The sequence below is a fragment of the Rissa tridactyla genome, chromosome W, assembly GCF_028500815.1.
Source record: "Rissa tridactyla isolate bRisTri1 chromosome W, bRisTri1.patW.cur.20221130, whole genome shotgun sequence".
NCBI lineage: Eukaryota > Metazoa > Chordata > Aves > Charadriiformes > Laridae > Rissa > Rissa tridactyla.
In genome coordinates this window covers 29,912,158-30,482,868 of record NC_071496.1, presented here as the reverse complement: position 1 = coordinate 30,482,868, position 570,711 = coordinate 29,912,158, and the positions used below count along the sequence as shown (strand labels likewise).

Genomic DNA, 570,711 nt, shown 5'->3' with positions numbered 1-570,711 from the left:
ACTATTGTACATGGATAAGTCCTTGCTGGAATAGGGGCAAGGGGAGGAGTTCATTGCAATATTAAACCCTATGGCCTGGTCCAAAGGGACCAGGGATGGGGATTGTGATGGATATACCTTTAAATTGCTGTAACCCATGATTTGAGTTGCATGTTATAGGAAGTACTATAGCAGGAACCACCCAAACGAACCTCACAAGAAGCAGTGCAAGTACAGCGGTGACCCAACCTGAGCTGGCTTTGGTGCCCAGTAACTCCATGGGTCTACGCAATACACCACCTCTCTTGTCCTGACTGACCACCATAACAAATGGAGCCCAAAGTCATAGATTAAATGAACTCAGTGGACATTTCATGGACATTTTATAGACATTTTACGGACATTTTACAAGGATAACCCATAGACTAAGGGAATGATATCTGTGTATATATTAAAGTATGAGTAGGTGATTAATGACGATATATTGGATAGTGTGCGACCTGAGCATGATGTAAACGGTTGTCCTAGTTTGGGGTGAAGCGGAGCCAACTTTCTGTTCAGTGAGAGAGGCTCTTGCCTCTTGTTGCTGTGGCAACCAGGGTCATCTGACTTGGTTGTTTACCCTGTGGAAGAATGTGGCTGTGCGCTCTCCCCTTTTCCCCCCCCGGCTCCTGCTCAAGCCATGGCCATCAGTGGCAGCTGTTGTGGGGATGGCTGGCAACACAGTCAAAACACTGTCTGGAGTGGGGGCCTAGACATCTTGTTCCCATGGGAATATGACTATAGGTCAATTATCTTACTCCATAAATAGCGGACAGCCCAAGAGCCCTTTGAGCTCTCCTGCACGGCAGCGGGCTGCACGCCAGGATCTCCCCTTGAGTGGGGACGCTCGCTTAAGGTTCTGCTCCTCGAGGCTGAGAGATTCCTTGCCGCAGCAGATTCTCAGTAAGTGACTGATAGCATGCTAAACTTTGAAATCTTAGCTGAGTGAGATAAGGATTGATTGCGCATATAGAATCCTTTAGACACAAACCATTGACCAAGTCTGGGACTAGGAGTGGATCCAGCCGCCCCTAGGCTCCTCTCTGAGAAGGAGTTTAGAAAGCCAGGGGGTCCTTTCTGAACCTCGTGACTCAACGGGAGGGTCTCCCTGACAGCTTGTCTGACCCTGGCCTCTGTGCAGTAAATAACCAAGTGTGCCCTGGCATCGAATCTCGTAAAACACTGTCGCATTCACTACTGACTTTGTTAAATCGCTGTTTTATATTAATAAATATTTCACTGCTTCTCTCTTACAAGTGAAGTTAATCACTCCGCCCGTGACAAAGGGTTACAGCTGTGGACAGGTCAGGTGACCCAAACTGACCAATAGGGTATTCCATTCCATCTGCCATGCTCAGTATAAAAGCTGAGGGATCAAAGGGATTGTGTTGGCTCCTTTCTAAGGGCTTGTCTTCAATGACTGTTTTTCTTCAATGACTGTTTTTCTTCAATGACTGTTTTTCTTCAATGACTGTTTTTCTTCAATGACTGATGTCTGAGGAGGAACCCATCAGCTCATCTGCCTTTTGATCCTGATCAGTGTGTTCCAGTTCCCATTTGTCACTGAGTCCAGTCTGGAACTTTCCCAGTGCCCGACAATGATATCTCCCTGGGAACTTGATCTGGATTTTTATATATTTATTTATATTGTATCTATTTCATTCTATCCTTTTTTATTTTATTATTAACTTTTCATTAGTTTATTTCTTTTCCTAAGCTCATAGCTTTCTTTATCTTTCTTTTTATCTCTCCTTGGAGTAAGAGGTGGGGGAGAGCATGTGTCATCTTGTTATTGGCCAACCTGGCCCAAACCATGACAATGGTATAGTATAAGGGGTGGGTAATGTATTGGTTTTGGCTGGGATAATGTTAAATTTCTTCATAGTAGCTCATATGTTGATATGTTTTGGATTTATGATGAGAGCAGTGTTGATAACACAGGGATGTTTTAGTTATTGCTGTGCAGTGCTTACACAGACTCAAGGCCTCTTCTGCTTCTCACACAGCCCTGCCAGCAAGTAGGCTGGGTGTACATGGGAAGTTGGGAGGGGACACAGCTGGGACAGCTGGCCCCAACTGACCAAAGGGATATTCCATACCATATGACATCATGCTCAGCAATAAAAGCTGGGGGAAGGAGGAGGAAGGAGGTGTGTTGGGAGTTATGGCATTTGTTGTATTTCTGTGTGTCGTGGTTTTGGCCGGATTGGCCAATTGGAACAACAGATGGCCCTCCCCCCTCTCTCTCCTCAGAGAGGAGAGGAAGATATAAGGAGATTTACAAGTTTAGAAAAAGAACTAACCTACTTTAATGAAAATAATAATAAATAAGGAAATAAAAAATAATAATAATTAAAAAGTATACAATGTATACAAAACCGTATCCAGCTCCCAGGATGACAATCGCGTCACCAGCAGACACAGGGAAAATCCCAGACTGGAGTCAGCGATTGACAGGAGCTGGATTCCAGATCTGGAGTCAGGAATGCTCGGATCGGGATCAAAGGCAGACAAACAGACACAGTCCTCCTCGGACATCAGCCATTGAAGAAGGAGAGCGAGCCCCTTGCCCCTTTGATACCTTAGCTTTTATACTGAGCGTGATGCAGATGGGATGGAATACCCTGTTGGTCAGTTTTGGGTCGCCTGTCCTGTCCACTCCTCCCTGCAGGTGGGACCCCTCTAGGCTTCTCCGCTTCTGACCCTCTAATGGGGCAAATAGTGAAGTGAGCTGACCTTGGTTGTTATAGCAATAAGTCTAAGCAAGAGCTTCTCTGTGTACCATTCCTTGGTACAATCAGGTCTTATCACTCTGAGAGTGAACAGTTTCTGAACAATATGCTGTTAATTTCAGACTTTAGTCAGTTAGAAGAGGCCCAGCTAAAAAGTAAAATTACAAAACAGAAAACTGGTTCTGTTTTACCTCAAACCAGGACACTGTGTCTTTTTTCCTCCCCACCCACAATATAAACAGGTTTCCTGCCACAATAATTCCCCTCAGTTTTCACTCATATCTTCTAAATAACTCCTCTACGGTATCCTCAGCTCCCTCTCACATTCTTTATGAAGTTTTGTTTTGCATGCTGGTCATTAGTGAACAGGAGGACTGCAAACAGGGTGTGCCACAGCAGTTTGCGTGGCAGTTTGCATGGAAGGGTGTGCAGGAAGGGACCTGCAACCTGCTTGTTGGCCCACAGCCCAGGGAAGTGGTCAAGTTCTCTGCCAAAATGGTGGGCACTTGCCTCAGAGCTAAAACCAGTGCTCCTACACAGAAAGCCCCTCAGATGTCTGATGTATCCACACAGACAGAACTGGTAAGGAGGGAGACTTCAGTACAGGTGGTAGGTTGCAGTGAGTGCCCAGACCCTTTTCCTTCTCCTGGCAGAAAGGTAAGTTCTTGCACACACAGTGTGCACAGGTCAATGATCTGTTATGTCAGGTGGCCAAGTTGCAAGAAACGGTTAAAAGGTTGTGTAGTATCAGAGGAAATGAGACAGAGATAGATAGGTGGTTTCATAACCATGTTCCTGTAGTGGATACAACTGAGAATAAGGCACCTTGGACCCTGGTGACCCACAAAAGCAGGACTCCACTTTAGCCCCCACCCTCTGGCATCGCAACAAAAAACAGGTATGAAGTTTTAACAGCTATAGACAGCCAGGAGGACCTGCACCAGCAGCACACAGTAGATATGGTAAAAAATGACAAGTGCTAGTAGTGAGTGACTCTCTGTTAAAGGGAACTGAGGCACCCATCTGCTGTCCTGACAGGGAGTCATGTGAAGTATGCTGTCTTTCCCAGGAGCTGAGGTTTGAGATGTTGCCAAGAGGGTGCCATGACTTGTCAGGAGTATAGACTACTACGCACTGTTACTCTTTCATGTGGGCATGAATGACACTGCAATCTGGAACCTGGGCAAAATTAAGGAAGACTATAAAGCCCTTGGGGTGCAAGTGAAAAACATTGGTGTCCAAGTTATCTTTTCCTCCATTTTACCTGTTAGAGGAAAGGCAGCAGCCAGAAATGGACAGATAAAGCATATCAACTCCTGGCTATGTGGCTGGTGCCGTTGTGAGGGTTTTGGCTTTTATGACAATGGGACATTCTTTGATGATTATGGCCTGTTAAGGAGGGATGGGATCCACCTGTCTAGAAGAGGCAAGGGAATCTTTGGCAGCAGGCTGGCCAACTGGGGAATAAGCCAGGCCAACCAGAGTATTGACAAATATTCCTTAGCTGACTCCCAAGATGAGATCCAGAAGGCCAACCTCCTCAAGGGTGCGAATGGCTGTGGTGGATCCTCTTGCTCCCCTCCAGAGAAACCTGCATGCTCGACTGCCTCTCTGAAACGCCTGTACACCAATGCATGCAGCATGGGGAACAAACAGGAAGAACTAGAGATCTGTGGGCAGTCACAGGGCCATGATCTCATTGCAGTTACAGAGACATGGTGGGATAGCTCACATGACTGGAATGCTGTCATGGATGGCTATGTCCTTTCCAGGAAAGACAGGCCAGTGGGGCAAGGTGGTGGAGTTGCTTTCTACATGAGAGAACAGCTGGAATGTATTGAGCTCTGCCTAGGGATGGATGAAGGACATGTTGAGAGCTTATGGGTAAGAATTAAGGGGCAGGCTAATATGGGAGACACTGGTGTGGGTGTTTACTACAGGCCACTAGATCAGGAAGAAGTCAATGAGGCCTTCTACAGACAGCTTGAAATAGCCTCATGGTCACAGGTCCTGGTTCTCATGGGGGACTTCAACTACCCTGACATCCGCTGGAAAGGCAACACAGCCAGGCATGCACAGTCCAGGAGGTTTCTGCAGAGCATTGACGATAACTTCTTGACACAGGTGGTGGAGGAACCAACAAGGAGAGGTGCATGGCTGGACCTTGTGCTGACAAACAAAGAAGGTCTGGTTGGGGATGTGAAGGTTGGGGGTAGCCTTGGCTGCAGTGACCGTGAGATGGTGGAGTTCAGGATTCTGTGTGGAAGAAGGGCAAAAAGTAGAATTACAACCCTGGACTTCAGGAGAGCTGGCTTTGGCCTCTTCAAAGATCTACTTGGAGGAATCCCATGGACTAAGTCTCTAGAAGGTAGGGGGGTCCAAGAGAGCTGGTTAATATTCAAGCATCACTTCCTCCAATCTCAAGATTGGTGCATCCCTATGAGTAAGAAATCAGGCAAGGGAGGCAGGAAACCTGGATGGATGAGCAAGCAGCTTCTGGAAAAACTCAGATGGAAGAAGGAAATTTACAGAATGTGGAAAAAGAGACTGGCCACTTGGGAGGAATATAGGAACGTTGTCAGAGCATGCAGGGATGCAACAAGGAAGGCTGGTGCCCACTTGAAATTAAATCTGTGTGTGGGAGAGTAATGGAAGATCGGCGAGGAGAATTGTAAATACGCTCAAGTGACTCACACCTGGGGTGCTGGAAAACACATATATCACGCTAATTGTTCAGTCTTATGTGCTTGCAAGTAGAACATCTGCACTTAGATAACATAAGTCTGTGATGGACTCAGGGACACCTTATCTAGCTGCTTGAGAATCCTGGCCTGTTGTTGAAGAAGATCAAAGCACAGTGGGAAAACTATGCCTGCTTGAACCCTTGAAATACTGGCAAGAACAGGGAGTGAGTGTTCTCATTCTCTTGCTAACAAGGACTCTCTCTCACTCTGCAGTGCCTGCGTCCCCTGCTTGCATGCCTCTGCCTGGGTACTGCTTCGAAGATTCCCCAATCCATGAGGTATCAAGATTAAAATTGTCCTTTGTCTTTCATCCGTGGTTTTGTGGCTGTTCCTGTATCCTGCCTGCATCGGCTCACACACCTGGCAAGGGATGTCAAGGACAGTAAGAAGGGCTTCTTCAAGTATATCAGTAGAAAAAGGAAGACTAGGGCAAATGTGAACCCACTGCTGAATGAGGTAGGTGTCCTGGTGATGGAGGATGCAGAGAAGGTGGAGTTGTTACCGAATGCCTTCTTTGCTTCAGTCTTCACTCCTAAGGCCGGCCCTCGGGAACCCCAGACCCTGGAGGTAAGAGAGAGAGCCTGTAGAAAGGAAGACTCTCCCTTGAACGAGGAGAACTGAGTTAGAGATCACTTAAGCAATCTTGACACCCACAAATCCATGGGCCCTGATGGGATGCACCCACGAGTGCTGAGGGAGCTGGCAGATGTTATTGCAAAGCTGCTCTCCATCATCTTTGAAAGGTCCTGGAGAACAGGCGAGGTGCCTGAGGACTGGAGGAAAGCCACTCCAGTCTTCAAAAAGGGCAAGAAGGAGGACCCAGGGAACTACAGGCTGGTCAGCCTCACCTCCATCCCTGGAAAGGTGATGGAACAGCTCATCCTGGATGTCATCTCTAAGCATGTGGAGGAAGAGAAGGTCATCGGGAGTGGTCAGCATGGATTCACCAAGGGGAAATCATGCTTGACCAATCTGATAGCTTCTACAACGGAATGACTGGCCGGGTGGATGAAGGGAGAGCAGTGGATGCTGTCTACCTTGACTTCAGCAAGGCTTTTGACACTGTCTCCCATAATATCCTCATAGGTAAGCGTAGGAAGTGTGGGCTAGATGGATTGAGAACTGGCTGAATGACAGAGCTCAGAGGGTCGTGATTAGGGGCACAGAGTTTAGTTGGAGGTCAGTGACAAGTGGTGTTCCCCAGGGGTCAGTACTGGGTCCAGTCCTCTTCAATATATTCATCAATGACCTGGATGAGGGGATAGAGGGCACCCTCAGCAAGTTTGCTGATGACACAAAGCTGGGAGGGGTGGCTGACACAGCAGAAGGCTGTGCCGCCATCCAGAGAGACCTGGCCAGGCTGGAGAGTTGGGCAGAGAGGAACCTTCTGAAATTCAACAAGGGCAAGTGTAGGGTGCTGCACCTGGGGAGGGATAACCCCCTGCACCAGGACAGGTTGGGGGCTGACCTGCTGGAGAGCAGCTCGGTGGAAAGAGACCTGGGAGTCCTGGTGGACAACAGGATGACCATGAGCCAGCAATGTGCCCTTGTGGCCAAGGCAGCCAATGGCATCCTGGGGTGCATCAAGAAGAGTGTGGCCAGCAGGTGGAGGGAGGTCATCCTCCCCCTCTACTCTGCTCTGGTGAGGCCGCACCTGGAGTACTATGTCCAGTTCTGGGCCCCCCAGTTCAAGAGGGACAGGGAACTGCTGGAGAGGGGACAGCAGAGGGCTACAAAGATGGTCAAGGGACTGGAGCACCTCTCTTATGAGGAAAGGCTGAGAGCCCTGGGTCTGTTTAGCCTGGAGAAGACTGAGAGGGGACCTCATCAATGCTTATAAATATCTAAAGGGTGGGTGGTCAAGAGGATGGGTCAGACTCTTCTCAGTGGTGTGCAGCAACAGGACAAGGGGTGATGGGCACAAACTGGAACACAGGAAGTTCCATTTCAACATGAGGAAAATTTCTTTACTTTGAGGGTGACAGAGCACTGGAACAGGCTGCCCAGAGAGGTGGTGGAGCCTCCGTCTCTGGAGATCTTCAAAACCGGCCTGGATGCATTCCTGTGCAACCTGCTCTAGGTGAAGATGCTCTGGCAGGGGGGTTGGACTAGATGATCTCCAAAGGTTTCTTCCAACCCCTACCATTCTGTGATTATGTTTGGGAAAGAGGCAACATATGCTGACTCTGGCAAATGATGAAAAATTGGCTTCCATATTTCCTAAAGGATACAAAGTGCTCCTTTTCTTTACAGGTGACTGTTTGCTTTAAGAGTTTGAAGGAATAAGATGCATCATACTTAGGAGGAAATTCCATTCTGAGACAGTCCTTGTCCTGGTTTGGGGTGGAGCAGAGCCAACTTTCTGTTCAGGGAGAGAGGCTCTTGCTTATCCTTGTCACTGCGGAAACCAGGATCAGCTGACCTGGTTGTTTACCCTGTGGAGGGGTTGCACCTGTGGGGAGGAGTGGACAGGTCAGGTGACCCAAGCTGACCAATCGGGTATTCCATCCCATCTGCAATGCTCAGGATAAAAGCTGAGGGAGCAAAACCTCTGGGTTCTTCAATGACTCATGTCTGAGGAGCTATGTGTCATTTTGCCTATCTTTGGTCCCTATCAGTGTGTTCTGGAATCCGGTTATCATTTGTCACTGAGTCCAGTCTGGAACTTTCCCAGTGTCTGCTGGTGATGTTTCCCTGGGAGCTTGATGTGGGTTTGTATATATTGTATCTATTTCTTTTTTTTTTATTTTATTACTAATATTTCATTGGAGTAATTTATTTTTTTTCTAAACTCATAACTCTCTATCTCTCTTCTTCCTCTCCTTGGAGTGAGAAGTGGGGGAGAGCATCTGTTGTCTTTTCATTGGCCAACCTGGCCCAAACCATGACAGCTCTTTATTGGATGAGCATACAATGTCTGGTGATGTGTGAGTGTAAGAGAGTCAGAAAGTAAAAGGTTGAAGATTGCAACAGATGCTGGAGCAGTGTGAGGAGTGCTAGAAAGCAACAGTGAGGGATGCAGGAGGACAAGGAGAGGCTACCAGGGGTGTTCCCTGAGCAAGCAAGTGAGCATTGACCTGCTGATTGGATGAGCCAGCAAAGGGTGGAGCCTGCACCAGACAGTTCAGGTGACTTAAATAGGCTAAAACAATCAGCCCACCTGGTTGCAATGGATGGTGTATAGCCTCATCAGACAGGTGTGTGGCAGTATGGTGACCACCTGGGTTGGGGGAAGCAAGCAAGCTTTGTCCTCTGCTTCTACTGAGCTTCTAGCACCTGGTAGAACCAACATAGCTACACAGACAGAGCTCCTGTCAGAGCATGTGACCATACAGGCTTCAGACTGTGTGGTGTATATGAGGATATTTCTGGAGATGGAGGGTGATAGCAAGAATGCCTGTAGGAGGTGTGACCAGGTAGATGAACTGCTCTGCCTAGTGTCTGAGCTTCAGGAGGAGGTGGGCAGACTGAGGTGCATCTGACAGTCTGAGAAGGAGATAGACCAATGGAGCTCTGCTCTGCCATCTCTGGTATACACAAGCCAACTCAGCATGGCTGCTATTGAGGTAGGTCCAGGTTCTGTTTTGTGCCAGGAGGAAAGCAGCATTATGAGGGAGAGAGTGGAGTGGAAGCAGGTTACTGCACGAAGGTGTAAGAGGAACCCCTCTTTACTTTCTCAGCTGCCTTTACGGAATAGGCTCTGGGTATGGTAGACAAAGCACATAATGAGACAGATGAGGAAGAACCTATGCAAGCACTCTCGACAAGGTCAGATCAACCAACCCCTTGCAATAAGACCCGCATTAAGACCAGCGCTGAGGAGAAACAATGGTGAGTTATGGTCATAGGTGACTCCCTCCTGAGAAGAACAGAGGCACCCATTTGCAGATGGGGCTCTCCTTTCAGGGAAGTTTGCTACCTCCCTGGGGCCCAAATTACAGATGTCACCAGATGACTGATGAGCCTAATACAGCCTTTGGACTATTACCTATTCCTGCTCTTTCATGTAGATATTAATGATGTTGCAGCAAGAAGTCCAAGGTCAATCAAAAGAGATTTCAGGGCCCTGGGAAGAATGCTAAAAAACTTGGGAGCACAGGTAGTGTTTTCCTCAGTAATGGGGAGAGGCTTTGGAAGAAACAGACAAGCCCAAGACATCAATACCTGGCTCCAGGACTAGTGCCTCCACCAGAACTTTGGTTTTTATAACCATGGAAGAGTCTCTGAGAGACAAGGTATGCTGAGGCCTGACGGGATCCACCTGTCCCCACAGGGGAAACACTTCTTTGCTCATAAGCTGGCTGGACTGATTGAGAGGGCTTTAAACTAAAATCAGTGGGGGAAGAGCAAACCAACAGGAGAGCTGAGGGTAAGCCAAGGGTTGGCATGGCATCATCTGAGGGTGGCAATGCCAGTGGGAGAATTTATGCTGCTCCAGGGAACACTGAGGGCTTAGGAGCACATCTGAAATGCTTGTACACCAATGCATGCAGTATGAGAAACAAACAGGATGAACTGGAACCGTTGGTCATTTCCTAGATCTATGATGTCTTTGGTATTAGTGAGACTTGGTGGAGTGAGTCCCACTATTGGAGTGCTGGTATGGAGGGCTACAGGTGGTTCAGGAAGCATACGCAGGGCAGGTGAGGTGGAGGTGTTACACTGTATGTAAGGGAGGGATGTGACTGTACAGCCCTTACAGTTAGGGATGACGTAGTTGAGAGCCTCTGGGTGAGGATTAGGGGGATGGAAAACAAAGGAGATGGAGGTGAGGCTGACCAGCCTGTAGTTCCCCGGGTCCTCCTTCTTGCCTTTTTTGAAGACTGGAGTGACACTGGCTTTCCTCCAGTCCTCAGGCACCTCGCCTGTTCTCCACGACCTTTCAAAGATGATGGAGAGCAGCCCAGCAATGACTTCCGCCAGCTCCCTCAGCGCTCTCGGGTGCATCCCATCGGGGCCCATGGACTTGTGAATATCTAATTGATCCCTTGTTCAATCCTCCCCAACCCAGGGGAAGTTGTCGTCTTCCCCGTTACTTTCCGCAAAGCCTGGGACTCTTGAGGGCTGGGCCGAGCAGTAAAGACCGAAGCAAAGAAGGCATTCAGTAACTCCGCCTTCTCCGCATCCTGCGTCGCCATGGCTCCTGTCTCATTCAGCAGCAGGCCCACAACTTCTCTAGTTTTCCTTTTGCCTCCAATATACTTGTAGAAGCCCTTCCTGTTGAGCTTGACATCCCTTGCCAGGTTTAATTCCAAGGAGGCCTTGGCTTTCCTCATTTCATCCCTGCATGCTCTGGTGGCACTCTTGTAATCCTTCCAAGGGGTCAGTCCCTTCTTCCACTTGCTGTAAACTTCCTTCTTCCACTTGAGCTTTTTCAGAAGCTCCCTGCTCAACCATGCAGGTCTCCTGTGTCCCTTGCCCGATTTCTTGCTCTTCGGGATGCACCGATCCTGAGCTTGGAGGAAGTGGTCTTTGAATACCAACCAGCTCTCTTGAGCCCCTTTGCCTTCCAGAGCCCTAGCCCACAGGATCTCTCCAAGCAGTTTCTTGAAGAGGTCAAAGTTAGCCCCCCTGAAATCCAAGGTTGTAATTTTACTCCTTGTTGTTTTGTGCGTAGTACCCATGATCCTGAACTCTATCATTTCATGATCACTACAACCTAGGGTGCCCCCAACCTTCATGTCCTCCACCAGTCCCCCTGTGTTTGTCAGTACCAGGTCCAGGAGTGCTCCTCTCCTTGTTGGCTCCTGCACCACCTGTGTCAAAAAGTTATCATCAATGCACTGGAGGAGCCTCCTGGACTGTGCATGCCTGGCTGTGTGGTCTTCCCAGCAGATATTGGGGTGATTGAAGTCCCCCATGAGAACCAAGGCCTGTGATTGTGAGGCTACCTTCAGCTGTCTGTAGAAAGCCTCATCAGCTTCCCCATCCTGATCAGGTGGCCTGTAAGAAACACCCACAACAGTGTCCCTCATATTTGCCTGCCCCTTAATCCTTACCCACAAGCTCCCAGCCCTCCCTTCATCTGCCCCTAGTGAGAGCTCGATGCATTCCAAATGCTCTCTCACATAAAGAGCAACTCTACCGCCTCGCTGGCCTGTCTTTCCTGAAAAGGACATAGCCATCCATGACAGCATTCCAGTCATGTGAGCTGTCCCACTATGTCTCAGTAATTGCAATGAGATTGTGGCCCTGTGACCGCACACAGATCTCCAGCTCTTCCTGCTTATTCCCTGTGCTGCGTGCATTGGTGTATAAGCATTTCAGAGAGGGAGTTGTGTGTGTAGTTTTGACCCTTGAGATGTGGTGTGCCTTCTGGCTCTCAGAAATGCTGGCACATTCCCCCACAAGTGCCGAGCAACTACACCCAGGCACCTCACTGTCAAGCCCAGTACTGTCCCCACCCCCCTTCAAATCTAGTTTAAAGCTCTCTCAGTGAGCCCCGATAACTCTTGTCCTAGAACCCTTTTCCCCCTGGAAGTCAAGGTATTCCCGCCTGTTACCAGCAGGCCAGGCGTTTTGTAGATCAGGCCATGGTCAAAGAACCCAAAGTCCTGCTGGCAGCACCAGGCTCAGAGCCAGGCATTGATCTGCTGGCTCCTCCTATTTACCCCCTCATTGTTCCCCACAACTGGGGGGATAGATGAGAACACAACTTGCGTTCCCGATCCCTTGACCAGCCGTCCCAGGGTCTTGAAATCTTTCTTCATTGCCCTTGGACTTCTTTTTCGCTACCTCGTTGCTGCCTACCTGAAAGATCAAAAGGGGGTAATAATCTGAGGGCCGTACCAGGGAAGGAAGCATCCTCTTCACATCTTTGACCCGGGCCCTAGGGAGGCAGCAGACCTCCCTATGTACCGAGTCTGGCCTGTATATTGGGCCTTCTGCTCCTTTCAGTAGCCAGTCACCTATGATAATGACCCGTCTTTTCTTCTTTACTGCAGAGGTTTTGATGCGGGGGGAGGTCTGACTAGACCTCGCTGATACTTCCAAGGTAGGAGAACTATCATGCTTGTCATCATCCAGATTCCCTTGCAGAGCACTGTACCTGTTATGTAATGGCACCTGGGAAGATGGGGTAGTCGCCAGGCAGTCCCAAATACAGCGCCTGTTGTGCTGGGCAGGAACTTCTTGCCATTGCCCCCTGTCCTCCAAGTCACCACCTTCATTCGAGGGGAGAGAGGACAGGGAGCTCTCTGCTGCAGGGGTTCTGTCTGCCTGCTTGGTTTCTGTCATGGGATGTAGGATTCTACTCCAAGCATCTCTCTCTCTCTCATTCCCTGATGCTCCTCAACCTTCTTACCTCCTCCCTGAGCTCCGTTACTAAGCAGAGGAGATCGTCTACCTGGGCACATCTCCCACAGGCGTGCCCACCACTGCCATCTGACAGTGGCATAAGAGCAGGGCACACCCTGCAGCCTGATGTCTGTGTGGTAGCATGTTCCCACAGGAGCTCTGTCTGAGAGGCTGCATCAGACCTGGTGGTTGTGGAGCTCATGTATGCCATGGTCTTCTTACGAGTAGATACCATCACTTCTTGCCCAGGTTAGCGGTCTTTCAGCACTCTCCCGTGTGAACTGCTGTGCAAACTGCTGTGATCAGACTGTTGTGTGGCACCCTGTTTGGCCACCCTCTTTGCCAGCCCAGGAAGTACACCCTTGTTGTGGTGCACCCAGGTGATTCCCTGGGAAATTTATTGCTCTTTCTCATGACTCAAGCATTATGCAGGAATCCAGGGCAGAAATAAAAATCGGAAAATGACAGGTAGGGTAACCTTCATCATGACATTATTATCTGTCATAACTCTTAGCCACAGTTTAGAACTAAAAACCTGTTCTCTGCATACTTGTTATACTTTGAACTGAAATGGGTTTTCTTCATAGCATTTGGCTTCTCTGTTCAACAGAGGCTGTTGCATCTGAAATGAAGCACAAAATGTAATGCCAACACTTTCACAGTGGTCTTTCCTAAAACAATTAAATGTATTTGTTCACCAGCTTTGGCACAATTTTAATCCACATGTTTAATCTAGGTTCATCACAAGGTTGACAGCCCACAGATGAAACAAGCAGTGATCTGAAACTGGATAATAAAACAGAATACCTTGGAAATGTGTGAATGTGTAGATCTAGAATGGGAAAATGTAGCTCAAGATAAAAAGAACTAAAGGACTATAGAGATACACTTCTCCCTCATAAAAGTGAGTCCTTACAGGCAGGATTACACCACTTCAAGGAGGCACATCAAGTTTGGGAAGTTTTCATTTGACTCCTTCCTCCTCACACTCTCCTCCTGTTCCAGTGTGGTGTCCTTCCCACCCATGGAAGACAGTCTTTCATGAACTTCTCCAACATGAGTCCTTCCTGTGGGTTGCATTTCTTCATGAACTGCTCCTGCATGGGTCCTTTCCACAGGTTATAGTCCTTCAGGATTGGGTTACTCCAGCATGGGTCCCTCACAGGCCACGGGTCCCTCACAGGCCACAGGTCCTACCAGCAAACTTGCTCCAGTGTGGACTCCTCTCCACAGGGCTGCAGCTCCTGCCAGGAGTCTGCTCCAGCACAGGCTCTCCGTCAGAGCTTCCTTCAGGGCATGTCCACTTGCTCAGGTGTGGGGTCCTCCACAAGATGCAGTGTGAATATCTGCTCCACTGTAGTCCTCCAGGGTCTTCACCACAGGCTGCAGGGGAATCTCTGCTCCCACGCCTGGAGCACCTCCTCCCCCTCCTTCTTCACTGACCTTGGTGTCTGCAGAGTTGTTTCTCTCACACATTCTCGCTCCTCTCTCACAACTGCTGTTGCGCAGCAGTTTTTACCCTTTCTTAAATATGTTATCACAGAGGTGCTACCACCATCGCTGATTGGCTCAGCTTTGGCCAGTGGTGGGTCTGTCTTGGAGCCGGCTGAATCTGGCTCTGTCGGGCATTGGGGCAGCTTCTGGCATCTTGGATGGCTATGTCCTTTTCAGGAAAGACAGGCCAGCGAGGCGGTAGAGTTGCTCTTTATGTGAGAGAGCATTTGGAATGCATCGAGCTCTCACTAGGGGCAGATGAAGGGAGGGCTGGGAGCTTGTGGGTAAGGATTAAGGGGCAGGCAAATATGAGGGACACTGTTGTGGGTGTTTCTTACAGGCCACCTGATCAGGATGGGGAAGCTGATGAGGCTTTCTACAGACAGCTGAAGGTAGCCTCACAATCACAGGCCTTGGTTCTCATGGGGGACTTCAATCACCCCAATATCTGCTGGGAAGACCACACAGCCAGGCATGCACAGTCCAGGAGGCTCCTCCAGTGCATTGATGATAACTTTTTGACACAGGTGGTGCAGGAGCCAACAAGGAGAGGAGCACTCCTGGACCTGGTACTGACAAACACAGGGGGACTGGTGGAGGACATGAAGGTTGGGGGCACCCTAGGTTGTAGTGATCATGAAATGATAGAGTTCAGGATCATGGGTACTACGCACAAAACAACAAGGAGTAAAATTACAACCTTGGATTTCAGGGGGGCTAACTTTGACCTCTTCAAGAAACTGCTTGGAGAGATCCTGTGGGCTAGGGCTCTGGAAGGCAAAGGGGCTCAAGAGAGCTGGTTGGTATTCAAAGACCACTTCCTCCAAGCTCAGGATCGGTGCATCCCGAAGAGCAAGAAATCGGGCAAGGGACACAGGAGACCTGCATGGTTGAGCAGGGAGCTTCTGAAAAAGCTCAAGTGGAAGAAGGAAGTTTACAGCAAGTGGAAGAAGGGACTGACCCCTTGGAAGGATTACAAGAGTGCCACCAGAGCATGCAGGGATGAAATGAGGAAAGCCAAGGCCTCCTTGGAATTAAACCTGGCAAGGGATGTCAAGCTCAACAGGAAGGGCTTCTACAAGTATATTGGAGGCAAAAGGAAAACTAGAGAAGTTGTGGGCCTGCTGCTGAATGAGACAGGAGCCATGGCGACGCAGGATGCGGAGAAGGCGGAGTTACTGAATGCCTTCTTTGCTTCGGTCTTTACTGCTCGGCCCAGCCCTCAAGAGTCCCAGGCTTTGCGGAAAGTAACGGGGAAGACGACAACTTCCCCTGGGTTGGGGAGGATTGAACAAGGGATCAATTAGATATTCACAAGTCCATGGGCCCCGATGGGATGCACCCGAGAGCGCTGAGGGAGCTGGCGGAAGTCATTGCTGGGCTGCTCTCCATCATCTTTGAAAGGTCGTGGAGAACAGGCGAGGTGCCTGAGGACTGGAGGAAAGCCAGTGTCACTCCAGTCTTCAAAAAAGGCAAGAAGGAGGACCCGGGGAACTACAGGCTGGTCAGCCTCACCTCCATCTCCTTTGTTTTCCATCCCCCTAATCCTCACCCAGAGGCTCTCAACTACGTCATCCCTAACTGTAAGGGCTGTACAGTCACATCCCTCCCTTACATACAGTGTAACACCTCCACCTCACCTGCCCTGCGTATGCTTCCTGAACCACCTGTAGCCCTCCATACCAGCACTCCAATAGTGGGACTCACTCCACCAAGTCTCACTAATACCAAAGACATCATAGATCTAGGAAATGACCAACGGTTCCAGTTCATCCTGTTTGTTTCTCATACTGCATGCATTGGTGTACAAGCATTTCAGATGTGCTCCTAAGCCCTCAGTGTTCCCTGGAGCAGCATAAATTCTCCCACTGGCATTGCCACCCTCAGATGATGCCATGCCAACCCTTGGCTTACCCTCAGCTCTCCTGTTGGTTTGCTCTTCCCCCACTGATTTTAGTTTAAAGCCCTCTCAATCAGTCCAGCCAGCTTATGAGCAAAGAAGTGTTTCCCCTGTGGGGACAGGTGGATCCCGTCAGGCCTCAGCATACCTTGTCTCTCAGAGACTCTTCCATGGTTATAAAAACCAAAGTTCTGGTGGAGGCACTAGTCCTGGAGCCAGGTATTGATGTCTTGGGCTTGTCTGTTTCTTCCAAAGCCTCTCCCCATTACTGAGGAAAACACTACCTGTGCTCCCAAGTTTTTTAGCATTCTTCCCAGGGCCCTGAAATCTCTTTTGATTGACCTTGGACTTCTTGCTGCAACATCATTAATATCTACATGAAAGAGCAGGAATAGGTAATAGTCCAAAGGCTGTATTAGGCTCATCAGTCATCTGGTGACATCTGTAATTTGGGCCCCAGGGAGGTAGCAAACTTCCCTGAAAGGAGAGCCCCATCTGCAAATGGGTGCCTCTGTTCTTCTCAGGAGGGAGTCACCTATGACCATAACTCACCATTGTTTCTCCTCAGCGCTGGTCTTAATGCGGGTCTTATTGCAAGGGGTTGGTTGATCTGACCTTGTCGAGAGTGCTTGCATAGGTTCTTCCTCATCTGTCTCATTATGTGCTTTGTCTACCATACCCAGAGCCTATTCCGTAAAGGCAGCTGAGAAAGTAAAGAGGGGTTCCTCTTACACCTTCGTGCAGTAACCTGCTTCCACTCCACTCTCTCCCTCATAATGCTGCTTTCCTCCTGGCACAAAACAGAACCTGGACCTACCTCAATAGCAGCCATGCTGAGTTGGCTTGTGTATACCAGAGATGGCAGAGCAGAGCTCCATTGGTCTATCTCCTTCTCAGACTGTCAGATGCACCTCAGTCTGCCCACCTCCTCCTGAAGCTCAGACACTAGGCAGAGCAGTTCATCTACCTGGTCACACCTCCTACAGGCATTCTTGCTATCACCCTCCATCTCCAGAAATATCCTCATATACACCACACAGTCTGAAGCCTGTATGGTCACATGCTCTGACAGGAGCTCTGTCTGTGTAGCTATGTTGGTTCTACCAGGTGCTAGAAGCTCAGTAGAAGCAGAGGACAAAGCTTGCTTGCTTCCCCCAACCCAGGTGGTCACCATACTGCCACACACCTGTCTGATGAGGCTATACACCATCCATTGCAACCAGGTGGGCTGATTGTTTTAGCCTATTTAAGTCACCTGAACTGTCTGGTGCAGGCTCCACCCTTTGCTGGCTCATCCAATCAGCAGGTCAATGCTCACTTGCTTGCTCAGGGAACACCCCTGGTAGCCTCTCCTTGTCCTCCTGCATCCCTCACTGTTGCTTTCTAGCACTCCTCACACTGCTCCAGCATCTGTTGCAATCTTCAACCTTTTACTTTCTGACTCTCTTACACTCACACATCACCAGACATTGTATGCTCATCCAATAAAGAGCTGTCATGGTTTGGGCCAGGTTGGCCAATGAAAAGACAACAGATGCTCTCCCCCACTTCTCACTCCAAGGAGAGGAAGAAGAGAGATAGAGAGTTATGAGTTTAGAAAAAAAATAAATTACTCCAATGAAATATTAGTAATAAAATAAAAAAAAAAGAAATAGATACAATATATACAAACCCACATCAAGCTCCCAGGGAAACATCACCAGCAGACACTGGGAAAGTTCCAGACTGGACTCAGTGACAAATGATAACCGGATTCCAGAACACACTGATAGGGACCAAAGATAGGCAAAATGACACATAGCTCCTCAGACATGAGTCATTGAAGAACCCAGAGGTTTTGCTCCCTCAGCTTTTATCCTGAGCATTGCAGATGGGATGGAATACCCGATTGGTCAGCTTGGGTCACCTGACCTGTCCACTCCTCCCCACAGGTGCAACCCCTCCACAGGGTAAACAACCAGGTCAGCTGATCCTGGTTTCCGCAGTGACAAGGATAAGCAAGAGCCTCTCTCCCTGAACAGAAAGTTGGCTCTGCTCCACCCCAAACCAGGACAAGGACTGTCTCAGAATGGAATTTCCTCCTAAGTATGATGCATCTTATTCCTTCAAACTCTTAAAGCAAACAGTCACCTGTAAAGAAAAGGAGCACTTTGTATCCTTTAGGAAATATGGAAGCCAATTTTTCATCATTTGCCAGAGTCAGCATATGTTGCCTCTTTCCCAAACATAATCACAGAATGGTAGGGGTTGGAAGAAACCTTTGGAGATCATCTAGTCCAACCCCCCTGCCAGAGCATCTTCACCTAGAGCAGGTTGCACAGGAATGCATCCAGGCCGGTTTTGAAGATCTCCAGAGACGGAGGCTCCACCACCTCTCTGGGCAGCCTGTTCCAGTGCTCTGTCACCCTCAAAGTAAAGAAATTTTCCTCATGTTGAAATGGAACTTCCTGTGTTCCAGTTTGTGCCCATCACCCCTTGTCCTGTTGCTGCACACCACTGAGAAGAGTCTGACCCATCCTCTTGACCACCCACCCTTTAGATATTTATAAGCATTGATGAGGTCCCCTCTCAGTCTTCTCCAGGCTAAACAGACCCAGGGCTCTCAGCCTTTCCTCATAAGAGAGGTGCTCCAGTCCCTTGACCATCTTTGTAGCCCTCTGCTGTCCCCTCTCCAGCAGTTCCCTGTCCCTCTTGAACTGGGGGGCCCAGAACTGGACATAGTACTCCAGGTGCGGCCTCACCAGAGCAGAGTAGAGGGGGAGGATGACCTCCCTCCACCTGCTGGCCACACTCTTCTTGATGCACCCCAGGATGCCATTGGCTGCCTTGGCCACAAGGGCACATTGCTGGCTCATGGTCATCCTGTTGTCCACCAGGACTCCCAGGTCTCTTTCCACCGAGCTGCTCTCCAGCAGGTCAGCCCCCAACCTGTCCTGGTGCAGGGGGTTATCCCTCCCCAGGTGCAGCACCCTACACTTGCCCTTGTTGAATTTCAGAAGGTTCCTCTCTGCCCAACTCTCCAGCCTGGCCAGGTCTCTCTGGATGGCGGCACAGCCTTCTGCTGTGTCAGCCACCCCTCCCAGCTTTGTGTCATCAGCAAACTTGCTGAGGGTGCCCTCTATCCCCTCATCCAGGTCATTGATGAATATATTGAAGAGGACTGGACCCAGTACTGACCCCTGGGGAACACCACTTGTCACTGACCTCCAACTAAACTCTGTGCCCCTAATCACGACCCTCTGAGCTCTGTCATTCAGCCAGTTCTCAATCCATCTAGCCCACACTTCCTACGCTTACCTATGAGGATATTATGGGAGACAGTGTCAAAAGCCTTGCTGAAGTCAAGGTAGACAGCATCCACTGCTCTCCCTTCATCCACCCGGCCAGTCATTCCGTTGTAGAAGCTATCAGATTGGTCAAGCATGATTTCCCCTTGGTGAATCCATGCTGACCACTCCCGATGACCTTCTCTTCCTCCACATGCTTAGAGATGACATCCAGGATGAGCTGTTCCATCACCTTTCCAGGGATGGAGGTGAGGCTGACCAGCCTGTAGTTCCCTGGGTCCTCCTTCTTGCCCTTTTTGAAGACTGGAGTGGCTTTCCTCCAGTCCTCAGGCACCTCGCCTGTTCTCCAGGACCTTTCAAAGATGATGGAGAGCAGCTTTGCAATAACATCTGCCAGCTCCCTCAGCACTCGTGGGTGCATCCCATCAGGGCCCATGGATTTGTGGGTGTCAAGATTGCTTAAGTGATCTCTAACTCAGTTCTCCTCGTTCAAGGGAGAGTCTTCCTTTCTACAGGCTCTCTCTCTTACCTCCAGGGTCTGGGGTTCCCGAGGGCCGGCCTTAGGAGTGAAGACTGAAGCAAAGAAGGCATTCGGTAACAACTCCACCTTCTCTGCATCCTCCATCACCAGGACACCTACCTCATTCAGCAGTGGGTTCACATTTGCCCTAGTCTTCCTTTTTCTACTGATATACTTGAAGAAGCCCTTCTTACTGTCCTTGACATCCCTTGCCAGGTGTGTGAGCCGATGCAGGCAGGATACAGGAACAGCCACAAAACCACGGATGAAAGACAAAGGACAATTTTAATCTTGATACCTCATGGATTGGGGAATCTTCGAAGCAGTACCCAGGCAGAGGCATGCAAGCAGGGGACGCAGGCACTGCAGAGTGAGAGAGAGTCCTTGTTAGCAAGAGAATGAGAACACTCACTCCCTGTTCTTGCCAGTATTTCAAGGGTTCAAGCAGGCATAGTTTTCCCACTGTGCTTTGATCTTCTTCAACAACAGGCCAGGATTCTCAAGCAGCTAGATAAGGTGTCCCTGAGTCCATCACAGACTTATGTTATCTAAGTGCAGATGTTCTACTTGCAAGCACATAAGACTGAACAATTAGCGTGATATATGTGTTTTCCAGCACCCCAGGTGTGAGTCACTTGAGCGTATTTACAATTCTCCTCGCCGATCTTCCATTACTCTCCCACACACAGATTTAATTTCAAGTGGGCACCAGCCTTCCTTGTTGCATCCCTGCATGCTCTGACAACGTTCCTATATTCCTCCCAAGTGGCCAGTCTCTTTTTCCACATTCTGTAAATTTCCTTCTTCCATCTGAGTTTTTCCAGAAGCTGCTTGCTCATCCATCCAGGTTTCCTGCCTCCCTTGCCTGATTTCTTACTCATAGGGATGCACCAATCTTGAGATTGGAGGAAGTGATGCTTGAATATTAACCAGCTCTCTTGGACCCCCCTACCTTCTAGAGACTTAGTCCATGGGATTCCTCCAAGTAGATCTTTGAAGAGGCCAAAGCCAGCTCTCCTGAAGTCCAGGGTTGTAATTCTACTTTTTGCCCTTCTTCCACACAGAATCCTGAACTCCACCATCTCACGGTCACTGCAGCCAAGGCTACCCCCAACCTTCACATCCCCAACCAGACCTTCTTTGTTTGTCAGCACAAGGTCCAGCCATGCACCTCTCCTTGTTGGTTCCTCCACCACCTGTGTCAAGAAGTTATCGTCAATGCTCTGCAGAAACCTCCTGGACTGTGCATGCCTGGCTGTGTTGCCTTTCCAGCGGATGTCAGGGTAGTTGAAGTCCCCCATGAGAACCAGGACCTGTGACCATGAGGCTATTTCAAGCTGTCTGTAGAAGGCCTCATTGACTTCTTCCTGATCTAGTGGCCTGTAGTAAACACCCACACCAGTGTCTCCCATATTAGCCTGCCCCTTAATTCTTACCCATAAGCTCTCAACATGTCCTTCATCCATCCCTAGGCAGAGCTCAATACATTCCAGCTGTTCTCTCATGTAGAAAGCAACTCCACCACCTTGCCCCACTGGCCTGTCTTTCCTGGAAAGGACATAGCCATCCATGACAGCATTCCAGTCATGTGAGCTATCCCACCATGTCTCTGTAACTGCAATGAGATCATGGCCCTGTGACCGCCCACAGATCTCCAGTTCTTCCTGTTTGTTCCCCATGCTGCGTGCATTGGTGTATAAGCATTTCAGAGAGGGAGTTGTGTGTGTAGTTTTGACCCTTGAGATGTGGTGTGCCTTCTGGCTCTCAGAAATGCTGGCACATTCCCCCACAAGTGCCGAGCAACTACACCCAGGCACCTCACTGTCAAGCCCAGTACTGTCCCCACCCCCCTTCAAATCTAGTTTAAAGCTCTCTCAGTGAGCCCCGATAACTCTTGTCCTAGAACCCTTTTCCCCCTGGAAGTCAAGGTATTCCCGCCTGTTACCAGCAGGCCAGGCGTTTTGTAGATCAGGCCATGGTCAAAGAACCCAAAGTCCTGCTGGCAGCACCAGGCTCAGAGCCAGGCATTGATCTGCTGGCTCCTCCTATTTACCCCCTCATTGTTCCCCACAACTGGGGGGATAGATGAGAACACAACTTGCGTTCCCGATCCCTTGACCAGCCGTCCCAGGGTCTTGAAATCTTTCTTCATTGCCCTTGGACTTCTTTTTCGCTACCTCGTTGCTGCCTACCTGAAAGATCAAAAGGGGGTAATAATCTGAGGGCCGTACCAGGGAAGGAAGCATCCTCTTCACATCTTTGACCCGGGCCCTAGGGAGGCAGCAGACCTCCCTATGTACCGAGTCTGGCCTGTATATTGGGCCTTCTGCTCCTTTCAGTAGCCAGTCACCTATGATAATGACCCGTCTTTTCTTCTTTACTGCAGAGGTTTTGATGCGGGGGGAGGTCTGACTAGACCTCGCTGATACTTCCAAGGTAGGAGAACTATCATGCTTGTCATCATCCAGATTCCCTTGCAGAGCACTGTACCTGTTATGTAATGGCACCTGGGAAGATGGGGTAGTCGCCAGGCAGTCCCAAATACAGCGCCTGTTGTGCTGGGCAGGAACTTCTTGCCATTGCCCCCTGTCCTCCAAGTCACCACCTTCATTCGAGGGGAGAGAGGACAGGGAGCTCTCTGCTGCAGGGGTTCTGTCTGCCTGCTTGGTTTCTGTCATGGGATGTAGGATTCTACTCCAAGCATCTCTCTCTCTCTCATTCCCTGATGCTCCTCAACCTTCTTACCTCCTCCCTGAGCTCCGTTACTAAGCAGAGGAGATCGTCTACCTGGGCACATCTCCCACAGGCGTGCCCACCACTGCCATCTGACAGTGGCATAAGAGCAGGGCACACCCTGCAGCCTGATGTCTGTGTGGTAGCATGTTCCCACAGGAGCTCTGTCTGAGAGGCTGCATCAGACCTGGTGGTTGTGGAGCTCATGTATGCCATGGTCTTCTTACGAGTAGATACCATCACTTCTTGCCCAGGTTAGCGGTCTTTCAGCACTCTCCCGTGTGAACTGCTGTGCAAACTGCTGTGATCAGACTGTTGTGTGGCACCCTGTTTGGCCACCCTCTTTGCCAGCCCAGGAAGTACACCCTTGTTGTGGTGCACCCAGGTGATTCCCTGGGAAATTTATTGCTCTTTCTCATGACTCAAGCATTATGCAGGAATCCAGGGCAGAAATAAAAATCGGAAAATGACAGGTAGGGTAACCTTCATCATGACATTATTATCTGTCATAACTCTTAGCCACAGTTTAGAACTAAAAACCTGTTCTCTGCATACTTGTTATACTTTGAACTGAAATGGGTTTTCTTCATAGCATTTGGCTTCTCTGTTCAACAGAGGCTGTTGCATCTGAAATGAAGCACAAAATGTAATGCCAACACTTTCACAGTGGTCTTTCCTAAAACAATTAAATGTATTTGTTCACCAGCTTTGGCACAATTTTAATCCACATGTTTAATCTAGGTTCATCACAAGGTTGACAGCCCACAGATGAAACAAGCAGTGATCTGAAACTGGATAATAAAACAGAATACCTTGGAAATGTGTGAATGTGTAGATCTAGAATGGGAAAATGTAGCTCAAGATAAAAAGAACTAAAGGACTATAGAGATACACTTCTCCCTCATAAAAGTGAGTCCTTACAGGCAGGATTACACCACTTCAAGGAGGCACATCAAGTTTGGGAAGTTTTCATTTGACTCCTTCCTCCTCACACTCTCCTCCTGTTCCAGTGTGGTGTCCTTCCCACCCATGGAAGACAGTCTTTCATGAACTTCTCCAACATGAGTCCTTCCTGTGGGTTGCATTTCTTCATGAACTGCTCCTGCATGGGTCCTTTCCACAGGTTATAGTCCTTCAGGATTGGGTTACTCCAGCATGGGTCCCTCACAGGCCACGGGTCCCTCACAGGCCACAGGTCCTACCAGCAAACTTGCTCCAGTGTGGACTCCTCTCCACAGGGCTGCAGCTCCTGCCAGGAGTCTGCTCCAGCACAGGCTCTCCGTCAGAGCTTCCTTCAGGGCATGTCCACTTGCTCAGGTGTGGGGTCCTCCACAAGATGCAGTGTGAATATCTGCTCCACTGTAGTCCTCCAGGGTCTTCACCACAGGCTGCAGGGGAATCTCTGCTCCCACGCCTGGAGCACCTCCTCCCCCTCCTTCTTCACTGACCTTGGTGTCTGCAGAGTTGTTTCTCTCACACATTCTCGCTCCTCTCTCACAACTGCTGTTGCGCAGCAGTTTTTACCCTTTCTTAAATATGTTATCACAGAGGTGCTACCACCATCGCTGATTGGCTCAGCTTTGGCCAGTGGTGGGTCTGTCTTGGAGCCGGCTGAATCTGGCTCTGTCGGGCATTGGGGCAGCTTCTGGCATCTTCTTACAGAAGCCACCCCTGCACCCCCTGCTACCAAAACCTTGCCACATAAACCACGTACGCCAATACAAATATTATTTAATACAATTTACTGGTTGTTGCATAGTAACAAAGAGGCGTAGAGGCAAAATAGTTTTGGCAAAAAATAAACCCCTTTGTGTTCTAACACTCCTCACCAAGGTGGGAGGCCAGGTGCGGCTAGGTTTAAATTCTGAGTGATGCCCAATTCACCACTATCAGCCCAGTCGCGTTTAATATGTATTAAACTGTTACGATTTGGATACGCTAATAGTGGACTGCACCTTCAGTCTAGTCGTGCTCATGAACTAGCACGGCCACTCTCCAGCCTTTGGTCGCGTTCAGTGAGAAACCGAAACGACTAGCTACTGAAACAGTGCAGTTTATTTGAACAACAGATATACAGGTTCTTATGGGTTGACGGTGATAAATACACTGTCTGCAAAGCACGTGCAAATGAAAGTATTGTTACATATACAAAACACACGACAAAGTTATAAACGATACAGCCTGGCTCTAAATGTAGGAAAGAGACTCCCTAGAGAGATTTCTATGTTTCCCGAGGAAGCACTTGGTATAGTCTGAGTCTTACCCAAAGGCGTCCCTATGAGGGGGGAGAAAGGCTCAGCCTGTCGACTGGTCCCGGAAGTCAAAGGCAGTCTGTGATGGAGTCCTCCTTGACTTGTTCACGATGGTGTCTTCCCCGATATCCCCCCTCTCTCAGGCTATTTTTATACTATTTTTAACTTCAAGGTGAAGTTTGAGTGACTTTAGTCATAAATACCTTTATTATGATTGGTGTAAAATTCTCTTGCTTCACATTTAAAGGTATAGTTTACAAAAAATTCAAGACGCAGACTCAAGGAGGAGTGGTTGCACCTTGGAGGCAGGTAGCCTTTGGGATGGAGGTGTGTTTTGGTATTATAATGACATTACAATGAGCAAAGTTCGCACAAAGGACAGCATTTCGTCAAAATTTGACAGACTGTTGGCTCAGGGTAGTAAGTATGCAGCTTATCAGTTCCATAGTACCATCTCGTTCCCATATCTGCTGTATTATCACAGGAGATGGCTGTGGAATTTCCATCCCACCCCGTCCCCCGCATTGCTTTGCAAGCAATATTGTACAGGGAATCACAGATGTAGTGGATTCTTCACATACCAGCTGCGGCTGTATTCTACCCTAGAAGCTTTTTGATTTTATACCTTTCCTTAATGTGTGAACAATGCTGTATTTTTGATCATTTTAGTAATCATTCCACACTGGTACATATTTAAATTTGCATTATTTTAACCTATTTCAATTAAATGTCAAAACACAGTGAAGTTAAGTTGGCTGTAGAAAACAATGTGAAGTTTTATTGAATGTAGTATATCTGTTCAGTAATTTTACTTCTTAGCTAGGCCTCTTCTAACTCTGAAATTAACAGCATGTTATGTCAAAAATGGTTTCTTCTCAGACTGATAAATGCCAAGGAATGGTATGCAGAGAGGCTCTTGCTTATACTTATTGCTATGACAACCAAGGTCAGCTAATTTCATTATTTGCCCTGTTGGAGGGTCAGAAGCAGAAAAGCGTAGAGGGGTCCCACCTGCAGGGAGGAGCAGACAGGACAGGTGACCCAAAACTGACCAACAGGGTATTCCATCCCATCTGCCCCATGCTCAGTATAAAAGCTGAGGGAGCAAAGGGTCAGGTTCTCTTTCTTCAATGGCCGACATCTGAGGAGGACCCTGTCTGTTCATCTGCCTTTGATCCTGATCTGTGTGTTCCTGGCTTCAGCTTTGGAATCCAGTTCCCACCTGTTGCTGAGTCCAGTCTGGGACTTCCCCAGTGCCTGCTGGTGACGTCATCCTGGGAGCTTAATACAGTTTTGTATATACTGTATCTATTTCATTATTTCCTTTATATTTTATTATTAATATTTCATTAAAGTAGTTTAGTTTCTTCTAAACTCGTAAATCTCTTTATCTCTCCTCCTCTTCTTCGTGTGCGAGAGGTGGGGGGGGAGCATCCGTCACCAGCCATTGGCCAATTTGACCAAAACCACAATAATATCTTTCAGTTAAATGAAGGAATGTAAAACACTGATACAGCAAAGAATCCCAGCTTTTCAATCCAACTTTTGCTTCACTGAACATTAATATAATAATGCTTAACAAAAATTCTAATAGCCTAATTGGGTAATTTGTGTTAATTTATATATAATTCTGCTAAATCACATGAAGGTAAAAAAAATCTCTGAGACATAAATCTTAAGAAATCTGTGAAGCTATTTGTTTAACTAAAAGTTTCTGAAACAAAATGAACTGAATTAAAATTTTCCACAAATGAAAAAGAAGTGAAAATGTTCAAAGATATTTCTGTTTTCTCAAGAGAATATTTTGGGAGCAAAATGAAGGTGAAAATTTTAGCATTTTCTAGAAAATAAACTTGATGAATTTATGGGCAACTTGACTAGTGTTTCCTTAAAGAATATGAAAAAGAAGATTGATCATAGAATCACAGAATCATAGGGTTGGAAGGGACCTCTGGAGATCATCTAGTCCAACCCCCCCTGCCAGAGCAGGGTCACCCAGAGCAGGTGGCACAGGAACGCGTCCAGGTGGGTTTTGAATGTCTCCAGAGATGGAGACTCCACCACCTCTCTGGGCAGCCTGTGCCAGGGCTCTGCCACCCTCAAAGTAAAGAAGTGCCTCCTCATGTTTAGGTGGAACTTCCTATGCTCAAGTTTGTGCCCGTTACCTCTTGTCCTGTCCCCGGGCACCACTGAAAAGAGCCTGGCCCCATCCTCCTGACACCCACCCTTTCAGTATTTAGAAGTGTTGATAAGGTCCCCCCTCAGCCTTCTTTTTTCCAGACTGAAGAGACCCAAGTCCCTCAGCCTTTCTTCATAAGAGAGGTGTTCCAGTCCCCTCAGCATCTTGGTAGCTCTCTGCTGCACCCTGATAATGCTGATGATAAATATATTTTTATTTATTCATCTCACAAACTGTATGAAGTGATTTCATCAAATGGTATTGATTTCTAAATATTATGCTGATTTCAGAAACAATTCTTGTTTACATTATATCCAATATGCAAATGGCTAGGAAATACTTTCCTGGATTGGATAGATCAAATGTAGTATACAGCAATTCATGAGTGGAACACCAATCATGTGCAAAGTGTATCAATTAAATATTAAATGTTTATGTAATTGTCATGGTTTAACCCCATATGTAGAGCTATAGAATCATAATCATAGAATGGATTGGGTTGCAAGGGACCTTTAAAGATCATCTAGTCCAATCCCCCTGCCATGGGCAGAGACATCTTTCACTAGATCAGGTTGCTCAAAGCCCCATCCAACCTGACCTTGAACACTTCCAGGGATGGGGCATCCGCAACTTCTCTGGGCAACCTGTTCCAGTGTCTCACCACCCTTATTGTAAAAAATGTCTTCCTTAAGTCCAATCTAAATTTACCCTCTTTCATCTTAAAACTGTTGCCCCTTGTACTATCACTGCAGGACCCAGGAAAAAGTCTCTCCATCTTTCTTATAAGCCCCCTTTAAGTATTGAAAGGCTGCAATCGGGTCTCCCCGGAGCCTTCTCTTCTCCAGGCTGAACAACCCCAATGCTCTCAGCCTGTCCTCGTAGGAGAGGTGTTCCACCCTCTGATCATTTTTGTGGCCCTCCTCTGGACCTGCTCCAACAGGTCGATGTTTTTCTTGAACTGGGGACCCCAGAACTGGATGCAGTACTCCAGGTGGGGTCTCACCAAAGCAGAGTAGAGGGGGAGAATCACCTCCCTCAACCTGCTGGCCACGCTTCTTTTGATGCAGCCCAGGATACGATTGGCTTTCTGGTCTGCAAGCGCACATTGTTGGCTCATGTCCAATTTTTCATCCACCAGTATACCCAGGTTCTTCTCTGTAGGGCTGTTCTCAATCAGTTCATCCCCCCGTCTGCACTGATATTGGGGATTGCCCCAACACAGGTGTAGGCTCTTGCACTTGGCCTGGTTGAACTTCATGAGGTTTGCACGGGCCCATCTCTCAAGCCTGTCCAGGTCCCTCTGGATGGCATCCCTTCCCTCAAGTGAATCAACTGCATCACTCATCTTGCTGTCATCAGCAAACTTGCTGAGAGTGCACTCAACCTCCTTTATGGGAGTAGCAAGAGAGACTGATATTCATTGTAAATTTTAGTTATCTAATATTTCTTTGAAATTTTCTTTTGTCTATAAAAGTGTTTTTCCAAATGAAATAATTAATCCTGTTGACCTGTCTTATGCTCGTTCTGGTGTAAATCAAACATAATTTCCACAAAGTGTAGTTATACCATAGTGAAACTGATGAAAGGAAGACTGAATCAGTGCTAGAAGTAATTTGTTTCTTTCTATATGTGGAAAGGACATTTGTGGCAAACCAATAACTTCACATCAGTGAATGAACGTTAAAAGAAAAATAAAATATTTCCAAATGGGCTGTCTTTACAGTAATTCTGCACAGAAAAAATAATCCATTCCAGTTTCAGTTTTAAGTTTCTCATGGGAATGAGAATTGATACAATAAATAAAAGCAGCTTATTGTTGATGCTCTTTGACTTACATTACTAGAGTTGCTTCACTGAGCTCATCCCTCAATGCTATTGGTTAATAATCTTACAAGAAAAAGAATGTTAAAGCTTCTTTTCCAGTTTTATTTCTTTTTTTTTAATGTGCATAGTTTAACTAATTGAGAAATATCTTGAAAAATATTTTGGAGGCAAAACTAAACTAAACCAAATTATTGCTGAAATTATTTCCTCCGTCTGCCCTCCAAAAAAAACCCTCAGGCTCAGTGAAAGACTAAAAATATGCACACGGATCAATTATAAAAAAAAAAACCCACGTTTCTTTGAATGAGGAAAAGCTGATTGGAATTAAGATAGGCTTTGTTCATATCTGCAAGATACAAGGAGAGAACTTTTAAGTGGAACAGAAAAGGGGGATTTGGGAATGTTTGACTGCTTAATGCTATAGCGCTTCTGAGCCCATGTGAAAATTTGCTGCTAGCTATTAATCATCATTGTGTCCCTGCAAAGAAGCTGTTACAATGATGACTATATGTCATTATATTCCCACTGTAAGTAACAAATCAGAGAGCTGGGAAAGTTGGATAAGAGCGGCTGGCAAACTTTTAAGTGATGGAATCTATTTAAATAAATTTACATCACATTTGCTACTTTATCTCATATGGAAATCATACTTTAAAATGAAACAATACGCTGTGTTCATGGGCCCTGGTCTTTTATTCTCTTGTCTCTAAGCTTGCTTTCCAGGTCAGCCTTTGCCAACACTGACAGCACGCTTTTCTCATAGCCTCCTCTTCTCATAGCCTTTGGTTGCTTTCAAGTTCAATTTAGCACAATGAAGTTGTTATGCATGACAGTTTGGAGAGCAGAATAGGTGGTGTCTGAGCCCGCTGTGCTGCTACAAAGTGGATCCATTCTCTGCAGGCTGGCTCAGTTACTGAAGTCTTGCTGGTGGGACACTGCATTGGACTTCCAGATGTTCCCATCCCAACGAAAACAATTAGTTTCAAACTGCAAGAAGCCATGGGGTCACCCTCTCTTTCAGTGAGACTGCATCATTTAATATGCTGCAATGGATTTCAAATTCATGTTGATTTATCCTGTTGTACTCTTCTTTTATGATCTTTATTTACAGATGTGTAAAAGAACAGGGAAAGTTTTAGTATCACATGGTTCAAGAGTTTTATTAGATATCTAAATAATTGGTTTATGTTTATTTTATTAAAAAAATAGAGTTGAAACGTCAGGCTTAATTCCATTAGACTAAACAGCCTAAAGGAGAGCCCTGAGGTTCCTAGAACAGAACCTGAAAGTGTCTCTTCTGCTAAACACCAGCAACAATCCAAACAATAAACAGCCCTAAAACATTAAAGTTGTCAGCAGTTATCTGCTACAAGATTACCAAAAAAAGCTCAAATAATTTCCAACCTGCAAATTATTCAAGTTAAATATGAAAGATTATTTAATTCTGAGCCTATTTTGAGATATTACAAGACACTTGTCTATACCAGGCATAGATCAAAATATCTGGTGGTGTTTATTGCTAACTATACTGTAGGACACCCAATTAAATAATACACTGCACTTGTTATTCCTATTGGAAAAAAAAATATTTTTACATAAACGTAGCTATTAATACAGTGATAGCTTGCTTTTTTCTTATCAGGTACTACTGGCATTAGTATGACAAAGCGGGTCAGTTGTAAACTACTTGAATGTGTGCTCTAACAGATGTGTTCAGTTTCTTAGATTGCCCAATAAGAAAAGAATCAATTATCTTGATTATGGATCTTGCGAATTACTGGGTAAACCCATCAAATAATTCTCCTTCTAGACTAAAAATTAACTCAAAGAGTATTTCATCAATCCTTCCATAAAAGACTGCAGTATTAGAATAGTACGATGTTCCCACCCCTTTGCTTCTTCCCTCCCTATCTGCCCCTCCTCCCCTTTTTTCATCTGTAAGAACAAAATTATCTAAAGCCCTTCTTTGTAAACTGCTTGATTTGGCTGTGTGCTGTTGAAAGGTAAAATAAAATTATACCAGTGAGTCTTTGATCTCTTAAAAATTATTTCTGTTTTTCTAAAGAATCAGATAATGCAATTAAAATGTCTAGTTTTGAACAACACAAAATGTGTCTATTACAAATGAAAAATGCTACAATCTTGTCTAATTACAGTTTGAGTTTCAGAAGGTTGTTTTTATTACTGTTAATTAACTTTCCTCCAACAATATACGAGTAAGACTTGGTGTAATTAGCAGGCTATAGCAAAAAGAAAAACAATCAGCATTACATTTAAAGTCAGATATAGATGACTCAGTCAAAAAAGGGGGAGGGAATTAGAGTGCTTGGTTTATGATATAATTTACATCAGTGTGTCAAGACCACCAGAGCTATTCTTAATTGTTAAATACAGAACTCTCTGTCCTTCATCCACAAAAGGACAAACATTATTTTTGCAGTATTGCTGCAGCTAAACACTTCCTTTATTAACGATTATCCTTACCAGTACAGAAGAATGTCTGGTACATTATGCTGTTTATTACTTCCTTAAAAAGTGTGCAAATGAATTGTGTCAATGAGGAGCCAAATTTAAATATAAAAGAAAACGATGCAAGAACCAGCCTTTAAAATTGCAAGAAGCCCCTTTGCTTGGCATATTTTATCCAAACGAGGGCTTTGTCATACTTCTTCAGACATCAGCGACGCAGGTCTCACTGATTTTATCAGTAGCAGATGTAGGTCTACAAAATGGAAAAAAGCTATTGGAATATAAGGTTTTTCATGAAAAAAATGGAATATAAGAAAAGAAAATAGTAATGAAGAAAACAGGAAAAAGCAGAATAATGTGGCCTTGAGAAACAGTTACCAGCTTTATCCCAATACACAATCACTAGAAATCAGGAATGCCCTAAGCAAGAACGTACCATGGTGTCCTGGTTTGAGGTAGAATCATAGAATCTTCATATCTTCATGGCTGGAAAGGACCTTTGAGATCATCGAGTCCAACCATACACACACCAAAACCAAAACAAACCCCAAAAACACCACAAACAACCAACCTACAATCTCTGCCACTAGAGCACGCCCTGAAGTGCCACATCTAGACGTTTCTTAAACACCTCTAGGGATGGGGACTCAACCCCCTCCCTGGGCAGGCTGTTCCAGTGCGGGACCACTCTTTCAGTAAAGCAATTCTTCCTGATATCTAACCTAAACCTCCCCTGCCGCAGCTTCAGACCATTTCCTCTGGTCCCGTCATTATTCGCCTGGGAGAAGAGGCCACCACCCACCTCTCTCCACCCTCCTTTCAGGTAGTTGTGGAGGGCAATGAGGTCTCCCCTCAGCCTCCTCTTCTCCAAGCTAAACATGCCCAGCTCCCTCGGCCTCTCCTCATATGCCCTGGTCTCCAGACCCCTCACCAGCCTGGTAGCTCTCCTCTGGACATGCTCCAGCACTTCAATGTCCCTCTTGTACAGCGGGGCCCAGAACTGAACACAGCACTCGAGGTGAGGACTCACCAGTGCCCAGTACAGAGGCACCATCACTCCCCTGCTCCTGCTGACCACGCTGTTCCTGATACAAGCCAGAATGCTGTTGGCCTTCTTGGCCCCCTGGGCACACCGCTGGCTCATGTTAAGCTGGCCGTCCACCAGCACCCCCAGGTCCTTTTCTGCCGGGCAGCTTTCCAGCCACTCTGCCCCAAGCCTGTAGCGTTGCTTGGGGTTGTTGTGACCGAAATACAGGACCCGGCACTTGGCCTTATTAAACCTCACACAGTTGGCCTTGGCCCATCGATCCAGCCTGTCCAGGTCCCTCTGTAGGGCCTCCCTAACCTCAAGCAGATCAACACTCCCACCTAGTTTGGTGTCGTCTGCAGACTTACTGAGGGTGCACTCAGTCCCCTCATCCAGATCATTGATAAAGATATTAAACAGAACTGGCCCCAAAATTGTAAAACAGACCCAACTTTCTGTTCAGTAATTTTACTTCTTAGCTAGGCCTCTTCTAACTCTCTGAAATTAACAGCATGTTACGTCGAAAATGGTTCGTTCTCAGAGTGATGAGACCAATGTTTACAGTTTGTGCCAAGGAATGGTATGCAGAGAGGCTCTTGCTTATATTATTGTTATAACAACCAAGGTCAGCTAATTTAATTATTTTCCCCGTTGGAGGGTTGGAAGCAGAAAAGCGTAGAGGGGTCCCACCTGCAGAGAGGAGCTGTTGCGTGAAAGGAACAAAGCAGTTTTGGCAGAAGATAAACCCCCTTGCATTCTAACACTCCTCACCGAGGTGGGAGGCCAGGTGCGGTAGGTTTAAATTCTGAGTGATGCCCAATTCACCACTATCAGCCCAGTCGCTTTTAATATGTATGAAACTTACAATTTGGATACACTAATAGTGGACTGCACCTTCAGTCTAGTCATGCTCCTGAACTAGCACGGCCACTCTCCAGTCTTTGGTCGCGTTCAGTGAGAAACCGAAACGACTAGCTACTGAAACAGTGCAGTTTATTTGAACAACAGATATACAGGTTCTTAGGATTGCCGGTGATAAATACACTGTCTGCAAAGCACGTGCAAATGAAAGGATTGTTACATATACAAAACGCGCGACAAAGTTATAAACAGTACAGCCTGGCTATAAATGTAGGAAAGAGAGTCTCTAGAGAAATTTCTAAGTTTCCCAGGGAAGCACTCAGTATAATCTAAGTCTTACCCAAAGGCATCCCTATGAGGGGGAAGAAAGGCTCAGCCCGTCGACTGATCCCGGAAGTCAGTGATGGAATTCTTCGCGATGGTGTCTTCCCTGGGTATCCCCCCTCTCTCGGGCTATTTTTATACTGTTTGTTATCTTCAAGGTGGAGTTTGAGTGACTTTAGTCATACATACTTTTATTATGATCGGTGTAAATTTTTCTCGCTTCACAATTAAAGGTATAGTTTACGAGAAATTCAGGGCGCAGAGTCAAGAAGGAGTGGTCGCACCTTGGAGGCGGGTAGCCTTTGGGATGGAGGTGTGTTTCGGTGTTATAATGACATTATAATGAGCGAAGTTCGCACAAAGGACAGCATTTCATCAAAATTTGACAAAATGTTGGCTCCGAGTATCGAGCGGGCAGCTAATTGGCAGCTTATCTGTTTCATGGTACCATCCCATTCCCGTATCTGCTATACATCATAAGGTAAAGCCGCAGAATAATTGCATCCCGTCCCATACCTCATGTAGCTTATCAGGGAACCACAGGTGGTGTATTCTTCATGCCAGCTGCGGCTGTTTTCTACCTCAGAAGCCTCTTGATTTTATACTTTTCCTTAATGTGTGAACAATGCTGTACTTTTGTATTTTTAGCCAATTTAGTAATTATTCCACAGGAGTGTACAGGACAGGTGACCCAAAACTGACCAACAGGGGTTTTCCATCCCATCTGCCCCATACTCAGTATAAAAGATGAGGGATCAAAGGGTCAGGTTCTCTTTCTTTGATGGCCAACGTCTGAGGAGGATCCTGTCTGTTCATCTGCCTTTGATCCCAATCTGTGTGTTCCTGACTCCATCTGTGGAACCCAGTTCCCACCCGTCTCTGAGTCCAGCCTGGGACTTCCCCAGTGCCTGCTGGTGACTGGGAGCATAATACGGTTATTATGCTGGGAGCATAATACGGTTTTGTATATATTGTGTCTATTTCATTATTTTCCTTTTTATTTTATTATTAATATTTCATTAAAGGAGTTTAGTTTCTTCTAAACTCGTAAATCTCTTTATCTCTCCTCCTCCTCTCTGTGTACAAGAGGTTGGGGGGGAGCATCTGTCTCTGGCCATTGGCCAATTTGTCCAAAAGCACGACACATGGTCATGTCAATCAAAAACTGGAGCCTAAATTTAGACTGCTAAAACCAAAATGTTTAAATTATCTAAGTTGATTTTGTAGTAATTTGTTATGGTCACGATGGCCTGGGTGGATGAGGCAAAGTTTACAGGAAGAGATAATATCTTTTAGTAGGCTGAGAACCTTTGGAAGAGTTCATGAAACTGAAAGTTTACCCATTTTTTCAATATGTCTGTTGGTTTAATAAAAGATATTAAAACTCTTATAAACCTGCTTAGGGGGCTTTTGAAAATTATACTACTAAATAACCTGATTTTTCAAAATGATGGTTATTGCAACTCCTATTAAAACCAATAAGAACTGCTGTTTTTACTGCACCTTCAGAACAGGCTAATTTTAGGCTTTTCTTTTTGACTAACATGGCCTGGTGATTCATCTAGAAATACAGATGCCAATGCTAGAAAACCACCTACACATATACTATATAAGTAATGCTGTGGTTTTGGTAGTATATTTGTGTCTGCACAATACATACAAAGTGGAGGTAAATTTGTTATGCAGTGTACTGGTTTGGGCTGGGATAGAGTTAATTTTCTTCATAGTAGCTTGTATGGTTCTATGTTTTGCATTTGTGCTGAAAATAGTGTTGATAACACAGGGATGTTTTAGTTCTTGCTGCGCAGTGCTTACACAGTCAAGGCCTTTTCTGCTCCTCACACTGCCCTGACAGCGAGTAGGCTGGATGTACATGGGAAGTTGGGAGGGGGCACAGCTGGGACAGCTGACCCCAGCTGACCAAAGGGATATTCCATACCATATGATGTCATGCTCAGCAATAAAAGCCATGGGGAAGAAGGAAGGGGGGACGTTCAGAGTGATGACGTTCGTCTTCCCAAGTAACTGTTATGTGTGATGAAGCCCTGCTTTCCTGGAGATGGCTGAACATCTACCTGCCTATAGGAAGGATGGGGAGGGACTCTTTATCAAGGAACACAGGGCAACATTTTCAAACTCAAAGAGGGTAAAATTTGATGCCCCATCCCTGGAAGTGTTCAAGGCCAGGCTGGATGAGGCTTTGAGCAGCCTGGTCTAGTGGGAGGTGTCCCTGCCCATGGCAGGTGGGTTGGAACTAGATGATCTTTAAGGTCCCTTTTATCCCGAACCATTCTGTGATTCTCCGAAGTAATGAATTAATTCCTTATGTTGGTTTGATTGCATGCACATCTTTTGCTTTACTTATGAAACTGTTTTTATCTCAACCCACGAGTTTTCTCACTTTCACCCTTCTGTCGTGATTTAGGGCCGGTGCATGTGGCAAAGTAGCTTTTGCCGGTACGGGCAGTGGAGTAGCTTGTGCCTGTATGGGCGGGGGAGTGGCTTTTGCCCGTGCAGGCGGCAGCGTGGCTTTTGCCGGTAGGGGCGGGGAAGTGGCCTGTGCCTGTATGGGCTGCGGAGAGGCTTGTGCCAGTACGCATGGGGGAGTGGCTTGTGGGGTTTGAGTAGCAGCATCACATGTCATATAATACTTACTCCCGAAACAATTCTTAATAAGAAACCACCACTGCAACACATTCAGGAAAACTGACAACAAAATTATGATTTTGAATTATGTAGGAAGAGGGTGTTTGTTCATGAGTTAGCGGGGCTCATTGACCGAGCTTTAAGCTAGGCTTGTTGGGGGAGGGGGATATTACCCAGCTTGCTCGTGACAAGCCAAGGGATGACGCTCCAAGGTCTGAGGGATGGGTCACTAGCGAAGGCTGGGTACACTGCAGCACACTCGAAGTCTTATGGGCATGAGCCATGGGCTCCTGAGGCAATAGGAATGGGGGAGTCACAGATAAAACACCCCCAAGGAAGACCAGCTGAAGAGCAGCATGAAGGAAATGCAGCCGCTCCAGCCAGTGAGTCATCTTCATCAGGCACCCAGCTGAGGTGCCTTTATGCAAATGCACGTAGCATGGGAAACAAGCAAGAGGAGTTAGAGATGTGCACACGCCTCTTATTGGCATCACAGAGACGTGGTGGAATGGCTCTTATGATTGGAGTGTTGGAATGGAGGGATACAGACTCTTCAGGAAGGACAGGCAGGGGAGACGAGGAGGGGGTGTTCCCCTCTATGTCAATGACCAGCTGGAGTGCATGGAGCTCCACCTGGGGATGGATGAAGACCCAATGGAGAGCTTATGGGTCAAGATTAAAGGGAACACAGGGGCAGGTGACATTACAGCAGGGGTCTGCTACAGGCCACCTGACCAGGACAACAGAGCGGACGAGGCCCTCCATAGACAGATAGGAGCAGCATCGCGTTCACAGACCCTGGTCCTCATGGGGGACTTCAACCACCCCGATATCTGTTGGAAGGACAACACACAAGAAATCCAGGAAGTTCTTGGAATGCGTCGATGACAACTTTCTTCTTCAAATGGTAGAGGAGCCAACGAGGAGAGGAACTATGCTGGACCTTGCCCTTACCAACAAGGAGGGGCTGGTGGGGAATGTCAAGCTCAAGGGCAGCCTTGGCTGCAGTGATCATGAAATGGTAGAATTCAAGATCCTGCAGGCAGCGAGGAGGGTACGCAGCAAGCTCACTACCCTGGACTTCAGGAGAGCAGACTTTGGCCTCTTGAGGGACCTGCTTGGCAGAGTACCATGGGAAAAAGCACTGGAGGGGAGAGGGGCCCAAGAAAGCTGGTTAGTATTCAAGGATCACCTCCTCCAAGCTCAGGAGCAATGCATCCCAAAAAAGAGGAAGTCAGGCAAAAGCGCCAGGAGGCCTGCATGGATGATCAAGGAGCTCCTGGACAAGCTCAAAAGCAAAAAGGAGGCCTGCAGAGGGTGGAAGCAAGGACAGGTAGCCTGGGAGGAATACAGAGAAACTGTCCGAGTGGCCAGGAACCAGATTAGGCAAGCTAAAGCCCACACAGAATTAAATCTGGCCAGGGACATCAAGGATAACAAGAAAAACTTATATAAGTACATGAGGGATAAAGGCAAGACTAGGGAAGATGTGGGCCCTCTCCGGAAGGAAACGGGAGACCTGGTCACCCAGGATATGGAGAAGGCTGAGGTATTAAATGACTTTTTTGCCTTGGTCTTCACCAGCAAGGGCTCCAACCACACTGCCCAAATCGCAGAATGCAAAGGCAGGGGCTATGAGAAAGAAGAACCGCCCACTGTAGGGGAAGATCAGGTTCGAGACCACCTGAGGAACCTGAAGGTGCATAAGTCCATGGGACCGGATGAAGTCCATCCACGGGTCTTGAGGGAACTGGTGGATGAAGTTGCCAAGCCACTTTCCATTATCTTTGAAAAGTCGTGGCAGTCTGGTGAAGGGGACTGACTAGAAAAGGGGAAACATAACCCCCATTTTCAAAAAGGGAAAAAAAGGAAGACCCAGGGAACTACAGACCGGTCAGTCTTACCTCTGTGCCTGGCAAGATCATGGAGCAGATCCTCCTGGAATCTCTGCTAAGGCACATGGAAAATAAGGAGGTGATTGGTGACAGCCAACATGGCTTCACCAAGGGCAAATCGTGCCTGACAAATTTGGTGGCCTTCTATGATGTTGCCACAGCATTGGTGGATAAGGGGAGAGCAACCGACGTCATCTACCTGGACTTATGCAAAGCATTTGACACTGTCCCGCACGACATCCTGGTCTCTAAATTGGAAAGGCATGGATTTGATGGATGGACCACTTGGTGGATAAGGAACTGGCTAGATGGCCGCACTCAAAGGGTTGCAGTCAATGGCTCAATGTCCAAGTGGGAACCAGTGACGACTGGTGTTCCTCAGGGGTCGGTACTGGGACCGGTGCTGTTTAACATGTTTGTCAGGGACACGGACAGTGGGATTGAGTGCACCCTCAACAGGTTTTCTGATGACACCAAGCTGTGTGGCACAGTCGACATGCTGGAGGGAAGGGATGCCACCCAGAGGGACCTGGACAGGCTTGAGAGGTGGGCCCATGTCAACCTCATGAAGTTCAACCAGGCCAAGTGCAAGGTCCTGCACCTGGGTCATGGCAATCCCAGGCACCAATACAGGCTGGGCGGAGAATGGCTTGAGAGCAGCCCTGAGGAGAAGGACTTGGGGTGCTGGTGGACGAGAAGCTCAACATGAGCAGGCAACGTGCGCTCGCAGCCCAGAAAGCCAACAGCATCCTGGGCTGCATCAAAAGAAGCGTGGCCAGCAGGGCGAGGGAGGTGATTCTCCCCCTCTGCTCCGCTCTGGTGAGACCCCACCTGGAGTACTGCGCCCAGCTCTGGAGTCCTCAGCACAGGAGGGACATGGACCTGTTGGAATGGATCCAGTGGAGGGCCACGAAGATGATGAGAGGGCTGGAGCCCCTCTGCTGTGGGGACAGGCTGAGAGAGTTGGGGTTGTTCAGCCTGGAGAAGAGAAGGCTCCAGGGAGACCTTATAGCGGCCTTCCCGTACCTAAAGGGGGCCTACAGGAGAGATGGGGAGGGACTCTTTATCAGGGAGTGTAATGATAGGACGAGGGGTAACAGTTTTAAACTGAAAGAGGGGAGATTTAGATGAGATATTAGGAAGAAATTCTTTCCTGTGAGGGTGGTAAGGCACTGGCCCAGGTTGCCCAGGGAAGTTGTGGATGCCCCATCCCTGGAAGTGTTCAAGACCAGGCTGGATGAGGCTTTGAGCGGCCTGGTCTAGTGGGAGGTGTCCCTGCCCATGGCAGGTGGGTTGGAACTAGATGATCTTTAAGGTCCCTTTTATCCCGATCCATTCTGTGATTCTATGATTTTATGAAAATAACACTCCTTTTTGAAACAGCCGAAAGGTTTCCATCCCCTAGCTCTGATCGTGTCACTTTGGCATAAGCATTAAAGGGCAAAGTAAACCTTCCTGTCCTGGTTCCGGCGGGGATAGGGTTAATTCTTCCTGGTATTCCATGCCATGTGAGCCATGCCCACCCTGAGCTGCCGGGGGAGGGGGCAGGAAGTCGCCGCTTGGAGCGGGCTGGGGCGTCCCGGGTCCGGTCGGGGAGCGGCGGGGAGCGGCAGTTCCGTAATCGTGTTTGTATATTCCTCTGTCCGTGTTATTGTTGTTGTTTGCTTGTTCCCTCTGCTGTTCTGTTAAACTGCCTTTGTCTCAACCCAAGAGTTTTGCCTTTTTCTTCCGATTCTTCCCGTATTGGAAAGGCCCGAGCGAGCGGCACGTGGTTCTTTGTTGCCGCCTGAGGCTAAACCACGACACTTCCCCAGGTAAAACTGAAAGCGTAATTAGTAATAGAATCCATCACATGATACCTGAGAGATGCAGGTAGAACCGTTATCCGGGTAATCATATTATACATCTGAATGCCAATCCACACCAAAATAGCACATTTAAAACATCACATACAAACACAAAGAGCAAACAAACCATGCAACATATTCGGCAGGTTAAGCAGCTTTGCATCAATTAACTTCAAACAAAGCTCTCTAAAGGCACGATATAACATTTTGCTTAAGAACGACATGATGTGAGCATGAGCATGTGATCCCTGAGCAAGCTGGAATTCAAACTATTCAGGCAATCTATCAGAGCTCTGATGAGCCCCGCTCGAGCCCCATGTTGGGCACAAATAAATCTGTTGTGTTTAGGACCGGATTGGCCACTGAGATGAACGACAGATGCTCTCCCCCACCTCTCTCTTCAAGGAGAGGAGAGAGAGAGACTTATGGGTTTAGAAGAAACTAAAATACTTTAATGAAATATTAATAATAAAATAAAAAGAAAATAGTGAAATATATATACAAAACCAGTATTGAGCTCCCGGGATGACAATCATGTCACCAGGAGGCACAGGGAAAATCCCAGACTGGACTCAGTGACGGATGGGAACTGGATTCCGGATCTGGATTCAGGAATGCATGGATCAGGATCAAAGGCAGACAAACAGACAGAGTCTTGGGTCACCTGTCCTGTCCACTTCTCCCTATAGGTGTGACCCCTCTACGCTTCTCCACTTCCGACCCTCTAACGGGGAAAATAACAAAGTGAGCTGACCTTGGTTGCTATAACAATAAGTCTAAGCAAGAGCCTCTCTGTACCATTCCTTGGGATAATCAGGTCTTATCACTCTGAGAGTGAACGGTTTCTGAACAATATGCTGTTAATTTCAGACTTTAGTCAGTTAGAAGAGGCCCAGCTAAAAAGTAAAATTGCAAAACAGAAAATTGGTTCTGTTTTACCTCAAACCAGGACATTCCACCCCTTATTCCATACCATTTGTGTCATTCACAGATTACTGTCACTTCTTATCCATCAAATATATGCATATATAGATACATAGATCTCTCACTTATGATTTATCTTTATACACCAAAGTTCATTAAGTTCATTTAGTTCATAATTGCAAGTTTTCCTCTATCATAGCAGACTCTCAGGGCAGAAAAGATGATATGAAATTCATTGTGGTCCATGTCCACAGGTAGCATGTCCATCCTGAAGAGTTGGCTGGACACCACTTGATGAAGCTATCTCAGGTTTCATCACCACTATGTTATCCTGAAAAACACTTATAGAACACTGTTAGTATCATATAACAATTGACATCATATAGCTCAGAACTGAATATTCTCACCAAGGGTTAGATTTCCTTGAGGCACACATTGAGCTTCTCCATTCTCCAGCATCACCCACCAAGTACATCCAGGTCCTTGAGCAAAAACAGTCCCACGAATGGGTTTGCCTTTGCCTGAGGCAGGAAAAACCCAGTTTTCCCTAACATATTCCTTCCCCCTCCTTTATCCCCTTCTACATTATGTAAAAGGTCTGACTGAGCAGGACCAGCTCGATTGATGGATCCCCTGGTGTTAACTAACCAGGACATCTTCATAGCATACTTTCCTTGAAGATTTCCACAGAATTCTGCAAAAAATTGCCAATTTATCAGCATTCACTTACATCCTCAGTTTCCATTTTGTTTTCCAAATGGGCTTGTGCACTGTTTATCACAACATTAGGAAAGGTTTTGCCAGCATGACGTCTAAGTCAGTTGTATTATTATACTTGTATAAAACTCTCCAGCCAGTGAATTTATTTCAGCACCTTTTGTCTTTCACCGGTTTGAAGGATCTGCTGAATTCATAGGCCTCATCCCATTCACTCTGCACAGGGCTACAGTTCCTTCCCTTAGTTGAAAATTTCAGAGAAAATACTGTGGAGAACCTTCACGGAATCAGAATCATGGAATTTTTCAGAGTTGGAAGGGACCTCTAGAGATCATCTAGTCCAACTGCCCTGCTAAAGCAGGATTGCCCAGAGCACGTTACTCAGGACTGCATCCAGATGGGTCTTGAAAGTCTCCAGAGAAGGGGACTCCACAACCTCCCTGGGCAGCCTGTTCCAGTGCTCTGTCACCCTCACCGTAAAGAAGTTTTTCCGTGTATTTGATCGGAACTTCCTATGTTCCAGCTTGTGCCCGTTACCCCTTGTCCTGTTACTGGGAACCACTGAAAAGAGTCTGGCTCCATCCTCCTTAAACCCACCCTTTAGATACTTGTAAACATTAATAAGGTCTCCCCTCGGCCTTCTCTTCTCCAGGCTACAGAGTCCCAGCTCTCTCAGCCTTTCCTCATAAGGGAGATGCTCCAAGCCCTCAATCATCTTTGTTGCCCTTACGGCATTTTCTTTTTTATATGCCATCTTAAGTATATTTCTTTGTGAATGGAATGCCTTAGTTTTATATTTTTACACAATAATCATAGAATCATTTTGGTTGGAAGAGACCTTTACGATCATCTAGTCCAACCGTTAACATAGCATTGCCAAGTTACCACTAAACCATGTTCCTCAGCACTACATCTACACATCTTGTAAATACCTCCAGGGATGGCGACTCAACCACTTCCCTGGGCAGCCTGTTCCAATGCTTGGGAAACCTTTCTGTGAAGAAATTTTTCCTAATATCCAATCTAAATCTCCCCTGGTGCCACTTAAGGCCATTTCCTCTCATCCTATCACTTGTTACTTGGGAGAAGAGACCGAGCCTCACTTCTCTACACCCTCCTTTCAGGTAGTTCTGGAGAGCAATAAGGTCTCCCCTCAGCCTCCTTTTCTCCAGGCTAAACAACCCCAGCTCCCTCAGCCGCTCCTCGTAACACTTGTGCTCCAGAGCCCTCACCAGTTTTGTTGCCCTTCTCTGGACAAGCTCCAGTACCTCAGTCTCTCTCCTGTAGTGAGGGGCCCAAAACTGAACACAGTACTGGTGAGGTGCAGCCTCACCAGTGCTGAGTAAAGAGGGACGATCACTCCCCTAGTCCTGCTGGCCACACTATTTCTGGTACAAGCTATTGGCCTTCTTGGTCACCTGGGCGCACTGCTGGCTCATATTCAGATGGCTATTGATCAACACCCCCATGTCTTTTTCCACCGGGCAGCTCTCCAGCCACTCTTCCCCAAGCCTGTAGCGCTGCATGGGGTTGTTGTGACCCGAGTGCAGGACCCGGCACTTGGCCTTGTTGAACCTCAAGCCATTGGCCTCAGCCCATCGATCCAGCCTGTCCAGATCCCTCTGCAAAGCCTTCCTACCCTCAAGCAGATCAACACTCCAACCCAACTTGGTGTCTGCAAACTTACTGAGGGTGCACTCAATCCCCTCGTCTAGGTCATTGATAAAGATATTAAAGAGAATCGGCCCCAATACCGAGCCCTGGGGAACACCACTTGTGACTGGCTGCCAAATGGATTTAACTCCATTCACCACAACTCTTTGCGCCTGGCCACCTATCCAGTTTTTTACACAGCGAAGTAAATGCCCATCCAAGCCATGAGCAGCCAGTTTCTCCAGGAGAATGCTGTGGGAAACAATGTCAAAAGCTTTACTAAAGCCTAGGAAGACAATATCCACAGCCTTTCCTTCATCGACTAAGCGGGTCATCTTGTCATAGAAGGAGATCAGGTTAGTCAAGCAGGACCTGCCTATCATAAACCCATGCTGATCACCTGGTTGTCCTTCATGTGCCACATAATGGCACTCCAGATGATCTGTTCCATAACATTCCCACGCACCAAGGTCAGACTGACAGGCCTGTAGTTCCCTGGATCCTCCTTCTGGCCCTTCTTGTAGATGGGCATCACATTTGCTAGCCTCCAGTCCTATAAGTCTCTCTGAAATTAATCAGTACATTACTGCTTAGACAGAGCTGGTTGTATAAGTAGTCTAATTCTAAAAGTAGAGCACTCAAAAGAAAATCACAAGTGCTTTCCTTTCTAACATAAATAATTCAGTGAGCTATTTAGTGGCTTTACCCGCACTTCACTTTTCTTTTCTTTTCTTTTCTTTTCTTTTCTTTTCTTTTCTTTTCTTTTCTTTTCTTTTCTTTTCTTTTCTTTTCTTTTCTTTTCTTTTTCTTTTCTATTAATGTATAATACCTATTATTTGGAGAAAATAAATCTTCATTGCTTTTCTTTCTCAGAGTCCTCCATGCATTAGGCTGGGGCACCGCTTTGCGTGTAGCTAATATGAGATAATAAATTCCCTTAGTTATTCTATACTAAGCATCCTCGTCTCCCTCCTTGGCTGGCGAAGAACTGACTTTAACACTTCCTTACATAAGAGAGCTTTCTTAGTAATAATTTCCAATTGAGGGACTTTCACATGATATTTAAAGCTATGGATAAACTCCATTAAAATGTGTCAGCTAATCTTTGATTTGGGAGTTACTTGCAGGAATAAATAGATAAATAAAAAAGGAATTAATTGGCAGAGCATGCAGGTAGCTAAATTAAATTTTAAATACAGAAAGATTTAGGAATGAAATTTGGGCTCATAGGTCACTGCAACAGCTGGAGCATTCATTTTTGTTAGCCTACATACAGCTACAGTCAGCAGATTTGATTTTATGCAAATGTATACAGTCATGTCTGAAAATACACCAGCCTTTGTAGAACAGTAAAGAAGCATTTTTCATGTACCTAGTATGACAGGTTTACTTAGAAAAACCTTAGAAGACTGCAAAATATTCCGCTTCGATTAAGAACACATAGTGGGGCGAATTCTCCTCTGAAGTATGTGATTGTGCACATGTAACTGAGGATGAGATTCATTCCTTCCCACGTAGAATCATAGAATAGTTTGGGTTGGAAGGGACCTTTAAAGGTCATCTAGTCCAACCCCCCTGCAATGAGCAGAGACATCTTTCACTAGATCAGGTTGATCAGAGCCCTGTCCAAGTTGACCTTGAATGTTTCCACATGCAGAGTCAATAAGCTTTGCATTGACAGTTTTAGGTTAAGAGCAACTACTCCAGTGAACTCCATATGCGGAGCATTTTGGCTACAGTATCCATATCAATATAAACAAAATAACCCCTTCTAACTAATTCTTAGTGCTCTGCATGTTGATGTGAAAAGCAGTGTGAAGAACACTGCTTGGCATCTGGAATGTGCAGAGGCTATATATTCATGGCTATTTTGTGCATTCAAGAGTACAAGCAGTTTTCTATATGTCCTGGTTCGGGGTGGAGCAGAGCCCACTTTCTGTTCAGGGAGAGAGGCTCTTGCTCACACTTGTTGCTGTGGCAACCAGGGTCAGCTGACCTGGTTGTTTACCCCATGGAGGGGTCGCACCTGTGGGGAGGAGTGGACAGGTCAGGTGACCCAAGCTGACCAATCGGGTATTCCATTCCCTCCCATCTGCAATGCTCAGGATAAAAGCTGAGGGAGCAAAGGGATCAGGCTGGCTTTTCTTTGATTGTTTTCTTTCTTCAGTGGCTGATGTCTGAGGAGGATCCTGTCAGTTTGTCCACCTTTGATCCTGATGTGTGGATTCCTGAATCAAGATCCAGAATCCAGTTCCCATTTGTCCCTGAGTCCAGCCTGGAACTTTCCCAGTGCCTGCTAGTGACATCTCCCTGGGAGATTGATATGGTTTTTTATATATTTCTATATTTTGTATCTGTTTTATTATTTCCTTTTTCTTATTAATATTTCATTAAAGTAGTCTATTTTTTTCTAAACTCATACATCTCTCTATCTCTCTTCTTCCTCTCCTTGGAGTGAGAGGTGGGGGAGAGCATTTGTCATCTTGTCATTGGCAATCCTGACCCAAACTGCAACAGATTAATTGGTGCCCAATGTGAGGCATGAGCTTCCAGCTTGCTCAGGGAATGTCATTCCGAAGTGAAATGTTATATTGTGCCTTTAGAGAGCTTTGTTTGAAGTTAATAGATACAATGCTGCTGAACTTGCTGAATATATTGCATGGTTTGCTTGCTCTTTGTATTTGTCTGTGGTGGTTTAAACAGGGTATTTTCATGTGGATTGACATTCAGATGTATAATATGATTACTAGGATAACAGTGTACCTGCATATCTTGGGCATCACATGATGCATTCTGTTACCAATTACACTTTTGGTTTCACCTGGGAAAGGTTTATTTTGTCCTTTAATGATTATGCCAAAGAGCTAGGGGATGGAAACCTTTTGGGCTGTTGAGAAAATGAATGTTACTTTCAAAAGATCATGTTTTTATTGCTTGTTCTCTCTCCTGAATGTGTTGCAGGGGTGGTTTTGTGTTAAAAATTGGTGCAGGAGTGGGTATTGTGTGATGTGCTGCTGCTACTCAACTCCCATGGGCCAATTCACAGCCAGCATAGACACAAACCACTCCCTAAGCTACCCCCCACTGGCACTGGCCATGTCTCTGCCCCTGTCTGCACTGGGGGAAGCTGTGGCATCAGCCCCACTGGCACTAGCCCCAGTGACATTGGCCATGCCAGTCACCCACCACCAGTGCAGGCCGTGCTCCAGCCCATCCTGGCACCAGTCGCTCAGCAGTGTGTGGTAAAAGTTACTCTACTGCCTGCACTGACATGAGTCGCTCCAGCCTCAACAAGAACTGCTGCTACACAACTGTTCCAAGAGAACTGGTACAAGTTGCCCCGGTGACCAGGAAGCAGAAAACAAGATCAACTTGTTCCCCTGCCCCTTAAGACAAAGACCAGCAGAAGCCAGGTAGCATGGGAGAGATCTTCTGATGAAGATCCAGGAGATAGTCCTTCTTGGTCAGTGTCAAAGCTGAAAAGGAGATCAGCTTATTCCCCTACCCCTTATGACAAAGACCAGCTCAAGCCAGACAGCATGGGAGAGAGTTCTTCTGACAAAGATGAAGGAAAGGGTCCTTCTAAGACAGATCCAGGAGAGGGTCCTTCTTGGGCAGCATTAACACAGGATGAGGACTCAGATGCAGAGATAACTGTTAAATCCTTCTCTATGAAGGGTTTGCGAAATATGAGGAAGGATTTAGTAATCAAGAAGGGGAGACACTTATCTCCTGGTTGCTCAGATGCTGGGACAATGGGGCTGATTCCATAGACTTAGATGGTAGAGAAGCTAGGCAGGTGGGAAGCCTGTCCAAAGATGGAGGGATTGATAAAGCAATTGGGAGAAAGACAAACACTCTCAGCCTCCGGAGGTGACTGCTATCAGCTGTAAATGGCAGGTATCCCTTTAAGGATGGTATTGAATGCTGTCCAAGCAAACGGACCAGCATGGAAAAAGGTATCAAGTACTTGAGGGAACTGTCTGTGCAAGAGGTGACTTATGGTGAACTGGCAAGTGAATGTAGACCATGATGAAATGCCGTGCAAATGATCTTTGCTCAGGAAGTTTGTGCAGAGTGCACCATGGATGTACTCCCATACATTGTCAACAATGGTTTGGGGAGGATCTGATGCTGATGCACCAACTGTAAATGAAGTGGCTAACAGGGTACGACAGTATGAAGGCAGTCTCTCTCATCCCCTCACTGTGGCAGCTGTGGAAAAAGTGACTGAGAAAACAGAGGAAATGACCAAGACAATAGCTGAGCAAAATGAGGCAATAGCTAAGAAAAATGATAAACTGTTTGAAAAACTGTCTGGGATGGAGAAAGAATCCCCCCTTCCCCTCAACAGACCCACATCTCAGTCATTAAGAAAAAATGCCTTCCTACGAAACCGATTCAAGAGGAACAGGACCCCCTCTGAGATTTCCCGTGGCTTTGCTTCTGCAACTATGGAGAGGATGTGAGTAAGCAGGATTAAAAACCTACCCTGGTCCTACAAGCACGAGAGCTTGAGTTGCAAGGTAAAGTGGGTGGAAGAAAGAATTTTTGCAGGAGGGTGGCTGCTCCAGTCCAGGGTAAGCGGTTCTCTGGTCTGGATAGGAGCTCATCTGCTAATGGTAGATGTCCTCAAGGTTAGAGGTGCCCTGCGTCCAGCCAGGAGGAGGAGAGGGATAACCGAGTTTATTGGACTGTGTGGATTCGATGGCCTGGCACATTAGAGCCACAAAAGTATAAAGCCCTGGTGGACACTGGTGCATGGTGTACCCTATTGCCATCGAATCATAAAGGGACAGAATCTGTCACTATTTCTGGAGTGACAGCTGGGTCTCAAGAACTGACTGTACTGGAGGCTGAAGTGAGCCTGAATGGGAATAAATGGGAGAAGCACCCCATTGTGACTGGCCCAGATGCTCTGTGCATCCTTGGCATAGACTACCTCAAGAAAGGGTATGGGTGGGCTTTTGGTATAGCAGCTGTAGAGACTGAGGACATTACACAGCTGTCTGCCTTACCTGGCCTTTCAGATGACCCTTCTGTGGTGGGACTGCTGAGGGTTAAAGAACAGCAGGTGCCAATAGCTACTGCCACAGTGCATCAATGACAGTATCGCACTAAGTGAGACCCCCTGGTTCCCATCCAGAGCCTGATTTGTGCACTAGAGACCCAAGGAGTGCTCAGCAAGACTCGCTCACCCTTTAACAGCCCGATATGGCCAGTGCGAAAGCCTGATGGAGACTGGCGGCTAACAGTAGACTATCGTGGCCTGAATGAAGTCACACCACCACTGAGTGCTGCTGTGCCAGACATGCTAGAACTGCAGCATGAACTGGAGTCCAAGGCAGCCAAGTGGCATGCTACAATTGACACTGCTCATGCCTTTTTCTCTGTTCCTTTAGCAGCAGAGTGCAGGCCACAGTTTGCTTTCACCTGGAGAGGCCTCCAGTACACCTGGAATTGACTGCCCCAGGGGTGGAAACACAGCCCCACCATTTGCCATGGGCTGATCCAGACTGCACTGGAACAGGGAGAAGCTCCAGAACACCTGCAATACGTTGATGACCTCATTGTGTTGGGGTAGTACAGCAGAAGAAGTTTTCAAGAAAGGTAAAAGATAATCAAGACCCTTCTGAGAGCAGGTTTTTCTGTAAAAAGAGGTAAGGTCAAGGGACCTGCATGAGACATCCAGTTCTTGGGAATTAAGTGCCAAGATGGTTGTCACCAGATCCCAATGGATGTGATGAACAAAATAACAGCTATGTCCCCACCTACCGACAAAAAGGAAACACAAGCCTTCTTAGGGGTTGTGGGTTTCTGGAGAATGCATGTTCCAGGTTATAGTCAGATTGTGGGACCTCTCTATGAAGTGACTCGAAAGAAAAATGAGTTTATGTGGGGTCCTGAGCAGTGACAGGCCTTTGAGCAAATCAAACAAGAGATTGTGCACACAGTAGCCCTTGGACCAGTCTGAACAGGATGGGACATTAAATATGTGCTCTACATGGCAGCCGGGGACAATGACCCTACCTGGAGCCTCTGGCAGAGAGCACCAGGGGAGACTCGAGGTCGAGCCCTAGGATTCTGGAGTCGAGGATACAAAGGCTCCGAGGCCAACTATGCCCCAACTGAGAAAGAAATCTTGGCAGCATATGAAGGAGTCAGAGCTGCTTCAGAGGTAATTGGTACTGAAGTGCAGCTCCTCCTGGTGCCCCGATTACCAGTGCTGGGCTGGATGTTCAAGGGTAAAGTTCCTTCTACTCATCATGGCACCGATGCTACCTGGAGTAAGTGGGTTGCCTTAATCACTCCGTGAGCTTGAATAGGAAACCCAAATCATCCAGGAATCGTACAAGTGATCACAAATTGGCCTGAAGGCACAGACTTTGGAATGCCACCAGAAGGGAAGATGACCCATGCTGAGGAAGCCCCACCATATAACGACCTCTCAGATAATGAGAAACACTATGCCCTGTTCACTGATGGGTCTTGTTGTATTGTAGGAAAACATCAAAAGTGGAAAGCTGCTGTGTGGAGTCCTACATGACAGGTTGCAGAAGCTGCTGAAGGACAAGATGAATCGAGTCAATTTGCAGAGATAAAAGCCATCCAGCTGGCCCTAGGCATTGCTGAAGGAGAGAAGTGGCCAATACTCTGTCTCTGTATTGACTCATGGAGGGTGGCAAATGCTCTGTGGGGGTGGTTACAGCAGTGGAAGCAGAGCAACTGGCAGCACAGAGGTAAACCCATCTGGGCTGCTGAATTGTGGCAAGATATTGCTGACCAGCTAGGGAAACTAAGTCATAAAGGTACGCCATGTAGATGCCCATGTACCCATGAGTCGGACCACTAAGGAACATTGAAACAATCAGCAAGTGGATCAGGCTGCTAAGATTTTTCCAGACAGATTTGGACTGGGAACATCAAGGTGAACTATTTTTAGCTTGGTGGGCCTATGACACTTCAGGTCATCAAGGAAGGGATGCAAAATATAAATGGGCCTATGACCGAGGAGTGGACTTAACCATGGATGCTATTGAGCAGGTTATCCAATTAGATATTCACAAGTCCATGGGCCCCGATGGGATGCACCCGAGAGTGCTGAGGGAGCTGGCGGAAGTCATTGCTGGGCCGCTCTCCACCATCCTTGAAAGGTCCTGGAGAACAGGCGAGGTGCCTGAGGACTGGAGGAAAGCTGGTGTCACTCCAGTCTTCAAAAAAGGCAAGGAGGACCCGGGGAACTACAGGCCGGTCAGCCTCACCTCCATCCCTGGAAAGATGATGGAACAGCTTGTTCTGGGCGTCATCTCAAGGCATGTGGAGGAAAAGAAAGCTATCAGAAGTAGTCAACACGTATTCACCAAGGGGAAATCATGTCTAACTAATCTGATAGCCTTCTATGATGGCATGACTGGATGGAGAGATGAGGGGAGGGCGGTAGATGTGGTCTACCTTGACTTCAGCGAGGCATTCGACACGGTCTCCCACAGCATCCTCATAGGGATGCTTAGGAAGAGTGGATTAGATGAATGGACAGTAAGGTGGATAGAAAACTGGTTGAAAGACAGAGCTCAGAGGGTCGTGATTAGGGGCACAGAGTCTAGTTGGAGGTCAGTGAGGAGTGGTGTTCCCCAGGGGTCAGTACTGGGTCCAGTCCTCTTCAATATATTCATCAATGACCTGGATGAGGGGATAGAGGGCACCTTCAGCAAGTTTGCTAATGACACAAAGCTGGGAGGGGTGGCTGACACAGCAGAAGGCTGTGCCGCCATCCAGAGAGACCTGGACAGGCTGGAGAGTTGGGCAGAGAGGAACCTTCTGAAATTCAATAAGGGCAAGTGTAGGGTGCTGCACCTGGGGAGGAATAACCCCCTGCACCAGTACAGGTTGGGGGCTGACCTGCTGGAGAGCAGCTCTGTGGGAAGAGACCTGGGAGTCCTGGTGGACCACAGGATGACCATGAGCCAGCAATGTGCCCTTGTGGCCAAGAAGGCCAATGGCATCCTGGGGTGCCTCAAGAAGAGTGTGGCCAGCAGGTGGAGGGAGGTCATCCTCCCCCTCTACTCTGCCTTGGTGAGGCCACATCTGGAGTACCGTGTCCAGTTCTGGGCTCCCCGGTTCAAGAGGGACAGGGAACTGCTGGAGAGGGGACAGCAAAGGGCTACCAAGATGATGAGGGGACTGGAACACCTCTCTTATGAGGAAAGGCTGAGGGACTTGGGTCTCTTCAGTCTGGAAAAAAGACGGCTGAGGGGGGACCTTATCAACACTTGTAAATACTGAAAGGGTGGGTGTCAGGAGGATGGGGCCAGGCTCTTCTCAGTGGTGCCCGGGGACAGGACAAGAGGTAACGGGCACAAACTCGAGCATAGGAAGTTCCATCCAGACATGAGGAGGCACTTCTTTACTTTGAGGGTGGCAGAGCCCTGGCACAGGCTGCCCAGAGAGGTGGTGGAGTCTCCATCTCTGGAGACATTCAAAACCCGCCTGGACGCATTCCTGTGCAACCTGCTCTGGGTGACCCTGCTCTGGCAGGGGGGGTTGGACTAGATGATCTCCAGAGGTCCCTTCCAACCCTATGATTCTATGATACAGAGTAGCATTTTACCCCACAAGAAGCACTGATGAAATCAATAGAACTACTCATGTAGGAAAGTATTATTCAAGAGCTCATAGTTTGATCTTAGAGTAATTTAGAACCATCAAATGTCAACATTCTTCCTGAAGAACAGATTAACTTCAATAACAATGCATAAAGTTACACGTTATTTTCCAAAAACATGCAGTAAAATATGTAAGTAAACACTTCAGATGGAAGAGGTACAAAATTATTAATAACAACATTTTTGAAGTATATGTTTATGGACATATTGCTGTCATTAACAGAATTATTAGAAATTGAATTTTTGAGAAAACAATTTGCTGGGTTATAGTTATGTGGTCATAGCAAGATGTATAAAACACATTTATAAAAACAATACCTCATCAATACAATTCTCTCCTTATAAAAAAGTTGTGTAAAGCAGTAACTTCATTGCAGGTTTTTTATAGGGACAAATGAATGCAAGTGTTAACAAGGCATAATCTTCTCCTCTGTATTTGCTTCTTCATTAAGCTCTAACTATGTTTTTGCCTTTGCATTGAAGATTTGATGAGAAGATGGTATGACAGGCTTGGCTTCTCCCAATGCAGCTGGCACTGCTCAGGCCAAAAGCCTGAGTCTGTTGTAGTGAGATCATGAGAGATTCGTTCAGAGCACAGTTTGCCAGTCAGTTTCCCATCAACCTCAGAGCACTCAGCTCCATCCCTGAATCCCCTTAATGAGAAGTGGAGGACAATACCAGTATTGTTGTTTCTATTTGGGATCTTGTGGAAAGAATAATTGCTGTTTACCGAAGCATTTGTACCATCCAAACTGTTGATAATTATTTCTAAAGCCTCTGATTAACTCTGCTCTCTTCCTCAGCATAAATAGCTATTGAGCTAGACACAGGACAACTTTTCTCTCTCTCATAGTCTTTTAGTTTACTGAAGTCTCATATTTTACTGTATATTGCTTAGGTGTGATATTTGGCGCAGAAACAACAATACACCTTAATTCACACTCATCTATGTCATGAACAAATGAGAAATTTGTGCTTTGGTCTGATGCTGGAAATGCAACAAAAGGTGGCAGTTCTGAAAAGTACTTCTCTGATTTCTCATTCCTGGTTTTCTTTACAACTGTCAGTAATAAAAAGAATCTTCTAATTAGCACTGGCATTTCTCAGCAATTTATCCTTATTAAATTTTTATGGCTAAATATATAGCACAAAAATACTAATGAATTGTAAGCATCATAAGGATGCTACGGACTTTGTTTTGTTTTTGTAAACCAAGCAAACTGAAACTGTTGCTGAGTCTATTTCTAGGCTGCTGGCAATTTTAGTCTGTCAAATCATTTGGTCTTTCCTCACCCTCCTGCCTTCATATCCCCCCATGAAGCCCGCTGCTAGCATTATGCAAAACACTGTCATGAATATGCATAATTATGGAGATTCATGGTAATTTTTCAGGGTTATCTGATGTGACATTTATAGGACAGCAGCATACATCAATTTAAATGAGAGTGACAAATATCCTTTTTATTTCTATTTTATTTTTAATATTTCTTTGGTCTCTCCTGGGAGTAGTGTAAACTGGTAGGAATTTGAATAAAATATTTTAAAAATCAATTACTTTACTAGAATATTACTTTTCAAAGCTTCAGGGTTTTTATATACATGCGATATGTGTGCATGCATGTAAGATAGTCTGTCTTCATCTTAAGAGTAATTATTTACATGAAATGAATAAAAGTCTTTTTGTAGATATTTTACATATTATTATGTTACCTACAGATAACAGTGGAGGGTAAAATGTCTCTTATATTGGACTGATTCCTGAAAATGAGTTTGATATAATTACTTCAGTAATCTGATCACCCACCTGATAGAATGATTTAGCAAGCTTCTTTTCTCATTTTTATTTTAAGTGCAGACTTTTGAAACAATGACCCTAAATTGTCTCTTGGTAACTATGACATACTGGAATTATGTTCTAGATCTATTGAACATCCTAGAGATTTGGATAGGATTTTTATGAAAGAAATTAATTGGGACCTATCCTAAGAATTTCCTTTTTGTAATTATTACTGATAATGACTATTAAATATTCTATGATTCTATGAAATATGATAATTTTTGTTCTGTATATTATAAGCGGCTAGCACATCAGCTAAATCTTCAAATTCATGACATGATTTCATCTGAAATCAGTAAAGTTACTTGCAGATGAAGGTATAATGCATTGTAAGACCAAAATATCAGTAGATATTCACCATATATTAGTATGCAACAGTAAGATTGGGAAGTCTGGCTTTTTATAAAAAACAAATAAAGTTGCCTGTTACACTGCAAATACAGTATTACTGGATACTGTTATAGAGTTAATTAATTTGCAAAAACATATGTGTTATTTAGGCTGCCACATGCCTCAAAATATTCACAAAACAATGCATGCAATATCAGTCCTATATGAATACTTCAGTCTTAACAGAAATTATTCTATGGTTATATACCTAAACTTAAAAAAATATTGCAGGCCAAATTAAAGAGAAAGCACAATTTTAATTGTATATGTTCTTAGTCAAACTTACTGTCTGTTCATAAAATTTAAGAGTACACTTCATTGTGTCAAATACATAAATACATCACTGCATTTGCACTTACGAAAGAAGCCATAATTTTTGTTTTATTCATTAATATTGTACTGTTGTAATCTATAGAATTTTTTTCATGGCCATAAACCCAATATCATCCTTCATGTGTAACAATGTAGTGGAAGAGAAGCTCACTGAAAGTCGTGTCTTTCATTATTATATGATATCTCAAATTTAACTGGGGAAATTAGCCAGAAAATAATGAAACAATGGAATAAGTGGGAAACCTTTGCTTTATATAACATAGGAGTGTTAAATCTAGCATTTTACATTTATTTGTTTCAAGTGACTATGTACATAAAGTATAAACTTGACTGCGACACACAACAAAAATAACTTACAACTGTGTTATTGCATATGAAGGAATAAAAAATACATAAAAAATACACAAAACCAAATGAATGGGTATGCACATGTGTGAATGTGTGTGTGGATGCATGTGTATCACACCTGAACAAAACAATATGGCTCCCAAGTATTATTTTTTAAATGATAAAATTTATAATCTGTCAGAACATCCATGAAGACCAAATAAATGTCTTTACACGTTTGGGTTTTTTTCAGAAAACATGGATATCCAAATACATAAATGTAGGAATTTTATCTGTTTACTTTGAATATGTATTTTGTATTCAGAAGTCATAGAATGAGTGTCTAACATTTATCCTGTTCTGCTCTGTGTTCATAAAGGGTACAAACCTGAACACCACTGAACACAAACTCTCATTGTAGTTTTGCACTAGTGAACTGAGAGCTGTCACCTTGAAGATGCTCAGTGCCTTACAGACATAAGACCAAAACAAACATTAGGACACGGTTCTTGGGCACATGTAAATTGTCACAACCCATCTGAATGAAATATACTAGGAAAGTTTACATCAGCTAGGGATTTGTCACTATATATTTTCAGTACATTTTTTAATGATAGTATATCCTAATTCTTGAAGAATCAGCCATTAATCTGAGCCTGCATTTGTTCTCTGTTTTCAGTTTTCAGGCTAAGCTAAGTTTTAAAAACTGTTCAGCAAAGACTAGAGACTTTGAAGTAACGTTTAAGCAGATATGCTTACTAAGGCCCTGATCCTGCAAGACACTAAGCAGCTCACAGAAGGTACCAACATCCTGTCAAAATTATTGGAAGAACTATCTTGAGAGCAGCACCTTGAAAATTTGTAATATATTCCTTTAAATTAGTGACAAGTCAAAGTATTGTACTAGCTCTCATTAAAAGAGAAGGCTTGGTTTATTTACAATTTTATTATATTACATTATGAGTTTTTATCAATACCAACTATCAAGACTTGAATGCTAAGCATCACCAAAATATTTTATGATCCTATTGGAAGATTAAAATGAACTAATGCTGTTATAAATTCACTACATGCAAACTCACATGTAATAGTTGCTCATATTTTTCATACTGCTTGAAAAATACTACTTGATGCATACAGTAGGTAGAAAAATACATCTGTCTACACAAAGATAGAAAGGTATAAAAATCTTTCTTATGTAATTATTTATAGCTTTTTTCAAAACATTATTTTAATTTGTTTTAAAAACCATGATCTATAATTTTGTTTATGGAAAGCAAACTTCTGGAATTAAATAGACACATTTTACAAATGCCACATAGTAAGCATGACAGATATTTTTCTTTTGAATTGTAGAGGAGCAAAATACAGTAATTTGGTGGCAAACATCTGTTTAGTAATCATATAAGATAAATTCATAAGAAATAAAGGAAATATATTTATTTACTGTTAATGCTAAGCCAGCCTTTGTTTATCTTATAAGATTTTTCATCTATGAATGGAAAATAAACTTTCCTTCAAGAAGTCTGTGAAATGAATAAGAAATGTCAGGTCTAAATCCTCTATGAAAATCAGTTTGGTTCAATCCTGGATATTCTTCAGCATGCAAATGGATACTTGAGGTTTCTCCTGTCCTGCTGTCATATGCCAATTTACAGACCCTAGCACACTATATGTGTATACATTCTCCTCCTGCCCCTCCCCCTCCATCTGAAGAATTGGTCTCAGCTGCCTGCCTTTCACAGAAAACCACAAACCAAGGAAACATATCAGTAATAATGCCCTGTAAATTAACTTGACATATTTGATGCAGAAAAACCCCTAAAAGCTTACAAAACACATTGAAAACAAAAGCCACTCAGGACCTGCACTACATATATTGTGTATTTAAGAGATCTGGAAGGTAGTTATTCTATTGTAAGCAACACACAGCCTTCATCTTCTTTGTTAAGACAGTTCAGTCATTCTTTGTTAAAGCTGCAGTATTTGTCAAATAAAAAAATAAAATGATGTATTTCCATAAAATAGCAACCATAAAGCCAAGTAACATCAAAAAAGGACACTGTGAGTTATGGGCTTGGCTTTATTTTGCATCTTAAAAATTGTAATGTTTTTCAATATGCAATTATTAAAAGATAAGTTGGAACTATTAATATTAATTTACCAATAATAAGGTGCACTACATAACTAAAATATAAATAATTTAATGTTACCATTTTATGATTGGCACGTACCAAGTTAAGCATGAGTTATGCAAACACTGTTGTATCTTGAAAATATTGCTAAGGTAAACATTTAATTTTTCCATTGAAATCTACAACTCTTTTCTTCTCTTTTTTTTGGAAAAAGTACTTGAATCAAATATGAAATATTAACGAAATATTAACCAATTCTTTGACTCTACTTGCAATACAGACAGCAATAGGATACAGAGAGACACAGCATACTTAAGCTATTACACATGCAGAAATGTTATTATGCTTTATTGTGTCTGCTTGTCCCCACCTCTCTTCCTCTCCCCCTTGCACCTCTTCCTTCCTCCTCCCTCCTTCCTTCACTGTCTTTCACACACACAAGCATACACATGCACATGGGCACACACAAACACTCTCTCTCCCTCTCACACTTTCTCCTTCTCTGCAGAGCTGGCAATACTGCATCTCACCAATATCTCGCCTTATGGTTTACAAGCATAGAAGTGTACTGGTAAAATGCATAATCTTAGCATTTCTGCTTCTTGATATCCATGGATTTATTTACAAGTCCTTGCATTGGACTTTTTTCCCATTTCTATAGTTTATATTGTTGGCATGCCTATCTTCTTGCGGGCTTTTCAAATAAGAATCAAGATATAACTGGCAAATATTCAAATAATGCAGTCTGAATTTCCATAATTCAGATGAGTTTTATAAAAGATACAATTTTAAAAGGTTTATGTATTTATGGATATATGAAAAATATTTCGATTGGGTTTTTTATTACTTAAGGTTCTGTTTGTGTAAAATGGCTGTAATAAAAAGAATTTACATACACATACATGCTTGCGTGTATATAAATGCAGTTGGAATGAAAAAGTTCATAAATCCTTGTCAATCATGCTGATTAAGCCCCATACTCTGACATTGGCAGTGTTAAGATTTTACAGAAAGAGCTAAAATGCTAAAGAAATTTATTCATTTTAGTTTTTCTTTTGGTAGAAACTAAAGAATGGATTTAACTAATTCAAAGGAAGTCATTCATACTTAGCTAATTTTCACTTTTTTAAGAAAGCATTTCCGTAGCACATTTTGCAATTTTCAAATGGATGCTTTCAGCTTGTAAATGGAAAGCTATAGCATATTTCAGCAATTATTTCTTTTCTAAACATTTACTGACAAGGGCTTGATTCTGCAAGTTCTGGCACACAAGTAACTATCCTTACTTGAGTAAACCTCTTAATATCACAGGGGTTACTCATATGAGTATTTTCTTGTAAGTGAATTTATTGAATCAGGCTCTAAAATCAAAAAATAATTTCAATATGCATTCCATTTATTATTTCAGTATATTTTTCCTTTTTTTCCTCAAGAGGTTCACTTGTGAACAAATATTTGACATTAATTCTTTTCCAAGAGCTGATATTATTTAGTTTTCTCAGGCTACAACAACAAAAAATAACACTATATATATTGACCATGTATAGTTCCTACATTTTTAACCTTTTTTATTTGAAGTAACAAGATATTCCTCATAAATTCACTATAAGTAAAATACCATTTTTCTTAACATAAGCATGCACTTTATATTATTAAATAAGACTAATATCATTCAAAAAGTGAATTTGCAAACAGAAGCAAAATAAGTCACATCAAGATCATTCTGTCTGGATTTTTATTTTGTAAGTGTGGTGTTTTTACAAGACTGCCTCAGTAGTAAAGCAATTTAGAGTGGAGGATATTTTTAGACTACATTGATTTCAGGGGGAGAGGCCATGCAGTAAGATATACATGTATTTGTAATTCATATTGTTGCTGTGCTTCTATTGTACTCTAAGCTTCCGTCATGGCTGAGACATGGGGAGCTGGCATCCAGACAGTGCAGCAGGGCAAAAAGCCCACTCATTGAAAACACAGAAAATGGGGGTTGTCCCTCTCCTTCATTATCCACAATAATTATTAACATGTTGCTTTATTTTAAAAATAAAGGTAAACTGCTGTAGGCTAGAAAGGTATATCTGGACAGTCTGTTAAAGAATGTTATTAAACCTTTTAGTCCAAAACAGAGATCTCATTCTGGTCTTTCAAGAATCTCAGTCTACCCATTCAAAAAGATGACAGAAAAATGAACTTGAATGTGCAAGCATTAAACATTTAAATTCTCTACTCCTTGGTCATTATACCGATGGCCATATTTTACCCCCTCCTCCACTATACTTTTGTTGATTTTACTTCATTTGTATGGCCTCATTATGCATATAGCCTTTGTTATAGCCATCTGATATTAGGATTTAATTTATCAATATAACTCAACCTTAAATCAAATTTATGTTCTTGCTTATGAAATAATGGACTTACAATTATTTAAGAAAATGAAAAGCCAGTGTCTAAACTGCCTCTAAAAATCTTTTGATTTAGCAATACATTGAGGTTTTTTGTTGATATCTGTTTAAGCAAAAATAGTAGCCATAGGTAACAGGTAAGAAGTACTATTATATTTATGAGTGAGATATCGGCTATATATCTATGCATGCTTTGCTGGGTAAAAATCTGTCTGGATGGCTGGGCCCAAAGAGTTGTGGTGAATGGAGTTAAATCCAAGCTCTACAGAGGAATCTGGACAGGCTGGATCAATAGGACAAGGCCAATGGCATGAGGTTCAACAAGGCCAAGTGCCGGGTCCTGCACTTGGGTCACAACAACCCCATGCAGCGCTACAGGCTTGGGGCAGAGTGGCTGGAGAGCTGCCTGGCAGAAAAGGACCTGGGGGTGTTGGTCGACTGCCAGCTGACTATGAGCCAGCAGTGTGCCCAGGGAGCCAAGAAGGCCAACAGCATCCTGGCCTGTATCAGGAACAGTGTGGCCAGCAGGATTGGGGAAGTGATTGTCTCCCTGTACTGGGCACTGGTGAGGCCCCACCTCAAATACTGTGTCCAGTTTTGGGCCCCTCACAGAATGGTAGGAGTTGGAAGGGACCTCTGGAGATCATCTAGTCCAACCCCCCTGCCAGAGCAGGGTCACCTAGAGCAGGTTGCACAGGAATGCGTCCAGGCGGATTTTGAATGTCTCCAGAGATGGAGACTCCACCACCTCCCTGGGCAGCCTGTGCCAGTGCTCTGCCACCCTCACAGGAAAGAGGTGCCTCCTCATGTTTAGATGGAACTTCCTATGCTCAAGTTTGTGCCCATTACCTCTTGTCCTATCACTGGGCATCACTGAAAAAAGACAGTGAATCACTTAAAAATACAAACAAATATTTATTGAAAATTATACAAGGTATTCCACCAGCCTATAATGCAAAAAGTAGATAACAGCTGTAGGTACTGGAAGTCATCTTTGAAGCTTTTGAAATTTCCACATCAGGTAGATGGATTTCAGACTGATTGAGACCAAATTTATGTTCTTCCTTAGTTGTTTATAAATCTTTAGGTGTTTGTGACTAGTGCTGGAACACACATTACTCCCAGCACTAGAGTATCCTGATACCCAGTATTTCACTGCTGTCTCTACTGTGTAACTCAGAGGCAAAGTATGTATTTTATATATATCTCTCAGAGCTGTCCACATACAGAAAAGTATCTGACCTCAGTTACTGGTTACTCCGTTCACTCAAGTGAAAGAAACCTGTGCTATGGCTTTGAAGAGGTTACCTTTAAACTTTGCTGATGGAATATGTGAGAAAAATAGTATATGATCAAAGAAAGTATCATAAAGGTTACAAGAACGGCTTGCCTTTCTCTCTCTGCCATATATACTCATATGCATACCACATTATTTCTGTAAAAAGATAACAGAAGCCATCCCTGTTCAAGTAACATGTAGACCTTGCAAGGATTATAACAACAATTATAACTGATTGTACTGATTATAACTAAGTAATTAATTAAAATTGAAGCATTTATGATGTGAAACAGTACATAAAGAAGTGATTTTGGGTTACTGCTGATATTTATTTCATTATTTGTTTTCATCTTGGTTTTCATCCCCTTCAGAACAGGGGAAGCCATTTCATTATAGGGCTATTTCATTTCATAAATTTAAAAGCAGTAAGTGGTAGGTTGTATCTGTCAGAGCAGACTTCTACTCTACCCACACAGTAAATGATTCTATTTATGTAAGCTCCAGAGAGGTCAGAATGTTGCTCAAGACCCTTACTTTCCAAGAAAGTAGCCTTATTTGGGATGAGTTCAGTTGTTCTCTGTGTGCCTATATCACAAATTCACCACCAGTCTCTGACTTATTTGGCAGACTCGGAAGAGATGTCAGAATGAATGAGTTAGATTAAAACTGGCCTGGATTCAGCCAGCCTAAATTTCACCAAAGTCCCTGTGCCTGTCATTGGCTGCCCGTAGGTCTTTTCTCTGTAGGGAAAGTCAGAACCTGCCCTGCATACCAGGAATGGGCTAGTCTTGGGTGAGGGCGCTCTTCAACTCCTGTTCAAGATGTGCCACTTTGCTAAGAAACATTCAAGATTCAGTAGACCAGAGAGAAAAAAAAAAGTTAGAAGGAACATCAGCAGATAAAATACCTATAGGTATTTTAACAAAAAATCTCTATACTAGTGCTATCACACTTCTTCAGAAGATGAACAAACACCACAACAAATGCAGCTACATTATTGATCCAAGCCAGCCCAACTGAACTGAGCAAAAAATTTGTCCTATCCAAACTATTTTGCAGGGCTAAGACAAATGATGTTGTTGATTAGCTTGTTGATTCTTATTATATCCCCAAGAGTTAAGAGTGGACCAAATTGGTATTTATATGGAAGTTCATCAAAACTCTCCTGAGGAGCAGTGGTATAGCACTACAAGGTAATTTGCACTCCTATATGTATTCTGTACTTAAATGAAGGTATTCATTACTCTCCAAGAAACTAAAGTATTATAGGAGACTTATGTTCTAGATGTGCTTCAGTTTCCATTGTTTTCAGCTTGTACCATAAAAGATCAGTAATTGAGTTATGCATATTTAACATAAAACTAAGATGAGTAATAGAATCAAAAATCAGTCTGAGATCTCATTAATACTTTCATGGAGTAAGAGTGGTGCTACAATTAAAAGTACTGAAGAGATTAAATATTTTGTTACATTTTAAATTAATAAAATATTGTTTAAATTCAATACTCTCTTTGTAAGAGTTTGACAGGGCATTTGCACCTGAAAACAATGTAAGCAGTCAACTTACTTCTAGAATTAGAAGCCACTAGAAATTAGAGGGATGTGCATGCATATGTATATAAATATATATAATTATGTGAGTAATTCCTCTTAAAGAATGAGAAATGTATATGTGACCCAGTAGGGTTGATTCTGCCCTCATTTTATATCAGGCATACCCTGATACAAAATGATTGCAACTGAAACCTCTTCTGATGTACACCAGGTTAAGGGAAAGCAGGATCTGAGCATTTTCTCTAACAAGAAGAGTAGCCCTTGTAGTATCAGACTGAATGATTAACTGTTCACATTCTCATTTAAAATTGTCTGATTTTCCTTTAACGGGATCTCTGGGGGTTGTAAAGGCTTTGCAAATTATCTGAAAACAACAGTGCTCTTCTTTTGCCATTATGCTGTGTATTCTTAGGTAAATAACTAGTTAGTTAAACTTCACAGTAATTTAAGAAAGTGCTTCATTGTGGCAGAAGTGTGGACTATAATTGTTAGTAAAACCTGTCCATCACCTAGAGAAGTTTTTAGTTCTATTTACTAAATATCCCTCAGAAAGGAATTTATGTTTACCGTGCCTCATAGAGTGATGATGCCCCCAGGGTTTTGCCCATTTTCCTGGGTTTTTTTGGCTTCAGGCATATAGAACTTTTGCCAGGCATGACACTGTCAATGCACAGTCAGCTGGACATGCATCACTTTGGACTTCTTGCCTTTCAGCAGTATTACCTTAGATTTGCAGAGGAGACTTCATGCTGGTCTAATTCCAAGAATTCCAAACAGACATCCTAGTTATTTTCCTCAAAGTAGATAAGTCACTAGCCATATACTGCTCTGAAACATAGAATTAAGTGCATTAAAGATGCTTGTAAAGCATGCTCATTTTTATAGTTTAAATATAACTTCAAAGAACAAAATCTTCCCTCTTTCATTCTATGTGCAATACACTAATGCAGATGTGTGCTTATCTACTAAGAGAAAATTAATCATTTGTTTTATAGATAACAGGACACAAAAAAAATTACACATTAATGTTTTGGATATTTTCCTCTTTAACATTCTTGTCATAACAAATTCATTTATATTAGAGCAAAAGGACAAAGGAAGTAGGAATATCAAGTAGTCTAAGTATATGAACAGCTCTGGAAAACCCCTAGTTTTAACCCTAGTTCTGATAATATCTTGTACTTGACCTCAGTAAAATCTTTTACCTCTGGTATATCTCTATTCTTATGAAATGGGAATAAAAAGATAATTTAAAAAGAATATTTAGGCACACAAATATCTAGTTCCAATTTGGATAGGATAAGCATCCAAAGATTCTCAAAAGGATTGTCGTCTTCTAGCAAAAACCTAAAGTACTAGTAGTCTTGCTGGCAGCCCATGCAGAAATGTAAAAAACATACAGAGACTTTGGGCCAGGTATGTAGGCAAATTTCCAATAGTATGTCTACCTGTTGTCACCAAAACTCCTTTAAAAATCTGATTGCTTCCCTTCCCCATACATGCAGTACAATCACATCAAAGTCATATGTCAAAGCACACCGAATAAATAAGGAAGCAGACTACTGCAATACGCCTGCAAACTAACTTTATCATAGAACGATAGATTGTGTTGGGTTGGAAGGGACCTTTAAAGGTCATCTAGTCCAACCCCCCTGCAGTCAGCAGGGACATCTTCAACTAGATCAGGTTGCTCAGAGCCTCATCCAGCCTGGCCTTGAATGTCTCCAGGGATGGGGCCTCCACCACCTCTCTGGGCAACCTGTTCCAGTGTCTCACCACCCTCAGTGTAAAGAACTCCCTAATGGCTAATCTAAACCTGCCCTGCTCTAGTTTAAACCCATTGCCCCTCGTCCTATCGCTACATGCCCTTGCAAACAGCCCCTCCCCAGCTTTCCTGTAGGCCCCCTTCAAGGACTGGAAGGCTGCTATAAGGTCTCCCCGGAGCCTTCTCTTCCCCAGGCTGAACAACCCCAACTCTCTCAGCCTGTCCTCATAGGAGAGGGGCTCCAGCCCTCTGATCATCTTCATGGCCCTCCACTGGACCCCCTCCAACAGGTCCATGTCCTTCTTGTGCTGAGGGCTCCAGAGCTGGACACAGTACTCCAGGTGGGGGTCTCACCAGAGCAGAGTAGAGGGGCAGAATCACCTCCCTCGATCTGCTGGCCACGCTGCTTCTGATGCAGCCCAGGATGCAATTGGCCTTCTGGGCTGCAAGCGCACACTGTTGGCTCATGTCCAGCTTCTCATCGACCAGTACCCCCAAGTCCTTCTCCTCAGGGCTACTCTCTATCACATCATCCCCCGGCCTGTATTGATAACGAGGATTGCCCCGACCCAAGTGTAGGACCTTGCACTTGGCCTTGTTGAACTTCATAAGGTTTACTCGGGCCCACCGCTCTGGCTCGTCCAGGTCCCTCTGGATGACATCCCGTGCCTCTGGCCTGTCAACCGCACCACTCAGCTTGGAGTCATCTGCAAACTTGCTGAGGGTGCACTTGATCCCACTGTCTAAATCATTGATGAAGATGTTGAGCAAGCATGGGTTCCAGTACGGATCCCTGAGGGACACCACTTGTCACCCCTCTCCATCTGGACATCGAGCCATTGACCACTACCCTCTGGAATGCGACCATCCAGCCAGTTCCTTATCCACTGAACAGTCCACCCATCAAATCTGTATCTCTCCAACTTAGAGAGAAGGATGTTGGGGGGGACTGTGTCAAAGGCCTTGCAGAAGTCCAGGTAGATGATGTCCGTAGCTCTCCCCTTGTCCACTGATGCAGTCACTCTGTTGTAGAAAGCCACCAGGTTGGTTAGGCAGGACTTGCCCCTGGTGAAGCCATGCTGGCTGTCTCAAATCACCTCCCTGTCCTCCATGTGCCTTAGCATAGCTTCTAGGAGGATCTGTTCCATGATCTTCCCAGGCACAGAGGTGAGGCTGACAGGGCGGTAGTTCTCAGGGTCCTCCTTTCTACCCCTTTTAAAAATGGGTGCGATGTTTCCCTTTTTCCTGTCACCAGGGACTTCACCTGACTGCCATGACTTTTCAAATTTCATGGAGAGTGGCTTGGCAACTACATCAGCCAATTCCCTCAGGACTCTGGGGTGCATCTCATCAGGTCCCATAGACTTGTGTATATTCAGGTTCCTCAGGTGGTCATGAAACTTGTCTTCGCTTACAGTGTGTCGTGGTTTAGCCTCAGATGGCAACAAAGAGCCACTTGCCGCTCGCTCGGGCCTTCCTAATACAGGAAGAATCAGAAGAAAAGGCAAGACTCTTGGGTTGAGACAAAGGCAGTTTAACAGAACAGCAGAGGGAACAAGCAAACAACAACAATAACACGGACAGAGGCATATACAAACACGATTACGGAACCGCCACTCCCCGACCGGACCCGGGACGCCCCAGCCCGCTCCAAGCGGCGACTTCCTGCCCCCTCCCCCGGCAGCTCAGGGTGGGCATGGCTCACATGGCATGGAATACCAGGAAAAATTAACCCTATCCCCGCCGGAACCAGGACATTATCCACCCCTTATTCCATACCATCTATGCCATGCCCAGCAGGTTCCAGTGAATTGCCACCACTTTCCCCTGTCATATATATATATACACATATATATTCATGCAGATATAATGCCCTTAGTTTATGGGCCATCCCTCCAAAGTGTCCAGTGAGTTCTTGTAATCCATGGCTTTGGGCTCCATCTGTCAGAACAGTCTCTCAGGGCAGGTGAGATGCTGGGTGGTGCTGGGCTGTTGCATGCTGTATTTTTCAGAGCTTGTGGCTGGTGCACCCGGTGTGGCTCATGCCCACAGTCCATGGGCTGAAGATGTAGATCTTGAGGAAGTTGCTGGGCGCCAGCTGCTGAGGTCAGTTCTTATCCCATCATCCCTGTGCCTTACTTGTAGTACAACTGATAGCAATTATAGCAATGAGGACATACAGTGACAGGGTTACTTAGCAATTAACAACACACAAATTGATTCATTGGCTATTCTCACCCAAAATGAGATCCCCATGAGGTACACATTGGACTTCCCCATCCTTCCGCATCACCCACCAAGTGCACCCAGGTCCTTGGGCAAAAGCAATCCCACGGATGGGTTTGCCTTTGCCTGAGGCAGGACTGACCCAGACTGTCTTCCCTGACATATTCTTCATGTGCACTACGGGGACTTTATCCCCTTCTACGGTACGTGGAAGTTTTGATTGGGCAGGGCCAGCCCGATTGGTAGATCCCCTGGTGTTAACTAGCCAGGTAGCCTTTGCTAAGTGTGCATCCCAGTGTTTTAAAGTCCCACCACCCATTGCTCTCAGTGTAGTTTTTAACAATCCATTGTATCGTTCTATCTTCCCAGAGGCTGATGCGTGACAGGGGATGTGATACACCCACTCAATGCCATGCTCTTTGGCCCAGGTGTCTATGAGGCTGTTTCGGAAATGACTCCCGTTGTCCGACTCAATTCTCTCTGGGGTACCATGTCGCCACAGGACTTGCTTTTCAAGGCCCAGGATAGTGTTCCGGGCAGTGGCATGGGGCACGGGGTATGTTTCCAGCCATCCGGCGGTTGCTTCCACCATTGTGAGCACAGGGCGCTTGCCTTGACGGGTTTGTGGCAGTGTGATATAGTCAATCTGCCAGGCCTCCCCAGATTTATATTTCAGCCATCGTCCTCCATACCAAAGAGGCTTTAACCGCTTGGCTTGCTTGATTGCAGCGCATGTCTCACATTCATGGATGACCTGTGCAATAGTGTCCATGGTCAGGTCCACCCCTCGGTCACGAGCCCATCTATATGTCGCATCTCTCCCTTGATGGCCTGAGGAGTCATGGGCCCCCCGAGCTATGAATAGTTCGCCCCTATGTTGCCAGTCCAGATCCACCTGAGCCACTTCAATCCTAGCAGCCCGATCCACCTGCTGGTTGATCTGATGTTCCTCCGTGGCCCGATTCTTTGGTACATGGGCATCTACGTGGCGTATGTTCACAACCAGATTCTCTATCCGGGCAGCAATATCTTGCCACAGTTCAGCAGCCCAGATGAGTTTGCCTCTGCGCTGCCAGTTGCCCTGCTTCCACTGCTGTAGCCACCCCCACAGAGCATTTGCCACCCTCCACGAGTCAGTGTAGAGATCAAGTACTGGCCATTTTTCTCGCTCAGCAATGTCCAAAGCCAGCTGGATGGCTGTCACCTCTGCAAACTGGCTCGATTCACCCTGTCCCTCACTGGCTTCTGCAACTTGTTGTGTAGGACTCCACACAGCAGCCTTCCACTTTCGATGCTTTCCCACAATACGGCAGGACCCATCAGTGAACAGGGCATATTTCTTCTCATTTTCTGGCAGTTTATTATATGGTGGGGCCTCTTCTGCACGCGTCACCTCCTCCTCTGGTGACATTCCGAAATCCTTGCCTTCTGGCCAGTCCATGATCACTTCCAGAATTCCTGGGCGACTGGGGTTTCCCATTCGAGTTCGCTGTGTGATCAGTGCAATCCACTTACTCCATGTAGCATCAGTTGCATGATGTGTGGTGGGGACCCTTTCTTTGACCATCCAGCCCAGCACCGGCAGTCGAGGTGCTAAGAGGAGCTGTGCTTCTGTGCCAACCACTTCCGAAGCAGCTCAAACCCCTTCACATGCTGCCAATATCTCTTTTTCTGTTGGAGTGTAGCGGGCTTCGGATCCTCTCTATCCCCGACTCCCAAACCCTAGGGGTCCACCTCGGGTCTCCCCTGGTGCTTTCTGCCAGAGGCTCCAGGAAGGGCCGTTCACCCCGGCTGCGGTGTAGAGCACATTTTTAACATCTTGTCCTGCCCGGACTGGCCCCAGGGCCACTGCATGGACTGTTTCCTGTTTGATTTGTTCAAAAGCTTGTCGTTGCTCAGGACCCCATTTAAAGTCGTTCTCCTTCCGGGTCACTTGATACAGAGGGCTTACAATCAGAGTGTAATCTGGGATATGCACCCTCCAAAAACCCACAATGCCTAAGAAGGCTTGTGTTTCCTTTTCACTAGTTGGTGGAGACATAGCTGCTATTTTGTTGATCACATCCATTGGGATCTGACGGTGTCCATCTTGCCATTTTATTCCTGAGAACTGGATCTCCTGCGCAGGTCCCTTGACCTTACTTCGCTTTATAGCAAAACCAGCTTTCAGAAGGATTCGGACTATTTTACTCCCTTTCTCAAAAACAACTTCTGCTGTGTTTCCCCATACGATGATGTCATCAATGTACTGCAGATGTTCTGGAGCTTCCCCCTGTTCCAGTGCAGTCTGGACCAGTCCATGGCAAATGGTGGGGCTGTGTTTCCACCCCTGGGGCAGTCGATTCCAGGTGTACTGGATGCCTCTCCAGGTGAAAGCAAACTGTGGCCTGCACTCTGCTGCCAAAGGGATTGAGAAGAATGCATTCGCTACATCAATCGTGGCATACCACTTGGCTGCCTTGGACTCCAGTTCATACTGCAGTTCTAGCATGTCTGGCACGGCAGCGCTCAGCAGTGGCGTGACTTCATTCAGGCCACAATAGCCTACAGTTAGCCTCCACTCTCCATTAGATTTTTGCACCGGCCATATGGGACTGTTAAAGGGTGAGCGAGTCTTGCTGATCACTCCTTGAACCTCTAGGTGACGAATCAGCTTATGGATGGGAATCAGAGAGTCTCGGTTAGTGCGATATTGCCACCGATGCACCGCTGTGGTAGCGATCGGCACCTGTTGTTCTTCGACCCTCAACAACCCCACAACAGCAGAGTCCTCCGAGAGACCAGGCAAGGTAGACAACTGTTTAACTTCCTCCATCTCCAAGGCAGCTATGCCAAAGGCCCACCAGTACCCTTTTGGGTCCTTAAAATACCCTCTCCTGAGGTAATCTATGCCAAGGATGCATGGAGCCTCTGGGCCAGTCACAATGGGGTGCTTTTGCCACTCATTCCCAGTTAGGCTCACTTCCGCCTCCAGTACAGTCAACTCTTGGGATCCCCCTGTCACCCCAGAAATACAGATGGGTTCTGCCCCTCTATAGCTTGATGGTATTAGGGTGCACTGTGCACCCGTGTCCACTAGAGCCTCATACTCCTGTGGGTCTGATGTGCCAGGCCATCGAATCCACACTGTCCAATAAACCCGGTTGTCCCTTTCCTCCACCTGGCCGGAGGCAGGGCCCCCCTAATACTGGTCAGAGTATCCATTACTCACTTCTTGCAGGAATGACTTGGAAGTTCCCTCAAGAGGATCAGAAGAAAGATCAGGCCTTCTGCTCTGTCTGGGGAACTGCCCACTGGAAACCGGGGCAGCACTTTTCCTGGAGGGATCCCCTTTTGTGGTTGTCCTTCCTTGCGACTCCTGTACCCGTGTCCGCAGGGTCGAAGTAGGTTGTCCATCCCACTTCCTCATGTCCTCCCCGTGGTCACGCAGGTAGAACCACAGGGTGCCTCGTGGTGTGTACCCTCTGTACTCTCTCTCTCGAGTGGGGAAATGCCTGCTCCTAATAGCTGAGATGCTGGCCCGTACAGGTGGGGAGTAGGAGATATTCTCTTCAAGTTGCTGGACCTTCCGGGACAGTTTCTCCACAGCTGAGACAAGGGGGGAAGAGAGACTTCCTTCATATCGCCGGAGCCGGCCAGCCACCTCATCCACCGTTGGTCCCTCTTTGCCTTTCCATTCCATTACTGTCAGTGAGCTGGCATGTGACGATGGTGCGCTCCGTACAAACTTCCGCCACATGGGCCTTGTGCACTGCACCTCATCGGGGTCTGTGGGTAAGTCTGCATTGTCCAGGTCATAATAAATCATCTCCCGCACGGCTAATTCTCTCAGGTCCTGGATACCTCTCTCCATGGTAGTCCACTTGCTTGGGTGACATACAACATCCTCACTGAAGGGGTACCTCTCCCTCACGCCTGACAGGAGTCGTTTCCAGAGGCTGAGGGCTTGGGTCTTCTTCCCAATTGCCTTGTCAATGCTGCCTTCCCTAGACAGGGATCCCAGCTGCCTGGCCTCCCTGCCCTCTAATTCCAGGCTACTGGCCCCGTTATCCCAGCACCGGAGCAGCCAGGTGACAATGTGCTCGCCTGGAAGTCGGCTGAAATCTTTTCGCATATCCCGCAACTCACTCAAGGATAGGGATCGAGTAATTATCTCTGGTTCTGCCTCTTCCTCCTGCTCTCGTGATGACCCTGGTTCATCATCATCTCTTACTAAGAGAACTGATTTCTTCGTGTACTTCTCCTTCTGTATGGGGGCAACTGATACCGGCACGGGTTGGTTCCCTGATTCAGTGGCAGTGGCTGCCACAGGGGTCGGAGTAGCCGCAGTGTCCGTCGCAGGGGTTGCAGCAGCCGCAGTGTCTGCTGGTCTGGTCTCCATCTCTTCCCCCTGAGGGTGCTGCATAATTCTGAGCAGTGCCTGGTAGATACTGGCCAGGGCCCAGCACAGCGCGGTGAGTTGTGCCTCTCTAGAATAGCCACAGCATTTTCCCTTCAAATATTCTACCACTTTATCAGGGTCCTGTAATTGTTCAGGGGTGAAGTCCCAGACCATTGGAGGTGAGAAGTTCTCTAGGTACCTGCCCATGTTCTCCCACATGCCATGCCACCCCTGACTATCCAGCCTCGGGGCAGATCTCCGGGTGGTAGTCTTAAATAGTCGCTTAACCCTAAACAAGACCTGGAACGTATTCAGGAGACATAACACTAGGAACATGCTGGTTTGAGTATTCCAAGGATATTCAAAATTCTCAAAAGCTGTCATACCTGACCCGAAGGAGAAAAGGGAGGCAAAAGAGCTGGGGAAAGTGCCCCCCCCCCCCCCCCCCATTTCCCCCACAGACTGGGTGTAATTATTAATAAATTCTGAGAGACGGTGCCCAATGTATGGGCAGGACAGCAATACCACATAAACACCCCAAAATAGCTGTCTGAACAGTGATGTTATCATATCATAAACAGATATCGCACAGAACAGCAGAATGATAATCCTCATCCCTCTCCCAGACACAGTAAACAGCACTGCAGGGAGTACATAAGCCATATAGGAATTTACATAACCCAGCCATGAGAACAAACCAAGCAACATGATGACCAGCGACTATTCACCTAATACAATAAATGCATACAAAAAATCTGTTTTTCCACGTTCTAGTTGGATTCTGTCGTTATCTCAACCCTTCGAGCCCCACGTTGGGTGCCAAAAAGGACTGTCGTGGTTTAGCCTCAGACGGCAACAAAGAACCACGTGCCGCTCGCTCGGGCCTTTCCAATACAGGAAGAATCAGAAGAAAAAGGCAAAACTCTTGGGTTGAGACAAAGGCAGTTTAACAGAACAGCAGAGGGAACAAGCAAACAACAACATGGACAGAGGCATATACAAACACGATTACGGAACCGCTGCTCCCCGCCGCTCCCCGCCCGGACCCAGGACGCCCCAGCGGGGACTTCCTGCCCCCTCCCCCGGCAGCTCAGGATGGGCATGGCTCACATGGCATGGAATACCAGGAAAAATTAACCCTATCCCCGCCGGAACCAGGACACAATGGGAGGCACTTTGTCCCCCAGGTCCCCGCCTTGTGGTCCTTGAACTCGGGAGGCGTGAGGAGAGAGGCTGGCAGTAAAGACCGAGGCAAAAGAGTTGTTGAGAACCTCAGCCTTCTCCTTGTGTGTTGTTACCAGTTTGCCATTCTCAGTCATCAGGGAGGGCGCGCTTTCTTTGACCTTCCTTTTCTGGTTGACGTACCTGTAGAAGCCCTTCTTGTTATTCTTAGCATCCCTTGCCAAGTTCAGCTCCAGACGCGCCTTGGCCTTCCTGACCTCATCCCTACATAACCAGGCAGCATCCCTATACTCTTCCCGGGACACCCGATGCTGCTTGAACTGCCTGTGCAGTTCCTTCTTGCCTTTTAGTTTGACCAGCAGGTCCCAACTCAGCCATGCTGGTCTCTTCCCTTTCTTGCTTGATTCCTTACACCTGGGCATCGAGAGCTCTTGTGCTCTATGGAAAGCATCCTTGAAGATCTGCCAGCTCTGTTCTGCCCCCTTGTCCCTGAGGACCATTTCCCAGGGGGTCCTATTGACTAACTCCTTGAAGAGCCGGAGGTTTACTTTCCTAAAATTCAGGGTCCTGACTACGCTCCTTGTCTGACACGTATCCCTCAGGACCGTGAACTCCACCAGTGCGTGGTCACTGCAGCCCAGGCTGCCTCTAATCTTGACATCCCCGATGAGCTCACTCGCATTGGTGACTATGAGGTCCAGCATGGCATCCCCTCGGGCAGGGCTGTCTATTTCCTATCTTAGGAAGTTATCCTCGAGGCACTGCAGGAACCTCCTGGATCGTCTACAGCTCACCGTGTTACTTTTCCAGCAGATGTCGGGGTGGTTGAAATCCCCCAGCAGGACGAGAGCCTTTGAGTGCGATGCCTCCTGTAGCTGGAGGAAGAAGGCTTCATCAGTAGGTTCCCCTTGATCAGGCGGCCTGTAGTAGACACCAACCACAAGGTTCCCCATGTTGCCTCGGCCTCTAATTCCTACCCATAAGCTTTTGACTTCCTCTTGGCTGTTCTTTAGGGACATCTCTTCACACTCTATCCCCTCCTTAACATAGAAGGCAACACCTCCCCCCCTCCTTCCTTGCCTGTCCCTTCTGAACAGCCTGTAGCCATCGATAGCCACGTTCCAGTCATAGGATTCGTCCCACCAGGTTTCAGTAATGGCCACTATGTCGTAGCTTTCCAACAGCACAGTAGCTTCCAACTCCTCCTGTTTGTTGCCCATGCTGCGTGCATTTGTGTAGAGGCACCTCAGCCAGGCTGTTGGCTGTGACGCCTTCTTAGAGGAGCACCCCTTGGGGTGTTTCACAGGTGTTTCCCTGTTGACTCGGACTACCTCAGGAGCCCCTGGCTCACCTCTGTAAGACTTTGGCTGTGATGTAGCATCCCCATCATGCCTCAGGGCAACAGGTCAAGGGCCCTTACTAGCGCCCCCTCCCTCTATCCCTGATGTGATGTCCCACAGCTTGTCACAGACAAGCCTAATAGTATCATCCCCCTCCCCTTTCACATCTAGTTTAAAGCCCTGTCAATCAGCCCCGCAATCTCTTGGGGCAAAGACCCTCTTCCCTCTTTGAGAAAGGTGTTTCCCATTTGATGCCAATAAGCCCGGTGCCATGTAGGCTATCCCATTATCAAAAAACCCAAAATTGTGGCGGCGACACCAGCCACAGAGCCATGTATTAATGGACTGGAAGGAACAGACAGATCCAATGTCACTGCCTGCAACTGGAAGGAGTGAGGAGAAAATAACCTGTGCCCCAGACTCCCTTACCAACCTTCCCAAGGCCCTGAAGTCCCCTTTGATTGCTCTTGGTCCACGAGTCACAGCTTCCTCTCCACCTACATGGAAAATCATTACCGGGTAATAGTCCGAGGACTGTATCAAACTAGAGAGTTTCCTAGTTACGTCCTTAACCCAGGCTCCAGGAAGACAGCAGGCTTCCCTGTGAGGGGGGCCCACCCAGCATATTGGGCCCTCTGTTCCCCTCAGGAGGGAGTCACCAACAACTATAACCCTCCTTTTCTTCCTTGGGGATGTGGTGATGATACAAGCAGTACGCCTTTCTAATGGTGGAGATGACTCTGGTGGAGGTTGGCCATCATCCACATCCTCATTTGACTGGCCTTCCTCATCCAGTACCTCATATCTGTTATTCAGAGATACTGGGGGGGGGGGGGGGGGGCAAGGAGAGAGTTTGCCCGCTGCCCCGACCAACCATGAACTCACCTCCATTCACTCCCTTCATTTAGGCTTCTGCCTGACAGGAGCAGGGTACAGGGGCCCCTTGATCCTGACTACTTTCTGACAGGTGCTCCTGTTTCTGTATCAAGGAGGGCAGAGCCTGGCTCCACCAGTCTATTTCTTCTTCAGCCTCCCTAATGCTCCTTAACCTTTCAACTTGCTCTCTCAGCTCTGCCACCAGGCTGAGCAGGTCATTTACCTGTTCACAACATACACAGTTGTTCCCATAGCTGCCTCCCGTTGCCAATGAAAGGCTCTGGCACTCCCTGCAGCCCGTGACCTGGATGGCTGCATGTTCCTGTGGGAGCTCTGTCTGGGTTCCCGCATCCATTCTGGCTGAGGCTGAGCGCACAACTTTCTTCTGGGTGGAAGCCATAGCTAAGCTCCTTAGAGAGTGGGATGACAGCCCTTGTCGTGGCGCTCTCAGGCGACGCCTACTCACTGCTTGCTTACTCGGTGCCCAGCGACCTGGTCCCTACGCTCCCGAAAGGCTTCTTTTATGGGGGGGCGGGGAGGGGAATTTACACCTCGTTCAGACCTGCCGCCGGGGGCGCTGGCTCCGCCCCACGCCTCCTCAGTTGTCACCGCCCCCCGGAAGTGCCGGGTACCGGCCCGGGCTGGCCGCTTTTCCCGGCTTCGAAAAGCCTCAAAAACGAAACTTTGGTGTTTCAATGCAAAATACATATGTATGATGCAAGTCTTTTATATTGGAAGCTATGAAATCTAGTAGCTATACTCTACTCCTAGACTCAAGTTTTGGTTCTCTGTAGACAAGAGGTTTGAAGTAAGATTTTCAATGTAATTTTGCAGGAAAAAAAAGGCAGTGTTATCTTTGGCTTCCTACAGAATGTCATCAAATCACAGACTTGAGAAGTACTATATCTTTTCTGTGTGGGATGGAAGATGCTAAAACTGTGTGTTCTCTGCCGAAAAACTTTAGTAGCAAAATATTACCAAGTTTCATATAACATTAAAATAAAGCACTGGATGACAGAAGTTTAAAATATAGTTAGTAGCTTCTGTAAAAGCATGGATTGTACAAAAAAACCCAGTCTAAAAATTTTTATACTGTAATCACTAGGCTAGTAAAGGAATTGTTCAGTGATACTGAACAATTCAGTGATACTTCTTTTCCTCAGTCTTAACTGGCAAGGGCTCCAGCCACACTCCCGGAGTCACAGAAGACAATGGCAGGGGTTGGACAGAACTGCCCATTGTAAGTGAAGATCAGGTTTGTGACCATCTGATGAACCTGAAAGTGAACAAGTCCATGGGACCTGATGGGATACACCCACGGGTACTGAAGGAACTGGTGGATGAGGTTGCTAAACCACTCTCTATTATATTCCAAAAGTCATGGCAGTCTGGTGAGGTCCCCACTGACTGGAAAAGGGGAAACATAATCCCCATTTTCAAAAAGGGAAAGAAGGAGGAACCAGGGAACTATAGGCCAGTCAGTCTCACCTCCGTGCCTGGTAAGATTATGGAGCAGATCCTCCTGGAGGCACTGCTGAGGCAGAAGAATAACAAAGAGGTGATTGGGTACAATCAACACGGCTTCACCAAGGGCAAATCGTGCCTGACAAGCCTGGTGGCCTTCTATGAGAAGGTCACAACATCAATAGACAAGGGGAGAGCAACTGACGTCATTTACCTGGACCTGAGCAAAGCCTTTGACGCTGTCCCGCGTGACATCCTGGTCTCCAAGCTGATAAAATATGGGTTTGATGGATGGACAATTCAGTGGATAAAGAACTGGCTTGACGGCCGCACCCAAAGAGTGGCTGTCAATGGGTCCATGTCCAAGTGGAGGCCAGTGACAAGTGGAGTCCCTCAAGGATCAGTACCAGGACCGGTCTTGTTTAACATCTTTGTCGGCGACATGGACAGTGGCATAGAGTGCACCCTCAGCAAGTTTGCCGATGACACCAAGCTGTGTGGGGCGGCTGACACGCTGGAGGGAAGGGATGCCATCCAGAGGGACCTCGACAGGCTGGAGAGGTGGGCCCATGCCAACCTCATGAAGTTCAACAAGGCCAAGTGCAAGGTCCTCCATCTGGGTCGGGGCAATCCCAAGCACCGATAGAGGCTGGGCAGTGACTGGCTTGAGAGCAGCCCTGAAGAAAAGGACTTGGGGGTGCCAATGGACAAGAGGCTCAACATGAGCCGTCAGCGTACACTAGCAGCCCAGAAAGCCAACAGCATCCTGGACTGCATCAGGAGAAACGTGGCCAGCAGGTCGAGGGAGGTGATTCTCCTCCACTCTCGTGAGACCCCACCTGGAGTACTGCGTCCAATTCTGGAGCCCCTACTACAAGAGAGATATGGACATGCTGGAACCTGTCCAGAGAAGGGCCACAAGGATGATCAGAGGGCTGGAGCACCTCTCCTATGAGGACAGCCTGAGAGAGTTGGGGTTGTTCAGTCTGGAGAAAAGAAGGCTCCGAGAAGACCTTATAGTGGCCTACCAGTATCTTAACGGGGCCTACAAGAAAGCCCGTGAGGGACTTTTCAGGATGTTGGGTAACAGTAGGACTAGAGGGAATGGATTAAAACTAGAGATGGGACGATTCAGACTGGACGTTAGGAAGAAGTTCTTCACCATGAGGGTGGTGAGACACTGGCCCAGGTTGCCCAGAGAGGTGGTGGAAGCCCCATCCCTGGAAGTTTTTAAGGCCAGGCTGGACGGGGCTCTGAGCAACCTGATCTAGTGGAAGATGTCCCTGCCCAGGGCAGGGGGGTTGGAACTAGATGATCTTTAAGGTCCCTTTCAACCCTAAGAACTCTATGATTCTATGATACGAGAATGTACTTATCTATAGTCAAACAGAGCATTCATATTTCATAGAGTAAGTAAAGTTTGGCCGTGTCAGTGACTGAGATAAGAGGTAGGAGATACCAGAAATTGGTTCTATGTATCAGTAGCTGGCATACTTCTGCATAAGTGAGTATAAAATTAAATATTCCAGTGAGCAGTCAGTTGCATTATTTTGCCAAAAATATGCCTTGGCTGAGAAGAAAATCTAGGCCCTATCACTATACTGGTTAAAAACCCTTGATAATGAACTGCGTAAGAGCAAAAATTCATCTCTATGACTGAGAAGCTATGCTGGACCTTCTCCTTACCAACAAGGAGGGGCTGGTGGGGAATGTCAAGCTCAAGGGCAGCCTCGGCTGCAGTGAATAGTAGAGTTCAAGATCCTTAGGGCAGCGAGGAGGGTACGCAGCAAGCTCACTACCCTGGACTTCAGGAGAGCAGACTTTGGCCTCTTGAGGGACCTGCTTGGCAGGGTACCATGGGAAAAAGCACTGGAGGGGAGAGGGGCCCAAGAAAGCTGGTTAGTATTCAAGGATCACCTCCTCCAAGCTCAGGAGCAATGCATCCCAAAAAAGAGGAAGTCAGGCAAAAGCGCCAGGAGGCCTGCATGGATGATCAAGGAGCTCCTGGACAAGCTCAGAAGCAAAAAGGAGGCCTGCAGAGGGTGGAAGCAAGGATGGGTAGCCTGGGTGGAATACAGAGAAACTCTCCGAGTGGCCAGAGACCAGATTAGGCAAGCTAAAGCCCAGACAGAATTAAATCTGGCCAGGGACATCAAGGACAAGAAAAGCTTCTACAGGTACATCAGTGATAAAAGGAAGACTAGGGAAGATGTGGGCCCTCTCCGGAAGGAAACGGGAGACCTGGTCACCCAGGATATGGAGAAGGCTGAGGTATTAAATGACTTTTTCGCCTCGGTCTTCACCAGCAAGGGCTCCAACCACACCGCCCAAGTCACAGAAGGCAAAGGCAGGGGCTATGAGAAAGAAGAACCGCCCACTGTAGGGGAAGATCAGGTTCGAGACCACCTGAGGAACCTGAAGGTGCATAAGTCCATGGGACCGGATGAAGTCCATCCACGGGTCTTGAGGGAACTGGTGGATGAAGTTGTCAAGCCACTTTCCATTATCTTTGAAAAGTCGTGGCAGTCTGGTGAAGTTCCTGCTGACTGGAAAAGGGGAAACATAACCCCCATTTTCAAAAAGGGAAAAAAGGAAGACCCAGGGAACTACAGGCCGGTCAGTCTCACCTCTGTGCCTGGCAAGATCATGGAGCAGATCCTCCTGTAAAAGGAGGTAACAGGAGGATCCTCCTGTAATAAGGAGGTGATTGGTGACAGCCAACATGGCTTCACCAAGGGCAAATCGTGCCTGACAAAATTGATGGCCTTCTATGACGGGGTTACAGCGCTGGTGGATAAGGGAAGAGCAACTGATGTCATCTACCTGGACTTATGCAAAGCATTTAACACTGTCCCACACTACATCCTGGTCTCTAAATTGCAGACACACGTATTTGATGGATGGACCACTCGATGGATAAGGAATTGGCTGGATGGTCGCACTCAAAGAGCTCTGGTCAACAGCTCGATGCCCAAGTGGTGACGAGTGGCGTTCCTCAGGGGTCAGTACTGGGACCAGTGCTGTTTAACATCTTTGTCAGAAACATGGACAGTGGGATTGAGTGCACCCTCAGCAAGTTTGCTGATGACTCCAAGCTGTGTGTTGCAGTCAACACGCTGGAGGGAAGGGATGCCATCCAGAGGGACCTGGACAGGCTTGAGGTGGGCCCATGTCAACCTCATGAAGTTCAACCAGGCCAAGTGCAAGGTCCTGCACCTGGGTCATGGCAATCCCAGGCACAAATACAGGCTGGGTGGAGAATGGCTTGAGAGCAGCCCTGAGGAGAAGGACTTGGGGGTGCTGTTGGACGAGAAGCTCAACATGAGCAGGCAATGTGCGCTTGCAGCCCAGAAAGCCAACAGCATCCTGGACTGCATCAAAAGAAGCGTGGCCAGCAGGGCGAGGGAGGTGATTCTGCCCCTCTGCTCCGCTCTGGTGAGACCCCTCCTGGAGTACTGTGTCCAGCTCTGGAGTCCTCAGCACAAGAAGGACGTGGACCTGTTGGAACGGGTCCAGAGGAGGGCCACAAGGATGATCAGAGGGCTGGAGCACCTCTGCTATGAGGACAGGCTGAGAGAGTTGGGGTTGTTCAGCCTGGAGAAGAGAAGGCTCCGGGGAGACCTTATAGCGGCCTTGCAGTACCTGAAGGGGGCTTACGGGAAGGATGGGAAGGGACTCTTTATCAGGGAGTGTAATGATAGGACAAGGGGTAATGGTTTCAAACTGAAGGAGAGTAGATTTAGATTGGATACTAGGAAGAAATTCTTTCCTGTGAGGGTGGTGAGGCACTGGAACAGGTTGCCCAGGGAAGCTGTGGATGTCCATGTGAATGGTCCCATTCTTGGACCATTTAATTTGGGCCAAGAAGCACACAGCTATAAATATATATATATTTATATATACAATATCTACATCGAAACGTGTAACATCCTCAAAGAAGGGGATGGCACTCAGCATGGGGTGGCACAGGCCACCACAGTTTGTCATGTAACTAATTTGCTCTGCTTAACAGTTCCGCATGTCAGATCCCTCACTGCTATAAGTGCTGTGAAACTCCCAGCAAAACAGAGATTATTGTCACTGTTATTTAGATCAATTAAATAGCTCTGGTTTTTGTCTATAATTTTGGTATGGGGGAGACTGTAAGGTTCTGTGAACCCCACACCAACAGCTTTTACAATAATGATAGCCAGGTGGAAAGTCTGATCAAAACACAGCACTCTTACTTTGCAGGAGAGAGTAATGATTCAGTTTAAAATTATCTCTTCATTCATATTGCTTAAATTAATACTGGGAGAATATAAAGAATTGTGCCTGCTGACAGCTTCAAGACAGAGCTGAGCATAATCACCATGTTCAAACGGCTGGCGTAAATGGTCAAAAATTTGCTCTACACCCCAAACAAATGTTTCATAAGCTTCATGTAGTGAAGGGGGAGATTTTCTACCCTAGTGGGAGACGTGAGAAATGGAAGCTGAGGGGAGACCTTGTTGCGCTCTACAACTACCTGAAAGGAGGTTGCAGAGAGGTGAGGGTTGGTCTCTTCTCCCAAGTAACAGGCAATAGGACAAGAGGAAATGGCCTCAAGTTGCACCAGGGGAGGTTTAGACTGGATATTAGGAAAAATTTTGACACCGAAAGGGTTATCAAGCATTGGAACAGGCTGCCCAGGGAAGTGGTGGAATCATCATCCCCGGAGGTATTTAAAAGATGGGTAGACATAGTGCTTAGAGATATGGTTTAGTGATGGTTATTGTCAGTGTTAGGTTGATGGTTAGACTCGATGATCTGAAAGGTCCCTTCCAACCTAGACAATTCTATGATTTTATGGTTCTATGTTCACTGGCCCATCAGGTTCAGAAAAGCAGTTTGCATTGAAGGGGCCTTACGATCCCCGTAACCCCTTGCCAACACAACAATGCAGCAACACCAAATTTGTTTAATTTTCCTAATTAGCAGTTTATTGGAACATTTTTTTCTGTTTTGCTAGCCTGTAAGCCAAGGCCCCAGAACTAATCGCCCCACCAGCCCTTTTATCACCACCATCCTGCCTGACCTCATCCTCTGTGCTCAAAAGATAATCGTGGTCTTTCAGCTCTGCAATACCTCCATTAATCTTACTGATCTGCTTGTTCTTTCTGCAGAAGCTGTGGTCTCTAAGAGCATGGGGCTGCAGCCTGTGTCCCAAAACCTGTGTCGTGCTGCTTTTGCAATAATCATTGTCTAACAGGACAGACTTGACAGCATGCTTGGTTCTCTGCCTCTTTGCAGCATTTCCCTAAGGATAAGGAAACACATACAGCACCAGCCTGCACCACACAATGGTCTTACAGGTAGTTGTAAGATCCCGCGCAACCATGGGTAAATATATATTTGCCCATATTCATATATTAATATATATATAATAGTGTATCTATAAATAATATATATGTATACATATTTTTACACCCCTTTATATATATCTTTCTATATATGTATATATTGTATAATATACAATATATAATTGTATATGTTTTTTCATAGCTGTGCACTTCCTTTCTGTGAAATCAGCATGCTGGGGTGCCTCTCTTGAGTGCCTGTACACTAACACAAACATCATGGTGAATAAACATGAAGAATTAGAAATCTGTATGCTGTTGCAGGGCTATGATCTTGTTGGGATCACAGAGATGTGCTGGAGTGGCTCCCATGACTGGAGTGTTGCAAAGAAGGGATACAGGCACTTTAGGGAGGACAGGTTAAGAAGACAAGGAGGTAGAGTTGCCCTTTAAATGAGAGAGCATCCGGAATGCATGGAGCTCTGGCCTGGGGATGGATGAGGAGCCTGTTGAGAGCTTATGGGTAAGGATTAAAGAGCAGACTTGTACAGGCAACATTGTAGTGGGTGTCTGCTATAGGCTCCCTGATCAGAAAGAACAAGTGAATGAGGCCTTCCAAAGACAGCTAGAAGCAGTCTCACATTTGCAGGCCCTGGTCCTCATTGGGGACTTCAACCACCCTGATATCTGCTGGAGGGACACCACAGCAGGGCATAAGCAATCCAGGAAGCATCGATGACAACTTCCTTATCCAAATGACAGAGGAACCAACAAGGAGAGGTGCTGTGCTGGACCTCATACAAACAAGGAAGGGTTCATTAGGGATGTGAAGGTCAAAGGCAGCCTTGGTTGCAGTGACCATGAGATGGTGGAGTTCTGAATCCTGAGAGAAGGGAACAAGGCAAGCTCAGAGTCCTGGATTTGAGAGAAGAACAGACATTAGCCTCTTCAAAGATCTGCTTGGAAGAGTCCCATAAGATAAGGTGCTAGAGGGAAGAGGAGCCCAAGAAAGTTGGTTAATATTCAAGGATCACTTCCTCCACACTCAAGAGCAGTCCATCCCAATGAACAAGTCAGGCAAAAATGGCAGGAGGCCTGCATGGATGAACAAGGAGCTCCTAGCAAAGCTCAAACACAAAAAGGAAGTATACAGAAGGTGGAAGCAGGGACAGGTAACCTAGAAGGAACACAGAGGCACTGATCAAGCGTGCAGAGATACAGTTAGGAAAGCCAAAGCCCAAGTAGAATTGATTCTGGCAAGGGATGTCAAAGACAAGAAGGGCTTCTTTAAATACATAGTCGGCAAAAGGAAGACTAAGGGAAATGTGGGCCCACTGCTGAATGCGGCAGGGGCCCTGGTGATATAGGACATGGAAAAGGCTGAGATACTGAATGTCTTCTCACCTCAGTCTTTACTAGCAAGACCAGCCTTCAGGAATCCCAGGTCACAGAGACCAGGGGGAAAGGCTGGAGCAAGGAAGATGTACCCTTGGTGGAAGAGGATCAGGTCAGGGAGTGTTTAAGCAAATCAGACACACATAAATCCATGGTCCCTGATGGGATGGTCCCAGAATTGCTGAGAGTCATTGTGAGGCCACTCTCGATAATCTTTAAACAATCATTGCAAGTGGGAGAGGTGCCTGAGGAGTAGAGGAAAGCAAATGTCACTCCTATCTTCAAGAAAGGCAAGGAAGAGGACACAGGGAACTACAGGCCGGTCAGCCTCACATTGATCCCTGTGAAGGTAAATGGGAGTAGTCAGCATGGATCTACAAAGGCGAACCCATGTTCAACCAACCTGAGAATCTTCTACGATGAAATGACTGGCCTGGTAGATGAGGGAAGAGCGGTGGATATTGTCTACCTTGACTTCAGTATAATTCCATCTCCTCAACTAAGAGTTTGTAGGAAGGCATTATGCTCTGCTGTGTAGCTAGCAATTGTGTCAAGAGAGATTTCTCTGTTCCATATATAAGGATATCATCATCCCTGAAACAAAGTCTGTAAAGGAGAGCTTCAATACATATTGCCTGTAGGCTCAAAGAAAAGGAAAAGAAAAGTAACGAAGGTGCTTAGGTGTACTCTTGTCTCAGACTTATTTTTAAGTGATCTGTTGAAGGCTGATTTCTGAGTGGATGGATTTGGCAGAAATGCTAAAAAAAAAAAAAGACCTTAAAAACAGAGTGGGAAAATAAATGAATATTAAAAATATATTTTCATAAATCAAATTATCATAGAATCATAGAAAGCATTTGGGTTAGAAAAGACCCTTGGGATCATCGAGTCCAACCATCAACCCCACTCTACAAAGTTCTCCCCTACACCATATCAGCAGCTCTCCAGCCACACTTCCCCAAGCCTGTAGCGATGCATGGGGTTGTTGTGGCCCAAGTGCAGGACCCGGCACTTGGCCTTGTTGAAGCTCATTCCATTAGCATTGGCCCATCGATCCAATCTATCCAAGTCTCTCTGTAGTGCCTCCCTATCCCTCATGCATTTGACTGCTTGACAAAATCCCTTGGGAGGCTGCCCTGAAGGATATAGGAGCCCAGGAAGGCTGGACATACTTCAAGAGAGAAGTCTTAAAGGCACGGGAGCAGGCTGTCCCTGTGTGCCGAAAAACAAGTAGGCAGGGAAGGAGACTGTCGGGGCTAAATAGGGACCTTTGGCTGGACCTCAAGAACAAATTATGAAATTGTATATTTTGTTAAGATTTATGTCACAGTATAAGGACACAGGAAATCTCTGATATACAAATAACAGTGAAACTCTCTTGTTAAACTATTAAGTGATGATAATTTAAAGATGATGCTCACAGGCTGGGGGAGCCATAAGAGTGCACACTATGTTCAGAAATACTACAACACAGGCCTGAGGCAGAGAGCAGAAGAAACTTTACGTATCAGTGAAACAAATAAATGTCTTGTAAAATGGAGAGATAATTATGTCAGGTTGTCCTGGTTTGAGGTAAAACAGAACCAATTCTCTGTTTTGTAATTTTACTTTTTAGCTGGGCCTCTTCGAACTGACTAAAGTCTGAAATTAACAGCATATTGTTCAGAAACTGTTCACTCTCAGAGTGATAAGACCTGATTGTACCAAGGAATGGTATGCACAGAGGCTCTTGCTTAGACTTATTGCTATAACAACCAAGGTCAGCTCACTTTGTTATTTTCCCCGTTAGAGGGTCGGAAGTGGAGAAGCCTAGAGGGGTCCCACCTGCAGGGAGGAGCAGACAGGACAGGTGACCCAAAACTGACCAACAGGGTATTCCATCCCATCTGCATCACGCTCAGTATAAAAGCTGAGGGAGCAAAGGGTCAACTCTCTTTCTGCAATGGCCAACGTCCGAGGAGGACCCTGTTTGTTTGTCTGCTTTTGATCCCGATCCGAGCATTCCTCACTCCAGATTCAGAATCCAGCTCCTGTCCATCACTGACTCCAGTCTGGGACTTTCCCTGTGCCTGCTGGTGCCGCGATTGTCATCCTGGGAGCTGGATACGGTTTTGTATATATTGTATACTTTTATTTTATTATTATTTATTTCATTAATTATTAATATTTTCATTAGTTTAATTCTTTTTCTAAACTTGTAAATCCCCTTATCTCTTCCTCTCCTCTCTTTGGGGAGGGGGGTGGGGGGCCATCTGTCATTCTGATTGGCCAATCCAGCCAAAACCACGACACAGATCAAATAAAAAATAAAAACAAGACCATTCCCAAAGGAGTTACAGAAGGTAATAGAAGATAGTAACAGGACTAGGGCTAAAACTAGAAGTTTTTTTTCCAGATTTACACTTATAAATACTTAAAGGGTGGGTGTCAGGAGGATGGGGCCAGGCTCTTTTCAGTGGTGCCTGGGGACAGGACAAGGGGTAACAGGCACAAACTTGAGCATAGGAAGTTCCATCCAAACATGAGGAGGCACTTCTTTACTTTGAGGGTGGCAGAGCCCTGGCACAGGCTGCCCAGAGAGGTGGTGGAGTCTCCGTCTCTGGAGACATTCAAAACCCGCCTGGACGCGTTCCTGTGCAACCTGCTCTGGGTGATCCTGCTCTGGCAGGGGGGTTGGTCTAGATGATCTCCAGAGGTCCCTTCCAACCCCTACCATTTTGTGATTCTGTGATTTTTTTTCTGGCACGATCAGAAAGAACATGGATAATAGCGGGGGGAGGTTGCGGGTTTTTGTGAATGACCACCTCTGGTCATTCATTCAACCCAGGATCATTGGATATACCACCAGTACTTCCACTGCCTTACCTCTGTCAAATAACCTTTCACAACAAATCAGACTCATCTTCAAATTCACCGTGCACATCAACATGAAAAATCCAGTGTTGTGGTTTAGGTCTGGCTAGCTCAGTTGGTAGAGTATGAGACTCAATCTCAGAGGGTTTGACTCAATCTTGTGGGTTTGAGCCTGTCCTGTCCACTCCTCCCCACAGGTGTGACCCCTCTACACTTTTCTGCTTCCGACCCTCCAACGGAGCAAATAACAAAGTTAGCTGACCTTGGTTGTTATAGCAATAAGTATAAGCAAGAGCCTCTCTGCGTACCATTCCTTGGTATTCACTATAAACATAGGTCTTATCACTCTGAGAACAAAGGGTTTCTGCACAACATGCTGTTAATTTCAGAGAGTTAGAAGGGACCCAGCTAAAAAGTAAAATTACTGAACAGAAAGTTGGTTCTGTTTCACCTCAAACCAGACATCTGAGGAAACTTCGAACAGAGAGCAATAGATATATATACTTATCTATGAAAAAGCTTTGAAAGAGCTTATAAAAAGGCACCTATAACATCTGTGCAAATAACCGTTATTTGCAGATACAGTTCAAAATCTAACTCAGACTGATCTCAAATGCTTCTGCAGTTCATATCAAATAGATAAGCCATCGCTAGACTTCAGCATCCAAAATCATTCTTTGTGCCTTTTACAACTGATCAGTGTTTGTATGTACAGATAATGTTTACTCAACAGCTGCACTCAGAAATTAAATTTGCTCTAATTACTATCTATTTATTAATATACATGAGGCCTAAGCTAAATTTGATGTTGAAGTACAAAGCCCACTGAAAATTACAGACTTTTTTTTAGAATTTCAGGGTGAAACTAATATTACTACTGATTTTTACTAAGAATACCTCATTTCTTTTTTAACTTAGGCATTGTACTCACAAAGCAAACATTTTCTTTTCCCAGAGAAGTTTACTTTTACTAAAATCAGAAGACAACGCAAGTCTGAGAACAGAGAGGAGAGACACAAACTTCACGATAAAAAATAAATAACTATGGTTATTTAGCAAAAGTAAGTTTCCCTCATGGTTGTTTATCTCAATGTGTATAACTCATAAAATAAATAAACTCCCAAACATTCAAAAAGATCACCTGGGTTGCTTTAATTTTAATACATAAAACTGGACTTCAACCAGAGATCTGACTAAGGGGAAGGTGGATAGTTTGTAACACAGTTCACAAAGGATGTTCTATGCAAATAGCAGGAAGGAGACAAAAAGACAGACAAGGAGAGAAGCAGCCAGCCAGGGCAACAAGAGTAACATCATTAGTAGAAAAGAGAGGGCAGAGGCAGGTCAAATAAGGTAGGACAATATTATGAAGAGTTTTGAATACAAAGGCAAGAATCCTGAATTTAGCAGGGATGTGCTGAATTTGAGAGACATACAAGACTGTAGGATGTGCTCAACACCTTGTAGAATTGCATTTGAAGAGCGAATTTTCATCATCAGTGGGACATTGTGCATTAGTAATGACTGCAGAATTAGGTTCCAAGTGTTTTGGAATGTATCTGGAAAGATGATACAGCATGAACGTCAGATTATTATCATTAAATAGAAGTATCTGAACAATATTAAGAAAAGAAAGAAAATGTAAGCTGAACAAAAGGAAAATGTTCCTAATGGTGAATCCTATTAGACTGTTGAAAAGTTTCCATGGGGAAATGGTGGAGTCTTGTTCTTTACAACACAAGACAAACACCAAAGAACATACTATAAGGAACAATCCTAAATTGGCAAAGAAAAGCATTAGATAGCTTACTCGCCATCTTTGATTACTGGTGAAGATGATCTTCATCATCTTTGATTACTATAGAACTGAATAGAGCCAGAGAACAGCACTAAGAAACCACAAATATTCATTTACTAAAAATCTTTTGCTTCATTAATGTTGGTGTGACCTGTGAATATTTAGGCAGTTAAATCTTTGTTACTTTGGCAGAAGCAGAAGTACCATAAATGCTACCAATGGTACCTCTGCAAATATATACTCATGCAAGTGTTCTATTCCAGAACAGACTACGTATCTGTTTAGATAATTTATTCTAGTCTCATGAAATAAGAAACAATAGGTCATAATATAGGTAACATACCAACATAAAAAGATAATACCACGTGCCATGTAACAGGAACATTGAATCAGAATATGATAAATTTGCATGGAAGTGCAATCAAATGTCTGAGAGCAATCCACTGCATTACATTTCTTTATGCCAAATATTAGTTTACACTGATAATCACACTAAAAAAAATTGATAAAATTCCTATTTAATCATTATTGAACAGATTTTTTGGTCAATAATACTTTGTGGCCAATTTTGAAATTTAGCTTCTCAAAGAATAGTATGAAAAATATTTTTTAAAATATTTCTGTGCTAATTAATATCAATTAAAATAGTCAGATGATACAATTTGAAGCAAAAGATGAGTAAGCGTTGGCACAAAGCCCAGTAACTGGAATGTTGTTGTACCTGTGTCCTGGTTCAGGGTGGAGCAGAGCCCACTTTCTGTTCAGGGAGAGAGGCTCTTGCTCACACTTGTTGCTGTGGCAACCAGGGTCAGCTGACCTGTCCACTCCTCCCCACAGGTGCGACCCCCTCCATGGGGTAAACAACCAGGTCAGCTGACCCAAGCTGACCAATCGGGTATTCCATTCCCTCCCATCTGCCCTGCTCAGGATAAAAGCTGAAGGAGCAAAGGAGTCTGGTTGGCTCTTTGTCTTTTCTGTAGTGGCTCTTCTTCAATAGACTGCTTCTTTGATGGCTCTCTTTCCTCAATGACTGACAACTGAGGAGGGCCCTGTCAGCTCATCTGCCTTTTGATTCTGGTCAGGGTGTTCCAGTTCCCATTCGTTGCTAAGTGCAGTCTGGAACTTTCCCAGTGCCTGCCAGTGACATCTCCCTGGGAGCTTGATCTGTTTTTGTATATGTTTATTTATATCTATTTCATTATATTTTTTTTATTAATAGTATTTTATTAGTCTAGTTTTTTTTCTAAATTCTTAACTCTCTTTATCTCTCTTCTTCCTCTCCTTGGAGTGAGAGGTAGGGAGAGCATCTGTCATCTTGTCATTGGCAAACCTGGCCCAAACCATGACAATCTGTATTTGCAGGTTCAGACTCATAAGCCTCAAACAGAAGTATAAAGTGTAAGATGTACTCTTGCTAAGTTGCATTTCATCACTGTCACTCTCCTGATCTATGAAAAGAAAGTTGCAGTCTGCCTTCCATCCTTCAGAAAGAAAAATCTACAGCATCACAAGGAGGTAAGAAGTAGGTACATAGAACTTTTGTTACCCTGTTCTTTAGTTTCAGATCTTTATTTTGATAGCACTCTTCACTAAAATAGCATAAGGAAGGTGAAGTAAAACTCATTTGGTCCTATGCCTGCTCTCAACAAGACAAAGGTACAACAAGGGAAAGAATATGATCAATAGTCAGGACTAAGAATGTTACACAACTGGTGCAAGGGCCTGTTTGCTATTATAGTGGAAAAACTTCACAATGGCACTATATGTGCCATTCATTCCACTTTGGCCTTTTGTAATAATACTTACACATGTACTTCTGAAAATATATTAAGAAAATTCCATGGATCTTCCCTACAAGGGAGGGCAGCTGCCTTAACCATATGGCACTGTTCCTTGTAGCGCACCTGATAATTGTAGCTAATAATCAGTATCTAATGGGACAAGTTCAGCTCTCTTTTATAGTCACTGAATTTCATTTTCCACACCTTCTTTTGAATAGAAGTCTACAGATAGCTTTACTGTCCCCCCCAGAGTTTTTGTATTTGATTTGACAAGCATTATTTTTCCCCCTCAGTTTTTGGTTTTGGTATTTCTCACTGATGTTATGTTTATATTCTGAGCAATGACATAGAAACAGAAAAAAAATCAGATAAATCATTTAAAACATAGGCCCAGACTAAATGTTTTTGACAGTAATTTTCTTATTGCTGTTATCTTCGTTAAGGGTTTTATCAATGATCTCAGCATAGTCCCACAACAATAGCCTCTTCAGGGCAAAATTATTTCAGAAACAAGCAGTCATTTTTAGTTTCTGAATTTCTTTGATTATTGGAATCCTATATTTTTATTTTGAAATATATATTTGTGTTTAAAACCTATTTTTATTACTAAAGAGAAATGTGTAACCCCTATGCATATAGCTGATGACACAAAACTGGGAGGAGTGGCTGACACACCAGAAGGCTGCGCTGCCATACAGCGAGACCTGGACAGGCTGGAGAGTTGGGCAGAGAGGAACCTTCTGAAATTCAACAAGGGCAAGTGTAGGATGCTGCACCTGGGGAGGGATAACCCCATGCACCAGGACAGGTTGGGGGCTGACCTGCTGGAAAGGAGCTCTGCAGAGAGAGACCTAGGAGTCCTGGTGGACAAGTTGACCATGAGCCAACAATGTGCCCTTGTGACCAAGAAGGCAGACAATGGTCTCCTGAGATGCACTAAAAAGAGAGTGTCCAGCAGGTTGAGGGAGGTCATCCTCCCCCTCTACTCTGCCTTGGTGAGGCCACATCTGGAGTACTGTGTCCAGTTCTGGGCCCCTCAGTTCAAGAAAGACAAGGAACTACTAGAGAGAGTCCAGCAGAGGGCTACAAAGATGATCAAGGGACTGGAGCATCTCTCTTATGAGGAAAGGCTGAGCCCTGGGTCTGTTTAGCCTGGAGAAGAGAAAACTGAGAGGGGACCTCATCAATGCTTATAAATATCTAAAGAGGATATATATGTCAAGAGGATGGGGTCAGGCTCTTCTCAGTGGTGCCTGGTGACAGGACAAGGGGCAATGGACCCAAGCTGGAACACAGGAAGTTCCATCTCAACATGAGGGAAAACTTCTTTACTTTGAGGGTGACAGAACACTGGCACAGGCTGCCCAGAGAGGTTGTAGAGTCTCCTTCTCTGGAGACATTCAAAACCCACCTGGGTGCATTCCTGCCCAACCTGCTCTAGGTGAACCTGCTTTGGCAGGGGGGTTGGACTAGATGATCTCTGAAACTCCCTTCCAACCCCTGTCATTCTGTGATAGTGTAACTAAAGGCCAGACACTGAGACGGAGCACTTGAAAGAAGGTAAATAGCATATTCTAATAGATATATTCTTGGTCTCCCTCCATCTCCCACCATGTAAGAAGTGATAATGTTTCAGAAGAACATCTTATGTCCAAGAAAAACTATATAGCAAACTCAAAAGGTCCTCAGTTTATACTGAGGCTAATTTGGTGTTCCTGAAACTATTATTCTACCTGTCTGATGCTGAGCAAACACTAGTTCTCAACATTTAGATTAAAATGTAATTGATTATTTTGGTTAAGAAAAGAGTAGTGAATGTAGCTAATGTAGAGCTAACTGTCCTGTTTCTACTACTTGACTGGAGAGGGGGGAAAAAAAAAAACCCACATCCCATCAAAACATTGGTGGTGTATCAGCCAGTTCTAAGGAAGAAATATTTTAAGTTAAACTGTCATAGTGATAGCCCACCCTGACTTCAGATCAGGACTTCGGAACTCAAAAAGGGATTTGATTCAGGTAATGATTTTGATTTCTGCTTTGTGCATACTGTATGTAATTGACTGTCTGCTGGGTCAGAGTTATGAAGAGATCCACAATAAACGTGCTTTTAGAGAGACATACTTCCTGAGTCGTCATGGAAAATTTCTATTTCTTTATTCCTTCTTTTTCTGAGGCTATAATGCAAATGGAGAAATGCAGATAGAGAAAACATGTTTACTTCTTAATAAAGGGGAAGCATATAGAAATAAAAATAATGTTTCTTGGGTTTTAAAATGAGCCCAGTATATTCTGAGATGTGACTTTGGAATTTGAGTCTAATTCAGAAAGAGCAAGAAATGACATCCTAAAACTAGAGATCAGTGTCCTATTAGTGTGCATAGGCAGATATGATTAATAAAGCTTATGTTTATATATCTTTTTATTACGGAATCACGGAATCTTCAGAGTTGGAAGGGACCTCTAGAGATCATCTAGTCCAACTCCCCTGCTAGAGCAGGGTTGCCTAAAGCACATCCCTCGGGGCTGCATCCAGGCGGGTCTTGAAAATCTCCAGAGAAGGGGACTCCACAACCTCCCTGGGCAGCCTGTTCCAGTGCTCTGTCACCCTCACCGTAAAGAAGTTTTTCCATGTATTTGAACGGAACTTCCTATGTTCTAGCTTGTGCCCATTGCCCCTTGTCCTGTCGCTGGGAACCATTGAAAAGAGCCTGGCTCCGTCCTCCTTAAACCCACCCTTTAGATACTTGTAAACATTAATCAAGTCCCCCCTCAACCTTCTCTTCTCCAGGCTAAAGAGTCCCAGCTCTTTCAGCCTTTCCTCATAAGGGAGGTGCTCCAGTCCCACAATCATCTTGGTTGCCCTACGCTGGACTCGCTCCAGTAGTTCCCTGTCCCTCTTGAACTGGGGAGCCCAAAACTGGACACAGTACTCCAGTTGTAGCCTCACCAGTGCAGAGTAGAGGGGGAGAATGACCTCCCTCGACCTACTGGCCACAGTCTTCCCTATGCAGCCCAGGATGCCATTGGCCTTCTTGGCGACAAGGGCACACTGCTGGCTCATGGATAATTTGCTGTCTACCAGGACCCCCAGGTCCTTCTCCTCAGAGCTGCTTCCCAGCATGTCCGCCCCTAACCTATACTGGTGTTTGGCATTCTTCCTTCCCAGGTGCAGGACCCTACACTTGCTTTTGTTGAACCTCAGTAGGTTCTTCTCTGCCCAGCTCTCCAGCCTGTCCAGGTCACGCTGGATGGCAGCACGGCCCTCTGGAGTGTCGGCCACCCCTCCCAGCTTGGTATCATCAGCGAACTTGCTGAGGATACACTCTGTCCCCTCATCCAGGTCGTTGATGAATATACTGAACAAAATTGGTCCAAGTATTGACCCCTGAGGGACACCACTCGTTACAGGCCTCCAACTGGACTCTGTGCCGCTGATCACAACCCTCTGAGTTCTGTCACACAGCCAGCTCTCGATCCACCTCACTGTCACCTCATCTAGCCCATACTTCCTCAGTTTCCTAATGAGGATGTTATGGGAGACAGTGTCAAAAGCCTTGCTAAAGTCAAGGTAGATGACATCTACGGCTCTCCCCTCATCCAGTCATCCAGTTATAACATCATAGAAAGCTATCAGATTGGTCAGGCATGATTTGCCCTTGGTAAATCCATGTTGACCACTTCCAATGACTTCCTGTTCCTCAACATGTTTGGAGACGACATCCAGAATGAGTCGCTCCATTACCTTCCCAGGGACAGAGGTGAGACTAACTGGCCTGTAGTTCCCTGGGTCCTCCTTCTTGCCTTTTTTAAAGATTGGAGTGATGTCAGCCTTCCTCCAGTCCTCCGGCACCTCTCCTGTTCCCCATGACCTTGCAAAGACAATGGAGAGCGGTCTAGCGATAACATCTGCCAGCTCTCTCAGCACTCGCGGGTGCATCCCGTCAGGGCCCATGGATTTATGAATGTCCAGCTTGGCCAAGTGGTCTCTGACCCGGTCCTCCTCAACTAAGGGAAAGTCTTCCTCTCTCCAGACCTTCCCCCTTGCCTCCAGGGTATGGGATGTGTGAGGGACGGCTTTATCAGTGAAGACCGAAGAAAAGAAGGCATTCAGTAACTCTGCCTTCTCTGTGTCTTCCACCACTAGGGCACCCGTCTCATTCATCAGTGGACCTATATTTTCCCTAGTTTTCCTTTTTCTGTTGATATACTGGAAAAATCTCTTCTTGTTGTCTTTAACTGCAGTGGCCAAGCTGAGTTCTGATTGAGCTTTGGCCCTTCTAACTTTCCCCCTGCATAGCTTTGTTATATCTTGATAATCCTCATAAGTTGCTAAGCCCCTTTTCCAGAGAATGTAAGCCTTCCTTTTTTTCCTGAGGTCCAGCCAAAGCTCTCTATTTAGCCAGGCTGGTCTTCTTCCCCGTCAGCTCGTCTTTCGGGACATGGGGATGGCCTTCTCCTGTGCTTCTAAGAGCACCTGCTTGAAGTATGACCAGCCTTCCTGGGCACCTTTGCTCTTCAAAGCTGCCTCCCAAGGGACACTCTCAACCATGCTCCTAAACAGGTTAAGGTCTGCCCTTCGGAAATCCAAGGTGGCAGTTCTGCTGGCTCCCCGCCTTGCCTCTCCAAGAATTGAAAATTCTACCATTTCATGGTCACTGTGCCCAAGACGACCTCCAACCTTTACGTCCCCCACAAGACCTTCTCTGTTAACAAACAGTAGGTCCAGTAGGGCACTTCCCCTAGTTGGTTCCTTCACCAGCTGTGTTAGGAAGTTGTCTTCCACACACTCCAGGAACCTCCGGGACTGTTCCCTCTCTGCTGTGTAGTATTCCCAGCGGACATCCGGGAAGTTGAAATCCCCCACAAGAACAAGGGCAGATGATCGCGAGACCTCTGCCAGCCGCTTATAGAATACTTCATCGGTTTCTACATCCTGATTAGGGGGTCTATAACAAACTCCCATCATGATATCTGCCTTGTTGGCCTTCCCCTTGATTTTTATCCATACACACTCAACACTGTCATTCACACTGTTGAGTTCTAGACATTCAAAACCGCCCCTAACATAGAGGGCCACCCCACCACCTCTCTTCCCTTGCCTATCTCTTCTGAAAAGCTGGTAGCCATCAATTACAGCACTCCACTTGTGTGTGTCTTCCCACCACGTTTCTGTGATGGCAACCACATCATAGTTTCCCTGCTGCACGATGGCCTCCAGCTCGTCCTGCTTATTCCCCATGCTGCGTGCATTAGTGTAGATGCACTTCAGTTGGGTTAATTGTCCTGCCACTTTCTTGGGGGGACAGGCCCTGATTTGCACCTGATCATTCTCGGACACTACTGTAGTTACCAAATTATCACTACTCCTTGTGTCTATGCTGCCACACAATTCACTATCCCCCACCATCGCTGAGACAGGCTGCAAGACCTTGCTATCACTTATACCCATGAGCACTGCTATGTTGCTCCCAGGCACCACTTTTTTGATCCTGGTTTCATCCCCATCCCCCTTCAAACCTAGTTTAAAGCCTTGTGAATAAGCCCTGCTAATTCTTGTCCCAGTCTCTTTCTTCCCCTTCGGGTTAGGCTTCCCCCGCCTGTTGCCAGCATGCCTGGTTTCCTGTAGATCAGCCCATGTTCAAAAAAGCCAAAGTCCTGCCGGACGCACCAGTCGCGGAGCCAGGAGTTAATTTGCTGGCTCCTCCTATTTATCCCCTCGTCTACCCCTGCAAATGGTGGGATAGAGGAGAACACTATTTGTGCTCCCGATCCCTTAACCAGCCGTCCCAGGGCCCTAAAGTCATTCTTCATTGCCCTCAGACTTCTGGTACCTACTTCGTCACTGCCTACCTGAAATATCAGTAGCGGATAGTAATCTGATGACTGGACCAGGGAAGGGAGTTTTCTCCGTATGTCCTTAATTCTGGCCCCAGGGAGGCAGCTGACTTCCCTGTGGGATGGGTCCGGTCTACAGATAGGGCCCTCTGTTCCCCTCAGAAGGGAGTCACCTACTACAATAACCCTTCTTTCTTTCTTTGTTGAGGATGTCCTGAGGTGTGGGGGTGAGTGACTAGCACTGGGCATTTCACTGGATGGATCAGCTTCTCCATCCTCAGTCGCCTGGTCCTCAATTTCCAGAGCCTCATACCTATTACGTAAGGGCAGTTGGGATGGTGAGGGGGGCCGTGAGAGGTTTCGCTTACCTCTCCGGGGAGGGATCTGACTCCACTCCCCCTTATCCCTTGAGTCCTCTCCTTCTGCCTGGTGACAGGAGGGAAGTGGGTCATCCACTTCTGATAGAGCCTCTTCCTGCTACCTTTGCCTCAGGGTATGGCTCCACCAATCTATTTCGTTTTCACAGTTCCTAATACTACTTAACCTTTCTACCTCTTCCTTCAGTTCAACCACCTTCCTGAGCAGATCATTTACTTGATCGCACCGTATGCACACAGTGTCTCTGGAACCCTGTGGGAGCAGTGCCAGACTCAGGCATTCATTGCAGCCCGAGACCTGCACAGCCACATGCTTGCAGGGGAGCTCAGTCTGAGTTCCCACGTTCTTCCTCGCAGAAGCTTTTGACTGTTTTGCAGCCATGTTCTTTTCTCGTGCCGGGAGATGGAGGATCTCTGCTGTCCGCTTCCCTTGCGCCCTGAGCCGGTGCCCTTGCACGCCGATGTTCCTCTGCTTGTGGTTGCCCAGCTTCTGCTTAGCTTAGACTCAAGGCTTCCAGTGACCCACCGTACGAAATGCTGCTCCTTGTTTGTTCGCTCGCACTGCGGTGCCGCCCTGGGTGACCCACGCAGGTTACCCGCGTGCTGGGTGCGTAGCGGCCGGCCGCTGCGCTCCGGGACCACCCGTTTAGAGCTGCCGCGTGTGACGCTGACTCCGCCCCTGCCGCGCCAGCAGCCCGCCCCCGAGCTGCCGGTTTCGGCACGAGCTAGCCGCCTTTCCTGGCTACAAGAGCCCTCGAAAGAGCCCTCAAAAGAGCCCTTTGCCGGCCTTATCCGCCGCGATCCCCTTCCCCAGTGAGGCCTTACCTGCACTGAAGCTGGTCTCCACGGCGAGATTGGATCTGGATTTTTAAAAACTCCAGTGACTGTAACAAAACATTAAGAAAAGCATTTTATGACATTGCTACCATTTCAATATATTGTTCTGATAACAAAAAAGCTGATGTGATTTTAGCCCACTGTCCTGGTTTGAGGTAAAACAGAACCAATTTTCTGTTTTGTAATTTTACTTTTTAGCTGGGCCTCTTCGAACCGACTAAAGTATGAAATTAACAGCATATTGTTCAGAAACTGATCACTCTGAGTGATAAGACCTGATTATACCAAGGAATGGTACACAGAGAGGCTCTTGCTTAGACTTATTGCTATAGCAACCAAGGTCAGCTAATTTCGCTGTTTGCTTCATTAGAGGGTCAGAAGTGGAGAAGCGCAGAGGGGTCCCACCTGCAGGGAGGAGCGGACAGGACAGGTGACCCAAAACTGACCAACAGGGTATTCCATCCTATATGCATCACGCTCGGTATAAAAGCTGAGGGGATCAAAGGGGCAAGGCTGCTCTGGCTCGCTTTTTCTTCAATGACTGGTGTCTGAGGACCCTGTCTGTTCGTCTGCCTTTGATCCCGATCCGAGCATTCCTGACTCCAGATGCGGAATCCAGCTCCTGTCTGTCGCTGAGTCCAGTCTGGGACTTTTCCTGTGTCTGCTGGTGACGCGATTGTCATCCTGGGAGCTGGATACGGGTTTGTATATATTGTATACTTTTTTCTTTAATTTTTATTATTCTGTTATTTACTGTTTTCTTATTATTATTTACTATTTTTTATTTATTATTATTTTCATTAAAGTAGTTTAGTTCTTTTTCTAAACTTGTAAATCTCCTTATCTCTTCCTCTCCTCTCTGAGGAGAGAGAGGGGGGAGGGCCATCTGTCATTCTGATTGGCCAATCTGGTCAAAACCATGACATGCACCTTTAAATTCTCCATATTCTGTACTATGCACATGTGGAGGTTATCTTGAGGGTTGTAAATTTATCTCACCTTTTACTGCTTCTATGATGGTTAAGCATGCATAAAATGCACTACAATTTTGGTCTTGTGATTCTTGTCACACTTGGAAAAGTCTTTAAATAATAATTCCAACAATATATGGGTCTTCCTAGTCACATAAAGAAGGGCATAATTTTCACATATTTATGAGAGCCTGTTTATTAAATGCACTAAACCAATTTGGAGTTGTTGGCTGGTGTGACAGATAGCCATATAACCTTATGGCATGAGCAATCTACATTCAGAGATACTTCACTAATGTAAGAAAAAGATCATCCTCCAGTATTTGAATAAGAGGAGCAGAAATGTCAAAAGGTGTGTGGAAGAGAGAGGTATGAGCTTCACTGAGACTCAGTGAGAGAGCAAAATATACAATAAGCTGTGTGAAAATCAGATCAAAAAAAATCAGTAAAAAAAAGATACATGCAAAAGGTTCACGGGAGTGTCTCAGACTATAAAATATTACAGAAAAAACCCTACATACGCAGTTTACACTGAATTCTACAGGACAAGGGACTCTATGCACTTACAGCTTAAAAGAAAGCTTCATTTTAAATTTCAGGGAAATATTTGATCCATCAAATATTAATGAAACATACATTGAAAGTAGCCAAAAGAAACCCTGTTTTAATTACATTCACTGAGGCAATTACATTCACATTTTGGCCCCAAAAATAATAAAATTATCGATGTCCTATAAAATTCATAAGTTTAAGATATCTTCAGTTTTTAGAATTGAAGGATCACATTGATTTATGTGCTTTATATTAATATAATTTCTCTACTGTTTTTTCATACAAAACTTTTACTCATGATCTTAATGAGTTTTTAACCATTGCTATCCTGTATGCAGTTTCCATTACTTCAGTGAGAATTATTTATCCAATGGCAAAAAGCATGAGAATTGACATCCTGGATCAAGTCATCCTGACTCTATTGCTGGCCAGCGTTATTTACATCCAAGGAAAATCTGTTTAGCACTAGAATTGATCATCATGAAGTTACTAGTCCAGAAGGAAAGTTTCTTGATTTTACTTGCTGACGAGTTATATGTACAACATATCACTTTTCATATAACATAACTGTGACTACTCAAGTTGTCCATTAGCATACCTAATACTTTGCTGGAGTGTTGTCCTGATTATTTCTTACAAAAGTGAGTTTCACATATTATGTAGCTTTTTTTTTAAGAAATACTAATAATACTGTTCTAAAAAACTATAGTTTTGGCTATGATTTCATCTATTAAGTGTAAATTGCCTTCTTTTTATGGCAGGAGTTACTAAATAACCCATGTAGCTCTGTGTCTTCTTTTGTTTATACTGTAAATAATGCTCATACTTTTAAAAAATGCTAATTTTTACTAGTTGCATCTGTGATGTCGAACAGGAAATTAAATGCTCTTCATGAAACTTGTTAATTGTAGCTTCATGGGACACATTGTTTCAGCCTTGCAACTGTACATAGGTATTTTGAATAAGATTATTTAAAGGAGCAGTTAAAAACTTAACATTAGAGAAATGGAATACAGGCATATAAAATGACGTGAATGTTGAAATTTGTATATTTAAAAGAAAAGCTAGGTGCCCAAGCATGCAACCTTTACAAGCATAAATACATCTTATATGAATACACCCTATAAGTTTGTACTTACACTGCTACAGATCTGAAGTAACTCCTCTGACCTTAATAGGTTTACTTCAAGATGTACCCCTTGTACAGATGAGAGAAGAATTTAGCCTTTTAACCTCAATCAAACTCCATATGCAAGTAATATATCATGAAAGTCAGGATAGCAGAATCAGGTCTTCCATATAAAACGTTATTGTTAGAGAAATGTTTAGACAGTGATTTTTCAGAGTAGTCTTTAAATCTGTAACTGGGCTTAATTAAGTCAGTAGCAGTCTTATTATTTCCTAGTGCTGTCCCTGGACAGAATGCTGACTTTAGAATAACTCTGGGGGTATAGTTCTCAGAGTTTGTTTAGTTAAGTAAATCTCAGTACCCCCAGCTTTTGCCCCAACAACGTTCTTCTAGTCTTTAAAATACATGCTGGAATACAGAACGAGGTTTTGTCTGTGTGTGTTTGCAATGGTCTGTCTTTGAGGCCTTCCTCAGGTTGAAGAAGGAATAGAAAAATGTTAGTTTTCAGTTCATGACTTGAAGTCCCAACAGCCAAAACATCACCTTTAACTCAGATTCTGGTTTTGAGCGTCATTTGCTATCAATTCTTCTTTCATTTTACAGCTTTCATACTGCTGCCACACTATCAGTACTTCCACTTATCCTATTTTTGCGAAGCATCAGATTCTTTCTGAGGAACCTCACAGTGATCCAGATCGTGCAACTGACTTTTGAGCAGAACCTCCTGTTGAAGTCAGTGGTGAATTCTTGTTAAAAATCAGTGGCATAATTTGACCCAACATGAGTGAATAGGACTTTGAGAAAAGCAATAAATGAATGACAGCTTAATGCAAAAATTGATGTTTTGCATGGGGCCCTAAAAGATGAGCACTAACGTGTATGCATGGTCTTCATTTTTTTGAATAAATACTTTTCAGTTACATAGAAAAAGAAAATCTGGTTTTATGTGGATTGAGAAACAGAAAGAAAAAACAAACTAATGTCAATTATCTGTTAAGAGATTTTGCCACATTTCATTCCTTAAATGTTTTGCTTAGTACAAAAATGTAATTATCAATTTTTTTTATTTATAAGTATAATTTACATTTTATATGTTCATAAACCATTTCTAATTTCAAACAATTTCACAACTGACACACTGATAATATTACATTTACTGGCATTTTTATTTGCATTATGTTGCAATATCTTTCTATTAACTACCATAAAAATACCACCTTATATGAAAGACTGTTTTGACTTTGGTTTAAAAATTATAAACAAGACTGACAAATGTTGCTTTTGGTATATTGCAGTTTCATTTCTTAAGATTACTTTTAAATTTTAACAACTGATGGTATTTGTGAAAGTTACAAAACTCACAATAATGTAACAACAAAATTATTGACTTATTCTAGAAGTTATTAGATTCAATCCAACACAAGAACCATCAGAATACCTAAACCAGTGATTTTAAAAGATTAATTTGGAAATTCAGCTTTGATACAAGATGTATCCAGATGCAATACATTTTAAAAACATATTTTTGTCCTGGTTTGAGGTAAAACAACCCATTTTCTGTTCAGTAATTTTACTTTTTAGCTAAACCTCTTCTAACTAAGCTCTCTGAAAATTAACAGCATATTGTGCAGAAACTGTTCATTTTCAGAGTAATAAGACCAAGGAATGGTACGCAGAGAGGCTCCTGCTTATATTTATTGCTATAACAACCAAGGTCAGCTAACTTTGCTATGTGCTCCATTGGAGTGTTGGAAGTGGAAGAGTATAGAGAGATCGCACCCGCAGAGAGGAGCGGACAGGACAGGTGACCCAAAACTGACCAACAGGGCATTCCATCCCATCTGCCCCATGCTCAGTATAAAAGCTGAGGGAGCAAAGGGTCAGCTCTCTTTCTTCAATGGCTGGTGTCTGAGGAGGACTCTGTCTGTCTACTCTGTCTAAAATAGCTTAGTTTCTTCTAAACTCATAAGTCCATCTCTCTATCTCCCCCCTCTCCTTGGAGAGGGAGGTGGGGGAGAGCATCTGTCGTTTGGCTCAGTGGCCAGTCTGGCCCAAACCACAACAATTCTTAACTTGTGAGTTTTCTCACTTTTACTCTTCCGATTTTCTCTCCCATCCAAACTTGGGGGAGTGAGCAAGCAGCTATGTGGTCCTTGTTGCTGGCTGGGGTTAAAACACAACACTAAACTAAAAGATTAATCAAATTGAATTAAGGGCATTATCCTCTTAAATGCTGACAGGCATGTATGGGGCATTGAGCACCTCTCTAGGAAGCCTGTTCCAGTGTTTGACCACCCTCTTGGTAAAGAAATGCTTCCTAATGTCCAGTCTGATCCTCCCCTGACACAGGTTTGAGCCATTCCCCTGTGTCCTGTCCCTGGATCCCAGGGAGAAGAGCTCAGCACCTCCCTCTCCACGTCCCCTCCTCAGGAAGCTGTAGAGAGCAATGAGGTCGCCCCTCAGCCTCCTTCTCTCCAAACTAGACAAACCCAGAGTCCTCAGCCACTCCTCATAGGACATGCCTTCCAGTCCTCTCACCAGTTTTGTTGCCCTCCTCTGGATGCAATCTTACCTTCACATCCTACTTAAATTGTGGGGCCCAGAACTGCACACAGTACTCAAGGTGAGGCCGCACCAACGCTAAATACAGCAGGATCATCACCTCTCTTATCCGGCTGGTTATGCTGTGTTTGATGCACCCCAGGATGCGGTGTGCCCTCCTGGCTGCCAGGGCACACTGCTGACTCCTATTGAGCCTGCTGTCAACCAGCACCCCCAGATCCCTTTCTGTGGGGCTGCTCTCCAGCCGCTCCTCTCCCAGTTTATACTTGTGCCTGTTGTTACTCCGTCCCAGGTGCAGAATCCAGCATGTGTGCTTGTTAAATTTCATGCCATTGATGATTGCCCAGTGCTCCAATCTATCTAGATCCCTCTGCAAGGACTCTTGTCCCTCAGGAGAGTCAACAGCACCTCCCAGTTTAGGATCCTCAGCAAACTTGCTAATGATGCATTCAGCTCTTGCATCGAGATTGTTGATATATATATATATTTTGAATAGGACTAGCCCTAGAATTGAGCCCTAAGGAATGCCGCTGGTGACTGGTTGCCAGCCAGATGTAGCCCCATTCACTACAACCCTTTGAGCCCTGCCCTTCAGCCAGTTCTTCACCCAGCGCACTGCATACCTGCTCATCTCACAGTTGGACAACTTGTCCAGAAGGATGCTGAGAGGGACAGTACCAAAAGCCTTACTAAAATCCAGAAAAATTACATCCACCACCTGCCCTCCATCCACTAGATGTGATTAAGAAGGGAAATTCCTTTTTTTTTATTATTTTGGAATTTATGTTTGGAAGAATCTTTTTTATGAGTAAAAATGGCCACATTTAATAGCCACAGCAATTTCAAACTTGCTTTTATAAAGTCTAGGGACTCTTCTCTTTGTGCCAAAGTCCAATGGAGGGAAAATCAAATGTCCTCAACAAAAGGATGCAACCTTAAAATTAAGGCTTATCTGCATGGAATAATAGATGTGTTTTTAAAAGTGCAGGCTTGAGTTCAAGTTCTGCTCATATACATTACCAAAGTATTTTTAAAATTAGCAGCAATTATTGTGACTGAAATCACTTTTTAAAATAAACAAATACATTATCTTTCTTCTTCATTGGTCTAGGCTGAGAATCTGCCAACTTTCTTCATGGGGGAATCAATAGCATTGCTTAAATTATTCATCATCACAGTAGAAAGAATCTTGCCCTTGACTACTCGGCCACATTTTATCTACACTAGCCACTGATTTTGATTTTATTTCTATTGCCCAAACTGACAGAATGGATGTCTGAAGTGGATACATAATTTGGGGAAACGAAAAACAGTGGCTCTTAGCTTTTTACTTAACCTAAACAAGAATACATCTGCACAAAGAAACTAAGGCTGAAGTTACATTTCATATATTTTCTCTGTATTAAGATGATTTTTTTCTTGTTTTTAGTGGTTATGATATTATAACTTAGGTTGTTAGCTATGCTAGTTAGCATGCTCAATTATCTTTTGTGTGTGTGTCATTTTTAACACGTCAATTTCTTTTTTCCCTCCCATTTAAAACTGTCCCTGATTCTTGTCTCTATGGGAAATAAGGACATCTGTTCTCTAGAACACAAATGTAAAATAATCTATCCAAGTTTAAAAACTAAATATAAAAAGACATTTTCCCATTATTGTTATTATTTTTTTTCATTTTAAAATCTATTAAAATCTGATATTCCCATGTTTAAATCCTGCACCATATTTTCTTAAAAGTCTTATAATCCAGTTATTTTTTCCTTTATACACTGGGTTTGTTGCTCAGTGTGCATGCACTTGCAGCCATGCAACTTGATTAGACAGGAGACTACATTGCATCAGAGCCCCATTCATATATGAGAAAAGGAATCCAGCCTTCAACTTCCATGAAACAATATTAGAACATGGAGAGATATAATTTAATAACAATAAACCCAAAACTTTTTATTTCGTTTTTCCAGAAGAAAATCAAAAGATTTCAGCAAACCCAGAAATTTTCAATGGTAATTTTCTTCCTTGAGCTTTATTCCCAATCACTTTGATTCCCGTGTTCTTCTCTTTTGGCCTGATTCTGAAAGGGCATAATAAATGCCTTCAGTGAAAGTAAGAATCCCTCAATAATAGGCAGGTTAGAACATTTAATATATAAAAAAACCCCAGAAACTGTTAGCTCTACATTAGCTACATTCATTTCTGATTTTTAAATTTATATTTCAAGCCAATGTTTGTATTCCTACTACTCCCACGATGGTACCTAAGCAGTAAATACTATCACAATAGGTCTCTATCATGTATGTTTCTCAAAATCAGTGTGCAATTGCACTATCAAGATTTATCTTTAGAAAACATTTTATTTGAAGATTTAACTCTAGGCATAAGAAACACCTGGAATCAAATGACTATATAATCATAAAAATTTAGAGATTGAAAAAAAGATCTAAAAGTTGATTTAGTCAGTCCTCTGAAGTAACCTACAATGGGTTCTCTAGAGCACTGGTCTCCAAAGTAGGATGCACGCACCCCAGGAGGTGTGTAAGATGATCCGCTGGAGTGCAGGAAAAAAATATTAAAACTTCTACTTATATTTATTTTTATCTAAAAAAATAAGAAAGAAATTAAGCTTTACTAATATTTAATATATGGATTGACACTGGCACCCTCACTCGGTCTATATGTCAGACATGACATGTACGGTACACGAGGTATCCTGAGGGAAGAGTGGGTGTTCCACAACGCAAAGGAGTTCGCCCTCACTCGTTCATTTGCTTTCAGCGTATTGCAATGTATTGCTGTTCACGTGTGCCCACTTAAGTGGATTTATGGATTATAGAATCTAGTTTTAACTAAGCTAACCCTCTCAAAACAGACAAGTGGCTTAAAAAGATTCCTGCAAAGAAACTGCGGATTGAAGATAATACTGATAATGCAAGCACAAGGGAACAACAAGAAAATGGCAGAGCTGACACTTCTCCTACTTCTAGTATGAGTCCTTTATCGAAGTAAAAAGAATGACAACCTAATATAATCTGACGAGAACTTGGTCCCAAAAAATTGAAATTATCAGTATCAAAATAAACTGAACTTAGAAACAGACCTTTGAAGCACTGCATCACAAAGTGTTAAACCAAAATTTTCAAAAATAATGAAGCATAGTCTTGAAACATAGCTCTCAAAAAAAAAAACATTATTAATAATAATATTTTTGAGGGGAAAGCCAAAAGATTTTTTGAACCGTTAATAAACAAAATATTTTTTTAATTGAAAATATTGTTTATACCATCTTTATCTCATCCTTGTAAAATTTTTTTTATGATTTATAATGTACAGTACATATATATAATTTATAAATAAATAAATATACATATATTGGGGTGCACACAAAAAATTTGTACTGATATATGATAATTTTGATACATGATTCTATGATTTACATGATAAAAAAAGTTTGGAGACCACTGCTCTAGAGTATTCTACACTCTAGATTTAAATGACTCAGACAATGGAGTCACCGTCATTTCCTTTTAATCTGTTCCAGTCTACCTCTACAGCCTACAAACTCCTGTGCTCAGTTTCTTCTCATTTACTTTTCCTAGGTACACAGACCATCATTTCAGTACTGCTTTAATATTACATTCTATTTTCAGTTATATTGACCAAGACGTTGAGGTGCTGGAGTGGGTCCAGAGAAGGGCAATGAAGCTGGTGAGGGGTCTGGAGAACAAGCCTTATGAGGAGCGGCTGAGGAAGCTGGGGTTGTGTAGCCTGGAGAAAAGGAGGCTGAGGGGAGACCTTCTCGCTCTCTACAACTACCTGAAAGGAGGTTGCAGAGAGGGGGATCAGTCTCTTCTCCCAAGTAACAAGTGATAGGACAAGAGGAAATGGCCTCAAGTTGTGCCAGGGGAAGTTTAGACTGGATATTAGGAAAAATTTTTACACCGAAAGAGTTATTAAGCATTGGAACAGGCTGCCCAGGGAAGTGGTTGAGGCACCATCCCTGGAGGTATTTAAAAGACAGGTAGACATAGTGCTCAGAGATATGGTTTAGTGCTGGTTTTTGTCAGAGTTAGATTGATGGTTGGAGTAGATGACCTGAAAGGTCCCTTCCAACCTAGGCAATTCTATGATTCTATTCTACAGAAAACTCTGGACACGTACAACGAAGGAGCAGTTGACACTATGCAAGCTTTTGTCAGCTTGGATTACTCCCTACCTCAACATGAACATGCTTTTGATTACCAATTAGCTCAGTTAGTTCTCTCAAGCTTTCCTCCTGAATCAATCCCTCCATTCTGTGTTACCAGTTTTCCTTTTTTCCATTTTGGCAAACAGCCAAACTCTCACCCAGCTGCTCACTCACTCCCCCTCCTCAGTGGGATGGGGGAGAAAATAGGATGAAGCTTATGGGCTGAGACAAAGACGGGGAGATTGCTTACCAGTTACTATTGCAGGCAGAACAGACTCAACCTGGGGAAAATGAATTTAATTTATTGCCAATTAAATTAGATTCTGGTAGTGAGAAACAAAGAGAAACATTCAAATAACACTTTTTCCTCCTCCCCTTCTCATGATCAACTTCACTCTGGACTCCTCTACCCCCCTCCCCCAGTGGCGCAGGGGGGATTGGGGGTGGGGTACACAGAGGTTTCTCTCTCTGCTGCTCCTTCCTCATGCTTTTCCCTGCTTGAGCATGGGCTCTCTGTTGGTTGCATTCCTTCAGGAAATATCCAACTGCTCCAACATTAGTCCTCCATGGGCTGCAGGGAATATCTTCTCCAGCACCATGGAGCATGTCTTCTTCCTCCTCTGACCTTGGTGTTCCCTCTGCTGTTTCTCCCTCATTTTGTTCCCTCCTCCTCTCTCTCCATAAACTTTGCTGATTGGCTCAGCTTTGTCCTGTGGTGAATCTGTTACCAAATCAGCTCAAACCAGCTGTGTCTGATACAGGGCAGCCCCTGATCTCTTCTTACAGAGGCCACCACTGCAGCCCCCGTACTGCCAAAATCTTGACACATACACCCAGTACACCTTTGAATCTCATCAATTTGACTCACTACATCTTTTTGAACTACATGCTGTATTCTCGGTACTGTCTAATATTGCCATGTGGAGATTATCAGTTCCCAATATGATGCTTTTCTATATCCTGCATAAAAAACATTGCTGCTACTTTTTTAACAAATCATATTTTAACCTTGTATCCAATTTTCTGCCCACTTTCACCCTCAGGTCTCTTACTATTACTTAGCATCTATTTCCATTGAATAACTGTGTTTATATTTTTTTTCTCCCACATATCCATTACCTTGTATATTTTTCCATGTTTAATCTTATATTTTGATTTCTAGACAATATTGCTAATCTGTCTTGGTTAGTTTTATTCTTTCTCTTCTTCCCACAAGCACTTACAGCATCACCAAATACAGTAACTTGAGTTGTTTTATTTGTACTCTCCAAATTGTTATTCAGTATTCATAGAAATAGGTAATAAATTTCCCTAAAATTATTAAACAACATTCTTTTATCTAAATCGGAGAGATATGGATTTGATGGGTGGACTGTTCGGTGGATAAGGAATTGGTTGCATGGTCGCATCCAGAGGTAGTGGTCAACGGCTCAGTGTCCAGATGGAGATCAGTGATGAGTGATGTCCCTCATTGCAGGGGGGTTGGAGTAGATGATCTTTAAAGGTCCCTTCCAACCCAAATCATTCTACGATTCTAATTATATAAGCATTTTTGGAAAAATGACATTGTTAATTTGTAAATTTATTAGAGCATTAAAAGTATATATTCCTTTGTTCATTTTTCATAGAATCATAGATTGTGTTGGTTTGGAAGGGACCTTTAAAGGTCATCTAGTCCAAGCCCCCTGCAGTCAGCAGGGACATCTTCAACTAGAGCAGGTTGCTCAGAGCCTCATCCAGCCTGGCCTTGAATGTCTCCAGGGATGGGGCCTCCACCACCTCTCTGGGCAACCTGTTCCAGTGCCTCACCACCCTCAGTGTAAAGAACTTCTCCCTAATGGCTAATCTAAACCTGCCCTGCTCTAGTTTAAACCCATTGCCCCTCGTCCTATCGCTACATGCCCTTGCAAACAGCCCCTCCCCAGCTTTATTGTAGGCCCCCTTCAGGGACTGGAAGGCTGCTATAAGGTCTCCCCGGAGCCTTCTCTTCTCCAGGCTGAACAACCCCAACTCTCTCAGCCTGTCCTCATAGGAGAGGGGCTCCAGCCCTCTGATCGTCTTCGTGGCCCTCCTCTGGACCCCCTCCAACAGGTCCATGTCCTTCTTGTGCTGAGGGCTCCAGAGCTGGATACAGTACTCCAGGAGGGGTCTGACCAGAGCAGAGTAGAGGGGCAGAATCACCTCCCTCGATCTGCTGGCCACGCTTCTTTTGATGCAGCCCAGGATGCAATTGGCCTTCTGGGCTGCAAGCACACACTGTTGGCTCATGTCCAGCTTTTCATCCACCAATACCCCCAAGTCCTTTTCCGCAGGGCTGCTCTCTATCACATCATCCCCCGGCCTGTATTGATAACGAGGATTGTCCCAACCCAAGTGTAGGACCTTGAACTTGGCCTTCTTGAACTTCATAAGGTTTGCTCTGGATGGCATCCTGTCCTCTGGCCTTTTAGGTGAACTGGTCATATTACACCTGAGACTTCAAATATCCTCTGGTCTTTAACATTCTGTTTACTTAATGGCTAGTTAAATACAGACTTGGGCTTGATTTCAGGTAACAAAACCACAGGGATGAAGACATAGAAAGAACAGGTCAAAATCAGTTTGAAAACTCAGCATACACAAACTTGGATCCATTAATGAGCAATTTTAATTTGCTGCATGATAGGCCCAACCTAGTTCTTATTTATACGAGCTGCCTCATTTAAACCAGGGAAACACCTTATGTAAGTGATGACTGGGAGCTTACAGGATTGAACTCTATACTTTAGTACTAGTATGTACAATGTCTTTTGATTTGGCAGATATTTTGGCCTACGTTCCTACAGATACTTTGGTGTATATTGTTTGCAAAAACACGGGTTAAATACAACAAAAATTAATTTTTCTTAGGTCAGCATGGAATAATATTATAAGCTAAATGTAACAAATTAAACATTTGTATTAAATATATTATCTTATGTTTATCATGTATACAGCAAGTGTGTGCATTTGTATACTGTACATTATTAGCAAAATTTGCTCAAGTGGCTGACTTTCATTTACGTTAACTGGCATACCTTTTTTCCTTCAATGATATTCTATTTGTTGTGCAGATACTGAGGCGCATAGACAAAACTAATATTTCTAAGCAAAATGTATCCCGTTTATGTTCAAAATAGGCTATTTCACTGGGGGAAATTTTGTTTCAGTATCATCTATCAACAGTGTTTAGAATAAGAGCAGTATCTTTCAAATCCAGCATTTGCAAGTCACCATTTGTCATTAAACATAACCATATGTTTAAGAGATTTGTAATAATAGTCTTTAATTAAACTGGGGACTGTTAGAGGGTTTCTGTTGCCCTTTGAAGTTCTTAATTATTAGTTGCATCCAGCCTTTCATAGCAGACTTAAGGTTAAACTACATAATTAAAATAAACTTCCAAGAGAAATATAAAGACTTTACATGTTTTAATTAAATTTTTGAGTGTCAAGGTTTTAAAAACAACAACATATGTTTTGATTTTCTTATGATAGCATACTAGAATGCTACATACTTTAGACAAAATATTGGTAGCTTTTTATAGGAATAATAGCTAAGCATGATGCATGTAAATGACCGATTTTCTATGTATGAATGGTTGAAGTGCTAATTAAATAGTTGGTATTCAAGTCTGTGCTCATCCATTGTTTAGTGACATACAAATTGAATGTGTGCCAGCAGACATTTTAAGTTGAACGCTTTCTCCTCTATGCTCTTTGTCATGAAATGGTGGCACCATGATGAGAAAACTAGTGTAAGGAAAACACTGAAAAATGCTTTAATAATTTTTTAACCATGTAGCAACACTATTCTAGTTTTCTAATGAATTTTTAATTTCTTTCCTCTTATAAGGATGTTATGAGTTACTGCTGATGCATATTAAATCATATACGTGAGTCATTTTCCCACTAAATTTGCATAAAACGGCTAAATCATAGAATCATAGAATCTTCATGGTTGGAAAGGACCTTTGAGATCATCGAGTCCAACCATACACACACCAAAAAAAAAAAAAAAAACCACAAACAACCAACCTACAATGCTTATGCATCAGATGGAGCTTACTATATATGGTACAGTAAATATGCCCTGCCTTGCAGGTTTTCTGCAATCAGCATCCTGTATTTCATTAGCAACTAGATAAATGTCTGTTGTGAAAAGGAAAAATTATTGTGTATATGCTACAAACTTATGATGTCTATATGATGATTAGAACCCAGTCTAGAATCATGATTTGCACAAGGTTAAAACTAAAGTTCCTTGACAAGTTGAGAGAGCTGGGGTTGTTCAGCCTGGAGAAGAGAAGGCTCCTGGGAGACCTTATTGCAGCCTTTCAAAACTTAAATGGGGCTTATAAGAAAGACAGGGACAGACTTTTTACCAGTGCCTGTAGTGATAGGACAAGGGGTAATGGTTTTAAACTGAAAGAGGATAGATTTAGATTGGATTTAAGGAAGACATTTTTTACAATGAGAGGGTGGTAAGACGCTGGAACAGGTTGCCCAGAGAGGTTGTAGATGCCCCATCCCTGGAATCATTCAAGGTCAGGCTGGGCGGGGCTTTGAGCAACCTGCTCTAGTTGAAGATGTCCTTGCTTACTGCAGGGGGGTTGGACTAGATGACCTTTAAAGATCCCTTCCAACCCAACACATTCTATGATTCTATCAAGTACAGTTAAATGTCCTCCCTGAAAGGAGTCTAGTACTGCTAATAACCACCAGGCAGTTCACTGGAACTTTTCACATTTAGTATTGAATGCTAGGTTTAAAATACACATAGCCCATTATTTTAGTTTTACAATGTTTTATATATCTCTGGCTCTCACTGCTAAATCTATAGCCACCAAAATCTTGCCAGCTCCTCACTATTTCTCAGTGCAAGTTAAAAATGCTATTCTTATTGTTATATACACTCACCTCCCACCCACATTAATTGTTCCATTCTTGTATTCCTGTTAATTGAAATTATATATATATAAAAATCAACATATATTTGAATTGATAGCATGGCCACAATAAGAATGGCATCACTGTAACAATATTATTAATCCAAACAAAAATATTGCATTTAATGAAGGAAACTTAGGGGTTTAGGTTGGTTTTTTTGTTAGGAGGGTGGGTTTTGGGGGAATTATTTCGGGTTTTTTTACACATCTGGAACATTTTTGTACCTGGTTCAAAAACAGGACTATTTGAAAATAAAATTATGCTTTGCCCTATGGTTATTTTAATTAGTTTTGATAAATAATTAAGTAATGCATAATATATTATTTAGATGCAATGGTCTCAAGAATTTGAGTGGTATTTCAACTACAATTATAGTAATTTATTTATCAGTGAAAAATTTACATAACCACACTTCAAAATCCAGTGGACTGGAGAGATATCAGAAAGACACCCAGGAATGTGCACAATGACTCTGGGCATTGGATTTACTTAATAACGTAGCGGTGTGCAAGATGTTATAACATCTAACATGACTATATTTGATTAATAATTTTTAAATTATGAAAGAATAAATACTGTTTTATCTTTTTAGCTTAATTTTGTGAAAAAGACAATTTTTAAATACAGAATAGGATTAGAATACTCTATACCAAATAAAATATTATTCCTAGTAGAATGTAAGTGAATTTAAGTATAATTTACAATAAAATTCTTGAGTCTGTCTTTTTCTACTATCAGAAGAATCATTGATTTTATCACCATAATATCACTAAATGGTTATTTGATTTTGTTTAGTTATTTTAGTTTATCACATTGGCAAATCAATGGTAAACAATGCAGGAAAGAAATGGAAGTTTTCTGACTTGTCAGTGTAAACAGACTGGTGATAGAGGTAACTCACTCTTGTTAACTCAGTCGTGCTATGAATCTTCCCTTAGCACATTAAGTCTTTTTGAGGCACTGTGGTAGAGCTTATGGTTACTGGGATTGTAGTGAACTTATTTAATGAAAGTGCACATGCAGATACAGATCATAGTTTTTTTAAGGATTTAAATTTACATATGCATAGACATACACACAAACAAGTTTGAGTACATATGTCAATTCTGTTCATGTATGTTTCTAAAATAAAAATTTAATCTACATAGCTGTCATATGTAACTAATTTATGCCATTTGAGAATTATGTGGATTTAGAGGACGATATATATCGTTTTCAAAACGCTACTTCTTATAAGACACTGGAAATCTACTACTGATGCAGTGAAGAAACAGCAGCATTTCCATTGTATCAAATATTGTCTCAGAGTTAAAGCAAAACAGTCTAGCATGGAAAATTTAGCCCTCATTATCAGTCTATGGCAGAGCTCTAGGAAAGAGCAATTCTGAGATCTGTTGGAATTGCTGCTGTTTACCTATGAAAGAAAAAACTTAGCAAGGCCTTGATGCTGGGGAGGCAACATTAGTTGTTGAGGTGCATTTTAGAAATGCAGCTTTACTCTGACTGTTGATACAGCACTAAACTAGAAAAGGCAATAGCAGGCAGCTGGAACTGAGGAGTGTTTCTGTCTGACCAGGTGTCCTTGTATCGTAGTTGCCCTTACTCCTCGTCTTCCTTGGCCTCCATGCAGGCAAAAAGAAAAGCGGCCGTGCACCATACCTAGGTCAATTTAGCTCCACCTTAAAGAATTGAAGGGTTAAGGTGGTATCATTAACTGCGCACAGCGTGATTTCTCTGTAATCCTTTCTAGAATTTACAAGTTTAAGCGTCCATACACGATGTTATTAACTGGCTTTAGAAAGTACTTAAGACCCATCATTTTTTTATAAACAACCTCTGGTCAACTTCTTTCTACCGAGAGGGGAGAGCTCAGCTTTCTGACGACGCGCCGGTCAGGAAGTAACTCTCCACGGCCCGGGAGGCTTTCCTGAAACACGAGGAGGGAAGGGGGGCAAGGAGCGGCTCCCGGCTCCCCCCGCCCCTTTCACGTTGCGATGATGCAAACTTGCACAAAGGTACGCCGGAACCGCTAACGGCCGCCAGTGTCTTCCTCGGCGCGCTGTTCGCGCGGTCTTCGCGGCCGGGTAGCGAGGTGTGCCAAGCGAGGAGCCGCGAGGCAACCTTCAAGGCGAGGGACGGTCGCCCGCCTGGAGAGTTTTCACTTTATTCACAGAAGGAGCTTTCCACATGCAAATGAAAGCGCTTGACATAATGACAAATCAGTATAATAACTCAGTTACTTTGCAATATGATACCTGGTGGGAGGGGACTCACTGCTTTTATATCTTGTTCATGTGAGCCTGAGGACACAAATGACTGCTTCTTAGTAAAGGAAGTGCTAATTAATAATAATCACTAACAACAATTAATAGTTGTCATTAATAATGCACACTTTGTAGCCCAACAGATAGAAGAACCTAAATTATTAATTGCAAGCGTATATAACTGTATATAAGTATATAAGCTACATACACATGCATGTAACTATATATAAGACTATGATGGGGAAACAAGGTCGGCAGCCAAGGGAGCGTGAGGGAGGTTATCCGTACCCCCGGCACGGATAACCTGACCCAGCAGCGCCTGGGAGAGCCTTGCCGCGGCTGCTGGTCTCCCAGGAAACGCTAATCAGAGCCCCAGTTGCAGGAGGCGCGTTACGCTCCACCGGTAGCGGACTGCCATCTCGGCATAGCAGCGGCCCTCGGCGGTGGGAAGTCATGGGGGTTGTCTTCAGTCCTGCGGGGGTGCCTCCCGCATGTCCCTCACTGCAGGCTAAGGAGACCAGGGCAGCAAACGGGTTCCAACGCCAAGGTTTCAGCTCATCTGTGGTTGAATTCAGTTGGAAAAGCTCTTAAGGGTGAAGCGCCCCCTCCCTGGAAGACCAGTGGCCAGGGTAACCCTCAAGCTTGCCAAGGGTGGCTGGGCCCCACTCTGGGTGAGCTGGGGTGGGAGGGTGGCAGGCCCAGGTCCCCTGCCAGCACTGTCCGCAGCTTTCTCATTTTCTAGAAGGGAACCCTCATGCGTGGACTCTACAGAGCCAAAGTACAGGGCTTTTCCTTCATTGGGGTCCCAATGAATCTTTCTTCTCCCCTGTCTACTGTAGACAACAGATTGGGGAAATGGGACCAGAGCCCCTTCCTTGGCAAGCTACACTTTAATAATAGATTTCCACAATTAATATTGACAGATATGACACAAGATCAAGCCCCAAATCTATGAAGACTAATGGTAGCTATTTTATTGACCTATTTTCCAAAAGCAAATCACACTGTCTTCAACACATACAGGAGTGGGCAACCATAAATCCAATCTTTCTTTCAGTGGCAGTTCTAAGAACAAGAACTGCAAGATTTGGTTCATTAATAGCTTATTCTTAATCATATTGAATTAGGGGGGAAATTGCATTACCTTTAATGACACAGACTGAACACCCCACTCCCCTTCCTTTCTCCTACATACTATATGTATGTATATAAATCTGCTAGACAACACTCTGGTATGAGTCTCAGTCCTGCTCACAGCAAAGCTAATAGCACAATTTCATCCAGATTAGACTCTGGCCCTTGCAGGTAATCTTCACACCTGCTTTACACCACAGACTATAAATGTATAGGTCTATATATACATGTACATATGTATATAGCTAAATACATGTGACAGGTTTAAGAAGAACAAAATAGGTTATTTTTAGTAGACAACTGCAAAGCCAAAGGGCTCCTTTCTCCTTCTCTTTTCCCATTCCTACCCAGAAAGGTCCATAAAAATGTATTCATTTTTACCTCATGCATTTACCATTTAGTGGGGAAATTTAATTGTCAGAAGTCTGGCATTTCCTTTCCTCTAAATTAAAAGAATGAAGGAGGTAAGGGCTAATTAATGTGCTCATCCCAGGGTGTGCAATCTATGAAAGTGTTGTGAATTTTAAAAATCTAAATGGACTTTTTCATTGTGTTTCTGTGGGACTGCTACTTCACCCTCCCTTCTGGAGCTAGTCAACAGAAATGAGAAAACAACTTCTAATTCACACAGGAAAGGCCAGATCTGCCCTAAAAGACAGCACACTCAAGTTATTTATAAAATTAAATATTTCACATATTGAAATTGAAATATTTCAATTTTAATTGAAACAAATAATGAATTTCTTCTACGTTAATGCATATTTAAGGCAACTTTAGGAAGAGGTAGATGCATTCATGAATATGTCCATTCATACAACCAATTTCTGGACTGGTAAATATAGTTTCTCTAACTGCCATATTTTGTACAATACTCAGCTTTTGTTACTTTTGTTTTGTTAACAGACCCACTAGCACTATGGCTTACAGAAGGTTTACAGAGTTTTGACTTTTCTTTCTACCTGCCATGAATGGAATTTAAACGTGTGCTAGCATCATTCTGCTCTTTGTACTTCAAGTCTGGATTATTCTAATTGCTATTATTGTTTTTAACTTACAATTTGTCACATAAGAAATTAAGAAAATACAACTTTTCTAACATTAACTTTTCACTAGCCATTCTGCGTGGTCTCTGTCAGTATTACACAATAGAATTACAAATGTCGAATGCTGCAGATATTGTTCCTGCTTAGAAATTTACTAGGTAATGTGGTTGACACATGTATTATTCATCAAAAGTGTAGTTAGTCATTGCTTTGCAGTTTTATGCTAAGAACTGTATGACATTTTATGAAACTAACAAAATCACAGTCAATTAGATTAAAACCACAGTTGTTCTAATAAAATATATAACTCCTTGTAATGTGTTTGGACTGTTTCTTTTTCTTAGTCTGCATTGTGAACAATGCCAATTGATATATGAATACTAAATAGAGGACTAAACTGCACTTGTACTAGAAACTATTATCAAGCAAAAAAAAAGGGTAATAAAAACTGAGAGAACCGGAAACATTTCTTATGGATCTACACTGAATCTACACTGAGATGTATTAATAGATTTCACCAACACCTACAGAAATATATTACCCATTTACTTTTTTTATCAACTTCAGACTTATTTCTTCTATTCAAGGAGAAATATTTCCTTAGGCTCAACTCAGAAGCAACTTGTGTAATATGGAGTATGCTTATTTATGTTTTATCAGTCCCAAGCTAGAGAGTTGGAATAGTTGCAAGATACAAGCTTGCTGACACAGTTTATTTTCTTAATTACATAAGAAGCAGGTTTGTAACTTGAACTTCTCAGGAAACGATAAGCCAGCTCTATGTGCTGAATTCAAGTTCCCATAAGAAAATTTAAAAGTTTATCTGACTAGAATAACTTGTAAATGAACTAATTTTTCTTTGATTCTTTTTGTATTTTGGACATTGTAGACCTTAGCAATTATATTAGTTCTAGTGTGGGAAAATATTATAATTGAGATCTGGTAAGTTATTTGCAGATTTCAAGTTTTTCTTTACACTGTGCTGACATTTAGTACAGCCCCGGTGAGGAAAACAATACTGCCATTCATAGCTCTAGACCTAGATTTCAATTGACTTAAGCAGGCACAATGAAACTTGGTCATTCACTGGTTACCCATATTGTGTTCTCAAATTTTCTCTCAGCAAAAGTATAATGACTCAGTATTGTATGGTCGCATAGACAAGGCTCAGAACAAGAGACACTAGTTTTGTCTGACGGTGTGAGAAAGTTGTGAAGGGATCTTTTCTTCCAGATGGTGTTAAATTCAGCTGCCTTTTTAACATTGGCCTTGCACAGCAATCTGCTGCTCCCTTTTCACAAAGAATAAGCCTGGGTTCCTACTAGTTAACATGCATACTCACGCAACCCGCAACTTCACTCCAACTGTTTTACAATGGAGTGGTATGCTAAATAAACTTGACCTGTTTTTTCCCAGTGCTAAAACTAGCCTTCGAAGGACTGCTCAACTGATATTTACACTTCTTTTTATTTAAAGCTGTATGTTGTTTGATTTTTTTACAAGTTTTAAGGAAACGGCATTTTACAGGTTTTTGCTACGTGAGGCAAGAATAAACTTGGAGGGCATGCTACTACATTTTAACATGCTCTCTTTTCCCAAGTCAGATTTGCAGGACAAAAAGGGGAAGAAATGGGGCATTTTGCTTCTAAGCAATGAAGTAATAATAATATCAAATGTATTTTATTAATTTTTAGTCGTGTAACGTCAATAAGGTACAAATTAATTTAATATTACAATGGCTAATACGATTATAATATTGTTATTTTTCCTGAGTGCTTTTCTTAACAATTTTACATAAAAGACCAAGACGCAAGCAAAAGCTTAAGTAAATTGACTCCATTGAATGCCTAAGTAAACAATAGGTTTCCCCAGAAAACAGCTTATTGCCTTAATTGAAGCTCTTTGAGAAAGAAAACCACACACTTTGTAATGTAAATGTTAATTGTAGTAGACAATGGCTGTAGGTAAATAGCACCCCTGGACACGCAGTAAATAAAAGGCATACAGGCACTCAACAATGAAAGATTGGTCACACAAACACTGCTTCAAATGTAAACAAACAAGGGGCTTCTCATCGGTCACTACAGTAGTAAAACTTTGGCACGCGTACAGCAGCTAAAGTGGGAATTTATGTAAATACAGTTTGGCTGGGGTACTAGCTGAATCTCAGTAAAAAAGCCACCGAGTAACTCCTTTAGACTGATAAATCCTATAGAATATATTTGGAACTACAGGGAAGATGAGATGACTTTGGAGGCTAATTCTTTATTTTAAAACAACAACGCATGTGGTATTTCTAGGACCTATTTGATGGTTCTCTGTTTCCTTCCTCTCAGAGTATGTGATGTAAAAGTAAATATTTCCATTATAAACCCCCAAGTAATATCTTATGTGAGCCATCCTATTTCGAAGTAAAAATTGAAAAAAAAAAAAAAACAAAAAAACCCCACCAAAATCTGAAACAAACAGCCTGTACAAGGTTAGTCCTTTAATTTATGAAGAACGTTGAGAATTGTTCCCTTATCTCTGATCTTATTTTAATCTACCTTAGAGATGTTAAATTTCTAAGATAGTATTATACACTAGTGTGCCTCCGGAAAGCCAAGTCCAAAGGAAAATGTTACCCTTAAAAATTAATCCTGCTCAATTTCACTGTAAAAGATGCCTAAACTGCAATAATTATAAAGATGAATAGCATCCAAACAAGTGTTTATTAAAAACCATGAAATGTTTGCAAGGTCAACACATGATGTCTGCTATTTTTTCCATCAGGGAAGAGAGGCACAGTCTCCATAGATGCACTTCCCGGGTTTCCTTGCCTCTCCTCAATCATCTGCGAGACTCGTGCCATAGAAGAAAAGTGAAACTTGCTCCCGAGGAGCTTGTACCGAGGTTGCAGAATTAACAGAAGGAATCGCAGAATCATAGAATCGTCTAGAGACAGTGTGCAGCCACAGAGCAGTTGGTGTTCTCACTTGGGAGCCTGCAGATGGTTGTGGGTGGGAAATGCCTCCACTTACGGAGGCGATGGAGATGAGTATGGTATGGTGCACTTGATGGGTTTTTTTCATCCTCCAGTCCCCAGCAGGGCTGTCTGTCACGGCCTGCTGGGGCATGGAATTGCCACTTGCCCCGAGCGTGGGAATGGGAGCGCCCAGCCGTTCACATCTCCTGCACGCCGTTTAACGGAATCAATTAGGCAAGACAGACCGTCAGTTTCCCCACCCCCTTTCCATTTCTGTCAGGTCCATATATGTCCTAATTATTTCAGTTTTGGATGCCAGAGCTGTTTCCTGGGTAGACCTGATCATCCTTAAACAAAAAGAGAGGAGGTGCACACGTGGATTTTTGGAGTAAATGTCACTTTCATTTCCAATGCTAGGCGCAGAGTAAGACACAGAACATTTTTAATACTTTGACGAGGGGGGGCGATCTCGTCTCCATCACGTCTTTCTGCTTCAATAGCCTCCTCAAGGAAACCTTCTCCGAACAGAGAAGCATCTGTGCTCGCATTTTGAATAGAAGAATAAAAATCAGCCATCACTTTTTTCATCGTTGTACAGCTCCACCAAGTTTTCAGTAGATATAAGTTGTTAAGCTTGCCTACACTTCAGGGTAAACTTTTTTTAAAGCCTGGTTTTATATTATTTGAAATAACCCCCTGAATGCTTTGTCTAAGATGAATGCAGACTGATTTTTTTTTCCAGTTCAGTCCACACTGTATCATCACCGCCAACAACAACCATCATCTTCATCTTAACCAACTACCAGCTTTATTTTTAAAGCCATTTCATTGCAATGAATCATTTTGCAAAATGAAAACGCATTTCCAAATAGCTTTCTAAAAAAAATCGTCTCAGCCCAGTTAAACATTAACTGGTCTGTGTTTCTCTTTTTTTTTATTTAACAGCAATAGTTGCACATGCACTGTTTACCATCAGTACCATTTCCTCGTTGCAGCATTTAGCATCTGACAACTTCATATTTTGGACTAAGCATACCATTTAATTCCCTCCACTCCCACCTTTAGCTGTAAAAATGTTAGATTCAATAAGCATTCCTGACCTTTCTCGGGGTTTTGTTACTGTCTCTTGCAGTAGTCTTTCATTTTCACACGCTGTACGATGATATTGAAGGAGTTTTTACTTTCGGTTATCTAGCTTTATGAAGACCAAAACACTCATACAGCTAGATAACCAAAGATAACAACTCGCTTCCCTCAAAGCTGGTTTTTTTTTCTTGCTAGAATCCAGATTGTTTTTTCTGATAGATGTGTAGTTTCCTCCAAGAGTACTAGTGCTGCTTTAAAATAGTCATCCTTTTATGCAATTGTGACCTGATATGTGCGTGTGCGTGCGCGCAGCTAATAACATCCAAAAGAGATCTGTTGCTTTCAAAGTTTATTCCGAACTTTATCTTTCAGCCAGCAATTTCCAGCAGCGATAGCCAACAATTCATCTGTTAATATCAGAAAATAAACCCAGCTACTAAGGTGCATCAAGCTGTGATAAGACTGAAAAGCATCCATCCCTTCATAAGCCTCTATTTGCATTGTCAATTGCTTCAGTCTCGCGAAAGATTCTTTAGACTCTATAAAGATGTAAAGCCATCGGCAATTTCCAGCGCAGTGTAAGGAGGAAAAAAAAATCCCATTTCAGTAGAAAGTGACAAGATGATTCGAGGATTCAGATCCTGATCCTTTTAGATTATGCATGGTATAGAGCTTTTTACCAAATGGTGGCAGCTTGATTGCAAATATCTTGCATGTATGGGGGTGTGTGGGGGGGTGTGTGTGTGTAAGAAGATCCTCGATTTCTCAGGGCTCAGAGCTGGGAAGAAGATGTGGTCTTGATGGCTTGCTGCTGTCCCCGGTCTGAAAGAAGGAGAAAAGGGGCATCATTGGAGGGCTTTCAGTGCCAAAATGTGGACCAGCCCGGCAAGATCAGAGGTCCTGGACCATGGGACACCGAGGTAATGATGATGTCATGAGAAATTTCAAGTACACGCGGTTATTGATATGCATGAGTGATCAGCGATCTGCCCCTGCCAGCAGCAGCGGCGGCAACGGCAACCTGGGACTAAGCCAAACATTGCCTCTACCGCTCCCGACTGCAGGAAAATCCACCCGCCGCCTTTACCTTCCTTCTTGCTAGCGTAGATCGCTCTAATATCCAAAGACCGGAAGAATTCTCTCTCTAAGGATAGATAAAAGCATTTCGGATCTGCCTGCATTTCTCTTTTGGCAGCCTCTGCTTGTGCAGAGAGATGTGAGGCACTTTGCTATAGCTTAAAGCAGGGCCTTGGTTTCTGAGACTGGGGATCAGATCTGTGTTACGCAGTGAGTCTATGTGTAATTACACTGACAATTTGCCCTGCTGTGATGTGTTTTTAATGGCTTCACAGCTCGGTCATGTTTTGTGTCTATAGTGATTTGCAGGTATTTACACCGGGATGACTGTGCAACGCATTTTCCTCTATATGTTTTTTGGGAATGCTGCTAGCAGCAGGCTCCGGCTTGTCTCCAGTGTATTCTATAGCATCTATTCGCTCCTTGTCCCCAGTTCCCAGTGTGTGTGGGGTGGGGTGTGTGGGTGTGGTGTGTTAGAATGCAATACAGGTGAACATTGCAGAATATGGTGAAATGCCTTAATAAAAATGCTGAATTATTGTTTATTTTTATTAACCTCGTACTTAGAGTGAAGAAATGCATACTTACATTACTCAATAAATCATGGAGTTAAACTGAAATTCTTGTTGTTCTATACTGACTGTATAGCCTGCTCACATAATAAAACATATGTGTGCTTGTATGTACACAGGAGAACCATATATACACATGTAGGACTAAGTACATATGTGTATACATATTTGCATTTAAATATATATATAATATGTGGTTACACTGTAAAATTGCAACTATATAAACCAGTCCATTTTTTATCATAGATTAATATTGCAAAAGCATGAAAATGGGAAAGCAATAAAATTTATCAGACAAGGCCCAAAATTAATACTGCCACCAAGAAGTAACACATAAACATTACTAATGTGCCAAATCCTTAATTCAGTAGTGATGTTATTAATGAGGCCATTCATTTGTGCTTTCAGATTATCAGCCTCTGAAATCGAGCATTATTTTTTTAAATGCATGTTACTCTGGTATAAGGAAACACTACAATTTCCCACCAGTGCTTGGTATATATGAGATGCATGAGCTAATTGTGACAGTGTTCTTTTCAGATTATAGAGTCTAACATAAAATGGTTACTATTTGTTACTGTGCTTCTTCATTACTTCTCAGGCTGTTCAAGCACAAGGATGACAATTAGACATCTGATATTTCTAAAGGCACATGATCATTTTGATATTATGTAAAATTCTAATGAACTTCTCTGAACTGGCAGTTAGAGAGAAAGATGTTTTTTCTTGCAATAGCTAGATGCAGCAGTATTAGTGGTTAGGCATGTGTTATATCCAATAGGATTGCGAATTTATGCATTACATTGTCAGAGGCATGAAAATTCAGGTATTCCTTGTGTATGTGTGTATATGTCTATGCTTATATAGATATTTCTGTATATAATACATATTAACACAGACACATGTAAACATTAATGTGTGCATTAAAGCATGTTGCCATGTTACAGGATTTGCAGTTACATGCAAGGCCTTTTATTATAAATTAGTATGTTTCAAAGATGCAAAATATGCCTTTAAAACATCAAGCTCTGTTCTCAAGACCACCTTACTCACACACTGACTTAAGAAGTAACTGCAATACACCTGTCACACTTTAATGATTAATCATTGGAGCCTCAGAAAGTCAAAAGAGACAACACGACAATTATAACCTAGCTGTTCATTAGCCATATTGCCAATTAAATTTTCTAACTTTCAGTCATCAAGTAGGGCCTTGAAATCCAGGAGTGCCCAGTAAGACTGCACAAAAATATGTGCTTATTGTGAATATCACAAAAAACAAATCTATACAGCAGTTGTTATTTTTTTCCAAAATCACTTTAGAATGATTTGCATATTGGAAGATATAGGATCCAAACATTTATTCTTTCCTCCTGCCTCCCTAATAAATTCCCATTAATGGCCTTTAAATTGGTATGCGATTGCCATGCTTGTTTTCTAATCTTTTTATAGGTCTTCAGATGGCTGGGATGTAAAGAATAAACATCCTCCATGTATTTTTTAAGAATAAACAGTCTCTATTTACTTTAAAGAGGAATACTTATGATTCTCTAATTATTAGAGACTTGTTCCAATGCCAGTATCCCTATCTTCTGTATGGAATACACATAGGAATCCTATTTAAACTGCTATGAAGTACATAACTGTACAACATTATATGAATCCTCTTTTCATACTAAATTAGAATAGAATTCACATAAATGTAAAACATGTCACACCAATACAATCCAGGCAAGTATTTCCTGTATAATATGCCTTTCCTTTCAGCCTGGTAAGTCGCTTGACTGGCTTGTCTTCTAATAAAAGTGTCTTATCATTTCTTTTGTGATCAAAATTTAATTTTACAGGCAACTGTGGATTATATTTCTGTTGAACATATGGTATGCAAAAGGATATCTAATACAAATCCAAATTACGAAATAAAAAAGGCAGGCTCTTGAGAATTCAAAAACTTGGGGAAAAAAAAGAAAACCACACTCAGTAATTTCACATGGGTATACTGCGTGCTGTTAAAGAATATGTTCTATTGTCTGAGTTTTATTATTAAACAAAAAAATAAAAATACCATTTCTTGTCGTGATTGTCATTTCCTGTGGTCTTCCTGCATTGATTAAATCTGAAAAATAGTGACAAAAAAGGCAAAGGATCATAATTTAAACAATTTCACTGTTCTTGTTTATGAAATATATGTACATAGATAAATGCATGTGTGTTCAGGAGGTGCTGTGTATATCAACATCTGGAGATTATTGAATAAATTACTAAAACGCTTGACTATTAAACAGGGAAATAACTAGCCACATTTCCTGCAGATGATCTAATATGACATAAAACAGATACAAGTAATGTACTCAGGTATCTGCAGGGTTAAATGTGGTAATTAATATTTACAGGATATAATTATGAACAATAAAAACAAATTCCATAATTATTTGTGGAGACCTATGATTAAAAAAAAAAGTTTAAGAATATTTGGAGCTGCTGAATAGAGATGCTGAAAGCTAGAGAGGCATATATAATATATAAAGGATGGAGGCTCCATCTACCCTTCAGTTCAAAACATGCAAAATACATTAAACCAGTATTTTCCCGATAGAATCTCCACGTCTTTCAGATTACCGATGTCCTGAAATCAGGATCATTGGAAAGGCACGGTCTATATTTACAAAACTGTCACTATATCAAGAGTTGTATGTGTAAATTAATATAACACTCTAATCACTGTCATTGCATTATATCGATTACATCAGTCTTAGTTTAAAAGCATATTATTACTTACAAAGTAACTGTGCTCTTCTATTTTATGGTAAGTTATTTCCCCCATTTCATGAATCCTGGGCTAGAGCTGTTCTTGGAGAGGTATGCTACTTGGTGGGTGTATGAGAGGGGGGACTAAAATAGAAGCACCATTGTTGAAGTCCCTTGCTTCAGTTATGCTCTCTGCCTACCGGCGCCCCGGAGGGCCCGCGCCAGGGCTGGAGGCAGACTGCGCCCCGGCATCGGGCGGCCCGGCCTGGCCCGCCGCCGGGGCAGTCCCGCGCCCCAGGCCCGACCCCGCGAAAGCGGGGACTGTGCCGTGCCGCAGCAGCCATTCCTGGACTCCCGGAGCAGCGGCACCTAGAGCCGCGGCATGGCGCAGGCCGCCGCCGCCTCCACCTCCTCTTCCCCCACCTCAAAAAGGTGTGCGTTTTAGTCGGGCTGAGCCAGACACATCGCAGCTGCCCCTGCCGCCCCGACCAAGATGGGAATAATTGCATTACAATTTTGGACAACCCAGTAAGGGATGGCTGCTTGCTTGAAGTGACCCACTAAGCACAGAGGCAGGTGGATTTATTAACTATGGTGAATAATCTCCTCCACGTTGGCAATCTCAAAAGTATGAGTTCGACCTTTTAATTATTTTTTACAAAGCAGTTCAAAAATGTAGAGTCGACAGGAGTTAGTTCCCATATACTAATTTAAAACGCGGTGAATTATTGTTCCTATGTCTATACACCTTCGAAAGGTACCCAGGTACTGCTAAAAAGCTTCCTCTGCATACTTAAACGTTATAGCTCTGCTTTTACTGGCAATCTGCTTGATAATTAAGAGTTCCCACGCCTAACCACGCACAAGACCAACAAGTTTAGCATCAGACATACAAAATCAGCTAACCAATATAAGCCGTCATGTTAACTCATAAAACTCTGCCTTGTTAATCAAGTTCCCCTCGCGGTTGCCAGTGGAAGTTCCTGGAGCCCTACCAAGACGACCTGTTCTGCCTGACGCTGGGCAAGGCAGCCCCTACCCTTGAACCTGACACAAAGCTACTAACTGAGCTCAGGTTATATATATACCCACTCCCTCAATCGGAAAACGCGGACGTGCAATGAAGTTCAGCTCTCTCCCTTTTGTAACGAATTCAGATTCTGAATATCCCCCTCGCGATACTTACATTTGTTCTTTTTTAAATAAAGATTTGACCACAGATCTAAATGGTTAGGTGAATCTCCAGTAGAAAACAAAGATTCCCACCACGGTCAAGACCCCTTTAAAGCACAGAAAGCAGGTTCTTTCCTATCTCAAGAAATTCAGATCTTTTCGCTCGTCATTTCTATTTAGAAGTGCCGCTTAGTTCCATGGTGTAATTCTTGCACGTTTGGTTCTAAAATAGTTAGAAAGCTTCCACTAAAAAAAGGGGGGGAGGGGGAGAGAAAGGCATATTGCTGAAGTGTTGTGAGGCTCTGCAAGTTCTTTTTGGGGGGTTGGCCAAGGTCTAGTCCAGCCCTCTCTGCTGAGGAGGACGTGCTCTGAAATTCAACCAATTTTCCCAATGCTTTTGTTGCTGATGAACCGAAGCCCTTTTGTTCATCCATTGCCACGGTCTTTTCCCGTTCCTACTATATGTTATGCGTTGCCAGAGATAATGAATTTACACCAAAACCTCTCATAGTCCCATTTTGACAGACAGAACAAATTAGAAATGTGTAGTCTAAAGAAGAGCAATGGCTACATTTTCCTAGAGAAGGAAAGCCCACATTTCTTTGGAAACAAACAAAAAAAAATGGCACCAAATGTTTGAGTTTTTCTAAGGTGTTTTCCTCCAGCTAACTTCTGAGGAAGAGTTTCTTCTGGGTCCTGTTTCTGCGAGGTATTACCATTTTGTGTAACTTTTGTCAAAATTGATCAACCGGTCAACAACAACAACAACAAGAATCCTTTCCAATTTGTTATCATGAAAGTTATAGCGTGACCTCTCATCAACACAGTGATTGCTGGAAGGAGGCTTTCTTAAAGTTTTGTGGTTTCCTTCTTTTCCTTCTCATTCAACGCTTCAGGTTCAAAACCAGTGGCACAGGAACCAACATTTCACCCATGAAAACGCCAGCTCGTTTTAGGGCGCGGGAGCCGGGCAAAGAGCTGTATGGTGCGTTGGAAGAAGTTCGGGGGTGTGTGACCACGGGAGGTGTGTGGGGAAGGAGGAAGGGAGGTGGTGTACGGCAAGGTAGGGAGGCAGGACGGCTCTCTGGTACGTGCCCAGGAGGACGCAGCGATGGGGTTGTGCTTGCCGTTTGGGGTGGGCAGGAGGTGGACTGGCGGGGGTGGTTGCAGGGCAGCGGTCCAGCCACCCCGTCCTGGCCGCGGTCCTTCACAGCCCCTGTCTCAGCCCAGCCGCGTACAGCACCCATGTATACTCCTGCCAACACAGCCCCTGGAGACAAGGCAGACCAACAGAACTCTATGAGAATAAAAATGCAATCTCAGACTAAACTAACGAAATTCAGGATAAAGCCTGGTTACACAAAATTGCTGAAGGGATTTATAAAAGTCTGGATCAGTCTCTCAATCAGAAACACACTCGTGTTTCCATTCCCTGGCTTGGCCATTTAAGTTTAGTCAAGATGTTTGAACAGAGAAGCAGCGTGTGAGTGTGTGTGGGTGTGAGCGTGCATGTGTGTAGCCACTACCTTGCAGCTGGTTTGCTCTAAGAGTGACTGTGCCAAGTTCTAGGGAGATGCTCTGTAACATAACAAAACAGACAAACAAACATGAGAAAAACTTAGATCCTAATAAAAAATACCATTAATTTTCAAAACATCGATTGCATTTAATTCTACAGCCTCAACAGTAGAAATTCCCCTAGCGCTAAAAGTTCTCCAAACATCATTAAAACCCGAGGTGTTTCTAAAGGGAAAAAGGGTACAGGGAAAGATATAGAGGAGACAGCTTTAGAAAATTGTTCACATCTACCTTTTTCTACCTTGGTATCAACAACAAAGACAACTTTCTGCAGTCAGATATCCGAGAGCCCTTTAATACCGCTTCTCTTTCCAAATGGAAGAAATCAGTGCAAAGACACAAGAGTGGTTTTGAATTGCAGATCAGATCGGCTGGAGGAGCGAACGGCTTGTCTGTAGCCTAGCAATTTTTCAATTTTCTGCCTCTTCTCACCTTAAACCGGCACTGATATCAGCGAATCCCTTACACCAAACTGCTGACACTGTATCGATACAGTCATTCGAAATTATGATTTACCTGAACTGCGTGTGTCGTGCAATATTGGGGGGGATTTTTTGTGACTTGATCTATGTTTTCTATTTCACGCTCATTATCTGATGAAGAGGAGCGGCGGCGTTCCCGGGGACGGTGATAGCGCACCGCGAGGGTGGGCTTTGTTTTGCCGCCGTGCGAAGAGAGAGGGCGGGCGAGCCGGGTTAATATTTTTGTTAACGTTTATTTTATTGGGCAAGGGCTCTGATCAGCGTGGCAAAGCGGCGAGCGGACCCAAGCAGCCAACGCAGCTGCAGACGGTGCCTACCGGCGGTCCGGCCACCTCCCCGCTGCGGCCACCGCCCTGGCTTGGCCCGGCGCAGGCCGATGAGGCGAGGCTCGGCGCGGAGCGGCTCCGGCTCTGCGCCCCCGCCGCGTCTTCCCTCCTCGCTTCACGTTCAAGGTTTAACAGCGAGGTCATATTCATTGACGTCAGATTGAGGTTTACTGTACGTCCGGCTACATCTACATACATCGAGGAAATTAGGGCTTTAAAAAAAATATGGAAATCCTACTGCTTGGAGAAGAGAGTGAAGATTCCTTGTGCGATTGCCCCTATTAATGAAGATCGCAATTAATGGAACAAACAATCTGTTCTCCCCGCCCCCGCCCAACATCATAAACAACAACAAAAAACCCGAAATAACAAATGTCAGTTAGGCACGGGAAGGCTAGGATGCGCCGGCTTTGCGTCGGCCGGGGCCGGCTGCGACGCGGCACGGAAAAGAGATCGGCTCAGAGCAGGCTGCTCCAGACGGCTCCATACGCATAATCAGGGCTTCACCGCCATTCTCCTTTCCTCCTCCTCCTGCTGTTGATTCCACCGTGTATTATTTTTAATACTGATGCATATGTAAAACTATATTTGCATTTTTTTAATTAACCAAAAGTTAGAAGCTATCACTTTTTTCTCTGATCTTTCCTTCCTTCCTTTCTTTACCCACACTCTTCCCCCCCCTTTTGGCATGACTGCTGTGTATGTGCCTTTATATGCAGTTTCCTCCCTGCTTCTGTTTGTATGAAGTTACAAAATACGCACAAAGCTAATAAAACAAATAAAGGTGCACAACATGCTTATTGGGTCTTAAGAGGAGAGGCACATATCACTGCTATGTTCAGCTATAATACTAACAGGTTGAACCTGGAAATTTGATCACCTAATTAACTTCATATTAGGAAAAGATACTGGTTTAAGGTATAAGGCAATATAGATAACGCGTGTAATGGGGACTGATTCAAAGGATTTATAATACTTCATTGCAGAATTACGACCTATAAACGCACTTATATCTCTGTTGATTTCAGGAATGTTTTATTTCAGAATATTATCTTAAAATGTGTAGACCCAGGTATGGAGTACTTTCTCTAAGGAAGACATTTTGTACGTTCTGTCTTAACTGCTACATTATTTAATGTATTAAAATTCATGTTAAGACGTATAGCTTTAAAGCAACTACCTAAGTCTTTACCGAAAAGGCATTTTTAAAAGTTATTTTAAAATATTACCGTTATCATTACATTTTCTTTATCTGAGAATCCACAGGCCTTGAATTACATTTAAAAACAATATTAGCTACTTTCGATTTACCTTAATGGGGAAATTCTTATTTTAAAGAGTAGTTTAAATCTGATTAAAACCAGGAAATTACTCTTTTTTTTGTATTCCAGAAAAATTATATTTTAAACGATTAATGTTTTCCATAAGAACAATACCCACACATATATACATTTTTTCTTTAAAAAAAAGTCTAAGTACATGCATAGATAATTAGTTACACCATGAATGACTTACCTGCATAAACGTATAAGGCAAAAATTACCTCCCCTCCAAGACTGCCATGCATATTTTTTTTAAATAAAGATCAGAATGTCATACTCGATTTGTATTACTCAGTACCTATTTCACAACACGTATACTTTCTTTGGATTTCTTATGGTATTTACAGCGCTACCTCTAGCTCCAGTTGTACAAGTCCTACACTAAAGTGCTCGTATATGTCACCCAAGAAAAAGTAGTCAGATGGCTACCCGTAAAACATTAAAAAAATCCGGAAACAAATATTATCATCCATTAGGTTAGTTCTTACCTTACCACATAGAGTAATAATTCATATAGGAAAGTACTTTTTTTACACATATGAATAGCGGTAGGATTACACATCTGTGTGCAGGTGCCCATTTACGAGTGATGTTGGGGACTCTCAGCCCACGAAAGGAAACCTATTATTTCCACTGCTTTTAATTAGCACACATGAATCGCACTCTTCTATAGATCTGTAGTGACATATGCAGACAGACCCACAGAGCTGAGTGCCTAGTCCAAGTTCGGGTGTGTGTGCAGATAGCAGACAGCACAGAGGGAGAGCGGTGTGTGTGTGTAGGTGTTGGTGAGCGGGGGTATATGGATATGCTACATAATGTCCCTCTGCCTGCAGCACCAGTATGCAGCGGTGCGGCTGTCTCCCGCAGCAGCGCGGCCCTGGCCGCCTCCCTGCCCCCGGCTCCCTCGGTGGCGCAGGGCAATGATCCCAAGCCCCGCCACTCCCCGTGCTGCCGCTGCTGCTTACCCTCGCTGCGCGCCGCCGTTGCCCCCGACGGCACCGCACCCGGCGGGACGGGACGGAAGGCGCCGCCGCCGGTGCTCTGCCCCAGCTGGGCTGCCGCGGGAGCAGTGCCTGAGCCCCCCCCAAGCTCCCCTCTGCCTCTACCTCCATCGCCGCAGCCACACACCTGCCCCCCCGCCCCGTATTACCATACGGAGGCTGGATCCCCACGAATCACAGAGGCAGCGGGCGACATTTGAATAAGCCCCACAGCCAGCAGCAGCGCCAGCTCCTGCAGCGCCAGCTGCTGCAGCGGCAGCGCTCTGCGCGGGCCGCTTCCCCAGGCCGTCTGCCCCTCCCCCGCCCCTGCATGTGCCACAGGCATCGTGGAGACAGCTGTCTTGCCTCAGTCACTTGCCACTTTAACGCTAAATTGACCGGTAGAATATGAACAATAAATACCCCCCCCAACTCGTTACCTAATAAAGCTAAAAATCTCACATATGATTTCAATATGCCACTGAAGTGACGATTTCACGGATTTCAGACAGAAAAAAAAAGTAGCATTAATAATACTCAAATTTGGGGTAATCGTTACAGCTGATCGTTACAGCTGAGAGAGAGCCTCGGGTTGAAAATGTACATGAAATAAATTCCATGAAAACATACATGAAATAAATTCCCTCCCTCGTCTTTTTTGCAACGCTTTTAATGGCTAGAATCATCTAATATTCAACATTTTACATGTAGATTTTCCCCTCTCTACAGCTCTCACTATCTGTCTTTTAATCAAACCGTACATAATCAGATCTGAACCGATATGCTCTATGCGTGAACATACATGTTTTGGCATTATTTACAAATTGGTTTAGAAGAAGGGAGATACAGGTACAGAAAAGTGTCTTTTTTTTTTACGCACGATTTAAACCCTTGAACGAAAACTTGTAAAATGAATAACCGAAACTTGAAATGAGAAATAAATTGATTTTTTTTTAGTAAGGAAAAGGCTGAATTCAGTAGGTTTTGTCTTCACAAAAAAATCATAATTTGGATGTCCTTACATGTCCAGTGTGAATACACCTCATAATACACATCCCTTGGAAAAAAAACATACAAAGCCATACCAATCTCTCTCTGATTAATAATGTCTCCCCTGATTAGAGGTAGAAAGCTAGAAACCAAGAGGAGCAGCAGGGGAAGAGTGGGCGAGAATTTTAATATTCAGGAGTTCATGCATATTTAAAATAATTTCTAAATTGTTAGATTTCTGGGGAGGAGAGAGAAGGGATGACATATAGAAAACTCTATTAGATACATTTTAGTGAGCATTCAAAACGTTAACTTCAGCATCATTCTAGGATAAGTAGCCAATGCAGTTGAATTTCCGTACACAAAGTGTTTATGGCTTTGAGCACTATCAGAATTAGACAAATTTTCCTGACGGCTTTTCTGTTCTTCTGTTTACTTAATCAGTTTATAACTTGACATAAAATAAGCAATCAATAAATTAAGGTTTGAAATGAGTGGCTGTCAATGGGTCCATGTCCAAGTGGAGGCCAGTGACAAGTGGAGTCCCTCAAGGATCAGTACCGGGACTGGTCTTGTTTAACATCTTTGTCGGCGACATGGACAGTGGCATAGAGTGCACCCTCAGCAAGTTTGCCGATGACACCAAGCTGTGTGGGGCGGCTGACACGCTGGAGGGAAGGGATGCCATCCAGAGGGACCTCGACAGGCTGGAGAGGTGGGCCCATGCCAACCTCATGAAGTGCAACAAGACCAAATGCAAGGTCCTCCATCTGGGTCGGGGCAATCCCAAGCACCGATAGAGGCTGGGCAGTGACTGGCTTGAGAGCAGCCCTGAAGAAAAGGACTTGGGGGTGCCAATGGACAAGAGGCTCAACATGACCTGTCAGCGTACACTAGCAGCCCAGAAAGCCAATTGTATCCTGGGCTGCATCAGGAGAAACGTGGCCAGCAGGTCGAGGGAGGTGATTCTCTACTCCACTGTCGTGAGACCCCACCTGGAGTACTGCGTCCAATTCTGGAGCCCCTACTACAAGAGAGATATGGACATGCTGGAACCTGTCCAGAGAAGGGCCACAAGGATGATCAGAGGGCTGGAGCACCTCTCCTATGAGGACAGCCTGAGAGAGTTGGGGTTGTTCAGTCTGGAGAAAAGAAGGCTCCGGGAAGACCTTATTGTGGCCTACCAGTATCTTAACGGGGCCTACAAGAAAGCCCGTGAGGGACTTTTCAGGATGTTGGGTAACAGTAGGACTAGAGGGAATGGATTAAAACTAGAGATGGGACGATTCAGACTGGACGTTAGGAAGAAGTTCTTCACCATGAGGGTGGTGAGACACTGGCCCAGGTCGCCCAGAGAGGTGGTGGAAGCCCCATCCCTGGAAGTGTTTAAGGCCAGGCTGGACGGGGCTCTGAGCAACCTGATCTAGTGGAAGATGTCCCTGCCCAGGGCAGGGGGGTTGGAACTAGATGATCTTTAAGGTCCCTTTCAACCCTAAGAACTCTATGATTCTATGAACCGTTATTTCGATGGTTTCATAATAATTGGCTCTCAGAGAGGACTAAACCTGGTTTTGCTTTGGGTTATTTTTCCCTTTACATCAGCTTGGATTGCCGGAAACCACTTCTGATCTCCTGGCACAGACCAAGTGGAAAAGATTGGCAGGGCGTGGGTGTCCCTCAGCTCCATGACTCTTCGAAAGGATGTTTCCTACCCAAAGTTCCCCCCTTGGCTCCGCTGTGTGGCCGGCTCCGTGGAAGCCTCGCACGGCGGTGAGATCAGGAGGGGGATGCCGCCGCCTGAGACCGGTTGCCTGCCGTCCAGGCGACCCGAGACAGGCGGAGGTGTCCCAGACGGCGCAACTTTCCAGCGCCCGCGGAGGCCGCGTCCAGCAGAGAGACAGCGACACCTACCGGTGTTCCGCACGGCCCCGGCGAGCGCGGGCGATCGGCGGGGCTAGTGCGCGAGAAGGGCCACACCGCACCGCGCTCCGTTGCCCAACCTAGCGCAGCCTGGGGAGAAGACATCACGGCAGCGCTCTCCTCTGCGTGACCCGCTCTAGAGCAAGAATTCAGCCCTACTAGAGCGATCGTTTCAGTGGGCAGAAATGGGCAGAAATCAGCAAAATTCCACGAAAAAACAAGTGTGTTTTTGCGACGCGCGTTCTGAAACAAGTGGGGATGCTGTCCTTGTCGCCTCCTTGGGACCGCAGCCCCCAGCTACAGCGGCTGAAATCCCGATCCCCCCCCCGCATACACACGCTCCCACCTCCAGATCTGGGCTGTATCCCACAAAATTGGAGACCTGATCGGGATAATGACAAACGCCTCACTGCAAGCAAAGCCTTTCCAGAGAAGCTCGTGAAGGACGCGCTGAATGCAGAGAGCGAAGGGCAGCACCTGTGTGTTCTCCCTGTCGCTACTGTCTCGCCCCAGCCTCTTTCACCTTATTTATATTGTGCTATATACACCGGGAAAGGCAATATTCCACAAATACATTTCAGCAGGAATAATCGCCGCCTCCTCCACGCTTTGCATTTTAATTGCCAGGATAAAAAAAAAAAAAAAAGGCTCACGTTGTGGATTCCTGTTTGAAGAAAAGCATGGCTTTTCCGTGGGAAGGGGAACGACAGTAATATCCTAAGCAAGAGTATAATTTTAGTATTCGCCCCTGCGGAACGGCCCTATTCTTTATGTAATTTTTGTATTAAGGCCGTATGGAAAGAACTTTTTCTTGGAAACACTTTATAGTTGATCGCATTACTCTTTACCTTTACCCTATTCTCCTTTCCTCTTTTTATAATTAAAAAACAAGTCATTAAAATGAAAAGGCCGAATTTATGTTACCAAAAGGCAGTTTTTACAAGTACAAATGGCAGTGAAGGAGCACTAATCGTTTTAGGAGGAAGACACACATCCGAGAAGTCTGAGGCTACATTTGATTGGATTAACTGCCACTTTCTGTTGTTGTTATTTTAGTAGTTCATTAGCCGGGTGTGCTTTGATAATTGATTTCCGAGATCTCATTCTAGGAATTTTAGTTGCTTCGTATCTCAATAGGCTTTTCTCAACGGGCTATAGTTGGAGAAGAGAATAACTTGTCTGTTTCGAAGGACGGTTTTTGTGCATCTGCAGGAGTTTTTTTATTCTTGCCCGAAAAAAATAACGACGTGCAGTTCTTTTACACTGAGGAAAGGATGTGGCACAACTTGCGCCAACTACCTTTCAGAGGTTTTAACTTTCGTACCGTGAAAACAAATGCAGGGACTCAAAGTAGCTCTTCGAGTGCGTTTTCTAAATGTTCATTAAGGTTAACGAGCAAGACTTCGCTAAGTCTCCCTGGTCATAAAACTTGAGAATAAATGAGTTCGTCGCTAGTAGCATCACAAGACCGAGGATTCATTCTTAGAAAATGCACGTCTACTAAAATGAACCATTATATCATCTGAATAACGATCTCGCTTAGAGTGATGGAAAAATATGAATTAAAATCAACGAAAAATCAGCTTGCATCCTCAAGTAGTGAAGAGATCTCTAAATATTGGTTGATCACATCTAGTCCAAAATCAAGAATAAGACACGGCGCTAACATTTTCCTGGCTCTTTTTCTCCGAAGGGTACTGTTTTCTTTAGTAACTCCAGGAACTGCTGACGATCATTTTTACATTAAAATAATAGTAATGGGTGTCTCTCATTTTGCCCTAGACAGGCCGACGTCCTCCCATCCCATCCCATCCCGCCTCATCCCTCAAACCCAGAGAACAGCGGGCCGGACTGGCGGTCACACAACCTCCGTGCCGGCAGGACGCACGAGCGGATCGACGGGCGCCGGCCCTGCGGCTGACCGACGCCGCTGCTCGGACACGTTTCCACGCTCTAGGAGAGCCTCCTGAGAGAGAGTTGTAGCACCTTGCCATTTTGCTGAGAGCTGTGCGCGTGCCTATTTGGCAAAAAGTATCATACATCTTATAATGTATTTATCTTTCGTGTCTGATAATACAAGGACTACTTATTTAACAAAACACCACAGGGTATTAGACAGTCCAAACGCACAAAATCATTATAGCCCCTTGCCCCACAAGTGTGTGCGTGCCCCCTCCCTTCTTTCTCAGCTTTTCAGTAGCAATGAATGAATCGAGAACTAGAGCAGCATAATGAATCAGGACACGTAAACCTATAATCTTCAGTCGTCAAGGCTGAGACGGCAGCCTATAGCAGTAGGCATATTGCAGAAAACCTGGGAATGGGGAATGGCTGGCGAAGGAGTGCAGTTTGCAGCCGACTAACAGACTCATAGAGTGGCATAAAAGGAAGGTCACCTACCTTTCCAGGGCGCCTCCCCTCACATCCTCAAAATTAAACTCAGTGAGAGTAGAAAGAAGTGTATCTATGGGCTTTAAAACCTGCATATTCATTATAAAAGACTTTCTGAAGGTAACCTACTCTGCCAACCTAACTAAGCAGAACTTTTATTTCCTTCCACTTGTCTCTCTCACGTAGGCAGTACTATTTTCCCGATAGCATTTCCCTTTTATCCAACTAATGGGAAAAACAATTGTCAGACTTATACATCCAGAGCAATCATTAAACCAAACCCTCCCACCTCACCTTAACCATCATCAAGCCCTTATTTATTTTGATTATTTGTTAAAAGGGAACTTGACAATGTGCTCGCACCCGATCTCTCTCTCTCTCACACTCACACACACAAATGTGATGATACGAGCGTGTGTGTGTACGTATTGCCGTATGCGTACCAGCTCTGCCCGAACGAATTTCCCTACAGGTGTTACCGCTTCCAGCTCAATGCAACCTCCAACAGATGTGTGTGTGTTTAACAAAAACAAAGTAAGTCGCTATCAGGTGATCAGACTTGTAATCTCCGATAGTCTTTGTTCGGTTAAACAAGATTCATCATTAAGAGTAAAAAATTACGGAAAGGGGAGTAAGGACAAGGGGGGGGGGAGTAAGGGGGGGGGAGTAAGGGGGGAGTAAGGGGGGGGGGGGGAGTAAGGGGGGAGTAAGGGGGGGGGGGGGGGGGGCGGGCACAAAGAAATATCTCCCTGCCCAGGAGGAATGTCCTCGCTAGCTCGCTCTGCTAACGTCTGGGGTTACTGCGTCCGTCGCAACCCACTCAGCCCAGCATAAACTTTCAGAAGACTGAAGTGCCGTAGAAAGTCAACGAGGGATCCGAGGAATCGCAGGGTGACAAGGTGTAAGGAGGCCGGCGGGTGTGGGGGAGAGGTGTCCCTGCTGATGCCCTGCTTCTTCCCCCCGAGCCCTCGGGAGGCTGCAGGCAGGGTCGCCCTCCCCGGACACCCTCTTCCTGCCCCATGGGTGACACAGCGTGGCCTCCTCTGGAGCCCAGCGGGGCATCGCCTAGCCTTACCAAGCCACCGGCAAAGCCCAAGTCCCCGAGAGAGAGAGGCGCAGGGTGGCAGGGCTGCTCCGCGTCCCGGTACTTACCCCCGCGATGCCTGACACCGATCCGCTCCCGTCCGCAACCCCTCAGCAAAACATGTCACACACATCCTCGCAGAGATTAGTTGTGACTTTTCGAGTCCAACCCTGCTCATTCAACGGTAGGCAGGAGAGGAAAACCTAAGGTGCGACGGAAGCGAGGGGTGGCCACGGGTGCTGCCTCATACTGATCTGTAACGTGGCTCCCCCCTCCCCTTCGCCCTGGCATTTCCCACTCACCTCCTTCCTCCCGCCCTAAATCAGAAAGCCGCGTGAAGGAGGGATGACACACAGATCCGCACTAGCCGCTGGGGCTCCGTCAGAGGCGCACCCGCGCACCAGCCTCCACGCCTAGGTCCCGCCGCGGCGCTCCGGGGACCTGCCTGTGGGGCGCAGCGTTTGGTGAGAAAAGGGGGAGGAAGGGGCTGAAGGATTGCCCGAGGCGTGTCCGCCAGCCTGCCCGCCCGGATGGGGATCACATGCTACACGTGGGGCGCGCAGAGCTCCGTGGTACGAGGCTACTGCCCGGCATCCAAATGGGCTGCCGACTCCGGCGGGCATCGCCTCCCCTCCTTCCTGTTGTTATTTTTAATATTATTGTTCCTAATTATACTAATAATTAATTTTAAAGATCTTTGCACATGCAAACTGACAGCTGGGGATGAGGAGCAAGAGTAGCTGTTTTAAACAATAGATTAGGAACACTAGGAAGTATCTCCGCAGGGAATGGAGACTTTTTGCTTCGTCAAAGATGAGGTCTGCTGTCTGCTTAATAGTACAGTAACATCTTCAGTTCCCGACTAAACACAATAACGCAGGCTCTCGCGATTAATTTATACAGGAGGCTTTATGAATTGTGGTCCCTCCCTCGCTCTTTCGCAGACATACTCGCAGCACACCTATATCTGTGAGAGGCTGGAGTTGGCAGGACGCTGACGGTGGACCTAGTCGAAATTTTCAATATTGCAGACACAGTAATTATCCTTCTGATTTTCTTTGTTAAAATTTTATTTGGCGAATTGAAATTTTTTCCAAAATATTCATCGACACACGAAAATATGTTTGCATTTATATCCGCCAGAGACGAAGCAAAATAAAGATGCCCGAGTAGACCTCGTCTGAAATCAGATCCCCGCATTTGTAATTGTTACATACACAACAAATTGTTAACAATTTGCACACCAGAGATGGCATATTTCTAAGCCTCCTTTCCTTTGTAAGGCAAATGACGTCAAAATATGATCTACTATATAACTAATTGGAGCAAAGAACAGTACATCAGCAAGACTGTGGTTCCTATAGGGTTATGTAAGTTTCGTGTTTATACAGAGTGAAAAATAACAAACACTAATTAATTACGGCGAATTTGACAACGTGTTTTAAGATGCTTTTACCTGATACATACTATATCCTATTTAATAAGAGATCATATTAATGGTGTTTAAGTAAAATTAATAAATAAGAATTAAATTATATTTAAAAAATAGGTTGCACTACAATAAAAGTGTCTGATGCTTTAGGATAAACAGCCCTCCCAATATATATTGTAAAAATCCTATATTTTGTTCAGAAGAATAAAATTATCTTTGATTTTGTATCGATTTTGGTGTTATATAAAATGATTAATATAATAAATAGAAACAGATGAGTCAGACTAAGTAGAAAGTTACTATTATTTAAATTATCAAAATAAAATCCATCAAATAATGTTTTCCATTCTAATGAGCGTGGAAATGTTTCTCTTCTAATTTACTTATTTTCAAAACAGACATTAAAACATGTTAGAACTGATTTCCTTTCAAATCAGAAAAGCTAATATAAGAACAATTGTCTGCATATTTTTTTCTATAACGTGCCATTACCTGAAGCACATAAATACAAACACGCAAGCCCTGGAATTTGCATTTTTTTTTCTTACATTGTCTGTAAACATTGCTATGTGATTACATGTACTCACTTTCTCGTATGGACCATCTGTTATCTGGTGTCTACATCTTTCAGAATGTATTCACATTAAGGTTTAATCTTCTTTAAAGCAGTTACTAGATATACAATAATGTCAACATACATATAGGTATACACGAAAATTGCTTTAGACCTTCAGAAATCAGCTAAGCCCTCTGGGCAAGTCAGTTACAGTGACATTAGGCATGAGTTGCTTTCAAGCTCTAATAATTCAAGCGTAGAAAAAAAGCGGATTATGAAGTAGGGAATAATCACCAAATTCTAAAGCCATTAAAATTAGTGGAATTTATTTCAAAGGGGCAGAATTTGGCCCAGTTGATCAGGTTATAAAGGTGTGTAGCTATTGGTATAAAAATGTAGTTTTTAAGCCCATCTTTTGTTAACCTTACAAACTTTATATATAAAGGCGAAAGCAAGCTGTTCAGCAGTGTTTTCACAGGATTTTAAGGAGGGGGGAACTATTGAATTTAAAATTATTTATTCCCAAAATTCATTAGATTGTATAGCACCAACCTCTTCTAAAAAATATCTTTTATACTACTGCAACTACTGCAAAAACAAATGGAGATAAAACATTTAAAATACTCCTTAATTATTCTGGCGAGGTGTAATGCAGTAATTCTACTTCCATCTTTTCTCTAATGACTTTCTCTCCTCAGAACTCTCCTTGCAAATAGTACACCTGAGCAGGAAGTAAGCCACTCTGAAAATGATCTGGCCAAGCAATGAAAGTACCAAAGTCGGAATCACAGTCCTCAGTCAGTACATGCCTTGCCATAGGAGCGATGTGTCTATAAGACTCCCTATTGAAGCCACTGGAGAATTCAGCTTAGAAATAAAAAGACACACTTTGTCTTTCTCTTCACAAGACTAAATCGCTTGAAGTACATGATAAGTGTAAGATATATTATTTTTGTGCTACTTATTTGAATAACTTAAGAAAGACTTCAGCAGCTCAATTCATACTCGCACAAAACTTCCATTAGGTCAGAGGATGCTTTTCCAAGGGAAGAACTGAATAGTCTCAAAAAACAAGATAGAAATTTTGATGTGTTCTTTGGAAGTTAAGTTTTAAAAAGTTTGAACGTGATGCCATTATAAAAACGTATTTAAGTAATAAAATGAGAACTTCTGAACATGCCTTGACTGTATGTGTTTGACTTTCTTAAACTCCGCAAAAATAGGTAAGATTCTGTTCCCACTAAAGTAAAATACAAAATCCTATTGTTTTCCGTGATAGTAAGAAGAGCCCTTAAATTGCTTTTGTTTACACACAAACACATTTTGTATCTCATTTGTGTATCTCTTCGAGGCACACCTGAAAGCCAGGGCTCTGATATGTGTACTGATTCATGCGGGACCTCCACATCAGAAAAGACATTATGTTATCTTTATATTTTCTGTATGAACGAAGAAGGAAAGTAGTGAGCTTAACTATCTTCAAAAATGAACGTGGGTTTTCCCAACTAAAATGCTATCAACCGATTCCTTCTAAGCAAAAATGCGAAAAGAATCAAAAGATTCTTTCATGAGCTTCATCACTGTCTTATTTTAGCCGAGATCATTATACTTATAGGAGGAAAATGAAGTTATATGAATTGAAAAAAAGGAGGTGGGTATTTTTGGGGTGATGGCACTTTCCGGACACGTTTAAAGGGGATCATTTCCCCCAAGTGGTGCAGAAATGACAGGAGTAATTTTCAAAAGATAGTCCACTATTTTCCTGCAAGTTTTTTTTTCTTCCACAAATGAACAACTAGACTTATTGAACATCGAAGGAAACAATTTTTATTTTAAAGAGTATTTAAAGCCTTCAGGTGTATTGAACTTGGACCCGAGGGCAGTGATCCACCAGGGATGCAATCAACAATTCGTAGGATCAAGCCCGCAAACCCACATTTAGATGTTATATGACACTGCAGGAATTCTGTGTGTGTCTACAGAACTATAGATACCCATATAATGTGTAATATGCAATATAGTATGCATATAATCCTTATGATTACATATTATTAAACATAGATGCTATCATACAAACATGAAAATATATAATAAAAACCGAGCACCTTTCACGCTTGGCTTTCACTTGTATGTGTTGGGTCTGTGAGGCAGATCTTCTGAAACGGAGAAAACATCATTTAACCTAGCTGCCCGTGCATGTGCGGTACATCCATTTCCGTACACACATGCTGCAAAGAGCTCGTTAGGTGCTATTGTCAAACCGTTTGTATCTACATATTTATACCTCCATCTCACTGCCTCCAAGACTGAGAGGCAGAGGTATCAGAGTTAGACTTAGCTTTGGAAGCTTCATCAGAGTGAAATGAATAACGTTAAGGAAACAAAAAAATAAGCACTTTTAAAAGTTGGGTTAATATTCCTTTTTAAACGCGCAGGGCAGCCTCCTCCCAGACCAACTTTAAAACGCTTTTTGGCCAGCTGTCTGAAGGAGCTCCCCCGAGAACAAACGGATTAAACCTCTCACCGAGCCCCCCAAAAGCTCAGGAATACTGCACACACCGCACCGCACCGTACGCACGCACGCACGCACATACGCAGAGAACCTCTCTCTGTCGCCCCGCTGGCCCGCCTTGCCCCACCGGCGTCCCTGGGCGGGACCTGGGCACCACGCCGGGCCGCGGGGACTCTGCCAGCCGCGAATAGCTCTACGGCCTGGAGGGACGATATCACCTTGCCAGGGCCGGGTCCCGGGACGGTCTCCTCCGCCGCGGCCTTGAGGAGACGTAAGCAAGCCACGACACTGTATCTTGCCCCGATTGCTCAGGTGCGCGCCTCCCACTTTGCAGGGTGTGACGGGCTGTAGCAAGTGGTATGTGCGGAGACGCACAAACGAGCCCAAAAACGGTCGTGGCGTTAATTACAGCCATGCTAATTTGAGCGAGGAGCGGTGAGCGCGCGAGCAGGAGACATGGTGCAGTGCAGTGCAGTGCAGTGCAGCGCTGCTGCCCCCTGGCGGAGCCGCGCAGTGTCGTACCGGGCGGGATCTGCTCCGCACCCGCGGAGCCTCGCAGTGCTGGCTGCGTCCTGCCGGCGCGCCGTGAAAGGGAATAAGCAACCTGCGGAACCCCGCGCGGGGCAGCTCGAGCAGCGCAACCCCCGCAGAGAAGTGTGGGCGGCCTCCAGCCCGCAACACCAGGCAAAGTCATTTCTGCCCTAAAACGCCGGCCTGAACCCCGCGGTGCGAGTGTGGTGCTGAGGTCAGGGACAGCCTTTGGACCCCGTCCTCAGCTTCCACCTTCAGGCTGGCCCGGGTAAGTGCAGCAGCGCGGCGGGGCAGGATGTACGCTAGGTCCATAAGGGGATACGGCCACTCCACCCTTTGCAGAAGGGACTTCCTCCCCGCGGGGCCGAGAGGCGCCCAGTGGCCTCCGGGGCGTCCTGGGACCTAGACGCGATCAGAGAAATGGCTCCAAAGAAGAAACCATGAGAGGCTGGTATTAATGGTTCTTCGGATACGTAAACATAGCGGCATCCCCCTCCCTCCCTTTTTTATTCATATTGGTTCACAAATATAAGTATCAGGCAGATGCAGGACAAAGTAAAAAATTACTAGTTCGTTTAAAGCTAAGCCTAGTTACCAGCTCTTTCTAAATATCAAACTTTGTACAAATAGCCCAGATTTACATCTTTTTACGCACTGTTTTAAGTGTTGGAGCTTCATAAGAAAGAAATAAATACATGGAATAGATAAATATCAGAAAAGGCAGAGGAAAAAAAAGCACACTAAAGCAATATAGATAAGGCAGGGGGAAAAAAGAAAAAGCACTCAGCAATATTCATATACTGTGTGAAAAAAAAATCTAAATAAGTCCAAAATGTTAACTAAAGGAGGCATTTTGGTCCTTAAGAATTGCCAGAAACTTCAGAAAAACATCGAGAAATGTAACAATAAGAACAAGACAGGGGCACGAAGAGGGTGCAGGTACTTCCCACAGATGAGGTTCATGCAGATCCCGCAAAGTCTTGCTGGTGCAGCAAGAATTAAAATACCGCAAAGATATACCATGCACTCATGTTCCCCCCGGGACTTTCGCGGAGGTCCTGGGTGACGGCGCGGACTTTCCATGATACACAGCGAGGCAGGGGAGACCGCCAGCCACTGCGCCCGCAGCTGCTGTGCCTGTTGTGTGCTGTGGCACACGGCTCCTGGGCTCCCATACCTACAGGAGCTAAGCAATACCTGCTGCATTTACTCTGCAGCTGTCGGTCTTCAGCAGGGAAACCAAACTTCCACTGAACTACAGGCAGCAAAGGAGGTCTCCCCGCGCGGGGCAGGGTGCGGAAGGCCGCGGAGCTGGGCAGTGTGTGCGAAGGGTGTCTGGGTGTGCCTGCCTGCCTGCCTTCCTGTGCACGCACAATTGCACTGTAACTTGTTTTTATTTTGCCTCCCAGGACAAGTGATATTAGGATATTGGGAACTGCTGGCACAGAAGTATTTGTGCGTGCTGATTCAGAGTGGTGAGATCCGGCAGCCTTTAACGTGGGCACGGAGTTAGAGGTGGGCAGTGCCCTGCAGAACAGTGGGGCCCTGAGGATGGGGCTCCCCGGGTCGTTTTGACGGTCTGGGCAGCTAGCACTGCTGGAGCCTTACCTTCCAGAAAGGCTGTGCAGTATCAAATCACCCCACACTTCGAGGGCAGCTGTGCTAGGAATGAATTTTGACGTGGACAAGGACCTTTGCCTGGGTCAGTCGCCCTTGGGAGAGCTGGGGGGATGTTTGCTACCGGCCAGCCTCACACCTTCTCGCCTCGAGCTCTGGGGTCTTCTCCCTCTTGGCGTGGTTTGCCCTGATGCAGTGGTGAGCTGAGATTTCATGTGGGCGGCTGGGGACATCCAAAGGGAGCAAGCTCTTGGCTGAAGCTGGGGAGAGTCATCTGCCGTCAGACCCTTCCCCATCCCTGCCCTATGTCAGAAAGTTATTCTCGGGAGGCAAACCCAGCCGAAAGGGGAACCCACGTGGGTCCTGTTCACTCCAGAATTTCTCAAGCCTTGCTCTATGTACCCCGTTTAACTAGCAATATGTTTCCAGAGAATCAGCTCATCCCAGAGAGTGCCTTTCACCAGCTAGTGCCTGCTTATGGCCAGGGCAGGATTTGTTGCAATGGTAGTACACAATTTGTTGAAATTTTTGTGAAAAAGTGAGGTTAAGTAACGAATTGAATGTAGCTCTTAAAATCTTGTGCAGCAATTTAAAAAGGTGGGACTCAAAAGAGAAGTTGAAACCCTTGACTGTGCAGCTCTTTAAAGGTAATTACTAAAACCTCAAAGGGTCAATTTAATCTAGTCTGGTCTATAATCCTGTAAATTCTGTAACACCCCAGACAATTTCTGAGCACAAGGCTTTATTGTAACCTTAATTTATAAAGTAATACCACCCCCACTCCCCCACCCCCAATTTTTCACTCATTACAGGTAGGACAGAACCATGTTTGAAAAAGCAATGCCAGGAGATATCTCACAATGAAAATTTGCTACTCAAATTCCCAGGCCCAATCCTCCCCGCACAAAGAGGTGAGACTCAGATCTCCATACATTAGAGATGTCTAGATTATAACCTGTGGGCATTGTTCTTTCAGAATGGATCTCTTTAACAAAACTTCCTGGATAAATTCCCCTCACACATTGCTTTTGTCACTGATCACCTACTCCTACTTTGATCAGCAAGCATAAGGAAAACTAATCCTTAAAGGGAAAGGAAATTCATATGTATTAATAGACTGAGATTAACTATACAAAATGTAACAGGCCCCTCTCAGTGACAGAGTTTTACTGCTACTGAGAGTAAACCACTGTTAATGATATTAGCAGAAAACAGCAGCAGCTATTTCAGATGTCAGCTGTCTATTTCAAAGCTGTTATTCATTAAGATTATGATTAAGAATCAGGGATCTTGTTTCTGCTGCCAGGTCCCTGCCTCCCACACCACCATTCTCCTTCTTTCCTTGTGATTACTCATTCCAAAATATGGGAATAAATAATTTTTTCTTCATAAAATATTGGTGTTTTTTTTGTTTTGTTTTGTCTAAATTTTCAGTAGAAATGACTTTTCCTCAAAACTTCTAAGCATGAAAAACATTTTCTCTGGTATTCAAAAACTGAAATCCAGAAGTCAAGTAAAATAAAAAGGAAGCTCTAAATTCTTGAAAAACAAAAACATCTTTCATTTGCCTAAGTATTGCTGCAATCAAGATTATTTTCTAAACTAAACTCTTCTTCCTCCATGGATATGGGTACAGTAATCTTCTTTTGTGATTTCATGTTTAACAGTTGTTAAATACAACAATTAGATATTCAGTTTCTTCTATTGAACTGTATCAAAGGGTCTATTGTATCATGGGGAACAGGAGAGGTGCCTGAGGACTGGAGGAAGGCTAACGTCACTCCAATCTTCAAAAAAGGCAAGAAGGAGGACCCAGGGAACTACAGGCCGGTTAGTCTCACCTCTGTCCCTGGGAAGGTAATGGAGCGACTCATTCTGGATGTCGTCTCCAAACACATAGAGGAACAGGAAGTTATTGGAAGTGGTCAGCATGGATTTACCAAGGGCAAATCATGCCTGACCAATCTGATAGCTTTCTATGATGTTATAACGGGTTGGCTGGATGAGGGGAGAGCCGTAGATGTCATCTACCTTGACCTTAGCAAGGCTTTTGACACTGTCCCCCATAACATCCTCATTAGGAAGCTGAGGAAGTATGGGCTAGACGAGGTGACAGTGAGGTGGATCGAGAGCTGGCTGAGTGACAGAACCCAGAGGGTTGTGATCAGCGGCACAGAGTCCAGTTGGAGGCCTGTAACGAGTGGTGTCCCTCAGGGGTCAATACTTGGACCAATTTTGTTCAATATATTTATTAATGACCTAGATGAGGGGACAGAGTGTATCCTCAGCAAGTTTGCTGATGATACCAAGCTGGGAGGAGTGGCCGACACTCCAGAGGGCCGTGCTGCCATCCAGCGTGACCTGGACAGGCTGGAGAGCTGGGCAGAGAAGAACCTACTGAGGTTCAACAAAAGCAAGTGTAGGGTCCTGCACCTGGGAAGGAAGAATGCCAAACACCAGTATAGGTTAGGGGCGGACATGCTGGGAAGCAGCTCTGAGGAGAAGGACCTGGGGGTCCTGGTAGACAGCAAATTATCCATGAGCCAGCAGTGTGCCCTTGTCGCCAAGAAGGCCAATGGCATCCTGGGCTGCATAGGGAAGACTGTGGCCAGTAGGTCGAGGGAGGTCATTCTCCCCCTCTACTCTGCACTGGTGAGGCCACAACTGGAGTACTGTGTCCAGTTTTGGGCTCCCCAGTTCAAGAGGGACAGGGAACTACTGGAGCGAGTCCAGCGTAGGGCAACCAAGATGATTATGGGACTGGAGCACCTCCCTTATGAGGAAAGGCTGAAAGAGCTGGGACTCTTTAGCCTGGAGAAGAGAAGGTTGAGGGGGGACCTGATTAATGTTTACAAGTATCTAAAGGGTGGGTTTAAGGAGGACGGAGCCAGGCTCTTTTCAATGGTTCCCAGCGACAGGACAAGGGGCAATGGGCACAAGCTAGAACATAGGAAGTTCCGTTCAAATACAGGGAAAAACTTCTTTACGGTGAGGGTGACAGAGCACTGGAACAGGTTGCCCAGGGAGGTTGTGGAGTCCCCTTCTCTGGAGATTTTCAAGACCCGCCTGGATGCAGCCCTGAGGGATGTGCTTTAGGCAACCCTGCTCTGGCAGGGGAGTTGGACTAGATGATCTCTAGAGGTCCCTTCCAACTCTGAAGATTCCGTGATTCCGTGATTCCGTATAATGTTGTCAGTTAGAAAATAGACAGTAAAACAGAATAAGAAGTCCATTCTCTGAGTTATAGGCTTTTGAGAGAGTAAGATCAAAATGGCTGGAAGTAACTTGTAGTTGTTTTTTTCCCCCTGCTGTGTTTAGAACACTAGAGGTAAATGTTAGTTACTAAACGTTATAATGCTGTTATAGGGCTTGGACCAACCTCGCTCCCCCATTCTCAGATCTAGTTTTGACCATCCCAAAGTTTTCCAGATATTTATAAACTCCTCATAAAATGAGCTATAGCCTGCAATTTAGACATTCACTTTCTCAGCCCAAGTTACTGCAAAACAACATTACTGTTGTTGTTATAATTTATTTAATAATTAACCAAATAAATGAATATATTACAGGGGTGCAAAAATGAAATACAATGAAATACCAAAGACACATTTATGATTACTTTTCTTTGCATTAATTTCATTAAACCTTTATGTTTTGAACTATATAACTTTTACAAATCTTGAACAATACTGTGATGATGTATTTTTTATTTTAGGGTTCAAATGTAAATCATAGAATGTGTTGGGTTGGAAGGGACCTTTAAAGGTCATCTAGTCCAACCCCCCTGCAGTCAGCAGGGACATCTTCAACTAGAGCAGGTTGCTCAGAGCCTCATCCAGCCTGGCCTTGAATGTCTCCAGGGATGGGGCCTCCACCACCTTTCTGGGCAACCTGTTCCAGTGCCTCACCACCCTCAGTGTAAAGAACTTCTCCCTAATGGCTAATCTAAACCTACCCTGCTCTAGTTTAAACCATTGCCCCTCGTCCTATCCCGACATGCCCTTGCAAACAGCCCCTCCCCATCTCTCCTGTAGGCCCCCTTCAGGGACTGGAAGGCCTCTATAAGGTCTCCCCGGAGCCTTCTCTTCCCCAGGCTGAACAACCCCAACTCTCTCAGCCTGTCCTCGTAGGAGAGGGGCTCCAGCCCTCTGATCATCTTCATGGCCCTCCTCTGGACCCCCTCCAACAGGTCCATGTCCTTCTTGTGCTGAGGGCTCCAGAGCTGGATACAGTACTCCAGGAGGGGTCTCACCAGAGCAGAGTAGAGGGGCAGAATCACCTCTCTGGATCTGCTGGCCACGCTTCTTTTGATGCAGCCCAGGATGCAACTGACCTTCTGGGCTGCAAGCACACACTGTTGGCTCATGTCCAGCTTCTCGTCCACCAGTACCCCCAAGTCCTTTTCCGCAGGGCTGCTCTCTATCACATCATCCCCCGGCCTGTATTGATAACGAGGATTGTCCCGACCCAAGTGTAGGACCTTGTACTTGGCCTTGTTGAACTTCATAAGGTTTGCTCGGGCCCACCTCTCTAGCTCGTCCAGGTCCCTCTGGATGACATCCCGTCCCTCTGGCCTGTCAACCGCACCACTCAGCTTGGAGTCATCTGCAAACTTGCTGAGGGTGCACTTGATCCCACTGTCTACAACATTGATGAAGATATTGAATAGCACCGGTCCCAGTACGGATCCCTGAGGGACACCACTTGTCACCCCTCTCCATCTGGACATCGAGCCATTGACCACTACCCTCTGGAATGCGACCATCCAGCCAGTTCCTTATCCACTGAACAGTCCACCCATCAAATCCGTATCTCTCCAACTTAGAGAGAAGGATGTTGGGGGGGACTGTGTCAAAGGCCTTGCAGAAGTCCAGGTAGATGATGTCCGTAGCTCTCCCCTTGTCCACTGATGCAGTCACTCTGTTGTAGAAAGCCACCAGGTTGGTCAGGCAGGACTTGCCCCTGGTGAAGCCATGCTGGCTGTCTCTAATCACCTCCCTGTCCTCCATGTGCCTTAGCATAGCTTCTAGGAGGATCTGTTCCAGGCACAGAGGTGAGGCTGACAGGGCAGTAGTTCCCAGGGTCCTCCTTTCTACCCCTTTTAAAAATGGGTGCGATGTTTCCCTTTTTCCTGTCACCAGGGACTTCACCTGACTGCCATGACTTTTCAAATTTCATGGAGAGTGGCTTGGCAACTACATCAGCCAATTCCCTCAGGACTCTGGGGTGCATCTCATCAGGTCCCATAGACTTGTGTATATTCAGGTTCCTCAGGTGGTCACGAACCTTGTCTTCGCTTACAGTGGGAGGCACTTTGTCCCCCAGGTCCCCGCCTTGTGGTCCTTGAACTTGGGAGGCGTGAGGAGAGAGGCTGGCAGTAAAGACCGAGGCAAAAGAGTTGTTGAGAACCTCAGCCTTCTCCTTGTGTGTTGTTACTAGTTTGCCATTCTCAGTCATCAGGGAGGGCACGCTTTCTTTGACCTTCCTTTTCTGGTTGACGTACCTGTAGAAGCCCTTCTTGTTATTCTTAGCATCCCTTGCCAAGTTCAGCTCCAGATGCGCCTTGGCCTTCCTGACCTCATCCCTACATAACTGGGCAGCATCCCTATACTCTTCCCAGGATGCCTGATGCTGCTTGAACTGCCTGTGCAGTTCCTTCTTGCCTTTTAGTTTGACCAGCAGGTCCCAACTCAGCCATGCTGGTCTCTTCCCTTTCTTGCTTGATTCCTTACACCTGGGCATCGAGAGCTCTTGTGCTCTATGGAAAGCATCCTTGAAGATCTGCCAGCTCTGTTCTGCCCCCTTGTCCCTGAGGACCATTTCCCAGGGGGTCCTATTGACTAACTCCTTGAAGAGCCGGAGGTTTACTTTCCTAAAATTCAGGGTCCTGACTACGCTCCTTGTCTGACACGTATCCCTCAGGACCGTGAACTCCACCAGTGCGTGGTCACTGCAGCCCAGGCTGCCTCTAATCTTGACATCCCCGATGAGCTCACTCGCATTGGTGACTATGAGGTCCAGCATGGCATCCCCTCGGGCAGGGCTGTCTATTTCCTATCTTAGGAAGTTATCCTCGAGGCACTGCAGGAACCTCCTGGATCGTCTACAGCTCACCGTGTTACTTTTCCAGCAGATGTCGGGGTGGTTGAAATCCCCCAGCAGGACGAGAGCCTTTGAGTGCGATGCCTCCTGTAGCTGGAGGAAGAAGGCTTCATCAGTAGGTTCCCCTTGATCAGGAGACCTGTAAAGCGATAGGGTGTTAAACTTTGCTGCTGTACAATCCATAACACTCACTAGAGATGAGAAGTATGGACCAGTTTGTAATGATCTCAAAGTTAATGTGTACTTTGAAACCATTTATGAGGTTTAAAAATGTATTAGGCATACATTTAGAAATTCAGATTTTGTATTTATGATTTTGCAAAGTGGATGAAAACAGCAGTTTAACTCTGAGGACGACATCCAACAGGAAAGTGAGAGTCTATCCAACAGATTGACTCATAACACCTTTTTTCAGCTATGAATGGGTGAATATTTTTGCAGATGGAATTAACTTCAGTGGTGGAAGGAAGTATTTTTAACAAAACTATAAGTAAGAAAATTGTATTGCCTCTTCTACTCCCTCATATCCAATAGAGTTCTGCTAGGCCAGAAATCAGCATTTGGTCACTCTATGGAGTATTAGTTGAATATTACTTTAAATATTAATTTTATTGCTGCACCAGAGAAAATAATATCAATCAATTTTCCAGAAGAGATTAACTGAAACATCTACTTGTCTTTAGAAAAGATTTTTTTTCTTTTAAAAGCTTTTTTTTCACAACAAAACTAACAATCCTTTCAATCTCATAAAAGCAACCATTTGCTTCCTTCACTGCCCCCCAAATCAGCTCAGCCTTTAAAACTGGAGGAATATAATGCGATTAAATAAACAATAGCAACTAAACCATATAATTCTACTTGAAGTTTTTTATCAGAAATGGAAAAGAGCCAGATATTAAAATAAATTAAAAAATTGCCATTTTTAACAATTTTTCCTTAAGAAGAAATTAACGTACTATGGTAATAGGCAGCAGTACTGGAAGATAATACTGAGTTAAATAAGTTATTTTGATTTTTTTTTTAGTAAAAGAAAAAAACCTCATATTTTCAGATAGGCACTTTTTCACAATCATAGAAATTTCTTGCTACGCATATTGTCCTTATAGACTGACTTCGATATTTTAAAATGAATCTAGTGTGAAGAACAGAGATATTGAGGCATCCCTGAAGATTTCTGCATTTCTGCACTGAATGGTTTTATTCTTGGTAACAGGGCAAGGGTCTTCCTTCACTAATGATATGGTACAGTTGTGATTTGGAGGGACTGAATAGTAGGGGCTGATTTCTCGACTCAGTCTGTCCTTGGCATTTGCAGAGGCTTCCAGCAGTGATGGCAACTAAGAGGAGGTCAGATGGAGAAGCAGACTGAGCAAGCTGAGCAAGCAAGTTTTGTATATATTTGTATATATTGTATCTATTCCATTATTTTTTTCTTAAAATGTTTTATTATTAATATTTCATTAGTTTATTTTTTTCTAAACTCATAACTCTCTTTATCTCTCTTCTTCCTCTCCTTGGAGTGAGAGGTGAGGAGGGCATCTGTTGTCTTGTCATTGGCCAACCCAGCCCAAACCGCAACAGATTAATTGGCACCCAACGTGGGACACAAGCTTCCAGTTTCCTCAGGGAATGCCATTCCTAAGTGAAATGTTATATTGTTCCTTTAGAGAGCTTCATTTGAAGTTAATAGGTACAATGTTGCTTAACCTCATGAATATATTGCATGGTTTACTTGCTCTCTGTATTTGCATGCGGTGGTTTAAATGTGCTATTTTTGTATGGCATGTCATTCAGATGTATAATATGATTACTTGGATAATGGCTATACCTGCATATCTTGGGCATCATGTGATGGATTCTATTACTAATTACACTTTTGGTTTCACCTGGGAAAGGTTTATCTTGCCCTTTAATGCTGATGTCAAAGAGCTAGGGGATGGAAAACTTTTGGGCTGCTTAGAAAATGAATGTTACTTTCATAAAATTGTGATTTTGTTGCTGGTTCTCCTGAATGTGTTGCAGGGGTGGTTTTATGTTAAAAATTGGTGCAGGAGTGGGTATTGTGTGACACGTGCTGCTGCTACTCGTATCCCACAGGCCAATTCACAGCTGGCACAGGCTCAGACCACTCCCCAAGCTACCCCCCCCATCAGCACCAGTTGCTACTGTCACTACTCCAGTGGCTTCAACAATGAGTACTGCTGGTACTCAAACTCCAACAGAACTGGTACAAGTTGCCCCAGTGACCAGGAAACAGAAAAGGAAATCAGCTCCTTCCCTTGCCTCTTCTGATGAGGATCCAGGAGAGGGCTGTCATGGTTTTGGCCAAATTGGCCAATGGCCAGCAAGAGATGCTCTCGTGCACGGAGAGGTGGAGGAGAGATAAAGAGATTTACGACTTTAGAAAAATACTAAACTAATTTAATTAAAATATCAATAAATTAATGAAATAATAATAATAAAAAAATGAAATATATACAATATATAAAAAAATGTATCAAGCTCCCAGGGAGATTGTGTTACCAGCAGGTACAGGGAAAGTCCCAGACTGGACTCAGGGATGGACAGGACTACTTTAATGAAATATTAATAATAAGATAAAAAGGAAATAATGAAATAGATACAGTATATACAAAACTGTATTAAGCTCCCAGGATGATGTCACCAGCAGGCACTGGGGAAGTCCCAGACTGGACTCAGCAACGGGTGGGAACTGGATTCCACAGATGGAGTCAGGAACACACGGATTGGGATCAAAGGCAGATGAACAGACAAGGTCCTCCTTGGACGTCAGCCATTGAAGAAAGAGAGTTGACCCTTTGCTCCCTCAGCTTTTATACTGAGCATGGGGCAGATGGGATGGAATACCTCTGTTGGTCAGTTTTGGGTCACCTGTCCTGTCTGCTCCTCCCTGCAGGTGGGACCCCTCTGCGCTTCTCCGCTTCCGACCCTCTAACGGGGCAAATAGCGAAGTGAGCTGACCTTGGTTGTTATAGCAATAAGTATAATCAAGAGCCTCTGTGCGTACCATTCCTTGGCACAAACTGTCTTATCACTCTGAACGAACAGTTTCAGTCACAACATGCTGTTAATTTCAGAGAGTTAGAAGAGGCCTAGCTAAGAAGTAAAATTACCGAACAGAAAATTGGTTCTGTTTTACCTCAAACCAGGACAAGGGCACTTCTCGGTAAGCATCAAAGCCAAAAAGGAGATCAGCTCATTTCCCCTATCTGGTATGACAAAAACCAGCTCAAGCCAGACAGCATGGGAGACAGTTCTTCTGATGAAGCTAAAGGAAAGGGTCCTGCGAAAGCAGATCCAGGAGAGGGTCCTTCTTGGGCAGCGTCAATAACTGTTCAATCCTTCTCTATGAAGGATTTGAGAAACATGAGGAAGGACTTTAGTTGTCAAGAAGGGGAGACACTTATCTCCTGGTTGCTCAGATGCTGGGACAATGGGGCTGATTCCATAGACTTAGATGGTAGAGAAGCTAGGCAGGTGGGAAACCTTGCCAGAGATGGAGGTACTGATAAAGCAATTGGGAAGACAAATACTCAGTCTCTGGAGATGACTGCTATCAGCTGTAAATGGCAGGTATCCCTTTAAGGATGGTATTGAATGCTGTCCAAGTAAGTGGACGAGCATAGAAAAAGGTATCAAGTACTTGAGGGAACTGGCTGTGCGAGAGGTGATTTATGGTGACTGGCAAGTGAATGTAGACCATGATGAAATGCCATGGAAACGATCTTTGCTGAGGAAGTTTGTGCAGAGTGCACCATGGATGTACTCCCATACATTTTCAACAATGGTTTTGGGAGGATCTGATGCTGATGCACCAACTGTAAATGAAGTGGCTAACAGGGTACGACAGTATGAAGACAGTCTCTCTCATCCCCTCACTGTGGCAGCTGTAGGAAAAATGACTGAGAAAACAGAAAAAAATAGCTAAGAAAAATGACAAACTGTTTGAAAAACTGTCTGGGATGGAGAAAGAATCCCACTCTTCCCCTCAACAGACCCATGTCTCGGTCATTAAGAAAAAACACCCTCCTACAAAACGGATTCAAGAGGAACAGGACCCCCTCTTGAGATTTCCTGTGGCTTTGCCTCTGCAACTATGGAGAGGACATGAGTAAGCAGGATAAAAAACCTATCCTGGTCCTACAGGCATGTCTGCTTGAGTTACAAGATAAAGCAGGTGGAAGAAAGAATTTTTGCAGGAGGGTGGCTGCTCCAGTCCAGGGTAAGCGGTTCTCTGGTCTGGATAGGAGCTCATCTGCTAATGGTAGATGTCCTCAAGGTTAGGGGTGCCCTGCGTCCAGCCAGGAGGAGGAGAGGGACAACTGAGTTTATTGGACTGTGTGGATTTGATGGCCTGGCACATTAGAGCCACAAAAGTATAAAGCCCTGGTGGACACTGGTGCATGGTGTACCCTATTGCCATCGAATCATAAAGGGACAGAATCTGTCACTATTTCTGGAGTGACAGCTGGGTCTCAAGAACTGACTGTACTGGAGGCTGAAGTGAGCCTGAATGGGAATAAATGGGAGAAGCACCCCATTGTGACTGGCCCAGGTGCTCCGTGCATCCTTGGCATAGACTACCTCAAGAAAGGGTATTTCAAAGACCCAAAAGGGTATGGGTGGGCTTTTGGTATAGCAGCTGTAGAGACTGAGGACATTACACAGCTGTCTGCCTTACCTGGCCTTTCAGATGACCCTTCTGTGGTGGGACTGCTGAGGGTTAAAGAACAGCAGGTGCCAATAGCTACTGCCACAGTGCATCAATGACAGTATCGCACTAAGTGAGACCCCCTGGTTCCCATCCAGAGCCTGATTTGTGCACTAGAGACCCAAGGAGTGCTCAGCAAGACTCGCTCACCCTTTAACAGCCCGATATGGCCAGTGCGAAAGCCTGATGGAGACTGGCGGCTAACAGTAGACTATCGTGGCCTGAATGAAGTCACACCACCACTGAGTGCTGCTGTGCCAGACATGCTAGAACTGCAGCATGAACTGGAGTCCAAGGCAGCCAAGTGGCATGCTACAATTGACACTGCTCATGCCTTTTTCTCTGTTCCTTTAGCAGCAGAGTGCAGGCCACAGTTTGCTTTCACCTGGAGAGGCCTCCAGTACACCTGGAATTGACTGCCCCAGGGGTGGAAACACAGCCCCACCATTTGCCATGGGCTGATCCAGACTGCACTGGAACAGGGAGAAGCTCCAGAACACCTGCAATACGTTGATGACCTCATTGTGTTGGGGTAGTACAGCAGAAGAAGTTTTCAAGAAAGGTAAAAGATAATCAAGACCCTTCTGAGAGCAGGTTTTTCTGTAAAAAGAGGTAAGGTCAAGGGACCTGCATGAGACATCCAGTTCTTGGGAATTAAGTGCCAAGATGGTTGTCACCAGATCCCAATGGATGTGATGAACAAAATAACAGCTATGTCCCCACCTACCGACAAAAAGGAAACACAAGCCTTCTTAGGGGTTGTGGGTTTCTGGAGAATGCATGTTCCAGGTTATAGTCAGATTGTGGGACCTCTCTATGAAGTGACTCGAAAGAAAAATGAGTTTATGTGGGGTCCTGAGCAGTGACAGGCCTTTGAGCAAATCAAACAAGAGATTGTGCACACAGTAGCCCTTGGACCAGTCTGAACAGGATGGGACATTAAATATGTGCTCTACATGGCAGCCGGGGACAATGACCCTACCTGGAGCCTCTGGCAGAGAGCACCAGGGGAGACTCGAGGTCGAGCCCTAGGATTCTGGAGTCGAGGATACAAAGGCTCCGAGGCCAACTATGCCCCAACTGAGAAAGAAATCTTGGCAGCATATGCAGGAGTCAGAGCTGCCTCAGGGGTAATTGGTACTGAAACACAGCTCCTCCTGGTGCCCCGATTACCAGTCCTTACCTACTCATCATGCCACCGATGCTACCTGGAGTAAGTGGGTTGCCTTAATCACTCCGTGAGCTTGAATAGGAAACCCAAATCATCCAGGAATCATACAAGTGATCACAAATTGGCCTGAAGGCACAGACTTCACAATGCCACCAGAGGAGGTTGTGACTCATGCTGAGGAAGCCCCACCATATAACGACCTCTCAGATAATGAGAAACACTATGCCCTGTTCACTGATGGGTCTTGTTGTATTGTAGGAAAACATCAAAAGTGGAAAGCTGCTGTGTGGAGTCCTACACAACAAGTTGCAGAAGCGACTGGAGGAGAAGGTGAATTGAGTCAATTTGCAGAGATAAAAGCCATCCAGCTGGCCCTAGGCATTGCTGAAGGAGAGAAGTGGCCAATACTCTGTCTCTGTATTGACTCATGGAGGGTGGCAAATGCTCTGTGGGGGTGGTTACAGCAGTGGAAGCAGAGCAACTGGCAGCGCAGAGGTAAACCCATCTGGGCTGCTGAATTGTGGCAAGATATTGCTGACCAGCTAGGGAAACTAGTCATAAAGGTACGCCATGCAGATGCCCTCGTACCCATGAGTTGGGCCACTGAGGACCACTGGAACAATCAGGAAGTGGACCAGGCTGCAAAGATTTTCCCAAACTGACCAATAGGGTATTCCATCCCATCTGCCATGTTCAGTATAAAAGCTGAGGGATCAGAGGGGTCAGGTTGGCTCTTCTCTGTTGGTTCTTCTTCAATGGCTGCTTCTTCAGTGTCTCTCTTGCTTCAGTGATTGACATCTGAGGAGGACCCCATCAGCTCATCTGCCTTTTGATCCCTGTCAGTGTGTTCCAGTTCCCATTTGTCACTGAGTCCAGTCTGGAACTTTCCCAGTGCCTGCCAGTGACATCTTTCTGGGAACTTGATCTGGTTTTCTATATATTTGTATATATTGTATCTATTCCATTATTATTTTAAAAAAATATTTTATTATTAATATTTCATTAAAGTAGTTTATTTTTTTCTAAACTCATAACTCTCTTTATCTCTCTTCTTCCTCTCCTTGGAGTGAGAGGTGGGGGAGAGCATCTGTTGTCTTGTCATTGGCTGACCCGGCCCAAACTACGACACCATGGTGAGGCAGGTTGTCCCCCTGAAGCCCATGGAGGTCAACGGTGGAGCAGGTAGATGTGCCTGCAGGAGGCTGTGACCCCGTAGAGAACCTGTGTTGTGGCCCCATGGTGAGAGGAGCCCATGCTTGAGCAGGCCTGCTGGAAGGACTTGTGACCCCATGGGGGACTGTTACGTGAAAAGGGGCCAAGCCGTTTTGGCAGAAGATAAACCCCCTTGCGTTCTAACACTCCTCACCAAGGTGGGAGGCCAGGTGCGGTAGGTTTAAATTCTGAGCGATGCCCAATCCAGCACTATCAGTCCAATTGCGTTTAATATGTATGAAACTGTTACGATTTGGATACACTAATAGTGGACTGCACCTTCAGTCTAGTCGTGCTCCTGAACTAGCACGGCCACTCTCGAGTCTTTGGTCGCGTTCAGTGAGAAACCAAAACGACTAGCTACTTAAACAGTGCAGTTTATTTGAACAACAGATATACAGGTTCTTAGGATTGCCGGTGATAAATACACTGTCTGCAAAGCACGTGCAAATAAAGATATTGTTAAGTACACAAAACGCGCGACAAAGTTATAAACGATACAGCCTGGCTATAAATGTAGGATAGAGAGTCTCTAGAGACATTTCTAAGTCCCCGAGAAAGCACTCAGTTGTAGGAATGTGTCTGAGAGAAAATGGTCGCGTGAGCCAGCCTCCCTACTATGAGAGATTAGATTAAGAGCAAAACAGGTGATAGAAGATGGAATTAGTACATGGGAAAAACGGGAACTGAGAAGGTAGAAAACATGTTGTGCTAATGACTAAGCAATTGACTATGCGAATTCTTGTAACCAACCTGATGTGTGAACGAACTGCATGGACAGCGTGTGGACAGTGTAACTAGCTAATCAGAAATAAGCGAGTGGCGTGTACGGCTACAACGCAGGGTATAAAAGATGATGATCTGTGCTTAATAAACGGCTTCTGTTGATTCACGTTGGATCGTCTGGAGTCCAGTTATTTCTCCTCACTCAGTATAGTCTAAGTCTTACCCAAAGGCGTCCCTATGAGGGGGGAGAAATGCTCAGCCCGTCGACTGGTCCCAGAAGTCAGTGATGGAGTTCTTCGCGATGGTGTCTTCCCTGGCATCCGCTCTCTCTCGGGCTATTTTTATACTATTTTCTTATCTTCAAAGTGGAGTTTGAGTGACTTTAGTCATACGCACTTTTATTATGATTAATGTACTCAAGGAGGAGTGGTCGCACCTCGGGGGCGGGTAGCCTCCGGGACGGAGGTGTGTTTTGGTACATTGTAGTGAGCAAAGTTCGCACAAAGGACAGCATTTCATCAACATTTGACGAAATGTTGGCTCGGGTAGCGTGTAGGCCGCTTATGTGTTCCGTAGTACCATCTCGTCCCCATATCTGCTATTCGTCACAAGGGAAGGCCACGGAACAAGCGCGTTCCGTTCCATCCCTCGTGTAGTTTCGCAAACAACCTTGTACAGGGAATCACAGATGTTGCATTCTTCGTGTGCCAGCTGCGGCTGTATTCTACCTCAGAAGCCTCTTGATTTTATGACTTTCCTTAATGTGTGAACAATGCTGTACTTTTGTATTCTTGGCCAATTTAGTAATTATTCCACAGGGACCCACGCTGGAGCAGTCTGTTCCTGAAGGACTGTCTCCCATGGACCTGGCTGGAGCAGTTAGTGAAGGACCCCACACTGGAGCAGGGGAAGAGTGTGAGGAGGAAGGAGCGACAGAGACAACGTATGATGAACTGACTGCAACCCCTATTGTCCCAGAGGGACCTGGACAGGCTTGAGAGGTGGGTCTGTGCAAACCTCATGAAGTTCAACCAGGCCAAGTGCAAGGTCCTCCACCTGGGTCATGGCAATCCCAGGCACAAATACAGGCTGGGTGGAGAACAGATTGAGAGTAGCCCTGAGGAGAAGGACTTGGGGGTGTTGGTGGACGAGAAGCTCAACATGAGCAGGCAATGTGCACTTGCAGTCCAGAAAGCCAACCTCATCCTGGGCTGCATCAAAAGAAGTATGGCCAGCAGGGCGAGGGAGGCGATTCTGTCCTTCTACTCCGCTCTGGTGAGACCCCACCTGGAGTACTGCGTCCAGCTCTGGAGTCTTCAGTACGAGAAGGACATGGACCTGTTGGAATGGATCCAGAGGAGGTCCACGAAGATGATCAGAGGGCTGGAGCAGCCCATGGCAGGGGGTTAGAACTAGGTGATCTTTAAGGTCCCTTCTAACCCGAACCATTCTATGATTCTATGATTATGTAAATCATTGGTTATATAGTCTTTACTTTCAAATGCAGATATAATTATTAGTAATTCTCAGTCTTTTCAAAAGATACCATAGGCTTCTTTGAAGAGAGAAGATAATGTCAGCATGGAAAAAAAATGTGTTTCCATCTGTACTTTCAGTGTTTTTAAGGTCAGAAACAGCCATTCAGATCTCATAGAATCATAGAATTGTTAGGGTTGGAAGGGACCTTAAAGATCATCTAGTTCCAACCCCCCTGCCCTGGGCAGGGACATCTTCCACTAGATCAGGTTGCTCAGAGCCCCGTCCAGCCTGGCCTTAAACACTTCCAGGGATGGGGCTTCCACCACCTCTCTGGGCGACCTGGGCCAGTGTCTCACCACCCTCATGGTGAAGAACTTCTTCCTAACGTCCAGTCTGAATCGTCCCATCTCTAGTTTTAATCCATTCCCTCTAGTCCTACTGTTACCCAACATCCTGAAAAGTCCCTCACGGGCTTTCTTGTAGGCCCCGTTAAGATACTGGTAGGCCACAATAAGGTCTTCCCGGAGCCTTCTTTTCTCCAGACTGAACAACCCCAACTCTCTCAGGCTGTCCTCATAGGAGAGGTGCTCCAGCCCTCTGATCATCCTTGTGGCCCTTCTCTGGACAGGTTCCAGCATGTCCATATCTCTCTTGTAGTAGGGGCTCCAGAATTGGACGCAGTACTCCAGGTGGGGTCTCACGACAGTGGAGTAGAGAATCACCTCCCTCGACCTGCTGGCCACGTTTCTCCTGATGCAGCCCAGGATACAATTGGCTTTCTGGGCTGCTAGTGTACGCTGACGGCTCATGTTGAGCCTCTTGTCCATTGGCACCCCCAAGTCCTTTTCTTCAGGGCTGCTCTCAAGCCAGTCACTGCCCAGCCTCTATCGGTGCTTGGGATTGCCCCGACCCAGATGGAGGACCTTGCATTTGGTCTTGTTGCACTTCATGAGGTTGGCATGGGCCCACCTCTCCAGCCTGTCGAGGTCCCTCTGGATGGCATCCCTTCCCTCCAGCGTGTCAGCCGCCCCACACAGCTTGGTGTCATCGGCAAACTTGCTGAGGGTGCACTCTATGCCACTGTCCATGTCGCCGACAAAGATGTTAAACAAGACCAGTCCCGGTACTGATCCTTGAGGGACTCCACTTGTCACTGGCCTCCACTTGGACATGGACCCATTGACAGCCACTCTTTGGGTGCGGCCGTCAAGCCAGTTCTTTATCCACTGAATTGTCCATCCATCAAACCCATATTTTATCAGCTTGGAGACCAGGATGTCACGCGGGACAGCGTCAAAGGCTTTGCTCAGGTCCAGGTAAATGACGTCAGTTGCTCTCCCCTTGTCTATTGATGTTGTGACCTTCTCATAGAAGGCCACCAGGCTTGTCAGGCACGATTTGCCCTTGGTGAAGCCGTGTTGATTGTACCCAATCACCTCTTTGTTATTCTTCTGCCTCAGCAGTGCCTCCAGGAGGATCTGCTCCATAATCTTACCAGGCACAGAGGTAAGGCACATAGTCATATGTATCTATTTTCAAGCCATAGAATTTCACCCGGGAAAATAATGTGAGTGACATCTTTACTAAAAACTTGTCAGCTGAAAGTATCAAAGCAGCAATACTACAGTACCAGCAGTTTCTATAGCTGTTCTGTCCAATGGGAGCTGCAGTTGTATATCTGAAGGCAGAATTGGGCCCACATGATCTATTAGTAAACTAGAGTTTTACTTGCAGATCTGTCAAAACATATGGTTATTAGTGTAACCACACAGAGAGAAAAGCACATGATTGCATTCAAAACTGGCATAGTGCTTCCAGCAATGCTACACTTAGGAACTATAGATCATACAAACAGTAGGATAGTATCACCCTGATTGACAGGTCTTTAAAATAAATGTGAAAGGGGAGGGGGATAATAATATTAGGCTTGTCTGTGACAAGCTGTGGGACAACACGTCAGGGTTAGAGGGACGGGGCACTAGTAAGGGCCTTCGACCTGTTGCCCTGAGGCATGCTGGGGATGCTACATCACAGCCAAAGTCTTACGGAGAGGATCCAGGGGCTCCTGAGTTAGTCCGAGTCAACAGGGAAACACCCGTGAAACACCCCAAGGGGTGCTCCTCTAAGGCTGAGGTTCTCAACAACTTTGCTGCCTTTGTTCACTGCCAGCTTCTCTCCTCATGGCTCCCGAGTTCAAGGACCACAAGGCGGGGACCTGGGGGACAAAGTGCCTCCCACTGTAAGTGCAGACAAGGTTCGTGACCACCTGAGGAACTTGAATATGCACAAGTCTATGGGACCTGATGAGATGCACCCCAGAGTCCTGAGGGAATTGGCTGATGTAGTTGCCAAGCCACTCTCCATGAAATTTGAAAAGTCATGGCAGTCAGGTGAAGTCCCTGGTGACAGGAAAAAGGGAAACATCGCACCCATTTTTAAAAGGGGTAGAAAGGAGTACCCTGGGAACTACCGCCCTGTCAGCCTCACCTCTGTGCCTGGGAAGATCATGGAACACATCCTCCTAGAAGCTATGCTAAGGCACATGGAGGACAGGGAGGTGATTAGAGACAGCCAGCATGGCTTCACCAGGGGCAAGTCCTGCCTGACCAACCTGGTGGCTTTCTACAACAGAGTGACTGCATCAGTGGACAAGGGGAGAGCTACGGACATCATCTACCTGGACTTCTGCAAGGCCTTTGACACAGTCCCCCCCAACATCCTTCTCTCTAAGTTGGAGAGATACGGATTTGATGGGTGGACTGTTCAGTGGATAAGGAACTGGCTGGATGGTCGCATTCCAGAGGGTAGTGGTCAATGGCTCGATGTCCAGATGGAGATGGGTAACAAGTGGCGTCCCTCAGGGATCCGTACTGGGACCGGTGCTATTCAATATCTTCATCAATGTTGTAGACAGTGGGATCAAGTGCACCCTCAGCAAGTTTGCAGATGACTCCAAGCTGAGTGGTGCGGTTGACAGGCCAGAGGGACGGGATGTCATCCAGAGGGACCTGGACGAGCTAGAGAGGTGGGCCTGAGCAAACCTTATGAAGTTCAACAAAGCCAAGTACAAGGTCCTACACTTGGGTCGGGACAATCCTCGTTATCAATACAGGCCGGGGGATGATGTGATAGAGAGCAGCCCTGCGGAAAAGGACTTGGGGGTACTGGTGGATGAAAAGCTGGACATGAGCCAACAGTGTGTGCTTGCAGCCCAGAAGGCCAATTGCATCCTGGGCTGCATCAAAAGAAGCGTGGCCAGCAGATCCAGAGAGGTGATTCTGCCCCTCTACTCTGCTCTGGTGAGACCCCTCCTGGAGTACTGTGTCCAGCTCTGGAGCCCTCAGCACAGGAAAGACATGGACCTGTTGGAGGGGGTCCAGAGGAGGGCCATGAAGATGATCAGAGGGCTGGAGCCCCTCTCCTATGAGGACAGGCTGAGAGCATTGGGGTTGTTCAGCCTGGGGAAGAGAAGGCTCCGGGGAGACCTTATAGAGGCCTTCCAGTCCCTGAAGGGGGCCTACAGGAAAGCTGGGGGGTGCTGTTTGCAAGGGCATGTAGCGATAGGACGAGGGGCAATGGTTTAAACTAGAGCAGGGCAGGTTTAGATTAGCCATTAGAGAGAAGTTCTTTACACTGAGGGTGGTGAGGCACTGGAACAGGTTGCCCAGAGAGGTGGTGGAGGCCCCATCCCTGGAGACATTCAAGGCCAGGCTGGATGAGGCTCTGAGCAACCTGCTCTAGTTGAAGATGTCCCTGCTGACTGCAGGGAGGTTGGACTATATGACCTTTAAAGGTCCCTTCCAACCCAACACATTCTATCATTCTATGATTCTGTGATCACAGCACATATCCCCTCATTTCCCCCACTTTGACAGATACCTTCTTCTGGAGAAGAAAAGGAGTTCCTGCTGCTCATGCAAGAGTTTGAAATGAAAATGCTAAAGAGGGAAGCAATGTTAAGGAGCAAGAAGCTTTAAAATCACTCTTAAGTTGCTTTGTCATTTTTCTTTATGAAACCTATGCGTCAGGAGTAGAAATTCATAAAATAAGGGGCAGATCACACTTTTATGGCACGGCTTATAGTGAAGGGGTCTGTGCAGCTGCATTGCTACATAGCATAATCTGCTGATGCCCAAGGGAAATGTGTGGGTGCTGCTTTGTGGAGCACTTTTTTCTGCAGTCAGACAGTTCCCGAGGTGCCAGTGATTGCTGAATGCAGCCCAGGACAGGCCTGCACAACTGCAGAAAATTAAAGGAGGAAGTTTCTTTGAACAACCAGGTCCTGCTCCAAAGCCCACTGAAGTCAGTCTGAGTCCTTCCAACAACTTCAGTGAGCTTCAGCTTGAAACACACACTGCAGTTCTGCCCAACTAATACATATATAGCTCAAGCAAAATGGTTATATATCTGTGCAGGGTGGGAGCAGGGTAAGGAGCGCATTCCTTGTGCTCTCCTGGTTTCAATAGAGCACATCACGGTGGTTGACAGAAATTACACCAATGGAGGGCTGCATTGCTGCTACTGATACACCAATGGAGGGCTGCATCTTCTCATGGAAGAGAAAATGAGGAATGGGTCACCCCAGAAGAGGCATGATAAGACCTTTATGGCTCAGGCAACTCCTAGGAGCTCTAGATATGTGTGACTTCCACACAATGGGACTGCCAAGGCATGCCATCAAGTATTCCACATGTGCTTCACCCCATTGCAGACAGAGCGTCTTGAAAAAAAACCCTTTAATCAGACTTATATTTCATATTCCTTTGTCTATGAAACAGTATTCAACAACTAGTATTCATAAAAAAGAACTATCTTGAAATTAAAGAGAAACAGGGTATTAGAAATGAGTGACAAAAATGAATTTATTTCTTTAAAAGCATTGCAAAGCTCTTTTGATCTTAAGATTGGAGACAGAAAGTTTTTTGGGGGTACAAAAGACAAAAGTCAAGAGTTTGGGAGACAGGTTTTCTCCTCAGTACCATACAGAAAGGTAGATGGTGAAAAACTGAGATCCAAAGCATATACTTAACTAGTTTTTTTAAAAAATTCCATCATACTAGATACTAACACTTCGAAGAAGACTCATCCACTGATAGACTGGCCTGACACTGTATGGAGACCTGAACACTAAGCCCTTGTGTAATGCCTAAATAGCATAGGCTTCACACAGTGATTCTACATAGGATTTGGATAATTTGAAAAATCTTCTCATCTACTTGACCTGTTCCACATCTCCTCTGAAATCCTTGGCTTTCAATAACAGTGTCTGTTACCATTTCCCCTGTCATTGGTTGCTAGATGGCTCAGTGTGAGTGTGTAGCTCATATTCTTAGCTACAGAGATTGAACCATATGCTTTAATACTGTCACCACTTTATATGTGTGCTGCGCTCAAAGAATGGTACATGATGAAAGCTCTACATCTACATTACCTGAGTCCCATATAAAGCAGAACAAGTTGTTTTCTTCTGTTTTGGGCTAAGTGAGGACAGGATGAGTGAAGTTGTTCCACATATTGTAGCCAAAGAGAGCAGTTTTACACTGTAAATCCACTGCAAAATCCAGTCCCGCTTAGCCTATAGTTTGGGATAAAAGGTAATTAATCTCAGGAAAATTAAATCTCTTAGAACTGAGGCTGAATCAAGGTGCAGCTGTCCAAAGGCAATGTGACCTCTGTATTGCTTTTTGGCTGACCATTTGCATTTACCAGCTAAAGACTTGTTAAACATGGTGTAATGAACAAACTATAGGAGTGGGACCACCTACTGACGGAGAGTGTGACTGCAGTCAGGCAAAGGAAAATTCTAACATCTGTTCTCCAAAAAGCAGAGGAAATCACAGAATCACAGAATGGTAGGGGTTGGAAGGGACCTCTGGAGATCATCTAGTCAAACCCCCCTGCCAGAGCAGGATCACCCAGAGCAGGTTGCACAGGAACGTGTCCAGGCGGGTTTTGAGTATCTCCAGAGAAGGAGACTCCACCACCTCTCTGGGCAGCCTGTGCCAGGGCTCTGCCACCCTCAAAGTAAAGAAGTTTTTCCTTGTGTTGAGATGGAATTTCCTGTATTCCAGTTTGTGCCCGTTGCCCCTTGTCCTGTCACTGGGCACCACTGAGAAGAGCCTGGCCCCATCCTCCTGACACCCGCCCTTTAGATATTTGTAAGCATTGATGAGGTCCCCTCTCAGTCTTCTCTTCTCCAGGCTAAACAGCCCCAGGTCTCTCAGCCTTTCCTCATAAGAGAGGTGCTCTGGTCCCTTGATCATCTTTGTAGCCCTCTGCTGGTCTCTCTCCAGTAGTTCCCTGTCCTTGAACAAATTCAGGGATTCAGTGATGAAGTATGAGGTTCCTTTAAAGAAACTGGAACTAGTCTAGGAAACAGAATCAGCTTTTTTTGGTAAGGAACTAGGGTATCTGCCTGGGGTCACTGGCTGCCAAAGAGCAAGATCAGAGGAAATCACTAAATGCCTTGGTGAGGGAAAGGGGGGGTCTTCCTGAAGCCTCTGTAAGTCTAATACTCTAGATCTTAAAAAGCAGGACAGAAAATCTGTCTAGGAGAGTCTGGTACTTTTCTCTACTGACAAAGTTAGCTTCCTTATAATCTAGTGTATTAAAGAAATCTGCCACCCATTCAGAAGATGGGAAAAGGTCTGGCTAACACTTTCTTCACCAGCTATTCATAGATTGAAGATTGATGTTAGTAAATCAGTGTGAGTGGGCAGCTCATACTCTCACAACTGTAAAAACTTTTATAAGATAATAGATTGGAGAATAATGGTTGAGAAGGTTATATGGTCTACTGTTGCGTTAAAAGGAATGTAGTTTCCATATTTGTCTGTCAGAGTCCCAGGACTTTCACTGATTTGTCTATCAGAGTCCCAGCAAAGGACTTTCACTGAGTTGGATTCACAAAAACCGAAATTAGCTATTTTATTGAGAGTGACAGAACAGATTCGAGATTGCCATTGATAAATTCACTAACTACAATAGCGCTACTAATTAAGGTAAATATTGCTAGCAAAATTAATAATAATACAACAACCTGGGGGTAACATTCCCCAGAGGGTGAAAGGCGCAGCGCTTACCCAGAAAGGTGTCCCTGCCTGGGGTGGAGGAAGAGAACGCAGCCCGTCGACTGGTCCGTCAGGTATCAAGTTTCTTCTCTCCCAATTTAACTGTCATTTTCTCCATCCTTTTGTCCCCAACATTACGAGGTTTCCCTCCCCCAGGTGACGTGTAGTATGATTGGGGTGGAGAGACAGTGCTATAGTCATATATGTTTAGCATGATCTCTAAAATCTTCATTAGCATATACAGGGGTGTCAACTTTAGTATGCATTTCACAGGTAATGAGGCAAAGGTCAATTACCAGACATGGGAGCCTTTTGAAGAAACAAAGAGCTACACAAAGTCTCTGTTATCTTGATTTTACTGTCTCTGATGACGAAAAGCAGGACTGTCCTGTCTACAGAGAGCTTCCTCCTTATCTGCATTCTGTGATAGCCAGAAGAGTCTCCACTCCCCTGGGTTGCACAAGAGATAGCAAGGCCAGTCTTAATTGCTCTTTGAGCACAGAGACTTCACCTCATTATCCAAGTTCCACGTGTACTGAAAAAACAGCCCTAGTTTAAGGAAGGTTTAACGTCTTTTACATAGTGTTACCTTTTCATGCTTGGCAAATTAGCCAAACAATTATGAGGTGAATTGGTTCTAGAAAAGGGAAGGGAAGGGAAGGGAAGGGAAGGGAAGGGAAGGGAAAAGGAGAGGGAAGGGAAGGGAAGGGAAAAGGAGAGGGAAGGGAAAAGGAGAGGGAAGGGAAGGGAAGGGAAGGGAAGGGAAGGGAAGGGAAGAAGAGATCTCATTTTTTCTTCCAGATTCTGGCTTGAGAAAAGTAATTTTTCAGTTAGTGAGGAACTGGAGAGTGTTTTTACAACTTATAGAATCATAGAATCATTTTGGTTGGAAGAGACTTTTAAGATCATCAAGTCCAACTGTTAACCTAGCACTGCCAAGTTACCACTAAACCATGTCCCTCAGCACTACATCTACATGTCTTTTAAATACCTCCAGGGATGGCGATTCAACCACTTCCCTGGGCAGCCTGTTCTAGCACTACCAAAAATCATTCTTGTTTAGATAGTAGTTTAATGATGTTGTATTTGATTAATTCCATATTTCCACAGTGTAGGAATGTGTCTGAGAGAAAATGGTCACGTGAGCCAGCCTCCCTACTATGAGAGATTAGATTAAGAGCAAAACAGGTGGTAGAAGATGGAATTAGTACATGGGAAAAACGGGAACTGAGAAGGTAGAAAACATGTTGTGCTAATGACTAAGTAATTTACTATGTGAATTCTTGTAACCAACCTGATCTGTGAATGAACTGCATGGACAGCGCGTGGACAGAGACTGTAAGCCAATCATATAGCTGCCGCTAGCGCGTGCTCTTATTGCCTGACTATATATACTCTGTGAAAACTTGAATAAAGGGAGAACGATCATACTCATATTGAGACTCCATCGTTACTCCGGGTCCGTCTCCCACTCCGACATCTTCCGACATCTGGTAGCAGAGGATGGTTAGCGCGACTGAGTTCTCCGAGACTGCGGTAAGCAGCTAGAGGAGGGGAGTGGGAAACTTCGGCTGGGAGACGTGCTGCTTGGGCGCATCAGCGGGAGCAGACAACGGTGTGAGGTCGCTCCTCACCTCCCAGGCGCAGCTATGGAAACAGAAGCTGCGGCCACGCTACTCGCTGGGATCCTCTCTAAGAGAGGGATTGAAACACCAGCGAAACTGTTGCTCAAACTGATTAAGCCGGGGCAGGAGATGGGGCAACAAGTAACAAAAGAAGAAGGGGCTATATTAAGACTTCTCCTGCATATCCTCTCTAAGAGAGGGGTGAAATACGATGAGCGTATGCTCCGAAGGTTGTTAACCTGGTGCAGAGAGAACGGATTCGCACCAGAGCCCCAGAGAGCTTTCAAACCAGAAATACGGGAGGCTGTTGGGAATAAACTGTGGGAAGTGATAAGTAAAGGAGACAAAGAGGCATCACCGTTAGCGACGACATGGTGGTTGGTGTTATCGACCTTACAAGATATGAACGCAGAGCGAGCCACAGCAGCCGGGGCTTTTGCAGCATTACAACCCACGGGAGGGGGATCGAACAGGCCAGGTCCGAAGGTCTGGGACGATCCCCTGCTGATCCCCTCTGCTCCACCTGAGGCCGAGGGAGGAGGCAGAATGTCAGCAGAGAAGGACAGAGCCGGAGCTGTTTGCTCCTGCCATTGCCCGCCTCACCCCCTCCCCTCCCCAGTCGTCTCCCTGAGATAAAAGTGCTGTTTTTGTATGTCTGCTGTGTAAGTGTGTGTGGGCGCCAGCTTATACCTGCTGATCAGCATGTGTGCTACTGTTTGCTTTTTGTTGTGTGCAGTGTCGTTAGGTGACTCCCCTTGAGCAGGTGTTCTGCCCGGTGTGGTACTGTTCTCGTACGCGACTAGGGCTGACACTCCGTCAAGTGAAGAAGTTTGTATATACACAGTGTTTAGACGTAAGGCGAGCGCGCCCCAGGCAGATACACCAGGATGGGCTGTAGAACCGATGGAAGTTCTGAAATATTGGGGAAGTTTTCACGAGCCGACACGTTTACACTCTCGGGAACGGCTCGTCCGTGCAGGGCGTATCGCTGGTTGTTTGTTGTTTGTCTATAAGATCATGGTTGATTGGGAAAAGGAGTTGAGCCAAAATCTATAGGATGCTCTGTAGGAAAATGAGAAACTTAAGGAAAAATGAGAAACTGAGCTCTTGTTGCAAAGGCAGACTTTTATGTCAGTTGTAAGTGATGGGGAAAAAAAAAAAAAAAAAAGAAGAAAAAGAAAAAAAGAAAAAGAAAAAAAAGAAAAGAAAAAAAGAAAAAAAAAGAAAAAAAAAGAAAAAAAAATGAAAAAAAAGAAAAAAAAGAAAAAAAAAAAGAAACCAAACAGGAACAATTAGATGGGAAATGTGCCACGTTAGCACAAAAGTATGCCATAAGCATTACAAGAAAGCATCAGAAAAAGAGAAATAGGACACCTGATTCAAAGCAGTACCATAGAGATATGTTTTTGGTTTTTTTCCTCTATGTGTCTATGTTATTGCATGCCTTAGTAGATTGCTCTGTGTTATACCCTGCGAGACTAAAATGAACCCAGCAGAAGCGGTCTCTTGAGCAAGGGGGTGGAATATGGGAAAGCAACGGAAAATCGGCGAGGAGGACTGTAAATACACGCAAGGGACTCGCACCTGGGTGCTGGAAAACACAGATATCACACCAATTGTTATTCAGTCTCGGGTGCTGGCAAGAAAAACATTTGGATGACATAAGCCTGTAATGGACTCACAGACACCTTATCCAGCTGCTTGAGAATCTTGGCCTGTTGTGGAAGAAGATCAAAGCACAGTACCAGCAAGAACAGGGAGTCCGCATGCGCTCTTGCTAACAAGGACTCTTTTGCTGCCAAGGATTCTTGATAACAAGGACTCTCTTGCTGCCAAGGATAAGTTTAACAATGCTACTAGTACAGCTATTTCTGAGGTATTGCTAGATGTAGATAGTATTCGATATGCGATGTTGCAAAACAGAGCTGCTACTGATTTTTTGCTTTCAGCTCACAGACATGGTTGTCAAGATTTTAAAGGACTGTATAGTATGAATCTAAGTGACCACTCCAAATCCATCCATGCCCAGTTGCAGGAACTGCACCGACCGAACCAGCAACTTGTGGAGACCACTGGGTGAAATCTCTTTGCTGGATGGACTTGGGGGTGGGGTTGGTTGAAGCAAATTATACTCATCGCCTGTGTGGAAGGAATTTGTCTGTTATGTTTAGTATGCTGTTTGCCGTGTTTAATAAGCATTATACGATCAGTTGTAGATGTCCCTTTGCATCGTACCCTTGTACGAGTTGTAGAATATGTTGCTCTAAAAACTATGTGTGTATCCATGAGAACCTGACCTTCAGAGAAAAAGATAACAAGAAGGGATTACAACAATGTAGTCACGTATCAGACAGCTGCTGTTAGCAAAGCTGGATCATGAGTTTGGTGAGACTCGCTGCATACACTGGCCACGGGTGCAGCAACTCTAGCCTGTACTTTTCTACTCGATCCAGTGCAGGAGAGTCTGGTGGGACTCGCTGCGTGCACTGGCCATGCATGCAGCGACTCTAGCCTGTACTTCTCCACTCAATCCAGTGCAGGATATAAGGGGGCTGTCTCGGGTCAGAGAGGGGGAGAGAGACATGAGCGCACTTTGAAGGTACAGGGGATGCCCTGAAGCACTGTGTCTGCCCCCGCCCCCCCCATAAGTTCTATGTTCATTAACCCCAACAGCTCCGAAGGCATTACAGCATGTTGAAAGATAAGATACAGTCTACTACTGCTGCAAGACGCATTGAACACCTTCCTACAAGAATTTCAACTTTATGCCCTGACAGGACAGTGGGATGATGCACTCGCAAAGAGCCTGACTGCATTAGAGTGGGTATTTTTGCCACATACCTTTTCAAAACCAGTAACTATGATGATTGAAATGTTACCAAGATTGTTTTTCCAGGGTCGTTTGTGCTGTCACCGGCTTTCTGGAATGGATTCAAGCCACATCCATGTCCCCATCAAAAAGGATGACCTTGACCCTTGGTTATCACAATTTGACATGTCGTTGCAAAAAAAAAAAAAAAAAAAAAAAAAAAAAATATTCGAAATATTCGTCCTTTACATGATCAGCTAAAAGCTCAAATACTAAAGATTCAAGACTTAATGAACCACAATGTATTTGAAATATTACAAAAGGATTTCTTGTGGGTAAATCCAAAGAAATTGGCTTTCTGGGCTAAATTTAGGAATCTGGGTATTTATTGCCTTAGCAGGGTTCTTTTTGATTCTGTTTTTAATTGTGTTTAGTATATAACCTGCTAAGAGCGTCACAACAAGGATAACATGTCCAAATTAAAAGCGGTCAAAAATGGTTTCGATGATTGGTCAAACTCATGGGGTATAACGGGATGGTTATCAGACTTACTAAAGCAAGGGCTCATGCTATTGTTGGTTATATTATTATTGATTATGGTACCCTCGTGTGTTCTCCGCAAAGTGACTGACATGATAGAAAATGCCATGCATAAGGTCTGGCTGGCTCAAGAAGAAAAAGGGGGTATTGTAGGAATGTGTCTGAGAGAAAATGGTCACGTGAGCCAGTCTCCCTACTATGAGAGATTAGATTAAGGGCAAAACAGGTGGTAGAAGATGGAATTAGTACATGGGAAAAACGGGAACTGAGAAGGTAGAAAACATGTTGTGCTAATGACTAAGCAATTTACTATGTGAATTCTTGTAACCAATCTGATCTGTGAATGAACTGCATGGACAGCGCGTGAACAGAGACTGTAAGCCAATCATATAGCTGCCGCTAGCGTGTGCTCTTATTGCCTGTCTATATATACTCTGTGAAAACTTGAATAAAGGGAGAACGATCATACTCATATTAAGACTCCATCGTTACTCCGGGTCCGTCTCCCACTCCGACATCTTCCGACACCACAGGATGTTAGAAATTAAACAAATGGTTAATGTCCCATGTAGGAATTCCATAGAACTGAAGGTACTTAGTATCATGAAAGGTAAAGCTCAAGCAGCCAAATTCTTCCTTCTTTTTGCATCCTAAAAATGCTGAAAGCAAATAGAATTTTTTTATTGTGTGAAATTATACATCTGTCAACAACGACTCAGATGTGTTACCATTGCAGTCAGTGGGAGTTTACCATTCCCTTTTGAGTGGGCTACATTAAACCCTCTATCACTGACTTTTGAATAGAAACAAAGGACCTGATTCTGAAACGCTCCCTCTGGTTAGCAGATCCACTGAAATCAGTGTTATAAAACTGGATGAATCAACCTCAAATTTCCATAACATCAAAATACGCTTGATGCAGTAGAAGAAAATCCTGAAATTAATAACAGGATACAGTCTCTTTTCTCTTTGTTTTAAGATCCAAGGAAAGCAGAAGCCCTTGAAATTGAAGGTTAGCTATCCATATTGAAGTTTATATGTGCAATTAAAAATATATTTTATAATATCACTTTATCAGGATCCATATAGAATCATAGAATTGTCTAGGTTTAAGATCATCAAGTCCAGCCATTAACCTAACACTGCCAAAACCACCACTGAGCACATGTCCCTAAGCAGCATGTCTACATGTCTCTCAAATACTTCCAGGCACGGTGATTCAACCACTTCCCTGGGCAGCCTGTTCCAATGTTTCATAACCCTTTCTGTGAAGAAATTTTTCCTAATATCCATCATAAACCTCCCCTGGCGCAACTTGAGGCTGTTTCCTCTTGTCCTATCACTTGTTACTTGGGAGAAGAGACAGACACCTACCTCTCTACAACCTCCTTTCAGGTAGCTGTAGAGGGTGATAAGGTCTCCCCTCAGCCTCCTTTTCTCCAGGCTAAACAATCCCAGCTCCCTCAGCTGCTCTTCATAAGACTTGTTCTCTAGACCCCTCACCAGCTTTGTTGCCTTTCTCTGAACACACTTCAGAACCTCCTGTATTGAGGGGCCCAAAACTGAACAAAGTATTCAAGGTGGGGCCTCACCAGTGCTGAGTACAGAGGTACAATCACTTCCCTAGTGCAACTTACTGCAGAACAAACCTTTAGGTACAGCCTAATTAGTGCCAATATCCTCAAAGAAGTGTGTGTTGAAAGCTTTTCCTTACAGTGAACGTTCCTAACAATACTCACTGCTTCTGTCTCTCAAGCAAGGTTAGTAAACACAAGACTCATCAGTCTTGCTTTCCAGTCCATCAAACTTTGCTGTCTTCTTGCACTGTACAATCATCAGAAAATTTCCCCTAGGTTCCTAGGAAATATTCCTTCTCTCTCACTTCTTAGTCTCCTCTGAGGGTTCACTTCTTGCTGTTATCAGTACCCCACGCCTGCTAGAAGTCTCAGACAGTGCTTATATGGCACTCCAGAAACTCCCTGCTCAGTTTCCCCCAGGGAAGTCTCTATCTTCACATTTTTCCAGAGGGCTTTGCCTGCCTAAATTTATAAGAGCCATGGCAAGGCAAACTGGTTGCCTTCCTCCCCAGATGCATCCTTTCAAACAAAACATACTGCATGTACACAGATATCTGCATACAGATAAAACACCCCTTTCACAAGGTATACCACTTCTAGAATATTTGATACAGCAGCAGAATAGAAAGCTCAGTCAAATAAATAAACTTATTGAAGAAAATGACTCCATTAAATAAAAACTTGTAGTCTTCAGAATTATAAATAGTTGATTAGAGTTTCCGTGTTTCTTCCTTCAAGACCCTCATTCAGCTTTTGTTTGGCCTGTGATTTTCAATTAGAGCCTTCTTACATAGAAAGTATGTAAAATCAAATAAATTGTTAGCCCTGAGGAGATGGAACACCTCCCTCATTATCCTTGCTCAAAGAAGGACCCTTGATCTGCTCTGAGGAGAGAAAAATATGCTTGCCTTGTTGATACTCTCCAGCATGAAGAATTAGACAGGAGAGGGACAGAGAGGATTAGTTGGTGATAAAAGTTACTCTGGAGTAGCTGGGTGCATAGGGACTGTAACTTCTCCACAAAACGAAGGAATATAACTATAAAACACACATCTCTGCTTAGCTCTTGTATCATTGCAGCTGCATTTCATATCCACATGCTATTTTTGTTCAGACTCTAAAATTACAGACTGCTTTTGAGAGAGGACTTGAGGACCTGGTCCCATGTGGATAATCACTATGTCACTGGAGAGGTGTTTTGGTGACTATGAGCTATGAAAGGCAATATTAAGTGCTCTCCAGGTAGTCCCTTTTGGTTATATATGCTACTGCAGGCTCTTTTTTAGTGTTAACATGTTAATTTTTATTTATTTGAAGAAGTCCTGAGGTATAATTTCAGTCTGCCAGTTCTCTGTGCTGTGAAAAAGTGCCCAAGTATTAATCACTCTGCAATGTACAAGCCAAAAATGTTGAACACAGAAAGTACGATCCACGTGCTGCTGAGCAGTTACATAGAGGAACAATCAAATTCTCATTTATGCAAAGATCTCCTTGAACTGGTGTATATTTCCACAAACCATTTCTTCATGGTGAACTTTTTTTGCATATGTAGATACACATTTAAACGTCATCATGTAGACTGACTGCTAATTCTCAGCTTAAATTTTCTGATTTAAATGATTTTGCACTGGAAATGTATGATTAGTTCTCTATCTCTATAATATGTTAGGATTCTGCCCTACATTCTGCTAAGTTGTATAAAAATATCACCAGAAAAATTAAAAAGGGAAAAGTTGGCGCCTTGTATATATGAGATATTAAAAAAGAAGAATCATGACAAGTCAGGCAAAGTTTTAGGATATCACATTGCATAAGGAAATCGCCTGAAAAATAAAACCATACAGATATGTAGCTGCATTAAATCATCTCTGTTTTCTGTCCCCCATCTTAAAATGTGTTAGGAGGAGATAATCAGACCCTGAAGTTCAGCATAAAAGAAACGTGAGTTTGACAGCTTCAGAGTCTTCCTTATAGCCAGAACATATCAAAGGCCATACGGCAGGAGTTGAAGGAGATTTTTCTCCTTTTCCTGTTATCCATCAGTCAGGAGAAAGAGAGACAGCTGACTATGCAAGTCATTGGAGCACCCGTTTTTCTGTGGTTGTTGCTCTGACTAGCTTTCCCTAAAACAGTCGTTCACTTGGCACTGTATTTCAAAGCTTCTGTTAGCCTGACAGTTAGTTTTCTGAACCAGAAAGAGTTTTGTTTTCTCTGAGCCATACTGACACAATGGCGAGGTTTTGTGTGTATTCTTACAATATCCTGAAAGTATCTTAGCATAATAAGAACTAAAGACAGGAATGTTATATATTTAATGCATTAACTCAGAAGTTTAATTGTAATATTTAGCTGCTATTTAACAGGCAAGAGGATCAGAAAGACCAGCAGTGGAGAGAAATTTAAATGAAAAAAAAAAAAAGATGATTTGTGGGTATCTGTTGAAGAAAAGACCCCCAAATATTTCCAAACCAGGATATACCTCATGCATATCTTCATCTCATCCTGCAGAAAATAAGGGAATCAGCCACAGATACTGGATCAGAAAAATCTCTTCTATGTTTTTAGGAGCAGGGTGTTCACTTTCTCTGTGAAAATGAAAAGTTAAGAAAACAGTAGCCTAATGCTTCATAAATCCTTGACTAAATCATACTCCTGTGTGTGTTGATCAGCCATCTTTGGTCTTTTGAAAAACTGGATTACAATCATGCTGTTCGTACTCTTTTCAAGGTTCTTTATCTTTAAAAAGGGATTAGAATTCATTCCACTGGTGACTTCCATTGCTTGATCTATAAGTTGGTTCCAGTTCTGGAAACTTGGAAACAATTGCTATTAAATTTCTGAGCTACATTGACACAGGAGAGATAAAGGTCATTAAAGGTAATATAAGTTAAATATTTTTTATTAATTGTTATACTTATTCTGTGTTTGTCATGAGCATTTTTCATGAGTTTTACCAAATGATTTCATGGTTAGACTATTATTAAACCTGACTAGTTCACAGTCTCACAGATACTAAAAACATAGAAACTCCTGAAATACTTCAGTCTACACTCAAAGATATTAGAGGCAGTGTAAACCATCATCTGGAAAACCTTGAGTTTGATCTGCATAATATATACCATGGAATTTCATTCAGGTTTTTTTGCATTTAGCCCAGTAATTTTGATTAAACTACAGGATCTCTTTTATGCAGGTGGTCAATCTAGATATAGAAAAAAACCCAGCCTGTATATGATGACTAATCCAGACTATACATTTCTAAACTAGTCCAATGAACTGTTTGTAAAAGTAATCTTAAACCCCTGACATGAACACATGGAATACATTTTCTTTATAACACTGTTTCTTGGAATTTCCTATTTAGTTGCGTACTCTGTCAGTGAACAAAGATTTCATTATGTATCCTGTGCACGCGTATGTTTTATTAATTAAAGTTTTAGACCTAGTACTGGCATATTTACATATGGGAGTAATTTTTTTCATGGTGGGAGTAGTCCCAGTGCATTAGCTGGTACTTTGCAGATACCTACAAATTTGTCTCTTGAGCAAAATTCTGGTGCTTAGTTGAACAGCAGGTACATGAAATTGCAGATCTAGGTCTGTATTTGTGTCACCTATCTATTTTCATTTTTCAACCCCATACTTACACACTGATATGGTCTCATTCCTGTACATGCACATTATTTCTATCAGTCATTCATCCTTAACTGTACTCTTTCATCTGTAATTTAAGCAGTTATTAATTTTTCCTATCTGTTGTGGAATAAATAAACAGGTGCATGTTTACACTTAAGTCAATTGGGTGTGCCTCACAATATTGAAAAATTAAAGCCATACTAAATGGAAAGACCTGACAGTCTTAGTTCTTAGACTGCTTCATTTGTACTGTATTAATTTCTATTGCTGCAAAATAAATACACAGTTGGAAAAAAAATGGTTTACAAGAAAAAAAAAGATGGTTATATTATTATGTGATATGTAGACATAAGAACTGCCATATGGGATCAGATCAAAAGTTCACTTATCTCATTATCTTATCCCTAACAGTGACCTGTAGGGGATTTTTACAGGGAAAAAAAAAGAAACATATCATGTATGGAATTCTCCCCTAGACTATCATTTTTTCCAGAAGTAAATAGTGGAAAAACTTCCTTTCCTCCTTCAGTTGGGAGTTGTACCTGCACCATCATGCTTAATAGGACAAATAAAGCTATCTCCTGTGAACTACAACTTTATGAATTTTGTGGAAGCTTTTGGCTTCCACAACACTGCATGTCAGTGAGACCCACTACTTACTTATGCGCAATGTGGGAATAACACTTCCTTGTGAACCTGATGGATTCTTTGGGCATCCTTTGCTTCCGATATTTTTGAGAAAGAGTGAATAATCGCAGATCTGTCTCCATACCATTCACATTCATTTATTTTCCAAATTGAAGACTCTCATTTTATGTAATGTTTCCTTCAAAGGAGATCCATCCCCAGGTCATCTTATTCTATATTATTTTTGAGATAGAGTAACCTGTATTAGATCCAGGTTTTCTCACTGTAAGAACACATCTGCAAAGGATGTCATAATGACATTTTCTAGTTTCGTTGTCAGTTCCTTTCCAAAAAAATTCCTAACATGGCATAAAAAGTTTCCAAAAAGTGACTTGGGCCTCCTCCAAGCATACACAAATTTACTTCCAATCAGTAAATGGCATCAGTGTATTACACTTTCATAAGCTTATCTTTCAAGATGTAGAGCGCTGCTGTGAGGCAACACCCACAGTGCAATTTCCTTCAAGTTTAGATCTTAAGCTTTACTGAGTAAAGGTTCAGTATCATTAGCCTGAGAGCACCACTGAAAACCAGGCTATTTTTCCTTGGCTACTGAATATGAATTAAACATACCTTGGCCTAAGAATGTAGACCAGGAAACTCTTTTCAGCTTTTGCAAGCTAAGTAATATGTAATACAGTAAATAACTAAAGAAAGTTATGTTTTTCCTGATGAATAAGAATCTCAGTATTTATTTATAGAAAAATATCAAAGGGAAACAAAAGGGCTGCATTTCAAACACCGCTCCTGTGACACGTATTCAGATATTTAGCCACAGAAAGGTAGAAATTTAGGTTTTTCTTAAAAATCTGAAATGCTTTCCTTTCTGCTGAAGCAGTGGTCTGATTCCTAAGGTTTATCCTTACAAAATTTTTTCTCAGAATGCAACCTGGTAAAAGCCTGATAGCTTTGTACAATGAGGTGACTAGCTTGGTGGATGAGGGGAGAGCAGTGGAAGTTTAGTAAAACCTTTAGTAAAGCCTTTGACACTGTCACCCAAAACATCATCACAGACAAGATGACAAAGTAATGGTTAGATTAGTGGACAGTGAAGTGGATGGAAAACTGAATGACTGTGCCCAGAAGGTAGTGATCAGTGGCACAAAGTCCAGTTGGAGGCCAGTCACTAGCAGTGTTCCCCAGGGGTCAGTACTGGGTCCAGTCCTGTTCAACATCTTCATTAATGGCCTGGACACTTGGATAGAGTGCACCCCCAGCCAGTTTGCTGATGACACAAAACTGGGAAGAGTGGCTGATAAGCCAGAGGGTCGTGCTGCCATCCAGAGGGACCTCAAGAAGCTGGAGAAATGGGCTGACAGGAACTTCATGCAGTTCAACAAGGGGAAGTGCAAAGTCCTTCCCCTGGGGAGGAATGACCCCATGCACCAATATATGCTGGGGGGTCGCCCAACTGGAAAGCAGTTTGGCAGAAAAGGACCTGGGGGTCCAGGTGGGCACCAAGTTGAACATGAGCCAGCAATGCACTCCCATGGCAAAGGAGACCAACAGCATCCTGGGCTTCATTACAAAGTGTGCTGACAGCAGGATCAAAGAAGGTGATCCTTCCCCTCTCTCAGCGCTGGTGAGGCCACACCTGGTGTACTATGTCCAGTTCTGGGCTCCCCAGCACAAGAGATGGACTTAATGGAGAGAGTCCAGCACAGGGCCAGGAAGATGATTAAGGGCTTGGAGCATCTCTCATATGAACTGGTACATGGCCATGCAAGTAGAGGCCAGCATAGTATGCTGAAAAGGATCTATACAGTGATACAGCTTCACCTTTTCATCGCCATCTTTCTCATAGAATGTAGATTACGGTCATCACCATAATCTCATTCCTGTATGATCTGCAGGCCTCCCTCAAATTTTTTGCATCTTGCTAGAAATAGTAACTCAGTATTTTGTGCAAGTCAAACATCTTCTCCTGATTAGCTGTATGCCATACTAAGAACTGATTTTTCTCTTCAAGTGTCATGCTGTCCACTCCATAATCTTCTGGTGGTGGAAGAGGGCCCACATAACTTTGATTTCCAGCAGTGTTGAAAAAATGGGGGAAATAACCTTTGTAGCCCTCGATACCCAAAGCTTGGGGAAGGTTGCTTAGTTTCATGGGTAAAGAATATAAAGAATCTATGAAATGTATACTCAGGCTGGGTACTTCTATGTACATGAACTTAACACCTTGGGTGGTTAATTGCACACACATTTTTTCCTTCAGAAGCTGACTAACAACAAAGTAGCTACCCTAACCTTTGGCATTAAGTGCTAGGAAAGCGTAGCCCCAAAACTTTGCGTCCATAAACAACATAAAACATGTGTCCCCTTTGAATTCCCATTCTCCTTCAGTTTTCCTTTCTGCCCCTTCTTCATCCCAAGGGGCATTCAGAGCTAAGTAAATGGAAAAAATATAGTTCATCATACATGTCACGGTTTCCTGTATATATTCCATACCATAGATAATATAGCCTTGCCCTTCTTCTGGATTTTCAGTCACGGGCATGAAACACTGGTGCTGGTTTATGTTACAGATCTGTTTATAGTACATTCATAGAATCATAGAATCATAGAATGTGTTGGGTTGGAAGAGACCTTTAAAGGTCATCTAGTCCAACCCCCCCATTCTGCACTTCCAACCTTTACATTCATAATGCTTTTCTACATAGGCCTTACACTTTTCACAGAAAATCAAAGCCAATTGGGCTTGGGGAAAAGGATAAGACACTCCAGCTGCAGGCTGTTGTGCAGGTCTAGGGAATGCTTACAGATGCACAGTGCTCTGGCTATTTAAAACCAAATCGATTGTTTGGCTTTGATTTTCTGTGAAAATCTGATTTTCCTTAAACCTAATATGGTTGCACTTCTCCATCCAGATGGCTATCACCAGAGGAAAGAAACATTTGACCCCATCTATTGAATGACTTCTGTATGTGGATGAAAAGGAAAGGAAAATATTCAAATCCATCATGCATTACAAAATAGTGAATGTCAAGTAGGATCCTAATTCTTGGATGGCTACGCAGTCGTTGACAGGGTGCTGACAGCTTTTGAATTTAATGGATGCTTCTTCCATGGCTGTATCGAATGCTACCATGAAAATAACTGGAATCCTCTGGTGGGGGCCACCTTTGGTTATTTGTATTATGCAACACAAGAAAAGATGGACCACCTAAAGAGAATGAGTTTTAACATCGGATCCATATGGGAGCAGAAGTGGGTTGCTATGATAAAATCAGATGGGGAGCTTGCAGAGTTCTTAGCTAGGACCAAACTGCCCACACCGCTGGTCACCAGAGGTGCGCCTTCCAGTGGCAGGACAAATGCCATTTGTCTGTATAACAAAGAAGCCCCTAATGAAAAGATACATTACTATGATTTTACTAGCCTCTCTCCCTTCATCAACAAAGCAAAAAAATACCCTCTTGGGCACTCCAAAGTTATTTTTGAAAATTTTGACACCCTGACAACCTACTTTGGGATGGTCAAAGTAAAGAAGTACACACCTCATGGGCTCTTTTCCCCTGTGCTTCCCATGAGGGTAAATGGCGAGCTATTGTTGCCCTCGTGCTGCTCTTGCGCTGAAACCTGCCTGGCCCCCTGTAGCCACAGTGAAGAAGAAATAGCCCTTTGTGGCTACCTGGTGTTCCCCAGAACTGAACAAGGCTCTGGAGAAGGGCTAGAGGGTTTGTGAAATCTATTAGGTTTGGCATTTTGAACAGAGGGGTAGCAGTCTTATCTCAGATTATATAAAACTCCACCTCTGACAGAACCAGGAAGCTTCAGGCTACCCAGCCTGGTGCACAGATGATAACAGAAAAGCTAAATACATTGAAGATTACAGGCAGAAAGAAAATTTCATTTTTATCCTGAATGTATTAAGAAAAACCCTGCCAAATGCCAAATTGTGAAACTGTTGTGGTTTCGGCCATATTGGCCAATGATGAGACAGATGCTCTCCCCCCAACTCTCACTCCGAGGAGAGGAGGAGGAGGAGAGATAAAGAGATTTATGAGTTTAGAAGAAACTAAACTACTTTAATGAAATATTAATAATAAGATAAAAAGGAAATAATGAAATAGATACAGTATATACAAAACTGTATTAAGCTCCCAGGATGACGTCACCAGCAGGCACTGGGGAAGTCCCAGACTGGACTCAGCAACGGGTGGGAACTGGATTCCACAGATGGAGTCAGGAACACACGGATTGGGATCAAAGGCAGCTGAACAGACAGAGTCCTCCTTGGACGTCAGCCATTGAAGGAAGAGAGCTGACCCTTTGCTCCCTCAGCTTTTATACTGAGCATGGGGCAGATGGGATGGAATGCCCTGTTGGTCAATTTTGGGTCACCTGTCCTGTCCGTTCCTCCCTGCAGGTGGGACCCCTCTATACTCTGACACTTCCGACCCTCCAACGGGGCAAATAACGAAAATTAGCTGACCTTGGTTGTTATAGCAATAAGTCTAAGCAAGAGCCTCTGTGCGTACCATTCCTTGGCACAAACTGGCTTCTCACTCTGAACAAACCATTTTAGATGCAATATGCTGTTGGTTTCAGAGAGTTAGAAGAGGCCTAGCTAAGAAGTAAAATTACTGAACAGAAAGTTGGTTCTGTTTTACCTCAAACCAGGACACACTTTCATGTGCACCCAGTCCATCTGGTAGTTACTGTTGGCCATAATTAATCCCCCAAATGCACTCCAGGCACCACTCACACCTTCTTCACAAAGAGCGAGGCATAGGTAATAACCAGCCTGCAGGCTCCTGCTGCTGGGGAGCTCACCAAACAAAAGATGTCTTTGCAGTGCATCAGCTTAAGTTTTATATTCATACTGTTCAACAAACGCTTGTCTTGAAGGAACAGATTGCTGTGGATGGATCCCAGTAGTTCGATGCCATCTAGTGTGACTGCTTCCTGCTGCCTGGCTGTGTCATTGTAGAACAGCCCTGTGGAGAAGTGCATGGACAGCATGTCACGGCTGTAATTGAGCAGCAACTCAAGGAAGGCACAATAAGCTTTGGCTTATCAGTTGATCCCCCAATGTTAACATCCAGCTGGCTGAAAACAGAGGCTAGCGGGTAATTCATGAAGCCCACAGCCTCACCGGCTCTGAGGTCAGACCTGTCAGCATTTACAATCTTGCAGCAAAGGTACAGCAGTCCTAGTCAGACTGTTGTCTGGTGCCTGTCACATCCCACTCAGGAAAGAGGGGGGGGTAAGTGACTCAGATTCGCAAATCCCCAGCAGTGCGGACTAAGGTGAGACAAATCTCAAGGTCTGTATACAAACATTTATTAGATTAGTAACCAGGTCTTAACTAGGTCCACGATAAATGGTTAGGTATATAACAAATTAGGACAAGTGGTAAGGTATGCATTGTGTTACTTAGCAACAGGTATACAACAAATTATGTCAAGCGGTACTTAATAACAGATATACAATGAATTATGGCAAGCGGTACTTCTTTGAAAGGAAAGAGAAAAGAGAAAAGGAAAAGAAAAGAAAGAGAGAGAGAAGGAGAGGCAGAATAAGATGGGGGAGAGAGAGAGAGAGATCACCGGTCCTGGTTCCAACATTAAGCACTCCTCTGTGTAAAATCTCTTCAGGGAAAAATCTTCCCAGGCAAAAATCTTCTTTTCTTCAGGGAAAGTCTTCCCCCTTTTATGTTCGCTCGCTCATAGGGGCAGTTTCATCTCAGGTTTCTCCCCCCCAGGTGACGTGTAGCATGATTCGGGTAGGGAGACAAGAGCTATAGTCATATATGTTTAGCATGATTTCGATAATCTTCATTAGCAGGTACCTGCTCGGGGCAGCAGGAGAGCCCCCTCCAGACCCCCCCATGCCCCCCCAGGTGCCCGTACAGAACAGATATGGGCCTCTGGAGATAGATGAGGAGGGAACTAAGGATGCTGATAAAGCCCCATCCAGGGAGTCGCCAAAGCAGCCAGCTCCACACGTTAAGACTGCTTCTGTGAAGAGCAGGAGGAGGGCAATAGTCATAGGGGGGCCCATTCTGAGGGGAACTGAGGGTCCCATATGCAGGCCGGACCCTTCCCACAGGGAGGTCTGCTGCCTCCCTGGGGCCCGTGTTAGGGATATAGCCAGGAAGCTTCCTGGCCTGATATGGCCCTCAGATTACTACCCTCTTTTGATCTTACAGGCAGACAGTGAGGAGCTGGAGAGCAGAAGTCTGAGGGCAATGAAGAAAAACTTCAGGGCCTTGGGACGGCTTGTCAAGGGTTCAGGAGCACAAATTGTGTTCTCCTCTGCCCTTCCAGCTTTGGGGACTGACGAATGGGTGAACAAGAAAATTGGACAGATCAACACCTGGCTCCGAAACTGGTGCTACGAGCAGGGCTTTGGGTTCTGTGATCATAGTTTGATGCGCAGGACAGTGGGCCTGCTCGCTAAGAATGGGAAAACCCTGTCCCAAAAGGGGAAAAGGTACTAGGCCAAGAGTTAGCAAGGCTCATGGACAGGGCTTTAAACTAGTATCGAAGGGGGAAGGGGATAAAACCAGGCCCACTAGTAACGAGCCTAGGGATAAAGGGCCAAGGATGGGGGTGAAACCGGTGGCCCAGCTCAAGTGCATCTACACGAATGCACGTAGCATGGGCAGCAAACGGGATGAGCTGGAAGCCATTGTGCAGCAGGACAGCTATGATGTAGTGGCCATCAGGGAAACGTGGTGGGATGACTGTCACGACTGGAATGCTGCGATGAATGGCTATAAGCTCTTCAGAAGGGATAGGCAAGGGAGGAGAGGCGGGGGTGTGGCTCTGTACATTAGGGAATGTTTTGATTGTATGGAGTGATTCCAGTGATGATAAAGTCGAGTGTTTATGGGTAAGGATGAAGGGGAAGGCAAATAAGGGAGATGTTGTGCTGGGAGTATGCTAGAGACCACCCGGCCAGGATGAGGACACAGATGAAGTATTCTATAAGCGGCTGGCTGAAGTCTCGCAGTCGCCAGCCCTTGTTCTGCTTGGGGACTTCAACCTGCCGGGTCTCTGCTGGAAATACAACACAGCAGAGAGCAGGCAGGCTGCGAGGTTCCTCGAGTGCATGGAAGAGAACTTCCTGACACAACTGGTAGGGGAGCCTACCAGGGGAGGTGCCTCGCTAGACCTACTGGTCACAAACAGAGAAGGACTAGTGGGAGATGTGGTGGTCGGAGGTCGTCTTGGGCTTAGTGATCATGAAATGGTCAAGTTTTCAATTGGCAGTGATGTAAGGAAGGAGGTTAGCAAAACCTCCACCTTGGTCTTCCGGAGGGTGGACTTTGGCTTGTTCAGGACACCGGTTGAGAGAGTCCCTTGGGAGACAGTCCTGAAGGGCAAAGGGGTCCAGGAAGGCTGGACGCCCTTCAAGAAGGAAACCTTAAAGGCCCAGGAGCAGGCTGTCCCCAAGTGTCGCAAGTCTAAAGGGCGGGGAAAATGGCCAGCCTGGATGAATAAGGAACTTCTGATGGGACTTAGGAATAAAAGGAGGGCTTACCACCTTTGGAAGAAGGGACAGGCAACTCAGGGGGAGTACAGAGATCTCGTTAGGTTATTCAGAGAGAAAATTAGGAAGGCAAAAGCCCAGCTGGAGCTCAACTTGGCCACTAACATTAAGGACAACAAAAAAAGCTTTTATAAATACATCAACAGAAAGAGAGCCAGGGGGAATCTCCATCCCTTACTGGATGCCGGGGGGGAAAGTTGCAACCAAGGACGAGGTGAAGGCTGAGATACTGAATGCCTTCTTTGCCTCCGTCTTCAATAGTCAGACCAGCTGTCCCCAGGGGGTTCAGCCTCCGGAGCTGGAAGATAAGGATGGAGAGTAGAACAACCCACCCATAATCCAGGAGGAAGTAGTCAATGATCTGCTTCTGCACCTAGACGCACATAAGTCGATGGGGCCGGATGGGATTCACCCAAGAGTACTCAGGGAGCTGGCGGGAGAGCTCACCAAGCCCCTCTCCATCATTTATCAACAGTCTTGGTCAACAGGGGAGGTACCAGATGACTGGAGGGTGGCTAATGTGACGCCCATCTACAAGAAGGGTCGGAAGGAGGATCCGGGGAACTACAGGCCTGTCAGCCTGACCTCGGTACCAGGGAAGATCATGGAGAGGATCATCTCGAGTGAGCTCTCACGGCAAGTGCAGGGCAGCCAAGGGATCAGGGCCAGCCAGCACGGGTTTAGGAAAGGGAGGTCCTGCTTAACCAACCTGATCTCCTTCTATGACCATGTGACCCACCTTCTGGACGCGGGGAAGGCTGTGGACGTTGTCTATCTGGACTTTGGTAAGGCCTTTGACACTGTCCCCCACAGCATTCTCCTGGAGAAGCTGGCGAATCATGGCACAGACAAGCGTACTCTTAGCTGGGTTAAAAACTGGCTGGATGGCCGTGCCCAGAGAGTTGGGATTAATGGGGTGAAATCCTCTTGGCGGCCGGTCACCAGTGGTGTCCCTCAGGGCTCAGTTTTGGGGCCAGTTTTGTTTAATATCTTTATCAATGATCTGGATGAGGGGACTGAGTGCACCCTCAGTAAGTCTGCAGACGACACCAAGCTAGGCGGGAGTGTCGATCTGCTTGAGGGTAGGGAGGCTCTACAGAGGGACCTGGACAGGCTGGATCGATGGGCCAAGGCCAGCTGTGTGAGGTTTAATAAGGCCAAGTGCCGGGTCCTGCATTTCGGTCACAACAACCCCAAGCAACGCTACAGGCTTGGGGCAGAGTGGCTGGAAAGCTGCCCGGCAGAAAAGGACCTGGGGGTGCTGGTGGACGGCCAGCTTGACATGAGCCAGCAGTGTGCCCAGGGGGCCAAGAAGGCCAACAGCATTCTGGCTTGTATCAGGAACAGCGTGGCCAGCAGGAGCAGGGGAGTGATGGTGCCTCTGTACTCAGCACCGGTGAGGCCTCACCTCGAGTGCTGTGTTCAGTTCTGGGCCCCGCTGTACAAGAGGGACATTGAAGTGCTGGAGCGTGTCCAGAGGAGAGCTACCAGGCTGGAGAGGGGTCTGGAGACCAGGGCATATGAGGAGAGGCCGAGGGAGCTGGGCATGTTTAGCTTGGAGAAGAGGAGGCTGAGGGGAGACCTCATTGCCCTCCACAACTACCTGAAAGGAGGGTGGAGAGAGGTGGGTGGTGGCCTCTTCTCCCAGGTGAATAATGACAGGACCAGAGGAAATGGTCTGAAGCTGCGGCAGGGGAGGTTTAGATTAGATATTAGGAGGAATTACTTTACTGAAAGAGTGGTCAGGCGCTGGAACAGCCTGCCCAGGGAGGGGGTTGAGTCACCAGCCCTAGAGGTGTTTAAGAAACGTCTAGATGTGGCACTTCAGGGCATGCTCTAGTGGCAGAGATTGTAGGTTGTTTGGTTGGACTTGATGATCTCAAAGGTCCTTTCCAACCATGAAGATTCTATGATTCTATGATTCTAAGTTGGCTCACAAATGAAATGATCTTCGTAATAGCCTACTTGCATGAAATGCTTAGAATGCATCCCACATCATGACAGCAGCCATGTTATTCTGAAGTTGTGTGTCCAAAAATGGCTTGGCAAGAGGCAGCAATTCTACTGAGAGAGGAAGGTAAGTTAGGGCTACACTGTCTGTAGATCATATATAATATGGGTGGGGTGGGGGGGGGCTGGGTGTTACACCAGAAAACCAAAATGTTTTATCTATCTCCAACAAGCCTGGAATGGGTGTATCCTGGTTCCGGCGGGGACAGGGCTAATTCTCCCCAGGCTCCAGCGGGGACACAGATATTCCATGCCATGTGAGCCATGCACACCCTGAGCTGCCGGGGGAGGGGGCAGGAAGTTGGGGGAGGGGGTAGGAAGTCGGGCTTGGACCGGGCTGGGGCGTCCCGGGTCCGGTCGGGGAGCGGCAGTTCCGTAATCGTGTTTGTATATTCCTCTGTCCGTGTTATTGTTGTTGTTTTCTTGTTCCCTCTGCTGTTCTGTTAAACTGCCTTTGTCTCAACCCAAGAGTCTTGCCTTTTTCTTCCGATTCTTCCCGTATTGGAAAGGCCCGAGCGAGCGGCACGTGGTTCTTTGTTGCCGTCTGAGGCTAAACCATGACAGGGTGAACCCAGCAAGTATAAAAAATACGTCATCTGTATAAAAAAATTAAATGAGAAAACACCATAATGCCATATCCAAATTATGTAAGAAGGTCCCCTTCCTTATCAACACGTATACAAAAAAATCCATATGAATATCCACTTGGTTAGCAAGATTTGGGTCTTTAAACTTTGCAGATCGTCAAGGACCTGCACAAGGTAACTGCTGAGCACTTTAAATTCTGTGCAGATCCCCACTGACAGTGTCCCGGTTTGAGCGACACAGGACTAATTTCTCTTCTAATGCTGGGGAAAACTGCACTTTTAGAAGGCTCTAGTGTCTGAATTTGTGAAAATATTTACTTTATAGCCAGCTATGGTATGTGGGTTTCAAGGTCTCAGTGTTTTCGAGCCTAGCCAGGTGCAGGGATGTCATCCCTCTGATGTCATCCAGAGGGACCTGGACGAGCTAGAGAGGTGGGCCCGAGCAAACCTTATGAAGTTCAACAAGGCCAAGTACAAGGTCCTACACTTGGGTTGGGACAATCCTCGTTATCAATACAGGCCGGGGGATGATGTGATAGAGATTAGCCTTGCGGAAAAGGACTTGGGGGTACTGGTGGATGAGAAGCTGGACATGAGCCAACAGTGTGTGCTTGCAGCCCAGAAGGCCAATTGCATCCTGGGCTGCATCAAAAGCAGCGTGGCCAGCAGATCGAGGGAGGTGATTCTGCCCCTCTACTCTGCTCTCGTGAGACCCCTCCTGGAGTGCTGCATCCAACTCTGGAGCCCTCAGCACAAGAAGGACATGGACCTGTTGGAGCGGGTCCAGCAGAGGGCCACGAAGATGATCAGAGGGCTGGAGCCCCTCTCCTATGAGGACAGGCTGAGAGAGTTGGGGTTGTTCAGCCTGGGGAAGAGAAGGCTCCGGGGAGACCTTATAGCAGCCTTCCAGTCCCTGAAGGGGGCCTACAGGAAAGCTGGGGAGGGGCTGTTTGCAAGGGCATGTCGGGATAGGACGAGGGGCAATGGTTTAAACTAGAGCAGGGCAGGTTTAGATCAGACATTAGGAAGAAGTTCTTTACACTGAGGGTGGTGAGGCACTGGAACAGGTTGCCCAGAGAGGTGGTGGAGGCCCCATCCCTGGAGACATTCAAGGCCAGGCTGGATGAGGCTCTGAGCAACCTGATCTAGTTGAAGATGTCCCTGCTTACTGCAGGGGGGTTGGACTAGATGACCTTTAAAGGTCCCTTCCAACCCAACACATTCTATGAGGGGGAGCAAGACCTGGGCACTTGACCCAAGCTGCCAACAGGATTATTTCATAGCATGAATGTCACATTCAATATAAATTAGTAAGTTTGCTGCGAAGTGCTCTCTCTCCCTTGATGGCGGTGGTCCAGGGAACTTCTTGCCCCGGTGCTGGAGCATTGAGGCCTTCCCTTCCTCCCGAAGCCATAGCGCTCACAGTGTCCCACATTTGCTGTCCACTGCTGGGAGCGCACAGCTTCCTACTGATATAATTGGCTCAGTATAATCCTTGTATATTTTATATTGGTATTGGGATCGATATTGGTTCTTTAGTATTGTTAATGTTAATTATTTAGTCTTATTCTATTAAATCTGTTTCTATTTCAACCCTTGGGTTTCTTTATTTTTTTTCTGATTCCCTTTCCTGGGTCGGGAGGAGTCATCGGGAGATAGAATAATTGTCTAAATGACAATAAATCGTTGTGGGTTTCTCAAGCCATAACACAGAGGTACATGGTGACAATGAACCCAGAACTGGAAGGACAGGGAACTCCATGAATGGAAGAAATGGGGAAAAAAACCAACAGCAATAGTGAACAAACCAGACCCTAAAACTAAGATACTGTAGAACAATTATATTTAAAAGGACTATCATAGAAAACTTCGCTTTGATAGAGGTTTAAATGTTTACTTTTGCATAACGCCTCGCTTTTGTACCCTCACCCCTCAGTGAATAAGGCGGGTGCTGCTGGGAGAGGGGGAAGGGCTAGGCCAGCAAAGGCGGCCGTGCCCCGCTCACCTGCCGGCCTCGGCCTGGCTCCCTGCCTACAACCTGCTCAGGACTATCCGCTTCACGAACAAAAGCTTTGGGCGAGATCTGTAACTGAGCGACATGCCGAGCATTTCCCCGACAGAATCGTTGCTATTTTTGCTGTTAGCCAGGCAACCCGTGGCTGAGGGGGAGAACCCGTACCAGCTGCGGCTAGACTCCAGGGCCCGGCGCTCACTGCCCGCTGCCCGATTTCAGCTGCCAGCTCCTTCCGAGACACCTCCCGGCCAGCTAGCCAGGGTCCCCAGGCCATGCCAGGCAGTGAGGCGAGGCCCTCCGGACAAAGAGCCCCCACGCCCCCCGCCACATACGCTTTTCTCCCAGTTCTTCAGTACCTATCTCAACACCGCACTGCGGACTCGCAATGGAGCCCTGGCTCCACCAGGGAGTGCTCCGACTCTCTACGCGAGACGGAAGCAATAACACAAGAAAAACGCACGCGGCAGGGAAGATACGTGCAAGCGGCGGAGGAAACTGCCGCCACGACTCGACTCGCGCATGCGCGGCGGGGTTGTTTTTCACAAAGCTGTTCTTAAAGCGAGCTGGTAGCATGCGGGCAGCTGTCTTTGTAAGGTGATCGCAGTGCTGGGCGGCTGTTGCCGCCGCCGTTTTCCTCAATAATTCCGATGAAGCGTTTGTAGGGGACGCGCTGATCTTGTTGGCAGGCTCTTTGTGTGGCAGAAGTGTTGTTCAGTGTAAAGCGAAGATTGCGTTTTGTATGAGACCTTGACTTTTTTTTTTCCCCCTTACAGTATATTTTTATACGCTTTGTTATAAAATATGGTGCTGGGGAAGGTGAAGAGTTTGACGATAAGCTTTGACTGTCTCAATGACAGCAATATCCCCGTCTATTCTAGCGGGGATACAGTCTCAGGAAGGGTCAGTTTAGACGTTACTGGGGAAATTAGAGTAAAATCTCTTAAAATTCATGCAAGAGGACGTGCGAAAGTACGTTGGACTGAATCTAGAAATGCTGGATCCAACACTGCCTATGCACAAAATTACACTGAAGAAGTAGAGTATTTTAACCATAAGGACGTTCTACTCGGGCATGAAAGAGGTAAGCTTTTCACTTATTCATTCACTGTGTGCAGACATTTTTCCAGAAAAAGACACATCTCTGCATCGTCTTGGTTTATCCCTTTTTCATATGCAGTCTCATAGGGTTCGCTGTTTCTAAAGATGTGGAAATACTGGTTATGTTCTTAGGTTTTTATTTTTGATTATTTGAACGCTTACTTAATATTAAAACCGTGTTGAGGTGCATTTTCAAAGTGCCTGCAAACGGGGCTTTCTTAAAATACCTGCTTTTTAACAGAGTCTTTTCATAAGGCTTTGGTTTTTTAATACAGTTTTTTTTTTATATGCAATGTTGGTTTTTTCTTAGTGATATTAGCAGGATTTGTTTCTCTATGCAGAAAACAACTGTTAAATCAAAACCAGTTATGCATTAAATTACTTTCTTGGCAGCATCCTATCGAATCATAAGTGCAATTAAAACAATGCTAGAATTCCTGACGCATAATATATACAGGTCTGACGTTCGGACTGATATGCAATGATTTTTATGGTTGGCTCATCGTCGGCAGATAAAAGGTTCTCTGTGGGTTACTTTGACACGGTATCACCGCTTCACCTGTAATTTTCTATTTCTTTCTTTGTTCTAAACTGGTATACTTGTAAATCACTTTCACTTCTTTTATTCAACTTCTTTATGAGGGACCTAAATGTAAAAATCTGTCTGAAGGGCCAAATAAGAGCTCATAGTTGTACGATTGAAGTATCGCTTCTGAGTTGGGGAGTTCTGGAACCTGCATTCAATGTAAACCCGGTCTTCTAAGCCCCTATAGAAATGGAAAGTGCTCTGCAAATTCCCTTATTTTGGGTATGGAAATGGGGTATTATATTGTGATTGGGATTGTGGGTCTTAAATTTGCTAATTCATTGTTCGTATAGTTACGTTGTGAAAGTGTAAGGGACTCTAAGCTTGTTTTTTCTGAAGTTTCCACCCTTTGTTAGAAGCGGTTCAATCCTGTTTGGGACCGGTCCTGGGAAGAAGGGAGGGAGTACTCTTTCTCTCTGCAGATTGGTTGCACACGTCAGGTGGTGGCGATGACTTAATTCCTAGCACAAGAAAATGTTAAAACTGATTACATAATTTGAGTCGGGTGTTCTAGTGTGTTGTTTTGTTTTTTTTAAATATGCAGCATATTTACTGTAGAGATCCTCTGCAGTAAAATGCAAAACTTTAATAAGTTCGGCTATAGATTGCATTAAGCCTTTTATTAAGCACTTCTGAAATAAATACTGTAGCAGTGTGGAGTTGCTATTGACTTTAATTATGCTATCGTGATGCAAGCAAGCACGGGTTGCTCATGGGGTGGCTTTGTAGCTCAAACGTTCTTTATGTTGCTGCCTTAGAAATAACTTTCTCATGTGAAAGTTCATTCACCTCTGGTTTGCAGATGACAGAAACGTGCAAACATGTGTGAGTCGTTCATAGCGGGATGGATGCTTACAAGTAGGAGCGCGACCCTATGCTTCTAACTGTCCGCTTAAGCAGCAGCGATGACTTTGCACGTGGACTGTAGATCCAAATGCTGACCTCGGTTTGGATGCTTGGTTTTGTCTGGAAAGGGAACAAAAGGTGGGACAGGGTGCGCACCGCTGCGCGTGCGGCACGTAAAAGTTTAAGCAGATGTCCCGGGACACCGCTGCCCCTCCCTCGGCTGCAGGGGCAGGACTGCAAACACTCGCCGCACGGAGTGGAGTTTAACTCAACGCTTTGTATCCTAGCATAGTCCGGAAGGCCACTCCCTGTCCCCACCTTGTAATTTTCTTGCTGGGGTTTGTTAGCCTGTTGTTAAAACGATGCCAGACGCTGATTACAGGGGGCTGGGACGTGGGGGAAGAGCGAGGCTGAGGGAGCAGGTTCTGGCCACCCCGAGGTCAGCCCTGTGCGGGGTTGGGGTCCCGCCTCCCTGAGGAGTTAGCAGAGTATGCACGGTGGGGGAGGGCACTAGCTGTGAAGTGGGGAGTACAAGTTTACCTTTCTGGGAAACCGGGGGGTGGGGTGTTTCAATTCAGCAGTTACTGCTTTCTCCCTTGCTGCCCGCCTCCCCCCACGGTTATGGATCCGATCGCGGCCTTGGTAGGACGCTGGGGGCGCTGCCTTGCTAAGGGGGAGTGTTGTCACCCTGGTCGCTTTTTGTTGGGAATAGAGACCTGCCTGGCAATGTTGGCCTTGACAGCTCAGAGGGCACACTGCCTTTCTTGGGAGAGTCAGTCTCTGGGGACAGACAGAAGCGTTCAAGCTCCTGCCGCACACATCCACTGGGACAGCAAGGGACTGTGAGCGGGGGTGGCCATTGGGACACACGGCCCTGCAGCCTCTCACATCCTTCATTTGGTTGTCTTTCCCCTCCCGTGCCCCCGGCCAGTACTATCTGTAATCGCCTTTCGGTAATGGTCAGCACATGGTCCTGAGAGAAATGCAGGATTGGGGTGTCACTTTACACATAGTGCAGGGCAGGTGGGAGCAAGCTAGCAGCAGGAGGAGACCGGATGGTGAGGCATGGGTAGTGCCCCTCCCTTTCTCCTTATCTCTGCGGTAGTCAAGCTAGGCTGTGAGTAGAGTTGCTGAGCAAACGTGGTGGGGTGTAATGTGTACTGTATGTATATGAGCGGCTGGCAGGGGATCTGCTCAAGCTTGTTTAGGCCGGTCCTCTCCTGCTCCTGTCTAGTCTGTGATTGACAGCTCAGTGCTTGTTTATGCAGTTCTGCTGCTCAGGTTCAATGGGACTGCTGATCTGGCAGGAAGAAAGTGAAGAAGGGATGAAAAAACTTATGTATGATAAAAAAATTATTACTTAATTTTTTTAAAAAAAACAAGCAAACAAAAACCTCCAATGCTTTTTAACAAAAAAAGCATTATACACATTGTTTTGCTCTTTCAGTGTATTGAAGATTCTTATTTCATGGCATCATGTGCTGAGGATGCATTTGTGTAAATAGTGTTCTAGTGTTTTTATATTTTTTGCATAGGTTTGTTCCAGTATTTCTGGTGCACTAAAGAAATTGGAGCATCAGCATTTTTGTAGGACAATGGGAACTAAAAAAAATGTTCCAACATTCCTTCAGACTATTAACAATAGGTAGTGTCTTTTGCATAATCCCACTATATGTTTTTATTACCCCAACCCTTTTGTATGTGATATGCTCAATTATTTTCTCTACATAATTTTCTATTTTGATGGAATCAGCATTTTTTTGGTTTCATGGTAATTATATCAGAACAAGCCATAAAATTTTTGGAGTGTTTAAAGCAATACAAGGAATCATGACTATAAACCAAGGTCAGCTTTCTTGTTGAAACTGGGAAATGTTTGGGTCTTTGCTATACAAGCAGAATTGAGCTAAAATCTGAGGTTTTGATACATTAGCTCTAAACAACATTAATTGGACAGCTTGCCACCTTTCATGCCCCTGAACTTGTTTGTTACTTTCTAGGTGGTGCTTGTGCACTTTTTAAAAAAAAAAAAAAAAATATCAATTTTTAGATGCTTGCTAGGCAGGAGATAGAAGGAAGCTGAATTACTAAATTTAATCTATTAACATAGCAGACTTAATACTAAGATCACCTAATACTATTAGAGGGCTCTATTTCATTTTAAGTTTAAACTAGAAATGTATTGGAAACCACAGTTTACACTACAGATCTTTCACGCAGACTTTGAAATGGCAGCAGTTACAACTATGTCAGTACTCAGAATCAAGATCACAAATTAAAACAAGTGAACTTCTGCTCTTATATAAGGTGAACTTTGGAATCTCACCTAACCTTAAAAATTCTGCAGCCATATATCTAGCAGTTAATACAAATGGACTGGAGGGACTTGCTTCTGGGACACTGTGTTAATATTGTAAAGAACATATAAATCCCTCTTGTTCTGGAAAAGAAACCTATAAAATATGTTATGCTGTGTAAAATGTTCACAGGTGGAATAGCATATTGGGTGTTTCTCTCCTAGATGATGACAATTCTGAAGAAGGCCTTCACACCATTCATTCAGGAAGGCATGAATATGCATTCAGCTTTGAGCTTCCACAGATGTAAGTACTTATATGCAATACACAGCCTGTGTGAGAGAAGGCTAAGATACATACCTGCTTAAGAAAAATTCTTGTGGGTGGAGGGGAAACCTTTTCAATGGCAGTAGGAGTTGTGCTCAGATGTGCAATAGAGGACATAATCTCATTAAACTGAAGAGGTTGCTTTTGAACTGGTTAAGAGTTTTTCACAAAACAGGTGCCCATTGTTGCCTAGCTGGTTACTCTCTTTTGACTGAGGTCTGTTGACCAATTATGTCTTGTAGTATTTTACCCCTTCACAGGAGAAGGGAGGGGAATTTGTGTCATTTGAGTCCTGCAGAGTGGCTGAGGTATCTTCTAAATGAAACAAGATTTTACTGGAGCCATGTAGGCCATCAGAACTATTGTAAGATAACAGCTTAACTGTTTGGACTCAATCTGAAACAGATGTGTCAAGTTTAACCACATTTGAACAAAATAAGATATTTTTTTCTAGTTTAAATAGGATGTATGTACTCAAGCTGACCTTTAGGCAAAAAGCCAGGATGGAAATAAGCAAATGGATGGTTGGATGAAGCAAGAAACATTCTCATACCTAATCCTGCTTGTCTCAGAAAGCAAAGGTGAAGCAAGAGTGATAGCAGAAGTTTGAAGATAAATTGCCACATACATACACAAAAAAGTTTGAAGCTTCTAATTTATACATTGTGAAGGGAAGATTTATACATAGAGGAGTTACCAACATGGAAATTAGCTAAAATGCAAGTTGCAGGAAAATTAAATATAAAGGAACAGAGGGAGTCTGGAAATAGATGAAAGAAGGGAGGCAGGAGGAGCCTTTTCTTATAAAAGCCAAGTGTTGAAGTCATTAAGGTTAAAAACAGTTGGTGGAATATTAGACTAATACCTAATATTCAAGCTAATAAATTATCTGCTTATTAGAGGGGCTGGCTTTAGCAGAACCTATAGATGATAAATGCTTTTACAGATCAGTTTCAGTGAATAGCAGAGGGCTTTACAGTAGATGTTATGGGAATACTGAAGAAGACTTGTATATATGGAAACTTAAAAGTCAATTTAAGGTTCAGATGAAAATCTCATCTATAAGAAGTGATAAGGATGATACTGATATTCCCTTGAGTTGGAAGGGATGTTCAAATATGAAAGAACAAAACAGTATATGTGAATATGGAATATTATGTTTGAGATTAAATAGATGACCAGTAAAATAGCACAAGCTGTGATTAAAACACTAAAGTTCTTGTCGAGTGACTTGACGAAATAACTACGAAACCATCTTTGATAATACTGTAAAAAATGAAGGCTGGTAATAAAAGACCTGAAGAACACTAGTTTGATACTGCCTCCTTACTGTTTCTTGCTATTTTGTATCCATAGGATGTTTCTAAAATTTATTTAAAACAAAACCAGTGTGGTGGGTTGACCTTGGCTGGCTGCAGTTGTTCTCTCACTCCCTCTCATCAACAGGACAGGGGGAGAAAATAAGATCGACAAGTTTGTGGGTTGAGATAAAGGCAGTTTAATAAGAAAAACAAAAGCTGTACACAGAAGCAAAGCAAAAATAAGAATTCATTCACTACTTCCCATTAGCAGGCAGATGTTCAGCCACTCCTGGAAAGCAGGGCCTCAGTATGTGTAGTGGTTTCTTGAGAAGACAAACACCATAACCATGAATGTCTGTGTCAGCACTGTCCATGTGTGTCCCCCCACCCCTTCAGCTTTTATTGCTGAGTATGATGTCATACGGTATGGAATATCCCTTTGGTCTGTTTGGGTCAGCTGTCCTGGCTATATCCCTTCCCAAGCTCTTGCTTGCACCCAGCCTATTGGCCTTTGGGAATGGGGTGTTGGAGAGGTGGCCTTGACGCTGCACAAGCATTCTTCAGCAATAGCTAAAACATTGGTGTGTTATCAACACTGTTCTAGCCACGAATGCAAAGCACAGTGCTATATGGGCTGTTATGAGGAAAGTTAACTCCATCTCACACAGACTTAGTACAACCAAATACAAAGCAATAGTGGAAAAAAAAAAACAAGACACTGACTAGCCTTACTGATTTTGCCTTAAAGGATACTGGGGCAGGATGAAACACTGAAGACTGATCAGAAAATCCTTTCAGTTGCATTATTAAGAAAAAAGTAAACATTTTGGATGTGCAAATAGAGATGTCAAACCTGTAGCAGAAAGAATCATTCTAGTAAAGTATTAATACAACTAGTATTATTCCATACAGAAGTTAGGGAGTGAAGCTTTGCCCGTAATTTATTTGGTTGTCTTAATTTAACCTTAAAAGGGCATGCTTTATTCTACACTCGAAAATGGCCTCTTAAGTCTTAAAGGAGATGTGTACTCTTCTGGCATTTTCTAGCACAATTCTTTAATTGATTCTTAAAACTTCTACAAAGCTACTGTTGGATGAATTGGAGATGATATTTTCTCCCAATTCTAATCTTATATTTTTCTGAGATATGGGAACTTTGCAAATAAGTTATGCTTCTAATGGTGCACTAAAAGTACAGTCCTATATACTAATTCCTAATTTGATAAATTGTATTGTTATTGGAAAGAGAGAAAAATTTTACTCGACTTTGACCTTTGTCCTGCACAGACCACTTGCTACCTCATTCGAAGGCAGACATGGCAGTGTACGCTATTGGGTGAAAGCTGAATTGCATAGGCCTTGGCTTCTACCAGTAAAATTAAAGAAGGAATTTACAGTCTTTGAACATATAGATATCAACACTCCTTCATTACTGGTAAGAGCTGACAGAATTACTCATTCTTTTTCTGGCATAAAAATAATGAAGTATAATAACTGAAACAACATCAACATGTTGAATGAATACTTATTTGCTAGTTTAACTACAGCTCTTCTTTTAAGTATTAATCAGTTTAGAAACTCTTTAACTGCTGGTATTTTGAAGGCTAAGTTATCCTGTACTTGGAGTTGCTTGATTTTTGCGATATGTAAAATGCATTCGTCAATCTAAATTGATGCTACTAAATTGTAGAATCTCATTAAGGAAGAAAACTCGGTGAACTGTTCCTCTTCAATTATAAATAAAGAATGATCTATGGAAGGAACAGTGCAACTCTTAATATTTTAGTGAGGGACTGCTAACTTAAAAATGCTAAGTAAAAAAATTTACTGCAGTGCATAATTGATAATTTCCATATGGATAGTTTTCTACTGATGGGGAGAAATTATCACAATTCTGTATAATCCTTTCTTGAAATTTCACTTTATTGAAATAACTCTAATATCGCAACTGCTTTCAGTGAGGATTTGATTTCAGTCTGGCCTAGAAATCCTTTATTTTATCCCTTCCTCAAATTTTAATTGGGGGGGAGATTTAGAAGCCCATTGAAATAGGTTTCTTGTGTGTGGGGGTGAAAAATCAGGCTTGCCAAAGGGACCTTGTACAAACTCCATTAAAATCAAAGGTCTGTTATTTGACTTTAATGGGCTTTGGATCAAGCCCTAAATCCTGATGTTGTATAAAATAAGTCGTCTTAATATAGATGAAACAGGATCATTCAGAAACTGAGGAAATAGTAGGAGTCAAGATTATAGTAGTTTAGCTTAGTTTGTTTCTGAAATACAGCTTAATGGAAAGTGCAAAAATGTTCTAATTTACTGTTAGTTAAATGAAAAGCTCCGCAACGGTATGTTGTGATATGTAGGCTATGAAGCATTTTGTTTTAAGCTATACAGTATTTATTTTTAGTATTAAAAACTGTTTCAAGTATGTCTGTAGTACAGAGGATGGCAGAAAAAGCAATGCTAATACAGCAATGGAATTAGGACAAGCATCATATCTGTATAATGCTGATTAAATTGCTTGAGACTTTTCCTATGAAAGTAGCCTTGTTTATCAAAATATGTAATAATAAACTCATTATGAAAGTGATTATTTTCCTGTGTTGATTTAAATACCTGAAGAGATTCATGGAGCTCATAATTTAATAGGCAATATTTTTCTCCTCTTGCAGTCACCCCAAGCAGGCACAAAAGAAAAGACACTCTGTTGTTGGCTTTGTACCTCAGGCCCAATATCCTTAAGTGCCAAAATTGAGAGAAAGGGCTACACCCCAGGTATGTAATAAAGTAATTATAGGATATGTTTTTCCTTCCCTTTTAAAGCTAGAGTTTGTACTTACTGTTTTTATATAAAAGAAACATTAAGGATATTTTTACCACCTCACTCTGCATCTAGCAATCTTCTCAGTATACTCTGTTAACCAAGACAGCACTACTTGTATCTCTAGATTGTTAAAGGACCTCATCTATTAGACTGGTAACCTTTGGGGAGTTTGATGCGGAGTTTTTTTCCTTTTGGAACAGCTCATGGGGATCTTGCTTCTATTAGCATCAGCGGATATTTTTCCAGGTAGAGCAGTGATAGCAGCATCTGGTGTGTTGTTAACAGTGTACAGAATGTGATAGTTGGCTTAAGCTGCCTCGTAAATGTAAAGAGAACTTGAAATTCTGGTTTTCTTGTTTCAGGTGAATCAATTCAGATCTTTGCTGAGATTGAGAATTGCTCTTCCCGTATGGTGGTGCCAAAGGCAACCATCTACCAAACACAGGCATTCTATGCCAAAGGGAAAATAAAGGAAGTCAAACAGCTTGTTGCTAACCTCCGTGGGGAATCCTTGTCATCTGGCAAAACAGAAACCTGGCATGGCAAACAGTTGAAAATTCCACCTGTTTCCCCTTCAATCCTTGACTGTAGTATAATCCGTGTGGAGTATTCACTGATGGTATGTTGGGTGATCTGTTTCACTCCCAAGAATGAGTAGCTTCCAACATTCCATACAAATTCCTAGCACAGCATTTTGTGATGATTAGTTATGAAAGAAATACATGTTCTGGTATTAGTGCCTTGACAGGAAATCTGGTAAGTAAATTTAGTTAAGTGCAAGTTCTTGAAACAATTGTGTGTCAACTAAGCAAGTATTTAATGAGTAGACCGCATTTCCATGCGAGGGCTCATGTTAAGACTTTTCTTTAACTTGAAGAGCTCATGTCTCCATAAGGGCATGGGCCCTAAAAGAGATTATTAGAAACAAGCTCCTTGTGGAAACTTTCATAGAAAGACAACTTAGACTAATACTTATGAAGTGCTGATAAACCCCCAGATCTTAATCATACACTTGTTTCATTTTTCTTCAGGTATATGTTGATATTCCAGGAGCCATGGATTTATTCCTTAACTTACCACTGGTCATTGGTACCATTCCTCTACATCCATTTGGTAGCAGAACATCAAGTGTGAGCAGCCAGGGTAGCATGAACATAAATTGGCTTGGTCTGACACTGCCTGAAAGACCAGAAGGTAACTTGACAATTGTCCTGGTTCTTGCAGGGATAGGGTTAACTTTCATAACAAGCTGGGATGGGACAAAGCTGGGACTGTCCTAGTTCTGATGGAGATAGGGTTAATTTTCACAAGGAGCTGGTATGGGATGCAGCCAGGAGGGCTGACCCAAACTAGCCAAAGGGGTGTTGATGATCCCAAGGGTCTCTTCCAACCTAAATGATTCTATGTGATGCCATGCTCAGTATATAGTTGGGGGAGCTGGGGGGGGGGGGGGGGGGGGGGCGGGCAGGAACCATGGCTAAGGAGCAGGCTGGGCTTCCTGGGTTCTGGTTGGTGAGTGCTTGTATGTTAATTGTGTTCTGTATGTTTCTTCTATCAGTATTATTGTTGTTGTTTTCCTCTTTCCTTTGCTGTTCTGTTAAACTACCTATATCTCAACCCACAAGTTATGCCTTTTTCTTACGATGTTTTCCCAGTCCCAGCTGGGGGTGGGTGGGAGTGAGAGAGCGACCGCCTGCATGGTTCTTTGGTGCCAGCTGGAGTTAAACCACAACAGTCCTTTTCAGTGCCCAATGTGGGACATGAAGGGTTGAGATAATGACAGATCTGACCAGAGCATGTTAAAACAAATTTGTTATGCATTTATTATATTAGTTAAATAGTCACTAGTCACAGTGTTGGTTTGTTTGTTCAAATGGTTGTGTTAATTCTTATATGCTCTATGTACTCCCTGCGATGCTGTTTATCACCTCCGGGAGAGGGATCAGGATTATCATTTTGCTGTCCTGTGTAATATCAATTTATGATAACATGTCTGTTCATGAGGATAAGTTGGTATGTTTGTGGCATTGCTGTCCTGCCTGTACCTTGGGCGCCATCTCTCGGAGTTTATTAATAATTGCACCTGATCTATGGGGGAAACGGGGGGGACACTTTCCCCAGCTCCTTTATGCTTTAAAGAATCTACAATCTGAAATTAATTTGCTTTCACAACTAGCTATCCAAAATCGCTGTGCCTTAAGAATATCTTCTAGCCTCACAAGGAGGTGTTTGTGTGTTAATAAATAGTACCTGTTGTTTTTACACTAACAAATCTAAATAAATCTAAAACAATGTAAATATCATTCAACAACATGTCCGTACCTTTCACCAAATAGCTCCAGAACTATCTCTGCTCGGAGGTCTGCCAGCTGACTGGTCATGACTATGGTCTTCGCTACCAGACCTCAGAACATGGGCACAAGCAGTTTAATGCTATTAGCTCTCATTTTAGCTGTCAGAATTGTGCTTTTTTGGATTATATCTTGTATCAAATCACTGTGTGCATCACCCCTATCTAAACTGGTACTGTATACTCAAGTGTCTCAATTGACAAACCCTCTCAGAAGTCACAACATTGGGCTTCACAACTCTCCTCTGCCTCACACATTAGGAGGCAAGAGACACACACCGAATCATAGAATCTTCATATCTTCATGGCTGGAAAGGACCTTTGAGATCATCGAGTCCAACCATACACACACACAAAAAAAAGCCCCACCAAAACAAACAAACAACCAACCTACAATCTCTGCCACTAGAGCATGCCCTGAAGTGCCACATCTAGACGTTTCTTAAACACCTCTAGGGATGGGGACTCAACCCCCTCCCTGGGCAGGCTGTTCCAGTGCCTGACCACTCTTTCAGTAAAGTAATTCTTCCTGATATCTAACCTAAACCTCCCCTGCCGCAGCTTCAGACCATTTCCTCTGGTCCCGTCATTATTCGCCTGGGAGAAGAGGCCACCACCCACCTCTCTCCACCCTCCTTTCAGGTAGTTGTGGAGGGCAATGAGGTCTCCCCTCAGCCTCCTCTTCTCCAAGCTAAACATGCCCAGCTCCCTCGGCCTCTCCTCATATGCCCTGGTCTCCAGACCCCTCTCCAGCCTGGTAGCTCTCCTCTGGACATGCTCCAGCACCTCAATGTCCCTCTTGTACAGCGGGGCCCAGACCTGAACACAGCACTCGAGGTGAGGCCTCACCAGTGCTGAGTACAGAGGCACCATCACTCCCCTGCTCCTGCTGGCCACGCTGTTCCTGATACAAGCCAGAATGCTGTTGGCCTTCTTGGCCCCCTGGGCACACTGCTGGCTCATGTCAAGCTGGCCGTCCACCAGCACCCCCAGGTCCTTTTCTGCCGGGCAGCTTTCCAGCCACTCTGCCCCAAGCCTGTAGCGCTGCTTGGGGTTGTTGTGACCGAAATGCAGGACCCGGCACTTGGCCTTATTAAACCTCACACAGCTGGCCTTGGCCCATGGATCCAGCCTGTCCAGGTCCCTCTGTAGAGCCTCCCTACCCTCAAGCAGATCGACACTCCCACCTAGCTTGGTGTCGTCTGCAGACTTACTGAGGGTGCACTCAGTCCCCTCATCCAGATCATTGATAAAGATATTAAACAGAACTGGCCCCAAAACTGAGCCCTGAGGGACACCACTGGTGACCGGCCGCCAAGAGGATTTCACCCCATTAATCCCAACTCTGGGCACGGCCATCCAGCCAGTTTTTAACCCAGCGAAGAGTACGCTTGTCTGTGCCATGATTCGCCAGCTTCTCCAGGAGAATGCTGTGGGGGACGGTGTCAAAGGCCTTACCAAAGTCCAGATAGACAACGTCCACAGCCTTCCCCGCGTCCAGAAGGCGGGTCACATGGTCACAGAAGGAGATCAGGTTGGTTAAGCAGGACCTCCCTTTCCTAAACCCGTGCTGGCTGGCCCTGATCCCTTGGCTGCCCTGCACTTGCCGTGAGAGCTCACTCGAGATGATCCTCTCCATGATCTTTCCTGGTATCGAGGTCAGGCTGACAGGCCTGTAGTTCCCCGGATCCTCCTTCCGACCCTTCTTGTAGATGGGCGTCACATTAGCCACCCTCCAGTCATCTGGTACCTCCCCTGTTGACCAAGACTGTTGATAAATGATGGAGAGGGGCTTGGTGAGCTCTCCCGCCAGCTCCCTGAGTACTCTTGGGTGAATCCCATCCGGCCCCATCGACTTATGTGCGTCTAGGTGCAGAAGCAGATCATTGACTACTTCCTCCTGGATTATGGGTGGGTTGTTCTGCTCTCCATCCTTATCTTCCAGCTCCGGAGGCTGAACCCCCTGGGGACAGCTGGTCTGACTATTGAAGACGGAGGCAAAGAAGGCATTCAGTATCTCAGCCTTCGCCTCATCCTTGGTTGCAACTTTCCCCCCCGGCATCCAGTAAGGGATGGAGATTCCCCCTGGCTCTCTTTCTGTTGATGTATTTATAAAAGCTTTTTTTGTTGTCCTTAATGTTAGTGGCCAAGTTGAGCTCCAGCTGGGCTTTTGCCTTCCTAATTTTCTCTCTGTATAACCTAACGAGATCTCTGTACTCCCCCTGAGTTGCCTGTCCCTTCTTCCAAAGGTGGTAAGCCCTCCTTTTATTCCTAAGTCCCATCAGAAGTTCCTTATTCATCCAGGCTGGCCATTTTCCCCGCCCTTTAGACTTGCGACACTTACTTGGGGACAGCCTGCTCCTGGGCCTTTAAGGTTTCCTTCTTGAAGGGCGTCCAGCCTTCCTGGACCCCTTTGCCCTTCAGGACTGTCTCCCAAGGGACTCTCTCAACCGGTGTCCTGAACAAGCCAAAGTCCACCCTCCAGAAGACCAAGGTGGAGGTTTTGCTAACCTCCTTCCTTACATCACTGCCAATTGAAAACTTGACCATTTCATGATCACTAAGCCCAAGACGACCTCCGACCACCACATCTCCCACTAGTCCTTCTCTGTTTGTGACCAGTAGGTCTAGCGAGGCACCTCCCCTGGTAGGCTCCCCTACCAGTTGTGTCAGGAAGTTCTCTTCCATGCACTCGAGGAACCTCGCAGCCTGCCTGCTCTCTGCTGTGTTGTATTTCCAGCAGAGACCCGGCAGGTTGAAGTCCCCAATGCCAGTATCAGTCGCGCCTATACAGAAGAAGAAGTACACGAAGAAATCAGTTTGCTTAGTAAGAGATGATGATGAACCAGGGTCATCACGAGAGCAGGAGGAAGAGGCAGAACCAGAGATAATCACCTGATCCCTGCCCCCGAGAGAGCTGCAGGATATGCGAAAAGATTCCAGCCAACTTCCAGGCGAGCCGGTAGCCCGGAATTAGAGGGTAGGGAGGCCAGGCAGCTGGGATCCCTGTCTAGGGAAGGCGGCATTGACAAGGCAATTGGGAAGAAGACCCAAGCCCTCAGCCTCTGGAAACGACTCCTGTCAGGCGTGAGGGAGAGGTACCCCTTCAGTGAGGATGTTGTATGTCAACCAAGCAAGTGGACTACCATGGAGAGAGGTATCCAGTACCTGAGAGAATTAGCCGTGCGGGAGATGATTTATTATGACCTGGACAATGCACAGTTACCCACAGACCCCGATGAGGTGCAGTGCACAAGGCCCATGTGGCGGAAGTTTGTACGGAGCGCACCATCGTCACATGCCAACTCACTGGCAGTAATGGAATGGAAAGGCGAAGAGGGACCAACGGTGGATGAGGTGGCTGGCCGGCTCTGGCGATATGAAGGAAGTCTCTCTTCCCCCCTTGTCTCGGCTGTGGAGAAACTGTCCCGGAAGGTCCAGCAACTTGAAGAGAATATCTCCTACTCCCCACCTGCACGGGCCAGCGTCTCGGCTATTAGAAGCAGGCATTTCCCCACTCGAGAGAGAGAGTACAGAGGGTACACACCATGAGGCACCCTGTGGTTCTACCTGCGTGACCACAGGGAGGACGTGAGGAAGTGGGATGGACAACCTACTTGGATCCTGCGGACACGGGTACAGGAGTTGCAAGGAAGGACAACCACAAAAGGGGATCCCTCCAGGAAAAGTGCTGCCCCGGTTTCCAGCGGGCAGTTCCCCAGACAGAGCAGAAGGCCTGATCTTGCTTCTGATCCTCTTGAGGGAACTTCCAAGTCATTTCTGCAAGAAGTGAGTAATGGATACTCTGACCAGTATTAGGGGGGCCCTGCCTCCGGCCAGGTGGAGGAAAGGGACAACCGGGTTTATTGGACGGTGTGGATTCGATGGCCTGGCACATCAGACCCACAGGAGTATGAGGCTCTAGTGGACACGGGTGCACAGTGCACCCTAATACCATCAAGCTATAGAGGGGCAGAACCCATCTGTATTGCTGGGGTGACAGGGGGATCCCAAGAGTTGACTGTACTGGAGGCGGAAGTGAGCCTAACTGGGAATGAGTGGCAAAAGCACCCCATTGTGACTGGCCCAGAGGCTCCATGCATCCTTGGCATAGATTACCTCAGGAGAGGGCATTTTAAGGACCCAAAAGGGTACCAGTGGGCCTTTGGCATAGCTGCCTTGGAGACGGAGGAAGTTAAACAGTTGTCTACCTTGCCTGGTCTCTCAGAGGACTCTGCTGTTGTGGGGTTGTTGAGGGCTGAAGAACAACAGGTGCCAATTGCTACCACAGCGGTGCATCGGTGGCAATATCGCACTAACCGAGACTCTCTGATTCCCATCCATAAGCTGATTCGTCACCTAGAGGTTCAAGGAGTGATCAGCAAGACTCGCTCACCCTTTAACAGTCCCATATGGCCGGTGCGAAAATCTAATGGAGAGTGGAGGCTAACTGTAGACTATCGTGGCCTGAATGAAGTCACGCCACCGCTGAGTGCTGCCGTGCCGGACATGCTAGAACTGCAGTACGAACTGGAGTCCAAGGCAGCCCAGTGGTATGCCACAGCTGATATAGCCAATGCATTCTTCTCAGTCCCTTTGGCAGCAGAGTGCAGGCCACAGTTTGCTTTCACTTGGAGGGGCGTCCAGTACACCTGGCATCGACTGCCCCAGGGGTGGAAACACAGCCCCACCATTTGCCATGGACTGGTCCAGACTGCACTGGAACAGGGGGAAGCTCCAGAACATCTGCAGTACGTTGATGACATCATCGTATGGGGAAACACAGCAGAAGAAGTTTTTGAGAAAGGGAGTAAAATGGTCCGAATCCTTCTGAAAGCTGGTTTTGTCATAAAACGAAGTAAGGTCAAGGGACCTGCGCAGGAGATCCAGTTCTCAGGAATAAAATGGCAAGATGGATGCCGTCAGATCCCAATGGATGTGATCAACAAAATAGCAGCTATGTCTCCACCAACTAGTGAAAAGGAAACACAAGCCTTCTTAGGCATTGTGGGTTTTTGGAGGGTGCATATCCCAGATTACACTCTGATTGCAAGCCCTCTGTATCAAGTGACCCGGAAGAAGAACGACTTTAAATGGGGTCCTGAGCAACGACAAGCTTTTGAACAAATCAAACAGGAAACAGTCCATGCAGTGGCCCTGGGGCCAGTCCGGGCAGGACCAGATGTTAAAAATGTGCTCTACACCCCAGCCGGGGAGAACGGCCCTACCTGGAGCCTCTGGCAGAAAGCACCAGGGGAGACCCGAGGTGGACCCCTAGGGTTTGGGAGTCGGGGATGCAGAGGATCCGAAGCCCGCTACACTCCAACAGAGAAAGAGATATTGGCAGCATATGAAGGGGTTCGAGCTGCTTCGGAAGTGGTTGGCACAGAAGCACAGCTCCTCTTAGCACCTCGACTGCCGGTGCTGGGTTGGATGGTCAAAGAAAGGGTCCCCACCACACATCATGCAACTGATGCTACATGGAGTAAGTGGATTGCACTGATCACACAGCGAACTCGAATGGGAAACCCCAGTCGCCCAGGAATTCTGGAAGTGATCATGGACTGGCCAGAAGGCAAGGATTGCGGAATGTCGCCAGAGGAGGAGGTGACGCGTGCGGAAGAGGCCCCACCATATAATAAACTGCCAGAAAATGAGAAGAAATATGCCCTGTTCACTGATGGGTCCTGCCGCATTGTGGGAAAGCATGGAAAGTGGAAGGCTGCTGTGTGGAGTCCTACACGACAAGTCGCAGAAGCCAGTGAGGGACAGGGTGAATCGAGCCAGTTTGCAGAGGTGACAGCCATCCAGCTGGCTTTGGACATTGCCGAGCGAGAAAAAGGGCCAGTACTTGATCTCTACACTGACTCATGGAGGGTGGCAAATGCTCTGTGGGGGTGGCTACAGCAGTGGAAGCAGGGCAACTGGCAGCGCAGAGGCAAACCCATCTGGGCTGCCGAACTGTGGCAAGATATTGCTGCCTGGATAGAGAATCTGGTTGTGAAAGTACGCCATGTAGATGCCCGTGTACCAAAGAATCGGGCCACGGAGGAACATCAGATCAACCAGCAGGTGGATCGGGCTGCTAGGATTGGAGTGGCTCAGGTGGATCTGGACTGGCAACATAGGGGCGAACTATTCATAGCTCGGTGGGCCCATGACTCCTCAGGCCATCAAGGAAGAGATGCGACATATAGATGGGCTCGTGACCGAGGGGTGGACCTGACCATGGACACTATTGCACAGGTCATCCATGAATGTGAGACATGCGCTGCAATCAAGCAAGCCAAGCGTTTGAAGCCTCTTTGGTATGGAGGACGATGGCTGAAATATAAATCTGGGGAGGCCTGGCAGGTTGATTATATCGCATGGCCACAAACCCGTCAAGGCAAGCGCCCTGTGCTCACAATGGTGGAAGCAACCGCCGGATGCAACCACGGTGCCGATGGTAGACAAGTGTACTCTTTGCTGCGTTAAAAACTGGCTGGATGGCCGTGCCCAGAGAGTTGGGATTAATGGGGTGAAATCCTCTTGGCGGCCGGTCACCAGTGGTGTCCCTCAGGGCTCAGTTTTGGGGCTGGTTTTGTTTAATATCTTTATCAATGATCTGGATGAGGGGACTGAGTGCACCCTCAGTAAGTCTGCAGACGACACCAAGCTAGGCGGGAGTGTCGATCTGCTTGAGGGTAGGAAGGCTCTACAGAGGGACCTGGACAGGCTGGATCGATGGGCCAAGGCCAGCTGTGTGAGGTTTAATAAGGCCAAGTGCCGGGCCCTGCATTTCGGTCACAACAGCCCCAAGCAGCGCTACAGGCTTGGGGCAGAGTGGCTGGAAAGCTGCCCAGCAGAAAAGGACCTGGGGGTGCTGGTGGACGGCCAGCTTAACATGAGCCAGCAGTGTGCCCAGGGGGCCAAGAAATGGATTAAAAAAACCTCAACTAATGTTTTTGGAAGGATGGCCCATTGACTAAGGGAATGACACACATATATATATATATATATCTATATATATCTATCTCTGTACATATAGATATATCACAGACAGGGCCAAGTGGTGGTGATTGATTGGAAAGTGTAAGAACTGGGCATGATGTAGATGGTATAGAATAAAGGGTGGATAATGTCCTGGCTCTAGTGGAGATATGTTTAATTTTCACAAGAAACTGGAACAGGATACAACCAGGACAGCTGACCCAAACAAGCCAAAGGGGTTTTGCCTTTTTCTTCTGATTCTTCCCCCATCCTGCTGAGGTGGGGGGAGTGAGCGAGCAACTGCATGGTTCTTTGTTGCTGGCTGGGGCTAAACCACGACAACCATACAAATCCAAATCATTTTGCAGGTCTGTTTTGGTTTTTGTCTGCTTTGTTCATTGCAGTCTTGTTAACAGAGTCAAATTGTATCCTTTCTTAATAAAGTCCACAGGAAATCTGTTGTGGATGTTTTTTCGCCACCTGCTTGTCCTGTGTAGAAGAACAGAGTTTCTTCCCTCCTTGCCTTTCTCTCTCTAGGACAGGCAGTGAAATTCATCTGCCTTGGCAGGTGGCAGAAATGAAAGCACAGGGTGCCATTGCATCTGTGCTCAACTTCATTACTTCTACCTCTAGTATCTCAATTGCATCTGTGGTTATAAGGCATTGCAACCCATAATAGCAGTTTCTGAGGTGTCTCATCAGCCTTAGTAGCCAAGGCTTTGTGAAAAGATAATATTATTTTCTGTGGAAAATCTCTTCTGGCCGAAGAAAGAATTATGTATTTCCTTCCTTCTTGTTTTCACATATCTAATATCCTGGTTTTTTTAAAGTATGAATCTCAGACCTGGAGACTTCTGGAGTCCAGAGGACTGCAATGTTCTGTCATTCCTGTCTGTACAGAAATAAATTACCTTTGGTATGCTTTAAATGTTAAGGGGATAATTAAGCCACAATAAAGAGGGGCCAGTCTGATTTTGAACATAAGCTTAATATTTCCCTTTTGTTTAACGATTTTTAAGAAGCCACCTACCTGCTGGTGTGAATCTTACAGTGATCAAAGTTTAATATTTATCGTATTATATATTTTGACTTGCATAAGAACTTGTTATTTGAACTGCATGTACCTTCTCCCTTCAGCACCTCCTAGCTATGCAGAAGTGGTCACAGAGGAAAACAGACAGTCCAGCCTTGCACCTATAGCTGCTTTTGATGATTTTGAGAGAGCACTTCAAGGACCATTATTTGCATACATCCAGGAGTTCCGTTTTCTGCCTCCACCCCTATATTCAGAAGTAGGTATATCTGTCAGAATATGATGATTCATGTATTGTTTGTGTCTGAATTTTTTTTTTGTCTTGTGGAATAAGTTTAGGAAGCTGTTTCTCCTGCCTAAAACTAGGAGAAACCATTAAAATTATGAAAATGGAAAAAGTTGTTGTTGTGCAGGATTTTTGTTTGTTTGTAAAGGTGCAGGTGAATTGCATCAAGAGTTTTCCATGCCTCTTTTACAGCATGGGTTACCCTTTATTTATTTACTTATTATTATTTTTAACACAAATTCTGTAACCTTAAACTTAAAAGGTGCTCTGTGAGGTGTCTTGGCTTCTCTATCATGCTATTTTATGGAGCTGCAGACCCTGGCAGCACTCTTCCCTAATCTAATGCTTTTTGGAAATTTTCAGTGTGTTTTTTACTATTTTAGCAACATAACTTTTTTAAATTTTTGTATTAAAAATATAAAAATAAGGTTTCAACTCTTTCACCTCTACTGCTTCCTAGCATTTTATAGCAACTGCTAAGTTGTGTTTAAGTTCTGTGGATGTAGGGCTCTCATAAGCTTAACGTAGAAAAGTGGCATACTGTTATTCATTTATGACTTAAGTTTTCTGAAGTACACAGTTCTTCAACACTTTTGGTCTTTACAGAACTAAACATGCAGGCACTGAATAACAGTGAATGAGATGCAAATTTCAATGCTTTTTGTGTTTATGTTTTTCAAGAAAAAGCAGTGATATTGGACAGAAGGGGGGAAAAAACCAACCCTAACGTGTCCTCTAGCCAAATTTTGCCTGAATTCATCTACTTTAGGAAAATAGCATTATGTAGCACGATTCCCCACCCCAGCCTTGAAACACTACTGTGCTACTAACGAGGGGCATTTTTTGTGTGCTAGATGCTTTCCTGAGAACTCTGCTATAGATTAACTCTAGAGCACAACTCCCGAGTCCTTTTCATTTTAGATGCTTTAAGACTTAGAAAGAAGCATTTGTTGTTTTTTTTTTAAACAAAAAAAGGCTATATGAAGTTAACTGATGTAATGTTGTCTAAAAGATGCACTGTATACTTAAACTATTCTTACCATCCAGTTTTTGAGACTGAAGTTAGCAGGCTGTACCTCTCCTTTCTCCTATAGAAAGGAAGAAGAGGTAAGGTTTAGAACACGTGAACTTTTGAAACATCCCATAGGATATTTGAGGATTAACTACTACTTCTTAATTTAAAAGTAGAATGATTTTTTTATTTATAACTTTCTGCCTTTTCAAGCAAAACTTTTCTCAAATCAATTAAATATTTCTTAAATTATACTTCTAGTGATATGTGTCAAGTCATCTTTTTTGTATATATCAGATAATTCAAGACTTCTCTGTTAGTGGTAGAATTTTTTTAAAGTTTTATATTAGTTATTCATACTTATCCTTAAATTACCATCAACCTGTAGCTGAAAGTCTTCCCCTGTATCTAATATTAATATTTCCATTAATTTTTATCCAAAGTATTGTCTGACTAGAAGTTTTTCAATTATTTCAATAACTTTTGGCCTGGGAATGCCATATATCATTATAATTGTCTTAAAAATCAAAACTCACAAGTTTATTTCTAGCAGTTGATTCTAAAATGCACTAGGTTGTTGTGGCATTTTTTGGGTTTTGTTTGTTTGGTTTTTGGTTTTTTTGTTGTTTTTTTCTTTTGGTTAGATTGATCCAAACCCAGATCAGCCCACAGATGAGAGACCATCTTGCCCCTCTCGTTGAAGGAATCCATAAAAAGCTGACTTGACTTGAGTTTTGAATCACACCTGCTGTGTTGAAGATCAAGGTGTCATAGTGGAGACTTGCTTTTAAAGGAAATGGTATTGCTCTTGCCTGTATGGTAAATAAATGGGAGAAAAAAAGCCTGTGATCATGTTTTGACACCTACAGCATGTCATAGGACTGCTTCACATGCTTGAAAACCTGAGGCTTCCTCCTTCAAACAGTGGCACATACCTAGAGTAGCCTTACTAGCGTACAGTCACGTATTTCAAAACACTCAAACCACGTTTTAAGAAAAGAATGGTGGCTGCTTATGATTTGAAAATTTGCACATGCTAATTGCTTATGTTATGCAGTTCAGTGTCACTACAGCTTTTTCTCACTTATGCTGGGCTGTTGTTATCCCCCCTTGATTGTTTGTGATCTGCACAACAAGGAACAAAAGAAAGCTTTGACAAAAAAAAAAGCGATGAAGACTGACAAATGCACTGATTTTTTTATTTTTATTTTATTTTTTAAATTTAATGTAGCCTGGACTTTACCTGCATGTGCACATGCTCAGAATTGTCCTATTAGGCTGATCATGTATCACCTCTTCAGCTTGGATCCTATCGTGGATTTATTTACAAACATCACATGCCTACAAGCCAATCCTTCTTGCTGTATGTTTTGCAGCCAATTGTAGTAGACAAGCAACAGATACGTGGGGGTAGGGAAAGAGATAACAGAAGGAAACTAATAAGAGACTTTGTCAAGATTGTATACATTCTTGATTTCTTTTAAGAATTTGTTGCCTTTCTGCTATTATTGCAAAGCAATGTTTTGTTACAGACTGCCTAAAGATCACTTAATCTCAGGTGAACTCATCACTTGCCAAACTGTTAGAATGCTATTTGTTTTGTTACATTGCACTGTTGAGTTATTTCTTTTGGTTTGTGTTTGTCTTTTGGTTTTGTTCTTGAGGGGGATTTTAAATAGGGACACGCACAAAACTTACAAAGTGAAAGCAGCACCAGCAGACACAGGCAAAGTGTGAAAAGACCTTTAAAAGGGGATAGTCATATGCTCTCCGGGCTTCATAGGCAGAAAGATATCTCAACTAGTAGGGATGGGAAGGAGAAGGTTGGTTGGTTTGTTTGTTTTTTAAAATAATATGTAGTTACCTAATCATCAAAAATTATATGTATAAAATGAGTCTTCAGTAGAAAGTATATTTCAGACTGCAAGGAAAGTTTGAACTATGGCAACTAAGCAACAGCTCAGTTTATGCACTTTGTATTATCTTCAGGGTTTATGATACTGTAATATAAAATGATAGAATACCAGGTTAGAAGGGACCTCAAGGATCATCTGGTCCAACCTTTCTTGGCAAAAAGCACTGTCTAGGCAAGACGGCCCAGCATCCTGTCCAGCCAAATCTTAAGTGTCCAGTGTTGGAGAATCCACCACTTCCCTGGGGAGATTGTTCTCATTGTGAAAAATGTTCCTCTTGTGTCCAGTCGAAATTTCCTCAGGAGTAACTTGTACCCATTAGCCCTCTGTCTTTTCTATGTGACTCCTTATAAAAAGGGAGTCTCCGTCGTCTTTGTAGCCGCACTTTAAGTAATGGAACGTGGTGATAAAGTCTCCCCTAAGCCTTCTTTTCTCAAGGCTGAACAAACCCAGTTCTCTCAGCCTTTCCTCATATGGCAGGCTTCCCACTCCTTTGATCATCTTTGTGGCCCTTCTCTGGACCCTCTCCAGCCTGTCCACATCTTTTTTGCACAGCGGGGACCAAAACTGAACACAGGATTCCAGGTGTGGCCTGACAAGCAATGAGTAGAGTGGGATAATGACTTCTTTATCTCTGCTGGTGATGCCCTTGTTGATGCAACCCAGCATCCTGTTGGCTTGCTTTGCCGCTGCAGCACACTGTTCACTCATATTGAGCTTGTTGTCCACCAGGACCCCCAGGTCCCTTTCCACAGAGCTGGTCCCCAGCCGGGTAGATCCCAGCCTGTGCTGCACTCCTGGATTATGTTTTCCCAGGTGCAAGACCTTACACTGGTCCTTGTTAAACTTTATAAGGTTCTTGTTAGTCCACTCTTCCAGCCTATCCGGGTCTTCCTGCAGGGTGACTCTCCCTTCTGAAGTGTTCACTTTGCCACTCAGTTTGGTAGCACTGGGAAACTTCATCAGGGTACACTTGATCCCATCATCCAGACCACTTATGAAGATATTAAACAGCATTGGGCCCAGTATTGATCCCTGGGGGACCCCACTTGTGACAGGCTGCCAGTTTGAAAAGGAGCTATTTACCACCACCTTCTGGGTGCGGCCTGTCAGCCAGCTCCCCACCCACCGCACAGACCACTTGTCTAGACCGTTATGCATCAGTTTCTCTAGGAGGAGGCTGTGGGGAACCGTAATGAAAGCCTTGGAGAAATCCAGGTAGACAATGTCCGCGGCTCACCCCACATCAACCGAGTGGGTTACTTTGTCATAGAAGGTGATCAGCTTTGTCAAGCACGATTTGCCCTTGGTGAATACATGCTGGCTTTTCCCAGTCATGTGCTTCATTTGGCTTGTGATAGTCTCCAGGAGGATTTGTTCCATAACTTTCCCTGATGGGCCTATAATTTCCTGGATGCTCCTTTAAGACTTTCTTGTAGATGGGGGTGATGTTAGTCGTCTTCCAGTCTTCTGGGATGTTCCCTGATCTCTACAACGAGATTATGGAGAGCAGCCTCAAAACCAACTCTTCCTTCACTGCTGGTGGGTCTGTGTTTGCATCAACCTGGATTGTTGTTCCCAAGGCCCGGGGCCCAACAGTGCTGGTAAATACAGAGGTGAAGAAAGCGTTGAGAACCTCTGCCTTTTCAGCATTGTTGGTGACTAATTCACCTCTCCTGTTTAACAGTGGGCCAATATTTTCCTTCTGTTTCTGCTTGTTATTTATGTACCTGAAGAACCCTTTCTTGTAGTCTTTGACATCTCCGGCCAGTTTCAATTTGAGCTGAGCTTTTGCTTTTCTAACTGCATCTCTGCATGCCCTGGCAATGCCCTTGTAGTTCTCAACAGGTACTTGTCTGCTTTTCCATCTCTGGTACATTTCTCTCTTGGTTTTGAGCAGAATCAGAAGCTTGTAGTTAAACCAAGGGGGGGGTCTCTTGCTCTGCCTACTTCCCTTACCTTTAAAGGGGATGAACTGTCTTTGTGCTTCCAGGAGAGAGTTCTTGAAAAACTCCCAGCACTCGCTAGCTCCTTTATCCTCCATGGAAGCTTCCCATGGAATCCCTCCCAGTTGGGCTCTGAGCGAGCTGAAGTTTGTTCTTCTAAAATCTAAAACCTTTGTCTTGGTAGTAATCTTCAGTGTGCTCAGCAGGATCCCAAACTCCACAACTGATCGCTGCAGCCAAGGCTATCGCTAACCAAGATATTACAAAGCAGGTCTTCTGTGTTTGTGAGTAGCAAGTCCAGCAGTGCCTCATTCCTGGTTGGCACATCTAACATTTGTATGAGGAAACAGTCCAGCTTCCTCATATGCATTCTAGGAACTTGATAGATGACATGTGAACTGCTTCTAACAGATGTCTGGGTAGTTGAAGTCACCCATAAGAACCAGGTTCTGTTGACCCAAAGCTTGCTTAAGTGACCCAAATATTGCTTTGTTGCCCTTTTCGTCTTGGTTTGGAGGTTGGTAGCAGACTGTAAAAATAGTAAGACTAAAACTATAATAAAACTGGGCCAGAGTATCAGTGTTACCAGCCATACTCAAATTAATTTGCTGAGAATTGCTCTGATTGTCTCCTGGGCTAGTCCCGAGAGCTTTAAAACAAACAAACAAAACCCAACCAAACCACCCAACAGCTTTAATCATGCATTCATCTAGAATGTGAGAAATTATATAGAAAAAGCACTCACCCCTTGAGTGTACCCTAAAGAAGAAAAGAATGATGGAGCCATTAGATCTGACCAGTGCTTTTATGCTAGAGATTTGTAAACGTAAATTCCCTTTTCAGAAATCACATTAAAAAAATCAACCAAACAAAAAAAACACATCTGATGTTCGCTACTTAAAAACTAATCCAATGTGTATATCCTTGTGCAATAAAACAGCTCAGAAGGGAGGGAAAGCTGGTGTTTCTGCATTGTGCTCATTGTCACAAAGTTCTGCCTTATTTTTAAGGCTTCATAAATATGACAAAATAGGCTTTTCCATAAGTGGCCTTTATGAGAACATGAGAGATATTTCATGTTTCAAAAATGATGACAGGGTGGTTAAAATGAGAGTCACATTTTAAGTGATTCGGTTCAAAGGTTTGGGCTTTGATAAGCAAGAATGGGAAATTGGGTGATGTCTTATGCTGGTCAATTTTGTGAACGTCCCTTCCTTCTACTCTCTCCAACCAGACAAAATTTTAAAAGTCGATAAGATTGTTGGCATAAAAGGACATTTGGTGATTTTACTTTTTTTTTTTTCTCCATTTTTGTTGTTTTAGCAGACTAGGGGACAATTGCTGATATACATAGCATTAAAGTACTTATCCTAGTGTAATGGAAAACTATATATGAAGTAGAATTGACCAATGCTGTAGTAATTGACATATCACAGGCTCTGATCAGAGTGAAAAATTCTAAAACCTTATCAAATAAAGACTTCCCATTTAAACTTTCTTGTTAGTTGTTCAGAGGCATTACAGGTTCACAGTTGTAGCCCAATACTTGATATAGAATCTTGATCTGAATTAGGGGAAAAAAGTAAAATCCAAGCATTAGAGAAACAAAGTGCAATATTAAATGTTTGCATTATAGATTATGTTATATGGCTGTTTGTATTTTTTATATTATTTTGTTTTTAGTTTTGGTGCTGGATATGTCCTTATGGACTCTGTTTTAAGAAAACTATGTGGGAAACAACTTAATTTTTCCTCCTTGTTGAAAATAAACTTTTTTTTGTAAAAAAAAAAATAAAAAAAATGCTTTTAAATGCTTTAACTGTAAGCTATAAGATTGTTTGTGACTTAAACATTTAATATGTCTTTATAAATAATAGCCATAAAGATCAAATTACTATAGAAATACATATGCTATGTATCAACTACACAGGGAAAAGAAAACATTGGAGCTACACCATTGATTAGCGCAAGAGCTAAGTTTCAGCACCTTCAGTTCCTTTTTTTTGTTTATATCAATGATTTCTTGGGGCTTGGTTCCAGATGAGAAGCTACAATACAATCATCTAAATTTAGAAAATACCAATAACTTACAGGATATGAATGTCTTTCCAGGACGCTGTTTAAAAATTATTATAACTGATGACCTCTGTTCAAGTTGCCTAGTATTTTCCAGTACACATGGTTGGGGCAGGGATTGCATGTTTTGGTAGGGATGGGAGGAATCTGGGGAAGGGGAATTGCTTTAAAAGCCAGATAACTCAGTGGTTCGCAGTTGGGATATGAAGGTTGGTTTGTTGAACTGGGGTCAATAAGGTGCATCTTGCTGTTTCCTTGGAAGTTTAATGTTACCAGATGTTGAAAATCACTATCCGCTATTTGTGTTTTGGTCAGTGGAGCTTCACAAGATATTAATACAGCTCCTCAACATTCCAGAAATGAAGCATTGCCATAGCATCTTGTTTCTGCATACTGCACACAGCTGAACCTCTGACAGAATGGACTGTCATCATTGTTTGGTATCAAAATGTCATTTGACCTAAGGCAAGGTTCATTAGGCTAGCAGCCAGGGACTCAGGAGTCCAATATATGTCGTTCCTGTCTGTTGGTGTTAAAGGTACTGAAGACCACTAAATTCTCGTGGTACTGTTACAGTAGGTTTTATGGCGTATGCTACTAACCTAGACAACCCAAACATTTGATCTAACTCCTTGCATAATGCAATCAGTAGACTTCCTGAATGTGTGAATTCTTGTGTGAAACAAAGCATTTTGATTTAATTTTGAATTTGTAACTGCCAACTATGGAGAATCCAGACAGATCTTTTAGGGGTTTTGCCCATTAATAACGCTGTTAATCATTTGTGGCCTGAGTTCTGGTTGAAACTAATAGGAAATATGTTAAAGAAGAGTCTGGGAAGATCCTCCTGCCAAGTCGTGAGGTTCAGACTGGCCCCCCTTGCTTTCTAAACTCCTCAGAGAGAAGTCTAGGTGTAGCTGTATCCGATCTTAGCCTCTGACTGTAGAAAAAAAATTTGGACCCTAGGTTCTGTCATAGAGTCGGTTGAATACAGCTCAAGCTGGGTGCCTCTGAGAAGAGGGCTTCCCTTGGTTATTTTTCTGTGCTTTTTAAAGCCTCACAATCTATTACATAAGCTGTTCATGCACCTGTTCACACAACAAGTGTGTGTCTTTTGTATAATCAAATTGTTCAACGGTTATGTGTCCTCTTTGCTGACTGGAATTTTGGTGAAGGCGGTTTTACCTTCTTACACAGTTTCATGATCTCTTTGTCCCGTCTGCACCTGGGTCTCATCTGTCTTTTGCTGACTCCTGGAAGAATGGTCCCTTTCTTTGTTTCCATGGATTATAGTTCCCTTTCCTTTGATCATAATGGTCACTCTAATTCATAATATAAAAAAATAAGGTGGTCTCTCATTATGATCATATACTAAGAACTCCTTTATAGCTGAGTGACAATTACTAGGATATTTTTTTCTAATAACAGCACAACCCTTTTTAATAACTAAAGTTTCTAATGCGATGTGGCAAGGTTAGAATTTAAATTATCATCATACAAATCTGTGCTACACCAGGATATAAAACTAATGGATCTTCTACATCAGCTATCACTAAAAATACATAAAAGGGTGATGAATTATAAAACTCCAATATCTGAGAGATATTAGGCAATGTTTCAAAATTGATCAACTTTTTTCAATTATCTAGCTAAAATAGCACTTCTTAATACCTTTTTAAATTTAAGTATTATCATGTTTTAGAAAAATCAACCAGTAAATCACCATAAACTACAGCAGCACTCACAAAAGTTCAGGTACAGAATCAAAGAACAGTCTTCAGAACAAACAGACTAAGCGAGGCTATTGTCCAGTAATGAACTTCCTACAGGGAAACTTCTTTGCTAAAGTGAATGCTGCTGATCTGAACTGAATCCTGTGAATTGAATTATATGGCTATATGCGACTACAAAGAGTTGAGTGTCCAACATAAGTTTTCAGTAGGCTGGTGTTACAAGAGGACAGCTGCTCCTAGGAATATTGATTTGGCTGGAGAGTCCAGACTGACTCTGAGAGTCCAGTCACAGACTTTCCCCATTTCATGGATTTTGAGCAGAATCTTCTTCAGAGATTCTCAGAACTTTAGAAGCTGCCAAGGACTTGTACTTGCATGACAGTTAATTAGGATTTTATATTTTTTCTACTGAAAGTAACATACAAAGGCATGTCATCAGGCATGTTTCACCTGCCCTCCAGATGATATCCTTGAAATAGGAAAAAAGTAATCTGTTTGTTCTCTAAGTAATCATTTGCTCCCTGTCAGCTACAGCCTGCTATTTTTAGAGCTGCATCTCCATATCTCCTGACCTAGTGGGGTAGCTTTTGAGTAGAGGCCAGATGATGCTGCAACATACAATTTGAACAGTGTACCTTTAATCCAATTTATAAGGATTTTGAATTTGTTTCAGGCACCTTGCTATAGATGTCTGTCATATTTGGATGAAAGACAATAACTTACAACAGGGAAGGTGAGAGCATGCATTTTTAAGGGGGTAAGAATATACAATCACAAAAAAAACCCCAAACAAACCCCAAATCCACATCCAGGAACTAATACTGAAGTGCAAAACCAGGTATTAAGCATTAAGTCTCTGCCTCTTCAGCAGTAGAGTCTGATCCCTTATACAAGAAAAACAAAACTCTAGGATGGTAAATCACCACTTATGACAGCCATGAGGTCTACTGTGAAATCTTTGTATGGGTACCCACTAAGGACAGTGGGGGGAATTATGAAGTGAAAGATGGTTCCCCTCTTGTTCATGTGCATCAGGCTAGTCTAAAGTATGCCTTTGACTTGCCTACTCTTCAACAAATGTTGGGAATGGAGGAAGTCAGAACCTGTTAGCTGATCTAATAAATGTTATGTCTAAAATGATTTTATGAGTGGGATGTCATTCAGTCTTTCTCAAAAGAAATGATACTTGTTTTTAACTGATTACAATTGAGAAACATGGAAGCAGGGAAAATCACTACACAATCTAATGCTTTTTTTATCTTTATCTGAAAAATTCATGCAATTATCTAAATATAAATGATACCTTAGTGTCATCAAAATTCCTAGAATCCAAATTAAACTTCCCACTAGAGATTGTCATATTAATATTCAAAGCAAATTTGTCATGCTTGTCCATCAGTTAACAAACAGAATATAATAAATTTTCCATGATTCATTTAGCTCTGTAGAAGATATAGACCATGTACTGGGTAATGACTTCTGATTAATAAATCAAATTTTTATTATTTACACCCTAGTTTTGGGGCCAATTCTAAATCAGTTGAAGTCTGTGGGGTTAACCAGTCCATTTTTACTGGTTAGCATTGCTAAGATCAGAAAACAGATCACCATAACATATTAAAGTGTGCAGGAGAAGGTTATGGAACAGATCATCTTGAATGCCGTCACATGGCACGTACAGGACAACCAGGTGATCAGGCCCAGAAAGGTTTAGGAAAGGCAGGTCCTGCTTGACAAACCTGATCTCCTTTTATGACAAGATGACCCGCTTAGTGGATGAGGGAAAGGCTGTGGCTGTTGCTTACCTAGACTTCAGTAAAGCCTTTGACCCCATTTCCTACAGCATCCTCCCGGAGAAACTGGCTGCTCATGGCTTGGACAGACGTATTCTTCGCTGGATTAAAAACTGGCTGTATGGCTGGGCCCAAAGAGTTGAGAGGTGAGACTGACCGGTCTGTAGTTCCCCGTGTCTTCCTTTTTTCCCTTTTTTAAAAATGGGGGTTGTTTCCCCTTTTCCAGTCAGCGTGAACTTCACCAGACCGCCACGACTTTTCAAATATAATGGAAAACGGCTTGGTAACTTCATCTGCCAGCTCTCTCAGGACCCGTGGATGGATTTCATCAGGTCCCATGGACTTGTGTACCTTCAGGTTCCTCAGATGGTCTCAAACCTGATCTTTACCTACAGTGGGCAATTCTTCATTCTTACAGCCCCTGCCTTTGCCTTCTGTGATTTGGTCAGAGTAGTTGGAGCCCTTGCCGGTGAAGACCGAGGCAAAAATGTCATCGAGTACCTCAGCCTTCTCCATATCCTGGGTGACCAGGTCTCCCGTTTCCTTCCGGAGAGGGCCCACATCTTCCCTAGTCTTGCCTTAAACTTCTATAAGTATGTGTCCTGGTTCCTGCAGGGATAGGGTTAATTCTCCCCAGGCTCTGGCAGGGACACAGGTATCCCATCCCATGTGAGCCATGCCCAGTCTGCAGCCTGGAACTGCTGGGGGAGGGGGCAGGAAGTCACTGCTTGGGAGCGGGCTGAGGCATCCCTGGTCTGTGAGCGGTGGTACAGTAATCGTCTTTGCATATTCCTTTATCCATGTTATTGTTGTTTTCTTGTTCTCTTTGCCATATGAATTGCCAAAGATACTACAATTTCACTGGTCTGAATTCTACACGCTACAGTTTACAGAATAATGGTTGGCTAAGTACTAACGATAGTTGGGAAACATGTGGCCCAGATGACATATCTGGCTGTGTAGATCACAACCTCTTTTGGACAATCTGATTAAGCCAAATATGCTTTATAAAACTCAATCATTCTTTCATTTCATGGTGCTCACTTTGCCAACATTGCAGTAACTTCTGGCAAAGCTGGTTGCCTACCATTTTAACACCTGGGGTGGTTCTGGCTTTGCGGCACTAATGCCTATAATAATCTACCACTGCAGTGGGCAGGCACTTGTACTATAGCACGCCTTGCTCCCTATGCATTTCAATCTAAAAATTTAACATTTAACCTTCTACAAAACCATTACCCTGTTCATTATGAGTGTGAAGCTTCTAACCCCTTAGTAGAAAGACCAAGTTTCACCAGTTTCTATGTGTGATGTTTCCAACTTTGGGTATTGCTGAATTAGAATGAGCTATTGTTAACATTTCTACTACACTTGAAACTGCCCAAAATGCTACTATAGATGCTTTAAAGAATCTACAATCTGAAATTAATTTGCTTTCACAACTAGCTATCCAAAATCGCTGTGCCTTAAGAATATCTTCTAGCCTCACAAGGAGGTGTTTGTGTGTTAATAAATAGTACCTGTTGTTTTTACACTAACAAATCTAAATAAATCTAAAACAATGTAAATATCATTCAACAACATGTCCGTACCTTTCACCAAATAGCTCCAGAACTATCTCTGCTCGGAGGTCTGCCAGCTGACTGGTCATGACTATGGTCTTCGCTACCAGACCTCAGAACATGGGCACAAGCAGTTTAATGCTATTAGCTCTCATTTTAGCTGTCAGAATTGTGCTTTTTTGGATTATATCTTGTATCAAATCACTGTGTGCATCACCCCTATCTAAACTGGTACTGTATACTCAAGTGTCTCAATTGACAAACCCTCTCAGAAGTCACAACATTGGGCTTCACAACTCTCCTCTGCCTCACACATTAGGAGGCAAGAGACACACACCGAATCATAGAATCTTCATATCTTCATGGCTGGAAAGGACCTTTGAGATCATCGAGTCCAACCATACACACACACAAAAAAAAGCCCCACCAAAACAAACAAACAACCAACCTACAATCTCTGCCACTAGAGCATGCCCTGAAGTGCCACATCTAGACGTTTCTTAAACACCTCTAGGGATGGGGACTCAACCCCCTCCCTGGGCAGGCTGTTCCAGTGCCTGACCACTCTTTCAGTAAAGTAATTCTTCCTGATATCTAACCTAAACCTCCCCTGCCGCAGCTTCAGACCATTTCCTCTGGTCCCGTCATTATTCGCCTGGGAGAAGAGGCCACCACCCACCTCTCTCCACCCTCCTTTCAGGTAGTTGTGGAGGGCAATGAGGTCTCCCCTCAGCCTCCTCTTCTCCAAGCTAAACATGCCCAGCTCCCTCGGCCTCTCCTCATATGCCCTGGTCTCCAGACCCCTCTCCAGCCTGGTAGCTCTCCTCTGGACATGCTCCAGCACCTCAATGTCCCTCTTGTACAGCGGGGCCCAGACCTGAACACAGCACTCGAGGTGAGGCCTCACCAGTGCTGAGTACAGAGGCACCATCACTCCCCTGCTCCTGCTGGCCACGCTGTTCCTGATACAAGCCAGAATGCTGTTGGCCTTCTTGGCCCCCTGGGCACACTGCTGGCTCATGTTAAGCTGGGGGTGCTGGTGGACGGCCAGGTCCTTTTCTGCTGGGCAGCTTTCCAGCCACTCTGCCCCAAGCCTGTAGCGTTGCTTGGGGTTGTTGTGACCGAAATGCAGGACCCGGCACTTGGCCTTATTAAACCTCACACAGCTGGCCTTGGCCCATGGATCCAGCCTGTCCAGGTCCCTCTGTAGAGCCTTCCTACCCTCAAGCAGATCGACACTCCCGCCTAGCTTGGTGTCGTCTGCAGACTTACTGAGGGTGCACTCAGTCCCCTCATCCAGATCATTGATAAAGATATTAAACAAAACCAGCCCCAAAACTGAGCCCTGAGGGACACCACTGGTGACCGGCCGCCAAGAGGATTTCACCCCATTAATCCCAACTCTGGGCATGGCCATCCAGCCAGTTTTTAACCCAGCGAAGAGGACACTTGTCTGTGCCATGATTCGCCAGCTTCTCCAGGAGAATGCTGTGGGGGACGGTGTCAAAGGCCTTACCAAAGTCCAGATAGACAACGTCCACAGCCTTCCCCGCGTCCAGAAGGTGGGTCACATGGTCATAGAAGGAGATCAGGTTGGTTAAGCAGGACCTCCCTTTCTTAAACCCGTGCTGGCTGGCCCTGATCCCTTGGCTGCCCTGCACTTGCCGTGAGAGCTCACTCAAGATGATCCTCTCCATGATCTTTCCTGGTATCGAGGTCAGGCTGACAGGCCTGTAGTTCCCCGGATCCTCCTTCCGACCCTTCTTGTAGATGGGCGTCACATTAGCCACCCTCCAGTCATCTGGTACCTCCCCTGTTGACCAAGACTGTTGATAAATGATGGAGAGGGGCTTGGTGAGCTCTCCCGCCAGCTCCCTGAGTACTCTTGGGTGAATCCCATCCGGCCCCATCGACTTATGTGCGTCTAGGTGCAGAAGCAGATCATTGACTACTTCCTCCTGGATTATGGGTGGGTTGTTCTGCTCTCCATCCTTATCTTCCAGCTCCGGAGGCTGAACCCCCTGGGGACAGCTGGTCTGACTATTGAAGACGGAGGCAAAGAAGGCATTCAGTATCTCAGCCTTCGCCTCGTCCTTGGTTGCAACTTTCCCCCCCGGCATCCAGTAAGGGATGGAGATTCCCCCTGGCTCTCTTTCTGTTGATGTATTTATAAAAGCTTTTTTTGTTGTCCTTAATGTTAGTGGCCAAGTTGAGCTCCAGCTGGGCTTTTGCCTTCCTAATTTTCTCTCTGTATAACCTAACGAGATCTCTGTACTCCCCCTGAGTTGCCTGTCCCTTCTTCCAAAGGTGGTAAGCCCTCCTTTTATTCCTAAGTCCCATCAGAAGTTCCTTATTCATCCAGGCTGGCCATTTTCCCCGCCCTTTAGACTTGCGACACTTACTTGGGGACAGCCTGCTCCTGGGCCTTTAAGGTTTCCTTCTTGAAGGGCGTCCAGCCTTCCTGGACCCCTTTGCCCTTCAGGACTGTCTCCCAAGGGACTCTCTCAACCGGTGTCCTGAACAAGCCAAAGTCCACCCTCCGGAAGACCAAGGTGGAGGTTTTGCTAACCTCCTTCCTTACATCACTGCCAATTGAAAACTTGACCATTTCATGATCACTAAGCCAAAGACAACCTCCGACCACCACATCTCCCACTAGTCCTTCTCTGTTTGTGACCAGTAGGTCTAGCGAGGCACCTCCCCTGGTAGGCTCCCCTACCAGTTGTGTCAGGAAGTTCTCTTCCATGCACTTGAGGAACCTCGCAGCCTGCCTGCTCTCTGCTGTGTTGTATTTCCAGCAGAGACCCGGCAGGTTGAAGTCCCCAATGCCAGTATCAGTCGCGCCTATACAGAAGAAGAAGTACACCAAGAAATCAGTTTGCTTAGTAAGGGATGATGATGAACCAGGGCCATCAGGAGAACAGGAGGAAGAGGCAGAACCAGAGACAATAACTCAATCCCTATCCCTGAGTGAGCTGGGAGATATGTGAAAAGCTTTCAGCCTCCATGCAGGTTTTATCCCCTTCCCCCTTGTTTCTAGTTTAAAGCCCTGTCCATGAGCCTTGCTAACAGATGGTGTAGTCTCACTCCTAATGACTCATAAGTGGACATAGACCAACGGGTGGAGTGACAGAGCTGCCACAAAGGTCACACACCCCCCCCAAACAACCTGACAAAGACTTAATCTGTGAGCTGGAGGCATCCCTGATAAGCTCATCAGGGAGCCCAGACAACCTTCATGGGTGCAGAACAAAGAAACCTTGGTAATGAACTGAAAACAGAATGCTGTTCTAGCATGTCCAGCACAGCAGCACTCAGTGGTGGTGTGACTCCATTCAGGCCACAATAGTCTACTGTTAATCTCCAGTCTCCCTCAGACTTGTAGTTGCCCTTGTAGTAGCCCTTTCTTGAGGAAGTCTATGCCAAGGATGCACGGAACATCTGGGCCAGTCACAATGGGGTGCTTCTCCCATTTATTCCCAGTTAGGCTCACTTTGGCCTCCAATACAGATCCCCCCATTGTTGTCCCAAATCTGGGTTCTTTTAACCCAGTGCGCAAGAAGCCGATATATACACAAGGCGAGATATTTGTTTAATTTCTGCACAGAGATGGGTGCTAGGTGGTTCATCCACAAAGCTAGCACACCCCAATTAGCACATGGTAAAGCATTTATATGTTTCAATAAACAGTTAAGCAACAGTTTTCAGTACTTCTGACAATTACGCTTAGTCATCCTCATTCCCATTCTTCTTGCTGTGCCTTGTCTCTACTTGAATTCACAGCGTCCTCTCTTTTTACTACGCATTCTCCGTGAGGAGGGGGCTTTTGTTAGTAGGGGGTTTTCCCTACCCGAGGGCAGGTTTTTTACTATGTTGTCCTGGTTCCTGCGGGGATAGGGTTAGTTCTCCCCAGGCTCTGGCAGGGACACAGGTATCCCATCCCATGTGAGCCATGCCCAGTCTGTAGCCTGGAGCTGCCGGGGGAGGGGGCAGGAAGTCACTGCTTGGGAGCGGGCTGAGGCATCCTGGTCTGGTTGGTACCTTAACCGTGTTTGTACATTCCTCTATCCATGTTATTGTTGTTTTCTTGTTCCCTTTGCTGTTCTGTTAAACTGCCTTTGTCTCAACCCAAGAGTCTTGCCTTTTTCTTCCGATTCTTCCCTGTGGGGCGGGAGTCTGAGAGAGTGGCCGTGTGGTTCTTTGTTGCCGTCTGAGGCCAAACCACGACAGTCCTTTTTGACACCCAACGTGGGGCTCAAAGGGCTGAGAAAACAACAAATCCAACTAGGGCTTGTAAAAACGAATTTGTTGTGTGCATTTATTGTATTAGGCAAATAGGCACTGGTTACCATGTTGCTCGGTTTGTTCTCGTGGCTGTGTTATGCAAATTCCTATATGGCTTATGTACTCCCTGTGATGCCAGTATCTACCAAGCACTGTTCAATATTATGCAGCACCCTCAGGGGAAAGAGATGGAAACCAGACCGACAGACACTGCAGCTACTGCAACCCCTGCGACGGGCACTGCAGCTGAACCAGGGAACCAACCCATGCCAGTATCAGTCGCCCCTATACAGAAGAAGAAGTACACGAAGAAATCAGTTTGCTTAGTAAGAGATGATGATGAACCAGGGTCATCACGAGAGCAGGAGGAAGAGGCAGAACCAGAGATAATCACCTGATCCCTGCCCCCGAGAGAGCTGCAGGATATGCGAAAAGATTCCAGCCAACTTCCAGGCGAGCCGGTAGCCCGGAATTAGAGGGTAGGGAGGCCAGGCAGCTGGGATCCCTGTCTAGGGAAGGCGGCATTGACAAGGCAATTGGGAAGAAGACCCAAGCCCTCAGCCTCTGGAAACGACTCCTGTCAGGCGTGAGGGAGAGGTACCCCTTCAGTGAGGATGTTGTATGTCACCCAAGCAAGTGGACTACCATGGAGAGAGGTATCCAGTACCTGAGAGAATTAGCCGTGCGGGAGATGATTTATTATGACCTGGACAATGCAGACTTACCCACTGACCCTGATGAGGTGCAGTGCACAAGGCCCACGTGGCGGAAGTTTGTACGGAGCGCACCACCGTCATATGCCAACTCACTGGCAGTAATGGAATGGAAAGGCGAAGAGGGACCAACGGTGGATGAGGTGGCTGGCCGGCTCTGGCGATATGAAGGAAGTCTCTCTTCCCCCCTTGTCTCAGCTGTGGAGAAACTGTCGCGGAAGGTCCAGCAACTTGAAGAGAATATCTCCTACTCCCCACCTGCACGGGCCAGCGTCTCAGCTATTAGGAGCAGGCATTTCCCCACTCGAGAGAGAGAATACAGAGGGTACACACCACGAGGCACCCTGTGGTTCTACCTGCGTGACCACGGGGAGGACGTGAGGAAGTGGGATGGACAACCTACTTGGATCCTGCGGACACGGGTACAGGAGTCGCAAGGAAGGACAACCACAAAAGGGGATCCCTCCAGGAAAAGTGCTGCCCCGGTTTCCAGCGGGCAGTTCCCCAGACAGAGCAGAAGGCCTGATCTTTCTTCTGATCCTCTTGAGGGAACTTCCAAGTCATTTCTGCAAGAAGTGAGTAATGGATACTCTGACCAGGATTAGAGGGGCCCAAGAGTTGACTGTACTGGAGGCGGAAGTGAGCCTAACTGGGAATGAGTGGCAAAAGCACCCCATTGTGACTGGCCCAGAGGCTCCATGCATCCTTGGCATAGATTACCTCAGGAGAGGGCATTTTAAGGACCCAAAAGGGTACTGGTGGGCCTTTGGCATAGCTGCCTTGGAGACGGAGGAAGTTAAACAGTTGTCTACCTTGCCTGGTCTCTCGGAGGACCCTTCTGTTGTGGGGTTGTTGAGGGCTGAAGAACAACAGGTGCCAATTGCTACCACAGCGGTGCATCGGTGGCAATATCGCACTAACCGAGACTCTCTGATTCCCATCCATAAGCTGATTCGTCACCTAGAGGTTCAAGGAGTGATCAGCAAGACTCGCTCACCCTTTAACAGTCCCATATGGCCGGTGCAAAAATCTAATGGAGAGTGGAGGCTAACTGTAGACTATCGTGGTCTGAATGAAGTCACGCCACCGCTGAGCGCTGCCGTGCCGGACATGCTAGAACTGCAGTACGAACTGGAGTCCAAGGCAGCCCAGTGGTATGCCACAGCTGATATAGCCAATGCATTCTTCTCAGTCCCTTTGGCAGCAGAGTGCAGGCCACAGTTTGCTTTCACCTGGAGGGGCGTCCAGTACACCTGGCATCGACTGCCCCAGGGGTGGAAACACAGCCCCACCGTTTGCCATGGACTGGTCCAGACTGCACTGGAACAGGGGGAAGCTCCAGAACATCTGCAGTACATTGATGACCTCATTGTATGGGGCAACACAGCAGAAGAAGTTTTTGAGAAAGGGAGTAAAATAGTCCGAATCCTTCTGAGAGCCAGTGTTGCCATAAAACGAAGTAAGGTCAAGGGACCTGCGCAGGAGATCCAGTTCTCAGGAATAAAATGGCAAGATGGATGCCGTCAGATCCCAATGGATGTGATCAACAAAATAGCAGCTATGTCTCCACCAACTAGTGAAAAGGAAACACAAGCCTTCTTAGGCATTGTGGGTTTTTGGAGGGTGCATATCCCAGATTACACTCTGATTGCAAGCCCTCTGTATCAAGTGACCCGGAAGAAGAACGACTTTAAATGGGGTCCTGAGCAACGACAAGCTTTTGAACAAATCAAACAGGAAACAGTCCATGCGGTGGCCCTGGGGCCAGTCCGGGCAGGACAAGATGTTAAAAATGTGCTCTACACCGCAGCCGGGGAGAACGGCCCTACCTGGAGCCTCTGGCAGAAAGCACCAGGGGAGACCCGAGGTGGACCCCTAGGGTTTGGGAGTCGGGGATGCAGAGGATCCGAAGCCCGCTACACTCCAACAGAGAAAGAGATGTTGGCAGCATATGAAGGGGTTCGAGCTGCTTCGGAAGTGGTTGGCACAGAAGCACAGCTCCTCTTAGCACCTCGACTGCCGGTGCTGGGCTGGATGGTCAAAGAAAGGGTCCCCACCACACATCATGCAACTGATGCTACATGGAGTAAGTGGATTGCACTGATCACACAGCGAACTCGAATGGGAAACCCCAGTCGCCCAGGAATTCTGGAAGTGATCATGGACTGGCCAGAAGGCAAGGATTGCGGAATGTCACCAGAGGAGGAGGTGACGCGTGCGGAAGAGGCCCCACCATATAATAAACTGCCAGGAAATGAGAAGAAATATGCTCTGTTCACTGATGGGTCCTGCCGCATTGTGGGAAAGCATGGAAAGTGGAAGGCTGCTGTGTGGAGTCCTACACGACAAGTCGCAGAAGCCAGTGAGGGACAGGGTGAATCGAGCCAGTTTGCAGAGGTGACAGCCATCCAGCTGGCTTTGGACATTGCTGAGCGAGAAAAAGGGCCAGTACTTGATCTCTACACTGACTCATGGAGGGTGGCAAATGCTCTGTGGGGGTGGCTACAGCAGTGGAAGCAGGGCAACTGGCAGCGCAGAGGCAAACCCATCTGGGCTGCCGAACTGTGGCAAGATATTGCTGCCTGGATAGAGAATCTGGTTGTGAAAGTACGCCACGTAGATGCCCGTGTACCAAAGAATCGGGCCACGGAGGAACATCAGATCAACCAGCAGGTGGATCGGGCTGCTAGGATTGGAGTGGCTCAGGTGGATCTGGACTGGCAACATAGGGGCGAACTATTCATAGCTCGGGGGGCCCATGACTCCTCAGGCCATCAAGGAAGAGATGCGACATATAGATGGGCTCGTGACCGAGGGGTGGACCTGACCATGGACACTATTGCACAGGTCATCCATGAATGTGAGACATGCGCTGCAATCAAGCAAGCCAAGCATTTGAAGCCTCTTTGGTATGGAGGACGATGGCTGAAATATAAATCTGGGGAGGCCTGGCAGGTTGATTATATCGCATGGCCACAAACCCGTCAAGGCAAGCGCCCTGTGCTCACAATGGTGGAAGCAACCGCCGGATGCAACCATGGTGCCGATGGTAGACAAGTGTACTCTTTGCTGCGTTAAAAACTGGCTGGATGGCCGTGCCCAGAGAGTTGGGATTAATGGGGTGAAATCCTCTTGGCGGCCGGTCACCAGTGGTGTCCCTCAGGGCTCAGTTTTGGGGCTGGTTTTGTTTAATATCTTTATCAATGATCTGGATGAGGGGACTGAGTGCACCCTCAGTAAGTCTGCAGATGACACCAAGCTAGGCGGGAGTGTCGATCTGCTTGAGGTTAGGGAGGCCCTACAGAGGGACCTGGACAGGCTGGATCCATGGGCCAAGGCCAACTGTGTGAGGTTTAATAAGGCCAAGTGCCGGGCCCTGCATTTCGGTCACAACAACCCCAAGCAGCGCTACAGGCTTGGGGCAGAGTGGCTGGAAAGCTGCCCGGCAGAAAAGGACCTGGGGGTGCTGGTGGACGGCCAGCTTAACATGAGCCAGCAGTGTGCCCAGGTGGCCAAGAAGGCCAACAGCATTCTGGCTTGTATCAGGAACAGCGTGGCCAGCAGGAGCAGGGGAGTGATGGTGCCTCTGTACTGGGCACCGGTGAGGCCTCACCTCGAGTGCTGTGTTCAGGTCTGGGCCCCGCTGTACAAGAGGGACATTGAGGTGCTGGAGCATGTCCAGAGGAGAGCTACCAGGCTGGAGAGGGGTCTGGAGACCAGGGCATATGAGGAGAGGCCGAGGGAGCTGGGCATGTTCAGCTTGGAGAAGAGGAGGCTGAGGGGAGACCTCATTGCCCTCCACAACTACCTGAAAGGAGGGTGGAGAGAGGTGGGTGGTGGCCTCTTCTCCCAGGTGAATAATGACAGGACCAGAGGAAATGGTCTGAAGCTGCGGCAGGGGAGGTTTAGATTAGATATTAGGAAGAATTGCTTTACTGAAAGAGTGGTCAGGCGCTGGAACAGCCTGCCCAGGGAGGGGGTTGAGTCCCCATCCCTAGAGGTGTTTAAGAAATGTCTAGATGTGGCACTTCAGGGCATGCTCTAGTGGCAGAGATTGTAGGTTGTTTGGTTGGACTCGATGATCTTAAGGTTCCTTTCCAACCATGAAGATTCTATGATTCTAAGATTCTATGGCTGGAAACATACCCCGTGCCCCATGCTGCCGCCCACAACAGTATCCTGGGCCTTGAAAAGCAAGTCCTTTGGCGACATGGTACCCCAGAGAGAATTGAGATGGACAACAGGACTCATTTCCAAAACAGCCTCATAGACACCTGGGCCAAAGAGCATGGCATTGAGTGGGTGTATCACATCCCCTGTCACGCACCAGCCTCTGGGAAGACAGAACGATACAATGGGCTGTTAAAAACTACACTGAGAGCAATGGGTGGTGGGACCTTCAAACACTGGGATGCACATTTAGCAAAGGCTACCTGGCTAGTTAACACCAGGGGATCTACCAATCGGGCTGGCCCTGCCCAATCAAAACTTCCACGTACCGTAGAAGGGGATAAAGTCCCCGTAGTGCACATGAAGAATATGTCAGGGAAGACAGTCTGGGTCAGTCCTGCCTCAGGCAAAGGCAAACGTATCAAACCCATCCGTGGAATGGCTTTTGCCCAAGGACCTGGGTGCACTTGGTGGGTGATGCGGAAGGATGGGGAGGTCCAATGTATACCTCATGGGGATCTGATTTTGGGTGAGAATAGCCAATGAATCAATTTGTGTGTTGTTGATTGCTAAGTAACCCTGCCACTGTATGTCCTCGTTACTCTAATTGCTATCAGCTGTACTACAGTAAGAATCACCCAAACTAATGACAGATGGACTTTGATGAAAAACCGAGTAAAGTGCAGTGGTGATGGGATCAGAACTGACCTCAGCAGCTGGCGCCCAGCAACTTCATTGAGATCGACATCTTCAACCCCTGGACCGTGGGCATGAGCCACACCGGATACATCAGCCACAAGCTCCGAAAATACAGCAAGCAACAGTCCAGCACCGCACACCATCTCACCTGCCCTGAGAGACTGTTCTAACAGATGGTGCTGTTCAACATTTTCATCAATGACATAGACAGTGGGATCAAGTGCACCCTCAGCAAGTTTGCTGACGACACCAAGCTGAGTGGTGCGGTCGACGTGCTGGAGGGACGGGACGTCATCTAGAGGGACCTGGACGAGCTAGAGAGGTGGGCCCGAGCAAACCTTATGAAGTTCAACAAGGCCAAGTACAAGGTCCTACACTTGGGTTGGGACAATCCTCGTTATCAATACAGACTGGGGGATGATGTGATAGAGAGCAGCCCTGCGGAAAAGGACTTGGGACTTGGGGGTACTGGTGGACGAGAAGCTGGACATGAGCCAACAGTGTGCGCTTGCAGCCCAGAAGGCCAATTGCATCCTGGGCTGCATCAAAAGAAGCGTGGCCAGCAGATCCAGAGAGGTGATTCTGCCCCTCTACTCTGCTCTGGTGAGACCCCACCGGGAGTACCGTGTCCAGCTCTGGAGCCCTCAGCACAAGAAAGACATGGACCTGTTGGAGGGGGTCCAGTGGAGGGCCACAAAGATGATCCGAGGGCTGGAGCCCCTCTCCTATGAGGACAGGCTGAGAGAGTTGGGGGTGTTCAGCCTGGAGAAGAGAAGGCTCCAGGGAGACCTTATAGCAAGCTATCTGGCTTGATCTGTTCTTCATCATAAGGGGCAGGGGAACGAACTGACCTCTTTTTTTGCTTCCTGGTTACCGGGGCGACTTGTACCGGCACTGGTGGAGTTGGAGTAGCAGCAGTACTCATTGTTGGAGCAGCTGGAGTAGTGGCAGTGCTCGTTTTTGAGGCTGGAATAGTGGCAGCAGTCGTTGTCAGAGTTGAATTAGTGGAGGCGCTCATTGTCAAAGCTGGAGTAGGTTGTGCCAGAACGGGTGGCGTAGTGGCTCGTGCTGGTTTGGTCCGTGGAGTGGCTTGTGCGTGCAGCAGTGCATGTCTTACAACACCAAATCCTGCACCAATATTTAACAAGAAAGCACCCCTGAAACACATGCAGGAGAATTGATAATAAAATGATTTTTAGAACATAACAATCATTTCCGAAATCCAAAAAGCATCCACCCCCTACCTCTGGTGGTGTCAATTTGGCATAAGCATAAAAGGACAAAGTAAATCTTCCCAAGGTAAAATTGAAAGTGTAATTCATAATAAAATCTATTACATGATGCCCAAGGTATGCAGGTAAAGTCGTTATTGAGCTTATCACAGTATGGATCAATATTAAACATCACAGCACAATAGCATGTTTCACCCGCTGCATACAAACACAACGAGTAAATAAATTATACAACACACATGGCAGATTAAGCAGCGGTGTATCAACTAACTTTAAACAAAACCCTATAAAGACACAATACAATATTCTGCTCAAGAACGACATGATGTGAGCTGTCTGTTTCAATTTCCAACCCCTCAAGACTCTCAAAGGAAAAAATCCGATAGTCTCTCAACTGAGCAAGCTGGAATTCAAAATATTCAGGCAATCTGTCAGAGCCCGGGTTGTGCCCTGTGTTGGATGCAAATAAATCTGTTGTGGTTTAGGCTGGGCTGGCCACTAAACACATGACAGATGCTCCCTTTAACCTCTCTCCCTTCTTCCTTCAGAAGGCAGGAGAGAGAATGAGAGAGAGAGAGAGAGAACTTTTGGGTTGAAAAAGAAACTAAACTACTTTAATGAAATATTAATAATAAAATAATAAAAAGAAAAGATAATAGTATTAATAAGAAAATAATGAAATATATACAATATATACAAAACCAAATCAAGCTCCCAGGATGATGATCACGTCACCGGCAGGCACTGGGAAAGTTCCAGACTGGACTCAGCAACAGACGGGAACTGGATTACGGATCTGGATTCAGGAACGCACCAATTGGGATCAAAGGCAGATGAACAGAGTCCTCCTCAGATGCTGGCCATTGAAGAAAGAGACTGAGCCCTTTGATCCCTCAGTTTTTATACTGAACATCCGCTTGCCAAGGAACAGCTCCAGTGCAGGTACGTCTGCAACAGAGTGAGGGTTTGCAGCAAAAAGGGGCTTCTCCTGAGCTTTCCAGAGCCGGGGAAATGCCAGAATAATGCAGACAACCCACGGGAGCTGGCAGATCACGCTAAGGTTGCTGACAAGGCAAGGGCAGGGTCAACAGTAACAGTGGCCACCCCCACTCCCATAAAAGGCAGCTCTAGGGAGTGCTGTGAATAGAGCGTGGCGCAGCAGTTTGTGTGGAAGGGTGCTGAAGCTGTACCAGCTCGACCAGGGAGCCATGGTATCCACCTGTCAGAAAGCCTTGGCCTCCCTAAGCTCTGCACCCAGCAGGACTGAGGCAGCTTCTCAGATGGAGCTTGAGCACGCTGTCACCCAGGTGTCAGGCTGCAGGGTGTGCCCTACCCTTATGCCAGTATCACATGGCAACAGAGAGCATGCCTGTGGGAGGTGTGCCCAGGTAGAGGAAATCCTCTGCCCAGTGATGGATCTCCAGGAGGAGGTAAGTAGGCTGAGAACTATCAGGGAGTGCAAGAGATAGACTGCTGGAGTCATACCCTACCTTCCCTGAACCAGGCCCAACAGGCAGACAAGGCACATGATACAGAGGATTCCCTGTCCTCTCTCTGCCTGGCTGAACATGGTAACTTAGAGGACAGGGGGCAATGGCAACAAGTTCCAGCCTGGCGCAGCAGGCGTGTCTCCCCAGTAAGTCCCCCACCTTCCCAGGTACCCTCACAAAATAGGTATGAGGCTCTGCATGCAGAACTGAACAATGACAAGGATAATGATGATTCAGTTAGCGCGGAGGTGTTGCTGAAGTTAAGTTGAACTACACTCATTAGCGTATTAAGTATTAGTGTATTACATCCATTAGTGTATTAAGGTATTAAGTACCTGAGAGAACTGGCTTTGCGAGAGGTGATTTTTGGTGGCATTCCAAAGTCTTTGCCTTCGGGCCAGTTTGTGATCACTTCCTACAGTTTCCTGGACAGTTTGATAGAGACCTTATAGCAGCCTTCCAGTCCCTGAAGGGGGCCTACAGGAAAGCTGGGGAGGGGCTGTTTGCAAGGGCATGTCGGGATAGGACGAGGGGCAATGGGTTTAAACTAGAGCAGGGCAGGTTTAGATCAGACATTAGGAAGAAGTTCTTTCCAATGAGGGTGGTGAGGCACTGGAACAGGTTGCCCAGAGAGGTGGTGGAGGCCCCATCCCTGGAGACATTCAAGGCCAGGCTGGATGAGGCTCTGAGCAACCTGCTCTAGTTGAAGATGTCCCTGCTGACTGCAGGGGGGTTGGACTAGATGACCTTTAAAGGTCCCTTCCAACCCAACACATTCTATGATTCTATGGAGCCCAAAGCCATGGATTAAATGAACTCAACAGACATTTTAGAGGGATGCCCCATAGCCTAAGGACATTATATCTGTATGAATATATATGTACATATATATACACATATATAAGACAAGGGAAAGTGGTGGCATTAATTGTAAATGCTAAGATCTGTGCATGACGTAGATGGCATGGAATAAGGGGTGGATAATGTGCAAGTGCAGGTTTCTCCACATGGGACGGGGTAATCCTGGTTATACGTACAAACTGGGGGACAAGAGGCTGGAGAGCAGCCCCATGGCAAGAGATCTGGGGGTCTGGGTTAATGGCAAGTTGAATATGAGTTAGCAGTGTGCCCTGGCAGCCAAAAGAGCCAACTGTGTCCTGGGGTGCAACAAGCACAGCATAGCTAGCTGGTTAAGGGAGGTGATTGTCCCACTCTACACAGAAGTGGTGCAGCCCCACCTCGAGTACTGTGTGCAGTTTTGGGTGCCTCAATATAAGAAGGACATCAAACTATTTGCGTTTGTCCAGAGGAGGGCAACCAAGATGGTGAAAGGTCTCGAGGGCAAGACTTATGAGGAGTGACTGAGGTCACTTGGCTTGTTCAGCTTGGAGAAGAGAAGGCTGAGGGGTGACCTCATGGCAGTCTACAACTTCCTCAAGGGGGCCAGTGGAAGGGGAGGTGCTGATCTCCTCTCTCTGTTGACCTGTGATAGGACGTGTGGACATGGTATGAAGCTGCATCAAGTTCGAATTGGACCTTAGGAAAAGGTTCTTCACTGAGAGGGTGGTCTGTCACTATAACAGGCTCCCCAGGGAAGTGGTCACAGCCCCAAGCCTGTCAGAGTTGAAGGAGCATCTGGACAATGCTCTTAGTCATATGGTTTAGTTTTAGGTAGCCCTCTGAAGAACAGGGAGTTGGACTTGACAAGAATCAAGGTTCTCAGGATGAGACACCTGTGGCAATGTGGTCTCCCCTTCCCCAACCAGCCCCTCCCCGGGCTCCTGCTCAAGCCATAACCATCAGTGGGAGGTGTGATGAGCTGCACCTGGACTTTGGGGGATGGCTGGCAACACAGTCAAAACACTGTCTGGAGTGGGGGCCTAGACATCTTGTTCCCATGGGAATATGACTATAGGTCAATTATCTTACTCCATAAATAGCGGACAGCCCAAGAGCCCTTTGAGCTCTCCTGCACGGCAGCGGGCTGCACGCCAGGATCTCCCCTTGAGTGGGGACGCTCGCTTAAGGTTCTGCTCCTCGAGGCTGAGAGATTCCTTGCCGCAGCAGATTCTCGGTAAGTGACTGATAGCATGCTAAACTTTGAAATCTTAGCTGAGTGAGATAAGGATTGATTGCGCATATAGAATCCTTTAGACACAAACCGTTGACCAAGTCTGGGACTAGGAGTGGATCCAGCCGCCCCTAGGCTCCTCTCTGAGAAGGAGTTTAGAAAGCCAGGGGGTCCTTTCTGAACCTCGTGACTCAACGGGAGGGTCTCCCTGACAGCTTGTCTGACCCTGGCCTCTGTGCAGTAAATAACCAAGTGTGCCCTGGCATCGAATCTCGTAAAACACTGTCGCATTCACTACTGACTTTGTTAAATCGCTGTTTTATATTAATAAATATTCCACTGCTGCTCTCTTACAAGTGAAGTTAATCACTCTGCCCGCAAGGATGGGATGCGTTATCACTGATTATTTATGGAACTCCAGCCCCAAATTCTCAGAGGAATGGGCTAGTGATAACTGGCACAATTGGAAGAGCACTTAAAAGCAATTAGGGGCCACACAAAGGATGGAAAAGAGAAATCTGCAAGATGTTAGGTACCTGTTTAGAAACCGAGTACCAAGACAGGGAGAATAGAAATAGGAGAGAGCAGGAATTAGAGAAGGAAATAGAGAGCGGGAAGGCAACTGAGTCACTGCTATCTTTAAAAATGGAACAGCTGCAAAAACAATTGCATTAAGAAAAGGAGAAAAGGCAGAAATTGGGAGAAAAGGTCGAAATCATGCTTATACAGGCTCCCCGCCCCCCTGGCATTGTACAGATTAGGAAACTGATAGTATCCCCTGAAGATTGGGACGGAGACATTTGGAGTGATCCCGATGATAGCGAGTCAGAAGAAGACGTTCTTTTGTTCCCCACATATCCTCCTGAATATGAAGCCAGACCCATTGATAAAACAGAAATAACTGCGGGACCTCAGGGTGGTAATCTGTGGCATACTACGCGAACCAGCCCCTGGGATCCGTTGCAATTGACAAATTTGCAAGAGAGATATAGCAGAAACCCCAGTGAAACTGAAATTGAATACTTGTGGCAAGTATGCTTAACTGGCGGCGACCGAATCATGTTACGTCAGGATGAAGCCAGCGGCTACTGGGGTCCAGGAGTCTTCTTAAACTTAGGACCTGACCCGACAGATACCCCCCATTCTATCACCAGCCAAGTAGCTTATTGGGTGGGAGGAATCGACATCATGGAGCTATCCACAGCCGTCACAAAAGCCACTTGCATACAAGCCATGCACAAACGAGGACACCTCGATGTCCCACTATCTGCTACAGTAGATTTTGCAGTGTTAAAACCACTGATCAGAGCAGCCCCAGCAATTCTTAAACCCCATCTAGCTGCAAATCGGGATGAGATTAGAAGAGATACCGAATTTAATACACAGGGCAATTGTCCTCCCAGGCGACTCCCTACATGGGCAGAATTAACGCACAGCATTGTTAACTACTGCCATGAAATGGGCTGGGATGGTGCAGCAGTTGAAAAACAAAGCCAGAAATCCCAGGGAGGAGATCACAAAGTAAGACCTGTGAAACAGGGAACAAGAATTAAATCGAAGGGAAATAAAAACTTGCAAACAGAGTCTCGAGAACAGAGGAATGAATCGTGGAGGAAAGCATTAGCACTAGGCATTCCCAGAGCCGCGATTCAAGGTCGGCCTACTGGCATTATCTTGAGTCTGATTGAAGCATTCCAGAAACGAGATAACGGTGGAAACAGAGACCGTATTTCAACTTCTTTGGTATTTCAACTTCTTTGAAGGGGGATAATCCCTTTCTCCCTCTTAAGGAGGAATTGCAGGACACAAAGTCAAAAAACGAGTGATGTCCAGAAGGCAATTGGGACGGAAAATGGAGGCTTATCAGTGGATAAGTGATGATGGCCCATACATATTAATTCCAGTTGGTCCTCGAAGACAATTAGTAAAGTTTTTAATAGATACGGGAGCACAAATTTTGATATTAACACAACAAGATGCTGAGAAGCTGGGCGTGCGATCCGGACGGCAAAGAGTTAGAATTACAGGTGCGAATGGGGGAACTGATGTATGTCAAACTGCTAAGGTTAGTTTATGGCTCCCAGGTGAGAAGCGCATGTCATCTACTCACTTTGCAATTAAAGTTCATCATGAAAATATTTTAGGTTTCGATATTTTAAACGGCCGAACCTGGTGTCTGCCGGATGGCAGTGTGTGGTCCTTCGGCTCAAGCACTGACCTTACCCCGTGCAGAAACCGGGAAGCCGCAGTGCGGGTGCTCCGCTCAGCCCCTGCACTCCCCGAGTCAAAGATTACTAATGTACCGCAGTACCTGATCGCTGCTGAGTCACGAAGGGCATTTCTGAAGTCATAGCTGATTTGGAGAAAAGACAAATTATCTCCAGAACCCACTCCCCGTATAACTCGCCTGTCTGGCCAGTTCGGAAACCTGATGGGAGGTGGCGTTTAACAGTCGATTACCACGTCTAAATGCTAATACAGCCCCGCTAACGGCCGCTGTACCAAACATGGCAACTTTAACAGCTACTCTGCAAGCAGCTGCCCACCCAGGGGTGGCGGCATTAGATGTAAAGGATATGTTCTTTATGGTTCCCTTGAAGGGGGAGGATAAAGAGAAGTTTGCTTTCACTTGGGAGGGAATACAATATACCTTTAACAGACTCCCACAGGGGTATGAACATTAACCCACAATTGCTCATGCCGTGCTTGCCGAACTTTTGCAGACAGTCTCACTCCCCCAAGGTGTGAAACTGTCCCAATATACAGTACCTGGCTCCGAAACTGGTGCTACGAGCAGGGCTTTGGGTTCTGTGATCATAGTTTGATGCGCAGGACAGTGGGCCTGCTCGCTAAGAATGGGAAAACCCTGTCCCAAAAGGGGAAAAGGTACTAGGCCAAGAGTTAGCAAGGCTCATGGACAGGGCTTTAAACTAGTATCGAAGGGGGAAGGGGATAAAACCAGGCCCACTAGTAACGAGCCTAGGGATAAAGGGCCAAGGATGGGGGTGAAACCGGTGGCCCAGCTCAAGTGCATCTACACGAATGCACGTAGCATGGGCAGCAAACGGGATGAGCTGGAAGCCATTGTGCAGCAGGACAGCTATGATGTAGTGGCCATCAGGGAAACGTGGTGGGATGACTGTCACGACTGGAATGCTGCGATGAATGGCTATAAGCTCTTCAGAAGGGATAGGCAAGGGAGGAGAGGCGGGGGTGTGGCTCTGTACATTAGGGAATGTTTTGATTGTATGGAGTGATTCCAGTGATGATAAAGTCGAGTGTTTATGGGTAAGGATGAAGGGGAAGGCAAATAAGGGAGATGTTGTGCTGGGAGTATGCTAGAGACCACCCGGCCAGGATGAGGACACAGATGAAGTATTCTATAAGCGGCTGGCTGAAGTCTCGCAGTCGCCAGCCCTTGTTCTGCTTGGGGACTTCAACCTGCCGGGTCTCTGCTGGAAATACAACACAGCAGAGAGCAGGCAGGCTGCGAGGTTCCTCGAGTGCATGGAAGAGAACTTCCTGACACAACTGGTAGGGGAGCCTACCAGGGGAGGTGCCTCGCTAGACCTACTGGTCACAAACAGAGAAGGACTAGTGGGAGATGTGGTGGTCGGAGGTCGTCTTGGGTTTAGTGATCATGAAATGGTCAAGTTTTCAATTGGCAGTGATGTAAGGAAGGAGGTTAGCAAAACCTCCACCTTGGTCTTCCGGAGGGTGGACTTTGGCTTGTTCAGGACACCGGTTGAGAGAGTCCCTTGGGAGACAGTCCTGAAGGGCAAAGGGGTCCAGGAAGGCTGGACGCCCTTCAAGAAGGAAACCTTAAAGGCCCAGGAGCAGGCTGTCCCCAAGTGTCGCAAGTCTAAAGGGTGGGGAAAATGGCCAGCCTGGATGAACAAGGAACTTCTGATGGGACTTAGGAATAAAAGGAGGGCTTACCACCTTTGGAAGAAGGGACAGGCAACTCAGGGGGAGTACAGAGATCTCGTTAGGTTATTCAGAGAGAAAATTAGGAAGGCAAAAGCCCAGCTGGAGCTCAACTTGGCCACTAACATTAAGGACAACAAAAAAAGCTTTTATAAATACATCAACAGAAAGAGAGCCAGGGGGAATCTCCATCCCTTACTGGATGCCGGGGGGGAAAGTTGCAACCAAGGACGAGGTGAAGGCTGAGATACTGAATGCCTTCTTTGCCTCCGTCTTCAATAGTCAGACCAGCTGTCCCCAGGGGGTTCAGCCTCCGGAGCTGGAAGATAAGGATGGAGAGTAGAACAACCCACCCATAATCCAGGAGGAAGTAGTCAATGATCTGCTTCTGCACCTAGACGCACATAAGTCGATGGGGCCGGATGGGATTCACCCAAGAGTACTCAGGGAGCTGGCGGGAGAGCTCACCAAGCCCCTCTCCATCATTTATCAACAGTCTTGGTCAACAGGGGAGGTACCAGATGACTGGAGGGTGGCTAATGTGACGCCCATCTACAAGAAGGGTCGGAAGGAGGATCCAGGGAACTACAGGCCTGTCAGCCTGACCTCGGTACCAGGGAAGATCATGGAGAGGATCATCTCGAGTGAGCTCTCACGGCAAGTGCAGGGCAGCCAAGGGATCAGGGCCAGCCAGCACGGGCTTAGGAAAGGGAGGTCCTGCTTAACCAACCTGATCTCCTTCTGTGACCATGTGACCCACCTTCTGGACGCGGGGAAGGCTGTGGACGTTGTCTATCTGGACTTTGGTAAGGCCTTTGACACCGTCCCCCACAGCATTCTCCTGGAGAAGCTGGCGAATCATGGCACAGACAAGCGTACTCTTAGCTGGGTTAAAAACTGACTGGATGGCCGTGCCCAGAGAGTTGGGATTAATGGGGTGAAATCCTCTTGGCGGCCGGTCACCAGTGGTGTCCCTCAGGGCTCAGTTTTGGGGCCAGTTTTGTTTAATATCTTTATCAATGATCTGGATGAGGGGACTGAGTGCACCCTCAGTAAGTCTGCAGACGACACCAAGCTAGGCGGGAGTGTCGATCTGCTTGAGGGTAGGAAGGCTCTACAGAGGGACCTGGACAGGCTGGATCGATGGGCCAAGGCCAGCTGTGTGAGGTTTAATAAGGCCAAGTGCCGGGTCCTGCATTTCGGTCACAACAACCCCAAGCAACGCTACAGGCTTGGGGCAGAGTGGCTGGAAAGCTGCCCAGCAGAAAAGGACCTGGCCGTCCACCAGCACCCCCAGCTTAACATGAGCCAGCAGTGTGCCCAGGGGGCCAAGGCGGCCAACAGCATTCTGGCTTGTATCAGGAATAGCGTGGCCAGCAGGAGCAGGGGAGTGATGGTGCCTCTGTACTCAGCACTGGTGAGGCCTCACCTTGAGTGCTGTGTTCAGGTCTGGGCCCCGCTGTACAAGAGGGACATTGAAGTGCTGGAGCGTGTCCAGAGGAGAGCTACCAGGCTGGAGAGGGGTCTGGAGACCAGGGCATATGAGGAGAGGCCGAGGGAGCTGGGCATGTTTAGCTTGGAGAAGAGGAGGCTGAGGGGAGACCTCATTGCCCTCCACAACTACCTGAAAGGAGGGTGGAGAGAGGTGGGTGGTGGCCTCTTCTCCCAGGCGAATAATGACGGGACCAGAGGAAATGGTCTGAAGCTGCGGCAGGGGAGGTTTAGGTTAGATATCAGGAAGAATTACTTTACTGAAAGAGTGGTCAGGCGCTGGAACAGCCTGCCCAGGGAGGGGGTTGAGTCCCCATCCCTAGAGGTGTTTAAGAAACGTCTAGATGTGGCACTTCAGGGCATGCTCTAGTGGCAGAGATTGTAGGTTGTTTGGTTGGACTTGATGATCTCAAAGGTCCTTTCCAACCATGAAGATTCTATGATTCTATGAATATATAGATGACATTCTGACTGGAGGAACTTCTCCTGAGACAGAGTAGTGTGGAATGAATCATTAGCTAACCTATTAAAATGGGGGGAAAAACAGCAGAAGAAAGTTCTAAGGAGGAAAACTCTACAAGCATGTAGAAGGACCAAAATTAATCCAGATCTTCGTACTTTCGGTTGCAGGAAAAAACGTGATACTTTTGGCTGTTGCTGTTGCTATAGAGTGTGGGTGGTGAGAACATGAGAACTGGCTAGTGCAGGGAAAATTTCTTCTCAATTTAGATGCTTTTTAGTTCAAAATTATAAAATTTTTATTCAAAATTACCTGGGTCTTGAGATCAGTCCTACATGCCATGTCCTGTGTTGGCTGTTTGTATGGATCCTTTGTGTTGGAATTAGGAATCCAATTCAATGAATGTTGTCTCAAATAGGTGTAGCTTGGAAGAATAACCCTGGAGTCATCACAAAGGGGCATAGGCTCTTGTTCTTCCTTCAGAAATCGCCACTCTGCATTTTAAACTTCATAACCACTGGAGTACTGCCATTGCAGCATCCAGGGTATTCCATAGCTTTTCTCTTGACAGGACTTCAGAAAATTTCATGTTCAGAAAATACTCTTTGGCAAAGCCTCGACTCTCTTGTTACTATAATTAATCAGCTGATTAATGCATTCAAGTGTTTGTGGGTAGGTTTGAAATAAATTCTAATGATGTTCACATAAATCTATTGTGAAAATGCAGCAGATGAAGGAAAAACCAGAGAGATAAATACACATAGAAATCTTCTATGTTAAACGTTCTCTTGGTGTCTGCAATAAATTGTCACATTTCCGGCAGGCATTACTGTCAACACAATTTAGGGAAAGAACATGGTGATCTTAGAATAAATGCAATTCAGAGGTATAGGGAATTGGGAAGGCGGATTAAAGTTGTAGTTGGCACAGTTTCAGTCTTTTAGCATACCTGGTAGGTAAAATGCCAGGAGACTGACATATAGGAAGGCACTGTATTGAAAAGGGTCCCAAAATTTGGAAAAAAAAAAAAAAGTGAAAGTGTGGTTCACTGAAGGTGGGAGAATGAGTAGGAAGATTGGGAGGCTCATGAGAATGCTGAGGGGGTTTGGTGAGGAGGGTCCCCTCGACAGCAGTGAGGCTGCACAGGTGCCCCAGAGGGTAAGGGGAGGTCATACTGTCAGTGATGAGCAAGCCCTGACATTTCAGCATCGAAGTGATCCTCTGGCTGTCTGGAGGAAGCTCTGTGCAATTGTACTTTATGAGGTTTTTCTCTGCAGATTTTTTGCTACTCACAACTGTTTGAAAGTAGACAAGGTGGAACCTTGGGATCAGCTTGTAGGACAGTGTCTCTGGGTTTAAGGAACCCTGGTGACTTTGGCATTATGGACACAGAGAGAGTGGCTAATGCAGGGAAATGGATCCCTTAACAAGTTCATCCTTTTTTAAAGCAATTTGATATAGAATCATAGAATCATTTAGGTTGGAAAAGACCCTTGGTATCATCGAGTCCAACCATCAACCCCATTCTACAAAGTTCTCCCTTACACCATATCCCTTAACACCACATCTAAACGACTCTCAAACACATCCAGGGATGGTGACTCCACCACCTCCCTGGGCAGCCTATTCCAGTGTCTGACCACTCTTTCTGGGAAGAACTTTTTCCTAATGTCCAGCCTAAACCTCCCCTGCTGCAGCTTGAAGCCATTCCCTCTTGTTCTATCGCTAATTACCTGTGAGAGGAGACCAGCACCAACCTCTCTACAATGTCCTTTCAAGTAGTTGTAGAGAGTGATGAGGTCTCCCCTCAGCCTCCTCTTCCTCAAACTAAACAGTCCCAGCTCCTTCAATCGCTCCTCGTAAGATTTATTCTGCAGGCCCTTCACCAGCTTCGTTGCCCTCCTCTGCGCTCGCTCCAGCACCTCGAGATCTCTCTCGTATTGAGGTGCCCAGAACTGGACACAATACTCAAGGTGTGGCCTCACCAGTGCTGAGTACAGGGGGACAATCACCTCCCTCCTTCTGCTGGTCACACTGTTTCTAATACAAGCCAGGATGCCATTGGCCCTCTTGGCCACCTGGGCACACTGCTGGCTCATGCTCAGCTGCTTGTCAATTAGAACCCCCAGGTCCTTTTCTGCCAGGCAGCTCTCCAGCCACACTGCCCCAAGCCTGTAGCGATGCGTGGGGTTGTTGTGGCCCAAGTGCAGGACCCGGCACTTGGCCTTGTTGAAGCTCATACCGTTAGCATTGGCCCATCGGTCCAATCTATCCAAGTCTCTCTGTAGAGCCTCCCTATCCTCATGCAGATCAACACTCCCGCTTAGCTTCGTGTCATCTGAGAACTTGCTGATGATACACTCTATGTCCTTCTCAAGGTCATCAATAAAGATGTTAAACAGAAATGGTCCCAACACCGAGCCCTGGGGGACACCCCTTGTGACTGGCTGCCAGCTGGATTTAACTCCATTGACCACCACTCTTTGGGACCGCCCATCCAGCCAGTGCTTGATCCAGCAGATTGTACGCTCATCCAGGCCATGAGCCGCCAGTTTTCCCATGAGAATTCTATGGGGGACAGTGTCAAATGCTTTTCGAAAGTCTAGGTAGACAATGTCCACAGCCTTTCCCTCATCCAATAATCGGGTCACCTTGTCATAGAAGGAGATCAGGTTCGTCAGGCAGGACCTGCCTTTCATAAACTCATGCTGACTAGGCCTGATCCCCTGCTTGTCCATTGTATGACTCGTAATGGCACTCAAGATGATCTGCTCCATGACCTTCCCTGCTCCCGAGGTCAGACTGACAGGCCTATAGTTTCCCGGATCCTCCTTTCTGCCTTTCTTGTAGATGGGTGCTACGTTTGCTACCCTCCAGGCCATTGGGACCTCCCCAGTTAGCCATGACTTCAGGTAGATCATGGAAAGCGACTTGGCGAGCACGTCTGCCAACTCTTTCAGCACTCTTGGATGTAACCCATCTGGTCCCATAGACTTGTGGGCATCCAAGCGGTGTAGCAGGTCTCTGATCACTTCCTCTTTAATTGTGATGACCTCGTTCAGCTTCCCCTCCCTGTCTCCCAGCTCACGAGGCTGGGTGCCCAGCGAACAGCTCGTTCCACTGCTAGAGACTGAGGCAAAGTAGGCATTGAGCAACTCAGCCTTTTCGTCAGCCTTTGTGACTATGTTTCCCTCTGCATCCAATAAGGGAGGGAGATTTTCCCTAACCCTCCTTTTGTTGTTAATGAATTTATAGAAACATTTTTTGTTATCCTTAATGGCTGTGGCTAGGTTGAGCTCTAGCTGCGCTTTGGCTCTCCTAATTTTCTCCCTGCATAGCTTCGCTATATCCTTATAGTCTTCATGAGAGACCTGCCCCCTCTTCCAAAGGTCATAGACTCCCCTTTTGTTCTGGAGGTCCAGCCAAAGGTCCCTATTTAGCCAGGCCGGTCTCCTTCCCCGCCTACTTGTTTTTCGGCACACGGGGACAGCCTCCTCCTGTGCCTTTAAGACTTCTCTCTTGAAGTATGTCCAGCCTTCCTGGGCTCCTATATCCTTCAGGGCAGCCTCCCAAGGGATTTTGTCCAGCAGTCTTCTGAACAGGTCAAAATTTGCCCTCCGGAAGTCTAAGGTGGCAGTTTTACTAACCCCTCTCCTTGTTTCCCCAAGAATCAGAAATTCGATCATCTCATGATCACTGTGCCCTAGACGGCCACCAACCTTTACTTGCCCCACAAGTTCTTCCCTGTTCACAAGAAGCAGGTCCAGGAGGGCACCTTCCCTGGTCGGCTCACTTAACTTCCTCACACAGCTGGTATCTTCCACACATTCCAGGAACCTCCTGGATTGTTCCCTCTCTGCTGTGTTGTATTCCCAGCAGATATCTGGGAGGTTGAAGTCCCCCACAAGAACAATGGCAAGTGATCGCGAGATTTCCCCCAGCTGCTTATAGAAAGCTTCATCTGCCTCACTGCTTTGGTTGGGAGGTCTATAGCAGACTCCCACAGCGATATCAGCTTTATCAGCCCTTAACCTAATCCAAACACTCTCCACCCCATCATCACTATACTTGATTTCCGAGCTCTCATAGCATTCTCTAACATACAGGGCCACTCCACCGCCTCTCCTTTCCTGTCTGTCCCTCCTGAAGAGCTTGTAGCCATCGATTGTGGCACTCCAGTCGTGTGAGGCATCCCACCACGTTTCTGTGATAGCCACTATGTCATAGTTTCCCTGGTGCATCATGGCTTCAAGCTCCCCCTGTTTGTTGCGCGTACTGCGTGCATTGGTAGAGATGCACTTCAGATGTGCCAGTGACTCCAGCACCTTTTTGTGAGTGTGGGCCCCATTTCCCACCAGACCCCTCTCAGGTGCTTCCATGATTTCTAAGCGTCTGTCCCTTCTCTCAAATGATATGTTGGACTCTTTTGCTCTCCTGGTTTCCTTTAGAAAGCTTCCACGTTGGCAGGAGGTATGTAAGGAGAGCAGCGGTTGCCTCTGGAATTAAGCAGGGTGCCCCAACCCTAGGTGCTGTTTTTCTGCTTCAGTCTTTCGCAGCTTGTTGCGCTGAGCATTTTATTTTTAAGGAAGCTACTACACTCTCCCTATGTACAGGAAACAGAATCTAAGCAAGGAGCCAAACCCAATGACTGAAGTAAGAAACAGAAAACTTGGAGTAAGTTTAGCTACCAGGACATTACATGGCAGAGCGGGTCTGCAGTGGATTTTAAGGGACTTGGAGACAAGTACACAATGCCTATTTTGCGGTGCAAAAAGTTTTGCTTTCTTAGATGAATGTCCTCTTGCTGCGATTATGAGTGAAGATGTTGATCTTGGGAGGGGATAAAGCTGTGTGTAAATAAGAGAGGAGTGTACCAGAGAGCTATGGAGGGCAGCAACTTTGTTGCCGTGACTTTTACAAGCCTTCAAGGATAAGATTTAATGCTTTCCTTCCATTTGTTTGTTTTCTCTGTCAGTTTTTGGGGCAGACAACTTGTATTTATTTTTTTTCAGACCCAAGAGCTTTGCAAAGCTTAATCAAAGTGCTTTGGGTTGAGGTTTTAATGTGAGCGAACTGATAGACTTTTGGGTGGAGTGAGCTGAGCTGAGCTGTGCATGATTTCAAGCAGCAGCAGTTCCCCAGGAAATCTGTTATCGTTTGAATTGTTTTGGAGGGAGCAGACTGCAGCTTGCATTTCTGTTTGTGAACTCTCTCTTCCTCAGCTATTGATCGGTAACTTGAGCATTGCAACTAACTTACCCAAAGGAGCTGAATGCAAATTTTGACTGCTATTTTGGTGTCAGTTTAAAGAGTTTTTAATGAAGACAGATGGAGGATATTGGATCATTACTTTAAAATGTGGCAGATAACAGACTGAGTCTGTTTCCCAGCAATTATAGTGAATTGTATTGGAACATTTGAGTGTAGAAGATAGGAGCACTTTGGTCTGCACAAAATTTCATGGGTTTCTGTATGTATAGCTTGGAACAATACCATAAAATAGCTGAATTTTGTAAATCCTGATGGCAAGAGTGACCATTTATAGTTTCTTAAACTTATTCCAGATTGAATTCAGGAAAATCAAATTTCAGCCCCAAAACAATGTTATTTTGGGATTAAAAACACACATTTCAGTTGCCCATTCTGCATCTCGCTTTCTGTGTTTCCCACTTGCAAAGCTGGAAGTGGTACAACACATGCTACTCCCTATTTTGCTTTTGAGGTGTTCAAACACAAGAGGATGTAAGGAGGGGTGGAGAAATACAAATGTGTCGTGGTTTAGGCCGGATTGGCCAATGATGGACGACAGATGCTCTCCCCCACCTCTCGCTCCAAGAAGAGGAAGGAGAGATAGAGACTTGAGAAATGTGAGGAAGGACTTTAGTCGTCATGAAGGGCAGACGTGATTGCTCCAATGCTGATTCCATAGACTTAGACAGTAGAGAAGCTAGGCAGTTGGGAAACCTGGCCAGAGATGGAGGTATCGATAAAGTGATTGGGAGAAAGGCAAACACTCTCAGTCTCTGGAGGCGACTGCTATCAGCCATAAAGGGCAGATGATACCTTTAAGGATGATATCGAATGCTGTCCAAGCAAATGGACCAGCATGGAAAAAGGTATTAAGTACCTGAGGGAACTGGCTGTGCGAGAGGTGATTTATAGTGACTGGCAAGTGAATGTAGACCCTGATGAAATGCCATGCTGTCCTGGTTTGAGGTAAAACAGAACCAACTTTCTGTTCAGTAATTTTACTTCTTAGCTAGGCCTCTTCTAACTCTCTGAAATTAACAGCATGTTGTGACTGAAACGGTTCGTTCAGAGTGAGAAGACAGTTTGTGCCAAGGAATGGTACGCAGAGAGGCTCTTGATTATACTTATTGCTATAACAACCCAGGTCAGCTAATTTCGTTATTTGCCCCGTTAGAGGGTCAGAAGCGGAAAAGCGTAGAGGGGTCCCACCTGCAGGGAGGAGCAGACAGGACAGGCGACCCCAAACTGACCAACAGGGCATTCCATCCCATCTGCCCCATGCTCAGTATAAAAGCTGAGGGAGCAAAGGGTCAGCTCTCTTCCTTCAATGGCTGACGTCCAAGGAGGACCCTATCTGTTCATCTGCCTTTGATCCCGATCCGTGTGTTCCTGACTCCATCTGTGGAATCCAGTTCCCACTCGTCGCTGAGTCCAATCTGGGACTTCCCCAGTGCCTGCTGGTGACATCATCCTGGGAGCTTAATACAGTTTTGTATATACTGTATCTATTTCTGCAAATATGCAGAGGACATAAGGATGTGGGATGGATGACCTAACTCAGCCCTACAGGCATGGGTGCTTGATTTGCAAGGCAAAAAAGATAGAAGAAAGAATTCTTCCAGGAGGATGGCTGCTCCGACCTATGCTGAGCAATCCTCCGGTCTGGGTAGAAAGTCATCTGCTAATGGTAGGCACTATGCTCAAGACTAGAGGGGCCCTGCCTCCAACCAGGAGGAGGAGAGGGACAACTGAGTTTATTGGACTGTGTGGATTTGATGGCCTGGCACATTAGAGCCACAAAAGTATAAAGCCCTGGTGGACACTGGTGCATGGTGTACCCTATTGCCATCGAATCATAAAGGGACAGAATCTGTCACTATTTCTGGAGTGACAGGTGGGTCTCAAGAACTGACTGTACTGGAGGCTGAAGTGAGCCTGAATGGGAATAAATGGGAGAAGCACCCCATTGTGACTGGCCCAGGTGCTCCATGCATCCTTGGCATGGACTTCCTCAAGAGAGGGTATTTCAAAGACCCAAAAGGGTATGGGTAGGCTTTTGGTATAGCAGCTGTAGAGACTGAGGACATTACACAGCTGTCTGCCTTACCTGGCCTTTCAGATGACCCTTCTGTGGTGGGACTGCTGAAGGTTACAGAACAGAGGTGCCAATAGCTACTGCCATGGTGCATCGCACCAAACGAGACTCCCTGATTCCCATCCAGAGCCTGATTCATCAGCTAGAGACCCAAGGAGTGATCAGCAAGACTCGCTCACCCTTTAACAGCCCTATGTGGCCAGTGCGAAAGCCTGATGGAGGCTGCAGATTAACAGTAGACTATCATGTCCTGAATGAAGTCACACCACCACTGAGTGCTGCTGTGCCAGACATGCTAGAACTGCAGCATGAACTGGAGTCCAAGGCAGCCAAGTGGCATGCTACAATTGACATTGCTAATGCATTTTTCTCTGTTCATTTAGCAGCAGAGTGCAGGCCACAGTTTGCTTTCACCTGGAGAGGCCTCCAGTACACCTGGAATCGACTGCCCCAGGGGTGGAAACACAGCCCCACCATTTGCCATGAACTGGTCCAGAATGCACTGGAACAGGGGGAAGCTCCAGAACACCTGCAATACATCGATGACATCATTGTGTTGGGGTAGTACAGCACAAGAAGTTTTCAAGAAAGGTAAGAAGATAATCAAGACCCTTCTGAGAGCAGGTTTTTCTGTAAAAAGAGGTAAGGTCAAGGGACCTGCATGAGACATCCAGTTCTTGGGAATTAAGTGCCAAGATGGTTGTCACCAGATCCCAATGGATGTGATGAACAAAATAACAGCTATGTCCCCACCTACTGACAAAAAGGAAACACAAGCCTTCTTAGGGGTTGTGGGTTTCTGGAGAATGCATGTTCCAGGTTATAGTCAGATTGTGGGACCTCTCTATGAAGTGACTCGAAAGAAAAATGAGTTTATGTGGGGTCCTGAGCAGTGACAGGCCTTTGAGCAAATCAAACAAGAGATTGTGCACACAGTAGCCCTTGGACCAGTCTGAACAGGATGGGACATTAAATATGTGCTCTACATGGCAGCCGGGGACAATGACCCTACCTGGAGCCTCTGGCAGAGAGCACCAGGGGAGACTCGAGGTCGAGCCCTAGGATTCTGGAGTCGAGGATACAAAGGCTCCGAGGCCAACTATACCCCAACTGAGAAAGAAATCTTGGCAGCATATGAAGGAGTCAGAGCTGCCTCAGGGGTAATTGGTACTGAAGTGCAGCTCCTCCTGGTGCCCCGATTACCAGTGCTGGGCTGGATGTTCAAGGGTAAAGTTCCTTCTACTCATCATGGCACCGATGCTACCTGGAGTAAGTGGGTTGCCTTAATCACTCCGTGAGCTCGAATAGGAAACCCAAATCGTCCAGGAATTGTAGAAGTGATCACAAACTGGCCCAAAGGCAAAGACTTCACAATGCCACCAGAGGAGGTGGAGGCTCATGCTGAGGAAGCCCCACCATATAACGACCTCTCAGATAATGAGAAACACTATGCCCTGTTCACTGATGGGTCTTGTTGTAGTGTAGGAAAGCAGTGGAAGCAGAGCAACTGGCAGCACAGAGGTAAACCCATCTGGGCTGCTGAATTGTGGCAAGATATTGCTGACCAGCTAGGGAAACTAGTCGTAAAGGTACGCCATGTAGATGCCCACGTACCCATGAGTCAGGCCACTGAGGAACATTGAAACAATCAGCAGGCGGATCAGGCTGCTAAGATTTTCCAGACAGATTTGGACTGGGAACATAAAGGTGAACTGGTTATAGCTCAGTAGGCCCATGACACCTCAGGTCATCAAGGAAGGGATGCAACATACAAATGGGCCTATGACCGAGGAGTGGATTTAACCATGGGCGCCATCGCACGGTTATCCATGATTGTGAACCATGAGCCAAAATCAAGCAAACTAAAAGGTTAAAACCTTTGTGGTATGGGGGACAATGGTTAAAATATAAATTTGGGGAGGCCTGGCAAACTGACTACATCACACTCCCTCAAACCCACCAGGGGAAGTGCTATCTGCTTGCTATGGTAGAAGGAAGCACCGGATGGTTGGAAACCTACGCCGTGCCCCATGCTGCTGCCCAGAATACCATCCTGGGCCTTGAAAGGCAAGTCTCGTGGCGACACGGTACTCCAGAAGGAACTGAGTCAGACAGTGGGACTCATTTCAAAAACAGTCTTATAAGTAATTGGGCAAAAGAACATGGCATTGAGTGGGTATAGCAGATCCCCTGTCATGCACCAGCTTCTGGGAAAATTGAACGGTACAATGGACTATTGAAAACCACCCTGAAAGCAATGGGGGGTGGATCCTTCAAAAATTGGGACAAGCCTTTAGCACAAGCTACCTGGTTAGTTAACACCAGGGGATCCATCAATCGAGCTGGTCCTGCTCAGTCAGACCTTTTACATGCAGTAGAAGGGGATAAAGTCCCTGTGGTGCATGAAAGGGATATGTTAGGGAAAACCGTTTGCGCTTTTCCTGCCTCAGGCAAAGGCAAACCCATTTGTGGGACTGTGTTTGCTCAAGGGCCTGGATGTACTTGGTGGGTGATGCTGGAGAATGGAGAAGCTCAATGTGTGCCTCAAGGAAATTTGACCCTGGGTGAGAATACTCAGTTCTGAGTCTGCTAGGATAGATGAGACTCTGCACTTATGAACTAAAGGAACTTAAACTTTTGTGTATAAGAATAAATCATGCCATCCAGAGGGACCTGAACAGCCTTGAGAGTTGGGCCCGTGCAAACCTCATGAAGTTCAACAAGCCAAGTGCAAGGTCCTGCATGTGGGTCAGGGCAATCCCGAGCACAAATACAGGCTGGACAGAGAATGGATTGAGAGCGGCCCTGAGGAGAAGGACTTGGGGGTGCTGGTGGACGAGAAGCTCAACATGAGCAGGCAATGTGCGCTCGCAGCCCAGAAAGCCAACAGCAACCTGGGCTGTATCAGAAGAAGCATGGCCAGCAGGGCAAGAGAGGTGATTCTCCCCCTCTACTCTGCTCTGGTGAGACCCCACCTGGAGTACTGCGTCCAGCTCTGGAGCCCCCAACATAAGAAAGACTTGGACCTGTTGGAGCAAGTCCAGAAGAAGGCCATGAAGATGATCAGAAGTCTGGAGCCTCTCTCCTATGAGGACAGGCTGAGAGAGTTGGGGTTGTTCAGCCTGGGGAAGAGAAGGCTCCGGGGAGACCTTATAGCGGCCTTCCAGTACCTGAAGGGGGCCTACAGGAGAGATGGGGAGGGGCTCTGTCTCAGGGAGTGTAGTGATAGGACAAGGGGTAATGGTTTTAAACTGAAAGAGGGGAGATTTAGATTGGATATTAGGAAGAAATTCTTTACTGTGAGGGTGGTGAGGCACTGGCCCAGGTTGCCCAGGGAAGTTGTGGATGCCCCATCCCTGGAAGTGTTCAAGACCAGGCTGGATGGGGCTTTGAGCATCCTGGTCTAGTGGGAGGTGTCCCTGCCCGGGGCAGGGGGCTTGGAACTAGATGATCTTTAAGGTCCCTTCCAACCCAAACCATTCTATGATTCCATGATTCTATGATATGTAATTTTTATTTGAGGTCAGAATACAAAATGGTGAATACAGCAGAACTGCAGCTGCCAAATTCACCAGCTTCAATAAAGTACCTAACGTGGCAACTTAAGGCTTTCCTTGTGGCAGAGGAGAACTATTAAGTTATGGTGAAAATGTACTAATGGTTTAGGTAAATTGTGTTGTAGAGTAAGAATTTATCCCATTTTGAAAACTAATTTTAATATGAGTGAAGCCAGTAACACCTTAATATCCATTTTTTCCATGGGCTGCTCAGGACAATTGATTTCCAGGTTAGAAGACATATCTTTTTTGTAATAATACCCTTTCTGCTCCTTTTGCCAAGGCTTTGATTGATAAAAGAGTTTGTATTCCCATTCAGTGTATCATCAATGTTTGAGTGAGTGCTGGAAGAAACAGGATTGCTGTTACAGCTGAGCTCCTGCTTCAGACTCTGAAATCTCAGGCTGCATCAGTTAAATGCAGGCTTTGCTTTAATTCAAGGTTTTCTATACAGCTTTATGAGCTTTGTTTATCAGATTGAAGCTGGGACTTAGGTATGATTGAGGAGCTGCTCTGTTGTTTCTGTCCTGATTTTCCTCTGCCTAAATGTGTTCACCTGTTTCTTTGTGCTCCTGCTTGGGGAGCATTAAGGCTAAAAGATGGGTACTGGGGTTCTAGGATAGGTTCTCCCTTTCCCACAGACTTCCAAGTGGTTCATATCTCCTTGTTGATCCAGACTCCTGCATGTAAAATGTTGATAGCAGTACTTTCCTAGAAAAAGAATATGAACATACTGGAATCCTGGGCTGGAAGGGAATGGAGACAGAGAGATGGTTGATGGGCTGGGTTTGGCTTTCCTATAGACATCTCAGTAGAGATATGTGAAACTCACCCCAGCCCTGTGGGGAGCCTTGCCAGAACTAGACCTATCTGGTACTTGTGACTTTTTATGGAGCTTATAAAACCTCTGTTCCTGGGCAGTGAGGCATCAGCTGCTCCAATAGGAAGGATTTGACCTTAATACAGGAAGATGGAAATCAAGATAGTGATTGGGATGAAGGATCCACCTTGCCCAGTATTATTTTTCCAAAAGTGGTTGCAGGTGGTAAGCTAGGGAAGAGTGGGAGCATGGCAAGCAGATATCATATCTTAATAATTTCTTTTTCCAGGGGATTCACTAAGTCTATTATATTTTAACTGTTTTGTAACCTGAAATGGCTCTCTCAAGTGCTTGCCCTGTCTCCCCTTGAACCCCTGTGGACTTCTTCCATCCATAATACCATTTGAGAAGTAAGGAACAGCAAACAGCAAAAAGAGGAACTACTGGTCTGAAGGGAAGCTCTTAGTAGAGAGTAGACTTGAAATGGAAGCTATTTAATATGTCAAATAATGCTCTGAGCATTAAAAAGTAAGATTTTGTTAATGATGTTATTCAGCAGGAAGAACTTGGATGTCCTTAAGGAATAGTACGAATGAGAACTGGATAGTTCAGAATTTCATGGTTGTGTGCATGAGAAGCAAAAAGTTCAGTTCCAGCTGGGAGCTCATTGGAGAAAGTGAGAGAGATGGGGGAAAACTCAGGGTCTATCAGTGACATGCAGGATAACTGTAAGCAGCTAGCATGATGCAGCCATGAAAAATATAAATGTCATCCAATTTGACATGTTGAACAAAATATTTGTAGCAGAGATGGGGAAATTTTAGTGTATTTAAGGCATGGTAAAATCTTGCTTAGAAGATTGTGTACATTTCTGGTCGTTCTCTGAAGGCTGTATGCAAACTGGGTCAGGTCCAGAGAAAGGATACTGGTATGATCAAAGAAATGGAGAGCCTACCTAATGTGAAGTGATTAAAGAACTCAGATGATATAAATTTAAACACAGACTGGATAAACGTTGACGTTAAATCACATTTTTGGAACATGAGTGAATAGGGGTAAGCTGGAAGTGAGCTGGAACATGAGTGAATAGATAAGCTGGAAATTTAGAGAATGTTCTTAAACATCAGAGGAATGAATTTGGGGAATTAATTCTGTTAGAAAATGGTTAGCAAACAACAAGAAATGTCCATTTTTTTAAAAAAACCCCACCCAGCAACAACTTTCTCTTTTCAAGTAATTTTCTTATTCTGGAGGTATAACTCCTGACTTGGGTTGCTAGACCTGAAGAAATCAGTACTGCTGTTCTGGGCAGTGGGCAGGGCTCACTGGGGAAGGATCATCATGGGGGGGCTGGTGAATCCTTCTGTTGTGAATGTGTCACTGTGACTGGCATAACCCCACAGATTCCTGCGGCGCTGTCCCCAGATACTCTCAGAAGGCAGGCTCAGTGGGGATTGGTTAGTGACCTCCTGGGGAAATGTGAAGACTGAGGGCAGTCATTGCCACTACTCTAACGTGTGCTTTTGTCAATCTGCTCGGACTTTTGACCCCTCACTCAAAAAATCCCATATTTGTTCCCACCTTACACTGAACAGAAAAGTTGTGAAGCGCATATTGATAATGATCACCCTGTATTGATCTCTGTGTGTTTTAGAGATGTTGTTTGACCTTGAGGGGCAGGGCTTGCAGGGATGGGGAATGTTGGTTTTTTTCTCCTCTTTTCCTTTCTGAGGATTTTTATAAAGTTTTCAGCACTTCCTGCTTTCCTGATGGCCTCTGTGTTCTGGTCCCCCTTGCTCCAGTTAAGCAGAACCATGCTATTAGTTCAGCTCTGACCAACATTCCTCTCTGGCATTCCTGAAATGGCCTCAGCGGTGATGGATGGGATTGCCATGTCTTGGGAATTCAGATTTCTGCCACAAGCAATCAGTGAGCAAGGTGGAAAGGCACTGAGCTGCTCCCACCTTGCTCCTGAGTGGTCTAGCATGTGGGAAAGAGTGATGATGTCTCTCCCTCCTGTGGCCATGATGAACCAGAAGCTGTAGCCTAGGCATGTTCTTGCTGTTTCACCCACAGATAGCAAGACACGGATTGTCCGCTGTGGCAATGAGCTTGCTATTGCTCATATCACTTTCTATTTTCTTGAGAGGCATGGACACACGGAAGGTAATGAGGACTAGATCAAAATATCCATCCTTTAGGAGGGGGCAGCAGGCAGCTCCCTGTGCTGGGTTATAGCTGTGAGCTGCAGTGGAGAGGCAGCAGCCCTGAGGCTGTCAGGCTGTTGCGAGAGTGGGCAAATTGTGCACCATGCCTGACAGTGAGGCATGATTAAAGACCTGTTCCTGCCCGGTGCTTGGTGCCAGCTGGGATTTGGGGATGAGCTGTTTCCAGTTCACGGCTCACCAGAACAGATTTGCAGCAAATAGGTGGGAGGCTTGGGCTGCTGGTGGATGATTTTGCTGTACAATTGCAGTAAAAGTGGAAAGGTTTCTTCCTTCTTGTATGTGGGGGTGTGTTGACCTTAGTGGCCAATTCCTGCATGGTACATGTAGGCAGGTGAAGGAAGGTGACCAAGGACAAGGCAGAAGTGTGTTGGGTTTTCTTCCACCTAGATGATCTGTTTGTGTCCTGGTGGTTGTCAGCAGGCGCTCCAGGTACGCACACAGCTCATGTCCAGTGTGAGTGCAGCACATGAGGCTCCCCTGAAGTGATGAGCTCTGCTGCAGCCCAGTGCTGGGAATGGGATGCGCCTCCTGAACTGGAATTCACAGGTGGGAGAACATGTTGTGCATTGAGTTCTCACACCCTTGGAGCAAGAGGGAAGGAGGTGAGATGGAAAAACTCTGCCCTACACCTGGGATGCCTGTGAGTAATGAGACTAATGTTGCTTGATAAGCAGTTTTCTCCTGCCAAGCTGCACCCCACAATGCTGGGGTGTGTGGGAAGCACCTATCCCTACCTCTCCAAGCCAAGCAGGAGAGGGACCCCTATTACTGTAGGGGCAGGCATGTTCTGGCACCTGCGTCTCCCTCACCTTGCTTCTCTAAGGAGCGCAGTCACCAGCCTGCAGTATCCCTGCTCCCCTCCTTGCATGAGACTCTGGAGTCAGCCACACTCTCCTTCTCACACTGACTCATCTCTGTGATCAAAGAGAAGTCATCTCCTAGAAGACAGTCTCCAAGAAAGAGCTTTCTTCTTCCTCATTAGCACCTGTAATCAGTTTTTACCACTGTTGCTGAGAGGGAAGATCCTGGGAAGGACATGCAGCAAAGGGGTGCTTGCTGCAGAGGTGGAAGGCCACGTGAGCTTGGGGTGGGGGGAACGTACTGAATAACTGTTTTGGGGAGGAAGATACAAATGTTTATGTTTATGTTGGGAACAGGTATGTAAATAGGAATGTTTCTGAGGGAGCCCCTTGTCTGCTGCATTGCTCTGTTTCTTAACAAAACAGCCCCCTGACTCCATATGCTCTGGTGTGCATGTCTGCTACACAAGGGAGGCATTGCTGTCAGTGAATTGGTTAATACCAGTGGCAGGGACAGGGATGCAGGCAAGCACTCAGGCTGCCAGCATTTATACCTCCTGGCATGAGCACTGGCAATGCTTGTGGAGGACTGGGGAGGACACCAAAATAGTTTCCATTCTCTCTGCTGTGGGAATGAGTCTTCTGGGTAACAAACACTCCTTGTTCTACACAGAGCTCTGCAGCTGAGATTGTCTTCTTCCTCGCTGCTGCTCCCCAACTGTCACAGCTGAATGGGCTGCAGACATCTGCTTGAGCCTGCCTTAATTAATGCTGACAATACAATGGGACTGGCCATATGGGGGTCTGCACTCTAATGGGAGTTGTGGCAGTGTGCTCTCCCCCTTCCCCCCCCCACGGCTCCTGCTCAAGCCATAACCATCAGTGGGAGGTGTGATGAGTTGCACCTGGACTTTGGGAGATGGCTGGCAACATAACCAAAACACTGTCTGGAGTGGGGGCCTAGACATCACCAGCAAGGGCTCCAACCACACCGCCCAAGTCACAGAAGGCAAAGGCAGGGGCTATGAGAAAGAAGAACCGCCCACTGTAGGGGAAGATCAGGTTCGAGGCCATCTGAGGAACCTGAAGGCACGTAAGTCCATGGGACCTGATGAAACCCATCCGCGGGTCCTGAGGGAGCTGGCGGATGAAGTCGCTAAGCCGCTTTCCATTATCTTTGAAAAGTCGTGGCAGTCTGGTGAAGGGGACTGACTGGAAAAGGGGAAACATAACCCCCATTTTCAGAAAGGGAAAAAAGGAAGACCCAGGGAACTACAGGCCGGTCAGTGTCACCTCTGTGCCTGGCAAGATCATGGAGCAGATCCTCCTGGAATCTCTGCTAAGGCACATGGAAAATAAGGAGGTGATTGGTGACAGCCAACATGGCTTCACCAAGGGCAAATCGTGCCTGACAAATTTGCTGGCCTTCTGCGATGTTGCCACAGCATTGGTGGATAAGGGGAGAGCAACCGACGTCATCTACCTGGACTTATGCAAAGCATTTGACACTGTCCCGCACGACATCCTGGTCTCTAAATTGGAAAGGCATGGATTTGATGGATGGACCACTTGGTGGATAAGGAACTGGCTAGATGTCTGCACTCAAAGGATTGCGGTCAATGGCTCAATGTCCAAGTGGAAACCAGTGACGACTGGCGTTCCTCAGGGGTCGGTACTGGGACCAGTGCTGTTTAACATCTTTGTCGGCGACATGGACAGTGGGATTGAGTGCACCCTCAGCAAGTTTGCCGACGACACCAAGCTGTGTGGCACGGTCAACACGCTGGAGGGAAGGGATGCCATCCAGAGGGACCTGGACAGGCTTGAGAGGTGGGCCCGTGCCAACCTCATGAAGTTCAACCAGGCCAAGTGCAAGGTCCTCCACCTGGGTCACGGCAATCCCAGGCACAAATACAGGCTGGGCAGAGAATGGCTTGAGAGCAGCCCTGAGGAGAAGGACTTGGGGGTGCTGGTGGACGAGAAGCTCAACACGAGCCGGCAACGTGCGCTCGCAGCCCAGAAAGCCAACAGCATCCTGGGCTGCATCAAAAGAAGCGTGGCCAGCAGGGCGAGGGAGGTGATTCTGCCCCTCTACTCTGCTCTGGTGAGACCCCACCTGGAGTACTGCGTCCAGCTCTGGAGTCCTCAACACAAGAAGGACATGGACCTGTTGGAACGGGTCCAGCGGAGGGCCACGAAGATGATCAGAGGGCTGGAGCCCCTCTGCTGTGGGGACAGGCTGAGAGAGTTGGGGTTGTTCAGCCTGGGGAAGAGAAGGCTCCGGGGAGACCTTATAGCGGCCTTCCAGTACCTGAAGGGGGCCTACAGGAGAGATGGGGAGGGGCTCTGTCTCAGGGAGTGTAGCGATAGGACGAGGGGTAATGGTTTTAAACTGAAAGAGGGGAGATTTAGATGAGATATCAGGAAGAAGTTCTTTCCTGTGAGGGTGGTGAGGCACTGGCCCAGGTTGCCCAGGGAAGTTGTGGATGCCCCATCCCTGGAAGTGTTCAAGACCAGGCTGGATGGGGCTTTGAGCATCCTGGTCTAGTGGGAGGTGTCCCTGCCCAGGGCAGGGGGCTTGGAACTAGATGATCTTTAAGGTCCCTTCCAACCCTGTTCAATGAAATACCCTCTGCTTTCCTGTGAGTCATGCTGGTTGACATAGCTTTCAGGTCTGTCCTTGGAAACTGTTCGTGATATTCTGGCTCAGCTGTAGGGTTCCCCCCTTCAATGATAGCTCTCTCTATCAGCTTTCTGGGGCTGCAGACCCCCAGGGCCTTGTGCTCACCCCTAGTGCTGCCTGTCCTGCCCTGTGTGCGTGCCCATCCCACCTCTCCCTGCCTGCCCTGACTCCATGTGCATGCCCATCCCACCTCTCCCTGACTGTCCTGACTCCATGTACATCCCCATCCCACCTCTCCCTGCCTGTCTTGCCCAAATGTGCATTCCCACCTCAGCTTTCCCAGCCTGTCCCCAAGGCAGCTTGGCAGTTTGCTGGTGCTCAGGTGCATCCTCCCTTTCCAGTCTCCTATAGCAGCCTCTGAGAAGCGTTGCTTCAGCCCTGGCAGGCATCCAGGGGCCATGGCCACAGCCTTTGCCCTGATGATGAGCCAGGTCCCGATGACCTGGGCCGAGAAATCCAAGGGGACCTGCCAGGACCCCCTAGCACTTGGCACCAGCAGGTCTCTGCCTCTCAGCTGGTGCATGTCCCTCAGGTTGCTGTGTGCATTTGAACTCCCACTGCACCCTTAATCTCCCCCCCACCCCTAGCCACACTGTCACCCCATGCCTTTACCTCCCCCACTGATGGGATCCACAGACACCCCCATCACCCCAGAGCAGACCCCCCCCCATACCATGAAGCTGTGTTCCTTTCCGCTTCCCACATGTCGGATGATCTTCTCACAGGGTTCATCTCCAGAGCCCAGCGCTTCTTTGCTAAGACCTACTCCAAGATCTGCAAGGAGGCCAGGAGCAACTTTGCCAAGCAGCATCTGAGAGCTGCCTGCAAGGAGTAGGAGTGGAGGACACGGCCACTGCTCCAGGACCCTGCACAGGAAGGTGATGGGAGATGGGCAGGACCGAGTGTGCATCTCACTGATGGTCCAGAGCTGCCCCTGGCCTCGCTCTGTGCCTCAGGGCATGTGAGGTGGGCGCTGGTGCTGAGGTGGGCACTGGTTCTGGGGCTGGCAACTGCTGTGCCCACAGAGGGCAGGGGGATGTGGGGCTGGCCCTGGCAGGCAGCCTGCCACCGGGAGGTTGGGAAGGGACCTCGGCTGGTGCAATAACGAGGTCAAGGACCTGCACTGTTTGCTAGAGCAAAGGGTTGCTGGGTTTGGGCTCGGGGAAGCACCGAGGAGGGGTCATGCAGACAGCGTGACCATCCTACCTGCTCCCATCTGCTCTGGAGGTGCTCACAAGGCTGTGGGCCAGCACTCATCCCTCTCTCCATCTCCACCCACAGCACCCACTTTTCTGCTGCCATGTCCCAGACAAAGGGGTGCCGAGGGATGCTGAGCTCCCTGTGCCTGGGGCTGGCTGAGCTGCCCTTCCCAGGCCAGGGTCAGCTCCAGGGCATGGCAGCACCTCTCCCTGCTCAGCCTGGCCCTGGCAGTACTCACAGTCCCATGTCCCCATCAGGATTCCACAGCTGACCCTCTGGGACCAGGCCACCATCAGGGCCACCCAAGACACAGCAGCAGCGCTGGCAGCGCTGCCCCATACACATTGCCAGATGCTTTCCAGCCATGCAGGCTTCACAGGTTTCGTGCCCCATGCTCAGTTCCTGATCGGGACAGGCTATTTGATAACCACCAACTGGACTCTGCTTGAGTTTAGCCAGATGACCCTGAAGAAGACTTCAGCAGCTGCTAAACCCCGTAGCAGTGACCCCAAATTCAGCCTCTCACACCCTAATTGCCCCACTACGGTCCCCCCTGCATCCAAGGCTTGTGGCGGTGTGCTCTCCCCCTTCCCCTCCCCCCCCCCCCGGCTCCTGCTCAAGCCATAACCATCAGCGGGAGGTGTGATGAGCTGCACCTGGACTTTGGGGGATGGCTGGCAACACAGTCAAAACACTGTCTGGAGTGGGGGCCTAGACATCTTGTTCCCATGGGAATATGACTATAGGTCAATTATCTTACTCCATAAATAGCGGACAGCCCAAGAGCCCTTTGAGCTCTCCTGCACGGCAGCGGGCTGCACGCCAGGATCTCCCCTTGAGTGGGGACGCTCGCTTAAGGTTCTGCTCCTCGAGGCTGAGAGATTCCTTGCCGCAGCAGATTCTCGGTAAGTGACTGATAGCATGCTAAACTTTGAAATCTTAGCTGAGTGAGATAAGGATTGATTGCGCATATAGAATCCTTTAGACACAAACCGTTGACCAAGTCTGGGACTAGGAGTGGATCCAGCCGCCCCTAGGCTCCTCTCTGAGAAGGAGTTTAGAAAGCCAGGGGGTCCTTTCTGAACCTCGTGACTCAACGGGAGGGTCTCCCTGACAGCTTGTCTGACCCTGGCCTCTGTGCAGTAAATAACCAAGTGTGCCCTGGCATCGAATCTCGTAAAACACTGTCGCATTCACTACTGACTTTGTTAAATCGCTGTTTTATATTAATAAATATTTCACTGCTTCTCTCTTACTGTAGGAATGTATCTGAGAGAAAATGGCCATGTGAGCCAGCCTCCCTACTGTGAGAGATTAGATTAAGAGCAAAACAGGTGGTAGAAGATGGAATTAGTACATGGGAAAAACGGGAACTGAGAAGGTAGAAAACATGTTGTGCTAATGACTAAGCAATTGACTATGCGAATTCTTGTAACCAACCTGATGTGTGAACGAACTGCATGGACAGCGCGTGGACAGTGTAACGAGCTAATCAGAAATAAGCGAGTGGCGTGTACGGCTACAACGCAGGGTATAAAAGATGATGATCTGTGCTTAATAAACGGCTTCTGTTGATTCACGTTGGATCGTCTGGAGTCCAGTTATTTCTCCTCATCTTACAAGTGAAGTTAACCACTCTGCCCGCGACAAGGCTGCCCTGGCAGTGAGCACCCATCCCTGTTGCTGAACTCAGCTGAGAGCCACTCAGTGTCAGCGTCAGTAGCACAGGCAGCTGGAAATCCTCGCTCCTGCGCCGGGGCTTACTCAGCACTCAGCAGTTTGGCAGCACACAGTCCCCTTCCCCATTTGAGCCAGCCTGCGCACGTGGGGAGAGCAGCCTGGCCCCATGCAATTTGTAAACAGCTGTGACCACCATCCCCTCTAAGAGGTTTATTAAAGCAGCCCATGTGCAAGCCCTGGCTGCTCCGTGCCTCTCTAAGCTAGGACAGGGGCTTATGCTGCTTCATTTCTGGTTTTTTTTCCAACCGTTTTGACTCAGTCCACCACTGCAGACCATTTGTCCACATGGATGCAACAAGCTCCAGCGTGGTGCGGGGCTGGAGCCTCCAGGCTGGAGCCTCAAGCAGAGCTTTTCCCTTCTCCTGAGGGCTACCAAGGTGTAAAGGGAATGGATGGGCTCATTCCTGCTGCACTTGGAGGTCCAACGCAACGCTCATGCTAGTCTAAGTTTAAAAACCCTGGAGCCCTTCCTTGTGAGTGATCTGCAGCCACTGAGCCTCATGGCCAGGTTGTCCCAGGCTCTGGGTCCCAGATGCACAACCCATCCTTCACGTCTCCTTGCCGTGCTACTCAGGACTTCCTCCCACTGCCCACAGGTTACAAGTTCCAGTTTGGCCACATGTATTGGGTCTGGCTGGGATGGAGTTAACTTTCTCTATAGCAGCCCTCATAGTGCTGTGCTTTATATTTGTAGCCAGAAAGGTGCTGATAACACACCAATGTTTTGGCTATTGCTGAGCAGTGCTCCCACAGCATCAAGGCTGTCTCTCCAAACGCCCCCCCCACTCCCAAAGGCCAGTAGGCTGGAGGCGGGCAAGAGGTTTAGAGGGGACATAGCCAGAACAGCTGACCCAAACTGACCAAAGCAATATTCCATACCATATGACGTTGTGTTCGGCAATAAAAGTTAAGAGAAAGGAGGAGGGGGGGGGCATTTGTTGTTAAGGTGTTTGTCTTCTGGAGCAACCACTACGTGCACTGAGGCCCTACTTCCCAGGAAGTGGCTGGACACCGCCTGCTGATGGGAAGTAGAGAATAATTTTTTTTTTTCCTTTGCTTCTGTGTGTGGCCTTTGCTTTTCTTTATTAAACTGCCTTTATCTCGACCCATGAGTTTTTTTCATCTTATTTTCTTCCCCCCGTCCAGTTGAGGAGGGGGAGTGAAGAGTGGCTTGGTGGGCACCTGGCATCCAGCCAAGGTCAACCCACCACACCGCACCTACGGACACCTTACTCACAATGCCCTGAGCACCCTGGTGAAGCAGATGCCAGACTGAAATGGTGCGAACAGTCCTCATTATCAATATAGAATCATAGAATGTGTTGGGTTGGAAGGGACCTTTAAAGTGCAAGGTCCTACACTTGGGTTGGGACAATCTTCGTTATCAATACAGGCTGGGGGATGATGTGATAGAGAGCAGCCCTGCGGAAAAGGACTTGGGGGTATTGGTGGACGAGAAGCTGGACATGAGCCAACAGTGTGTGCTTGCAGCCCAGAAGGCCAATTGCATCCTGGGCTGCATCAAAAGCAGCGTGGCCAGCAGATCGAGGGAGGTGATTCTGCCCCTCTACTCTGCTCTGGTGAGACCCCACCGGGAGTACCATGTCCAGCTCTGGAGCCCTCAGCACAAGAAGGACATGGACCTGTTGGAGGGGGTCCAGAGGAGGGCCTCGAAGACGACCTGAGGGCTGGAGCCTCTCTCCTATGAGGACAGGCTGAGAGAGTTGGGGTTGTTCAGCCTGGGGAAGAGAAGGCTCCGGGGAGACCTTATAGCGGCCTTCCAGTCCCTGAAGGGGGCCTACAGGAAAGCTGGGGAGGGGCTGTTTGCAAGGGCATGTAGCGATAGGCCGAGGGGCAATGGGTTTAAACTAGAGCAGGGCAGGTTTAGATCAGACATTAGGAAGAAGTTCTTTACACTGAGGGTGGTGAGACACTGGAACAGGTTGCCCAGAGAGGTGGTGGAAGCCCCATCCCTGGAGACATTCAAGGCCAGGCTGGATGAGGCTCTGAGCAACCTGCTCTAGTTGAAGATGTCCCTGCTTGCTGCAGGGGGCTTGGACTAGATAACCTTTAAAGGTCCCTTCCAACCCAACACGTTCTATCATTCTATGATTCTATAACTCCCGTCTGAAACCTGCTTTGGCCCCCACGAGCATGCACAAGGAATAAAGACAAGGAACCCCGAACAACGCTGCCTCCCTGAGACATAGCACCATCTGTTGATGTGATGTAGACCCCCCCAGTATGAACTGACAGGTCAAAGCAACCCATTTTCAGCAAGAACAAAAGATGGGACAGGTTTATGAGATGCTCAGGAGTGGTGCCTCTAATGGCCAGCTCCTTCTTCCCTGCCTGTGGAATAATTACTAAATTGGCCAAGAATACAAAAGTACAGCATTGTTCACACATTAAGGAAAGTCATAAAATCAAGAGGCTTCTGAGGTAGAATACAGCCGCAGCTGGCACACAAAGAATGCCACATCTGCGATTCCCTGTACAAGGTTGTTTGCGAAACTACACGAGGGATGGAACGGAACGCGCTTGTTCCATGGCCTTCCCTTGTGACGAATAGCAGATATGGGGACGAGATGGTACTACGGAACACATAAGCGGCCTACACGCTACCCGAGCCAACATTTCGTCAAATGTTGATGAAATGCTGTCCTTTGTGCGAACTTTGCTCATTACAATGTACCAAAACACACCTCCGTCCCGGAGGCTACCCGCCCCCGAGGTGCGACCACTCCTCATAGAATCATAGAATCATTTAGGTTGGAAAAGACCCTTGGGATCATCGAGTCCAACCATCAACCCCACTCTACAAAGGTCTCCCCTACACCATATCCCCTAACACCACATCTAAACGACTCTCAAACACATCCAGGGATGGTGACTCCGCCACCTCCCTGGGCAGCCTATTCCAGTGTCTGACCACTCTTTCTGGGAAGAACTTTTTCCTAATGTCCAGCCTAAACCTCCCCTGCTGCAGCTTGAAGCCATTCCCTCTTGTTCTATCGCTAATTACCTGTGAGAAGAGACCAGCACCAGCCTCTCTACAGTGTCCTTTCAAGTAGTTGTAGAGAGTGATGAGGTCTCCCCTCAGCCTCCTCTTCCTCAAACTAAACAGTCCCAGCTCCTTCAATCGCTCCTCGTAAGATTTATTCTGCAGGCCCTTCACCAGCTTCGTTGCCCTCCTCTGCACTCGCTCCAGCACCTCGAGATCTCTCTCGTATTGAGGTGCCCAGAACTGGACGCAATACTCAAGGTGTGGCCTCACCAGTGCTGAGTACAGGGGGACAATCACCTCCCTCCTTCTGCTGGTCACACTGTTTCTAATACAAGCCAGGATGCCATTGGCCCTCTTGGCCACCTGGGCACACTGCTGGCTCATGCTCAGCTGCTTGTCAATTAGAACCCCCAGGTCCTTTTCTGCCGGGCAGCTCTCCAGCCACACTGCCCCAAGCCTGTAGCGATGCGTGGGGTTGTTGTGGCCCAAGTGCAGGACCCGGCACTTGGCCTTGTTGAAGCTCATCCCGTTAGCGTTGGCCCATCGGTCCAATCTATCCAAGTCTCTCTGTAGAGCCTCCCTATCCTCATGCAGATCAACACTCCCGCTTAGCTTCGTGTCATCTGAGAACTTGCTGATGATACACTCTATGTCCTTCTCAAGGTCATCAATAAAGATGTTGAACAGAAATGGTCCCAACACCGAGCCCTGGGGGACACCCCTTGTGACCGGCCGCCAGCTGGATTTAACTCCATTGGCCACCACTCTTTGGGACCGCCCATCCAGCCAGTGCTTGATCCAGCAGATCGTATGCTCATCCAGGCCATGAGCCGCCAGTTTTCCCATGAGAATGCTTTTCGAAAGTCTAGGTAGACAATGTCCACAGCCTTTCCCTCATCCAATAATCGGGTCACCTTGTCATAGAAGGAGATCAGGTTCGTCAGGCAGGACCTGCCTTTCCTAAACCCATGCTGACTAGGCCTGATCCCCTGCTTGTCCATTATATGAGTTGTTCTCCTTGAGTACACCAATCATAATAAAAGTATGTATGACTAAAGTCACTCAAACTCCACTTTGAAGATAAAAAAAAAGTATAAAAATAGCCTGAGAGAGGGGGGATATCGGGGAAGACACCATCGCGAACAAGTCGAGGAGAACTCCATCACTGACTTCCGGGACCAGTCGACGGGCTGAGCCTTTCTTCCCCCTCATAGGGACGCCTTTGGGTAAGACTCAGACTATACCGAGCGCTTCCTTGGGGAACTTAGAAATCTCTCTAGAGAACCTCTATCCTACATTTATAGCCAGGCTGTATCGTTTATAACTTTGTCGCGCGTTTTGTGTACTTAACAATCCTTTCATTTGCACGTGCTTTGCAGACAGTGTATTTATCACCGGCAATCCTAAGAACCTGTATATCTGTTGTTCAAATAAACTGCACTGTTTCAGTAGCTAGTCGTTTCGGTTTCTCACTGAACGCGACCAAAGACTGGAGAGTGGCCGTGCTAGTTCATGAGCACGACTAGACTGAAGGTGCAGTCCACTATTAGTGTATCCAAATCGTAACAGTTTCATACATATTAAACGCGACTGGACTGATAGTGCTGGATTGGGCATCGCTCAGAATTTAAACCTACCGCACCTGGCCTCCCACCTCGGTGAGGAGTGTTAGAACGCAAGGGGTTTATCTTCTGCCAAAACCGCTTGGCCCCTTTTCACGCAACACTGCCTCAAGTCTTGGCAGAGCCTCTGAGCCTGTGGCCCGAGGCCAAATACTGCCAGAGCTGGAAAGGGTCAAAACAACATGGGCTCATGCAGGACAGCAGAGAAGAGAAATATCCAGGCAGGGGCAGCCACATCCAGCCTGGGTCTGGGAATACACCAGAGGGATGAGGAAAGGACCTCTGGTCCTGCACTTTGACTGGACCATATGGGGAGTGAATCAACTACTCTTGGCCAGGTGGGGGTCTGTCTCCTTCCTTCTCCCATGGTCTGCCATGAGCCAAGGATAGTTAGGGACAATCTATCTCCTTCTGAAGGTCTGGTGTTGGCTGTGGCCGGAGGCAGGACAAAGCCTGCAGTGCAGTGTCCCAGCACAGGTACTCCTCAGATCCTTCCCAGGGATGGGCTGAAATCACAAGGCTGTGTAGCAGGGAGCTCAATCAGCACCTTTTTTATTAATATGCATCATAAATAAATAAATAAATGCGAGACACTTTGTTCTAACAGGGAAATACAAATTAAATATGGTGCAACGTCTGCTAAGCAATGTACAAGCAGGTGGTAACCTTGCAAGACCAGGGCCCCTCGCCATGGGGAAGCCAGCCGAGGCACGATGCTGCAAGTAGCGTCAACCCGGCCAAGGCACCAAATGCTGGCATGGCCTTTCATTAACACTTTTCCCCACTCGACGCACAGCGGGCAGCATGAACATGGCAAGGAAGGGGTTGACTGGCATTGCCTCTACCGAGGACCCCAGGACCCCCCCCTTGTGCTCATACACAACACTCGCCCCCTCCCCACCCCACGACACTGCTCAGCAAGACCAGAAACCCTATGCCAAGGGGAGCACCACCCCTCCCTCCCCATCTCCCCGGCTCCCTCTGGGATCACCCCCCTGCTCTACCTGCTGGGAGCGCTGCTCCCAACTCCAAAGAGCACCCTTAGCCCAGTCAGGGACCCTGCCCTCACCCCCTCACCTCCTACCCACTCTTCACTGAGCATCCCAGGGCATCCTAGGCACTGGCTTCCTGCTCAGCATGGAGGGCACAGGGACACCCCCCAAAGCACCCATCTCCACACAGGGTGGCTCTACCCATCCTGGACCTATGTAACACTGAACATCCATGCTCCTTCGTCATGATTCCACGCACCCCTTTGCTCCGCACGCACACACGTACCCTGTCCTCCTCCCCTGGCTGTGGCCAGGCACGGCCCCAGGCCCTGCAGTGTGGTAGTGCCAGGCCACTTGGCCCGCTACAATCCACCAGGCACCACTATTACATGTCAGGACAGGGCTGCTCCAGTGTGGAGGAGCCTACCTTGCAGCCTCCCTTCAAGCTGCAACGCAACCCATCAGCCCAGCCTCGCAGAGACCTTGCCAACACATGGTGCTCCTTTCCACCCCTGCGGCTGATGATGCCAGGGATGCTGAAGGCTGCAGACTGCACTGCCATCCCTGGGGAGGGGATGGCCAGCATCCTGCACCCTCCAGCATGAAACTGAGCCATGCAGTGGGGCAGCACTGCCCTGGCAGGAGCTTCTTGGGTTCCTGCTGTGTACGAGTCTATGGCCTACAGGTGCTGGAGATGGCATGGAGTGGAGGGGGCTCAGACGGTCCCTGGTGTGGCTTGCAGAAGGCCCCAGGGGACAAGTCAGCCTTTGGCAGCTGCACAAGGAGGAGCAAGAAGGAACCACCTACGGTTACTGCATTCTGTAATGGTAAGAAACTAGCAAGAAGCTGTGTCTGTTTCTCTGGCAGGGTGGGCTTCCCCAGATGAGCCTCAGCAGCTCACGGTACTGTGTTTGGCCTCCCAGCCACGTCAATAGTCCTCGTCCTCCAGGTGGGTGACGTACATGATGGGCACCAGTCCCTTCTTGGAGTCGAGGCTGCACTGCAGCCAGTCACCATCCACCTTGGAGATGACCTGCAGGATGTCCCCCTTGTTGAAGCTCAGCTGTCCTGCCTCGGTGGAAATGTGATGGCAAAGAGCTTTCACTTCACTGCAGGCAGAGGGAGGGGAGGAAGGGTTAACTTGCCACAGCACACACACTCCATTGAAGCCCAGGGACCACCACAGGCACAGAGGAGCGAGGAAAACACCCCCTGCCTCCCTCCCCAGCCAGGATCTCAACTGCCCCCCAGCTCCCCATTGCCTACAGATTGCAGAGTTGGGGTGGACGGATGCACAAGCTGTGTCACTGCCCTGATTCGTCTCCTGGTCCATGAGTACAAAGGGGACCAGGTGAACCGCAACAGGCAGAGCCGTGCCAACCCCAACCCACCATGTCCCAGCACTTGCAGGACGGCCACGTGGCACCGCTCACCAGGGAGGGTGGGCAGACAGGCCCCAGGCTGGCCATGCCTCGGGGGGCACTTCAGGTGGCTCTGGCCGGGGGGGCTCTGGCTCAGGGACTGCTTCTTGCCACATGCTTGCTCCGACCATCTGGGCCACCAGCTGGAACATGGACTTGTCCAAGCTCAGCCAGCCGGAGGGCAACCTGCAAGAAGGAGATAGAAGCAGGTAGTGGCAGGGAAGTGTACCCGGGGGGCAAGAAGCAGCTGCTCTCATGGCAAGGTCATGCCTTAGAGGTCTGGATCCATGCACAAAGTGCACTGTCTCCTGGCAGGGAGGTCTCAGCATCCTGCAGACACACCGTGGCCTAGACTGGGAAGGACATTTCCAGTGGCCATACAAGCAAGAAGGGTACAGATGGAGAGGCAATGCGGGGAGGGCCCAGCCACACGGGGCAACTTCACGCCTCCTCCTCACCCGTTGTGAGCAACGGGGATGGCTCCATGTTTTGCTCTCACTTAGTACGTGTTTTTGGGAGGGATGGGGGCAGTGCAGCAGGGGCCCTTCCTGTGGAGAGGGGGCTTAGGAGCCAAGGCAGTGGTAGAGCTCAGGCAGAAGATTGAGCAAGGGTAGGAGTTGAGGAGGGAAACGGTGGTGTGAGCAGGCAGGCAGGGCTGGGCAGGGGTGACAGATCTCTCTGTTCACACATTGCCTCTGATGTACCACCATGGTGTAGCCCAGTGGTCGGCTATTGACCTGACTTCCACCTGCACTGCTGCAACCCCAGGTTAACCAGCCCTCCCCGGCCCCATCCTTACCTGTTAGGCTGCCTGGGCTCTTTTTGCACCTTCCTGGACCCAAACAAGTGTCCCCACTCGATGGGCTGGCTGCCCTTTGATGCACTGATGCTGCTCTCCTCCTGGGGGGCTGCTACTGCTACTCCCACTCTTTGCTGAGTCCCAGTCTCCTTTTCCTTGCTGTGCTTCAGCTCTGTAAGCACTGAGTCTGGGGGGCTGCCCATCCAGAAGGGCCTGCTCCATTCTTTCACCTCTTCGCCGATGGGTACCTGCTGGGGCTTTTCCAAGGGCTCTTCCGCAGCTTTAGGACTTGGCTTGCTGGCAGCCTTGGGCCTCTCCTCCAAGGTACACTCAGCCTCTGCACCCTCCACCACCCCTTCGCGGGGGGGTGGTGCCTTGCGGGTCTCTGCTGACCTGGGCACAGCATTCAAAGCTGCCTTCTTCTTCTCATAGCAGATGAACTTCGAGACTTCAGACGAGCCCTCGATGTAAATCTGAGAGCTCTGCATGAGCTGGTACCACCAGCCTGTTTGCTTGTCCTTCTCCTCCCACGTGCTCTCTCGCACCTTCCTCCGCTCTTCCTCCCTGTTGGGAGCCCCCACCCCCTTGACCCTCTCACTCGCAGCTTGCTGGGGGCTGTGGCCTGGTGAGATGTCATCATCTCTGGCACCCACTTTGCATGCTTCAGGGGCAGTGCTGCAGTCGTAAGGATCCTCACTGCTGCCCCGTGTCCGCATTAGCTGCGGGGTGGAGTGTGTGGAAAGCAGCAGGTCCTGCTTCACACGCAGCAGCTCCTTTTGCTGCTGCTGCTCTTTGCCCATTTGCATCAGGTGATGCTCAAAAAGGAGGTCTAGGTTGAAGGGTAGCAGGGAGAGAGGCTGGAGCAGGAGCAGGAGCTCCTCAAAAAGAGGCTGACACACACTATGAGACAGGCACAAGAAGCCTATCGGCTGGTAGTGTGACAGGATGATATCTGTAGGGCAAGAGACATTTAATTAGATGAAAGGCCCTTGCCACCTTTGTCAAGCCGCCAAGAAGCTGCTGAAGCTATGGGGAAAGGAGTTGGACAATAGTTTTTGGTCACAGCTGTGGCTGCAGTGTGAGGCTCAGCACTGGGTCAGGGAGCACCAGATGTTCTGTGAGCTCTGGACAAACTGGCCCAGGTCCTGCTTCCAGTCATGCCTGCAGCCAGGACCTGCCTGTCAGACTGTCCACCAGGATGACCTCTGCCACAAATGCCATGTGAGTAGGGTGCAAATAAAGAGCATCAAAGAGGGTTGGCACACATTAAGATTCTCTTCCCCACCTCCTGGAGATGAACAAGAGCTGCAAATCTGGCCAGTACCAGTCCCCTGCAGAGAGAAAGGTGTCGAGGACAGCTGAATACATAGAATCATAGAATTGCCTAGGTTGGAAGGGACCTTTCAGATCATCTAGTCCAACCATCAACCTAACACTGACAAAAACCAGCACTAAACCATATCTCTAAGCACTATGTCTACCCGTCTTATAAATATCTCCAGGGATGGTGCCTCAACCACTTCCCTGGGCAGCCTGTTCCAATGCTTGATAACCCTTTCAGTGTCAAAATTTTTCCTAATATCCAGTCTAAACCTCCCCTGGTGCAACTTGAGGCCGTTTCCTCTTGTCCTATTGCCTGTTCCTTGGGAGGAGAGACCAACCCCCACCTCTCTACACCCTCCTTTCAGGTAGTTGTAGAGAGCGAGAAGGTCTCCCCTCAGCCTCCTCTTCTCCAGGCTGAACACCCCCAGCTCCTTCAGCCGCTCCTCATAAGGCTTGTTCTCCAGACCCCTCACGAGCTTCGTTGCCCTTCTCTGGACCCGCTCCAGCACCTCAAGGTCTTTTTTGCGGTGAGGGGTCCAAAACTGGACACAGTACTCGAGGTGGGGCCTCACCAGTGCCCAGTACGGGGAGACAATCACTTCCCTAGTCCAACTCACCATGCTCTTCCTGATACAGGCCAGGATGCTGTCGGCCTTCTCGGCCACCTGGGCACACTGCTGGCTCATAGTCAGCCGGCAGTCAACCAACGCCCCCAGGTCCTTTTCTGCCGGGCAGCTCTCCAGCCACTCTGCCCCAAGCCTGTAGCGCTGCATGGGGTTGTTGCGACCCAAGTGCAGGACCCGGCACTTGGCCATGTTGAACCTCATACCATTGGCCTCGGCCCATCGATCCAGCCTGTCCAGATCCCTCTGCAAAGCCTTCCTGCCCTCAAGCAGATCAACACTCCCACCCAACTTGGTGTCGTCTGCAAACTTACTGAGGGTGCACTCGATCCCCTCCTCCAGATCATTGATAAAGATATTAAAGAGAACCAGCCCCAATACCGAGCCCTGGGGAACACCGCTCGTGACTGGCCGCCAACTGGATTGGACTCCATTCACCACCACTCTCTGGGCCCGGCCCTCCAGCCAGTTTTTAACCCAGCAAAGAGTACTCCCATCCAAGCCATGGGCAGCCAGTTTCTCCAGGAGGACGCTGTGGGAAACCGTGTCAAAGGCCTTACTAAAGTCCAGGCAAACAACATCCACGGCCTTTCCCTCATCCACCAAGCGGGTCACCCTGTCATAGAAGGAGATCAGGTTTGTCAAGCAGGACCTGCCTTTCATGAACCCATGCTGACTGGGCCTGATCGCCTGGTTGTCCTGCATGTGCCGTGTGATGGCACTCAGGATGATCTGTTCCATGACCTTCCCAGGCACCGAGGTCAGGCTGACAGGCCTGTAGTTCCCCCGATCCTCCTTGCGGCCCTTCTTGTGGATGGGCGTCACACTTGCTAGACGCCAGTCAACTGGGACCTCCCCGGTTTGCCAGGACTGCTGGTAAATGATGAAAAGTGGCTCGGTGAGCACTTCCGCCAGCTCCCTCAGTACCCTTTGGTGGATCCCATCTGGCCCCATAGACTTGTGTACGTCCAGGTGTTGGAGCAGGTCCCTCACCATCTCCCTCTGGATTATGGGGGCTTCATTCTGCTCCCCGCCCCTATCTGCTAGCTCAGGGGGCTGGGTACTCAGGGAACAACCGACTCTACTACTAAAGTCTGAGGCAAAGCGGCATTAAGTACCTCAGCCTTGTCCTCATCCTTTGTCACCATGTTACCGCCTTCATCTGATAAAGGATGGAGATTCTCCTCAGTCCTCCTTTTATTACTAATATATTTATAGAAGCTCTTTTTATTGTTCTTAACATCCAAAGCCAGGTTAAGTTCTAGTTGGGCTTTGGCCCTTCTAATTTTTTCCCTTCATAGCCTCACAACATCTTTGTAGCCTTCCTGAGTGACCTGCCCCTTCTTCCAAAGGCCATAAACTCTCCTTTTTTCCCTGAGTTGTATCCATAGCTCTCTGTTCAGCCAGGCCGGTCTTTTTCCCCAATGGCTTGTTTTTCGGCACATGGGGACATGGGGACAGCCTGCTCCTGCAGGTTACAGTCTTTCCAGGGATCTGGCTGGGCTGAACTGTGGATCCTAACAAAATGAACTAGCATTTCTACCTGCAGCATTCATCTTTCACTTAATTTGACCACATCTGCAGTGCCCTCCCCCACCAGCTTTGTTGTCAGGTCTCACTCCCAGGGAGAGAGTTTGGAACAGGATTTGTGGCCGTTTGGCTCCAGTGAGATAACAATCTTACACCATAGACAGGACTTGCACCTTATCTCCAACCCCTTTGCCTAGCCTTCTGCATCCTGACAGCCCTAGCTATTGCTCACACTTCCAGCTCTTAATGATGGCTTGAAACAGATGGTTGTCTTCTGCTCCAGAAAAACAGGGTGCTTTCTCTTGCCACACTGCTCAGTACAAAGGCAAGTCTATTTTCCTGTCCGCTCCAGAGAGAAGTGCTGACTGCACACACAGACCCGAGAAATGTCTGCTGTCAGCCCCCAAACCTGCCAGAAGATACTGGGCTGGACTTCTTGCAGTGCATGGGGCCCTGGGCTGAGCACAGGCTGAGCCAGAAGCACTCCCAAAGGATCCAGCAGGTCAAGGGTGTCTGTCTCACTGTGCACTTAACACTTAGTCATGCTGCTTCTAAGCATCTGGCAGCTTGGCCATTGCTGCTGGGTTATCTGTACATTCCAGAAACATTTCTAGTTGAAAAAAACAGGTACATCCAGTAAAATCTGCTTTTAATTTGTCAGAAGGTTTTCATTTCCATTTCCCATGCTTGAAGGGTTTCAGCTAAGTGTGCGCACCTCCAGACAGATGAAGCTCTCAGGCACTGGGCAGGGAATGCAGAAATTTGAGGAGGGTTGGATCTGGTCTCCTGCAGGTAGGTTCAAGGATCTGCATTGGGGGTGATAACCTTGGGTACTAGCTGCAGCTGGGAAGGACATGGCTGGCCAGGCTCGCCACAGCTCAGGTGGAGGGAGCTGCACGGAGCTTTGACTTCCACCTCACTCCCTTTAGCTGAGCAGCCCTCCAGCAACACGTACATTGGGAGCAGAGGGGAGCAGCCTAGGCTGAGAGACCAACAAGAGACATGCGTGCCTCAGAGCTTAGATCTGTGCTCTATATTGTGCAGAATTTGGCCCCCACTGCAGCCCGCAGCCCTTAGGCTCTTACCTTCATGGTCGTAGAGGTGGTTGAACCAGAACTCCAAGGACCGGATACTGCAGGAAGGGAAAACAAGCAGGGAAGGAAAGAAAAAGTGAAAATCAATTCACTCCCTTCATCCTAGCTGTTCTACAAGAAGAAGCAGCGTGGCTGGAAAAGGGCATTTACACAGCATATCCCTGTGAACCTCAAGACCTAGTGAAAGGACAGTCGTTCACTTCCATCAGCATGCACTGACCACAGCCGGCCAGCCTGTCACAGAGCCAGTTTGCTTTACATGAGGCACTGTATAACCATAACCCCTAACAACCATGTTTCCATCCAGTTTCCTCACCATTTAGCTCCTATGCTCTTGGCAGAGCTTAGCTTTGCTGAGAAGGGCTCATGAGAGGTAAATCATCTACAAACATGAGACCATTGCTGCAGGCTTGGCCCAAAATATGCTGGTAACCTGTGCCAGCAGGGGAGAGCTGAGCCATCCTGGGTGGGGAGAGCAGGGCAGAGCTTGCTCCTGCTTGTAGGGGTCCCCCAACATTTGGGGATATTGGGGACTCTGTTGCCACTGTCAGAGCTCTTGCTGACCGCCGGAGAGGAGAAGGGAAATACCATCCTAACACCATTCATCCCTTTATCGCGGCCGCCTTCTGTTCAACACAGAGTGTAGTGTGCACACTCCTTATCCAATCTGGGAGGGTCAGCCTTGAGTCCTGAACCAGGACTCCTTCAAAGCCTCATGCACTGGGATTCACTGCAGCTCCAGGAAGCAGTGATTTAAGCAGGGATTTTCAGGAGTAATTTATGCATATGTTATGTCTATCCCTATATGAACCCTGACAGACAGACTCTTCCCTCCTAATGTTTTGGGGCTAAAACAAGCTGACAATGTTCTTCAGTGGGCTACAGCCAGCCCTTCTCAGTTCTGGCCTGGTAGGGGTAGGTTTTGATCCTTCTGGAGTTCCCTGAGGCTCACAGCTTCTTCCTTCCCTCACCCACAGCTGGGGAGTGGCTTCCCAGGTTCCTTAAGTCTTTTCATTGGCAACTGTGCCTGCTTGCAGTCAAGGACCAGCACCTGCTGCCAGCCCTGGACAGTGACATGCAGTCAGCCCGGGGAGCCTGCTTACTTGAGGAGGCCAAAGATGAATGCATTGAACCTCATGGTGTGGTTGGTGAGCTCTGTGTACTGGCTGATCTTGCTATTTAGGCTGTGCAGCAACTTGGTAGAGGGGCCTATGGAGAGAAGTGAAATGTTGAGATTAGTTGTGGTCAGCAAAGCCAAAACGGCATCACGGGAAGGAGCATCAAGGCAAAGACAGAAGTTGGCTGGGTGCCCATGCCCATATGTGCATTGCCCCTCCACCAATCATCAAGATGAGCTCGCTCCATCCCAACAGTTAGACTTCACAAGGGGTGAAGTTGTGGTCTGTCCCAAACTGCCACTCCAAAACTTTGGGAGAGTTTCAATGGATGAAAGTACCCCAGAGACCTGTCTCCCACACTTCAGGGACAATCACGGCCTTCAGCTCAAAATCAGCAGGTAAACAGAATATTATGGTGAGTGGTTATAATTTGGGGTATCTGCAATCACAGAGATAACCCCAGAGTTGGAGGTTTGCCACAAACAGGCTAGGAGGCTTCCCAGCCCTGGATGTAAGCTCTTCATGATGCAGAAATCAGTGTGGCCCTGCCATCTGTAACCTCAGAAAGGAGTTCTCCTGGATGGTAGCCACTGCCACAATCCAGGGTGCAGACTGGTACTAGCAGAGGGTGCAGGTGATGCGGGCATGCTTGAGCCAAATGAGCCGTGTGTGCAAATTTTCTTACAGACCAGGCTAGAGCACAGTTCTGCCTTATACCGTAGCTGTGCAGGACTAAAGATGAAGGTCTAGAAACACCCTGGAAACTTAGAGGAGGGAAAAGGGCATTCTTGTAGGGTTTATTTCTGTCTTTTTTTTTTTTTTTCATTGCTAGGGTCTGTTATAGGACAATTTAGAAATTTCAGGAAAAATGACAATAAATATTTGGACAGAATAGAGCAGTGGCTCTCCCACCTTGCAAGAGCAGGTCAAGGTGCACCTTGTTCCGCACAGGGAGACAGGTATTATTCTGCATCCCCATCCTTATAGTCAACCTTCCTAGCACCTCCCAGCCACAACACAGGAGTACCGCAGAGCAATGGGCATCGCTGCACACCCTCCATACCTAGCTGGGTGGATGCCTCCACCACGCTCCAGGGGATGTTTCTCCTCTGACCAATGATCATGTCCAGGACATAAGCCTTGAGCCCGTCACTCAGGATGTCCTGGACAGCAGGGCACAGGTATTTCAGGATGAGATGCCCCACGTTGGGGCTCACGGAGCTATTCCCAAGTTTGGCCTAAGGGAGAACAGGCAACAGGGAGAGGGTTGAGTAACTGCTCTATAAGGTACGGACGCATGCGAACAGTCCAGTCCCACTTGCCTACTACAGATACCCAGCAGGCAATATCCAGGCTACAATGATGCTCAGCAGCTCCTTGAACAGGCAGGCTCTTCCCCTTCACCCTTGCTGCCTCATACACCAATTCTGGGTTGCTCCCTGCAAGGTCTGCCCCAGGCTGGGATGAGGCAACAGCTTGGGAAAAGAATATCCCAGCTTGAGAAGAGGATATCCCAGTTAGAAGGGATGCCCAGTTCTCCCTAAGGGTATAACAAGGCTTTCCTGCTGGAGGAAGAAGAGAGTAGGAGCTTTTTCTGCTGCTGTAGATTTTCTTGTTGCTATTTTTGAAGTAGGAAGCAGCAAGCGACATAGGAACTTCCAGTACCGAGGGTACTTAACTCAGTGACATGCTGAGCTATGATTCCTAGGAATTACTATAAATAAACAGGGCGAGGGCAAAATGGATGGACAGAGCCCAGGTTGAGGTGAGGAAGCATGTAAGAGCCCAGCATCAACAGAGCAGGGACATATTCTGCTGCATACAGTCCTTGAGCTGCCAAGGGGTCTATCCAAAAGGGTCAGCCCCAGATCTTGCACATCACGTCAGTGGTCCCAGGCAGTTGTGTTCAGGGCACAGATTTTACCAGCTGAGCTGGAATTACACTGGCCAGTTGGCACAGGTCCACGAAGGTCCTGAACTGAGACTTGAACTTCTGGGTCAGGAATAATCCTGCCAGATTCATTGAGCTTTGGGAGCATCAGGGACAGGTGCTGCCTTTTGACAGGTGAATGCTCAGCCCTTGGCACACTGACACATAATGAAATCCCAGATCAAAACCACAGTGCTGTCTGGCAAGTAAAGTAATGGGGGAATGTTGCGATTATTCCCCAAACCAACAGGAAACTCACGGTGAAGCTTTCAAAAGCTGTGGAAATCCAAACAGCTCCAGTTATGCTGCACAGCAATCTCTGCATCAGCAACAATTGTAATTAGGGGCAAATTACCCTGGGCTCTGAGATAAGATTGAATGGGCTTGGAATCTGTCCCAGTCAGGTTTCTCCTTGGGGATGGCACTCCAGGGCAGTTGTCATGTCCAAATGGTGTCACATTGCTGCCCCAGAGTCCCTGCGACTGAAGCAGAGCATTCAGCTTTGAGAGGAGGCACCACAAAGATGCTGAGTGTCACAGGACTGCAAACACTGGCTGGTGCAAACAGAAGTGAGCTTGCTCTGCCTGCTCTCCCCAAAAATGGGAGATGAGGGGAGCACAGGCCAAAGACAGCCAACCCCATGGGAAACCTTGATGAACTCTGAAGCTAGTGGGTTCGTGTTAAGGGCTATAGGGGAAGCCCAACTGCCCCAGATGGGCAATGACTGATGCACTTTTTTATCATTATGGAGCCCTGTGAGACATCAAGGGACTGGGGACACTGCGCTGTGCCCTGGCATCAGTGCCAGAACAGAATTGCTGGATGGGTGGAGGAGGGAAACACAGCTCTCCGCTATATGAGAAAAAAGAGCTGGTGTACTGCATCAGACCAGAAGTCCAGTTGGCCTGAGCTGGCCTGATATTCTCTCTTATAAAGAGCCATGAGAAAGTACATAAGAAAGAGTCAAACCAAAGCAAACATACATAATAATTCCCCTTAATACTCTCCCAGCCTACAACTACTTTCAACTCAGAGACTACCTAAGCTGGACATGATTCCTATGTGTTTAGTTGACTCAATGAATTTCTCTTCCCTGTATTTTTCTGATCTTCCCTTAAATTCACATAACCTTTTAGCACGCCCAGCATCATACAGCAAGAATTGTCACAGATTTACTATCTACTGCATGATGTACCATTGCCTTTGTTTGTTTTGTTCTTGGTACTACTAGCTTCATTGGATACCCTGTAGTTTTTTAACTGGAAGAGAATGGAGAGGCAATCTTTCTCCATCCTCTCCATGTCACTCATGATGTTGAGAAGCCATACTGAAAGCAAGATTTACCTTCACCCCTGGATCCCTGCTGGTTCCAAAGTGAGCCACAATCAGGTCAACAGCAGTGTTGATTGCCTTCACCAGACCTAGAGGGAAAGACAGAGTCAAAGAGCTGCCTGAGGGGCTTCTAGGACAGACCCTGACCAAACACTTCATGAAGAAATCGGGCAGGGCATTTCAAGCCCATGTCAGCACACATGCCTTCTCTGGCAACATGATCAGCTCATGTCGAGTCTCTGCCAAAAGCATGCAGAACCCCTCCTAACTCCTCACCAAATCTATCCCTTCTGGTTCCAACACTCACATATCAGCCCAACAGTATGACAACCTTTAGAAGTGGCTGAAGCGTAAGACACCCTGTCAGTGTTCCCAAGGGACATGGACCATCACCTCCACGCACCATCCCTTGAGGGAGCAGAGATGGGGTCTGAGGCAATGAGTCTTTAGCTGCTTTTATCTTACAGGGTGGCATGGCAGAAGCCATGCATTTGGCAAACATCAAGGGCTACCAGGATGCTGAGGGGACTGGAGCACCTCTCTTATGAAGAAAGGCTGAGGGACTTGGGTCTCTTCAGTCTGGAAAAAAGACGGCTGAGGGGGGACCTTATCAACGCTCATAAATACTGAAAGGGTGGGTGTCAGGAGGATGGGGCCAGGCTCTTCTCAGTGGTGCCCAGTGACAGGACAAGGGGTAACGGGCACAAACTTGAACATAGGAAGTTCCATCCCAACATGAGGAGGCACTTCTTTACTTTGAGGGTGGCAGAGCCCTGGCACAGGCTGCCCAGAGAGGTGGTGGAGTCTCCAACTCTGGAGACATTCAAAACCCGCCTGGACGCGTTCCTGTGCCACCTGCTCTGGGTGACCCTGCTCTGGCAGGGGGGTTGGTCTAGATGATCTCCAGAGGTCCCTTCCAACCCCTACCATTCTCTGATTCTGTGATTCTGTGAAACTATGTAATGACTTTCAGTAACAAGCCAGTGGTGGGTAAGCTGACATCTGCATCGGTATGATGCAAGAACAAAAGTGGAATAGAGGAGAAGGCTGCCATCTGGTAATCACCAACACATAGCTGGCAAAGGCATGGGAACCTTTCTGCACATCCCTTGCCTCTGACATGATACCGAGACAGCTGTCAACAACCCAGTCCCCAAAGCTTGCCTCTACCATGGGTCTCATCACAGCCATATCTTGTCCTGCTTTGGAATCCTTTCTCCCGCCCTTTTACATAAACACTTTACCATGGAGGACCCAACAGACCTTTTACCTAAATTACAAAATCTCAGGCTAGCACATCTGCAACATCACACAGATTCACAGATCTACCCATGTATACTGAGACAGGGGTGGCAGCATGCCCTGCCTCAGGGTCATACTCCTGTGCCTGCCTGCTCTCTCTGCCCTTTCTTGTGGACTTAAGATCCTTTCTAATCATACTTCCTGGGACAAGCAACTCAAACATACTCTGGCACGTGGCATGGTGCAGAGAACACAAGAACCTGCCGTGGAAACAGACATCAGTCCAGGGGGACGTGTAGTTACGATGCTACGCAGAGAAGGGCAAGGAAAGAAACCATTACGTCTACAGAGATGAGACAGAGAGAAGCACTATTTGCCTTATGCTGTGCTATGCCACACCCTCCTCCACTGACATGAGACGCACGGACTCACCCTTCTTCTGCAGCAGGTCGATGGAGATGGACTCTGTGTTGCCATCTGGGGAGAGGCAGAACTCAGCAGGGGGGTTCTCTGCTAGTGAGAAGTAGTCAGGGAAGAAGTCAGTGTAGGTAAGCTGTAGTTGCCTCATAGACTGCCCTGCAGGGCCAAGACAGGGAGGAGAAGGATCAGCCCCAAGCCCTTATACCAAAGCCTCTCCCACATTGTTTGCTTTTCCCAGAAGCAACCTGCACCAGCAGGAGTCCTCACACCAGCCTGTCCAAGACAGCAAGGCTTGTTACTCTTCCAGCAATGGTTTGCAACATGAGCCTGTAGAGTTCAACCCCGCAGCCCACCCATCATCTGGCTCCAGCTTGACTGGGGGCCCATGGGCACTGGAAGATACTGTGAAAGGTTCACCCTCATGAGCTGGTGCTAAGGAAAACCTCGCTGCACCAGACTCTCAGGGCTGCTGTGCAGATAGCCCCAGCAAGTGGGGTCAAAAGTAGAGCACAGAGAGAATCCCTACTTGTCACACACAGGCATCCACAGGCAACAAACTACATGCTTTCTGCCTATCCCCTGAGATGGTCTCTATTTTCAAGGGGTGACTTTTGCAGGAGCTCTTTCATGTGCTCGATTTCCATCTGGTTCATTCCCCAGCTCTGGGCTAGGCATCTTCCCGTGAAAGAGGTATGAAGAAACTGTTTGGGTTGGCAGTGAGGTGTAGAGTTTTGGGGAATTCACTCCATGACTTGGGGCTGGCCTCAAGAATGCTCTCCTTCCCACAGACAGACCCCTCTGCTCCTCCTGGAGGACTCTCAAAGGTTCAGCCAAAAGCAGCCTGCCACTCTCAGCCCTTCCTACACAGGTTTTGGAGGACAGAGAAGACCTTAAGGGCAGAGCATGGAGAAGACAGAGCCCTACAGTGTTGCCAGCTGCCCCATGAGAGCTACAGACCAGCACCTAGCATGCTGCCAGGGTTGGGGCAGATGGGCAGACACTGTGGGGCACAGACATGAGATCTCCAAGGGACACAACTCCTGTATGAGACATGAACTACAAGCTGGACACAGTCCAGGAGCACTTGCTGAGGTCTGAGCTGGCTCTTGGGCCATTCACTTTCCCCTTCAATCCAGCCCAGAGCTGGACCTGACTACTCTCACCTTGTGGAGAAGGGAGGCTCCACACAGGGTGTACCCATCAGTGAGGCAATTTTCACCTTCGTCTTGTACCCCTCAGCCCCACTGTGAGCAGATGCAGAGCAGAGCAGGCAGAGCAGTGATGAAGCCAGGCATAGCTGAGATACTGAACCTGAGCCCCAAGGTCATCTCCCAAGACCCCCCCAGCAGAAAGGTGGTGCACACCGTTCAGCTTGCAGTGGAAATGGCTAGTGTTGAGCGTGCCAGGAAGCTCAAAGATGGGGTTCGGCCGGGGCTCTTGCTGCCTCTTGTCTAGGCTGCCTGCTAAGCCGGGCAGCCCTGAAACGCGGTCCAGACCCAGAGGGTTCCTCCGCCTGTACTCCTGCCACTTCAACGCTTGGGGGGAGAGGTGGTTTGCTATAACACCGCAGCACCAGACAGGAGGATGTGAGCAGACAGGAGGACATGGAGGAGAAACAGAGAGAGAAAGGATGAGAAAGAGGAAGGACAGAGAAAGAGAGACAGCAAGTTAGTTAAAAGTCCAGCAGCGTTTCAGGACGTTCACATACATACATGAAGGGAGGTGGAGGCCACAGCCTGGCAGAGCAGGGCAGGAGCCTGGGCAGCCTCATGGCTGCAGGCAAAGAGGGAGCAGGTTTGGGGTACAAGCACCTGGTGTGGGGTGCTGTAAGATCAGCAGCCCCATGCTGCCCTCTCCAGAGACACAGTGTAGAAGTCAGGACTGGACAGACATGCTCTTAGCATACGACTTTCTTTTGCAGGCAGAGTGATGATGGGAGCTGTTGGGTGCTGCAGCACCCAGATGCAATTTTGCCCCGGGCTGCAGCTATAAGGGAGGGTGGTACTATAGGGAGCAGGAGATGTTCCAGACTAGCATGTCCTGGCAGATGGGAACCTACCACTGAGGGGCCGCATTCCCATGCTGCTGAGGGAACCAGAGCTGCTGGTCTCACTGCCACTCCTCCAGTGGGGATCTGCATGGCCTCCCACTCTGCTCACGGGCATACTGTCCACCGAGAGGGGCAGGAAGGACTCACTGTGGAGTCGGTACTCGGAGAGTGGTGGGCTTGGCTGCAGCGATGCCTCCTTCTTGGGAACAGGTTTGGGGTTCTCCTTTTGCCTCAGGGCATCAGCTTTGTTGGCTTGGGAGGGCTGCGTGGCACTGACAGCAGGGGAAGGCCTCATAGGAAGGAGGCTGGCAGAGATGGGGCAGGATCTGCTCATGGGAGGCTGACTTTCTCCAGACCTCTCTGTGGTGGGTGAGGAAGAGGAGTCCACGCTTTGAAAGAAAGGCACGTTGCATTGCGCAGGAGAGTAACTCCCCAGGGGGGATGGACGGGTTGTCTCGGGGGCAGGTTTCTTAATGCAGCCACCATTGCAGGAGGCAGCTCCATCCACTGAGCGTTGGGTCAGGAGCGTGCTGTGGGCTTGGCTCCCCGCTGATGCTGACTGCTCTGCCGAGGTGGCCGAGGCTGAGGACCGTGAATTGGAGGAGATCTGCTGGATGGAAGGCCAGTTGCTGGACAAGTTGTAGAGTTGGGAAAGGCTGGAGGCAAAATGGCTGTGCAGAGCACGGGCCTTGGGTGGCTTGCTGAAATGGTGCTGGAAAGCAAAGGGCTGGATGGGCAGAGTCGTGGGACGCTGGTCCTTGCTGTAGCGTACCACAGGTTTGCTGTCTGTGCCACCACCTTCAGGGAGAGAAAGGGGGACAGAGTGTAAGGATGGGCAGAGGGACAGTCATCGTCAGCCTATCAGATCACAGGCAAAAGGGACCCTGCTCTCAGCTGCGGGAAGAGGATGAGCTAGAGGCCAGGGACACAAGCAGAGTAGTTCAGGTCTGAATGGGTTACACACATCATGAGCTGGCAGGGTAAAGACATGTGGCCCCAAATGCAGAGTTTCCAGCTGTTGACAGCTGTCTGTAAGAGTAGGGCACTGCACTGGGGGCTTCTCTCTCCTGATAGGGTCACCAGATTCCCATCCTTTCCCCATCCCTTGCTCCCAGGACAGCACAAGCCATGGCCCCAAGCGCCTGCCCTCAGCCTGCCTCCATCCAGGCAGTACCACAAAGACATGGCCCAATGCACTGTGGTACAGAAAGATTTCTTAACCCGACTCACCCAACGGAGCACAAGCATTACATGCAATAGCACCGCAGCTCTGCATCCCACATTGCACAGTGCTGTCGGAAAAGCCGCTTGCTTCCTCTTCTCCCTCCCTCCTCTTTCTCCTGTAACTGTTCCCCCTCTGAGCACACAGCTCCCTTCTTCCCCCTGCCTGTACCAGACCCAAGCAGGCCGTTCCTAACTGAATCAGGCTGACAGCAGAATAAGAGCAGCTTCCAACCCTGGAAAAGGCAGGTCTGCTTCAGCAAATGACTGTCAGGGATTTCCTAAGGGTATGTGCTGGGGTGATCTCCTACACATGCATGCCTGCAGCTCCTGGTGGGGCCACAATATCCTGAGGCACACAGCTGAAGCGTGACACGCTGTGCACACAGTGCACAACACACACAGCACTGGATGCACACACGGGTCTGACTGGGATCCCTGATCGCTACACCGCATCCCAGCATGGCATGGCAGCTTCTGGCTTGCCTTCCCCACCACTTCTCCAGCCCACAGCAAATCCTGGGACAAAGGACCCATCCCAAGCAGAGCCCTGGTGTTACTTTCTGCCTGTGGGGTGTGCCAGGCCTCTCTCCCTATAGCTAGTCTTTAGCAGGTCTTGCTTTCCCTCTCGTCCCTTCTCAGACCCTAGACCCTCTAGACCCTCAGACCCCTTCATGCTAGACCCTAGAGGGTCTCAGACACTCTAGGGGTCATGCTGCTCTCAGCTGGCATGAGGCAGCTCTGCCTCTATCTCCAGCTGCAGCAGGAGCTTTCCACACAGCACTAATGCCTGTCTTGCTGCCACAGTGCAGAGGAAGGGACCGCAGCAGGGGGTGCAGGAACTGCTGGTATATATTGCCCTGAGAGCTCCTGCCTGCCCCCTCCTTCCACTCCCTGAGCAGCTCTTGCTGCTTCCAAGCACTCCCTCTGCAAACCAAGAGGGCTGCTCCCACAGCTGCCTTCTCCCAGCAGAGACCTGCCTTCCCCGCCATCCCACACCGAGTGCATATTCAAGGCTCAATAAACAAACAGGACAATACACCAAAACCTCTTGCTCCAAAGGCCAAAATCTCTCACACACCTTCCATGGCAATGAATGACATGTTCTTCCTATCTCTCACAAGAAATTTTCAGGGCATTAAATGGAGACAGTCAAGTCCTTGGCATGTTAGGGGCTATCTACCACAGCAGTCTGGTCAGAGCCCCATTTTAGATAGGCTCTTACCTGTGAAACAGGTACAAGAACTGTCTAGGGCAGAGATGGAGGTCTCCTGCTATGCTGGAGAAATGGTCGCGTACCTCTGATGGGACTGTCACGCAGCTTCCTCACCAGGACATGTAACGGCAATATCGAGGTGGAAAGCAATTAATGTATTACAGACTTTCCTGCAGAGGGAGCTGGGACAATTACCCTCCAGAGGAACCTTTGCTGCAATCCAATGCTCTGTGGAGGATATGGCCAGGATATTCCAGCAGACACACAGCTTCTCTAATCTCTGCAGGACTCATGTTGTAAGTCCTGGCAGAGACTGTGTGAGCTCCCTGACCCTGCACTGAGAGGAGACTGCTGGCTATGCCTCTTCCCTCCCCACCTCTGCCCCATGTGGCTCCAAAGACGAAAGGCTAAAAACTCCTCAACGGTTCCCTTCCCTTCGTCTGCTGGGAACGTGGCTCTGCTGAGCATCTTCAAATCTCTGTCTTGGGAGCTAAAGGCAGGTGGCTCTCATGGACTGGGGGAGTACAACGCCCTGGAAGGGAGACAATTCTCCAAGCTGCACAGACCCTAAGTGCTAATGCCATGACCTCCCTTATACAATATGAGAGGTTTGCACAAAACCTCAAAAGGCTTTAGAAATACAAGGACAGGACACTTGCACTGATCTGGGTCTGAAATAAGCACAGCAGGGCTTTGTCCCAAGGAGTGGCAGACCAGGAAACAAAACTGCACAGGCACTGGTCTCCCATCACCATGCAGGTTCCTCTGCTGCTCCCCTCATGTCCCAAAAAGCAGACTTTATTTTTACTTCTCCATTCTGCCTAGTTGGGCTCCTTACCATCTGCTTGGGCTCTAACGTCTCTTTGTCCGTGGCCACTGGCAGAGCTACCTGAGAAGCTGGCATCTGCCTCCATCAGCAGGGAGAGAGAGGCTTGCTCACCTTCCCCATGCCCACTGGGGACGGTCTCACTGGAGCCTGAGTCTTTGGTGGGACACAAAGCCTGGCTGTCCCCAAAAGCGTGATTCAAACAGAAGCCCTCGCAGCTCTGTTTCAGGCTGTGGACAAAGGGCATGGGTGGAAGACCCTGGCTGCGGCGAGCTCTCTCTTCAAGGAAGGTTGGGCAATCTCGCTGATTCTCGGGGATAGGTGAGAACTCCAAGGAGGAATCGCCACTGGACTGGAGTGGCAGGGGGGTGCCGTTCTTTTTCCTGCCTTTAGCCAGTTCAGCAAAAGATGTCACTCGCTTTGGGGGGGAATTCTGGATGGGTATTGCTGGACTTTCACTCAGCTTGACTGGACAGCTCACCATGCGCTCCAAAGAGCCCAGCCTGCTGCTAGGACTCCTATCCAGGTTCTGATCATAGCTCCTGGAGCGCTGACAGCTTGTGTTGAGGTTAGGTGGTGACACATTCACATAGACCTGACCCTTAATCATGTTCTGGGTGGCTTCTCCCTTTGCCTCCTCTTCACTGCACTCCACATTACTTTCTTCTTGTCTCAGGTCAGGTCTTCTAAACAGATAGTATTCAGTGGGCTGGGCTGGGCTACCTTTGGTATGGTCTTCCGAGCAGCTAGTTATGGAAGATCCTGCTGGGCTGGGGGATGACTGGGAAGACAAGTCACACGTGACTAACTTATAATAATTCTGAGTAGCCACAACAAGCCGTGCTTGGCTTCGGAAGCAGGCAGTGAGATCTGAGCTCTCCAAAGTACAAGGCTCACAGTGGAGGTGGCAGGAGTTACAGTTAGCATCAAGGACAGGTGAGGAGGAGTGTTGACACCCACACACCTTCCCCGAACTCTCCGGGTGATGTGACCCACAAGACATTTTGGATTCTGTGGGCGATGAATGCAAATCCAAGTAAAAAGCTCCTGTGTCTGAGTGGCTGCAGAAGGAAGAGTCAAAGGACAGGTTGGCTGAATTCAGGTTAGATTGAGAATGGCCGTTCACTTTGTTGTAGAGAGCACTGAAGTTCACCAGCACTCCATCGGAGCTGTTGCAGGAAGAGTCACTTATGTAGCCCATCTTTTGGTCAATCACTTCGGACTGACTTGATGAACTGTAGCAGTGACAATGCTGGAGCTCTGACCTGGAACAGCTGCATGTCTGTCTGTGCAGGGCATCCTGATTCCCCGGCGATTCACCCGTGTTCTGGTTCCACTCCTGGTTGCCACCATCGAAGGAGAAGCTGCCACAATGGCAGCTGCATTCATCCAGCTCCATGCATTCTGAGGCCTGGTGGCACTGGTTTGCATTGTTCCTCTTCTGGACGTCATCACTGCTGATTTTGTCCTCTTGCCCGTCTACCACACCGGACTGGCTGGCCATGTTCCAGGATTTCACAATGTGATTGGAGTCATGGAGGTGGAAAGGGGGCAAGGCCAACTCATGCAGATGAAAGGGAGGTTTTCCAGCCACAAGGGAGTTGTGAAGGTGGAAAGATTTTTGACCCAAGTCATCCCCAAAGATGCTGAGGTCTTCACCCTCATTCAGCAGGAAAGGGTTATGTTGCTTACTGATACTACGGACAATCAAGTCCCTCGCTTTGCCGCCTTTGCTGTCTGAGGCCTCTGCTGAGGTTTCGGAGGCCTGGAGAAAGCTGCTGTACACCAAGGAGTCAGTTTGTGAAAGGTTTCTGCCCAGAAGGGCAGAGGTCTGTGTAAGGCCTAGCTCTGGCTGGCAGAAGGAGTCGGTCCTTTTGCTCACAGAGCAGCACTGTCTATCAGGGAGCTGGCAATGCACCAAGGGAATGTGATGGACAATCAGTGTCTCGCCAGCCAGTTTGGGTGAACTATCCATGGTGAGGAACGCTCTTCAGGACATCAGTTAAGCTGGTGCTACCCATGGACAGGTAGGGGCGCGCATGAGAGGCTGGGAGGACACTTCTCATGGGGGAATTCAGATACCTAGAGAGAGATAAAAACACAAAGGAAGTCACGTCTCAGGAAAGGCAGTGACTATTTAAAGCATCATTGGTTTGACTGAAGACTTCATGACCTAAACAGACTGGTCCTCGTCAGCACAAGTACCTGAGCACAAGGTCCCGAGTTCTCCTTCTTCAGGGAAAGCACAATGTAGGACAAACATGTCCCCCCAGGTAAACAACATCCACAGCCTTTCCCTCATCCACCAAGCGGGTCACCTTGCAATAGAAGGAGATCAGGTTAGTCAAGCAGGACCTGCCTTTCATGAACCCATGTTGACTGGGCCTGATCACCCTGCTGTCTTGCATGTGCCGCGTGATGGTACTCAAGATGATCTGTTCCATAACCTTCCCAGGCACCCAAGTCAGACTGACCATGACACTGCCTCAGGCCCCCATAGCCCTGCTCCCACAAACACCTCCAAAACCTTCTCAGGTCTTCCTCACTCCTCTCTCCCTCCAGATCCAGTGGTAGATATTGAGTAAAACACCCCTGGTTCAGCTGCCCGAGCCCACCCCAGGGTGTTCTCATCATGCATCCCTTTTGCCTTGAAATCTCGCTACTTACTACCTTGAACTGACCCAGCTGCAACAATCCTGCTGTTGAACCCCACCTTCCAGATCTGACAAGCTCCTGAACCAGCCAGATTTGGCTCATTTGGTTTCTCCTCCAAACCTTTCCTTCTACCCTGCTCTGAGCTCCACTTTCTCAGTGGCTTCTAGGATGTGAAGCACCTCGAGGTGGACAGTGTACAAAGTACTGGGGGTAAGAGGGTCTTCTTGGAGCTGGATGGAGAAGACCTTCCTGTCCCTGGCTAGGTCAGGCAGGGTCTTTGTGTATGGGAGGGAATTCCCTGGGTACTCCTCATTTTGGTCCATAACCCCAAGGCTGGCTCGCTCACACTCCTCCAGTCTCCTGTCCCTGAAGAGACCACCACCAAGCTCTTCTCTGAGCTCCTTTCCAGCTCACACACTGTTGCGTGGCCTCAAGCTTCCATGAGTCCTGGCTCCCTGTGCTGTTGCAGCTCTCCTGGGCAGACGTTCTTTCAACTCTGTGGTTTATACGTCCTCTCTCTCTCTGCTTCTCTGGACAGAGGAGAGTGATTGCTCTACAGTCCAACACAATCGGTGTTCTGGGAATGGGTGCTGTCACCCAGGATGTTCTTCACCACCTGACTGGGGCCAGTTGGCCCAGAGCTCCATGGCAGATCCCTTCCCAGGAACCATTACGCTCAGCACTACAGGACAGTGCTTGGTGCATCTATCTGTATTACCCCAGTAGAGGAGCAACACTGATGGGTTTCTGGAAGCTAGGTCTCTCCTAAGATCTATTCAGGAACATCAGTACACCAAGTCCAGCTGTCTTCCATACAGCTTTTGTGAGCTTAATGGGGTAAAGCCTTCTAGCAAACTTGCAGCAAGAGGAGCAGCAGCACTGTCACGTCCTCCCTGTTTCCTTGGCAGTTTCCTGGGCTTTGGAAACCAGGCACTTTTTTTGTCCCTGTGAAGCCAGCAAAGGTGCAAGGACTCATGAATACAAACTCGACATGGCATGATCTATGGGAGGTGATGAGCTCTAGCTCTGTGAGACCATTCTCTAGGCTTCCAAGAGTACATCATGTGTGGGCTGTGCGTACTCTGCATACACTGCTCTAGTCCTTGCAGCAGGACTAAGTCTCATAGAGTCATCTCAACACATCTTAAATGCTTTCTAATACAGATTTCCTGCTATAGCATACAGCAGATGTGTACATTTTGCCCATAATAAAGACAGCAAGCTACATACCTTCCTCTCAGTCAGGCTGAGGCCTCAAGGTAGTTGATTTAATCATCCTAAACATGATTGATGGACTGTTTCCTGAAGGTCCAATTTGATCATCAATGAACTAACAGGACTCAGACCGTTGGACTGAAGAGAGAAAACCCCAAACCACCTGCAATTTACAATCAGTTTTATTTCTGATAGGGAAGAACACTGAGGGCTCAAAACCATCCACAAAACCACAAGGAAAGGAGTAGCTTTTGAGGATCAGGCTTCGTGGAAAGCATTGCTAACGTATCTACCATGTTCCCCTACAGTAAAGTCTATTCCTGTGTCAGACCTCACAAATAACAGAAATATATTTGGGGCTTACCCCTGTCCCTATCCCATACCTGTCTTTGAGGGGCCTCAGTGTGGGGCGTACCTACAGATCATCAGACACAGCCATAGGGATAGGGGTGGGCTGAGGCCAGGTTGGGATGTCATCCCACAGGTGTGCGTGGGGGGTGTGTGTCAAGATCAGGCCTGGGGAGGATAACCCGGTCAGACCCAGCCCTGGGATGGCTGGGCAGGGATCTTCTTCCTGCACAGCACCAGCATGTGACCCCGTGTGATCTGGGGGGCTGGCTCCCCACATGTTGCTGCTTCATCTCCAAGATGCAGTGTCTGCCTCAGTCAGGGCTGCAGCCTGTGCTGCCGGAGCCCAGAGGCTCTTCTGGCAGGGAGAGCTGGAAAATGCCCACTGGATCCCGGCCAGAGCCCAGCCCCAAGCCCTGCTGTGGGGTCTTCCTCACCCGTCTAGCAACCTTCCCAACCCCACCAGCCCTGCACCTTCTACCACGCAGGGATCTTGCAGCACCGTCAGGGGGACAAATGCCAGTGCACCATGCCACCCTGACCTTAGGAACCCCCCCCAGTCCCTTCCCGAGGTGATGATAAAACCCAGACATCCCAGTCCCCTACAGCACATCTCCCCCAGAGCTGGGGGGAGAACCCCAGACCTATGGGCAGAAGGAGGGTAAAGGGAGCCCCAATAGAGCTGGGGTGAAGAGGGATCCCTCCAGGGTGACAGCTTGGGCATGACGGGTAATCACAGTCTTCCTTGGGCCCAGCAAAACATCTAGGAGGTCTGCAGGGAGCTGTGCTGGCCTGGGAGAGGGGTGGCATTAGGGCATCTTTGCTGTCACCCGGTTGGTGGCAGCAGCCGGGGCAGGGACTCCCTCTTGTGGCACTGGCCATCCAAGGCTGCCATCTCTGCTCCCAAGGTAGCTTATGGAGCCGCAAACTCTACCCGTGGCCTGGCCTCCCCCAGGACAGGTGAGCTGAGAGCAGAGGTGTGAGGGTGAAGACCCCAGCAGGGTACAGGGGTCAATCCTGGGTGCTGGGCAGAGCTGTGGCAGGCCCTGGGGGTTGGATAACCATCCCTCCTTCCCCTTTGCTCTGACTGCTACAGCAACCTCTTTCCAGGGGAGGGAGCAGGACCTGCTGCTTGCTTTACATAGTGAGCATCTCCCCACCTTTCTGAGTCCATCTGTGCATGCCCCCCCGCCATGCCCCTCTCCCCAGAAGCATGAACCCAAGCCAAGCAAGACTCTCTGCCCTGGCACTGCCACCTTGACGCGTGTCCCTCTGCAGTACCAGCCAGCCTACGGCCCCGTTCCCAGCCTGCCCAGGCCTGTCTGACCTTGTGCTGCAGCCCACACGTCTCCCAAATACACCCTCACTCCCCTTCGCTCTCAGACTGCAACCCTCTTCCATCTGTCTGTGCACTTGCTGACTGCCCAGAAAGATATTTTTAGCACACAAAATTGGACATAAGCAGGTCACAGCTGGGAGCAGGGTGGAGTAAGGCTGGAGGGATGCGGGATGTTGCATTTTGGTTTGAGGAAGATGTGCTCAGAAATGGGGTTTCCAGCTCTGACCTCCAAGCAGTTCGACATCTGGTCCAGCCGTTCCTGCTCCCATCCCCAGGGCCATCTTCAGCACATCCCACCCTGGTTGTTGGACAGGGAACCTGGCTAAGCCCAGGAGGTGGGAATTGTAAGATTTGGAGTGACATCTCAGGCCAGACTAGCTTCCCCCCAAACCCTGCTGCCTGAAGGTGCCACTTTCAGGGAAGGCTCTCTGCACCAAGACCAATACTTCTGACCTGTTCTTTCTGCTCCCATGTTTCATACCAACATCACTCTTTCTACCCTCTGGCAGGGGTGGCATATTGTGCCTGTGGTCTCTCTCACTGCCTGAGTGGAGCAGCTCTCTATCTCCTAAACAAATCCTTCGCCCTGCCGCTCCTTCATTGCACAAGCCTCTGCATTGCTCCTGTTCAAACGCTCCACCCAATCCCATATGCTGGCCCCACAAGCCCTGCTGGCTCCCCTAGCCTTCAGCCTCTGACCAAGGCTTGTTGTGGTGTGATGCTGTTCCCCACAAAGGCTGGGCAGGTGGAGGAGAAGGGGGGAGAAGGGCACTGTGTCCTGGTAAGTCAGTGTGAGTGGTGGGGATGGCACAGTGCCCAGAGCCCAGGGAGCAGCTGCCCTTTGTTGTATAAATACATGCATAAAGTCACATGCATTTCCAGCCCAGGATCAAGGCAAGGGGAAGATCCTGAGCAGATCTACAGCAGTGCCACAGCTGACTTGGGGGCAAAGGGAAGGTCCTACCTCATGCAACAACCTCCTGTGGGGAATCCCCACTTAGCCTGGCCCATTCCCCTTTGGCCAGTTGAAATCTCACGTACCCAGGGCCATGAGACAAGCCGGATGGGGAGGCAGGTTCCCAGGTGGGAGGCAATGGGGAGGGAGGGTGGATGCTGCTTCACCCCGGCCATGGGGGAAGTCAAGTCTCTGGCTGGCCTGTGATGGTCCTTCTTTGTGCGAGTCCAGGCTACAGGGCATCCACACGGATGCTCCTGAATGTCCCATGAGAAAGAAGGCTCATGGGAAGCTCCCACAGAAGGCTGTGCCACCATACAGAGAGACCTAGACAGGCTGGAGAGTTGGTGTAAGAGATGGACTGTAACTTCCCTGACGAGGGGCAGAAGGCCCTCCAAGCCTTCAATGGAATGCCTCAAACACTCGCAAGGAAATAAATAATGCAGGCCTGGCCTTCAAAGAACTGATAAGGCTAACATTTCTGGCGCCTGAAAGCGTGGGAGAACTGTCTTGTGAAGACAGGATAGTTCTGCCACTCGTGTGGTGAGCTCGCTAGTTCTCAGTTCTCAAGGCCGTTGCGTCCGATGAGTGACCTTTGCTTCATTATCCGTGAAATGCATATGAAAGCGCACACCCTGCATATGCTAATGAAGATTATAGACATCATGCTAAACATGTATGACTATGGCACTCGTCTCTCCACCCAAATCATGCTACACGTCACCTGGGGAGAAGGGAGAAACCTGAGACGAGGCTGTCCTCGGCAAGGGGGGTGGACCCTGATAATTCAGCAAACAGAAAAGGGGAAAATGAGGGGGGGAACAAAGAAGAAACAGAAGAAGAAGGTAGTGCCTAGGAAGATTCTTCCCAAGAAAGAAGACCATGCCTCGGAAGATTTTTTCAAGAAAGAATAAGATTATGCCTGGGAAGATTCCCTGAAAAAGACACTGGAACCAGGACCAGTGATCTCTTTTTCTCTGTCTTTTCCTTTCTCTTTCCCTCAGTTTCTCTTTTCTCTTAGAGTTGTTAAGTAATGGTTAGAGTTGTTAAGTAATGACCTTAAGTACCACTTGCCATAAGTTGTCCTATACCTGTTGTTAAGTAACACAATGCATACCTCACCACTTGCCATAATTTGTTATATACCTAACCAGTTATCATGGACTTGATAATCATTTTGGGAAACTAATAAATGTTTGTATACGGACCTTGAGATTTATCTCACCTTAGTCCACGCCGTTGGGGATTTACGAATCTGAGTCACTTACCCCCCTCTTTCCTGAGAGTGGGACATGAGAACTTCACAACAGTACCACTGCCACAGCCCACAGTCCCAGGAACTGTACAAGCAGGACACTAAGAGCCCAACTCCCTCATTGTTCAGTAAATATCAGGTTGTCATAAAGCTAGAGGAAGATATTCACCAGCATTTGATATGGAAGAGCAGAGAACATGTTCATTCCTCCTTCCCCATCTAACCCAGAGGTCCAACCTGCAAGCACCTCCAGGACAGTCTGGAATGGGTTTTCCCTCTTGCCTTCCCTGCTACACATCAGAGAAGCCAATGCAGAGAAGTACATTGGAGGGCAGCTAAGGCAGTAAGGAGAGGGAGAAACCACAAAAGACAATGATCCATGATGATCCTGAGGGATTAGAAAATGATCTAGGGCTCATAGATCAATCCCTTATTCTGAAAACCCTGGCCCAAAAACCCTTGGTCAGCAATCCACATCCCATATCTCATCCAGGCATCCTCAGCGCTCACAGCACCCTGACACTGCATACTGGGATGATAATGGATTTGGAGCAGAGCTGCAAAGGCATGTGGGAGCCCAGAAGGGAAATTAAGAAATGTGGGATAAGTGAAGTCAGAATAACAGTGTAAGCAATGAGACAGCTCCACAGAAAGATCAAGAACTTCAGTTCTTCCAGCTTTGTGGCATAAGAATAGCAATTAAAAGATGCTAAAAAAAAAAAAAGATTAAAAGAAGTGCTTTCCTCCCATGCATAATAGTGCTTCTCACAGACACAGGATAATGCTGGAAAAAAAATAGAAAGATGGAAACGGACCTGGTGTGTATAGTAAACACACAATGATGTACAAGTTAATGATAACACCAGCATCAGCGAGCAGACAAGCTTTGTTGTAGACTCTATGAGAGATCGTCATGAGACCTACATGGGGGGCACACACACCCTTTGTGGGAAAGTAACAGAAGATTCGTGAGGAGGATTGTAAATATGCTCAAGTGACTTGCACCTGGGGTGCTGGAAAACACATATATCACGCTAATTGTTGTTCAGTCTCGGGTGCTTGCAAGTAGAACATCTGCACTTAGATACTGTAAGTCTGTGATGGACTCAGGGACACCTTATCTAGCTGCTTGAGAATCCTGGCCTGTTGTGGAAGAAGATCAAAGCACAGTGGGAAAACTAGGCCTGCTTGAACCCTTGAAATACCAGCAAGAACAGGGAGTCTGCACGCTCTCGCTCTCTCACTCTCTTGCTAACGAGGAGTCTCTTGCTAATAAGGACTCTCTTGCTCTGTGGTGCCTGCGTCCCCTGCTTGCGTGCCTCTGCCCAGGTGCTGCTTCGGAGATTCCCCAATCCATGAGGTATCAAGATTAAATTTGTTCTTTGCCTTTTATCCGTGGTTTTGTGGTTGTTCCTGTGCCCTGCCTGCATCAGCTCACACACCCTCATACCTGCTTCTGCTGGGATGTTTCACCCAGGATTAGGCTCGCAAGTAGAGAGGCCACCTGGTCCACTTGGACCACATCCGCCTGGAAGACCATGTGACCCTAAACTCTCCCCCAACCTATAGTCTCCCTAATGCCTTGTCCTGGTTCCGGTGGGGATAGGGTTAATTTTCCGCAGGCTCTGGCCCAGTCTGAGCTGCCGGGGGAGGGGGCAGGAAGTCGTGGCTTGGTGTGGGCTGGGGCATCCCGGGTCTGGGGTCTGGTCTCTGGTCAGTGAGCAGTGGTTCCCTAATCATGTTTGTACATTCCTCTGTCTGTGTTATTGTTGTTGTTTTCTTGTTCCTTTTGCTGTTCTGTTAAACTGCCTTTGTCTCAACCCAAGAGTTTTGCCTTTTTCTTCTGATTCTTCCCCATATTGGGGAAGCTCAAGAGAGCAGCACGTGGTTCTTTGTTGCTGTCTGAGGCCAAACCACGACAGTCCTATATCACTTTCACTCCACTTTCAGTGACTCCTTTGTCTTCCAAGCCTTTGTCTCCTTTCCCACAGTCTCTGCTGCAGAGGCTGAAAGGAATGAGTCTGTCCTTGGCCCAGTTCCTGGGAGAAGATCCTTTACATCAGGGATTCCCAAGATCACATTGTTCAAGAATCACCGTGGATAACAGCAGCTCTGTGCCTGGCACACACTGTCCTGGTTTGAGGTAAAACAGAAACAATTTTCTGTTCAGTAATTTTACTGAATTTTACACACACATGCTGAAAGTGGCGTTCAACAGCTGGGTCAGTGTCCATGTCCCATTTTGAACCTTGCGCACCATTGATGGTACACATAGGAGTAGGAGCTCCTATTTATCCTGTCTCATCCACCCCCCAGGACTATGGGAAAAAAAAAACTGGCCCTGGTCCCCCAGTGCCTATCTACTCATTCAGACTTCCCCTGCCTTTCTTACTGCCTCTGTAGTTGATTGTAACACTTAATCACATCTTTCCATAAGGCTTTGCTATACTTTGAGTGTCACCACAATACAACTGCTTGAAAAGCATCATTTTGAGAATACAGACCATGACACACGGTGTGCACGTTGATGATCTGTTAAGTCAGTGTCATGGTTTGGTCACGTCAGGTGGCTGGGAATAGCCTCACGATCACAGGCTCTGGTTCTCATGAGGGACTTCAACTACCCTGACATCTGCTGGAAAGGCAACACAGCCAGACACGCACAGTCCAGGAGGTTTCTGCAGAGCATTGATGATAACTTCTTGACACAGGTGGTAAAGGAACCAACGAGGAGAGGTGTGCTGCTGGACCTTGTACTAACAAAGAAGGTCTGGTTGGGGATGTGAAGGTTGGGGGTAGCCTTGGCTGCAGTGACCGTGAGATGGTGGAGTTCAGGATCCTGCGTGGAAGAAGAAGGGCAAAAAGTAGAATTACAACCCTAGACTTCAGGAGAGCTGACTCTTCTGCCTCTTCAAAGACCTACTTGGAGGAATCCCATGGGATAAGGCTCTAGAAGGTAGGGGGGTCCAAGAGAGCTGGTTAATATCCAAGCATCACCTCCTCCAAGATCAAGATCAGTGCATCCCTATGAGTAAGAAATCAAGCAAAGGAAGCAGGAGACCTGGATGGATGAGCAAGGAGCTTCTGGAAAAACTCAGATGGAAGAAGGAAGTTTACAGAATGTGGAAAAAGGGACTGGCCACTTGGGAGAAGTATAGGAACGTTGTCAGAGTATGCAGGGATGCAATGAGAAAGGCTAAGGCCCACTTGGAATTAAACCTGGCAAGGGATGTCAAGGACAATAAGAAGGGCTTCTTCAAGTACATCAGTAGCAAAAGGAAGACTAGGGAAAATGTGGGCCCACTGTTGAATGAGACAGGAGCCATGGTGACGGAGGATGCGGAGAAGACGGAGTTACTGAATGCCTTCTTTGCTTCAGTCTTTACTGCTAAGGCCGGTCCCCAGGAATCCCAGACCCTGGAGGTAAGAGAAAAAGTCTGGAGAAAGGAAGACTCCTTGGAAGACTCCCAAGGATCCTCCTTGGTTGAGGAGGATCAGGTTAGAGATCATTTAGGCAAACTCAACACCCGCAAATCCACAGGCCCCGATGGGAAACACCCACGAGTGCTGAGGGAGCTGGTGGATGTTATTGCGAAGCCACTCTCCATCAGCTTTGAAAGGTCCTGGAGAACAGGCAAGGTGCCTGGGGACTGGAGGAAAGCCAGTGTCACTCCAGTCTTCAAAACCAAGACCAGCAGGTCGAGGGAGATCATCCTCCCCCTCTACTCCGCCCTGGAGAGGCGACATCTGGAGTACTGTGTCCATTTATGGGTTCCCCAGTTCAAGAAGGACAGGGAACTGCTGGAGACGGTACAGCAGAAGGCTAGGAAGATGATCAAGGGAATGGAGCATCTCTCTTATGAGGAAAGGCTGAGCCCTGGGGCTGTTTAGCCTGGAGAAGAGAAGACTGAGAGGGGACCTCATCAATGCTTATAAATATCTAAAGGGTGGGTGTCAAGAGGATGGGTCCAGACTCTTCTCAGTGGTGCCTGGCGACAGGACAAGGGGCAATGGGCACAAACTGGAACAGATGAAATTCAATCTCAACATGAGGAGGCACTTCTTTACTTTGAGGGTAACAGAGCCCTGGCACAGGCTGCCCAGAGAGGTTGTGGAGTCTCCTTCTCTGGAGATCTTCAAAACCTGCCTGTCCAACCTGCTCTGGGTGAACCTGCTTTGGCAGGGGGGTTGGACTAGATGATCTCCGAAGGTTCCTTCCAACCCCTACCATTCTGTGATTCTGTGATGACAGCATGCTTCACTGCTGAAGCACCTGGTCTACGCTGCCTCTGGGAAATGGCTGCTTGAAGTCAGCTTCCAGCACTGATCTGATGACAAACCCTGCTGAGCAACATGCACTTCACATTGGTGCAGATGCTGTGGAATGACAAGCTTTGCACAGGCACACTTTTACATTTGACAGTAAAATGTCAAGAGAGCTGACACACTGCCATTTCCCAGTTGTCTCTCCAGAACTCTGGCTGCAACATGCAACTCTGCCCAGCTATTTGGTTTCAGTGGCAGCACAGGCTCCCCGGGTGGACTGTGATTCACTGGCTATCACAGATGCTGCAGCAGACCCATGCTTTTTCTGCCTTAGATGCATCTTTCTCCCTTGGGACACCTCTCCTGGCTTCCTCCTGTCTCGGGGATGCAGAGAGGTTAGGCGGTGGCACTGTCAACATAGGGATTATTCAGCTCCCAACACCAGAGCACCCTCCATGGCCATACTGTCCCTTGGCTCTCCCTCCCTGATTCTGGAAGACTGTAGAAGGATCGTCCCTCTTCTATTTAGGATCTGGTAGGCTGGGATTGATGCTGGCGCATAAAACCCATCAAGCAGAGTAGTTTCAGATGCTGCTGGCTTTGATCAATTCCTTGTAAAGCCCTCACACTCCTCTGCAAGAGGAAGCTTCCAGATGTGGAGATAGGAAGTCTGTACCTAAATATTTTTTGCCAAATCAGTTCATTCTTATTTATCATTTGCAATAGCGCGAGCCCACAGTGTGCTGAATACTGCTCAACCCTATACACACATCAGCAAACATAGCATCTAGCAATGATCCCTGCCCAGAAAAATGTGTTGTGGCAGTGCAAGGCAGGGAGGCACGCAGGGAGCACAATGACTCTAGACACATCAGTACAACAGCCATTTTGATTGCAAATGTCAAAATTCTCTTTCCTCTTTCCTACCCTCAAAGACTGTGGATGTGCTGATTTAAGGGTGGTTGGTGCAGCTTCATGGCTTCTGGAGTACAGCCTCCTGCCTCTGCAACATTGCTGAGAAGATGCAGAAGCTATCAGAGGCAGCTCCAAACTGGCCTGCAAGGCTCTGCTTCAATTAAGAGAGGGCTGGTGCAAACACCAGCCTTGCCTACAAGTGCTGATGCGTTAGGTGTGTCAGTCACATACTACCAGGGATACCCTGCTATCTGTTACCGCTCTGGCCACGCTTTTGGAGGTCCATCGCTGATTGCTTAATATCCTGCTCTGTTCAGCACTCTCAGCTGCACACGTGGGACAACTGGGTTCAACACGCAATGACACAAGTTTCCTCATAAAATGTAATGCAATAGTGGGGGAGGCATGCAGAGATTTAAGAAATAAATGTGATTTAAATACAAAAAAGATTGCACATATAGCACGGAGAATGAAGAGGCAGGAGCAAGATCATCAGAACTGCCAGCTGGAGGCAATGCTAGCTTTTTGGAGGGTGGCTTTTCTGAACAAATTACTGTTCCTACAAATCTCAGACACTTCATCTATGAAATTGAATGCCCAATGTAAACCTTTAATTGTGAGGATTCTTGCTGCCTCTTTCTGAATGGCTATGGTTTCACTGTCATCATCATCTTCCTCAGATGGACCAAGATCCATCAAGTCACTCAAGAGTGAAAGATGGAAAAACAGAGTTAAAATCTGGGCATTCAGTTTCATAGATGAATCAGCAAAAATCCTTTTGTATTGGAGCTGCTTGTTCTTTGAGGGTTGTTCCATGTAAATCCCTGAGCCCTATGGAGCATTTGCATTAACATGCTTAAAGAAACCAACACAGCTCTACAAAACAAGCACGAGCAGAAATGCTGCAAAAAGCAATGGTTTGTGTGAGCTTGCAGACATGGGCACAATACAGACATCTCCTTTTCTCCACAGGGAGAGATTCAGTTTACTCCCTGTAAGTCTACCTCCATGCAAAAGGGCTGGGAGAAGAGTCCAAACTGAAAGCCACTCTTCTGACATTCAACAGGACAGGCAGTGTGAGGGATCTCAGGGCTCACTGGTTCCAGCACCAGTTTCCAGGATCCTAGTAATGCAGTTCATCCCTGCCCCAGATTTGCCACTCCAAAAGCTTCCAGAAAGTACTGAATGGTTTTTAAAAAACTCAACAGGAAAATTCCAGCAAGCTGGAGGACATTCAGGGAGCAGCGTGAGTGAATAGGATGGGTCGAAGGGCACAGGATGAGTGTACTGGGGATGGGACTGAACGATCTGGGTGAGTAAGAAGAGGATGGATGTGAGGATGCAGGAAGCCTGTAAGTTGTTGTAGGGTGGGACTAGCTAGTGGTATTTGTTTGGACATTCATTCCTCACCATCTAATACATCTTTGCCAAATTCACGCCTTCATTAAATGCTTTATTAAATCATCCAGCACGTTTAATGAAATAAAAGGTGTAAAAAGAAATACTAGTTGTTTGACACATCCTAAACCTCTAGTTCCCCTCCCCTGCCTCAGAGAACAGGGAGTATAGTGAGGGTGGTCTGTCTGGTCCCAGGGTAAATATTCCAGCACCCGGTGTTTAAAGGGGGCTGCCACGAGACAGAAAGGCTAAATACTTCCTAAATTTCTGCCTCAGTTCAGGCTAGTTCCTCTTGTGGTCCTGAGAAAACAGTGATTCCTGAAAAGACCACTTCCCTTTTCTCTCCACAGCAAGATGCTGCCTGGGCCAGTGCTTTTTACAGTGGTTTCCGGGACAGCCTGACTAAGCCCATTCATTATTAATGTATCATTACATCCCAGAACTATATAGGACTATGATGCGTTCAAAATGGAATCTGCAGCATGTGATGATCAATCACAGCCCTTGCACACATGACAGCAAGGAGCTGCTCAGGTCAGGGATGAGGGGCTTGCCAGCAGAGATGATAGGCTGAGTGAGATGGAAATCTCACAGGTAGGAATTAAGGCTTCTCGCAACAAAACAGGGGCAGAAACAATAGCCCAACTGAAGTGCTTCTACACTAATGTACACAGCATGGGCAACAAACAGGAGGAGCCGGAAGCCATTGTGCAGCAGGAAAGCTATGATGTAGTTGCCATCACGTAAACGTGGTGGGATGACTCGCACGACTGGAGTGCTGCATTAGATGGCTACAAACTCTTCAGAAGGGACAGGCAAGGAAGGAGAGGAGGTGGGGTGGCCCTGTATGTTAGGGAGTGTTATGAATGTCAAGAGCTTAATGATGGTAACAATAGGGTTGAGTGTTTATGGGTAAGAATCAGGGGGAGGGCCAACAAGGCAGATATCATGGTGGGAGTCTGTTATAGACCCCCCCAACCAGGATGTAGAGGCAGATGAAATATTCTACAAGCAGCTGGGAGAAGTCTCAAGATCACTGGCCCTTGTCCTGGTGGGAGACTTCAACCTACCAGATATCAGCTGGGAACACAATACAGCTGAGAGGGAACAGTCTAGGAGGTTCCTGGAGTGTGTTGGGGATAACTTCCTGACGCAGCTGGTGAGGGAGCCAACTAGGGAAGCAGCCCTGCTGGACCTGCTGTTTGTGAACAGAGAAGGACTTGTGGGGGATGTGATGGTTGGAAGCCATCTTGGGGACAGCGACCATGAAATGATAGAGTTTTCAATTCTCAGAGAAGCAAGGAGGTGGGGTCAGCAGAACTGCCACCATGGACTTCCGGAGGGCAGACTTTGGTCTTTTCAGGAGCCTGCTTGACAGAGTCCCTTGGGAGGCAGTCCTGAAGGGCAGAGGAGTCCAGGAAGGCTGGAAGTTTTTCAAGAAGGAAGTCTTAAAGGCGCAGGAGCAGACTGTCCCCATGTGCCGAAAAACAAGCCATTGGGGAAAAAGACCGGCCTGGCTGAACAGAGAGCTATGGATACAACTCAGGGAAAAAAGGAGAGTTTATGGCCTTTGGAAAAAGGGGCAGGTCACTCAGGAAGGCTACAAAGATGTTGTGAGGCTATGAAGGGAAAAAATTAGAAGGGCCAAAGCCCAACTAGAACTTAACCTGGCTTTGGATGTTAAGAACAATAAAAAGAGCTTCTATAAATATATTAGTAATAAAAGGAGGACTGAGGAGAATCTCCATCCTTTATCAGATGAAGGCGGTAACATGGTGACAAAGGATGAGGACAAGGCTGAGGTACTTAATGCCGCTTTGCCTCAGACTTTAGTAGTAGAGTCGGTTGTTCCCTGAGTACCCAGCCCCCTGAGCTAGCAGATAGGGGCGGGGAGCAGAATGAAGCCCCCATAATCCAGAGGGAGATGGTGAGGGACCTGCTCCAACACCTGGACGTACACAAGTCTATGGGGCCAGATGGGATCCACCAAAGGGTACTGAGGGAGCTGGCGGAAGTGCTCACCGAGCCACTTTTCATCATTTACCAGCAGTCCTGGCAAACCGGGGAGGTCCCAGTTGACTGGCGTCTAGCAAGTGTGACGCCCATCCACAAGAAGGGCCGCAAGGAGGATCGGGGGAACTACAGGCCTGTCAGCCTGACCTCGGTGCCTGGGAAGGTCATGGAACAGATCATCCTGAGTGCCATCACACGGCACATGCAGGACAACCAGGCGATCAGGCCCAGTCAGCATGGGTTCATGAAAGGCAGGTCCTGCTTGACAAACCTGATCTCCTTCTATGACAGGGTGACCCGCTTGGTGGATGAGGGAAAGGCCGTGGATGTTGTTTGCCTGGACTTTAGTAAGGCCTTTGACACGGTTTCCCACAGCGTCCTCCTGGAGAAACTGGCTGCCCATGGCTTGGATGGGAGTACTCTTTGCTGGGTTAAAAACTGGCTGGAGGGCCGGGCCCAGAGAGTGGTGGTGAATGGAGTCCAATCCAGTTGGCGGCCAGTCACGAGCGGTGTTCCCCAGGGCTCGGTATTGGGGCTGGTTCTCTTTAATATCTTGATCAATGATCTGGACGAGGGGAGACCTCATCGCTCTCTACGACTACCTGAAAGGAGGGTGTAGAGAGGTGGGGGTCGGTCTCTCCTCCCAAGGAACAGGCAATAGGACAAGAGGAAACGGCCTCAAGTTGCACCAGGGGAGGTTTAGACTGGATATTAGGAAAAATTTTGACACTGAAAGGGTTATCAAGCATTGGAACAGGCTGCCCAGGGAAGTGGTTGAGGCACCATCCCTGGAGGTATTTAAAAGACAAGTAGACATAGTGCTTAGAGATATGGTTTAGTGCTGGTTTTTGTCAGAGTTAGGTTGATGGTTGGACTAGATGATCTGAAAGGTCCCTTCCAACCTAGGCAATTCTATGATTCTATGCGTAGTCGCATGATTGCAGCTGGCAACAGGGCTTTTGATAAAAATATCCATGAAGAAAGAGAGAGGAAGGAGGGGAAGACGTGTAGGTGACAAATAATAAAGGTAAACCTGTACCTGTTGTGAAAGAGGAAGGGAAGTGACCCACATTAGATCTGTTCACCTGCCCTTAATACTACACACAATACAAAACATTGGAAAATAATAAGTTGACTGGGAAATAAATGAAAAATAGGGAAAAACATAGCATGGGGTTACTAAAGGTGGGTTACTGTCTGGCTATGAGGAATACCAGAGTGAGGTCTTGACTCACCAGGAGCATTAGACTGGAAGAAGATTAGGGTCTCTGGGACAGAGAACTAATTTTTTGTTTGCTATTACAGCCTCAGACACCTGAGAGGTAGTAATGGAGCCATGGGCAGGCCATTTCTGAGTCAATGGCATATTCTCCTGGGCCACCTGCACTTTCTGCAATGCAGGTCCAGAGTCCCTTGTATCCAGAGATCCAGCTGCACTTTATCCCCTGCATTCTGCATTGATTCAGCGAAGACGACACATGGCAGCAATTTTATCTCCTTCCTGTGAATCATTTCGGTCAGCTCCAGTTGCCAGAAGCTCTTGCCCATCTTTTAAGCATCTCAGGGCAGAGATTATCTGTGCACTCTCACTGCTTAATAGATGGTCTTGTAAGAGTTGACACCTACTAGCTAGGCACAGCCTGGGGAGTGTTCCCATCCCATGCAGTGAAGCAGGCTGCATCACGTTTTTATTCCTTTAGGTAAGCATTGTACAGACAAACTATATGCAATTTTTCTTCCACACCCCAATACAAATATGTGTACGCTGCATAGATATGTACTGTTGTATGTCCTGTCCTCCAGCCCATGATGCACCTACAAACACACATGTGTTGTTGTTATTCCCCACCAACCTCCTGAAGGAGCCTGTTCTGCAGCAGCACCACAAAATGCAGTCTGGTAGCATGTGTCTCGCTGTACAGTCCCCACTTCTCACACCTACAGGAGCATATCCTGCTACCTGCTCCCATTGGGCTGAATAGGACAAAGACCTGGAGAGACAGAGAGGGTTCCCAGGTCCCAGGGTGAGATAGGGATGAGAAGAAGCTGCAGTTCAGGAAGCCCTATGGTGCTTCCAGGACATTGTCACAGAGCTGTGAGCAGAATGCACTCTGCTCTGTGGTTTTGCTGGAAGCCCTGTCCTTCCCACCCAGCACCCTGCACTGAAACTCTGGGTTTATCTTCTTCACCAGGTGTAAAGGCTGGAGAGCCTTGCCACTGCATAGGGATGTAGAAGGAGCAACCGTCTGAGAATCTGAAGCAGCAAAATGGTTCCTTCAGAAAACTGCTGCAGAAAAGTCTGTGCTGAGGATCACTCCCACATCTGCAAACCTCTTGGGGCTGCACAGAGCACTGACCATCCCAGGGAACACAGCGAGAAGCTGGAGAATGACGGTAAAAATGATATATTTACATTCCCTGACAATGACAACCCTGATTTTACTCCCCTGTGCCGTCTACTGCTGGTCTCTGACCCACAACCCCCTGTTCCTCTAGCTCTTCAATGCCCCTCACACCCGCCTCCTGCTCCAACGTTACTCTTCAGCTCTGCCAAACATTTACCATTTTAATCTATATTTTTCCTACCATCCTGTTGCTCCTGACAGGCCTAAAAATGCTTTATCTGAATTATTCTTGGGTCACTGGCAAACTACAGAAAGCTTTTGTGACTAGGTTAGACCTGCCAAGCTTGCTCATTAATACCACCAGTATACAAGGCTCTAGATGTCTGGAGGTAAAAAAGTAGATCTCTATTTCCCCCATACTCCATACACCTTTACAACACCCATCAATACAGTCCCTGTATGATCTGTTCCTCAACAGCCAATGTTAATATAACTCCCATTAACACCACATTCCCCCCAAACACCTGCAATTGTAACCTCACATGCTCAGCATTTTCCATAACCCCAAAAGATTGCATCTTCTATTTGACTATCTCCTTTTGTTACTACATTCCCATGTGTACATCCCCCTACAGCTACATCACTGTATCACACATAGAAAAATCTCATTCTTTTATCTTTGCCTTATTGTTCTCACTGACTGCCATCCTGAACATTGCCTCTCCAGCATCTATATCCGTATTCCACATATATCCTTCTCTTTGTTCAAGCCCTTCTCCCTTTGTGTTTGCAGATGCAATTTGATGGAAGGATTTGTGCAGAGGGTGGGGGAGAGAAGGAAGGCGGGGAGGGAAAAGAGGGATTTGGCTATAAAAAGAACATGTAATTAAGCTCTAGTAACTGGTACCCAGCCTGGAACACTCATCTCAGTAATTAAAAGTAGTAATTCCTCCATTCCTAGATAACCTTTCTCATCTGATCTGTGAAAAAGAGGCAAGGAGAAAGCATTAATTTACACAGTCAGCACAGACGTGCCCTGGGCAACACAAAGGACTCCAGGCTGCACAGAGCTCAGCGTATCTCTTAGCAGAAGAGCAGGGTTTTACCTGCCACACTATTTTATCCTAACACTTTTTGAGCAATTGATTTACCAGTATTTAAAAAAAAAAAAAAAAAGAAAAAAAAAGCTACAAGCCACACTGACAGCAGCCTTTCCTCTGTGTCTTGTTTCTGACTTTTCATGGAAGCGCTGTCTGTCAAAACAGCTTTTGAGCTGCACAGCAGCATCACTACCAGGGATGCACAGAGAGCATAGGTAGTTTGTGGGACCAAAACAATCCGTGTAGGCTCAGCTGTCATGGCAGACACAACGGAGAGCTGTGCGACTGCATTGTCGAAGCGAAGCACAGCTTGCCTCTGCACAACCAGCCCCAGACATGACAACCACTATTTCATAGCTACAATGGACAAACACACATTCTGCACAGTAATACCAGCCTCCTCACTCTCTTCCATCAATTTTAATCACAGCAGCTCCAAAGCAACACAACCTCTGAAGAAACAAAGCAATCCTAAAATCTTTAAGCTTCATTGGGTATCTGGCAATCTCTACAAAAACAAACCATCCACTTTGCAGGACAATGAATGTCCTGAAAACCATCAGTATGACTAATGCCCACCCCGATCATTTCTCCGTCTCACCTTTCCACAGATCCTCTGTTCCCTGTCTCCTTTCACTGAACACGCTCTGCTCCGGCACTGCTGAGCACTCAGATTCCAGTGGGCTCCATGGGAAACACAGAGTCAATTTTTTATTTTATTCTTTTTTCACAGCTGCATCCCTGGCAATGCAGAGGGTCTGCGCAATCACATCTCCAATGCTCCTGCTGCTGCTGCTGTTGTGACGTTGCTGCATGTGAAGGAGCAAGCATGCCCACAGCATTGCCACTCCGGCTTGCAATCAGTCCCTGCGGTACCTCAGACAAGGCAGGGGATGGGAGGGAGCAGAGAAGGAGAGGAGGGGGGAGAACAAGTCGAGCTGGAAGATGGTGGATTGATTCTTACAGGAGCTGGGAAATCAGGAAGGTAGCATGAGGAGAAATATACAGACTAAAGCCTATGCTGTAAAATAGAGCTGCAGCATCTTATTCTGTGATGAGCTTTGGTTTCAGATGCTGCGTGATTGCAAGCTGTCTGATCTCTTCTCCTGGCTTTGCAAAGGAAAGCAAAAGTAACTGAAGTGCTATGTTCCTACAGTTGATAATGGCAGCCAGAGCCCTTGGAGATAAAATTATAGTCTGCAAAGCAATGCACAGGAGGAGGAGGAGGATGGGAGGACTTATTACTAAGAGATCAGGAAGACTACAAGAAGCTTCTTGAAGCTTCTTTTACATTTCTGTAGTGCCTTGTCCTAAAGTGCTTCACCAACAGAATCTACACAGCATCCCTGAAACGCAGCCACCCCCAGAATGAGATGCAACCACCAGCACTTTCCCCCAGTGCTGAACACACCTAGCAGGGATAGGATGTCTGAAGTCCATGCTGTCAAAGGGATTCGCAAAGCAAGATCCCAGCAACTATTAACTGCAGCTTGTGATTAAAGTGCTGCCCATAACCTGGGCATCTCTGCAAAGCAATCCATGGCAGATCTTCCTTCCTGAAACAAGGGATCACCACCTGCAAAAGCCCAGGCTCTCTTGCTATCCTGGGGCCATGTGAAAGGATTTTTCCATAACCCCCTTTTCACCAAAGGCAGCTGCAACCTGCTCCATAGGCAAGTCAGCGCAGTTCCTCGCAGGGCACAGGTAGCTTTGCCAAGGAATGCATGTGGCTACTTTTGTTTTTCTGTCACAAGTCTGGGCATGACCACACACCCCAGAAACTCAACTGTGCTCCAGGCTGTGCCAGGGGAGATGTTCCTAGTGCTAGAGCAGCTCCCTTGAGACAACCATCCTGGAGGGACCATTCACATTATTGTACTTTGCCATCTAACCCCTCTGGGAGGGCTGAGGTGCCATTGCTGCTCCTACAGCCACTGCCCTGCTCTGAGCTAAGAAGAGCTCAGAAAATGGAGTGTCCACATTGAAAAAAGGTCTATGCTGGCAATCCCTACAAGCCCAAACCAAACTCCATCTCCTAAACTGAGGCTCTGTGAGGAGCGGGCAAGTCAGAGAATATGTAGAAATGCCACACAGACACACAGTTCAAAGAAATTAACACACCTGAGTACTTTTTGCTCTATGACATGATGCACTCAAAGCAGAAACCAAATAAAACAAATACAATATCCTGGACAATACAACACTTTGCAGAAGCTTCTGCCTCTGGAGAGACCAACATAACAAGCTGTGACAGAAAAATGTTAGATTCATTACTGGAAGTGGCTGCCAATTGTCTCGGATCCCAGATCACTAGAAATCTTTAAAAAATCTCTTTGGGTAATGTTCAAATCAGATTTCTGACTGAAAATCCAGTGACCGGTAGATAGCTCCCACCAAGAGCTACCAAGGGCTCCAGAGGCAGGAGTCCAGGACTCCCCCCAGCACAGAGAGACCCTTACAGTGAGAAAAGAGAAAGGGCCTTGGGCTGTCTGTGGGCTGTGCGACCCATTAGCAACGTACTGGAGCCAGCATCAAAGACACAGCTCTTCTTCTCACCTCCCAAACACTGGAAATGATCCATCAGCCCGTCGCAAAGCTCAACCTCTGCAGGTCCTTCCCAGGAAGCCAATGCACATGCCCCATCTGTCATATTTCACACTTCTCAAGCCACTGCTTGCCTTTCCTAGGATGCTTGGGACCTACACCACAACCTTGTCCCATTCAAGCAGCAAGGACAAGCTCCAGAGATGATGCAGGAGCGAGAGATGTACCTCCACGCTTGGACATTACAGCAAGCAGAAATAGTCCTGGCAGTATCTGTTCCACCCAAGCTGCAGTAAATGAAACTATTAGCAGTCACAACAACATACTCCTGCCGTGGGCAGAGTGATTAACTTCACTTGTAAGAGAGAAGCAGTGAAATATCTTGGTGATATATGAAAGGTTATCTAGTCCAAGCCCCCTGCAGCAAGCAGGGACATCTTCAACTAGATCAGGTTGCTCAGAGCCTCATCCAGCCTGGCCTTGAATGTCTCCAGGGATGGGGCCTCCACCACCTCTCTGGGCAACCTGTTCCAGTGTCTCACCACCCTCAGTGTAAAGAACTTCTTCCTAATGGCTAATCTAAACCTGCCCTGCTCTAGTTTAAACCATTGCCCCTCGTCCTATCCCGACATGCCCTTGCAAACAGCCCCTCCCCAGCTTTCCTGTAGGCCCCCTTCAGGGACTGGAAGGCCGCTATAAGGTCTCCCCGGAGCCTTCTCTTCCCCAGGCTGAACAACCCCAACTCTCTCAGCCTGTCCTCATAGGAGAGAGGCTCCAGCCCTCAGGTCGTCTTCGAGGCCCTCCTCTGGACCCCCTCCAACAGGTCCATGTCCTTCTTGTGCTGAGGGCTCCAGAGCTGGACATGGTACTCCCGGTGGGGTCTCACCAGAGCAGAGTAGAGGGGCAGAATCACCTCCCTCGATCTGCTGGCCACGCTGCTTTTGATGCAGCCCAGGATGCAATTGGCCTTCTGGGCTGCAAGCACACACTGTTGGCTCATGTCCAGCTTCTCGTCCACCAATACCCCCAAGTCCTTTTCCGCAGGGCTGCTCTCTATCACATCATCCCCCAGCCTGTATTGATAACGAAGATTGTCCCAACCCAAGTGTAGGACCTTGCACTTTAAAGGTCCCTTCCAACCCAACACATTCTATGATTCTATATTGATAATGAGGACTGTTCGCACCATTTCAGTCTGGCATCTGCTTCACCAGGGTGCTCAGGGCATTGTGAGTAAGGTGTCCGTAGGTGCGGTGTGGTGGGTTGACCTTGGCTGGATGCCAGGTGCCCACCAAGCCACTCTTCACTCCCCCTCCTCAACTGGACGGGGGGAAGAAAATAAGATGAAAAAAACTCATGGGTCGAGATAAAGGCAGTTTAATAAAGAAAAGCAAAGGCCACACACAGAAGCAAAGGAAAAAAAAAAATTATTCTCTACTTCCCATCAGCAGGCGGTGTCCAGCCACTTCCTGGGAAGTAGGGCCTCAGTGCACGTAGTGGTTGCTCCAGAAGACAAACACCTTAACAACAAATGCCCCCCCCCTCCTCCTTTCTCTTAACTTTTATTGCCGAACACAACGTCATATGGTATGGAATATTGCTTTGGTCAGTTTGGGTCAGCTGTTCTGGCTATGTCCCCTCTAAACCTCTTGCCCGCCTCCAGCCTACTGGCCTTTGGGAGTGGGGGGGGCGTTTGGAGAGACAGCCTTGATGCTGTGGGAGCACTGCTCAGCAATAGCCAAAACATTGGTGTGTTATCAGCACCTTTCTGGCTACAAATATAAAGCACAGCACTATGAGGGCTGCTATAGAGAAAGTTAACTCCATCCCAGCCAGACCCAATACATGTGGCCAAACTGGAACTTGTAACCTGTGGGCAGTGGGAGGAAGTCCTGAGTAGCACGGCAAGGAGACGTGAAGGATGGGTTGTGCATCTGGGACCCAGAGCCTGGGACAACCTGGCCATGAGGCTCAGTGGCTGCAGATCACTCACAAGGAAGGGCTCCAGGGTTTTTAAACTTAGACTAGCATGAGCGTTGCGTTGGACCTCCAAGTGCAGCAGGAATGAGCCCATCCATTCCCTTTACACCTTGGTAGCCCTCAGGAGAAGGGAAAAGCTCTGCTTGAGGCTCCAGCCTGGAGGCTCCAGCCCCGCACCACGCTGGAGCTTGTTGCATCCATGTGGACAAATGGTCTGCAGTGGTGGACTGAGTCAAAACGGTTGGAAAAAAAACCAGAAATGAAGCAGCATAAGCCCCTGTCCTAGCTTAGAGAGGCACGGAGCAGCCAGGGCTTGCACATGGGCTGCTTTAATAAACCTCTTAGAGGGGATGGTGGTCACAGCTGTTTACAAATTGCATGGGGCCAGGCTGCTCTCCCCACGTGCGCAGGCTGGCTCAAATGGGGAAGGGGACTGTGTGCTGCCAAACTGCTGAGTGCTGAGTAAGCCCCGGCGCAGGAGCGAGGATTTCCAGCTGCCTGTGCTACTGACGCTGACACTGAGTGGCTCTCAGCTGAGTTCAGCAACAGGGATGGGTGCTCACTGCCAGGGCAGCCTTGTCGCGGGCAGAGTGGTTAACTTCACTTGTAAGATGAGGAGAAATAACTGGACTCCAGACGATCCAACGTGAATCAACAGAAGCCGTTTATTAAGCACAGATCATCATCTTTTATACCCTGCGTTGTAGCCGTACACGCCACTCGCTTATTTCTGATTAGCTCGTTACACTGTCCACGCGCTGTCCATGCAGTTCGTTCACACATCAGGTTGGTTACAAGAATTCGCATAGTCAATTGCTTAGTCATTAGCACAACATGTTTTCTACCTTCTCAGTTCCCGTTTTTCCCATGTACTAATTCCATCTTCTACCACCTGTTTTGCTCTTAATCTAATCTCTCACAGTAGGGAGGCTGGCTCACATGGCCATTTTCTCTCAGATACATTCCTACAGTAAGAGAGAAGCAGTGAAATATTTATTAATATAAAACAGCGATTTAACAAAGTCAGTAGTGAATGCGACAGTGTTTTACGAGATTCGATGCCAGGGCACACTTGGTTATTTACTGCACAGAGGCCAGGGTCAGACAAGCTCTCAGGGAGACCCTCCCGTTGAGTCACGAGGTTCAGAAAGGACCCCCTGGCTTTCTAAACTCCTTCTCAGAGAGGAGCCTAGGGGCGGCTGGATCCACTCCTAGTCCCAGACTTGGTCAACGGTTTGTGTCTAAAGGATTCTATATGCGCAATCAATCCTTATCTCACTCAGCTAAGATTTCAAAGTTTAGCATGCTATCAGTCACTTACCGAGAATCTGCTGCGGCAAGGAATCTCTCAGCCTCGAGGAGCAGAACCTTAAGCGAGCGTCCCCACTCAAGGGGAGATCCTGGCGTGCAGCCCGCTGCCGTGCAGGAGAGCTCAAAGGGCTCTTGGGCTGTCCGCTATTTATGGAGTAAGATAATTGACCTATAGTCATATTCCCATGGGAACAAGATGTCTAGGCCCCCACTCCAGACAGTGTTTTGACTGTGTTGCCAGCCATCCCCCAAAGTCCAGGTGCAGCTCATCACACCTCCCGCTGATGGTTATGGCTTGAGCAGGAGCCGGGGGGGGGGGGGAGGGGAAGGGGGAGAGCACACCGCCACAAGCCTTGGATGCAGGGGGGACCGTAGTGGGGCAATTAGGGTGTGAGAGGCTGAATTTGGGGTCACTGCTACGGGGTTTAGCAGCTGCTGAAGTCTTCTTCAGGGTCATCTGGCTAAACTCAAGCAGAGTCCAGTTGGTGGTTATCAAATAGCCTGTCCCGATCAGGAACTGAGCATGGGGCACGAAACCTGTGAAGCCTGCATGGCTGGAAAGCATCTGGCAATGTGTATGGGGCAGCGCTGCCAGCGCTGCTGCTGTGTCTTGGGTGGCCCTGATGGTGGCCTGGTCCCAGAGGGTCAGCTGTGGAATCCTGATGGGGACATGGGACTGTGAGTACTGCCAGGGCCAGGCTGAGCAGGGAGAGGTGCTGCCATGCCCTGGAGCTGACCCTGGCCTGGGAAGGGCAGCTCAGCCAGCCCCAGGCACAGGGAGCTCAGCATCCCTCGGCACCCCTTTGTCTGGGACATGGCAGCAGAAAAGTGGGTGCTGTGGGTGGAGATGGAGAGAGGGATGAGTGCTGGCCCACAGCCTTGTGAGCACCTCCAGAGCAGATGGGAGCAGGTAGGATGGTCACGCTGTCTGCATGACCCCTCCTCGGTGCTTCCCCGAGCCCAAACCCAGCAACCCTTTGCTCTAGCAAACAGTGCAGGTCCTTGACCTCGTTATTGCACCAGCCGAGGTCCCTTCCCAACCTCCCGGTGGCAGGCTGCCTGCCAGGGCCAGCCCCACATCCCCCTGCCCTCTGTGGGCACAGCAGTTGCCAGCCCCAGAACCAGTGCCCACCTCAGCACCAGCGCCCACCTCACATGCCCTGAGGCACAGAGCGAGGCCAGGGGCAGCTCTGGACCATCAGTGAGATGCACACTCGGTCCTGCCCATCTCCCATCACCTTCCTGTGCAGGGTCCTGGAGCAGTGGCCGTGTCCTCCACTCCTACTCCTTGCAGGCAGCTCTCAGATGCTGCTTGGCAAAGTTGCTCCTGGCCTCCTTGCAGATCTTGGAGTAGGTCTTAGCAAAGAAGCGCTGGGCTCTGGAGATGAACCCTGTGAGAAGATCATCCGACATGTGGGAAGCGGAAAGGAACACAGCTTCATGGTATGGGGGGGGGTCTGCTCTGGGGTGATGGGGGTGTCTGTGGATCCCATCAGTGGGGGAGGTAAAGGCATGGGGTGACAGTGTGGCTAGGGGTGGGGGGGAGATTAAGGGTGCAGTGGGAGTTCAAATGCACACAGCAACCTGAGGGACATGCACCAGCTGAGAGGCAGAGACCTGCTGGTGCCAAGTGCTAGGGGGTCCTGGCAGGTCCCCTTGGATTTCTCGGCCCAGGTCATCGGGACCTGGCTCATCATCAGGGCAAAGGCTGTGGCCATGGCCCCTGGATGCCTGCCAGGGCTGAAGCAACGCTTCTCAGAGGCTGCTATAGGAGACTGGAAAGGGAGGATGCACCTGAGCACCAGCAAACTGCCAAGCTGCCTTGGGGACAGGCTGGGAAAGCTGAGGTGGGAATGCACATTTGGGCAAGACAGGCAGGGAGAGGTGGGATGGGGATGTACATGGAGTCAGGACAGTCAGGGAGAGGTGGGATGGGCATGCACATGGAGTCAGGGCAGGCAGGGAGAGGTGGGATGGGCACGCACACAGGGCAGGACAGGCAGCACTAGGGGTGAGCACAAGGCCCTGGGGGTCTGCAGCCCCAGAAAGCTGATAGAGAGAGCTATCATTGAAGGGGGGAACCCTACAGCTGAGCCAGAATATCACGAACAGTTTCCAAGGACAGACCTGAAAGCTATGTCAACCAGCATGACTCACAGGAAAGCAGAGGGTATTTCATTGAACAGGGTTGGAAGGGACCTTAAAGATCATCTAGTTCCAAGCCCCCTGCCCTGGGCAGGGACACCTCCCACTAGACCAGGATGCTCAAAGCCCCATCCAGCCTGGTCTTGAACACTTCCAGGGATGGGGCATCCACAACTTCCCTGGGCAACCTGGGCCAGTGCCTCACCACCCTCACAGGAAAGAACTTCTTCCTGATATCTCATCTAAATCTCCCCTCTTTCAGTTTAAAACCATTACCCCTCGTCCTATCGCTACACTCCCTGAGACAGAGCCCCTCCCCATCTCTCCTGTAGGCCCCCTTCAGGTACTGGAAGGCCGCTATAAGGTCTCCCCGGAGCCTTCTCTTCCCCAGGCTGAACAACCCCAACTCTCTCAGCCTGTCCCCACAGCAGAGGGGCTCCAGCCCTCTGATCATCTTCGTGGCCCTCCGCTGGACCCGTTCCAACAGGTCCATGTCCTTCTTGTGTTGAGGACTCCAGAGCTGGACGCAGTACTCCAGGTGGGGTCTCACCAGAGCAGAGTAGAGGGGCAGAATCACCTCCCTCGCCCTGCTGGCCACGCTTCTTTTGATGCAGCCCAGGATGCTGTTGGCTTTCTGGGCTGCGAGCGCACGTTGCCGGCTCGTGTTGAGCTTCTCGTCCACCAGCACCCCCAAGTCCTTCTCCTCAGGGCTGCTCTCAAGCCATTCTCTGCCCAGCCTGTATTTGTGCCTGGGATTGCCGTGACCCAGGTGCAGGACCTTGCACTTGGCCTGGTTGAACTTCATGAGGTTGGCACGGGCCCACCTCTCAAGCCTGTCCAGGTCCCTCTGGATGGCATCCCTTCCCTCCAGCGTGTTGACCGTGCCACACAGCTTGGTGTCGTCGGCAAACTTGCTGAGGGTGCACTCAATCCCACTGTCCATGTCGCCGACAAAGATGTTAAACAGCACTGGTCCCAGTACCGACCCCTGAGGAACGCCAGTCGTCACTGGTTTCCACTTGGACATTGAGCCATTGACCGCAATCCTTTGAGTGCAGACATCTAGCCAGTTCCTTATCCACCAAGTGGTCCATCCATCAAATCCATGCCTTTCCAATTTAGAGACCAGGATGTCGTGCGGGACAGTGTCAAATGCTTTGCATAAGTCCAGGTAGATGACGTCGGTTGCTCTCCCCTTATCCACCAATGCTGTGGCAACATCATAGAAGGCCAGCAAATTTGTCAGGCACGATTTGCCCTTGGTGAAGCCATGTTGGCTGTCACCAATCACCTCCTTATTTTCCATGTGCCTTAGCAGAGATTCCAGGAGGATCTGCTCCATGATCTTGCCAGGCACAGAGGTGACACTGACCGGCCTGTAGTTCCCTGGGTCTTCCTTTTTTCCCTTTCTGAAAATGGGGGTTATGTTTCCCCTTTTCCAGTCAGTCCCCTTCACCAGACTGCCACGACTTTTCAAAGATAATGGAAAGCGGCTTAGCGACTTCATCCGCCAGCTCCCTCAGGACCCGCGGATGGGTTTCATCAGGTCCCATGGACTTACGTGCCTTCAGGTTCCTCAGATGGCCTCGAACCTGATCTTCCCCTACAGTGGGCGGTTCTTCTTTCTCATAGCCCCTGCCTTTGCCTTCTGTGACTTGGGCGGTGTGGTTGGAGCCCTTGCTGGTGAAGACCGAGGCGAAAAAGTCATTCAGCACCTCAGCCTTCTCCATATCCTGGGTGACCAGGTCTCCCATTTCCTTCCGGAGAGGGCCCACATCTTCCCTAGTCTTACCTTTATCCCTGACATACTTATAGAAGTTTTTCTTGTAATCCTTCCTTGATGTCCCTGGCCAGATTTAATTCTGTCTGGGCTTTAGCTTGCCTAATCTGGTCTCTGGCCACTCGGACAGTTTCTCTGTATTCCACCCAGTCTACCTGTCCTTGCTTCCACCCTCTGCAGGCCTCCTTTTTGCTTTTGAGCTTGTCCAGGAGCTCCTTGATCATCCATGCAGGCCTCCTGGCTTTTTTGCCTGATGACTTCTTTCTTGGGATGCACCGCTCCTGAGCTTGGAGGAGGTGATCCTTGAATACTAACCAGCTTTCTTGGGCCCCTCTCCCCTCCAGTGCTTTTTCCCATGGTACCCTGCCAAGCAGGTCCCTCAAGAGGCCAAAGTCTGCTCTCCTGAAGTCCAGGGTAGTGAGCTTGCTGCGTGCCCTCCTCGCTGCCTGCAGGATCTTGAACTCTACCATTTCGTGATCACTGCAGCCGAGGCTGCCCTTGAGCTTGACATTCCCCACCAGCCCCACCTTGTTGGTAAGGGCAAGGTCCAGCATAGTTCCTCTCCTCGTTGGCTCCTCTACCATTTGAAGAAGAAAGGGGTCATCGACACATTCCAGGCCTGGCAAAGGAATGTGACTGTCACGTCACTGCTACTGGGTGTCATCTGATGGAGAACAACAAAGGTACCCCATTAACATGGCAGCTTTTCAAGGCACTAAAAGCACTAAAACCTGAGCAAGTGGGGAAGTGTCAGTGTGGTGGGAAACACAGGCTAATGCTTTGCTGGGATCACAGAATCACAGAATGGTAGGGGTTGAAAGGGACCTCTGGAGATCATCTAGACCAACCCCCCTGCCAGAGCAGGGTCACCCAGAGCAGGTGGCACAGGAACGCGTCCAGGCGGGTTTTGAATGTCTCCAGAGACGGAGACTTCACCACCTCTCTGGGCAGCCTGTGCCAGGGCTCTGCCACCCTCAAAGTAAAGAAGCGCCTCCTCATGTTTGGATAGAACTTCCCATGCTCAAGTTTGTGCCCGTTACCTCTTGTCCTGTTGCCGGGCACCACTGAGAAGAGCCTGGCCCCATCCTCCTGACACCCACCCTTTCAGTATTTATGAGCGTTGATAAGGTCCCCCCTCAGCCGTCTTTTTTCCAGACCGAAGAGACCCAAGTCCCTCAGCCTTTCTTCATAAGAGAGGTGTTCGAGTCCCCTCAGCATCTTGGTAGCCCTTTGCTGTCCCCTCTCCAGCAGTTCCCTGTCCTTGAAGGGATCAGGGCCAGCCAGCACGGGTTTAGGAAAGGGAGGTCCTGCTTAACCAACCTGATCTCCTCCTATGACCATGTGACCCGCCTTCTGGACGCGGGGAAGGCTGTGGATGTTGTCTATCTGGACTTTGGTAAGGCCTTTGACACCGTCCCCCACAGCATTCTCCCGGAGAAGCTGGCGAATCATGGCACAGACAAGCGTACTCTTCGCTGGGTTAAAAACTGGCTGGATGGCCGTGCCCAGAGAGTTGGGATTAATGGGGTGAAATCCTCTTGGCGGCCGGTCACCAGTGGTGTCCCTCAGGGCTCGGTTTTGGGGCCGGTTTTGTTTAATATCTTTATCAATGATCTGGATGAGGGGACTGAGTGCACCCTCAGTAAGTCTGCAGACGACACCAAGCTAGGCGGGAGTGTCGATCTGCTTGAGGGTAGGAAGGCTCTACAGAGGGACCTGGACAGGCTGGATCCATGGGCCAAGGCCAGCTGTGTGAGGTTTAATAAGGCCAAGTGCCGGGTCCTGCATTTCGGTCACAACAACCCCAAGCAACGCTACAGGCTTGGGGCAGAGTGGCTGGAAAGCTGCCCGGCAGAAAAGGACCTGGGGGTGCTGGTGGACGGCCAGCTTAACATGAGCCAGCAGTGTGCCCAGGGGGCCAAGAAGGCCAACAGCATTCTGGCTTGTATCAGGAACAGCGTGGCCAGCAGGAGCAGGGGAGTGATGGTGCCTCTGTACTGGGCACCGGTGAGGCCTCACCTCGAGTGCTGTGTTCAGGTCTGGGCCCCGCTGTACAAGAGGGACATTGAGGTGCTGGAGCATGTCCAGAGGAGAGCTACCAGGCTGGAGAGGGGTCTGGAGACCAGGGCATATGAGGAGAGGCCGAGGGAGCTGGGCATGTTTAGCTTGGAGAAGAGGAGGCTGAGGGGAGACCTCATTGCCCTCCACAACTACCTGAAAGGAGGGTGGAGAGAGGTGGGTGGTGGCCTCTTCTCCCAGGCGAATAATGACGGGACCAGAGGAAATGGTCTGAAGCTGCGGCAGGGGAGGTTTAGGTTAGATATCAGGAAGAATTGCTTTACTGAAAGAGTGGTCAGGCACTGGAACAGCCTGCCCAGGGAGGGGGTTGAGTCCCCATCCCTAGAGGTGTTTAAGAAACGTCTAGATGTGGCACTTCAGGGCGTGCTCTAGTGGCAGAGATTGTAGGTTGGTTGTTTGTGGGTGTTGTTTGCTTTGTTCTGAGGTTTTTTTGGTTTGGTTTTTTTGTGTGTGTGTGTGTGTATGGTTGGACTCGATGATCTCAAAGGTCCTTTCTGTGAGAAACAAGTTCCGGTCCGAATGAAATAGGCTCAGGCAGAATCCTCTGTGAAGCACACTTTTATTCACCTTCTTGCAAGAGCGGGTGACCTAGCAAGTAGGCACACTTCCAGTTCTTGAAACACACCTTTTTATTCCCTAATCCCGGCCGAATTTTTCCCTCCCCTGTTTCCCATTGGTTGGGTACTCCAGGGTTCACAGTCTGTCCGAGGCGCCTAAAATTCTTCCCGCATGTCCTGCCTCTGTTTACTTCTCCTTATGCTACACCTAAAGGGATTGTCTGACTAGTTTATTTCTTTCCTTTTTGGTAAAAGATTGCTCAGTGTCATTAGCCCTGGTTAAATGTTTGACTCCCCTTCTAGACACTAATCCGGTAGGAATCAGTTTGTCCTTTTGTCTGTGTGATAAGAGATGTTCTACAAGCCTTTGCTGGAGCCTCTTTGTCTTAGTCATTCCCTTATCGTGTCACCTCTGATGGAAACGGCTTTTCTCCCCTGCAAAATCAATACCGGCCTTTCTTACACAGGGCACTTTCTGCCAGGGCAAGAATGTTCGAGTATGGCAAACTCTCTATGGGTGAGCATCATGGTTTGGGCTGGGTTGGCCAATGACAAGATGACAGATGCTCTCCCCCACCTCTCACTCCATGGAGAGGAAGAAGAGAGATAAAGAGATTTATGAGCTTAGAAAAAACTAAACTACTTCAATGAAATATTAATAGTAAAATAGAAAAGGAAATAAAATAGATACAATATATACAAATGTGCACAAAACCATATCAAGCTCCCAGGGAGATGTCACTGGCAGGCACTGGGAAAGTTCCAGGCTGGACTCAGGGACAAATGGGAACTGGATTCTGGATCTTGATTCAGGAATCCACACATCAGGATCAAAGGTGGACAAACTGACAGGATCCTCCTCAGACATCAGCCACTGAAGAAAGAAAACAATCAAAGAAAAGCCAGCCTGATGCCTTTGCTCCCTCAGCTTTTATCCTGAGCAGGGCAGATGGGCTGGAATACCCGATTGGTCAGCTTGGGTCACCTGACCTGTCCACTCCTCCCCACAGGTGTGACCCCTCCATGGGGTAAACAACCAGGTCAGGTGACCCTGGTTGCCACAGCAACAAGTGTGAGCAAGAGCCTCTCTCCCTGAACAGAACCAGAACAGCGAGCTCTGTATCTGAGTGAAGGAAACGGCAAGGCAGGTTCCTGAGGAGCCGCTGGCCCTGTCAGCTCTGTTGCAGGAACGCATGAAATACACACGAGGGAGAAGAGGCTGAGACTGTCTTTCTGAGCTCAGGAGGGCACAAGGAAGGTGGCCGGGCAGACTCCATCTCTGTTCCTGAAAGGTGAAAGAATGCTGGAGTATCTGCCCGCAAGCGCTATCGTTGCAGGAAAAAAAAAAACAAACAAACAAACAACAAAAAAACCAAACTAAAACTCCTATAACGTTTTGCTGAGTCAAATTTTTGGGGTTGCTGGGAAAAGTGTCTGCTGTGTTGCATTACCATACCAGTGACCTGGCCTCAGGTTGCCACAGTGTCTGTGACACCTCCCCATCCCAAGGGACAGCCGTGCTTCCCCTCCACCCCATTGCCCGGCCCCCTGAGGTGGCAAGGTGAGTGCAGCCCCCAGCAGCTCTGCTCTCTGCAGCCCCGAGATAGGTTTCCCCACCGGCTGCACTTGCCCACAGCCACCTCTGTCCCACTTTCCCTGTCCCCATCTCTTCCAGCCCTCTCACCACCCTGCCTTGCAGGGAGCACCAGCTCATTGTGGCCGTGGTGCATAATGGCACAGCGGTGGAAGGTGCCTGCTTGGGGGAGCCACAGCCCTTCAATGCCAGCTGGCAGCCTGGCACCTACATGGCTGCTGTGCTCAACCTCATCATCCCCACGGGCTTTGTGCTGGGCAACAGGATTCACGAGCAGAGTTACCACAATGCTGCCCTCTGGTCAGTCTGTGACTTCATGGCCCTTTCTCCACCTCATCCACCACTCACAGCAGGTACCTGTCACAGGGGATGCTGCCAGACAGGGTCAGGCCCCTTGGCTGGGTCTGGGCTAGCCATCGAAGGCAAGTGTCAGTGCCACACAAGCTCTGTTCCCAGCACCTGTGCTGAGACCCTGGGCACCATAGCAGGACAGTGACCCCAAGGTCCTCATCCACAACTGGGGCATTTGGTGGCCGTGTGTGGGAGATTGTCTTGGTTTAAACCCAGCCAGCAACAAAGAACCACTAGGCTGCTCGCTCACTTCACCCTCCTGCAGTGGGATAGGGGTGAATGGGAGCACCTGGCCCAACTGGTTTCAGAACACAAGAGGTGAGATGCAGGGAGTTGTCATTCGACTCAGCTCCATCTCGCCTCGGCAGACGGGGTGGTCTCAACACTGCATTACAATCAGAACCGGGGTGGTCTCAACACTGCATTACAATCAGAACCGAAACCCGAATGGTACCTTTAACAAAGAAAATGCCCTGAGTCAAGTCCCACCACTATTCAGTGAGTGTGAGACCAGACATCACAAAATAAACATTGCTATCTGGGGGGCCATCAAACCACGGAGATAACCATCCCAGATAGCGTAATCCATTCAAGCACAGTCCCGGAAAAAAGGATATTTAAGTCCAAAGTTTTGGGGAGAAAAACGGGGAATCTTCCAAAGATACAGCTGGCCTGTAGGAGATTCTGCCCCCCCCCTCCCTTGTCCAGGATGCTGTGCAAGGTAACTTCCCGGGATTGAGTGGCCTTATCCGAGAGAGAGGGTAAGTGATTTAATAACATACGTATGATGTCTAGCATGCACTCGTTTAAGGTATTCATATCTAGCACGCTGGTGGTTTGTGTTGTTACTTTTCGGGATCAGCTGTTAGGCGGTAATAGCGTATTCTGTGAATTGTTTTTGTTCTTTTCCCCTTAAATTGCAATGGTGCATTCTTCCATTGTATCCATGAGAACTTGCAATAGTGGCGTATCGGACCCGTGAGTGAAGTCCAAATAAATTGTTAATTTGAACCTCTCAGTGAAGTCTCTTTCTCTCCATCACAGGGGGTAGAATCGGAAGAAGGCAAAACTCATGGGTTGAGATAAAGGCAGTTTAACAGAACAGCGAAGGAAAGAGGAAAACAACAGCAATAATACTGATAGAGGAATATACAAAACATGATTAATGTACCACTGATCACCTACCAAACCAGGGAAACCCCCAGCCTGATCCCAAACAGTGATTTCCTGCCCCCTCCCCATACTGGGCATGGTCACATGGTATGGAATACCTGTGTCCTGTGCCAGCTCCTTGTGAAAATTAACCCTATCCCTGCCAGAATCAGGACAGAGGCCTTTGCCCCCAGGGTGGGCAGAGGGGCAGGAGTGGCCTGAGCTCTCCCTCCCATCTCCTCCAACAGGCAGAGAAGTTCACCTTCATGTGCTACAGCTTCTCTGTTGGTAAGTGAGCTCCTCACTCCCTGTGCCCAAGGCTCTCTCCTGCATCCTCCCTTTTCCCAGACTGGCTGTTTCCCATGGAGAGGAGCTGGTCGAGCACAGGAGCAGTGGGGTCTTGTTGTGGTGGGGCAGAGGAAACCTTTAATTTCCTGTACATACATGGGGGTGCTGCTATGATCAACTCCTACTTCCATCTTCTTGGAAGTTCTCAGGATCTTGAGGCCATCTATGGTAGATGAGCTTTGGGCAACCTCAGGCCACTTGGGCAGGTGCGGCACAGCTGGCTGCTGGACACTGTGCAGCATCCCTGCCATCATCGCATATTGCATCTTAGTCCTAGTGCTTCCCTGGTGCATGTGTAACCCCAGGCTCTGGCCATGCCTGGAGACAGGGCCCATGCTGAAGGGTATCATGCCAAGCAAGCACCTACTCTTTCTGCACCAGCTTAGCTATTCTCCAATGCAAAGCCTGTGGTGGGAGATGAGGGAAGCTGCTTTTCACCCCACATCCCTATGGGATCTCTTGCCACATGGTTCAGGCTGTGCGAGAGCCTGAATCTGGGCCTGTGCTGGTTGCAGGGCAGGGGCCGGTGCCTCTGCTAAGCAGGATGGCCGTGGTTATGGATCTAACACTGGTAGTGTCTCTCCTGGCACTGGGGATTTTCCTGTTCTTCCTGCTCTTCAGGTCAGTATGTTCTCCCCTCTCCTGCTCTCTGTGCTGCCATGGGGCATTCAGCTCCTTGCACTGCCAGAGAGTGTCCAAGTGGACCCTGAGATAAAGCAAGGTGGGAGGCAGGGCTGTTACATGGGCAGTTACATGCTGGTCTATGGCTTAACTTGCTGTTTTGCAGGCAAAAGTACAACAGTTCAAAAACCTTGCAGAGCAACAGCATTATCCCACTGCAAAGATGCTGAGGAGATGCAGTATGAGAAAAGTCTTGCATGCGTTGTCTGGACAAGCTGTCTGTTAAAGCATAGGCAGGTTGCTTACTGGTTCTGTAAAGTCCTTACAGGAACAGGGTGTAAGAAAAATAAGGCTCATCTACCTTTTGATCCTGGTCAGGGTGTTCCAGTTCCCATTTGTCACTGAGCCCAGTCTGGAACTTTCCCAGTGCCTGCCAGTGACATCTCCCTGGGAGCTTGATATGGTTTTGTGCACATTTGTATATATTGTATCTATTTTATTTCCTTTTCTATTTTACTATTAATATTTCATTGAAGTAGTTTAGTTTTTTCTAAGCTCATAAATCTCTTTATCTCTCTTCTTCCTCTCCATGGAGTGAGAGGTGGGGGAGAGCATCTGTCATCTTGTCATTGGCCAACCCAGCCCAAACCATGATGCTCACCCATAGAGAGTTTGCCATACTCGAACATTCTTGCCCTGGCAGAAAGTGCCCTGTGTAAGAAAGGCAGGTATTGCTTTTGCAGAGGAGAAAAGCCGTTTCCATCAGAGGTGACACGATAAGGGAATGACTAAGACAAAGAGGCTCCAGCAAAGGCTTGTAGAACATCTCTTATCACACAGACAAAAGGACAAACTGATTCCTACCGGATTAGTGTCTAGAAGGGGAGTCAAACATTTAACCAGGGCTAATGACACTGAGCAATCTTTTACCAAAAAGGAAAGAAATAAACTAGTCAGACAATCCCTTTAGGTGTAGCATAAGGAGAAGTAAACAGAGGCAGGACATGCGGGAAGAATTTTAGGCGCCTCGGACAGACTGTGAACCCTGGAGTACCCAACCAATGGGAAACAGGGGAGGGAAAAATTCGGCCGGGATTAGGGAATAAAAAGGTGTGTTTCAAGAACTGGAAGTGTGCCTACTTGCTAGGTCACCCGCTCTTGCAAGAAGGTGAATAAAAGTGTGCTTCACAGAGGATTCTGCCTGAGCCTATTTCATTCGGACCGGAACTTGTTTCTCACAGAAAGGACCTTTGAGATCATCGAGTCCAACCATACACACACACACACACAAAAAAACCAAACCAAAAAAACCTCAGAACAAAGCAAACAACACCCACAAACAACCAACCTACAATCTCTGCCACTAGAGCACGCCCTGAAGTGCCACATCTAGACGTTTCTTAAACACCTCTAGGGCTGGGGACTCAACCCCCTCCCTGGGCAGGCTGTTCCAGCGCCTGACCACTCTTTCAGTAAAGCAATTCTTCCTGATATCTAACCTAAACCTCCCCTGCCGCAGCTTCAGACCATTTCCTCTGGTCCCGTCATTATTCGCCTGGGAGAAGAGGCCACCACCCACCTCTCTCCACCCTCCTTTCAGGTAGTTGTGGAGGGCAATGAGGTCTCCCCTCAGCCTCCTCTTCTCCAAGCTAAACATGCCCAGCTCCCTCGGCCTCTCCTCATATGCCCTGGTCTCCAGACCCCTCTCCAGCCTGGTAGCTCTCCTCTGGACATGCTCCAGCACCTCAATGTCCCTCTTGTACAGCGGGGCCCAGACCTGAACACAGCACTCGAGGTGAGGCCTCACCGGTGCCCAGTACAGAGGCACCATCACTCCCCTGCTCCTGCTGGCCACGCTGTTCCTGATACAAGCCAGAATGCTGTTGGCCTTCTTGGCCCCCTGGGCACACTGCTGGCTCATGTTAAGCTGGCCGTCCACCAGCACCCCCAGGTCCTTTTCTGCTGGGCAGCTTTCCAGCCACTCTGCCCCAAGCCTGTAGCGTTGCTTGGGGTTGTTGTGACCGAAATGCAGGACCCGGCACTTGGCCTTATTAAACCTCACACAGCTGGCCTTGGCCCATGGATCCAGCCTGTCCAGGTCCCTCTGTAGAGCCTCCCTACCCTCAAGCAGATCGACACTCCCGCCTAGCTTGGTGTCGTCTGCAGACTTACTGAGGGTGCACTCAGTCCCCTCATCCAGATCATTGATAAAGATATTAAACAAAACCGGCCCCAAAACTGAGCCCTGAGGGACACCACTGGTGACCGGCCGCCAAGAGGATTTCACCCCATTAATCCCAACTCTCTGGGCACGGCCATCCAGCCAGTTTTTAACCCAGCGAAGAGTACGCTTGTCTGTGCCATGATTCGCCAGCTTCTCCGGGAGAATGCTGTGGGGGACGGTGTCAAAGGCCTTACCAAAGTCCAGATAGACAACGTCCACAGCCTTCCCCGCGTCCAGAAGGCGGGTCACATGGTCATAGGAGGAGATCAGGTTGGTTAAGCAGGACCTCCCTTTCCTAAACCCGTGCTGGCTGGCCCTGATCCCTTCAAGGACAGGGAACTGCTGGAGAGGGGACAGCAAAGGGCTACCAAGATGCTGAGGGGACTCGAACACCTCTCTTATGAAGAAAGGCTGAGGGATTTGGGTCTCTTCGGTCTGGAAAAAAGACGGCTGAGGGGGGACCTTATCAACGCTCATAAATACTGAAAGGGTGGGTGTCAGGAGGATGGGGCCAGGCTCTTCTCAGTGGTGCCCGGCAACAGGACAAGAGGTAACGGGCACAAACTTGAGCATGGGAAGTTCTATCCAAACATGAGGAGGCGCTTCTTTACTTTGAGGGTGGCAGAGCCCTGGCACAGGCTGCCCAGAGAGGTGGTGAAGTCTCCGTCTCTGGAGACATTCAAAACCCGCCTGGACGCGTTCCTGTGCCACCTGCTCTGGGTGACCCTGCTCTGGCAGGGGGGTTGGTCTAGATGATCTCCAGAGGTCCCTTTCAACCCCTACCATTCTGTGATTCTGTGATCCCAGCAAAGCATTAGCCTGTGTTTCCCACCACACTGACACTTCCCCACTTGCTCAGGTTTTAGTGCTTTTAGTGCCTTGAAAAGCTGCCATGTTAATGGGGTACCTTTGTTGTTCTCCATCAGATGACACCCAGTAGCAGTGACGTGACAGTCACATTCCTTTGCCAGGCCTGGAATGTGTCGATGACCCCTTTCTTCTTCAAATGGTAGAGGAGCCAACGAGGAGAGGAACTATGCTGGACCTTGCCCTTACCAACAAGGTGGGGCTGGTGGGGAATGTCAAGCTCAAGGGCAGCCTCGGCTGCAGTGATCACGAAATGGTAGAGTTCAAGATCCTGCAGGCAGCGAGGAGGGCACGCAGCAAGCTCACTACCCTGGACTTCAGGAGAGCAGACTTTGGCCTCTTGAGGGACCTGCTTGGCAGGGTACCATGGGAAAAAGCACTGGAGGGGAGAGGGGCCCAAGAAAGCTGGTTAGTATTCAAGGATCACCTCCTCCAAGCTCAGGAGCGGTGCATCCCAAGAAAGAAGTCATCAGGCAAAAAAGCCAGGAGGCCTGCATGGATGATCAAGGAGCTCCTGGACAAGCTCAAAAGCAAAAAGGAGGCCTGCAGAGGGTGGAAGCAAGGACAGGTAGACTGGGTGGAATACAGAGAAACTGTCCGAGTGGCCAGAGACCAGATTAGGCAAGCTAAAGCCCAGACAGAATTAAATCTGGCCAGGGACATCAAGGAAGGATTACAAGAAAAACTTCTATAAGTATGTCAGGGATAAAGGTAAGACTAGGGAAGATGTGGGCCCTCTCCGGAAGGAAATGGGAGACCTGGTCACCCAGGATATGGAGAAGGCTGAGGTGCTGAATGACTTTTTCGCCTCGGTCTTCACCAGCAAGGGCTCCAACCACACCGCCCAAGTCACAGAAGGCAAAGGCAGGGGCTATGAGAAAGAAGAACCGCCCACTGTAGGGGAAGATCAGGTTCGAGGCCATCTGAGGAACCTGAAGGCACGTAAGTCCATGGGACCTGATGAAACCCATCCGCGGGTCCTGAGGGAGCTGGCGGATGAAGTCGCTAAGCCGCTTTCCATTATCTTTGAAAAGTCGTGGCAGTCTGGTGAAGGGGACTGACTGGAAAAGGGGAAACATAACCCCCATTTTCAGAAAGGGAAAAAAGGAAGACCCAGGGAACTACAGGCCGGTCAGTGTCACCTCTGTGCCTGGCAAGATCATGGAGCAGATCCTCCTGGAATCTCTGCTAAGGCACATGGAAAATAAGGAGGTGATTGGTGACAGCCAACATGGCTTCACCAAGGGCAAATCGTGCCTGACAAATTTGCTGGCCTTCTGCGATGTTGCCACAGCATTGGTGGATAAGGGGAGAGCAACCGACGTCATCTACCTGGACTTATGCAAAGCATTTGACACTGTCCCGCACGACATCCTGGTCTCTAAATTGGAAAGGCATGGATTTGATGGATGGACCACTTGGTGGATAAGGAACTGGCTAGATGTCTGCACTCAAAGGATTGCGGTCAATGGCTCAATGTCCAAGTGGAAACCAGTGACGACTGGCGTTCCTCAGGGGTCGGTACTGGGACCAGTGCTGTTTAACATCTTTGTCGGCGACATGGACAGTGGGATTGAGTGCACCCTCAGCAAGTTTGCCGACGACACCAAGCTGTGTGGCACGGTCAACACGCTGGAGGGAAGGGATGCCATCCAGAGGGACCTGGACAGGCTTGAGAGGTGGGCCCGTGCCAACCTCATGAAGTTCAACCAGGCCAAGTGCAAGGTCCTGCACCTGGGTCACGGCAATCCCAGGCACAAATACAGGCTGGGCAGAGAATGGCTTGAGAGCAGCCCTGAGGAGAAGGACTTGGGGGTGCTGGTGGACGAGAAGCTCAACACGAGCCGGCAACGTGCGCTCGCAGCCCAGAAAGCCAACAGCATCCTGGGCTGCATCAAAAGAAGCGTGGCCAGCAGGGCGAGGGAGGTGATTCTGCCCCTCTACTCTGCTCTGGTGAGACCCCACCTGGAGTACTGCGTCCAGCTCTGGAGTCCTCAACACAAGAAGGACATGGACCTGTTGGAACGGGTCCAGCGGAGGGCCACGAAGATGATCAGAGGGCTGGAGCCCCTCTGCTGTGGGGACAGGCTGAGAGAGTTGGGGTTGTTCAGCCTGGGGAAGAGAAGGCTCCGGGGAGACCTTATAGCGGCCTTCCAGTACCTGAAGGGGGCCTACAGGAGAGATGGGGAGGGGCTCTGTCTCAGGGAGTGTAGCGATAGGACGAGGGGTAATGGTTTTAAACTGAAAGAGGGGAGATTTAGATGAGATATCAGGAAGAAGTTCTTTCCTGTGAGGGTGGTGAGGCACTGGCCCAGGTTGCCCAGGGAAGTTGTGGATGCCCCATCCCTGGAAGTGTTCAAGACCAGGCTGGATGGGGCTTTGAGCATCCTGGTCTAGTGGGAGGTGTCCCTGCCCAGGGCAGGGGGCTTGGAACTAGATGATCTTTAAGGTCCCTTCCAACCCTGTTCAATGAAATACCCTCTGCTTTCCTGTGAGTCATGCTGGTTGACATAGCTTTCAGGTCTGTCCTTGGAAACTGTTCGTGATATTCTGGCTCAGCTGTAGGGTTCCCCCCTTCAATGATAGCTCTCTCTATCAGCTTTCTGGGGCTGCAGACCCCCAGGGCCTTGTGCTCACCCCTAGTGCTGCCTGTCCTGCCCTGTGTGCGTGCCCATCCCACCTCTCCCTGCCTGCCCTGACTCCATGTGCATGCCCATCCCACCTCTCCCTGACTGTCCTGACTCCATGTACATCCCCATCCCACCTCTCCCTGCCTGTCTTGCCCAAATGTGCATTCCCACCTCAGCTTTCCCAGCCTGTCCCCAAGGCAGCTTGGCAGTTTGCTGGTGCTCAGGTGCATCCTCCCTTTCCAGTCTCCTATAGCAGCCTCTGAGAAGCGTTGCTTCAGCCCTGGCAGGCATCCAGGGGCCATGGCCACAGCCTTTGCCCTGATGATGAGCCAGGTCCCGATGACCTGGGCCGAGAAATCCAAGGGGACCTGCCAGGACCCCCTAGCACTTGGCACCAGCAGGTCTCTGCCTCTCAGCTGGTGCATGTCCCTCAGGTTGCTGTGTGCATTTGAACTCCCACTGCACCCTTAATCTCCCCCCCACCCCTAGCCACACTGTCACCCCATGCCTTTACCTCCCCCACTGATGGGATCCACAGACACCCCCATCACCCCAGAGCAGACCCCCCCCCATACCATGAAGCTGTGTTCCTTTCCGCTTCCCACATGTCGGATGATCTTCTCACAGGGTTCATCTCCAGAGCCCAGCGCTTCTTTGCTAAGACCTACTCCAAGATCTGCAAGGAGGCCAGGAGCAACTTTGCCAAGCAGCATCTGAGAGCTGCCTGCAAGGAGTAGGAGTGGAGGACACGGCCACTGCTCCAGGACCCTGCACAGGAAGGTGATGGGAGATGGGCAGGACCGAGTGTGCATCTCACTGATGGTCCAGAGCTGCCCCTGGCCTCGCTCTGTGCCTCAGGGCATGTGAGGTGGGCGCTGGTGCTGAGGTGGGCACTGGTTCTGGGGCTGGCAACTGCTGTGCCCACAGAGGGCAGGGGGATGTGGGGCTGGCCCTGGCAGGCAGCCTGCCACCGGGAGGTTGGGAAGGGACCTCGGCTGGTGCAATAACGAGGTCAAGGACCTGCACTGTTTGCTAGAGCAAAGGGTTGCTGGGTTTGGGCTCGGGGAAGCACCGAGGAGGGGTCATGCAGACAGCGTGACCATCCTACCTGCTCCCATCTGCTCTGGAGGTGCTCACAAGGCTGTGGGCCAGCACTCATCCCTCTCTCCATCTCCACCCACAGCACCCACTTTTCTGCTGCCATGTCCCAGACAAAGGGGTGCCGAGGGATGCTGAGCTCCCTGTGCCTGGGGCTGGCTGAGCTGCCCTTCCCAGGCCAGGGTCAGCTCCAGGGCATGGCAGCACCTCTCCCTGCTCAGCCTGGCCCTGGCAGTACTCACAGTCCCATGTCCCCATCAGGATTCCACAGCTGACCCTCTGGGACCAGGCCACCATCAGGGCCACCCAAGACACAGCAGCAGCGCTGGCAGCGCTGCCCCATACACATTGCCAGATGCTTTCCAGCCATGCAGGCTTCACAGGTTTCGTGCCCCATGCTCAGTTCCTGATCGGGACAGGCTATTTGATAACCACCAACTGGACTCTGCTTGAGTTTAGCCAGATGACCCTGAAGAAGACTTCAGCAGCTGCTAAACCCCGTAGCAGTGACCCCAAATTCAGCCTCTCACACCCTAATTGCCCCACTACGGTCCCCCCTGCATCCAAGGCTTGTGGCGGTGTGCTCTCCCCCTTCCCCTCCCCCCCCCCCCCGGCTCCTGCTCAAGCCATAACCATCAGCGGGAGGTGTGATGAGCTGCACCTGGACTTTGGGGGATGGCTGGCAACACAGTCAAAACACTGTCTGGAGTGGGGGCCTAGACATCTTGTTCCCATGGGAATATGACTATAGGTCAATTATCTTACTCCATAAATAGCGGACAGCCCAAGAGCCCTTTGAGCTCTCCTGCACGGCAGCGGGCTGCACGCCAGGATCTCCCCTTGAGTGGGGACGCTCGCTTAAGGTTCTGCTCCTCGAGGCTGAGAGATTCCTTGCCGCAGCAGATTCTCGGTAAGTGACTGATAGCATGCTAAACTTTGAAATCTTAGCTGAGTGAGATAAGGATTGATTGCGCATATAGAATCCTTTAGACACAAACCGTTGACCAAGTCTGGGACTAGGAGTGGATCCAGCCGCCCCTAGGCTCCTCTCTGAGAAGGAGTTTAGAAAGCCAGGGGGTCCTTTCTGAACCTCGTGACTCAACGGGAGGGTCTCCCTGAGAGCTTGTCTGACCCTGGCCTCTGTGCAGTAAATAACCAAGTGTGCCCTGGCATCGAATCTCGTAAAACACTGTCGCATTCACTACTGACTTTGTTAAATCGCTGTTTTATATTAATAAATATTTCACTGCTTCTCTCTTACTGTAGGAATGTATCTGAGAGAAAATGGCCATGTGAGCCAGCCTCCCTACTGTGAGAGATTAGATTAAGAGCAAAACAGGTGGTAGAAGATGGAATTAGTACATGGGAAAAACGGGAACTGAGAAGGTAGAAAACATGTTGTGCTAATGACTAAGCAATTGACTATGCGAATTCTTGTAACCAACCTGATGTGTGAACGAACTGCATGGACAGCGCGTGGACAGTGTAACGAGCTAATCAGAAATAAGCGAGTGGCGTGTACGGCTACAACGCAGGGTATAAAAGATGATGATCTGTGCTTAATAAACGGCTTCTGTTGATTCACGTTGGATCGTCTGGAGTCCAGTTATTTCTCCTCATCTTACAAGTGAAGTTAACCACTCTGCCCGCGACAAGGCTGCCCTGGCAGTGAGCACCCATCCCTGTTGCTGAACTCAGCTGAGAGCCACTCAGTGTCAGCGTCAGTAGCACAGGCAGCTGGAAATCCTCGCTCCTGCGCCGGGGCTTACTCAGCACTCAGCAGTTTGGCAGCACACAGTCCCCTTCCCCATTTGAGCCAGCCTGCGCACGTGGGGAGAGCAGCCTGGCCCCATGCAATTTGTAAACAGCTGTGACCACCATCCCCTCTAAGAGGTTTATTAAAGCAGCCCATGTGCAAGCCCTGGCTGCTCCGTGCCTCTCTAAGCTAGGACAGGGGCTTATGCTGCTTCATTTCTGGTTTTTTTTCCAACCGTTTTGACTCAGTCCACCACTGCAGACCATTTGTCCACATGGATGCAACAAGCTCCAGCGTGGTGCGGGGCTGGAGCCTCCAGGCTGGAGCCTCAAGCAGAGCTTTTCCCTTCTCCTGAGGGCTACCAAGGTGTAAAGGGAATGGATGGGCTCATTCCTGCTGCACTTGGAGGTCCAACGCAACGCTCATGCTAGTCTAAGTTTAAAAACCCTGGAGCCCTTCCTTGTGAGTGATCTGCAGCCACTGAGCCTCATGGCCAGGTTGTCCCAGGCTCTGGGTCCCAGATGCACAACCCATCCTTCACGTCTCCTTGCCGTGCTACTCAGGACTTCCTCCCACTGCCCACAGGTTACAAGTTCCAGTTTGGCCACATGTATTGGGTCTGGCTGGGATGGAGTTAACTTTCTCTATAGCAGCCCTCATAGTGCTGTGCTTTATATTTGTAGCCAGAAAGGTGCTGATAACACACCAATGTTTTGGCTATTGCTGAGCAGTGCTCCCACAGCATCAAGGCTGTCTCTCCAAACGCCCCCCCCACTCCCAAAGGCCAGTAGGCTGGAGGCGGGCAAGAGGTTTAGAGGGGACATAGCCAGAACAGCTGACCCAAACTGACCAAAGCAATATTCCATACCATATGACGTTGTGTTCGGCAATAAAAGTTAAGAGAAAGGAGGAGGGGGGGGGCATTTGTTGTTAAGGTGTTTGTCTTCTGGAGCAACCACTACGTGCACTGAGGCCCTACTTCCCAGGAAGTGGCTGGACACCGCCTGCTGATGGGAAGTAGAGAATAATTTTTTTTTTTCCTTTGCTTCTGTGTGTGGCCTTTGCTTTTCTTTATTAAACTGCCTTTATCTCGACCCATGAGTTTTTTTCATCTTATTTTCTTCCCCCCGTCCAGTTGAGGAGGGGGAGTGAAGAGTGGCTTGGTGGGCACCTGGCATCCAGCCAAGGTCAACCCACCACACCGCACCTACGGACACCTTACTCACAATGCCCTGAGCACCCTGGTGAAGCAGATGCCAGACTGAAATGGTGCGAACAGTCCTCATTATCAATATAGAATCATAGAATGTGTTGGGTTGGAAGGGACCTTTAAAGTGCAAGGTCCTACACTTGGGTTGGGACAATCTTCGTTATCAATACAGGCTGGGGGATGATGTGATAGAGAGCAGCCCTGCGGAAAAGGACTTGGGGGTATTGGTGGACGAGAAGCTGGACATGAGCCAACAGTGTGTGCTTGCAGCCCAGAAGGCCAATTGCATCCTGGGCTGCATCAAAAGCAGCGTGGCCAGCAGATCGAGGGAGGTGATTCTGCCCCTCTACTCTGCTCTGGTGAGACCCCACCGGGAGTACCATGTCCAGCTCTGGAGCCCTCAGCACAAGAAGGACATGGACCTGTTGGAGGGGGTCCAGAGGAGGGCCTCGAAGACGACCTGAGGGCTGGAGCCTCTCTCCTATGAGGACAGGCTGAGAGAGTTGGGGTTGTTCAGCCTGGGGAAGAGAAGGCTCCGGGGAGACCTTATAGCGGCCTTCCAGTCCCTGAAGGGGGCCTACAGGAAAGCTGGGGAGGGGCTGTTTGCAAGGGCATGTAGCGATAGGCCGAGGGGCAATGGGTTTAAACTAGAGCAGGGCAGGTTTAGATCAGACATTAGGAAGAAGTTCTTTACACTGAGGGTGGTGAGACACTGGAACAGGTTGCCCAGAGAGGTGGTGGAAGCCCCATCCCTGGAGACATTCAAGGCCAGGCTGGATGAGGCTCTGAGCAACCTGCTCTAGTTGAAGATGTCCCTGCTTGCTGCAGGGGGCTTGGACTAGATAACCTTTAAAGGTCCCTTCCAACCCAACACGTTCTATCATTCTATGATTCTATAACTCCCGTCTGAAACCTGCTTTGGCCCCCACGAGCATGCACAAGGAATAAAGACAAGGAACCCCGAACAACGCTGCCTCCCTGAGACATAGCACCATCTGTTGATGTGATGTAGACCCCCCCAGTATGAACTGACAGGTCAAAGCAACCCATTTTCAGCAAGAACAAAAGATGGGACAGGTTTATGAGATGCTCAGGAGTGGTGCCTCTAATGGCCAGCTCCTTCTTCCCTGCCTGTGGAATAATTACTAAATTGGCCAAGAATACAAAAGTACAGCATTGTTCACACATTAAGGAAAGTCATAAAATCAAGAGGCTTCTGAGGTAGAATACAGCCGCAGCTGGCACACAAAGAATGCCACATCTGCGATTCCCTGTACAAGGTTGTTTGCGAAACTACACGAGGGATGGAACGGAACGCGCTTGTTCCATGGCCTTCCCTTGTGACGAATAGCAGATATGGGGACGAGATGGTACTACGGAACACATAAGCGGCCTACACGCTACCCGAGCCAACATTTCGTCAAATGTTGATGAAATGCTGTCCTTTGTGCGAACTTTGCTCATTACAATGTACCAAAACACACCTCCGTCCCGGAGGCTACCCGCCCCCGAGGTGCGACCACTCCTCATAGAATCATAGAATCATTTAGGTTGGAAAAGACCCTTGGGATCATCGAGTCCAACCATCAACCCCACTCTACAAAGGTCTCCCCTACACCATATCCCCTAACACCACATCTAAACGACTCTCAAACACATCCAGGGATGGTGACTCCGCCACCTCCCTGGGCAGCCTATTCCAGTGTCTGACCACTCTTTCTGGGAAGAACTTTTTCCTAATGTCCAGCCTAAACCTCCCCTGCTGCAGCTTGAAGCCATTCCCTCTTGTTCTATCGCTAATTACCTGTGAGAAGAGACCAGCACCAGCCTCTCTACAGTGTCCTTTCAAGTAGTTGTAGAGAGTGATGAGGTCTCCCCTCAGCCTCCTCTTCCTCAAACTAAACAGTCCCAGCTCCTTCAATCGCTCCTCGTAAGATTTATTCTGCAGGCCCTTCACCAGCTTCGTTGCCCTCCTCTGCACTCGCTCCAGCACCTCGAGATCTCTCTCGTATTGAGGTGCCCAGAACTGGACGCAATACTCAAGGTGTGGCCTCACCAGTGCTGAGTACAGGGGGACAATCACCTCCCTCCTTCTGCTGGTCACACTGTTTCTAATACAAGCCAGGATGCCATTGGCCCTCTTGGCCACCTGGGCACACTGCTGGCTCATGCTCAGCTGCTTGTCAATTAGAACCCCCAGGTCCTTTTCTGCCGGGCAGCTCTCCAGCCACACTGCCCCAAGCCTGTAGCGATGCGTGGGGTTGTTGTGGCCCAAGTGCAGGACCCGGCACTTGGCCTTGTTGAAGCTCATCCCGTTAGCGTTGGCCCATCGGTCCAATCTATCCAAGTCTCTCTGTAGAGCCTCCCTATCCTCATGCAGATCAACACTCCCGCTTAGCTTCGTGTCATCTGAGAACTTGCTGATGATACACTCTATGTCCTTCTCAAGGTCATCAATAAAGATGTTGAACAGAAATGGTCCCAACACCGAGCCCTGGGGGACACCCCTTGTGACCGGCCGCCAGCTGGATTTAACTCCATTGGCCACCACTCTTTGGGACCGCCCATCCAGCCAGTGCTTGATCCAGCAGATCGTATGCTCATCCAGGCCATGAGCCGCCAGTTTTCCCATGAGAATGCTTTTCGAAAGTCTAGGTAGACAATGTCCACAGCCTTTCCCTCATCCAATAATCGGGTCACCTTGTCATAGAAGGAGATCAGGTTCGTCAGGCAGGACCTGCCTTTCCTAAACCCATGCTGACTAGGCCTGATCCCCTGCTTGTCCATTATATGAGTTGTCCTCCTTGAGTACACCAATCATAATAAAAGTATGTATGACTAAAGTCACTCAAACTCCACTTTGAAGATAAAAAAAAAGTATAAAAATAGCCTGAGAGAGGGGGGGATATCGGGGAAGACACCATCGCGAACAAGTCGAGGAGAACTCCATCACTGACTTCCGGGACCAGTCGACGGGCTGAGCCTTTCTTCCCCCTCATAGGGACGCCTTTGGGTAAGACTCAGACTATACCGAGCGCTTCCTTGGGGAACTTAGAAATCTCTCTAGAGAACCTCTATCCTACATTTATAGCCAGGCTGTATCGTTTATAACTTTGTCGCGCGTTTTGTGTACTTAACAATCCTTTCATTTGCACGTGCTTTGCAGACAGTGTATTTATCACCGGCAATCCTAAGAACCTGTATATCTGTTGTTCAAATAAACTGCACTGTTTCAGTAGCTAGTCGTTTCGGTTTCTCACTGAACGCGACCAAAGACTGGAGAGTGGCCGTGCTAGTTCATGAGCACGACTAGACTGAAGGTGCAGTCCACTATTAGTGTATCCAAATCGTAACAGTTTCATACATATTAAACGCGACTGGACTGATAGTGCTGGATTGGGCATCGCTCAGAATTTAAACCTACCGCACCTGGCCTCCCACCTCGGTGAGGAGTGTTAGAACGCAAGGGGTTTATCTTCTGCCAAAACCGCTTGGCCCCTTTTCACGCAACACTGCCTCAAGTCTTGGCAGAGCCTCTGAGCCTGTGGCCCGAGGCCAAATACTGCCAGAGCTGGAAAGGGTCAAAACAACATGGGCTCATGCAGGACAGCAGAGAAGAGAAATATCCAGGCAGGGGCAGCCACATCCAGCCTGGGTCTGGGAATACACCAGAGGGATGAGGAAAGGACCTCTGGTCCTGCACTTTGACTGGACCATATGGGGAGTGAATCAACTACTCTTGGCCAGGTGGGGGTCTGTCTCCTTCCTTCTCCCATGGTCTGCCATGAGCCAAGGATAGTTAGGGACAATCTATCTCCTTCTGAAGGTCTGGTGTTGGCTGTGGCCGGAGGCAGGACAAAGCCTGCAGTGCAGTGTCCCAGCACAGGTACTCCTCAGATCCTTCCCAGGGATGGGCTGAAATCACAAGGCTGTGTAGCAGGGAGCTCAATCAGCACCTTTTTTATTAATATGCATCATAAATAAATAAATAAATGCGAGACACTTTGTTCTAACAGGGAAATACAAATTAAATATGGTGCAACGTCTGCTAAGCAATGTACAAGCAGGTGGTAACCTTGCAAGACCAGGGCCCCTCGCCATGGGGAAGCCAGCCGAGGCACGATGCTGCAAGTAGCGTCAACCCGGCCAAGGCACCAAATGCTGGCATGGCCTTTCATTAACACTTTTCCCCACTCGACGCACAGCGGGCAGCATGAACATGGCAAGGAAGGGGTTGACTGGCATTGCCTCTACCGAGGACCCCAGGACCCCCCCCTTGTGCTCATACACAACACTCGCCCCCTCCCCACCCCACGACACTGCTCAGCAAGACCAGAAACCCTATGCCAAGGGGAGCACCACCCCTCCCTCCCCATCTCCCCGGCTCCCTCTGGGATCACCCCCCCTGCTCTACCTGCTGGGAGCGCTGCTCCCAACTCCAAAGAGCACCCTTAGCCCAGTCAGGGACCCTGCCCTCACCCCCTCACCTCCTACCCACTCTTCACTGAGCATCCCAGGGCATCCTAGGCACTGGCTTCCTGCTCAGCATGGAGGGCACAGGGACACCCCCCAAAGCACCCATCTCCACACAGGGTGGCTCTACCCATCCTGGACCTATGTAACACTGAACATCCATGCTCCTTCGTCATGATTCCACGCACCCCTTTGCTCCGCACGCACACACGTACCCTGTCCTCCTCCCCTGGCTGTGGCCAGGCACGGCCCCAGGCCCTGCAGTGTGGTAGTGCCAGGCCACTTGGCCCGCTACAATCCACCAGGCACCACTATTACATGTCAGGACAGGGCTGCTCCAGTGTGGAGGAGCCTACCTTGCAGCCTCCCTTCAAGCTGCAACGCAACCCATCAGCCCAGCCTCGCAGAGACCTTGCCAACACATGGTGCTCCTTTCCACCCCTGCGGCTGATGATGCCAGGGATGCTGAAGGCTGCAGACTGCACTGCCATCCCTGGGGAGGGGATGGCCAGCATCCTGCACCCTCCAGCATGAAACTGAGCCATGCAGTGGGGCAGCACTGCCCTGGCAGGAGCTTCTTGGGTTCCTGCTGTGTACGAGTCTATGGCCTACAGGTGCTGGAGATGGCATGGAGTGGAGGGGGCTCAGACGGTCCCTGGTGTGGCTTGCAGAAGGCCCCAGGGGACAAGTCAGCCTTTGGCAGCTGCACAAGGAGGAGCAAGAAGGAACCACCTACGGTTACTGCATTCTGTAATGGTAAGAAACTAGCAAGAAGCTGTGTCTGTTTCTCTGGCAGGGTGGGCTTCCCCAGATGAGCCTCAGCAGCTCACGGTACTGTGTTTGGCCTCCCAGCCACGTCAATAGTCCTCGTCCTCCAGGTGGGTGACGTACATGATGGGCACCAGTCCCTTCTTGGAGTCGAGGCTGCACTGCAGCCAGTCACCATCCACCTTGGAGATGACCTGCAGGATGTCCCCCTTGTTGAAGCTCAGCTGTCCTGCCTCGGTGGAAATGTGATGGCAAAGAGCTTTCACTTCACTGCAGGCAGAGGGAGGGGAGGAAGGGTTAACTTGCCACAGCACACACACTCCATTGAAGCCCAGGGACCACCACAGGCACAGAGGAGCGAGGAAAACACCCCCTGCCTCCCTCCCCAGCCAGGATCTCAACTGCCCCCCAGCTCCCCATTGCCTACAGATTGCAGAGTTGGGGTGGACGGATGCACAAGCTGTGTCACTGCCCTGATTCGTCTCCTGGTCCATGAGTACAAAGGGGACCAGGTGAACCGCAACAGGCAGAGCCGTGCCAACCCCAACCCACCATGTCCCAGCACTTGCAGGACGGCCACGTGGCACCGCTCACCAGGGAGGGTGGGCAGACAGGCCCCAGGCTGGCCATGCCTCGGGGGGCACTTCAGGTGGCTCTGGCCGGGGGGGCTCTGGCTCAGGGACTGCTTCTTGCCACATGCTTGCTCCGACCATCTGGGCCACCAGCTGGAACATGGACTTGTCCAAGCTCAGCCAGCCGGAGGGCAACCTGCAAGAAGGAGATAGAAGCAGGTAGTGGCAGGGAAGTGTACCCGGGGGGCAAGAAGCAGCTGCTCTCATGGCAAGGTCATGCCTTAGAGGTCTGGATCCATGCACAAAGTGCACTGTCTCCTGGCAGGGAGGTCTCAGCATCCTGCAGACACACCGTGGCCTAGACTGGGAAGGACATTTCCAGTGGCCATACAAGCAAGAAGGGTACAGATGGAGAGGCAATGCGGGGAGGGCCCAGCCACACGGGGCAACTTCACGCCTCCTCCTCACCCGTTGTGAGCAACGGGGATGGCTCCATGTTTTGCTCTCACTTAGTACGTGTTTTTGGGAGGGATGGGGGCAGTGCAGCAGGGGCCCTTCCTGTGGAGAGGGGGCTTAGGAGCCAAGGCAGTGGTAGAGCTCAGGCAGAAGATTGAGCAAGGGTAGGAGTTGAGGAGGGAAACGGTGGTGTGAGCAGGCAGGCAGGGCTGGGCAGGGGTGACAGATCTCTCTGTTCACACATTGCCTCTGATGTACCACCATGGTGTAGCCCAGTGGTCGGCTATTGACCTGACTTCCACCTGCACTGCTGCAACCCCAGGTTAACCAGCCCTCCCCGGCCCCATCCTTACCTGTTAGGCTGCCTGGGCTCTTTTTGCACCTTCCTGGACCCAAACAAGTGTCCCCACTCGATGGGCTGGCTGCCCTTTGATGCACTGATGCTGCTCTCCTCCTGGGGGGCTGCTACTGCTACTCCCACTCTTTGCTGAGTCCCAGTCTCCTTTTCCTTGCTGTGCTTCAGCTCTGTAAGCACTGAGTCTGGGGGGCTGCCCATCCAGAAGGGCCTGCTCCATTCTTTCACCTCTTCGCCGATGGGTACCTGCTGGGGCTTTTCCAAGGGCTCTTCCGCAGCTTTAGGACTTGGCTTGCTGGCAGCCTTGGGCCTCTCCTCCAAGGTACACTCAGCCTCTGCACCCTCCACCACCCCTTCGCGGGGGGGTGGTGCCTTGCGGGTCTCTGCTGACCTGGGCACAGCATTCAAAGCTGCCTTCTTCTTCTCATAGCAGATGAACTTCGAGACTTCAGACGAGCCCTCGATGTAAATCTGAGAGCTCTGCATGAGCTGGTACCACCAGCCTGTTTGCTTGTCCTTCTCCTCCCACGTGCTCTCTCGCACCTTCCTCCGCTCTTCCTCCCTGTTGGGAGCCCCCACCCCCTTGACCCTCTCACTCGCAGCTTGCTGGGGGCTGTGGCCTGGTGAGATGTCATCATCTCTGGCACCCACTTTGCATGCTTCAGGGGCAGTGCTGCAGTCGTAAGGATCCTCACTGCTGCCCCGTGTCCGCATTAGCTGCGGGGTGGAGTGTGTGGAAAGCAGCAGGTCCTGCTTCACACGCAGCAGCTCCTTTTGCTGCTGCTGCTCTTTGCCCATTTGCATCAGGTGATGCTCAAAAAGGAGGTCTAGGTTGAAGGGTAGCAGGGAGAGAGGCTGGAGCAGGAGCAGGAGCTCCTCAAAAAGAGGCTGACACACACTATGAGACAGGCACAAGAAGCCTATCGGCTGGTAGTGTGACAGGATGATATCTGTAGGGCAAGAGACATTTAATTAGATGAAAGGCCCTTGCCACCTTTGTCAAGCCGCCAAGAAGCTGCTGAAGCTATGGGGAAAGGAGTTGGACAATAGTTTTTGGTCACAGCTGTGGCTGCAGTGTGAGGCTCAGCACTGGGTCAGGGAGCACCAGATGTTCTGTGAGCTCTGGACAAACTGGCCCAGGTCCTGCTTCCAGTCATGCCTGCAGCCAGGACCTGCCTGTCAGACTGTCCACCAGGATGACCTCTGCCACAAATGCCATGTGAGTAGGGTGCAAATAAAGAGCATCAAAGAGGGTTGGCACACATTAAGATTCTCTTCCCCACCTCCTGGAGATGAACAAGAGCTGCAAATCTGGCCAGTACCAGTCCCCTGCAGAGAGAAAGGTGTCGAGGACAGCTGAATACATAGAATCATAGAATTGCCTAGGTTGGAAGGGACCTTTCAGATCATCTAGTCCAACCATCAACCTAACACTGACAAAAACCAGCACTAAACCATATCTCTAAGCACTATGTCTACCCGTCTTATAAATATCTCCAGGGATGGTGCCTCAACCACTTCCCTGGGCAGCCTGTTCCAATGCTTGATAACCCTTTCAGTGTCAAAATTTTTCCTAATATCCAGTCTAAACCTCCCCTGGTGCAACTTGAGGCCGTTTCCTCTTGTCCTATTGCCTGTTCCTTGGGAGGAGAGACCAACCCCCACCTCTCTACACCCTCCTTTCAGGTAGTTGTAGAGAGCGAGAAGGTCTCCCCTCAGCCTCCTCTTCTCCAGGCTGAACACCCCCAGCTCCTTCAGCCGCTCCTCATAAGGCTTGTTCTCCAGACCCCTCACGAGCTTCGTTGCCCTTCTCTGGACCCGCTCCAGCACCTCAAGGTCTTTTTTGCGGTGAGGGGTCCAAAACTGGACACAGTACTCGAGGTGGGGCCTCACCAGTGCCCAGTACGGGGAGACAATCACTTCCCTAGTCCAACTCACCATGCTCTTCCTGATACAGGCCAGGATGCTGTCGGCCTTCTCGGCCACCTGGGCACACTGCTGGCTCATAGTCAGCCGGCAGTCAACCAACGCCCCCAGGTCCTTTTCTGCCGGGCAGCTCTCCAGCCACTCTGCCCCAAGCCTGTAGCGCTGCATGGGGTTGTTGCGACCCAAGTGCAGGACCCGGCACTTGGCCATGTTGAACCTCATACCATTGGCCTCGGCCCATCGATCCAGCCTGTCCAGATCCCTCTGCAAAGCCTTCCTGCCCTCAAGCAGATCAACACTCCCACCCAACTTGGTGTCGTCTGCAAACTTACTGAGGGTGCACTCGATCCCCTCCTCCAGATCATTGATAAAGATATTAAAGAGAACCAGCCCCAATACCGAGCCCTGGGGAACACCGCTCGTGACTGGCCGCCAACTGGATTGGACTCCATTCACCACCACTCTCTGGGCCCGGCCCTCCAGCCAGTTTTTAACCCAGCAAAGAGTACTCCCATCCAAGCCATGGGCAGCCAGTTTCTCCAGGAGGACGCTGTGGGAAACCGTGTCAAAGGCCTTACTAAAGTCCAGGCAAACAACATCCACGGCCTTTCCCTCATCCACCAAGCGGGTCACCCTGTCATAGAAGGAGATCAGGTTTGTCAAGCAGGACCTGCCTTTCATGAACCCATGCTGACTGGGCCTGATCGCCTGGTTGTCCTGCATGTGCCGTGTGATGGCACTCAGGATGATCTGTTCCATGACCTTCCCAGGCACCGAGGTCAGGCTGACAGGCCTGTAGTTCCCCCGATCCTCCTTGCGGCCCTTCTTGTGGATGGGCGTCACACTTGCTAGACGCCAGTCAACTGGGACCTCCCCGGTTTGCCAGGACTGCTGGTAAATGATGAAAAGTGGCTCGGTGAGCACTTCCGCCAGCTCCCTCAGTACCCTTTGGTGGATCCCATCTGGCCCCATAGACTTGTGTACGTCCAGGTGTTGGAGCAGGTCCCTCACCATCTCCCTCTGGATTATGGGGGCTTCATTCTGCTCCCCGCCCCTATCTGCTAGCTCAGGGGGCTGGGTACTCAGGGAACAACCGACTCTACTACTAAAGTCTGAGGCAAAGCGGCATTAAGTACCTCAGCCTTGTCCTCATCCTTTGTCACCATGTTACCGCCTTCATCTGATAAAGGATGGAGATTCTCCTCAGTCCTCCTTTTATTACTAATATATTTATAGAAGCTCTTTTTATTGTTCTTAACATCCAAAGCCAGGTTAAGTTCTAGTTGGGCTTTGGCCCTTCTAATTTTTTCCCTTCATAGCCTCACAACATCTTTGTAGCCTTCCTGAGTGACCTGCCCCTTCTTCCAAAGGCCATAAACTCTCCTTTTTTCCCTGAGTTGTATCCATAGCTCTCTGTTCAGCCAGGCCGGTCTTTTTCCCCAATGGCTTGTTTTTCGGCACATGGGGACATGGGGACAGCCTGCTCCTGCAGGTTACAGTCTTTCCAGGGATCTGGCTGGGCTGAACTGTGGATCCTAACAAAATGAACTAGCATTTCTACCTGCAGCATTCATCTTTCACTTAATTTGACCACATCTGCAGTGCCCTCCCCCACCAGCTTTGTTGTCAGGTCTCACTCCCAGGGAGAGAGTTTGGAACAGGATTTGTGGCCGTTTGGCTCCAGTGAGATAACAATCTTACACCATAGACAGGACTTGCACCTTATCTCCAACCCCTTTGCCTAGCCTTCTGCATCCTGACAGCCCTAGCTATTGCTCACACTTCCAGCTCTTAATGATGGCTTGAAACAGATGGTTGTCTTCTGCTCCAGAAAAACAGGGTGCTTTCTCTTGCCACACTGCTCAGTACAAAGGCAAGTCTATTTTCCTGTCCGCTCCAGAGAGAAGTGCTGACTGCACACACAGACCCGAGAAATGTCTGCTGTCAGCCCCCAAACCTGCCAGAAGATACTGGGCTGGACTTCTTGCAGTGCATGGGGCCCTGGGCTGAGCACAGGCTGAGCCAGAAGCACTCCCAAAGGATCCAGCAGGTCAAGGGTGTCTGTCTCACTGTGCACTTAACACTTAGTCATGCTGCTTCTAAGCATCTGGCAGCTTGGCCATTGCTGCTGGGTTATCTGTACATTCCAGAAACATTTCTAGTTGAAAAAAACAGGTACATCCAGTAAAATCTGCTTTTAATTTGTCAGAAGGTTTTCATTTCCATTTCCCATGCTTGAAGGGTTTCAGCTAAGTGTGCGCACCTCCAGACAGATGAAGCTCTCAGGCACTGGGCAGGGAATGCAGAAATTTGAGGAGGGTTGGATCTGGTCTCCTGCAGGTAGGTTCAAGGATCTGCATTGGGGGTGATAACCTTGGGTACTAGCTGCAGCTGGGAAGGACATGGCTGGCCAGGCTCGCCACAGCTCAGGTGGAGGGAGCTGCACGGAGCTTTGACTTCCACCTCACTCCCTTTAGCTGAGCAGCCCTCCAGCAACACGTACATTGGGAGCAGAGGGGAGCAGCCTAGGCTGAGAGACCAACAAGAGACATGCGTGCCTCAGAGCTTAGATCTGTGCTCTATATTGTGCAGAATTTGGCCCCCACTGCAGCCCGCAGCCCTTAGGCTCTTACCTTCATGGTCGTAGAGGTGGTTGAACCAGAACTCCAAGGACCGGATACTGCAGGAAGGGAAAACAAGCAGGGAAGGAAAGAAAAAGTGAAAATCAATTCACTCCCTTCATCCTAGCTGTTCTACAAGAAGAAGCAGCGTGGCTGGAAAAGGGCATTTACACAGCATATCCCTGTGAACCTCAAGACCTAGTGAAAGGACAGTCGTTCACTTCCATCAGCATGCACTGACCACAGCCGGCCAGCCTGTCACAGAGCCAGTTTGCTTTACATGAGGCACTGTATAACCATAACCCCTAACAACCATGTTTCCATCCAGTTTCCTCACCATTTAGCTCCTATGCTCTTGGCAGAGCTTAGCTTTGCTGAGAAGGGCTCATGAGAGGTAAATCATCTACAAACATGAGACCATTGCTGCAGGCTTGGCCCAAAATATGCTGGTAACCTGTGCCAGCAGGGGAGAGCTGAGCCATCCTGGGTGGGGAGAGCAGGGCAGAGCTTGCTCCTGCTTGTAGGGGTCCCCCAACATTTGGGGATATTGGGGACTCTGTTGCCACTGTCAGAGCTCTTGCTGACCGCCGGAGAGGAGAAGGGAAATACCATCCTAACACCATTCATCCCTTTATCGCGGCCGCCTTCTGTTCAACACAGAGTGTAGTGTGCACACTCCTTATCCAATCTGGGAGGGTCAGCCTTGAGTCCTGAACCAGGACTCCTTCAAAGCCTCATGCACTGGGATTCACTGCAGCTCCAGGAAGCAGTGATTTAAGCAGGGATTTTCAGGAGTAATTTATGCATATGTTATGTCTATCCCTATATGAACCCTGACAGACAGACTCTTCCCTCCTAATGTTTTGGGGCTAAAACAAGCTGACAATGTTCTTCAGTGGGCTACAGCCAGCCCTTCTCAGTTCTGGCCTGGTAGGGGTAGGTTTTGATCCTTCTGGAGTTCCCTGAGGCTCACAGCTTCTTCCTTCCCTCACCCACAGCTGGGGAGTGGCTTCCCAGGTTCCTTAAGTCTTTTCATTGGCAACTGTGCCTGCTTGCAGTCAAGGACCAGCACCTGCTGCCAGCCCTGGACAGTGACATGCAGTCAGCCCGGGGAGCCTGCTTACTTGAGGAGGCCAAAGATGAATGCATTGAACCTCATGGTGTGGTTGGTGAGCTCTGTGTACTGGCTGATCTTGCTATTTAGGCTGTGCAGCAACTTGGTAGAGGGGCCTATGGAGAGAAGTGAAATGTTGAGATTAGTTGTGGTCAGCAAAGCCAAAACGGCATCACGGGAAGGAGCATCAAGGCAAAGACAGAAGTTGGCTGGGTGCCCATGCCCATATGTGCATTGCCCCTCCACCAATCATCAAGATGAGCTCGCTCCATCCCAACAGTTAGACTTCACAAGGGGTGAAGTTGTGGTCTGTCCCAAACTGCCACTCCAAAACTTTGGGAGAGTTTCAATGGATGAAAGTACCCCAGAGACCTGTCTCCCACACTTCAGGGACAATCACGGCCTTCAGCTCAAAATCAGCAGGTAAACAGAATATTATGGTGAGTGGTTATAATTTGGGGTATCTGCAATCACAGAGATAACCCCAGAGTTGGAGGTTTGCCACAAACAGGCTAGGAGGCTTCCCAGCCCTGGATGTAAGCTCTTCATGATGCAGAAATCAGTGTGGCCCTGCCATCTGTAACCTCAGAAAGGAGTTCTCCTGGATGGTAGCCACTGCCACAATCCAGGGTGCAGACTGGTACTAGCAGAGGGTGCAGGTGATGCGGGCATGCTTGAGCCAAATGAGCCGTGTGTGCAAATTTTCTTACAGACCAGGCTAGAGCACAGTTCTGCCTTATACCGTAGCTGTGCAGGACTAAAGATGAAGGTCTAGAAACACCCTGGAAACTTAGAGGAGGGAAAAGGGCATTCTTGTAGGGTTTATTTCTGTCTTTTTTTTTTTTTTTCATTGCTAGGGTCTGTTATAGGACAATTTAGAAATTTCAGGAAAAATGACAATAAATATTTGGACAGAATAGAGCAGTGGCTCTCCCACCTTGCAAGAGCAGGTCAAGGTGCACCTTGTTCCGCACAGGGAGACAGGTATTATTCTGCATCCCCATCCTTATAGTCAACCTTCCTAGCACCTCCCAGCCACAACACAGGAGTACCGCAGAGCAATGGGCATCGCTGCACACCCTCCATACCTAGCTGGGTGGATGCCTCCACCACGCTCCAGGGGATGTTTCTCCTCTGACCAATGATCATGTCCAGGACATAAGCCTTGAGCCCGTCACTCAGGATGTCCTGGACAGCAGGGCACAGGTATTTCAGGATGAGATGCCCCACGTTGGGGCTCACGGAGCTATTCCCAAGTTTGGCCTAAGGGAGAACAGGCAACAGGGAGAGGGTTGAGTAACTGCTCTATAAGGTACGGACGCATGCGAACAGTCCAGTCCCACTTGCCTACTACAGATACCCAGCAGGCAATATCCAGGCTACAATGATGCTCAGCAGCTCCTTGAACAGGCAGGCTCTTCCCCTTCACCCTTGCTGCCTCATACACCAATTCTGGGTTGCTCCCTGCAAGGTCTGCCCCAGGCTGGGATGAGGCAACAGCTTGGGAAAAGAATATCCCAGCTTGAGAAGAGGATATCCCAGTTAGAAGGGATGCCCAGTTCTCCCTAAGGGTATAACAAGGCTTTCCTGCTGGAGGAAGAAGAGAGTAGGAGCTTTTTCTGCTGCTGTAGATTTTCTTGTTGCTATTTTTGAAGTAGGAAGCAGCAAGCGACATAGGAACTTCCAGTACCGAGGGTACTTAACTCAGTGACATGCTGAGCTATGATTCCTAGGAATTACTATAAATAAACAGGGCGAGGGCAAAATGGATGGACAGAGCCCAGGTTGAGGTGAGGAAGCATGTAAGAGCCCAGCATCAACAGAGCAGGGACATATTCTGCTGCATACAGTCCTTGAGCTGCCAAGGGGTCTATCCAAAAGGGTCAGCCCCAGATCTTGCACATCACGTCAGTGGTCCCAGGCAGTTGTGTTCAGGGCACAGATTTTACCAGCTGAGCTGGAATTACACTGGCCAGTTGGCACAGGTCCACGAAGGTCCTGAACTGAGACTTGAACTTCTGGGTCAGGAATAATCCTGCCAGATTCATTGAGCTTTGGGAGCATCAGGGACAGGTGCTGCCTTTTGACAGGTGAATGCTCAGCCCTTGGCACACTGACACATAATGAAATCCCAGATCAAAACCACAGTGCTGTCTGGCAAGTAAAGTAATGGGGGAATGTTGCGATTATTCCCCAAACCAACAGGAAACTCACGGTGAAGCTTTCAAAAGCTGTGGAAATCCAAACAGCTCCAGTTATGCTGCACAGCAATCTCTGCATCAGCAACAATTGTAATTAGGGGCAAATTACCCTGGGCTCTGAGATAAGATTGAATGGGCTTGGAATCTGTCCCAGTCAGGTTTCTCCTTGGGGATGGCACTCCAGGGCAGTTGTCATGTCCAAATGGTGTCACATTGCTGCCCCAGAGTCCCTGCGACTGAAGCAGAGCATTCAGCTTTGAGAGGAGGCACCACAAAGATGCTGAGTGTCACAGGACTGCAAACACTGGCTGGTGCAAACAGAAGTGAGCTTGCTCTGCCTGCTCTCCCCAAAAATGGGAGATGAGGGGAGCACAGGCCAAAGACAGCCAACCCCATGGGAAACCTTGATGAACTCTGAAGCTAGTGGGTTCGTGTTAAGGGCTATAGGGGAAGCCCAACTGCCCCAGATGGGCAATGACTGATGCACTTTTTTATCATTATGGAGCCCTGTGAGACATCAAGGGACTGGGGACACTGCGCTGTGCCCTGGCATCAGTGCCAGAACAGAATTGCTGGATGGGTGGAGGAGGGAAACACAGCTCTCCGCTATATGAGAAAAAAGAGCTGGTGTACTGCATCAGACCAGAAGTCCAGTTGGCCTGAGCTGGCCTGATATTCTCTCTTATAAAGAGCCATGAGAAAGTACATAAGAAAGAGTCAAACCAAAGCAAACATACATAATAATTCCCCTTAATACTCTCCCAGCCTACAACTACTTTCAACTCAGAGACTACCTAAGCTGGACATGATTCCTATGTGTTTAGTTGACTCAATGAATTTCTCTTCCCTGTATTTTTCTGATCTTCCCTTAAATTCACATAACCTTTTAGCACGCCCAGCATCATACAGCAAGAATTGTCACAGATTTACTATCTACTGCATGATGTACCATTGCCTTTGTTTGTTTTGTTCTTGGTACTACTAGCTTCATTGGATACCCTGTAGTTTTTTAACTGGAAGAGAATGGAGAGGCAATCTTTCTCCATCCTCTCCATGTCACTCATGATGTTGAGAAGCCATACTGAAAGCAAGATTTACCTTCACCCCTGGATCCCTGCTGGTTCCAAAGTGAGCCACAATCAGGTCAACAGCAGTGTTGATTGCCTTCACCAGACCTAGAGGGAAAGACAGAGTCAAAGAGCTGCCTGAGGGGCTTCTAGGACAGACCCTGACCAAACACTTCATGAAGAAATCGGGCAGGGCATTTCAAGCCCATGTCAGCACACATGCCTTCTCTGGCAACATGATCAGCTCATGTCGAGTCTCTGCCAAAAGCATGCAGAACCCCTCCTAACTCCTCACCAAATCTATCCCTTCTGGTTCCAACACTCACATATCAGCCCAACAGTATGACAACCTTTAGAAGTGGCTGAAGCGTAAGACACCCTGTCAGTGTTCCCAAGGGACATGGACCATCACCTCCACGCACCATCCCTTGAGGGAGCAGAGATGGGGTCTGAGGCAATGAGTCTTTAGCTGCTTTTATCTTACAGGGTGGCATGGCAGAAGCCATGCATTTGGCAAACATCAAGGGCTACCAGGATGCTGAGGGGACTGGAGCACCTCTCTTATGAAGAAAGGCTGAGGGACTTGGGTCTCTTCAGTCTGGAAAAAAGACGGCTGAGGGGGGACCTTATCAACGCTCATAAATACTGAAAGGGTGGGTGTCAGGAGGATGGGGCCAGGCTCTTCTCAGTGGTGCCCAGTGACAGGACAAGGGGTAACGGGCACAAACTTGAACATAGGAAGTTCCATCCCAACATGAGGAGGCACTTCTTTACTTTGAGGGTGGCAGAGCCCTGGCACAGGCTGCCCAGAGAGGTGGTGGAGTCTCCAACTCTGGAGACATTCAAAACCCGCCTGGACGCGTTCCTGTGCCACCTGCTCTGGGTGACCCTGCTCTGGCAGGGGGGTTGGTCTAGATGATCTCCAGAGGTCCCTTCCAACCCCTACCATTCTCTGATTCTGTGATTCTGTGAAACTATGTAATGACTTTCAGTAACAAGCCAGTGGTGGGTAAGCTGACATCTGCATCGGTATGATGCAAGAACAAAAGTGGAATAGAGGAGAAGGCTGCCATCTGGTAATCACCAACACATAGCTGGCAAAGGCATGGGAACCTTTCTGCACATCCCTTGCCTCTGACATGATACCGAGACAGCTGTCAACAACCCAGTCCCCAAAGCTTGCCTCTACCATGGGTCTCATCACAGCCATATCTTGTCCTGCTTTGGAATCCTTTCTCCCGCCCTTTTACATAAACACTTTACCATGGAGGACCCAACAGACCTTTTACCTAAATTACAAAATCTCAGGCTAGCACATCTGCAACATCACACAGATTCACAGATCTACCCATGTATACTGAGACAGGGGTGGCAGCATGCCCTGCCTCAGGGTCATACTCCTGTGCCTGCCTGCTCTCTCTGCCCTTTCTTGTGGACTTAAGATCCTTTCTAATCATACTTCCTGGGACAAGCAACTCAAACATACTCTGGCACGTGGCATGGTGCAGAGAACACAAGAACCTGCCGTGGAAACAGACATCAGTCCAGGGGGACGTGTAGTTACGATGCTACGCAGAGAAGGGCAAGGAAAGAAACCATTACGTCTACAGAGATGAGACAGAGAGAAGCACTATTTGCCTTATGCTGTGCTATGCCACACCCTCCTCCACTGACATGAGACGCACGGACTCACCCTTCTTCTGCAGCAGGTCGATGGAGATGGACTCTGTGTTGCCATCTGGGGAGAGGCAGAACTCAGCAGGGGGGTTCTCTGCTAGTGAGAAGTAGTCAGGGAAGAAGTCAGTGTAGGTAAGCTGTAGTTGCCTCATAGACTGCCCTGCAGGGCCAAGACAGGGAGGAGAAGGATCAGCCCCAAGCCCTTATACCAAAGCCTCTCCCACATTGTTTGCTTTTCCCAGAAGCAACCTGCACCAGCAGGAGTCCTCACACCAGCCTGTCCAAGACAGCAAGGCTTGTTACTCTTCCAGCAATGGTTTGCAACATGAGCCTGTAGAGTTCAACCCCGCAGCCCACCCATCATCTGGCTCCAGCTTGACTGGGGGCCCATGGGCACTGGAAGATACTGTGAAAGGTTCACCCTCATGAGCTGGTGCTAAGGAAAACCTCGCTGCACCAGACTCTCAGGGCTGCTGTGCAGATAGCCCCAGCAAGTGGGGTCAAAAGTAGAGCACAGAGAGAATCCCTACTTGTCACACACAGGCATCCACAGGCAACAAACTACATGCTTTCTGCCTATCCCCTGAGATGGTCTCTATTTTCAAGGGGTGACTTTTGCAGGAGCTCTTTCATGTGCTCGATTTCCATCTGGTTCATTCCCCAGCTCTGGGCTAGGCATCTTCCCGTGAAAGAGGTATGAAGAAACTGTTTGGGTTGGCAGTGAGGTGTAGAGTTTTGGGGAATTCACTCCATGACTTGGGGCTGGCCTCAAGAATGCTCTCCTTCCCACAGACAGACCCCTCTGCTCCTCCTGGAGGACTCTCAAAGGTTCAGCCAAAAGCAGCCTGCCACTCTCAGCCCTTCCTACACAGGTTTTGGAGGACAGAGAAGACCTTAAGGGCAGAGCATGGAGAAGACAGAGCCCTACAGTGTTGCCAGCTGCCCCATGAGAGCTACAGACCAGCACCTAGCATGCTGCCAGGGTTGGGGCAGATGGGCAGACACTGTGGGGCACAGACATGAGATCTCCAAGGGACACAACTCCTGTATGAGACATGAACTACAAGCTGGACACAGTCCAGGAGCACTTGCTGAGGTCTGAGCTGGCTCTTGGGCCATTCACTTTCCCCTTCAATCCAGCCCAGAGCTGGACCTGACTACTCTCACCTTGTGGAGAAGGGAGGCTCCACACAGGGTGTACCCATCAGTGAGGCAATTTTCACCTTCGTCTTGTACCCCTCAGCCCCACTGTGAGCAGATGCAGAGCAGAGCAGGCAGAGCAGTGATGAAGCCAGGCATAGCTGAGATACTGAACCTGAGCCCCAAGGTCATCTCCCAAGACCCCCCCAGCAGAAAGGTGGTGCACACCGTTCAGCTTGCAGTGGAAATGGCTAGTGTTGAGCGTGCCAGGAAGCTCAAAGATGGGGTTCGGCCGGGGCTCTTGCTGCCTCTTGTCTAGGCTGCCTGCTAAGCCGGGCAGCCCTGAAACGCGGTCCAGACCCAGAGGGTTCCTCCGCCTGTACTCCTGCCACTTCAACGCTTGGGGGGAGAGGTGGTTTGCTATAACACCGCAGCACCAGACAGGAGGATGTGAGCAGACAGGAGGACATGGAGGAGAAACAGAGAGAGAAAGGATGAGAAAGAGGAAGGACAGAGAAAGAGAGACAGCAAGTTAGTTAAAAGTCCAGCAGCGTTTCAGGACGTTCACATACATACATGAAGGGAGGTGGAGGCCACAGCCTGGCAGAGCAGGGCAGGAGCCTGGGCAGCCTCATGGCTGCAGGCAAAGAGGGAGCAGGTTTGGGGTACAAGCACCTGGTGTGGGGTGCTGTAAGATCAGCAGCCCCATGCTGCCCTCTCCAGAGACACAGTGTAGAAGTCAGGACTGGACAGACATGCTCTTAGCATACGACTTTCTTTTGCAGGCAGAGTGATGATGGGAGCTGTTGGGTGCTGCAGCACCCAGATGCAATTTTGCCCCGGGCTGCAGCTATAAGGGAGGGTGGTACTATAGGGAGCAGGAGATGTTCCAGACTAGCATGTCCTGGCAGATGGGAACCTACCACTGAGGGGCCGCATTCCCATGCTGCTGAGGGAACCAGAGCTGCTGGTCTCACTGCCACTCCTCCAGTGGGGATCTGCATGGCCTCCCACTCTGCTCACGGGCATACTGTCCACCGAGAGGGGCAGGAAGGACTCACTGTGGAGTCGGTACTCGGAGAGTGGTGGGCTTGGCTGCAGCGATGCCTCCTTCTTGGGAACAGGTTTGGGGTTCTCCTTTTGCCTCAGGGCATCAGCTTTGTTGGCTTGGGAGGGCTGCGTGGCACTGACAGCAGGGGAAGGCCTCATAGGAAGGAGGCTGGCAGAGATGGGGCAGGATCTGCTCATGGGAGGCTGACTTTCTCCAGACCTCTCTGTGGTGGGTGAGGAAGAGGAGTCCACGCTTTGAAAGAAAGGCACGTTGCATTGCGCAGGAGAGTAACTCCCCAGGGGGGATGGACGGGTTGTCTCGGGGGCAGGTTTCTTAATGCAGCCACCATTGCAGGAGGCAGCTCCATCCACTGAGCGTTGGGTCAGGAGCGTGCTGTGGGCTTGGCTCCCCGCTGATGCTGACTGCTCTGCCGAGGTGGCCGAGGCTGAGGACCGTGAATTGGAGGAGATCTGCTGGATGGAAGGCCAGTTGCTGGACAAGTTGTAGAGTTGGGAAAGGCTGGAGGCAAAATGGCTGTGCAGAGCACGGGCCTTGGGTGGCTTGCTGAAATGGTGCTGGAAAGCAAAGGGCTGGATGGGCAGAGTCGTGGGACGCTGGTCCTTGCTGTAGCGTACCACAGGTTTGCTGTCTGTGCCACCACCTTCAGGGAGAGAAAGGGGGACAGAGTGTAAGGATGGGCAGAGGGACAGTCATCGTCAGCCTATCAGATCACAGGCAAAAGGGACCCTGCTCTCAGCTGCGGGAAGAGGATGAGCTAGAGGCCAGGGACACAAGCAGAGTAGTTCAGGTCTGAATGGGTTACACACATCATGAGCTGGCAGGGTAAAGACATGTGGCCCCAAATGCAGAGTTTCCAGCTGTTGACAGCTGTCTGTAAGAGTAGGGCACTGCACTGGGGGCTTCTCTCTCCTGATAGGGTCACCAGATTCCCATCCTTTCCCCATCCCTTGCTCCCAGGACAGCACAAGCCATGGCCCCAAGCGCCTGCCCTCAGCCTGCCTCCATCCAGGCAGTACCACAAAGACATGGCCCAATGCACTGTGGTACAGAAAGATTTCTTAACCCGACTCACCCAACGGAGCACAAGCATTACATGCAATAGCACCGCAGCTCTGCATCCCACATTGCACAGTGCTGTCGGAAAAGCCGCTTGCTTCCTCTTCTCCCTCCCTCCTCTTTCTCCTGTAACTGTTCCCCCTCTGAGCACACAGCTCCCTTCTTCCCCCTGCCTGTACCAGACCCAAGCAGGCCGTTCCTAACTGAATCAGGCTGACAGCAGAATAAGAGCAGCTTCCAACCCTGGAAAAGGCAGGTCTGCTTCAGCAAATGACTGTCAGGGATTTCCTAAGGGTATGTGCTGGGGTGATCTCCTACACATGCATGCCTGCAGCTCCTGGTGGGGCCACAATATCCTGAGGCACACAGCTGAAGCGTGACACGCTGTGCACACAGTGCACAACACACACAGCACTGGATGCACACACGGGTCTGACTGGGATCCCTGATCGCTACACCGCATCCCAGCATGGCATGGCAGCTTCTGGCTTGCCTTCCCCACCACTTCTCCAGCCCACAGCAAATCCTGGGACAAAGGACCCATCCCAAGCAGAGCCCTGGTGTTACTTTCTGCCTGTGGGGTGTGCCAGGCCTCTCTCCCTATAGCTAGTCTTTAGCAGGTCTTGCTTTCCCTCTCGTCCCTTCTCAGACCCTAGACCCTCTAGACCCTCAGACCCCTTCATGCTAGACCCTAGAGGGTCTCAGACACTCTAGGGGTCATGCTGCTCTCAGCTGGCATGAGGCAGCTCTGCCTCTATCTCCAGCTGCAGCAGGAGCTTTCCACACAGCACTAATGCCTGTCTTGCTGCCACAGTGCAGAGGAAGGGACCGCAGCAGGGGGTGCAGGAACTGCTGGTATATATTGCCCTGAGAGCTCCTGCCTGCCCCCTCCTTCCACTCCCTGAGCAGCTCTTGCTGCTTCCAAGCACTCCCTCTGCAAACCAAGAGGGCTGCTCCCACAGCTGCCTTCTCCCAGCAGAGACCTGCCTTCCCCGCCATCCCACACCGAGTGCATATTCAAGGCTCAATAAACAAACAGGACAATACACCAAAACCTCTTGCTCCAAAGGCCAAAATCTCTCACACACCTTCCATGGCAATGAATGACATGTTCTTCCTATCTCTCACAAGAAATTTTCAGGGCATTAAATGGAGACAGTCAAGTCCTTGGCATGTTAGGGGCTATCTACCACAGCAGTCTGGTCAGAGCCCCATTTTAGATAGGCTCTTACCTGTGAAACAGGTACAAGAACTGTCTAGGGCAGAGATGGAGGTCTCCTGCTATGCTGGAGAAATGGTCGCGTACCTCTGATGGGACTGTCACGCAGCTTCCTCACCAGGACATGTAACGGCAATATCGAGGTGGAAAGCAATTAATGTATTACAGACTTTCCTGCAGAGGGAGCTGGGACAATTACCCTCCAGAGGAACCTTTGCTGCAATCCAATGCTCTGTGGAGGATATGGCCAGGATATTCCAGCAGACACACAGCTTCTCTAATCTCTGCAGGACTCATGTTGTAAGTCCTGGCAGAGACTGTGTGAGCTCCCTGACCCTGCACTGAGAGGAGACTGCTGGCTATGCCTCTTCCCTCCCCACCTCTGCCCCATGTGGCTCCAAAGACGAAAGGCTAAAAACTCCTCAACGGTTCCCTTCCCTTCGTCTGCTGGGAACGTGGCTCTGCTGAGCATCTTCAAATCTCTGTCTTGGGAGCTAAAGGCAGGTGGCTCTCATGGACTGGGGGAGTACAACGCCCTGGAAGGGAGACAATTCTCCAAGCTGCACAGACCCTAAGTGCTAATGCCATGACCTCCCTTATACAATATGAGAGGTTTGCACAAAACCTCAAAAGGCTTTAGAAATACAAGGACAGGACACTTGCACTGATCTGGGTCTGAAATAAGCACAGCAGGGCTTTGTCCCAAGGAGTGGCAGACCAGGAAACAAAACTGCACAGGCACTGGTCTCCCATCACCATGCAGGTTCCTCTGCTGCTCCCCTCATGTCCCAAAAAGCAGACTTTATTTTTACTTCTCCATTCTGCCTAGTTGGGCTCCTTACCATCTGCTTGGGCTCTAACGTCTCTTTGTCCGTGGCCACTGGCAGAGCTACCTGAGAAGCTGGCATCTGCCTCCATCAGCAGGGAGAGAGAGGCTTGCTCACCTTCCCCATGCCCACTGGGGACGGTCTCACTGGAGCCTGAGTCTTTGGTGGGACACAAAGCCTGGCTGTCCCCAAAAGCGTGATTCAAACAGAAGCCCTCGCAGCTCTGTTTCAGGCTGTGGACAAAGGGCATGGGTGGAAGACCCTGGCTGCGGCGAGCTCTCTCTTCAAGGAAGGTTGGGCAATCTCGCTGATTCTCGGGGATAGGTGAGAACTCCAAGGAGGAATCGCCACTGGACTGGAGTGGCAGGGGGGTGCCGTTCTTTTTCCTGCCTTTAGCCAGTTCAGCAAAAGATGTCACTCGCTTTGGGGGGGAATTCTGGATGGGTATTGCTGGACTTTCACTCAGCTTGACTGGACAGCTCACCATGCGCTCCAAAGAGCCCAGCCTGCTGCTAGGACTCCTATCCAGGTTCTGATCATAGCTCCTGGAGCGCTGACAGCTTGTGTTGAGGTTAGGTGGTGACACATTCACATAGACCTGACCCTTAATCATGTTCTGGGTGGCTTCTCCCTTTGCCTCCTCTTCACTGCACTCCACATTACTTTCTTCTTGTCTCAGGTCAGGTCTTCTAAACAGATAGTATTCAGTGGGCTGGGCTGGGCTACCTTTGGTATGGTCTTCCGAGCAGCTAGTTATGGAAGATCCTGCTGGGCTGGGGGATGACTGGGAAGACAAGTCACACGTGACTAACTTATAATAATTCTGAGTAGCCACAACAAGCCGTGCTTGGCTTCGGAAGCAGGCAGTGAGATCTGAGCTCTCCAAAGTACAAGGCTCACAGTGGAGGTGGCAGGAGTTACAGTTAGCATCAAGGACAGGTGAGGAGGAGTGTTGACACCCACACACCTTCCCCGAACTCTCCGGGTGATGTGACCCACAAGACATTTTGGATTCTGTGGGCGATGAATGCAAATCCAAGTAAAAAGCTCCTGTGTCTGAGTGGCTGCAGAAGGAAGAGTCAAAGGACAGGTTGGCTGAATTCAGGTTAGATTGAGAATGGCCGTTCACTTTGTTGTAGAGAGCACTGAAGTTCACCAGCACTCCATCGGAGCTGTTGCAGGAAGAGTCACTTATGTAGCCCATCTTTTGGTCAATCACTTCGGACTGACTTGATGAACTGTAGCAGTGACAATGCTGGAGCTCTGACCTGGAACAGCTGCATGTCTGTCTGTGCAGGGCATCCTGATTCCCCGGCGATTCACCCGTGTTCTGGTTCCACTCCTGGTTGCCACCATCGAAGGAGAAGCTGCCACAATGGCAGCTGCATTCATCCAGCTCCATGCATTCTGAGGCCTGGTGGCACTGGTTTGCATTGTTCCTCTTCTGGACGTCATCACTGCTGATTTTGTCCTCTTGCCCGTCTACCACACCGGACTGGCTGGCCATGTTCCAGGATTTCACAATGTGATTGGAGTCATGGAGGTGGAAAGGGGGCAAGGCCAACTCATGCAGATGAAAGGGAGGTTTTCCAGCCACAAGGGAGTTGTGAAGGTGGAAAGATTTTTGACCCAAGTCATCCCCAAAGATGCTGAGGTCTTCACCCTCATTCAGCAGGAAAGGGTTATGTTGCTTACTGATACTACGGACAATCAAGTCCCTCGCTTTGCCGCCTTTGCTGTCTGAGGCCTCTGCTGAGGTTTCGGAGGCCTGGAGAAAGCTGCTGTACACCAAGGAGTCAGTTTGTGAAAGGTTTCTGCCCAGAAGGGCAGAGGTCTGTGTAAGGCCTAGCTCTGGCTGGCAGAAGGAGTCGGTCCTTTTGCTCACAGAGCAGCACTGTCTATCAGGGAGCTGGCAATGCACCAAGGGAATGTGATGGACAATCAGTGTCTCGCCAGCCAGTTTGGGTGAACTATCCATGGTGAGGAACGCTCTTCAGGACATCAGTTAAGCTGGTGCTACCCATGGACAGGTAGGGGCGCGCATGAGAGGCTGGGAGGACACTTCTCATGGGGGAATTCAGATACCTAGAGAGAGATAAAAACACAAAGGAAGTCACGTCTCAGGAAAGGCAGTGACTATTTAAAGCATCATTGGTTTGACTGAAGACTTCATGACCTAAACAGACTGGTCCTCGTCAGCACAAGTACCTGAGCACAAGGTCCCGAGTTCTCCTTCTTCAGGGAAAGCACAATGTAGGACAAACATGTCCCCCCAGGTAAACAACATCCACAGCCTTTCCCTCATCCACCAAGCGGGTCACCTTGCAATAGAAGGAGATCAGGTTAGTCAAGCAGGACCTGCCTTTCATGAACCCATGTTGACTGGGCCTGATCACCCTGCTGTCTTGCATGTGCCGCGTGATGGTACTCAAGATGATCTGTTCCATAACCTTCCCAGGCACCCAAGTCAGACTGACCATGACACTGCCTCAGGCCCCCATAGCCCTGCTCCCACAAACACCTCCAAAACCTTCTCAGGTCTTCCTCACTCCTCTCTCCCTCCAGATCCAGTGGTAGATATTGAGTAAAACACCCCTGGTTCAGCTGCCCGAGCCCACCCCAGGGTGTTCTCATCATGCATCCCTTTTGCCTTGAAATCTCGCTACTTACTACCTTGAACTGACCCAGCTGCAACAATCCTGCTGTTGAACCCCACCTTCCAGATCTGACAAGCTCCTGAACCAGCCAGATTTGGCTCATTTGGTTTCTCCTCCAAACCTTTCCTTCTACCCTGCTCTGAGCTCCACTTTCTCAGTGGCTTCTAGGATGTGAAGCACCTCGAGGTGGACAGTGTACAAAGTACTGGGGGTAAGAGGGTCTTCTTGGAGCTGGATGGAGAAGACCTTCCTGTCCCTGGCTAGGTCAGGCAGGGTCTTTGTGTATGGGAGGGAATTCCCTGGGTACTCCTCATTTTGGTCCATAACCCCAAGGCTGGCTCGCTCACACTCCTCCAGTCTCCTGTCCCTGAAGAGACCACCACCAAGCTCTTCTCTGAGCTCCTTTCCAGCTCACACACTGTTGCGTGGCCTCAAGCTTCCATGAGTCCTGGCTCCCTGTGCTGTTGCAGCTCTCCTGGGCAGACGTTCTTTCAACTCTGTGGTTTATACGTCCTCTCTCTCTCTGCTTCTCTGGACAGAGGAGAGTGATTGCTCTACAGTCCAACACAATCGGTGTTCTGGGAATGGGTGCTGTCACCCAGGATGTTCTTCACCACCTGACTGGGGCCAGTTGGCCCAGAGCTCCATGGCAGATCCCTTCCCAGGAACCATTACGCTCAGCACTACAGGACAGTGCTTGGTGCATCTATCTGTATTACCCCAGTAGAGGAGCAACACTGATGGGTTTCTGGAAGCTAGGTCTCTCCTAAGATCTATTCAGGAACATCAGTACACCAAGTCCAGCTGTCTTCCATACAGCTTTTGTGAGCTTAATGGGGTAAAGCCTTCTAGCAAACTTGCAGCAAGAGGAGCAGCAGCACTGTCACGTCCTCCCTGTTTCCTTGGCAGTTTCCTGGGCTTTGGAAACCAGGCACTTTTTTTGTCCCTGTGAAGCCAGCAAAGGTGCAAGGACTCATGAATACAAACTCGACATGGCATGATCTATGGGAGGTGATGAGCTCTAGCTCTGTGAGACCATTCTCTAGGCTTCCAAGAGTACATCATGTGTGGGCTGTGCGTACTCTGCATACACTGCTCTAGTCCTTGCAGCAGGACTAAGTCTCATAGAGTCATCTCAACACATCTTAAATGCTTTCTAATACAGATTTCCTGCTATAGCATACAGCAGATGTGTACATTTTGCCCATAATAAAGACAGCAAGCTACATACCTTCCTCTCAGTCAGGCTGAGGCCTCAAGGTAGTTGATTTAATCATCCTAAACATGATTGATGGACTGTTTCCTGAAGGTCCAATTTGATCATCAATGAACTAACAGGACTCAGACCGTTGGACTGAAGAGAGAAAACCCCAAACCACCTGCAATTTACAATCAGTTTTATTTCTGATAGGGAAGAACACTGAGGGCTCAAAACCATCCACAAAACCACAAGGAAAGGAGTAGCTTTTGAGGATCAGGCTTCGTGGAAAGCATTGCTAACGTATCTACCATGTTCCCCTACAGTAAAGTCTATTCCTGTGTCAGACCTCACAAATAACAGAAATATATTTGGGGCTTACCCCTGTCCCTATCCCATACCTGTCTTTGAGGGGCCTCAGTGTGGGGCGTACCTACAGATCATCAGACACAGCCATAGGGATAGGGGTGGGCTGAGGCCAGGTTGGGATGTCATCCCACAGGTGTGCGTGGGGGGTGTGTGTCAAGATCAGGCCTGGGGAGGATAACCCGGTCAGACCCAGCCCTGGGATGGCTGGGCAGGGATCTTCTTCCTGCACAGCACCAGCATGTGACCCCGTGTGATCTGGGGGGCTGGCTCCCCACATGTTGCTGCTTCATCTCCAAGATGCAGTGTCTGCCTCAGTCAGGGCTGCAGCCTGTGCTGCCGGAGCCCAGAGGCTCTTCTGGCAGGGAGAGCTGGAAAATGCCCACTGGATCCCGGCCAGAGCCCAGCCCCAAGCCCTGCTGTGGGGTCTTCCTCACCCGTCTAGCAACCTTCCCAACCCCACCAGCCCTGCACCTTCTACCACGCAGGGATCTTGCAGCACCGTCAGGGGGACAAATGCCAGTGCACCATGCCACCCTGACCTTAGGAACCCCCCCCAGTCCCTTCCCGAGGTGATGATAAAACCCAGACATCCCAGTCCCCTACAGCACATCTCCCCCAGAGCTGGGGGGAGAACCCCAGACCTATGGGCAGAAGGAGGGTAAAGGGAGCCCCAATAGAGCTGGGGTGAAGAGGGATCCCTCCAGGGTGACAGCTTGGGCATGACGGGTAATCACAGTCTTCCTTGGGCCCAGCAAAACATCTAGGAGGTCTGCAGGGAGCTGTGCTGGCCTGGGAGAGGGGTGGCATTAGGGCATCTTTGCTGTCACCCGGTTGGTGGCAGCAGCCGGGGCAGGGACTCCCTCTTGTGGCACTGGCCATCCAAGGCTGCCATCTCTGCTCCCAAGGTAGCTTATGGAGCCGCAAACTCTACCCGTGGCCTGGCCTCCCCCAGGACAGGTGAGCTGAGAGCAGAGGTGTGAGGGTGAAGACCCCAGCAGGGTACAGGGGTCAATCCTGGGTGCTGGGCAGAGCTGTGGCAGGCCCTGGGGGTTGGATAACCATCCCTCCTTCCCCTTTGCTCTGACTGCTACAGCAACCTCTTTCCAGGGGAGGGAGCAGGACCTGCTGCTTGCTTTACATAGTGAGCATCTCCCCACCTTTCTGAGTCCATCTGTGCATGCCCCCCCGCCATGCCCCTCTCCCCAGAAGCATGAACCCAAGCCAAGCAAGACTCTCTGCCCTGGCACTGCCACCTTGACGCGTGTCCCTCTGCAGTACCAGCCAGCCTACGGCCCCGTTCCCAGCCTGCCCAGGCCTGTCTGACCTTGTGCTGCAGCCCACACGTCTCCCAAATACACCCTCACTCCCCTTCGCTCTCAGACTGCAACCCTCTTCCATCTGTCTGTGCACTTGCTGACTGCCCAGAAAGATATTTTTAGCACACAAAATTGGACATAAGCAGGTCACAGCTGGGAGCAGGGTGGAGTAAGGCTGGAGGGATGCGGGATGTTGCATTTTGGTTTGAGGAAGATGTGCTCAGAAATGGGGTTTCCAGCTCTGACCTCCAAGCAGTTCGACATCTGGTCCAGCCGTTCCTGCTCCCATCCCCAGGGCCATCTTCAGCACATCCCACCCTGGTTGTTGGACAGGGAACCTGGCTAAGCCCAGGAGGTGGGAATTGTAAGATTTGGAGTGACATCTCAGGCCAGACTAGCTTCCCCCCAAACCCTGCTGCCTGAAGGTGCCACTTTCAGGGAAGGCTCTCTGCACCAAGACCAATACTTCTGACCTGTTCTTTCTGCTCCCATGTTTCATACCAACATCACTCTTTCTACCCTCTGGCAGGGGTGGCATATTGTGCCTGTGGTCTCTCTCACTGCCTGAGTGGAGCAGCTCTCTATCTCCTAAACAAATCCTTCGCCCTGCCGCTCCTTCATTGCACAAGCCTCTGCATTGCTCCTGTTCAAACGCTCCACCCAATCCCATATGCTGGCCCCACAAGCCCTGCTGGCTCCCCTAGCCTTCAGCCTCTGACCAAGGCTTGTTGTGGTGTGATGCTGTTCCCCACAAAGGCTGGGCAGGTGGAGGAGAAGGGGGGAGAAGGGCACTGTGTCCTGGTAAGTCAGTGTGAGTGGTGGGGATGGCACAGTGCCCAGAGCCCAGGGAGCAGCTGCCCTTTGTTGTATAAATACATGCATAAAGTCACATGCATTTCCAGCCCAGGATCAAGGCAAGGGGAAGATCCTGAGCAGATCTACAGCAGTGCCACAGCTGACTTGGGGGCAAAGGGAAGGTCCTACCTCATGCAACAACCTCCTGTGGGGAATCCCCACTTAGCCTGGCCCATTCCCCTTTGGCCAGTTGAAATCTCACGTACCCAGGGCCATGAGACAAGCCGGATGGGGAGGCAGGTTCCCAGGTGGGAGGCAATGGGGAGGGAGGGTGGATGCTGCTTCACCCCGGCCATGGGGGAAGTCAAGTCTCTGGCTGGCCTGTGATGGTCCTTCTTTGTGCGAGTCCAGGCTACAGGGCATCCACACGGATGCTCCTGAATGTCCCATGAGAAAGAAGGCTCATGGGAAGCTCCCACAGAAGGCTGTGCCACCATACAGAGAGACCTAGACAGGCTGGAGAGTTGGTGTAAGAGATGGACTGTAACTTCCCTGACGAGGGGCAGAAGGCCCTCCAAGCCTTCAATGGAATGCCTCAAACACTCGCAAGGAAATAAATAATGCAGGCCTGGCCTTCAAAGAACTGATAAGGCTAACATTTCTGGCGCCTGAAAGCGTGGGAGAACTGTCTTGTGAAGACAGGATAGTTCTGCCACTCGTGTGGTGAGCTCGCTAGTTCTCAGTTCTCAAGGCCGTTGCGTCCGATGAGTGACCTTTGCTTCATTATCCGTGAAATGCATATGAAAGCGCACACCCTGCATATGCTAATGAAGATTATAGACATCATGCTAAACATGTATGACTATGGCACTCGTCTCTCCACCCAAATCATGCTACACGTCACCTGGGGAGAAGGGAGAAACCTGAGACGAGGCTGTCCTCGGCAAGGGGGGTGGACCCTGATAATTCAGCAAACAGAAAAGGGGAAAATGAGGGGGGGAACAAAGAAGAAACAGAAGAAGAAGGTAGTGCCTGGGAAGATTCTTCCCAAGAAAGAAGACCATGCCTCGGAAGATTTTTCCGAAGAAAGAAGACCGTACCTCCGAAGATTTTTCCAAGAAAGAATAAGATTATGCCTGGGAAGATTCCCTGAAAAAAGATGCTGGAACCAGGACCTGTGATCTTTTTATCTCTGTCTTTTTCTCTGTCTTTTCCTTTCTCTTTCCCTCAGTTTCTCTTTTCTCTTAGATTTGTTAAGTAGTGACCTTAAGTACGACCTTAAGTACCGCTTGCCATAAGTTGTCCTATACCTGTTGTTAAGTAACACAATGCATACCTCACCACTTGCCATAATTTGTTATATACCTAACCAGTTATCGTGGACTTGTTAAGATCTATGCTAACCATTTTGGGAAGTTAATAAATGTTTCTATATGGACCTTGAGAGTTATCTCACCTTAGTCCGCGCCGTTGGGAATTTATGAATCCTAAGTCACGTACCCCCCCTCTTTCCTGAGAGTGTGACGTGACAGTTGGGCCGAGAGAAGCCTTATGAAATTCAACAAGGGCAAGTGTAGGGTGCTGCACCTGGGGGGGAATAACCCCCTGCACCAGGACAGGTTGGGGGCTGACCTGCTGGAGAGCAGCTCGGTGGAAAGAGACCTGGGAGTCCTGGGGGACAACAGGATGACCATGAGCCAGCAATGTGCCCTCGTGGCTAAGAAGGCCAATGGCATCCTGGGGTGCATCAAGAAGAGTGTGGCCAGCAGGTTGAGGGAGGTCATCCTCCCCTTCTACTCTGCCTTGGTGAGGCCGCATCTGGGGTACTGTGTCCAGTTCTGGGCTCCCCGGTTCAACAGGGACAGGGAACTGCTGGAGAGGGGACGGCAAAGGGCTACCAAGATGATGAGGGGACTGGAGCACCTCTCTTATGAAGAAAGGCTGAGGGACTTGGGTCTCTTCAGTCTGGAAAAAAGACGGCTGAGGGGGGACCTTATCAACGCTCATAAATACTGAAAGGGTGGGTGTCAGGAGGATGGGGCCAGGCTCTTTTCAGTGGTGCCCGGCAACAGGACAAGGGGTAACAGGCACAAACTTGAGCATGGGAAGTTCCATCCAGACATGAGGAGGCACTTCTTTACTTTGAGGGTGGCAGAGCCCTGGCACAGGCTGCCCAGAGAGGTGGTGGAGTCTCCATCTCTGGAGACATTCAAAACCCGCCTGGATGCGTTCCTGTGCCACCTGCTCTGGGTGACCCTGCTCTGGCAGGGGGTTGGACTAGATGATCTCCAGAGGTCCCTTCCAACCCTATGATTCTATGATTCTGTGAAAGGACTTGCCATACATCATGGTGTGACTTACGTCCCAGGTGCAGGAATGGCGGTGACACACTTGGCTCACCCACAGCTTACAGCACCAGGTCTCTCCTGGCTGTAAGTACCCCAGGAGACCAGTTTGTCCAGTGCTGGCACAATGAGTCACTGCAGAACAAGGGCTCAGCAGGGTGGGGTGACCAGCCACCCGTGGCACAGGTGGATAGAAATTAGGCCACAGTAATCAAAGTTATTAATGTGTTGTGGTGGCATGCAGGTGCTGCCTGGGAACAGGGCTCCAGCGTGCAGGGCACAGCAGGATCAAATCCCTGCCCCATTCATCTCAGCTCTGCCTTTTGCTGAAGCCTGCAGAGACCCCAGGTTAAGGCAGCACTGCCACCACTTGCCCTGGATCAAGTAGCATTTGCTTCTGCTGCTGCTGGCCTGGGAGCATCGGCCTCACATGTTTGCCACTAATGTAGCTGAGTAGGACTCAGTCTCTTTTCCAATTTTTTACCCACCGTGGGGTACAATGCTACTGTGTGTGGACAGCCCTGCTCCATTGTCCTGTTGTGTTGTAGAGATGTCCCACATATAACAACACACCTCCTTTCCTTGCCCTTACACCATGTGTCTTCATAGCAGACCCTGGCACACCTTGTCTGGGCCAGACCCGTTCATATACACCAGAGTGTGGGAAGGTTTTTCAGCCCAGGCCCCATGAAGTATTTCCTTGGAGGACAGGGTGCCTTGACTCATGGGAGAAGGCAGGAGATGAGAAAGGCTCGCAGTGCTGCTCACGGAGCTCACTAAACCTAATGAGATTTTCAACAGCCAGGAGAAGCAATAAAAAGCTGTGATTGAATCGGCTGCAAGCAGCGGCACAACAGCGACTTTCATGCTGAACACAGTGCAGCTGCCTTCCCTCCCCACACTGACCTGCCTGGCCAGGGTCTGGCCAGGGCATGGGGACAAGGGAAGGGGCTGGGAAGTGCCCCCAGTCACAGGGAGTTCCCAATCTTGCTGGTGCACAGAGAGTTGATGCTCCGTTTTCCTGCCCCTTTGACACCTGCACAGAACATGACTGTCCCCTTGTGGCCTTGGCATCAGTGACCCCCAGGCGAAAGGCTCTGATGGACATCCAGAGCCTAACATCCTCACCCTGCTTCTCTATGTCCCAGCACAGACAGGGGAAGCCAAAGGGGAAAGCAGCAGCTACAGGAGGTCAGGCACTCGTCTCAACTCTCCTCTCTGCCTGGAGGTGGCCATGTCCATGTTTCCTCTTGGGAATGGCCCTGGCCTGTGACCTCCTTTGAACCTGTCCTATTTGGCACAGGCCAAAACCATGTCAGGGAACCAACCAAGCAGTGTAGATGATTACAAGGCCATGCTCAGGCTGAGGAGTTACTCAGACAAATGTAGCCTGAGTGACCACTGGCTAGAGGGTGGAGAGTCCCTTGCAGCACCTACCTCTTGCTCAAGCATCCGGGAAAATTAGCAGGGCTCCACAGTCTCTACTTGGGGGCAGGAGAGTAGAAGGGGCTGGGAGCATCTCTCTCACCCATGCTGCTGTAGCCAGGGTGGGATGCACCCTTCCAGAACAGAAGCTCAGAGCTCACAGGGGAATGGTTCTTCAGCTTGATGCATTGCTTTCCTCCAGAAGGTTTTCCTTTTGTCATCTCTGGGATGAGTAAGGAAGCCAGGGCAAGGCTGAGGATGTTGGTTTGTTCTGTAGGGTCTCTGGCAGGCACTGTGCTGAGCTATGCATGTCCTCACCAGTCTTTCCCTCCACATTGCTGTGCTGCTTCTGAGTTCTTCCCTGCAGCGATGCCAAGCCGTGCAGATCAAAGGGCAGCGACGAACCACAGGTGAAGGCTCTTCCCCAAAGCCATAGGCCAAGACCCACTGAGCACTCTCAGCCCTGTTCCCTGCCCTGCTCTCCTGCAGCTGGCAGCATGAGTCACAGGGCTGCTCCCACCAGCTCAGCCGAGGACAGTCCTGGGCAGCACTCTGATGTGGTCCCGCTTGGCCCACCACTGCAGCTAGACCAGCTTCTTGGTGTCTCTGCTCCTGGCTCACATCTGGCGGAACCACAAGCACTTCAGGGACACTGCACTGTGTCTGGGGATTATTACTAATAGCCTGAAAACAGGCAGGAGATGGAGCAAGGCTGGAACAGCCTCCTGGTATGAGTGTGGAGCTGCTGAGAGCCCTAGGACCAGGTCAAGAGGGCAAGGAGCAGCCCTGTTGCCTGCTGGGCAGCCTTGAAGAATGGGAGCATGGCAGGTATTGGGAGATAAGCCATTCAGGAGATGGAGGTGGTAGCATTTCCCCTTCCTGTTTGGCATGAGGTGACTGGCTCCTGGTGACCAGTGAAGCTCCCTGCAGTGCTGGTTCATTGCGAGCATGTAGTTGTGCTCACATGGCTGCATGTCACATCACTGTGGGTCACAGGTGGTGCAGGCATGGCCAGAGCTGCCTGTCCCTCCTTTTCAAAGGTGGTGGTTGGGGGGTTTTTATCAGTGTTGTCAATGTTTTTAAAATCACAGCCCACAAGGCTTCCAGCAGGGATGCACTCATCTGGGCTCAGGCATTGGCTGCTCAGTCCCCTGCCACCCTGTTGTGCACCCTGGCAGGGGCACCAGGGCTTGTTTGAGGAGAAGCAGAGCAGGGAGCTGAAATCACTGCCCACCGCTAAGAAATATGGATGGGATGTGGATGCTGCCTCCACAGCTGAGAAGCATTGACAGGAGCTAAGTGGTTAACTGAAATAAAAGCTCTCGAAACCAAAAGTAGTTTAGAGAGGAGATATTGCTTTATTCAACGTCGGGTGCTAGGGGGAAAACCCACAAATCTAGCACACCTCACCAGGGATATTCACCCAGTATTTATACACAAAAGATTCTCATAATTCCACCTACCTAATACATAACTCCACCTAGGTTTACATATTCATTAGGATGACCCAATAGCCTTTTTGCACATGCAGATTAAATTTTGCTGTGTCGGCAAAACACTTCTGTGCAAGCGTGAGTGTCTCGGTGGTCGTTTGGGTAAGGAGACCCTTCCTCACATTACCCTTTTAAGGTATTGAGTCATCTCAGGACAGTAGAAGTTTGCTGTAAGTTTGCCAACTTCTTGAGGATGATAAGGGTGTTCCTTGAAGTAGCCACAGCTCTGTCCTAATTGGTACAGGCGTACATACTTGATGCGTAAAAGAACCTCAAAGTGATTAACTACTTCTTGTTATCCCATCCTTGGTGATGAGCTACTTCTGTCTGTCTCCTCATTATCACTATCTGTAACATCAGCTCAGTGACTAAGCATTTCCTCACACAATAAGAAGGTTAGTAGGAAACAAACAACATTTTAGTTAGCAGATGGTTATAAACAAAGCAGAGGCCTGTCTTTGGTAACAACAGGAGGCAGTGAGCAAATGCTACAAGGTGCTGTGATGATCCTGCTCGTAGAAAATTAATGACACAACAAATATTTGCAGCCCTCCCGCTACAGACAGCCCTGCATTGGCCTTGCAGCTGGAGTGCCAGGGAGGGAATGAGGGGGAGGCAGCAACGTGCCTGCACAGCTGGGACCTTACCAGTCCCTGCTCACAGCTGGACAAGGGCTGCTGCAGCTTGCAGCCATGATGCTGGGCACTGAGCATGCACAGCCTTGCACTCTCTGAGCTCAGCAACACACAGCACACTGAGAAATGTAGTCCTGCTGCATCACCTGTACTGCATGCTGTTGAGCATAAGCAGGCTGCACATGAACCACTGGGGCTGGGACCTTCTTCCACATACTCTGGGCTCCTTGTACTGACCAGGCCTCCTAGCAGGTTGCAACAGACCCTGCTGTGCCCCCATCTCCTGTTTCCCATGGGGCAGAAGAGGGAGAGGTTTGTCAGAGACCTCATAAGCAGGGAGCTGGGGAACATGCAGGACAGGGACAGGTGGAAGGATCTACTGAGTGATGTGTGGTAATGTGGGAAAAGAGCAGAGGTGGTCAGGGGACAGGAGGCAAGAGGACACCTGGGACCAAGAGGCTGTACTCACATTCTGGGAGAGAGCACCAAAGGGAATCTTTTGAGTCAGTCAATGCTCCCCTGTCCTGCTCACCTCTGGGTCTGCACAGCCACTGCAGGCTGGAAAACCATCTTGCAACAAAGCTTTCTGCCTGTTCTGGCACAGCTTCACACACTCACTCCCTGCAGCCATCCCTGGATCCCCTTCAGCAGTAGCCATTAATGTTCCTGAGTGTTTGCAGAGAAGAAACCTCAGGTACAGATGGGCTCTTGCACATGGGTTCAGAAGAGGGGACTGCTCCAGGTCTGGCTCTGGGACTCTGAGCATGGCAAGCCTTTGGTCAGGGTGGGTTACTGTTGGCTGATCCCAACCAGAGCTGTGCTGCAATGACCCAGTGCCACAGGTGCTGGTGTGGAATAGAGGTGGGGATGAAGGAAGCACCAGGCTTTCTGTGTGGAAGCTCCCCTGTGCCCCTTGCTGCCCTGCATGCAGCCTGGCCACCCCATGGCCATGGTGTGCCCTGATCCTTACAGGACACCCCAGCCCCTGCACCTCTCCAGCACTGGCCTCTCTTCTTCCTGTTCTTCACCAGGGCTTGAAGAGCTTAATTCGGGGTTTGCTGCAGGCTCAGCCCAGCCTGGCTTTGCACCCAGCTGCCCAGAGTGTACCTGCCCACGCCACGGGAGGGATTTGGGGCACCAGGGACCTTTAGCCGTGTCTCAGCTCAACGCTGCTGTGCCAGGCAGGAACAGAGCAGGGTGGAAATAGCACAGTAGAGTTACCAGCACTGATGAGAGAAGGGACCGTAAATCCTGCAGCAGCAGCAATTTCCATAGTCAGGGCTGTCTCCAGGGCTTTAATTTATCCGTTACAACTTAATTGGATGTAAACTCAGTCACTTGCAAGCAGCAGGAGCCCTGAACATGCAGTGGTCCTGAGCTTCTCTCTGCAAGATGCCTCACCATGACTCCCCATCTCTGATGAGGTGCCTTGACCCTCAGGGGGCTGCTGCTCACATGCATTCAAGGGAAAGGGAGAAGGAATGTTTGTTCTCCTTCTGGTCCCAGCTGAGCTGGCTTTGCTCCTCTGAGCAGCTTCCTACACCACTGAGGAGCTGGAGATCACCAGGATGTGGGTGCAGCAGGGTGCTCAGATCTTGGGTACCAGGGCTGAGCCCGGGCAGTCAGGGAAGGCACCCACTGCCATCTGAGCAGCTGCAGCTGGCCATCATGGTAGAAAGGCAGAGCCTGCAACCTCCCATCCCCACACGCAGACACTGGTCTCCCCTCTCTTGCCCATCACAGGAGGCCCATGAAGCTTCTCCTGTCATTCTGTCAGGCCATTGTCAGCAGGAATGTGGCCTGCTGCAGAGCGTGGTTCCCCACGGCTGCAGCAGCCTCCCTGGCACATGCCATCAGTCACCCTGGCAGGCAGAGGCACCGGGCTGGAGCAGCACTGGCAAGGAAAGGGACAGCTCAGACCCTTCAAGACAGAGACTGGCAGAGCCCTGTCCCCAGGCTCTGCCTCCCCACATGCAGGAAACTTGCCCTGCACAGACCTGCTCTCTTCTGTGGACCTGGAAGAGCAGAAATACCAGGCATTTCTAGGGGAGGCAGGGGACTGCTTCTACTATAAAGAAAACAGGCTCAGTTTCCCTGCTCTAGCCCACAGGGTTATTCTCCCCTCCTGGGACAAGTAAAAAAAAACAGGGCTCCTGGTCCCTGGTGTCTACACTGTATTTGGTGGCACCTGGAGCTGAACACTGGCCAAAAAATGCCATGTCAGGACACACTCCGTGTGGCTGCTTTTCCCAGCAGGGAAATCAGCTAGAGCAGTGCAGGGCATGTGGAGCCAGCCATACCGTACAGGGAAACAGCTGGAGCAAAGCAGTTGCGGGGCCCCACATCCACAACATCCATCCAGCCTGGTGATGGCTGTGAGGAGAGATCCGAGCCTGTACCAATGGGGCCCATCCTGGCAGCAGCTGATTGTATGGGGGAATTGGACCCATGACCACATATGGAGTGGGGCTGAATATATGGGGAGATCAGATCCCCACGCCCTTGGCCCATCTGCTCAGGGACTGGGTGCTATGGGGAGAAAGAGAGTCCTGCATCTACAAGGTGCATCCGGGCACGGCCCAGAGTAGGGGAGGTGTCCATGGGATCTGCCCAAGTCGTGCACGGGGAGCTCGGGGCCCCATAGCCTATGCAGGTGTGCACAGAGTTGGCAGCTCGGCACCCACGGACCCTCCACAGGGGCCGGAGCTGGTGCATGCGGACATCAGGGTGTGCAGGGTCTCTGCTGCCCGCCGGTGCGGGGGGACTCCGGCAGGGCTCGGCGGAGACGGGTCCCAAGGAGTTAAGGGCTGTCACCGCCCCGGCTCCGCCCCGCCGGTGCCAGCGCTCGGAGCGGCGGAGGTGCAGCGCTGTACGGCGGAGGGAGTCGGGGTTCTGCCGCGCCGCTGCCGTGCGAAGAGCGCCGTGCGCCCCGCCGAGCCGCCCTCCCCTCGCCGCCGCCTCTACCGCTAACAACGGCCAGGGGGGAAGGGGAGCGGTGGCGCCCTGGGCACGGGGCTGCCCGGCCGCGCCGCGCCCGGGCGGGGATGTGAATGTCGCTGGGAGTGCTCAGCGGGACCGACATGGAGTGGGAGAAGATGCCGCGGCGGCCCGGGGAGGGCGAGGGGGAGGCGGCGGGGCCCTGGCCGGGCTGCGGGTGGCTGCGGCCCTCCTCGTACCGGGCGCTGCGCAGCGCTGACTCCACCCTGGCGCGCATTGACGACTTCTACTGCGAGAAGATCGGGGCCGGCTTCTTCTCCGAGGTCTTCAAGGTGTGCAGAGCAGGAGCGGGGATGGCGGTCCCTGAGGCATCCTGCCAGGTTTGGGCATCCCCCGGGGACCGCGGCCAGGCCCTCGGTGGGGTGCGGGGGGGGGTCTGGGCCCCCAGCCCTGGTAGCTGGGCGAGGTCGGGGGCGAGACGGTGCTGTACGGCGGGGACCTGAGGTGCCGGGGAGCCCCGTCCCCGCCGGGTGTGTTCCTCCATTCCTCTGTGGAGGGGGAGGGGAGCGCCGGCTGCGTTTACAGCCCGGGAAGGCTGAGCGCACTGAAGCGCTGCGGCATGGGGGGCTGGGGCGCCGGTGGGGTGGCAGGTATCCCAGCCCCGGGAACCCCTGTCAAAAGCCTGGAGCCCCATCCCCGCCAGGCCCAGGGTGTGCCTGTGGCAGGGGATGCAGGCAGTGTTTGCAGCCAGTCCGAGGTGGTTTCCAGCATTGCTGGGCCTGCTCCAGTAGATGTGTGGAGCACCTCACAGGAACCTCCCAAAGGTGACCAGGTCTGGGAGAGAGGTGTGATGCACGGGGTCTGGCCCCCAGCTGGGACCCTGGAGGTGCCTTTGTCCCCTGTCCTCTCTGGGACTGCCAGAGCAGGAAGGCCCATGTGTGGCCCACACCCTGGTTAGGGGTGCATGGGTGCTGGCGGGGAGCTTAGGGTCCCGACAGTGCAGCAGAGGTGTGTGGTGACGGTACCCTGCCAGCCCATGCACTACTGCCAGGGCACGATGCCACAGCCACCTCTCCCTGTCCGAGGGAAGGTGTGTTGTTTTCATCCTTGGCATCACTCAAGGTGCCACAAGCCGCAAGTATTGCCCTTAAGCCATGCTTCTAGTGGCTTTGCCCACCTCAAAGAGCAGCTTTGGGCTCAGCAGGACCCTCACCACCTCCCATCACAGTTGCTGAGGTCCTGGGCAGCACTGTGCTGTGTCCTCTGTGTGGGACCGTGCTCCCATGTACAACATGTCTGAGTGGCCACATCCTAGCAGGAACCTGGAGTCCCTTCCCAGCCCTGGTGCCATTCCCCACTCAGTAAGGAGACCCCAAGACCCGGCTCCTCTGCAGCCATGGAAGAAGCATCCTGTGAGGGGCCATGGCAGGCATGCAGAGGAGTCCCTCTCCTCCATGCTCCCTCCTACCCCTGTGGAGCTGTGGCCTTTCTGCTGGCCAGGTCCACTGGCCACTATTGATCTCTGGCATGGAGCACACAGCAGCACCTCAGAGCAGAGGGAGGAATTTAATAATGTCAGGTGTGGATACAGTTCTTTAATAATGGATGCTCCCATGTCTTGGTCAGGCCACGGTCTCTGCTTGCCTTGCTGATTCTGCTTCCCCAGACCCTGCAGGAGCTGCAAAATGCTCCTTCTCCCACCCATTGTTCATGTTCTTGTGGGGCCATTTGCATGTAGGATTTGGGGGAGTGGCAGAACTTGGGGGGGTGGGAGCAGGATTAGGTGGCAGGAGCCAATTTGTGTGCATGCCAGAGAGGAAGCAGGGGCAGGAAGGAGCCAGATAGGGCTTTGTGCTTGTGCGGTGGGTTCCAGAGAGGAGGCAGGGGCAGGAGGGGGCCAGATGGGGCTTTGTGCTCATGCAGTGGGTTAAGTCCAAGATCTCAGCAGGATGGTGGAGCAGGCCCAGGATCTGAGCAGGAGGTTGGCTGCCTGAGCTTGTGAGGAGGATGTAGCTTGGCAGGGCAGTGCAGGACCCATTTGCCTCCCGCCTCATTCCTGCTGTACTTTCCATGGCCATGGGCACTCATGTCTCCCTCCTCCATGTGGCTGCTGGGTCCTGCCTCATTCCAGCCTTAGCAGGCATGGGGGATGCAGAGGGGACCTGGACTCAGGTAGCTCAGCTCTGGTGCACAGCCAAGGCAGGGCCAGGCAGGGTGCTGGGGTACCAGCACAGGCATCTGACTGTGTTCCCAGCATTAAAGCCAAAGGGCTCAGCATCTGATCCCTGGTGTCCCAAGCTCGCTCCTGGGTTGAGCCTTAGCCCACTCCAGCCAAGCACTTCTCTTGGGAAGGCTGTCCAGAGTGGACAGGAGACACCAGTGATGGAAAGGTGCCCTTTTCCATAGGGGCTGTTCCCTGCCAATCCCCCTCTGTGCTGTAGAGCTGGGTAGTTTCCCTCTGGAGCAGCTGGTTCCCATTGTCTTTCTTTGCGTGATTTCAGAGGTGCCAGGCCCACCCATTTTCTCAGGTACACGGATATTGCAGCGAGCTGCCTCTCCATCTCCGATAGACTGAGAAGATTGAGCCAGGTATCTTTGTGCCAGACGTTTTCTCTAGCCCTTAAACTGCTGTTTCATCTCTTCCCCAAATCTCTTTCTTACTTTCCTGTGTGCAGTCTGCAGCAGACATGGGGGCTGCAGGCAGTATCCTGGTTTCACTCTCCCAGGGGCTGTATCCACAGGTCTTCACTTATCCAGCTCTGCCCCTTATGCCCTGCTGTCAGACATCCTCCCAGAGATGCTGCTTCCCAGGGCTTCAGTGTGCTCAGCCCAGCGCCCCATTTCTATGGTGCTAGGGTGGGATTAGCAGCTCCCTGTGCTGCTGCCTGCCCGTCTCTGCTCACTTCCTTACCAATCTTTGAGATTTTACATTTACTCCCAATTTATCAGTGCAACTAATGACACAACTCCCTCCCTCTTATCTGCTGCCCGTCATCAGTGGACCTTGCCTTGTTTTACAAAGGAGGGTGGAGTGGCATGACACAGACAGCACGAATGGGGAAACTAAGGCAGGTAGGGAGGAAGTGAATTTGCCAAGGTGAGCCAGCCACAATGAGGCCGGGAGCAGCCCTGGTTCTGCTGTCACCACTTGGGAGTCCTGGGTGCTGGAAACACATTGTGCTGACTAGCCCAGGACCCACTGGCACCTCTCCTGCGCTGTCACAGGGTGTGCTCCAGGCTTGCTGGTGAGGGCTGGTGATGCCCTGACACCATGGTGCAGCACCAGCACTGCCCTGGCTCCCGCTGTGTGAGAGCGCGGGAGGTGAGGACTGCTGATGCTCAAGTGTTTGTTAGGAGCAGGTGCTGCGTGCCCTGCTCCTTTTGCTTCCCTGGAGGAAGTCTGTCTTGACTGATTCTGCTTTTTCTGTGTGATAAGCAGGTTTTCCAGTCCAGCCTAGTAAAAGACCTGTTGCACTACTGGGATTCCTGCAGGCTCAGATGCAGCTGTCATGGGCAGCTATGGGATTACCAGTGGTGTTGCTAGCTCCCTTACCTGCCCTCCTGTCTTTCCCCACTGGGCTCCCCAGGGGTGAGGGGTGCAAGATGATGTCTCTGTGTGACTATGCCTTGCCTGCACCAAGCTGGGGCTAGGGTATGTGTGGTGAGTGGGGCAATATGTGAGCCTGGCCTGGGTGTGGGGTGCAGGGGGGGCTGGCTGCTGAGACCCCCCCGGGGGGGTGGGCAGGGGCTTTGCCCTGTGTCTAGACAGGAGTGCAGACTGCAGGGAAGGAGCAGGCCATCTGCTCGCTCTGATTAGCATGCTCTTTAAATAAGACTCTTATTTCCGCTGTTAAAAGAGCTCAGATCCCTTGTGCCCAGGCTGGGGCTGCAGCTAGCCCCACATGCTGGCAACAGATGGGATGGGGACCAACATGCTGCGGCACCCTGGCTTGACAGCGATACCCTCACGAGGCGCCCAACGTAGGGGCCGTGCAGGGTGCTGGGGGGCATCAGTGAGGGGCGAGGGCTCACCTGGCTCCTGGGTGGGGGCTGGTGGCTTGTGTCCGTCCTGTGTCCCCCTCAACTGCATCCAGGCACGGCTGCCAGGCCGAACTCAGCAAACTCAGCTCCGGGGTGAACTCAGCTCTGGGGAATGCACTGGGATTCCTGGGCACCATGCCAGAGTGTGGAGAGGTGAGGGGAAAGGCAGTCCTGCCTGGGGAGGCTCTGCTGCTGTTCCCTTCCCTGTATGGTGGTGGGGAAAGAAACCCCCTTAGCATGGGGCTGTGTCCTGCTTGGGGTCATGGCTTGCTCCCTCCTCTGCAGGAGGATGGCTGGATTGCTGGGCTGGTGCTAGCACCTGGCCTGACTGAGTAAACTGGCCAGTGCATGTGAGAGGCCAAAGGGAGCCTAGGGGAAGTGTAACCCCTTCCCTGCTGGCCTGGGCAGGGACTGGCCTTGAGCCACAGAGCATGCAGGGGAGACCATAGGACGGGGCCTCACAAACGAGCTCAGGGCGCTGGAAGCCCTTGAGGAGATCATGCCCCATGTGTGTGGGGCTGGGGCTGTCCTGGGAGCCCCTGGAGCCCTCCCTGCCCCTGGGGATGGAGTCCTGGAGCAGGGTGCCAGGGCACCGCTGTGCCGGCTGGGAGCTCCTGGGGTCCCAGGGAAAGGGCTTTCATCAGATTTTCCCTCCCCCAGGCTGCTTCTTCTCCAGGATTAAGGCATTAGATGTCCTTAGACAGTTCTGGTGCCTGGCAGCTGCTATTGCCAGCCAAACCATCCAAGCCAGTCCTGCCAGCCCTGTGCAGCATGGAAAGGCAGCACTGCCACTGGGTGAGCTGGTTTGGGAGTGCTGGGCTTTGTCGGGCAGCACTCAGCACCGGGGGCTTCACGGGGTTGGGGGGTCCTGCTGGCTTCTTCTGTGGGGCCATCAGTGGGGTGCTCCTGGGCAGGTTCTGGCCTGGGCTGGGGCTCTGCAGGGAGATGGAGGGGCCAAGGGAGACCCTGCCCACCCTGCTTTGGCCAGGCAGGTTCCCTCCTTAAAGCATGCACAGCTGGGCCAGGCTGGGAGCCCCATTTCTGTGACTGGTGCTGCCTCCATGTGCAGGGATGGGGCCGAGGGAAAGCAGGGATGGTGGAGATGCTGTGGGGGTGCCCCTTGCCTTGCCCACTGGTGCAGGTGTGGGCAGGGAGCCCCCAGGCACTGGGATGGAACTGACAGCAGTGCCAGGCGCTGCAAGTGATGGGGTGGGGTGAGCTAGGTGGTAGGCATGGGGAGGACCTGGGGCGCCATTAGATGGGGTGCCCTGGGTGCGTACAGGGCTGGAGGAGTGTGCTCCCTGCAACAAGGACTGCTCGTGTAGTGGGTTAAGTCCAACCCTGGGACAGGTTCTCTCTGAGCCCAGGCGCTTTGTCCAGTGCTCAGCAAGGAAGATGCAGGCTGGGAGTCCTGGCTGTCTGCAGCTGGCCAGGAGGTGACATAGGTGTAACTGGAGCAGGGTGCCTGTGGGCAGGTGGCTGCTGAATTGTTCAGAGCCTCTCCATGAATTCAGTGAGCTGGTGGTGGCACAAAGGGGTTGGCCAGGCTATTGCTTCTTGCTTCCTGGAGGGCCCAGCACATCAGTCTCCCCCCTCTGTGATGGGGACAGGGGCCAAGCTGAGAGCAGGATGAGGGGCACTGGGGACCCTGCCTCCAGCCAGCCCCTGTATTTTCCCTGGGGAGGCAATCCTTGGGGCATGGGGCTGTGGGGCAGGCCAGGGGCTGGCACCAGCACAGCAGCTTCAACCAGCATCAACTAAAAAGGAGAAGAGCAGGGAGCTGACAGCAGCGTGGAGGAATGCCTGTGCCTCTGTGCGCGGCTTGGTGTGTGCTGGGGGGCAGCTGGGACCCACCAGGGTGTCTTCCCCCTCAGCTGCTGCTTCAGGGGGGTCTCATCCCACCACCAGCACTCGCTCAGGAGGGGACACCCAGCGCCGGCTCAGGCCCTTGGCACGGTGCTGGGGCAGGGGATCCTGTGTCCGTCCCTCGCCCTGCGCATGCCAGGGGCTGCCAGAGGACAGGGGTGTCCATGCTTGGCTGCGCTCCCAGCTGCTGTTCCTGGCGGGGGGGCCAGGTCCCCAGCTCACATGACATTGTTGGGCTGGGGATGGCTAAATATACAGCCACATCCAAGCATTGTGCCTCACAGGGCTGGGGTCATGCACCAGGGCATTGTTGGCTACCTCTGGGCCTGGTTTGGGGGTGATGTGCCCCCTCTGTCCTCCACCCCATGCTGGTGGGGTCTGGCTGGGTGGTACTGACCTGAAAAAGCTCTCCCTGGTGCGCCCCAATCCTGCACCTGCCTGTCCTTACAGCGGGGTTGGGGTCACAGCTTGCAGGAGCTGCCATTGCTTCTCCAGGAGGGCTGGACAGTGTGTGTGTGTGGGGGACACCGTGACAAGCAGGATGCCCTGGGAAGGATAGGATTGTGCATCATTGGGCATTGGGGGTCCTTGGGTGCTGCTGTGCTAGGAGAGCCTTCCCTAACCCTAGCAGTCCCTGAGGTGCCCCATGTCTCGGGTGTGGGATGCTTAGCTCCAACCTCTAGGGCTGGGGGTGGGTGCTGGGTGCAGACTGGCATCTGGGGGATGCTGTGGAGACACGTGGGGCTCAACCACCCCTGCACCCCCTCCAGGTGCAGCACCCACAGTCTGGCCAGATCATGGTGCTGAAGATGAACAAGCTGAGCAGCAACCGGAGCAACATGCTGCGGGAGGTACAGCTGATGAACCGCCTTTCGCACCCTAACATCCTCAGGTAGGGCCTGCTCCCCCACTGCCATCCCCAGTCAGAGCTGCTACTGGGGCTGGGCAAGCTCCTGGGGCTGGTCCCCGCTGCAGCCATCCTCAGGTCCCCTCTGCCTCACAGGTTCATGGGGGTGTGTGTGCACCAGGGACAGCTGCACGCACTGACAGAGGTGAGAGTGGGGCAACAGCCACAAGTCTTGGGGTTCCTGTGGGCAGGGCCTGGGGAGGGGATGGCAATGGCTATGGGGACACTTTCTTGGTCAGTGGCACATGTGCAGGGCAAGGTCTGCTGGGGGGCTGTGCCATTGGGTGGTTGGAGGATGCATTGGGGTGAGAGATGAGGATCCAGCTTTATGTGAGGGGGGGGTGGTGCAGTGATGCAATGACCCGGCTCTTCCTATCAGTACATCAACAGTGGTAACCTGGAGCAGCTACTGGACAGCCCTGTGCCCCTCTCCTGGTCCATGCGTGTCAAGCTGGCCCTCGATATCGCCCGTGGCCTGCACTACCTGCACTCCAAGGGCATCTTCCACCGTGACCTCACCTCCAAGGTATGGGGCATTCTGCTGCCCTTGTTGTCCTGTACCCATGTTGCTGCCCGGGCACAGCTGACTGGGGAGCAGGAGGCTGTACTGTGCTGGGGCATCCCAGGAGCAGTGGCTGGTGAGGCAGGGCTGGTGTGATGGTGTGACAGGAGTCCTCCTGTGCCCCCAGAACTGCTTGGTGCGCTGTGAAGCCAACAGCTACACGGCTGTGGTGGGTGACTTCGGCTTGGCAGAGAAGATCCCTGCCTACAGGTGTGTGGTCAGTGTCCACCCGTCCATCCCTGTCCTTGGAGTGAGGGGTTTACAGCCCACTTAGAGCAGGAGCTGGGGAGGGATGGACATTTGGGGTAAACTAGAAGGGCAGGGATGGGGGACAGTGGGGGTGCTCCCCCGCGGTGGGACAGATGGACGCATTTGGGGCTGGCTAGGAGGGTATGCAGAAGGGGATGGTGTGGGTGGGGAAACATGAGTTCATGGGGTGCATGGAGGAGGGTTAGCCCAGGAAGGGGGATGGAGATGGCAATTCGGGCTGCCCCAGCGGGAGGATGGGAGGTGGGACAGGGGCAGGGGCTTGCAGGCAGCCCCTGACATCCTGCCATTTTCCCCAGCGAGGGCAGCGAGGAGCCACTGGCCGTGGTGGGCTCCCCATACTGGATGGCACCGGAGGTGCTGCGAGGGGAGATCTACAATGAGAAGGTGATGCACTGTGTCTGCTGCGTGCAGGGCTTTACCCAGGCTTGTGCTGCTGGCGGTTTGCAGGATTTGCAGCCCTGAGGGCGGTGGGGCACACAGAGGAAAGAAACTGGACATCCCTCAGGAGCAAGGTGGCAGGGCCCCTGGTGTGGCTCTGCGGGGAGGAGGGGGGCTGTGAGTTTACAGAAGGGTGGGCACATCACCTCGGGGCTGCAGGGCTCCCCCCCAGTGACTCCCTGCTCTCTGCAGGCCGATGTGTTCGCATACGGCATCATCCTGTGTGAGACCATTGCTCGCATCCCCGCTGACCCCGACTACCTGCCCCGCACCGAGGTGACTCCCTGGGATGGGAATGGGGAGGGAGGGCAGCAGGCAGCAGCACCGCGGCTGGGGCTGCTTCACCAAACTAGGGGGACCATCCTCCTGCACGGGGCAGAGCCCCATGTGCAGGAGCTGCCTCATGTCTCAGGACAGGCGTGCTGTGTCCCAAATGTCTTCTGGCAGCAGGTGCTGCTGCCTGAGGAGGGATGCTCTCTGATGATTTGTCTTCGCCCAGAGTCAGCCCGGGTGGGAGAAGGGGATGGTTGGATTCAGAAAGAGAGCAGGAGGGATCTGTGTCCCAGCATCCCCCAGCCTTGACCCAACTTAGGGTGCTGCCAGGTCTGCAGCCCTGGGTGACATGCAGTCAGTGCAGCAGGTGGAGGAGGCCAAGCCACCCTGGGTCCCCTGGGCTATGTGGTGCCCTGGGGGACCTGGCCTCACTCTTCCTCCTTTCCCTGGTGCAGGATTTTGGCCTGGACGTCACCACTTTTGGCACCATGGTGGGAATTGACTGCCCAGCAGCCTTCCTCCAGCTCGCTTTCCACTGCTGCAGTGTGAGCCTCCCATCTCTGCTGCCAGGGCAACTGGACAGGCAACCTTGCCTGTGCAGGGGGAGAGGCAGGGAGCTGCCTTTGCTGGGCAGGGCTCCCTGGGGTGCTGGGAGGGCTGCAGACCTCACAGGGAACCCTTCCTACACGCAGATGGAGCCCACCTCCCGCCCCTCGTTCCTGGAAATCACGCAGTGGCTGGAGGGTGTCCTGCAGCACCAGCCAGGCACCAAGGGCACTGGGGCCACCCTCTTTGGCAGCGGGGAGAGCCTGCCCATGCCTGGGATGTCGGCCACACTCAATGGTATGTGGGCACCCCAAGGACAGGCAATAGGGGTGTGCAAGGAGGGGGGCTGTGGGGTGTCCCATCCTACCTCAGCAGCCATCAGGGAAGGAGACAGGGGTTGCACGAGGTCTGCAGGATGGAGCTGATTGCTGTTTTCCCCCCTGGGGTGCACCTCTGGGTTATTGGGTGCCCAGCACCCCGTGGCACCCTGTTCCAGTAGCTGCACTGGTGATCAGCTCCTGTGCCTGTGCCCAGGGGTAGCCGGGAGGGCAGCCGACCGCACTGAGCAGTTGCCCCTGCACAAGCTGGGGATGCAACACCTGCATCTGGACCAGCGCTAGTCCTGCAGCCAGTCTGACATGTTCCCCCCCAAAATTGCCTGCTCTGCTCTGGCCACTGGAGCCTTACAGTGGGGCCAGGACCAAGGAGACACTGCCCTGCATCAACCCCTTCTCCCAGCACAAGGACCTGAACGGAGGGAAGACACACCAAGCAAGTCGGTCATCTCACTCACCTTTGACCTTCCACCCCCCAGCCCCGCTTCAACTCAGCACCCCCATGACACCCAAGCCTGCGATGGAGGTGTAGTGTGACTTCTTAACCCCTGCTGCCGGCCCCTGCAAGTGCTACTTGCTGCCTGCCTCCCCTGAGCTGCCCTGCCGAGGGGGCCTGGTGCTGGACATAGGGTCCCCCTGTCCCACTGCTAACCCCCAGCCCCCTGTCCTCCTCCTCCCTCTGGCTTGGGGACAAGCCTCACCCCCCAGACCTGGTGCAGAGGAGCAGATGGACTGTGGTCCTGACAGCCCCAAGCTGCTGCATCTTCCCCCGCCATCCCCAACAGCAACTTCATCCACATGGCAGCCTTGGGCACCCAAACCTGGCATCCAGAATCACAAGCCCCCAACAGGCTACTATTCAACAACAACCACGTGGAACAAACCCCTGGCTTGGGGCAGCGGGCTGGAGCATGGCTTCTCCGAGCTCAGCATCCCTTGCATGGCAGACTGGAGCAGATGGAGCATGCAGCCATGCTGCCCAGGCATGGCTCCAGCACCGTGCTGGAGCAGGATGAGGTGCCACACTGCCCCAGCTGCTGCTAGGTGCCTTCAGCTTTGCCTCTGTCTGCTACCAGCTGGCACCCAGCCTGCCCCACTACCAGAACCTCAACTGCAAGGCTAAGAGCCTCTTCTACCACAACCAAGGCCGCCACCAGAAAGCCCCAGGGCCAGTGCTGGCAGAGCCCAGTCTGAAGCTGCCAGAGACACAGTTCTAGTGCCTGGGATCCCTGTGGAGCAGGGCTGGGTCTGGCTGCCCCTCGGACTCCCCCGCAGCCACAGCACTGGGCAGGTGCAGGAGCCCAGCATGTCCCTGTGGTCTGTCTTTACTCTCTTGGCTTCTGGTGGCCATGGTGCCCTATGCCATGGCCACCATGGTACTGCTAAGGCACCTGTTCCACTGGGATTGGCCTCAGGGGTCTGCGGGGAGCCCCCAGGGGCAGGCTGGGTCCCTGACAGAGACTGAAATGCAATAGCACCCCTGCCCTGGGCATACTCCAGCGCTGCCCTGGGCAGCAGGGCTGGTCCTCCACAGGGCCCCCAGGGCTCAAGCCCTGGATACAGGACCCCCCCTTCCCCAAAGGCTCACCCCTCCACGAGCTCTTGCCAAGGGGTGTGCAATGAGCCGGGAGCCCCCCATGGCCCCCCCAGGCCATGGGATGAGCGGGGCTGGGCTGGGGGCAGAGGTGTCAGTGTGTGTATGTGTGTGTTGGGGGAACCTGTGGGGCTGGTGGGTGTCCCCATGCTTCCTCACAAGCGTGGGAAGAGCACCCTGTCCCTGACATGGGGAGAAGCATGCAGGGGGCTGGGAGAGGGGTGATGCCCGTGGGGCAGTGCCCAGGGAAGATTGCCAGCGCTGGGGTTGCCCCCTGCCCACCCAGTGATGGGGGCTGGGTGCTGAGCCAGTATGGTGCCCCGTGTCCCCCTGGCACACAGGGTCAGGAGTGGGGTGCTGGCAGAGGGGCCAGGGCCCCATCCTGCCCAGCATCCCACCCCAGAGCCTCCCAGGCAGCTGGGGGAAAGGGGCCGGTGGACAGCATGGACAGGCTGCCTGGCCCCTGGCAAGGGTGGGAGCTGGTTTTCCTCCCTCCCCAAAATGCACTGGTGAATGCAAAACTCTTATGGGTTTTTTTATTATTATTAATAATAATAATTGCTAGTAATATTGTCATGGTTTGGGCCAGGCTGGCCACTGAAACAAACAATGGATGCTGTCTTTTACTTCTCTCCCCTTCAGCTTATTTAAAGTGTTCAATAAAAACTGAATGTCCCAGTGACCCAGGCTGCCACTTCTGTCTCTTGGATGCATGTTGGATGGGGTGGCATGGACTTGCCCAAGGGCTTCTGAGGTCCCCCCTCAGGGACCACGAGCCAGCCTGGCTCAGCCCCAGGTCTTAACAGCTCCAAAGTGATCATTTCAGTTGAAACAGCTTCAGTCAGATTCCCATTTATTATTTAGGTTTATGCCCCCAAGTCCATTTGTGGTGGTACACAAGAAAGTAAAGAGCAGACAAGCTGTGCCTCTTTATTGCTACAAAGTGGATTCAGCCAGCAGACAAGACAGAGTAACATGTGCCACCTCCAAAACACCTGCCTTTAACACCCTTTTGCTCTTCAAGCAAGCTCATTCACATCGCAATTAATCAACTATATATGGCAAACACGACCCCATAATAAACTGACAGCATCTTCGCCTGGTTGAACATGACTTCCTCTGCTCTTGCCTGGATGCAGCATTACATCAGGGCTTTTTTTTGCTTAATATGTGCATGTGCACATGTGTAATAACTATTTAAAGTCATGATGATTTGTCTTGCAAAGCGTCAGTCTGTTGTAAGTCCTGGAGTTGCTTTTGCTTTTGAAAGGCACCATCACATAGTAGCCCTAAAGGTCACTGCTCTACTTCCTAATTAGCAAAAAAACCCCAACTGCCAGCACAGGCGCCAGCCGGTTCAAGTGCAGCTTCTCTCCTTTGCCAACTTTGCAACCAGCTGAAACCATGACAGTTGCCTGAAAGCCAGGGGCCAAGCTGCTCCCAGTATGAGGCCAGAGAGAAAGTCCCTGCTGTGGGGAAGGGACCTGGCTGGGTGTGGGGCTGTGCTATCCCCTGCTCCTGTGTCCTTGCATACCTGCACCACAGCTCACTCCATGCTGGGGCTGTTGCATGGCTGCAGCGCTGAGCATCAGGGCTCCCTCCACTCTGCAGCCAGGTTCAGGCTCCTGTCCTGGTTTGAGGTAAAACAGAACCAATTTTCTGGTTTGTAGTTTTACTTTTTAGCTGGGCCTCTTCGAACCGACTAAAGTCTGAAATTAACAGCATATTGTTCAGACACTGTTCATTCTCAGAGTGAGAAGCCAGTTTGTGCCAAGGAATGGTACGCACAGAGGCTCTTGCTTAGACTTATTGCTATAACAACCAAGGTCAGCTAATTTTCGTTATTTGCCCTGTTGGAGGGTCGGAAGCAGAAAAGCGCAGAGGGGTCCCACCTGCAGGGAGGAGCGGACAGGACAGGTGACCCCAAACTGACCAACAGGGCATTCCATCCCATCTGCCCCATGCTCAGTATAAAAGCTGAGGGAGCAAAGGGTCAGCTCTCTTCCTTCAATGGCTGACGTCCAAGGAGGACCCTGTTTGTTTGTCTGTCTGCTTTTGATCCCGATCCGAGCATTCCTGACTCCAGATGTGGAATCCTGCTCCTGTCTGTCGCTGACTCCAGTCTGGGACTTTCCCTGTGCCTGCTGGTGACGCGATCGTCATCCTGGGAGCTGGATATGGGTTTGTATATACTGTATATAAATTATTATTTTTATTATTCTATTATTATTTATTATTTCCTTATTTATTATTATTTTCATTAAAGTAGTTTAGTTCTTTTTCTAAACTCGTAAATCTCCTTATCTCCTCCTCTCCTCTCTTTGGAGAGAGGCGGGGGGAGGGGCCATTTGTCATTCTGATTGGCCAATCCGGCCAAAACCAAGACAGCTCCCTATGATGTGCCAGCCCCTGTGCTCAGGAAGACCCAGTGTACCCTGTGCAGGTGTGGGGCTGAGCTGTGGGGCCTGTACCACTCTGCTGAAGCATGTCATCTGTGGGGAAACAGTCATCGCCACCACCTCCCCCAGCCTGCATGATGCCCGAGCATCACTGTGGACAGGGGAGCAGGTGGGAAGGACCTGGGTGGCCCCTGGGCAGGGGTCTGCAAGAGGGAAGGGGGTTGCTTGAGTGGATGGAACATCCCAGGCGGAGGTGCAGCAAGGCTGAAGCAGAGGCAGCACAGGGCACAGGCACTGGAAGGGAAGGCAGAGGGTGAGGGTGAGGTGCTGCCCAGCCTCCCCTGCATGCAGTGAGACTGGGAAGGCAGCTTGCAAAGGGGTTTCCCCCATCTTGCCCTTTTGCTGTCCCACAGCTTGCAGGGGGTGGGGTGGTGTCTCTTGAGCTACCACAGGCCAGGGGCTGCCATGGCAGCAAAGGGATGGAGGCAGGCTCCATCCAGCATAGGGATGTGCCTGCATTCCTCTCCCTTTCCTGACGAGCCAGGGGTCAACATGCCCCATGCAGAGGCTCAGGCTCCCTGCTTTCCTCCACGAACACCCCCATGGGCTCCATGCACCCCGGGGCACAGCAGAGCCTGGCATGGGCACACTTACCACAGTGGTGCCAGGGCCAGCAGTCATTGTCATATCAAAGGGGAGCTCGGCCCCACTGCCTTCTCACAGATCCAGAGGTGCAGGTCATCGGGACTGGTGCACTGGGCAGGTTTGATGTTCCCATGGCTTATTATGGCACAGGACCCATTCAACTTTGACTACCATGGCCTGGATGGGGAAATGACACATCAGGGGGCTGCCACCACCCTATCCACCATCCCCTGCCAAGGGCTGCAGGCAGCCAGGGTGGCTGACAGGTTCCCTCTTGCATGCTCACTGATTTCAGAGGCTGAAGCCTCAGCCAATGCATCCCTGCCCTCCCTCAGGCAGGCTGAGAAACCCCTCTGCCTGAGGTTTGCATTACTTGCGACTCCCTTTAGCCTTACCCCTGCTTGAATCTCAGCCTCGCATCCAGGGAATATTTCATCCCTGCAGCACCCGGTGGTGGGGATAGCCTTGTGGACGGCTGGAGGAGCTGCCTGTCTGGCAGTGCTGCCCTGGGCCATGGGGCTGAAGATGGAGGAGCAGGCAGTGATCAGGGGCTGGGTAGCCAGCACTCAGGCCAGACAAGTGTGTTCCTCCCCACTGCTCTCAGACACCACAAGAGGAAGCTGTGGTGAGCTGGGGAGGGCGTGCACATGGTGGGGAGGAGTCCAGGACTCTCTACCGGCAGGAAGGATGGATTTCCCCTCAAGGAGGGACTAGGGGAGGCACATGGGTGATAGAGGTGGTACTAAAGCACTTTGTCTAGACCCCAAATAAAATTTGCGGTTTCTTTTGTCCCCTCTCGCTGCCTCCTGCTCACGCAAGCCCTGCACGTGCCCCCCCCAAGGCTTGACTGTCCCTTTGCACAGCCTTCGAGCATCTCATTACACTGCTGCACCTGCCTCCCCTCAGCCTCAGCTGCTTTGATGCTCTTGCCCAGTGCTTGTGCCTGGGACTGGGTACCATTGGGATTTAAAATGCTTCCTAAAGCCATGCTGGAGAAGAGGGGGTTTTGTCAAGAGGCTGTGCCACCAGGTACCTTTCATAAAGGGAACGGTCCACCCAGAACCAGGCATCTAAGACCGCCTCGCCATCCAGATCCCCTTCCTCCAGCCAGCCATAGTCATACCAGGGGAAGCTGCTCTTCTGCAGCCCAATCCAGTACGGGATGTCTGCATTCTTCAGGAAGGTCTGGAGAAGGGGGAAAAGGGCCTTTTCGTGTCTTTTCCACAGTGTCTACAGACTGCGGTGTCTGCGGGGGGTGACCATCTCCCCAAGGAGCCAGAGCTCCATGGGGCAGGACAGCTGAGCAGCCCCGATGCCCCGCTCCAGCCTGGGCAGCATCCAGGGGTGCCAGAACCTCTCCATCCCACATCCACTACCAGCCATGTACTCCAGTGATTGGCCTTGCACCCTCCGATGTTTTGGCAGGGTGCTGGCCCACCTGGGGACCCCAGGGCTGGATGCACCAGTTCCTGCCCTCAGCTCCCCCAGTACCCTACCAGTACGGTTCAGCAACTCCAGGATTTGGTGACTAGGAGCTGAGAATATTTCTTCTCACACTCATCTCTGCTGTCCTCCCATGTCTTCTTCTCCAATGAGATGAAGAGGCACTTGCCCCTGTACAGCAGCCAGCCTGAGGGACAGCAGTCTGGGGGCAGGGGCACAGCTCAGGTACTTGCTCAGCCACAGATGCCTGGGGAGGCCCAGCCTGGACTAGGAACAGCCCCCGCATCTCCCCAGCAGACATTGTAGGCTCAGCCTCTGCCCAGGCATAGCTTCAGCCTTTGGACCACCCCATCCCCATCATGTGTCTAAAAAGCCAGTGCCCGTGCCTCGGCACTGCATCTGCTGAGGAGTGCTGGGGTCCCCTGGAGTACCCCATCCCTGGTCCACCATTGCCCTACCTATAGTCGTGCAGGAGCGCAGTATGGCCACAGTGCTCTCACTGTTGTTGAGCTTCTCCTGCACCTCCTGCATCTCCCTCTCCATCTTAGAATCTTCATGGTTGGAAAGGACCTTTGAGATCATCGAGTCCAACCATACACACACACAGAAAAACGCAAAAACCCAAAAAACCACAACCAACAATGTCTGCCCTTCAGAGCACGCCCTGAAGTGCCACATCTAGATGTTTCTTAAACACCTCTAGGGATGGTGACTGTCCTGGTTCTGGCGGGGATAGGGTTAATTTTTCCTGGTATTCCATGCCATGTGAGCCATGCCCACCCTGAGCTGCCGGGGGAGGGGGCAGGAAGTCACCGCTTGGAGCGGGCTGGGGCACCCCTGGTCCGGTCGGGGAGCGGCGGGGAGCGGCGGTTCCGTAATCGTGTTTGTATATTCCTCTGTCCGTGTTATTGTTGTTGTTTTCTTGTTCCCTCTGCTGTTCTGTTAAACTGCCTTTGTCTCAACCCAAGAGTCTTGCCTTTTCTTCTGATTCTTCCTGTATCGGGAAGGCCCGAGCGAGCGGCACGTGGTTCTTTGTTGCCGTCTGAGGCCAAACCACGACAGTCCTTTTTGGCGCCCAACGTGGGGCTCGAAGGGTTGAGATAACGACAGAATCCAACTAGAGCTTGGAAAAACGAATTTGTTGTGTGCATTTATTGTATTAGGTAAATAGTCGCTGGTCATCATGTTGCTTGGTTTGTTCTCATGGCTGGGTTATGTGAATTCCTATATGGCTTATGTACTCCCCGCAATGATGTTTGTTACTTCTGGGAGAGGGATGAGGCTTATCATTCTGCTGTCCTGTGCGATATCGGCTTATGAGATGATAACATCACTTGTTAGACAGTTACTTTGGGGCTTTTATGTGGTATTGCTGTCCTGTCCGTACATTGGGCACCGTCTCTCAGAATTTATTAATAATCACACCCAGTCTGTGGGGGAAACAGGGGGGGACACTTTCCCCAGCTCCTTTGCCTCCCTTTTCTCCTTCGGGTCAGGTATGACAGCTTTTGAGAATTTTGAATATCCTTGGGATGCTCAAACCAGCCTGGTCCTAGTGTTATGTCTCCTGAATACGTTCCAGGTCTTGTTTAGGGTTAAGCGACTATTTAAGACTACCACCCAGAGATCTGCCCCGAGGCTGGATAGTCAGGGGTGGCACGGCATGTGGGAAAACATGGGCAGGTACCTAGAGAACTTCTCACCTCCAATGGTCTGGGACTTCACCCCTGAACAATTACAGGACCCTGATAAAGTGGTAGAATATCTGAAGGGAAAATGCTGTGGCTGCTCCAGAGAGGCACAACTCACCGCGCTGTGCTGGGCCCTGGCCAGTATCTACCAGGCACTGCTCAGTGTTATGCAGCACCCTCAGGGGGAAGAGATGGAGACCAGACCAGCAGCCACTGCGGCTACTGCAACCCCTGTGACAGCCACTGCAGCTACTCCAACCTCTGTGGCAGCCACTGCCGCTGAACCAGGGAACCAACCCGTGCCAGTATCAGTCGCCCCCATACAGAAGGAGAAGTACACGAAGAAATCAGTTCGCTTAGTAAGAGATGATGATGAACCAGGGTCATCACGAGAGCAGGAGGAAGAGGCAGAACCAGAGATAATTACTTGATCCCTATCCTTGAGTGAGCTGCGGGATATGCGAAAAGATTTTAGCCGACTTCCAGGCGAGCACGTTGTCACCTGGCTGCTCCAGTGCTGGGATAACGGGGCCAGTAGCCTGGAATTAGAGGGCAGGGAAGCCAGGCAGCTGGGATCCCTGTCTAGGGAAGGCGGCATTGACAAGGCAATTGGGAAGAAGACCCAAGCCCTCAGCCTCTGGAAACGACTCCTGTCAGGCGTGAGGGAGAGGTACCCCTTCAGTGAGGATGTTGTATGTCACCCAAGCAAGTGGACTACCATGGAGAGAGGTATCCAGGACCTGAGAGAATTAGCCGTGCGGGAGATGATTTATTATGACTTGGACAATGCAGACTTACCCACAGACCCCGATGAGGTGCAGTGCACAAGGCCCATGTGGCGGAAGTTTGTACGGAGCGCACCACCGTCATATGCCAACTCCCTGGCAGTAATGGAATGGAAAGGTGAAGAGGGACCAACGGTGGATGAGGTGGCTGGCTGGCTCCGGCAATATGAAGAAAGTCTCTCTTCCCCCCTTGTCTCAGCTGTGGAGAAACTGTCCCGGAAGGTCCAGCAGCTTGAAGGGAATATGTCCTACTTCCCACCTGCACGGGCCAGCATCTCAGCTATTAGGAGCAGGCATTTCCCCACTCGAGAGAGAGAGTACAGAGGGTACACACCAGGAGACACCCTGTGGTTCTACCTGCGTGACCATGGGGAGGACGTGAGGAAGTGGGATGGACAACCTACTTGGATCCTGCGGACACGGGTACAGGAGTTGCAAGGAAGGACAACCACAAAAGGGGATCCCTCCAGGAAAAGTGCCGCCCCGGTTTCCAGCGGGCAGTTCCCCAGACAGAGCAGAAGGCCTGATCTTGCTTCTGATCCTCTTGAAGGGACTTCCAAGTCATTCCTGCAAGAAGTGAGTAACGGATACTCTGACCAGGATTAGAGGGGCCCTGCCTCCGGCCAGGTGGAGGAAAGGGACAACCGGGTTTATTGGACGGTGTGGATTCGATGGCCTGGCACATCAGACCCACAGGAGTATGAGGCTCTAGTGGACACGGGTGCACAGTGCACCCTAATACCATCAAGCTATAGAGGGGCAGAACCCATCTGTATTGCTGGGGTGACAGGGGGATCCCAAGAGTTGACTGTACTGGAGGCGGAAGTGAGCCTAACTGGGAATGAGTGGCAAAAGCACCCCATTGTGACTGGCCCAGAGGCTCCATGCATCCTTGGCATAGATTACCTCAGGAGAGGGCATTTTAAGGACCCAAAAGGGTACCGGTGGGCCTTTGGCATAGCTGCCTTGGAGACGGAGGAAGTTAAACAGTTGTCTACCTTGCCTGGTCTCTCGGAGGACTCTGCTGTTGTGGGGTTGTTGAGGGTCGAAGAACAACAGGTGCCGATCGCTACCACAGCGGTGCATCGGCGGCAATATCGCACTAACCGAGACTCTCTGATTCCCATCCATGAGCTGATTCGTCACCTAGAGGTTCAAGGAGTGATCAGCAAGACTCGCTCCCCCTTTAACAGTCCCATATGGCCGGTGCGAAAATCTAATGGAGAGTGGAGGCTAACTGTAGACTATCGTGGTCTGAATGAAGTCACGCCACCGCTGAGTGCTGCCGTGCCGGACATTCTAGAACTGCAGTACGAACTGGAGTCCAAGGCAGCCCAGTGGTATGCCACAGCTGATATAGCCAATGCATTCTTCTCAATCCCTTTGGCAGCAGAGTGCAGGCCACAGTTTGCTTTCACCTGGAGGGGCGTCCAATACACCTGGAATCGACTGCCCCAGGGGTGGAAACACAGCCCCACCGTTTGCCATGGACTGGTCCAGACTGCACTGGAACAGGGGGAAGCTCCAGAACATCTGCAATACATTGATGACCTCATTGTATGGGGCAACACAGCAGAAGAAGTTTTTGAGAAAGGGAGTAAAATAGTCCGAATCCTTCTGAGAGCCAGTGTTGCCATAAAACGAAGTAAGGTCAAGGGACCTGCGCAGGAGATCCAGTTCTCAGGAATAAAATGGCAAGATGGACGCCGTCAGATTCCAATGGATGTGATCAACAAAATAGCAGCTATGTCTCCACCAACTAGTGAAAAGGAAACACAAGCCTTCTTAGGCATTGTGGGTTTTTGGAGGGTGCATATCCCAGATTACACTCTGATTGCAAGCCCTCTGTATCAAGTGACCCGGAAGAAGAACGACTTTAAATGGGGTCCTGAGCAACGACAAGCTTTTGAACAAATCAAACAGGAAACAGTCCATGCAGTGGCCCTGGGGCCAGTCTGGGCAGGACCAGATGTTAAAAATGTGCTCTACACCCCAGCCGGGGAGAACGGCCCTACCTGGAGCCTCTGGCAGAAAGGACCAGGGGAGACCCGAGGTGGACCCCTAGGGTTTGGGAGTCGGGGATGCAGAGGATCCGAAGCCCGCTACACTCCAACAGAGAAAGAGATGTTGGCAGCATATGAAGGGGTTCGAGCTGCTTCGGAAGTGGTTGGCACAGAAGCACAGCTCCTCTTAGCACCTCGACTGCCGGTGCTGGGTTGGATGGTCAAAGAAAGGGTCCCCACCACACATCATGCAACTGATGCTACATGGAGTAAGTGGATTGCACTGATCACACAGCGAACTCGAATGGGAAACCCCAGTCGCCCAGGAATTCTGGAAGTGATCATGGATTGGCCAGAAGGCAAGGATTGCGGAATGTCACCAGAGGAGGAGGTGACACGTGCGGAAGAGGCCCCACCGTATAATAAACTGCCAGAAAATGAGAAGAAATATGCTCTGTTCACTGATGGGTCCTGCCGCATTGTGGGAAAGCATGGAAAGTGGAAGGCTGCTGTGTGGAGTCCTACACGACGGGTTGCAGAAGCCAGTGAAGGACAAGGTGAATCGAGCCAGTTTGCAGAGGTGACAGCCATCCAGCTGGCTTTGGACGTTGCCGAGCGAGAAAAATGGCCAGTACTTGATCTCTACACTGACTCATGGAGGGTGGCAAATGCTCTGTGGGGGTGGCTACAGCAGTGGAAGCAGGGCAACTGGCAGCGCAGAGGCAAACCCATCTGGGCTGCTGAACTATGGCAAGATATTGCTGCCCGGATAGAGAATCTGGTTGTGAAAGTACGCCACGTAGATGCCCCTGTACCGAAGAATCGGGCCACGGAGGAACATCAGATCAACCATCAGGTGGATCGGGCCGCTAGGATTGAAGTGGCTCAGGTGGATCTGGACTGGCAACATAAGGGTGAACTATTCATAGCTCGGTGGGCCCATGACTCCTCAGGCCATCAAGGAAGAGATGCGACATATAGATGGGCTCGTGACCGAGGGGTGGACCTGACCATGGACACTATTGCACAGGTCATCCATGAATGTGAGACATGCGCTGCAATCAAGCAAGCCAAGCGTTTGAAGCCTCTCTGGTATGGAGGACGATGGCTGAAATATAAATCTGGGGAGGCCTGGCAGATTGACTATATCACACTGCCACAAACCCGTCAAGGCAAGCGCCCTGTGCTCACAATGGTGGAAGCAACCACTGGATGGCTGGAAACATACCCTGTGCCCCATGCCACTGCCCGGAACACTATCCTGGGCCTTGAAAAGCAAGTCCTGTGGCAACATGGTACCCCAGAGAGAATTGAGTCGGACAACGGGACTCATTTCCGAAACAGCCTCATAGACACCTGGGCCAAAGAGCATGGCATTGAGTGGGTACATCACATCCCCTGTCACGCACCAGCCTCTGGGAAGACAGAACGATACAATGGGCTGTTAAAAACTACACTGAGAGCAATGGGTGGTGGGACTTTAAACACTGGGATGCACATTTAGCAAAGGCTACCTGGCTAGTTAACACCAGGGGATCTACCAATCGGGCTGGCCCTGCCCAATCAAAACTTCCACGTACCGTAGAAGGGGATAAAGTCCCCGTAGTGCACATGAAGAATATGTCAGGGAAGACAGTCTGGGTTAGTCCTGCCTCAGGCAAAGGCAAACCCATCCGTGGGATTGCTTTTGCCCAAGGACCTGGGTGCGCTTGGTGGGTGATGCGGAAGGATGGGGAAGTCCGATGTGTACCTCATGGGGATCTCATTTTGGGTGAGAATAGCCAATGAATCGATTTGTGTGTTGTTGATTGCTAAGTAACCCTGCCACTGTATGTCCTCATTGCTATAATTGCTATCAGCTGTATTACAGTAAGAATCACCCAAATTAAGGACAGATGGACTTTGATGAAAAAAAAACAAAAAAAAAAACAAAAAAAAACAAAAAAAAAAAAAAACAAAAAAAAGACGAGTAAGCCACAGCGGTGATGGGATCAGAACTGACCTCAGCAGCTGGTGCCCAGCAACTTCCTCAAGATCTACATCTTCAGCCCATGGACTGTGGGCATGAGCCACACCGGGTGCACCAGCCACAAGCTCCGAAAATACAGCATGCAACAGGCCAGCACCACCCAGCATCTCACCTGCCCTGAGAGACTGTCCTGACAGATGGAGCCCAAAGCCATGGATTAAATGAACTCACCGGACACTTTGGAGGGATGGCCCATAGACTAAGGGCATTATATCCGCATGAATATATATGTGTATATATACATGACAGGGGAAAGTGGTGGCAATTCATTGGAACCTGTAAGATCTGGGCATGGCATAGATGGTACGGAATAAGGGGTGGATAATGTCCTGGTTCCAATGGGGATAGGGTTAATTCTCCCCAGGACACAGGTATTCCATGCCATGTGAGCCATGCCCACCCTGAGCTGCCGGGGGAGGGGGCAGGAAGTCGAGGGCTGGGGCGTCCCGGGTCCGGTCGGGGAGTGGCGGTTCCGTAATCGTGTTTGTATATTCCTCTGTCCGTGTTATTGTTGTTGTTTTCTTGTTCCCTTTGCTGTTCTGTTTAACTGCCTTTGTCTCAACCCACGAGTTTTGCCTTTTTCTTCCGATTCTTCCCGTATTGGGAAGGCCCGAGCCAGCGGCACGTGGTTCTTTGTTGCCGTCTGAGGCCAAACCACGACAGTTGCATGGCATGCAATTGCCATCTGCAATGACAGACTGTGTCAGGGACGCTGTCTGGTGAGCCTTGACTGTCAAACATGGGCAAGCAGCAGCAGCAGGGCCCAGCAGCCCCACAGGGAGGGCAGGCTGTGGGCAGTGGGCAGAGCATCCCTGCAGTGGGAGTTAGGGGTGGAAGGAGATTGTGGGGGGAAGCATGGTCCCAGCCTTTGGGATACCCATTTCCAGGGAGCATGTATAGGAGCAGGGAATGTCGGACCGATGGCACTGACAGCCCAGCAGGCAAGACGGGGCTGGGACACAGGAGGCTGAACCGTGACAATGCTGTCCTCAGGGCCACCTCCCTCTCCTGCATCGCCTGTGTCCCCTGCAGCCTCCCTGGCAGGACAGAGGCCAAGAAGGCTTGTGCTGCCCCAGGCACCTTCCTGGCTGTGTCTGTTCACATGTCCCTGCAGCCACCCATCCCTGCAGCCATCAGTCCTGGTGGGGCTCAAATTCCCTCACCCCTCCCCAGCATCAAGGAAGCACTCTTCACCAGCTGCTGGGGAGTCAGTTGCCATGGGGATGTCAGATTGTTATAGGGACACTGTTGCCGTGGTTATGCAGTTGCTGTGCCTGGCAGAGGTAGGAATGGAGCATAAGGAAGGCTGTTTGCATTGGGAGAGGGGTAGGAGTCACAGGGACCCCAGTTCTCTGGAGTGGGGGAAAGGCAGAGTCCAGCCTTCGCCCCAAGCGCATCCCCGTGGGGCCGAGGCTGGAGACCATGGGGAACGCACTGGCAATGCTCACCCAGCCCCATAGGGATGGACGGGTTGGTGTTCCTGACCCTGCAATGAAGGGTAGGTAGCTGAGGGGACCTGGGGTCTCCCATGGGGTGTCCCAGCACACTATCAGTGAGGTTTGGTGGGAGAGACAGTGCCGCACACCCTGTGCTGGGTGTCCCACAGGAGAGGGCAGCTTCACCAGGACAGGAGTAAATAAAGAGTGAGGGGACCGTGGGGTGGATCAGAAAAAAGGACAGACGGGAACTGAGAATTTTAGTCCTATTTCAAGTAGGACTCGGGAACATTCCCAAATGGCGTTACAAGCGCCTTTAAGACAAACAGTAGGGGTCGACAATGCACCAGTTTTTGTACATGTCCCATTTACCACTTCTGACCTGTTACATGGGAAACAGTCTGTAGGGTCATACCAAGAGAATCCTGAAGAGATGTATCGGCTTTTAGAAACTATTATGCTAACTCACAACCCCAACTGGGGAGATACGCAGACTCTACTGAATACCTTTTTTACTGCAGAGGAAAGGAGAATGGTACTAGACAAGGTGAAAGAAGAGTGAGGAAAAAGGAATAGACAGGAGGAACCTAATCAGTACTTGCCTTTGAAGGTAGACCCAGAATGGGATCCAAACTTTGGATTACGGAAAGCTAAGTTAAAGCAATACCAGACTCTGAGGAACATCGGAACAATCAGCAAGTGGATCAGGCTGCAAAGATTTTCCAGACAGATTTGGACTGGGAACATAAAGGTGAACTGTTTTTAGCTCGGTGGGCCCATGACACTTCAGGCCATCAAGGAAGGGATGCAACATACAAATGGGCCCGTGACCGAGGGGTGGATTTAACCATGGATGCTATTGTGCAGGTCATCCACGTTTGTAAAACATGCGCCGAAATCGAGCAAGCTAAAAGGTTAAAACCTTTGTGGTATGGGGGATGACGGCTGAAATATAAGTATGGGGAGGCCTGGCAAACTGACTACATCACACTCCCTCAAACCCACCAGGGTAAGTGCTATCTGCTTGCTATGGTAGAAGGAAGCACCGGATGGTTGGAAACCTACGCCGTGCCCCATGCTGCTGCCCAGAATACCATCCTGGGCCTTGAAAGGCAAGTCTCGTGGCGACACGGTACTCCAGAAGGAACTGAGTCAGACAGTGGGACTCATTTCAAAAACAGTCTTATAAGTAATTGGGCAAAAGAACATGGCATTGAGTGGGTATAGCAGATCCCCTGTCATGCACCAGCTTCTGGGAAAATTGAACGGTACAATGGACTATTGAAAACCACCCTGAAAGCAATGGGGGGTGGATCCTTCAAAAATTGGGACAAGCCTTTAGCACAAGCTACCTGGTTAGTTAACACCAGGGGATCCATCAATCGAGCTGGTCCTGCTCAGTCAGACCTTTTACATGCAGTAGAAGGGGATAAAGTCCCTGTGGTGCATGAAAGGGATATGTTAGGGAAAACCGTTTGCGCTTTTCCTGCCTCAGGCAAAGGCAAACCCATTTGTGGGACTGTGTTTGCTCAAGGGCCTGGATGTACTTGGTGGGTGATGCTGGAGAATGGAGAAGCTCAATGTGTGCCTCAAGGAAATTTGACCCTGGGTGAGAATACTCAGTTCTGAGTCTGCTAGGATAGATGAGACTCTGCACTTATGAACTAAATGGACTTAATGAACTCTTGTGTATAGAGACAAATCATACATGACTGATCTCTATATATCTGTATATGTCTATATTTGATGGATAAGAAGTATTAGTGATCTGAGCATGATGCCAATGGTATGGACTAAGGGGTGGAATGTCCTGGTTCGGGGTGGAGCAGAGCCCACTTTCTGTTCAGGGAGAGAGGCTCTTGCTCACACTTGTTGCTGTGGCAACCAGGGTCACCTGACCTGGTTGTTTACCCCATGGAGGGGTCGCACCTGTGGGGAGGAGTGGACAGGTCAGGTGACCCAAGCTGACCAATCGGGTATTCCAGCCCATCTGCCCTGCTCAGGATAAAAGCTGAGGGAGCAAAGGCATCAGGCTGGCTCTTCTTCAGTGGACTGCTTCTCCAATGTCTCTCTTTCTTCAGTGATTGACAGCTGAGGAGGGCCCTGTCAGCTCATCTGCCTTTTGATCCTGGTCAGGGTGTTCCAGTTCCCATTTGTCACTGAGCCCAGTCTGGAACTTTCCCAGTGCCTGCCAGTGACATCTCCCTGGGAGCTTGATCCTGTTTTGTATATATTTACTTATATTGTGTTTGTTTCCTTATCTTATATCCTTTTTTTATTTTATTATTGATTTTTCATTTAAGTAGTTCAGGTTTTTCTAAACTCATAACTTTCTTTATCTCTCTTCTTCCTCTCCTTGGAGCGAGAGGTAGGGGAGAGCATCTGTTATCTTCTCACTGGCCAACCCGGCCCAAACCATGACACAGAGAAAGGGCTGGAGCATGAAATCTCAGGGGGAGGGGGGCAGTGGGTGCAGGTCCTCCTGACATGTTTCCATGCTAGGCTGGCTCCTCATGGCCATTGCCCCCTGCACAACCTAGAGGGTTGGGCAGCAAAGTCCTGAATCTGCTGCCACTGTTGTAACCCTTGCCACCTCACCCCTGCTCCTGCCCACTCTGCTCTGACCTGCTGGGGCCCAGCTTCCAAGCAGCAGGTTTAATTAGATTGCAATCCTATTATGGTGCTGCCTGCTTGCAGTTGCTAATCCTATTAGGCATCCAGTAAATCTTCCTGCGCTTGGGCTCTGTCCCCAGAGTTCAGGGAGGTGGGGCTGCTGGTGAGTGGCTCTGCTGAGTCAGGATGTGACTGCCGGGATGTAGAGCTTTGCCTGTGGACTCACCACGAAGATCCCTGTGGAGTTGGGAAGAGCCTGGGGGGTTGGCGCAGTCCCCTGCAGGGGTGAGAAGGAGCAGTGGGTTTTCCTCTCTCCTTTCTGGTCCATCTTGCCCCCTCTGAGCTGAAGGGACAGTGTGGAAATGCCCTGTCCTTGAGCCACGTGCACAGCTCGGGTGTTTGCTGCCACCACACCACGGTCATCACTGGCTCAGGTGGGTGCTGAGCCTGTGGGTCTGACCCTGGGGGGGGGGCAATGAGGAACAGAGGCTGAGACAGGGTTGCCCCAACCAGATATGGGGGGTACAGGCCATGCAATGCCCCCTCCCACTGATACTCAGTGTCCTGCAGAGACAGGGCCGTTGCTCATGGCTGGTGGCACTGACAGGGACACAGGGTTGCCACTCCACTGCTCCTGGGTGGGTGCACCCATGTGTGAGGCACCACGGGGGGCTGATCCAGGCAGAGGGGTGACATGAATGGGGCTGTGGCCCTTACAGACAGTGCACTCAGCCCCGTGCATTGCCACAGCAGGCAGCACCAGGACTACTCCCCACTGGCAGCTTCCCCCAGGGCTACAGGCTCCCTACTGTCCTGCCAACTTGAGGAGGACCCTGGCTGCCCTGGCACAGCATGTCTCCACATGGATCAGGCATTACAGCCATCCCACGAGAGCTCAGTACCACGGTGAAGTTCTCCCAGCTCTGCAGTCTGCCCTGCAGTGAGACAAAAGGCTGGAGCCCCTGCTCCCCCACCTTGTCAGCCACTTTGCTCCATCCTGGAGTTGCGTCAGCCCCAGAGAAGCCCACCACAGAGCAGAAGCTCTTGCCATAGGACCCTGAGCAAGAGCAGTTGCCATTCCCTGCTCTGTATCCAGCCATGTCCCCTGAGCACTTCCATAGCCCTGCAAAGAGGAGTGTGTGGCCCCAGCTCAGCCTCGAGCCCCCCAGCTCTGTACCGAACTGAGCCACAGCAACTCCTGGAGACAAGTTCAACAAGGCTGTAATTGTAAGAACGGGGCAGCACAGGTGGCTGTGCGCTCACCTGGAAGAGTCCTGGTGCTCCCAGGATGGGTGGCTGGTAAAGAGAGCGGGTGCTGGGCCTTGTGGGGCTGCTGTCTGTGACAGAGGAGTCCAGGCTGCCAACAGCATCAGCTGGTACAAATGCTGTTGATGGAGGCCATCGCTGTGTCGACAAGCCCCAGCTCCTCCTGTTCATTGATGCAGAGCTGGTACCTGCAGCCCTTGCGCCGGGGCAGGGGTCCCAGGCGCCCATTGGGTTTGGCACGGGGCGGCAGCAGGAAGCCAACGCTGCTGGCGATGAGCAGGTGCCAGATGCTGTGGATGTAGAAGTAGTTCTCCTCTGTCTCCACAAAGGCATAGAGCAGCACAGCGGCTGCTGCAATCAGCACTCCCGGGCACAGGTAGAAAGCCCAGCGCTTCCAGGTCGGCGGGTAGCAGTGGCGGCGCCGGATGGTGCGAGCTGTCTGAAGTGGGGAAAGCGGGGGGCTGGAAGAGGCAGCCCTCGCAGGGATGGGTGCGGGCCCTCTGCTGTGGTGCTATGTCCCCCATGAGCCAGGGAAGGTCGTTCATGGGGAAGGGTGAAGGCAGCAGAGGGGAGATGCTGGCAGGGGAGTGGGGCTGGACAGGATGCAGAGCACGGCTGGGATGGGGATGTAAGGGGATGGGTGGGGACAGCATCTCCTTACCCAGGCAATGGCCATGGTCCCTAAGGCAAAGAGGCTGGGCCCCAGCAGGTTCCAGAGCCCGTGGCGGTCCATCTGCAGAGCCATGGAGAGCAGCATGGCCCCCAGCAGGTACAGCACCTATGGGGCAATGGGGCACATGTCAGGATGGGTCTCTTCCCTAGCCATCCCGCATGCCCCCTTCCCCCATTTGCCTGCTTGACCACAGGCTGGAGCCGGGCCATGGCGATGACGGTGACCCAGACAGACATAAGGGAGCCCAGGAAGTCGCAGAACTGCAGCACATCGTACTCCATGATGCAGAACACTACGATGCCAGGCTGGTCACAGGCGTGGTAAAACTGGGGTGGGGGGAAAGGGTGTGAGAGCTGCCCCACACAGCACCGGCCCATCACCTGCCCCCCGACCCTGCACTCACAGTGGAGAAGAACATGGTGAAGATGTAGATGGCAGCTTCTAGGAGGCAGTGGCTGCGGATGGCAATGGCCACAGGAGGCACAAACATGACATTGCTGAGGCACAGCAGCAGCGTGGAGAGGAGCTGGAAGCCATAAGAGAAAGCCTCGGCATTGTCCGTGCAGCCCCAGCCATTCCAGCCTGCGGCCAGGGAGAGCCACTGTTACCCCTGCAGCACCCACCAGTGGCTGAGGAGGGAGCAGGGAAGACCCTCTCCAGCACCCTGTGTAAAGCCGGCACAGGAGGACTAAGGGGGTACGCAACCCCTGGGGAGGAGGGGAGGATGCCAGGGGGGTCCCTGGGTGCAGCGGGCACTGTGGGTGCCTGGGGAAGCTCTCACCAGCTTTGCACTCGCAGACAGCATACAGGTAGTTGTTGGTGCGCAGCAGCTTGCACTGGCCATAGATGCCACAGTCATTGATGCAGGGCGAGAGGTAGGCACGCAGGTACACCTCAGCCGTCACATTGGTGCAAGGCTCGAACCTGCAGCACAGGAGAAGGGGGTCAGCCTTTGCCCTGCACCCCTCAAGCAGCTCCCACCTCCAACAGAGGCACCCACCACACCCAGACGTTGCTGTCTATGGGAGACCCAGGGACTCAGCAAGCGCAGAAATGAGCTGCTTTGGTGCTACACATGGCAGCTCAGAGCTGGTCCCCAAGGATCTTTGCACTGCAATTGTCTGTGCCAGGCTGGGTGAGCAGGAGGAACGCAGCTGTGCTTAGACCCACTTTGCCTTTAGCAATGCTATTGGCTCCTATTTTGTTTGGATTTTGCTGTGCAAACACCGTGCCTTGCAATGCCCATGTGTGACCATGTCATGGAGGGACCAACTGCAACTGGCAATTCAGCGTGAACTAGAAACGCAGCAGAGGAGTCAGAGCAGGCACACCACCTCCGCTGCCCCACACCTCCCATGCACACAGCTCTGGGCACACCTAGCACCTTGACAGCCTCCAGCACGCAGGAGCACAGACAGGCCCACATCCAGACAGCATGTGCCAAGTGCTGCCTGTGCACACATAGGCACACATACATGGGGCATGTCTGCACGTGTCTGCTGTTCCTGCATGTGTTCACACAGCCAAATCTGCACACACAAAGAATACACGCAGCCCTGTCTGCTTGCACAAACCTGAATTTGCACGCAGTGCTGTCTGCATGCATGCACTGAACACACACAGAGCACCATTTGCACGGCAGAGCCCCCCATGGACTCACATGCACAGACACACGCACACAACAATCCCTCCTCCGTAGGGCTCTCAGACAGACACACAAGCCAAGAGCAGAGGTACAGGCATGGGACCAGTCCCTGGAGATGCTGAGTGGAGCAGGGACACAGCAGCCTGACCAGAGCTGCCCCCTCATACACACAGCCAAGCCTTGTCCTCGCAGTGACAGCCCAGTCCCCTCCTGGGCATGAGTACAGATGGGCACTGCTGCAGAGACAGACAGGCACCAACAGATGCGCAGCATTCACAAGCTGACAGGTGCTTCCTAACCAAGAGACAGGGAAGAGACGTGGGGACCCACAGATGGTCAGGGAGGTGCAAGCTAGAGCCATCCGTGCCCACACAGGCACTCACATGGTGACACACAGCCCGCAAAGCCATGTGAGCAGTGACATGCTGGGCAGGGACCAGGTACATCCATGGACCCACAGCACACATGGATGCAGGCCATGGTGGGGACGTCCCCTCTGGGCACACAGGGAGGGGACATGCTGGGGCTCTTACCCATGCTCTGTGGCACAGAGCAAGCGCAGGCTCAGGTACCAGCTGCCCGTCTGGGGGTAGGGAATCCGCAGGCGGCTGAGGCTGGCCGTGGCATTGACAGAGAGCAGGAAGCCTGCCAGGGACTCTGCAGGCAGGGAAAGCTCCAGGTGAGCAAGGCAGGGGGCAGCCCCTTCCCCTGGGCAGAGCTAGGATAGGGCACCCCGTGCCAGGCTCCAGGGACAGATGCACCCATGGTCTCTGCCTTCTCCCACCCAGCCTCTCACTGGACACATGGGGGGGGGTGACCCCCACGGCCGTGGCAGGATGGACGTGCACAGCCCAGCCTACCCGCCTCACAGGTGACCGATGCATTGTCACTGGACATCAGCGGGACTTCATGGTTCAGACACCCAAACACTGTTGCGTTCTCGCCACACAGGGAGCTCTGACAGCAGAGGAGGAGATGGCCTTAAACCAGTGCTGGGGATGTCCCCTGCTCTGACAGCACCCGGCTTGTGGTACACCACCTAGCAGGTGCCCTAGCCCACTGCCCATCACCTAAGAACACCCCAAATCCAGGCCATCATCCTGCCTTTAGAGCACCCTAATCTGTGCTCTATCACCCAAGAGCTCCCAAACCATGGCCCATGACCCAAGAGCACCCCAAATCCTGTCCCTCGCCTTGCTGCAGCCCTGATATCACCCATCTCCCAGCCCGTCCCCCCCCCCGCGCTGCCCTGCCCCGTCTGGGGCATGGCGTGGCCACCTCACCACATTTAGCCGCAGCTCCAGGTTGAGCACTCCACCACTATCCAGCACCGGTAGGAGGTTGATGACGAAGACAGCGGGGCGGTCAGGTGGCACTGACACGTTGGGCCCAAAGAAGATGTAGAAGTGGACGGAAAAGGTGTCCAGCTCATTGCGTAGCATGGGGCGGACTGGCCAGCACAGCTCACTGGCAGGCGAGATGGTGGGGATGGGGACCGGGTGCTTCGTGCCATTGGGACTGGTGGGCAGAGGGCTGTCTCCCAGCACCAGCTCACCCACAGAGCCGAAGGAGTGGGGCATGTTCATGGAGGTGCTGGAGGGCAGGAAGGGTGGACGGGCCAGGCTGGGTCGGGAGCAGTCTGCAGGGCAGAGCCATCAGCCTGGGCACCACACAGCCACTCCAGCCCCCTCTTAGCTCCCATCTCCCCTTCTTGCCCACCACTCACCTGCATCTGCAGCCCAGCCCCAACCCAGTGTCCCGCCACAGGTGCAACCCCTCTACGTTTTTCTGCTTCTGACCCTCCAGTGGGGCAAATAACAAAGATCTTGGTTGTTATAGCAATAAGTATAAGCAGGAGCCTCTCTGTGTACCATTCCTTGGCATAAAATATAAATAATCAGGTCTTATCTCTCTGAGAATGAATAGTGTCTCACAATATGCTGTTAATTTCAGCGAGTGAGTTAGTTAGAAGAGGCTTAGCTCCAAAGTAAAATTACTGAAGAGAAAACTGGTTCTGTTTTACCTCAAACCAGGACAAAACCCCCTACAATCTCTGCCACTAGAGCACGCCCTGAAGTGCCACATCTAGACGTTTCTTAAACACCTCTAGGGCTGGTGACTCAACCCCCTCCCTGGGCAGGCTGTTCCAGCGCCTGACCACTCTTTCAGTAAAGCAATTCTTCCTGATATCTAACCTAAACCTCCCCTGCTGCAGCTTCAGACCATTTCCTCTGGTCCCGTCATTATTCACCTGGGAGAAGAGGCCACCACCCACCTCTCTCCACCCTCCTTTCAGGTAGTTGTGGAGGGCAATGAGGTCTCCCCTCAGCCTCCTCTTCTCCAAGCTAAACATGCCCAGCTCCCTCGGCCTCTCCTCATATGCCCTGGTCTCCAGACCCCTCACCAGCCTGGTAGCTCTCCTCTGGACACGCTCCAGCACCTCAATGTCCCTCTTGTACAGCGGGGCCCAGACCTGAACACAGCACTCGAGGTGAGGCCTCACCAGTGCCGAGTACAGAGGCACCATCACTCCCCTGCTCCTGCTGGCCACGCTGTTCCTGATACAAGCCAGAATGCTGTTGGCCTTCTTGGCCACCTGGGCACACTGCTGGCTCATGTTAAGCTGGCCGTCCACCAGCACCCCCAGGTCCTTTTCTGCTGGGCAGCTTTCCAGCCACTCTGCCCCAAGCCTGTAGCGTTGCTTGGGGTTGTTGTGACCGAAATGCAGGACCCGGCACTTGGCCTTATTAAACCTCACACAGTTGGCCTTGGCCCATGGATCCAGCCTGTCCAGGTCCCTCTGTAGAGCCTCCCTACCCTCAAGCAGATCGACACTCCCGCCTAGCTTGGTGTCGTCTGCAGACTTACTGAGGGTGCACTCAGTCCCCTCATCCAGATCATTGATAAAGATATTAGACAAAACCGGCCCCAAAACCGAGCCCTGAGGGACACCACTGGTGACCGGCCGCCAAGAGGATTTCACCCCATTAATCCCAACTCTGGGCACGGCCATCCAGCCAGTTTTTAACCCAGCGAAGAGGACACTTGTCTATGCCATGATTCGCCAGCTTCTCCGGGAGAATGCTGTGGGGGACGGTGTCAAAGGCCTTACCAAAGTCCAGATAGACAACGTCCACAGCCTTCCCCGCGTCCAGAAGGCGGGTCACATGGTCATAGAAGGAGATCAGGTTGGTTAAGCAGGACCTCCCTTTTCTAAACCCGCGCTGGCTGGCCCTGATCCCTTGGCTGCCCTGCACTTGCCGTGAGAGCTCACTCGAGATGATCCTCTCCATGATCTTCCCTGGTACCGAGGTCAGGCTGACAGGCCTGTAGTTCCCCGGATCCTCCTTCCGACCCTTCTTGTAGATGGGCGTCACATTAGCCACCCTCCAGTCATCTGGTACCTGCCCTGTTGACCAAGACTGTTGATAAATGATGGAGAGAGGCTTGGTGAGCTCTCCCGCCAGCTCCCTGAGTACTCTTGGGTGAATCCCATCCGGCCCCATCGACTTATGTGCGTCTAGGTGCAGAAGCAGATCATTGACTACTTCCTCCTGGATTATGGGTGGGTTGTTCTGCTCTCCATCCTTATCTTCCAGCTCCGGAGGCTGAACCCCCTGGGGACAGCTGGTCTGACTACTGAAGATGGAGGCAAAGAAGGCATTCAGTATCTCAGCCTTCACCTCGTCCTTGGTTGCAACTTTCCCCCCCGGCATCCAGTAAGGGATGGAGATTCCCCCTGGCTCTCTTTCTGTTGATGTATTTATAAAAGCTTTTTTTGTTGTCCTTAATGTTAGTGGCCAAGTTGAGCTCCAGCTGGGCTTTTGCCTTCCTAATTTTCTCTCTGTATAACCTAACGAGATCTCTGTACTCCCCCTGAGTTGCCTGTCCCTTCTTCCAAAGGTGGTAAGCCCTCCTTTTATTCCTAAGTCCCATCAGAAGTTCCTTATTCATCCAGGCTGGCCATTTTCCCCGCCCTTTAGACTTGCGACACTTGGGGACAGCCTGCTCCTGGGCCTTTAAGGTTTCCTTCTTGAAGGGCGTCCAGCCTTCCTGGACCCCTTTGCCCTTCAGGACTGTCTCCCAAGGGACTCTCTCAACCAGTGTCCTGAACAAGCCAAAGTCCACCCTCCGGAAGACCAAGGTGGAGGTTTTGCTAACCTCCTTCCTTACATCACTGCCAATTGAAAACTTGACCATTTCATGATCACTAAGCCCAAGACAGCCTCCGACCACCACATCTCCCACTAGTCCTTCTCTGTTTGTGACCAGTAGGTCTAGCGAGGCACCTCCCCCGGTAGGCTCCCCTACCAGTTGTGTCAGGAAGTTCTCTTCCACGCACTCGAGGAACCTCGCAGCCTGCCTGCTCTCTGCTGTGTTGTATTTCCAGCAGATACCCGGCAGGTTGAAGTCCCCAAGCAGAACAAGGGCTGGCGACTGCGAGACTTCAGCCAGCCACTTATAGAATACTTCATCTGTGTCCTCATCCTGGCCGGGTGGTCTCTAGCATACTCCCAGCACAACATCTCCCTTATTTGCCTTCCCCTTCATCCTTACCCATAAACACTCGACTTTATCATCACTGGAATCACTCCATACAATCAAAACATTCCCTAATGTACAGAGCCACACCCCCGCCTCTCCTTCCTTGCCTATCCCTTCTGAAGAGCTTATAGCCATTCATCGCAGCATTCCAGTCGTGACAGTCATCCCACCACGTTTCCCTGATGGCCACTACATCATAGCTGTCCTGCTGCACAATGGCTTCCAGCTCATCCCGTTTGCTGCCCATGCTACGTGAATTCATGTAGATGCACTTGAGCTGGGCCACCGGTTTCACCCCCATCCTTGGCCCTTTATCCCTAGGCTCGTTACTAGTGGGCCTGGTTTTATCCCCTTCCCCCTTTGATTCTAGTTTGGAATAGTTTTGTATATATTGTATCTATTTCATGATTTCCTTTTTATTTTCTTATTGATATTACATTGAAGTAGTTTAGTGTATCTAAACTCATAAATCTCCTTATCTCTCTCCTTCCTCTCCTTGGAGCGAGAAGTGGGGGAGGGCATCTGTTGTCTTGTCATTTGCCAACCCAGCCCAAACCGCAACAGATTAATTAGTGCCCAACATGGGGCACAAGCTTCCAGCTTGCTCAGGGAATGTCATTCCTAAGTGAAATGTTATATTGTTCCTTTAGAGAGCTTCATTTGAAGTTAATAGGTACAATGTTGCTTAACCTCATGAATATATTGCATGGTTTACTTGCTCTCTGTATTTGTCTGTGGTGGTTTAAATGTGCTATTTTTGTACGGTTTGGCATTCAGATGTATAATATGATTACTTGGATAATGGCTATACCTGCATATCTTGGGCATCATGTGATGGATTCTATTACTAATTCCACTTTTGGTTTCACCTGGGAAAGGTTTATCTTGCCCTTTAATGCTGATGTCAAAGAGCTAGGGGATGGAAACCTTCTGGGCTGCTTAGAAAATGAATGTTACTTTCAAAAGGTTGTGATTTTGTTGCTGGTTCTCCTGAATGTGTTGCAGGGGTGGGTTTGTGTTAAAAATTGGTGGAGGAGTGGGTATAGTATGGCATGTGCTGCTGCTACTCAACTCCCATGGGCCAATTCACAGCTGGCACAGACACAAACCACTCCCTAAGCTACCCCCCCACTGGCACTGGCCACGCCTCTGCCTCTGCCTGTACTGGGGGAAGCCGCGGCATCGGCCCCAGCAGCATCGGCCATGACAGCCACACATACACCCCCCCAACCCCCATCAGTGCAGGCCATGCTCCAGCCCATCCTGGCACCACTCAGCAGCGTGCGGTAAAAGTTACCCTGCCTCCTGCACTGACACCAGTTGCTCCAGCCTCAACAACAAGAACTGCTGCTACACAAACTCCAACAGAATCGGTAAAAGCTGCCTCAGTGACCAGGAAGCAAAAAAGGAAATATGCTTGTTCCCCTGCCCCTTATGACAAAGACCAGCTCAAGCCAGACAGCATGGGAGAGGGTCCTTCTTGGGCAGCGTCAACACAGGAGGAGGACTCGGATGCAGAGATAATTGTTAAATCCTTCTCTATGAAGGGTTTGAGAAACATGAGAAAGGACTTTAGTTGTCAAGAAGGGGAGACACTTATCTCCTGGTTGCTCAGATGCTGGGACAATGGGGCTGATTCCATAGACTTAGATGGTAGAGAAGCTAGGCAGGTGGGAAGCCTGTCCAAAGATGGAGGGATTGATAAAGCAATTGGGAGAAAGACAAACACTCTCAGTCTCTGGAGGCGACTGCTATCAGCCATAAAGAGCAGATATCCCTTTAAGGATGGTATTGAATGCTGTCCAAGTAAGTGGACCAGCATAGAAAAAGGTATCAAGTACTTGAGGGAACTGGCTGTGCGAGAGGTGATTTATGGTGACTGGCAAGTGAATGTAGACCCTGATGAAATGCCGTGCAAATGATCTTTGCTGAGCAAGTTTGCACGGAGTGCATCATTGATGCATTCCCATACATTGTCAACAATGGTTTGGGGGGATCTGATGCACCAACTGTAAATGAAGCGGCTAACAGGGTACGACAGTATGAAGGCAGTCTCTCTTGTTTCCTTACTGTGGCAGCTGTGGAAAAAGTGACTGAGAAAACAGAGGAAATGACCGAGACAATAGCTGAGCAAAATGAGGCAATAGCTAAGACGAATGACAAACTGTTTGAAAAACTGTCTGGGATGGAGGAAGAATCCCACTCTTCCCCTGAACGGACCCACGTCTCAGTCATTAAGAAAAAACACCCTCCTACTAGGAGACCAATTCAAGAGGAACAGGACCCCCTCTGAGATTTCCCGTGGCTTTGCTTCTGCAACTATGGAGAGGACATGAGTAAATGGGATAAAAAACCTACCCTGGTCCTACAAGCACGAGTGCTTGAGTTGAAAGGTAAAGCAGATAGAAGGAAGAATTTTTGCAGGAGGGTGGCTGCTCCAGTCCAGGGTAAGCGGTTCTCTGGTCTGGATAGGAGCTCATCTGCTAATTGTAGATGTTGTCCTCAAGGTTAGAGGTGCCCTGCGTCCAGCCAGGAGGAGAGGGATAACCGAGTTTATTGGACTGTGTGGATTCGATGGCCTGGCACATTAGAGCCACAAAAGTATAAAGCCCTGGTGGACACTGGTGCGCAGTGTACCCTATTGCCATCGAATCATAAAGGGACAGAATCTGTCACTATTTCTGGAGTGACAGCTGGGTCTCAAGAACTGACTGTACTGGAGGCTGAAGTGAGCCTGAATGGGAATAAATGGGAGAAGCACCCCATTGTGACTGGCCCAGATGATACTCCGTGCATCCTTGGCATAGACTACCTCAAGAAAGGGTATTTCAAAGACCCAAAAGGGTATGGGTGGGCTTTTGGTATAGCAGCTGTAGAGACTGAGGACATTACACAGCTGTCTGCCTTACCTGGCCTTTCAGATGACCCTTCTGTGGTGGGACTGCTGAGGGTTAAAGAACAGCAGGTGCCAATAGCTACTGCCACAGTGCATCAATGACAGTATCGCACTAAGTGAGACCCCCTGGTTCCCATCCATAAGCTGATTCGTCAGCTGGAGACCCAAGGAGTGATCAGCAAGATTCACTCACCCTTTAACAGCCTGATATGGCCAGTGCGAAAGCCTGATGGAGACTGGCGGCTAACAGTAGACTATCGTGGCCTGAATGAAGTCACACCACCACTGAGTGCTGCTGTGCCAGACATGCTAGAACTGCAGTACGAACTGGAGTCCAAGGCAGCCCAGTGGTATGCTACCATTGACATCGCTCATGCCTTTTTCTCTGTTCCTTTAGCAGCAGAGTGCAGGCCACAGTTTGCTTTCACCTGGAGGGGCGTCCAGTACACCTGGAATTGACTGCCCCAGGGGTGGAAACACAGCCCCACCATTTGCCATGGACTGGTCCAGACTGCACTGGAGAAGGGTGGAGCTCCAGAACACCTGCAATACATTGATGACCTCATGGTGTGGGGTAGTACAGCAGAAGTAGTTTTCAAGAAAGGTAAGAAAATAATCAAGATTCTTCTGAGAGCAGGAAAGAAGATAATCAAGATTCTTCTGAGAGCAGGTTTTGCTGTAAAAAGAGGTAAGGTCAAGGGACCTGCATGAGACATCCAGTTCTTGGGAATTAAGTGGCAAGATGGTTGTCACCAGATCCCAATGGATGTGATGAACAAAATAACAGCTATGTCCCCACCTACCGACAAAAAGGAAACACAAGCCTTCTTAGGGGTTGTGGGTTTCTGGAGAATGTATGTTCCAGGTTATAGTCAGATTGTGGGACCTCTCTATGAAGTGACTCGAAAGAAAAATGAGTTTACGTGGGGTCCTGAGCAGTGACAGGCCTTTGAGCAAATCAAACAAGAGATTGTGCATGCAGTAGCCCTTGGACCAGTCTGAACAGGATGGGACATTAAATATGTGCTCTACATGGCAGCCGGGGACAATGACCCTACCTGGAGCCTCTGGCAGAGAGCACCAGGGGAGACTCGAGGTCGAGCCCTAGGATTCTGGAGTCGAGGATACAAAGGCTCTGAGGCCAACTATACCCCAACTGAGAAAGAAATCTTGGCAGCATATGAAGGAGTCAGAGCTGCCTCAGGGGTAATTGGTACTGAAACACAGCTCCTCCTGGCACCCCGATTACCAGTGCTGGGCTGGATGTTCAAGGGTAAAGTTCCTTCTACTCATCATGGCACCGATGCTACCTGGAGTAAGTGGGTTGCCTTAATCACACAGCGAGCTCGAATAGGAAACCCAAATTGTCCAGGAATTGTAGAAGTGATCACAAACTGGCCTGAAGGCAAAGACTTCACAATGCCACCAGAGGAGGTGGAGGCTCATGCTGAGGAAGCCCCACCATATAACGAACTCTCAGCTAATGAGAAACAGTATGCTCTGTTCACTGATGGGTCTTGTCATATTGTAGGAAAGCATTGAAGCTGGAAAGCTGCTGTGTGGAGTCCTACATGATGAGGTGCAGAAGCTACTGAAGGAGAAGGTGAATCAAGTCAATTTGCAGAGGTAAAAGCCATCCAGCTGGCCCTAGGCATTGCTGAAGGAGAAAACTGGCCAATACTTGTCCTGGTTTGAGGTAGAACAGACCCACCTTTCTGTTCAGTAATTTTACTTCTTAGCTAGGCCTCTTCTAACTCTCTGAAATTAACAGCATGTTGTGCTGAGAACGGTTTGTTCTCAGAGTGAGAAGACCAATGTTTACAATTAGTGCCAAGGAATGGTACGCAGAGAGGCTCTTGCTTATACTTATTGCTGTAACAACCAAGGTCAGCTAATTTCGTTAGTTGCCCCATTGGAGGGTCAGAAGCAGAAAAGCGTAGAGGGGTCCCACCTGCGGGGAGGAGCGGACAGGACAGGTGACCCAAAACTGACCAACAGGGTATTCCATCCCATCTGCCCCATGCTCAGTATAAAAGCTGAGGGAGAAAAGGGTCAGCTCTCTTTCTTCAATGGTCAGCTTACGAGGAGGACCCTGTCCGTTCATCTGCCTCTGATGCTAATCCGTGGGTTCCTGACACCAGCTCTGGAATCCAGTTCCCACCCGTTGCTGAGTCCAGTCTGGGACTTCCCCAGTGCCTGATGGTGACATCATCCTGGGAGCTTGATATGGTTTTTTAAATATATTGTATATATTTCATTATTTCCTTTTTATTTTAATATTTCATTGAAGTAGTTTAGTTTCTTCTAAACTCATAAATCTCTACCTTTCCTCCTCTCTGTGTGCAAGAGGTGGGGGGAGAGCATCTGTTGCCATTGGACTCTGTCTATCTGGACTTTGCTAAGGCCTTTGACACCGTCCCCCACAGCATTCTCCTGGAGAAGCTGGCGAATCATGGCATAGACAAGTGTCCTCTTCGCTGGGTTAAAAACTGGCTGGATGGCCGTGCCCAGAGAGTTGGGATTAATGGGGTGAAATCCTCTTGGCGGCCGGTCACCAGTGGTGTCCCTCAGGGCTCAGTTTTGGGGCCGGTTTTGTTTAATATCTTTATCAATGATCTGGATGAGGGGACTGAGTGCACCCTCAGTAAGTCTGCAGACGACACCAAGCTAGGCGGGAGTGTCGATCTGCTTGAGGGTAGGAAGGCTCTACAGAGGGACCTGGACAGGCTGGATCGATGGGCCAAGGCCAGCTGTGTGAGGTTTAATAAGGCCAAGTGCCGGGCCCTGCATTTCGGTCACAACAACCCCAAGCAACGCTACAGGCTTGGGGCAGAGTGGCTGGAAAGCTGCCCGGCAGAAAAGGACCTGGGGGTGCTGGTGGACGGCCAGCTTGACATGAGCCAGCAGTGTGCCCAGGGGGCCAAGAAGGCCAATAGCATTCTGGCTTGTATCAGGAACAGCGTGGCCAGCAGGAGCAGGGGAGTGATGGTGCCTCTGTACTCGGCACTGGTGAGGCCTCACCTCGAGTGCTGTGTTCAGTTCTGGGCCCCGCTGTACAAGAGGGACATTGGCAGAGATTGTAGGTTGGTTGGTTGTGGTGGTTTGTGATTTTTTTTTTGTTTGTTTTTTTTGTGTGTGTGTGTATGGTTGGACTCGACGATCTCAAAGGTCCTTTCCAACCATGAAGATTCTATGATTCTATGATTCTATTGGCCAATTTGGCCAAAACCACAACACACCTCCACATCCTCATTGCCATACACAGCCCTACCACATCCCAGTGCCACATCCCTGGTGACCTTGCCCTGTAGGAGGTGATGCTTGCTGTCTGCAGCTGGCAGGATTCCAAGAACTCACCTCTGCTCACATGCCAGCTGCACAGCCAGGTACTGCCCATCAGATAATTTCTCACTGTCGCGTGAAAGGGTCCAAGTGGTTTTGGCAGAAGATAAACCCCTTGCGTTCTAACACTCCTCACCGAGGTGGGAGGCCAGGTGCGGTAGGTTTAAATTCTGAGCGATGCCCAATCCAGCACTATCAGTCCAGTCGCGTTTAATATGTATGAAACTGTTACGATTTGGATACACTAATAGTGGACTGCACCTTCAGTCTAGTCGTGCTCATGAACTAGCACGGCCACTCTCGAGTCTTTGGTCGCGTTCAGTGAGAAACCGAAACGACTAGCTACTGAAACAGTGCAGTTTATTTGAACAACAGATATACAGGTTCTTAGGATTGCCGGTGATAAATACACTGTCTGCAAAGCACGTGCAAATGAAAGTATTGTTACAGATACAAAACGCGCGACAAAGTTATAAACGATACAGCCTGGCTATAAATGTAGGAAAGAGAGTCTAGAGAAATTTCTAAGTTTCCCGGGGAAGCACTCGGTATAATCTAAGTCTTACCCAAAGGCGTCCCTATGAGGGGGAAGAGAGGCTCAGCCCGTCGACTGATCCCAGAAGTCAGTGATGTATTTCTTTATGATGGTGTCTTCCCTGGGTATCCCCCCTCTCTCAGGCTATTTTTATACTATTTGTTATCTTCAAGGTGGAGTTTGAGTGACTTTAGTCATACATACTTTTATCATGATTGGTGTAAAATTCTCTCGCTTCACAATTAAAGGTATAGTTTACGAGAAATTCAGGGCGCAGACTCAAGGAGGAGTGGTTGCACCTTGGAGGCGGGTAGCCTTCGGGATGGAGGTGTGTTTCGGTATTATAATGAAATTATAATGAGCAAAGTTCGCACAAAGGACAGCATTTCATCAAAATTTGACAAAATGTTGACTCAGGGTAGCGTGTAGGCCGCTTATGTGTTCCGTAGTACCATCTCATCCCCATATCTGCTATACGTCACAAGGCAAGGCCACAGAAGGTTACATTCAGTTCCGTCCCTCATGTAGTTTCGCAAACAACCTTGTACAGGGAATCGCAGATGTTGCATTCTTCACATGCCAGCTGCGGCTGTATTCTACCTCAGAAGCATTTTGATTTTATACCTTTCCTTTATGTGTGAATGATGCTGTATTTTTGGCCATTTTAGTAATTATTCCACACTCACCTAAAGTCCTGGGAATCAAGAGACACCCAAACAGGGGCACACCTGCACCTGGGTGTACCAGCACCAGTCCAGGCAAGAGGAGCAGGGCTGAGCTCCTGAGTCAGCACCATGAACCGCCCCAAATTAAGTCTTCCATCTGGAGACAATTAGCATATGGAAACCAGCTACCAGATTAGAAGCTGCTGAACTTCCCTAAGCAGACAGGCAAGACCCAAGTGGCAGTTCTGCAGCCCCAGGTGCTAGGTGGACACAGGAGCCCCTGTGGTGGGGAACATCCCTGAGCTACCTGTGGCCACTGGTGCTGTACTGCTGAGAGGAGAAAGCCACCCCAGCTGGGAGCCCGCAGCATGTCCTGCTCCAGCAGCTCATGGATGCAGAGCCCAGGCAATGGGCAATGAGTAAGCACTAGTCCCCCAGGACACGTACACCTAGCTTCATGGGGACAGGAGCATCAAGGGGGAGAGACTCTTCCACAACACCCCCTGCTCCTACACGCTCTTCCCCAGCAAAAATAACCCACTCTTGCCTTTTCAGCTGCATGGTCGCCAGACATTAACCTTTATTCATCAACTTTTAAGGTCCCCAAATCCCTCTCAGGATAACATTTTCTGGGATGCAGTCATGGGACCCAATTGCAGCCCGCTCTCCATTCCTATGTACTCACCTTCATGTTTGACTGTTTAAGAACATTTTGCCTGCAGAGGTCCAGGGCACCAAGAGAACCAGACTGTCCTGCACGACTGCCCTGAATCAGGGCCTGCTGCTATCTTCGAGCTACATCTGTTGCAACTGCTCTTCTCCTAGCTGAGACAGCCCTGGCTTTATGCTGCCAAAGCGAGGTTTTAGCATAGTGCACTCTCTCTCTCAAGCCAATGTGAGTTTTTTTTAATTTTTTTTTTTTAATCCAGGGTCAGAGAACCAACCCAGCTGCTTCCCCAGCAGGTTTCTGGCAATGGGAAATAAGGTACCCAGGCAGAGCAGCTACAGCACAGCCCGGTGGGGCATCCCGGCTCCTTGGAAAGGAGGTGATGGAGGGATTTCAAAAAGCATTTTTTCCAGGAGCACACAGTAGGAGAGGTTTGAGATTTACAGCCAGCCACCACTGCTTGAGCTGTTTTGCCGTCTCAATAGCAAATTTCCCTTGTCAACTTCTCCCCACATGGCACAGGCTGAGAGGAGAAGGTGGTCAATGCCCAATTGCTGGCTATTAACAGCTCTCTCAGGGCTGCAAAATAACCAGGAGAAAGTCTTTGTGTTCTGCAACGCTAAAAGCCCTGCAAGGGCCAGAGGGCATTTCTTTCCCTTCAAATTGGCAGTAAAATTAAAACCTGTCCAGACATCACCCAGACATTATGGATTTGTGTTGTAACCCCCTCCCAGCGCACAGCAGACACCTCTACGGAAACTTGCCCACACCTCTTCTCCTGCCCCATCAGCCACAGCCCAAACATTCGCACAGCCTTTTCTTTACATATTTGCAGCTGTGGGTGCCACCACAAAGGAGTTACCCCGTTGAGCCCTGATTAACAAAATACTACCCCAAGGCTGTCAATATCCCCCAGGCATGCCAATTGCAGCAGGGGCTGGTGCTGCAGGAGAGGACACCCATCAGCCAGAGGTTTAACTCAACATGACACCATGTCAACCCAGGATGTGGTGGCTCCTCTGCAGGTCCTAGACTTCCTCGGCTAAAGATGTGCAGCAACTCCAAGGCACTCACAGCCGTCTCAGGAGGTATGAGTGCCTGTACCAGGCAACTTTGCACTTCTAATGCTCCAAGCCATGCCAGATTTTGAGAGCACCCCTATCACGGGTGCCCCTGAGAGAGAGGCTGCTGCTCATCACTGTCCATTTGGGAGAGGTCACGTCAACTTGCAGGGCTCCAGAGGTTCAGATCTATGCACTGTGCCATGGGACTGAGCTCCAGGCTCCTCTGGCAGCATCAGCACCCAGGTTTCTATCAGCCGTCTGCCTCTGCCAGGCAGATGCGTGGGCACCTGCCAATGCCAGGAGCACACAGCCTCCCATGCTTCTTTTCATCCACACATTAACCACCCCTCACCAGTCATCACCACTGCCCTTGGGTTTTAATTCAAACCTACACAGGTATTTCTCACCACCCTGGCTCTTCCTCTCCTCTGCTCTCTAGGCCGGAGCCTCCTTGCAAGGAAGCTTTGCCCTGCACGAATATTTTGAGATCACAACCAAAAATTGTCTCCTAAATTTGTACAGGGGAAGAGGCAGCAGTTTGACTTTTAGCTTCTTGCTTAAAAGCCAGTCTTTTGAACCTTAAAACCTTTTTCTAGGACCAACACAAGCCACTTCCATTCTGAGACCCCAATGAAAACAGGCCAGGAGTGGCCTCCCCAAGCCCAGGCAGAGGCAATCACCTCTCCCTGCTCACCCCACCGGAACTTCATGCTTTCCCACATACTCATCTCGTCCCCAACCTGCCACGGCAGCTTTTCTAGCAGCCTTTATCTCCCATGCATGACCCATGGTCTCCCTTCCCTGGTGCCCAGGCTCACACCAAGGACGTCTCAGGTCAGACCGGCATGCTGTGCACCCTGAAGCAATCCGTTATCTGCCCCTTCATCAGGCTTTGCATGAACAAGCTTTGCAAGCAGCAACTTCCAAGGACGTTGAGCAGGGCCAAGGCACAGCTTCCTGCCCCAAATGCTTTTTCCCGGCCCTCAGAGGGAGGGCAGGAGCAGGAAAGGGCTAAGAAAATGGAGGCTGGAGATGCAAAGCAAGCACAAAGAAATAAATCATGCCACCATTGGTTTCAACCTTCAGTCTGATGGGTATGCAAACACTGCCAGCACCCAGGCAGAGGTTTTAAAGGTTAAAATAACAGTTTCCCACACGCATTTTTCCTGGTTACTTCCATCTCACCCTATGTAAGGGATGGCTTGTAAATTCCCTGAAACATATGGTGAAAGACGAAAGGGAGGGGGAGGAGGTCCTCCTTGAATGTCTTGAAACACTCACAAGGAGATAAATAATGCAGGCCTGACATTGAAAGAACTGATAAGGCTCACAGGCACCTGCAAAGCAGTGGGAGGACTGCCTTGTGAAGACAAGACAGTTCTACCACTTGTGTGATGAGCCTGTTAGTTCTCTATTCAAGGCCATCGTGTCTGAAAAGTGTCCTTTGCTTCATTATCTGCAAAATGCATATGAAAGCGCACACCCCTGCATATGCTGATGAAGATTATTGAGATCATGATAAACATGTATGACTATAGTTCTCATCTCCCCACCCAAATCATGCTACACGTCACCTGGGAGGGGGAGAAACCTGAGATGAGGCTGCCCCATAATGAGTGAGGCCTGGGCCTGGGGCGGGGACTGCAGGGGGCATGCACTCCTGTGCACCAAGCCGAGGTGGTCCCTGTCCCCTCTCGTGGGTGTTTATGTTTGTGTGTTTGCAGTTGGGGCCATTCCTGAGCCCCGGGCGGGGGGGGGGGAGGTAGGGGTAGGGCTGTCCCTCACCCCCAGCAGTATGTCCTGATCCCCCCCACATATGTGTGAGGAAGGTGGGGGGGCATATGTATGTGTATGGACAGCACTGTGCATGTTTCCCTTGTGCAGCTTGGGGGGGGCTGGGCTGGGGCTGTACATGTCTGTGTGCTGTGTCTAGAGCTGGGGCTCTCCCTGACCTCCCTGTGTGTTGTGCCCAGCCTGGCTGTTGCCATTCCCCCACTGTTACAGTACTCAGCTTTCTCTCCATGCCCACTGTTGTGGTGGGTTTTTTGGCAGGTGTGCATTGGGGCTGTCCAAGCCATGATCCAGGTGCTGGCCAAGCTGGGCCATGGGCCCGTGTTCCTGGCAGGGGAGGTGCTGGAGTGCATGATCACGTTTACTAACCTGTTACCAGCCTCATCCACCTTCACCAGCAGGTACAGCAGCCTGTGCCAGTGGGCCCCTCTGCATGTGAAACCTTGTGGTGGCAGTGATGTCTGGTTTCCTCCAGAGGGAACAGACCTCCCTCCGAGCAGCCAGGTGTAGTCATGGCGGGGTTGTGGGTCAATGGTGCCAGCTCAGCCACTGGTGACTTCCCTGTCCAAGGTACTCCCTTAAGGGTCATCCCTTTGCACCATCGCTATTTCAGGGCTGAAACTGAGATAATTATTCTGGTTTTCTGCCCCCGAGAAAGAGACAAGAAAAAAATCCCTGTGACACCTAAAACTCTGGTGTTTGCTAATCAAATCATGATGTTAGAAAATACCAGAGGAATCAGACACTGGCTAAATTAACAAGACTGCTATTGAGATAAAAATAGATAAGGGTTTTGGAAACTGAAAGGTGTCAGTAATGCCATTGGAAATACTCTGTGGAACAGCTGAGGTCATAGTGGAGTCCAAAATGCAAGACTATTTTTCATGTTGGATGCAACCAATTCTTGTGGCTGTACAGAGAGGGAGCAAAATGACACCTTCAACCTCCCCTATACCCTTCAGCAAATCCCTTGCATCATAAGGAGAAAATTAATACCGTGGGCAGGGATAATGTCAAGTTTAGTAGTGTTTCAGGTACAAGAACCTTATGCCTATGGGGTGGCCTGCAGAGGACATGGGGAGGACTGCCCAGAGCCTGAGTTCAACCACTGCTTGCATAGGTGGGTGAGGGCAGGGGGTGCTGCTGGCTGGCAGACAGAAGGGGAGAAATGGCAGGCACGTGCCAGGCCCAGGGTTCCCTGAGAGTAAGCAGAGAGTGGACACCAGGCTGGTGCTTGTGCCCTCCATGCGGGGCCCGGGCTGCCTGTCCTTCTCAACAGGAGTCGTCATCTGTAAGCAGCACATGGCCATTGTGCTTGTTTTCTGGTGGGATCTCCCCACTTTCCCAGATGAACTGGGGGTTCAACCCTGAACCCAGTGCTGCTGGTGCAGTTGTAGGTACCCCAGGAGTTTGTGACAGACACTGAGAATGTCCTGATCTCAGAGCAGGGCAGTAGATGTGGCCTTATTTTTGTCTCCTGGAGAGTCATGGGAGGAGTGGTGTATCCCAGAGAGGTATCTCTGCAGCTGTGGCGCTGTCTCATCTTGGCCCAGAAGTGTCCTCTTCTGGTCTGACATGACCAGAAGTTGATGTTCTTGAGGGGGACCATGCTGTGGGGAGGGAGCACGTCTGCACTCTGCCTGCCTTGGGGGTATTGAACTTCAAGGAGCTAGGTGGTGCTGTGGGCAGGGGCAGTTGAGCCTAGGTTGCAGATATTTGTTGCTTTCGAATCCACCCACTTCCCTGATGGTCAAGTTATTGCAGGAGATGCCTCAGAGTGCTGCTCTCTGCATGTCACTTCTGACTTGGGATTTAACTCTTTGTGGCTAAATGTCCTCTGCCAGGCCTGGCCCATGCGTGACAGCTAGAGCTGTCCTCTCAACGGTGCAGTCTGTGGCCAGTCCCAAGCTGTGCCCTGCTGGACGGGTGTGATGAGAAAGGTGACCAAGTGAGTAAGGACGCTTACCATGTTTGTTGGAGGGTCTCTGTGGGTTTCACAGAATCACAGAATGGTAGGGTTGGAAGGGACCTCTGGAGATCATCTAGTCCAACCCCCCTGCCAGAGCAGGGTCACCTAGAGCAGGTTGCACAGGAACATGCCCAGGCAGGAATGCATCCAGCACAGCCCACTTTGTCTCTGTCACTGTGGATAGGGTGGCTGCTGATCTGTGCTGCTTGCTGTCTTCTGCCATGCATGTATAGTGGGCTTCTCAGGGCAGGGATGTCTCCTCGCTCTATGTCTGTGCTGTGCCCAAGGTGGTATGGCTCAGACTGCAAAAACTGCTGTTAAATAAGAGTCCTCGGGCCACAGAGCCAGGCCTTGGGTGAAACTGCTGTCAGCAGCTGGGGTGGAAATGGCTTCGGGTCAGCACCCCAGCTTGAGCTTGCTCCAAAGGCTTCTTTGGAGAGGGGCTTTGAGAGTGGCTTCAGTGACAGTGAAGCAAGGCTGCCCTCTTTCCAGAAAAACAGTCCCACATGGAGCTGAGCAGCAAGAGCTGCTCTTCTCCCAATTCATGCTTGCTATAATCCAGGTTAAAGCGTAGACACGAGTGTTGCTCTTCTTTGCTCTCAGTGAGATGCTGGCATGGGCCAGCGCCCAGATCCACTGCCAGTTTCACACCAGCGAGAACTAGGTAGCACTCCCTCCCTGTGATGGCAGCAAGCACAATGTTCAGGCAGAGAATGAGACAGTCTTCATCCCTAACAGAGGTGAGTTCTACTCCTGTTACCTCGGGTAGGGATGGTGAGAGCACAGTGAGCAGGAACCAAGCATACTATAACACGTGTCTGAGGACAGCACACGTAGAGGTGAATGGGAAGTCTGTATTGCTTTCCTTGTGTAATTCCCTGGTGATGGCTGCTGCAGGACCTCATTAATATTAAGATCAAAGTGGTGCTAGCTTGGAGTGAAATCTGAGGGTTGTCAGTCCAGCTCTTCTGGGTATGTCTCATGATCTGACCGGGGCATGAGATATTTCCCCCTCGGCCCCTTCTCCTTCCCATTCCTCCCCATGAAGCTAAGGCCTGGTTGGCCTGGGTGCAGTGAGTGCCCCCCTTGGCCTGGGCCCCAAGGCTGGGCAGCTTTCACGTGGTTCCTCTCTTCCAGGAGAGCAGGATCAGTGTATCCTGTCCACTCCACCAAAGATTCTCTTCTGTGACTTGCGACTAGATCCTGGGAAGTCAAAGTCCTGTGAGTCCTGTCTTCTCCCCTGCTCAGAGAGCTCACCTCTGGTGAGCTCCGCACTCAAGCTAGCTTTGCAGACCTGAGTGCTGCAAGTGGTGCTTGCGGAAGGCGGGGTGCCTCGGTGGGATTGTGAGTGCTAAGGAACTGCTCCTGGAGACTGCAGTGTCTTCTGCCTGTTCTAGTTTTCCTGACCTTTCTGCCATAAAAGTGAGCACTTCTTGTCTTCTCTGGCTCAAAGCTCTCCATGTCTCCAAAGCCCTCAAACAGTGTCCTTCCAGCAGGCCCCCTTTAAAGCTCTTCTTCACTACTTTCCCTTTTGCTGTTTAGAGACATTTTCATCCTTTTCACAGGAAATTTGCAGTAACTCATTTTTCTAGTTCAGACAGCTGCTTCTATCAGGGACTTCTACCTGAATAGACAGCCGTGAAAATACAAATATGTGCTGTTGTCTCTTGGTCAGTGGCTGCATGACTCAGCCTGACAGTTTGTGTCAGATCTCCTTTGTGTTCCAGCAGCCCATGGTCCAACAGCAGTGTAACATTAGTCATTGCAGGCTGCGCATGAATGGCTTCCTCAAGACCTCCTGCCTTTCTAGGCCTGGAGGGGCCTGACTGGAGGGAAAGGTGGATAGGGCAAAACCAACCTGGCTTGGCTAGGTGGTTAGCGGGATGGGGCAGTGCTGTCTGGGACTATGTGCCTGAAACTGCAAAGGCTATTGTCTGAGGATGTTTAGTTATTTACTTACTATTCTTCAGCAGCATGCAGGAGAAAGAAGCTGTCCCTGCCACATCGGAGCCAAGGTCCACTGTGCTTTCTAAAAGTGGCTGTGCCAGAGAGGAGGAGATAGAAATCTCAGCTGGCCTGAGGCTCACCTGGATTCTCCTGCACTCCTCACTGCTGACAGATGCGGGGCTGAAGCATCTGTTCCCCAGGAGCAGGGGGAAGCCCCTTATCCTGGAGCATCTCAGGCAGGCTTGGCAGTCTCTGGGAGAGCAGATCAGTGACTGCAGTCCAACCTCCAGGTGGCTGGGATGGATTGAGAGGATTTCTTTGTGCTCTGGCTTTGCAGGCAGGAGCTGTTCAACCCCCAGCTAAGTTAGCAATAGTCTGTCTATTGGAATGTTGTATTGTGTATGTGTGTGTTCACTCTGCCACTGGATGACACTGAGACCGTGTCTGCCTTGCACTTGGACCAGGCTCCATAAGAAGGACACAAACTCTTCTATGCTTTGAGGTTCCTTGGACATATGTTACAGCCTTTCCCCTTGGTTGTGTGGTGCACACATCCCTTGTGTGTCATGCACAATGCTGCTGTGTATGGTACTGGTCTTTTTAGCACTGAACCCCCCATTTCACAGCCCCGGCTCTGCCAGGCTGTTCACACCAATCCCATCGGTGTGTGGTGCTGCTCCTCTCACGAGAGACTGCAGCTGGCACGCTTGCAGATCATTCCTGGGGGCTCCTGCCAGCTCCGTGGAGACAGAGTTGAGGCTGTGTGGGTATGTATCTTAATTCTTCATTTCCTGTTTTTCAGAAGTTTTGAGTTTGGATAGGCAAAAAAACCCCAAGAAATCTTAATTCTGCTTCGTCAAAGTATTATGTTATTAAACTGTAGCCAGAGCTGGCATGTATAGCTGAGTTTGTGTGAGTCTGTCTCTTGATAAAAGGCCTTGTTTTCAGTTGCCAACCAGCTTATTCCCCAATATCTTCCCCTTGTTATGGTGCCTATATGTTGAAGTTGACTCACTTCCCGTCCCTTTGACACACTGCCCAGACCGAGCTCTTTAAATTTGTCACCATAAAACATTTTCTCAAGCCCTCAAGTAATTTCTGTGGCTGTTTTTGCCTCCTCTCTGGTTTTGTAACACCTTTAAATATTTGGTAGATCACAGAGAGGGGAGGAAATGGAGACAGACTAGACATGGGCCAGGAGCCCAGCCAGAGGGTACAGCATGTGGGTAGAAGAAGGCATCCATAGTGCCAGGAATGTGCTTCCTTCTGGGATCTGCACAGAAGCTGGGACTTCCCAAGTCTCAACATTCCTGTGCCAGGTAACAAACCTCCAATCCTCCTCAGATGGCAGCAGTCTCTGCTCAAGTTATCCTCACTAGGCACGGAGGCCTTTATGAGCACTCTTGTTAAGCCTGGTACAGGGGGTTACAGCAGCCTGCTGCAGCGCTCCTGAACCTTCCTTGGAAATATCCGATTTTCCTCCCTGTCAGGACAGTTCTCAGCTTTATCTGCACCCAGCGGGAGTGCCTTGTGGTCCAGCAGAACAGCCTTATTTTAAGGTGTGAGAGGGCACTATGCACTAGCATGGGCTTTTTACTTCCTTCCAGTCCTGTTTTTTAAATCTAGAAGTTATATTTAAAGTGTAACCCTAGCTTTTAATCTAAGCCTTAATGTTTAGGATGTGCCAGACATAGGGAAGAATCTGTGGTTTCACAGCAGGATGCTGCCCTTCCTCTGGCAGGGTGTATCATCTGCGTCACGGTGGGCAAGCTAGAGAGGTGGAGACTTTCCACAGTTCACCTTTCTTATTATACAGAGTGCAGTTTGGGAAAGCTGCAGAGGTGTTTACACTGCCTTGAGAAGCATTAGGGTTTTTGTGGTGGCCAAGGGGCTTCGAGAAGACTTGAATGAGGTGTAAAGCCCAGCATCTCAGAGGTCTCAGAGTCAGAGGCTTTGTGATCTAAGTCATCAGTCTGTCAAGGGGGATACGCCACAGGTTGTGACAGTCTCTTAATTGTTTCTTGGCCATTTAGATCTGGTGCTTCAGAGAAAAGCACAGGAAGAAACTAATTTTTGTTGCTGAGTTTGCGTTTTGGGTAAAGCAAATACCAAAAGAGGCATGAGGTATCAATTGGCACCTCTCTGCCTTCAGTATTGTTTGTGTGTGAACGGGGCAGAACCCTGAGGTCACTGTGTGTGACTGCATCTTGAAAGCGGCATGTGAAGGAAACGTGCAGAGGCAAATTCAGGTTGATCTCATGATGAGTAAGTTTAGCTCTCATGTTTGTGTTCCTGGATTTTACATCCTTCATGTTCTTTTGAGGCAGAGTTTGTGTGTGTGGTTGTGTGTTGGAAGCAATGTCTGGATGACAGTGCATGTGATGTAAGGAGCAGTGCACTGGTACAGGGAAGCCAGGGATGTGCTTGGCCTGCTGTGGGAAAGAGGAGATGGCAGAAAGCACCATGCATTGTCCCTAGCTCAGCCCCACTGCTGTTCCTAAACATCAGTGCAGGGAGCCTGTGAGCAACAGTTCCAGGAACTTCCTTTTGGCCTTGGAAAGCAAACCTTTCTGCACTTGTTGCAGATTCATATTGTGAGATGCTGCCCATAGATGGCCCTCCCTCTTTCTGGAGACAGTGACGTACATATACAATTTGACCATCAGTTGCCAGTGTGTCAACTCTCCCATCAAGCTCCTGCACATACCCTTCTGTGTCCTTCTGCTGCGCAGTAAGGCCACGCACTGCCTTCCTTGCAGAGACAGGCCTGGCTGCACCCTGTCCCAATGACACTCTTGCCTTCTCCCTGGGACTCAAGGATTACCAGTTCCCACAGGATGAGGCTGTGGCACCCTCAAACCCCTTCCTGGAGGAGGAGGGCTTGAAGAAAGACTCTCTCCTGGCAGACCTGGTGACAGAACTGCTCATGGTGGCCACCTCCCAATGCAGCCTGTGTAGGTCATTTTCCCTGCTTGAACCTGCTATCCTAACCTGGGCATGAAGCACAGCTCAGTGCTTGCTGCAAAAATCTCTTGCTGTCGAAGTAAAGCTCTGACTGGGGCTCCATCAGGGCCCGCTTGGATCAGAGTTTCCCATAGGCTTTCCCTGCCAGTCTCAAGCTCTTCCTAATTCAGCAAGAGAGACCTTCTCCCTAGTGTATCCAGTGTGTGGTTTGCTCTTGCTCATTGCAGGTGTTTCCCAAAGGGAATGCTGCCTCCAGGGCCTGTGCTTCACACCCAAGCAGCAGGCATGGGGTCATTTCTGCTGGGATCTTTGATTAACCCAGTGCTGTATGGAGCAGAGCGATTGAAGGAGCTGGGACTGTTTAGTTTGAGGAAGAGGAGGCTGAGGGGAGACCTCATCACTCTCTACAACTACTTGAAAGGACACTGTAGAGAGGCTGGTGCTGGTCTCTTCTCACAGGTAATTAGCGATAGAACAAGAGGGAATGGCTTCAAGCTGCAGCAGGGGAGGTTTAGGCTGGACATTAGGAAAAAATTCTTCCCAGAAAGAGTGGTCAGACACTGGAATAGGCTGCCCAGGGAGGTGGTGGAGTCACCATCCCTGGATGTGTTTGAGAGTCATTTAGATGTGGTGTTGGGGGATATGGTGTAAGGGAGACCTTTGTAGAATGGGGTTGATGGTTGGACTCGATGATCCCAAGGGTCTTTTCCAACCTAAATGATTCTATGATTCTATGATTCATCCTGCTGCAACCCCGTCCCCCCACTTCTTGTTCCACACACCTGTATAACATCAGCAACACTCGTGGGAAGGTGGGGACGTTCTGCATCTATATAAACTGTGTATAAGATCAGAGAGGATGTCATTGGGACCTTTAACTTCTTGGAAGGAGACATCCTGTGTCTGCAGGTCAGTGCTGGCTTCGGGGTCACTGTGGGGAGGGGCAGGGGTTTCAGGTGGGAGAGTGGGAGAAGGGATTGAGGTGGTGCTGGGCTGCTGTGGGGCTTCTAGTGAGGGTTTCTAGTGGGACCCAGCTGAGGTCCCTCGGGGTATGAGGTGGGGAAGGACTCCAGTTCTGAGCTCATTTGGGAAACGGAGGCCCCAAGGCTTTGGGCCAGGGCTGTGCAAGTGTGTGAGTGAGCACCCTCCCGATTGCCCTGCAGTTCTCACTACGCCTGCAGACAGAGGAGAGCATCCAGGAGGAGTTCCAGCACCAGCAGTGTCAGCTCATCTCCTTCAGCACACACACCTGCCATCAGGAGGCCTGCCTGCACATGGCCCAGAGCAGCTTCAGCCTGCCCATCCCACTCAGCTCTACCCCAGGATTCACCACCAATATTGGTTAGTGGCCACCAGGGAAGGGACCTGCCCCTGCTGGTCTCTGCAGGACTGCAATGTCCCCGGTCCTGCCTTTACTGACCCACAGGGCCGTCTTGTGTGGGAGGGAGCTGGCCTGTGTGAGTGGCTTGTCCCCTTGCTAGGACAGCCAGCGCTGAGACAGCTGCTGTCCCTGTTCCTTGTGGTGTTGGCTGCTGACCTTCCTCTTGCCCACAGTGTCCCTGAAGTGGAGGCTACGCTTCGAGTTTGTGACCTCTGGGGAGTCAGCGGAGACTTGCCTGGTTTGTGGGAGCCAGTCGGAGTCTGTCACCTGGACCAGGGTGGAGCAGGCTGAAGTGGACGCTTTCAGCTGGGACTTGCCCATCAAAGTCCTTCCCACCAACCCCATCCAGGCTTCCTACGTATCTCGGTTCTCCAGCACCAACTCCATCACCATCTGAAGTGGGGAGAGCTGTTAGGGGCCTGTAGTGCTGCAGGTGTGTGCTGCCAGTGGGGACTGCAGGCAGGACTGTTGCCAGCGTGCTGTGAGGTGCGCACCCCAACATCCCCCTGGGTTCATCTACGATGCCCAGGTGGGCACCAGATGAGTCTGTCCTGCCTGTGGGTGCCACTACAGCAGAGACCCCCTCAAGCAGAGGTCTGGCATCCAGGTGAGGCGTGCTGGCCACCTGGGCTGGGTGGGAGCCTGCTCTCCTACCCTGGCACGCGTCCTGCCTCTTGTGAAGGATGTCTCACATGCACAGCCCAGCGCCCCTGCTACCCTTGCCTGGAGGAGGCAGGTCCTGGCAGGCCAAGCCTGCGCTGCCGGGACATGCTGGTGTCCTGGATGTGTCCGCGTGCTTTGGCAGCACGATAGTGATGATCCAAAACAGAAGCACTGAGTGCCTGGGCTGTTCTCTGCCTGCGCTCCTGGGCATGAAGGCATCCTGCTGGTCTTGGGATCCTTGGGGAGCTGGAGTGAATGCATGCTGTGCATTCAGGAGCTGGGATGGAGATCTCCCTGCTCAACAGCCAGCTTCCCATTTCTACCAAACCTTTCAGAGTTTTCCTCTTTGCATGGAAATCTAATAAACATCTGAACGTGCAAAACAGCTTTCCGAAGAGCCTTATTCCTACACCATTCCCTGTGCTGGACGCAGTCTGCCCTGCACGACATTCACAGGCTGGAGACCTCCTATTTGTTCAATATCTTTATTGCAAGAACAGAAACATCTACACAAGGCTCTGCACAACACAGGCATAGCACCAGCTGGGGCAAGCTGCTAGGGCGTCTGGCTTCACCCTGGTGCATGCGGATTGCTTCAGCTCCCTGAACCCTAGCAGGGCACCTGGCTCCCTGCCCCGTTCCCCTGCAGCTGGGATGGGGCAGCTGGCATGGGGGAGGCTGAGTTCCTCCTGAAGACACCTTCTAGTGGTTCCCCCCACTCCCCTGACACTCTGCTGCCTGCCCTGGGCTGGTCTGTAGTACCAGGGGCCCCCCTCAGCCCCAGGAGTTGCAGGAGCAGGGGTATTAGCAGTTCCAGAAGTGGGTTGTGCCCCTTGAGCTCCGGGTCAGAGAAGGGGTCGGCTGAGGTGCGCAGGTCCTGCATGAAGGGCTGTGGTGCTCCCTAGCAAGCTCCCAGCAGCTGCCGTGCAGGGGGACAGGGATCTCGGAGGGAGGAGGGAGCTTCTGTCAGGATGTGGGAGTACAAGACTGCCACAATATAGGCTAATTTGGTCCCTTAGCCCTTTCTTTAGTAGCTGGAGCTTTCCTGCCCACCTGGGAGGAGCTCCCATAGGATCCATGTTCTCATGGTGCGCATGGAGTTTCACAGGGAAGGGACCCTGGTTTGGTTCAGGAAGCCGAAGGTGGAAGCAAAGCCGTACTGTGGCAGCACTAGGGTGTAAATGTTAACTCAGTACCATAGTATGTGGATAGCGGTTTCCCTCAAAGGTGGCTGCAGTGATGTCTCTATGGGATGGGGCAGGTCTGGAGCATGCAGGAGGTGTGCTCTGGAGGAGGGAGGCTGATGCTGGGGGGCACAGGGCGCTGACAAGCCTCTATCTGCTCAGCCCCATGCCCAGCACTTTGTTGCTCAGCAGCTCGGGGGTGCCAGCTGAGCCCCACTCATGCTCCATGCTCTTCACACAGGGCAGGCTGGGGTTGGCCTTCTGCACCACTGAGATCTGGCAGGTCTGAGAGTTGTAATGGACCTCGCACCAGTTGGGGAAGTCAATGGGGTGCTGGGTGCCGCGTGAGAGGGCACGACACCATCAGCTCCCCCTGGTTTGGGCCAGGGGGCTGCTGGCAGGGCCAGGTGGCTTCCTCCACTGCCACTCCAACAGGCCGGGGTGTCTCCCAGGCCAGCTTGGGCAGGCTGGGTCACAGCTCCTGGCATGTCTGGGCATCTCACTGTGCTGAGACACCCCTGCTGCCTCCTGTCCCTTGCTCCCCAACTCACCCCCCCACCCTCAGCACCCCAGTGGGCTCCTGCTCACCTCTGCCCCTTGTCCCCCAGGGCCTGGCACCCCACAGCCACTCAGGGCTCTGACATTTCTCTGCTGTGTGTGCAGCCGCCAGACCCACATGACCTCCTCCCCACTGTAGGCGCAAAAGTGCCATGGCAGGGCATCATTGCCAGCAGTAGCCCACCCCCAGCACCCCTCAGCCCCTCACTCACATCTTGCAGCAGCCCACACCAATGGGGTGCAGGCAGGTGCAGAGCAGGCAGTTGGTGCTCAGCCACGACTCCCCAAGGGAGAACTGCTTCCCCTTGTAATTGCACAGAGCTGCAAAGGAAATGCAATGGAAAGAGGCAGCAGAGGAAAGATGGACAGCCCTCCTCCCTTTGCTGCTAGTCCTGCATGCTTGGCCCCAGCCAGGCTCCTGCCAGGAGCTCTTCATGGCCCAGTGAGCTGTTTCTCAACCAGAGCCCTGGGGAGCTGTTCTGTGGTTTATAGACTGCTCCTTCCACTCATCACTGGCCCATGATTGTGCTCCCAAGCTCAGCGCAGTCCCTTCCATGCTTCACAGGAACACAGCCTGGGGAAAGCTGAGGCCTCTTCTTCCCATTGGCATCTTGCTAGCTCACCTCCCCACTTACCTTTAGCCTGGAAGTAGCATTTGGCCTGGGAGCCCAGCAGCTGGAGGAGGAGGGAGAGCAGCAGGCAAAGCCTGCCCCAAGCATACCCCATCTTCTGTGCTCGCATGGCCATGGCCAGCATTGAGCTGGGCTGCTTTGCTGTCCTGCCAAGGTTGCCTTGCTTCTTTATTGCCTTTTCTCCTTTCCCTTCTGTCTCTCTCGCTCTCTAATGCTCTTCCCCGATCCTAACAAGAGATATTTATAAAGTTCAGCTTTATGACCCTGGCTACCAGCTGTGCCCCACTGGAAAAGTTGTAAAACTCATTTCATGATTTGAAAGGCATGAAAACAAGAGGTAGGATCAAGATTGTTAACAAACTGTGAAAAGCTGATTCATGCCTCCAGAAACATCTCAAGTTGGAAGCCCCTGTGGGTGCAAGTTGCCACAGTGAGGGGAGATCCAAGGGACCCTAACGGGCTTGCCCTCGGCAGGGTGGTGGGCGTGCAAGCAGCAAGCGTGGGAGCCCGGGGCCCTGACCAGGAGAGCTCTGGGCTCCCCTCTGGTTGCACTGAGCCGTCTCTGATCCCTCACAGCAACCAAGATCTTGGGAGAATCCTATCTTGCAGGGACCAGAGCAGCACAGGCATCCCATTAACAATCAGTGTGGGACACAAGGGCACTATCCTCAGCAGGTGCAGAGGTGCCTGCACCCAGCTCCTGGGTACCATGGCAGGGCAGTTTCACCCCAGCCTGGGCTTGCAGATGTGCCAGACTTATGGCCATGCACTGACTGGGAGTGATGGCGGGTTTTTTCGGACAAGGGCAGGCAGTATGGCGATTGCCACTGATGCAAAGCAGGTGAGGGAGGATCTGCACAAGTCACCCATGTCCCCAGGGCTCAGCTCAGTGATGCTTATGTGAGTGTGAGAGCAGGGCCATGCCCGCATATGTGCAGCACCTGGGAGATGCCAGAGCTGAGCAGCTCCTTTCAGAGGTTGGAGACCGGCCCCAGCAGAAACAAGGAACAAAAGGGATGAAATACAGGAGGTGAAGGTAGATTTGGGCAACAAGTGACCTTAGAGGGAAATGAGGGGCTTGGCTGGAAGCAAGAAGCCATGGGAAGATGCCACACCACCTGGGGACGTACCAGTGATCCGCACAGACCCTTGCCCAGAGCATCTGCCTCCAGGTTGAAGTGATAAGTCTGGTATCAGTGGGCAAAGCAAGGGGATGGGCAAGGTGGAGGAGATTGGGGAGCTACAAGTGAAGGGCTGAATTACCAGGAGAAATTCGCAGCCCTCTTCAGAGGCACTGTCAGCAGCAGGAAACGTCAGGGCTCTCAGGACGAACCAGCCAGCAGCTCGGCCAGCACGGGGCCATGCTGGCAGCAAGATGGTTGTGACAGCAGTAGCATATGTGGGTCATCTGCCCCTGCATTAAGCTCTCTACTTTCTGCGAGTTTGGTATAGGTTTACACCCTGACATGTGAGGCTTAATATTCCTTCCAGAATTTGTCTTGGCATCTGCTGTTATAGCTGGATATTTTTGTTATCGCCATAAACGCCCAATCCCTCCTTGAATCCCGCTAAATTTTGGCTTAAGCATTTTCCTGTGGCAGCCTAATTGAGCATGGAGTGAAAAAAAAAAACAAACACAACCGCTTCCTTTTATCTGCTTTGGAATCGCCACCTTCAGATTTGAAGGAATAGTCCCTTCGCACTGATGCTTCAGGCCCCCTCGCCATCCCGTTGCATCTCCATCCTGCATCTGAGGGAGCAGCCCTGGCTTTGCATCCCCTCTCCCCTCGGAGAGTTACCCCAGCCCTCTCGTAGTGCCCTGGATGCTGCTGTGCCCTCCAGGCAGGGTGGCCAAATGGCAGTGAGGGTGAGATCAGTTGGAAAAGGCTGATAATAAATCAGAGAAGCTTGGGGCACCTGTGAATAACCTGCTGACCACGAGGCCATGAGCCAGGATGGTGAAGTGTATCAGCGACAAATGAAACTCACCCTTTAGTGCAGAGTTGTTACTATATAAGGAGGATAAAAGCTTTCATCATCAGAGCAGTAAATTCATATTCCAATTGTGTGTTTGGAAAAAGAAGTTTGGCGTGCTAGCAATCCATCATCATTTCATCACTAAGTAGAGAAAACGTTAAACAAAAGTGGCAGGTTTCACTTGGAGACCCGCATAATTTGTCCAGGCTTCCAAAAGGGCACCAAAAATATGGGACGAGAGCATCTCTCAGCCACACAGAGGGGCACTGCCCCTGCTCCACCAGGGGTGCAGGGAGGCATTCCTGGGACTTCTGTAGCTTGGCCATTCTGGTTTCCCAAAGAGAGGGTTAAGATTACCAGCCCACTCGCAGCCTTTGGGTATTTCATCAAAGCAGTCTGCTGGGTAAATGCAAAGGAGGAGGAAAGGGGGTCAGGATACCCCTCGACACATTGCAGAGGGACCCAGGTGGCGAAGCACCCGCCACACCATGGCTGTGTGTTGGGGGATGGGGCTGGTGGTCCCCCACAGCCTGTCAGTCCCACTCTTCCCCCTCCTGCCCACTCTCCTTCCCTGCCTTTTGCTTCCCTGGGTGCCTGCCTGGCCCCAGCACACGTCCCTATGGGAGGTCCAGAGCGTTTCAGCAGGGGCTTGTAGCTTGGAAAGCAGCAGCTGGAGATGGACTCAATGCTCAAGAGCCTCAGCTCGGGTACCCAAGGGGTGCTGTGGCTGGAGGAGCTGACACCCTGTCCTGGTTTGAGGTAAAACAGAACCAATTTTCTGTTTTGTAATTTTACTTTTTAGCTGGGTCTCTTCTAACTAACTAAACTCTCTGAAATTAACAGTCTATTGTGAGACACTGTTTGCTCTCAGAGTGATAAGACCTATGTTTACAGTTTATGCCAAGGAATGGTATGCAGAGAGGCTCTTGTTATACTTATTGCTATAACCAAGGTCAGCTACCTTTGTTATTTGCCCCATTGGAGGGTTGGAAGTGGAAAAGTGTAGAGGGGTTGCACCTGTGGGGAGGAGTGGACAGGACAGGTGACCCACAGAATCACAGACTGGTAGGGTTGGAAGGGACCTCTGGAGATCATCTAGTCCAACCCCCCTGCCAGAGCAGGGTCACCCAGAGCAGGTTGCACAGGAACGCGTCCAGGCGGGTTTTGAATGTCTCCAGAGTTGGAGACTCCACCACCTCTCTGGGCAGCCTGTGCCAGGGCTCTGCCACCCTCAAAGTAAAGAAGTTCCTCCTCATGTTTAGGTGGAACTTCCTATGCTCAAGTTTGTGCCCGTTACCTCTTGTCCTGTTGCCGGGCACCACTGAGAAGAGCCTGGCCCCATCCTCCTGACACCCACCCTTTCAGTATTTAAGTATTTATGAGCATTGATAAGATGGACACATTACTCCAGATGCGGCCTCCCTCACCTGCTGGCCACACTCTTCTTGATGCACCCCAGGATGCCATTGGCCTTCTTGGCCACAAGGGCACATTGCTGGCTCATGGTCATCCTGTGGTCCACCAGGACTCCCAGGTCTCTTTCCACCGAGCTGCTCTCCAGCAGGTCAGCCCCCAACCTGTCCTGGTGCAGGGGGTTATTCCTCCCCAGGTGCAGCACCCTACGCTTGCCCTTGTTGAATTTCAGAAGGTTCCTCTCTGCCCAACTCTCCAGCCTGGCCAGGTCTCTCTGGATGGCGGCACAGCCTTCTGCTGTGTCAGCCACCCCTCCCAGCTTTGTGTCATCAGCAAACTTGCTGAGGGTGCCCTCTATCCCCTCATCCAGGTCGTTGATGAATATATTGAAGAGGACTGGACCCAGTACTGACCCCTGGGGGACACCACTCGTCACTGACCTCCAACTAGACTCTGTGCCCCTAATCACTACCCTCTGAGCTCTGTCTTTCAGCCAGTTTTCAATCCCCCCCACTGTCCATTCATCTAACACACACTTCCTAAGCTTCCCTATGAGGATGCTGTGGGAGATGGTGTCAAAAGCCTTGCTGAAGTCAAGGTAGACCACATCCACTGCCCTCCCCTCATCTCTCCATCCAGTCATGCCATCGTAGAAGGCTATCAGATTGGTCAGACATGATTTCCCCTTGGTGAATCCATGTTGACTACTTCTGATAGCTTTCTTTTCCTCCACATGCCTTGAGATGATGCCCAGAACGAGCTGTTCCATCATCTTTCCAGGGATGGAGGTGAGGCTGACCGGCCTGTCGTTCCCTGGGTCCTCCTTCTTGCCCTTTTTGAAGACTGGAGTGACGTTGGCTTTCCTCCAGTCCTCAGGCACCTCGCCTGTTCTCCAGGACCTTTCAAGGATGGTGGAGAGCGGCCCAGCAATGACTTCCGCCAGCTCCCTCAGCACTCTCGGGTGCATCCCATTGGGACCCATGGACTTGTGGATATCCAGTTGACTTAATTGATCTCTCACTTGATCCTCCTCAACCAAGGGGAAGTCTTCCTTTGTCCAGACTTTCCCCGTTACTTTCTCCAAAGTCTGGGACTCCTGAGGGCTGGGCCGAGCAGTAAAGACCGAAGCAAAGAAGGCATTCAGTAACTCCGCCTTCTCCGCATCCTGCGTCGCCATGGCTCCTGTCTCATTCAGCAGCGGGCCCACAACTTCTCTAGTTTTCCTTTTGCCTCCAATGTACTTGTAGAAGCCCTTCCTGTTGAGCTTGACATCCCTGGCCAGGTTTAATTCCAAGGAGGCCTTGGCTTTCCTCGTTTCGTCCCTGCACACTCTGGCGGCATTCTTGTAATCTTCCCAAGGGGTCAGTCCCTTCTTCCACTTGCTGTAAACTTCCTTCCTCCACTTGAGCTTTTTCAGAAGCTCCCTGCTCAACCATGCAGGTCTCGTGCGTCCCTTGCCCGATTTCTTGCTCTTCAGGATGCACCGATCCTGAGCTTGGAGGAAGTGGTCTTTGAATACCAACCAGCTCTCTTGAGCCCCTTTGCCTTCCAGAGCCCTAGCCCACAGGATCTCTCCAAGCAGTTTCTTGAAGAGGTCAAAGTTAGCCCTCCTGAAGTCCAAGGTTGTGATTTTACTTCTTGTTGTTTTGTGCATAGTACCCATGATCCTGAACTCTATCTTCTTGTGATCACTACAACCTAGGGTGCCCCCAACCTTCATGTCCCCCACCAGTCCCCCTGTGTTTGTCAGTACCAGGTCCAGGAGTGCTCCTCTCCTTGTTGGCTCCTGCACCACCTGTGTCAAAAAGTTATCATCAATGCACTGGAGGAGCCTCCTGGCCTGTGCATGCCTGGCTGTGTGGTCTTGCCAAAACTGACCAACAGGGTATTCCATTCCATCTGCCTCATGCTCAGTATAAAAGCTGAGGGAGCAAAGGGGTCAGCCTCTTTCTTCAATATTTTCGTTCAAGTAGTTTAGTTTCTTCTAAACTCATCAGTCTCTCTCTCTTTCTCCCTCCTCTCCTTGGAGATGCTCTGCATCTGTCATTCATCTCAGTGGCCAGTCTGTCCCAAACCATGACATACCCTCTCCGGCTACACTAGTGGGTGCATCCCAGAGGAGGTTTTACCCCAGGGGGTGAAAGGGGGCAGCCAGTTTCAGTGCTCACATCTCAGGGGGACAACTGAGATCTGGGGAAGAGACACAGAAGGGATGTAGGGGCTGGAAGAAGTACCTCACTGTAAAGTTCAGTCTCTTTGATTTATCAGGTGGAGGTCAACAGCAGGGACTGACTGCACGTCCAGGCATGCCAGTGAGGAGTACTCACCAGCCATGAGCATCCCAGGACCCCATAGAAAGTCAAATCTGAGTCTCAGCATCCCCCCAGCAAGAGCTGGCTGCTCCTGCCTGGCCTGGCCCCAGGAAGGTAGCTGTGCCTGGGAAGAGCCAGGTGCCGCATCCCACTGAGGGCATGGCATCACTGGGCTCCTCTCCCAGCGAAGCTTGGGCACGGAGCTGCTGTTCAAGCCCCTGGTGCTGGAGGATGGGGCCCTGCAGACCAGCAGGGGAAAGTGGAGGGACAGGTGCGTGAAGCCTGAGCACCTGAGCCAGTGGATGCTGGGACAGGGTGACAGTGGCCCACCTCAGCCCTGCAGGAGGCACGGGGGTAATAAATGATGCTGGACAAGTTGCCATCATCAGGATCCAGGAGTGTTATAAAACCTGAATCTCCTGAGACTTCATCTGAGATTGCAGCTGCAGAGAAGGAAGCAAACAAGATCCCAGCTGGCATTGTGAAAGCAAACACCATAAACCCAAGGAAGTGCTGTGATTGCTGTTTTAGGCACTGGGGAGCTTGGCTCCTGCTCCCCACAAGCATTTTATTTTCTGTCTAAACAGCAAAAAAAACCCAACTCCAATATATCGCTGGGCCGACTGCCCCAGTTGTGTCTCGGGCCCCAGGGAAGCTGTGGGATGTGGGCACAGCACCTTGAAGATGCTTCAGCCCCAGAGCCCCCAGGGCACTGGGGCAGCGTGTGGGCAGGTTGCAGGCAGCATGCAGGCAGATGCCAGCTCTCTGGGAAGGGGGACAGGACTGGACAAAGCGCTACCCAGGGAGTGACAGCCGGCTCACACCACCCTGCCTCCCGCAGCTGGTAAGCCAGCCGGGATAGCTCCTGGAGGCTGGAAGTATAGGTGGGATCAGAGCCCAGGACTATGAGGCTGTTGGTCTAAAAAGGGGACAAAGCAGAGGGGACATGATGAAAAACTTGATGTCACCTTATTCTGCAGGCTGGCTGCCCACTGGACAGAGCTTGGTGCCACCAGAGGGGCGTGGGTTGGGAGGCGTGCTGGCACGCCCTGTGTCTCCCATGGGTGTCCCTGGGCTCGGCACCCACACCCCAACCCTCCTCGCAGGGGAGAGCCATTTCCACCTCATGGGTTGGACACAGTGTTTTGCAGGGGCTCTACAAGCCTGGGTTGGATGGTGTCTGTGGGTCCCCAGCCGTGGGATGGGGTCTGCTGGGTGCCTCCTCCCAGCTGCTGGTGGCAAGCAGGGCTCTGCGGTCTGGGCAGCCCCACAGCATGGCTCCCTCAAGGCTCCCTTGCCCTCTCTCACATGGTCTCATCCTCCCTTGCTTGCCCCCATGCTCCATCCCTCTCCATCATCCTTTGTCACTCTCACGGGCCATTTATCACAGCTGTGGCTGCTCTGTGACAGGCTAAGTTTTGGCACCAGTGGGTTAGCCACGCATCCCTGCTGTCCTCAGCGCTGGCAGAGTGCTGGCACCCCCCTGGCACCCCAGCACCCTGGCACCCCAGGTGCCCTAGCACCCTAGGTTTGCTGCTGTCCATGGCTCTGCCTGGGCTCCCCTCAAGGGAAACATGCTGGGAGGGCATGGGGTGTTTAGGAAAACAGGCCTTGTCACTTGCTGGCCATCCCGTGAAAATAAAAACATTCAGGTGGGCAGCTGCGCAGTGAGTGCGAGGAGGCCAGCACTCCATAAATCCCCTGGAGCTGGTGCTTTGTAAGGAAATGAGCACATTATTCAGCTCGGCTTAAACCCCAAAATGTTTCCTGTCCTGTGAGTCAGAAATAACCCTGGGAGATCATTACTAGGCCACGCAGGAGCTGCGCCAGCCAAAAAAGTGTCATGTGCCTGTCAGGCCTGGGGACTTGCCGGGGAGGTCTGGGGTCCAGGCACCCCATGATGGAGCAGCTGTCTGGGGCAACTCCCCAATGGAGGGGACTTTGCCACAACAGTGTCGTGCCGCTGGTGCCAACCACAGTGTGTAACTGCTTTGGGACATGCTGGGGAGCCCCTGGGGACTCCCAGACCTGTCCTGGGCACCATGTGCCAGTGGGGTGCAGGGACAGGGAGAGCCCCAGGGAACACCGGGGCTTTCCGGGTCCTGGATGGATCCCACGGATCTTTGCCAGCCTCTCTGGGATCAGAAAGACAAATCCCCTGCTCCAGCCATAAGCCCCCCCTGCACCCTGCATAGCCCCAGTGCATCACAGGTTGTTGGCTGGGACCCACAGGAGCACCCTGGGGTGCTGCCCTGCTTTGGGGACACCCTACAGGAAGAGCCATGGATGGCTGGTGGCTTCACGGTGGAAGAGACCATCTGGGCATGGGGCCAGGACCCCTCATACCCAGCCTGGAGGTCCTGGAGCAGATGGAGGGGAAAGCAATGCAGAGCATGCCCCCAGATCGGCAAGGGCAGTGCCCACCTGAGGGGGGACATGGGTGACATGTCCTGTCCCGGTGTCCTGCAAGGACACTTGTAGGGCCCTGCCGTGGGTCTGGGCACAGTGGGCGCTGGGGGCTCTCCCCACAGACACATCAGGACAGACCCTGTCCTGAACCAGGGAGATGACATAGCTGCAGCATTACACACATTTTTCCCTTTAAAACATTTGCCTCTGCTTCATTTTCTCCACTGTTGGCACACAAACCGCAAACCCAAACAAGGAGCCCTTCAGGTTGCGCTGACAACAGGAGCACAGGAAGTCCATAGATGCAAAGATCATCCTGTGTGCCTGCGCCTGTCTCATACCCACCTGGCCAAAGCCACCCTGACCTGGAGATGTTCTTCTTCCATTTGGGATGGGGTGGTCTTTGGAGGCCCTGGCTCCTGCCTGGATAGAGATGGGGACCCACAGTGGTGCCTTCTCCACCCTTGCCCCCCCTCTGCAACTCTGTTTACAGCCCCCAGCCTCCAGCGGGGTTGGGCTGCTGCCCATCTATGCTAGACCTCCCCATGCCCCAGTCCTGCATGTGCCCGGGCACAGCGGTGCCTGCACAGCTCCTCCACCCGGCCCGGAGGAGCCAGCCATTCCACAGGCATCCGCTCGTGGCGCCTGCTGTGCTTTTTACAGACACCTCCTGGGGCTGACAGGTTTCTGTCCCTGCTCTCCGTGCAGAGGTGAAGGCACTTGGCAGGGCCTTGCAGCCCGCTAGCTTGTGTTGCTGTGCTCCAGGAGGTGGAAAAACTTTTTAGCAATTAAAAAATCGTCAGCTTTGTGGACCTGGATCTTGGTTTCACCTGATGGGAACCCAGAAAACAAGATGGGAACCTCATGGGCATGAGCTGCCTGGGGCGGGCAGGCACAGCTGTGCCCTTGGTGCCCACCATGCTCTGGTGCACTGTGGGGACCTCCATGGACCACCAAAGACTACCACAGACCACCAGAGACCACCAAAGACCACCATGGACCACCACAGACCACCAGGACCAGGGTGCTGGGAACAGTCCCATGGAAAGAAAACTTGTCATCTCCAAGATGTGGGATGCCAAGTGCAGAAAGACTAAAACTCAGCGTGAGACTGGGGGATGGGGAAGGTGAGATGGAGTTACAGAAACCCTAAGGCATGGTGAGCCCCAGCCCCACATGCCCCAGGGAGCAGGCTGGGGGACGGCAAGCATATGCCTGGCTGCCTGACCGGGGCACAGTGCTAGCTACGCACCAAGCCCCGGGGAAAACCCATCCCCCCTTGTCTCCTCTCCTGCCATGTTGGAGGATGCCCTGGTCCCACAAGGGATGCAGGGTTGGTGCAGTCGCCCCATGTTCCCTCTGTCTGCCTGGGTGTCCGAGCAGCAGTGGGCACAGCCAGGTAGGTTGTAGCTCATGTTCCCAGTTGTAAGGGTACACGGTGTACAGGCGGCAGTAACCGGGCCCCTTCTGCTGGCATGCACACACAAACCACGGGGTGCTCCGGCACCCATGGCCCCCCCTAGTGGGGCACCCCATCCTGCCTGCAGCAAGTCCCCTCGGGCTGCCCCCACACCCCCTCCACCCCATCTGCTTTTTCCCCTCACATCTCTGTGTTTTTTTAATTTGCCAGGGTTGTTGCTTCCACTGGCTGCATTCTGCCTGCTGGAAACCACCCCCTCCCCCCGCCCCATGGGAGAAGGCGGCAGGCTGAGAATGTGAGGAATGCACCGCATATACGCTGCCCCCGCCGAGCCCCCCCTGCCCCACCGAGCACCGCCCGTCTGCAAATGCAGGGCACCGCTGCGTCCACCCCGGCTGGGGCAGCCCCCCATGGCTGCCAGGGCTGGCATCTCCTCGGGTCCTTCCCCAAATCCCCTGGGAGGACCGGCAGCCCCGCTCTCCCCAGGTTATCCCAGCCCCACGGCATCCTGGGGGGGTTGCCAGGGCTCCCTGCCCCATAGCCAGCGCTTGCCCTCAGACCGCTCCCCTGTGCTCCATGGGCTGCATCCCGGCCCCTCTACTCCCCTCGCAGCCTCCTACCCCACAGGCCTGTGCCATATAGCACAGGGGTTGGAACTTTAAAACCCGCAGTGGTGACATGCCGGCTGCCTCCAGCGCCCCCCCCCCCCCCCGACATTCTCTGCCTTCGGCCTCCCCCGCTTGCCAGCCCCGGTCCCCAGGGACCTCCCCAACCCCACCCCCCCACCCTCCCAGTGGGGACACCCACACCCAGGGCACTGAATGGTCCCCAAGGAGACACCCAGATCCCAGGCTCCCCCCTCTCCAGAGCCCGACTCCCCTTGCACCCCATAGCCCAAGACCTCCCCGAAATTCCTGGTGGGGACACTCATACCCAGAATGTATCCTTCCCTACCAGCTGGCTGCACCCCACAGCCATGTGCCTCCTCAAACCCCCCCTCTCCCTAGTGGGGATACCCCTCCCCAGGACACGCCTTTGCCAAGGCCCCATCACCCCCCTGCACCCCACTGCCCAAGACCTTCCCTAAGCCCTGGTGGGAACCCCCAGAACCCAGGCACCCTTTCTTCAGTCCCTGCCAACTGGGGGCCGCCAGAGCTGGAGTGCCTCTTCCCTAAACCCCCCACTGGAGACCCCAAAGCCCCTCCCCAATCCCTCCACTGGGGACACCCCGAACGCGAGCACCCCCCCCACCCCTCCCCCACCGGGCACCGCCAGACCTGTAGCGCCCACTCCCCAGCCTCCCTCTCTGGGGACATCGCCCCCCCCGCCCCGCGGTGCCGCCCATCCCCGTGCCGTCCAGCCGGGCGGGGAGCGGCGGCAAGAGGCACTGGCCGTCCGGGGGTGGTGCCGCCCGGGGGAGGGCGCAGGAGGCGGGGCGCAGGAACCGCGGGCGGTGGCCGGGGCGGAGTCGTCAGCGCGGCACATGGTTCCGCGGATGCCGACGCTGCTGCTGCTGCCACCGATGGCGGCGATCCCCGACGGGGCGGTCGCCAACCTGACGGTGGCAGTAATACCGCCGGAGCGCAACGTGAGCTATGGGTGGGCTTGGCCGCGTGTGGGGCCGGCGCTGAGCCTGGCGCTGGAAGTGCTGTAGCGGAGCGAGCCGCCGCTATAGCCGCGGCCCTTCTCGGTGCATGTCGAGTTCATGAGCTTGGAACTGGAGGGAGCTTGCTCCAAGTACATGGCACCACTCAACACCGTGGACCTGAAGCTCTACCACAACCCCGACGTCCTCTTCAGACTGGGCTGTGTCTACCCCACCACTTCCATAGGGCGCTTCACCTCGCACTGGCGGCTGCCGCTCATCACCAGTGGGGCGGTGGCAGCCGGTTTCAGCCGCAAACAGGAGCATTACGGCACAACGGTGCGTACTGGGCCCTTGGCCCCTAAACTGGGTGCCTTTGTCTCCCACCTCCACGCCCACTTCAACTGGAGCGCCTGCGCTGTCCTCCTCTATGTGGACCACAAGATGGACAACCAACCCTACTACTTCACCATCGAGGGTGTCTACCAGGAGCTGCAGGATGGCAGCAACCTCACCATGTGCCACTACATCTACTCCTCCGATGAGGGTGGCCCCGACACCGCCGTGCACTTCATCAAGGCACATGGGCGCGGTGCGCGAGGCGGCGGTGCATGGGGAGGAGGGGGTGTGGGGGGACCCCGTGCGGGGCAGGGCTGAGTGCCCATGGGGGGGGAGTAGAGTGGGCTTCCCGCAGGGGAACCTGTGCAGGGCTCGAGGAGAGGAGGAAGCAAAATCCTCTGTAGGGTGCAGCGAGGGGACAGGGATGCGGCGGGACCAGTGTAGGGCACAGCAAGGATCCGTCAGCACAGTGGGACTCGTGTGGGGCACAGCAAGGGGCTGGGGGGGGCAGTGGGACCCATGTGGGGCACAGCAAAAGGGAAAGGATACAGTGGGACCTTTGTTGGTCACAGCAAGGGTCTGAGGACACAGCGAGATCCATGTGAGGTGCAGTGAGGGGCCAAAGACACAGTGGGACCTATGTGGGGTGCAGCAAGGGGTGAGCACAGTGGAACCCATGTGGGGTGCAGCAACGGGCCAGGGGTGCAGTGGGACCCGTATGGGGCATGGGGAGGGGTGGGCAAAGCAGGTTTACATAGGGCGCAGCGAGGAGTAGGTGTATTTGGTTGCAGTGGGGCTGGGGGAGCAGCGGGACCTGCACTGGCAGCCCCCAGTTGGTGGGTGCACAGGGGACATGGCAGTCCCTGGGATCCCCAGGCCACCCCAGTGCCAGCAGGGGGGGGCATGGGGTCCCCCTGTCACCCTGTGCCAGGGGAGAGCCAGGGCAGACCTTCACCCTAGTGGGATGCATTGGTGTGAGGGGCACTGGGGCCACCCTGCCCTCTGCATTAGCGGGATCAGGGTGTCCCTAGGAGCAGGCTGGACCCAGACACCACTTTGGAGGCTGCAGGTGACAGTGTGGACATGGCCAGCTGAAGGGCAGTGCTGACTGCAGTTACATGCCAAGAGCAGCCCAGTGCTGATACGTTGAGGCAGCTGTGCCCTGCTCAGGGAGAAACACCCCCTAGCCTGATACCTGGGTGCCCCAGGCTGTTCTGGTCCCCACTGCACCTCAGGGATGGGGCTGGGGACGGCCCCACCCTGCTGATGGATGGATAAATCAATTTGGTGCCTTGCGAGTGCCCTGGGAGAGTGGCTATATTGGGAGTAGGAGGAAATGGAGGGGCTTATGGAGGCAGCTGGAGAACAAGGGCAACCTGATGCTCTTTCATTATTGATGAGCAGGGTGTATCAATCCTGGAGCCAGCCGCTCTGCGATGCTTCTTAATGGATCCTAAGTCATTAAGAAGGAGTGGAGCCGGAAGGAGTGGAGCCAGATGGACCAGTGGGAGATGTGGCCGAGGCTGCGTGGGGCCAGGCTGGGGGTATGTGGTTGAGGTGCTTTAGGGTGCTGGACCGGGTTCCCCCAGGACTGAGGCCAGTGGGGCTGGGTCCATGGGGTTGGGCATCCCATGGCGGGCTGCGGGAGCTGAGCAGCTTGTGGCTGCCCCTCTCATTTGCTTGGCCAAGGGGCTGGGATGTGTGCGCTGTCACCAGCTGTGGGGTGTGGAGCTTCACGTGGGACAGGGGCAAAGGACCATGCAGGGGAAAAGGCTAAAATCAGCGATTCCCATCAATGCTTCCAGCTTGGTGCCATAAATCACCCCGATGGGAATCGATCCCTCCTGGTGCAGGCAGGTGGTCATGGCTGCTGGGGACTGGAGGAGGAGGCTGGGCGTGGGCAGAGAGCTGGGGGCCCTCCAAGCTGGGATGCAGGGGGGTCTGGGCCCTCTGGCTACAGCCCGGAGCTGGGGGCAGAGTGTGAAGCTGGGTGCTTGGCCCCATGGGGATGGGTGCTCAGGGCTGCAATGCTGACGTTAGATGTTTTTCTAACTTGGGGATGTGGGGCAGAGAGCAGGGACCCTGCAAGGCTGTCCCAGGGGTGCTCACCCCTGTGTGGCATGGCATGGAGAGGGAAACAGGAGCTTCAGTCACAGCTGCATCCATGTCCATGCCCTGCAATGACACTGCATGTCATACCTCTTGGCATCACCTTCCTTCTCCCAGGTGATGGTCAGGAGTTTGGTGAACCTTTCCTGGGGAAAGCCGCTTCCCTGCCACACCCTGAAGCTGCAGATCCCCAACGTTTGTGGCTTTAAAGAGCGGGTGTGGGGGGATGTGGATGCATCCCCCCATCCTGTGTATGGCTGCCTTGCACTTTCTGTTGCCCCTCCTGGACGATGTGCAGGGGCCCACGTCTCTCCTGCCACTTGCAAAAGCACTGATATAATTAGAGCTGTGGTTGAGGGAATTACTGGAGCATCTGCCTGCAAAGGTCAGGTCCCCTGCCTGGAAAGATGGCCAGGTGCTGCCACCAGGAGAGGAGTGCATTTGGTCCTCATCCCTGCAATCTCTGTGGGTGTGGGATGGCTGCTTGGATGGGCCTGGGGTCTCCGCACTGCAGTGCCCTGCACTAGTGGGGCTGCCCGAAACTGGGATTTGCAGGGATTTGCTGCCCAAAACTGTGATTTTCCCTCACTTTAGGGTTTTCTTACATCATGCAGCAGTCAGTGTCCTGCCACCCCATCTGCATGCTCAGGGTCCTGCCCATTCCCTGGGGCCATGCACTCTGCTTTCTGCATCACGGGCATCCCCTAAATAAATGTCTGGGGGCCGCATGCACCTCAGCCTTACAGGACCCCATTCCCCTTGTCCTTGGTGATGCTGAGGCTGCCTTTGGCCATTTGCCAACCCCCTGGGGGATTGCGTGAGCAGGCAGGGGTGCTGTTGGACAGACAGGAGACTGGCATCTGGAGGCAGCTGTCAGCATCATGGAGAGCCCAGAGTATTGACCCTTCCCTTCTGCATGGCTCCTGCAACCTGTCCCTGGGGAACCGTTGAGGTACCGTGTCCCCCCCTGCTTAGTGGCCTTTGACCAGGTGGGGTTTTGCCACTGCCACTGTGGGGGCTGGCTGCCCGGGGTGTCCCACCATCTGCCACCAGCTGTTGTGGCTCCCCAGCCTGTGCAGTTCAACACACTGCCTTTTCCTGGTGCCTGCACTGGGATGGGGAGAGTCCCACCCTGCATCCCCATGGAGAGACCCTCAGCCTCTGCATGCTGAGGAGATGCTGGGCTGCCTGTCCCAGCAGACTGATTTGGGGAGTGGGTGATGGCACATTTCTGGGTGCAGGACCAGCAAAGTGGGGAAGCAGAGAGTGTTTATTTGAGGTATTGCAGCACTTGGCAGGAAACCATTTCTGACCCTGAAATGGGCTTTTGCTCATGCACAGCCCAAGCTGCTGCGATTTCCCTCTCCCCTGTGCCCAGGAGCAGCTCCCCACGTTGCTGTGGGTTTCCCGTGCCCAGGGTGGCTGCGCTGGGTTTTTTCTACCACCCATGGGCTGCCTTGCTGCTCCTGCAGGCAACCCCTTGCCAGCCCTGGTGCCTGTGTGGCCGGGTGCCTGATGACAGCAGGGACCCCATCCTGGGGAACAGGAACCCTATCCTGGGGCATGGCGCTTCCTTGCTCTTCCCAGCCCTCCCTGTGCTCCAGATCTGGCCAAGGTGTTGGGCCCCATGCAGAAGGGCTGCGTGCCAGGGCAAACACCCAAGCGTGACATTCCTCCAGCACTCACCACTGCTGCTTCCTCTGTTACTCAATCCTGGGTTCCCAGCCAGGCTGGCTGGAGCTCTGGTTTTCTGGGGGGGGAAGGAGGAGATGGCGGCAGGATCTTCCATGAGGGTGAGGATGACCCCTGCTCGGGGGGGAGTTCGTATACTCTCGAGCACCCGTCCCCATGGCCTGCAGTGCCCTGTGCAAGCCCCCTGCCCCCCCTCCCCCCAGTGCCCAGGTGGGCATCCCATTGGAGCTGGCTAAGCCCCCAGCAGCAGGCAGGGGCGTGCAGGGCGGCTGGCTGGGGCCTGGGCACCCCTTTGCCGCATGAGTCACACCAGCAAGATACTCTGTTTCCAATTAGCGCTGGCAGCTGCCGAAGGTGCTAGAATCTGGGAACCTATGCATTCCTGCCGCATGGCTGGCCAGCTGCGAACCCAAACATGGGTTTGTCCTATTCCCCAGCCCAGGTTCCCCAGGGGCCTCCAGTGCATGGTCTGGATGCCTCTTCTGGCCCCTGGGTCCCCTGGCTGGGGCTAGCGGGCAGCCAGGGGAAGCATTCCCTGTGTGGCTTTTGCTGGAGTGAGATGCGCATGGGTGCCAGAGTGGTGTGTGTGGAGTCTGTGTGTGGGTGCACACAAGGTGTCTGCCCCACATTTTGGAGCATTCCCCTTTTGTCCCCTTCAGCCCAAGGTGGCTGATGGGGCAAGAGTGGATCAGGGCCAGCAAGTGCGATGGGGTTGAGCGGGCTCTGTGGCCATGAAGCACATAGCATGAGAAGGCAGTGAGCCGAGCCCTGCCCCATCTGCCTGCTCCATCCTTTGCTCCCTGCAGCCGCCAAGCATGCCCCCAGGTTGCTCCACCCCGTTGCCCTGAGGGAAAGCATCCCAACCCACACCTGGCTGGGGTGCCCCAGGGTGGGATGGCATCGCCCCCCTGACGCCCCACATCTCACTGGCAGTGGTGTATCTCTGCAGGCTGTCAGAAATTCTGCGCCAGATCATGCAGCTGGTGCAGTGGGAGAACTTCACCAATGGTGACTACATCTTCTTCTACCTGGACATCTTTGAGGAGAACCCTGGCAAGCAGAGTCCAGGCCAGGACTTGGGGCTGTGTGAGGCTTTCCAGGTGAGCTGCGCCCGCCTGCCTGGGGACAGGGACCTCCTCAGCCTGGCCCCAGTGTGTGAACTGGGGTGCTGTGCTTGGTTGCAGATGGTTGTGGTGATCACCTGCTATGAGCTCCAAAATCCCAAGTATCAGCACTTCCAAACCCAACTCATCCTGCGAGCCAAGCAGAAATTTCTGGTGCAGCCCAACTACTCCCCGGTGAGTGAGTCCCCCTGCATGATGGGATGGTGGGGACCCTCCCCATGGGGCTGTGGTACCTCATCAGGGTGCAGAGGGTGGGACATGGCCACAGGCAATGCCAGAGGGCCTATTCCTGGTGGGAACAGCCACAGACAGTGCCATCCCCACAGGGTGTGTGCACAGCCCCAATGTGGGGTTATGAGGCTGGGGTGCCCCCATGCATGTGACCACGGCCGTACTGAGGTACCCCCCTGTCAGATGAACCTGGTGTTGGGCTGTTTCTACAATGGGATTCTGCTGTATGCCATGGTGCTGAATGAGACTCTACGGGAAGGCGACTCCAAGAAAAACGCCACCCACATCATTGAGAAGATGTGGGACCGCAAGTTCCAGAGTAATGGCAGGATGGGGCAGCTGGGACAGGGGTGCCATGGTGGCAATGGGACGTGGTCCCCATCCCACCTGGGTCTCTCTTCTCCCATAGGGGTGATGGAGCTGGTGAGCATGGACAACAGCAGTGATGAAGACACTGACTTCAACCTATGAGCCATGGGCAACCCCAAGAGCAGGCAGTATGAGGCACTGGGATCTTGCTAGCAGCTGGGGCTGGGGGCTGGTGGGGTGCACAGGCTCAGCTCTCTCTGATGTAGGTGGTGGGATACTACTCAGGTATGGAGAAGCAGATTCACTGGCTGGGCTGACCCATTCCCTGGGTGAAAGGGGCACCCCCCTTGGACAACTTGCCCTGCATTTTTGACGTGGATAACCCATCTTGTGATAAAAGTGGGTGTACTGGGTCCCCATGTCCTTTGGTCCCCAGCACCCTTCCCTGGGGGTGCATGGGAATCTGGTGCCCATGGCCAGCTGGGCCATGCTGAGAGCCCCTCCTGCCTGCAGCCCTCCTCTCCATGCTGGCCATCGTAGCTTTGGGCACTGACCTCACCTTCATCATGTGATGCACTACTCGGCACTGGTGAGGCCCCACCTCGAGTACTGCGTTCAGTTTTGGGCCCCTCGCTACAAGAGGGACATTGAGGTGTTGGAGCGTGTCCAGAGAAGGGCTACAAAGCTGGTGAGGGGTCTGGAGGACAAACCTTATGAAGAACGACTGAGGGAGCTGGGGGTGTTTAGCCTGGAGAAGAGGAGGCTGAGGGGAGACCTTATCACCCTCTACAACTACCTGAAAGGAGGTCGTAGAGAGATGGGGGCTGACCTCTTCTCCCTGGTGACAAGTGATAGGACGAGAGGAAACGGGTTCAAGTTACGTCAGGGGAGGTTTAGATTGGATATTAGGAAACATTTTTTCACTGAAAGGGTTATTAAACTTTGGAATAGGCTGCCCAGGGAGGTGGTGGATTCACCATCCCTGGAGGTGTTTAAAAAAAGGGTAGATGGGGCACTTAGGGACATGGTTTAGAAGTGGCTTTTGTCAGGGTAGGTTAAAGGTTGGACTTGATGATCTTAAAGGTCCCTTCCAACCTCAGCAATTCTACGATTCTACGATTCTATGATTCTATGTTCGGCATCTCCAGCTTCCTCATCTTCAGGTCAGTTGGGGCTGGGGAGCCTCTGCCTGGGCACCAGGCACTCCTCAGCCTGGCAGGGGAGCAGGCCTAACCCCCATGTGCCCCCCAGGAAGCTGATGCTGCAGAAGGAGTTTGCCAGCATGCTCTGGAGGATCCACTGGGACGAGCTGCAATTTGGGAGCCCCAAGTAGTACCACAAGGCAGGGGGAAGCTGGCTCACCCTGTCCCTGGTGAGAGCTGACAGTCCTGTGGTGCCACCCTCCCTTCCTGCATGACGCTCCTTCCTTACAGGGCTTCATCATGTCAATCCCCTACATGGCTTTCCATCCCCTACAGAGCTACAGCCCCATTCATCCATCGCCTACACAGCCCTCCTGCCCTACATAGCTCTCCATACCCTATAAAGCCACATTTCATCCATCCCCTACATGACCCTCCATCTCTTACACAGCCCTGAATCCTCTACAGAGCACTAGACCTCATCCAGCCTCTATGCAGCCCTCTGTCCCCTGTGCAGCCCTCCATCCTTTACAGAGCCACATCTCATCCCTCCCCTGTGCAGCCCTCTGCCCCGTGCACAGCCATACCTCATCCATCCCCTATGCCTCCTCCATCTCCTGCAGTGCACCATACCTCATCCTATAGACTTTACCTTCCCTACAGGGCATGCAGACCTTGTGCTGACTCTTCAGAGCCTGTGCTAACCCTTCCGAGTTTGTCCTGCACCATCCCCTGTACACCCCTGGGTGTCCCTGCCTGCCTTCATTGGTACCTGTTATCCCCCGCCCTGGGGTCCCCATCCCTAACCCCCTCCTTCCCTGCAGTGCAGCTCCAGCTACAACTCCCTGATGGCCACCTATGGCAAGTACCAGATCTTTGCCAACACCGGCCACTTCAAGGTCAATGTGGCAGCTGGGGAGCTGAGACCTCCCCCTCCAGACTCTCCCAGCCCTGCTGGAGTGCTCCCCCTTGGCTGCACCCCCACCCTGTGGGATGCTGGCACCTTCCTCCCCTCCTCAAATCCTCCCAGCAGGCACTGACCTCTTCCCCCTCCCTGGCACCCCAGGGCAATGTGGTGGCCATCAAGTACATCAACAAGAAGCACATTGAGCTGACATGGCAGGTGCTTTTCAAGCTGAAACATGTAGGTTTGGGGTCTGGGCTGGGGTGGGCACCCTGCTTGGGGGGCGCAGAGGATGGTTCTTGCAGTGAGGGGAGGGGCTGGTGAGAGCAGCAGCACATCTTCCCTCCTGACCTCAGCACCGTCTGGACTTCGCTTCCACCTCCAGATGCAGGACATACAGTTCAACCACCTGACCCACTTCATCAGGGCATGCATCAACACCTCCAACATCTGCATCATCACTGATTACTGCCCATGGGGCAGTCTGCAGGTAAGGGTGTGTGGGAGGCACTGGGGATAACAGCCACTCCTGGTGACCTGGGATGCATGTTGAGGATAGGGCTGTAGATGTTGGTAGCCACCCAAGCCCCATAAGACTCACAGCAGAGCTGCCCAAACAGATGTCAGAGGCTGGTGGAGGGGAGGGGTTCCGTGACTGGGTGCTAGGTGAGGCTGGTGCCAGTGCTGACGTCCCAGGAGGTTGGTGGGGCCTGCTCAATGTGCTGCCCCAGGATGTCCTAGAGAATGAGAGCATCAACCTGGACTGGATGTTTCGCTACTCCCTCATCAATGACATCGTCAAGGTACCCAAGCAAGAGGCATGAGTGGCTGGAAGGGGGTCCCTGGGGGGTGCCAGCTTTGCCATGTCCATCTGTCCCATCTGCCTTTGTGCACAACAGCATCATCGGCCACCATGGCAGCCTCAAGTCATCCAATTGTGTGGTAGACAGCCGCTTCATGCTGAAGATCACCGACTGTGGGCTGGCCAGCTTCCACTCACCTTGCGATGGTGAGGATACGCATGTCCTCTATGCCAGTGAGTGCCTGTCGATGAGGACTGGGGGGACAGGCTGGCCCTGCCTCACCACTCCATGGCCATGTCCCACTGCAGCCCCCCTGCTTCAGCAGGGTTTGGGTGGGCCAGTGGCCATGGCACCGCCTGCCCCCCTCCATCAGCACCAGCAAAGCCCACCTCCCTCTGCAGCCTCTGGAGGCGGGGAACCAGCCCCAATCCAGCCTGGGAGACCCTATATCCTCCCATCCTCTGGGCTCTTTGACCCCCTGCCCTCTCCCCCACAGCTCAGCTGGCTCTGAGCCATTCCCGGGGCCTGGCTGCCCCGCAGGACACTTCACAGTTTCTTTTCAGTACCTGGCTCTCAGCAGAAGTTGTGCCCATGTCACCCCCTCCCAGGGTGAAGGGGGAAACAGGGGCTCCCGCTGGGACTGGCCCCTTGGCCAGAGCAGGGCAGGCTTCAATGCTGTGTCTCTCCCCCCACCCCAGTCTCCCCCTCCTCTGTATATAACCCCACAGGGTCATGTAAATACACCCCCCAGATGTAAATATAGGAGTCGCAGCAAACTATTTTGTTGAAATATAAACGTCCCCAAACCCCTTCATCCCCTGACCTCTGCTTTTCTCTGCCATGGAGTGCCAAGTGGGGTGGGGCGCTGGGGGAGACCCCAACATTGAGCTCAGCCTGGGCTGGGGACATCTGCCTGGAGCATCCTGGAGCATTGTACCCAGGGGGGTCTGGCCATAGTGTGGGGCAGGGGTCCAGGCAGGTGTGGGGAGCCAGGACAGGGCAGATGTGGCACAGTGGTGGCTGGCAAGAGCTCGGGGTGGTGCTGGAAAGGCAGAGCTGCTGCAGTGGGGTTTGCTTTGGCAGGAGGGCTGCAGTGCGTTCCTTTGAGCTCATGCTCTGGCCACGCCACCGCTGCATCTTACTGGAACCCACCTGTGCCTGGGGACAGGGACAGGGGCTGCGTGTCACCCACTGTGGGCGCTGGAAGAGGGCACATCCCAGGGGACGGGGCCGCACCAGGGCTCTCCCTCCATACCCAAGGAAGAGGGTTGGGACCATGTCATGGCCTGGGGGGCTCTTTATAGCTTGTGTGGCCGGAGCCAGCAGCACTGGGGGGCACAAGGCAGGAGCTGCTCCAGGTGATGGCAGTGTCAAGGTCTGTTCGGATCTCTCACATTTACAGGACAATGTACTCTGTGATTTAAACTTTATTTCATGAGCTCATTAAGAAATATAATAAACAAACACAAGCTCAATCCCCTTTTGCCCAGACTAGTCTATCACATTAATTCACTTATTCATCATTCAAGTCATAAGATTTCATAATTTATAACCCATAACTCTTAATAACGTGCACCTATGAGCAAAAGAAAAGAATTAGTTCCCTAGCCGAGAGTGAAAGTGCTTATCCTTTCTCCTCCGTCACTGTTCAGGTGTCCCCTGTATCACACCAGGAAGCATGAAAGCCTCAGAAGTCCAGCTTCTGTTAGATACGCTTCAAAAGCTTTTTGGGTAAGCGGATGTTTTATACCCTCCAGCTTGGAGGTTTGGTTTATACATTTCCATAAGTTAGTGGATTCTGCCAAAACTGCCAGACAAAAGATGATGGCTGCAGGAGACAGCCAGCTGCAGGTGATAATGGCTGCATAACAGCCCTTTAGCTCTTCCTGGCTACCTGTCCTGGCTACATGATGCTCTTGCTTTGACCTAATGGCACTACTCCCAGCATACATCAGGCCTTAGCATGAACTACTTAGCCAAAATCTGAGCAGGAGTTGAGTGAACAGTCACATGGGGGTGGAGAAGGTTGTGTTCCTCTGAAAGGGACTGGCCCCAGTGCAGATGCTGGTGACACCTGTAAGAAAAATCTAAGTATTGTAGTGGAATACTACAGAGACAGAGACGGGCACCCATGAGCCCCACAGGACACCTCTGGTCATCCTTTGCCCTGGTGGGGGACCCCAGCACCCCCAGACTCTACGCACTCTGCCCAGCCCCAGCAGCCCCGCCGGGTCCTACCTTGTCAGCCTGTGCCTCCAGGGACTTCAAGTTGTTGGTGACAATTTTCAGCTCTTCCTCTAGGTCACCACATTTACTACATCCCGAGCAGGGGCCACCAGGCAGGGGAGCAGGGCCAAGGGGCAGGTGAGAGAGAGGAGCAGAAAGAGAGGACATTGGGAAGGAAGGAAGGAAGGAAGGAAGAAAGAGAGAGAACAAGTTGAGAGAGGAGAAAACTCAGGCAGCGCAGGTGGAGAAGAAGCAGAGCTGCTACGAGGGGAAGCTGCCAGGACGCATCCATTCCTCATGCCTCCTCACATTTGCATTGCTGCTGGCTGGGCTCCCGCCAGCCTTGCCAAGAAGGAGAGCAAGCATGGAAGGATGGAGGAGCATGCCCAGCCTGCGCCCACCATAGAGAGAGGCGAGGGGAGGTCGGCAGCAGAGGCAGTGGTGCAGAGAGGAGAGAGGTGGCTCACATGGTTCAAGAGACAGTGACAGAGAGAGGGGGGCTGCTGCGTGTTGCCCTGTGCCCCTACCCCAGTACCTCTTCCTCTGAGGCAATGAGGGATTTGAGAGTCTGGTCCATGGTCCGCAGCTCTTCTTCCAATTGTCTCACTCGGCTGGGGTGGAAGAGGGGCACCCCGGGGTGGAACAGCAGAGAACAGGGTCAAGGATGTGCTGCCGGCAGGCTGGCATCCCCCTGCTCCCAGCCTGTGAGCCCAGGGACCACCCCAACAGCAGACCCTGCTGTTCCCAGGGAGGGATGTCCCCGTCCCCACATGGACACACAACTGCCCCCAGCTGCCCGGGACTCAGGACAAGGGCCGTGTGGGACACCCACATGCTGCCCGCTGGGAGCCCTACTCACCTCTCCGCCACCTCTGCTCTCTCCTCCGAGCGCTCCAGCTCTCCCTCAAGGACAACCAGCTTGCGGGCAACCTGTCAATGGCAGCAAGGGGCATGCATCAGCCCTGCACTTGCCCTGGCTTGGGGCACAGGGCTGTGGGAAGGCAGCTCTGGGTGCCACCAGGGGATCAGCACTGGGGGAAGGGGCATGCGGGCGCAGGCATGCACCTCCTCATATTTGCGGTCAGCCTCCTCCGCTATGTGCTTCGCCTCCTTCAGCTGCATTTCCTGGAGCTCCATCTTCTCCTCGTCCTTCATGGCCCTGTTTTCAATGACCTTCATACCTCTGGGGAAAGCCCAAGCCAAAAGATGTTACTGCTGTGGGTCGATGTGGCACCTGCAACACCCTGCCCACCCACTGTGCCCTGACCCTGCCATCCTCCAGCTCCAGAGGCTTGGGACACCTGCACTCGCTGGCCACCTCATGCAGTAGGGTCACACCAGTGGTACCCCAAGGATACTCCTGCGCACAATTAAAGAAGCAGAGCTGACCCCAAGGCCACCCCAGGGCCGTGTCCCAGAGCGAGATGTGGCCATGGTGCCTCTCAACCAGGCAGGTCCTGAACCTATCGTCTGGGGGGGTAAAAATGTGTGCAGCCCAGGATGAACTGGCCGCAACCTCCACAAAAGCAGCCTGACAGTCCAGCAACCTTTAGGAAATGCTAGAAAACATCCTGCAGCAAAGCATTTTCCCATTCAGGTGTGATGCTCACAAGCAGGGTGTCACCGAACCCCCACAGCAGGGACTCCTGCAGACTCTTCTCCTCTTGCTCAGATGCTTTTGCTCAAACTGGTCTTTGCCAATGGAGGGAAGAGCTCACATAACTGTCAGGAATGCCGTGAAACGTCCCAGCATTCCCATACAACTTGAGTGCCCTTGCCTGCACAGCTCCTGCCCAGTAAACCTGCTTGCCATGAGGATGGGGAAACACACTCTGCAGAACTTTTTTTTTAATGAGGCTGGTTCATTCTCAAAGGTCAACCATGGTTCCCAGGTGCAGAAGTCCCCTCCTAGGCCATTGCTCAGCTCTCAAGCAGAGGAAGCTGCTCGGGGGCAGAAAACAGGCTCCGAGCACCCTCTGGCTTTGGTTACAGACTTATATTTGTATAAGCACCAGATCAAATTTTTCAGGATTTTACGGGTGCCCTGGAAATTTCAAAGTGTGCCAAGAACGCCCATATCTGGGGGACTTCTCTGCATCAAGGCTTTGCTCTTTCCCTTCCGGGTCTGCAGGAAAACCAACGCAAACCCCATAAGATCACTTCAGGGTGTAAGAAAAATCTAAGTATTGTTTTTGCAGAGGAACAACTTGGCCAGTCTGCAATGATGTAGCTAGAGAATGATTAACAACACAAAGGCTTATCAGGAGACATGCAAGAATGCTCATCCCTTAGACAAAGGAGAAACCAGTCCGTGCCAGATCGGTGGTTTAACGGGAGGATGAACGTTTAACTGAGACCAGCAACCATGGGCAATAATACCAAAACAGGGAAGAAAGAAACAGGTGAAGTAAGGGGTTTAGGAGGGGTGATGGGGAGAAGTAAACAGAGGCGGAGCGAACGGGAGTAGTTTTAGGCGAATCGGATAGGCTGTAAACCCTGGAGTACCTAGCCAGTGGGGAAACAGGGGAGGGAAACTTCGGCCGGGGATAGGGAATAAAAAGAAGTTACTTTGGGACCTCAGGTGTGCCTACCTGCTAGGTCACCCCTTCTTGCAAGAATGTTTAAATAAAACGTGCTTCGTATCAATCACTGCCTGAGCCGTGGTTATTGGATAAGGAGCATTTCTCACAAGGGGAATCCCCAAACCCCACTGCGAAACCAAGGGGGCTGCCTGCAATCAAGGGTGACCCAACGCCACCCTCACTGTCCCTCCCCATCACACCTCTCGCTCTCATCAGCCGCTTTCTCAGCCTCCTCCAGCTTCTGCAGGGCAGTGGCCAGGCGCTCCTGGGCTCGGTCAAGCTCCTCCTCCACCAGCTGGATACGGCGGTTCAGAGAAGCCACTTCAGCCTCAGCCTGGGGGAGCAGAAACCCCTCAGTCACACCATGTGACATATATATATATATATCTTGAGATATAAAAAGCTTTTTTGGCAGTTACTTTTGCATTCACTACCCAGAACACCCCTTGGCACTATGCAACAAGCCTGGCTGGGGCACGCATCCCATCACCTTTCTATAGGGACAATGGGTCTCTCTCCATCCCTAGCACCCTGTTTGATGCTGGCTCCTCCCAGCCACGCAATGAGCCCGGCCTGTGCAACCCCTCCACTGTGTCCTCCTTGCACCTTCAGCTCCTGCCTTGGAGAGGGACGAGGCGCGTTCACCAGGGTAGGGTGGCTGGAGCAGTCGCACCATCACGGGGATGGTATTTGGGGTTTGCAGAGCAGTGAGTAAAGGGGGAGGAATGTCCTGTGCAGCTTTGCTCCCAAAAAGGAGACTGAGGATGCTTGTGGATTTCCTGTTTACAGAGGCGGTGGAGCAAGCCGGGAACCTCTTCTGTGGGGACCCCCCGCCAGCCCTGTGCAATGGGGCAGCCAGAAGCTGAGTGCAGCCCCCTGCCCCCCCCCCCAACTCTTCCCCCTGGCTGATGTACAGCAAGGCACTGGGGGCAATGGAGCAAGTCATCCTCAGCAGGCTGGAGCCCAGCTAAGCTGCAGCCACCAGGGCCCATGGGACTGGGGCTCCCTGCTTCCCCAGGCTCCCCGTGCATGGGGTCAGGAGTCAGGGCTGGCCGGGAGCAGTGGTCCTAGGCCCCACCAGCCCCTTGATGCCTAGCCCCACGCTCTTTCCATTTGGTAAAGGCCCCCTGCCTGCTCCATCACCACCGCCGGGAAACGCTGCTTCAGCAGCTCCTGGCCTCACTCCCCACCGGGGCAGTTTGTGGGGAATTAAAGCCCCAGATGCAAAGAGATGAGCAGCAATGAGACCTTGCCACTGGGAGCAGCCCCATGCACCAAGATGCAGGGAGGCATGCGCCAAACCCGGGGGATTAATGTCTCTTGCTTATTCACAGGCTGGAGCAGGCCTGGCTGGCTGCAGTGCCCAGTCCTGGCCAGTCTCGTGCTCCAGCACTGGGGGACATTGGCCAAGCAAGGGGACCATGGGGCTGACACCCTGCTTGGCCCTGCTGAGCACCCATGGTCCTCCATGGCGAGCTGACAGGGTAGGGACGGATGCAGCTGGCACTGCTCCAAGCGTGGCAGCCCATCAGTGTGCCAGGTAGGTGGCTAGCCCCATGGCTGGCACAATAGCCACCTCCACCCTGTGAACACCCTCTTTCTGGGCTCACTGAGAGCTCATCCCCAGCCAAAACACCTAATGGGGAGCTGGGGCCGGCTCCCATTGGGTGATGCTCTGTTTGTGGTGTCTGCCTCACCCTGGCAAGAGCTTTTTTCCCCGAGAATCATCCCAAAAGTGAGTCAGAGCGTCCCGTATGGACACTCGGGAACATGAGCTCTCTGGCAGCGCCTGGTGACCAGGGAACCGATCTGCGGCTGCAGGAAAGAGCCGTTTCCTCCACACACAGCCTGAGTGACAACAGTCCAGGTACCGCACCCAGCTCTGCTGCCCCCGATATGGTGAGGATGTTAAAGGAGTGGGCATAGGAAAAAGAGATAAAAAAAACCTCACAGTCTCCAACAACAATAAAAAAGCCAAACCAGGAACAAGTTGCAGCCTGGAAATGCTGTTCCACTGCCACAGAGTGGAAATTTTGGCCCACGGCAGTGCAAAGGGGTGGCTTGTCCCCACAAAGGGACACACTGGAGAGCCAGGACACGGAACATCCCTAGCAAGACCCATGAAAGAGGCAACTGGAGGAGGCAGCTCAGAGGCAGGGACGCAGCCACGGCACCTGGATGGCAGCGCCCTCCAGCTCCTCCGGGACCTCCTGGTGCTCCGCCCCGGGGGCAGCCAGGCCGGCTACCGGGGCGGGGGGGCGCCCGGGGCCAGCCCACAGGGAAGGATGCCGGCGGCGTTGCCGAAGTCGGTGGGGCATCCCAGGGAGCTGCCGGGGCGCCACCCTCCCCGCCGCACCGTTGTCCCCCCCCGGCAGCCCCCTCGCCCTGCGCCTTACCCGCTCCCGGGCCTGCCGCTCGGCATCGGCCTCCCGCTGCAGGTGCTCGGCGCGCTCCTCTGCCTCGTCGGCCACCTGCTGCAGGTTCTGGATCTTCTTCTTAACGGCATCGATGGAGCTGGTGCCGGCCATGGCGCAAAGCAGCCGGCAAGGAGCGCAGGGAGGCCGTGCCGCCGAGCCCTTTGTGGGATCCGCCCGGCTCGTGCAGGAAGCGCTCAGGCAGCAACCGTTCCTGCCGCCCGCCCTGCCTCCATCCCTTCCTGCTCTTCCTGCTCCTCCTTCTCTTCCTCCTCTTTCTCTTCTTCCTCCTCCTCCTCCTGCCACGGACCGACCTAGGCCGCCGCTACCCCGGGCAGCGCACACAGACCCCAGGGCAGCGTGCACGGTGCCCGCCCCCGGCAGGGGACAGTCCTCCATCAGGCCGGGTGCACAGTCGTCCCCCCGTCCCCCCCCCAGTAGGACATAGGGTGCCCTCCTGGGCAGGACACATGGTCCTCCCCAGGCAGGAATCACTGTCCCTACCCCCCCAAAGGCAAGATGCACAGTGGCTTCTGGACAGGGCACACTGTCCCGCCCCCCTCCCCCTCCCCCCCCCCCCAGGCAGGGTGCATGGTGCCCCCTAGGATACAGGACACAGCCCCCCAAGACAGGGCACATGGTGCCCCCCCAGACAGGGGTGTACAGTCCTACCAAGCTCCCCTAAGAGTGATGGAGAGAAGCACAGGGAATGTGGGGGTGCCAGAGCCTGGCCCCTGCAAGACCCATGGACATGGGAGCAATGTACCCATAGGTGCTCCCCAAGCTCTGCCCCCACACCTCCTGCTGCAGAGCCATGGGGTGTCATGGGCTTTTGCCCCATAGGGGCCATGGGGCAGAGCCCACTCCCAGGCATCCCCCTGGGGGTCCGCACAGGCACAGTCAGGTCCCCAGCAGCCATCCCACTCAGTCCCTTGGCATCTTTTTCCCCAAGTGGGGACCTGGCCAGCAGCCCCGCAGAGGCCCGTGGGACCCCCCGCACCCCCCAGCTGCCCTGGGGGCTCTGCCCCAGAGGGGAGGCCAGTTCCCAGCTCTTGTCTCTGCATCCTGGTCAGGGCATATCCATCAGGAGGGACTGGTGCTGGTGGCACTCAATCCTCCCTTAAGGAGCTCTGACAGCTCCTGGGCAGCCCCAGCAGCACACCTGCCTCCAGGGACACCAATTCCCGGGCTGACCCCACCGGCTGCCCTTGGCTCCAGGGTCAGGGGGCCTGGGGGGGACCCAGCCACACTGCTGGCGGAGCCCTGCAGCCCCATGTCCCCCTGCTAAGTGGCAGCGGAATAGGTGGTGCTGTGGGTCCCCTGGCCTGGCTGGTCCTGCCCCGCTCCCAGCCTGATGCCTGGGTGCTGAGAGCACTCCCAGGCTGGCACACAGGGCCCGGAGCAGAAAGCGAGGTTGTCGCCAGCAAAGGGGCAGGGGTAGGGGGTAGGTTGGGGGGCAGGTTTGGGGGCAGCAGTCCGGCTGGGCTGAGTGCCTCTTGCTCTGGCCCCACCCAGGGATGCAGTCACTTCCCAGCAGAACCCTGTTCCCTCCCACCAGCTCAGGGAATTGCCAAATAAGAGCAAAGTCTCAGCCAGGGAGAGCAACCAGGGCGGGAACTTGGGTGAAGCCTTTGGGATCATGGCCTGGGAACTGCGGAGTTTCCCTGAGCTCTGCTGCACCCCGCGTGGTGGCTGGGGATAGGTTACCAGCTGGGACGTGGGGGGCTGGAGGGGGCTGCTCCTGCTAAACCTGCTGTCCTGGCTGCACCACGTCCATCAGCGCCTGCCAGCATCTTGCTGTGGGTCCCACGGGCTGTCCCTTCTGGGGACAAGGAGGTGGTGATGCCACAGTGGTCTCACAGAGCTGCTGGGAAGGGGCTGCCAGTGCCGTGGAGCTGCCAATCTGGGGTCACGTGCTCTCTGGTCTGTGCCACCATCTGACCCCTCTCCAAGTGCCTGGGAAAGTTGCATTTGCATCCCTTAGTGCAGTCCCTGTGGGCTTCATGCGCTGCCACCCCATGCCAGAGGCAGGGCAGTGCCAGAGCAGGGTGAGATTTATTCTTTTAAAGCATTTTTTGACATTTTTGCTGAGAGAAGGAGCCTGTCTGGATCGCTGTGATGGGCCCTGACCTGGCCAAGGGATGGGGACACTCTGTGCTCACAGGCACACACTGTCCTGGCAGCCAAGAGAGGCATGAGGGTCCCTGGGGAGGTGGGTGGGTGGGTTCCAGGGATCTACTTTGCGCTTCCTCCACCAAAGCTGTGAGCAGCGCTGCACCTTGTCTTGGGGAAGAGGTAACACCAGCCCCAGCACTTAGTGCTATCAGCACATTCAGGTCCCTGGCATGGGGACCTGGCAACTCCTGGTGCCCTGCACATGGCACAGCCTGTCCAGGCTTTGGCATGGCCCCGGGGCAGCTGTGCTGGTGATGGGCTCCCAGCCCTACCGGAAACACCCGCCTGCAGCCAGCCTGCCCTCCCTGACACTGCAGGAGTGCTCCTTCATGCCTCCCCATCCAGCCCTTCCCTGAAGGGGTTGGTGGCTCCCATCCCCTATAACTGCTGGGACAAGACTCTCCTTGTCAAAGCCCACAGACTTGCTGAGTTGCTGTGAATCAAGAGCATGGCAATGCACCTTTCCTGCCCAGGACAGCATCACACAGCCTGCTGCCAGCAGCAAACTGCTCTGCACCTCATGGCTGATGTCTGCCCTGTGCCACCATTTGCCTCTTCCTCCAAGCCCCTCACCAGGGACATCCCATCCACACTCAGCCAGATCCCGCACCGAGCTTGCCCTGTCCCACACCAGCATGGATCCAGTCAGACCAGTACAGACCCCCGCTACACATGGCAGCTGCTCTGCCCAGCTTGATGTGCCTGCCCCACACCAGGATAAATGTGCCCTTCCAGTTTTAACTACTTGGTTTAGTATCTAACTAAACTGGGGCAGGTCTGTAGGGTCAGCAAACAATGCTGGGGAGCCCCCCCAGCCATTCCCTGGGGGCTCCAGGATGCCCCGGGGACTTGTGCTGCTGCTGCTCATCCTTGTCTGCTTGCCCCTGTCCTTGGCAGCCACCTCAGAAATGTGACACATCTCCCCCATTTAGCTCCATAAACCATCTGGAATTGAATTTTTTGTTCTCAATCCTAAAAAGACTGTCCATGCCCTGCTGACTGCAGTCCAACCAGATCCCCTTTAGCTTCTCCTTCAGTTTCCAGGGCTGGTTTTCATCAAAGAAGAACTGGCTATCAAAAGGAGGATTTATTTATAGGGTGTCAAATACCCTGTGTGGCACTGCAGGTCATTATACCCCGTTCCTGAGCAGCTCTGTGGCCACACACGGCTGTTCCACCCTTCACCCTGGCCAGGCACAAGCCAATTTCAACATCTTCCTAACATCTCCCTGGCAGGATCCATTTCCTAGGAGAAACATCAGTCATGGCACTAAATAAAACTCTTCCTGGCCTTGCCCTTCCCAGGGTACAGGGTGGCACATTGGACACCAAAATGACCGAGCCCCCCACCACACACCCCAAGCATCCTTCCTCACAGCCAGCTCTCAGCAGCTGGCCACGGGCAAGAGTTTTTTCCATTTCTTCTTTGCTTTTCTGACAGTTTAGCAAGTGCCGCAGACTTTTTTTCTACAAGCATTGTGGAGGCACATACCCAGGGACCAGTGACACAGCTCGGGACACTCATCCCCATTAGCTTTGGGAAACCAGGCAGGCAGCTGCCCACAAAACTCCAGAGCTGACTGAGCAATGCCTGCCACATCCTGCCTGGCCCCTGCACCCCAAGCAGGATCCGGCCAGTCCCTGCCCTGCATCTCAGCCAGGTTCAGTGTCAGCATCCCAGAAATGGGATGCTGACAGTCTTCCCCACGGACACTTTCCATATAAGGCCCCCCTCCTCCTTCACCCCCCCCAAGGTCTGGCACCCGTGCAAGGGAGGAGTTGCTAGCATGCCTACGTACGTCTGTAGCTTTCTTCTCTGCCTGCTCCAGCTTCTCCTGGGCCTCCTTGACAGACTCAGAGTACTTCTCCACCTCATCCTCCGTGCCCTTCAGCTTCTTCTGTAGGCCCTGCTGTTCCTCCTCCAGCTGGAGAAGGGATGGAGGGCGGGGGTCAGGGGTGATGGCAGTGCCCACAAGGCTAGGGAGGGGGTGGCCATCCTCCTCCTGGGGTGGTCAAGGCTGGGAGCACAGCAGGAGCATGCAGACATGCTCACTCTGTCGACTTTGGGGCCACATGTCCTTAGGGAGCCCTTGGTTCCCAGGGCCAGAGCAGCCCCCAGCATCCCTGAGCCCAGCGGGGGGTAAGGGGGTGGTGGGCTCCCTCCCCGTGCAAGGGACTGTAGAAGTCCTGACTTGGGGACACAGCTCCAGAGGGCACCAAGAAAGCTCCCATCTCTGTGGCTAGGGTGGGAGTACACTGTCCCCAAGGGTCTCCCTGGCAGAAGGACAGGGAGGTGGCACTGTGGTGTCCCACTGAGACATAGCATGTTTGGGGGGGACTGACATGAGTGGTCAGGGGCAACAGGCTGGAGTGCTGGTCCCTGGGGATGGGCACCCAGCAGGGTGAAGTCTCCAGGTACAGGCACCCAGTGGGGTGAGATCCCAAGGGCTGAGCACCCCTAGAGCTGGGATCTGCAAGCTGGACACCCAGTGGGGCAAAGTCCCCAGGGCAGAACACCCTTAGGACAAGGGTCCCCAGGCTAGACACCCAGCGAGATGGGGTCCCCAGGGCTGAGCACCTCTAGGCAGAAGGTCCCCAGGCTGGACACCCAGCAGGATGGGGTCCCCGGGGCTGGACATCCTTAAGGCGGGGGTCCCCAGGCAATGCCGGGGGGGTCCGTGGGACACCCACCTGCTTGCAGCGGTCCTCCGCCTGCTTCTTGTCGGCCTCCGCCTGCTCGGCGCGGTCGATGGCGTTCTCCTTGTCCAGTTTCAGCATCTGCATCTTCTTCTTGATGGCCTCCATGGTGGCGGCGGGGCGCGGAGCACCGGGGGCGGCGGGAGCACCGGGGGCGGCGGGAGCACCGACACTGCGCCCACGCCCCGCCGCACCGCCTAAGAGCCGGGGAGGGGCCGCGCCGGGCGGGGGCTGCCCCGGCACCTCCCCCGCTGCCCGCCAGCACCTTTTAGGGACAGGCTCGCCACCGGCCCCGTCGCGCCGAGCGGGACGGGAGGGCGGCACCCCCGGCGGGCACCCCTGCAGCCCCGGCACCGGGCACCCACGGGGACCACCGGGCGAGGGACACCCCAGGGCAATGCACTAGGGACACCTAGGGGCACTGCACTAGGGATATCCCGAGGACACTGTGCTAGGGACACTGCTGTGCTAGGGACATCCCGGTGGCACTGGGTGAGGGACACTCCAGAGCACTGCACTAGGGACACCCCAGGACACTGCACTAGGGGCACACTGGTGACACTGTGCTAGGGACACCCCGGATCACTGCACTAGGGGTACCCTGGGGGCACTGGACTGGGGACACCCTGGGGGTATTGCACTAGGGACACTGGGGATATTGCACTAGGAACATCCCGGTGGCACTGTGCCAGGGACACCCCGGAGTACTTCAGTAGGGGCATTTCTGGTGGTACTTCCCCAGGGACACCCTGATGGCACTGGGCTAGGGGGACAACCTGTTGCCTCTCACCACTGTGGGGGACATCCCGTGGCTGGCCCTGCACTTGGGATGTCCATGGGCTGGAAGTGTGCTGTTACCATGCCCCAGGGACACCACCGGCAGTCCACCCCCAGGGCCTAAGACCTGCTTCTGCTCCATCCAGAGCTGTCCCTGTGCTAGAAGACACCACATGGCTGGCACTGTCTTAGGCACACCCTGTCACTGCACCCTGGAGCCTGGGGGACCCTGCTTCCTGGCACTGGCTTGGGGGCCCCTCAGGGGCTGGCACAGCAATTGGGGGCACCCACAGGCTGGCACTGTAGTCTTGGGGACACTCACAGGCTGACTGCACTCGCGGACACCCACAGGCTGTGATTGCACTTGAGGACACTGTGGGCTGGCCACATGGGGAAAATCCTCCGGGAGAGAAGCGAGCTGAGCCTCTAGCCTCCCTGTCCAGCTCCTGCGTCATGGCAGGACAGGAGAGCTTCGGCTCTGCACAGGCTCCCTGGCACCCATCTCCCCACTGCCTTGCACCTTGGTGCCACTGTCCCTGGCACCCACAGGGACACCTGGCCCGTGCACAGCCCATAGGGTGACATTTCAGGGCGACACAGGGTACGTGGGCTGCCCACTACCTTTCTCTGTCTTTCTGCTCTAAATAAACTGTATTCCACAGGCAAAAAAAATTGCAAACCTTTCAGATCCCAGGTCCTCCAAAAATAACACACACTTTAATAACACTTGTAAATGCTTCTGGTGCATTCCCAGCTGCAGGGAGGGCTCTGGACTGGGGAGGGGACTGGAAGGAGCTGGCAGAGGGGTTGCAGGAGCCATGCAGTATGTGGGGAGGCTGGGATGGGGACAGGAGGGGTGCGCGGGCTCCCCCAGCCCATTGCCCCAGGACTGCATCCAGCCCTTGCCTGACACAACTTTTTGGCACCAGTGCTCCAAGCAGAGAGGAGCAAAAAGTTTTTGAGAGCTGGAGCAAGTGGCTTTCTAGGAGCCCTCAGCCCTGGGTTGCAGGGGGGCATAGGAGGGACGGGAGCATCCGAGGCTGCTGGCACTATGGAGAAAGCAGCAGAAGAGCCACTGCTGGACTCTGGAGAACAGCTATTAATACTGATGAATTAGGCACATATTTGGACAAGGAGAGTCAGTAACTGCCAGCATGTGGCTTCTGAGGGGAGGGGGAAGATGCATCTCCCCTCATTCCTGGGCAAGGATGGATGGCTTTCTGTGAGATGCTTCAGCCCAGAGCAACTTCATGGGCTCAGCACTCAGGGGAAAGATGATGATGCGCATGGTGTAAGCAGCTAGGAAGGGCAAGGCAGGGCTTCAGCCTTCAAATGTCCCCCCTGAAGGAGCAGTTCCCCCTTGCTGCCCACTCCCCTTTGCTCCAGGCATCAGGGTCATGCCTGACCGGCACCACAGCTGGGGCCATCCAGGTGCCTGGGTCTGCCCTCAAAACCATCCTCTGGGGTGGCCTCCAGGACAAGGGGATGCAGAGGGGTGTGGGTGCACATCCCTCCCATTGCTGCCCCATGCCCAGCCCCACCCTGGCTTAAGATCTCCAAGGATGGGGCTCCCCACTCCATGCCCCACTCCAAGGTCCGACTACCCCTCCTGGGGAAAGGCTTGTCCTGCTGTCTAACAGGAACTTCCCATGTGCAACCCATGCCTCAATGTCATGCCCCATCCCTGTGGTCCCTGAGAAGTTGGGCTGTGGCTTCCCTGTCCACCTCCAGCTCAGCCGGATTTGGGTCCCCACGGAGGTGTTGGTACCTCATGAATGCAGCGTCTCAGCTTCAAGCCCCCACGTGTGCTCGCCCAAACCTGCCTGCCAAAATAACACCTCACTCTGTCAGGGGAGATTTAGGGGACTGGGTCAAATCGCACCCCATGTCCCTCCCCTGGTGTTTGTGCCACCACCCCTTGCCTGTACCCCATCCTGGAGGACACGGTGGGGTGTGTGTGTGTGTGTGTGCTTGCAGCCCCGTGCCAGGGGTGCCAGAGCTCCCGTGGCCCCAGACTGCCCAGATGAGGCCAGGGCCACTGCCGTGCATCACCCACTCACTGTCCTTGCTGGCTGCTCAGAGGGGCCCCATGTCTGGTTGGTACCTGGGTGAGAGCCTAGTGCCAGATCAGGCCAACACAGATTGTCAGGGGACAACTGGGAGGACTGAGATGCCTGCAAGAGCCACAAATCCATCCTGGACCCTAGCCAGGGGCAAGCGTTCCAGGGAAGACAGCTCCTCTGCACCCCCGGATATGTGCCTGTGGGGCGACAGCAGGTCGCTGGCAGTGATGTGGGATGCTGCCTTCGCTGCTCATGATGGTTGTAGCTTATGCTGCCATGGACAGGTCCTAGAGACGGGGGACACATGCCAGCCTAGCCATGTCCCTGCTCCACCCCACAGCATCTCAGCATCCCTGCCTGCCCCGCCACTTCTTGTGCCCCCCAAACCCTTGCTGAGTGACAGGGTGGAAACAGGTGGGGACATGCTCAGGGGCTATTTTGGGGCATGAGCTCAGTGCCAGCATCTGGCTCCAGCCACATTCCCAGCCCTGCTGCATGCCAAGCGCTGCCACTTCCCAATAGTGGGCTGCTGGTGACCAGGGGGGCCCCCACCTGCACCCTACCCAGGGATATTTTCAGCTGGTGGCAGGACTATGGCCAGGAGCCTGTCTGGTCCCCACTGAGGCCCAAATCCCCCAGCAACAAAATTCCTGCCCCACCTCCCGCCCCCCCAGCAGGAGGGCAGGTGCCCATGGCCCCCCTGCCCACCAGCTCCCCCTTTCTCCTTGGGGGTCCCATTGATAGCCAGGCACTGAGAAAGCAGGACAATCAGATTTTATTGATAAACGCATCTTTCCAAGGAGATATCAGCATCTCCCAGCCCAGAGCCTCAGGGGGAATCTGGTTTCCTCCAATGTTTAATAGGGGAAGCTTAATGTTGAAAGCTTCAGGCTTGATACTTGAGACAGTGGTGTCCCTCAGGGGTCAATACTTGGACCAATTTTGTTCAATATATTCATTAATGACCTAGATGAGGGGACAGAGTGTATCCTCAGCAAGTTTGCTGATGATACCAAGCTGGGAGGGGTGGCCGACACTCCAGAGGGCCGTGCTGCCATCCAGCGTGACCTGGACAGGCTGGAGAGCTGGGCAAAGAAGAACCTACTGAGGTTCAACAAAAGCAAGTGTAAGGTCCTCCACCTGGGGAGGAAGAATGCCAAGCACCAGTATAGGTTAGGGGCGGACATGCTGGGAAGCAGCTCTGAGGAGAAGGACCTGGGGGTCCTGGTAGACAGCAAATTATCCATGAGCCAGCAGTGTGCCCTTGTCGCCAAGAAGGCCAATGGCATCCTGGGCTGCATAGGGAAGACTGTGGCCAGTAGGTCGAGGGAGGTCATTCTCCCCCTCTACTCTGCACTGGTGAGGCCGCAACTGGAGTACTGTGTCCAGTTTTGGGCTCCCCAGTTCAAGAGGGACAGGGAACTACTGGAGCGAGTCCAGCGTAGGGCAACCAAGATGATTGTGGGACTGGAGCACCTCCCTTATGAGGAAAGGCTGAGAGAGCTGGGACTCTTTAGCCTGGAGAAGAGAAGGTTGAGGGGGGACCTGATTAATGTTTACAAGTACCTAAAGGGTGGGTTTAAGGAGGACGGAGCCAGGCTCTTTTCAATGGTTCCCAGCGACAGGACAAGGGGCAATGGGCACAAGCTAGAACATAGGAAGTTCCGTTCAAATACAGGGAAAAACTTCTTTACGGTGAGGGTGACAGAGCACTGGAACAGGCTGCCCAGGGAGGTTGTGGAGTCCCCTTCTCTGGAGATTTTCAAGACCCGCCTGGATGCAGCCCTGAGGGATGTGCTTTAGGCAACCCTGCTCTGGCAGGGGAGTTGGACTAGATGATCTCTAGAGGTCCCTTCCAACTCTGAAGATTCCGTGATTCCGTGATTCTGTGAAATGGAAAAGTTACAAAAATACTGCAGATCTTGGAAAATGATGCAGGCACTTGGGAAGGAGGAAGAGAGCAGAGCTGGCTGGGGCCACGAGGGGGGAAGGCCCAGTGGGAAAGCAAAGAGCAACTCCAGGGGCTCACATTGCCCCACTCCGAGTAGAGGCAGTGCACCAGCCCTTCCAGGAGGGGCCCAGGCTGAAGAAGATGCTCACGGGAGGGGGGCTTGGTGCTTCCCAGGGAAGCTGGGGAGAAAGAGAAAGAGAAGGAGGGAGATTCATCTGGAATTGAAAGGCGGCTCCATGCAAGAGTTCAGTGAGGGACCACACTGCTCCCTGCACCCCATAGCACAGAGAGGGCAAGCTGCCCGCCTCTCCCCTCCTGCACAAAGGAGAGAGAAGAAAGGAGCACAAGTAGGAATGAGGAAGGTACACGGAAACATCCCCTGCACTGGGGAGCTCTCCGGCCCCCCACCCTGGGGCTGGTGGGTGAGCCCTGAGTGGGTGCAGCCCTGGCTCCCACCCCAGCCAGGCCCCTCCAGGCACTCTGGCTGTACCCTGGGCACATGTGGGAAGGTGGGCTGGGCAGCAAAGCGGAGTTGCTGGTGCAGTGAGCAGGGGCTGGGTTAGTCCCAGCACTCTGGGTGCAGGCAGAGCTCTGGTCCAGCCCAGGCAGCCCTTCAGATTGTCTTAAATAGGAGCAGGCAGGTGGCAGTCTGTGTGGTGAGCAGTGGGAGGGTGTGAGGCTCAGTTCTGCTCTTCATTCCACAGCTCTCAGGGCAGGAACTTGTACTGCTGTTGCCAGATCATGGCCAGCTTCTTCCGCGCCTCCTCCAGCTCCCACTCCTTGCGCAACATTTCCTCCTGGGCAGCAATGATCTGCAGGGAGAGCACAGCAAACACCCCAGGGTCACAACTGCCTCCGCTGGGAATGGCCAGAGCCTCCACCATGGCAATGCTGAGCCCCAAGCTAGGCTTTCCAGCTGCTGCTTCCCCCCCATCACAACCACAGCCTCCCTAGGCTGGTGTGGCCCCAGGCACGAGGGCTACTGTCCCTACAGTGGGACTGTGGTCCTCTGGAGATAATGAGGAGCAGCAGAGCTCCCGGGGCTCAGCCCCACACGCCCTGCAGAGGGTTTCAGCTGCAAGCCCATGGCCAGGAGGCAGTGCTCAGACCTGTGGCAGCCCATACCAGGCAGCTCTCACCCCTTACCAAATACTCTGCCCTTCACGCATGTCCTGGACACTAGGACGGTACAGGCACTACACCATGAGAAGCCAGGGTGTTACGCTCCTGGGACCATGCATGGTCACTGGCTGTGCCTGCTGCTACACGTAGCAGGACAGGGATGAAGCCATGGTATTTAATTGGCACTGGGTGGGATGGGTGCACCTGTACCATTTTTTTGAGGCTCCAGAGATGTGCCCTGTGCCGGTGGGTGGTAGGACGTGCTCCTGAGATGGGCGCACACAGGCTGCGGTGGTAGCCAGAGCCACCCCTGCTCCATGAGAGCAGCCCCACTCCTCACCTGTGCAATTCTCCAGACCATCTTCTCCTTCACCACCACCATCTCATCATGGTCCTGGAAGGCAGCTGCCTTCTGTGCTGCCTTCACCAGATTGTCCGACGCTCTCTTCACCGCATTGCCAGCAGTCTGCAGCAGGGAAGAGGGGGAGTGGCAGTGTAAGTCCCAGCCCCAGGGCACAACTGCTGCTTGGGGGAGTGTGAAGGAACCCCTGCCCCAGGCCAGGCTGGCAGGCAGGAGAGGTGGCCAGGCAAGCTGAGTGCTGCAGGCAGGGATTCCTTTACATGGCTTGCTGTTGCACTACTACCACCCACTCATGATCATTTCAGGCACCGCTGGTCCCGGGTTCTGGCTCCCATCTGAGCTGTGGGGCAGGGACTGGGGGGCAGCCCCGCTGGCTGACCCTCCCCAGCCCTTTGCCCTGAGGGACCAGCGCTAGGACCCCATGTTAACCCCCCCACCATGTGAGCATTAACCTCTTGTGTGCCATGGCCTCTGAGGATTAAGAGTGCTACAAAACATGCCCCCCAAACATTAACCTTTCAAATGACAGGGATCCAGTGTGCACATTTCAGGCATGTCCATGCCATTTCATCAGTGCTGAATGCCCCTGGGCTCAGCAGCCCAGCATCACACGTACACCCAGCAGCAGTAAAGTCCAAGCTACCTGGAGCCTGCACCTCAACAAGTTCCCCACTGATATACACAGACAGGGAGCATGAGCCTTGGGGAGACACCTCTGCTATGGAGGGCCCCATCCTGAAGTCCCACATGCCCTCACCCCACTCCCACCCGCCTCTCAAGCGGCTGGGAGGAGGCAGCTGGGGCTGGAGGGCAGCCTGGGACTCACCTGGAGGTCCACTTCATGGCCTCCAAGTTGTGGTCAGCCTTCACCTTGCAGGCTGTGCTGTGAAGGCAACCACCTGCTTGTCTGACAAGATGAGCTTCTCCTCACTGGCATGGCCCTGCACTGGCGGCTTCACACAGATTGTTGTTGGCAGCAGCGACCATGCGTGCCTGTGGCTGTTCCTGATACAAGCCAGAATGCTGTTGGCCTTCTTGGCCACCTGGGCACACCGCTGGCTCATGTCAAGCTGGCCGTCCACCAGCACCCCCAGGTCCTTTTCTGCTGGGCAGCTTTCCAGCCACTCTGCCCCAAGCCTGTAGCGTTGCTTGGGGTTGTTGTGACCGAAATGCAGGACCCGGCACTTGGCCTTATTAAACCTCACACAGTTGGCCTTGGCCCATCGATCCAGCCTGTCCAGGTCCCTCTGCAAGGGCTTCCTACCCTCAAGCAGATCGACACTCCCGCCTAGCTTGGTGTCGTCTGCAGACTTACTGAGGGTGCACTCAGTCCCCTCATCCAGATCATTGATAAAGATATTAGACAAAACCGGCCCCAAAACCGAGCCCTGAGGGACACCACTGGTGACCGGCCGCCAAGAGGATTTCACCCCATTAATCCCAACTCTCTGGACACGGCCATCCAGCCAGTTTTTAACCCAGCGAAGAGTACGCTTGTCTGTGCCATGATTCGCCAGCTTCTCCAGGAGAATGCTGTGGGGGACGGTGTCAAAGGCCTTACCAAAGTCCAGATAGACAACGTCCACAGCCTTCCCCGCGTCCAGAAGGCGGGTCACATGGTCATAGAAGGAGATCAGGTTGGTTAAGCAGGACCTCCCTTTCCTAAACCCGTGCTGGCTGGCCCTGATCCCTTGGCTGCCCTGCACTTGCCGTGAGAGCTCACTCAAGATGATCCTCTCCATGATCTTCCCTGGTACCGAGGTCAGGCTGACAGGCCTGTAGTTCCCCGGATCCTCCTTCCGACCCTTCTTGTAGATGGGCGTCACATTAGCCACCCTCCAGTCATCTGGTACCTGCCCTGTTGACCAAGACTGTTGATAAATGATGGAGAGGGGCTTGGTGAGCTCTCCCGCCAGCTCCCTGAGTACTCTTGGGTGAATCCCATCCGGCCCCATCGACTTATGTGCGTCTAGGTGCAGAAGCAGATCATTGACTACTTCCTCCTGGATTATGGGTGGGTTGTTCTACTCTCCATCCTTATCTTCCAGCTCCGGAGGCTGAACCCCCTGGGGACAGCTGGTCTGACTATTGAAGACGGAGGCAAAGAAGGCATTCAGTATCTCAGCCTTCGCCTCGTCCTTGGTTGCAACTTTCCCCCCCGGCATCCAGTAAGGGATGGAGATTCCCCCTGGCTCTCTTTCTGTTGATGTATTTATAAAAGCTTTTTTTCTTGTCCTTAATGTTAGTGGCCAAGTTGAGCTCCAGCTGGGCTTTTGCCTTCCTAATTTTCTCTCTGTATAACCTAATGAGAGTTAGTAGGAGGGGAAGAGGGGAAGTAGGAGGGGAAGAGAGCGGCCGGGAACTCCATGGCCCCCGGGGGCGCTGGTACTGGGCTGGGGGCACAGAGGGAGAGGCCGGGCCGGGAAGCGGGGGCGGGGCGGGGACAGTCACCAGCCGGTGCCCGCGCGAGAAGGGCGCCGCCACCGGAACTACCTCCGCGTCGCGCAGCTAACGATGCGCACCAATCAGCACCCGGGCACGGAGCGGGACCAGAGCGGCGCCGCCGGCAGAGTGCCGCGGAATACTACCGTTCCCCTGGCGTCCGGCGGGAGCGCACACGCTTCCGCCGCTGGGACCCGGGCGAACCGCGGGGACTGGAGCGGGATCGGGACCGAGAGCGGGGGGCGCCGCGAGGGAGCGTGACCAAGACCGAGAAAGGGAACGGTTCGGGGCTGCCACGGGATCGGACCGGGACCGGACCCGCGGGAGCCCGGGGGACCGTGCCGGGACCGTGTCGGATCAGGGAGAGCCGCGTGGAGCGGAACAAGCCCAGGGGGAGCCGCAGGGAGCGGCCCACATCGGGACGGAGGGGAGCCACGCGGATCTTCCCGGGACCAGGGAGATCCGTGGGGACCGGACCGGGACCAGAGGGAGCTGCGGGCCCCGGGACGGCACCGGGACGGTCCGGATAGGGACCGGACTGGTCCGGGACCGGCACTGGGGGAGCCATCGGGACCGGACCACACCGAGGGGCGGGCAGGCGTGGGCATTGTCTCCCCCTTCTCGCCCCCAGGCCGGTCAGAGGGGAAACGCCCTCCGTGGCCCGCCTGGCCCTGGTGCTGCGTGGCCGGAGCCACCTGGTTTGCAGGGAACCGCCGTGGCCGTGACTTGTGATGGAGGGGTCTGCCGTGCCCCAGGAGGCAGTAGGGTGCCTGGGGGCTGCACAGCCATGGGTCATCCTGCGTACCTGGGGGATGCTGGGCCACAGGGCAGCTCCTGAAGGGTTGGGGAATGTAGGACTGTTCCAGTCCCCCCAGCTCACCCTGCCCTTCCCATGTGACCCCACGCCAGCTTGGCCCCAGGGACCCCCCTCTTGCCCTGTCTCTGGTGCCTCTTCCTCCCCCCAGGGCAGCTGCAGGGTCCCTATGAGGGTCCCACCTAGCCCAGCACCCCTATGGGTACCCATAGCCAGCAGTGTCGCTCACAGGGAATGGGTCTTTGTCCCATGGAGCTCCAGTGGGACCCTGGAGCCTTTGGGGAGTATCTTGGGGAGGACAGGCTCCCCTGTTCCCTTCCCAAGGAGAGAAGGACCAGGTTGCTCCTGGAAGGACCACAGGCCTCATACAGTCTCTGTACCAGAGCCACCCGCCCTGGAGCCATGCCAAGGGCAGAGCTGCCTACCTGGGAGGTCTGCACTGGGGAGGGGACCCCCAGCCATGCCTGGAGGGGGACTGTGATCTGGGGAGGCCGCTGAGCAGTCGGGCTGAACTGCCAGGGGCAGCTGCTTCCCTGCACAGCTCCTAGGGTGCTCTGTGATGGGGGCATGGGATGGGAGCAGGGCTGGCGCAAGGTAGAGCACTCCCAGGAGTGGGGCTGTGCCCACGAGTCACCCACCTGCCTCTGCCATGGCCAAGGAGGATGGTGATCTCAGGGGACTTCGGGGAAGATGTCAGGGGAGTTTGGGGAAGTGCGTTGAGATCGTTTCCAGTCAGGATGCCCTCATCCCTGCAGGCGGTGCCCAAACCACCTCTCCCAGACACTTCTATAAGATAAATATTCTAATTTATTATAATAAGATGGTAGCTGCTGTTTGAAAACCATGCAGCCCCATTAAACAGCCCCCATAGGTAGCCCTCACTGCCTCCCATCCACTCTCCACAGAACACCCCATTTGCCCACAGCGTTGTAGCCCCCTTGTCCCCCTACATCCCAGCCCCACAGCCCCTTTCACCTATGTCCCGTGCCCCCCTTGTAGCCTGGCCCCATGGCTACCCGCATCCCAACTCCATGTCCCCTGTTCCCCAGCCCTATGTCCCCGGCCTCAGCTTGTGCCACTGTCCCCCAGTCCATATCCCTGTCCCCAGCCTGTATCCTTGTCCCGAGCCCCAGGTCTCTGTCCTCCAGCCTGTGTCCCTGTCCCCAAGCCCTGTATCCCTCCCCCAGACCGTGTCTCTGTCCCCAGCCTATATCCTTGTCTCCAGCCCTAGGTCCCTGTCCCCCAGCCCGTATCCCCGTCCCTGCCCGTGTGCCTGTCCCCCGGTGCCCCGAGCAGCGGCGGGACCACCCCGGGAAGAACGGGGCGCTGACGCCGGCGAGTGTCGCATGTCGGGGCCAATGGTCTCGCAGGGGCGGGGCGGATGACGTCATGGGCGCCGGTGCGCGGCGGGGCTGCTGCCGGTGCGCGGCGGGGCTGCTGCCAGCGCGCGCCCCACGGAAGCCGGCGCGGTGGCATGGACCGGCGGGACGGCAGGCAGCGGCGGCTGCTCGCCCCCCTCCTCCGCCTCTCCCTGCTGCTCCTGCCGCTCCGCCTCCTGCCGCCGCCCGCCGGTGAGTGCCGCGGGGCCGAGGGCGCAGGTGTGTGTGTGTGTGCGTGCAACGGGTGTGGGGCCCATATGCGACGGGGCACAGGGACGACTACGGGATGGGGTGTACAGGAGTGCACATGCAACGGAGCTTGGGGTGCATGATCAATGGGGCAGAGAGTGCATGTACAATGGGGCACAGGAGTGCTTGTGCAATGGGAATGAGGTACAAATGCAATGGGGTGCAGGCTGCATATGCCATGGGGTGGGTGTCTGCATGCTGTGGGGCGTGGGGGGAGTGTGCAGTGGGGCACAGGGATGTGCTTTCGATTGGGTATGAGGTACACAAGCAATGGGATGTGGGATGTGCATGCAATGGAGCAGGGGGTGGGTGAGAATGGAGCATAGGGGTGTGTGTACAGTGAGGTACAGTGTCTGCCTGCTATGGGATGCAGGATGCACATGCAATGGGACATAGTGAGTCTGTGCAACAAGGTATGGGGTGCACATGCAATGGGGTTTGGGGTACATATGCAACAAGGCACAGAGGTGTGCCCAGTTGGGTGTGGTGTGTGCGCAATGGGGCGCGAGGTGCATGTGCAATGGGAAACAGAGATATGGGTGCAATGGGTTGTTTGCATAATGGACCATGGAGATGCATGTGCAGAGGGTACCAGATGCTTATGCAATGGGGCACAAGGATGTACGTGCAGTGGGGCATGACTATAAGCATGTTGTGGGTCATGGGGTACCCATGCAGTGGGCACAGAGGTATGTGTGCCAGGAGGACGCAGGCAGTGCACATGCAATGGAACACCCGGGGGGGGCGGGCAGGTGCACGGGCAGTGGGTCCGGAAGGCTGCAGATGCAGCGGGTCCCCAGGGCAGAGGGCTGTGCGCATACAGTGGGGCAGCAGAGATGGACAGCCTGCAGAGAGGGGGATGTGCGTGCAGCGAGGCGCTGGGATGTGCGGAGAACACTCCGGCGGGACTATGTGAGGCGATGAGCATGCTATGGGGCACGGGAGCTGGCTTGGTGATGGGACTGCGGGGGGGCTACACGAGGGTGAGGGATCTCCTGGGGAGGGGGGCAGCTGGCCGGGGGCTGCCCGTGCCGCGGGGCCGGGCTGCAGGGCAGGGACCCCTATAGGGCAGCGGTGGGGCAACCGCGGGAGCTGTCCGCGGTGCTGTCCACCGGCCGCGACCTGGGGCTGCGGTCCCGGCGCGGGGTGGTCCCCCGGCTTCGGCTGCTGGCCTGGAGCAGAGGGGCACTTGCTTTCTCCCCTCTATGTATAGGAAATCCCCCTCCGTCCTCCAGCACCTTCCCCTGTGCCCTGGCCACACTGCCACGGGGCTTCAGTCTGACCCCTCTGCCTCCAGCTGGCTTCCCTTGCTTTGCCCCAGGTGAGCGGGCATGGGGAACCACACTGGGACCAGAAGGCTCCAAGTGCTTTCCCCCATGCCATCTCCTGGAATTGCGTTCAACATCCCCCCCTCCCTGGGGTCCTCTGCCAGGTCACTGTCCCCACATGGGGAGGGGAGCTGTGGAGTGGCTTGGTGGTTCATGGTGTGGAAATTGTGATCGGGTGCTCTTGCACTGAGACAGTTATTTCATGCCTGGCTTGTGTTGTCTGGAAGCAAAGGGGAGGGAGAGCTGTCTTTGTTCCAGGCAAGAAAGCAGATGAGTGTTAGTGTACAGCCAGCTGGGGCTGCACGCACGCAGCACAAATACACATGCACACGCACGCATTCCCAGCCAGGTGCACTCTGTGCAAAGCAGCCCTTCTCAGCTATCCCACTCCCCACTAGATGAATCCTCCTGGGCACAGCCCTGCTCCCAGACCATCCTCTGCTGTCATCCCTCTTGCCAGCAGCTTGTAGGGAGGTGCATCTCATCCTTGGTGCATCTCTAGGGAATAATGGATGGGTCTCCCAAGCTGGCACTGGGGAAGTGGGGAAGTGCGGCAACGGTAGGGTGAAGTTACAGCTGCTGTCTGGAGACCAGTTCTCCCTTGTCTCTGCTGTGCCAAGGAAGTGTCTGCCTCTCTGCTGCTGGAGCTCCTGGAAATCCCTAGAAATCAAACTGTTGGACAGTTGGGCAGGGAGATATGGCCCCAGTGAGTGCTGTGGGCTTGCAGGAAGTGTCTTGCAGGTATGGGGCTGTGCACAGCCACATGCACCCATGCATGTGGGTGTGCACGCCTCCACTTTGCCGTGCATGCAGACAGCACCTATGTGTGCATATGTGCACATATATGTGCACCATTTCTCCTCTGCAAACCACAGGAGAGCTGGGGGGCTCTGCAGGAAGTGCACTGCTTGCTCCTTCTTCTTGTGGCTCTAGGGTGTGACTCTGTGGTTTGTAATGGGCTCTGTGCTGAGCCTCCTCGGCAGGCAGAGAGAAGGGGGAAATCTGTGTGTCCCTGTGGGAGCTGACCTGTTGGGGCAGAGCTGGAGCCATGAGGAATGGCCCTTTATTACAGGTAAAATGCAGGGAGCGGGTCCTCACTGAAGAGGACAATGAGTTGAAAGAGGTGGGCTGTACCTGGGCAGAGCCTGAGGCTCCTCAGGCTCCAGAGGATGAGTGCCCACAGCTCCAGGAATTGGGCTTGAGGCAATGTTGAATCAGGCATGATGATGCAGACTGTGCCAGGGCTGGGAGATGCAGCTGGGACCGCTGACATCAGCCCTGGGGACACACTGAAATGTCACAGCCCCAGCCCCTCCTGCCTCTGGGTTGCTGGTTTTGGGGCATGTTCAGATCCTGGGTGGGCCTGGTCTGGGAGGGGTGCTGCACCCCCAGAGCCCCCCATCCTGCTGAGAGCCCCTTGGGTCTCCTCCACAGATGGGCTCTTCGTGACTGACTATTTCACCTGCACACCACGCAAGCTCAGCCCCTTCCGCTCCTTTGCCAGCATTGAGCTCTTCCACTTCCACATCCCTGAGGATACAGTCATCGCTGTCTGGAACCTCATCACCTTCAAGGAGCAGGGTGGCACCTTTGGGGACCAATGCCCAGACCATAGCATCACCGTGTGAGTAAGCAGCCTGCCCTGTCTGTTTCCTTCCTGCCTCTGCCTGCCCCTGCTGCCCCCTGCCTGGACTTGCCTTGGAGCCTGCCTGCTCTTGTCTGCTTCTTGCACATGCACATGTGCATGTATGTACATGCATGCACACATACAGAGGGGCACTCATACATACACATGCACATATATGCAGGTACACATGTGTGCACAGATGCATGCACACACATGCATATATGCACATATATTCACACACATGCACGTGCGTACGCACACTCACTCCCCATGATTCATCTTCCCAGGACAGTTGCAGGCTCCACTCTTTTGTGCATCTCATACATGAACAGTTTTTCTTGAACACCCACCCAAGGAAGCTGACAATCTCCAGCAAGGTCCCAGCTTACAGATGACTTCCCCATCATGTCTTTGAGCTTCCTAATCGCATGGAGGACAGACCTCCACATGTAGGGCAGGCTGACTTTGCCATGATGCCCACCCTTCACCCTGCTAATTGCTGTCTTTCTTGCAGGTATTTCCGCTCAGGAGCTCCCTCCGTCATTAACCCGCTGCACACGCACTTCCCCAGGGACACAGCTGTCCCTGGCTCCTTCACACTGACCCTCACCTGGACCCTGCCCAACCGCACCACAGAGGTGTTCAATGTCACCAGCCCGCTGCCTGGGGACTGGTTCCTGGCTGCCCACCTGCCCAAAGATGAGGGCAAGATCTCTGTCAAGGTGAAGGGTTTGGGGGGGACTGTGGAGTGGCAGGGCTTGCTGCAGGGCTCTGCTGGGGCCTGACTGTCCTGGGCTGGCAGTGCCCAGGGCAGGTGTCCCAAGTGGGGCACATGGGGGGCAAGAGGACTACCACATCTCTTGGTGGGGGTCCTGGGCACATCTGAATGGAGGGCACCTGGGCAGACTGCACCCCAGCCCCTTGCTGCAGTGTGGGGTCAGCAGCTGGGGATTGGTGGCTCTGTGCGGCCATTCTCCCCCTGCTCCATGCTGACTGTCCTGCTGGTGCAGGGGCTCTACGAGGAGTGCCAGTATCTCTTCCAGCCACAGCTCATCGTGCAGCGCATGGTGAACATTGCCGTGCTGTACCCTGGTTACTTCACCGAGCAGAGCATGGCCCCCCACAACCACTCCTGCCTCTACAAGTGAGTGTGAGGGGGTCTCCTAAGGAGGAGGCATCCCCAGGGTAGGGAGCTTAGGGTGCCCTATCCCTCTGTCTTGCCTCCCCAGCCCCTCTGCACTGAGGGGCAGGACCTGACACTGCTGTCCCCAGGGTGTTCGTGCCCAGCTACACATCACGTGTGCTGGTGGAGGTACTGCAGTGCCACGGGGCTGAGGGTTGCCCACTCTGGCTGCGCGTGCGGGCCAAAGCTCCCCCCACGCACAACTCCACAGCGCTGGACTGCCAGGACCACGCTCCCTGCCAGCTGGTACTGGACCTGCCCTTCTGGCAGCACTGGTACTACGTGCTGGTGGAGAAACACCCTGGGGTGCCAGGCACTGTCTCCTTCCAGGTCACCGTGCAGCTCACAGGTGAGGGTGCATGGGGAGGTCCGGGTGGGGGGCATAGTCTTGACTCTGCTTGGGCAACTGGTGGAGGGGCAAAGGATGCCTGCAGGGTCTGGCCCCATCTGGGTGCAGGGTGATACCCAGCTCTGCTGGGATGGGGACACTGGGTTGGGGCTGGGCTGCAGATGCAGGTGAGTGGTGGGCAAGAAGGGGAGATGGGAGCTAAGAGGGGGCTGGAGTGGCTGTGTGGTGCCCAGGCTGATGGCTCTGCCCTGCAGACTGCTCCCGACCCAGCCTGGCCCGTCCACCCTTCCTGCCCTCCAGCACCTCCATGAACATGCCCCACTCCTTCGGCTCTGTGGGTGAGCTGGTGCTGGGAGACAGCCCTCTGCCCACCAGTCCCAATGGCACGAAGCACCCGGTCCCCATCCCCACCATCTCGCCTGCCAGTGAGCTGTGCTGGCCAGTCCGCCCCATGCTACGCAATGAGCTGGACACCTTTTCCGTCCACTTCTACATCTTCTTTGGGCCCAACGTGTCAGTGCCACCTGACCGCCCCGCTGTCTTCGTCATCAACCTCCTACCGGTGCTGGATAGTGGTGGAGTGCTCAACCTGGAGCTGCGGCTAAATGTGGTGAGGTGGCCACGCCATGCCCCAGACGGGGCAGGGCAGCGCGGGGGGGGGGACGGGCTGGGAGATGGGTGATATCAGGGCTGCAGCAAGGCGAGGGACAGGATTTGGGGTGCTCTTGGGTCATGGGCCATGGTTTGGGAGCTCTTGGGTGATAGAGCACAGATTAGGGTGCTCTAAAGGCAGGATGATGGCCTGGATTTGGGGTGTTCTTAGGTGATGGGCAGTGGGCTAGGGCACCTGCTAGGTGGTGTACCACAAGCCGGGTGCTGTCAGAGCAGGGGACATCCCCAGCACTGGTTTAAGGCCATCTCCTCCTCTGCTGTCAGAGCTCCCTGTGTGGCGAGAACGCAACAGTGTTTGGGTGTCTGAACCATGAAGTCCCGCTGATGTCCAGTGACAATGCATCGGTCACCTGTGAGGCGGGTAGGCTGGGCTGTGCACGTCCATCCTGCCACGGCCGTGGGGGTCACCCCCCCCCATGTGTCCAGTGAGAGGCTGGGTGGGAGAAGGCAGAGACCATGGGTGCATCTGTCCCTGGAGCCTGGCACGGGGTGCCCTATCCTAGCTCTGCCCAGGGGAAGGGGCTGCCCCCTGCCTTGCTCACCTGGAGCTTTCCCTGCCTGCAGAGTCCCTGGCAGGCTTCCTGCTCTCTGTCAATGCCACGGCCAGCCTCAGCCGCCTGCGGATTCCCTACCCCCAGACGGGCAGCTGGTACCTGAGCCTGCGCTTGCTCTGTGCCACAGAGCATGGGTAAGAGCCCCAGCATGTCCCCTCCCTGTGTGCCCAGAGGGGACGTCCCCACCATGGCCTGCATCCATGTGTGCTGTGGGTCCATGGATGTACCTGGTCCCTGCCCAGCATGTCACTGCTCACATGGCTTTGCGGGCTGTGTGTCACCATGTGAGTGCCTGTGTGGGCACGGATGGCTCTAGCTTGCACCTCCCTGACCATCTGTGGGTCCCCACGTCTCTTCCCTGTCTCTTGGTTAGGAAGCACCTGTCAGCTTGTGAATGCTGCGCATCTGTTGGTGCCTGTCTGTCTCTGCAGCAGTGCCCATCTGTACTCATGCCCAGGAGGGGACTGGGCTGTCACTGCGAGGACAAGGCTTGGCTGTGTGTATGAGGGGGCAGCTCTGGTCAGGCTGCTGTGTCCCTGCTCCACTCAGCATCTCCAGGGACTGGTCCCATGCCTGTACCTCTGCTCTTGGCTTGTGTGTCTGTCTGAGAGCCCTACGGAGGAGGGATTGTTGTGTGCGTGTGTCTGTGCATGTGAGTCCATGGGGGGCTCTGCCGTGCAAATGGTGCTCTGTGTGTGTTCAGTGCATGCATGCAGACAGCACTGCGTGCAAATTCAGGTTTGTGCAAGCAGACAGGGCTGCGTGTATTCTTTGTGTGTGCAGATTTGGCTGTGTGAACACATGCAGGAACAGCAGACACGTGCAGACATGCCCCATGTATGTGTGCCTATGTGTGCACAGGCAGCACTTGGCACATGCTGTCTGGATGTGGGCCTGTCTGTGCTCCTGCGTGCTGGAGGCTGTCAAGGTGCTAGGTGTGCCCAGAGCTGTGTGCATGGGAGGTGTGGGGCAGCGGAGGTGGTGTGCCTGCTCTGACTCCTCTGCTGCGTTTCTAGTTCACGCTGAATTGCCAGTTGCAGTTGGTCCCTCCATGACATGGTCACACATGGGCATTGCAAGGCACGGTGTTTGCACAGCAAAATCCAAACAAAATAGGAGCCAATAGCATTGCTAAAGGCAAAGTGGGTCTAAGCACAGCTGCGTTCCTCCTGCTCACCCAGCCTGGCACAGACAATTGCAGTGCAAAGATCCTTGGGGACCAGCTCTGAGCTGCCATGTGTAGCACCAAAGCAGCTCATTTCTGCGCTTGCTGAGTCCCTGGGTCTCCCATAGACAGCAACGTCTGGGTGTGGTGGGTGCCTCTGTTGGAGGTGGGAGCTGCTTGAGGGGTGCAGGGCAAAGGCTGACCCCCTTCTCCTGTGCTGCAGGTTCGAGCCTTGCACCAATGTGACGGCTGAGGTGTACCTGCGTGCCTACCTCTCGCCCTGCATCAATGACTGTGGCATCTATGGCCAGTGCAAGCTGCTGCGCACCAACAACTACCTGTATGCTGTCTGCGAGTGCAAAGCTGGTGAGAGCTTCCCCAGGCACCCACAGTGCCCGCTGCACCCAGGGACCCCCCTGGCATCCTCCCCTCCTCCCCAGGGGTTGCGTACCCCCTTAGTCCTCCTGTGCCGGCTTTACACAGGGTGCTGGAGAGGGTCTTCCCTGCTCCCTCCTCAGCCACTGGTGGGTGCTGCAGGGGTAACAGTGGCTCTCCCTGGCCGCAGGCTGGAATGGCTGGGGCTGCACGGACAATGCCGAGGCTTTCTCTTATGGCTTCCAGCTCCTCTCCACGCTGCTGCTGTGCCTCAGCAATGTCATGTTTGTGCCTCCTGTGGCCATTGCCATCCGCAGCCACTGCCTCCTAGAAGCTGCCATCTACATCTTCACCATGTTCTTCTCCACTGTGAGTGCAGGGTCGGGGGGCAGGTGATGGGCCGGTGCTGTGTGGGGCAGCTCTCACACCCTTTCCCCCCACCCCAGTTTTACCACGCCTGTGACCAGCCTGGCATCGTAGTGTTCTGCATCATGGAGTACGATGTGCTGCAGTTCTGCGACTTCCTGGGCTCCCTTATGTCTGTCTGGGTCACCGTCATCGCCATGGCCCGGCTCCAGCCTGTGGTCAAGCAGGCAAATGGGGGAAGGGGGCATGCGGGATGGCTAGGGAAGAGACCCATCCTGACATGTGCCCCATTGCCCCATAGGTGCTGTACCTGCTGGGGGCCATGCTGCTCTCCATGGCTCTGCAGATGGACCGCCACGGGCTCTGGAACCTGCTGGGGCCCAGCCTCTTTGCCTTAGGGATCATGGCCATTGCCTGGGTAAGGAGATGCTGTCCCCACCCATCCCCTTACATCCCCATCCCAGCCGTGCTCTGCATCCTGTCCAGCCCCACTCCCCTGCCAGCATCTCCCCTCTGCTGCCTTCACCCTTCCCCATGAACGACCTTCCCTGGCTCATGGGGGACATAGCACCACAGCAGAGGGCCCGCACCCATCCCTGCGAGGGCTGCCTCTTCCAGCCCCCCGCTTTCCCCACTTCAGACAGCTCGCACCATCCGGCGCCGCCACTGCTACCCGCCGACCTGGAAGCGCTGGGCTTTCTACCTGTGCCCGGGAGTGCTGATTGCAGCAGCCGCTGTGCTGCTCTATGCCTTTGTGGAGACAGAGGAGAACTACTTCTACATCCACAGCATCTGGCACCTGCTCATCGCCAGCAGCGTTGGCTTCCTGCTGCCGCCCCGTGCCAAACCCAATGGGCGCCTGGGACCCCTGCCCCGGCGCAAGGGCTGCAGGTACCAGCTCTGCATCAATGAACAGGAGGAGCTGGGGCTTGTCGACACAGCGATGGCCTCCATCAACAGCATTTGTACCAGCTGATGCTGTTGGCAGCCTGGACTCCTCTGTCACAGACAGCAGCCCCACAAGGCCCAGCACCCGCTCTCTTTACCAGCCACCCATCCTGGGAGCACCAGGACTCTTCCAGGTGAGCGCACAGCCACCTGTGCTGCCCCGTTCTTACAATTACAGCCTTGTTGAACTTGTCTCCAGGAGTTGCTGTGGCTCAGTTCGGTACAGAGCTGGGGGGCTCGAGGCTGAGCTGGGGCCACACACTCCTCTTTGCAGGGCTATGGAAGTGCTCAGGGGACATGGCTGGATACAGAGCAGGGAATGGCAACTGCTCTTGCTCAGGGTCCTATGGCAAGAGCTTCTGCTCTGTGGTGGGCTTCTCTGGGGCTGACGCAACTCCAGGATGGAGCAAAGTGGCTGACAAGGTGGGGGAGCAGGGGCTCCAGCCTTTTGTCTCACTGCAGGGCAGACTGCAGAGCTGGGAGAACTTCACCGTGGTACTGAGCTCTCGTGGGATGGCTGTAATGCCTGATCCATGTGGAGACATGCTGTGCCAGGGCAGCCAGGGTCCTCCTCAAGTTGGCAGGACAGTAGGGAGCCTGTAGCCCTGGGGGAAGCTGCCAGTGGGGAGTAGTCCTGGTGCTGCCTGCTGTGGCAATGCACGGGGCTGAGTGCACTGTCTGTAAGGGCCACAGCCCCATTCATGTCACCCCTCTGCCTGGATCAGCCCCCCGTGGTGCCTCACACATGGGTGCACCCACCCAGGAGCAGTGGAGTGGCAACCCTGTGTCCCTGTCAGTGCCACCAGCCATGAGCAACGGCCCTGTCTCTGCAGGACACTGAGTATCAGTGGGAGGGGGCATTGCATGGCCTGTACCCCCCATATCTGGTTGGGGCAACCCTGTCTCAGCCTCTGTTCCTCATTGCCCCCCCCCCAGGGTCAGACCCACAGGCTCAGCACCCACCTGAGCCAGTGATGACCGTGGTGTGGTGGCAGCAAACACCCGAGCTGTGCACGTGGCTCAAGGACAGGGCATTTCCACACTGTCCCTTCAGCTCAGAGGGGGCAAGATGGACCAGAAAGGAGAGAGGAAAACCCACTGCTCCTTCTCACCCCTGCAGGGGACTGCGCCAACCCCCCAGGCTCTTCCCAACTCCACAGGGATCTTCGTGGTGAGTCCACAGGCAAAGCTCTACATCCCGGCAGTCACATCCTGACTCAGCAGAGCCACTCACCAGCAGCCCCACCTCCCTGAACTCTGGGGACAGAGCCCAAGCGCAGGAAGATTTACTGGATGCCTAATAGGATTAGCAACTGCAAGCAGGCAGCACCATAATAGGATTGCAATCTAATTAAACCTGCTGCTTGGAAGCTGGGCCCCAGCAGGTCAGAGCAGAGTGGGCAGGAGCAGGGGTGAGGTGGCAAGGGTTACAACAGTGGCAGCAGATTCAGGACTTTGCTGCCCAACCCTCTAGGTTGTGCAGGGGGCAATGGCCATGAGGAGCCAGCCTAGCATGGAAACATGTCAGGAGGACCTGCACCCACTGCCCCCCTCCCCCTGAGATTTCATGCTCCAGCCCTTTCTCTGTGTCATGGTTTGGGCCGGGTTGGCCAGTGAGAAGATAACAGATGCTCTCCCCTACCTCTCGCTCCAAGGAGAGGAAGAAGAGAGATAAAGAAAGTTATGAGTTTAGAAAAACCTGAACTACTTAAATGAAAAATCAATAATAAAATAAAAAAAGGATATAAGATAAGGAAACAAACACAATATAAGTAAATATATACAAAACAGGATCAAGCTCCCAGGGAGATGTCACTGGCAGGCACTGGGAAAGTTCCAGACTGGGCTCAGTGACAAATGGGAACTGGAACACCCTGACCAGGATCAAAAGGCAGATGAGCTGACAGGGCCCTCCTCAGCTGTCAATCACTGAAGAAAGAGAGACATTGGAGAAGCAGTCCACTGAAGAAGAGCCAGCCTGATGCCTTTGCTCCCTCAGCTTTTATCCTGAGCAGGGCAGATGGGCTGGAATACCCGATTGGTCAGCTTGGGTCACCTGACCTGTCCACTCCTCCCCACAGGTGCGACCCCTCCATGGGGTAAACAACCAGGTCAGCTGACCCTGGTTGCCACAGCAACAAGTGTGAGCAAGAGCCTCTCTCCCTGAACAGAAAGTGGGCTCTGCTCCACCCCGAACCAGGACATTCCACCCCTTAGTCCATACCATTGGCATCATGCTCAGATCACTAATACTTCTTATCCATCAAATATAGACATATACAGATATATAGAGATCAGTCATGTATGATTTGTCTCTATACACAAGAGTTCATTAAGTCCATTTAGTTCATAAGTGCAGAGTCTCATCTATCCTAGCAGACTCAGAACTGAGTATTCTCACCCAGGGTCAAATTTCCTTGAGGCACACATTGAGCTTCTCCATTCTCCAGCATCACCCACCAAGTACATCCAGGCCCTTGAGCAAACACAGTCCCACAAATGGGTTTGCCTTTGCCTGAGGCAGGAAAAGCGCAAACGGTTTTCCCTAACATATCCCTTTCATGCACCACAGGGACTTTATCCCCTTCTACTGCATGTAAAAGGTCTGACTGAGCAGGACCAGCTCGATTGATGGATCCCCTGGTGTTAACTAACCAGGTAGCTTGTGCTAAAGGCTTGTCCCAATTTTTGAAGGATCCACCCCCCATTGCTTTCAGGGTGGTTTTTAATAGTCCATTGTACCGTTCAATTTTCCCAGAAGCTGGTGCATGACAGGGGATCTGCTATACCCACTCAATGCCATGTTCTTTTGCCCAATTACTTATAAGACTGTTTTTGAAATGAGTCCCACTGTCTGACTCAGTTCCTTCTGGAGTACCGTGTCGCCACGAGACTTGCCTTTCAAGGCCCAGGATGGTATTCTGGGCAGCAGCATGGGGCACGGCGTAGGTTTCCAACCATCCGGTGCTTCCTTCTACCATAGCAAGCAGATAGCACTTACCCTGGTGGGTTTGAGGGAGTGTGATGTAGTCAGTTTGCCAGGCCTCCCCATACTTATATTTCAGCCGTCATCCCCCATACCACAAAGGTTTTAACCTTTTAGCTTGCTCGATTTCGGCGCATGTTTTACAAACGTGGATGACCTGCACAATAGCATCCATGGTTAAATCCACCCCTCGGTCACGGGCCCATTTGTATGTTGCATCCCTTCCTTGATGGCCTGAAGTGTCATGGGCCCACCGAGCTAAAAACAGTTCACCTTTATGTTCCCAGTCCAAATCTGTCTGGAAAATCTTTGCAGCCTGATCCACTTGCTGATTGTTCCGATGTTCCTCAGAGTCTGGTATTGCTTTAACTTAGCTTTCCGTAATCCAAAGTTTGGATCCCATTCTGGGTCTACCTTCAAAGGCAAGTACTGATTAGGTTCCTCCTGTCTATTCCTTTTTCCTCACTCTTCTTTCACCTTGTCTAGTACCATTCTCCTTTCCTCTGCAGTAAAAAAGGTATTCAGTAGAGTCTGCGTATCTCCCCAGTTGGGGTTGTGAGTTAGCATAATAGTTTCTAAAAGCCGATACATCTCTTCAGGATTCTCTTGGTATGACCCTACAGACTGTTTCCCATGTAACAGGTCAGAAGTGGTAAATGGGACATGTACAAAAACTGGTGCATTGTCGACCCCTACTGTTTGTCTTAAAGGCGCTTGTAACGCCATTTGGGAATGTTCCCGAGTCCTACTTGAAATAGGACTAAAATTCTCAGTTCCCGTCTGTCCTTTTTTCTGATCCACCCCACGGTCCCCTCACTCTTTATTTACTCCTGTCCTGGTGAAGCTGCCCTCTCCTGTGGGACACCCAGCACAGGGTGTGCGGCACTGTCTCTCCCACCAAACCTCACTGATAGTGTGCTGGGACACCCCATGGGAGACCCCAGGTCCCCTCAGCTACCTACCCTTCATTGCAGGGTCAGGAACACCAACCCGTCCATCCCTATGGGGCTGGGTGAGCATTGCCAGTGCGTTCCCCATGGTCTCCAGCCTCGGCCCCACGGGGATGCGCTTGGGGCGAAGGCTGGACTCTGCCTTTCCCCCACTCCAGAGAACTGGGGTCCCTGTGACTCCTACCCCTCTCCCAATGCAAACAGCCTTCCTTATGCTCCATTCCTACCTCTGCCAGGCACAGCAACTGCATAACCACGGCAACAGTGTCCCTATAACAATCTGACATCCCCATGGCAACTGACTCCCCAGCAGCTGGTGAAGAGTGCTTCCTTGATGCTGGGGAGGGGTGAGGGAATTTGAGCCCCACCAGGACTGATGGCTGCAGGGATGGGTGGCTGCAGGGACATGTGAACAGACACAGCCAGGAAGGTGCCTGGGGCAGCACAAGCCTTCTTGGCCTCTGTCCTGCCAGGGAGGCTGCAGGGGACACAGGCGATGCAGGAGAGGGAGGTGGCCCTGAGGACAGCATTGTCACGGTTCAGCCTCCTGTGTCCCAGCCCCGTCTTGCCTGCTGGGCTGTCAGTGCCATCGGTCCGACATTCCCTGCTCCTATACATGCTCCCTGGAAATGGGTATCCCAAAGGCTGGGACCATGCTTCCCCCCACAATCTCCTTCCACCCCTAACTCCCACTGCAGGGATGCTCTGCCCACTGCCCACAGCCTGCCCTCCCTGTGGGGCTGCTGGGCCCTGCTGCTGCTGCTTGCCCATGTTTGACAGTCAAGGCTCACCAGACAGCGTCCCTGACACAGTCTGTCATTGCAGATGGCAATTGCATGCCATGCAACTGTCGTGGTTTGGCCTCAGACGGCAACAAAGAACCACGTGCCGCTGGCTCGGGCCTTCCCAATACGGGAAGAATCGGAAGAAAAAGGCAAAACTCGTGGGTTGAGACAAAGGCAGTTAAACAGAACAGCAAAGGGAACAAGAAAACAACAACAATAACACGGACAGAGGAATATACAAACACGATTACGGAACCGCCACTCCCCGACCGGACCCGGGACGCCCCAGCCCTCGACTTCCTGCCCCCTCCCCCGGCAGCTCAGGGTGGGCATGGCTCACATGGCATGGAATACCTGTGTCCTGGGGAGAATTAACCCTATCCCCATTGGAACCAGGACATTATCCACCCCTTATTCCGTACCATCTATGCCATGCCCAGATCTTACAGGTTCCAATGAATTGCCACCACTTTCCCCTGTCATGTATATATACACATATATATTCATGCGGATATAATGCCCTTAGTCTATGGGCCATCCCTCCAAAGTGTCCGGTGAGTTCATTTAATCCATGGCTTTGGGCTCCATCTGTCAGGACAGTCTCTCAGGGCAGGTGAGATGCTGGGTGGTGCTGGCCTGTTGCATGCTGTATTTTCGGAGCTTGTGGCTGGTGCACCCGGTGTGGCTCATGCCCACAGTCCATGGGCTGAAGATGTAGATCTTGAGGAAGTTGCTGGGCACCAGCTGCTGAGGTCAGTTCTGATCCCATCACCGCTGTGGCTTACTCGTCTTTTTTTTGTTTTTTTTTTGTTTTTGTTTTTTTTTTTGTTTTTTTTTCATCAAAGTCCATCTGTCCTTAATTTGGGTGATTCTTACTGTAATACAGCTGATAGCAATTATAGCAATGAGGACATACAGTGGCAGGGTTACTTAGCAATCAACAACACACAAATTGATTCATTGGCTATTCTCACCCAAAATGAGATCCCCATGAGGTACACATCAGACTTCCCCATCCTTCCGCATCACCCACCAAGTGCACCCAGGTCCTTGGGCAAAAGCAATCCCACGGATGGGTTTGCCTTTGCCTGAGGCAGGACTAACCCAGACTGTCTTCCCTGACATATTCTTCATGTGCACTACGGGGACTTTATCCCCTTCTACGGTACGTGGAAGTTTTGATTGGGCAGGGCCAGCCCGATTGGTAGATCCCCTGGTGTTAACTAGCCAGGTAGCCTTTGCTAAATGTGCATCCCAGTGTTTAAAGTCCCACCACCCATTGCTCTCAGTGTAGTTTTTAACAGCCCATTGTATCGTTCTGTCTTCCCAGAGGCTGGTGCGTGACAGGGGATGTGATGTACCCACTCAATGCCATGCTCTTTGGCCCAGGTGTCTATGAGGCTGTTTCGGAAATGACTCCCGTTGTCCGACTCAATTCTCTCTGGGGTACCATGTCGCCACAGGACTTGCTTTTCGAGGCCCAGGATAGTGTTCTGGGCAGTGGCATGGGGCACAGGGTATGTTTCCAGCCATCCAGTGGTTGCTTCCACCATTGTGAGCACAGGGCGCTTGCCTTGACGGGTTTGTGGCAGTGTGATATAATCAATCTGCCAGGCCTCCCCATATTTATATTTCAGCCATCGTCCTCCATACCAGAGAGGCTTCAAACGCTTGGCTTGCTTGATTGCAGCGCATGTCTCACATTCATGGATGACCTGTGCAATAGTGTCCATGGTCAGGTCCACCCCTCGGTCACGAGCCCATCTATATGTCGCATCTCTTCCTTGATGGCCTGAGGAGTCATGGGCCCCCCGAGCTATGAATAGTTCACCCTTATGTTGCCAGTCCAGATCCACCTGAGCCACTTCAATCCTAGCGGCCCGATCCACCTGATGGTTGATCTGATGTTCCTCCGTGGCCCGATTCTTCGGTACAGGGGCATCTACGTGGCGTACTTTCACAACCAGATTCTCTATCCGGGCAGCAATATCTTGCCATAGTTCAGCAGCCCAGATGGGTTTGCCTCTGCGCTGCCAGTTGCCCTGCTTCCACTGCTGTAGCCACCCCCACAGAGCATTTGCCACCCTCCATGAGTCAGTGTAGAGATCAAGTACTGGCCCTTTTTCTTGCTCGGCAACGTCCAAAGCCAGCTGGATGGCTGTCACCTCTGCAAACTGGCTCGATTCACCTTGTCCTTCACTGGCTTCTGCAACCCGTCGTGTAGGACTCCACACAGCAGCCTTCCACTTTCCATGCTTTCCCACAATGCGGCAGGACCCATCAGTGAACAGAGCATATTTCTTCTCATTTTCTGGCAGTTTATTATACGGTGGGGCCTCTTCCGCACGTGTCACCTCCTCCTCTGGTGACATTCCGCAATCCTTGCCTTCTGGCCAGTCCATGATCACTTCCAGAATTCCTGGGCGACTGGGGTTTCCCATTCGAGTTCGCTGTGTGATCAGTGCAATCCACTTACTCCATGTAGCATCAGTTGCATGATGTGTGGTGGGGACCCTTTCTTTGACCATCCAGCCCAGCACCGGCAGTCGAGGTGCTAAGAGGAGCTGTGCTTCTGTGCCAACCACTTCCGAAGCAGCTCGAACCCCTTCACATGCTGCCAACATCTCTTTCTCTGTTGGAGTGTAGCGGGCTTCGGATCCTCTGCATCCCCGACTCCCAAACCCTAGGGGTCGACCTCGGGTCTCCCCTGGTGCTTTCTGCCAGAGGCTCCAGGTAGGGCCGTTCTCCCCGGCTGGGGTGTAGAGCACGTTTTTAACATCTTGTCCTGCCCGGACTGGCCCCAGGGCCACCGCATGGACTGTTTCCTGTTTGATTTGTTCAAAAGCTTGTCGTTGCTCAGGACCCCATTTAAAGTCGTTCTTCTTCCGGGTCACTTGATACAGAGGGCTTGCAATTAGACTGTAATCTGGGATATGCACCCTCCAAAAACCCACAATGCCTAAGAAGGCTTGTGTTTCCTTTTCACTAGTTGGTGGAGACATAGCTGCTATTTTGTTGATCACATCCATTGGGATCTGACGGTGTCCATCTTGCCATTTTATTCCTGAGAACTGGATCTCCTGTGCAGGTCCCTTGACCTTACTTCGTTTTATGGCAACACTGGCTCTCAGAAGGATTCGGACTATTTTACTCCCTTTCTCAAAAACTTCTTCTGCTGTGTTGCCCCATACAATGAGGTCATCAATGTACTGCAGATGTTCTGGAGCTTCCCCCTGTTCCAGTGCAGTCTGGACCAGTCCATGGCAAATGGTGGGGCTGTGTTTCCACCCCTGGGGCAGTCGATTCCAGGTGTACTGGACGCCCCTCCAGGTGAAAGCAAACTGTGGCCTGCACTCTGCTGCCAAAGGGACTGAGAAGAATGCATTGGCTATATCAGCTGTGGCATACCACTGGGCTGCCTTGGACTCCAGTTCGTACTGCAGTTCTAGCATGTCCGGCACGGCAGCACTCAGCGGTGGTGTGACTTCATTCAGACCACGATAGTCTACAGTTAGCCTCCACTCTCCATTAGATTTTCGCACCGGCCATATGGGACTGTTAAAGGGGGAGCGAGTCTTGCTGATCACTCCTTGAACCTCTAGGTGACGAATCAGCTCATGGATGGGAATCAGAGAGTCTCGGTTAGTGCGATATTGCCACCGATGCACCGTTGTGGTAGCAATTGGCACCTGTTGTTCTTCGACCCTCAACAACCCCACAACAGAAGGGTCCTCCGAGAGACCAGGCAAGGTAGACAACTGTTTAACTTCCTCCGTCTCCAAGGCAGCTATGCCAAAGGCCCACCGGTACCCTTTTGGGTCCTTAAAATGCCCTCTCCTGATCTTCTGTTACTTTCCCACAGAAACAGACAACATTTTAGTTAGCATATAGTTATAAACAAAGCAGAGGCCTGTCTTTGGTAACAGTAGAATGTACTTTTAAAAATGTAAAATATATTTCAGAAGGTAGAATCTCTCATTAAGTAAGAATAAAGAGCTGTAAAAAGGTCACAAGGCCCTGTAAAACTAGACACTTGGTTATACCAATACAATACAATAATATTGTAATAATATACAATAAACACCTTGCTAATGAATATACCCTTGAAGAAGAACAGAAGGCTGATAATAAGGAACATCCCACCAGAGGAGGTGCTGAAACCAGCTGAAAACCAGACAGCTGCTGGATAAGGCATAAAGTCAACAAAAATTTGCAGTAACTGGGGGAAAGGTAAAGGTGGCAGTGGGAGATTGCGACCACCAACTCAATTGGAGACTGAATTGGACTACCCTCCCCCTGGTGCTGGAGCATGCACACATCAGTTAAAGGACCTTGTAACTTTAAATGAAAGCGAGAGACTGTACTAACCAATAGAAATTGTTAAGATAAAGTACTAACCAATAATTATAATTAAGGGTGTGTATTTCTGTGTTTTGAACTGCATAAATATTCCTAGCTTTGTGGATTACCACCTAGCACCCATCTCTGCAGAAATGAAATAAATAGATAATACCTCTACGCTGTGTGTATATTGGCGTCTGCACACTGGGTAAACGACCCCGCTTTGGGACAACAGCAGGTCCCACTGTGTATGAAATATTCAAAAAGCCCTTTTTATGGCAGGGTGTTCCTCATCCCTTTGGTTCTGCAGCTTTGCTGGTGCTTTTGGGTGGACAGCAATGGCACATACAGGCGCCTCCACTACTTCCTTCCCACTGCCAGCAGTCTCCCTTGCTCTGGACCCAAAATGCATTTCATTCCTTGTCAGCAGAGCCAGTGGGGGCTGTGGGCCTCCGCAGAAACATTGCCTCACGGCTCAGGAATGTGGAGCTGGAGCAGCTCCATGTGCTAGTGGAGGCAGCAAGCTCCTCTGTCCCTGCCTCCCACCCAGCTTTATGGCTCTGCAGGAGCAGGACCCCTGCCCTCCACCTCTCCTTGTTCTGACTCACTCCTGCCCAAAATCGGATGCAGGAACTTTTTATCCATCAAAGGTCCTGCCCCTAGCCTGCTTGAGTCTGCAGTTGGAAGCATCCCACACCAGTGTACCCCCTTCCACAGGGGACCGAAGCTGACAGTGCCAGGCAGGAATGCACAGACTTGCTATCTGCTGCTGTGGTGTGAGGGAGGCTGCTAGCAAGCCTTGCCCAAGAACCTTCCTGAGTCAGGCTGAGGATGCACATGGCTGGTAACCATTCCCTGACAGCCATAATAGGAGGCCTGGTAGGAGAAAATCAATCTAAAAGAGGACAAGCAGATTTGGTGCTCTTGTGTCTTCCTACCAGCTGGGGTTTAAGGACAAGGAAGCCTGGGTCAAGGCAGAGCAGGGGACTCCTTCCCCATGAATAGGCTCTCAGGGAGGGAAAAGGGGTGTCACTACTGGAGAACTAGGCTGGGGCCATCCAGGTACTGGGGATACTGAGAAGGGCAGAGAGAAGGACCCAGCGCAGGGACCCCAGGGCATGCAGCAACCTGGGAAAGCACTGAAAGCTTCTGCACAGTGGATAAACCCAAAGGAAAGGGCTCACCCTACAAGCCACAGCAGGCAAGGGTGGGGAGTGTCTTATTTACAACCTCCTTTTGGTTTTTCTTTCTGATTTTGCTCTGCTGTAAGAATATAGTCATTATAATTAGGTGTTATTAAACCTGGTATTTCAGAGCCCTTGCAATCCTTCAAGCTGGAAGCTGATCCTTCAAGCTGGACCCAGCTCGGGGCCCATTTCAGATAGTGTGGTGCGGCTCTCGTGTATCCTTGCAGCAAGAGCTGCAGCAGCTGACTCCCTTGCTCTCCTGTGCATTGCCCTGCATATGGGCTCCCCTGTCCTGGGTTTGTGCTGCAGCTGCTGCCATAGACCCCAGTCTCCAAGTGCCAATGTGGTACTCGGTGTGAGTGATGAGAGGTAATTTTTTTTAATGGTCAAGTTCAGTGCCTGATGCCCTTATCTTGCCACCCTGAGCAACTCCAGGCTTTTCTGTCCCTCTGGTTCCATCTGTGCTCAGGCTGCCAGCTCAGCATCATCTGCTGGTGACTTGGAGTCCCTGATGGGCATGACCCCACCAGCTCTGGGTCAAAGCTTGGTTTTCCTCTTGTGGCTTCTGTGTCATGGCAGGTTTAATTATAACCCCTTCTGTCATGCTCTCCCAGCTTATCTCGCATGCTCTCATGTGCTCACTTCCTCCTTGCTGGCAGCATCTCTGACAAGTACCAGCTACTGTCACTTCTGCAGGTGAGCAATATTGGATTTGGGACCTTGTGATGGGGAGATGAGGGTCCCAATGCTGGCCAGAGACCCCAGGGTCAGCACGGGGCTGGAAAGTGGGACCCCCTCGTGAGCTTGCCAGTGCGGGGTGTGGCCCTTGCTTGCCACTAGAAGCCAGGTCCCAGCTTTTGGGGAGCAGAGGTGCTGCTGGAGGAAGAAGAAGGACCCTGCACATCGGAGGGGACCACGCGGGAATGGCAGTCAGAGCTAAACCAGCTGTCTCCTCCACCAGGTGACACAGGAGTGGGGACAACCCAGCCGCCACCATGGTTGCCCCCTTGCTGAAGATCAGCATTGGCAATGTGGTGAAGACAATGCAGTTCAAGCCCTCCACCATGGTGTACGATGCCTGCCGGATGATCTGTGAGTGGGTGCCTGAGGCCCAGATGGGACAGCATGAGTCTGTGGTGGAGCTGTCCACCGTGCCGCCGTGCCAGGGCCACCCCGGCTTTGCTCCTGGCATTTCACCATCTTTCCTTTATTCTCTTGTCCCCGTGCCTGTCTGGGTTTTCCCAGCTGGCACAAAGCAGTGGGGGGGGGTGAGGGGAGCAAGGTCCAAGTCCTCCTGCCCAGTTGAGGTGAGGGGCTGAGCTCCTCATGCTCCTTCCTTGATACCCCAGAAGAAATCTGGGGGCTCGAGAGGTAGGAAAACACATTTGGAAGTGAAATACTTGTCGAGCTCTGAGCCTGCTGCCCTTTCTGTATCTGCTCCTCTCTCCTACTTGAATTAATCACCACTAGCCAGGATTAGGTGGGTTTAAACAGTCACAGGGGTCATAGTGAGCATTAATAAACCATATAAGGTCAGGAGTTGTGGGAAGAGGAGTGGGAGCACAGCGACATCTGTGAGTTGCAAATTCCTCATAGATGAAAGGAAATACCTTTTCATGCAGTTCCTGGCTGGCCAATGGGACACGATCTGTCAGGTCACAGCTTTTGGTTTTGGAGAGGGACTGGATGTTTATGTGGATGCGTGGCTATAATGCTGTTGGAAGGAACGTTGCATTTCCTGCTCCTGAGTGTGAGCCAGCCTGCTTATAAAAAATAAAAAAAAGGCAAGGGGAAAGCCTTAAAGGGAACTGCTTATTCCCAAGTTCCTTTTCAGTAGCTCACAGCTTTTCTTTTCCTATCGGTTCCTTGAAGCTTTTGTTTCTCTTTGCTCTCCTTATCTGATGGCACTCGGAGTCTCTTTTTGAGCAGACCTGTTTTTTTGTGACCTTTGGGCTGGGGGAGCTTCAGTGTAGGTTTCCAGCCCTGCCCTTGCTCTGTCTCAGGAAGCACCTCTCCCCGCCCAAGCTATGGATCTGGGGCAAGCTGCTCATTTTTCAGTGCTTTAAAATTATCCTTTTAGAATTTGCTTTGAAAATAGCTGCTACTTTTTTTTTATTAAAAAAAAAAAAGAAGGCAAGCCTCAGTGATTTTTCTGCTCCCTGCTTAGTAGGATCCTAACAGCAGTGTTAGCCAGGCAGGAGCAGGGTGCCTCAGGAATTTGTCCCTCCCCCGCAGAGAGCTGCCAACGAGATGACTCATTATAAACTTAGCAGACAGCCAATACAGCCTGTGGTGGTGTGGGGTTGTTGGAAAGGTGGAAAAGGACCTTTCCTAGGGCAAAGCCAGGCATAGTCCTGGCCTCTTGCAGCAAGAAGACAGGGCCATCCCTGCGGGTCCAAGATGGGGTGCCACTCCCCAGGCATCATCATCAGCACTCTCACTGTGTACCCCAGCCCCAAGGGAGCAGGATTTGGTGAACAGCACTTCTACACTTTCTCACCACCTCTGAGACCTTGTAAGCTTCGATCCTGTCCTCCTTCAGCCTCCTCCCCAAACAGAGGAGTCCCAGCTCCTTTAGTCCCTCGTAGCAAGGCTCCATCGTTTAAGTTGTCCCTCTCTGTATCTTTCCAAACTCCACTGTGTCTTTCTGGAGAAGTGCAGACCACACCACCACAGAGTATTCAAAGTGTGGATGTGCCTAGGTTTTATAGACCAGTTCCCAGCACCCTTCCTGGTGATGTCCAGCATTTTACTACCTTGCTTTGTCTGCTGCTACATGTTGCACTGAAGATTTCAGAGAGCTGTCAACCATGACTCCAAGCTCTTCCTTCAGTTGTGGTCAGTTCCAAGTTTGGCATTGTGTAGGCATGCTTCAGATGATTTTTTCCCTAGATAACTATATGGTAAAACATGTACCCTGAAGCTCACTTGCCAGCTTTTTTCTGGGCTCCAGCATGCACAGTACTGCTGTGCTTCGTGTGCTGGGCTGCAGGCACATCCCTGGGCGCAGGCTGGCATCTTGGTGGCCCTGTCCTGCTCAGGATTACCCTGACAGAGACTTTACATGTTTTTCAGCCAATGATTTTGGGCTGTTACTCTCGGATGAAGACCCAAAGAAAGGGATCTGGCTGGAAAGGCTCTGGACTAGTACATGCTTTGCAATGGGGTAAGCATCCAGCCCACGTCCTTCCAGCTGGTACCCACCCCAGCTCTGCGGTCAGATGTGCCCACGGTGGGGAGGAACTGCGGGTGCCTGCCCTGCTGCCTTGCATTGCACCTGGATGTACCCCATGTTCCCCCCCCATCACACCAGGAAGATGGAAGCTGTCGGCACAGTGTAGGATGCAGGCACCCTGCGCCGGTGCCACTGCTGGGAGCTGTGCTCCACAGTGCTCGCAGGACACCATGAAGTACAAGAAGCAGCAGCAGCCCCTGAAGATCCGCATGGTGAAAACAGTGATGTTGGATGACTCCAAAACAGTCATGGATATGCTCATCACAATCTGTGCCCGGATCAGTAAGAGGAGGGGGCAGCAGTAAGAAGGAGGAAGGGAAGTGGGGAGAGATGGCAGCGTCTGGTGGGGGGGTACCAGGGTACTGGCAGCAGCTCTGCAGCAAATAGCCTGGCAGTGGGGATGTCTGAGGGGTGCGTGATGCTGGGAAGGGGACACCGCTCTGTGCCCCTGCATCGCTCCAGGCTCTGTATTTGGCAGTGATGTCATGCTGAGCTCAGTCCTCTGCACTCCTGCAGGCATCACCAACTATGATGAGTACTCACTTGTTTGGGAGATTATGGAAGAGAAGAAGGAGGAGGTTACCGTCACCCTCAAGAAGGACAAGACCCTGCTGCAAGATGAGAAGAAGATGGAGAAACTCAAGCAGAAGTTGCACACGGATGATGAGTATACGTGCCTGCACATGCTGGGGACAGGGTCAGCCTGTGCCAAAGGCAGCAGGGAAGAGAGCTGGTGGGCAGGGAGGGGAGCAGACACACACACACACACACACACACGCAAGGGAAAGACACAACACAGGGGAGTGGAGAAGACTGTGATGAGGGGACATGTGCCCACGCTCCTTGGAGTGTCTCCTGTGTGGATGCCCAGGCCAGAGGGATGAGAGCCAGGATGCACAAAATGGACATCCATTTCTTGTTCCACATGAGCAGCCCAGGGGCTGGGATCAGCCCTGCCTGGGTATCCATCCCTGCTCACACTCTGGTATTGCCTGCAGTGAATTGGCTGGATCATGGCCGGACCCTGCATGATCAAGGCATTGACAACAGTGAAACGCTGCTGCTGTGGCGCAAGTTCTTCTACTCTGATCAGAATATGGAGCAGAATGTACCTGCTCTATGTGCAGGTACAGCCCCCTGGAGCACCTCTCTCCACTGCCCTGTTCCAGTCCCCTGCCAGGGATGATGGTTGAGGGTTTTGGTTGGGAGCCACCACAGGGGGTACTTCAGGATGCCCAGTTATCTCTTGGGAGAGATTTCCTGAGTAAGAGCCAACACTGGCAATCCCAGTCCTTTCCTCTGTGTACTCTAGAGCTCCCCAGGGGATCCCATGTGTCCTCTGCCTGGTAAGACCCATCTTGAAGTCCTACTGCAGTTCCTCTCCCAGGCATGGTGGTGGTTCCTGTAGGGGACAGCCTGCCCCTAGATCCTCCTCTTTTTCATGACCACTTCTTTTCTGTCTGGAAAACAGGTCCTGCCTGGTGTGGAGCAGTGGCAGGGCTGCATGGCTGCCTAGCCCACAGCGATGTCTTCTCTTCCCATGCAGGCTTGTGATGACATCCTTAATGGTTCCCACTCTGTCTCCTTTGACAAAGCCTGCAAGTTTGCCAGCTACCAGTGCCAGATCCAGTTTGGGCCACACAACGAACAAAAATACAAGCTGGACTTTCTGGAGTGAGTGTCCTGGGGAGCCCCTGGGCTTGTCTCCAGGCAGCTCAAGCAGCTCAGCAGCCCCCAGCACTGCGCCAGCACACAGCACTTGGGGATGTGAATGTCTCTGGAGTGACCTCTCTCCTCCCTGCAGCACAGTGTCTAAGCATGGAGGTCCATGCCAGCTGCAAGAGGTGCCAACCCCCTGTCCTGCTCCCTCTGGCATCTCTCTGGGACATGCAACCAACTTCCCTTCTGATGGGGGGACCTCAGCCTGCTCTACAGCCTCCCCTGATGCTGTGTGAGGGGCTGCATCCTTAGCACCTCCATCCTGCTCTTGGCAGGGTGGCTCCTGGGGCAGCTTTCATTCCTGCAGCAACCTCTCCCATGTCCTTCCTGCTCCCAAAAGCTCCCAGCCTGTGCCCTGGCAGGGGTTTGTCCAAGGCTCTGGGTTGGGCCTCTTTGTAGGCGAAGACAAACACTGGCTTTGGGCTCTGCCACTAACAGCTGGCTTGGCTGCCTCTTGTCAGACTCAAGGATTTCCTGCCCAAGGAGTACATCAAGCAGAAAGGGGAGCACGAGATCTTCATGGTACATGCAGGGGGGATGTTAAGACCTGGGCTTCTTGTTCCTCCTTGCCAAAGATTGAGGCTTTTCTTGTCCCTGGAGGCAGCATATAGTGGCTTGGCAGCTGAGAAATAGGAGCATGAAGCTTTAGGTGGGCAGACAAGGCAGCTCCTGAGGTCTCAGAGGGTCAGAAGGATGCTGTAGCAGGGGCAGGGGACGCTGGTGGGGCAGAGAGAGCCTGTAAAAGCAATGACAGGGTGATGGTGGCACAGCCAGGGGGGCATGGAGCTAGCGTGGTGTTCTCTCTTTGCTGTCGCAGGCCCACAAGAACTGCGGGACCATGAGTGAGATCGAGGCCAAAGTTCGCTATGTGAAACTTGTTCATTCCTCAAGACCTGTGGGGTCTCCTTCTTCCTGGTTGAGGTAGAGCAGTGTCTTCCCTGGCCAAAATTTCCCTTCTCCAGCATCTCTCTGTTGTTGAGCTGCTACCCATCAACCCATGTTGCTCCAGTTTTCCCTGTATCCCCACTATCTGCCTGTCCTTCTTGGCCTTCCCACTTCTTGGTTCGTGCTTTTTCTCATTTTCAAGCTCCATGTCATGGTTGTCACCACTTGAAAGTGTGGCCTTGGGGGTATTTGGTAGCCAAGGGAGGCCTTAAAGGTCCCTGCCTGGATGGATCCATCCCAGGAGCAGTCCGTAACCCTTCTGTCATGGCCTGCAGGAGACTAGATGATCTGAAAGGTCCCTTCCAACCTAGGCAATTCTATGATTCTATAAAGGGGAAGAACAAACTGGTGCCACAGCTGCTGGGGATCACCAAGGAGTGCGTGATGCGTGTGGATGAGAAGACCAAGGAAGTGATTCAGGAGTGGGGCCTGACCAACATCAAGCACTGGGCAGCTTCGCCCAAGAGCTTCACCCTGGCAACGGCCAGCCCTGGTCCTTCACCCCACGTCCCTGGTGGTGCCCCTGTGGGAGGCTGTTCTCACACCACCCCCTCTCTTGGGTATTGCCCTGCAGTGGGACAGCCTTGCCCTCCTCCAGTGCCTCTCCCAGCCCCAGCTTCTGGTTTTGGAGGCTGGCACTGGGCACTTAGCACATACCTGAGGGGCTCAGGATAGCTGCCAGTGCCCTGCTCCGGTGCTACCCTGTGCCGTGCTGTTGCAGGATTTTGGAGATTACCAGGATGGTTGCTACTCAGTGCAGATGATGGAGGGGGAGCAGATTGCCCAGCTGATTGCCAGCTACATCAACATCATCCTGAAAAAAGTGAGGATGTGTTGGGAAGGGCAGCTGGGCACCGATAACAGTCTCCTCTCCAGAGAGGGGTGCAGCTTCCAGCTGTCTCCAGAAAGCCGTTAGCACATGGTACTGCTGGGGGGACCCTATGGCCCTGCTATGGTTCCTGGGCTGTGGGAGGAGGGTGAGGCTGGGAGGTGTGTGCTGGCTGGCGTGTTTTTTCTTTCCCTCCACAGAAAAAGAGCAAAGACCACTTTGGACTGGAGGGGGATGAGGAGTCCACCATGCTGGAAGACTCCGTGTTTCCAAAGAAGTAAGTCTTCTAGGAACAAATTAGCTGCCAACCAAAAGTTGAATGGAGAGCAGGCTCCAGCCAAGCTTTGCAGCACAGCATGTCTGGAGGAAGAGCTGCCAGTCCTTCAGCAGCAGCACTCCCAGAGAGCCTGGTGCTGGGCCCATGGGCATCCCTTGACCTGGTATTTCTCCCTGTTTCAGGTCAACCATCTTGCAGCAGCAGTTTAACTGTGTAGGCAAGGCAGAGCTGGGCTTGGTGGCCCTGCCAGCCATCATGTGGACAGGGGCTGGAGGGCCAGAAAACTTCCAGGTGGGCATGATGCCACAGGCTCAACTGCAAATCATCAGTGGCCAGATGCACCAAAGGCACATGCCTCCCCTGGTAAGCTCTCCCTTGTGCCCACTGTAGGGCAGATTCTGAGAGGTGCCTGTCAGGCTCATGTAGACACGTCCATTTGGGTGTTTGCTTGCCATGAAGAGCAGGGAGCCCTTGTACCTTGCTGTCCTGGCTGAGCTGGCGTCCTCCTGCAAACTTGAGTTCCACCCTGGCGTTTTTCCCTGGCTGGCAGCCACAGCCTCTCCTTCAGGTCATGCCACCCCAAGCTGCTGTGCCCAGACAGCTCCACCAGTGCCATGGTTTGCAGCAGAGACCTGTGCCTGGCGTTGGTCTGTCCGTGTGTGTTTCCCCTCTCCCCCGCATCCTTCTCTGCAGCCAAAGAAGCATTTAAAAAGGTCCCTCTGCATCTGCTCTCTAAGAGCTGCCTAACTGCAAGACCCACTCATACCCACCCTGGGGCATTTCCCAGGGGGAGGTGTTGGAGTGGGAGACGGACCCGGAGTAACGATGGAGTCTCAATATGAGTATGATCGTTCTCCCTTTATTCAAGTTTTCACAGAGTATATAGAGACAGGCAATAAGAGCACACGCTAGCGGCAGCTATATGATTGGCTTACAGTCTCTGTTCACGCGCTGTCCATGCAGTTCGTTCACAGATCAGGTTGGTTACAAGAATTCGCATAGTCAATTGCTTAGTCATTAGCACAACATGTTTTCTACCTTCTCAGTTCCCGTTTTTCCCATGTACTAATTCCATCTTCTACCACCTGTTTTGCCCTTAATCTAATCTCTCACAGTAGGGAGGCTGGCTCACATGGCCATTTTCTCTCAGACACATTCCTACAGGGAGGTGCAGAGGGGAGTGCATCCATTACTTTTGCAGAGGTGCTTGCCTAGAGTGCTGTCATCAACAGCATGTTACACCACGTTGGGAGGGGTGTGCATGAGCCTGGACACGGAGCCCCTGGCATACCTCAATCTGTCCCTGTGTTGCAGACTTCAGCCCAGCAAGCCCTGACTGGCACTATCAACTCCAGCATGCAGGCTGTGCATGCAGCCCAGGCCATGCTGGACAACCTCAAGACCTTGCCACCCCTCGGGCAGGATGCTGTGAGTGCCGAGTGAAGAGGAGGTGCTGGGGGAAACCTTGCTGGAGGTTGCTGGCCTGGGAAGATCTGCTACCCGCAAAGAGGTGGGGTTGTATCCAGCTCTGAGGGCAGGAGCAGAGGGGGGCACATGGTCACATCACTTGGTCAGAATGGGCTGGGGAGTTTTGGGTGGTGACAGCTCTTCCTTCCCTCTTTCTTGTCTCCTCTCTCCTGCATCATTCTGTGTGAGCATGGATGCAGCTCCCCACCTCCACCATCGCCTCCTGACCTTGTTCTCCCAATTTCAGACATCCAAAGCTTGGCGCATAAACAAGATGGATGAGTTGAAGCATGAGATCCACTCCCAAGTGGATGCTATCACTGCTGGCACAGCCTCGGTGGTCAACCTCACTGCAGGTACATGGAAAGTTGGAGAAGAGGGATGCCCCTGTCTCTGGAGAAGGCTTGATCTTTGTTGTCTGGATGAAGGTCACATCTCCTGCCCTCCATCAGAGACCGGAGGAGCCAGCCTGCCCTAGCTAGAGCTAAATCAGCCCCGACTGCTGCTAATGTGCTTGTAGAGCCAGCCATGCCCACGCAACTCACCCTGCCTTTACATCCCCCAACATCCCTGCCTGTGCCCAGCCCAGTCCTTCCTCCCAGTCCTTGGCTGACCTGCCATCCTCTGAACCAGGAGCGTGTTGTCCAGCCCCTCCTATAGCTCCAGGCACAGTGCAGCTCTTCTTCCCCAGGCTCTCCTGCACAAACTCAGCCAATGCAATCATCTTTCAGGCTTAGGAGCTAGGGCATCTCTCACCCTGCTCCTGGGAAGGAGGACCACATCGGTGACAGGTGCAGAGATGCTCTTGGAGGATCACTGAAGCACATCCCATCCTGACTCGTCTCCTCCCTGTGCAGGGGATACAGCGGACACAGACTACACCACCATGGGCTGTGCCATCACCACCATTTCTTCCAACCTGACAGAGATGTCCAAGGGTGTGAAGCTGCTGGCCGTGCTGATGGAGGACAAGGGAGGGAATGGGTGGCAGCTTCTGCAGGCAGCCAAGAACCTGATGAGCACTGTCTTGGATCTGCTGAAAATGGTGCAGCCTGCCAGTGCTGAGGTGGGGGGCAGGAGGGGCCTTGGGGCCAAGAGGTGGGTGGAAGCCAAGGACAACCATCAGGAGAGTTTTTAGGGCTTTCTCATGAGCCTAGTGTTGCTTTTGCCTTGTTCTTTGCAGCCTCTCCAGAATCTCCTGCAGGCTGTTGGTCTTGTGGGCCAAACCAGCGGGGAGCTGTTGCAGCAGATTGGGAAGAGTGACACTGACCCTTGGTTCTAGGTGAGTGCACCTGGTGGCACCTAGGGACTCCTGCTCCCTAAAACCATCGGCCGTTGCACAGGACCGGCAGGAGGGCTCCAGGCCAAAGCTTGGCCCAGTGCATGGTGGTGACTTTACTGAGGGAAGGGACAGGCCATTGCCCATCTCTGGCCCTAGAGCCACTGTGATATAACGCCTCTTATCTTGTGGATTCCCATGTAGATCCCAGAAAGCTGGTGTGCTTAGATCCTGCCTGCTTTTGACCCAAAGATGGTAAAAGGTAACTGTAGGCATGGCTTGGTGGTCCCTGCCCTCTCTGATGTGAGGAGTGCTCCTCTGGGGACGATCAGCTGAACTCTTTGGAGAAGGGCTCTTGTCAAAAAAATCTGGTTTTCTGGTTGTCAGCTCTTAGAAGTCCATGCACTTGGGTCACTGTTCAGGCGAGTGCTGCCCCAGTAATTCTCCCTTGCATCCGCCTTGATTCCTGCCTGCTGCTCCCTGCCCATGCTTGGGAGCTGCCTGCCTGCCCCCATTGCATCGGGGTGGCTGGAGCCTCATGGGATGTTTTGGGGTGTTTTTGTTGTGTTTTTTTCTTCCTGAGCTGGCTTCCAGCTGGCCTATTTTCTCATAATTGCTGCTTCCAGCACAAGAGAGGTAGCACACCATGCTGGGGAGGGGGATCCAGCCATAGTATAGACCAAAACAGACTCCAGAAAGGAGGACTTTCCATTCACCACAGCCACACAGCCTCAACATGAGTGGAAAAGTCTGGACAGAGAACCAAGGGGAGCAGAAAAGCCAGCACCAGGGCAGGGGGCCATGCACAGCCAGACAGCAGTGTCAGGACAGGGCAGCCCCAAGGGGCAGATTTAGGACCTGGAAGACAATTTGCACATGTGGAGTGCTCTGCACTGCAGCTGCCAGACCCAAGTGTATCTATTTCCCTCCCTGGGCTCCTCTGGCTGGGTCGCCACTTCTTTGCCACAGTCAGATGCTGCAGTCTGGGGAGTCTGGAGCTGGGTGCATGTGCTCTCCAGCCTCTCCTCCTGTCTGGAAGGGTCTTGGCTTGCAGGAGGTGAGGGGATGCTGTGACATTTTTGGCTTGGTGGCTGGAGGCTTAGCTGCCGCAGGGTGCAGGGCCACTCACTGCAGGTCTGGGTCTGGTGCCCAGTGGGGAAGCAGTTTGCCGTGTGCTGGTTGCTACCTGTTGTGTGCTGACAGGGTGGCCCCATGCCTTCCCTGCCACCCCTGGGGGAGAGGAGGCTGGTTTCTGTGTCATACTCTTCCTTTAGCCTCAGGAATGACAGCAGAGATGTAGCCTGTTGCTAAAGAGATAGAAAATAGCTGTCATGCCTGCAGTACAGGTGACCAGTGTGGGCAGCAGCTCCTGCTTGCCTCCTGCTGGTGGGGTGAGCACTGGATGCTGTCCACAGTGTAGCTGTGCCCATGGTTGGCTTGTGCCTGCTGTTTGGCCAGAGTCCAGTGCAGGGTGCGAAGCTGGGCAGTGCTGGTGGTGCCTCAGACCAGGTTGTCACTGTGGTACAGTCAGGGACTCAGTGCGGGTTGTTGCCTGGGGAGCAGGCAGTGAACGAGTCATGGGTGTTGCCCAAGCTGCTCTGGGTGGTGGTCATGGCAGCATCCTGGTGCAAGGAGGTGCCGTGATGCAGGCTGCAGCTCAAAACCAGGTTACAACCTCACCACCAGCTGTTGCATGCAGTAGGGATGGGTGTTCAGTGTTTGGTGCTGGGCTGGGGTGGATGAAAGTCCCCCTTTCCCCCACTGCTGGTGCTTCCACTGCTGCTCCTGCACTGACTTTCTCAGTCCCATCCCCCCCCCCCCCCCCCGGACATGCTCATGCAGCTGACGAAAGTGGTGGCCAGTGCCACTGCTGCGCTGGTGCTCAAAGCCAAGAATGTGGCTCAGAAAATGGAAAACACAGCACTGCAGACTAAGGCGATCATTGCTGCCACCCAGTCAGAAGCATGGGCTGCCTCGGGCATTTGCCACCCCCTCTTTGGAGGAGCAGAAGTTGGGGACAGTTGTCCCTGCATGGCTCCTACAATGAGCACACCATGCTCGCTGCCCAGCCTTTCCTCCTCCCCTGCAGGTAATGGCTTTCACAATCAGCTTCCCGGTCTGACAGGAGCAGCTGATTGAGGCTGGCAAGTTGGTGGACAAGTTGGCTGAGGGCTGTGTGGAGGCCTCCAAGGCAGCCACCAGCGATGACTAGATCCTGAAGCAGGGGGGGGTGGCAGCCACAGCCATCACCCAGGCCCTGAACAACTTGCTGCAGCATATCAAGCAGCACACCACGGGCAGGCAGCCCATCAGGTGCTACGACCAGGCTACTGACACCATCCTCAACGTCACTGAGAACATATTCAGCTCCATGGGTGACATGGGTGAGAGCAGCTGATGGCACCCGGGGTAGAGCACGATGAGTGGGGAGGTATCAAGAAGCCTGTGGGACTTGCTAATGGGCCACCCTTCCTTTCTTTCCCACGGGAAATGGTGCGTCAGGCTCGTATTCTGGCCCAGGCCACCTCTGACCTTGTCAACTCCATCACAGCTGATGCGGAGGGAGAGACGGACCTGGAGAACTCATGCAAGCTGCTGAGCACAGCCAAGATCCTGGCCGATGCCACTGCCAAGATGGTGAAGGCTGCGAAGGTTCATGGCATGCAGGAGGATGGGCGCTGGCTCTGTTCCCCATCTGATGCCATTGGCTTGGTGCTGTGGAGGGGATGAGTAACCTTTGGGTCAGGGAGCAGTTCTTGGAGCAAGGTCCTGCACCAAGCCAAGGACCTGTGTAATGGAGTGGGGCTCCTCCTGAAGCTGTGGGTGGTAGCAGAGGAGCTGTTAGCTCTCCTGCTGCTGAGCTCTCTGGGAGAGGCTTCGGGCATATCCCCAGCACTGTAAGCAGCCAGGCTGCCTGGGAGGTGTTCCCCAGCATCAGGCCGGAGCATGGACACTGCTGTCAGAACAAGGGACCCGGTGGCCCCTGCAAGATGTGATGGATCGTGGCAGTCTGGTGAAGTTCCCACTGACTGGAAAAGGGGAAACATAACCCCCATTTTCAGAAAGGAAGACCCGGGGAACTACAGACTGGTCAGTGTCACCTCTGTGCCTGGCAAGATCATGGAGCAGATCCTCCTGGAATCTCTGCTAAGGCACATGGAAAATAAGGAGGTGATTGGTGACAGCCAACATGGCTTCACCAAGGGCAAGTCATGCCTGACAAATTTGGTGGCCTTCTGCGATGTTGCCACAGCATTGGTGGATAAGGGGAGAGCAACCGACGTCATCTACCTGGACTTATGCAAAGCGTTTGACACTGTCCCACACGACATCCTGGTCTCTAAATTGGAAAGGCATGGATTTGATGGATGGACCACTTGGTGGATAAGGAACTGGCTAGATGGCCGCACTCAAAGGGTTGCAGTCAATGGCTCAATGTCCAAGTGGAAACCAAATACAGGCTGGGCAGAGAATGGCTTGAGAGCAGCCCTGAGGAGAAGGACTTGGGGGTGCTGGTGGACGAGAAGCTCAACACGAGCCAACAATGTGCGCTCGCAGCCCAGAAAGCCAACTGCATCCTGGGCTGCATCAAAAGAAGCCTGGCCAGCAGGTCGAGGGAGGTGATTCTCCCCCTCTACTCTGCTCTGGTGAGACCCCACCTGGAGTCCTGCATCCAGCTCTGTAGCCCTCAGCACAGGAAAGACATGGACCTGTCGGAACGGGTCAAGTGGTGGGCCACGAAGATGATCAGAGGGCTGGAGCACCTCTGCTATGAGGACTGGCTGAGAGAGTTGGGGTTGTTCAGCCTGGAGAAGAGAAGGCTCCAGGGAGACCTTATAGCAGCCTTCCAGTACCTGAAGGGGGCCTACAGGAGAGATGGGGAGGGACTCTTTATGAGGGAGTGGAGCAATAGGATGAGAGGTAACGGTTTAAAACTGAAAGAGGGGAGATTTAGATGAGATATCAGGAAGAAATTCTTTCCTGTGAGGGTGGTGAGGCACTGGCCCAGGTTGCCCAGGGAAGTTGTGGTTGCCCCATCCCTGGAAGTGTTCAAGACCAGGCTGGATGGGGCTTTGAGCATCCTGGTCTAGTGGGAGGTGTCCCTGCCCAGGGCAGGGGGCTTGGAACTAGATGATCTTTAAGGTCCCTTCCAACCCGAACCATTCTATGATTCTATGGTCTTCAGAGCAGACAGCAGACTTAACAATGTGGCATTTTGTCTGGATGCACTTATGAGGGCAAACAGTCTGTTGCTGTGTCTCTCATGCAGGAGACCTGCATGGCTGAGCAGGGAGCTTCTGAAAAAGCTCAAGTGGAGGAAGGAAGTTTACAGCAAGTGGAAGAAGGGACTGACCCCTTGGGAAGATTACAAGAATGCCGCCAGAGTGTGCAGGGACGAAACGAGGAAAGCCAAGGCCTCCTTGGAATTAAACCTGGCCAGGGATGTCAAGCTCAACAGGAAGGGCTTCTACAAGTACATTGGAGGCAAAAGGAAAACTAGAGAAGTTGTGGGCCCGCTGCTGAATGAGACAGGAGCCATGGCGACGCAGGATGCGGAGAAGGCGGAGTTACTGAATGCCTTCTTTGCTTCGGTCTTTACTGCTCGGCCCAGCCCTCAGGAGTCCCAGACTTTGGAGAAAGTAACGGGGAAAGTCTGGACAAAGGAAGACTTCCCCTTGGTTGAGGAGGATCAAGTGAGAGATCAATTAAGTCAACTGGATATCCACAAGTCCATGGGTCCCGATGGGATGCACCCGAGAGTGCTGAGGGAGCTGGCGGAAGTCATTGCTGGGCCGCTCTCCACCATCCTTGAAAGGTCCTGGAGAACAGGCGAGGTGCCTGAGGACTGGAGGAAAGCCAACGTCACTCCAGTCTTCAAAAAGGGCAAGAAGGAGGACCCAGGGAACGACAGGCCGGTCAGCCTCACCTCCATCCCTGGAAAGATGATGGAACAGCTCGTTCTGGGCATCATCTCAAGGCATGTGGAGGAAAAGAAAGCTATCGGAAGTAGTCAACACGGATTCACCAAGGGGAAATCATGTCTGACCAATCTGATAGCCTTCTACGATGGCATGACTGGATGGAGAGATGAGGGGAGGGCAGTGGATGTGGTCTACCTTGACTTCAGCAAGGCTTTTGACACCATCTCCCACAGCATCCTCATAGGGAAGCTTAGGAAGTGTGGGTTAGATGAATGGACAGTGGGGGGGATTGAAAACTGGCTGAAAGACAGAGCTCGGAGGGTCGTGATTAGGGGCACAGAGTCTAGTTGGAGGTCAGTGACGAGTGGTGTCCCCCAGGGGTCAGTACTGGGTCCAGTCCTCTTCAATATACTCATCAACGACCTGGATGAGGGGATAGAGGGCACCCTCAGCAAGTTTGCTGATGACACAAAGCTGGGAGGGGTGACTGACACAGCAGAAGGCTGTGCCGCCATACGGAGAGACCTGGCCAGGCTGGAGAGTTGGGCAGAGAGGAACCTTCTGAAATTCAACAAGGGCAAGCGTAGGGTGCTGCACCTGGGGAGGAATAACCCCCTGCACCAGGACAGGTTGGGGGCTGACCTGCTGGAGAGCAGCTCGGTGGAAAGAGACCTGGGAGTCCTGGTGGACAACAGGATGACCATGAGCCAGCAATGTGCCCTCGTGGCTAAGAAGGCCAATGGCATCCTGGGGTGCATCAAGAAGAGTGTGGCCAGCAGGTGGAGGGAGGTCATCCTCCCCCTCTACTCTGCCCTGGTGAGGCTGCATCTGGGGTACTGTGTCCAGTTCTGGGCTCCCTGGTTCAAGAAGGACAGGGAACTGCTGGAGAGGGGACAGCAAAGGGCTACCAAGATGCTGAGGGGACTGGAGCACCTCTCTTATGAAGAAAGGCTGAGGGACTTGGGTCTCTTCAGTCTGGAAAAAAGACAGCTGAGGGGGGACCTTATCAACACTTATAAATACTGAAAGGGTGGGTGTCAGGAGGATGGGGCCAGGCTCTTCTCAGTGGTGCCCAGTGACAGGACAAGAGGTAACGGGCACAAACTTGAGCATAGGAAATTCCACCTAAACATGAGGAGGCACTTCTTTACTTTGAGGGTGGCAGAGCCCTGGCACAGGCTGCCCAGAGAGGTGGTGGAGTCTCCAACTCTGGAGACATTCAAAACCCGCCTGGACGTGTTCCTGTGCAACCTGCTCTAGGTGATCCTGCTCTGGCAGGGGGCTGGACTAGATGATCTCCAGAGGTCCCTTCCAACCCTACTATTCTGTGGTTCTGTGATTCTGTGTGCCAGCAGCTTGCTGACTCCGAGCCACATGCAGCTCTAGTGAGTTTGCTGGGATGGCCCTACACAAGCAAATCCAGAATAAAATCACAACCCCCCCCTAGCCTCCGCAGCACTCTGGCTTGCAAAGGCAGGAATGAAGCATATGGGTCACATTTATCAGAGGGCAGCAGGTTCCTGGAAAGCCACCAGCAGGAAGGATGTAGGGGAATGGGGAGGGAGATGGCAGATGCAATGCTGCCTTGCTCCCTGGCAGCAGCAAAACCATTGCTGTATGCTGGGTCCCCAGGGGAACCAGCGCCTCACATGGAGCGTGAACAAGCATGGTTAGCTTTGGTATTTGGTAATGATAGGTCTCTCTCCTCAAAAGCAGAGAGATCCAGTAGCTGAAAACTGCGGTGAAGCAATTCAGGGCGGGGAGAAATAAGGTGCAAAGGGGTGTGAGGAGAGTGGCTCTGTGGCTACTCTGAGTGTAGGTGGCTCCTCTGGCCTCAGGAACCTCTGGGTTTGGGCAGCCAGCCTCCTCCAGGCACCCTGCCTCCCCTGGCCCTGTCAAGGCTGAAGTATGAGCTAACTCTGGCAGCATGGCTCCCCACTCAGGGCCTCTGATCCTTCATTCCTACCTCTCCTCTTGGCTGCCCTTCACCCTCCACAAGAGAATACTCACCTTGCTGTGCTCCCCATCCCCAGTGCACATGTTTCCTGTCTGGGGCATTCACTGCTGTCTTCTCTCTCTTCTCCCTCCCTCCCTGTCAGCTGGTGAGTAAGGCAACATTGGGGTGCCTGCCAGTGCCTAACCTCAGCGTGAGCCTTGCTCACGGTGTGTCTGCATGCCCAGTTCAGCACTGGGGTAGCACTTGTGTGTGTCTGCAAGCAACCTGGGGTCCGTGCGTGTGTGTATGTACATGTGTAGAATCATAGAATCATTTAGGTTGGAAAAGACCCTTGGGATCATCGAGTCCAACCATCATCTCCACTCTACAAAGGTCTCCCTTACACCATATCCCTTAACACCACATCTAAACGACTCTCAAACACATCCAGGGATGGTGACTCCACCACCTCCCTGGGCAGCCTATTCCAGTGTCTGACTGTAGGAATGTGTCTGAGAGAAAATGGCCATGTGAGCCAGCCTCCCTACTATGAGAGATTAGATTAAGAGCAAAACAGGTGGTAGAAGATGGAATTAGTACATGGGAAAAACGGGAACTGAGAAGGTAGAAAACATGTTGTGCTAATGACTAAGTAATTGACTATGCGAATTCTTGTAACCAACCTGATGTGTGAACGAACTGCATGGACAGCGCGTGGACAGTGTAACTAGCTAATCAGAAATAAGCGAGTGGCGTGTACGGCTACAACACAGGGTATAAAAGATGATGATCTGTGCTTAATAAATGGCTTCTGTTGATTCACATTGGATCGTCTGGAGTCCAGTTATTTCTCCTCATCTGACCACTCTTTCTGGGAAGAATTTTTTCCTAATGTCCAGCCTAAACCTCCCCTGATGCAGCTTGAAGCCATTCCCTCTTGTTCTATCGCTAATTACCTGTGAGAAGAGACCAGCACCAACCTCTCTACAGTGTCCTTTCAAGTAGTTGTAGAGAGTGATGAGGTCTCCCCTCAGCCTCCTCTTCCTCAAACTAAACAGTCCCAGCTCCTTCAATCGCTCCTCGTAAGATTTATTCTGCAGGCCCTTCACCAGCTTCGTTGCCCTCCTCTGCGCTCGCTCCAGCACCTTGAGATCTCTCTCGTATTGAGGTGCCCAGAACTGGACGCAATACTCAAGGTGTGGCCTCACCAGTGCTGAGTACAGGGGGACAATCACCTCCCTCCTTCTGCTGGTCACACTGTTTCTAATACAAGCCAGGATGGCATTGGCCCTCTTGGCCACCTGGGCACACTGCTGGCTCATGCTCAGCTGCTTGTCAATTAGAACCCCCAGGTCCTTTTCTGCCGGGCAGCTCTCCAGCCACACTGCCCCAAGCCTGTAGCGATGCGTGGGGTTGTTGTGGCCCAAGTGCAGGACCCGGCACTTGGCCTTGTTGAAGCTCATCCTGTTAGCGTTGGCCCATCGGTCCAATCTATCCAAGTCTCTCTGTAGAGCCTCCCTATCCTCATGCAGATCAACACTCCCGCTTAGCTTCGTGTCATCTGCGAACTTGCTGATGATACACTCTATGTCCTTCTCAAGGTCATCAATAAAGATGTTGAACAGAAATGGTCCCAACACCGAGCCCTGGGGGACACCCCTTGTGACTGGCCGTCAGCTGGATTTAACTCCATTGGCCACCACTCTTTGGGACCGCCCATCCAGCCAGTGCTTGATCCAGCAGATCGTATGCTCATCCAGGCCATGAGCCGCCAGTTTTCCCATGAGAATTCTATGGGGGACAGTGTCAAATGCTTTTCGAAAGTCTAGGTAGATAATATCCACAGCCTTTTGTCGCGGGCAGAGTGATTAATTTCACTTGTAATAGGGCAGCAGTGGAATATTTATTAATATAAAACAGTGATTTAACAAAGTCAGTAGTGAATGCGACAGTGTTTTACGAGATTCGATGCCAGGGCACACTTGGTTATTTACTGCACAGAGGCCAGGGTCAGACAAGCTGTCAGGGAGACCCTCCCGTTGAGTCACGAGGTTCAGAAAGGACCCCCTGGCTTTCTAAACTCCTTCTCAGAGAGGAGCCTAGGGGCGGCTGGATCCACTCCTAGTCCCAGACTTGGTCAACGGTTTGTGTCTAAAGGATTCTATATGCGCAATCAATCCTTATCTCACTCAGCTAAGATTTCAAAGTTTAGCATGCTATCAGTCACTTACCGAGAATCTGCTGCGGCAAGGAATCTCTCAGCCTCGAGGAGCAGAACCTTAAGCGAGCGTCCCCACTCAAGGGGAGATCCTGGCGTGCAGCCCGCTGCCGTGCAGGAGAGCTCAAAGGGCTCTTGGGCTGTCCGCTATTTATGGAGTAAGATAATTGACCTATAGTCATATTCCCATGGGAACAAGATGTCTAGGCCCCCACTCCAGACAGTGTTTTGACTGTGTTGCCAGGCATCTCCCACAGTTCAAGTGCAACTCATCACGACTCCCACTGATGGCCATGGCTTGAGCAGGAGCCGGGGGGGGGAAAAGGGGAAAAGGGGAAAAGGGAGGAGCACACCGCCACACTTTTCCCTCGTCCAATAATCTGGTCATCTTGCCGTAGAAGGAGATCAAGTTCGTCAGGCAGGACCTGCCTTTCCTAAACCCATGCTGACCAGGCCTGATCCCCTGCTTGTCCATTGTATGACTCGTAATGGCACTCAAGATGATCTGCCCCATGACCTTCCCTGCTCCCGAGGTCAGACTGACAGGCCTATAGTTTCCTGGATCCTCCTTTCTGCCTTTCTTGTAGATGGGTGCTACGTTTGCTACCCTCCAGGCCATTGGGACCTCCCCAGTTAGCCATGACTTCAGGTAGATCATGGAAAGCGACTTGGCGAGCACGTCTGGCAACTCTTTCAGCACTCTTGGATGTAACCCATCCGGTCCCATAGACTTGTGCGCATCCAAGCGGTGTAGCAGGTCACTGATCACTTCCTCTTTAATTGTGATGACAATCTCACCCACTCTAGATGATGGGGTGGCTGCCACCTGTGCAGCACAAGTGAGCTCTGCTTGCACATACAGACCCTGTGTGCATGCACCACACATGTGCCATGGTATGTGCATATCTGCTCCCCTGCCCTGGTGAAGGACCCCTGTGGCTCTGCCTGCCACCTTGTGCTGGTGGGGCCAGCCCTCCTGGGCTGGGATGTGGCTCCAGGGTCACCCCCTTGCCCAGCTTGTTTGCAGACAAACCTCCAAAATGGGGACAGTGAGGGGGAAATGCTTCTGGAGCTTGAAATACTTTTTTTTTTTGGGGGGGGGGGGGCGGTGGAATCCTGGAGGGGGTAGCCACTGAGTGTAGGAAGGCTTGCACTGAGGGACTTGTGTCTGCAAGATGTCTCAGAAGCTGTGGATGCTCATCCCATCCTTGGGCAGGAGGAGACTAGCCAGGGTCAATCAAGAAAGCATCACAGACAATACCCAATGCATACACATGTGTAGTTGGGCTGCGGGATCCCACTCTCCTTCCCTGGGGAGCGCACCCCAAACAGGCCAGTAAAACACTCGCACTTAGATACTGTAAGTCTGTGATGGACTCAGGGACACCTTATCTAGCCGCTTGAGAATCCTGGCCTGTTGTGGAAGAAGATCAAAGCACAGTGAGAAAGCTATGCCTGTTTGAACCCTTGAAATACCAACAAGAACAGGGAGTCTGCACGCGCTCTTGCTCACAAGGACTCTCTCGCTGCCAAGGACTCTTGCTAACAAGGACTCTCTCACTCTGCAGTGCCTACGTCCCCTGCCTGCATGCCTCTACCCAGGTGTTGCTTCGGAGGTCTGTGATGTATCGAGACTAAACTTGTTCTTTGCCTCTCATCTGTGGTTTTGTGGTTGTTCCTGCATCCTGCCTGCATCGGCTCACACAGCATGGAAGCTGGTCATCCCCATCCCATGTCCTTTGGGGCAAGTCTGGGCATAACCTCTCCAGGGGAGGCTCCTGCACCCCCCCAACAGTCTCTCTTGCCACAGGCACGCATGGTCGCTGCTGCCAACAACAATCTGTGTGAAGCCGCCAGTGCAGGGCCATGCCAGTGAGGAGAAGCTCATCTTGTCAGACAAGCAGGTGGTTGCCTTCACAGCACAGCCTGCAAGGTGAAGGCTGACCACAACTTGGAGGCCATGAAGTGGACCTCCAGGTGAGTCCCAGGCTGCCCTCCAGCCCCAGCTGCCTCCTCCCAGCCGCTTGAGAGGCGGGTGGGAGTGGGGTGAGGGCATGTGGGACTTCAGGATGGGGCCCTCCATAGCAGAGGTGTCTCCCCAAGGCTCATGCTCCCTGTCTGTGTATATCAGTGGGGAACTTGTTGAGGTGCAGGCTCCAGGTAGCTTGGACTTTACTGCTGCTGGGTGTACGTGTGATGCTGGGCTGCTGAGCCCAGGGGCATTCAGCACTGATGAAATGGCATGGACATGCCTGAAATGTGCACACTGGATCCCTGTCATTTGAAAGGTTAATGTTTGGGGGGCATGTTTTGTAGCACTCTTAATCCTCAGAGGCCATGGCACACAAGAGGTTAATGCTCACATGGTGGGGGGGTTAACATGGGGTCCTAGCGCTGGTCCCTCAGGGCAAAGGGCTGGGGAGGGTCAGCCAGCGGGGCTGCCCCCCAGTCCCTGCCCCACAGCTCAGATGGGAGCCAGAACCCGGGACCAGCGGTGCCTGAAATGATCATGAGTGGGTGGTAGTAGTGCAACAGCAAGCCATGTAAAGGAATCCCTGCCTGCAGCACTCAGCTTGCCTGGCCACCTCTCCTGCCTGCCAGCCTGGCCTGGGGCAGGGGTTCCTTCACACTCCCCCAAGCAGCAGTTGTGCCCTGGGGCTGGGACTTACACTGCCACTCCCCCTCTTCCCTGCTGCAGACTGCTGGCAATGCGGTGAAGAGAGCGTCGGACAATCTGGTGAAGGCAGCACAGAAGGCAGCTGCCTTCCAGGACCATGATGAGATGGTGGTGGTGAAGGAGAAGATGGTCTGGAGAATTGCACAGGTGAGGAGTGGGGCTGCTCTCATGGAGCAGGGGTGGCTCTGGCTACCACCGCAGCCTGTGTGCGCCCATCTCAGGAGCACGTCCTACCACCCACCGGCACAGGGCACATCTCTGGAGCCTCAAAAAAATGGTACAGGTGCACCCATCCCACCCAGTGCCAATTAAATACCATGGCTTCATCCCTGTCCTGCTACGTGTAGCAGCAGGCACAGCCAGTGACCATGCATGGTCCCAGGAGCGTAACACCCTGGCTTCTCATGGTGTAGTGCCTGTACCGTCCTAGTGTCCAGGACATGCGTGAAGGGCAGAGTATTTGGTAAGGGGTGAGAGCTGCCTGGTATGGGCTGCCACAGGTCTGAGCACTGCCTCCTGGCCATGGGCTTGCAGCTGAAACCCTCTGCAGGGCGTGTGGGGCTGAGCCCCGGGAGCTCTGCTGCTCCTCATTATCTCCAGAGGACCACAGTCCCACTGTAGGGACAGTAGCCCTCGTGCCTGGGGCCACACCAGCCTAGGGAGGCTGTGGTTGTGATGGGGGGGAAGCAGCAGCTGGAAAGCCTAGCTTGGGGCTCAGCATTGCCATGGTGGAGGCTCTGGCCATTCCCAGCGGAGGCAGTTGTGACCCTGGGGTGTTTGCTGTGCTCTCCCTGCAGATCATTGCTGCCCAGGAGGAAATGTTGCGCAAGGAGTGGGAGCTGGAGGAGGCGCGGAAGAAGCTGGCCATGATCTGGCAACAGCAGTACAAGTTCCTGCCCTGAGAGCTGTGGAATGAAGAGCAGAACTGAGCCTCACACCCTCCCACTGCTCACCACACAGACTGCCACCTGCCTGCTCCTATTTAAGACAATCTGAAGGGCTGCCTGGGCTGGACCAGAGCTCTGCCTGCACCCAGAGTGCTGGGACTAACCCAGCCCCTGCTCACTGCACCAGCAACTCCGCTTTGCTGCCCAGCCCACCTTCCCACATGTGCCCAGGGTACAGCCAGAGTGCCTGGAGGGGCCTGGCTGGGGTGGGAGCCAGGGCTGCACCCACTCAGGGCTCACCCACCAGCCCCAGGGTGGGGGGCCGGAGAGCTCCCCAGTGCAGGGGATGTTTCCGTGTACCTTCCTCATTCCTACTTGTGCTCCTTTCTTCTCTCTCCTTTGTGCAGGAGGGGAGAGGCGGGCAGCTTGCCCTCTCTGTGCTATGGGGTGCAGGGAGCAGTGTGGTCCCTCACTGAACTCTTGCATGGAGCCGCCTTTCAATTCCAGATGAATCTCCCTCCTTCTCTTTCTCTTTCTCCCCAGCTTCCCTGGGAAGCACCAAGCCCCCCTCCCGTGAGCATCTTCTTCAGCCTGGGCCCCTCCTGGAAGGGCTGGTGCACTGCCTCTACTCGGAGTGGGGCAATGTGAGCCCCTGGAGTTGCTCTTTGCTTTCCCACTGGGCCTTCCCCCCTCGTGGCCCCAGCCAGCTCTGCTCTCTTCCTCCTTCCCAAGTGCCTGCATCATTTTCCAAGATCTGCAGTATTTTTGTAACTTTTCCATTTCACAGAATCACGGAATCACGGAATCTTCAGAGTTGGAAGGGACCTCTAGAGATCATCTAGTCCAACTCCCCTGCCAGAGCAGGGTTGCCTAAAGCACATCCCTCAGGGCTGCATCCAGGCGGGTCTTGAAAATCTCCAGAGAAGGGGACTCCACAACCTCCCTGGGCAGCCTGTTCCAGTGCTCTGTCACCCTCACCGTAAAGAAGTTTTTCCCTGTATTTGAACGGAACTTCCTATGTTCTAGCTTGTGCCCATTGCCCCTTGTCCTGTCGCTGGGAACCATTGAAAAGAGCCTGGCTCCGTCCTCCTTAAACCCACCCTTTAGGTACTTGTAAACATTAATCAGGTCCCCCCTCAACCTTCTCTTCTCCAGGCTAAAGAGTCCCAGCTCTCTCAGCCTTTCCTCATAAGGGAGGTGCTCCAGTCCCACAATCATCTTGGTTGCCCTACGCTGGACTCGCTCCAGTAGTTCCCTGTCCCTCTTGAACTGGGGAGCCCAAAACTGGACACAGTACTCCAGTTGCGGCCTCACCAGTGCAGAGTAGAGGGGGAGAATGACCTCCCTCGACCTACTGGCCACAGTCTTCCCTATGCAGCCCAGGATGCCATTGGCCTTCTTGGCGACAAGGGCACACTGCTGGCTCATGGATAATTTGCTGTCTACCAGGACCCCCAGGTCCTTCTCCTCAGAGCTGCTTCCCAGCATGTCCGCCCCTAACCTATACTGGTGCTTGGCATTCTTCCTCCCCAGGTGGAGGACCTTACACTTGCTTTTGTTGAACCTCAGTAGGTTCTTCTTTGCCCAGCTCTCCAGCCTGTCCAGGTCACGCTGGATGGCAGCACGGCCCTCTGGAGTGTCGGCCACCCCTCCCAGCTTGGTATCATCAGCAAACTTGCTGAGGATACACTCTGTCCCCTCATCTAGGTCATTAATGAATATATTGAACAAAATTGGACCAAGTATTGACCCCTGAGGGACACCACTGTCTCAAGTATCAAGCCTGAAGCTTTCAACATTAAGCTTCCCCTATTAAACGTTGGAGGAAACCAGATTCCCCCTGAGGCTCTGGGCTGGGAGATGCTGATATCTCCTTGGAAAGATGCGTTTATCAATAAAATCTGATTGTCCTGCTTTCTCAGTGCCTGGCTATCAATGGGACCCCCAAGGAGAAAGGGGGAGCTGGTGGGCAGGGGGGCCATGGGCACCTGCCCTCCTGCTGGGGGGGCGGGAGGTGGGGCAGGAATTTTGTTGCTGGGGGATTTGGGCCTCAGTGGGGACCAGACAGGCTCCTGGCCATAGTCCTGCCACCAGCTGAAAATATCCCTGGGTAGGGTGCAGGTGGGGGCCCCCCTGGTCACCAGCAGCCCACTATTGGGAAGTGGCAGCGCTTGGCATGCAGCAGGGCTGGGAATGTGGCTGGAGCCAGATGCTGGCACTGAGCTCATGCCCCAAAATAGCCCCTGAGCATGTCCCCACCTGTTTCCACCCTGTCACTCAGCAAGGGTTTGGGGGGCACAAGAAGTGGCGGGGCAGGCAGGGATGCTGAGATGCTGTGGGGTGGAGCAGGGACATGGCTAGGCTGGCATGTGTCCCCCGTCTCTAGGACCTGTCCATGGCAGCATAAGCTACAACCATCATGAGCAGCGAAGGCAGCATCCCACATCACTGCCAGCGACCTGCTGTCGCCCCACAGGCACATATCCGGGGGTGCAGAGGAGCTGTCTTCCCTGGAACGCTTGCCCCTGGCTAGGGTCCAGGATGGATTTGTGGCTCTTGCAGGCATCTCAGTCCTCCCAGTTGTCCCCTGACAATCTGTGTTGGCCTGATCTGGCACTAGGCTCTCACCCAGGTACCAACCAGACATGGGGCCCCTCTGAGCAGCCAGCAAGGACAGTGAGTGGGTGATGCACGGCAGTGGCCCTGGCCTCATCTGGGCAGTCTGGGGCCACGGGAGCTCTGGCACCCCTGGCACGGGGCTGCAAGCACACACACACACACACACCCCACCGTGTCCTCCAGGATGGGGTACAGGCAAGGGGTGGTGGCACAAACACCAGGGGAGGGACATGGGGTGCGATTTGACCCAGTCCCCTAAATCTCCCCTGACAGAGTGAGGTGTTATTTTGGCAGGCAGGTTTGGGCGAGCACACGTGGGGGCTTGAAGCTGAGACGCTGCATTCATGAGGTACCAACACCTCCGTGGGGACCCAAATCCGGCTGAGCTGGAGGTGGACAGGGAAGCCACAGCCCAACTTCTCAGGGACCACAGGGATGGGGCATGACATTGAGGCATGGGTTGCACATGGGAAGTTCCTGTTAGACAGCAGGACAAGCCTTTCCCCAGGAGGGGTAGTCGGACCTTGGAGTGGGGCATGGAGTGGGGAGCCCCATCCTTGGAGATCTTAAGCCAGGGTGGGGCTGGGCATGGGGCAGCAATGGGAGGGATGTGCACCCACACCCCTCTGCATCCCCTTGTCCTGGAGGCCACCCCAGAGGATGGTTTTGAGGGCAGACCCAGGCACCTGGATGGCCCCAGCTGTGGTGCCGGTCAGGCATGACCCTGATGCCTGGAGCAAAGGGGAGTGGGCAGCAAGGGGGAACTGCTCCTTCAGGGGGGACATTTGAAGGCTGAAGCCCTGCCTTGCCCTTCCTAGCTGCTTACACCATGCGCATCATCATCTTTCCCCTGAGTGCTGAGCCCATGAAGTTGCTCTGGGCTGAAGCATCTCACAGAAAGCCATCCATCCTTGCCCAGGAATGAGGGGAGATGCATCTTCCCCCTCCCCTCAGAAGCCACATGCTGGCAGTTACTGACTCTCCTTGTCCAAATATGTGCCTAATTCATCAGTATTAATAGCTGTTCTCCAGAGTCCAGCAGTGGCTCTTCTGCTGCTTTCTCCATAGTGCCAGCAGCCTCGGATGCTCCCGTCCCTCCTATGCCCCCCTGCAACCCAGGGCTGAGGGCTCCTAGAAAGCCACTTGCTCCAGCTCTCAAAAACTTTTTGCTCCTCTCTGCTTGGAGCACTGGTGCCAAAAAGTTGTGTCAGGCAAGGGCTGGATGCAGTCCTGGGGCAATGGGCTGGGGGAGCCCGCGCACCCCTCCTGTCCCCATCCCAGCCTCCCCACATACTGCATGGCTCCTGCAACCCCTCTGCCAGCTCCTTCCAGTCCCCTCCCCAGTCCAGAGCCCTCCCTGCAGCTGGGAATGCACCAGAAGCATTTACAAGTGTTATTAAAGTGTGTGTTATTTTTGGAGGACCTGGGATCTGAAAGGTTTGCAATTTTTTTTGCCTGTGGAATACAGTTTATTTAGAGCAGAAAGACAGAGAAAGGTAGTGGGCAGCCCACGTACCCTGTGTCGCCCTGAAATGTCACCCTATGGGCTGTGCACGGGCCAGGTGTCCCTGTGGGTGCCAGGGACAGTGGCACCAAGGTGCAAGGCAGTGGGGAGATGGGTGCCAGGGAGCCTGTGCAGAGCCGAAGCTCTCCTGTCCTGCCATGACGCAGGAGCTGGACAGGGAGGCTAGAGGCTCAGCTCGCTTCTCTCCCGGAGGATTTTCCCCATGTGGCCAGCCCACAGTGTCCTCAAGTGCAATCACAGCCTGTGGGTGTCCGCGAGTGCAGTCAGCCTGTGAGTGTCCCCAAGACTACAGTGCCAGCCTGTGGGTGCCCCCAATTGCTGTGCCAGCCCCTGAGGGGCCCCCAAGCCAGTGCCAGGAAGCAGGGTCCCCCAGGCTCCAGGGTGCAGTGACAGGGTGTGCCTAAGACAGTGCCAGCCATGTGGTGTCTTCTAGCACAGGGACAGCTCTGGATGGAGCAGAAGCAGGTCTTAGGCCCTGGGGGTGGACTGCCGGTGGTGTCCCTGGGGCATGGTAACAGCACACTTCCAGCCCATGGACATCCCAAGTGCAGGGCCAGCCACGGGATGTCCCCCACAGTGGTGAGAGGCAACAGGTTGTCCCCCTAGCCCAGTGCCATCAGGGTGTCCCTGGGGAAGTACCACCAGAAATGCCCCTACTGAAGTACTCCGGGGTGTCCCTGGCACAGTGCCACCGGGATGTTCCTAGTGCAATATCCCCAGTGTCCCTAGTGCAATACCCCCAGGGTGTCCCCAGTCCAGTGCCCCCAGGGTACCCCTAGTGCAGTGATCCGGGGTGTCCCTAGCACAGTGTCACCAGTGTGCCCCTAGTGCAGTGTCCTGGGGTGTCCCTAGTGCAGTGCTCTGGAGTGTCCCTCACCCAGTGCCACCGGGATGTCCCTAGCACAGCAGTGTCCCTAGCACAGTGTCCTCGGGATATCCCTAGTGCAGTGCCCCTAGGTGTCCCTAGTGCATTGCCCTGGGGTGTCCCTCGCCCGGTGGTCCCCGTGGGTGCCCGGTGCCGGGGCTGCAGGGGTGCCCGCCGGGGGTGCCGCCCTCCCGTCCCGCTCGGCGCGACGGGGCCGGTGGCGAGCCTGTCCCTAAAAGGTGCTGGCGGGCAGCGGGGGAGGTGCCGGGGCAGCCCCCGCCCGGCGCGGCCCCTCCCCGGCTCTTAGGCGGTGCGGCGGGGCGTGGGCGCAGTGTCGGTGCTCCCGCCGCCCCCGGTGCTCCCGCCGCCCCCGGTGCTCCGCGCCCCGCCGCCACCATGGAGGCCATCAAGAAGAAGATGCAGATGCTGAAACTGGACAAGGAGAACGCCATCGACCGCGCCGAGCAGGCGGAGGCCGACAAGAAGCAGGCGGAGGACCGCTGCAAGCAGGTGGGTGTCCCACGGACCCCCCCGGCATTGCCTGGGGACCCCCGCCTTAAGGATGTCCAGCCCCGGGGACCCCATCCTGCTGGGTGTCCAGCCTGGGGACCTTCTGCCTAGAGGTGCTCAGCCCTGGGGACCCCATCTCGCTGGGTGTCTAGCCTGGGGACCCTTGTCCTAAGGGTGTTCTGCCCTGGGGACTTTGCCCCACTGGGTGTCCAGCTTGCAGATCCCAGCTCTAGGGGTGCTCAGCCCTTGGGATCTCACCCCACTGGGTGCCTGTACCTGGAGACTTCACCCTGCTGGGTGCCCATCCCCAGGGACCAGCACTCCAGCCTGTTGCCCCTGACCACTCATGTCAGTCCCCCCCAAACATGCTATGTCTCAGTGGGACACCACAGTGCCACCTCCCTGTCCTTCTGCCAGGGAGACCCTTGGGGACAGTGTACTCCCACCCTAGCCACAGAGATGGGAGCTTTCTTGGTGCCCTCTGGAGCTGTGTCCCCAAGTCAGGACTTCTACAGTCCCTTGCACGGGGAGGGAGCCCACCACCCCCTTACCCCCCGCTGGGCTCAGGGATGCTGGGGGCTGCTCTGGCCCTGGGAACCAAGGGCTCCCTAAGGACATGTGGCCCCAAAGTCGACAGAGTGAGCATGTCTGCATGCTCCTGCTGTGCTCCCAGCCTTGACCACCCCAGGAGGAGGATGGCCACCCCCTCCCTAGCCTTGTGGGCACTGCCATCACCCCTGACCCCCGCCCTCCATCCCTTCTCCAGCTGGAGGAGGAACAGCAGGGCCTACAGAAGAAGCTGAAGGGCACGGAGGATGAGGTGGAGAAGTACTCTGAGTCTGTCAAGGAGGCCCAGGAGAAGCTGGAGCAGGCAGAGAAGAAAGCTACAGACGTACGTAGGCATGCTAGCAACTCCTCCCTTGCACGGGTGCCAGACCTTGGGGGGGGTGAAGGAGGAGGGGGGCCTTATATGGAAAGTGTCCGTGGGGAAGACTGTCAGCATCCCATTTCTGGGATGCTGACACTGAACCTGGCTGAGATGCAGGGCAGGGACTGGCCGGATCCTGCTTGGGGTGCAGGGGCCAGGCAGGATGTGGCAGGCATTGCTCAGTCAGCTCTGGAGTTTTGTGGGCAGCTGCCTGCCTGGTTTCCCAAAGCTAATGGGGATGAGTGTCCCGAGCTGTGTCACTGGTCCCTGGGTATGTGCCTCCACAATGCTTGTAGAAAAAAAGTCTGCGGCACTTGCTAAACTGTCAGAAAAGCAAAGAAGAAATGGAAAAAACTCTTGCCCGTGGCCAGCTGCTGAGAGCTGGCTGTGAGGAAGGATGCTTGGGGTGTGTGGTGGGGGGCTCGGTCATTTTGGTGTCCAATGTGCCACCCTGTACCCTGGGAAGGGCAAGGCCAGGAAGAGTTTTATTTAGTGCCATGACTGATGTTTCTCCTAGGAAATGGATCCTGCCAGGGAGATGTTAGGAAGATGTTGAAATTGGCTTGTGCCTGGCCAGGGTGAAGGGTGGAACAGCCGTGTGTGGCCACAGAGCTGCTCAGGAACGGGGTATAATGACCTGCAGTGCCACACAGGGTATTTGACACCCTATAAATAAATCCTCCTTTTGATAGCCAGTTCTTCTTTGATGAAAACCAGCCCTGGAAACTGAAGGAGAAGCTAAAGGGGATCTGGTTGGACTGCAGTCAGCAGGGCATGGACAGTCTTTTTAGGATTGAGAACAAAAAATTCAATTCCAGATGGTTTATGGAGCTAAATGGGGGAGATGTGTCACATTTCTGAGGTGGCTGCCAAGGACAGGGGCAAGCAGACAAGGATGAGCAGCAGCAGCACAAGTCCCCGGGGCATCCTGGAGCCCCCAGGGAATGGCTGGGGGGGCTCCCCAGCATTGTTTGCTGACCCTACAGACCTGCCCCAGTTTAGTTAGATACTAAACCAAGTAGTTAAAACTGGAAGGGCACATTTATCCTGGTGTGGGGCAGGCACATCAAGCTGGGCAGAGCAGCTGCCATGTGTAGCGGGGGTCTGTACTGGTCTGACTGGATCCATGCTGGTGTGGGACAGGGCAAGCTCGGTGCGGGATCTGGCTGAGTGTGGATGGGATGTCCCTGGTGAGGGGCTTGGAGGAAGAGGCAAATGGTGGCACAGGGCAGACATCAGCCATGAGGTGCAGAGCAGTTTGCTGCTGGCAGCAGGCTGTGTGATGCTGTCCTGGGCAGGAAAGGTGCATTGCCATGCTCTTGATTCACAGCAACTCAGCAAGTCTGTGGGCTTTGACAAGGAGAGTCTTGTCCCAGCAGTTATAGGGGATGGGAGCCACCAACCCCTTCAGGGAAGGGCTGGATGGGGAGGCATGAAGGAGCACTCCTGCAGTGTCAGGGAGGGCAGGCTGGCTGCAGGCGGGTGTTTCCGGTAGGGCTGGGAGCCCATCACCAGCACAGCTGCCCCGGGGCCATGCCAAAGCCTGGACAGGCTGTGCCATGTGCAGGGCACCAGGAGTTGCCAGGTCCCCATGCCAGGGACCTGAATGTGCTGATAGCACTAAGTGCTGGGGCTGGTGTTACCTCTTCCCCAAGACAAGGTGCAGCGCTGCTCACAGCTTTGGTGGAGGAAGCGCAAAGTAGATCCCTGGAACCCACCCACCCACCTCCCCAGGGACCCTCATGCCTCTCTTGGCTGCCAGGACAGTGTGTGCCTGTGAGCACAGAGTGTCCCCATCCCTTGGCCAGGTCAGGGCCCATCACAGCGATCCAGACAGGCTCCTTCTCTCAGCAAAAATGTCAAAAAATGCTTTAAAAGAATAAATCTCACCCTGCTCTGGCACTGCCCTGCCTCTGGCATGGGGTGGCAGCGCATGAAGCCCACAGGGACTGCACTAAGGGATGCAAATGCAACTTTCCCAGGCACTTGGAGAGGGGTCAGATGGTGGCACAGACCAGAGAGCACGTGACCCCAGATTGGCAGCTCCACGGCACTGGCAGCCCCTTCCCAGCAGCTCTGTGAGACCACTGTGGCATCACCACCTCCTTGTCCCCAGAAGGGACAGCCCGTGGGACCCACAGCAAGATGCTGGCAGGCGCTGATGGACGTGGTGCAGCCAGGACAGCAGGTTTAGCAGGAGCAGCCCCCTCCAGCCCCCCACGTCCCAGCTGGTAACCTATCCCCAGCCACCACGCGGGGTGCAGCAGAGCTCAGGGAAACTCCGCAGTTCCCAGGCCATGATCCCAAAGGCTTCACCCAAGTTCCCGCCCTGGTTGCTCTCCCTGGCTGAGACTTTGCTCTTATTTGGCAATTCCCTGAGCTGGTGGGAGGGAACAGGGTTCTGCTGGGAAGTGACTGCATCCCTGGGTGGGGCCAGAGCAAGAGGCACTCAGCCCAGCCGGACTGCTGCCCCCAAACCTGCCCCCCAACCTACCCCCTACCCCTGCCCCTTTGCTGGCGACAACCTCGCTTTCTGCTCCGGGCCCTGTGTGCCAGCCTGGGAGTGCTCTCAGCACCCAGGCATCAGGCTGGGAGCGGGGCAGGACCAGCCAGGCCAGGGGACCCACAGCACCACCTATTCCGCTGCCACTTAGCAGGGGGACATGGGGCTGCAGGGCTCCGCCAGCAGTGTGGCTGGGTCCCCCCCAGGCCCCCTGACCCTGGAGCCAAGGGCAGCCGGTGGGGTCAGCCCGGGAATTGGTGTCCCTGGAGGCAGGTGTGCTGCTGGGGCTGCCCAGGAGCTGTCAGAGCTCCTTAAGGGAGGATTGAGTGCCACCAGCACCAGTCCCTCCTGATGGATATGCCCTGACCAGGATGCAGAGACAAGAGCTGGGAACTGGCCTCCCCTCTGGGGCAGAGCCCCCAGGGCAGCTGGGGGGTGCGGGGGGTCCCACGGGCCTCTGCGGGGCTGCTGGCCAGGTCCCCACTTGGGGAAAAAGATGCCAAGGGACTGAGTGGGATGGCTGCTGGGGACCTGACTGTGCCTGTGCGGACCCCCAGGGGGATGCCTGGGAGTGGGCTCTGCCCCATGGCCCCTATGGGGCAAAAGCCCATGACACCCCATGGCTCTGCAGCAGGAGGTGTGGGGGCAGAGCTTGGGGAGCACCTATGGGTACATTGCTCCCATGTCCATGGGTCTTGCAGGGGCCAGGCTCTGGCACCCCCACATTCCCTGTGCTTCTCTCCATCACTCTTAGGGGAGCTTGGTAGGACTGTACACCCCTGTCTGGGGGGGCACCATGTGCCCTGTCTTGGGGGGCTGTGTCCTGTATCCTAGGGGGCACCATGCACCCTGCCTGGGGGGGGGGGGAGGGGGAGGGGGGCGGGACAGTGTGCCCTGTCCAGAAGCCACTGTGCATCTTGCCTTTGGGGGGGTAGGGACAGTGATTCCTGCCTGGGGAGGACCATGTGTCCTGCCCAGGAGGGCACCCTATGTCCTACTGGGGGGGGACGGGGGGACGACTGTGCACCCGGCCTGATGGAGGACTGTCCCCTGCCGGGGGCGGGCACCGTGCACGCTGCCCTGGGGTCTGTGTGCGCTGCCCGGGGTAGCGGCGGCCTAGGTCGGTCCGTGGCAGGAGGAGGAGGAGGAAGAAGAGAAAGAGGAGGAAGAGAAGGAGGAGCAGGAAGAGCAGGAAGGGATGGAGGCAGGGCGGGCGGCAGGAACGGTTGCTGCCTGAGCGCTTCCTGCACGAGCCGGGCGGATCCCACAAAGGGCTCGGCGGCACGGCCTCCCTGCGCTCCTTGCCGGCTGCTTTGCGCCATGGCCGGCACCAGCTCCATCGATGCCGTTAAGAAGAAGATCCAGAACCTGCAGCAGGTGGCCGACGAGGCAGAGGAGCGCGCCGAGCACCTGCAGCGGGAGGCCGATGCCGAGCGGCAGGCCCGGGAGCGGGTAAGGCGCAGGGCGAGGGGGCTGCCGGGGGGGGACAACGGTGCGGCGGGGAGGGTGGCGCCCCGGCAGCTCCCTGGGATGCCCCACCGACTTCGGCAACGCCGCCGGCATCCTTCCCTGTGGGCTGGCCCCGGGCGCCCCCCCGCCCCGGTAGCCGGCCTGGCTGCCCCCGGGGCGGAGCACCAGGAGGTCCCGGAGGAGCTGGAGGGCGCTGCCATCCAGGTGCCGTGGCTGCGTCCCTGCCTCTGAGCTGCCTCCTCCAGTTGCCTCTTTCATGGGTCTTGCTAGGGATGTTCCGTGTCCTGGCTCTCCAGTGTGTCCCTTTGTGGGGACAAGCCACCCCTTTGCACTGCCGTGGGCCAAAATTTCCACTCTGTGGCAGTGGAACAGCATTTCCAGGCTGCAACTTGTTCCTGGTTTGGCTTTTTTATTGTTGTTGGAGACTGTGAGGTTTTTTTTATCTCTTTTTCCTATGCCCACTCCTTTAACATCCTCACCATATCGGGGGCAGCAGAGCTGGGTGCGGTACCTGGACTGTTGTCACTCAGGCTGTGTGTGGAGGAAACGGCTCTTTCCTGCAGCCGCAGATCGGTTCCCTGGTCACCAGGCGCTGCCAGAGAGCTCATGTTCCCGAGTGTCCATACGGGACGCTCTGACTCACTTTTGGGATGATTCTCGGGGAAAAAAGCTCTTGCCAGGGTGAGGCAGACACCACAAACAGAGCATCACCCAATGGGAGCCGGCCCCAGCTCCCCATTAGGTGTTTTGGCTGGGGATGAGCTCTCAGTGAGCCCAGAAAGAGGGTGTTCACAGGGTGGAGGTGGCTATTGTGCCAGCCATGGGGCTAGCCACCTACCTGGCACACTGATGGGCTGCCACGCTTGGAGCAGTGCCAGCTGCATCCGTCCCTACCCTGTCAGCTCGCCATGGAGGACCATGGGTGCTCAGCAGGGCCAAGCAGGGTGTCAGCCCCATGGTCCCCTTGCTTGGCCAATGTCCCCCAGTGCTGGAGCACGAGACTGGCCAGGACTGGGCACTGCAGCCAGCCAGGCCTGCTCCAGCCTGTGAATAAGCAAGAGACATTAATCCCCCGGGTTTGGCGCATGCCTCCCTGCATCTTGGTGCATGGGGCTGCTCCCAGTGGCAAGGTCTCATTGCTGCTCATCTCTTTGCATCTGGGGCTTTAATTCCCCACAAACTGCCCCGGTGGGGAGTGAGGCCAGGAGCTGCTGAAGCAGCGTTTCCCGGCGGTGGTGATGGAGCAGGCAGGGGGCCTTTACCAAATGGAAAGAGCGTGGGGCTAGGCATCAAGGGGCTGGTGGGGCCTAGGACCACTGCTCCCGGCCAGCCCTGACTCCTGACCCCATGCACGGGGAGCCTGGGGAAGCAGGGAGCCCCAGTCCCATGGGCCCTGGTGGCTGCAGCTTAGCTGGGCTCCAGCCTGCTGAGGATGACTTGCTCCATTGCCCCCAGTGCCTTGCTGTACATCAGCCAGGGGGAAGAGTTGGGGGGGGGGGCAGGGGGCTGCACTCAGCTTCTGGCTGCCCCATTGCACAGGGCTGGCGGGGGGTCCCCACAGAAGAGGTTCCCGGCTTGCTCCACCGCCTCTGTAAACAGGAAATCCACAAGCATCCTCAGTCTCCTTTTTGGGAGCAAAGCTGCACAGGACATTCCTCCCCCTTTACTCACTGCTCTGCAAACCCCAAATACCATCCCCGTGATGGTGCGACTGCTCCAGCCACCCTACCCTGGTGAACGCGCCTCGTCCCTCTCCAAGGCAGGAGCTGAAGGTGCAAGGAGGACACAGTGGAGGGGTTGCACAGGCCGGGCTCATTGCGTGGCTGGGAGGAGCCAGCATCAAACAGGGTGCTAGGGATGGAGAGAGACCCATTGTCCCTATAGAAAGGTGATGGGATGCGTGCCCCAGCCAGGCTTGTTGCATAGTGCCAAGGGGTGTTCTGGGTAGTGAATGCAAAAGTAACTGCCAAAAAAGCTTTTTATATCTCAAGATATATATATATATATGTCACATGGTGTGACTGAGGGGTTTCTGCTCCCCCAGGCTGAGGCTGAAGTGGCTTCTCTGAACCGCCGTATCCAGCTGGTGGAGGAGGAGCTTGACCGAGCCCAGGAGCGCCTGGCCACTGCCCTGCAGAAGCTGGAGGAGGCTGAGAAAGCGGCTGATGAGAGCGAGAGGTGTGATGGGGAGGGACAGTGAGGGTGGCGTTGGGTCACCCTTGATTGCAGGCAGCCCCCTTGGTTTCGCAGTGGGGTTTGGGGATTCCCCTTGTGAGAAATGCTCCTTATCCAATAACCACGGCTCAGGCAGTGATTGATACGAAGCACGTTTTATTTAAACATTCTTGCAAGAAGGGGTGACCTAGCAGGTAGGCACACCTGAGGTCCCAAAGTAACTTCTTTTTATTCCCTATCCCCGGCCGAAGTTTCCCTCCCCTGTTTCCCCACTGGCTAGGTACTCCAGGGTTTACAGCCTATCCGATTCGCCTAAAACTACTCCCGTTCGCTCCGCCTCTGTTTACTTCTCCCCATCACCCCTCCTAAACCCCTTACTTCACCTGTTTCTTTCTTCCCTGTTTTGGTATTATTGCCCATGGTTGCTGGTCTCAGTTAAACATTCATCCTCCCGTTAAACCACCGATCTGGCACGGACTGGTTTCTCCTTTGTCTAAGGGATGAGCATTCTTGCATGTCTCCTGATAAGCCTTTGTGTTGTTAATCATTCTCTAGCTACATCATTGCAGACTGGCCAAGTTGTTCCTCTGCAAAAACAATACTTAGATTTTTCTTACACCCTGAAGTGATCTTATGGGGTTTGCGTTGGTTTTCCTGCAGACCCGGAAGGGAAAGAGCAAAGCCTTGATGCAGAGAAGTCCCCCAGATATGGGCGTTCTTGGCACACTTTGAAATTTCCAGGGCACCCGTAAAATCCTGAAAAATTTGATCTGGTGCTTATACAAATATAAGTCTGTAACCAAAGCCAGAGGGTGCTCGGAGCCTGTTTTCTGCCCCCGAGCAGCTTCCTCTGCTTGAGAGCTGAGCAATGGCCTAGGAGGGGACTTCTGCACCTGGGAACCATGGTTGACCTTTGAGAATGAACCAGCCTCATTAAAAAAAAAGTTCTGCAGAGTGTGTTTCCCCATCCTCATGGCAAGCAGGTTTACTGGGCAGGAGCTGTGCAGGCAAGGGCACTCAAGTTGTATGGGAATGCTGGGACGTTTCACGGCATTCCTGACAGTTATGTGAGCTCTTCCCTCCATTGGCAAAGACCAGTTTGAGCAAAAGCATCTGAGCAAGAGGAGAAGAGTCTGCAGGAGTCCCTGCTGTGGGGGTTCGGTGACACCCTGCTTGTGAGCATCACACCTGAATGGGAAAATGCTTTGCTGCAGGATGTTTTCTAGCATTTCCTAAAGGTTGCTGGACTGTCAGGCTGCTTTTGTGGAGGTTGCGGCCAGTTCATCCTGGGCTGCACACATTTTTACCCCCCCAGACGATAGGTTCAGGACCTGCCTGGTTGAGAGGCACCATGGCCACATCTCGCTCTGGGACACGGCCCTGGGGTGGCCTTGGGGTCAGCTCTGCTTCTTTAATTGTGCGCAGGAGTATCCTTGGGGTACCACTGGTGTGACCCTACTGCATGAGGTGGCCAGCGAGTGCAGGTGTCCCAAGCCTCTGGAGCTGGAGGATGGCAGGGTCAGGGCACAGTGGGTGGGCAGGGTGTTGCAGGTGCCACATCGACCCACAGCAGTAACATCTTTTGGCTTGGGCTTTCCCCAGAGGTATGAAGGTCATTGAAAACAGGGCCATGAAGGACGAGGAGAAGATGGAGCTCCAGGAAATGCAGCTGAAGGAGGCGAAGCACATAGCGGAGGAGGCTGACCGCAAATATGAGGAGGTGCATGCCTGCGCCCGCATGCCCCTTCCCCCAGTGCTGATCCCCTGGTGGCACCCAGAGCTGCCTTCCCACAGCCCTGTGCCCCAAGCCAGGGCAAGTGCAGGGCTGATGCATGCCCCTTGCTGCCATTGACAGGTTGCCCGCAAGCTGGTTGTCCTTGAGGGAGAGCTGGAGCGCTCGGAGGAGAGAGCAGAGGTGGCGGAGAGGTGAGTAGGGCTCCCAGCGGGCAGCATGTGGGTGTCCCACACGGCCCTTGTCCTGAGTCCCGGGCAGCTGGGGGCAGTTGTGTGTCCATGTGGGGACGGGGACATCCCTCCCTGGGAACAGCAGGGTCTGCTGTTGGGGTGGTCCCTGGGCTCACAGGCTGGGAGCAGGGGGATGCCAGCCTGCCGGCAGCACATCCTTGACCCTGTTCTCTGCTGTTCCACCCCGGGGTGCCCCTCTTCCACCCCAGCCGAGTGAGACAATTGGAAGAAGAGCTGCGGACCATGGACCAGACTCTCAAATCCCTCATTGCCTCAGAGGAAGAGGTACTGGGGTAGGGGCACAGGGCAACACGCAGCAGCCCCCCTCTCTCTGTCACTGTCTCTTGAACCATGTGAGCCACCTCTCTCCTCTCTGCACCACTGCCTCTGCTGCCGACCTCCCCTCGCCTCTCTCTATGGTGGGCGCAGGCTGGGCATGCTCCTCCATCCTTCCATGCTTGCTCTCCTTCTTGGCAAGGCTGGCGGGAGCCCAGCCAGCAGCAATGCAAATGTGAGGAGGCATGAGGAATGGATGCGTCCTGGCAGCTTCCCCTCGTAGCAGCTCTGCTTCTTCTCCACCTGCGCTGCCTGAGTTTTCTCCTCTCTCAACTTGTTCTCTCTCTTTCTTCCTTCCTTCCTTCCTTCCTTCCCAATGTCCTCTCTTTCTGCTCCTCTCTCTCACCTGCCCCTTGGCCCTGCTCCCCTGCCTGGTGGCCCCTGCTCGGGATGTAGTAAATGTGGTGACCTAGAGGAAGAGCTGAAAATTGTCACCAACAACTTGAAGTCCCTGGAGGCACAGGCTGACAAGGTAGGACCCGGCGGGGCTGCTGGGGCTGGGCAGAGTGCGTAGAGTCTGGGGGTGCTGGGGTCCCCCACCAGGGCAAAGGATGACCAGAGGTGTCCTGTGGGGCTCATGGGTGCCCGTCTCTGTCTCTGTAGTATTCCACCAAGGAGGACAAGTATGAGGAGGAAATCAAGCTTCTAGGGGAAAAACTGAAGGAGGTAAGGGGGCTGGCACTGCATTGGTGCAGGCACGAGTTTGCCATCCCATGTGGGTTTTGACCCCGTTATGCCCGTGTCCTCTCACCCTTCCCCAAATTGCAGCCCTACAGCATGGCGGGTAGCTGAGTCTGGGATGCCCCTGTGGGGTCCTGCTACCCCAGAGAAGGTCCCTGTCCCATCTGGAGGGCTGGTGTTTGCATCTACAGGGAGCACAGCCCTGCTGGGGTGCATCTTACAGCCCCATGCTGCACTCTGCTCCTGCTCTGCTAGCCTCTGCCCTGCGTGGTGTCCTGCTCCCAGGACATGCGCTGGCAGGAGCTCATGCCCTGCGCACACTAACTTCAAGCCGTGTCTAATTTGGGGTCATCCATCTAGTGTTGGTTGCACGCGCAACCTGTGAAGTGTGTGGGCTCCTATGATGCCTCTGCTTTTGGTGGTCAGGACAGGCTGGGATAAACAGGAAGCCCAACACAAAGGCACTTTGTCCAGCTGCCTCCTTTGAGGGCAAGCTCTCATCTCTTCTGCTGGTTTAGGGCGTGGGGGTCCATGGGGCCTTTGTCCCTTGCCTTTCCTAGGGGAGGGCTCATGAGGGGAAAACAGGAGATGCAGACATAGCAGATTTGGGGTGCAGTGCAGCCTGCGCTGTCCCCATTGTGCCTTGCAGCTCACCCTTCACCCCTTGCATTCCCACAGGCTGAGACCCGGGCAGAGTTTGCAGAGCGGTCTGTGGCAAAGCTGGAGAAAACCATCGATGATCTAGAAGGTAAAATGTCCTCACTGGCCCTGTGTCCCTCTTTCCCAGGGAGCACTGGCCAGGATGTGCCCCCAGTGGGGCTGGACAGGGCTTGGCTGGGGTGAGGGGGTGGGCAGGGGTCCTGGGATGGGGGAGGCTGGATGTCGTGGTGTCTGGTGTGGGGGCACAGAGCTGCGGGGTCTGTGGCTCTGCCTTCAGGTGAGGAATAGGGCTGCATCCACACCACCTGTGCCCACACACTCCCGCTGCCCTCAGCCCCCCTGCTCACAGCCACTCTCTCTCTCTCCCCTGCCTGCCCTCCAACTTTACTCCACTGCCTGCCCCCCTGCCTGCCCCCCACCTACAGATGAAGTGTATGCGCAGAAGATGAAGTACAAAGCCATCAGCGAGGAGCTGGACAATGCGCTTAACGACATCACCTCCCTCTGAAACCCCCACTGGGCACCAGCACCGCCCCCCCCCCCCCCCACACATGCCTCACCCTTCCCCCCAGCTCAGCTCCTTGCCTGCCTGTCCATCCCACCACTCTCCCTGCCTGTTTGTCCCTTCTGTCCTTCCCAGCCTTTGGGACAGGAGCCGGACCAGGGTGTTCCTGCAATACCCCTCTTTGTGGGGAGACAAGGTGTAGGTGCTTAGGGGTGTTTGGCGGGGAAGGGGAGCAGCCCCCAGGACTCCCACATGCTGAGTGGATGGTGCCTACACAGTTGCAGGTCTGTGCTCTACCATTGCCTGGCAAGGAACAGAGCTGTGCACAGGAGCCCTTTGCTTCAGTAGCTTCCCCCTCGGCTCCCTGGCAGCACAAGCACCAGGGACCCCACAGCTCTTGTGCTGGGGGAACACCTGCCCCCCACATCCCCCCAGCAAAGCCCCCTGGTTCTGCTTGCTGAGCCTAGGGCTGGGGGGACCTGCACAGGGGAAGCAGCACTTCCACCGCCAAAACAGAGGGGAGGGCTTAGGCCTGGGGGACAGAGGGGAGGTCTGGCTGTGCAGGCAGCCTATCCCTAGGCAGGCAGCCCCCAGACCCCCACTCCTCCCTCACCCCTGCCTCCCTTCTGTCCTTTGCACATCACTTTTCAGTTTGCATTTCATGACTTTTCTGTTCTGTCCTTCTGAGTTACTAAGTTGGTCTCAATAAAGTATTCTCTCTCCTCCATTTCTTTGTTTCCTTCATGCTGCTCTGTCCCTCACCTTCTGCCTGTCTTGTGCAGGTGCCGGCAACTGGGTGGTAGGAGGTGGTTGCAGGCAGCTCATAGCCATGGGACCCCTGGGACGGCCACGGTTGAGCCCTGAGCAGCTCCCACGCTGCCAGGCTGAGTGGAATGGGGCCCTTTGTGCCTCTGCATGATCTTTGTGCCCAGGGCATGACCCCCACCACCCCCTGACTCTTGGACACAGCTTTCCTCATCTTGTGCCACCTTCTCCATGACTCTTGTCCTGAAATAGGGTTAGACCTGGTCCTGTCCATTCCCTGTTCCCACTCCCAGACATTGCCCACAAGCAGCAGTCTCAGCCCTGGCATCTCTCCTGCATCACCCTCACATGTCAAAGGGGCTGACCCTACCCTTCAACAGCAATCCCTGGCCCTAAATGGGTCCCTGATCCTCATCCTCCTCCTTCCTCAGCATCCTACCCTGCCTCACAACTCTGTCCCCGAATTGATGGACCCGCAGCCGCAGGACCAGCTGCCTCTTCCTGACAGCCCAGCTTGTTCCCCACTGCTGGCTGGGCAGCAGCAGGATTTCCAGTGAGGGCTTTGGGGAACGCAGTCTCTTTTCACTAACTTGCCTTTCTCTCTCTCTTCCCTCTGCTGCACTGACATCTCCGTTTTCTCTAGAGCGCTCCCAGCAGGAGACCAAGAAAAATCACATTCTCACTAACAAGCTGCGGTTCATCCTTACTGAACTTAACAACTGAGCTGCAGAGAACTCCCGGCCCCAGCCCAGCGTCCTACACCCGGGCTGCCACCAGCCCCATTCATTTCGGCAAGGCTGGCTCGGAGCTGGGAGCCCCTCCCCATTCCCCGCTGGGGTTAGGCGGTGCATGGAGTCTTGGTTTATTCTCCCGGGGGTAACCACCATGCTTGGGGGGGATGGGGAGCCCTCTGGAGCTGATCAGTTTTTCTAGGGAGATGAACAAGGGTTTTTGTGATGTCCTGGGATGCCCATGCAGTGATGGCTGTCCCCTGGCATCAGTATGGCCCTGCCAGGGAGAGATGCAGTGGCTTGTATCGCTGTCTTCCTCCTCTTGTCCCGGGAGTCGTCAGCCAGCCTCTTCCCCCTCACTATGCAGGGAAGATCCCCTTGGAGCAGGGTCCCTGCAGGGTGCTGGGATGGTTGGGACAGGAGCTGGGGACCTGGCAGCACCTGTTGCCCCAAACCTGGAGTGGGGGATGAGGAAAAGCCTGGCTGGGAGCACTGGGAGATGGGGCTGGATGGGCAGAGCTCTCGTCTCATCCCCATCTCTAGAGGAAAGGAGGATGCTTTTTGGAAGTAAGTGCTGGAGGAAGCTGCCTTGGCAGCAGGCTGCCCAGCAGAGCTCAAGAGCTCATCCCTGCAGCCTTGTTAGCTCTGCTCTTTCTCTGCTGTCCTCTCTGTCTGCCTTCCAAGGCTGCTGTCTCACTCTCTTCTTCACAAGAGCACTGCTGGGTCATGCAGCAGGCACTGGCCTCTTTTGTTGTCCAAGGGTTTGTGTGCGAGCCCACAGCCATGGTGGTGATGTCCCAGGGCAAGGTGTGCTGTGGGCAGAGCAGGGAGACAGGATTGTGCTGGTGGCTGGCTGGGGAGGGTTACCTATCAGCAGTATCCATGCTGCAGAGGGCCTGGCCATGGGCAACGGGGTGCCATGGGAGGATGGAAATGCTGAAGAATGGGGACTGCCTACCCTGAGTGACTGGCCCAGCTAGCCTGGCTGCCCCAGCAGATCCTGGGGTGGATAGACCCATCCCTGCTGGCGGTGGGGCTGCTTGCATGTACTCTGCTCCACAGGGATGCCCTGTGCAGCTGGAGGCTGGTGCCATACTGAAATGTCTGTGTGTGTGTGTCTGTGCTTGGTGTGGTGTGCGTGGGTCTGGCTGCACCTGGGTATGCTTGGGCTGTGTCTGTGTGTGTGGCTGGCTACGTGTCCCTTGTGTTCACAGAGAGTCTGGCCAGTGCCAAAGAAGAGAATGTGGGCATCCACCAGGTCCTGGACCAGACCTTGTTGGAGCTGAACAACCTCTGAGCTGCCCTGGGGAGCCCCCGTCCCTCTTCCCTACCCCACACGTACACCCCACTGTCACACTCAGGATGTCATCAGCTGAACTGCATCTTGGCTAAATCCACACACCCATTGAGAAGAGAAGCCCTGCAGCCTTACACCGTGGCTCAGGGATGTCTTGTCTGTGTACAGCCTGACTAGCTCTGTCCTGTCTTCGTGTCCAAATATTATAACAGTTTGACAATATGGATGGGTGTGCTTGGTCCTTGTGGGAAGCACAGGCACTGGGAGATGGTGGGGGGGGGTCTTTTGCCCAGTTCACACAAGGAGGCTCTGCAGGGTCTTGGGTCCAGGGCGGGTATGGCCAGAATAAGGATGTCCTCCATGGCTGTGGGGGGCTGGGAATGATAATGGATATGGTTTGGGCTGCATTCCCAGATCTCTGTCATCTCCTTGGGATGCACAGAAAACCTCCAAGTCTCAAGCTCAGTCCAAACTGACCATCCTCTTCAAATGCACAGTGATATGTCACAGACGTGTCCCTTTCCACAGCCGGCATGTTACCTGCCTGGCACTTGGGGAAGCCACAAGGTCTTTGATCTCTTCATGGAGTCTGCTTCGTGATTCATGTTCATGATGCCCTCTGAGCATGCACACAAGCGTGTGACCATGCATGCACACACTATTACTTACCGGGGTCTTCTCCAGGTCTGTGGTTAGCTGCTTACCCCATGTACTAGTTGAATTTTCTATTACCAGTCACTGAACGTCTGCCTGAGGGACAGCTGTATAAATGAGCAAATATTAATGGAGTAGGCAACCAATTTCCAAAGCATTTGGGAAGTTTTCTCCCGGCTTGCTGTGTTTTCTCCAACACAAAGAGAAGAATGGCAGGATGCGTCTCATCACCGTCACCAAAAAAGGCTGGATTTCCTGGAGATGCCCAAAGTCATGCTCTACTCCTGCCCTCTGCTTCAGGCCCCTCCATGATGTGCACCAAGCCCTGTTATCCTACACTACCTGGTGAATAGCCGTCTAAAAGCACAGCCTCATGCTGCCAGGAAACATAATTCATGCTGATCCCTTGCTGAGCCAGGCCATCACCCCAGTGAGCGGCCAGCAGAGATAGCTTTTGTTATCTGCTTTCCTTTATTTGCTGCACCTCTCAGCTCAGAAAAGGAGGGTGGTGAGATTGTATCTCTTTCCTGCCCAGGTGCTGCTGGCCTCCTGCCCTCCCCCTGGCCCAGCACCTCTGGTTTGTGGCTCCAAGACCTTCTCCTACAGGGAAAAGGGTTCCCCTCACACAGGGTATTCATTTTCTGGTTGTCCTCCTGGGGTGCAGGACTTGCTGTGAGCTGCAGCCTCCCTCCCTGGGACGTGCTGGAGGGGAAGGCTGGTGCACAGTTGTCCTGGCCATCACAGAATCACAGAATGGTAGGGGTTGGAAGGGACCTCTGGAGATCATCTAGACCAACCCCCCTGCCAGAGCAGGGTCACCTAGAGCAGGTTGCACAGGAACGCGTCCAGGCGGGTTTTGAATGTCTCCAGAGACGGAGACTCCACCACCTCCCTGGGCAGCCTGTGCCAGGGCTCTGCCACCCTCAAAGTAAAGAAGTTCCTCCTCATGTTGGGATGGAACTTCCTATGTTCAAGTTTGTGCCTGTTACCCCTTGTCCTGTTGCCGGGCACCACTGAGAAGAGCCTGGCCCCATCCTCCTGACACCCACCCTTTCAGTATTTATGAGCGTTGATAAGGTCCCCCCTCAGCTGTCTTTTTTCCAGACTGAAGAGACCCAAGTCCCTCAGCCTTTCTTCATAAGAGAGGTGCTCCAGTCCCCTCAGCATCTTGGTAGCCCTTTGCTGTCCCCTCTCCAGCAGTTCCCTGTCCTTCTTGAACCAGGGAGCCCAGAACTGGACACAGTACCCCAGATGCAGCCTCACCAGGGCAGAGTAGAGGGGGAGGATGACCTCCCTCCACCTGCTGGCCACACTCTTCTTGATGCACCCCAGGATGCCATTGACCTTCTTGGCCACGAGGGCACATTGCTGGCTCATGGTCATCCTGTGGTCCACCAGGACTCCCAGGTCTCTTTCCACCGAGCTGCTCTCCAGCAGGTCAGCCCCCAACCTGTCCTGGTGCAGGGGGTTATTCCTCCCCAGGTGCAGCACCCTACGCTTGCCCTTGTTGAATTTCAGAAGGTTCCTCTCTGCCCAACTCTCCAGCCTGGCCAGGTCTCTCTGGATGGTGGCACAGCCTTCTGCTGTGTCAGCCACCCCTCCCAGCTTTGTGTCATCAGCAAACTTGCTGAGGGTGCCCTCTATCCCCTCATCCAAGTCATTGATGAGTATATTGAAGAGGACTGGACCCAGTACTGACCCCTGGGGGACACCACTCGTCACTGACCTCCAACTAGACTCTGTGCCCCTAATCACGACCCTCCGAGCTCTGTCTTTCAGCCAGTTTTCAATCCCCCCCACTGTCCATTCATCTAACCCACACTTCCTAAGCTTCCCTATGAGGATGCTGTGGGAGATGGTGTCAAAAGCCTTGCTGAAGTCAAGGTAGACCACATCCACTGCCCTCCCCTCATCTCTCCATCCAGTCATGCCATCGTAGAAGGCTATCAGATTGGTCAGACATGATTTCCCCTTGGTGAATCCGTGTTGACTACTTCCGATAGCTTTCTTTTCCTCCACATGCCTTGAGATGATGCCCAGAACGAGCTGTTCCATCATCTTTCCAGGGATGGAGGTGAGGCTGACCGGCCTGTCGTTCCCCGGGTCCTCCTTCTTGCCCTTTTTGAAGACTGGAGTGACACCGGCTTTCCTCCAGTCCTCAGGCACCTCGCCTGTTCTCCAGGACCTTTCAAGGATGGTGGAGAGCGGCCCAGCAATGACTTCCGCCAGCTCCCTCAGCACTCTCGGGTGCATCCCATCGGGACCCATGGACTTGTGGATATCCAGTTGACTTAATTGATCTCTCACTTGATCCTCCTCAACCAAGGGGAAGTCTTCCTTCGTCCAGACTTTCCCCGTTACTTTCCCCAAAGCCTGGGACTCCTGAGGGCTGGGCCGAGCAGTAAAGACCGAAGCAAAGAAGGCATTCAGTAACTCCGCCTTCTCCGCATCCTGCGTTGCCATGGCTCCTGTCTCATTCAGCAGCGGGCCCACAACTTCTCTAGTTTTCCTTTTGCCTCCAATGTACTTGAAGAAGCCCTTCCTGTTGAGCTTGACATCCCTGGCCAGGTTTAATTCCAAGGCGGCCTTGGCTTTCCTCGTTTCGTCCCTGCATACTCTGGCGGCATTCTTGTAATCTTCCCAAGGGGTCAGTCCCTTCTTCCACTTACTGTAAACTTCCTTCTTCGAGCTGGCCCTGCACAAGGGCTGGGGGTCCTTGGGTCCTCCTTGCTTTTCCACAGCACATCATCTGAGCGATTCTGTTGTTTGGTCAAAGCACCTTCCAGGCAGGGGTTTGTCTGGCTGCAAAAGGGACAAGAGTGCAAAACCACCTCTTCTGCGGGAGCCTGTCCCAGTGAGCAGTGGGCCTACACTTCAAACAAGCCTGCCCTGCACTCCTATCAGGATGGGTCCCCTTTGTCCAGCCTCTGTGCACCCTTGCCTTCCTGCTAGGACAAAGAGCCCTTTCACACACAGTGTTTTTCCCTGTTAGCTGCCTAGCCTCCTGGTTTGGACCAGTCCATTTAACTTAACCATTTACACTATGCTGCAAGGGCCTTTTTTCCCCTCTGAACTTTCTGTGGTTTGGCAGGGAGATCCTGGCTGCTATTCCCAGGTGATGCTCTGCCCCAAAGATGTGAGGCTATCTTTCACGGTTGAGCAAAGCTTTGCATTTTCTCCATCCTCCCACCCATCTGCTTTCCCCCGGGATCCTGCAGAAAGATGCAGGCTGGGGGAAGCTCTGGGAGGCCTGGCAGCAGGGGAGCTTGACCTGGAGGCATGTCTCCCCACTCAGACCCACTCTGAGGACCACAGGGCCTGTCCTCTCCTCCCTCCCTCCCTCCCTCCCTCCCCTTGTACCTCTCCCTTTGAGTTTCAACCTTTGGATTTATCTTGGCCTGACAGGCTGAAAAATCTCCCCAAAGTGCTTTCAGCCCCGATGTGGGCTGCCACCCCTTTGATAAACCACCACATTAAACTCTGGCAGCCTCTCAGCTCTGCTCTCTTCTCCAGTTTTCTCATCGCTCTGGTGCCTCATCTCATCTCTGAATCCTTCCTGTTCAATATCCTTGAACAATGTGCTGGAGGGGAAGGCCCACACAAAGAGCATCACAGACACATTTTGATGAGACATGTTGAGCCATGCAGAGATGGACACAAACCACTGCCACCCCCCAGACCTTCCTTTGGGTGTGATTACCCCCCCATTTACAGCCCCAGACATCTGGGTGAGGGCAGGAAGAGATGTTGTGTCAAGCTGTGTGGGTTTTGCAGGGCTCTGGGTGATTTTGGAGCTGGTCAGGCCACATAAAGCCAAGTGCCACATGAAGCTGTCAGTATAATCAATATTACCAATTTATCAATCCCACCAGAGGACAATATAGCTGGAGGAAAATGCAGATAGTTATAACCACACAGCGCTGTCTTATGTCTGTATGAGTTACATACGCTCCATATGTAGCACTCAGTATCATGCCCCACATCGGGGCTGAGCTGCCTGAGCTGTGAGTGTGAAGTGGGCACTGTGGGAGGAGCAGTGTGGGGGGAGGGGGGCACATGGCCCCTGCCCTGCATGCTCGGGGTCTGCAGGGGGCCTGGGGGCAGTGCCAGAGGTCCCCTGCACCGAGGCAGGCCTGTGGCGGGGTGAAAGGCAGCTAGGGACCCTCGGGGACAGCCAGCACACCTTGCCCAAGCCTTGGGCACCCCTGGTTATCCCAGGTCCTAGGGGCCAGCGCAGGGCCCCCCTCACTGGGTAGCCCCTGCAAGGGCACCGGTGACAAGGCCAAGCTCCTGTGGGTGCAGGCCATGTCCCCTCCAGGGCCTTGCACCGCCCCCCCCTCCCCCGGGACAGACCTGAGCCCCCTGGTACAGGCTATGCCTCCTGGTGACAGGACCAAGTCCCCACCCCCAGTGCAGGCCATGCCCCCCAGGGACAGGATCAGGTCCCTAACTGGTGCAGGCCCTGCTCCCCCATCACAGGATCAGGTTCCCCCGATGCAGGCAATATCCTCTGTGACAGGCCCAGGTGTCCCGTCCCCCCACCCCCGTGACAGGCCTGAGCCCCCCAGGGCAGGCCATGCCTCCCCATGACAGGACCAGGTCCCATCCCTGTGACAAGCTTGAGCTTCCCAGTGCAGGCTGTGCCCCCCCCCATGACAGGTCCAGGTCCCCCCCCCCGGTAACCCGAATTCCTGGGTGCAGGCTGTGCCCTCCCATAACAGGCCCTAGCCCCGCCTCACTCCGGCTCAGACCCCGCTCCCGCCCAGCGCGGCCCTTCCGCGCCAGCGGCGCGCGCAGTCGGTGTGTGACGTCATGCGGCACCGGAAGGGCGGGAGGGGAGAGCTACCGGGTCCCGGTCGTGGTCGCCATGACGCTCGCCATCTTCTTTGGGTGCACCTTCATCGCCTTCGGGCCGGCGCTCGGCCTCTTTCTCTTCACCATCGCCCGAGACCCGCTCCGCATCATCATCCTTATCGCTGGGTCAGTCCCGCACCGGTACCCTTGCGGGAGGGGCACTTGTGCCACCATGGGTACTGGTGTGGGCGTGGAGGGGGCACTGGTACCGGTATCGGTACTGGTACAGCACCAGTATTGGGCGTGACAGGAACGTGGCTGGTACTGGCAGAGGCACAACGGGGGGACTAGCGCTGGTGCCGTTGTGGGTACGACAAGGGTACTGGTAACAGTGCTCATACCGGCGCTGTTGTGGGCACGACAGGGGCACCAGTACCAGGACTTGTACCGGTGCTGTTGCTTGCATGACAGGGCACCAGTACTGGTTCTCTTACTGGTACCATCGTGGGCACAACAGGGACACCAGTACTCATACCGGTGTGGTTGTGAGCATGACATGACAGGAGTACCAGTGCTAGTGCTCCTACCCTTGCGAATGTGACGGGGTACCAGTATCCATACTTGTACTGGTACCATTGCAGGTACAACAGGGGCACCAACACTCATACTGGTACTGTTGTGGGCACGACAGGGGCACCAGTACCAGTACTCATACTGGCACCATTCATTTCACAACAGGGGCTCCAGTACTGGTACCATTGTGGTCATCACATGGCATGGGCATGATGGAGAGGGACACTGGTATTGGTAATGGCATGGGGTCAGTAGAGCACTGGTACCAGTATCAGTACAGGGTCAATAGTGGTACTGACATGCACATAGCAGGAGCAGTGGTACCAGTACCACTGTGGGACCAGTAGGGTATGGTACTGGTACTGACATGGATATGAGCCTCGTACTGGTGTGGGCTTGGCAGGGACACTGGTGCCAGTTCTAGTTACCAGCAGAGGAGGAGTGCAGGCACAGCAGCGGCACCAGTACAGGCACCACCTGTCCAGCACTGGTGCCAGAACAGCACTGGTACTGGTAGGAGAGTGGGTAAGGCTGGGGCACTGCTGCCAGTGCCAGTACCAACACAGAAGGGTGCGGGTGTAGTGCCGATGGGCACGGGCATGGCACTGGTACCAGCACCAGTCCTGGCACAGCACCGGTGCCAGCAGGTGCTCTCTCTCTTGCAGGGCTTTCTTCTGGCTGGTGTCACTGCTGCTCTCCTCCCTCATCTGGTTTATTGCTGTTAAAGCCAGCGACCCCCAGGATGAGCCGTTGCAGAAGGGGCTCTTGATATTTGGGATAATGTTCTCTGTGCTGCTGCAGGAGGCCTTCCGCTTTCTCTACTACAAGCTCCTCAGGTAAGGGCATCTCCCACCCTGCTCCAGCACTGCCGGATGGTCCTTCTGTCCTCCCAGCTATGGCGGGTCTGGATTTCAGCTGGGAGCTCCTGGGTAGGGGGGGATGCAGAGCATGGCACTAAGCCGCCTCCATCCTCGCTGGGAGCATGCAAGTGGTACCTGTGTCAGTACGTTGACCTTGAGTGGGTCTCGGGTGGCAGAGCAGAGTAGCAGTAAGGTCTGGAGGACCCAGGGCTGAGGTGGCTGGTAGTGTCTCTGAATTTGAGACAGGTAGGCTGTGGGTTTGGGCTGCTGCAGGATGTGTAACATCCTCTCTGCCCCGCCATCTGGTGACTAGTGCCAGCAGTGCTCCCGCAGCTCAGATGGAAGCTGGGGATATGCCAGGTACCAGGAAACACCCGCTTTGCTGCATGGGGAATGGGGAAGGGTTAGGGATCTGCCTTCGTCTCCTGGAAAGTCTTGTTCCTTTCTTAGGGGCGGCTTTGTGTGGTTGGGGACAGCCTGAAAGTGGTTTTGGTGCTCTGCAGGGTGGCGCATCATTGCCGGCCCTGTGCTCAGTGCCCTGGCCAGCCCTGGGGCAAAGTCTAGGCACAGCCTCAGCAGCTCCTGGCCTCCCTGGCACCACCGGTCCAGAGTGTGGGGGCTTGTGCCACCTGCTGGGTGAGCACGTGCTGTACCCTGTACTGCTTTTGGACGGACGGACAGATGCTGTGCTGGGCCGGGCAGGCAGACAAGGGGAGGCAATACTGGAGTCAGCATCCCTCGTTGCTCCCTCAGCAGTACCCACTTTCCTAGCTGGCTAGGGGCTGGTGTGGGGCAAGGGGCTTGGGGAAGGCTGGGGGTGGTGGGTACACAGGCTCGCACCGTTCCCTGCGGCAGGCAGAGGGTAGCAGAGCTCCATGGAGTGGCCTCTAACACAAACCACTGTGTTTCATTGCCCTGCGGATCTCCAGCTGAAAACGCTGCTGTCCTCCCAGGGTTGCGGAGCCATCTGGCATCCTCCTCACCTGACACGCCTCTAGCTGATAAAACTTATGAAGCCCAGCTCTCTCAGTTTCTCCCCCAAAAAAAGTTTTCTATCTCTTTGAGCTCTTCCCTGTACCCTCTCCATTTTTTTCCCAACATCTTCTAAGAGTATAACTGCCAAGATCAGGTATACCCTCCTGGCATGTGCCTCCCATGCCGGTGCTGGGGCTGTTTTCTGTGCTGCTTGCTTTGCACCCGACATCCCACTCACCCCACCCCTGCTCTGCAGGGCTGGCTTGCACTTGTGTCCCTCTGTGGAAGCCTTTCTATGTGGCTTTGTGTAGTTTTCACATGTGGTTTGTCCAGTGGTTCAGGGTGGTCCCACAGATGCTCTCCACAGCAGGTGTTGCGGTTCAGTGATGGGGAAGTTACCAGGATGGTAGGATAGTGCAGAGTGAGACCCTGGCTCCCACCTACTCTGTCCTGGTGCTGCACCATGCCCTGGGAGGCAGCCAAGCTGTGTTGGCCTCCAGTGTGCTCTCCCCTCCGCAGGAAGGCCATCAAGGGGCTGGTGGCCCTCAGCGAGGACAGCTGCTCCCCCATTTCCATCCAGCAGACGGCATACGGTGAGTGCTGTGCAGAGCAGCCAGGCAGGGCTGGGCATGATGCCGGGGGAAAAGGGAGGTTTCTCACCTTGAAGCTGCCTGGGTCCCCCATGGGGCTGGGAGGTGCCTGGGGTGGCCCTGGGTAGCTCAGGACTTGACGGCATCTCTGTCCTGGCAGTGGCTGGCATGGGCTTTGGGCTCATGAGTGGCGCCTTCTCCATGATCAATCTCCTGGCAGACGCATTAGGGCCTGGCACTGTGGGCATCCACGGAGATTCACAGCTCTACTTCCTGACCTCAGGTGAGCGACTGGCACCCTTTGCCCACATCTCTGCCCCACCACAGAGGTGGCAGACCTGGGGCCTGGGGCTCAGCCTCCTGTGCTCTCCCTTCCGTGCTGCACCCTACTGCCACTCCCCATACCCTTCTGAGATGTTTGTGGTCCCTTGTCACATCTCTCTGTGCCAAACCCTTCTCTCTGTCCTGCGACACTCCCTGCTCCTCTCCCCCATCCCTCCCAATGCTTCCCAGTCTGACCCAGCAGTGCCCCTACTCCCCTTCCCTGACTCCTCTCCATCCCTCCCTGAGCCTGTGGGATGGGCCAGGGCAGGTGGCTCCCCGGTGATACTCCTCTGCTGCTTTCTGCAGCCTTTATGACCATGGTGCTGATTTTCCTTCACACCTTCTGGGGGATCCTCTTCTTCCATGGCTGTGAGCACCGGTGCTGGTGGGAGATCACAGCTGTCATCATCATGCACCTTACTGTTTCGGGGTCGGTGAGTAGCCAGGAGTGGAGCTCTGCACTGAGACCTATACTTGGGGATGGCTGTGGTGTGTGCTGGTCTCTGTGCTGGGGGTGCAACAGCCTTCAGCACTAGCGAAGCAGTTGGTTTTTGGGATTTGCAGCCGTCCCTGCATGGGACAGGCCCATCGCAAACTGAATGCCAAAGCTGGTGTCTCCTGTCCCATTCTGCTCATAGAGGTGGTGACACTTCCACCTGTCCTGGCCCTGTCCTCTCCTGCCTGCTCACCCCTTCCCTCTCCCACCTCTCTCCCCAGACGTTTTGCAACCCCCTGTACATGGGCAGCCTGGTGCCCTCCTACCTGCTGATGGCCACAGCTGCCACTTGGGCTTACCTGCTCTCAGGGGGCTCTGCCCAGAACCTGCGGCGCTTCCTGCTCTGTAAGTCCTGCTCCGTAATGGGGACAGGGGACCCTGCAAGTTCCTCTGTGTACCTGGACCGGTGCTGGGGCGGGGAGAGGGTGCCCCAGGGGCTGGAGCAATGGCATCATCCCCTTGGTTGACAGACTAGAGGAGATGGGGTTTGGGGCCATGGTCAGGTTATTGCCTCTCCTGGGGGAAGTGGATGGGGTAAGGAGTCTGGTGAAAACTGCCCCCCCCTTGCTTCCCACAGGTCTACGGAACGGACCCAGCCCTCAGCTGGAATCCTGAGGCCCCATGGGATGTTCCTGTCCCCAGCCACCCCTGCCCTCCCCTCTGTCCTGGCAGCAAGAGCAGCCATCACCTTCTCTTCAATATCTTTTCTCCTGGACTGGTGGACCCTGGCCAGTCCCAGTGGAGCAGGCACTGGGGTCTGGCTGCAGCAGCTAGCTGACTGGTGTGGCTGGGGCTGGCTCACTCCACCACCCCTTTAGGAGCCCCTAGAGAACAGCTCAGTTTTGGGGGACTTGGCTTTGCTGGCCCTGCTGTGAGCAGAGTCCCAGTTAGCTTGCCTGGGAAGGATGCTACCTTGGACTGCCAGAGACCTGAGCCCAAAGAAACCCATCACTTCTCCTGCCACAGAAGATGTGCTGTCTCCTGGTGGGGGAAACCTGTGCCTCCTTTTCACTTCAGGGTGGAGGAAGTAGCTTTGCAAAGTGCTGCCCAGCTCTGGTCCAGGGCTGACCACTATGGTGCTACTTTCTCTGCTTCTTGGCCCAGCCTCGCTGCCCTGGGAGCCACGGACCCCCACACTGGACTGCGGTAACTGCAGTGAGCTGGCATCTTAGCATGTGAAGGGATGGTGTGTTGTGATCAGCCACCACCCAAGGGGGCTGACAGCATCCAGGGCAGGAGGACAGAAGACAGTGCCATATAGAGGGTGGCTGAGGGCTTGGGGAGAGATGCAACCCTGCAACTGGTGCCAGCACAGCTTGGGGAGGGGGGTTCAGGGGTCTATGCCAGTGGATCATTGCCCTCTCCTGCCCTTGGAGGGGGATTTTCAGGCAGGCACCAGCCCTGATGCTGTGCCACAGGGCTGGGAGGGAGAAACTGCCATCAAGCTCAGAGAATTCCACAGTGGGCTTTTATACCAATAAAAAGAAGTACCATAGGTGAGTGGGGGGTGTGTGTATGTGCCACTGCTGGTGTGACCATGGGGGGTGTCTGGCAGTTGCAGACCCCAGTTGCCTGAAGGTCTTGCTCCTGCTCTGTCCATCCCTGGTTTTACCACTTTGAGGTGGAGGCTGCTGAGAGCGAGAGACCTGTAAGTTCCTTTCCTCTCCCAGGTCCAGCCCATTTCTCTGTTTTGTGGGGCTGTGGGGCTCCCCAGGGCTTGGCTCTGGCTGTGCTGGAGCTGCCAGGAAAGGTGGGAGGCAGCCATAGGTCAGGGACCACTCCAGCTATATCGGAGCTGGAGAGGAGCTGGTTGGGGGCCAGCAAGCAAGGAAGCTGTGGCTCTGCCAATGTTCAGCTCTGCCTTTCTCCAGCCCTACCAAGCCATGACTATGTTTTTCCAACACTTTGCACAAGTAAGAGGAGAATGAAGTCCTAGAGAGACAGAGGGCAGGGCCAGGCTGTGCAAGGAGCCCTGTGCTGCTTGCTCTAGAGCTCTGCCTGGGGCACAGAGGCTAATGTTGTCTCTGCCAGTCAGGAAGGGGTCCCTGTGCACCCCTCTGCTGTGGGTCCAGCTCCACCAATGCCTGTTCCTGTTCCTCAGTTTCAGATTAGGACTGCAGAGACATCTAGCACTATGGGAGGCTTTTAGATATTTTTTTAAATATATTTTAACTTTTTTTTTTAATAAAAATATCTGGTGAGGCCAGATGCTGCCCCAGGCAAACAGTCCACACGGGCAGCCTCTGTGGCCAAGGGATGCTGGAGCACTGTCCCTCCCTCAGCCTGGGTCAGGAGTGAGGGGAGGTGGGGTGGGGCAGGCTGAACCAGCAGGGCCAGGACCCCCACAGAGGCATGAGGCTCACATGGTGGTGGTGTTGGTGGCTGCCGTGTAGATGACCTTGGATTTGGTCAGTGAGTCGAGCCTGGTGGGGGAGGAAGGGGGGTGTGTGTGTTGTTAGAGCAGGCAGGGGGGTCCCTGCCAACCCATGTTGCTGCCTGAGAGACCATCCTTAAACCCCCTTCCCATGCCCCTGACTGACCCCTACCACCCCCTGGGGCCCCTCCTCCTGCAGCTCCCCATAGTCGCTCACCATGTGTTCTGACTCTGGTGCTTGTAGCTGTACAGCAGGAAGGCCAGCGCCATGATGGCAAAGAGCAGCCTGAAGAGCATGGCCATCACATTCCCTGCAAGCAACCCGAGCACAAGCATGTTACATTGGGGACAGTCCCCTGCAGCTACTGGACGAGGGAGACGGGGCAAAGCTGGAAAAGGCTGGTGGTCTAAAGGTAGAGGGGACATGAAGGCAGCAGCCTCAGCTGAGCACGCTTACCTGCTTGAAATTAAGAGCTGGAGTGTCCTGCAAGAGACAAAGACAAGAGTATGCCCATAAGAGCCAGTTGTGCAGATGCTAGGGCAGCCCCGCATCCCTACCATGGCTGCCTACCCCCTGGCTCAGCACACAGCTGCCAGGGCCTTCCCTTCCTAGGCAGGTACGCCCCCTGGCCGCCTTCCCCTCCTTCGGGCCAGCCCCTCACCTACTTGCTGCTGCTGAGCTGTCAGAGAGACAGCGCAACCAAGAGGTTGCCCGAGGTGGTTGGGGGAGGGAAATGTCAAGCCTGCAGAGTTTCAGGCCATGCTGCCAAAGCAGGGCTGCCTGCAAGATTCCCCATCACCTGCGAGCGAACAGGGGAGAGCTGCCCTCTGCATCCCCAGCAGTTTGAAAGCCTGGCCCCAACACCCCACCAAGAGCATTAAATGAAAGCCTCACTGAGTCCAGCCAGAAACTCCCTTACCACAGCTACCACTGTGACTGCACCAAGCCCTGCAGGAGACCCTGGAGAGGGGCATGGGGTGAGCCTGGCAGGCAGTGACCACAGGGACAGCTGCCTGTGGCAAGATGGTGAGCAACTACTTGGGAGGAGGCAGCTGGCTGTTGCCAGCCCCCATTGCCCCAGCCTTATTGCTTCTGCAATACCAAGGACAAAATAGTTCCTAGAAACCAATCTTCCCCATGCATGGCAAGACAAGTGCAGAAATGGGGCAGAGAGGCACCCCAAGAGCAGCGCTGCCACAAGTCACCTGCTGGGCAGGGCTAACCCATGCAAATGCTGCATTTCCTAAAGAGATGCAAAGCCTCAACTCCTGCTCCTTGCCCTGTCCCTGCATCCCCATGGTTGGGTACAGCCTGAGCACATTCATATGCTCCTTACCAGAAGGCAGCTGTTTCGCCAAAAGGAGGGTGGTCTGGAAACTTGCCAGCACCCATCACCTGTGCAGGTCCCACACCAGCCGGAAATTGTTCTGCAGAGGTTTGCTGTCATCATTCCTCAGGTTTGTCACCAGCACTGACATCTGGAAGGAGAGCAACATGAGCAAAGCAGGGTGCATCCCGCCTTTGGGAGCTAGGGGACTGACGCGCATGGTGTATGCTTGCGGGGAGAGGCTGGGCAAGACTGAGTATGGAGCTCATTGCCCCGATGGACCTGGTCATGAGAGAGCAGCATGCTCTGGTTGAAGACCATCTGCTTCACCATCTGGTAGTGGGAAGGGGTGGTCAGAGAGCCACTGTAGTGGAAATAGAGTTTCATATTGGCAGGCAGCAGGCCTGTGATGTTGAATCCAGGCACCAAGATTTCCTTGCCTGAGAGAAGAAACACCATGGGAGCAAGAGTTGGGCAACCCCTTGGAGGACCAGCACGGAGATCATGGGAACAGACCTGTCCTGGAGCATCCCCTCAGCCCAGCCTGGCACCATTTGTGCAGCAGGGTGGACCCTGGCACCCAGTGTGCTGGAGAAAGGGCAGTAGGTTTGCCCTGGAGGCAGGGGAAAGCACACGTGTGCAGAGGGCACCTTGGAAAGTTGTTTCTGTGCAAGCTGTGCAATGCTTCCCTTCTCACATATGCACAGCAAACACCTGCTGCAGCCTCTCTGCCATGCAGTGGGTTTCTTTGCTGGGCTGCAGCTCCTGAGACAAATACTAGGTGGGACAGGGCCTTACCTTCTCTTTGGATTTTGTACAGATGCTCAAGTATTTCCTGATAGTATGGGTTCTCCCTTGTCCCAACCTGCAACACGGAGACCCCACAGAAATGACAAGCACAGGGGCTGAATGGAGACCAGGTGGTGATGGCAGTAGCAGCAGGGAGGAATCGCTCCCTGCAAGGTGCACCCTGTCCCAGTGACCCCTTCCTTCCATCCATCAGGGCTGCCCTGCCCTCTGGTACTGCCCTCTCTCCCTCCGCAGGTACATTTGCACCCTTGCCTGTCCCCAAAACTGTGCCTGACACTGTATCCCCCAGTCGCACTCCCCCCAGCACTGCTCCTACCCCTTCTTGCCCAGGGCTGAGCTATGAGACTCACCTCCAAGAAAGCTCCCAGTACAGCCAGACCATCCAGGTGGACCATTGCCTCCTTAAAGCTGTCATAATTGGTGTTGTAATGGACCATGTGGATCTGGAAGAGAAACATGCAACCCTGATGCAGGATGGACACCTCCAGGAGGTGCTAACCCCCATGGGGCTCTAGCCTGCCAGAGCAAGGTCTGGGAGAGACATGCACCCATGCTGAGCACCCCTCCTAGGAAGGGAATATGCTAGTGGGACCAAGAAAGCATGCCACTGCAAAGCAGCAAGTATGAAGGGCTGCCCACAGGAACTTCCCTGGTCACAGAAAGTAAACCAGTACTCTGCCCTAGATACCAGGGGGTTGTACCACAGAGCTGGACTCAGTTTGAGGACAGCACTAGTGAAGAAGGAATAAAACCAGATGGGATCTGTAGAGCAGGAAGACCATGTACAGAGTAAACAGTCCCTGCAGCTGCCTGGGAAGCTGACTCCCCCAGCCTGGGGACTGCTGTGGCTCCTGCTCCATCAGCCCAAGACTGGGCTGCAGCACAGAGACAGGTTGCACTGCTCACACATGGCCAGCCCCAGCCCACCTGCAGGCAGAGCATCCTGTTTCCTCACCTCTGCACTGCAGGCTGCAGCATGAATTTGGCTCTTGTTTTGTGCACTTGGCACCAGAGTGTGGGCTCCTACACTGAACTCTGCTGCTACAGAGCTGCCCAGGGAGCAGGGATCCTGGCCAAGTAGTTACAGCATTCATCTAGTGACAACCAGGACCATGGGCTAGTCTTTAATCACTGTTCATCATGATACAGAAGAGATACACCGTGTAGGTGTCCCGTGCAGGGACATCTTCAACTAGATCAGGCTGCTCAGAGCTCTATCCAACCTGACCTTGAATGTTTGCAGGGATGGGGCATCTACCACCTCTCTGGGCAATGGTGGCTTCAAGCTCCTCCTGTTTGTCGCCCGTGCTGCATGCTAGGCTGTCAGCCATGCCACCTTCTTAGAGGAATATCCCTTAATTCCTTTGGGGTATTTCACTGGTGTATCCCTCTTAGCTCCTATTACCTCAGGAGCCCCTGGTTCTTCTCTGTAAGACTTCAGGTGTGCTGCACGTCTCAGAGCAACAGGCTGCAGGCCCTCGCTTGCACTCTGTCCCTCTGTGTGAGCTGATGCAGGCAGGACGCAGGAACAACCACACACCACGGATGAAAGGCAAAGAACAAGTTTAATCTCGATACCTCACAGACCAGGGAATCTCTGAAGCAACACCCGGGCAGAGGCACACAAGCAGGGACCGCGGGCACCACGGCGCGAGAGAGAGTTCTTGTTAGCAAGAGTCCTTGGCAGCGAGAGAGTCCTCGTGAGCAAGAGCGCGTGCAGACTCCCTGTTCTCTCTGGTATTTCAAGGGTTCAAGCAGGCCTAGTTTTCCCACTGTGCTTTGATCTTCTTCCACAACGGGCCAGGATTCTCAAGCGGCTAGATAAGGTGTCCCTGAGTCCATCACAGACTTACAGTATCTAAGTGCAAGTGTTTTCCTTGCAAGCACCCGAGACTGAATAACAATTAGTGTGATATATGTGTTTCCCAGCACCCCAGGTGAGAGTCACTTGAGCGTATTTACAGTCCTCCTCGCAATCTTCCATTGCTTTCCCACACCCTCTAACCATTTCTTGTCATCCCACAGCTTGTCATGGGCAAGCCTGATATTGCCCCCCTTGCCCCTCAAGCCTAGTTTAAAGCTCTGTCAATGAGCCCTGCTAGCTCATGAGCAAAGACCCTCTTCCCCCTTTGAGAAAGGTGAAACCCATCTGACGCCAGCAGGCCTGGTGCTGTGTAGGCCATCCCATTATCAAAAAACCCAAAATTGTGTGTGACACCAGCCATGGAGTCATGTATTAATAGACTGGGCTCATCTGTTTCTTCCAATGTCGCTGCCCGCAACTGGGAGGAGAGATGAAAAAGTAACCTGTTGTGGCGGTGTGCTCTCCCCCTTTCCCCTCCCGGCTCCTGCTCAAGCCATGGCCACCAGTGGGAGTCGTGATGAGTTGCACTTGAACTGTGGGAGATGCCTGGCAACACAGTCAAAACACTGTCTGGAGTGGGGGCCTAGACATCTTGTTCCCATGGGAATATGACTATAGGTCAATTATCTTACTCCATAAATAGCGGACAGCCCAAGAGCCCTTTGAGCTCTCCTGCACGGCAGCGGGCTGCACGCCAGGATCTCCCCTTGAGTGGGGACGCTCGCTTAAGGTTCTGCTCCTCGAGGCTGAGAGATTCCTTGCCGCAGCAGATTCTCGGTAAGTGACTGATAGCATGCTAAACTTTGAAATCTTAGCTGAGTGAGATAAGGATTGATTGCGCATATAGAATCCTTTAGACACAAACCGTTGACCAAGTCTGGGACTAGGAGTGGATCCAGCCGCACCTAGGCTCCTCTCTGAGAAGGAGTTTAGAAAGCCAGGGGGTCCTTTCTGAACCTCGTGACTCAACGGGAGGGTCTCCCTGAGAGCTTGTCTGACCCTGGCCTCTGTGCAGTAAATAACCAAGTGTGCCCTGGCATCGAATCTCGTAAAACACTGTCGCATTCACTACTGACTTTGTTAAATCGCTGTTTTATATTAATAAATATTCCACTGCTGCTCTATTACAAGTGAAGTTAATCACTCCGCCCGCGACACCTGTGCTCCAGATTCCCTTACCAACCATCTCAGGGACCTGAAGTCTCTTTTGATTACCCTTGGACTACATGTTGCGACTTCATCACCACCCACATAGAAGAGCAATAGACTCATAGAATCGTCTAGGTTGGAAGGGACCTTTAAGATCATCGAGTCCAACCATTAACCTAACACTGACAAACCCACCACTAAACCATGTCCCTCAGCATCACATCTACCTGTCTTTTAAATACCTCCAGGGATGATCCCTGCTGGTCATGCTCATGTGCAGCCCTGTCTCACCCTGGCCCCTCCCTTACAGATCCATCCCCCCCAGGAAGCATCCACAGGTTCCCAGGGACAGGACGTGTGGAGGACAGTCCCTGGGGCAGGTCCTCAGAAGACCTAGCAGGGACTCACTGCCTGCCTCAGACAACTCCAGTCTACCCGTCTCTGCCTGAATGAGCCACTTTTTCCCCTTCTCCCTAGGGAAGGGGACAAGGTGCTTTTAGGACCCGATTCATCTGACTTATTTTAGACATTAGCATGAGACAAATTACGTCATGGAAGAGTCTGTTTTCTTCACTGACTAAGCAGAGACCCCCGGGTGACTTGCTCAGATAAAGAAAACAACAATGGAATAAATCCTGTTCTGAGATCTTGTTTTCCCACAAATAGAGGCTAACCAAGACAAAGCAGGGGAGAGGGGCAGCTAGTATTAAAGAACAGCAGAATTAACTATAGTGGGAAGTATTTCCCAAGAGACTTTTCAAAAGAGGCTTTTCATCAGCACACAAGAGAGGCATTGGCTTTGTCTGGGATGCTTTAGCAAGAGGAATGACGGCACAAAAAGACAAGATTTTGGAGAAAGCAGCAGCTGAAAGGGTCACACTGGAGCTGAGTTCCCTGGAAATTCAGAAGTGATGCTGAGGCACCTTCAGCTCCATTGGCACAGTGGTGGTTTTGATAGCTTGGCTGAGAGGGAGAGGCATAAGAGAAACAGGGGTTTTGGGAAGTAACCTTGTGCATGTCTGGAAAAAACAGGTCTGTTCAAGCCGTCCTGCTATCTCTAAGGGCAGAAGAAAAGCTTTGTTCTACCCACCCCTTCCAACCCATGTGGGACCAGAGACCTCAGATACTAGTGTTAGTCACTTGCCAGTGGTGTGCCTTGGGTACGGTGACCGGCACACTGGGAGGGCAGCTCAGTGGGAGCTGGGAAGAGGGAGATTGTGATGAGTTTGCTGTGTCTGGAAATCATAGAATCATAGAATGTGTTGGGTTGGAAGGGACCTTTAAAGGTCATCTAGTCCAACCCCCCTGCAGTCAGCAGGGACATCTTCAACTAGAGCAGGTTGCTCAGAGCCTCATCCAGCCTGGCCTTGAATGTCTCCAGGGATGGGGCCTCCACCACCTCTCTGGGCAACCTGTTCCAGTGTCTCACCACCCTCAGTGTAAAGAACTTCTTCCTAATGTCTGATCTAAACCTGCCCTGCTCTAGTTTAAACCCATTGCCCCTCGGCCTATCCCGACATGCCCTTGCAAACAGCCCCTCCCCATCTCTCCTGTAGGCCCCCTTCAGGGACTGGAAGGCCGCTATAAGGTCTCCCCGGAGCCTTCTCTTCCCCAGGCTGAACAACCCCAACTCTCTCAGCCTGTCCTCATAGGAGAGGGGCTCCAGCCCTCTGATCATCCTCATGGCCCTCCTCTGGACCCGCTCCAACAGGTCCATGTCCTTCTTGTGCTGAGGGCTCCAGAGCTGGATACAGTACTCCAGGTGGGGTCTCACCAGAGCAGAGTAGAGGGGCAGAATCACCTCCCTCGATCTGCTGGCCACGCTGCTTCTGATGCAGCCCAGGATGCAATTGGCCTTCTGGGCTGCGAGTGCACACTGTTGGCTCATGTCCAGCTTTTCATCCACCAGTACCCCCAAGTCCTTTTCCGCAAGGCTAATCTCTATCGCATCATCCCCCGGCCTGTATTGATAATGAGGATTGTCCTGACCCAAGTGTAGGACCTTGCACTTGGCCTTGTTGAACTTCACAAGGTTTGCACAGGCCCACCTCTCTAGCTTGTCCAGGTCCCTCTGAATGACATCCCGCCCCTCCGGCACGTCGACTGCGCCACTCAGCTTGGTGTAATCAGCAAACTTGCTGAGGGTGCACTTGATGCCACTGTCTGTATCATTGATGAAGATGTTGAACAGCACCGGTCCCAGTACAGATCCCTGAGGGACACCACTTGTCACCCCTCTCCATCTGGACACAGAGCCATTGACCGCTACCCTCTGGATGCGACCATCCAGCCAGTTCCTTATCCAATAATGGGTAATGGTCCGAGGGCCATACCAGGCTAGGAAGTTCCTTAGTGATGTCCTTAACCCGGGCTCCAGGGAGGCAGCAGACTTCCCTAAGAGAAGGGTCTGACCAGCATATTGGACCCTCTGTTCCCCTGAGAAGGGAGTCACCTACAACTATTACCCATCTTGTCTTCCTCGTGGAGGTAGTTGTGATGCAAGGGGTTGGCCTTTCTGACCTTGGCAGCACCTCTGGTGAGGATGGACTGCCATCTGCATCGTTATCCATTGACTGGCCTTCTACATCCAGAGCCTCGTACCTGTTGTACAGAGGCACCTGGGAAGGGGAGGTGGGCAAGGAGGGGGTTTGCCTGTCATCCCCAGCGTGGACTTGCCTCCATTCACTCCTCTCCTTTAAGCTACTGCCTTCAGCCTGTCGGGGGGAGGGTACAAGATCCCCTTGATCTAGGCTTTTTTTTTCTGGTGGCTGTTCCTGTTTCTGTCTCAGGGAGGGCAGAGCATGGTTCCACTAGTTTATCTCCTTCTCAGACTCCCTGATGCTCCTTAACCTTACTACTTCTTCTCATAGCTGTGCCACCAGGCTGAGCAGATCATCCACCTGGTCACACCTCACACAGCTGTTCTCACTACTGCCATCCGTTACCAGCAAAAGGCTCTGGCACTCCTTGCAGCCCAAGACCTGGATGGCTGCATGTTTTTGTGGGAGCTCTGTCTGTGTTGCCACATTCATTCTGGCAAGGACATAGCTTTCTGACGGGTGGATACCATAGCTGTTCTCCTTCTGAGAGGGTGATGACCACCAACTGAACTCACCTCTTGAGCTGGTAGAGTGACAACACCCTTTCTGCATGCCCTTCCATGCAAACTGCCACACCACGCCACTATTCACATCGCTCCTGGGTGCTAGCACTCCCTAGGCTGCTTTTTTTTATAGGCGTGGGGGTGGTCGCGGTTGCTCTGGCAACGCCCAGGCCTCCTCAGCATCTCCCGCGAGAGCTGCTGGCTACTGGCGCGTCTTTCCGCTGTCCTGGCCTTTCGCTGCCTCAGGAAACCCCCTGTGTGCCGAGATCTGCCTCTCCGCTGCGGATCAAGCCGGCTGTGGAGCAGCTCTCCTTGGCGTCTTTCTTGTGTACTACATCCTCCAGGCTGCCCAGCACCCTGGAAGTGGGCTTCTCCATGCTTCCCATCATCTTGGAGATGTCTGCTCACCTCCTTTAGCAACAACCAAGGCTTCTGGCACCATAGAGTATTACTGATACCTCCCCTGAGCCATCACCACCATATCCTTCTCATACTCCCACACTGTCCAAACTCAGGCCTTATCCTACAGCTGTGGTTGCTTCCCACAGGGAATCAAGTGTCAAAATTTCACCTTCACAAGTTCTGGCTACTCAGTCCACTCCTTCCAGTGTCTAACCATCCCTCAAACTAGTAATTTCAAATATGTATTTTCCAAAGCGGCTGCTGTTGTCATTCATCACAGTATGGACATTGCCAAAAGCTTCAAGCAATAGATTTCCCTAAAACAAGTAAACAAGTAGGACAAGCACTCTTCAAATTAAGTGATCCAATTGTTGTGGTTTGGACCAGACTGGCCACTGAAATGAACGACAGATGCTCTCCCCCACCTCTCTCTCCAAGGAGAGGAGGGAGAGAGAGAGAGACTTATGAGTTTAGAAGGAACTAAACTACTTTAATGAAAATATTAGTAAAATAATAAAAAGAAAATAATGAAATAGATACAATATATACAAAACCACATCAAGCTCCCAGGATGACAATCACATCACCATAGGTCTTATCACTCTGAGAGCGAACAGTGTCTGAACAATATGCTATTAATTTCAGAGAGTTAGGAGAGGCTTAGCTGCAAAGTAAAATTACTGAACAGATAAGAGCCTCTCTGCATACCATTCCTTGGCATAAAATATAAATAATCAGGTCTTATGTCTCTGGGAGCAAACAGTGTCTCGCAATATGCTATTAATTTCAGAGAGTTAGGAGAGGCTTAGCTGCAAAGTAAAATTACTGAACAGATAAGAGCCTCTCTGCATACCATTCCTTGGCATAAAATATAAATAATCAGGTCTTATGTCTCTGGGAGCAAACAGTGTCTCGCAATATGCTGTTAATTTCAGAGAGTTCAGTTAGAAGAGGCTTAGTTTGAATTACCAACAGTACTGGAGATGACCTTTCCCTGAAACTTTGGAGGGGAGAGCCCAGTGAGAGCTCGCTGGCAGCAACCCAGATCCCCGTAAGGGCTGTCCCCACCTCTTCCTGGCTCCGGCATGCCCCAGCCCAGTCCGGTTGCCTACCCAGACCTCACCTGATGACCCGCTGGCCCGGGAGCTCAGCATGGCATGGTAGGCCCAGTCAGCTATGGCAAAGATACGGGGCGGCAGTGTGCCCATTTTGTGGCGCTGGTACCGCTCAGAGACCTGGGGGGAACTGGTGGCAGATGGTGAAGGGGCTGGGGGGCAGTGGAGCCCAGCTGACAGGGGCCCGCTAGAACTCACCTCTCTCCTGTACAGTAGCAGGGGCTGGAAGGGGGTTCATGGTGATGAGGATGTCTCCAATGTCAGTCTGGCAGTGAGGAGAGAGCCCGTCAGCCAAGCGCACCCCCACTGCTCTCCACCCCAGCCCCTGGCTCCGCTGCACTCATGTAGACCTGCTTCCGCAGGAACTGCTCCCACAAGCCGCTCAGTAGCTCTGCCTCGTCCAGCTCCACCAGTCGCCCAGCAGCCCCAGACTGCAGGCAATGCTCCCCCAGCGACAACATGCCGGACCGCTCCCAGCACCGCTGGCTGCTCACCCTTCCCTTCCCGACCCAGCCCCACTCAGACCCGGGACTGCCTGCTAAGGGGAGGGGTGGGGCACTGTCCTCCTGGAGGTCCTGCCTTGGGTCAGCACCGAGCCACCTCTCGGCAGAAGGGTTGAACTGCTGTGGTGGTAAGCCAGTTTAAAGCAGTCAGCAGAAGGGGAGAGCAGATAAGAGCTACTCTGAGGTTGCATGGAGGCCTTGAGGCCTCCAAGGCTGAGCCTTGCTGCAGCCTCATCCACAGCAGTCACTGTCCTTGGAGGTGGGATGTGGAGCTGTGTGGCCCTTGGATCTGAACCACGAGGCGGTTAAGACTTCAGAGACATATCAAGAGTGGCTATGCTATGATAATGAAGGGAAATTTTTGGAGGATATTAAAAATAGAAAATCTAGAAATGTCACAGGGAATATTGCTAACAGGGCATCATAAAGTAGTTAACCGTACAGAACGTATTCAGTAGTTTCTATTCTGAGTCTGAGAAGAAAGAAGCAAGCTGGTATGCTGCTGTCATCTGTAGATGAAGTATTTTCTAGTCTACCCACGGGTTTGAGGAACCCACAACAATTTATTGTCGTTCAGACAATCATTCTATCACGTGATGACTCCTCCCCACCCGGGAAGGGGAACTGGGAAAAACAAGGAAGGAGAAAAAACATGAGGAGGCACTTCTTTACTTTGAGGGTGGCAGAGCCCTGGCACAGGCTGCCCAGGGAGGCGGTGGAGTCTCCGTCTCTGGAGACATTCAAAACCCGCCTGGACGCGTTCCTGTGCAACCTGCTCTAGGTGACCCTGCTCTGGCAGGGGGGTTGGTCTAGATGATCTCCAGAGGTCCCTTCCAACCCCTACCATTCTGTGATTCTGTGATGGCCAGGACAACCGTGCACCAGCCTTCCCCTCCAGCACGTCCCAGGGAGGGAGGCTGCAGCTCACAGCAAGTCCTGCACCCCAGGAGGACAACCAGAAAATGAATACCCTGTGTGAGGGGAACCCTTTTCCCTGTAGGAGAAGGTCTTGGAGCCACAAACCAGAGGTGCTGGGCCAGGGGGAGGGCAGGAGGCCAGCAGCACCTGGGCAGGAAAGAGATACAATCTCACCACCCTCCTTTTCTGAGCTGAGAGGTGCAGCAAATAAAGGAAAGCAGATAACAAAAGCTATCTCTGCTGGCCGCTCACTGGGGTGATGGCCTGGCTCAGCAAGGGATCAGCATGAATTCTGTGTGAAATATTAATAATAAAATAAAAAGAAAATAATGAAATAGGTACAGTATATAGAAAACCGTATCAAGCTCCCAGGATGAAGTCACCGACAGGCACTGGGAAAGTCCCAGACTGGACTCGGTGACAGATGGGAACTGGATTCCAGATCTGGAGTCAGGAATGCATGGATCGGGGCTCTTCAGGATTGGTTACCTTTCCGTATATCAGCCCTGAGACTGCCATGAGTGACTTGTCCCTGCTTTTTATGTCCGGAGCAAACACCATGAAGAGCAGAGGGCTCGCTGGGAGAGAAACCGCAGCTGGACAGCAAAGGAACTGCTGGAAACCGAACACAAATACCTTGAGCAGCTGGATTTGGTGGTCAGTATCACACATCTTTAATTTCTCACCGTAATTCATTAAACAGAAGTAGTACTGTGCGAGATAAGTGTCCTAAAGAGAGAATTACCAAATTTAAAGTTCTTTAACATCATTCAATTTTTTTCTTTCAATACAGCTAACACCTCACTACTTAAGATTACTCCATAGTCTTAATTTGTGAACCTTGGGAGGGAGGAAGGAACCCAACATGTCTATTTTTTTTCACTGAGAAGCTACAGCTAGGACTTTCAAGTACAAATCAAAGACTACACTAGCAATTTAAGTTTATTATCTCACAGTAGTTATATCCCTCTCTGAAAAGTTCTGCTACTATCCCTTTTTGTTCTAAGAGGGTAATACAGAGATTTCTTGCAACCCTACATCTGAGGCTGAGATGTCTACCAAGCTCTTGGTAGAGACTACTATTATTCCTGTCCACATTGCCTCCTTATTATAACATAAGTCCCTTTGGTACTGCCTCTTTTAAAACTTATCTCAGTGCTTCCATCCAAATTTGCATTCAGCACTTTTGAAACAGCAAAAATAACCTGGTTTTTTCACTGAATTTCCAGCACTGAGAGGCAGCACACTGGCTTCTAGAACACACTTTAGCTCTGTCACAGTGTAGTGGAGGTGCTGCCCCAGAGAGTAGGGCTGTTGGACCAGAAGCTGTAACAAACCCAGTCTTTGCTAGAGTAAATTATTAATTCATGTGTACAGGAATATAATTCAAACAGAAGCAAACTCACTTTCTGAATAGAGTTTATTTACACAGAGAATATCAACCACTGGGGCTCCCAGCTTGATTTCCTTCTCTTGCTGAGTGTCTATTTAAACCACAGGAAGAAGCAAATAAACCTTGAGCTTGTGCCCCCATCATGACACAAGGCTGGGAATCAACCTTCAGACCTCATGGGACATCTTCCAGTCCTATGCTTGGGGAAAGCAAACTCACTGACTGGTGCATGGGCAGCTCACACCAAGCCCTGTCCCTGTGCATGCATGGGGCCTCCCTCAAGGCAGAGGGGGATGCCTAGACAGGGGTACCCTAAGGGGCCTGCGGGGCTGCAGCCTGCTGCATGTCCTCCACAGTAGCCCATCAGGAGCTGGTTGAACAGCATCTTCTCGGTGTCGTGGCACGGGCAGATGAGCGGCAGGAAGGGCTTCCCCTTGAGCTCAATGACAGACATCTTGGCGTGGTCAAGGCCATCCCAGTTGGGGATCTGCAGCAGGCGGGTGTAGCTGCCAGAGTGGGGCTGGAACTGGGATGCCAGCACCTTGAACAGCTTGTGGATGAGGTCCTTCTTCTGTGGGACAGCACTCTCAGCTCCAGCACTGGGGCCATGGGGGAGCGACAAGGGAGCCAGAAGGATATTTACTGTCAGCCAAAAAACCACCACGTGCAGGGTGTGCTTGTTGGTGTCCCCCAGCTTGGCATAGTCAATGAGTTGTGAGGAGGAAGGAGGGCAGAGATGTTAGGGTCTCTCTGCCGGAAATCCCCTCCCACCCGGCTGGACCTCTCACCTGCTCCGCTGTCCTGGTTTGAAGTAGAACAGAACCAACTTTCTGTTCAGTAATTTTACTTCTTAGCTAGGCCTCTTCTAACTCTCTGAAATTAACAGCATGTTGTGCTGAGAACCATTCGTTCTCAGAGTGAGAAGACCAATGTTTACAATTAGTGCCGGGGAATGGTACGCAGAGAGGCTCTTGCTTATACTTATTGCTGTAACAACCAAGGTCAGCTGATTTCGTTATTTGCCCCATTGGAAACTGAAAATCGTAGAGGGGTCCCACCTGTGGGGAGGAGCGGACAGGACAGGTGGCCCAAAACTGACCAACAGGGGTATTCCATCCCATCTGCCCCATGCTCAGTATAAAAGCTGAGAGATCAAAGGGTCAGCCCTCTTTCTTCAGTGGCTGACGTCCGAGGAGGACCTTGTCTGTTCATCTGCCTTTGATCCTGATCCATGACTTCCTGACTCCATCTGTGGAATCCAGTTCCCACCCGTCGCTGAGTCCAGCCTGGGACTTCCCCAGTGCCTGCCGGTGACATCATCCTGGGAGCTTAATACGGTTTTGTATATACTGTATCTATTATATTTTTTTTATTTTATTATTAATACTTCATTAAAGTAGTTTAGTTCCTTCTAAACTCGTAAATCTCTCTATCTCTCCTCCTCCTCTCTGTGTGCGAGAGGCTGGGGGAGAGCATCTGTCATCCGCCATTGGCCAATTTGGCCAAAACCACGACACAGCTCATCTACCTTTTGATCCACAGTCCAATAAACTCGGTTATCCCTCTGCTCCTCCTGGCTGGAGGCAGGGCCCCCCAATGTTGAGAACAACATCAACAATTAGAAGATGAGTTCCTGCAAGGACTAGAGCATCGCTTACCATGGACTGGAGCAGCCATCCTCCTGCAGAAATTCTTTCTTCCATCTGCTTTACCTTGCAACTCAAGCACCCGTTCCTGCAGGGCCAGAGTAGGTTTTTTATCCCAATTACTCATGTCTTCGCCGTAGTTGCAGAGGCAAAGCCACAGGAAATCTTGGAGCGGGTCCTGTTTCCCTTGAGTTGGTTTTGTAGGAGGGCGTTTTTTCTTAGTGACTGCAACCTGGGTCTGTTCAGGGGAAGAGTGGGATTCTTTCCCCTTCTCAGACAGTTTTTCAAGCAGTTAATGAAGTTTATCAGTTTTCTCATTTTGCTCAGCTATTGTCTTAGTCATTTTCTCCACTGTCTCAGCAATGGTCTTAGTTTGATCAGCCATTGTCTTGGTTTGCTCAGCCATTTTCTCCACGGCTGCTACAGTGAGGGTATGAGAGAGACAGTCTTCATACTGTCACACCTTGTTAGCCACCTCATTTACAGTTGGTGTATCAGTACCAGATCCTCCTCAGACCATGGGTGACAATGTGTGGGAATAATTTGATGGTGCACTCTGCACAAACTTTCTTAACAGAGATCATTTGCATGGCATTTCATCAGGGCCAGTTCCCTCAGGTACTTGATACCTTTTTCCATGCTGGTCCATTTACTTGGACAGCATTCGATATCATCCTTAAAGGGATATCTGCCCTTTACGGCTGACACCAGTTGCCTCCAGAGACTAAGGATGTCTGCCTGTCTCCCAATCACTTTATCAATCCCTCCATCTTTGGACAGGTTTCCCAACTGCTTAGCTTCTCTGCCATCTAAATCTATGGTATCAGCTCCATTGTCCCAGCATCGGAGCAACCAGGAGGCAAGTGTCTCACCTTCATGACAACTAAAGTCCTTCCTTATATTTTGCAAATCCTTCATAGAAAAGGATTTAATGATTATCTCTGCATCTGAGTCCTCATCCTGTGTTAATGTGGGCTGAGAAGGACCCTCTCCTGGATCTGATTTAACAGGACCCTTTCCTTTATCTGCTTTAGCAGGACCTTTTCCTTTATCTACATGAGAAGGACCCTCTCCCATGCTGTCTGGCTTGGGCTGGTCTCTGTTGTCAGAGGCAGGGGAACGAGCTGACTTTTTCTGTTTCCTGGTCACCGGGGCAACCTGTGCCGGTTCTGCTGGAGTTTGAGTGGCAGCAGCGCTGGTTGTCGGAGCAGCCGGAGCAGTGACCGTGCTCCTTGTCGGGGCTGGAGCAGCCGGTGCCGCTGCGGGCGGGGAGGGGCTGGCGATACAGGCGTGGTGGGGGCAGGCGGCGGGGTAACTTTGACCGCAGGCTGCGGAGTGACCGCGGACGGCATGGGCCGGGGCTGGTGCTGTGGCTTTCGCCGGTACGGGCAGAGGCGTAGCCGGTGGGGGGCAGCCGATATGGGCCTGGCCGATGTCGGGGCCTGTGAGTGGGTAACCGATGCCGCTCGGGCTGGTGTCGGGACCGATGCCGTTGTTTGTGTCTGTGTTGTGGCTTTCAGTGGGGGGGTTGTCTGTATTTCTCCTGTAGCTTTCGGCGGGGGGGGTTGTTTGGATTTCTTCTATCTTTGACTTCGGCTGTGGGGTTTGAGTAGCACTATCACATGTCACATGATACTCACTCCTGCACTGATATTTAACAATAAACCACCCCTGCAACGCATTCAGGAAACCCAACAACAAAATCACATATGACTGAAAGTAACATTCACTCTCTAAACAGCCCGAAGGTTTTTCATCCCCTGATTCTGTTAGTGTCACTTTGTCAAAATCATCAGGTAAGACCAAGAGTGTAATTAGTAAAAGAATCCATCACATGATGCCTGAGATATGCAGGTAGAACCATTATCCAAGCAATTATTTTATACATCTGAAGGCAAATCCACACCAACATAACACGCTTAGACCACCACATCCAAACACAAAGAAATAGACCATGCAATATATTCGACCAGTTAAACCCCATTGCATCAATTAACTTCATACAAAGCTCTCTAAAGGCACAATATAAGATTTCGCGTAAGAACGACATGATGTGAGCTGTCTGTTCTCCCTGAACAAGCTGGAATTCAAACTATTCAGACAGTCTATCAGAGCTCTGTTCGAGCCCCATGTTGGGCTCCAATAAATCTGTCGTGGTTTTGGACAAATTGGCCAATGGCCGGCAACAGATGCTCTCCCCCCACCTCTTGCACACAGAGAGGAGGAGGAGAGATAAAGAGATTCACAAGTTTAGAAGGACCTGATACTTTAATGAAATATTAATAATGAAATATAAAGGAAATAATGAAATAGATACAGTATGTACAAAACCGTATCAGGCTCCCAGGATGACGTCACCAGCAGGCACTGGGGAAGTCCCAGGCTGGACTCAGAGACGGGTGGGAACTGGATTCCAGAGCTGGAGTCAGGAACACATGGATCGGGATCAAAGGCAGACGAACAGACAGGGTCCTCCTCGGACGTCAGCCATTGAAGAAAAGAGAGATGACTGTGGAATAAATACTAAATTGGCTAAAAATACAAAAGTACAGCATTGTTCACACATTAAGGAAAAGTATAAAATCAAGAGGCTTCTGAGGTAGAAAACAGCCGCAGCTGGCATGAAGAATACACCACCTGTGGTTCCCTGATAAGCTACATGAGGTATGGGACGGGATGCAATTATTCCGCGGCTTTACCTTATGATGTATAGCGGATACGGGAATGGGATGGTACCATGAAACACATAAGCTGCCAATTAGCTGCCCGCTCGATACTCGGAGCCAACATTTTGTCAAATTTTGATGAAATGCTGTCCTTTGTGTGAACTTTGCTCATTATAATGTCATTATAACACCGAAACACACCTCCATCCCGAAGGCTACCCGCCTCCAAGGTGCGACCACTCCTCCTTGAGTCTGCGCCCTGAATTTCTCGTAAACTATACCTTTAATTGTGAAGCGAGAAAAATTTACACGGATCATGATAAAAGTATGTATGACTAAAGTCACTCAAACTCCACCTTGAAGATAACAAACAGTATAAAAATAGCCCGAGAGAGGGGGGATACCCGGGGAAGACACCATCGCGAAGAATTCCATCACTGACTTCTGGGATCAGTCGACGGGCTGAGCCTCTCCTCCCCCTCATAGGGACGCCTTTGGGTAAGACTTAGATTATACCGAGTGCTTCCCCGGGAAACTTAGAAATTTCTCTAGAGATTCTCTATCCTACATTTATAGCCAGGCTGTATCGTTTATAACTTTGTCGCGCGTTTTGTATATGTAACAATCCTTTCATTTGCACGTGCTTTGCAGACAGTGTATTTATCACCGGCAATCCTAAGAACCTGTATATCTGTTGTTCAAATAAACTGCACTGTTTCAGTAGCTAGTCGTTTCGGTTTCTCACTGAACGCGACCAAAGACTCGAGAGTGGCCGTGCTAGTTCATGAGCACGACTAGACTGAAGGTGCAGTCCACTATTAGTGTATCCAAATCGTAACAGTTTCATACATATTAAACGCGACTGGGCTGATAGTGGTGAATTGGGCATCGCTCAGAATTTAAACCTACCGCACCTGGCCTCCCACCTCGGTGAGGAGTGTTAGAACGCAAGGGGGTTTATTTTCTGCCAAAATCGCTTTGCCCCTTTCACGCAACAGAATTTTGGCGTAGTCGGCAGGATTGCCATGGATAAACTGCTGCAAAAATATGATTGTGCCCCTTCCCAGGCTGGGAAGGAGTGGGCCCATAAATTTTGGAAGGATGAAGCTGGGAAGCAGCTCTGAGGAGAAGGACCTGGGGGTCCTGGTAGACAGCAAATTATCCATGAGCCAGCAGTGTGCCCTTGTCGCCAAGAAGGCCAATGGCATCCTGGGCTGCATAGGGAAGACTGTGGCCAGTAGGTCGAGGGAGGTCATTCTCCCCCTCTACTCTGCACTGGTGAGGCCGCAACTGGAGTACTGTGTCCAGTTCTGGGCTCCCCAGTTCAAGAGGGACAGGGAACTACTGGAGCGAGTCCAGCGAAGGGCAACCAAGATGATTATGGGACTGGAGCACCTCCCTTATGAGGAAAGGCTGAAAGAGCTGGGACTCTTTAGCCTGGAGAAGAGAAGGTTGAGGGGGGACCTGATTAATGTTTACAAGTATCTAAAGGGTGGGTTTAAGGAGGACGGAGCCAGGCTCTTTTCAATGGTTCCCAGCGACAGGACAAGGGGCAATGGGCACAAGCTAGAACATAGGAAGTTCCGTTCAAATACACGGAAAAACTTCTTTACGGTGAGGGTGACAGAGCACTGGAACAGGCTGCCCAGGGAGGTTGTGGAGTCCCCTTCTCTGGAGATTTTCAAGACCCGCCTGGATGCAGCCCTGAGGGATGTGCTTTAGGCAACCCTGCTCTGGCAGGGGAGTTGGACTAGATGATCTCTAGAGGTCCCTTCCAACTCTGAAGATTCCGTGATTCCGTGATTCCGTGATTCCGTGAAGAGAAAGTGGTGGAACGTATTGAAGAGTGTCGGGCTTCGCTAAAGCTCAGAGCGGGGAAAGGCAAAGGTGTGATCTGTGCGGTGTTAGGCGCCTGTTTATCTCGTGCACAACAAGAAGCTAGGGAAACCCCTGCTCCTAATCTGATTTCTGCTGTAGAATATGCAACTCTGAAATCGGAAAATGAGGTGTTGAAGTCATCACTAGCTTTTCAGAAGGAGACGGGAGAAAAATTAAGAACTCAAGTTGATAAGCTTGTGAGTGAGAATGAATGTTTAGGAAACCGTAATGCTCGACTCGGGAATGAAAATCTCCAACTTAAAGGTGAAAATCAGCAACTTAAAATGTTATTGGAAAGGGTGACTGGGCTCTTAGATAAAATGCAGCCCTCGACCCAGGTCCAACAAATTCCTAAGTTAATGTGTTATCCAAATTCCAGAACCCAGACCGGAGATTTTTGGTCTAATAGCGAGGATGAGGAAGAAGATGAGGAGGGAAGGACTTTTACTGTGAAATCCCGAGTCTTTCCTTTACGGCCTCTGATTAAAACTGAAACCACAGTTGATGAGGATGATGATGAAGTCCGCAACACTGTGCGTACTATTCCGTGGACGCCAACAGAGTTAGCAAAAATAAGGGAAAAATATTCGAGGCGGCCAGAAGAATCGGCTGTTGAGTATGTGTGGCGAGTTTCTTCTGAAGGAGGAGATAGAATTATGTCGAGTGAGGAAGAAGCAGGAGACTCTTGGGGACCAGGAGTGTTTTTAACTACAACGGATGGGGATCATAATTATTCCCTAACCGCTCGAGCAGCCTTTTGGGCAGGGGGTATGGATCCACGAGAGAGGGGGGAGCCGTTAGAGATTAGAGCTACAGGCTACTCTGATCTGTTTGCGGCTGTACGGAAAGCAGCTTGTCTGCAAGCCATGTATGACAGAGAGGAATTTCGGAAATCCCCAATGTCAGCCGCTATCGACCCCGATCGATTAGCCCCTCTCATCCGTGGTCTTCCCGATTGCCTGAAACCGTTCGTTGTCCGCACTCAAGATCGCATACGAGAGGCTCGGGATGCTCGTGGGCGGGGCCGGCGTCGCTACATGCCCACCTGGAATGAATATGTACAGGAAATAGACCAATACGGGCGCCGAATGGGCTGGGCCAGCCTAACTAGCGAGAAATCCTCCGAACACCCCCGAAAGGTTCGCCAAGTCCGAACTCACACTCAAAACCCCAAACCGGTGGAAAGGTTTAAGCCTGATAAGGACCGGAACGAGTTGTGGCGTAAAGCCCTACAATTAGGGGTACCCCGACAATTCTTGCACGGTGTCCCTACGGGAGATCTCCGTACGCTGGTCCAATCTCTAACTAGAAAGAATAATTCGGCTGGGGAGAAAAGTTTAACAAGAGAATCCCCAAGCCATGAGAAAATTGTGCCTTCTGCACCGGAGCGTAATTTGATTGATTTGTCAGAGTCCCAGTCAAAAAACTCCTATCCCCGGGGAGGGCAGTGAGCCACCCTGTCCGGCGGGTACTAGCTCTCATCAATGGCTCTCTCATAAAGACTCCGAACCTATTATTGCCATTCCTGTCGGACCCTGGAGGATGTCGGTAAACTTTATTATTGATACTGGAGCCCGAATGTCTGCAATCACTAACGAAACGGCACAACTTCTAGGTATAAATCCCACCAGACGCAGAGTCAACTTCGCAGGAATTGATGGTGTGGTAAAAACATGCCCCGTTGCAAAAATTAACCTCTGGTTGCCGGGAGAGCAGCGAATGACTAGGGCGGAAGTGTTAGTGGGTGCCTCGCGTACTAACCTCCTAGGATTTGACGTGCTGCGTGGGCGAATGTGGAAATTCCCAGATGGAACTGTGTGGAGTTTTGCAGGACGCGAAAAAGGAACAGACACAGTGAAACTGAGTCTATTGGAAACTTCCATACCTTTGCCTCCCTCTAAAATCACTAACGTCTGGCAGTACCCACTGCCTGCAGCTGCACTTGCAGGAGCAGACGGGGTGGTATCAGATTTAGAAAAAAGAGACATCGTTAAGAGGACTCACTCGCCTTATAATTCACCGGTGTGGCCGGTAAAGAAACCAACCGGGCAATGGCGTTTCACAGTAGATTACCGAAAGTTGAACGCCAACACTGCACCCCTGACCGCTGCGGTTCCGAATATCGTGGAAATTGTGACAATGATACAAGGAGCTGCCCATCCTTGGAGGGCTGCCTTAGATGTTAAAGACATGTTTTTTATGATTCCCCTCCTTGAGCAGGACAAAGTGCGGTTTGCATTCACGTGGAAAGGAGTCCAATATACCTTTAACCGACTTCCACAAGGATACAAACATTCCCCCACCATTGCTCATAATGCTTTAGCTAAAGTGCTATCAGAGATTCCTGTTTCACAGGGATGTACGGTATACCAATATATTGATGACATCCTAATAGGGGGAGAGAACCAAGAAAGTGTACAAGACATGATGCAAAACATCCGAAAAACATTACTCGATTTAGGATTGGAAATTCCAGACTCAAAGTGTCAGGGACCCGCACAGGAAGTTAAATTCCTGGGGGTCTGGTGGATTAAGGGAGCTGCTTCTGTCCCTCAGGATACCCTGGAAAAAATAGAGCATGGACAGAATCCATCCAGCGTGAAGGAGTTACAGCAAGTTCTGGGAACTTTAAGTTATTGGCGTAAACACATCCCTGGCTTTTCCAACATTGCTCGCCCCCTTTATAGTTTGCTCAAAAAGGGTAAATCCTGGGAGTGGACTGAACAACATACTAATGCTCTGGAATTGCTAATAAAGGAGCTAAGGTTCTTCCAACAGCTTGGTCCTATACATCCAACTGACCCTGTCCATGTAGAATGGGGGTTCAGTGAACATGGTTCCCATTGTAATTTATGGCAGAAGGGACCAGCAGGACCGGAGAGACCATTAGAATTTAGCTCTCACTCCTTCAATGATACTGAGAGCAGATATTCAGACCTGGAGAAGGGTTTACTGTCCCTAGTGCGAGCGTTGCAACGAACAGAGCAGATAAGAAGAGAACAGAGTGTGATCATTCGGGGACCTTTCCGCCTCCTAGATGTGGTCCGTAAAGGGACAACACCACCAGCCGGCATTGCCCAGAAACCCACAGTTCGAAAGTGGTATGCTTATTTAGAAGGCGTTAATGAAATCATGCCAGTCTCTGAAGGCAGTGTTAAAGTATCCAAGCTCCAAAAGGATATAGATGGTGCCCTATTGTTCCAATCCCCACCAAATAGACCATCTCCGATCCAAGAAGCACCTCCTCTGAAGGAAGGCAGTGATATTACAGGAGTGTGGTTTACTGATGCGTCATCTCACCGTGAGAACAATAAGTGGAAATACAAGGCCGTAGCACTGGAAGTAGCGACGGGAGAAAGAGTGATTGAAACAGGGGAGGGTAGTGCACAAGTAGGGGAACTCAGAGCCGTCCTACTAGCTGCACAACATGGGGCCACCTCCATTTACACTGACTCATATGCTGTTTTTAAAGGAGCCACTGAATGGATAGGTCACTGGGCAGCCAACGATTGGCAGGTGAATAGAGTCCCGATTTGGGAGACAGATAGCTGGAAGCAACTGTTGGAAATAGGAGGACAGAGAACATTGCACATTGGTTGGGTAAAAGGCCATGATCGTTCGAGCTCGATCACTGCTCAGTTCAACCAACAGGTAGATAGCCTCACGCGGCTGCAGCAAATTGACACTGTAGACGATGGTCGGGAATGGGAACGCTTACTCGAATGGTTACATGTTAAGCGTGGCCACACAGGCCATGCTGACCTGTATCAGGAAGGTCTAGCCTGGGGGTGGCCTGTGTCGGTTAAGCTGTGTGAACAAGTAACAAGTTTCACACAACACTGACCCTTTGATCCCTCAGCTTTTATACTGAGCACGGGGCAGATGGGATGGAATACCCTGTTGGTCAGTTTTGGGTCACCTGTCCTGTCTGTTCCTCCCCGCAGGTGGGACCCCTCTACGCTTTTCTGCTTCTGACCCTCCAATGGGGCAAATAACAAAGTTAGCTGACCTTGGTTGTTATAGTGATAAGTATAAGCAAGAGCCTCTCTGCGTACCATTCCTTGGTACTAATTGTAAACATTGGTCTTCTCACTCTGAGAACAAACCGTTCTCAGCACAACATGCTGTTAATTTCAGAGAGTTAGAAGAGGCCTAGCTAAGAAGTAAAATTACTGAACAGAAAGTTGGTTCTGTTTTACCTCAAACCAGGGGCCCTCCTCAGACATCAGTCATTGAAGAAGCATTCCTTTGAACAATTATACTTAGCCAATTATATCAATAGGAAGCTGTGCACTCCCAGTAGTGGACAACAGATGTCGGACACTGCGAGTGCAATGGCTTTGGGAGGAAGGGAAGGTCTCAGGGGTCTGGCACCAGGGCAAGGAGTTCTCTGGACCGCCACCATCAAGAGAGAGAGAGAACTACGCAGCAAACTTTCTAATTTATATTGAACGTGATTTCATGATATGAAATAATCCTGTTGGCCAGCCTGGGTCAAGTGCCCAGGCCTTGCTCCTCCTCATCCCTGCACCTGGCAAGGCTCAAAAACACCAAGACCTTGAATCCCAAATAGCCTAGCCTCTAAAGACTAGAGTCTTCTAAAAGTGGAGTTCTCCCAAGCATTAGAAGATAAATTATTCCTGTGTCACTCAACCCAGGACAAGGGCACACAGTAAGCTCACTACCCTGGACTTCAGGAGAGCAGACTTTGGTCTCTTCAGGGATCTGCTTGGTAGAGTACTCTGGGGTAAAGCCCTGGAGGGAAGAGGGGCCCAAGAAAGCTGGTTAACAGTCAAAGATCAACTCCTCCAAGCTCAGGAGCGATGTATCCCAATAAAGAGGAATTTGAGCAAAAACACCAGGAGGCCTGCATGGATGAACAAGGAACTCCTGGACAAACTCAAACTCAAAAAGGAAGCCTACAGAGGGTGGAAGCATGGACAGGTAGCTTGGGAGGAATGCAGAGAAATTGTCTGAACAGCCAGGGATCAGGTTAGGAAAGCTAAAGACTTATAGAATTAAATCTGGCCAGGGTCGTCAAGGGCAACAAGAAAAGCTTCTATAGGTATGTCGGTGACAAAAGGAATACTAGGGAAAACGTGGTCCCTCTCCGGAAGGAAATGGGAGATCTGGTCACCTGGGACATGGAGAAGGCTGAGGTACTCAACGAATTTTTTTGCCTCAATCTTCACTGGTAAGGGCTCTAGCCACACTACTCAGGTTGCAGAAAGCAAAGGCAGGGACTGGGAGAATGAGGAACTTCTCCTATAGGAGAAGACCAGGTTTGAGGACATCTAGGGAACCTGAAGGTGCACACGTCCATGGGACCTCATGAGATTCATCCGTGGATCCTGAGGGAACTGTCGGATGAAGTTGCTAAGCCACTATCCATCTTATTTGAGAAGTTGTGGCGGTCTGGTGAAGTTCCCGCTGACTGGAAAAGGGGAAACAACCCCCATTTTTAAAAAGGGAAAGAAGGAAGATCCGAGGAACTACAGGCAGGCCAGTCAGTGTCACCTCTGTGCCTGGCAAGATCATGGAGCAGATCCTCCTGGAAATTCTGCTAAGGCACATGGAAAATAAGGAGGTGATTGGTGACAGCCAACATGGCTTCACTAAGGGGAAATGGTGCCTGACAAATTTGGTGGCCTTCTACAATGGTTCTACAGTGTCAGTAGATAAGGGGAGAGCAACCGACGTCATCTACCTGGACTTGTGCAAAGCATTTGACACTGTCTCGCATGACATCCTGGTCTCTAAATTGGAGAGACATGGATTTGACCAATGGACCACTCGGTGGATAAGGAACTGGCTGGACGGTCGCACTCAAAGAGTTGTCGTCAATGGCTTGATGTCAAAATGGCGAGCAGTGACAAGTGGTGTTCCTCAGGGGTCGGTACTAGGACCGGTACTATTTAACACCTTTGTTGGCGACGTGGAAGTTGGGATTGAGTGCACCCTCAGCAAGTTTGCCGACAACACCAAGCTGAGTGGTGTGGTCGACACGCCAGAGGGAAGGGATGCCATCCAGAGGGACCTGGACAGGCTGGAGAGGTGGGCCTGTGGAAACCTCATGAAGTTCAACCAGGCCAAGTGCAGCGTCCTGCACCTGGGTTGGGGCAATCCCATGCACAAATATAGGCTGGGCGGAGAATGGCTTGAGAGCAGCCCTGAGGAGAAGGACTTGGGGGTGTTGGTGGATGAGAAGCTCAACACGAGTCGGCAATGCACACTTGCAGCCCAGAAGGCCAACCGCATCCTGGGCTGCATCAAAAGAACTGTGGCCGGCAGGTCGAGGGAGGTGATTCTGCCCCTCTACTCCACTCTCGTGAGATCCCACCTGGAGTACTGCGTCCAGCTCTGGGCCCCCAACATAAGAAGGACATGGACCTGTTGGAATGGGTCCAGAGGAGGGCCACAAAGATGATCAGAGGGCTGGAGCCCCTCTCCTATGAGGACAGGCTGAGAGAGTTGGGGGTTGTTCAGCCTGGAGAGGAGAAGGCTCCGGGGAGACCTTATAGCAGCTTTCTGATATCTGAAGAGTGCCTACAAGAAACCTGGCGAGGGACTTCTTACAAGGGCATGCAGTGATAGGAGAAGGGGTAATAGCTTCAAACTGGAAGAGGGTAGATTTAGATAAGATATTAGTAAGAAATTTTTCACTATGAAGGTGGCGAGGCACTGGAACAGGTTGCCCAGGGAAGTTGTGGAGGCCACATCCCTGGAAATATTCAAGACCAAGCTGGACGGGGCTTTGAGCAGCCTGGTCTAGTGGGAGGTGTCCCTGCCCACGGCAGGGGGGTTGGAACTAGAAGATCTTTAAGGTCCCTTCCAACCCAAACCATTCTATGATTCTGTTCTATGAATCAATGTTGTTAAAGCATGAATCCAAATGTTCATAGAATTGTTTAGCTTGAAAAAGACCTTTAAGATCATTGTGTCCAACTGTTAACCTGATGCTGCTATGTACACCACAAAAGCATGTCCTTAAGAACCACATCTACGTGTCTTTTAAATAACTCCAGGGATGGTGCCTCAACCGCTTCCCTGGGAAGTGGTTAACAACCCTTTTGGTGAAGAAATTTTTCCTAATATCCAATCTAAAGTTCCCCTGGTGCAACTTGAGGCTGTTTCCTCTTGTCCTATTACCTGTTACTTGGGAGAAGAGACCGACCCCCACCTCTCTACAGCCTCCTTTCAGGTAGTTGTAGAGAGCGAGAAGGTCTCCCCTCAGCCTCCTTTTCTCCAGGCTAAACACCCCCAGCTCCCTCAGCTGCTTCTCATAAGACTTATTCTCCAGGCCCCTCACCAGCTCCTTTGCCCTTCTCTGGACCCGCTCCAGCACCTCAAGGTCTTTCCTGTGGTGAGGGGTCCAAAACTGGACACAGTACTCGAGGTGGGGCCTCACCAGTGCCAAGTACAGGGGGACAATCACTTCCCTAGTCCAACTCACCATGCTCTTCCTGATACAGGCCAGGATGCTGTCGGCCTTCTTGGCCACCTGGGCACACTGCTGGCTCATACTCAGCTGGCAGTCAACCAACACCCCCAGGTCCTTTTCTGCCGGGCAGCTCTCCAGCCACTCCGCCCCAAGCCTGTAGCGCTGCATGGGGTTGAGTGTGACCCAAGTGCAGGACCCGGCACTTGGCCGTGTTGAACCTCCTACCATTGGCCTCGGCCCATCGATCCAGCCTGTCCAGATCCCTCTGTAGAGCCTTCCTACCCTCAAGCAGATCAACACTCCCACCCAACTTGGTGTCATCTGCAAACTTACTGAGGGTGCGCTCAATCCCCTCCTCCAGATCATTGATAAAGATATTAAAGAGAACCTGCCTCGATACCGAGCCCTGAGGAACACCACTCGAGACCGGCCGCCAACTGGATTGGACTCCATTCACCACCACTCTCTGGGCCCGGCCCTCCAGCCAGTTTTTAACCCAGCAAAGAGTACTCCCGTCCAAGCCATGGGCAGCCAGTTTCTCCAGGAGGATGCTGTGGGAAACGGTGACAAAGGCTTTACTAAAGTCCAGGCAAACAACATCCACGGCCTTTCCCTCGTCAAGTCAAGTCCCTCGTTGGTCAATCAGGACCTGCCTTTCATAAACCCGTGCTGACTGGGCCTGACCACCTGGTTGTCCTGTATGTGCCGTGTGATGGCACTCAGGATGGTCTGCTCCATAACCTTCCCAGGCACCGAGGTCAGACTGACAGGCCTGTAGTTCCCTGGATTCTCCTTCTGGCCCTTCTTGTGGATGGGCGTCACATTTGCTAGCCTCCAATCAACTGGGACCTCCCCGGTTAGCCAGGACTGCTGGTAAATGATGGAGAGTGGCTTGGTGAGCACTTCCGCCAGCTCCCTCAGTACCCTTGGGTAGATCCCATCCACCTGAAAAATCAATAATGGATAATCATCCGAGGGCGGTACCAAGGTAGGAAGCTTTCTCTTCACATCTTTAACCTAGGCCCCAGGGAGGCAGCAGACTTCCCTAAGAAGTGGGTCCGTTCTGCATATTGGGCCTTCTGTTCCCCTCAGGAAAGAGTCTCCTATGACAATGACTTGTCCTTTTTTTCTTTATGGAAGCAGTTTTGATGCAGTGCATAGGCCAACTTAACCTCGTTGTGTGAAATTCTGTTGCGTGAAAAGGGGCCAAGCGGTTTTGGCAGAAAATAAACCCCCTTGCGTTCTAACACTCCTCACCGAGGTGGGAGGCCAGGTGCGGTAGGTTTAAATTCTGAGCGATGCCCAATTCACCACTATCAGCCCAGTCGCGTTTAATATGTATGAAACTGTTACGATTTGGATACACTAATAGTGGACTGCACCTTCAGTCTAGTCGTGCTCATGAACTAGCACGGCCACTCTCGAGTCTTTGGTCGCGTTCAGTGAGAAACCGAAACGACTAGCTACTGAAACAGTGCAGTTTATTTGAACAACAGGTATACAGGTTCTTAGGATTGCCGGTGATAAATACACTGTCTGCAAAGCACGTGCAAATAAAGATATTGCTAAGTACACAAAACGCGTGACAAAATTATAAACGGTACAGCCTGGCTATGAATGTAGGATAGAGAGTCTCTAGAGACATTTCTAAGTCCCCGAGAAAGCACTCGGTGTAATCTAAGTCTTACCCAAAGGCGTCCCTATGCGGGGGGAAGAAAGGCTCAGCCCATCGACTGATCCCGGAAATCGGCGATGGAATTCTTCGCGATGGCGTCTTCCCTGGCATCCCCTCTCTCTCGGGCTGTTTTTATACTTTTTTTTATCTTCAAAGTGGAGTTTGAGTGACTTTAGTCATACGCACTTTTATTATGATTAATGTACTCAAGGAGGAGTGGTCGCACCTCGGGGGCGGGTAGCCTCCGGGATGGAGGTGTGTTTTGGTACGTCGTGGTGAGCAAAGTTCGCACAAAGGACAGCATTTCATCAACATTTGACAAAATGTTGGCTCGGGTAGCGTGTAGGCCGCTTATGTGTTCCGTAGTACCATCTCGTCCCCATATCTGCTCTTCGTCACAAGGGAAGGCCATGGAACAAGCGCGTTCCGTTCCATCCCTCGTGTAGTTTCGCAAACAGCCTTGTACAGGGAATCGCAGATGTGGCATTCTTTGTGTGCCAGCTGTGGCTGTATTCTACCTCAGAAGCCTCTTGATTTTATGACTTTCCTTAATGTGTGAACAATGCTGTACTTTTGTATTCTTGGCCAATTTAGTAATTATTCCACACCTCGGTGACACCTCCAAGCTAGATGAACCATCATCCTCATCACTGTTCGGTTCCACTTGCAGAGCCTCATACCTATTATGCAAGGGCACCTGGGAAGGTGAAGTAGTCACAGAGGAGATGTGCCTGCTGCACCAAGCAGGAACTTGTTGCCATTGCCCCCTATCCCTTAAGTCACTCCGTTCAGCCAGGCGGAGAGAGGATGCGGAATCCTCCGTATCATGCATCCTGTCTGCCTGCCGGGCCTCCCAAGGAAGGTAGGGTGCGATTCCAGTAGTCTATCTCTCTCTTGGACTCCCTGATACTCCTCAACCTACTCACCTCCTTCCTGAGCTCTGTCACTAGGTGGAGGAGTTCCTTTACCTGGGCATGCCTCCCACAGGTGTGCTCATTACTGCCATCTGGTACTGGCATAAGAGTAGGGCACACCCTGCAGCCTGACACCTGGGTGGCAGCATGTTCTCGTTGGAGCTCTGTCTGGGAAGCTCTGTCAGTCGCGGTGGGTGCAGAGCTTAGAGAGGCCATGGCTTTCTGCCAGGTGGATACCATTGTTCCCTGGCTGAGCTGTCAGAGCTTCAGTGCCCTTCCTGCATGCCCTTCTGCGTGAGCTGCTGTGCCACATCCTGTTTGCCTGCCCTGTTAACTGCTGTGCAAGCTGCCATGCCATGCCATGCCATGCTTGCTCGTTGTGCGAACCGCTGCGCCACACCCTTGCTGATGCACCACGCCCTGTTTGCCTGCCCTGTTTACCGCCATGCAAACTGCCATGCCACACCCTATTTGCAGTGCTCCCTAGGGGCTTCTTTTATATGGGGGGGGGGATTGGCTGACGTTGCTCCAGGTCTTGTCAGCCGCTGTCGCTTGAGCTCTTGGCTGCTCTCTTGGCTCCCCCTGAGGTTCCCCTGGTTCAGGAACGCCTCCCCGTGCACCCTGCTAAAGCACTCTGCTGCAGATGGCGCCAGCACCGGAGCTGCTCGCCTCAGCGACTGAGTTTTCTGTTATGTTGTGTAGATTTTATTTTTTATGAGAGGGAAGCTAGATGCATCCTATTAATTAGCTGTTAATGTTCCTTTGTTGCATCTGATCTGACTCTTGCCTCCTCAGCCCACGTTGAGACCTTTAGCAATAACGGTTTTCTTGGCAAAGACAAGATCTTATTTCTTGGGAATCGGGTCCTTTGGCTCAGTTAGGAAAGGCAGCAAACCAAAGCTTTTGAATTTAAGGAACTCCTCCAAAGGTGTCTTGTTTTTCACTTGGTGATGTCTTAGCCAGGGAACATGTGTCTTTTGGGTTTGGTAATCCATGTGAGATCCTGTTAGTCAACAAGGTTTGTTTGAAGAAAAATGGGCAATTAAGTGGGGAGGCATTGGTTTCACCTGCCTACTGCAAAGGGCTGTTTGATGTCCTCTGTCGTGCTTTGGGCTGGTACTTGCACTTTTGGCAATTGGCACCTGCTGTTCTTTAACCCTCAGCAGTCCCACCACAGAAGGGTCATCTGAAAGGCCAGGTAAGGCAGACAGCTGTGTAATGTCCTCAGTCTCTACAGCTGCTATACCAAAAGCCCACCCATACCCTTTTGGGTCTTTGAAATACCCTCTCTTGAGGTAGTCTATGCCAAGGATGCACGGAGTATCATCTGGGCCAGTCACAATGGGGTGCTTCTCCCATTTATTCCCATTCAGGCTCACTTCAGCCTCCAGTACAGTCAGTTCTTGAGACCCACCTGTCACTCCAGAAATAGTGACAGATTCTGTCCCTTTATGATTCGATGGCAATAGGGTACACTGCGCACCAGTGTCCACCAGGGCTTTATACTTTTGCGGCTCTAATGTGCCAGGCCATGGAATCCACACAGTCCAATAAACTCAGTTGTCCCTCTCCTCCTCCTGGCTGGACGCAGGGCCCCCCTAATGTTGAGAACAACATCGACAATTAGCAGATGAGTTCCTACCCGGACCAGAGAACCGCTCCCTGTGGACTGGAGCAGCCATCCTCCTGGAAGAATTACGGAATCACGGAATCTTCAGAGTTGGAAGGGACCTCTAGAGATCATCTAGTCCAACTCCCCTGCCAGAGCAGGGTTGCCTAAAGCACATCCCTCGGGGCTGCATCCAGGCGGGTCTTGAAAATCTCCAGAGAAGGGGACTCCACAACCTCCCTGGGCAGCCCGTTCCAGTGCTCTGTCACCCTCACCGTAAAGAAGTTTTTCCCTGTATTTGAACGGAACTTCCTATGTTCTAGCTTGTGCCCATTGCCCCTTGTCCTGTCGCTGGGAACCATTGAAAAGAGCCTGGCTCCGTCCTCCTTAAACCCACCCTTTGTAAACCCACCCACTTGTAAACATTAATCAGGTCCCCCCTCAACCTTCTCTTCTCCAGGCTAAAGAGTCCCAGCTCTTTCAGCCTTTCCTCATAAGGGAGGTGCTCCAGTCCCATAATCATCTTGGTTGCCCTACGCTGGACTCGCTCCAGTAGTTCCCTGTCCCTCTTGAACTGGGGAGCCCAGAACTGGACACAGTACTCCAGTTGCGGCCTCACCAGTGCAGAGTAGAGGGGGAGAATGACCTCCCTCGACCTACTGGCCACAGTCTTCCCTATGCAGCCCAGGATGCCATTGGCCTTCTTGGCGACAAGGGCACACTGCTGGCTCATGGATAATTTGCTGTCTACCAGGACCCCCAGGTCCTTCTCCTCAGAGCTGCTTCCCAGCATGTCCGCCCCTAACCTATACTGGTGTTTGGCATTCTTCCTTCCCAGGTGCAGGACCCTACACTTGCTTTTGTTGAACCTCAGTAGGTTCTTCTCTGCCCAGCTCTCCAGCCTGTCCAGGT

General features: G+C 50.4%; 10 protein-coding genes and 7 pseudogenes across 22 annotated transcripts; 8 read left to right on the top strand and 9 right to left on the bottom strand.

Annotated features, from left to right (window-relative positions):
- Nucleotides 1-187,910: 187,910 nt before the first annotated feature.
- Nucleotides 187,911-224,044, top strand: LOC128902020 (arrestin domain-containing protein 3-like). Of its 5 annotated transcripts, none has more exons than XM_054184282.1 (8): nt 187,911-188,404; nt 192,375-192,456; nt 195,066-195,213; nt 196,451-196,553; nt 196,965-197,221; nt 197,634-197,796; nt 207,062-207,216; nt 208,900-210,985. In XM_054184282.1, exons 1-8 carry the CDS (start codon nt 188,125-188,127, stop codon nt 208,954-208,956), a joined length of 1,245 nt encoding a protein of 414 aa, XP_054040257.1. In that variant the 5' UTR covers nt 187,911-188,124; the 3' UTR covers nt 208,957-210,985. The 5 variants fall into 5 exon arrangements, with proteins under 5 accessions (XP_054040257.1, XP_054040258.1, XP_054040259.1 ...); XM_054184285.1 differs by lacking the exon at nt 187,911-188,404 and adding an exon at nt 191,441-191,498; XM_054184283.1 differs by lacking the exons at nt 207,062-207,216; nt 208,900-210,985 and adding an exon at nt 223,733-224,044.
- Nucleotides 224,045-266,737: 42,693 nt separating this feature from the next.
- On the bottom strand, nt 266,738-285,929 carry LOC128902036 (AP-4 complex accessory subunit RUSC2-like). The gene is made up of 11 exons (XM_054184360.1): nt 283,967-285,929; nt 280,701-281,489; nt 280,006-280,197; nt 278,654-278,797; nt 276,992-277,068; nt 274,781-274,955; nt 273,703-273,808; nt 272,591-272,637; nt 268,030-268,981; nt 267,243-267,416; nt 266,738-266,918 (listed from the first exon to the last, which is right to left on the bottom strand). The coding sequence occupies exons 1-11, from the start codon at nt 285,927-285,929 to the stop codon at nt 266,738-266,740; spliced, it is 4,800 nt and encodes a 1,599-aa protein (XP_054040335.1).
- Nucleotides 285,930-335,335: 49,406 nt separating this feature from the next.
- LOC128901965 (AP-4 complex accessory subunit RUSC2-like) lies at nt 335,336-354,527 on the bottom strand. Its single transcript, XM_054184177.1, has 11 exons — nt 352,565-354,527; nt 349,299-350,087; nt 348,604-348,795; nt 347,252-347,395; nt 345,590-345,666; nt 343,379-343,553; nt 342,301-342,406; nt 341,189-341,235; nt 336,628-337,579; nt 335,841-336,014; nt 335,336-335,516 (listed from the first exon to the last, which is right to left on the bottom strand). The coding sequence occupies exons 1-11, from the start codon at nt 354,525-354,527 to the stop codon at nt 335,336-335,338; spliced, it is 4,800 nt and encodes a 1,599-aa protein (XP_054040152.1).
- A 13,305-nt stretch (nt 354,528-367,832) lies between these two features.
- LOC128901966 (dual specificity testis-specific protein kinase 1-like) lies at nt 367,833-379,074 on the top strand (annotated as a pseudogene).
- A 2,559-nt stretch (nt 379,075-381,633) lies between these two features.
- Nucleotides 381,634-385,789, bottom strand: LOC128901925 (killer cell lectin-like receptor subfamily B member 1C; annotated as a pseudogene).
- A 9,175-nt stretch (nt 385,790-394,964) lies between these two features.
- Nucleotides 394,965-398,759, bottom strand: LOC128901924 (transmembrane protein 8B-like). Its single transcript, XM_054184067.1, has 8 exons — nt 398,463-398,759; nt 398,040-398,136; nt 397,713-397,836; nt 396,316-396,458; nt 395,938-396,116; nt 395,714-395,860; nt 395,523-395,639; nt 394,965-395,300 (listed from the first exon to the last, which is right to left on the bottom strand). Exons 1-8 carry the CDS (start codon nt 398,757-398,759, stop codon nt 394,965-394,967), a joined length of 1,440 nt encoding a protein of 479 aa, XP_054040042.1.
- Nucleotides 398,760-412,969: 14,210 nt separating this feature from the next.
- LOC128901967 (RAB6A-GEF complex partner protein 2-like) lies at nt 412,970-421,342 on the top strand (annotated as a pseudogene).
- Nucleotides 421,343-422,942: 1,600 nt separating this feature from the next.
- LOC128901970 (prostate-associated microseminoprotein-like) lies at nt 422,943-424,097 on the bottom strand. Its single transcript, XM_054184187.1, has 3 exons — nt 423,986-424,097; nt 423,564-423,671; nt 422,943-423,133 (listed from the first exon to the last, which is right to left on the bottom strand). The coding sequence occupies exons 1-3, from the start codon at nt 424,095-424,097 to the stop codon at nt 422,943-422,945; spliced, it is 411 nt and encodes a 136-aa protein (XP_054040162.1).
- A 10,911-nt stretch (nt 424,098-435,008) lies between these two features.
- On the top strand, nt 435,009-445,486 carry LOC128901923 (atrial natriuretic peptide receptor 2-like; annotated as a pseudogene).
- Nucleotides 445,487-445,954: 468 nt separating this feature from the next.
- On the bottom strand, nt 445,955-513,727 carry LOC128901969 (tropomyosin beta chain-like). Of its 3 annotated transcripts, XM_054184185.1 has the most exons (7): nt 513,604-513,727; nt 455,840-455,947; nt 454,948-455,073; nt 448,760-448,893; nt 447,043-447,160; nt 446,837-446,907; nt 445,957-446,588 (listed from the first exon to the last, which is right to left on the bottom strand). In XM_054184185.1, exons 2-7 carry the CDS (start codon nt 455,930-455,932, stop codon nt 446,501-446,503), a joined length of 630 nt encoding a protein of 209 aa, XP_054040160.1. In that variant the 5' UTR covers nt 455,933-455,947; nt 513,604-513,727; the 3' UTR covers nt 445,957-446,500. The 3 variants fall into 3 exon arrangements, with proteins under 3 accessions (XP_054040161.1, XP_054040159.1, XP_054040160.1); XM_054184184.1 differs by lacking the exon at nt 513,604-513,727 and having other exon boundaries at nt 445,956-446,588; nt 455,840-456,001; XM_054184186.1 differs by lacking the exons at nt 454,948-455,073; nt 455,840-455,947; nt 513,604-513,727 and adding an exon at nt 450,956-451,366 and having other exon boundaries at nt 445,955-446,588.
- Nucleotides 461,317-465,129, bottom strand: LOC128901922 (talin-1-like; annotated as a pseudogene).
- Nucleotides 467,623-475,598, top strand: LOC128901921 (transmembrane protein 8B-like). The gene is made up of 13 exons (XM_054184066.1): nt 467,623-467,692; nt 469,766-469,955; nt 470,473-470,680; nt 470,969-471,102; nt 471,231-471,490; nt 471,745-472,100; nt 472,427-472,523; nt 472,727-472,850; nt 474,105-474,247; nt 474,447-474,625; nt 474,703-474,849; nt 474,924-475,040; nt 475,263-475,598. Exons 1-13 carry the CDS (start codon nt 467,623-467,625, stop codon nt 475,596-475,598), a joined length of 2,361 nt encoding a protein of 786 aa, XP_054040041.1.
- On the top strand, nt 486,477-508,617 carry LOC128901920 (talin-1-like). Its single transcript, XM_054184063.1, is given in 23 exon segments — nt 486,477-486,515; nt 486,781-486,911; nt 488,895-488,985; nt 489,133-489,336; nt 489,571-489,729; nt 490,053-490,162; nt 490,571-490,728; nt 491,235-491,295; nt 491,591-491,654; nt 491,657-491,702; nt 492,030-492,195; nt 492,440-492,541; nt 492,748-492,824; nt 493,007-493,187; nt 494,139-494,252; nt 494,539-494,647; nt 495,149-495,357; nt 495,475-495,566; nt 496,540-496,627; nt 497,846-497,954; nt 498,122-498,282; nt 507,345-507,470; nt 508,121-508,617. Coding segments are annotated over 21 exon segments (2,556 nt in total). The 5' UTR covers nt 486,477-486,515; nt 486,781-486,911; nt 488,895-488,897; the 3' UTR covers nt 508,253-508,617.
- On the top strand, nt 513,568-527,957 carry LOC128901968 (tropomyosin beta chain-like). Of its 5 annotated transcripts, none has more exons than XM_054184179.1 (9): nt 513,568-513,729; nt 514,496-514,621; nt 520,675-520,808; nt 522,408-522,525; nt 522,661-522,731; nt 523,503-523,578; nt 523,710-523,772; nt 524,466-524,535; nt 527,663-527,957. In XM_054184179.1, the coding sequence occupies exons 1-9, from the start codon at nt 513,616-513,618 to the stop codon at nt 527,743-527,745; spliced, it is 855 nt and encodes a 284-aa protein (XP_054040154.1). In that variant the 5' UTR covers nt 513,568-513,615; the 3' UTR covers nt 527,746-527,957. The 5 variants fall into 5 exon arrangements, with proteins under 5 accessions (XP_054040154.1, XP_054040153.1, XP_054040156.1 ...); XM_054184178.1 differs by lacking the exon at nt 523,503-523,578 and adding an exon at nt 522,980-523,055; XM_054184181.1 differs by lacking the exons at nt 523,503-523,578; nt 527,663-527,957 and adding exons at nt 522,980-523,055; nt 524,873-524,970.
- Nucleotides 527,958-533,260: 5,303 nt separating this feature from the next.
- LOC128902008 (gamma-secretase subunit Aph-1b-like) lies at nt 533,261-538,527 on the top strand. 3 transcript variants are annotated; one of them, XM_054184265.1, is made up of 7 exons: nt 533,261-533,379; nt 534,432-534,602; nt 536,121-536,194; nt 536,352-536,474; nt 536,822-536,949; nt 537,233-537,356; nt 537,589-537,729. In XM_054184265.1, exons 1-7 carry the CDS (start codon nt 533,267-533,269, stop codon nt 537,624-537,626), a joined length of 771 nt encoding a protein of 256 aa, XP_054040240.1. In that variant the 5' UTR covers nt 533,261-533,266; the 3' UTR covers nt 537,627-537,729. The 3 variants fall into 3 exon arrangements, with proteins under 3 accessions (XP_054040240.1, XP_054040238.1, XP_054040239.1); XM_054184263.1 differs by lacking the exon at nt 536,822-536,949 and having other exon boundaries at nt 537,589-538,527; XM_054184264.1 differs by lacking the exon at nt 537,233-537,356 and having other exon boundaries at nt 537,589-537,855.
- Nucleotides 538,528-539,310: 783 nt separating this feature from the next.
- LOC128901919 (carbonic anhydrase 9-like) lies at nt 539,311-541,981 on the bottom strand (annotated as a pseudogene).
- Nucleotides 541,982-552,267: 10,286 nt separating this feature from the next.
- On the bottom strand, nt 552,268-552,679 carry LOC128902138 (39S ribosomal protein L17, mitochondrial-like; annotated as a pseudogene).
- Between the last annotated feature and the right edge of the window lie 18,032 nt (nt 552,680-570,711).

What these genes read in the sequence shown, in the direction of transcription:
- LOC128902020 (XM_054184282.1), top strand. Translation starts at nt 188,125, where the DNA reads ATGGTGCTGGGGAAGGTGAAGAGTTTGACGATAAGCTTTGACTGTCTC. An exon ending in AGCTTTGAGCTTCCACAGAT is followed by an intron (nt 192,457 to 195,065) that starts GTAAGTACTTAT and finishes TGTCCTGCACAG; the next exon opens with ACCACTTGCTACCTCATTCG. An exon ending in TCAACACTCCTTCATTACTG is followed by an intron (nt 195,214 to 196,450) that starts GTAAGAGCTGAC and finishes CTCCTCTTGCAG; the next exon opens with TCACCCCAAGCAGGCACAAA.
- LOC128901970 (XM_054184187.1), bottom strand. Translation starts at nt 424,097, where the DNA reads ATGGCCATGCGAGCACAGAAGATGGGGTATGCTTGGGGCAGGCTTTGC. An exon ending in ATGCTACTTCCAGGCTAAAG is followed by an intron (nt 423,672 to 423,985) that starts GTAAGTGGGGAG and finishes TTTCCTTTGCAG; the next exon opens with CTCTGTGCAATTACAAGGGG. An exon ending in TGGTGTGGGCTGCTGCAAGA is followed by an intron (nt 423,134 to 423,563) that starts TGTGAGTGAGGG and finishes CCCTCTCACGCG; the next exon opens with GCACCCAGCACCCCATTGAC.
- LOC128901924 (XM_054184067.1), bottom strand. Translation starts at nt 398,759, where the DNA reads ATGCCCCACTCCTTCGGCTCTGTGGGTGAGCTGGTGCTGGGAGACAGC. An exon ending in TGGAGCTGCGGCTAAATGTG is followed by an intron (nt 398,137 to 398,462) that starts GTGAGGTGGCCA and finishes CTCTGCTGTCAG; the next exon opens with AGCTCCCTGTGTGGCGAGAA. An exon ending in TCCAGCCTGTGGTCAAGCAG is followed by an intron (nt 395,640 to 395,713) that starts GCAAATGGGGGA and finishes ATTGCCCCATAG; the next exon opens with GTGCTGTACCTGCTGGGGGC.
- LOC128901968 (XM_054184179.1), top strand. Translation starts at nt 513,616, where the DNA reads ATGGAGGCCATCAAGAAGAAGATGCAGATGCTGAAACTGGACAAGGAG. An exon ending in GCGGCTGATGAGAGCGAGAG is followed by an intron (nt 520,809 to 522,407) that starts GTGTGATGGGGA and finishes GGCTTTCCCCAG; the next exon opens with AGGTATGAAGGTCATTGAAA. An exon ending in TAGGGGAAAAACTGAAGGAG is followed by an intron (nt 523,773 to 524,465) that starts GTAAGGGGGCTG and finishes GCATTCCCACAG; the next exon opens with GCTGAGACCCGGGCAGAGTT.
- LOC128902008 (XM_054184263.1), top strand. Translation starts at nt 533,267, where the DNA reads ATGACGCTCGCCATCTTCTTTGGGTGCACCTTCATCGCCTTCGGGCCG. An exon ending in GCTCTACTTCCTGACCTCAG is followed by an intron (nt 536,475 to 537,232) that starts GTGAGCGACTGG and finishes CTCTCTCCCCAG; the next exon opens with ACGTTTTGCAACCCCCTGTA. An exon ending in CCTGCGGCGCTTCCTGCTCT is followed by an intron (nt 537,357 to 537,588) that starts GTAAGTCCTGCT and finishes TGCTTCCCACAG; the next exon opens with GTCTACGGAACGGACCCAGC.
- LOC128901969 (XM_054184184.1), bottom strand. Translation starts at nt 455,953, where the DNA reads ATGGAGGCCATCAAGAAGAAGATGCAGATGCTGAAACTGGACAAGGAG. An exon ending in CTGACCGCAAATATGAGGAG is followed by an intron (nt 446,908 to 447,042) that starts GTGCATGCCTGC and finishes TGCCATTGACAG; the next exon opens with GTTGCCCGCAAGCTGGTTGT. An exon ending in AGAGCAGAGGTGGCGGAGAG is followed by an intron (nt 446,589 to 446,836) that starts GTGAGTAGGGCT and finishes CTTCCACCCCAG; the next exon opens with CCGAGTGAGACAATTGGAAG.
- LOC128901965 (XM_054184177.1), bottom strand. Translation starts at nt 354,527, where the DNA reads ATGGATAGTTCACCCAAACTGGCTGGCGAGACACTGATTGTCCATCAC. An exon ending in GCAGGGATCCAGGGGTGAAG is followed by an intron (nt 343,554 to 345,589) that starts GTAAATCTTGCT and finishes GTTCTCCCTTAG; the next exon opens with GCCAAACTTGGGAATAGCTC. An exon ending in GAGCCCAGGCAGCCTAACAG is followed by an intron (nt 336,015 to 336,627) that starts GTAAGGATGGGG and finishes TCCTTCTTGCAG; the next exon opens with GTTGCCCTCCGGCTGGCTGA.
- LOC128902036 (XM_054184360.1), bottom strand. Translation starts at nt 285,929, where the DNA reads ATGGATAGTTCACCCAAACTGGCTGGCGAGACACTGATTGTCCATCAC. An exon ending in TTTCCACTGCAAGCTGAACG is followed by an intron (nt 278,798 to 280,005) that starts GTGTGCACCACC and finishes TTGGCCCTGCAG; the next exon opens with GGCAGTCTATGAGGCAACTA. An exon ending in GAGCCCAGGCAGCCTAACAG is followed by an intron (nt 267,417 to 268,029) that starts GTAAGGATGGGG and finishes TCCTTCTTGCAG; the next exon opens with GTTGCCCTCCGGCTGGCTGA.
- LOC128901921 (XM_054184066.1), top strand. Translation starts at nt 467,623, where the DNA reads ATGTACGTGCAGTGGGGCATGACTATAAGCATGTTGTGGGTCATGGGG. An exon ending in CTCTGTGCCACAGAGCATGG is followed by an intron (nt 472,851 to 474,104) that starts GTAAGAGCCCCA and finishes CCTGTGCTGCAG; the next exon opens with GTTCGAGCCTTGCACCAATG. An exon ending in TCACCATGTTCTTCTCCACT is followed by an intron (nt 474,626 to 474,702) that starts GTGAGTGCAGGG and finishes CCCCCACCCCAG; the next exon opens with TTTTACCACGCCTGTGACCA.